The sequence below is a fragment of the Homo sapiens genome, chromosome X, assembly GCF_000001405.40.
Source record: "Homo sapiens chromosome X, GRCh38.p14 Primary Assembly".
In the NCBI taxonomy this organism is placed as follows: Eukaryota; Metazoa; Chordata; class Mammalia; order Primates; family Hominidae; genus Homo; species Homo sapiens.
The window spans coordinates 2,145,848-2,687,987 of NC_000023.11; the positions used below are offsets into that span (position 1 = coordinate 2,145,848).

The following is a 542,140-nucleotide window of genomic DNA, read 5'->3' on the forward strand; positions in this document are numbered from 1 at the left end:
TGAATTTCCAAGAGGGGTGTTAGGTTTCATGCTCTGGGTGTTGCATTGCTTGTAAACAGTTAGAAGATTTCTTCCAGTTGTGTCGTGAATGCATCCCTAAAACAAAGCCACAGACTTCAACAAGAAATCCCACACATAAGAATGATGTGTGAGCTTCTTCCAAAAACGAGTGGCAGAAACTGAAGTTGCTCTGAGCTGCCAGAAGTCTGACAAACAGCCCACTGTCAATTACTTCTCATGGGTTTCTCGTTGCTTCGTGAAGGCTTATTTTAGCTTTCGGGAAAATCTGCGGATCCCAAAATAAACGACTGCAATGGTGCAATGGGCTGCGGTAGAGGGAAATAGAGCCGTGTGGTTCGAAGGAGAAAGGGCATGAGTATGAGCTTAGTCACAGTGGGTTGCTGTGGAAGGAAATAGAGCCGTGTGGTTCAAAGGAGAAAGGACATGAGTATGAGCTTAGCTGACTGGGCTTGAGTACCAAGGAAACTAAGCTACCATAGACTTCACAATGAAGAAGAAAACGCAGGCGATGAACTCTTGCTCTTAGAAACTGCGAAAAAAGGATTAGGTCCCTAAATTGTGTAAGGCACAGTCAGGATTGTAGACAACTCACTGGGTCTTAGGAATCGTACCACGTGCCCATGGTTTGTTTAATTTTAACAAGAGAGAGTTGAGTGCAAAGGTATATGAGATATCCATTCCTATTTCTTTTCTAGCTTACTTAAAAAAAAATCAGGTAGAATCCATCCAGTAAAAAATGAAGTCAATGAGGTGAATGTCTGAAACCAGTGAATATTTCAAATTTCTGTCCTAGTTGAAGATGACACAAAACATCAAGGGGACAGACACTCAAATGATACCCTCAGATGTTGAAATTTTATGAGACGGCATCCCAGCTAGTGATTTTATATCTGACATCAGACATGGCCCTAACAATACAGTTTAAAATCATTTTGGAAAAGTATTGAAGATGCCACAGTCTAATTCTCAAACTGGAAAATATTCAAAGAGACCCATAGAGACCAAACTATATGCCAACTTTTCTTCCCCATTTTATGATCAGAATCACATTTTGTCTACCTTGACAGGGTGCCCTATCATTTAATTTTTTTTTCCTTTTTTTGGGGGGGGGGGCGGGGACAGAGTCTTGTTCTGTCACCAGGCTGGAGTGCAGTGGTGCAATCTCGGCTCACGGCAACCTCTGACTCCCTGGTTCAAGCGATTTTCCTGCCTCAGCCTCCTGAGTAGCTGGGATTACAGGCACCCACCACCACGCCTGGCTAATTTTTGTATTTTTAGTAGAGATGGGGTTTCACCATATTGGCCAGGCTGGTCTCGAATGCTTGACCTCAAGTGACCCACCCTCCTCGGCCTCCTAAAGTGCTGGGATGACAGGCGTGAGCCGCCACACCAGGCCCAACATTCTTATTTCTTTTTGAATCCCTTTGTAACTGCTCTTTTCAAATCTTGAGTCCCCAAGTATGTGTCACCTTTACCTTACCAATTTTCATAAACTGTAAATCTCATAGACAGTCCATCGTAACCAATATTTCCCCATCATTGCAGGAAGCAGATGATGATCTATCTACTGAGGTCACCTGGGGAGAGTGTAATCGACATAAACAGATAGTCTCCCCACGCCAGCCTGACCTAACTCTCCATTGAGTCTGGCAGATGGATCTCAATGGCCTTCTCAACATTCACTAAGGCAAGTTAAGTATGAATGAATGAATATCCCAAGAGGAAAAGTCGCTTTGGTGAATTTTATGTTCTATTGTCCAGCATCCAGATAACAGGCAAAATACAGAATATTTCCATGGAGATACGGTGCCTGCTTTTGCCTCCAATATGCAAGATCTTTCTCAAGAAAGAGAATTTAGAGTGCTCTTTGTTCTTCAAAATGGACATTCCAACTGGAGCCATTTGAGACAGTTTCACAGTAAGCTCTTCCTGTAAATATAAATGGGGATGTTTCATGATGCATCTCTCCAATTATTTTCATCTGTGTGTTTAGGTGTCTGTTCTCTTGTCTATCACCAGGTTGCAAAGCAGAGCCTTTTCCGTCTGGGTAAAATGGAGACCACCCATCACAACTACAAAATGTCAGATTGTATTAGCATTATCCAATAACCCCATGAGAAGGTCATTCATATTCATCAGCTATGCAGTTCAGTTTCCGGAAATTGTTAATGTACTCAAGATGCCAGCTTCCACATAGCCAACTGCCATCAGGAACCAGAGAGTCAGAAGCAGAGGAGAAAACTTATCAGATCTGGCAGGAGACTGTTACTGAGGTTAAAATTAGCCTTGGACGACTCACAGAAAACATTAATTGCTTGTGACTGCTAGATTTCTGTCAGTGGCAAAGGTTCATTATTACACAGGACACATCACACTCTGAGCATCTGCCAATTTATTTTCTGCACGGACATTTGTTTATCCCTTCCCATGAGTGAGGCATGGTTAGGAGAGAAGAACTAAAACTGCATTCTCCTCAAGAGGTTGACATTCATGAATGAACAATACTTAAATCACCTATGTATAAGGGACCCATCTCATGTCTGGAATAGAAGTACGACAGCCAGGTGCGGTGGCTCACGCCTGTAATCCCAGCACTTTGGGAGGCCAAAGGCAGGCAGATGACCTGAGGTCAGGAGTTCGAGACCAGCCTGGCTAACATGGTGAAACCCTGTTTCTCCTAAAAATACAAAAAAATTAGCCAGGCATGGTGGCGTGCTCCTGCAATCCCAGCTACTTGGGAGGCTGAGGCAGGAGAATCTCTTGAACTCGGAGGCAGAGGTTGCAGTGAGCCGAGATCGTGCCATTGAACTCCAGCTTGGGCAACATGAGTGAAACTCCATCTCAAAAAAACCAACCAAACAAACAAAAAAACCCAAATAAACCCACAAAAAAAGTTTGGAAAAAAAAAGTACAATAAAGGCGGTATTTCAGATGGGGGAATGATGTATATGGGGTTCAGAGGATCTTCAAAGAGAAAAATTTGGGTTGGAACTTGAGTTCCTTTCCTGAACTTGCTGTAACAAATTTATACAAATTGGGTGGTTTACAACAATATAAATATGTTCTCTCATAGTTCTGGAAGGCAGAAGTCTCAGATCAAGGTGTTGGGAAGCATGGTTCGTTATGAGGGTTGCAAGAGAGGAATCTGTCTCATGGCTATATCCTGGCTTCTAGTGGCCCCAGGTATTCCTTGGTGATATGGTTTGGCTGTGTCCCCATCCAAATCTCATCTTGAATTTCCACGTGTTGTGGGAGGGATTTGGTGAGAGGTAACTGAACCATGGGGGCAGGTCTTTTCTATGCTGTTCTCATGATAGTGAATAAGTCTCATGAGATCTGATAGTTTTATAAGGTGGTGTTTCCCTGCACAAGCTCTCTCTTTGCCTGTTGCCATCCATGTAAGATGTGACTTGCTTCTCCTTGTCTTCTGCCATGATTGTGAGACCTCCCCAGCCACATAGAATTGTAAGTCCATTAAATCTCTCTTTCTTTTGTAAATTGCCCAGTCTCGGGTATGTCTTCAACAGCAGTGTGAAAACAGACTAATACACTTGGCTTGTAGACGTATCACCCTGATTTCTGCTTTTCTCTCCAACATGACCTTCATTTTGTGTCTTTTCATCTATCAGTTATAATGACACTTGTCATTGGAGGTCACACCCACTATATGATCTCATCTTGCGATCTTTACCTTAACTGCATCTTCAAAGACCCTTTTCCATCATGAGGTCCCATTTCCCAGGTTATGAGGGTTTAGGACATAGACATATTTTTAGGGATATGTGTATGTCCCAAAGGTCTGCACCCGAATGCAGACCTTGGGCAGAGTACAGTTGAAAGGGGAGAGAAAAATAAATACAGAAATGTTTAAACCCATCAATCCTTTTAATTCTCCTTGGATTCTGAGAGAAGTATGGCATTTTGAGCATCCAAAAGCTACATAGAGACTTTATCGACAATTCTTAATACTCTCATGCTTTTCATTATGTCCAAGACTTTTGAGTGTGTTCATGATTGGCGTATGACCAAAATGTTAAAAGCTGCACCAACTGGTATTGACAACGTCTCCATGTCAAAATGATTCATTAGAAAGGCCAAGAATATCACTGTTTAGCAGGGAGAGATGGAAAGAAAAGGCTACCTAGAAAATGCTCAGGAAAAATCAATACATGATAAAATTAAGATACCAAATGAAGCGTTGGCATGCTTATTGATGTTCCCTTCAGGTTTGACTTCTGCCTGGTTTACTACTCTCTCCTCCTCACTCACTGGGGAAATTAACTTTATGGGTTCTTCTCCTGTTCTTGCAGGTCTTTTCTTTTTTATTATTATTTTATTTTTTAATTTTTTTTACTACATTTTTTATTTTTTATTATATTATTTTTATTTTATATTTTTATTTTTTATTGAGACAGAGTCTCACACTGTCACCAAGGCTGGAGTGCAGTGGTGCGATCTCAGCTCACTGCAACCTCCATCTCCCAGGTTCAAGCAATTATCCTGCCTCAGCCTCCTGAGTAGCTGGGATTACAGGCACCCACCATCATGCCCAGCTAATTTTTTTGTATTTTTAGAAGAGACGGGGTTTCACCATGTTGGCCAGAGGCTGGTCTTGAACCCCTGACCTCATGATTCACCCACCTCAGCCTCCCAAAGTGCTGGGATTACAGGCATGATCCACTGTGCCCAACCCTTTCTTTTCATTTCTGTCTATGTGGGGCATAACAACTGCCTATTTAGAGATTCTCAACTCACTCTTTCCTGCAGTCCTGAGCCTCTGACTGTCTCCAAAAATGGTCTGAGCCTTGATTATATTCTGCTTCTCAGCTCTAAATAAACAGGTAACAGTGAAAGGATTCCAAGCCTGCAAGGAAAGGCTAACCATTGTCTAGTGGAACCTTCCTTTGCTGCACAGATGGAGAAATGCCTGCCATGAAGTTAGTTCTGTTCTGCAGAAATTTTTTTTGATCTTGAAAATGCAAGTTCTGTTGAGGAGGTTGAGGTGGGGGAGTCAAGCAGGAGGTGTGAATGAGCAGGAGTTGGCAGCAAGTCCGGGTGCTGACAAGCGGAGACTCAGAGATGCCAACCTCACAGGTGATGAATTGCTTCTATTACCCTGCAGAAATTTGTGACTTTCTAAATCCAATTACCCAACCGTGGAAAGTCCCCACCTTTTCTCTCTGACTTTGTCCCTGAGAGAATGAGCTTTGCTGGGTGGAGAAAAAGTTAGCAATGCCATGTGTGCTGGTGTCTTGAGTTTTGCGTATGACTCTGCTTCAACTTGCCTGGTGGTTTCATGCTATTCTGATTCCTCTACAATGTAATGCTTTGTGAGACGATGGCAGACACAAGGCAGATCCTCAGAATACACTCCCGATGATATTAGCTTCTTGTGCAATCAGCCAACACACAGAACATGAAGCTTGCCCCCGATGTTTGCCACAGCACAGGTTCAGAGCTTTAGGAGCTGGTGAAAAGTAATTCTCATGGTGGTCATGGAGCCACTGGGCATGATAGCTACGGGGGTGATATCATCCCAAAGAGATGAGTGTTGTTGAAATTGTCCCTTCATCTCACCTCTCCCTGTTTGTCTAAGCCAGAAAAGATCCACCTGTGTGGGAATCATCCTGTACCTGGGATTTGCACCTATCAGTCATCCACCTGGCAAAGTAAAGCCGCTTAATGATGTTTCGTTGGATGGTCCTACAACTCAACGTCAACGATGAAACAGAGGCTGAAATGATTCCTAGCACTGTTGGTTCAGAACTTTTGGAGGAGACTTGTTCCCAAGGATAATGAAGACTCTCTCATCAAAATTCCTGGACTCTAAGATGTGCTTATGCAAGCCAACAAACCCTCGCCTCCTGAGGCAGCAAATGCATCATTAGGCAAGAGCTCTCTTGAGCACAGTGAGGCTCTCTTCCAAGTCATAAGCTGCAAGTAGAAAGCTGCCTAGACCATGTTCCTCACAAAGTGTTGACATGTCTCCAGTTAGCTGGCTAGAGATGATGAAAAAAAAAAACCCTTCAATATACACAATTACAGTTTGGGTACAATTTCCATACAAGGCTTTGAGTGTTTGTTAAGAAGTATTCTGGGCCGGGCAAGGTGGCTCACGCCTGTAACCCCAGCACTTTGGGAGGCAGAGGTGGGTGGATCACCTGAGGTCAGGAGTTCGAGACCAGCTTGGCCAACATGGCGAAACCCCGTCTCTACTAAAAGTACAAAAATTAGTGGGTGTGGTGGCGCATGCCTGTAATCCCAGCTACTTGGGAGGCTGAGGCAGGAGAATTGCTCGAACCTGGGAGGCGGAGGTTGCGGTGAGCTGAGATCACGCCACTGCACTGCAGCCTGGGTGACAAGAGTGAAACTCCATCTCTAAAATAAAATAAGAATAAAAGAAAGGTGCATAGACGATGTTCCTCACAAAGCATTGACATGTCTCCAGCTAGCTGGCTAGAGATGATTAAAAAAAAACAAACTCTTCAATTTACACAATTCTAGTTTGGGTACAATTTCCATACACTGCTTTGAATGTTTGTTAAGAAGTATTCTGGGCCTCAAATGTGTTTCCAAATGTTCAGAGATGAGACGCATCTTTGTGGCTTGAAGATTCTCAATATCGACCCATTCTAGGTAGATGGGGACTTCTTTCTTGGATGGACACATGCATTGGAGATCATAGTTAGGCATTCAGGGCAGATGAAGCCAACCGGATACAACTTCTTATGCTAGGAACGACCAGAGGTGGCGGTATCACATGTGCAGATGTCTGTGTCTGCATGCCGCCATCTTGCAACTGTGGTCTTGACTCCCTGCACTGGGGGGATGACAGTTATAGCAAAGTCAGCTTATATATATATGGTTTTTTTGTTTTTGTTTTTTTGAGACGGAATCTCACTCTGTCGCTCAGGCTGGAGTGCAGTGGCACAATCTTGGCTTACTGCAACCTCCACCTTCCAGGTTCAAGCGATTTTCCTGCCTCAGCCTCATGAGTAGCTGAGACTACAGGCACGTGCCACCAAGCCAGGCTCATTTTTGTATTTTTAGTAGAGACAGGGTTTCACCATGTTGGTCAGGTTGGTCTCGAACTCCTGACCTCGTGATCTGCCCGCCTCGGCCTCCCAAAGTGCTGAGATTTCAGGCATGCGCTACCACGCCCAGTCATATATGTTTTTGTTTTTATTGATGAGCGTAAGATAGGTTTGAGGCCGTGAGCCCCCAAAAGCCACCCTCATGGAGAGTTTACTGTACTGAATAGTGCTCCTCCTAAGAAAAAAATAACGCATGTTCACCTGGAAGCTCAGAATGTAACCTTATTTGGAAATAGAGCTTTTGCAGGTCATCCTGGATTAGGGTGGGCCCTAAATGCAATGACAGGTGTCCTTCTAAGAGGCAGAAGAGGAGATACAGAAACAGAGGAGAGTCTGGGCATGGTGGCTCACACCTGTAATCTCAGCACTTTGGGAGGCCGAGGTAGGTGGATCACAAGGTCAGGAGTTCAAGACCAGCCTGACCAACATGATGAAACCCCCGTCTCTACTAAAAATACAAAAAATTAGCCAGGCGTGCTGGCGGGCGCCTGTAATCCCAGCTACTTGGGAGGCAGAGGCAGGAGAATCACTTGAACCCAGGAGGCGGAGGTTGCGGTGAACTGAGATCGCGCCACTGCACTCCAGCCTGGGCAAGAGCGAAACTGTCTCAAAAAAAAAAAAAAAAAAAGAAAAAGAAAAAATAAATCCACATCCACCTGGAACCTCAGAATGTAACCTTATTTGGAAATAGAGCTTTTGCAGGTCATCCTGTTAACATGAGGTCATCCTGGATTAGGGTGAGCCCTAAATGCAACGACAGGTGTCCTTCTAAGAGGCAGAAGAGGAGACACAGACACAGAGGAGAAAGATATGTGGAGATGGAGGCAGAGACTGGAGTGATGCAGCCACAAGCCCAGGGATGCCTGGAGCCCCTGGAAACGGAGAGAGGCAAGAAAGATCCTCCCCGAGAGCCTCCTGAGGAAGCACAGCTGTGAGATAACTTGATCTCAGACTCTGGGTCTCCAGAACTGGAAAGGACAAATCTCTGTTGTTTTAAGCACCCCAGTTTGTGGCAGTTTGCTTTGGCAGCATAGAAAACTCATCTATCAGATGATGGTCTTTTCTCTCCAATACTTTCTCTATTTTACTGATTCAGGTCATCACCTTGAAAGGAAAATATTTCCCTCTCTCCCTTCCTCCCTCCCTTCCTTCCTTCCTCCATCCCTCCCTCACACCCTTCCTTCCTTCCTTCTCTCTCTTCTCTCTCTTTCTGTCTCTCTCTCTCTCTTTTTTTTTCCTAAGTCTTGCTCTGTCACCCAGGCCAGAGTGCAATGGTGTAATCTCGGCTCACTGCAACCTCCGTCTCCTGGGTTCAAGTGATTCTCCTGCCTCAACTTCCCAAGTAGCTGGAATTACAGGCACGCACCACCACGCTTGGCTAATTTTTGTATTTTTAGTAGAGACAAGGTTTCACCATATTGGTCAGGCTGGTTTTGAACTCCTGACCTCAGGTGATCCGCTTGCCTCGGCCTCCCAAAGTGCTGGGATTACAGGTGTGAGCCACCACACCCGGCCTGAAAGGAAAATATTTCTTATAAATTATTGTAACATCTTATAAATTATTGTTCTACCTATTCAGCTTAGAAAAAGCAGATTAGAGGCTGGGCGCAGTGACTCACGCCTATAATCCCAGCACTTTGGGAAGCCAAGACAGGCGGATCACCTGAGGTCGGGAGTTCACCAGCCTGACCAAGATGGAGAAAGCCAGTATCCACTAAAAATACAAAATTAGCTGGGTGTGGTGGTATGTGCCTGTAATCCCAGCTACTCGGGAGGCTGAGGCAGGAGAATCGCTTCAACCCAGGAGGCGGAGGTTGCGGTGAGCCGAGATCGTGCCATTGCACTCCAGCCTGGGCGACAAGAGTGAAACTCCGTCTCAAAACTCAAAAGAAAAAAGAAAAGAAAAGCAAAAGCAGATTATTCCCCCGAACAATTCACTCAAGTGATGGGAGTTATTAGTGGGCTAGAGTTGGTAAGAACCCTAAACCTCAGAGAGGGAGGATGTAAGGAGGCCACCTCGGCACGTTGGGCAGAGGCAATGTCTGTGCTGGAACATTCACAGCCTGTCCTCCCTACGCTGACTCACCACCTACACTCCCTTCCCCAAGGCTCTGGTTTGTCTTGACCAGTCTCTCATGCTGCTCAACTTCTGTGCCTGTTGGTGACATCAACCCCAGTGGGAAGCCATTGTAGTTGTTTCTTGAGTCCACTTTAACAAATGATTACAAGTTCTGTGGCTTTAAACAGCAGCAATGTACTCTCTCCAAGTCTTGGCAACCAGAAGCGTGAGATCAAGGCATGGGCAGGGCTGTGTGCTCCCTCCGGAGGCTCTAGGGGAGGGTCCTTCCTGCCTCTCCCAGCTCCTGGAGGCTCCAGGCATCCCTGGGCTTGTGGCCACATCACTCCAGTCTCTGCCTCCGTCTCCACGTGGCCTTCTCCTGTGTGTCTGTCTCTCCTCTTCTGTCTCTTAGGAGGACACCTGCATTGCATTTAGAGCTCACCCAATCCAGGATGATCTCATCTCAACATCCTCAATTTGATCACATCTGCAAAGACGCTATTTCCAAACGAGGTCCTATTCACAGGTTCTAGGGGTTAGGACATGGACAGATCTTTTGGGGATCACCATTCAATCCATTGCAGTTGTGTTTGGTTCCTTCTGGGGGCTCTAGGGGAGGATTCTTCCTGCCTCTCACTGCTCCTGGGGGCTCCAGGCATCCCTTGGCTTGTGGCTACATCACTCCAGTCTCTGCCTCAGTACATGGCCTTCTACTTTGTGTCTATGTCTCCTCTTCTGTCTTTTAGAAAGACACCTGTCATGAGATATAGGACCCACCTTAATCTGGGATGATCTCATCTCAAAATCCTTTACTTAATTACATCTGCAAAGACTGTATTTCCACATTAGGTTGCATTCACAGGTCCTGGGAGTCAGGACATGGACATATATTTTGGGGGCCACTGCTCAATGCATTACTATTATATCCAGTTGCTTCTGGACGCTCTACGGGAGGATCCTCTCTGCCTCTCCCAGCTCCCGGGGGCTCCAGGCATCCCTGGGCTTGTGGCCACATCACTCCCGTCTCTGTCTCCATCTTCACATTGATCTTTTCCTCTTCTGTGTGAAATCTCCTTCTCCTTTCCTCTTATGAAGACCCCTTGAGGCCAGGCATGGTGGCTCATGCCTGTAGTCCCAGCACTTTGGGAGGCTGAGGTGGGCAGATCCCCTGAGGTCAGGAGTTTGAGACCAGCCTGGCCAACATGGTAAAACCTCATCTCTACAAAAACACAAAAATCACCCAGGCATGATGGCAGGTGCCTGTAATCCCAGCTACTAGGGAGGCTGAGGCAGGAGAATTGCTTTAATCCGGGACGTGGAGGTTGCAGTGAGCCGAGATCGTGCCATCGCACTCCAGCCTGGGAGACAGAGCAAGACTCTGTCTCAATAAAAAAAAAAAAAAGGGGACAATTTTGATTCTATGGAGTCCCCCTGGATAATCCAGTATAATCCCTCCATGTCAGGATTCTTAATTTAACCACACCTGCAAAGTGCATGTTTTCCTGTGAGGTCAGAGATTAGTAGGCTCTAAGGATTAAGACTTTGATATCTTTAGGGCTCATTATTCAGCCCACTCTACTTAGCACAGGAAATTACCCTCAGAGCTGACCAACTCATTCCTGCCAGGCAGCCTAGGCAGGAAGCTCAGAAATGTGAACTCTGTTTTCTTCTCCATGGAACAAAGTTGCTATACTAGATCAGAGACATTGTCTTTAACAACCAGAAACATTCACTGAACTGGGATTTGGTATCTCTGAGTGTTCTGCCTGAGGCATTTATGAGTGCCAAAAAGAGCAGCACAAGGCCGGGTGCGGTGGCTCACGCCTGTAATCCCAGCACTTTGGGAGGCCGAGGCGGGCAGATCACAAGGTCAGGAGATCGAGACCATCCTGGCTAACACGGTGAAACCCCATCTCTACCAAAAATACAAAAAATTAGCTGGGCTTGGTGGCGGGCACCTGTAGTCCCAGCTGCTCGGGAGGCTGAGGCAAGAGAATGGCGTGAACCCGGGAGGCGGAGCTTGCAGTGAGCCGAGATGGAGCCAGTGCACTCCAGCCTGGGCGACAGAGTGAGACTCCATCTCAAAAAAAAAAAAAAAAAGAGCAGCACGGCTTACATTTCTTTGTGTGTTTTGTGGCTCTACTTTTCTTTAAAAACAGCTAGGAAACAAGACACGGGGAGTGGTAGTCATGGCAGATTTACAGAAGTGTAACGTTTCCAAGAAACTACTTTAAAAGAGAGAAGCACATTAGGGAAGACACCCTCTCGCTCAGGAAGCACTAAGAAATTTGGAGCCTTCTGGATGGGCACGGTGGCTCATGCCTGTAATCTCAGCACTTTGGGAGACCAAGGTGGCTGGATCACCTGTGGTCAGGAGTTTGAGACCAGCCTGGCCAACATGGCGAAACCCTGTCTCTACTAAAAATACAAAAATTAGCCAGGCGTAATGGTGAGTGCCTGTAATCCCAGCTACTTGGGAGGCTGAGGCAGGAGAATTGCTTGAACCTGGGAGGCAGAGGCTGCAGTGAGCCAAGATCATGCCACTGCACTGTAGCCTGGGAGAGAAGAGCGAAACTCTGGGGAAAATAAAAAAAGAAAAGAAATCTGGAGACATCCAAAGTAATTCCAGATTTTGAGGGTGTTGTAAAAAGATACAAGAATGACGAAAATCTCCCCAGACACAACTAGGAAGGAATCCAGTCAATAGTCAAGGTAGGTCATTCTCCTACTATCCAGTCATTAAAAGCCAGGCATTTCTGCTGCATGAGGAAAGCCATATGTGTATGATGAGCTGTTTCCAAAAATGAGGGATAAAGCAAGTGATATGGTTTGGCTGTGTCCCCACCCAAATCTCATCTTGAATTCCGACGTGTTGTGGGAGGGACCCTGTGGGAGGAGGTAACTGAATCATGGAGGCAGGTCTTTTCAATGCTGTTCTCATGACAGTGAATAAGTCTCACGAGATCTGATGGTTTTATAAGAGGGCATTTCCCTGCACAAGCTCTCTCTTTGCCTGCCGTCATCCATGTAAGATGTGACTTGCTCCTCCTTGCCTTCTGCCACAATTGTGAGGCCTCCCCAGCCACATGGCATGTGTGTCCATTAAACCTCTATTTCTGTATGAATTACCCAGTCTCCCAAGTATGTCTGTATCAGGTACGTCTTCTCCTGAGTGGAAATAGGCATTTATGAAAGTAAAGGAGAACAGCATAGCTTCCATTGCTTTGTGTGTTTTGTGGCTCTGGTTTTCTTTAAAAACAGCTAGGAAACGAGACATGGGGATTTGTAGTCATGGCAGATTTACAGAATTGGAAGACATACCCAGGTATGTCATTATCAGCAGCATCCAAACGGACTAATACAGCAAGACTCACTATGCATTAGAGCTACGCTTTAGAAGCACAAGTCCATGTATTTTGAGAAGACTGCATTCTTCCACAATTTGGTAGGGCTGAGGACCCCCTCCCCCTCCACCAAGCATCTCTTGAAAGCAGCTAAAGACTGTGTAAGGGTCCTTTGGCAGGGGAATGTTCCTATCATTATTGCATTTCCTGATTTCTGTATGTGATGCTTTGACACTAGGGGGTCTTGCTGCCTCTAGAGAAACTGACCATCTCAGGGTTAGGCAATTTCTGGAGAACATGAACAACTCCTCTATGAGCATGTCTTTCATATGCAAAACAATCAATCTAGATTCCACACCCCAACAACATTCTGTGTGGGAGTCTCCCATCCCATGGCCACTCTCCACTTGCCCTAAGGTCCCCAGTGCCAGGTACCAGGCGAATACGGAGAGCCCCGGTATTAGTCTGTTTTCATGCAACTTATAAAGACATACCACAGGCTGGGCAGTTTACAAAAGAAAGACAGACTTAATGGACTTACAGTTCCAAGCCACACAATCATGGTGGAAGGCAAGGAGGAACAAGTCATGTCTTTCATGGATGGCAGCAGGCAGAGAGAGAGCTTGTGCAGGGAAATGCCCGCTTATAAAACCATCAGATTTTATGAAACTTATTCACTATCACAAGAACGACACGGGAAAGACCTGCCCCCATGATTCAATTACCTCCCACTAGGAACCTCCCACAATGAGTAGGAATTCAAGATGAGATTTGGGTGGGGACACAGCCAAACCATTTCAGCTCCTGTACCCCCAGAGCTTGCTGAAATCATTCAAACTAGGCAATCCTAAACCTGCTCATCCTACCTCACCTGTTCCTTCCTACAGAAACCGCAATAAAGCCTCTCACCCATTTTTTTCTTCCTACTCCTTCCGTCTCCTGAGCTCCTCCATGGGGCCCTGCGTGATATGACACCCCCATCTTCTTGGGACCTTCTTGGGAAAGTAACAAAACTTTCTTCTCAAGAGCAGTCGTCTCCTGGTCTGTTGACCTTACTCTACCTAAATCATGATAAAGCCTATATTTTAAAACCATTCCCTGCCCTGGATTTTCTGGTTGCAGCATCAAGAAGTTCTGCCTGTAGCAGATGTTATTCTGCCCATGACAACTCACGTCACTCGACATCAGAATTTATCTCAGGAACCATCTGCTGCCAGCAGCTCCACACACATCAATCACTCTGAACCATATTGGGTAACATGGCTCCTTTTGGATAGCAAAAAAAGTTATGCAACCCCACATGATTGAAGGATATCATGCTATTCTTAGAATGAGAACATGCACAGTGCCTCCAAAAGCTACTATTCCTTTACTCATAATTTATGACATATTTGTGTTTTATTTGCAAAAATGAATGACGATGCATTCAGATGAGACATGTATTCTACATTCATATTATCAATTCTATGGACTACTCTTGGGGTAGATAAAAATCCACAGTCCCTTGTGGCCATTTTTCACACTTTTCCTTGTTCATTTCTCACATTATGGGTCCACAGCCTTCTGACTGAAGACCTTTCCTTGGTATATTATCATCTACACTCACCGCCCAGTCTACACACAGCAGTGGAGATGCTATTTGCCCCACCAGGGACAAGGTTTAAAATCCAGTGTGCTCAGCTCGGAGTGTTACAACTGGAGCACTCAGGAAATCAATGCATGCAACAGTGGTGTGGAAACCCTGCCTGGCATTATTGAAAGAGGCCCAGAAGGGGAGAACTTGCTCGGCAGTAACTGTCAGACATAAGCAGGTTCTCATTTGCTCATTTTCTTTTTGAATAGATGCTCCCATGATTCAATTACCTCCCACCAGGTACCTCCCACAACATGTGGGAATTCTGATGGTCTTATACATAGCAACTGTGATGACCTATTTCGGGAGCCTGACCTGGCCGGAGACTCCCTTCTGTCTTCTGAGAAGTTCAGAGGAACATCAGAGTTCAAGGTGGAGTGAGATCATGGCAGGAAGCCAAGGAGGTGGAGTGTATGGCTGTTTGGAGAAACTTCATCTTTCTTGGGGAGCTATACTCCCTAGGAAGAACTTCCAGTAAGTCGAGGGGATCCTGGTACACACTACAATTTTGTTCAATGGCTCCACGCACCTTTGAATTACAAAATGTTTTGGTTCCGGCCAGGGCAGCCTCCCGTAAGAGGCCATCACAGTTGCTATTTATAAAACCATCAAAAGGCTGGGCACGGTGGCTCACACCTGTAATCCCAGCACTTTGGGAGGCCAAGGCGGGAGGATCACGAGGCCAGGAGTTCGAGACCAGTCTGGCCAATATGGTGAAACCCTGTCTCTACTAAAAATACAAAAATTAGCCAGGCGTGGTGGTGTGCACCTGTAGTCTCAGACACTCAGGAGGCTGAGGCAGAAGAATCGCTTGAACCTGGGAGGCAGAGGTTACAGTGAGCTGAGATCGCACCACTGCATTCCAGCCTGGACGACCCAGCGAGACTCTGTCTCAAAAAAAAAAAAAAAAACACACCATCATAGTGTCAAGGACAAAACTTACCAGTAGGTTAGGGACTAGAGCGAACCGGGGGTTGCTTGTTAATGAGTCCAAAGTTTCCATTTTGCAAACTGAAGAGAGTTCTGCAGATGGATGGTGTTGATGGTTCCACAACTCTATAAATGTATTCAATGCCACTGTACACTTTAAAAAATGGTCAAGATGGTACATTTTATGGTATGCTATTTTACCACCATGAAAAGTAATTTTTCAAAGACAAATTAAGAGGAAAACTCATTAGCAAGTTCTAAGTCAGAATGACATAAAGAAGGCATTGAGGGTGGCACCAGGGAGCAACAGCTTTCATCTCAGACTTGGTATTTCTTCTGGAATCTACAGGAGATTTGCCCAGATTTTGCAACGTTAAGACAGAGCTTTACTACGTGCAGAACGGAGAGAAGAGACAAAGCTTATTATATACGTTCACATGACTGGTTTCCAGTGGGCGCCATATTGGTGTATGATCTTCCAATGACTTTTTACCATGAGATTGCTGGAAGATGGAGAAAATAAAATGTCAGATGTGTATTTTCTGGGCAGAAGGGCAGACACCATGCACACAGAATGTCTTCAAGGCTTTCTTAAGAGTTCATCAAAAATAAATAGGCTTTACAAATGCATCACTGTGCAAGAGTGTTGTATAAGGAATCACACATATTTTGCATTTGATCTTTCAAACAACACAGCAAAGGAGGTCTTATGACTTCCATTTTCCATACAGATGAGTTTAGACGCACGCTTGAGAACATGTCATTCTACTGTGTCTGTGTTTGACAGCTCTGCAGAGCTGTGTGCTGGTCTACAAGCAAAATTAAGTTGGCATCGAGCTCCAACAATGAATGAAGGGTACGTTTCTTGGGCCAATTTAGTCAAAGTGTCTCTGTTACCTGAGGGCTGCTTAATGGCCTTAGGGAACGAGCTTTGGAAGCACCTGTTAAAGACAGGCAGAACGCTGCAGGAGGGATGCCTGTCATTCCACGGTGTCTGCCCACGCTGTGCTGGTCCATCCTAATGAGCACGGGCATTAGAACTCAAGACGGCACAAGCCCCAGGCAGCGGAGTGAGCGGCCTCCAACCTCATGTGTGCTGCTGTGCACAGACAGGATTTCCAGATACATCCTGCTTTTCAGCCACTGCCTCAGATGAAAAGCTGGCAGCTGCATACATTTTGAATAGAGAACAAGGGAAAATGATTTTAAGCGATGCTTTCCGGCTCAGGGAATGATGTTGTTCCTTCCTACTGGGAGTCTTTCTCGAGTTTGTCTTCCAGGAGGCAGGTGAAGGTGAGAATTCTATACTGAACATTTGAGGCAGTCACTGAGAGCTTAAAAGTCTCCAGGGAATACGGCCGGGTGCAGGGGCTCACGCTGTAATCCCAGCACTTTGGGAGGCCGAGGTGGGCGGATCACCTGAGGTCAGGAGTTCGAGACCAGCGTGGCCAAAATGGTGAAACCCCATCTCTACTAAAAATACAAAAAATTAGCCAGGTGTGGTGGTGCATTCCTGTAATCGCAGCAACTCAGGAGGCTGAGGCAGGAGAATCGCTTGAACCTGGGAGGTGGAGGTTGCAGTGAGCTGAGATCACACTACTGCACTCCAGCTTGGGCAACAAGACCAAAACTCTATCTCAAAAAAAAAAAAAAAATGTCTCCAGGGAATGAATCCCAAGGAGCTCTGGGAGGCTCAGTCTTCCCCCAGGTATGTTCCTTCACATCCTCTTCCCCTTTGAGTCTGCATCTTAGCTGGTGGTTTTCTTCCACACAACTGGCTGTCGGGTATCTCTTGGGATTTGCATGTGCTTTTCTATCTGTGTTGCCTGTTCTGCTGGTCCACCTGATGAACACAGCCCCTACCATCTCCAACCTACACTTTCCCCCATAGGCATAACCTTCCCTGCACCTCCTGCACCTGTTGAGCTTAAATTAGTCAGAGACAACTCTCGCTATGGTGTACCTGTCCTATGGTCTAGGTAGTCACTCCTGAAAAAGAGGAACCTTTATTTATTTCACTTTGTATCTCCAATCACATGAGGAATGCCAGAAAGTCCCTTGACTTGACTTAGAAACTGCTGATAACTTTGTTCTTAATTCCTCTGTAAAAAAAATTATTTTTAGGCCACTTGCGGTGGCTCATGCCTGTCATCCCAGCACTTTGGGAGGCTGAGGCAGATCACTTGAGGTCAGGAGTTCGAGACCAGCCTGCCCAGCATGGTGAAACCCCGTCTCTGCTAAAAATACAGAAATTAGCCAGGCCTAGTGGTGTGCACATGTAATCCCAGCTACTCAGGAGGCTGAAGCAGAAGAATCACTTGAACCCGGGAGGTGGAGGTTGCAGTGAGCCAAGATCACACCACTGCACACTCCAGCCTGGGACTGAGTGAGACTCTGTCTCAACAACAACAACAACAAAATTCCATTTTCTTTTTTTTTTTAACTATACTTTAAGTTCTGGGATATATGTGCAGAATGTGCAGGTTTGTTACATAGGTATACATGTGCTGTGGTGGTTTGCTGCACCCATCAACCCATCATCTAGGTTTTAAGCCCTGCATGCATTAGGTATTTGCCCTAATGCTCTCCCTCCCCTTGCCCCCCAAGCCCCGACAGGCCCTGGTGTGTGACATTCACCTCCCTGTGTCCCTGTGTTCTCATTGTTCAACTCCCACTTATGAATGAGAACATGCGGTGTTTGGTTTTCTGTTCTTGTGTGAGTTTGCTGAGAATGATGGCTTCCAGCTTCATCCATGTCCCTGCAAAGGACATGAACTCATCCTTTTTATGGCTGCACAGTATTCCATGGTGTCTATGTGCCACATTTTCTTTATCCAGTCTATCATTGGTGGACATTTGGGCTGGTTCCCTGTCTTTTTAAGTTGCGGTAGGAGAATGTACCAACATTTACATTCTTAACCAGCCTGGGCAACGTGACAAAACCCCATCTGTACAAATACAACAAAATTATCTGGGCATGGTAGCACGCACCTGTAGTCCCAGCTACATGGGAGGCTAAGGTGGGAGAATTCCTTGAGCCCGAGAGGTTGAGGCTGTAGTGAGCCAAAATTATGCCACTGCACTCCAGCCTGGGTGACAGAGCAGGACACTGCCTCAAAAAAAAAAAAAAAAATTCTTTACAATTGCAGTACTTTCTCATTATTTAGGGTAGAGAGAGTCTATAAAGTCATAGCAAATACTAAATTAGCAAATATGACACCAGGGATTCCAGGGGAAATATAGACTTAGGTTCCCGTGAGCAACTGTTCATAAAACTGTTGGCCGCCAGTCCATAGATGAGCTTGTTGTATGTGTGTTTCTGTTCCCAGACACCTTACTGAATCGATATTGTAGACGCATTCCCACTGACGTCACAGTCAACAGCACTATAGCTCATGTCTGGGAAAAGCTTCTCTAACACACGGATTTTGTCTGCAAGACACACATCAGTTTTTTGCACTTCAGAACACTAAATAGTATTTCAACACTATGCATGGATTTTTTTTTCTTTTGAGATGGAGTTTTGCTCTTGTCACCCAGGCTGGAGTGCAATGGCGCGATCTCGGCTCACTGCAACCTCCGCCTCCCGGGTTCAAGTGATTCTCCTGCCTCAGCCTCCCGAGTAGCTGGGATTACAGGTGCCTGCCACCACCTCCAGCTAATTTTTGTATTTTTAGTAGAGGCGGGGTTTCACCACGTTGGCCAGGCTGGTCTGGACCTCCGGATCTCAGATGATCCGCCCGCCTCGGCCTCCCAAAGTGCTGGGATGACAGGCGTGAGCCACCGTGCCCGGCCTGCTTGGGGGTCATTTTAAACAGCAAAGTCACCAAGAAAAAGCGTAAGAAGGCAAGAAGTGTGGCAGTGAAGAGAAAGCAAAAAGAACACTTTTATTTATTTGTTTGTCTTTTAGAGTGGGAGAGCTGAAGTCACAAGACACAGCCTTTCTTTGTTAGATGTCAGCTGGGAGTGTGTGTGTGTGTGTGTGTGTGTGTGTGTGTGTGTGTGTGTTGGGTGATTCAAATCTTTTCATATTCAGTATGTGTCTGTGAGTGACCCAGGAAGCACCCTCACTATTGATTTGGGGTGACAAATCAATTTTAGTGAGCAGGGGAATTCATGAATTCACAATGTGCAGATAATGGCCATTTGTACATCTTCTTTTGAGAACTGTCTATTCAAGACAAGTGGCCAAGAAACGTATGAAAAAATGCTTAGCGTCACAAATGATCAGGGAAACGCAAGTCAAAACCACAATGTGATACCATCTTTCTCCCGAAGAATGGCCATAATCAAAACATCAAAAAATAACAGATGTTGGTGTGGATACAGGGAACAGGAACACTTCTACACTGCCGGTGGGAATGCAAACTCACACAGCCACTAGAGAAACGGTGTGGGGAGTTTTTTAAAGAACTGAAAGAACTACCATGTGATCCAACAGTGCCACTACCGGGTATCCACCCAGAGGAAAAGAAGTCGTTATACGAAAAAGATATGCACGCATTTTTTTTTGTAGACACGGCCTTGCTCTATTGCCAGGCTGGAGTGCAGTGGCGCGATCTCAGCTCACTGCAACCTCCACCTCCTGGGTTCAAGCGATTCTCCTGCCTCAGCCTCCCGGGTAGCTGGGACTACAGGCGCCCGCCACCACGCCCGGCTAGTTTTTGTATTTTTAGTAGAGACGCGGTTTCACCATGTTGGCCGGGATGGTCTCCATCTCCTGACCTCGTGATCCGCCCGCCTCAGCCTCCCAAAGTGCTGGGATGACAGGCGTGAGCCCCCGCACCCAGCCACACACGCATGTTTATAGCAGCACAATTCATAATTGCAAAATCGTGGAACCAACCCAAATGCCCATCAATGAGTGGATAAACTCTGGTATATATATATATATATATATATATATATATATATATATATATGTGTATATATATATATACGTATATATATATATGTATATATATATACACACACACACACATATACACACACATACTATATATATACACACTATATATATACACTATACACATATACACACTATATATCATATATACATGTACACAGTATATATATACACACAATATATACATGTGTCTATATATACAGCACTATATATACATATGTCTATAGTGCTGTATATATATACACACACACGAGATATATATATATATATATCTCGTGTGTGTGTATATAATGGAATACTACTCAGCCATGAAAAGGAATGAATGAATGGCATTCACAGCAACCGGGATGGAATTGGAGACCATCATTCTAAGTGAAGTAACTCAGGAATGGAAAACCAAACATCCTATCATCCTATGTTCTCCCTCATAAATGGGAGCTTAAGAAACTGTGGGGGGGGTGTGTGTGTGTGTATATAGTGTGTGTATATATATTTACACACAATGTGTGTGTATATATATTTACACACAATGTGTGTGAGTATATATATTTACACACAATGTGTGTGAGTATATATATTTACACACAATGTGTGTGAGTATATATATTTACACACACTGTGTGTATATTTACACACAATGTGTGTGTATATATATTTACACAGTGTGTGTAAATATATTTACACAGTGTGTGTGTATATATATTCACAGTGTGTGTGTATATATATTCACACAGTGTGTGTGTATATATATTTACACACTGTGTGTGTATATATACACTATATGTCTATATATAGTGCTGAATATATATACACACAATATATATATATGTCTATGTATATAGTGCTGTGTATGTGTATATATATATATATATATATATACACACACACACACACACGCTATATATATATAAAGTGGAATACTACTCAGCCAGGAAAAGGAATGAATGAATGGCATTCACAGCAACCTGGATGGAATTGGAGACCATCATTCTAAGTGAAGTAACTCAGGAATGGAAAACCAAACATCCTTTGTTCTCCCTCATAAGTGGGAGCCAAGTTAGGAGGATGCAAAGCCCTAAGAATGATATGATGGACTTTGGGGACTCAGCAGGAAAGGGTAGGAAGGAGACTAGAGATAAAAGACTACTAATTGGGTTCACTGTATACTGCTCAGGTGATGGGTGCATCCAAATGTCACAAATCACCACTAAAGAACTGACTCATGTAAGCAAACACCACCTGTTCCCCAATAACACATGGAAATAAAATATATATATATATAAGATAAAATAAAATAAAGAAAATACACAGATAATGAGGTCTGGTTGCATTTTGAACTAGGATGTGATTTGCATTCAGATGGGCTGTGTGCCCTGTTTCTTTTTTTGTTTTTTTCTTTTTTTGAAAGACAGGGTCTCACTCTGTTGCCCAGGCTGGAGTGCAGTGGCACAATCTCGGCTGACTGCATCCTCCGCCTCCTGGGTTCCAGTGATTCTCCTGCCTCAGCCTCCCGAGTAGCTGGGCACCATCACGCCGGGTTAATTTTTGTATTTTTAGTAGAGACAGGGTTACACCACAGTGGCCAGGATGGTCTTGATCTCTTGACCTCGTGATCTGCCCGTCTCAGCCTTCCAAAGTGCTGGGATTGCAGGCGTGAGCCACCACGCCCAGCCTGTGTGCCCTGTTCCTTACTGGCTCACCACTGTGGAAGTCTTGTCTCCTGCCATGAGACCTGGGGCTTTCTCTTTGCCCTTCAAATGGCCCAGTGGGTCCCTGAACTACCAGATGAGGCAGCCCACACAGACGCCACATGGGCATCTTGAGGCTCTTCCTAAGAATTCCTTCATTATTTTGTGATGCTTTAATGGGAAATAGACATGAATATGGTCAAAGAGTCAAAGTGATTTGGAAGTTGTTTAGCAATGAAGACAAGAAACTTCAGTCCGCCTTAGTAGCAAGATCAACTAGTTTTGCTTTTCCTGTTTCCCATGAATTGAGTCAAAGCCCGGAAGGGCAGCTTTTCAGAAGAGTTGAGCATGGAGAACAAATACAAAAGGATATCTAGGCCGGGCCATGAGGTCAGGAGTTCGAGACCAGCCTGGCCAACATGGTGAAACCCCATCTCTACTAAAAATGCAAAATTAGCCAGGCGTGGTGGCGGGCGCCTGTAATCCCAGCTACTCAGAAGGCTGAGGCAGGAGAATCACTTGAGCCAGACAGTCAGAGGTTGCAGTGAGCCGAGATCGCACCACCGCACTCCAACTTTGGTGACAGAGCAAGACTCTGCCTCAGAAAAAAAAAAAAAAAAAAAAAAGATATCTAGTTTAACGTGCTGAACGGGATACTCATTACTTACTTAAATAATCACCTAAATTGGAACCTTTCCATCGTAATGGATTGCTCCAGCATTTAGCCTAGCAGAATCCCAGTAAAACGTTCCAGCTATTTCTGCATCCTGTCTCTGACTCCCCAAGACGGTAGCCCAGCTATTCACAGTCAGGTCCATTTTCTTCATGAGGTTAAAATCCAACAGACTGTTGGTCACACGGCGGTTGGAGGCTTGCTGGGCTGGGTCTAATGGCATCTTGGAAGATAAGAGCTGGAGGAATGGTAATATGTTCCTCCAGGTTCTCACGAGCTGTCTTGCTTTTTATTTTTCCTTTTCCTGGTAAATGTGCATACGAGAAATGGAAACCGTAGACATACGTTATGACTGTGTTCCTGTACCCAACTGAGGTGGGGGCTGCTATTTCTCATGGCCCAATAATGAGATGCAGAGGAACTGGGGAGGAAGAGAGGTTTTTGTTGTTGTGTTGTTGCTGTTGTTGTTTTGAGACGGAGTCTTACTCTGTCGCCCAGGTTGCAGTGCAATGGCACGATCTCGGCTCACTGCAACCTCCGCCTCCCAGGCTTAAGCAACTCTCCTGCCTTGGCCTCCCGAGTAGCTGGGATTACAGGTGTGCACCACCACACCCAGCTAAATTTTGTATTTTAAGTAGAGACAGGGTTTCACCATGTTGGCCAGGCTGATCTCGATCTCTTGACCTCATGATCCACCCGCCTCAGCCTCCCAAAGTGCTGGGATTACAGGCGTGAGCCACCGCGCCCGGCCGGTTCAATGAATTTACACTCCCACCAACAGTGTAAAAGCATTCTTATTTCTCCACATCCTCTCCAGCATCTGTTGTTTCCTGACTTTTTAATGATTGTATTCTAATTCGCGTGAGACCGTATCTCATTGTGGTTTTCATTTGCATTTCTCTAATGACCACTGATTTTGTTCTTTTTTATGTCTGCATAGTATTCCGTGGTACATATGTACCACATTTTCTTTTCTTTTCTTTTTGAGACGGAGTCTTGCTCTGTCGCCCAGGCTGGAGTGCAGTGGCACGACCTCGGCTCACTGCAAGCTCCGCCTCCCGGGTTCATGCCATTCTCCTGCTTCAGCCTCCTGAGTAGCTGGGACTACAGGCGCCTGCCACTGCACCTGGCTAATTTTTTTTTTTTTTTTTTTGTATTTTTAGTAGAGACGGGGTTTCACCGTGGTCTTGATCTCCTGACCTCGTGATCCACCTGCCTTGGCCTCCCAAAGTGCTGGAATTACAGGCGTGAGCCACTGTCTTTTTCTTTTTTTTTTTTTTTTTAAGATGGAGTCTCACTGTCGCCCAGGCTGGAGTGCAGTGGTGCAGTCTTGGCTCACTGCAGCCTCCACCTCCTAGGTTCAAGTGATTCTCCTGCCTCAGCCTTTCAAGTAGCTGGGACTACAGGCGCCTGCCACCACCACGCCCGGCTAATTTTTGTATTTTTAGTAGAGATGGGGTTTTTACCATGTTGGCCAGGCTGGTCTTGATCTCTTGATCTCATGATCTGCCTGCCTCGGCCTCCCAAAGTGCTGGGATTACAGGTGTGAGCCACCGTGCCCGGTCAAAGCACATGATTTTATTCTTTTTTATGGCTGCATAGTATTCCATAGTATATATGTACCACATTTTCTTCCTTTTTTTTTTTTTTTTTTTTGACATGGAGTCTCACTGTCGCCCAGGCTGAAGTGCAGTGGAGTTGATAATTTGCTTCACATCAGGGGACTGAATACACTTTGCTTGGTGCATTTTTCCTTCCATTTTTCAGTGCAAGATGACGAGAATGTTGCAACACTAATGTAACAATGTCAGGTGCATGTTTTCTGCTTTCATTTCATGTTTAAATTACATGCTCCCGATCTTCCTGAAAAGGACTCTTACAAAGTTTACCCATTGAACACACGGTTTCAAATTTCTCTTCTTCCTTTTCCACCCTCCCACCTTTCCTAAGTAAAACTGACTACGGATTACAAGGAAAGAAGAGAAATAGAAAGAAAAAGACATGGCCTCAAAACCTAGATTAAGGCTGGGCACGGTGGTTTACACCTGTAATCCCAGCACTTTGGGAGGCTGAGGCTGGAGGATCACCTGGACTCTGGGAGGCTGAGACGGCAGTGAGCTGTGATCGCACCATTGCAGTCCAGCCTGGACCACAGAGTGAGAACCTGTCTCAACAACAACAAGTGAGGAAGCTGGGTCTCAACCCATGTCAGTGGTAGGGCACAGAGCTTTTATGAGAAATCTGCAAACTGTCAAATGCACCTGCCATGATGTGTGTGTGTGTGTGTGTGTGTGGCACACATTTTCCAAACGTGAAAATTCTGTTGAGATTAATGAAGTGAAAATGTACTGCAGATATATTACCGAATGTAGTAGTTTTAGTCATTAATAATTAGCTTAATGTGGCCAGGGGCGGTCCAGAGTCTGGCTCTGTCACCCAGACTGAGATTGCAGTGGTGCAATCTCAGCTCACTGCAACCTCTGTGTCTGGGTTCAAGCGATTCTCCTGCCTCAGCCTCTCGAGTAGCTGGGATTACAGGCATGCACCCTGACAGCCAGCTAATTTTTGTATTTTTAGTAGAGATGAGGTTTTACCATGTTGGCCAGGCTAGTCTCGAACTCCTGACCTCATGATCCGCCCATCTTAACCTCCCAAAGTGCAGGGATTACAGGTGTGAGCCACTGAATCTGGCCAAAACCTCTTTTCTTTTCCTTTTTCCTTTTTTTTTTTTTTTGAGACAGAGTTTCGCTCTTGTTGCCCAGGCTGGAGTGAAATGGCATGATCTCGCTCACTGTAACCTCTGCTTCCCAGGTTCAAGTGATTCTCCAGCCTCAGCCTCCCGAGTAGCTGAGGTTACCAGCATGTATCACCACACCTGGCTAATTTTGTATTTTTAGTAGAGATGAGGTTTCACCATGTTGATCAGGCTGGTCTTGAACTCCTGACCTGATGATGTGCCTGCCTCAGTCTCCCAAAGTGTTGAGATTATAGGCGTGAGCCACTGCACCTGGCCCAAACCTCTTTTCTTTGTAAATTCCGAGTCTCAGGTAGTTCTTTACAGCAGTGCAAGAATGGACCAATACACTTCCCCATTATCTGCAGGATAAATTCAGTTTCCTGGTTCAGGGTCCAATCTGATATGCTTCAACTTCTATTTCAAATATATCTTCCTGTGATCAGCCAAATGGATCTTGTGATCACTGTGTGCCTCATTGTGACTTCACGTCCAGAAGCTTGAAATATTCTTCCTCCACCTGTCCACCTTCTTGCATTCCGCCTGTCCTTAGAGACACAGTCAAAGGCAATCTTGCATCAAGACCCACTGGTCTATGATGCTCTCTTGCCAGCTCATTGCACGATGAGAAGCAGTCCTGCTATAGGAAGAATCCAGAGACCTCCCATCAAACACCGGTCTTCACTCACTAGCTGGCTGAATGAGTCAGGGTTAAAGCTCACAGCGATACCCAGGAGATCCAGAAATACAGTGAGTGGCCCAGTCAAGATGAAAGTTTACTTTCCATCCATGCTCCATCCAATGAGGTGGGCTCTGTCAAGCCTGAAAAATTTTTTCTCTGGTCCTTTACACAAATATTTTGCGAGTTCCCGACCTCCAGTATCTAAAACGTTCCCAAAGTTACCTTTTCAGTTAAACATAACACCAAAAGGTTCATATTATACCCTGTGTACTGTGTTGAATTTTTAAACACTAACAAGAAAAAACTGGCCAGGCGCAGTGGCTCATGCCTGTAATTCCAGCAATTTGGGAAGCAGAGGTGGGAGAATTGCTTGCGTTCAGCAGTTTGAGACCAGCCTGGGCGACATAGTGAGACTCTGCCTCTAAGAAAAGTAAAAAATTAGCTGGGCATACTGGCCCACACCTGTAATTTTAGCTACGGGGGCTGGAGGATGGCTTGAGCCCAGGAGATGGAGGTTGCAGTGGGCTATGATGGTGCGACTGCACTCCAGCCTGGGCAACAGAGTGTGATCCCATCCCTCAATAAAGAAAGAAAATAATGTTTTTATCAATAGTTAAATCTTTGCCTCCAAAAAGTTAAGCATTTTGGTGATTGTATTGGAAAAAGAAAATGCTGAGAAGTTCAACTTTGTTAATATACTAAGCACTGATTTAATGTTAATTATGGAAATGGCATCAGAAATGATTACTGTTTACAAAAACAAAATCAGGTGATGTATATAACCGTCCAATTAGGTGGGCTCTGTAAAGCCTGAAATATTTTCTATCTTGTTCTTTATACAAATATTTTGTGAGTTCATGACCTCCAGCATCTAAAATGGTCCAAAAGTTACCTTTTAAGTTAAACATAAAACCAAAAGTTTCATATTATACCCTCTGTACTCTGTTGAATGTTTAAAGACTAACAAGAAAACACCGGCCAGGCACAGTGGCTCATGCCTGTAATTCCAGCAATTTGAGAAGCCGAGGGAGCCGAGATTAATATGCTAAGCACTGATTTAATGTTTATAATTACAGAAATGGCACCAGGATTACTGTTTACAAAAAAAAAAAAACAGGTGATACGTGAGGTCTGTCAACCGTGGTTGTGTGTGACCGTGTGCCAATAACTCAGTTATTCCCATTTTCTCATCTGTAAAATGGGTAAAATTAAACTTTCCTCATAAAATGTTCACGGGTATCAAGTAAAATCATATGTGTAAGTATCTAGCAAAATTTAAGGCCAATAACAAGCCATTGATAAATGGCAGCTCTTTTTTAAAAAATTGATCTGAAAACAAATTTTTCTTTTTTTTTTGAGATGGAGTCTCACTCTATCGCCCAGGCTGGAGGGCAGTGGCGCGATCTCAGCTCACTGCAAGCTCTGCCTCCTGGGTTCACGCCATTCTCCTGCCTCAGCCTCCCAAGTAGCTGGGACTGCAGGCACCCGCCACCATGCCCAACTAATCTTTTGTATTTTTAGTAGAGACTGGGTTTCACGGTGTTAGCCAGGATGGTCTCGATCTCCTGACCTCGTGATCCGCCCACCTCAGCCTCCCAAAGTGCTGGGATTACAGGTGTGAGCCATTACGCCCGGCTAATCTTTTGTATTTTTGGTAGAGACTGGGTTTCACCACGTTAGGCAGGATGGTCTCAATCTCCTGACCTTGTCATTCACCCACGTGGGCCTCCCAAAGTGCTGGGATTACAGGCGTGAGCCACCGCGCCCAGCCCTGAAAACATAATTTTGTTTTCAAGTGTTGGGGCTCAGGTTTGTCCATCGTCACAAAAACGTTGTCCATAAAATGTAACAATACCACAACACCGGAAAAATGCTTCCACAAGTGGCTGAGGCAGTAATGAAAGTAATTACACCTGTCACTTCTTTTTCTTGTTGCTGTTATTGTTGTCTAAAGTTTAGCTTGCTTCATTCTTTCCCTTAAACTTTTATCTTAGGTTTGGGGGTACACGTGCAGGTTTGTTGTAGGTCAATTTGTGTCACCGCAGTTTGTTGTACAGATGATTCCATCACCCAGGTATTAAGCCCAGTACCAATAGTTATCTTTTCTGCCCCTCTCCCTCCTCCCACCCTCCACCCTCAAGTAGAGGTGTCTCTTGCTCCCTTCTTTGTGTTCATGAGTTCTCCTCATTTAGCTCCCACTTATTTATTTTTTTATTTTTTTGAGACGGAGTGTCACCCTGTCGCCCAGGCTGGAGTGCAATGGCGTGATCTTGGCTCACTGCAACGTCCGCCTCCCGGGTTCAAATGATTCTTCTGCCTCAGCCTCCCCAGTAGCTGGGATTACAGGTGCCTGCCACCACGCCCGGCTAATTTTTGTATTTTTAGTAGAGATAGGGTTTCACCATGTTGGCCAAGCTGCTCTCAAACTCCTGACCTCGTGATCCACCTGCCTCGGCCTCCCAAAATGCTGGGATTACAGGCCTGAGTGACCGCGCCCGGCCTAGCTCCCACTTATAAGTGACAAAGTGCAGTATTTGATTTTCTGTTACTGCATTAGTTTGCTAAGGGTGATGGCCTCGAGCTCCATCCATATTCCTGTAAAAGACATGATCTCATTCCTTTTTCACAGTTGCATACTATTCCATGCATGCCTGTAATTCCCAAGCATGTAGAAATATTACAACACGATCCAGCGGCATAAAATGTGGTTTGAACCCACCCCCATCCTTTGGTTTTTCTCTTTCCTCCCTTCCCTTAACCTCCTACTTTTAGTTTTTAGCGTGCCTCCTTCTGTTTCTTTTTTATTTTTTTTTTATTGAGACAGAGTCTTGCTCTGTCGCCCAGGCTGCAGTGCAGTGGTGCAATCTCGGCTCACTGCAAGCTCCGCCTCCCGGGTTCACACCATTCTCCTGCCTCAGCCTCTCCGAGTAGCTGGGACCACAGGTGCCCCCAACCGCGCCGGGTTTTTTTTTTTTGTTTTTTTTTTTTTTGTATTTTTAGTAGAGACGGGGTTTCACCGTGGTCTCGATCTCCTGACCTCGTGATCCGCCCGCCTCGGCCTCCCAAAGTGCTGGGATTACAAGCGTGAGCCACCGCGCCCGGCCTGTTTCTTGTATGCTAAGGTTTGCATTACAGCTGGGAAAGTGGAGAAGAGACAATGTTTCTCCTCCAACCGAGTAAACAAAATTACGGGGATTAGAATGTGCCTGCTAAGAGCTCAGTAAACGTCATCTAGTGGTTACTAAGTGACCAAACAGGAAGCTGGGTGTTCATGCAGTCATGCCTGGATTCACTCACACTGCAGCCGCTGGTAGGGACAGACACAGCAGGGTTGGGACAGATTTGGTGGAAGAAATCATAAGCTAAAGAGAAACCCTGGCGTGCAAAACAATCCTTCCTGGCCGGGTGCGGTGGCTCACGCCTGTAATCCCAGCACTTTGGGAGGCCGAGGCGGGCGGATCACAAGGTCAGGAGTTCAAGACCAGCCTGCCCAATATGGTAAAACCCCGTCTCTACTAAAAAAAAAAAAAAAAAAAAAAAATCGCCAGGCGTGGTGGCGGATGCCTGTCGTCCCAGCTACTCGGGAGGCTGAGGCAGGAGAATCGCTTGAACCCGGGAAGCGGAGGTTGTAGTGAGCTGAGATCGGCCCACTGCACTCCAGCCTGGGAGACAGAGCAAGACTCTGTCGGAAAAAAAAAACAAAAACAAAAACAAAAAAACCATTCCTTCCTGGTAGCAGGCCTCATTCATCAGCAGCCCATAAAGGACTCTACTGACTTTTTGTCCTAGGTTAACTACAACCTGTGTCCCAGAAACTGCAGAGAGGCTCCCTTCAGGGTTCCCACGCTCATCCACATACACATACACTCACGCATGCACACGGCTATTCACACTCGTGCATACACATATACATATACATTGCAGGTGTGCACAGGTTTTCACACGCATCTGCACACGCACGCATGCAGCTAAAAGCATATGTGCATTTTACACACGCACACATGCATTCACGCACACATGAGGCATTTGCACACGTGCACGGGTGCACTCTGTGGTCTCTGCCCTTCCTCTCGGCACTGCTTCTCCTTCATGGATCCCTTCCTTTTGTGATTTCAAGAAAGCCTCTTTGGAGAAGGTCTTCCACTCCAACACCAACCTGTCAACCAAAATCCTGCCCCGTGTCGGCAGCACGGCCTTTGTAGATTGCATGCTGGGTCCAAATCACATTCTATGTTGTTTTCAGCAGTGCTCCCCTCGATGTGTGCCACAGCCCTCATCAAGAGGAGTCCAGAGCTGTCGTCATCAGCGCTACGATGCTGATCCTGTCTTTGTCCTCTATTCTCCTCTTTGCATACACAGCCAGCTCATCTACCGAAATGAGAACTCTTGTGTGTCAGGGTCTAAGTGTTTCTCCTCTTTGCAGCCCTGCTTCCACTGAAACCCAGGCATACACATGCATGTACAGATACACTCACACCTGCATGTACACACGTGCGTATACATGCATTGCACACATCGATTCACACATAGGTATGTACACCCATGCACATACACACTGCATATATGTGCAGATTTTCACACATACATGAGGCATCTGCACACGTGCACAGGTGCACTCAGTTTTTCACACTCATGCACACGCAGGCACACATGCATGCACACATATGCACATACATCAATAAATGCATAGCCCACACACATATTTACACATGCACGAAGCATTCTCATACCCATGAATACACGTTCATACATGCACACACAAGCATCCACTCAAGTACACATATTCACACATGCATGTACACACATGCACAGAAACACACATACATGATACACATGCAACCCTTTCACAGTGCATGCACGGTGCACACACACATGCACACATTCACACATGCATGTGTGCATTGAACACGCATTTGCGCATGCACAAGGCATTCACACAATCGTGCATACACATTCACACCTTCATGCACACAAATTCACATATGCATTTGCAGGCATGCAGTGATGTGTGCACACGTGCATTCAGATGCGTGAATTCATGCAAACACACACAAACAACACGCACACATATGGATGCATACACACACATGCATGCATACTGAGACACCCTGAGGCACAGTGAGATGTCTGTAACATAATACAAATTGGGTGGTTACATTTGGCCTCTTGAAATTCAACAAAACCACAATACAATCCAGCATCTTTGGTCCAAAGCAGCTCCTGCCTCCTGACTTCTGCTCCAGTGGTGCGTCTGTTTTCCTAGAGTGTCGTCTGGGGCAACAACGCTTCTTTGAACTTTGCAAAAAGGCTTGGGATGTGTTGACCCAAGTCCAGCTCTGTGATCTCAAATAACTTAGCCAGTCTCTTTTGTTGCTTCTGTCTCACTAAAGAGAATAGGTTCCACTAGAATTTGACCATGGCAACCACAGTCTTTTTTGTTTGTTTGTGTTTGAGACAGAGTCTTGCTCTGTCACCCAGACTGCAATGCAGTGGCAAGATCTCGGCTCACTGCAACCTCCGCCTCCTGGGTTCAAGCGATTCTCCTGTCTCAGCCTCCGGAGTAGCTGGGATTACAGGCACGCACCAACACGCTCAACTAATTTGTGTGTTTTTAGTAGAGACAGGGTTTCACCAACTTGGTCAGGCTGGTCTCGAACTCCTGACCTCACGTGAGCCACCTGCCTCTGCCTCCCAAAGTGCTGGGATGACAGGCGTGAGCCACCGCGCCTGGCTGGCAACCACAATCTTGAGCAGTTGCTCTGATTTTATTCTCATAACTTAGGGGTATTTGTTGTTACCCCAGCACAGAATGGAAAACTGGTGCATGGGGTGGTTTAATAACCTGTGCAGGGTCAGGCAGGTGGAAAATAGCAGGTATGATTCAACCTTGTTTCTCTCTCTAGGTGGTCCTGTCGACCGTCGCTTGACCTGGCTGATTCCGAAGCTGCCTTCTGGCGCAGACATCCTACACTGCTGGATTCCTCCTCCATCTTTTGCTCCTCAGTTATCCGATGTGGAGGGAATCCCTCCCTCTCAAGTCATTGCCACCTTCTGTCCACGTTACCAAATGAGGTCACTGGTCCTCATCTGTGGGTTCCTTCATGCAGCGTTGCACGCCTCCACAAGCACGTTGCCGTTTCGAGAACTCTGGCTAGTGATGTCACATCGTTGATGAGAGGCCACGTGGTCCTTCAGGTGGAAGCTGTGAATGAACATCCTCCCAGCCTGGATGTGGAGAAACAGGAACGCTTTTACACTGTTGGTGGGAGTGTTAACTAGTTCAACCATTGTGGAAGACAGTGTGGCGATTCCTCAAGGACGTTGAACCAGAAAGACCATTTGACCCAGCCATCCCATTACTGGGTATATACCCAAAGGATTATAAATCATGCTGCTATAAAGACACATGCACACGTATGTTTATTGTGGCACTGTTCACAATAGCAAAGACTTTGGAACCAACCCAAATGCCCATCAATGGTAGACTGGATAAAGAAAATGTGGCACATACACAGCATGGAATTCTATGCAGCCATAAAAAAGGATGAGTTCATGTCCTTTGCAGGGACATGGATGAAGGTGGAAACCATCCTTCTCCAGAAACCAACACAGGAAGAGAAAACCAAACACTGCATGTTCTCACTTATAAGTGGGAGTTGAACAATGAGAACACATGGACACAGGGAGGGGAACATCACACACTAGGGCCTGCCGGGGAGGTGGGAGGCTAGGGGAGGGAGAGCATTAGGACAAATACCTAATGTAGATGATGGGTTGATGGGTGCAGCAAACCACCATGGCACGTGCATACCTACGTAACAAACCTGCACGTTCTGCACACGTACCCCAGAACTTAAAGTAGAATTAAAAGAAAAAAAAAAGAAAACAAGAAAAGAAAATCATCCCAACCTGATACGGTATCAGGTTGCGCTGGTCATTTTATCATGTATCTCACTGGGATCTGAACTCATGCCAAGCTGGCTACAAGCCCCTCTGTGTGTAAGACACTCCCTGCAGCTTCAGGGAGGTCAGAAGCTACACACACACACACACACACACACACACACACACACACACACACACATCCTGTATAGCTCCATCATCAAATGCCTGGAGGCTCCAGAAATGCGTGATGCCCCCAGGGTGGTCGAAAGACTCAGCCACGGGGCTCCAATTTCTGTTCCCTCCCCTAAGCAACCAACTTCCCTTTTTTTTTTTTTTGAGATGGAGTCTCTCTCTGTCACCAGGCTGGAGTGCAGCGGCACGATCTCAGCTCACTGCAACCTTCGTCTTCTGGGTTCAAGCGATTCTCCTGCCTCAGCCTCCTGAGTAGCTAGGACTACAGGCACCTGCCACCCCGCCTGGCTAATTTTTGTATTTTTAGTAGAAACAGGGTTTCACCATGTTGGCCAGGATGGTCTCGATCTCCTTGAAGGAAGAGAGAGACCCTCTCATATTGTTTTATATACTCAGCACCTGTTTTAAGAAGAAACAACAAGGAAGTAAAACCAAAGACAGGCAGCCCGGCGCCAGGCCTGAAACCAGGCCTGGGGCTGCCGGCCCTAAACCCAGTAGTTAAAAATCAACTCATAACTTAGAAACCGATGTTATTCATAGATTCCAGACATCGTATAGAAGAACACTGTGAAACTCCCTGCCCGTTCTGTTTCTCTCTGACCACAGGTGCATGCAGCCCCTGTCACGTACCCCTTGCCTGCTCAAATCAATCATGACCCTTTCATGTAAAATCTTTAGTGTTGTGAGCCCTTAAAAGGGACAGAAATTGTGCATTCGGAGAGCTCAGATTTTAAGGCAGTAGCTTGCCAATGCTCCCAGCTGAATAAAGCCCTTCCTTCTGCAACTCGGTGTCTGAGAGGTTTTGTCTGCAGCTCGTCCTGCTACATCCTGACCTTGTGATCCACTCGCCTCGGCCTCCCAAAGTGCTGGGATTACAGGCGTAAGCCACCGCGCCCGGCCCTTCCCTCCTTTTTATCTGGTCTCTCTACTCTCAGCCGCACCCCAACAGTTTGCCTTTCCTTCCTCACTGTTCATGCCTCGTGTTACCCTCAATTCCCAGATGCTTAGATGCCCTGTCCAAACTGGGCAATGTCAGTCCGCTGCTCCAGCACCTCCGCCTCCTCCGGCTCCTGGAATGAAATTCAGCCCAAGGCCCTGACATGCAGGGGTGACTCTTGGATTCGGCCACAGTGCCCTCCCTCGCTCCTGGAATCGCTACGTCAGTTCTTGCCTCGGGGTCTTTGTGTGTGCTGTTCCCTCTGATTGGAATACTCTCCTCTCACTACCCCCATATCCGTGTGGCCCTCACCTTCTCATCAAGAGGGTCTTTGGCTTCAGGGTCAACCCTTCCCTCACCTTCTCTCACCACTCTCTAGAAGCTTCTCTCCGGTACCTTCCTTCAGCTTTCTTCTTGGCTCTCAACATTCTCTGGCTATATTCATGTCTGCGAGTATGCCTACGTCTAATTCCACATCCACACTCACATCTACCTGCATTTACACCTGTATCTATCATCTACCTGTCTATCCATTTATCTATTTACCTACGTATCTGCCTATCTAGCTATGCATTATCTATCTATCCATCTATTTCTCTATCATCTATCTACATAGCTATCTATCCATGATCTCTCTATGCATCATCTATGTATCTATCGATCTATCGTCTATCTGCCTATTATCATCTATATATCTCTCCATCATCTATCTATGCATCATCTATTATCTATCACCTATCATCTATGTAGCCCATCTATCCTTTATCTGTCTGCCTATCTATATCTATCTGCCTATCGTCATCTACGTATCTATCTATCTATGCATCATCTCTCCATTATCTGTCTATCCATCTTATCATCTATGTAGCTCATCTATCATCTGTCTGCCTGCCTATCTACCTATATCTGTCTGCCCATCTACCTATATCTATCATCTGTCTATCTATATCTATCATGTCTGCCTATCTATATCTATCCATCTATCATCTGTCTGCCTATCTATATCTATCTAATCTATCTCTATCTAGCTATCTATCATCTGTCTGCCTATCTATATCTATCATCTATCTTTTATCTGTCTGTCTGCCTCTATCTATCTATCTATCTATCTATCTATCTATCGATCGGTCTGTTTGCCTATCTAAATCTACTTATCTATCATCTGTCTGCCTATCTATATCTATCTATCATCTATCTATCTATCTTTTATCTGTCTGCCTATCTCTATGTATCTATCTATCTATCTATCATCGGTCTGTCTATCTAAATCTACTTATCTATCTATCATCTGCCTATCTATCATGTCTGCCTATCTATATCTATCATCTGTCTATGTATATCTATCCGTCTATCATCTATCTATATATCTATCCATCATCTATTTATCATCTATGTATCTCATCTATTATCTGTCTCTCTGTATCTCTAAATTATCTATCTAATCTATCTAATGTCAGTCAATGGATCTGTATCTATTGTCTAGTTATTAATCATCTAATATGCTTATTATGTCATCAAATCTATTTATCTATTATTTATATCCGTCATCTATTGCCTATCTATCTAATCTATGCACATCTAACTACCTATCTGTTATCTATTATCTGTCAATCATCTAATCTATTTTTTTTTTTTGAGATGGAGTCTTGCTCTGTCACCCAGGCTGGAGTACAATGCTGTGATCTTGGCTCACTGCAACCTCCACCTCCCTGGTTGAAGCGCTTCTCCTGCCTCAGCTTCCCGAGTAGCTGGGATTACAGGTGCACACTACCATGTCCAGCTAATTTTTTGTATCTTTAGTAGAGACAAGATTGCACCATGTTGGCCAGGCTGGTCTTGAACTCCTGAACTCATGATCCGCCTGCCTTGGCCTCCCAAAATGCTGGGATGACAGGCGTGAGCCACTGCACCCAGCTAATCTATCTCTTATCTATGAATACCAATCATTTATTATCTATGTATATCATCTGTTATTTCTCTGTTGTGCATCGGTTATCTAGTTTAGCTATTATGTAACTATATCATCTATCTATCATCAATCATCAAATCTATAAATCTTATGTACCTATGTATCTATGTACATCTGTATCCAGACCCAATTCTGTATCTGTATCCATGTCTGTGTCTCTTTCTATATCTGAATCTATGACCGTATCTATTTTACACCTGTTTCCGTATTCATCTCTATGCCTCTGTCTCTCTATATCTATGTATCTATGCCCATATCTGTGTCTGTACCTAGGTCCATTTCCATTCCTGTTTCATATCTGTATCTAGATTTCCTTTCCCATTGCCTCCCTCCCTTTTAATCCTGGCTCCATTTCAGGTGAAAAACCAGTATCTGGCTCATAGTTGACAATATTTGTGGGAAGAATAAATTCATCATTAAGTACATTCATTGATCTTCTCAATTAATTCTTAGTATTTCTCATGAGAAAACAGGAGACATGAGGTTTGGAGAAGGAGAATTTAATGGGAAGCAGAGGCTGTAAGTAGGGTGATTTGTTGTCCTAGGGGTGACTTTAGGGTTTAACGCATCAGCCCTGAGCCAACACTGTAAGCACCATGAATTACAGTTTTTTTGTGTTTGTTTTTTGAGACGGAGTCTTATTCTGTTGCCCAGGCTAGAATGCAGCGGTGCAATCTCAGCTCACTGCAACCTCTGCCTCCTGGGTTCAAGCAATTCTCCTGCCTCAGCCTCCCAAGTAACTGGGATTACAGGAGTGTGCCACCACGCCTGGCTAATTTTTGTATTTTTAGTAGCGATGGGGTTTCGCCATGTTGGCCAGGCTGGTCTTGAACTTCCGACCTCGTGATCTGGCTGCCTCAGCCTCCCAAAGTGCTGGGATTACAGGCGTGAGTCACTGTGCCCGTGCCCGGCCAAGTACAGTAATTTTTATCCAACTGCATTCCTCTGTCTGAATAAGGAGCCGAGATCCTGCCTTTTTCTTTTCTTTGAGTTCTTACTGTCTTTATGTAGCAGATTGTCTCCAGATCGCCTCCAGCAAAGAAGAGGAGGAAGTTGGAAAATAAAAAAATAAGAGCTTAGTGGTGTCTCTGCATGATTCCCTCACAGTGTTTTGTCCTGAAGCTTCTCAGAACCCGCTGTTCACCACAGGACGTCTTGGTGAAACAGTCTCTGTATTATCTGCCTTATCTGTTAGGCAAATGCCAAATTCTTCCCTCTCTAGGACGACCAAGTTGTGCTCTGCTCTTAAACTGAGGAACGTCTGGAATTCAGGGGTCAGCCCAAGTCACACCCAGGAGTAAAAGAAACTGAACATTCTCTACATGCAAGCCTCCATTCCCAAAATGCCCTCCTTTAAGCTCACGTTGCCTAAAAAATGAAGACGTGTGGGATTAACACAGCCAAGTGAAGCTCTTTCACAGAGGTAGCATGGGCTTGCATTATGTATTATGTACCTATTGCATAGACGTAGCATGGACCTGCTTTATGTATTATGTGTCTCTTGCATAGACGTAGCATAGACCTGCTTTACGTATTATGTGTCTCTTGCATAGACGTAGCATGGACCTGCTTTACGTATTATGTGTCTCTTGCATAGACGTAGCATGCACTTCCATTATGTATTCCATTATGTATTCTGTGTCTATTGCACAGATGTAGCATGGACCTGCATTATGTATTACATATTACATATTATGTACCTATTGCATAGACGTAGCATGGACTTGCATTATGTATTATGTATCTATTGCATAGACGTAGCATGGACCTGCAGCTCTATGCTTCACGGAAGGCATCACGGTGGCAGCCTCCTTCTCAATACTGGGGTGCTGGACGTCCCCAGATCCTCTGGGATCATTTCCTGTATCTATGTGCATGACCGTGCCTCATCCCTGAATGCTGCCCGATGCTGCGGCTTTGCTGTCTCTGCGATGATTCACACTGACAGATTTAAATCCCTAGGAGCGGTACCTCCCGTCCTGGAGGTGGGAAGGACAGACTCAGTGCCTGCTGGAACGTGACCAGAATGCATGCAGATCTCTGCTTTGCACCTGATGCAGAGCTAGGGGTCAGCACCATGGTGTAGACAGGTGTGTGTGTGTGTCTGGTATGTTATGGTCAGGGGAGTCGTTCTGATATTTTTTACATGCAAAGAATACCTCGTTCTATAGCAGTGATTCTCATCTGGGAGTGGTTCTGTTCCCTAACCGCCACCCCCCCTCCCCCAACGCCGCGACATTTGGCAATATCTAGGGACATTTTTGGTGGTCATAACAAGCTAGGGATGCTATGGGCATCTAGTGGGTGGAGACCAGGGATGCTGTACAGCACAGCCTCTTAATTATCCATCCCACATGGCAATGGTGTTGAGGTCAAGAAACTCTGGTTTAGCATGAGAGGCTCTGTCTGTTTATGTCTCATCTGGCCATCACCTAGCATCCATCTGTATCTACCTATCAATTTTCTTTGTCTATCTATTATCTATCTATCGATCTATCACTATCATCTATCTAACCATCATCATCTGTTATCACCATCACGTGTCTAACTATATCATCACCATCATCTATCTATCCATCTATCACCTACCTATGCATCCATCCACCCACCTATCATCTATCCATCCATCCATCCATCTACCCATCCACCTATCATGTATCTATCCATCCATCCACCTATCATGTATCTATCCATCCACCTATCCATCTAATCTATCCATCCATCTACCCATCCACCTATCCATCCACCCACCATGTATCTATCCATCCACCTATCATGTATCTATCCATCCACCTATCCATCTAATCTATCCATCCATCTACCCATCCACCTATCTATCCATCCACCCACCATGTATCTATCTATCCACCTATCCATCCATCCATCCATCTACCCATCCACCTATCTATCCATCCACCCACCTGTCATATGTCTATCCATTCATCTATCCATCCATCCATCCATCCACCCATCCACCTATCTATCAATCCACCCACCTATCATGTATCTATCCATCCATCCACCCATTATCTATCTAATCCATCTACCCGTCCACCTATCATCCATCCACCCACCTATCATGTATCTATCCATCCATCCACCTATTATCTATCCATCCATCTACCCGTCCACCTATCATCCATCCACCCACCTGTTTCTATCTATCCAGCCATCTATCTATCCATCCATCCATCTACCCATCTATCTATCTATCTATCTATCTATCCATCTATCCATCCATCTACCCATCTTTCTATCTATCTATCTATCTATCTATCTATCTATCTATCTATCTATCCATCCATCCATCCATCCATCTGCTCATCTATCTATCTGTGGCAGTTGTTTGCAACCAAGGAAAATTCTGCCCTTGAGGACATACTGCCTAACATCTGAGGGCATCTTTGGTTGTCACCACCTGATGGAGGAGATCCTGGCCTCTGGTGTGTAGATCCCAGGTACGCTGCTCAACACCTTACAGTGCCCAGGATGGCCCCACCACAGACAGTCCTCCAGTCTGAAATGTCAGCGGTGCTGAAGTTGAGAAACCCTGACATCAAGGTAATGGCTGGGCATAAGAGATTCTGTCTATTTAACTATCAATCATCTATCAATCTATCAATCATCTGTCCTTCTTTCAATCTATCATATCCTATGTAGCTATCTATCCTGTTTATTATCTATCTGTGTCTCTATCATCTATCCAGCATCTATTTATCTATCATTTAGCATCTCTGTATCTCTTTATCAATAATCTTTATCTATCTGTGTATCATCTATCTATATCTATCCAGCTATCACTATCATTTATCTGTCGATGACAGTGGTTTTCAATTCGGGGTGATTTTTCTCCCCTGGGGTCACTGTGTTATATCTGAGGACAGCTTTGGTTATCACAACTGTGGGGGTGCTCCTGGTATCTGGTGGGTGGAGCCCAGGGGCGCTGCTCAACACGCTACGGTGAACAGGACAGCCCCGCCCCGCCCCAGGAGAATCCTCCAGCTCACACATGCCAGCAGTGCTGAGGCTGAGAAACGTTTCAGAAAATGAAAGCATCTTAAGAGACTCAGTGTTTGATGCAAAAACAGCAAACTTGGTGATACCCCTCCTGAAAGTGGAAGTTTCAGCACAAAACTGTTATCGAATCAGCCTCTGTGTCTCAAAGGCTCAACTTACAATCCCCATGACCTTGGAGTCACCGCCTTCGGTGGAAGGTACCATTTCCGGGCAAGTGGGTCACCGCCTTCGGTGGAAGGTACCATTCCCAGGCACGTGGGTCACCGCCTTCGGTGGAAGGTACCATTCCCGGCAAGTGGCTCACCGCCTTCAATGGAAGGTACCATTTCCGGGCAAATGGGTCACCGCCTTTGGTGGAAGGTACCATTTCCGGGCAAGTGGGTCACCGCCTTCAATGGAAGGTACCATTTCCGGCAAGTGGGTCACCGCCTTCAGTGGAAGGTACCATTGCTGGGCAAATGGGTCACTGCCTTAGGTGGAAGGTACCATTTCCGGGCAAGTAGGTCACCGCCTTCAATGGAAGGTACCATTTCCGGCAAGTGGGTCACCGCCTTCAATGGAAGGTACCATTTCCGGGCAAGTGGGTCACGGCCTTTGGTGGAAGGTACCATTTCCGGGCAAGTGGGTCACCGCCTTCAATGGAAGGTACCATTCCCCGGGCAAGTGGGTCACCGCCTTCGGTGGAAGGTACCATTCCTGGGCAAGTGGCTCACCGCCTTCAAATGGAAGGTTCCATTTCCGGGCAAGTGGGTCACCGCTTTCAATGGAAGGTACCATTCCCAGGCACGTGGGTCACCACCTTCGGTGGAAGGTACCATTCCCAGGCAAGTGGGTCACCACCTTCAATGGAAGGTACCATTACCAGGCAAGTGGGTCACCGCCTTTGGTGGAAAGTACCATTCCCGGGCAAATGGGTCACTGCCTTCGGTGGAAGGTACCATTTCCGGGCAAGTGGGTCACCGCCTTCAATGGAAGATACCATTCCCGGGCAAGTGGGTCACCGCCTTCAGTGGAAGGTACCATTCCCGGGCAAGTGGGTCACCACCTTTGGTGGAAGGTACCATTTCCGGGCAAGTGGGTCACCGCCTTCAATGGAAGGTACCATTCCCCGGGCAAGTGGGTCACCGCCTTCGGTGGAAGGTACCATTTCCGGGCAAGTGGGTCACCGCCTTCGGTGGAAGGTACCATTCCCGGGCAAGTGGGTCACCGCCTTTGGTGGAAGGTACCATTTCCGGGCAAGTGGGTCACCGCCTTCAATGGAAGGTACCATTCCCCGGGCAAGTGGGTCACCGCCTTCGGTGGAAGGTACCATTTCCGGGCAAGTGGGTCACCGCCTTCGGTGGAAGGTACCATTCCCGGGCAAGTGGGTCACCGCCTTCAATGGAAGGTACCATTTCCGGGCAAATGGGTCACCGCCTTTGGTGGAAGGTACCATTTCCGGGCAAGTGGGTCACCGCCTTCAATGGAAGGTACCATTCCCCGGGCAAGTGGGTCACCGCCTTCAATGGAAGGTACCATTCCCAGGCACGTGGGTCACCGCCTTCAATGGAAGGTACCATTCCCAGGCACGTGGGTCACCGCCTTCAATGGAAGGTACCATTCCCAGGCACGTGGGTCACCGCCTTCGGTGGAAGGTACCATTCCCAGGCAAGTGGGTCACCGCCTTCAATGGAAGGTACCATTTCCGGGCAAATGGGTCACCGCCTTTGGTGGAAGGTACCATTTCCGGGCAAGTGGGTCACCGCCTTCAATGGAAGGTACCATTGCCGGGAAAATGGGTCACTGCCTTGGGTGGAAGGTACCATTTCCGGGCAAGTGGGTCACCGCCTTCAATGGAAGGTACCATTTCCAGACAAGTGGGTCACCGCCTTTGGTGGAATGTACCATTCCTGGGCAAGTGGGTCACCGCCTTGGGTGGAAGGTACCATTTCCGGGCAAGTGGGACCCCACTGTGGGATCTTACCTGTCAGGCCTCTGAGCTGAAGCTCAGCCATTATCACTCCTGTGACCTGCACATATACATCCAGGTGGCCTGCAGGAGCCAAGAATTCTGGAGCAGCCAAAGAAAAAAACTACAAAGAAGTTAAACAGCCAGTTCCTGCCTTAACTGATTAACTAAAATTACAATATTTTACTATTGTGACTTGTCCCTGCCCCAGTTTAGCTGATCAATCAACTCTGTGACATTCTTCTTCTGGACAATCAGTCTTATGATCTCTCCACCATGCACCTTGTAACCCCCTCTTCTGCTGACGATAGATAACCACCTTTTGCTGTAATTTTCCATTACCTACCCAGCTCCTGTAAAGCCACACCTTCCCCATCTCCCTTCGCTGACTCTCTTTTCGGACTCAGCCCACTTGCACCCAAGTGAATACACAGCTTTATTGCTCACACAAAGCCTGTTTGGTGGTCCCTTCACGGACGCGCGTGACACTTATCCAGCGGTACTTCCTGCAGAACCCTGACCTTTTACAAAAATCCACCAATTCAAAATGTATTGTGTGGATGGCTTCAGGATGGAAGCAGTCTCCACTCCTAAGCTTTGGGGGAGGAAGGGCTGAAAGTGATCGCTTAAGCCCCCTCTACCCCATCCAGCTTTCCCTTATAAATGAGATCCTATGCAGAGTTGGATAAGCTGTTACAGATCCACGGGTGCACACGCCTTTACCTGGAGCTATTGCATGTAAATTGTAAGGTTTTATTTAATTTTACAGGAAGGCCCTTCTTTTTCCTTTGCTTTCTTTTCTTTTTGTTTTGTTTTGTTTTTCTCTCTAGCTTATCATTCATACTGACAGATCCTGATATCTACAGTGACTTGGGGAATTTTCAAAGGACAGCGCTAAAACCTCTGCTTGGGAGGCAGGTCGGGGTGTCAGTGACTAATGTGGTTTGCAAGCAAACGCCTGGAGGGGCAGGGCTCTGACTGCAGTCTCCGTGTCTGTGCCCTTGGACAGAGGCTCAACCCCCGCGTCCGGGACTTTGAAGTTAGAAATGATATGTCCGTGTGAAAGTCGCTAAATTAATTTCCGAGGGACCGGCAAACACTGCGGGGCAGCTGATATGAAATTGGAAGGGATTTGAAATGGAAATCCAAGAAGGAGAGCCGCGGGGGGAGTGGGGATGGAGGAGGGGAGAGGAATCATCACAGCAAGGGAGGGAAAGAGAGGAGCAGGAAAATGCAGAGGCGGGGCGCAGCTGATTTTCACCAACAGACTGTTTTGCGAGCTCTCCTTCCATGCAAGGAGATCTTGTGTGTTTGTGTCCTGATAGACTTCAGTGCTGGACCATATTAAGGACAAGGAGAAACTCAGGCCATAGTAAGAAATGTCCGGCGTCTGGGGCAATTTCTTCTAAACTGGATGAGCCCATTTGGAGGACTGCTTGGGCCCAGGAGTTTGAGACCAGCCTGGGCAATACAGCAAGACCCTGTATCTACAAAACGGAGCCTCTTAAACGTGCATTACAGCCACCTGGACAGGGTGGGATTTGGGAGGCAGGTGCACGTCCAGTGACTGCTGTGACAAATGCCCACAGCACTAAACTGCTTTAGGTGACTTCAAGCAACACCAATAGATGATCTTGCAGTCCTAGAGGTCAGAACTCCGAAATGGGTCTCCCGGGGTAAAATCCAGGTGTTGGCATGGCTGGTTCCTTCTGGAGCCTGTAAGGGAGACCCCATTTTCTGACCATTTCTGTCTGCTACGGAACACATTTTTTTTTTTTTTTTTTTTTTTGAGATGGAGTCTCACTCTCTCACCAGGCTGGAGTGCAGTGGTGCAATTTCGGCTGGCTACAACCTCCGCCTTCTGGGTTCAAGTGATTCTCCTGCCTCAGCCTCCCAAGTAGCTGGGACTACAGGCATCCACCACCACACCTGGCTAATTTTTGTATTTTTAGTAGAGATGGGGTTTCACCATCTTGGCCAGGCTGGTCTTGAACTCCTGACCTTGTGATCTACCTGCCTCAGCCTCCCAAAGTTCTGGGATTATAGGCGTAAGGCACCGCACCCGAGGTAATTTTTATTAATAATGGTTTTGAGCATCCAATGTCCCATTTGGTTATAGATAGAGGAATGGCAGAGTATGAATAGGGTGATGTGGTTACTCTGTTGAAAACGCTAAGAACCACCTTTCTGGGAATTGTGGAGGGTAGGTAATTGCAACTGTCTTCTATCTTCTAGGTGCTATGTCTGTGGACACACCCTAGGATATATTTTCTTCTCTGTCTTTCCAATCGAGTCCACATAAACACAAGGCAAGAATCTTAGATGGGAAAATAAGGAAAAAGCAACCAGTGACCTGAGGCAGGGGTAAAGAAAGGAGAGAGACTTCCTTGGAGTTGGCGTTCATTTTGCAGAGTAAAAGCAGTGTGCAATTTTTCTAAGCACTCGTGGGTCCAAACACCATCTCCTTCTTTCCAAAAGGAATATCTTCCCATCCACAGGAAGGCAAGAAAAAGGAGTGGACCATTGTTTCAGGTAAAAACTTGGCTGCATCTTTTGAGAAGTGTCTGTTCCTATCCTTTGCCCATTTTTTGATGGGGTTGTTTATTTTTTGTTGTTGTTGTAAATTTATTTAAGTTCCTTGTAGATTCTGGATATTACACCTTTGTCAGGTGGATAGGTTGCAAAAATTTTCTCCCATTCTGTAGGTTGCCTGTGCGGCCAACAAACATATGAAAAAAAAGCTAATCATCGCTGGTTATTAGAGAAATGCAAATCAAAACCACAATGAGATACCATCTCAGGCCCGTTAGAATGGCAATTATTAAAAAATCAGGAAAAAACACATGCTGGCAAGGCTGTAGAGAAATAGGAACGCTTTTACACTGTTGCTGGACATGTAAATTAGTTCAACCATTGTGGAAGACAGTGTGGCGATTCCTCAAGGATCTAGAACCAGAAATACTATTTGACGCAGCAATCCCATTACTGTGTATATACCCAAAGGATTATAAATCATTTTACTATAAAAACGCATGCACACATATGTTTACTGCAGCACTATTCACAATAGCAAAGACTTGGAACCAACCCAAATGCCCATCAATGATAGACTGAATAAAGAAAATGTGGCACATAGACACCATGGAATACTATGCAGTCATAAAAAAGGATGAGTTCATGTCCTTTGCAGGGACATGGATGAAACTGGAAACCATCATTCTCAGCAAACTAACACAAGAACAGAAAACCAAACACCTCATGTTCTCACTCATAAATGGGAGTTGAACAACGAGAACACATGGACGCAAGGAGGGGAACATCACACACCGGGGCCTGCTGGGGGTTGGGGGGCAAGGGGAGCGAGAGCATTAGAACAAATGCCTAATGCATGCAGGGCTTAAAACCTAGATGACGGATTGATGGGTACAGCAAATCACCATGGCACATGTATAGCTATGCAACAAACCTCCACGTTCTGCACATGTATCCCAGAACTTAAAGTAAAAAAAAAACAAAAAAAACTTAACTGCATCTCGAATGCATATTACGAAGTGAAAGAAGCCACTTTCCAAGGGGTACTTACTGCATGAAGGCACGTATATGACTTTGTGGACCCGGCAAATACAGAGACAAAAAACAGACCAGTGCTTGCCAGAGGTTAGGGCTGAGGATTGGGGTTGCCTGTGGATGGGCAAGGTGAGGGAATTCTCTGCAGTCATGGACTTGTTCTGAATCCTGATGGGGTCTTGGGTACCTGAATGCATACATGTATTAAAACGTATGACTGTGCACCAAACAACAGAGAATGGCATACTGAAAGAGTGCAGGCTTGTGTTGTAGCACAAGACAAGGGCTTGCAATTACCTGCCCTCTGCCAGTCCCAGGAAGGTTGTTCTTGGCGTTTCAACAGAGTAACCACATCAACCTTAAAAGGTTGAAGATGGGATTCCCACAGGATCTAGCAAATGCACTTCTGGGTCTATGCACCCGCTCCCTCAAATTGGGACTTGAACCAATATTCGCACACCTGTGTTCATAGCAGTGTTACTCACCATAGCCCCAACGTGGAAGGCCTCCCCAAGTGGTCACTGGCAGATAAATAGGTAAGCAAAATGTGGTCTGTCTATACGGTGGAATATTATTCAGCCTTCAAAAAGGACAGAAGCTCTGATCAAGCATTGACAAACCATGAGGACATTACGCTGAGTAAAAGAAACCAGTCCTAAAAAGGAAAAATACTCTATGATACCACTTGAATGAGGTCCTCAGAGTCGTCACATTGGGACCAAAAGAAAGAAAGTCGAATGGGTCAGGTGCAGTGGCTCATGCCTGGAATCCCAGCACTTTGGGAGGCCAAGGCAGGTGGATCACCTGAGGTCAGGAGTTCGAGACCAGCCTGGCCAACAGGGTGAAACCTTGTCTCTACTAAAAATGGTGCCTGTAATCCCAGCTACTCGGGAGGCGGAGGCAAGAGATTTGTTTGAACCCGGGAGGCAGAGGTTGTAGTGAGCCGAGATTGTGCCACTGCACTCCAGCCTGGGTGACAGAGCGAGACTCTGTCTCAAAAAAAAAAAAAAAAGTTACAATGGTAAATTTGATGCTATGCATATTTTATCATAATTCATTTTTTAATTAAAAATACACCTGCATTCAAAACGTGCTACTTGAGAGAGAGCATACAAAGTCAGCCTTAGGGTTAGGAACTAAATATTGGAAGTGCTGTCTGCATTTCTTTATATGTCATGGTTTTAAAAGGTTTATCTATGTGTGGTGCAGCATCAGGGGCATCCATAATGGGCACGTATAACATCTGCACACCTGCAGATGTGCACTGGGGTACAGGCTAGAATGCTTTGCTCACAAAGGTGTGCACCAAACCTGGGAGCCTGCAGGTGTGGCCAGCACCCCACACCTAACTCTCACCAACTGGTCCAGAATCTAGCTGAGAATCTAGCTGAATCTAGCAGAATCTAGCTCCAGAATTGAGCTGAAAGTGCTGCCGAAATGTTTTGATTGGAGAAAGGCCAGGCATGTAATTGTCACTGGGTGCTTGACAAAGGCCAGCCCTGATGTCTTCCATCCCCAAGTCACTTTCCCCAGAGTAGGTATGGAATTGGCTCTATGCAGATGTGGGAACTGCTTCTTAGAGAGGGATGGTGGATCCCGGCCAGCATGGATGCTAGCAGGTGGAGGCCGGTGGGATGTTCACACGCACCAGCTTCTCCTCTACGCCTCTGCATCCCAGACCCTGGGAGATACCCAGATTCCTGCCCCTCCGCACTTGGACAGGGAGAAACCTCTCCTTTGAAGATGAAGCAGTGGTGCTCAGGGGCTGCTGTGGATCTCAGGGGTGTTTTCTTTGTTCTTGTTTTGGTCTGGAAGAGAGTGATAACTCACTTGGAATTTTAATGTGTTCTGTAGTTATGCAAGTCTAAAATCTTGCGCATATAGTTTTAAATGTCTGTCACGGTTGGTTCTTCAAAGGGAGTGATTCGGACCTCCCAGGGCTTATCTGGAAATGTCTGCAGACATTTTCAGTTGTCACAAGGGAGGTGGAGGAGATAGGTGCTCCTGGCCCCTGATGGGTGGAGCTCGGGGACGCTGCTCAACACCCAACCGTGCACAGGATGGACGGCCCCACCACAAAGAGTCATGCACCACCAAATATTGGCAGCACTGAGGCTGAAAAAGACTGTTAGCATGACTGACCCTCTCTCTCACATTGCTCCTTCTCTCTTCTCCCTTTTCCCCTCCTTCCTTCCTTCACCCATCTCTCTGTGTATCAATCTATAGCTCTCTTTCCCTTAACCTCTCTCTAATCAATCTATCTACCCATCCATCTATCATCTATCTAGTCCATCCATCCATGCATCCATCATGTATCTGTCTATCCATCCATCCATCCATCATCTATCAATCCATCCGTCTATCATCTATGTATCTAGTCTGTTTATCATCTATCTATCATCTATCTATCTACACATCTATCTATCACGTACCCATCTGTGCCTCTGTATCCGACACCAAGAGAGATGCCCAGCTTCCCGCCTGTTGGCACTCAATGATAGAGAGGACAGGCTGGGAAACCTCTGTCTTCTATCTATTACCTAGGTATCTGTGTATCTATCCATCCATCCACCCACCCACCCACCCACCCACCCATCCATCCATCCATCCACCCACCCACCCACCTATCTATCCACCTATTTATCTACTCTATGTATTTATCTATCTATCTTGCTATCATCTATCTATTTATCTATCCAGGTATCCATCAATCCATCCATCGATCTATCCATCCATCTATATAATCTGTCTATCTATCTACTCTGTATTTATTTATGTAGCTAGCTGTCATCTATTTATCTATCTCCCTATCTATATCTATTTATCCACTTACTTACCCATCCATCCATCCATTTCTCTATCATGTATCTATCTATCCATCCATCATCTGTCTACCTACCTATCTACACATCCATCTGTCTCTAATCCATCTATCATCTATCTACCTGCCTATCTACCCATCCTTCTATTTATCTATTATCTATCTATCTATCTATCATCTATCTCTAATCCATCTATCATCTATGGCAGTGGTTTGCAACCAGGCACAACTGTACTTCCCACAGGACCCTTGCTGATGTCTGGAGATGTATTTGGTCATCTTGACTCCGGGGTGGAGGGTGTGCTTCTGGCATCTCCTGCGTAGAGGCCACCAGGGATGTTGGTAAATGCCCTGTAGTGCACAGGATGGCCCCGCCATAGATAATCATCCAGCCCCAAACACCAGCACTCCCCAGATGGCAGATACTTTGAGTAGCCAATCATGTCATCCCACAAACGTTACACATTTTTACACATTCATGAAAGGAATTTGTGAAAAAGCCGAGGTCTAGGTGCCTGTCCACTTGCTGCTGTTTACTGCTCCGTCCTGGCCTCCGGCGAGTAGTTTATACACTCTCTGAAATGCATCCATTCCTTTGATATATTAATGCTTCATTCACCCCTTTCCAAGCAGAAAGCTGCCGTTAGTCCTGCCTGGTGACTCTTTCTGTCACTTCTGCAGGGGAATTATTCTGCATATATAACTTAACCGTGAGCCGTCTGTCCTAGCACCTAAGGCATATTCTGTAAGCAATCCTTGTACCGTTGGCAGCTGCCTGAGTGCTGTCAATCATCCGGGACACTTCTACGACTTCCTCCAGCCACAGGAAGGGCGCACCACAATTTATGCCGCCTCCTTGGAGGCCCTGAATTCTAAAACATCGAATGCTATATTTTTTACCCTGCTTTGCCACTTATAAAAATTTCCACGGCTAGAATTTCAAAGACTTGCAGAAATTGAAGAAACCGAATTGGATCAATTCATTTCCATTTTTTTGAAGGTTGCTAGGAACACTTCACCAACTCCTTCTCCCTTATCCTTTAGAAAGAGGGTGCTGGAGCTTTCAACGAAGCAGGACTTTTGCTAGAAATGAGCTTTAAAATCTGCTTGCCTGGGTCAGGATACCTGAAGGTCAAAGAAGAAAGTGAAGCCACATGAAAGTCATTTATATTCCAATCTGTGGTCTGGGTTACTTTAAGACCAACCCAGGAGATGGGGGAAGGAGGCTTGGCTCTCAACCAGGAAAAATTGTGAGATTATATTGCCTAGATGTTACATGTTTATACATTGAGAAGGGTAAAAAGCAGCATCGTAGGAAGACAGGCTAAGACCTTGAAGAGGTAGCTATGTTTTTTTCTTTTCTTTTTTTTGAGACAGAGTCTTGCTCTGTCTCCCAGGCTGGAGTGCAGTGGTGCGATCTCGGTTCACGGCAACCTCCGCCTCCTGGGTTCACGCCATTCTCCTGCCTCAGCCTCCCGAGTAGCTGGGATTACAGGAGCCCGCCACCACGCCCGGCTAATTTCTGTATTTTTAGTAGAGACGGGGTTTCACCTTCTTGGCCAGGCTGGTCTTGAACTCCTGACCTCGTGATCCACCCGCCTCAGCCTCCCAAAGTGCTGGGATTACAGGCGTGAGCCACCGCACCTGGCCTATAGCTATCTTTTTCTTTCTGGGGCATTGACTTGACATGGAAATTAACTGTTTGACAGGAGTCTTCCACAACTTAATGTCTAAAGGTCAAGATATGATTCTGTGGAGTATGTCTCAAAAGCCCTGTCCGAGGTACCCAGTATTGGAACATTACGGATGAAAATACAGTCATGTGTCATTTTTTCTTTCTTTCTTTTTTTTTGAGATGGAGTTTCCCTCTCGTCGCCCAGCCTGCAATGCAATGGCGCAATCTCAGCTCACTGCAACCTCCACCTCCCAGGTTCAAGCGATTCTCCTGCCTCAGCCTCCTGAGTACCTGGCATTACAGGCACCCACCAGCACGCCCAGCTAATTTTTTGTATTTTTAGTTTAGACGAGTTGTCGCCATGTTGGCCAGGCTGGTCTCAAACTCCTGACCTCAGGTGACCTGCCCGCTTCGGCCTCCCAAAGTGTTGGGATGACAGGCATGAGCCATGGCGCCCGGCCATGTGTTGCTTAACGATGGGGATACATTCTGGGAAATGTGTGATCGGGGGATTTCATCGCTGTGCAAAAATTGTAGAGCACACTCGCACAAACCTAGGTGGTATAGCCTACCACACACCTAGGCTGTGTGGTACTGCTCATTGCCCTTAGACTGCAAACCAAATTCCAGTGTAAACCAAAAATAAAACTCTAAGCCCCAGCCATCTCAACGGACCCTTCCTCTCAGTTAATGGCATTCCAAAGTTAAGCTGAAAAACTAGTTCAGAGGCCGGGCCCAGGGGCTCACGCCTGTAATCCCAGCACTTCAGGAGGCTGAGGCGGGTGGATCATGAGGTCAGGAGTTCGAGACCAACCTGGCCAACATGGTGAAACCTCGTCTCTACTAAAAATACAAAAATATTAGTCAGGCGTGGTGGTGGATGCCTGTAATCCCAGCTACTTGGGAGGCTGAGGCAGAAAATTGCTGGAACCCGGGAGTGGAGGTTGCAGTGAGCTGAGATTGCTCCATTGCACTCCAGCCTGGGTGACAGAGCGTGACTCTGTCTCAAACAAACAAACAAACAACTAGTTCAGGCCATGATGGAAGTGTGGGTTGGACATGTCTCCTAATACCCTCCTCCTCTGTGGAATTCAGGAAAAGGCGAGCAGTATTCACATCAACATAGACGTTAATTCTGGTGAGAAATGTTGATAATCTATTGAAGCCTGCTACCTAGAGGCTTCATCTGCATGATGAAACCTTGGTTTCCACAACCCCATGTCTTAACCCAGCCATTCTTCTTGATAATAACTCTTTCAACCACCAACTGCCAATCAATCAGAATTTTTTTTTTTTTTTTTTTTTTTTTTGAGATGGAGTCTCGCTCTGTCGCCCAGGCTGGAGTGCAGTGGCGTGATCTCGGCTCACTGCAACCTCCACCTCCTGGGTTCAAGTGATTCTCCTGCCTCAGCCTCCCGAGTAGCTGGGACTACAGGCATCCATCACCATGCCTGGCTATTGTTTTTTTTGTGTGTGTGTGTTTAGTAGAAAATGTTTAAATCTACCTATGACCTGGAAGGAACCAACGTACATCCTACATGTATTGACTGATGTCTCATTAAAAGGTATAAAACCAAGCTGTGCCCAACCACCTTGGACACGTGTCATCAAGACCTGCAGTGTCTGTGTGACAGGTGCATCCTTAACCTTGGCAAAAGCAATGTTCTCAATTTTGATTGAGACCTGACTCAGGTACTTTTTTTAATGTTTTCCCCTACACATACATACCTATGATAAAGTTTAATTTATTAATTAGGCACAGTAAGAAATTAACAGTAACTAATAATTGCCTTTTTTTTTTTTTTCGAGATGGAATCTCCCTCTGTTGCCCAGGCTGGAGTGCACTGGTGCGATCTTGGATCGCTGCGACCTCTGCCTCCCAGGTTCAAGCAATTCTTCTGCCTCAGCTTCCTGAGTAGCTGGGATTACAGGCATGCACCAACATGCCCGGCTAATTTTTGTATTTTTAGTAGAGACAAGGTTTCACCATATTGGCCGGGCTGGTCTCGAACTCCTGACCTCATGATCCGCCCGCCTCGGCCTCCCAAAGTGCTGGGATTACAGGCGTGAGCCACCGCATCCAGCTCAACAGTAATAATAAAATAGAAAAATGATAACTGTATGCCAGCATCACTACTCTTGTGCATTGGATCCATTATGAAGTAATGTGAGGGTTACTTGAACGTAAACACTACAATACGGCCACTGTTGATTTGGGTGGTGTGGGTAGTGCAGACAGCGTGGAGGGGCTGGCAAAGCGATGATTCAAGTTCCAGGCAGGATATAGTGGGACAGGGCTGTTTGACCTCACTATTGGGAATGATGTGCAATTTAAAACTTATACATTATTTACTTCTGGAATTTCCCACTTAATATTTTCAGACCACAGTTGACTTTGGGTAACCGAAACCGGGAAAAGCAAACGTGCAGGTAAGGGGGGGATGACCTTAGGTACTTTTGGGTTCACAACAGCATATGACTGTACTGAATGCTGTAGGTAACTGTAACACAATGGTAAATATTTGTGTATTTAATCGTATCTAAACGTAGAAAAGGCACAGTAAAAATACAATATGATAGTCTTATGTAATCTTATCTTAATCTTATGTCATGTTATCTTATGTCATCTTAACACACTGCATATGCTAATATGCAGTCCAGTAGGCCATTCTTGCATTGCTCTAAAGAAATATCTGAGGCGGGGTAATTGATGGGGTGGACAACCATACTGTCCTGTGGTCTAGTGGGCAGGGACCTGGGGGCCATCAGTGGCTGTAGGACTTTTTTACCCCTCTGTTTCCTGGCCTAAATATGTGATGGGTATGCTTCACCTTAAGTGGTAAGAGGTTTGATTTTTGTTTTTGAGACAGAGTCTTCCTCTGTCCCCAAGGCAATGGCAAGATCTCAGCTCACTGCAACCTCCGCTCCCAGGTTTAAGCCATTCTCCTGCCTCAGCTTCCTGAGTAGCTGGGATTACAAGCACCTGCCACCACGCCTGGCTAACTTTTGTTTTGTTTTGTTTTGTTTTGAGATGGAGTATTGCTCTGTCGCCCAGGCTGGAGTGCAGTGGTGCGATTTCGGCTCACTGCAAGCTCTGCCTCCCGGGTTCACACTATTCTCCTGCCTCAGCCTCCCGAGTAGCTGGGACTAGAGGCGCCACCATGCCCGGCTAATTTTTTGTATTTTTAGTAGAGACGGTGTTTCACCATGTTGGCCATGCTGGTCTTGAACTCCTGACCTTGTGATCTGCCTGCCTCGGCCTCCCAAAGTGCTGGGATTACAGGCATGAGCCACTGTGCCTGGCCTAATTTTTGTGTTTTTAGTAGAGATGGGGGTTTCATCATGTTGGCCAGGCTGGTCTCAAACTCCTGACCTCAAGATCCACCCCTTGGCCTCCCAAAGTGCTGGGATTACAGGCATAAGCCACTGCGCCTGGCCTAATTTTTGTATTTTTAGTAGAGATGGTGTTTCACCATGTTGGCCAGGCTGGTCTTAAACTCCTGACCTCGTGATCTGCCCACCTTGGCCTCCCAAAGTGCTGGGATTACAGGCGTGCACCACGACGCCTGGCTAATTTTTTGTATTTTTAGTAGAGGCGGGGTTTCACCATGTTGGCCAGGCTGGTCTTGAACTCCTGACCTCGTGATCCGCCTGCCTCGGCCTCCCAAAGTGCTGGGATTACAGGCGTGCACCACCACGCCTGGCTAATTTTTTGTATTTTTAGTAGAGACGGGGTTTCACCATGTTGGCCAGGCTGGTCTTGAACTCCTGACCTCGTGATCTGCCTGCCTTGGCCTCCCAAGCTGGGATGACAGGCGTGAGCCACCGCGCCCGGCCAGTGGAGAGGTTTAAATGAAATGGTGCTGGAAATATCCTGGCATAAAATAAGGGCGTCATGGGTAGAAGCAAAGCCTTCTTGAAAACAGAAACCATATCTGCACTGATTATTTTCAAGGAGACTGAACCAAAAAATAACTCAGCTTGAGGACTGGCCCGTCTCTGTGACAGCCTGTGGTCGTAACTCATGCCTCAATCCCTGGCACACACCGGTAAGCCCAGTGCTTTCGGAGGCCAAAGCAAGAGGATGGCTTGAGTTCGGGAGTTTGCAACCAGCCTGGGCAACACAGTGAGATCCCCATCTCTGCTAAAAATAAACATTAAAAAATGTTTTTATGTTTTGAGATAGGGTGTGGTGGTGTGCACCTGTAGATGTAGTGAGATCCCCATCTCTGCTAAAAATAAACATTAAAAAATGTTTTATGTTTGAGATAGGGTGTGGTGGTGTGCACCTGTAGATGTAGTGAGATCCCCGTCTCTGCTAAAAATAAACTTTAAAAAATGTTTTTATGTTTTGAGATAGTGTGTGGTGGTGTGCACCTTCAGAATCAAAGAGTATCTTCCAGGGTCTTCCCTCCCCTGAAGGTTAATTCGTAGGCAGACGAATCAGGTATTGATCCCTGTCCTTGGAATAATCACGATGATGTTCAGGATTCATGAGGATTCATAGAACCAAAGAGCCTCTTCCAGGGTCATCCCTCTCCTGAAGGTTAATCCATAGACAGATGAATCAGGTATTGATCCCTGTTCTTGGAATAATCTAGAGGATCTTTGCAATTCATTAGGATTCATAGAACCAAAGATCCCCTTCCAGGATGGTCCTTCTCCTGAAGGTTAATCCATAGGCAGATGAATCGGATATTGATTCCTGTTCTTGGAATAATCTAGAGGATCTTTAGAATCCATTGGGATTCATAATCACAGCTATGCCGATGCCATCATCACCGGCTTAGCCCTTTCTGAAAACACAGTCATCATCTACCCCCATTGGAATCACGATGCAAAAAACCTGTCCCAAAGCGGTGGTTTCCTATGTGATTCTTGCATCCAGGACAAATGACAGTCAGCAGAGAGGCGCCCTGTTCCATCTTTTGGTTTGATCCAGTTAAAGGCACACACGTGAGCACCCAACGTTTGCCAACTCAGCACTGGGCAGAGCCTGGCCTCTGAGGAAATTGGCATCTTCGTAATCAATATATTATTATGTTTTATTGAAATGTAAGTCATTGCCGATTCAGTGGCTCATGCCTGTAATCCCAACATTTTGGGAGGCCAAAGAGAGGGGATTGCTTGAGTCCAGGAGTTTGAGACAAGCCTGGGCAACACAGTGAGACCTCATGTCTATTAAAAAACAATTAGGTGTGGTGGCATGTACCTGAAGTCCAACCTACTATGGAGGCTGAGGTGGGAGGATCCCTCGAGCCCAGGAGGTAGAGGCTGCGGTAAGCTGGGATTGCACCACTGCATTCCAGCTTGGGCAACAGAGGGAGACCCTATCTCAAAAAAATAAAAAGGAAATATAAGTCACATAACATAAAATGAACCATTTTAGGCCGGGCGCGGTGGCTGACGTCTGTAATCCCAGCACTTTGGGAGGCCGAGGCAGGTGGATCACAAGGCCAGGAGTTCGAGACCATCCTGGCCAACATGGTGAAACCCTGTGTCTACTAAAATACAAAAAAAAAAAATTAGCCGGGAATGGTGGTGCATGCCTGTAATCCCAGCTACTCGGGAGGCTGAGGCAGGGGAATCACTTGAATCCGGGAGGTGGAGGTTGCAGTGAGCCGAGATCGTGCCTCTGCACTCCAGGCCTGGTGACATACCAAGACTCTGTCTCAAAAAAAAAAAAAAAAATTAACCATTTAATGTGTACAATTCTGTGACATTCAGGATGTTCACCATGTTGGGCAACCATCATCACTCTTGAGTTCCAAAACATTTTCATCACCCCAAAAGAAACACCATATACAACAGCAGCCACTACCATTCCCCGGGCCCTATTCCACGGCAACCACTAATCTAGTTTCTGTCTCTTTGAACTGAACTATTCTGCTACTTTACAGACCTGGAATCATACAGGTGACCTATTGCGTCTGGCTTCTTTCACTTACGATAATACTTTTTGAGGTTCATCTGTGTGGTGGCATGTATCCACACTTCATTCCTTTTTTATGGCTAAGTAATATTCCATCGCATGGATGTAAAATGATGCATTGTTTTTTTAGAGACCAGTTCTTGCTCTGTGGACCAGGCTGGAGTGCAATGGCATGATCATAGCTCACTGCAGCCTCCACTTCCTGAGCTCAAACGATCCTCCCACCTCAGCCTCCTGAGTAGCTGGGATTATAGGTGCACATCTTCACATCCAGCCAACTATTTTTATGTTTTGTAGAGATGGGATCTTGCTATGCTGCCCAGGCTGGTCTCAAACTCCTGGCCTCAAGCAATCCTCCCACCTCAGCCTCCTGAAGCACTGGGATTACAGGTGTAAGCTACTGAGTCTGGCATATATATATGTGTATATATATATGGATATATAGGATATAGATAGATAGATAGATAGATAGATAGAGATAGATATATATTTTTTTGAGACAGTGTCACTCTGTCACCCAGGCTGGAGTGCAGTGGTGCAATCTCAGCTCACTGCAACCTCCACCTCCAGGGTTCAAGCGATTCTCCTGCCTCAGCCCCCCAAGTAGCTGGGACTACAGGTGTGCACCACCACACCTGGCTAATTCTTGTATTTTCAGTAGAGACGAGGTTTCACCATGTTGGCCAGAGTGGTCTCGAATTCCTGGACTCAGTGATCCACCCACCACGGCCTCCCAAAGTGCTGGGATTACAGGTGTGAGCCACTGTGCAAGGCCCCAAAATGTATTTTTAATTCCCGCTTTACTCTTCTAAAAAATGAAATCATCCTTACTATCACCCTAAGAAAATTTAATAATATCCTAATATCCACATCATGCAAATTATAATAAAGGAATATGTGGCCGGGCGCGGTGGCTCACGCCTGTAATCCCAGCAGTTTGGGAGGCCGAGGCGGGCGGATCACCTGTGGTCGGGAGTTTGAGACCAGCCTGACCAACATGGTGAAACCCCGTCTCTACTAAAAAAAAATATATATAGATATATATATGTGTGTGTGTGTATATATATATGTATGTATGTGTATATATATGTGTGTGTGTATATATATGTATGTGTGTATACATATGTATGTATGTGTATGTGTGTGTGTGTATATATATATATATGTATGTATGTATGTATGTATATAAAATTAGCCAGGCGTGGTGGTGGGCGCCTGTAATCCCAGCTACTCAGGAGGCTGAGGCAGGAGAATCACTTGAACTCAGGAAGCGTAGGAAGCGTAGGTTGCGGTGAGCCGAGATTGTGCCATTGCACTCCAGCCTGGGCAACAAGAGCAAAACTCCGTCTCAAAAAATAAATAAATAAATAAATAATAAAGCAACATGCATTGGTACATCTCAACTTTTGGGCTTACCTCTACCCTGGAAATAACGAGGCAGTAATATGCGTCGTGCCTCTATGTGTTGAATCCACAAGATGACATGATCATCTACCCCATTAGACGACTGGGTGGCCGACGGCAATCACAGGCCGCCCCGGCCTGGTGTCCTGGTAACTCGAACACCATGAGTCCTCTCCTGTCCTCTGATTTCCCCAAATGGTGATGAAACGCAGCCAGTCCAATCGTCTCTCTGTTAACGCAGTGTTTTTTTTTTTTGACTGGAAAATCAATCCTTTGTATATATGTGTAAGCCGAGTTAAGTGCTACGCTCAGGTGAATCGTAAACAGGTTTTCTGTCTTTGTGGCCATCTGGGTCCCACACTCACGAGTCATGTGGGTCAGGGGTGTGTTCTCTGCTAGGTAGCATTGCCCTGTACTCTGCGACGAGTTGAAATCCCAGGCTTCCCCCAACCAAATGCCAGTGGAGGCACTTGATTCTTTTGCCCACCCAGCAACCCACCCACCCCCAACTTCCCATATGCTCTGCAGAGAACAGCCAGCCCCCCTCACCACATATCGAGAAAAAACATCAGATCATCAGGACAATTTCATGGAACCAAACCTCCCACTGCAGCCAAACTCACATAGAAAACATCCTTTGCAGCCTGAAAACCCTTTCAGGACCTTTCTGTCACTGAGTCTTATAAACCTATAAAGATTCATTGAACAGAACCGGAGACTCAGGCTCCCGGAAAAGCTTGACAAAGTCACGCAGTGCATTAGTTCATTCTTGCATTGCTATAAAGAAATATCCGAGGCTAGGTAATTTATTTTTAATTTTTTGGAGAGAGAATCTTGCTCTGTTGCCTAGGCTGGAGTGCAATGGCACGATCTTGGCTCACTGCAACCTCCGTTTCCCAGATTCAAGCAATTCTCCTGCCTCAGCCTCCTGAGTAGCTGCAATTACAGGTGCCCACCACCACACCCAGCTAATTTTTTGGTATTTTTACTAGAGTTGGGGTTTCACCATGTTGGCCAGGCTGGTCTCCAAATCCTGACCTTGGATGATCCACCCGTCTCAGCCTCCCAAAGTGCTGGGATTATAGGCGTGAGCCACCACACCCGGCCCAAGTCTTATAAACCTATGAATATTCACTGAACAGAACCAGAGACTCAGGCTCCTGGAGAAGCTTGACAAAGTTACGCAGTGTAATATGCCTTTCTTGCATTGCTATAAAGAAATATCTGAGGCTGGGTAATTTGTTTTTTATTTTTTGGAGATGGAGTCTTGCTCTGTCACCCAGGCTGGAGTGCAGTGGTGCGATCTCAGTTCACTGCAACTTCCGCCTCCTGGGTTCAAGCGATTCTCCTGCCTCAGCCTCCCGAGTAGCTGCGATTACAGGTGCCTGCCACCACGCCAGGCTAATTTTTCATATTTTTAGTAGAGACATAGTTTCACCATGTTGTCCAGGCTGGTCTCGAACTCCTGTGCTCAGGCAATCTACCCCGTGAGGCTAATTTATAAAGAAGAGAGGTTTCATTGGCTTGGCTGATAGTTCTGCAGGCTATACACGAAGCATGGTGCCAGCATGTGCTCAGCCTCTGGTGAGGTATGAGGAAGCTTACAGTCATGGCGGAAGGCAACGTGGGAGAAGGCATGTCACGTGGTGAGTGTGGGAGCTGGATATGGGGGAGAGGTGCTACACACTTTATTTTATTTTTATGTATTTATGAGACGGAGTCTCACTCTGTTGCCCAGGCTTGAATGCAGTGGAGCAATCTTGGCTCACTCCCGGATTCAAGCGATTCTCCTGCCTCAGCCTCCCAAGTAGCTGGGATTACAGGCACCAGCCACCACGCCTGGCTAATTTTTGTATTTTTGGTAGAGACGGTGTTTCACCATGTTGGCCAGGCTGGTCTTGAACTTCTGACCTCAGGTGATCCACCTGCCTCGGCCTCCCAAAGTGCTGGGATTACAGGCACCTGCCACCATGCCCAGCTGATTTTTGTATTTTTAGTAGAGACCGGGTTTCAACATGTTGGCCAGGCTGGTCTCGAACTTCTGACCTCAGGTGATCCACCTGCCTCGGCCTCCCAAAGTGCTGGGATTACAGGCACCTGCCACCATGCACAGCTGATTTTTGTATTTTTTAGTAGAGACCGGGTTTCACCATGTTGGCCAGGCTGGTCTCGAACTTCTGACCTCAGGTGATCCGCCTGCCTCAGCCTCCCAAAGTGCTGGGATTACAGGCGTAAGCCACCGTGCTCCCAGCCTTTAAACAACCAGATCCCGAGAGAACTGACTCACTACTGCAAGACCAGCACCAAACCATGAGGGATCTGCCTCTCAGATCCAACATCTCTCACCAGGCTCCCAGCTTTGAGGATGACAAGTGAACACGAGATTGGAGCCGGGACAGATATCAGAACTTTTATCATGCCGTCAGCCACAGACAAGCTTCTGTTGTTGTTTTATTTTCCTAAACAAATCACATGTCCCTCCTACGATGCCACAGACTTTTATTTTATTATTGTTATTATTTATTTATTTATTTATTTATTGAGATGGAGTGTTGCTCTGTCGCCCAGGCTGGAGTGCGGTGGCGCGATCTCGGCTCACTGCAACCTCTGCCTCCCGGGTTCAAGCCATTCTCCTGCCTCAGCCTCCTGAGTAGCTGGGACTACAGGCGCCCGCCACCACGCCCGGCTAATTTTTTGTATTTTTTAGTGGAGATGGGGTTTCACCGTGTTAGCCAGGATGGTCTCAATCTCCTGACCTCGTGATCTGCCTGCCTCAGCCTTCCAAACTGCTGGGATGACAGGCGTGAGCCACCACGCCCAGCTTTTATTATTATTATTATTTTGAGATGGAGTCTTGTTCTGTCCAGGCTGGAGTGCAGTGGTGCGACCTCGGTTTACTACAACCTCCGCCCCCCAGGTTAAAGCAATTCTCCTGCCTCAGCCTCCTGAGTAGCTGGGATTACAGGCGTGTGCCACCACACCTGGCTAATTTTTATATTTTTACTAGAGACGAGGTTTCACCATGTCGCTCAGGCTGGTCTCGAACTCCCGACCTCAGGTGATCCGCCTGCCTCGGCCTCCTAAAGTGCTGGGATGACGGGTGTAAGCCACCGCGCCCGGCCCTCTGCCTGCTTTTATCCTAGCTGTGCTGGCAGCTGATCAAATGATGCCTGTCCAGATGGAGGGTGGGTCTGCCTAGCCCTGTCCACTGACTCAAATGTTAATCTCCTTTATCAACAACCTCCCAGGAACACCTATGATCAATACTTTGCTTCAATTCAGTCAAGTTGACACTCAATAGTAACCATCACAGTAAAGAAACAGCAAAACGGAATGCAGACCCCGTGGGCTGGGCACAGTGGCTCATGCCTGTCATCCCAGCACTTTGGGAGGCCGAGGCAGGTGGATAACCTGAGGTCAGGAGTTCAAGACCAGCCTGGCCAACATGTGGAAACCACCTCTCTACTAAAAATACGAAAATTAGCCAGGAGTGGTGGCAGGTGCCTGTAATCCCAGCTACTTGGGAGGCTGAGGCAGAAGAATCGCTTGAACCGGGGAGGTGGAGCTTGCAGTGAGCTGAGAGTGCACCACTGCACTCCAGCCTGGGAGACAGGGTGAGACTCCTTCAAAAAAACAAAGAAAAGAAAGGAAAGAAAAGAAAGGAAGGAAGGAAGGAAGGAAGGAAGGAAGGAAGGAAGGAAGGAAGGAAGGAAGGAAGGAAGGAAAAGAATACAGACCGTGTAAGGATTGTTGCTGTGCTCTGTCAGCCACCTCCTCCCAAATACTCCAGAGCTGAAATTGCAGAAAACAAAACTATGTGGTGTGGGAGTGGCAGAAGTCAAGGTCCTTTCTTGTGGGGAAGGATGGTGTTGATGTTGGTTATCTTGGTGGGGGGATGTTAGTTTGGGAGTAAATTAAAGGGAACCAGTGGAAAGGGAAATAGATGAAAGAACAATCAGGAAGAGAAACTGAACAAATGGAACAAAAACATCGGCTGGGCGCGGTGGCTCACGCCTGTAATCCCAGCAGTTTGGGAGGCCGAGGCAGGCAGATCACATGAGGTCAGGAGTTCGAGGCCAGCCTGACCAACATGATGAAACCCCGTCTCTACTAAAAATACAAAAATTAGCCAGGCCTGATGGCGGGTCCCTGTAATCCCAGCTACTCAGGAGGCTGAGGCAGGAGAATCGTTTGAACCGGGGAGGCGGAGGTTGCAGTGAGCTGAGATCACGCCTCTGCACTCCAGCCTGGGAAACAGAGCGAGACTCCATCTCAAAAAAAAAAAAAAAAAAAAAAACTTCATCCATTGAAGCAGGAACTGTGTGTGTGTGTGTGTGTGTGTGTGTGTGTGTGTTGGTTGACAATAGTCACCCTATTGTGCTATGTCTTATTTATTCTTTCCAATTTTTGTACCTATTAACCATCCCCACCTCCCCCACTCCAACCCCCTTTGTAACCGCAAGGATAAATGCTTGAGGAGATGGACACCCTATTCTCCATGATGTGCTTTTTACACATTGCATGCCTGTATCAAAACATCTCATGTAAGCTACAAATATATACACACCTACTATGGACCCACAACAATTTTTTAAAATAATTCAATTTTTTTTTTGGTTGAAACTGAGTCTTGCGCTGTCACCCAGGCTGGAGTGCAATGGCGTGACCTTGGCTCACTGTAACCTCCACCTCCTGGGTTCAAGTGATTCTCCTGCCTCAGCCTCCCGCATAGCTGGGATTACAGGCACCTGCCACTATGCCCAGCTAATTTTTGTATTTTTAGTAGAGACAGGGTTTCGCCATGTTGGTCAGGCTGGTCTCGAACTCCAGACCTTGTGATTCGCCTGCCTCGGTCTCCCCAAAGTGCAAAAATTTTTTTTTAATTGCATACGATGAAATACTTGCAAACACACCCACACCCACATACAACTAAAAGAGAAAATCTGAAAAGGCGGCCGGGTGCGGTGGCTCAGGCCTGTATTCCCCAGCACTTTGGGAGGCCAAGGCAGGCGGATCACGATGTCAAGAGATCGAGACCATCCTGGCCAACATGGTGAAACCCCATCTCTACTAAAAATACGAAAATTAGCCTGGCATGGTGGGGCTCACCTGTAGTCCCAGCTACTCAGCAGGCTGAGGTAAGAGAATCGCTTGAACCCGGGAAGCGGAGGTTGCAGGGAGCCGAGATCTCGCCACCACACTCCAGCTTGGTGATGGAGTGAGACTCCATCTGAAGAAAAAAAAAAAGAAAAGAAAATCTGAAGAAGCAGGTCAGATTGTATCAATGTCCGTATCTGGTTGAGCGATTTACTGGAGTTTTGCAAGATGTTCTAATTGCAGGAAGGTTGGTAAAGGTACATGGGATGACTCTGTACTACCTCTTACAACTGCATGTGAATTTACACATCTTTGCATACAATTTATGTGTTAGTTCAGGCTGCTGGGATAAAACACCATAGAGTCGGAAGCTTAAACTGTTAACATTCCTGTATCCCACTTCTGGAGGCTGGAGGTCTGAGACAAGGGTGCCAGTATGGTTGGTTCCTGGTGAGAACTCTCTTCTTGGCCTCCTTTTTCTTTGTTTTTAATTTTTTTTTTTATTATACTTTAAGTTCTGGGGTACATGTGCAGAACGTGCAGGTTTGTTACGTAGGTATACACGTGCCATGGTGGTTTGCTGCACCCATCAACCTGTCATCTACATTAGGTATTTCTCCTAATGCTCTCCCTCCCCTATCCCCCCACCCCCTGACAGGCCCTGGTGTGTGATGTTCCCCTCCTTGTGTCCATGTGTTCTCATTGTTCAACTTCCACTGATGAGTGAGAACATGCAGTGTTTGGTTTTCTGTTCTTGTGTTAGTTTGCTGAGAATGATGGTTTCCAGCTTCATCCCTGTCCCTGCAAAGGACATGAACTCATTCTTTTTTCTGGCTGCATAGTATTCCATAGTGCATATGTGCCACATTTTCTTTATCCAGTCTATCATTGATGGGCATTTCGGTTGGTTCCAAGTCTTTGCTATTGTGAACAGTTGGCTGCCTTTTTCCTGTGTGCTCACAAGGCAGTGGGACAGTGAGCTCACTCTGAGCTCATCATCCTTTTATAAGGGCAGGAATCTCATGCATGAGGCTCCATCCCTCATTAGGCTCCACCCTCATGACACCATCACCTCCCAAAGCCTCCACTTCCTAACGCCACCCCCTTGGGGGGGGGTGACAATTTCTACAAAAGAATTTGGAAGGACACCAATGTTCGGTCGATAGCAGTAGTCAATTAAAAATAGGAGATGATATAAAAAGATGTTAATATCTAATTGTCAGTGGATTTGTGAACTATCTGATGGTAAATATCAGATAAAAGATAGTTAAGGATAGAACATCAAAGAACCAAAGCTAAATCTATTTTTTTTTTTTTTGAGACAGAGTTTCGCTCTTGTTGCCCAGGCTGGAGTGCAGTGGTGTGATCTCAGCCCACCGCAACCTCTACCTCCCAGGTTCATGCGATTCTCCTGCCTCAGCCTCCCAAGGAGCTGGGATGCTAAATCTTTTACAGTAATAATAATAAAATAACAAACTAATAAGAGAAGCATTACACCAAGAAGACAGTATAATCATGAACCTGTAGGTCTCTAGTACTGCAGCCCCAAAATATCTAAAGCAGAGAGTGACAGAGATTTCCAGAACTCTCTCTACAAAAGACAGGATAAATACATTACATTTCATAACATGATTAAAATTTCAATTTATAGAAATTTCAATTTATAGAAACATAAGTCTATAAAACCATAAGTCTGTAAAACCAGGAGATCGTGACCATCCTGGCTAACACGGTGAAACCCCATCTCTACTAAAAATACAAAAAAATTAGCCGGGCATGGTGGCAGGTGCCTGTAGTCCCCACTACTCGGGAGGGTGAGGCAGGAGAATGGCATGAACCCAGAGGCGGAGCTTGCAGTGAGCTGATATCGTGCCACTGCTCTCCAGCTTTAGGGAGAGAGCAAGGCTCTGTCTCAAAAAAAATAAATAAATAAAAAATAAAAAGGCAAAAAAAAATCACTAATTTTAATTCTACACCTTTGGAAATATTAAAATACCCTCTTCATCCATTGGTCAAATCAGGCAAAATGAAAACAACGACTTCATTCTAAGTCTATGAAATGCAGCCCCAGGGGTCAGGAAAAAAATGAGTTCACAATACATTTGTTACGATTAGAAGGAAGAAAACAAACAAACAAAAAAAGATGGCATGTGTCGAGGCAAGAAAATAGACAACATATTCCAGAATGAAGGCAAAGAATTATAAGAGGATAAAACAGCAGTAACTAAAAATGATAAGTAAGCGATAAACACAATGATGAGTAAAATGTCTATTCCTGAATCCGAGACGGTGCTTCACAAAGACAGCTTCAGAGGCCACAATTCCAAAGCTTTTTTCTACGTACAGATATTCTCCCCGATGCCTGGGTTAATGGCGCCCGAACTGCAGAAAACATAACCTCAACCGAGTTTTCTGCTTCAATGACAAATGACACCAGAGCCCCACCACCAAACCATGGCTGGCATCTATTTAGTTCTGAGCACTGCTCTGACAGAATGCATCAGTCTTGCTTTGCTCTCAGCAAAACTGGGTGCAGAGGGGACGGCTGTTAGCCTGGTCGTTGCTAATGAGGAGATGAGGAGTTGGAAAGATAGAGACGCAATGGCTTAACTACGGCACCTGATGCAAGACTTGCTACCTCCCCAGTTCCAGCCCAAATGGAGAAATGGGTATGATGCACCTTCTGTGATCTGGGGATCAGTTCTGATGTCTGCGGTCCAGCCCCCCAACCTGTCCTGCCTTTGAAAATGTGGCGTGTCCCTTCTATGACAGTTTCTCCTAACAGCCAAGATGAGAGATACCACATGTTCATGACAGACACTCTCAAAATCAAGGTGGCGTCCAGACACACATCTAGACTGTGATGTGTTCCCCACACACCAGCCTTTGTTGACTGCACACATTCCCACTAAAAGACACACACCAGCCTTTGCTGACTGCACATGTTCCTGCTAAAAGTCCCACACCAGTCTTTGTTGACGCACACATTCCTGCTAAAAGTCCCTGTGACTACATGAGACAATACTGCCAGTTTCCAGGCTGTTAGGACCTGCTATCTTTGGGGACTTCCTCTGTTGACTACAGCCTCCAGCTCCTTTAGGACACAAGCCCTGTTCTTCCGACTTCGAGTCCCAGTATTTGGGTATAACACTTAACACTTATTTACTGAAAACATGACTACATGGATGAATGGATGGATGGATGGATGGATGGATGGACAGATGCATGGATGGATGAATGAATGAATGAGATGGTCCCATACATTGCTGGACCTGAATAAAACCTATTCATGGCTACTGGAAGGGCATAAAAGAGTAGCTTCACTGGGACATCCATGCACTCTAGGTCCAAGTATTGAATCAAGGTTTGCCAAAGAAAAGAATCTCATTCCTCCTGGTTCGTACAGAGCTCTAATGGCACACATGCTACTCACCCAACAATCCACGCAGTTTCCCCTGCTGGGAAGTGTCTCCAGGAAATTGCACAGTGTCCAGGAAATGGCACAATCAAGTATCAAGGAACACAGGCGAACTTCTCCAGAATTATGCTCTTGGTTTCCCTGGGAGGAACGGTCACATAAGGGTTACCATGAAACACAGAGGAATAGTGTGAGGCTGGAGTCATACAACATTCGGATCGCTCTCACAGCTCATCTGTCAGCCTGGGGAATGCGGTGTCTGTCATTTTCCAGAGTGCTTGTTCAGTCAGCGGTATCAATTGTCAGCTTTAGGAGATAGGAGACATCCTGTCACCCCATCCAGAGCCTGTACTTGGAACTACCTTTATGACGATGATGAAGAGCAGCTGCGGCCGGGCGTGGTGGCTTACGCCTGTAATCCCGGCACTTTGGGAGGCAGAGACGGGGTGATCACTTGAGGCCAGGAGTTCGAGACCAGCCTGGCCAACTTGGCGAAACTCCGTCTCTACTAAAAATACAAAAAAAAAAAAAAATTAGCTGGGCGTGGGGGTGGGCGCCTGTAATCCCAGCTACTCGGGAGGCTGAGGCGACAGAATCACTTGAACCTGCGAGGCGAGGGTTGCAGTGAGCTGAGATTGTGCCACTGCACTCCAGCCTGGGCGAAACAGTCAGAATCCTCTAAAAAATAAATAAAATAAAAAATTAAAAATAAAAGAGCAGCTGGCACTTCTTGCAAGAGCTTCAAGCTGCAAAAGGCTCTTGGATGATGTGCAACTGTACAGAGGTGGAGATATTTTTAGAACTGAAGATTTGGTGCATAGTCCTGGCTGTTTGGAAACACTTTTCAGATGAACGCATGCTGCGATCCTGGTTTAATGGAGGAAGTCACTCCCATTCAGAAACACATCTGTCTGGGCTCCACGGCTTAGCAGAACCTCTGGGAAGTACAAGGTGTTTGAAATGATCCTGTATGAAAGACGCCAGAGGTGTAGATGCTGAGGGCTGGAAACTGCAGTTGACATTTGCCTGGCTCAGGGAATCTCAAACTTGGCTGAACAACAACAAAAAAACATGACCTGGTGCCGGGCGCAGTGGCTCATGCCTGTCATCCCAGCATTTTGGGAGGCCAAGGCAGGTGGATCGCTTTGAGCTCAGGAGTTCAAGACCAGCCTGGGCAACATGGCAAAACCGTGTCTCTATTAAAAAAATACAGATGGTCAGACGTGGTGGTGCACGCCTCTGGTCCCAGCTACTTGAGAGGCTGAGGCAGGAGAGTTGCTTGAGCCTAGACGGTCGAGGCTGCAGTGAGCAGAGATTGCATCACTGCACTACAGCCTGGGTAACATAGTGAGACCCTGTTGAAAGAAAAAAAAAATGGAAGAAAGAAAAAAAGGAAAGAAGAAACAGAGAAAGAAGAGAGAAGGAGAGAGAGAGAGAGAGAGAGAGAAAGAAAGAAAGGAAGGAAGGAAGGAGAGAGAGAGAGAAAGGGAGGGAGGAGGGAAGGAAGGGAGGGAGGGAGGGATAACAGAAGGAAATAAGGAAGGGAAGGAGGGAGAGATGAAGGAAGGAAGGGAGGGAGGGAGATAAAGGAAGGAAAGGAAAGAAGGGAAGGGAAGGAAAGAAGCAAGGAAGGGAAGGAGGAAGTAAGGAAAGGAAAGGAAGAAGGAAGGGAAGGAGGAAGGAAGGGAAGGGAAGGAGGAAGGAAGGGAAGGAGGAAGGAAAGGAAAGGAAGAAGGAAGGGAAGGAGGAAGGAAGGGAAGGGAAGGAGGAAGGAAGGGAAGGAGGAAGGAAGGAAGGAGGAAGGAAGGAAGGAGGGAGGAAGGAAGGAGGGAGGAAGGGAAGGAGGAAGGAAGGGAAGGAGGAAGGAAGGGAGGAAGGAAGGGAAGGAGGAAGGAAGGGAAGGGAAGGAAGAAGGAAGGGAAGGAGGAAGTAAGGAAAGGAAAGGAAGAAGGAAGGGAAGGAGGAAGGAAGGGAAGGAGGAAGGAAGGGAAGGAGGAAGGAAGGGAAGGAGGAAGGAAGGAAGGAGGAAGGAAGGAAGGAGGAAGGAAGGAAGGAGGAAGGAAGGGAAGGAGGAAGGAAGGAAGGAGGAAGGAAGGAAGGAGGAAGGAAGGGAAGGAGGAAGGAAGGGAAGGAGGAAGGAAGGGAAGGAGGAAGGAAGGAAGGAGGAAGGAAGGAAGGAGGAAGGAAGGGAAGGAGGAAGGAAGGGAAGGAGGAAGGAAGGGAGGAAGGAAGGGAAGGAGGAAGGAAGGGAAGGGAAGGAAGAAGGAAGGGAAGGAGGAAGTAAGGAAAGGAAAGGAAGAAGGAAAGGAAGGAGGAAGGAAGGGAAGGGAAGGAGGAAGGAAGGGAAGGAGGAAGGAAGGGAAGGAGGAAGGAAGGGAAGGAGGAAGGAAGGAGGAAGGAAGGGAAGGAGGAAGGAAGGGAAGGAGGAAGGAAGGGAAGGAGGAAGGAAGGAAGGAGGAAGGAAGGGAAGGAGGAAGGAAGGGAGGAAGGAAGGAAGGAAGGAGGAAGGAAGGGAAGGAGGAAGGAAGGAAGGAGGAAGGAAGGGAAGGAGGAAGGAAGGGAAGGAGGAAGGAAGGGAAGGAGGAAGGAAGGGAAGGAGGAAGGAAGGGAAGGAGGAAGGAAGGGAGGAAGGAAGGAAGGGAAGGAGGAAGGAAGGGAAGGAGGAAGGAAGGAGGAAGGAAGGGAAGGAGGAAGGAAGGGAAGGAGGAAGGAAGGGAAGGAGGAAGGAAGGAAGGAGGAAGGAAGGGAAGGAGGAAGGAAGGGAAGGAGGAAGGAAGGGAAGGAGGAAGGAAGGAAGGGAGGAAGGAAGGGAAGGAGGAAGGAAGGAAGGAGGAAGGAAGGGAAGGAGGAAGGAAGGGAAGGAGGAAGGAAGGAAGGGAAGGAGGAAGGAAGGGAAGGAGGAAGGAAGGAGAAAGGGAGAAAGAGAGAAAGAAGAAAAAACGAGGAAGGAAAATAAAGAGAATGAAAGAAGGAAGAAAGGAGAGAAAGAAAGAAAGGAAGAAAGCAAAAGAAAAAGAAAAGAAAGAAAAAGAAAGGAGAAAGAAAGATGGAGAAAGAGAGAAAAAGAAAGTAAGGAAAAGAAAGCAAAACAACTTGGGGAATTCAAAACAAATGCTGATGACCAGAAGAATTGACTGCGGAACTTTCTCGCGGATGGGGCTGACCGTCAGTCATTTTCAGAGGTTGGCCCAGTGAGCATCAAAAGCCCACTAGCTTTCCTGGATATTTGGGGAGACCGTCACAGATAGTGAGAGGCCTGAGCTCACCAGTGGTTTTACACAAGGCTCACTGGGGATTGGGGATGTCCAGTTTCAGACCTGCTGCCTGTCCTTGAAGAGGGAAGACGCATGAACAGAGATGGCTACACCAATTGCAAGCTCAGCGCAAAATGAGAAGAAGGACTCCTTGTTCAAACCTAATTAACAATTTCCAGGCGGGGGCAGCAGACAGTTAAAGCAATATGGCGCCCTTCCGTGCGTGGGGACCCTGTGTGAGTTACGCAAGGTGCGGACTCATGAAACTTGAGGTGTAGATAACAGAAGCTATCCACCTCCGAGGCTTTCCGGGTCTCTAGAAATGGAAAGAATATTTTCCGCACTCACATGGCATCTGGTCCCTGTGGCCAATAGTAGATTGAATACTGTCTCCCAAAAAGATATGACTAAGGCCTAATCCCTGGTATCCGTGAATGGGACCTTATTCACAGAAAGGGTCTTGCCAGGTGTCATTGAGTAAAGGATCTTGAAATGAGATCATCTGGATTATCCAGGTGGGCCATAAATCCAATATCAAGTGTCCTTATTAGAAACAGGAAGAGACACAGATACAGGGAGAAGGCCACGTGGAGATGGAGGCAGAGAGTGCAGTGATGCGGCCACAAGCCTAGGGATGCCTGCAGCCCCCAGGAGCTGGGAGAGGCAGAAAAGATCCTCTCCTAGAGCCTCTGGAGGGAACTGCACCCAATTGTAGTGGACTGAACTGTGGTCTCCCAAAAAGATCTATCTATACCCTAATACCCAGAGCCTGGGAATGAGAAGTTATTTGGAAATAAGGATCTTTGAAGATGCAGTGAATTAAAGATCTTGAGATGAGATCATCCTGGAGTAGGGTAGGCCCTAAATCCAATGACAGGTGTCCTTCTAAGAGACAGAAGACACACAGACACAGAGGAGAAGGCCACGTGGAGACAGAGGCAGAGACTGCAGTGATGCGGCCACAAGCTCAGGGACACCTGGAGACCCCAGGAGCTGGGAGAGGCAGGAAGGATCCTCTCCTAGAGCCTCTGGATGGAACTGGACACAATTGTAGTGGACTGAACTGTGGTCTCCCACAAAGATCTGTCTATATCCTAATATCCAGAGCCTGGGAATGAGACTTCATTTGGGAATAAGGATCTTTGAAGGTGCAATGAGTTAAAGATCTTGAGACGAGATCATCCTGGAGTAGGGTGGGCCCTAAATCCAATGAGAGATGTCTTTTTTTTCTTTTGAGACGGAGTCTCACTCTTTCGCCCAGGCCGGACTGCAGTGGTGCTATCTCGGCTCACTGCAAGCTCTGCCTCCCAGGTTCACGCCATTCTCCTGTCTCAGCTTCCTGGGTAGCTGGGACTACAGGTGCCTGCAACCGTGCCTGGCTAATTTTTTGTATTTTTAGTAGAAATGGGGTTTCACCATGTTAGCCAGGATGGTCTCGATCTCCCGACCTCGTGATCCACCCGCCTCGGCCTCCCAAAGTGCTGGGATTACAGGTGTGAGCCACCGTGCCCGGCTGAGAGGTGTCCTTCTAAGAGACAGAAGACACACAGACACAGAGGAGAAGACCATGTGGAGACAGAGGCAGAGACTGGAGTGATGTGGCCACAAGCCCAAGGAATGTCTGGAGCCCCCAGGAGATGGGAGGGGCAGGAATGTTCTTCTCTTAGAGCCTCTGGAGGGAACTGGACACAATTGTAGTGGACTGAACTGTGGTCTCCCAAAAAGATCTGTCTATACCCTAATACCCAGAGCCTGGGAATGAGAACTTATTTGGAAATAAGGATCTTTGAAGATGCAGTGAATTAAAGATCTTGAGATGAGATCATCCTGGAGTAGGGTAGGCCCTAAATCCAATGACAGGTGTCCTTCTAAGAGACAGAAGAAGACACACAGACACAGAGGAGAAGGCCACGTGGAGACAGAGGCAGAGACTACAGTGATGCGGGCACAAGCTCAGGGACACCTGGAGACCCCAGGAGCTGGGAGAGGCAGGAAGCATCCTCTCCTAGAGCCTCTGGATGGAACTGGACACAATTGTAGTGGACTGAACTGTGGTCTCCCACAAAGATCTGTCTATATCCTAATATCCAGAGCCTGGGAATGAGACTTCATTTGGAAATAAGGATTTTTTTTTGAGACAGAGTTTCACTCTTGTTGCCCAGGCTGGGTTGCGATGGCGAGATCTCGGCTCACCGCAACCTCCACCTCCTGGGTTCAAGCAATTCTCCTGTCTCAGTCTCCCGAGTAGCTGTGATTACAGGCATGTGACACCATGTCTGGCTAATTTTGTATTTTTACAAAATTACAGAATTTTGTAATGATGGGGTTAAAAATTTTTGTAATGATGGGGTAGAGATGGGGTTTCTCCATGTTGGTCAGGCTGGTGTCGAACTCCTGACCTCAGGTGATTTGCCCACCTCACCCTCCCAAAGTGCTGAGATTACAGGTGTGAGCCACTGTGCCTGGCTGGAAATAAGGATCTTTGAAGATGCAATGAGTTAAGATCTTGAGATGAGATCATTCTGGAGTAGGGTGGGCCCTAAATCCAATGACAGGCTTCCTTCTAAGAGACAGAAGAAGACACACACACACAGAGGAGAAGGCCACGTGGAGACAGAGGCAGAGACTGCAGTGATGCGGCCACAAGCCCAGGGATGCCTGGAGCCCCCAGGAGCTGGGAGAGGCAGGAAGGATCCTCTCCTCGAGCCTCTGGATGGAACTGGACGCAACTGTAGTGGACTGAACTGTGGTCTCCCAAAAAGATCTGCCTATATCATAATACCCAGAGCCTGGGAATAAGACTTTATTTGGAAATAAGGATTTTTTTTTTTTTTTTGAGACGGAGTTTCACTCGTTTCCCAGGCTGGATTGCAATGGCGTGATCTCGGCTCACCGCAACCTCCACCTCCTGGGTTCAAGCAATTCTCCTGTCTCAGCCTCCCAAGTAGCTGGGATTACACGCATGTGACACTGGAGTCATGCAACCACAAGTCAAAGGGATGCCTGGAGCCCCTAGGAACTAAGAGAGGCAGGAATTGATCCTTCCTTAGAACCTCCGGATGGAGCAGAGCCCTGAGACATCTTGATCTCAATCTTCTGGTCTCCAGAGCTGGGAGAGGAGAAATAATTCCTTTTGTCATGAGGTCCCTAGTTGTGGTTACTTGTTACAGCAGGCCTGGAAAACTGATCAATGTCATAACCTGCAATGGGCTGTCTGAACACACAGCCATCTCATGGGACCATCTACATCATCTTCACACAGAGACCTAAGCCCCATGGGAAGCTTGGCAGATGTGATGTTGGGGCCTCTACAGATCCAGATGTGGGGGTTTAGTCAGGCTGGTGGGGAAAATTTTAGTTATAGTAGACACAAACCCTCTGGGAAGGCCTGAGCGTTTGTATAACTTCAGTAATAAACCTGGCTGAAGGCAGCCTAGTCCCCTTACCTTTAGTTAAATAAATTAGAGTAGAAGCAAAGGAATGTGGGGAATGTCTCTAACTAACTTGTTTACTCATGTGGTCCTAAGACTAACCTTTTATGTATCGCAGGTGCTTCATTGCTTTCTACTTAGGGAAGTCCGCAATGTCAATTTCCCTCTAGTGGTGTTGACTCACAACCTTTGTCAATTAATCTTTACTGAATAAATGCAAGTCTTGCTGACTGATCGAGGCCACGGCTGCTACTAAGTGGCTTGGATGCTCAGCCAAACTGGCAAAGCAGAATAGCTGTGTGTCAATGTACTTCATTCACCCATCACTTGGTCAGGGTCTGTGGGACAGACCCCTGCACCATAAATCTTGTTGCAAGTTTTCACCGTTGGGCTTCACGTCTCCCTGCAGCACCATGAATCCAGCTACACTAGGGAGGTGAATATCATGCATGTTTCCTGCAAGTTTCATTGTTCCTTGTAACCTCTGGCAACCTCTCCTTCCCGGAGGCTGTTTCCTGGCCTGTTAGTCTGGTTGTATCATTCATGGTTTTCCTATGAAGGGTCTCAGGATATAAGCAGACATTCTGCACAGAGACTGCATCTTTCTGCAGAAGGGGCTTGAGCTCATTCTTTCTGCACTGAGAGTCCTGGGTATTGAGGTCTGAGCTCTGCCCGAAACAGAAGCATACCGATTGTTAGGGTCACCCCAACCAGACCGTTCCCTTCCCCTTCCACAGGCCTTACAATACAGTCCCTTGCACTCTCCACACAGCTCCCCCAGGGCTAAAGACAAACGCCCCCCGCCTTCACTGACCCCTCCAGTAACTGTTTGTCCAGACAGTTACAGGATGTGGTTAGCATGTCTGTGAACCTTGCATAACAAAGCTGGTGAAAAACATCTCCAGGATGCGGTCAAGACACTTGCACCCCCTACTCAGCTCCCCCACCCCAACCCAATCCTCCTGCACCCTCGACTCAGCTCCCCCACCCCGACCTGGTTCTGGCCCTATAAAACCCTGCTATAGTCTGTAAGTGGGGCTGCCTCCACTAACTGTGGTGGAGCAGCCAAGCAGCTCAGTAAAGTTTGCTTGCCTGACTTTAGGTCTCCTCATCCTCTCTCTCGGCTGACCTTACACCGATGATGTAGTAAGCATCTAACGTGAATATCCCAGGGAACAAATCCACATTTCTTATCCTTTTGTACCAAGGAAGGTCCCCTGTCTAGTGGGTCCATGACATAAAATTCCTGGTTTTCTGTAAAGGAACAACAGAAATCCAGGCATCCTGGTTATCTACCAAGGAAAATCACCATCTGTGGTGACAAACCCATTCCCGGAGGATGAATGATTTTTTTTTTAAAGAGGCCAAACAATACATTTATTATTTTCATTTAAGTTGCTTATCAGGGCAACCTTCCCCATCTGGGAACAATCTAGCAGTCATGTAAGAAGCACATGCCCCCACAATTAGTTTGAACTCCATCCTGGAATTGCAGCTGGTTGTGATTCTAAGGTACAGGCATGCCAGGAGCCTGGATTTGAATAGTCAGTGGGATTTTGTCACTTAGTGGAATGGATAATAAGCCAACCAATGGTCATCAGTCTCACACATAAGGAGTGCAGGCTCGTAGGGTATACACAGTACTTTCTCAAAAGCATTGCAAATGACTGATTTCTCTATGTTGAAATTTGAAAACCCAACATCTATCTCTCTAACACCAAAGGATTGAGCCTTCCTTGCCTGGCTGGTGAGTAAGAGTGAGCCTCTATACCAAGGATGTACCCTTTGGCTGTGTGAGGTTTTCAGAAGTATCAGAAGCTGTATACATTTCCTGTGGTTGCTGTAACAAGTGACTACCAATTTGTTGGAGCCTTAAAACAAGAAAGATTTATTCTCTCTCCGTTCTGGGGACCAGAAGTCTAAAGTCAAGACGTCAGAGGGGCCAAGATTGCTCTGAGGGGTATAAGGGAGAATCCTTCCTGCCTGTCCCAGCTCCTGGTGGCTCCAGGCATTGCTTGGCTTGTGGTGGCATCACTCCAGTCTCTGTCTGCATCATCACACGAATATCTTGTCTTCTGTACTCAAATCTCCCTCTACCTGTCTCTGATAAGAACCCTCGTGATGGCATTAGGTTCACTGGGATGATCCATAATGACCCATCTCAAAATTCTTAATTCTATCTGCAAAGATTCTTTTCCAAATAAAGTAATATTTATAGGTTCTGAGGGTTAGGGCATGAACATATCTTTTGAGGGCTACCATTTGATCCATAGCTGTTCAGCGGTTTACATTCTCGGATTTGACAGTGGCATGCTTCACTTGTGACTGTGCCATTCTGGAATGAGGTTGACCAGATGGTGCTGCTGGCCACGTCAAACTCATCCTACAGGCTGTAGCAAGCAAGGCTCACACCTCCCCATGTCTGACACCTGTGAATCACAGCTGGGTCTCTGGAAAAATGAGTGAGTGCAGGAACAAAATCAAACAGGAGACCTCATCCACCACTAGGTCTCAGAGAGGACATTGCAGCCCCTGAAAAGAGAGCATCTCTCTTGGAACTTTTGTACTCAGTTGTATTAACGCGGCAAGGAAAATGGCACATTTATGTTGGAAAATGTAATTATTTATGGCACCTGTGACAACTGGGCACTTTGGAATCACAAAGTTTATGGTTGAAGACCACTTGGGGTGATTATCCTCCAAAATGTTTATTTGGCTTCTTGAAGTTCTGCAGAGGTTGAGGCAGCTGTCTCAAAACTAGAGGACAGAGCCCTGTGGGCAGGTGGGTGTGAGAAACTCAAACACCGCAGTCTTCACAGACCCACAAGCTATTGGCAGGTGCAATGTGTTTCTTGGGGCAGCAGCTATCCTGAGACAGGATATCACAGGGTCACATCAAGGACCCCAGTCATCTCACAACTCTTAGACCACAGCTGCTGCTGCAGTTTCTGGTTGTAGGTGACGTGGAGGGACTTGGTCTCTTTCTCGTTGTATAGGTAATGGCCACCAACTCCTTCCAGCTCTGGGGTGACTGCTGCGTAGATGGAAGTCCACGCTCCTTCATCGGGGGTCTGGTGGAAGAAGAAAAGAAGGCTACGATGAGTCAAATTTCTGAGCAGGAAACAGGAGTCTCAGGACTCACATGGATGCTGCAGGGACAGGTGGAATATACTCATCAGCTGCACTGAGAAATGTATGCAAAAAGCGAGGTTGGGTGATCAATCTGAACCACAGCTTTTCTGCTGTTGGGTTTCTTTACAACAGGCACTGACAATAACGTACCCAAGTGGGTTGCATTTCAGTGGTGGGTTAATCCATCTCACTAGGCAGATGCATATTAAAATCCCTGATGTACGTATTTAATCACGCACTCTTTATGGGACCGAAATGCTTATTAATTGACTAGAAGCAGATGAGTGAGTGCTTGGCTTCTGTATTTAATAAACAATATTTAGCAATTAGATGAAACATCAGGACATCAAAAAGATTCTTGTTTTCAATTCAGCAAGGCATGCTACATCGGAGAATTGAGGCATTTATGAGCTGTGATCGTATGTTTCATGGAAACAGACGTTTCAAAAAGGAACTTGAGATGCAGAAAAAGGTTTTTCAAAGACTGGGGATTTTACCCTAGTGGAAGGCGATAATCTTGAAACACAGCACACCCTGGTTTTCTGCAGTGGGAGTTGGCCCTTGGTCATGGTCAGTGGGATGGAAGAAATGTAGGATTCTCAGAGGAATTAGAAGTTGTGGGACCTGAGAACCTTCAGAGCTAGGATGCAATAATCCAGGAACCAACACAGTGCATCTTAACTTCTGTCACAATGAAGATGTTTCAGAAGTTGTCTCTTGTAATAAGCTTCTGGGAATCTGGTGAACGTATCCACCATGTGGGGACACAGTAATGAGGCACCGTCTGTGAACCAGAAAGCAGGTCCCTTCCAGACACAGAATCTGCCATGCATTGATCTTGAACTTCCAGCCTCCAGAACTGTGAGCAACAAATGTTTACCGGTTGCCCAGCCTATGTTGTTTTGTGATAGCAACACAAACAGACTAAGACATTTGATGTCCAGAGTTTTTACTGGGGTCTCATTGCATAGGTATGATTAAGTCATTGGCCACATAATCAGATTCAACCTCCAGTTCCTCTTTCCTCCCCAGAGGTCAGGCTGGCCTGAAATTCCAACCTCCTAATGACATGGTTGGTGTTTCTGGTGGCCAGCCCCATCTTGAAGCCATTTAGGAAACAGCAAATATCACCTCATTATACAACCAGGGAATTGCTAGCATTTGTGAAATTGCGAGAGTTTTAGAAGCTCCTCCTTGTTACAGAACCAGGAATAAAGACCAGATATTGCCTTTGTTATGTCCCCTCTAGTCTTCTGGGAGTGATGATCCATTTGCCCGAACTGATTTCACCTCTCACCAGTGCCCCTAGCACTGCAGTGGCTCAGGCCTGTAATCCCAGTGCTTTGGGAGAACAAGGCAGGAGGACTGCTTGAGTCCAGGAGTTCAAGATGAGTGTGGGCCACATGGCAAAACCTAGCACTGGTGAGAGTTCAGGCACACACCCTCCAAAAAGGAAAAGGGTGGACTCTGTGGGGTGGCCTGTGACACCCAGTCACTTCAGAAATTCTGCTGCTGTCAGTTCACTGCCTCCTGGTCTTGACTTCAGCAGCCAGTGTGACGTGGAAAGGCATGGTAGACAATCCAGTGTGCCCACCAGCCCATCCTCTGGGTGCCGAGCAAGGGGAACAGGAAGGCTGGACCCCAGTAGAGGAACAGAGCTGCCAGACTCCTGAGATTGTTTCCCACTGACTTGCCTCTGCTCTTCTGCTGCCTAAAAAGAAATGGATGGAGCTAGAGAACTTCCCAAGTCTGGAAATCACCTAGGGGTGCCCAGAGATCTTGCAAACCCAAAGTGTCCTGGGAGATTTGGAGGCTGATACGGTTTGGCTGTGTCCCCACCCAAATTTCATCTTGAACTGTAGCTCCCATAATTCCCATGTGTCAAGGGAGGGAGCCAGTGGGAGGTAATTGAATCATGGGAGATCTTTCTCGTGCTGTTCTCATGATAATGAATAAGTCCCATGACATCTGATGGTTTTATAAAAGGCCGCTCCCCTGCACACACTCTCTTGCCTGCTGCCATGTAAGACATGCCTTTGCTCCTCCTTCACCTTCCGCCATGATTGTCAGGCCTCCCCAGCCACATGGAACTGAGTCCATTAAGCCTCTTTCCTCTATAAATCACCCAGTCTTGGGCATGTCTTTATTAGCAGCATGAGAACAGACTAATAGAGAGACTGTATCTGAAAACATCTCGGGGGCGGATGCAGGCGCCATGGCTTGGCTCTTGCAGGGGAGCCCTGTGTCCCGTGTCTTGCCCTGGGCATCTAAAGACCAAAAGTAAAGGCGAAAGGGATGGAAAGAGGAAGGGAGGAAGGACAGAACAGAGCAGGAGGAAAGGGAGAGGGAAGGCAGGGGCCAAGTGAAGGCACCCATGGTGTTTGAGGGTCTTTCTCTGGGGCAGCCTTCAACGCAGAAAGAGGTTTTATTGATCTGTTTCATGCTTCTCTCTTTTGCGGCTGTGTTCTGCCCAATTTCCAGGCAGGATCTGCTCCCAAAGCCGGCATTCTTCTTCCTTCTCCATCATCTTGTAGCTGGAAAATACGGAGTCTTTCTGGGGCCCAGCCCACTTCCATATAAAAGGCAGGGACACCAAGCACTGCAGCTGTGAATCCAACATGGTGCCCCTTCCCACACTGCTGCTCTGGACAAAGTGATCAGAGAGGCCAGATGGGGGCCACCCTGGGTCCCCAGGAGAGACCATGGTTCCTGCTGCGCAGAAATGAGCATTTACACCTCACGCTGGTGCCTGAGATGTTCACCCACACTGTGTTATATTTAGTGCTGTGCCTTCTTTGCAAACAAATCCTTAAATCAGCTCCTGGAACAAGTTTTGTGTTGTTGTCTGCCATCATTGACACTGAGGATTCAGGGGCTCATGCCCCAAATACCCGACCTGTGTCTTGACCATGTAGTATGATGCCTCCACCCGGAGAGGCCCCTGTGTTCTGCAGCTGCAGCTTAGGCCGCTCCTGGGTTCTCCTGCATCGTCCCTATTGTTGAACAAACTCAGCACTCTCTGGAAGGAGGCTTCCTCTTTGTGGTTCCCCTGTGGGCAGTGTCTGGGGGCTTCTGTTTCTACCATATTTTGAAAAATCCTCTTATCTGAGTAAGAGTTCTTGGGCTATGCATATTCAATTGCGACACAAGTACTACCGTTTTAGGGGGCAAGATACCACCTGTGCTATGTTGAAAATGAGCTTGTGATTTCTAGAAGACAGCAAGCGCATTGTGCTGAAAATGTAGGTATTTCTGGGGACACAGAGATGACGACGTGATGAAGTTCTATTGGATGATTTTTTTTCTGTAAGAAAAACACACGCACACACATATTCATGTGCGCATGGTCACTTACATGCTGACATGCACACATACATTCGTATGTACTCACATGCACACAAATATATATACACATATGGACACACACATACTCATGCATACGCACACACACATGCACACTTACTTGCACATGCATACTCACACTCATTCACATGCACACATGCTCATTTACATGTACACAAACTCACATGAACACATGCTCACATATACTCATTCACATGCACACAAATTCGCATGCACACAGCTCACACGCACACATGCTCACACTCGCACACACACACGTACACACACATTCACATGCACTCATTCACATGTACACAGCTCACACACATGCTCACATTCACATGCACACTAATTCACATGCACACACACATGCTCACACTCATTCACATGCACACAGCTCACATTCACACATGCATTCACATTTACATATTCACATGCACTCACATGCTCACTCATTCACATGCACACAGCTCACACACATGCACACACTCATTCACATGCACTCATTCACATGTACACACATTCACATGCACTCACACACGCACACAGCTCACACATGCACACATTTGCATGCACATTCACATGTACACACATTCACATGCAGTCACACATGCTCACACTCATTCACATGCACACAGCTCACACACATGCACTTTCACATGTACACACATTCACATGCACACATACACATGCACGCACCCTCATTCACAAGTACGCACATACACATGCACACATGCTCACACTCATTCACATGCACACATGCTCATCCACGTGTACATTCACATACTCATTCACATGCATACTTATACACATGCAAACATGCTTATATATTCATTTGCATGCACACACTCATACACATGCACAGATTATTTATCCTAATATTGCAAAATATGAAACCAAGGAGAGAGGCCTCAGGAGGAACCAGCCCTGCCCACACCTTGATCTTAGACCTCCAGCCTCCAGGACTGTGGGAGAATCAATGTATGTCGTTTCTAAGCCACCCAGTCTATGGTATTCTGTGACAGCAGCCAGAACTGGACTAAGACATGTCATAAGAAAAGGAGATGAGGACACAGACACACACAGAGGGACAACCCTGTGAGGACACAGGGAAAAGACGGCGTCTCCAAGCCCAGGAGAGAGACCTCAGGAGGAACCAGCCCTGCCCACACCTTGATGTCAGACTTCCAGCCTCCAGGACTGTGGGAGAGTCAACGTCTGTTGTTTATAAGCCACCCAGTCTATGGTATTCTGTGATAGCAGCCTGAAATGGACTGAGACAGCTCATAAGAAGAGGAGATGAGGAGAAAACAGACATGCACAGAGGGACGACCCTGTGAGGACACAGTGAGAAGACAGCATCTACAACCCAAGGAGAGAGGCCTCGGGAGGAGCCCGCCCAGCCCACACCTTCATCTTGGACTTCCAGCCTCCAGGACGGTGGGAAAATCAGTGTCTGTTGTCTAAGCTGCCCAGTCTATGGGACGTCAGGCTGGCAACCCCGGCAGATGGAGACCAAGCCCAGGTGACTTCTCTCCTGACTGGGATTGGCGCAGGCTGCTGTGTGCATATGTCAAGAAAGCCTCTTTTCCAGGAAACAGGCAATTATACCCACACTTACCTGCTACCTCAAGAGTCAGGGAGGGGAGAGACTTCAGGAGCATGAGCAATTACTCGAGTTCCCCTCCCAAGTCATTTCAATCTCCTGTTGGTTACCTGGCTCATTCAGTCTGCCCCACAGCTCTATTGCAAACAGAGCCCTCTGTGTTCATGGGACTGTTCAAGAACACCAAGGGTTCCTGCCAGCATTTGTCTCTCTAATGCCACGTTCTGCAAAGCAGACCTTGGACTGGCCCAGCCCTTTGTGATCTTTTTCCCCAAAGAAAACACAGGCGCGGTAGCTCACGCCTGTCACCCCAGCACTTTGGGAGGCCGAGGCAGGCGGATCGCGAGGTCAGGAGATCAAGACCATCCTGGCTAACACAGTGAAACCCCGTCTCTACTAAAAAACACAAAAAATTAGCCGGGCATGGTGGCGAGCGCCTGTAGTCCCAGCTACTCGGGAGGCAGGAGAATGGCGTGAACCCGGGAGGCGGGGCTTGCAGTGAGCCGAGATGGCGCCACTGCACTCCAGCCTGGGCGACAGAGCGAGATGCCATCTCAAAAAAAAAAGAAAGAAAAAAAAGAAAACACCCAGACCATGGGCACGGTTTCTCGTGTTAGGGCAGCACAGAGAATGTGACAGGTAGGGAAAACAGCAAAGCAACTCATCGTTCTCAGAGTCGCTTTTGTTAGAGGGGAAGCTCTGGGACCTGTCTCAGAGCTGCTGCAGAATAAGAAGGGTTCGAGTCAGCCTTCCTCCTGCTGACAATGAATACCTCAGTTTTCCCTCCGGAGGCAGCCCCTTTTCCTCCTAACTCCATGAAATGTCTTTCCGGAAGGTGCAGCTGGAGCACCCTGCACCTGCACCCCAGCCAGCCCTGCACCCACATCTGTACATGCCAGGCAGTGCTGAGAACCGGGCAGGAAGGGAGGGGACAGACGTGTCTGCACAGAATCCTGCACCTGCTGGGAACAACTCAGTGTCATCAGCTATGGCCTGGGTCAAAGCACCTTTGTTTTGGGTATTCAAAGGTCAGTGAAGGGTTGAGTGAAAGGGAAGGAGAAAGACAGAGAAACAAAAAAAATCAATGGAAGGAAGAAAGAGAAGGAGAAAGAAAAAGAGGAAGAAGAAAGGAGGAAATAGAGAAAGGAATTAAGGAAGGAAAGAAGGAAGCATAATGGGAGGGAAGGAAGGAGTGACACAGAGAGAGAGGGAGGGAGGCAGTAAGAAAGGAAGGAAGCAGAGAACAAGACAGAAAAGAGGGAAGGAAGGAGAGAGAAAGGAAGCAGAGAAGAAAGGAGGGAGGAAGAAAAAAGGGAGAAAGGAGGGAAGAAGGGAGGAAGGGAAGGATGAAAAAAGAAAAAAAAACAGGAAGGAAGCAAAGAAGGAAGGGAGGCAGGAAGCAAAGAAGGAAAGGAGGAAGGAAGGAAAAGAGACAGAAAGAAAAAAAAAGAAGAGAAACAAAGAACCAAAGAGAAGGAAGGATGGGAGGGAGGGAGGGAGGGAAGGATGGGAAGGAGGAAGGAAGGGAGGGAGGGAGGGGGGAAGGGAGGGGGGAAGGGAGGGAGGGAAGGGAGGGAGGGAGGGAGGGAGAGAGGGAGGGAGAGAGGGAGGGAGAGAGGGAGGGAGGGAGGGAGGGAGAGAGGGAGGGAGGGAGGGAGGGAGGGAGGGAGGGAAGGGAGGGAGGGAGGAAGGGAGGGAGGGAGGAAGGGAGGGAGGGAGGGAAGGGAGGGAGGGAGGGAGGGAAGGGAGGGAGGGAGGGAGGGAAGGGAGGGAGGGAGGGAGGGAGGGAGGGAGGAAGGGGGGAAGGGAGGGAGGGAGGGAGGGAGGAAGGGAGAGGGGAAGGGAGGGAGGGAAGGAGGGAGGAAGGGAGGGAGGGAGGGAAGGGAGGGAGGGAGGGAGGGAAGGGAGGGAGGGAGGGAGGGAGGGGGGAAGGGAGGGAGGGAGGGGGGAAGGGGGGAAGGGAGGGAGGGAGGGAGGGAGAGAGGGAGGGAGAGAGGGAGGGAGAGAGGGAGGGAGGAAGGGAGGGAGGGAGGGAGGGAAGGGAGGGAGGGAGGGAGGAAGGGAGGGAGGGAGGAAGGGAGGGAGGGAGGGAGGGAGGAAGGGAGGGAGGGAGGGAGGAAGGAAGGGAGGGAGGGAGGGAGGAATGAAGGGAGGGAGGGAGGAAGGGAGGGAGGGAGGGAGGGAGGAAGGAAGGGAGGGAGGGAGGGAGGGAAGGGAGGGAGGGAGGGAGGGAGGGAGGAAGGAAGGAAGGAAGGGAGGAAGGAAGGAAAAAAGGGAGGCAAAAGGAAGGACTGGAGGAAAAAAGAGAAGATAAGAGGAAGGAAGGGAGGGAGGAATTTATTCCTCAGAGCCTTTGCTGCATTTACCAATTCTGGTTCTGCCCCTATTTGACCAAATATCTGTGGTGACTCTGAGAATTCTGATTTCTAAGATAAGGCAGATATTGTGAATTTGAAATAGCAAATCCCTTTTGTGTCATTCAAACCACGATTTCCTTTTTGTTAGAGCTCCTGTTCTCCAGATAGCACCCAGGGCACACAGAGATATTTGCCTGTGACTCTTCAAAGAGCTTCAGAAAGCTGTTCCCTCTGAACTCCACACTTAACTTGTATTAGACATGCTGGGCTTTGCAGAAGAGACACACACAGGGCTTCCCTTTGTCCTTGGGACGGATCCCCTGTGCTGTCTGCAAGGAAACTACCTAACGCTCCACTGCCAGGAGCAGAGGGCAGCAGGAATGGCATCACCCGGGATGTCTCCTAGGGAGGAGGCTAGCAGGGCTTGGGCGGCAAACGCTCAGCTCTCTGCAAGGCACGCAGAGGCTCGTTCGCCTTCTGGAAATGTTGCTATTTGAATGCAGACGCTGTTAGTAGATCCTTGAGTTGTGCTGAGAGAGATCTGAGGGCACATGTATTTATTTTAGCACCGTCCACATCTTAGGGCAGAAACTCACACTCAGGGAAGTGGCTGGCAAGTAAAGAGACTCCTAGCTGAGCTTCCCAAGGAGAGTTTCCACGCCCCAAAGTTGTGGAAGAGGGGACGGAGTAATGCTGTGGTCAAAGAGAAATTCAGAGACTTCTGCCCAGGCTCAGCTGCCTTCCTGGAAGAATGTTCTGAACATTCTACAAAGGCAACACTTCCTCTCCATACCTCTGCTCCAGCCACCCAGGGATCCTGCTGCTTCTGCCACGATGTCCCCTGCCTCTTGCCTCTCTGTACCTGCTGCTTGCTCCTTCTGGAATGTTCTGGAAAATAGGTTTCGGGGCTGGATGTTTTCTGGGATGCTGACTCACACGCAAATCATAGGGTGACATAATGTGTGCATGTGTGTGTGTGCACAGATATGCATAGGTACGCATTTATGTGGATGTGTGTGTACTTGTGGGTAGATGTGTATTGTATGATTGTATGTGCATGTCTGTATGTATATGTATATGTATGTGCACGTGCATGAATGCACACGTTAATGGGTACGTGTGTGTATTCATGCATGTGTTTGGATAAATATATGTGCATGCATGTGTGTGGGGGCGCAGATGTGCGGGTATGGGCCTGCGTGTGTTTGCACATGTGTATATGTATGCATGCATGTGAATGTGTACTTGAGGGATGTGTATTGTATGAGTGTATGTGCATGTCTGTATGTATATGGATATGTGTGAGTACATGTACGTACATGCATGTGCATGAATGCACATGTGAATATGTGCATGTGTCGATAGGAATATACATTTGCATAAATGTGTGCATGTGTGTTTGCTCATGCATATGTGCACACATGCATGTGGGCACAGATGTGTGGATATACGCATGTCTGTGTGCATGGGTTTGCACGTGTATATGTGCATGTGTGTCTATGCATGTGAAGGTGTGTGTGCATTTATGCACGTGAGCATGTGTGCACATACTATGCATGTGTGGGAGGGGTGCAGGTGCGCGCATGTGTTTGCATCTATATGTGTGTATTTGTACATGTGTGCATGTATGTGTGCATGAGTGTGCACATGTGTACGTGCACACACGTGCTCTCAACTCCCCAATGAGAGCTGTGGGTTGTGCTAAACTTCTAGGGATGTTTCATGGCCTCAGTGACCACCTGAAGCAGAGAGGATTAAGAAAACCTTCCTTTAACTACAATCTCGTAAGACACACACACAAACCTGCTCTTACCAGGAATAAACACTCACCTGACAGACAACAGAGAGGAGATGGCTTGTGCTGTTTAATGTCAGGTAACACAGGTCTTAAGTGGGCTCTGTGATGATTGAGTTCACGTATCAATTGGCTGGGCTATGGTGCCCAGACATTTGGTCAAGCACCAGACTGGGTAGTTTGTGGATATCATTAACATTTACAAATCAGTTGCATTTAAGCGAAGGAGAGGACGCTTCACAATGTGGGTGGGCCTCACCTCATCAGGAGAAGGCCTTCACAGCAAACACTGACACTTACTAGAAAAGGAATTCCACTCCAGACTGTGACAGGGCAATCCTGCCTGAGTGTCCAGCCTGCCCTGCAGATTTTAGGCTCAAGGCTGCAATGTCAAATCTTGGCCAGGTCTCCAGCCTGCCAGCCAGCCTACCAATTTTGGACTTGCCCGCCCCTACAATCCCAAGAGTCAATTAAACTAAATCTTTCTCTATGCATAGATCCTATTGGTCCTGTTTTTCTTGAGAACTGCGACTAATACAAAATTGAACGGTCTCAATGGCAGAGAGTCTGGGCATTCTGAAACCAGGAAGAAATGCCGGGCTCCAGGAATGATCTTGGCTCATCTCTTAGCTTGAGTCACTGGAAGGTCTCGCACAGAGACCTTCAATCAAAAGCACAGAGACTGCTGGCTGGCTTTTAAGGCTAAACCAAAGGAGGGCATTTATCCACTCAAGGGAAGAAGTTTCCCATCCAAAGAGGACACTTCTTTTTAGGGTGGCAGCCTCAGAGCCTATGATGTCTTTGTTCCTGGGGAGTCTGTTAGAGCCACCAGAGAGTCCATCACAGACATACCCTGTGGAAAGGAGAGATGGCATCTCCTTGGACAAAACGGCCCTTCCCAGTTCTGTAACTTCTGTGGCATTTCCAATGTGTACCTCAAACTGATCTGGGTGGCATCACCTCTGAGCCTGAGAGAACCTCCCTCTTTCCCTCCCTCTCTCTCACACCCTTCTCCTTCCTCCTTTGCTTCCTCTTCCTTTTTCTCTTTTTCTCTCTCTATTCCTCTTTCTCTTCCTCCCCCATCTTATCCTCCTCCTCTTTCATTTCTTCCTTCTCCTTCTCTTTCCCCCTTATCCTCCTCCTATTCTTCTATCCCTTCCTCTTCCTTTTTCTCTCTTCTTCCTCCTCCATCGTATCCTCCTTTTTCTTTTTTCCCTTATTCTCCTTTCCCATCTCTTTCTCCCTTTCTCTTCTCTCTCTGCCTTTTCTTCTTTTTTTCTTTCTCCTCTTTTCTCTTCTTGCCTTTTCACTCTCTATTCCTCTTTTTTTCTCCTCCATCTTCTCTTCTTCCTCCTCCACCTCGTCCTCTTCCTCCTTTCTGCCTTATCCTCCTCCTGTTTTTCTCTCTATCCCTCTCTCTCCCTTCCTCTTCCTTTCTTTCTCCTCTTTCTCATTTTCTCCCTCTTCTTCCTCCTCCATCTTCTCCAACTTCTTCCTCCTCCTCCTCTTTCTCTTATCTTCTTCTTTTCCTCTATCTTTCTCTTCCTCTTCTCTCCTCCTTCTCTTTTCTTTCTGCCCTTCTTTCCTTTTCTCTATTCCTCCCTTTTTCCTCCTCCTTCATCTTCTCCTCCTTCTTCCTTCTCCTCCTTTTTCTCTTTCTATCCCTCTGTCTTCCTCCTTTTATTTTTTCTCCTTTTCCTCATCTTCCTTTTTCTCTCTCTCCCTTCCCTTCCTCCTCTTCCCCTTCCTCTTTCTCCTCCTCTCTCTCTGCCCCCTCTATTATCAATTTACAGTATAATCCAGCTTTTCCTAAAAAAAAACTAGACAACCTTCACACTACACCCTTCTGTTTCTAAAAGTCTTCCTCTGAATCGAAATCACTCTTGTTCACTTGTGTGAGGCTGGGGGATTCCTGAATGAACTTGTATCCACTTGTTTTGAAAACAACAACAACTAAAGCAACAGAACTTCCTTTAGGATTCATATAGAGCATTCATATGGAATTACCGAGAACTATCTTCTTTTGTCCACAGCCCCAAAGCTGGGGCTCAATCCCCTGCAGTCCTGGGGTCTGGGGTCCTCACGCTTAGCACTCAAGAGAATGGGCCAGAGAGCTTGTAAAAACAACTGCACCCCTGGTATTTCTAACTCAGTGGATCTTAGGAGGCCCAAGAATCAGCATTTTTTTTTATTTTTTATTATTTATTTATTTATTTGAGATGCCAGGGCTGGAGTGCAGTGGCATGATCTTGGCTCACTGCAACCTCCGCCTCCCAAGTTCAAGCAATTCTCCTGCCTCAGCCTCCCGAGTAGCTGGGATTACAGGTGCCTGCCACTACATCCAGCTAATTTTTTGTATTTTTAGTAGAGACAGGATTTCACCATGTTGGCCAGGCTGGTCTCGAACTCCTGACCTCATGATTCGCCCATGTCAGCCTCCAAAAGTGCTGAGATTACAGGCATGAGCCATCGTGCCCGACCCAAGAATCTGCATTTCTAACGAGCTCCCAGAGGCTGCTGGTCTCAGAGACCACGCTGGGAACCTCACTCATTCTAGCTTCTTATGCAGCTCTGCAAACTATACACCATGGGCAAAATTCAGCCTGTACCTGTTTCTGTACAGGCTACTAGCTAAGAATGGTTTTATACTCTTAAAGTGTTGTTAAGAAAAAGAAAGAAAGAAAGAAAGAAAGAAATATGCCAAAGAGACTAGAGGTGGCCCACGAAGACTAAGACACTTCCTATCTGGCCGACCTCCTGTGTAGAGCAAGGAACTGTGGCTTCGCGGCAGAATTTCATTATCTGCCGCTGTGCAGCTGTGGCTGACAGACGCTGTCTTCCACACATTCTCGGAATGATGAAGTGGGCTTGCTTGGTGACGCCTTGTGCAGGGAAATGAAAGTTGTCTTCTGAATACACAAGACGGTCCTGTAAATCATGCTCCCTGTGGCTTAAATAACACATCCTGTTTTATCTACAGCTTTTTTTTTTTTTTAAATGACAATCTTTAGAGACTGGCAAGAGGACAGAAGATGTATAAATGTGAACCCAAATCCAAGAACGCAGTGTGTTCCCTTTTAACAGACACAAGAGCATCTTTGAAGTTCCAGACGCCCGGCTGGGGGGCGCTGGGGAGACGGTGCAGCACCATTTATGGTAAAATCTGCATCAAGCCACTCTTGAGTCCTGGAGAGTGTTGGAGCTGCAAGCTACAGAAACCATTTCAACTTCATTCAGTCCAATGAATGTTTATTAAATGCTCACCCGTATTTTGCCAGCTCTTGGGGCAAAGGAAGAGAATTTCAGAAATAACCCCTGCTGCCCAGGAGCTTCCAATAGACATGGGCAGTGGGTGGATGGTGAGGCACAAGTGCAGGAAAAAAAAAAGATGAAACACACACAAAATAGAAGATAGAGTTTCAAGTGTACTAAATAGAGCCACAAGCAATATAGTCAGAGAGAGGAATGAATGGCTCATAATTACATAATTACACAGAGCTTTACAGTGGAGAAAATGGTTTCCCATATATTCTGTCGGCAATGTTCACAACACTCTTATGTGATATTATTATCCAGAATTAACAAATTAGAAAAATGAGAGGCATAGCAGGGAAGGAGAGGAGAAGGGAGCTGTTGCAGGAAATAGCCACTGCCTGATTCTTCCAGGGACCCCTCCCTCGTCATCTCCCTTCTTTCTCTGCTTTGCTATCATGAGCCCTGATCCATGCACACAGCTGGATCCATGCACATGCATTCAATATCTCCCTCCCTGCCTTCACCCATGCACACAGCCCTGATCCATGCACACAGCTGGCTCCATACACATGCATTCTGCAGCTGCCTCCCTGCCTGCATCCATGCACACAGCCCTGATCCACGCACACAGCTGGCTCCATGCATGTGCATTCAATATCTCCCTCCCTGCCTTCACCCATGCACACAGCCCTGATCCATGCACATGCATTCAATATTTCCCTCCCTGCCTTCATCCATGCACACAGCCCTGATCCATGCACACAGCCCAGATCCATGCACACAGCTAGACCCACACACACACATTCAGTACCTCCTTCCCTGCCTTCCAGGCACAGAGCCCTGATCCACGCACACAGCTGTTTTAGGTTTTTTGCAGTAGTATTCAGAACAGCAAAGATATGCAATCAACCTAAGTGTCTGTCAGCAGAGGACTGGCTAATATAAAGAAAGTACAGTATAGTATATACACACCATGGAATATTATGCAGTCATATCAAAGAATGAAATCATGTCTTTTGCAGTGACATGGACAAACACTGCACGTTTCCACTTTTTATTTTATTATTTTACTTTTTATTTTTTGAGACGGAGTCTCACTCTGTTGCCCAGGCTGGAGTGCAGTGGCACGATCCCGGCTTACTGCAGTCTCTACCTCCCATGTTCAAGCGATTCTCCTGCCTCAGCTTCCCGAGTAGCTGGGACTACAGGCGTGTGCCACCATGCTGAGCTAATTTTTGTATTTTTAGTAGAGACGGGGTTTCACCATATTGGTCAGGCTGGTCTTGAACTCATGACCTCAGGTGATCCACCCGCCTCAGCCTCCCAAAGTGCTGGGATTACAGGCATGATCCACCATGCCCAGCCTGTTTCCACTTTCTAAGGTCCCTAGAGTCATCAGATTCATCAAGACAGAAGGCAGAATGGTGTTGCTAGGAGCTAGGAACAGCAGGGAAATTGGAAGTTGTATTTTAATGGAAACAGAGCTTCAGTTTGAAAAGCAGGCCGTTCTCCTAACAAACAACTCAGATACTGAAAGTCAAACACTGATCCTGCCATGTTCTCACTTGCAAGTGGGAGTTCACCAGTGGGTCTACACAGACACAGAGGGTGGATTGACGATGAGGACCCTGAAAGGTGGGAGGTTGGCAGGAGGTGGAGGATGAAAAAAATCACCTACAGGTATAGTATTCACAGCTGGGGTGAGGGGTTCACTAGAAGCCGGGACTTCACCGCTGTGCAATGTCTCCATGCAAGAAATCCGCACCTGTACTCCTTAAATTTATAATAAATAAGTGAATCAATAAATACATAAGCCGGGCTGGGTACGGTGGCTCACACCTGTCATCCCAGCACTCTGGGAGGCCGAGGCCGGCGGATCACAAGGTCAAGAGATCAAGACCATCCCGGCCAACATGGTGAAACCCCACCTCTATTAAAAATATAAAAATTAGCTGGGTGTGGTGAGACATGCCTATAATCCCAGCTACTCGGGAGGCTGAGGCAGGAGAATGGCTTGAACCCGGGAGGCAGGTGTTGCAGTGAGCCAAAATCATGCCACTACACTCCAGCCTGGGCAACAGAGCATCTCAGGGGAAAAAAAAAAAAAAAAGGGAACAAAAAAAGAAATCCGCACCTGTACTCTTTAAATTTATAATAAATAAGCAAATCAATAAATACATAAGCCAGGACGGGTGCGGTGGCTCACACCTGTCATCCCAGCACTTTGGGAGACCGAGGCGGGCGGATCACGAGGTCAAGAGATCAAGACCATCCCGGCCAACATGGTGAAACCCCATCTCTATTAAAAATATAAAAATTAGCTGGGTGTGGTGGGACATGCCTATAATCCCAGCTACTCGGGAGGCTGAGGCAGGAGAATCGCTTGAACCTGGGACGCAGGGGTTGCAGTGAGCTGAGATCGCGCCATTGTACTCCAGCCTGGGTGACAGGGTGAGACTCCGTCTCAAAGAAAAAAAATAAATAAATAAAATAAATAAATCCGCACCTGTACTCCTTAAATTTATAATAAATAAGTGAATCGATAAATACATAAGCCAATTGGTGAGATGACCCATAAAGACAAACAAAGCTTTGTGAGGGGAAAGCAAGCGCCCAGGAGAAGCCCTGTCTTCGGAGGTTTTGGCGCAGGCCTGAATGAAGGGAAGGAGAGGGATTGGATACCTGGGGGAAGGGCGTGCGTGGAGGAGGAAACAGCCAGGGCTGAGGCCTGCACATTGCAGGGAAAGGGTGAAGTCCCTGGTGGCTCTACCTGGAGCAATTTCTTCTTATTTTTTCTTTTTTTGAGATGGAGTTTCACTCTTGTCACCCAGGCTGGAGTGCAGTGGCGCGATCTCGGCTCACTGCAACCTCCTGCTCCCGGGTTCAAGCGATTCTCCTGCCTCAGCCTCCCGAGTAGCTGGGATTACAGGCGTCCGCCACCATGCCTGGCTAATTTCTGTATTTTTAGTAGAGACGGGGTTTCACCACGTTGGCCAGGCTGGTCTCGAACTCCTGGCCTCATGTGATCCACCCGCCTCAGCCTCCCAAAGTGCTGGGATGACAGGTGTGAGCCACTGCGCCCGGCCACCTGGAGCATTTTCAGTGGAGCATGGGGGACTGGAAGTGAATTGTATGAGCAATTCCTGTATGGGGATTTGCTGCAGCGGAGACTGTAGTCAGGGACAGTCCCCAGGGGAAATAGAAGGTCCAGAGAGGGTGGTTAGATTTGTTTATTAATAAAAAAAAAAAAAGAAATGGGGGGGCTGGGTAGGGTGTCTCATGCCTGTAATCCCAGCACTTCGGCAGGCCGAGGCAGGCGGCTCACTCGAGACTGTGAGTTCGAGATCAGCCTGAGTAACATATCGAAACCCCGTCTCTACTGAAAATGTAAAAATTAGCCAGGCGTGCTGGGAGGTAGCTGAGGTCCCAGCTACCCAGGAGGATGAGGCCGAATTGCTTGAACCCAGGAGGCGGAGGTTGCAGTGAGCCGAGATCGCACCACTGCACTCCAGCCTGGGCAACAGAGAGAGGTTCCATCTTAAAAAAAATAAAAATAAAAAAATTCCCAGTACCTGCATCCTTGATTTGATTAATTAACCTGTCACCCTCTCGGCACATCAATCCAAGTTCCAATCAACCCTAAGACAGACTTTCATTAGACTGCATGGCGGATACAAATACATGCTTAAGACAAGCAATGATACGAGTGGTCTACTTCATGGTGAAGTGGGCGCAGTCTACACTGCAAATTTGTTCATTTTGATGGCAGGCCTGATCACATGATTTCAAAGTGGTCAGGACTTGCTGGACATGAGCCCTGAATGGTGGAGCTGATACACTCAGCATTTACAATAGCTTTCTATTTTTTTTTTTTTTTGAGATGGAGTTTCGCTCTTGTCGTCCAGGCTGGAGTGCAGTGGCATGATCTGGGCTCACCACAATTTCCGCCCCCGGGTTCAAGCGATTCTCCTGCCTCAGCCTCCTGAGTAGCTGGGATTACAGGTGACTGCCACCACGCCTGGCTAATTTCTGTATTTTTAGTAGAGACTGGGTTTCTCCATGTTGGTTAGGCTGGTCTTGAACTCCTAACCTCACATGATCCTCCCCCTCAGCCTCCCAAAGTGTTGGGATTACAGGCATGAGCCACCACTCCCAGCCGATAGCTCTTTTTTGTAACACCCATTGATCTTGAGACAACTGGGGTGGGAAGAGAGGTAATAGCCACGTTCATTTGCTCCCTAGGAGGGGTATACATTGTAGGGGGTACTGAGTTTCACTGATGAAGCTGCGAGGAGCTTCCTAGAGGTCTGAAGAGCACACATGCCCTCTGAAATACTAAGCTACTCTCCTACGGAGGCTGAGACCATCTGCATGTCTCAGCATGAAGAATGGCCTGATGCATTTGTATACAGGACAAATCAAACCTCTCATCTTTATAAATGCACAAATCATAATCCCAACACTTTGGGAGGCCACAGCAGGAGGATCGCTTGGGGCTAGGAACTGGAGACCCGGCTGGACAACATAGCAAGACCTCGGCTCTACCAAAAAATTTTAAAAAATTAGCCAGGCATGCTGGTGCATTCGTGTAGTCCCAGCTACTCGGGAGGTGGAGGTGGGGTGATCGTTTCAGTCCAGCAGGTCGAGGCTGCTGTGAGCTGTGATTGTACCACTGCACTCCAGCCTGGGTGACAGGGCGAGACCCCATCTCAAAAACAAACCAATCAACCTCCTAGTTTTTCTTCTGGTACCGACTGGTCGCCCAGGTTACTGGCCGTGAATTTGGAATCGAGTCCATGTGTTCTGATGAGACAGAGGATAGAGGTTTCAGAGTGACATACAACCATGCCCTCAGATGATATGAAACATCACAGAGATATGTATGTCACACAGATTCTCCCCAGGGACCCTGGACAGATCCTGCAAGGTTTTTCTTCTTTCTTTTTTTTTTTTTTGAGACGGAGTTTCACTCTTTTCACCCAGGCTGGAGTGCAATGGCGCCATCTCGGCTTACTGCAACCTCCGCCTCCCAGGTTCAAGCGATTCCCCTGCCTCAGCCTCCCGAGTAGCTGGAATGACACACACGCGCCACCACACTCGGCTAATTTTTTTTTTTTTTAATAGAGATGGTGTTTCACCATGTTTGACAGTCTGGTCTCGAACTCCTGACCTCAAGTAATCCACTCACCTTGGCCTCCCAAAGTGCTGGGATTACAGGCATGAGACACGGCACCCAGCTGATCTTCCAAGTCTTAATATACAATGCATGCATGCATGCATGCATACACACTAGTAAATAATACATACACAGCAATACAGAATTATCATTACAAAGACAGCATCAAGCTACTGCAGCTGTATAGCCTTTTCTTTAAAATTCTTACATTATTTTAATTTCATTTCCAGGCTAATGCATATTCTTCTGCTCTATAATTTTAAAGTTTCCACAATGTTGTCTCTTATATAAAGGCAGTATCACTCGAGCAATGCCCCGTGGTTATTTTTAATCCAAATTTGCAGATGATGATCAAAGGATTAAAGAATGATTCATGTGGCTAAAGTTGCAGTTTGCTTGTTAAATATTTAGAAAGAAATAATGTCAAGGCCAGCCATGGTGGCTCATGCCTGTCATCCCAGCACTTTGGGAGGCAGAGGTGGGAGAATCACTTGAGGCCAGGATTTCAAGGTTGCAGCCAGTGATTGTGTCATAATTCCAGCGCACAAGACCAACCTGGGCGAACAGCAAGATGCCGTTTCTACAAAAAAAAAAAAAAATGCACAGCAGCCAGGGTGACAGAGCAAGACCTGGTCTCTAAAAAATTTAAAAGAGGCCGGGCGTGGTGGCTCACGCCTGTAATCCCAACACTTTGAGAGGCCGAGGCAGGTGGATCACGAGGTCAGGAGATCAAGACCATCCTGGCCAACATGGTGAAACCCCGTCTCTACTAAAAAAAAATAAAAAATAAAAAAAAAATTAGCCAGACGTGGTGGCGGGCACCTGTGGTCCCATTTACTCGGGAGGCTGAGGCAGGAGAACGGCATGAACCTGGGAGGCGGAGCTTGCAGTGAGCTGAGATCGCGCCAACGCACTCCAGCCTGGGCAACAGAGCAAGACTCAGTCTCAAAAAAAATAAATAAATTAAATAAAATAAAAAAACAGCAAATGCTCTCCTTGGATACTGAAGTCACTCTCTGAGGGATTCATGGGGGTTTTATAAGGATGAAATGTATCCTAGTGTTGGTGTATTGCTAGCGAATACTTAGTGCTTAATAAAATAACTAATATTTTGAAATTCCTTTGCTTGAGGAATTAGAGATGTGAAGAACAACAGATCAGAAAGCAAACTGCAAAATAAGGGATGTACAGCTGGGCGCGGTGGCTCACGCCTGTAATCCCATCACTTAGGAAGGCCGAGGTGGGCGGATCACCCGAAGTCAGGAGTTCGAGACCAGCCTGGGCAACATAATGAAACCCCGTCCCTACTAAAAACACAACACTTAGCCAGGCTTGATGGCAGGTGCCTGCAGTCCCAGCTACTCAGGAGGCTGAGGCAGGAGAATCACTTGAACCCAGGAGGCGGAGGTTGCAGTGAGCTGAGATCGCGCCAGTGCACTGCAGCCTGGTGACAGAGCGAGACTCTATCTCAAAAAAAAAAAGAAAAAGAAAAAGAAAAAAAGAAATTCCTTTGCTTGAGGAATGAGAGATTCGAAGAACAACTGATAAGAAAGCAAACTGCAAAATAAGGGAAGTAATTAATCCCCTCAAAAAGTCCACATTGGGGGCGGGCAGCTCATATCATGAGAGACTTTCAGACGAAATCAAGAGCAATGCCAGGAGTCCAACAGGGAGAAAAGAGAATTTGTAACCAAGCTCATTAATTCCAAAGCTTGATGAAACAGACAATTACCTAAAGGGAAAAGCTGTCTAAACTGACTCAGAAAGAGGTGGGAAACTTCAACAAGCAGTAGACGCCCAAGGAATTTTGAAAGCTGAGTTAGAATCGCTCTTCCGAAAATTCCTCAACCCATGCGGTTTTGAAGGTGAATCGTGGCGGTGTTTCAAAAGCAGACACTTTTAAAAATGCTAATTAGACGATTCTGCAATGTAAAGGGAGAAATAGAAAAGCTTCTCAAGGTTCTTTCTTTGTTTTGTAAACAAATTATTAAAACTTTAGTATCCCGACTTGAGATAGATAGGAAAGAAAGTAAATCTATAGCTCCCAGATACATATCACTTCAAAAGACCTCAAGGAGGACAGGCACGGTGGCTCACTACTGTATCCCAGCACTTCGGGAGACCGAGGCGGGCAGATTACTTGAGGTAGGTCAGGAGTTCGAGACCAGCTTGGCCAACATGGTGAAACCCTGTCTTTACTAAAAATACAAAAACTAGCCGGGCATGGTGGCGCACACCTGCAATCCCAGCTACTCAGGAGGCTGAGGCAGGAGAATCACTTGAACCCGGGAGGCAGAGGCTGCAGCGAGCCGAGATCACACCACGGCACTCCAGCCTGGTGATAGAGCTAGACTCCATCTCAAACAAACAAACAAAAAAACCCAAGGGAATGGCTGGGGCATGAAATCTTGCAGTGCTTAAGAAGTTAATGCATCACGACAACGAAGATCATTGCAGAAATGTGGGAGCTTTCAGCTGCTGGGTCTTAAAAACCAACACCCCAAAGTACGGTGCTTTGTCCTGCTGAACTGAAGAAGCCTCAAGATCTCTCTAACTTCCCCCTCCTGCTTCCTCTGTGTCTCCCGATGCACAGGATGAAGTTGTTCTCTGAAGTTTCCTGAAGTCTGGACATGTCAAAGAAGGAAAAATGACCAGTGTCCCCTTCCCTGAGTTTCTGAACCCACATCGCGGAGGAAAGACTGATGTCTGTCAACAGCCCTGCAGAGACTCCTCATAAACCACTGTCTGTTCTGAGGGTTCCACAGCCTCTGTCCCTGCAGAGACTCGTCATAAACCATTATCTGAGGCCAGGCGCAGTGGCTCACACCTATCATCCCAGCACTTTGGGAGCCCGAGGCGGGTGGATCACCTGAGGTCCAGAGTTCGTGACCAGCCTGGTCAGCGTGATGAAACCCCGTCTCTACTAAAAATACAAAATTAGCCAGGCGTGGTGTCACATGCCTGTAATCCCAGCTACTCGGGAAGCTGAGGCAGGAGAATCGCTTGAACCCAGGAGGCAGAGGTTGCACTGGGCAGAGGTCCCGCCACTGCACTCCACTCTGGGCAACACAGAACGAAACTCCGTCTCAAAAAAAACAAGCAAACAAACAACAATAACAAAAAACATTATCTGTTTTCGGGCCACTGTACATTGTTCAAACCCATTGACTTCTCTTTAAAATCATTTACTATTTGGAATCCTATATTCACCCCCAATTCCCCACTCCCCTTCCGCTAAGAAGAAGAGGACACAAGCGTCTGTACCCCTTTGTGTAATGGGGCAATTCCTCTGACATTCTCCTCCATGGATGAGAATACATTTGCCTGTCATTTCCTTTATTCATGTTTCAAAAAGGGCAATTGTATTTTGTGCGTTGATTTTTCAGCAAACCTTCAAATGGCAAAGGGGGATGTTTTTCCCTTGGCCCCTACCACAGCATCCCCAAACGGTCTCCAGCTCCTAAGAAGATTCATTTATGGGCACTACCTAGCTACACAGCGTCACCCACCGAGCTCGCACACAACCAAGGCTTTGGGGTGAGAATGTACAAATACATCACGGAATCCAAGCCCCCAACACCGCACACGCAGCCTGGAAGTGGTTGTGTCAGAGCTGTGTGAACCAGCGTGACTCCATCTTGAATAGGGGCTGGGTAACACGAGGCTGAGACCTGCTGGGCTGCATTCCCAGGCGGTTAAGGTATGCTAAGTCGCAGGATGAGATAAGAGGTTGCTACAAGGTACAGGTCATAAAAACCTTGCTGATACAACAGCTTGCAGTAAAGAAGCGGGCCAAAACCCACAAAAAGCAAAATGGCGACAAGAGTGACCTCCGGCTGTCGTGACGGCTACATTCCCACCAGCGCCAGGACAGTTACAAATGCCACGGCAATGTCAGGAAGTTACCCTCTACGGTCTAAAAAGGGGAGGCATGAATAATCCCCCCCTCGTTTAGCATATCATCAAGAAATCACCGTAAAAATGGCCAACCAGCGGCCGCCGGGGATGCTTTGTCTGCGGAGGAGCCATTCATTTACTCCTCTACCTTCTCAATAACTTGCTTCTCTTTCCACCACTGAGCCGTCCTGAATTCTTTCTTGCACGAGATCCAAGAACCCTCCCTTGGGGTCTGGACTGGGGACCCCCTTTCCTGTAGCATCTTCAGGTGCAGCCGTGAATCAGAGAAGCAGAAGGGGCTTACCTTGAAAAGCAACCAGCCGAGAAGCTTCTTCGCCAGACGGGTGGCCCAGAACACGTGCTTGTAGACGTCCGTGTTGACCACCCCGGGGTCCACCACGTTGGCGGTCACGTGGCTTCCCTCAGCCGCCAGCAGCCGCTGGAGGTGGTAGGTGAACAGGACAAGGGCCAGCTTGCTCTGGGCGTAGGCTGCGTGGGGTGAGTAGCAGGCACTGTGGGGCAAGCAGGAGAAGGTGTAAGAGGCTGACGGCGTTCACGCCTAAGTGCTTCATCCCAGCAGCATCTGTACCTGCGGCCACGGCCACGTCTATACGCAGCCACCTCCCCTAGACCCATGTGTGATCATGCCATCTGTTGGCCAGTTTTCCAACGCGTGTGGATTTTTCTAGTTCACCTTTTTATTATAAACTCATCCCTTAATTGTATTGGGGTCAGATATGTTAAATTATGTTACTAATTTTTTATTTATTTATTTATTTATTTTGGAGACAGAGTCCCCCCTCTGTCGCCCAGGCTGGAGTGCAGTGGTGCAATCTTGGCTCACTGCAACCTCCACCTGCCCGGTTCAAGTGATTCTCCTACCTCAGCCTCCCCAGTAGCTGGGACTACAGGTGCCCGCCACCACACCCTGCTAATTTTTTGTATTTTCAGCAAAGATGGAAGTTTTACCATGTTGGCCAGGCTGCTCTCGAACTCCTGACCTCAAATTATCCACCCGCTTCAGCCTCCCAAAGTGCTGGGATTACAGGCAGGAGCCACTATGCTCCCTGTTTTTTTTTTTTTTTTTTTTTTTTTTTTTTTTTTGAGACAGATTCTCACTCTGTCACCCAGGCTGCAGCCTCCCGGGTTCAAGCGAATCTCGTGCCTCAGCCTCCAGAGTAGCTGGGATTACAGGCTCCTGTCACCACGCCCGGCTAATTTTTTGTATTTTTAGTGGGAACAGGGTTTCACCATGTTGGCCAGGCTGGTCTTGAACTCCTGACCTCGGGTGATCCACCCTCCTTGGCCTCCCAAAGTGCTGGGATGACAGGCATGAGCCACCGCGCCTGGCCACATGTGGTCTTCTTGATGAGTCTCAAATCATAAAAGACAACCACACAAGCAATTTGGCAAACTTCCCAAGCTATCATAAATTTTCCTCACATCTACTGCAAGCTCTGTAGTGTGCTAAGCACATGTTAAACTCTTTGCACCTTGGTTCAAGCAGTTTAGAGAAATGTTTTAGTATCACAGGACATAGTGATAAAAATCGATCCGATAACCGCGGTAAAGTGAGTAACGTGCCTCTCTCTCTCTCTCTGGTAACCTCAATCACCAGAAACACAGAAAACTGGATGTTTCCAGCTTTGCTCCTGTAAATATGTTCTACTTTTTCTATGTATGCCTTAGAAACACTTTTTAAAGAGATGTTATTTGCGGTGTTACATAACGTCCCTTGAAGGCACACAACCACCATAGACTCCTTTTAGAATTTAATGCTAGGCACAGATCATTAGCCTTAGAATTGGCCTCATAGTTCTTTTCAATAAGACAAGGAGAAGTATTTGAGCAATAATGTTTTTCTTTCCTCTGGGGCTCCAAAGATGCCCAGAGGCGATCAATTTGCTACACAATTATCGTAACAACATTTCAAGGTGGCTGAAGGTTCATATCGCTTGCTTCTTTTATATATATATATATTTTTAAATTTTATTTTTATTTATTTATTTTTGAGACAGAGTCTTGCTCTGTCAACCCAGCTGGAGTACAGTGGCGTGATCTCGGCTCACTGCAAGCTCCTCCTCTCGGGTTCAAGTCATTCTCCTGCCTCAGCCTCCCAAGTAGCTGGGACTATAGGCGCCTGCCACCTGCCTGGCTAATTTTTTGTATTTTTAGTAGAGACGAGGTTTCACCATGTTAGCTAGGATGGTCTCGATCTCCTGACCACGTGATCTGCCCACCTCGGCCTCCCAAAGTGCTGGGATTACAGGCATGAGCCACTGTGCCCGGCCTAATTTTCTGAATTAACCACATGGTATATGTATCCTGATGGAAGCTGTGAACAGAAAATATCTGGGCACCCCAAAAGCGGGAAGCTCAAAGGAAAAGTCCAGCTGGAACCTGCTGAAGGCAAACCTGCCTCCCACTCTGTTCAAAGTCACCCCTGTGCTCACTGAGATAGATGCATATCTGATCACCTCCTTTGGGAAGGCTCATCACAAACCCAAAAGAATGTAACCATCTGTGTCTCACCTACCTGTGAGCTGGAAGCCCCCTCCCTGCTTCCAGTTGTCCCTGCTTTTCAAGGACTATACTTCTTATTTTTTTGAGACAGAGTTTTGCTCATATTGCCCAGGCTGGAGTGCAGTGGCACAATCTTGGCTCACTGCAACCTCTACCTCCTGGGTTCAAGCCATTCTCCTGCCTCAGCCTCCCGAGTAGCTGGGATTACCAGCGCCCGCCACCACGCCCGGCTAATTTTTTGTATTTTTAGTAGACATGGGGTTTCACCATGTTGGCCAGGCTGGTCTCGAACTCCTGACCTCAGGTGATCCGCCTGCCTCGGCCTCCCAAAGTGCTGGGATTACAGGCGTGAGCCACCGCACCCACCCCAACGTAGCTCTTACATATATTGATTGATGTCTCCTGTCTCCCTAAAATGTATAAAACCAAGCTATGGCCAGACGCAGTGGCTCATGCCTGTAATCTCAGCACTTTGGGAGGCCAAGGCGGGCGGATCACAAGGTCAGGAGTTTGAGACCAGGCTGGCCAACATGGTGAAACCCTGTCTCTACTAAAAAAAAAAATTAAAAAATTAGCCAGGCATGGTGGCATGTGCCTGTAGTCCCAGCTACTCCGGAGGCTGAGGCAGGATAATTGCTTGAACCTGGGAGGCAAAGGGTGCAGTGAGCTGAGATTGTACCACTGCACTCCAGCCTGGGCAAGAGAGTGAGACTCCATCTCAAAAAAAACAAAAAAACAAAAAAACACACAAACAAAAAAAAAACAAGCTGTGACCTGACCACGTTGCACACGTCATCAGGACTTTCTGAGGCTATGTCACAGGCTCACGTCCTTAAATTTGGCAAAACAAACTCTAAATTAACTGAGACCTGTCTCAAATTTTCAGGGTTCACAAAGCCATCTCAGATATAGTTTGAATATCAGCATGATATTTATGCTAAAAAACTAAAGATAAGATCAAAAAGCCTAAAAGAATGTTTAACACATTCAAAAGATCAAAAGAAAGACATCCGTCATCATATGCGTTTCAGAAAAAGCTTCTGAAAATCCAATGCCTCTTACCAACAAAAGCTGTTCCTAAATAAGAATACAATATTGAGGGCTGGGTGCGTTGGCTCATGCCTGTAATCCCAGCGCTTTGGGAGGCTGAGGTGGGCAGATCACCAGGTCATGAGTTTGAGACCATCCTGGTTAACATGGTGAAACCCCATCTCTACTAAAAATACAAAAAATTAGCTGGACGTGCTGGCGGGTGCCTGTAGACCCAACTACTTGGGAGGCTGAGGCAGGAGAATCACTTGAACCCGGGAGGTGGAGGTTGCAGTGACACGAGATCACGCCATTGTACTCCAGCCTGGGCAACAGAGTGAAAGTCTGTCAAAAAAAGAAAGAAAGAAAGACAGAAAGAGAGAAAGAAAGAAAAGAAAGAAAAGAAAGAAAGAAAAAGAAAAGAAAAGAAAGAAAGAGAAAGAAAGAAAGAAAGAAAGAAAGAAAGAAAGAAAGAAAGAAAAAGAAAGAAAATAAAAGAATAGAAAATTGAAATAAATGAAGTAAACTTTGACCTAAGGATCTGGAGAAGAAAAATGAAAATGCTTTCCTAAGGAAAACACATAAAAGAAAACCAAAAAGATCAAAGCAAATGAGAAATACAGAAAGAAAACAGTATAAACATAAATGATACCACTGGGGAACAGAGACTGATGTTGGTTTTTGTTGTTGTTGTTTGAGAAGGAGTCTTGCTCTGTCACCCAGGCTGGAGTGCAGTGGCGCCATCTCAGCTCACTGCAACCTCTGCCTCCTAGGTTCAAGCAATTCTCCTGCCTCAGCCTCCTGAGTAGCTGGGATTACAGGCATACACCACCATGCCCAGATAATTTTTGCATTTTTAGTAGAGACGGGGTTTCATCAGGTTAGCCAGGCTGGTCTGGAACTTCTGACCCCAAGTGATCCACCCACCTTGGCCTTCCAAAGTGCTGGGATTACAGGTGTGAGCCACTGTACATGGCCCTGGTATTGGTTTCTAAACCTCCTCTCCCTGTTATAAAATGTCCAATATACACTATATTTTGCAGATGAAAAGTAGAATATTACAATTACAGAGCAGACCCTGAAACTATAAAAAAAAAATTAGGGCTGGGTGCAGTGGCTCACACCTCTAATCCCAGCACTTTGGGAGGCCGAGATGGGCAGATCCCGAGGTCAGGAGATCGAGACCATCCTGGCTAACATGGTGAAACCTCGTCTCTACTAAAAAAACAAAAAATTACCCGGGCATGGTGGCGGGCGCCTGTAGTCCCAGCTACTCGGGAAGCTGAGGCAGGAGAATGGCGTGAACCCGGGAGGCGGAGCTTGCAGTGAGCCGAGATTGCGCCACTGCACTCCAGCCTTGGTGATAGAGTGAAACTCCGTCTCACAAAAAAAAAAAAAAAAAAAAAATTAGATACCCTCTATATTCATGTATTCATTTTTTCATAAAATAAATGAACAAAACCAATAATGCATGCCTATGCTGGGGCTCAGAGAACAGTAACCTAAAATGAAGACCTCAGAAGCAGCATCAGAAGCAAACCTTTCTTGCTGACCTTCTCCTACCCTCCTGTCTCTCAGACCCATTTCGCCCCAAGGGCACCACGGAAACTGGAATCCTTCTTCCCCAAGGTGGGTCCCGAAAACCAAAGCACCTTTCCCCCAAGGCCAGCCAGAAACCCTATAAATAGGACTCTAAGTTTCCCTACACCCTGAGTATATAAAAACTCGCCATAAAGAAATTTCCTATCATCGTGCAGTGGCTCACGGCTATAATCCCGGCACTTTGGGAGGCCAAGGCAGGTGGATCACTTGAGATCAGGAGTTCGAGACCAGCCTGCCCAACACAGGGAAACATCACCTCTACTGAAAATACAAACATTAGGCCGGGCACGGTGGCTCACGTCTGTAATCCCAGCACTCTGGGAGGCCAAGGTGGGCAGACCACAAGGTCAGGAGATCGAGACTATCTTGGCTAATACGGTGAAACCCGGTCTCTACTAAAAATACAAAAAATTAACTGGGTGTGGTGGTGGGCGCCCGTAGTCCTAGCTACTTGGGAGGCTGAGGCAGGAGAATGGTGTGAACCCAGGAGGCGGAGCTTGCAGTGAGTGGAGATTGCGCCACTGCATTCCAGCCTGGGCGACAGAGCGAGACTCTGTCTCAAAAAAAAAAAGAAAAAAGAAAATACAAACATTAGCCAAGTGTGGTGGCGGGCACCTGTAGTCCCAGCTACTCGGGAGGCTGAGGCAGGAAAATTGCTTGAACCCAGAAGGTGGAGGCTGCAATGAGCCAAGATTGCGCCATTGCACTCCAGCCAGGGCGACAAGAGCAAGACTCTGTCTCAAAAAAAAAAAAAGAAAAAGAAAAGAAAAGAAAAAGAAAGAAAAGAAAAGGAAAAGGAAATTCCTTGACCTGCCTTGTTTGAATGTAGGTTCTACGACCCCCTTCCCAGAGAGGGTCCCACCCCACCCCCAGAAGGAAGGCGCACTGCTCAGAGGCCAAAAAAATCTAGACAGGCCTGTCTGTTTCCCCACTCAGACCGTCAGCCTTAGATCACACCCTCTTCCTCCAATCCTATTCCTACACGGATTTCGTTCAGACGTCGTTGAACCTAAGCATAAAAATAGACGGTTTCCCCTGCATCTTTGGGTCTTCCCTCTGAAGGCTGCTGTATGTATCCATCGAGTAAACTTTGTATGCCTTTTCTCCTATTCATCTGCTTTTGCAAGTTGATTTTTCAGCTTGCAAAATCAGAGGGAATGACCCTCCATCTGTTCTCCTATCACACTGTCATCATTTCCACTGTGAAGAACATGGGGAAAACTGGCCAGACAACCAAAGGAAGGGCGTGCACATACATTTGCACATCTTTTGGGAGAGCAACTTCACAACATGCAACTCAATCTTTAAAATCATAAATCTTTTTTTTTTTTTTTTTTTGAGACAGAGTCTTGTTCTGTCGCCCAGGCTAGAGTACAGTGGCACAATCCTGGCTCACTGCAACCACCCCCTCCTGGGTTCACACCATTCTCCTGCCTTAACCTCCTGAGTAGCTGGGACTACAGGCACCTGCCACCATGCCCGGCTTTTTTTTTTTTTTTGTATTTTTAGTAGAGACGGGGTTTCACCGTGTTAGCCAGGATGGTCTCGATCTCCTGACCTCGTGATCTGCCCACCTCGGCCTCCCAAAGTGCTGGAATGACAGACGTGATGTGAGCCACCACGCTCAGCCCTTTTTGTGCCTTTTTTTTTTTTTTTTTTTTTTTTTTTTGAGACAGAGTCTCGCTCTGTAGCCCAGGCTGGAGTGCGGTGGCGCAATCTCAGCTCACTGCGACCTCCACCTCCCGGGTTCAAGTGATTCTCCTGCCTCAGCCTCCCAAGTAGCTGGGACTACAGGCGCCTACCATCACGCCCAGCTAATTTTTGTATTTGCAGTAGAGATGGGGTGTCACTGTGTTGGCCAGGCCAGTCTCGAACTCCTGACTTCAAGTGAACCGCCCGCCTTGGCCTCCCAAAGTGCTGGGATTACAAGCGTGAGCCAACGCACCTGGCCTATGAATATCTTTTAGTAACATCACTACTTGAAATTGATCTTAAAAAAATAAACCTTGGGCCAGGCATGGTGGCTCACGTCTGTAATCCCAGGACTTTGGGAGGCCAAGGCTGGCAGATCACGAGGTCAGGAGATCGAGACCATCCTGGCTAACACGGTGAAACCCCGTCTCTATTAAAAATACAAAAAGTTAGCCAGGAGTGGTGGCGCATGCCTGTAATCCCAGCTACTTGGGTGCTGAGGCAGGAGAATCGCTTGAACCCGGGAGGTGAAGATTGCAGTGAGCCGAGATCACGCCACTGCACTCCAGCCTGGGCAACAGAGTGAGACTCCATCTCAAAAAAAAAAAAAAAAAAAATTAAGCATTGATTCAAAAAGTCTTTTCTGGCTGGGTGCAGTGGCTCACATCTGTAATCCCAGCAGAACTTTGGGAGGCAGAGGTGGGCGGATCACCTGATCCTTTCAGGGGTTTGAAAGGGTTCTTGGATCTCGTGAGAAAGAACTCCGAGTGGGTCCATAGAGTAAAGTGAAAGCAAGTTTATTATGAAAGTAGAAGAATAAAGAATGTGTACTCCATAGATGGAGCATCCCGAGAGCTGCTGGTGGCCTATTTTTATGGTTATTTCTCTATCATATGCTAAACAACGGGTGGATTACTCATGAGTTTTCTGGGACAGGGGTGACCAATTCCCGGAGCTGAAGGTTCATCCCCCTTTTAGACCATGTCATGGCATCTGTAAACCGTCTCTTATCAGCTAATGCATTAGAATTAGCGTATCATGACCAGAGAGGATGACCAGAGGTCAGTCGTCACCATCTTGGTTTCGGTGGGATTTGGCTGGCTTTACCACAACCTGGTTTATCAGCAGGGCCTTTGTGACCTGTGTCTTGTGCTGACCTCCTCTGTCATCCTGTGACTTAGAATGCCTCATCCACCTCCAGAGAAGGCAGCCCAAGCAGGTCTCAGCCTCATGTTACGCAGCCCCTATTCAAGATGGCAGAGTTGCTCTGGTTCTAATGCCTCTGAAAAATTTAGGGGATTGTTTTCTGAGCCCCAACACTGTGATCTTAGCAACTGAGCAATTTTCCCACCTTCATGTAACCAAAGACAGAGTGGATCACAGAGCTTGGAAAGCTCGTACCCGGGAAATCGCAGCCTGCAGCTGACATGTTCTGAGATGTGCCTTGCCGTTGTGCAAAAGGCATGTTTGAATGCTTGCATGAGGACAAGTGACTCCCCCATTAACACCTCCAGGGGCTCAGTTCTGCCTCCAGCCACTGTCTCATCACGCAGCCATGGGTAGCAGAAAGCCACATGCCAAAATCTGACATCGGGCCTGTAAAAAATAAAGGTTCCTGTTCAAAGACTTTCCTCCCCATCTAATTAGGAATAAATAGTAACTTCTCTGAGAAGCAAACTTCATTCAAAGACTTGTGCTAACATTCCTAAATATCTGCTAGCCGTGATAAAGAAATCAATGTACTTTATGCTCTTAGCTCCCACAATTTAACCTAAGTATCAGCCCTGGCATGCTTATACTGGTCCAAGCAAGCATTACGTCACAGCCTGTTCCTCTTCTTTATCTAAAAGTGCTTTTTCCTTTCTCAGCATTCCACAAGTTACTTCCTCCTTCCTTTGTTCTCCTCTGCCTTTGCCTCTTTTAAATAGTTCCAAGGTGCTGGCCAATCGGGACAAATACAGAATGTGAGGTCCCATTCCAGCCCTGGAAACTGGACACAGCAGTAGGGCGGACGCATCAAGTGATAAATGACCCTGTCCCCTTTGTTCGCTGTACTCTCCTGGCAAAACTGCTGGAGAGTGTACCCTTTCTGCAGAAAGTAAAAAAAATGGCCTTGCTGAGGAAATTAATGTTCAAGTGCTATTTCTTTATGGCACTGGGGAACAAGCATTTCAAACAGACCTGAGGTTTACCCGATTTCTGCTGGAAAAGAAACCTCAGGTCTGCTGCCTTAGAAATAAATAAGGGCAGGACAGAAAGGGTGACAAGGGGGTCCTTAGCCATGGAGACTTTGCAAAATAATGAACAATCAAAACATAACTTTTTGGGGGTTGGGGTGGGGTAGGAGGGGACTGGAAAGGCTGACTGCATAATAAAGAGATTGGAAGAATTGGCTGGGTATGGTGGCTTATGTCTGTAATCCCAGCACTTTGGGAGGCTGAGGTGGGTGGATCACCTGAGGCCAGGAGTTCGAGACTAGCCTGGCCAACATGGTGAAACCCCGTCTCTACTAAAAATACAAAAATTAGCAGGGCGTGGTGGCAGGTGCCTGTAATCCCAGCTACTCGGGAGGCTGAGGCAGGAGAATCCTTGAACCCGGGAGGTAGAGGTTGCAGTGAGCTGATACCACGCCATTGCACTCCAGCCTGGGTGACAAGAGCAAAACTCTGTCTCAAAAATAAATAAATAAAAAGAAATCTAAGAGACTGGAAGAATTAAGACAGGGAAATTGAGTAGTTCAGAGCTGAAGTCCCATCTCTGATCCAAGATAAACTGTAAACCTCCAATTACTGTCAAGATATCTTTTTAAGGCAAACTTCTCCAATCTCCTCACCCCAGGGGAAGAGAAGAGTCCAGGAAACAGATAGTTACTAAGTGCAGAGAGGCAAAGACTGGCTTTCCTGCTGGCATGATCGTTTTTTAAATATCAGCTACAAGCATTCGGTTCTGAATCTCCAGCATTTGATTGATGGGTAAGAGGAATGGTTACTTGAAAAAGCAGAAAATGCATCATCCAAAGGCAGATTTTTCCAGAGTAAATGGAGGGGTTGGTTCTGTAATTATGGTTTTACACAGTAGCGTGGAGAAGAGAGAACTAAGATTGTTTAAAAATACGGTGTGGGGGCAGGCGAAAAGCCAATACATTTCTCTACAGGAGGTGAAGAAATGAATCCAAGAGGGGCACGTAGTTTCAGGAGAGATTCCCTGGGGTGGGGGTTAGGGATGAAGAAATATCCACCCCAGAAATGGGAAAGAATGAAAGCAAATACGTAGGAGGAAATGCCCATTAAGGTCTGTAAATGAAACCCTAAGGACTCTGACAAAAGTCGTTGGTATTAGGCCGGGAGTGGTGGCTCGCGCATGTAATCTGAGCACTTAGGGGACACTAAGGCAGGCAGGTCGCTTGAGCCCAGGAGTTCAAGACCAGACTGGGGAGTATAGTAAGACCTTATCTCTACAAAAAATACAAAAAGTACCTGGGTGTGGTAAAGCACACCTGTAGTCCCAGCTAATTGTGAGGCTGAGGTGGGAGCAGATCATTTGAGCCTGGGAGGCGCACATGGCAGCAAGCCAAGATAGCGTCACTGCACGGCCTGGGAGGCAGATATGGCAGTGAGCCAAGATGGCGCCACTGCACGGCCTGGGAGGCGGACATGGCCTTGAGCCAAGATGGCGCCACGGCACTCCAGCCTAGGAGGCGGACGTGGTCGTGAGCCAAGATGGCGCCACGGCACTGCAGCCTGGGAGGTGGACATGGCCTTGAGCCAAGATGGCGTGGCCGCACTGCAGCCTGGGAGGCGGACATGGCCGTGAGCCAAGATGGCGCCACGGCACTCCAGCCTAGGAGGCGGACATGGCCGTGAGCCAAGATGTCGCGGCCGCACTGCAGCCTGGGAGGTGGACATGGCAGTGAGCCAAGATGGCGCCACCACACTCCAGCCTGGGAGGCGGACATGGCCGTGAGCCAATCAGCAAAGATGGCGCCACTGCACTCCAGTCTGGGTGAGACAGGGAGACTGCCAAAAAACAAAATGAAACAAAAAATCATTCAATGAGCTTTCCTGTTGAATAAGAAACTGAACAAAAGCCACCTGCTACTAAATCTGGACCTTATAAAAGGGTATTTGAGTTCTCCATTTTTTGCTGATTAAAGCATTACTCTCTTCTTGTTATTAAAAATCGTGAAGACTGAACATACTTTTGAGTGTTTATAAGACCGGGCGCGGTGGCTCACGCCTGTAATCCCAGCACTTTGGGAGGCCGAGGCGGGCGGATCACGAGGTCAGAATATCGAGACCATCCTGGCTAACAGGGTGAAACCCCGTCTCTAATAAAAATACAAAAAAATTAGCCGGGTGTGGTGGCAGACGCCTGTAGTCCCAGCTACTCGGGAGGTTGAGGCAGGAGAATGGCGTGAACCCGGAAGGCGGAGCTTGCAGTGAGCTGAGATCACACCCTGCACTCCAGCCTGGGCAACAAAGCAAGACTCTGTCTCAAAAAAAAACAAAAAGAAAGGAGCCCTTTATAAGTTATTGTGATGGATACTGTAGGATGTAAACGTGTCATATCTCGGTCTCCCAACAGCCAGTCTCCGTAGGCGGTGTCCTTTTATATGGATCAACAGGCAGTTTTTGCATTGATTATTTATCCACTTTGAGAGGTACTTGTGTAGAAGCAAGGACAACTGAGTTTTTATGTTAACTTCCTACGAATCCGTTGCATTGCAACGTATTTCCATTGCAGGACATTGTTGCATAATCAAATTGCCAATGCAATTAGGGAAACTCAATCGACTGCTCATAACCTAGTTGACTGGAGCTATTTTTCCAGTGCTCATTAAACCTGATGACAATCACTGTTTTAATGAGTAAGTATGGGTGGCATTCAATATATTTATAAGTATTATAACAATCCTTCATGTCTAAATTGAATTTTCCCTTTGGCAGTACAAACAACTCCATTACATTCTTTCTAGGATATCTACGCTTAATATTCTTGATAACTATCATCTACATTTAATATTCTTGATAACGATCCGCCTACCAGGAACTCAGAAAATACTGCGAATAAAGAGAGGTTTTTTTTGTTTGTTTGTTTTTTTGAAACAGGGTCTCGCTCTGTTGCTAGGGTGGAGTGCAGTGGTGCGATCTCGGCTCACTGCAATCTCCGCCTCCCGGATTCAAGTGATTCTCCTGTCTTAGCCTTCCGAGTAGCTGGGACTACAGGTGCCCGCCACCACACTCAGCTAATTTTGGTATTTTTAGCACAGTGGGGTTTCACCACATTGGCCAGGATGGTCTTGATCTCCTGACCTTGTGATCCACCCCCTAGGCCTCCCATAGTGGTGGGATTACAGGTGTGAGCCACTGTGCCTGCCCCACGCCCCCCCCCTTTTTTTTCTTTTTTTTTTTTTGAGAGGGAGTCTTGCTCTGTTGCCCAGGCCGGGCTGGAGTGCAGTGCTATGATCTTGGCTTGCTGCAACTTCCACCTCCCGGGTTCAAGTGATTCTCCTGCCTCAGCCTCCTGAGTAGCTGGGACTACAGTCACCCGTCACCACACCCAGCTAATTTTTGTATTTTTAGTAGAGACGGGTTTTTACCACATTGGCCTGGATGGTGTCGATCTCAAAGAGAGGTCTTTGACTTTTTCCGCTAAGAGAAAACAACCAAAACAACACAGGACATTGCAGGTATCTTGTGAATTCCAGCTGCATCCAAACACCCTGATACTTTCGCTCATAGACACATAGTGAGTGTGTCAGCTGTCCGACATATCTCAGAACACAGGGGGAACATGTGAAACCTTGAGTGAAATCCGAATCGAGATGGGATACCACACTCAAAACACGTTACACAACTTAGTCTATACTGGATGATTTCACGGGATGTGAATTCATGGTTAGGAATAAAATAATGAAGAAGTCACCCAAAGTTACATAAGTTGAGAAACTCAAACCAAGACAGCCATGTTCACAGTGAGGCACGCCCATGCCTATAACAACTCCATGACTGAGGGACGTCAGAGTGAAATAAAGAATTTCTTAAATAGGTAGAGAATCTATCATGGCCAGGCACGGTGGGTCACACCTGTAATCCCAGCACATTGGGAAGTCGAAGTGGGCAGATCATTCGAGGTCAGGAGTTCGAGACCAGCCTGACCAACATGGTGAAAACCCAGCTCTACAAAAAAAAAACACAAAAATTAGGTGGGCATGGTGGCGGTGCCTGTAGTCCCAGCTACCCGGGAGGCTGAGACAGGAGAATCACTTGAACCCACGAGGCAGAGGTTGTAGTGAGCTGAGATTGCGCCACTGCACTCCAGCCTCGATGCCTGGGTGACAAAAGCGAAACTCTGTCTCAAATAAAATAAAATAAAACAAAACAAATTTAAGGGTCTCACAGGAAAGAAATCTTAAAGAATAGAAAATGATTTTGGAAGGTATGTGTCCCTCTTTTTTTTTTTTTTTTCTCTCCAGGCTGGAGTGCAGTGGTGCGATCTTGGCTCATTGCAACCTCCACCTCCCCGGTTCAAGCAATTCTCCTGCCTCAGCCTCCCCAGTAGCTGGGACTACAGGGACATGCCACCATGCCTGGCTAATTTTTTATATTTTAGTAGAGACGGGGTTTCACCATGTTGGCCAGGATGGTCTTGATCTCCTGACCTTGCGATCCACCCCTCTCAGCCTCCCAAAGTGCTGGGATGACAGACTTAAGCCACTGTGCCTGCCCTTTTTTTTCTTTTTTTGAGAGGGAGTCTTGCTCTGGAGTGCAAGCTGGGCTGGAGTGCAGTAGCATGATCTTGGCCCACTGCAACCTCCACCTCCCGGGTTCAAACAATTCTCCTGCTTCAGCCTCCAAAGCAGCTGAGATTACAGGCACATGCCACCATGCCTGGCTAACTTTTGCATTTTTAGTAGAGACGGGGTTTCCCCATGTTGACCAGGCTGGTCTCGAACTCCTGACCTCAGGTGATACGCCCGCCTCGGCCTCCCAAAGTGCTTTCTATTGAAATTTATTTCACCATGGGGATGATTCGGTACAGCCAAGTTGAGGAGACATGTTCTCTCATGTGTAAAAACTCTTGGATTTTTGGAATATGTTACAACACTGTGATTTATTCCTTTACAAGAACGCTAATTTTCCAAGCCAGTAAATCAATCTTGGCAATTAACACTAATTACTGGCAATGATTATATCAGGCAAAAGCCAAGAACCACATCTTTCATCCAAAAAAAAAAAGCAGTATATTTTAAATTCAAGTGGTTCTCATATTTTAGCATGCATCAGAATTCCCCCAAAGACCTTCTCCTTGCCAACCCCTGTTCTCCAAACTTCGGGTTTAGGAGATCTGGAGGATGGTCTGAGAATGGGAGCATCTTCATTTCTTTTTTCTTTTTCTTTTTTAAGACAGAATCTTGCTTTGCAGCCCAGGCTGGAGTGCAGTGGTGCGATCTTGGCTCACTGCAACCTCTGCCTTTCGAGTCCCAGTTGAAGCAATTATCCTGCCTCAGCCTTCCGAGTAGCAGGGATTACAGGTGTGCACCCCCACGCCCAGCTAATTTTTGTATTTTTAGTAGAGATGGGGTTTCTCCATGTTGGCCAGGCTGGTCTTGAACTCCTGACCTTGTGATCCACCTGCCTCGGCCTCCCGAAGTGCTGGGATGACAGGCGTGAGCCACCATGCCCGGCCCACTCACCATATATTTACTGAACTTCAGTCATATGTGACGCAGGGATGACACAAGAACAGAAAAATCAGGGAGATGGAGACGGAGCTAACCACGGAAGCTGAAGTTCGTCGGCCAGATGGCCCAATGCACAATAATTCGGGGAACACACATCCAGGCAACTGCACCTGACTGGGAATACCTGGCTGTCCTACCACCATCTGGTCATCTAGGGGCTCCTACAGTAATACAGAAGACGCCGGCTGAGGCGTGTTCTATTCTACCAAGGGGACCTGGGCGTATCTCATGGACTGAATTACGTCTCCCCAGATTCCTATGAAGTTCTAACTCTGAGGAACTCAGAAAGATGACCTTATTTGGAGATAGGGTCCTTTTATTTTATTTATTTTTTGAGACAGAGTTTCGGTCTTGTCACCAAGGCTGGAGTGCAATGGTGCAATCTTGGCTCACTGCAACCTCCGCCTCCCGGGTTCAAGCGATTCTCCTGCCTCAGCCTCCCCAGTAGCTGGGGTTATAGGCACCTGCCATGGCGCTTGGCTAATTTTGTATTTTTTAAGTAGAGACGGGGTTTCACCGTGTTGTCCAGGCTGGTCTTGAACTCCTGACCTCAGGTGATCCACCTGCCTCAGCCTCCCAAAGTGCTGGGATTACAGGCATGAGCCACCATGCCCGGCCGGAGATGGGGTCTTTAAAGATGCGATTCAGGTAAAATGAGGTCACTAGGGTAGGTACTGATCCAATAGGACTGAGGTCCTTATAAGAAGAGGAGATGAGGACACAGACACACACAGAGGGACAACCAAGTGAGGACACAGGGCGATGATGACATCTCCAAGCCCAGGAGAGAGGCCTGAGGAGGAACCAGCCCTGCTCACACCTTGATCTCAGACCTCCAGCCTCCAGGACTGTGGGAGAATCAATGTCTGCTGTTATAAGCTACACAGTCTATGGTATTCTGTGATAGCAGCCTGAGATGGAGTAAGGCATTGCATAAGAAGAGGAGATGAGGACACACACACACACAAAGGGACGACCCTGTGAGGACACAGAGAGAAGATGGCGTCTACAAGTCCAGCAGAGAGGCCTCAGGAGGAACCAGCCCTGCCCATACCTGGATCTCAAACTTCTAGCGTCCAGGACTGTGAGAGAATAATGTCTGTTGTTTATAATCTACCCAGTCTATGGTATTCTGTGATAGCAGCCTGAAATGGGCTAAGACACCTCATAAGAGGAGGAGATGAGGACACAGACACACACAGAGGGATGATCCTGTGAGGACACAGGGAGAAGACGGTGTCTACAACCCAAGGAGAGAGGCCTCAGGAGGAGTCAGCCACACCCACACCTTGATCTGGGACCTCCAGCCTCCAGGACTGTGGGAGGCTCAATGTCTGCTGTTTAAGCCACTAGGTCCGTGGTATTTTATTATGGCAGCCCCAGCAAAGCAATGTTCTCTCCTTTAAGAGATCACTCCTAAGCTATGAACGATGAAAAAGGGGCCTATTTGGAAAGAGTCAGTGCCGTCAACGAAGAACAGTTTCCAGAAAGCTCAGAGGAGGCATCTGTTAACACTCTCTCATTATCCCCTGCAGAGGAATCATGGAGAAATGAAACATGGCTCAGGTGAATGCCTGTCATCAATATTCATTTTACATAATCAAACTGGTGAAGCAAAAGAGGAGAACAGGAAAAGAAAAGCAGTGTAAGTTGAATTGTAAGTCTCGAAAAAATAGGGGGAAGTGGCCGGGCGCAGTGGCTCACGCCTGTAATCCCAGCACTTTGGGAGGCCGAGGCGAGAGGATCACGAGGTCAGGAGATGGAGATCATCCTGGCCAACATGGTGAACCCCCGTCTCTACTAAAAATATAAAAATTATCTGGGCGTGATGGCGCATGCCTGTAATCCCAGCTACTCAGGAGGCTGAGGCAGGAGAATCGCTTGAACCCAGGAGGTAGAGGTTGCAGTGAGCCGAGATCGCACCACTGCATTGCAGCCTGGGCGACAGAGCAAGACTCTGTCTCAAAAAAAAAATATATAGATAGATATATAGATATAGATATAGATATATAGATAGATATAGATATATATAGATATAGATATATAGATAGATATAGATATATATAGATATATATATAGATATATAGATATATATATAGATATAGATATATACAATAAATTAAAATAAAAACAATACAATACAAATAAATAAACAAAAAATGTTAGAGCCGGCTCTGAGCTGGCTCTGGCTCTCAAGCCCTTTGACTTTGAAGTTCCTTGATCTGCTTTGCAATCTGTATTACTTTCCTGGGATTGTCCAAACAAATGAGCACAGACTGGATGCTTCAAAGTCACAGAAATTCATCCAGTGAAGTGATACCTTCTGGAGACCAGAAGTCTGAAATTCAGGAGTGGACAGGGTCGTGCTCTCTCTGGACGGTCTTCTAGGGCAGGAACCCTTCCTGCCTTTCCCAGCTTCTGGGGGCTCGGGGAGTCCCTGACCCCGTGGTCAGATCACTCCAGTCTCTGCCTCCGTCTCCACGTGGACTTCTCCTCTGTGTCTGTGTCTCCTCTTCTGTCTTTTAGAAGGATACCGGTCAGTGGATTTAGGACCTACCCTACTCCAGGATGATCTCATCTCTAGATCTCTAACTAATTACACCGGCAAAGTTCTTTATTTTCAAATAAAGTCTCATTCTAGGTTCTGGGCTTCGGGATGTGGACAGATCTTTCTGTGAACCACCATTCAATCCACTACAATTGTATCCAGTTCCCTCCAGAGGCTCTAGGGGAGGGCCCTTCCTGCCTCTCCCAGCTCCTGGGGGCTCCGGGCATCCCTGACCCTGTGGCTGCATCACTCCAGTCTCTGCCTCCATCTCCACGTGGCCTTCTCCTCTGTGTCTGTGTCTCCTCTTCTGTCTCTTTCCAAGAACACCTGTCATTCCATTTAGGGCCCTTCTTATATGTAGAGTGGGGTCGGAATAGTTAATATTATGTGTTAACCTGACTGGATCATGGGGCACCTAGATGTTTGATTGAATGTTACTCTGGGGTATCTGTGAGGGTGGAGGGGAGGGTCCTTCCTGCCTCTCCCAGCTCCTGGGGGCTCCAGGCATCCCTGGGTGTGTGGCCGCATCACTCCAGTCTCCACCTCCATCTCCATCTCCATGTGGCCTTCTCTGTGTCTCTCTGTCTCCAAATTTTCTACTTCATTTTTTTTTTTTTTTTGAGACAGAGTTTCGCTCTTGTTGCCCAGGCTGGAGTGCAATGGCACGATCTCAGCTCACTGCAACCTCCACCTCCCAGGTTCAAGGAATTCTCCTGCCTCAGCCTCCCGAGTACCTGGGATTACAGACGCGCAGCACCACGCCCGGCTAATTTTTTGTATTTTTAGTAGAGACAGGGTTTCATCATATTGGTCAGGCTGGTCTTGAACTCCTGACCTCAGGTGATCTGCTCACCTTGGCCTCCCAAAGTGCTGGGATGACAGGCATGAGCCAGTGTGCCCAGGTATTTTCTACTTCTTGTAAGGCCACCCATCATATTGGATCAAGGGTCTACCCTAATCATCTCATCTTCACTTAATTCCATCTGCAAAGACCTATTTCTAAATTAGGTCTCAATTATACATATTTGGAGTTAGGATGTGGACATAACTCTTCAGATAAGAGTTAATGGTGGTCGGGTGTGGTGGCTCATGCCTGTAATCCCAGCACTTTGTGAGGTCAAGGCAGGCAGATCACTTGAGGTCAGGAGTTTGATTACAGCCTGGCCAACATGGTGAAGCCCTGTTTCTACTAAAAATACAAAAATTAGCTGGGTGTGGTGGTGCATGCCTGTAATCCCAGCTACTCGGGAGGCTGAGGTGGGAGAATCATTGGAACCCGGGAGGCGGAGGTTGCCGTGAGCCAAGATAGCACCACTGCACTCCAGCCTGGGCAACAGAGTGACATTTGTCTCTTTCAAAAAATAAAATAAAATAATAGTTAATGGCATATAAGCAATACCGTCAAAGCCTTTCTTTAATATGTGTTTTTATAGGAATAAAAACTCTCTTGTTAATTGCACTTGGTAATATATGCTTCCTCAGCTTTCTTAGGTGATAATGAGGCTCAATTCTTATTAAGCGCATGAATCTGCTCTGTAGCACCTAAAGTCTCTAGGAAGTAGCTGTCATTTCTGTTGGGTGGGGTTGTTCTGGATGTGATCTGCTTATCTTCATTATTCAAAACAGAGATCGTGGCTGGGCACGGTGGCTCATGCCTGTAATCCACGCACTTTGGGAGGCCGACATGGGAGGATTACCTGAGGTCAGGAGTTCGAGACCAGCCTGGCCAACGTGGCAAAATCCTGTCTCTACTAAAAATACAAAAATCAACTGGACGTGGTGGCGGGTGCCTGTAGTCCCAGCTGCTTGGGAGTCGAGGCAAGAGAATTGCTTGAACCCGGGAGGCGGAGGTTGCAGTGAGCCGAGATCACACCACTGCACTCCAGCCTGGGAGACAGAGTGAGACTCCATCTGAAAAAAAAAATGAGTAAATACAACAGAGATTGCTTTGATCAACAGTATCAACCCCAAAGTGAGCTCTCAGAATAACAGACAGGCGGCCCTCCACCAGTGCTGTACGAGGAAGGGGTGTTCCTGTGTGTCTTTGGCGAGCGGTAATGCCTGCCAAGCAGCTCACATTCCCCAGGTTCCCCAACCCATGCCTTGCCTTGCTCAGTGAGTCGTGTCTGCAGCAAGTGCTGCTGGCTGTGCCAAGACTCCTCGTTCCCTCCTCCCTTCTCCCAGGCCCTCTCATACAGCAGGCTCCGTGTGTGGAGCCCCGAGTGGGCATCAGGGAAGGCTGGCCCCCACACACCCAGCCCAGCCTCAGGCCTGGAGTTAGGGAAGCCAGTCATGGCAGGGCTGTTCTTGCCAGTGGGTCCAGGCAAACCCTTCAGCATGGAGCCCGAGGCAGGAGGCCTACACAATCCTGCAGTGAGCCCTGAGCTGAGAAGAAGCCTGAGAAACACGCATGTCTTCCTCTGGGTGCTGTCATGCATGGGTGTGAAAACAGGAAATGCCCCAGCCAGCATACACACGTCACCTGCGCACACTGGCACGCACATGACTCACCTGTGCACACGAGCACTCACGCACCTTATCTGTGCACACTGGCACGCACCTCACCTGTGTACACAGGCATGCACATCTCATGTGTGCCCACGGGCACAAAGACCTCATCTGTGCCCACAGGTACACACAACTCACCTGTGCATATGGGCACGCATGCACCTCACCTGTGCATACTGGTACACACCTCACCTGTGCACATTGGCACACACATCTCAGCTGTACACACAGGCACGCACACATGCCCTTGCTTCCTCAGGGCACCATGAAGGAGAAGCAGCCCCTCCCGGCCACAGGCCCTGCTCTCCCTGCATTCCTCTCACCCGCCCTTCCCTGCACAGCCCGGTGCTTCTTCAGCTGCCCGGAGAAGATGAAGTCCTGGCCAGCCTCGCTCCTTCCCTCCCACAACCGGCAGGGTTCACACTTCATGCAGGATCCCATCGAGGCCGACTCCCTCATCCCACACCCTTCAGAGCAGAGAGGCTCACAGACACAGGAGCTCAATTCGACAAAACAGATGGGCCAAGGTATCCTAGGAGGCCCCCACGGCCCTCCCTTCGTTACATCCTGCCCCTCGCTGTGCAGGGAAATGCAAACTGTTAGGAGCTGGCAGGGCCTGTGCCCCTGGGCTCACCCTCCTCGTAGTCCTGAGGGTACTCCAGGGCCTGGGGGTGGGGAGGGCGCCCACCCTGCTGTACATTACAGAGGCTGGCCCCAAAGTCTGATGCTGGCACAGCCAAGCAGCCAGTTCTTTCCGAGTGTGGCATTAACGCTTTGTGATCTTAGGGCTGCAGAGAAATTCAAAGGCGAGTCCGACTGTGTGCTCTGACTGTGTCTGTCTCCAAATTCCTACATGGAAATCCTCATCCCCCGTGAGATGGTGTTAGGAGGTGAGGCCCTTGGGAGGTGATGAGGTCACGATGGGGGAGACTCAAGTATGGAATCAGTGCCTTTATAAAGGGGACCCCAGAGAGCTCCCTTGCCCCTTCCACTGCTTGATGACACAGTGAGAAGGTGCCATGTGTGAACCAGGAAGCGGGTTCTCGCCAGACGCTGGCACACTTTGATCTTGGACTTCCAGCCTCCAGAACCGTGAGACATAAATGTGTGTTATTTATAAGCCACCCAAACTATGGAATTTTTCTTTCTTTTTTTTTTTTTTTTTTGAGACGGAATTTTGCTGTTGTTACTCCGGCTGGAGTGCAGTGGCGTGATCTTGGCTCACCACAACCTCCGCCTCCCGGGTTCAAGCGATTCTCCTGCCTCAGCCTCCCGAGTAGCTGGGATTACAGGCGTCCACCACCACGCCTGGCTAATTTTGTATTTTTAATAGAGATGGGGTTTCACCATGTTGGTCAGGATGGTCTCGATCTCCTGACCTCGTGATCTACCTGCCTCAGCCTCCCAAAGTGCTGGGATGACAGGCGTGAGCCACCACACCCGGACTGCTGGATTTTTTCTTATATCAGCTTAAACAAACTAAGATGATTATTCCCACAGAGGAATCGTTTTTATCCTTAAGGCGGGGTTAGGAGGAATTCACAAGAGAGACCTGCTGATGGACAGACAGTACATTGCGTGTCGACAGGAGTCCACACCAATGCCACCTGCAGATGCAGTGCCTGACATTCCCATGGGGGCACAAGAGAAGGTTTAAATAGATCCGTTTTCCTTTTCTATGTCTCACCTCTGTGTTTCTTGTTCCTTCTAAAAAATAAAGTAACAATACCATCGCACATTGCTAAGTTGCCCAAGGACAGCAAATGGCTGGGGATGTACATATCCCACAACACAGCGCCAGGAGCACCTGTGCCCGGCAGATGCAGGCAGCACCATTTCCAGAGCACATGTGCCCAGCAGATACAGGTAGCAGTGTGCCCAGAGCACCGCTACCCAGCAGAAGCAGGGAGCACCGTGCCCAGAGCACCTCTACCCAGCAGACTCAGGGAGCACCGTGCCCAGAGCACCTGTGTCCAGCAGACTCAGGGAGCACTGTGCCCAGAGCACCTCTACCCAGCAGATGCAGGGAGCACCATGCCCAGAGCACCTGTGTCCAGCAGACTCAGGGAGCACTGTGCCCAGAGCACCTGTGCTCAGCAGACGCAGAGAGCACCGTGCCCAGAGCACCTGTGTCCAGCAGACTCAGGGAGCACTGTGCCCAGAGCACCTGTGCTCAGCAGACGCAGAGAGCACAATGCCCAGAGCACCAGTGCCCACCAGATGCAGGGAGCACTGTTCCCAGAGGACCATGCCCAGCAGATGCAGGGAGCATCGTGCCCAGAACATCTGTGCCCAGCAGATCCAGGGAGCACCATTTCCAGGGCACGTGCGCCCAGTAGACACAGAGAGCAGTGTGCCCAGAACACCTGTGCCCAGCAGACACAGGGAGTACCGTGCCCAGAGCACCTGTGCTCAGCAGACACAGGGAGCACCGTGCCCAGAGCACAATGCTCAGGAGATGCAAGGAGCACCGTTCTCAGAGCACCCATGCCCAGCAGATGCAGGGAGCACTATGCCGGGCACCAATGTGCAGCAAATGCGGGGGCACTGTGCCCAGAGCACCCATGCCCAGCAGACTCCAGGGAGCACCGTAGCCAGAGCACCTGTGCCCAGCAGATGCAGGAAGCACCAGTGCTCAGCAGACGCAGGGAGCACTGTCCCCAGAGCACCAGTGTCCAGCAGACACAGGGAGCACTGTCCCCAGAGCACCAGTATCCAGCAGACGCAGGGAGCACTGTCCCCAGAGCACCAGTGCTCAGCAGACGCAGGGAGCACTGTCCCCAGAGCACCAGTGTCCAGCAGACGCAGGGAGCACTGTCCCCAGAGCACCAGTGCTCAGCAGACGCAGGGAGCACTGTCCCCAGAGCACCAGTGCTCAGCAGACGCAGGGAGCACTGTCCCCAGAGCACCAGTGCTCAGCAGACGCAGGGAGCACTGTCCCCAGAGCACCAGTGCTCAGCAGACGCAGGGAGCACTGTCCCCAGAGCACCAGTGCTCAGCAGACGCAGGGAGCACTGTCCCCAGAGCACCAGTGTACAGCAGACGCAGGGAGCACTGTCCCCAGAGCACCAGTGTCCAGCAGACGCAGGGAGCACTGTCCCCAGAGCACCAGTGTCCAGCAGAAGCAGGGAGCACTGTCCCCAGAGCACCAGTGTCCAGCAGATGCAGGGAGCACTGTCCCCAGAGCACCAGTGCTCAGCAGATGCAGGGAGCACTGTCCCCAGAGCACCAGTGTACAGCAGACGCAGGGAGCACTGTACCCAGAGCACCAGTGTACAGCAGACGCAGGGAGCACTGTACCCAGAGCACCAGTGCTCGGCAGACGCAGGGAGCACTGTCCCCAGAGCACCAGTGTATAGCAGATGCAGGGAGCATTGTCCCCAGAGCACCAGTGCTTGGCAGACGCAGGGAGCACTGTCCCCAGAGCACCGGTGTCCAGCAGACGCAGGGAGCACTGTCCTCAGAGCACCAGTGTACAGCAGACACAGGGAGCACCGTCCCCAGAGCACCAATGCTCGGCGGACACAGGGAGCACTGTCCCCAGAGCACCAGTGCTCGGCAGATGCAGGGAGCACTGTCCCCAGAGCACCAGTGTACAGCAGATGCAGGGAGCACTGTTCCCAGAGCACCAGTGCTCGGCAGACGCAGGAAGCACTGTTCCCAGAGCACCAGTGTACAGCAGACGCAGGGAGCACTGTCCCCAGAGCACCAGTGCTCGGCAGACGCAGGGAGCACTGTACCCAGAGCACCAGTGTACGGCAGACACAGGGAGCACTGTACCCAGAGCACCAGTGTACAGCAGATGCAGGGAGCACTGTCCCCAGAGCACCAGTGCTTGGCAGACGCAGGGAGCACTGTCCCCAGAGCACCGGTGTCCAGCAGACGCAGGGAGCACTGTCCTCAGAGCACCGGTGTACAGCAGACACAGGGAGCACCGTCCCCAGAGCACCAATGCTCGGCAGACACAGGGAGCACTGTCCCCAGAGCACCAGTGCTCGGCAGATGCAGGGAGCACTGTCCCCAGAGCACCAGTGTACAGCAGATGCAGGGAGCACTGTTCCCAGAGCACCAGTGCTCGGCAGACGCAGGAAGCACTGTTCCCAGAGCACCAGTGCTCGGCAGACGCAGGGAGCACTGTCCCCAGAGCACCAGTGCTCGGCAGATGCAGGGAGCACTGTCCCCAGAGCACCAGTGTCCGGCAGATGCAGGGAGCACTGTCCCCAAAGCACCAGTGCTCGGCAGACGCAGGGAGCACTGTTCCCAGAGCACCAGCGTCCAGCAGATGCAGGGAGCGCCACACCGCACAGACAGAGGGAGATGAATAACCTTTAACCCACCTGAGATGCTGTTATGATTATTCACAGGGTGCACCTACCTGCTCTGAAGGTCATCCATGTTCAGCTCAGCGACGTAATGGGTGGCAGAGGAGACGGTGACCACCCTCGCACTGTGGCCAGGGGACCCAGACTCTTTCAGCGTATCCAAGAGAAGGTTGGTCAGCAGGAAGTGCCCTAGGTAGTTCAGGCCGAAATGTTCTTCGAATCCATCTCTGGTTTTCCTCTGAGGGACCATCATCACCCCAGCTGGACAAAAGAGAATATCAGAAGGAGTTAGACTGGGGAAGACAGTGGAGAAATCTCACAGATGGATTCCCCAGATGCGCAAATGGCCCAGGACATCGGAGGGTGGGGTGTAGAGCTGGCGGCCATGTCTTCCTCCTGGGCCTCTGTTTCCTGCTTTAGGTGTGATGGAGAAGATTCTAGAAGATCACTGAAGTCCCTTCCTGCCTTCTGTCTCTGCACCTCTGTGCCTTGAGTTTAAAAATAATAACCACAGGCCGGGCGCGGTGGCTCACGCCTGTCATCCCAGCACTTTGGGAGGCTGAGGCGGGTGGATCACCTGAGGTCAGAAGTTCATGCCTGTCATCCCAGCACTTTGGGAGGCCAAGGCGGGTGGATCATCTGAGGTCAGGACTTCAAGACCAGCCTGCCCAACATGGTGAAACCCTTGTCTCTAGTAAAAATACAAAAATTAGCCAGGTTTGGTGGCAGGGTCCTGTAGTTCCAGCTACTCAGGAGGCTGAGGCAGGAGAATTGCTTGAACCTGGGAGGCGGAGGTTGCAGTGAGCTGAGATCATGCCACTGCACTCCAGCCTGGTGACAGAGCGAGACTCCATCTCAAAAAAAAAAAAAAGGAAAAGAAAAATAATAACCACAATGATAACACAGCAACACACACAAGAGAGTGAGAATCATCCAAGTCACCAAACAGAGTCCCCTGGACAATTAATTATTCTGGGCGGCTAGGTGTGATGGCTCATACATGTAATCCCAGCCTTTGGGTAGGTGAGTAGGGCAGACTGCTTGACGTCAGGAGTTCGAGACCAGGCTGTGCACCACAGTGAAACTCCATCTTTACCAAAAATACAAAAAATTAGTGGGTGTGGTGGTGCGTGCCTGTAGTCCCAGCTACTCGGGGAGGTTGAGGCGGGAGGATTGTTTGAGCCCAAGAGGTGGAGGTTGCAGTGAGCCGAGATTGTGCTACTGCACCCCAGCCTGGGCAACAGAGATCCTGTCTCCCCCCAGAATTCTGGACAAGTATAGCTGCTATGGCACCCCCTCTTCACTGAGTATCCCACAAACAAACTGCTCAGATGTCCTTTGAGAAATGCCGACCTCAGTATAAACATGGCCTGTCCTCACCCCTAGACCACAGGGCAGCCCTGTCGGTCATCATTCTATAGACATCATCATCACCGCAGGTTCTGTGCTTGACATGTTCTATCTACCAGACACAGAACAGCCCACCCCTGTCAGGCCAAGCCCGGCTGAGCGCCTGCCCTGAAGTCCTTGCTGTGGAGGCCTGATCTCAAAGGTGACTTGTCCTAGAAACACGCACGAACCATACTGCCTTGTACTTAGAGCAGACCAGTTTGCTTGGATATTAATGCCAATGTAGATATGTATTTGTATGTACATGGATAATGTAGATGTGTATACATAGGCATGTTATATATGTACCTGGAATTCTGTATCTATCTACACGTAACGCAAATACAGGCACGTCTATTCATATACATATATGCATACGCATTTGTAAATGTGTTTATATAGCTATACACTTGGGTATATAACTGCATGTATGCATAATTCAAAGATATATGCCTATAGAGATATATGTTAGCATGTACATATGTGTTCACGTCTTTACATGCAGATTCATTTTCAAATGCCTATAAATTTGTGCATATTTTCTTTTACATATGTGTTGTATGCACATGTGCATGAGTTTGCATGTGTACACATTTATTCACATGTATATACATGTCCATACACATTTACATCTTTGCATGTGTATCTGCATACAGTGTATGTATATATTATATGTTTCTATTTGGAATTGTACAATCGCAAGTATTTGCATGTGTTCATACACCTACAAACACACAGCATTTGTCATTATTTGTACATTGGAACATCTACGTGTATTGCACGCATGAATATGCATTTTGATTCATCTGTGGAATCCCATAGCTTTTGCATTTGTGCACGTTTGCATTTGCAAATGCATTTGAGGTGTATGATTAATACACACACACACCTATCCATTTGCATATGGACACGTTTGTGTTCAAAGATGTATTTCAATATGGAGCTATATTGATATTTGTAGATCTATTTCTGTATTTGTATATATATGTGTTTGCATCTGCATGTGTACATATCTTTCTATGCATATGCATTTGTATATGTGTTTGTGTGTATTTTATATGGAGCTATCTATACATATATGTAGGTCTAGCATTTGTCTACATATTTGTATATGTATATCTGCATGTGTACATATTTTCCTATGCATATGCATTTGTATATATGCTTGTATTAGTGTGTATGTATTTTATATCTACACACAAATATATAGAGGTCTAGCATTTCTCTGTGTATTTGTACATGTATACATGCATCTGCAAGTGCACACATTTTTTATATGTACATGTATTTGTATATGTGCTTGTATTTGTGTGTATTTTATATGGAGATATCTACACATATATAGGCCTAGCATTTCTCTACTTATTTGTATATGTATACGTGTATCTGTACATGAATACATTTTCCTAGGTACATGCATTTGTTTATGTGCTTGTATGTGTGTGTGTATTTTATATGTATGTATTTATTTATTTTTTGAGGAGGAGTTTCGCTCTTGTCGTCCAGGCTGGAGTGCAATGAGGCAGTCTCGCCTCACTGCAACCTCCGCCTCCCAGGTTCAAGCAATTTTCCTGCCTTAGCCTCCCGAGTAGCTGGGATTACAGGCACCCACCACCACACGTGGCTAAATTTTTCTGTATTTTCAGTAGAGACGGGGTTTTGCCATGTTGGCCAGGCTGCTCTCAAACTCCTGACCTCAGGGGATCCGCCCACCTCGGCCTCCCTAAGTGCTGGGATTACAGGCGTGAGACACTGCACCCGGCCGTGTGTGTATTTTATATGGAGATATGTATATATCTATAGGTCTAGCGTTTCTGTATGTATTTGTGTATGTATATGTACATCTGCATAGCGTACATCTTTTTCTATGCATATGCATTTGTACACGTGCTTGTGTTTGTGTGTATCTTATATGGAGCTATCTATACATATATGTAGGTCTAGCATTTCTCTATGTGTTTGTATATGTAGAGGTGTATCCGTAGGTGTATACATTTTTTGAGGTACATGCATTTGTATATGTGCTTGCTTCTGTGTGTACTGTAATATCTGTATGTTATTTGTGCCTCGGTACATGGACCCATTTCCCTATAAATTTTTGATGCGTGTGCATTTGTGTACCTGCCTGTGTTTGTGTACACAGTCTTTCCAGTTGTACTTTATGAACACTCAAAACCAAAGCTGGCTCCTCGCCGGCTCAGCATTCCCAAAGAACCAAGCAGGAGCCACGTGGCCTTATCGACCCAACTTTGGAACTCCTACAGAGTTGTCACCACTGCCCCATTCTAGGAATTACGAGACAGTTAATGAGGACAGCCGAGATTCAAGAGACGGAGCAGGGACTCCAGCTCCCGAAGAGACAAGTGTGAAAAGAATTTGCAGGCCTGTTTTACAGCCTCTCCAACCCGCCTTTCAAAACTGTGGATGCACAGGCCGCACTGGATGCCCCATTGCGCGGAGGGCCCACAGAAGACTCAGCAGTGGGTCCCGCGGCTCTACACGTCCCTGGCCCCAGTGGAGGCTTGACAATTGTGAGGTCCTTGAGGAAAAACCAACGTCTTATTCTGGCTGTAGCCTCCACAGTGCGGTTGTAGTGCTTTGGGTACAGCAAGGGGGAAATAAAAAATAAACGTGGATGGAGATCTGCTGCTTTTGAGACGTGAAGCCACCTGGACTTCCTGGGTCGAGTGGAGACCCGGAGACCTTTTGTCTAGCTAAAGAATTGTAAAGGCACCAATCAGCACTCTAAAATGGACCATTCAGCAGTCTGTAAAATGGACCAATCAGTGCTCTGTAAAATGGACCAATCAATGCTCTATAAAATGGACCAATCAGCACTCTGTAAAATGGACCAATCAGCACTCTGTAAAATGGACCAATCAGCACTCTGTAAAATGGACCAGTCAGCAGGATGTGGGCGGGGCCAAATAAGGGAATAAAAGCTGGCCACCTGAGCCAGCTTGTGTCCCCTTCCACGTTGTGGAAACTTTGTTGTTTCACTCTTCACCATAAATCTTGCTGCTGCTCACTCTTTGGGTCTACACTACCTGTATGAGCTGTAAGACTCACTGCCAAGGTCCGCAGCTTCACTCCTGAAGTCAGCGAGTCTGCGAACCCACCAGAAGGAAAAAACTCCAGGCACATCTGAACATCTGAAGGAACAAACTCGGGACGCACCATCTTTAAAAGCCCTAACACTCACCGTGAGGGTCTGCGGCTTCATTCTTGAAGTCAGCGAGACCAAGAACCCACAAGAAGGAATAAATTCTGGACACACTCTCACAGAGAATGGTGGCAGGGGAGAGGCACCACCATGCCATTCCAGGCCTGTGGCCTGCTGAAATCCTCAGGGAGAAATGAGCAGACTGTTCAGGTGCAGTCCTTGCTTCTCACCTGCACACACTTTCCAGCCAGACTCAGTGCTTCCCCCTCCTACGTGAATATCTAGCTTTCAAAAAAACTTCCAGGATACAGAGAATTTATTCCCTGAGCTTATGCCTGTAAAACATCAGGAGTATAAACCAACTGGGAGGGATCCAATATCAATCAGGGTCCAGTATCAATCAGTCACAAGACACATGTGTATTAAACATTCAACACTCCTACAGTCCTCAAAGCCCATCTAACAAAACACTTCTGAGAAGTATGTCAGAATTCACCTCAGGAGTTATCCAGAAAAAAAGCCCGGCCCGGTGGGTCATGCCTGTAATCCTCCCAGCACTTTCAGAGGGCGAAGCGGGCAGATCAGTTCAGGTCAGGAGTTCGAGACCAGCTTGGCCAACATGGAGAAACCTTGTCTCTACTAAAAATACAAAATTAGCCGGGCGTGGTGGTGCATGCCTGTAATCCCAGCTACTCGGGAAGCTGAGGCAGGAGAATCGCTTGAACCTGGGAGGCAGAGGTTGCAGTGAGCCGAGATCACACCACTGCACTCCAGCCTGGGCGAAAGAGTGAGACAAAACGAAACAAAAAAACATACCTGCACCTGTCTGTTTCTTGCAGCACAACTCACAACTGCAAACATACGGAATCAACCTAAGTTGATTTTTGTCTCAAAAACAAAAAAAAACCAACAACAAAAAAACAAAAACACCAGAATAGGTTGCTGTGGGTGGACGGGAAGCTTTGCATTTTGATGAACTATAAACATCTTTTTCACGATGCCATTTTCCTCATATTTTATTTGATGTGAAGAATCTGGAGACACACAGCTCAATCCGTGCCTGAAGTGTCATAAATTCCCAGCTTAGGAGAGACGAGCTTATCATGAACACCTGGCTTATGCATGCATGGTTTTGAAAGGCAGCTTCAGGGGGCTCTAAAGCAGGCCTGCAAATTCTTTTGACACTCGTCTCCTTGGGAGCTAGAGTCTACGCCCCTTCCCTTGAATCTCGGCCATGCTCATTAACTTTCTCGTTAATTCTTTTGTAGAATGCCACAGTGGTGTAAACACTGTGTGACTTCCAAAGTTGGGTCAATAAGGTCACGTGGCCCCTGCTTGGTTCTTGGGAATGCTGAGTCTGGGAGGAGCCAGCTTTGGTTTAAAAAGACTGAGCACCTTCAGCCTGACATGCTGGAGAGGCCCCAGGTACCTGTTCTTGTTGGCCCTCCCAGCTAAGCCCAGGTGACAGGCTGTACCAGCTTCTTGACACCAGAGAAAGCTATCCTGGACATCCAACCTGGTCAAGCCTTCAGATAAAGTCAGCCCCAGCTGCAGCCCCACAGGAGACCCCCCAGGCAGAACTGCCTACATTCCTGTGCCCCGAAAGAAAGTGAATTCATACAAGCTGTATAGAAAACAGCACGGATGTTCCTCTCAAAGAACTAAAAGCAGATCATTTGTTCGATCCAGCAATCCCACTCCTGGGTATCTACCCAAAGGAAAAGAAGTCCTTATATCAAAAAGACACCTGCAGGCCAGGCATGGTGGCTCACGCCTGTCATCCCAGCACTTTGGGAGACCAAGGCGGGCAGATCACCTGAGGTCAGGAGTTCGAGAGCAGCCTGGGCAACATGGAGAAACCCCAGAATTGCTTGAACCCAGGAGGTGGAGGTTGCAGTGAGCCGAGATCGCACCACTGCACTCCAGCCTGGGTGACAGAGCAAGACTCCATCTCAAAAATAAATAAATCAATAAAATAAAATAATCAAACAAAACAATACAAAACAAAATACCTGCACCTGTCTGTTTCTTGCAGCACAACTCACAATTGCAAACATACGGAATCAACCTAAGTACCCCTCCGTGGAGTACTGGATAAAGAAAATGGAATGGAATACTACTAAGCCATTAAAAAGAGTGGAATCGTGTCATTGGCAGTAACTTGGATAGAACTGGAGGTTATTATTCTACGTGGAGTCACTCAAGAACAGAAAAGCAAATACACGTTCTCACTTGTAAGTGGGCACTAAGCTCTGGGTATGCTTCTGGCATTGAAGGGGCATACGGAATAGAGGAATACACATTAGAGACTGAGGGTGGGGCTGTGAGTGAACCTGTCACCCAGGAAATGGCCACTGTACCCAACAGGTGGTTTTTCATCCCCTGCCTCCCTCCCCCTACCTTCTAGCAGTCAAGAGTTTCTGCTCTTCCCATCTTTGTGTCCATGAGTACCCGCTGTGTACCTTCCAGGTGTAAGTCAGAACATGCAGTATTTGGTTTTCTGTTTCTGTGCTGGTTCTCTTAGGATAATGGCTTGCAGCTCTGAGCAAATTCTTGGTGACAACAGCATCGTTGGGGAAGGTATCTTTTGCAAGAGCAGAGGGGACAGTGCTTCTGTGCAGGCAGGTGGTGACCTGTGCTCCAGATGAATCCGAGCCGTGCTAGGGACTCGCCTGGCGGGGAAGCTGCGTGAGAATTCCTGCGCCGTGGTGAATGCAGCAGCCACGCGCAGGGGCCCTGGATGCTGATAATTCATCGTTAGTGAGCTACTGCGAGTAATTACGTTTATTCCTATTTTATTATTATTATTATTACTTTGAGGTAAACTCTTGCTGTGTCACCCAGACTGGAGTGCAGTGTTGTGATGTCGGCTCACTGCAACCTCTGCCTCCTGGGTTCAAGCGATTCTCCTGCCTCAGCCTCCCGAGTACATGGGATTACAGGCACCTGCCCCGATGGCCAGCTATTTTTTGTATTTTTAGTAGAGACGGGGTTTCACCATGTTGGCCAGGCTGCTCTTGAACTCCTAATCTCAACTGATCCTCCCGCCTTGGCCTCCCAAAGTGCTGGGACTACAGGTGTGAGCCACTGCACCCAGCCCTACTAATATTATTATTTTTTTGGAGACAGAGTCTCGCTCTGTCAACCAAGCTGGAGTGCAGTGTGTCCGTATTTTATTTTTTATTTCATTTTTTTTGAGATGGAGTCTCACTCTGTTGCCCAGGCTGGATTGCAGTGGGTTGAACTCGGCTCACTGCAACCTCCGCCTCCCGGGTTGAAGTGATTCTTCTGCCTCAGCCTCCCAAGTAGCTGGGATTACAGGTGTGCACCACAACACCCGGCTAAACTTTTTTTTTTTTTTTTTGTATTTTTAGTAGAGATGGGGTTTTGTCATGTTGACCAGTCTGGTCTCGAACTCCTGACCCCAAGTGATCTGCCCGCCTCAGCCTCCCAAAGTGCTGGGATCCCAGGTGTGAGCCACCGCGCCCGGCCACGCACCCGTATTTTAAACCACAGTGTCACGGAGACGTTTCTAGGCAGCAAACCCACCTGAAACGCTGATATTTACGGAACGAAAGCCTGACATATTCTGAAGGAGAAATTGTTTTGTTGTTGAGTTCTTTGCCAGTGGCTTTAGGTATTAATTTTCCTCTTCCTATGTAAGCAGAGCATTGAAAGACCAGATTGGTGCCAGGTAGAGAGATTGGATGGGTGCCTGAGATGCCTGTTAGGAGGCCATTATCATGGCCTAGGAAGAGATGATGGTACCCCAGAGGAGGGATTGACGGAAGTCCGAAATGCAGAATTGAGTACTAGTTAGACAATCGACGGCAAATTCAAATGCCTGTAGGCTTTTGTATGTGTTTTAAATTTTCCATAATCATGTTTTTTTCGGCATCAGTAAAATTCTATTTATTTATTTTTGTCAAGTTATTATTTTCTTTTAAATCAAAGGAAAGTATAAAAAAGGTGCACAGGGCTGGGCACGGTGACTCACACCTGTAATCCCAGCACTCTGGGAGGCCGAGGCAGGCGGATGACCTGAGGTCAGGAGTTTGAGACCAGCCTGGCCAACTTGGTGAAACCCCGTCTCTACTAAAAATACAAAAAAAAAAAAAAAATTAGCTGAGTGTGGTGGCGGGCACCTGTAATTTCAGCTGCTTGGGAGGCTGAGGCAGGAGAATTTCTGGAACTCAGGAGGCAGAGGTTGCAGTGAGCTGATATCGTGCACTGCACTCCAGCCCCGGCCGACAACAGCGAGACTATGTTTCAAAACAAAAAAAAAAAAGGTGCAGAGATCATGAGGGAAATCTCAATGGAATCATCCAAAGCGAGCACTCTCCCCTCTCAGGTAACCGCCTCCCACATCTGCACCCCTAAGCCCTTTTTTGATCCAAAATTAATTATCACATTCTTCTAAGGTAACTACAATTCCAATTTCCATTACCATAGATTTAATTTGCCTGTTTTTTTCTGGGAGGCGGAGATTGCAGTGAGAAGAGGTTGTGCCACTGCACTCCAGCCTGGGCGACAGAGCAAGGCTCTGTCTCAAAAAAGGAAATAAATAAATAAAATAAAATAATAATTTGCCTTTTTTTAAAAATTTTAATTTAATTTTATTTTTGAGATGGAGTCTCACTCTGTCGCTAGGCTGGAGTGCAGTGGCACAATCTCGGCCCACTGCAGCCTCTGCCTCCCGGGTTCCAGAAATTCTCCTGCCTCAGGCTCCTGAGTAGCTGGGATTACAGGTGTATGCTACTATGCCCAGCTAATTTCTGTATTTTTAGTAGAGACGGGATTTCACCGTGTTGGCCAGGATGGTCTCGAACTCCTGACCTCGTGATCCATCCACGTCGGCCTCCCAAAGTGCTGGGATTACAGGCGTGGGCCATCGCGCCCGGCCTGTTTCTTAAAATTTCAATAATTTTTGGGAAACCAGTGGTTTTGGGCTACATGGATACATTCTTTTGTGGTGACTTCTGAGATTTTGTTGCACAAGTTTTAATCATCAGCAAATATACTGATGTTTCATTGCGAATTTTGTAAGGAATAAGAAAACCCTGTGGCCACGTCAGTGTATCGGGTGCCGTCCACGTTAGGAGCATTCACGGAATCTGTCTCTTCGCCAATTCAAAGGTGGAGAATACACAATAGAACTATCGTTCATTGATCTGCGAATCGAAAGGTGGAAAATACAGAATAAAACTATCGTCCATCGATCTGCCAATTCAAAGGTGGAAAATAAACAGTAAAATTATCGTCCATTGATCTGCCAATTCAAAGGTGGAAAATACGCAATACAATTATCGTTCATTGGTCTGTGCACCTAATGGCATTTTACTGGGGAGTGAACGCTCAGGGTCACAATCACATATTGTGCCTGAAGCAGTGAACACAGGTGAGGTGTATCCTGAACGGGAGGAGAAGGGAGAGTTCTCCGCTCTCCAAGCGGAGAACTCCAGAGAAAGGAGAGTGATGGGGATGAAAGGGCAATCAGAGAGAGAGAGAGGAGAGAGAGAGGGAGGGCAAAGAAGGAAGAGAGAAGGAGAGGGAGGAAATAGGGAGAAAGAGAGACAAAGAGAGATGGAGAGGGAACAGGGAGAGAGAGGGAGGGCAAACGAGAGGGAGAGAGAAGGAGGGGAGGAAATAGGGGAAAGAGAGAAAGAGAGATGGAGAGGGAACAGGGAGAGAGAGGGAGGGCAAACGAGAGAGGGAGAGAGAAGGAAGAGGAGGAAATGGGGGAAGAGAGAGAAAGAGAGATGGAGAGGGAACAGGGAGAGAGAGGGAGGGCAAACGAGAGGGAGAGAGGAGGAGAGGGAGGAAATAGGGGGAAAGAGAGAAAGAGAGATGGAGAGGGAACAGGGAGAGAGAGGGAGGGCAAACGAGAGAGGGAGAGAGAAGGAAGAGGAGGAAATAGGGGAAAGAGAGAAAGAGAGATGGAGAGGGAACAGGGAGAGAGAGGGAGGGCAAACGAGAGAGGGAGAGAGAAGGAAGAGGAGGAAATGGGGGAAAGAGAGAAAGAGAGATGGAGAGGGAACAGGGAGAGAGAGGGAGGGCAAACGAGAGAGGGAGAGAGAAGGAAGAGGAGGAAATGGGGGAAAGAAAGAGAAAGAGAGATGGAGAGGGAACAGGGAGAGAGAGGGAGGGCAAACGAGAGGGAGAGAGAAGGAGGGGAGGAAATAGGGGAAAGAGAGAGAAAGAGAGATGGAGAGGGAACAGGGAGAGAGAGGGAGGGCAAACGAGAGAGGGAGAGAGAAGGAAGAGGAGGAAATGGGGGAAAGAGAGAGAAAGAGAGATGGAGAGGGAACAGGGAGAGAGAGGGAGGGCAAACGAGAGGGAGAGAGAAGGAGGAGGAGGAAATGGGGGAAAGAGAGAGAAAGAGAGATGGAGAGGGAACAGGGAGAGAGAGGGAGGGCAAACGAGAGGGAGAGAGAAGGAGGAGGAGGAAATGGGGGAAAGAGAGAGAAAGAGAGATGGAGAGGGAACAGGGAGAGAGAGGGAGGGCAAACGAGAGGGAGAGAGAAGGAGGAGGAGGAAATGGGGGAAAGAGAGAGAAAGAGAGATGGAGAGGGAACGGGGAGAGAGAGGGAGGGCAAACGAGAGGGAGAGAGAAGGAGGAGGAGGAAATGGGGGAAAGAGAGAGAAAGAGAGATGGAGAGGGAACAGGGAGAGAGAGGGAGGGCAAACGAGAGGGAGAGAGAAGGAGGAGGAGGAAATGGGGGAAAGAGAGAGAAAGAGAGATGGAGAGGGAACGGGGAGAGAGAGGGAGGGCAAACGAGAGGGAGAGAGAAGGAAGAGGAGGAAATGGGGGAAAGAGAGAGAGAGATGGAGAGGGAACGGGGAGAGAGAGGGAGGGCAAACGAGAGAGGGAGAGAGAAGGAGGAGGAGGAAATGGGGGAAAGAGAGAGAAAGAGAGATGGAGAGGGAACGGGGAGAGAGAGGGAGGGCAAACGAGAGGGAGAGAGAAGGAGGAGGAGGAAATGGGGGAAAGAGAGAGAAAGAGAGATGGAGAGGGAACGGGGAGAGAGAGGGAGGGCAAACGAGAGGGAGAGAGAAGGAAGAGGAGGAAATGGGGGAAAGAGAGAGAGAGATGGAGAGGGAACGGGGAGAGAGAGGGAGGGCAAACGAGAGAGGGAGAGAGAAGGAGGAGGAGGAAATGGGGGAAAGAGAGAGAAAGAGAGATGGAGAGGGAACGGGGAGAGAGAGGGAGGGCAAACGAGAGGGAGAGAGAAGGAGGAGGAGGAAATGGGGGAAAGAGAGAGAAAGAGAGATGGAGAGGGAACGGGGAGAGAGAGGGAGGGCAAACGAGAGGGAGAGAGAAGGAGGAGGAGGAAATGGGGGAAAGAGAGAGAAAGAGAGATGGAGAGGGAACGGGGAGAGAGAGGGAGGGCAAACGAGAGGGAGAGAGAAGGAGGAGGAGGAAATGGGGGAAAGAGAGAGAAAGAGAGATGGAGAGGGAACGGGGAGAGAGAGGGAGGGCAAACGAGAGAGGGAGAGAGAAGGAAGAGGAGGAAATGGGGGAAAGAGAGAGAAAGAGAGATGGAGAGGGAACAGGGAGAGAGAGGGAGGGCAAACGAGAGGGAGAGAGAAGGAGGAGGAGGAAATGGGGGAAAGAGAGAGAAAGAGAGATGGAGAGGGAACAGGGAGAGAGAGGGAGGGCAAACGAGAGGGAGAGAGAAGGAGGAGGAGGAAATGGGGGAAAGAGAGAGAAAGAGAGATGGAGAGGGAACAGGGAGAGAGAGGGAGGGCAAACGAGAGGGAGAGAGAAGGAGGAGGAGGAAATGGGGGAAAGAGAGAGAAAGAGAGATGGAGAGGGAACGGGGAGAGAGAGGGAGGGCAAACGAGAGGGAGAGAGAAGGAGGAGGAGGAAATGGGGGAAAGAGAGAGAAAGAGAGATGGAGAGGGAACAGGGAGAGAGAGGGAGGGCAAACGAGAGGGAGAGAGAAGGAGGAGGAGGAAATGGGGGAAAGAGAGAGAAAGAGAGATGGAGAGGGAACAGGGAGAGAGAGGGAGGGCAAACGAGAGGGAGAGAGAAGGAGGAGGAGGAAATGGGGGAAAGAGAGAGAAAGAGAGATGGAGAGGGAACGGGGAGAGAGAGGGAGGGCAAACGAGAGGGAGAGAGAAGGAAGAGGAGGAAATGGGGGAAAGAGAGAGAGAGATGGAGAGGGAACGGGGAGAGAGAGGGAGGGCAAACGAGAGGGAGAGAGAAGGAAGAGGAGGAAATGGGGGAAAGAGAGAGAGAGATGGAGAGGGAACGGGGAGAGAGAGGGAGGGCAAACGAGAGAGGGAGAGAGAAGGAAGAGGAGGAAATGGGGGAAAGAGAGAGAAAGAGAGATGGAGAGGGAACAGGGAGAGAGAGGGAGGGCAAACGAGAGGGAGAGAGAAGGAAGAGGAGGAAATGGGGGAAAGAGAGAGAGAGATGGAGAGGGAACGGGGAGAGAGAGGGAGGGCAAACGAGAGGGAGAGAGAAGGAAGAGGAGGAAATGGGGGAGAGAGAAAGAGAGATGGAGAGGGAACGGGGAGAGAGAGGGAGGGCAAACGAGAGGGAGAGAGAAGGAAGAGGAGGAAATGGGGGAAAGAGAGAGAGAGATGGAGAGGGAACGGGGAGAGAGAGGGAGGGCAAACGAGAGAGGGAGAGAGAAGGAGGAGGAGGAAATGGGGGAAAGAGAGAGAAAGAGAGATGGAGAGGGAACGGGGAGAGAGAGGGAGGGCAAACGAGAGGGAGAGAGAAGGAGGAGGAGGAAATGGGGGAAAGAGAGAGAAAGAGAGATGGAGAGGGAACGGGGAGAGAGAGGGAGGGCAAACGAGAGGGAGAGAGAAGGAGGAGGAGGAAATGGGGGAAAGAGAGAGAAAGAGAGATGGAGAGGGAACGGGGAGAGAGAGGGAGGGCAAACGAGAGGGAGAGAGAAGGAGGAGGAGGAAATGGGGGAAAGAGAGAGAAAGAGAGATGGAGAGGGAACGGGGAGAGAGAGGGAGGGCAAACGAGAGAGGGAGAGAGAAGGAAGAGGAGGAAATGGGGGAAAGAGAGAGAAAGAGAGATGGAGAGGGAACAGGGAGAGAGAGGGAGGGCAAACGAGAGGGAGAGAGAAGGAGGAGGAGGAAATGGGGGAAAGAGAGAGAAAGAGAGATGGAGAGGGAACAGGGAGAGAGAGGGAGGGCAAACGAGAGGGAGAGAGAAGGAGGAGGAGGAAATGGGGGAAAGAGAGAGAAAGAGAGATGGAGAGGGAACAGGGAGAGAGAGGGAGGGCAAACGAGAGGGAGAGAGAAGGAGGAGGAGGAAATGGGGGAAAGAGAGAGAAAGAGAGATGGAGAGGGAACGGGGAGAGAGAGGGAGGGCAAACGAGAGGGAGAGAGAAGGAGGAGGAGGAAATGGGGGAAAGAGAGAGAAAGAGAGATGGAGAGGGAACAGGGAGAGAGAGGGAGGGCAAACGAGAGGGAGAGAGAAGGAGGAGGAGGAAATGGGGGAAAGAGAGAGAAAGAGAGATGGAGAGGGAACAGGGAGAGAGAGGGAGGGCAAACGAGAGGGAGAGAGAAGGAGGAGGAGGAAATGGGGGAAAGAGAGAGAAAGAGAGATGGAGAGGGAACGGGGAGAGAGAGGGAGGGCAAACGAGAGGGAGAGAGAAGGAAGAGGAGGAAATGGGGGAAAGAGAGAGAGAGATGGAGAGGGAACGGGGAGAGAGAGGGAGGGCAAACGAGAGGGAGAGAGAAGGAAGAGGAGGAAATGGGGGAAAGAGAGAGAGAGATGGAGAGGGAACGGGGAGAGAGAGGGAGGGCAAACGAGAGAGGGAGAGAGAAGGAAGAGGAGGAAATGGGGGAAAGAGAGAGAAAGAGAGATGGAGAGGGAACAGGGAGAGAGAGGGAGGGCAAACGAGAGGGAGAGAGAAGGAAGAGGAGGAAATGGGGGAAAGAGAGAGAGAGATGGAGAGGGAACGGGGAGAGAGAGGGAGGGCAAACGAGAGGGAGAGAGAAGGAAGAGGAGGAAATGGGGGAAAGAGAGAGAGAGATGGAGAGGGAACGGGGAGAGAGAGGGAGGGCAAACGAGAGAGGGAGAGAGAAGGAAGAGGAGGAAATGGGGGAAAGAGAGAGAAAGAGAGATGGAGAGGGAACAGGGAGAGAGAGGGAGGGCAAACGAGAGGGAGAGAGAAGGAAGAGGAGGAAATGGGGGAAAGAGAGAGAGAGATGGAGAGGGAACGGGGAGAGAGAGGGAGGGCAAACGAGAGGGAGAGAGAAGGAAGAGGAGGAAATGGGGGAAAGAGAGAGAGAGATGGAGAGGGAACGGGGAGAGAGAGGGAGGGCAAACGAGAGGGAGAGAGAAGGAGGAGGAGGAAATGGGGGAAAGAGAGAGAAAGAGAGATGGAGAGGGAACGGGGAGAGAGAGGGAGGGCAAACGAGAGGGAGAGAGAAGGAGGAGGAGGAAATGGGGGAAAGAGAGAGAAAGAGAGATGGAGAGGGAACGGGGAGAGAGAGGGAGGGCAAACGAGAGGGAGAGAGAAGGAGGAGGAGGAAATGGGGGAAAGAGAGAGAAAGAGAGATGGAGAGGGAACGGGGAGAGAGAGGGAGGGCAAACGAGAGAGGGAGAGAGAAGGAGGAGAGGGAGGAAATAGGGGAAAGAGAGAGAAAGAGAGATGGAGAGGGAACGGGGAGAGAGAGGGAGGGCAAACGAGAGGGAGAGAGAAGGAAGAGGAGGAAATGGGGGAAAGAGAGAGAGAGATGGAGAGGGAACGGGGAGAGAGAGGGAGGGCAAACGAGAGAGGGAGAGAGAAGGAGGAGGAGGAAATGGGGGAAAGAGAGAGAAAGAGAGATGGAGAGGGAACGGGGAGAGAGAGGGAGGGCAAACGAGAGGGAGAGAGAAGGAGGAGGAGGAAATGGGGGAAAGAGAGAGAAAGAGAGATGGAGAGGGAACGGGGAGAGAGAGGGAGGGCAAACGAGAGGGAGAGAGAAGGAAGAGGAGGAAATGGGGGAAAGAGAGAGAAAGAGAGATGGAGAGGGAACGGGGAGAGAGAGGGAGGGCAAACGAGAGGGAGAGAGAAGGAAGAGGAGGAAATGGGGGAAAGAGAGAGAGAGATGGAGAGGGAACAGGGAGAGAGAGGGAGGGCAAACGAGAAAGGAAGAGAGAAGGAGAGGGAGGAAATAAGGGGAGAGACAGAGAAAGAGACAGAGAGAAAGAGAGAAAGGGGGAGAGAAGGAAGGCAAAGGAGAGAGGAGGAGAGATGGGGGAAGGAGGAAAGAGAGAGAAGTGGGACACAGAGGAAGACAAAGGAGATAGAGAGACAAGGGGAGAGACAGGAAGAGAAAGGAGATAGGGAGAAGAGGGAGGGTGTGCGAGAGGGAAACAGAAAGGGAGAGAGAGAAGAAAGAGGGGAGAGAGAAGAAAGAGGGGAGGGAGAGAAGAAGGGAAAGGGAGGGAGAGAGGGAGAGAGAGAATGGGAGAAAAGGAGAGAGAGAAGAGGGGAGAAAGAGGGAGAGAGGGAAGGAAGGAGAGAGGGAGGGAGGGAGAGGGAGAATGGGAGAGAGAGAAGAGGGGAGAAAGCGAGGGAGGGAGGGGGAGAGAGAGAAGAAAGAGAGAAGAGAGAAAGAGAGAGAGGGAGAGAGAGGGAGAAAGGGAGAGAGAGAAGGGAGAAGGGGAGAGAGAGGGGGAGAGAGGGAGGGAGGAGGGAGAAGGGAGGTCGAGAGCAAAATAGTAGAAGCGGGGATGGGGTAGACTGAGGAGAGAGAGAGACAGAGAGAAAAAGCAAAAGAGAGGAAAAGTGAGACAGTGAAGAGGTGGAAAGAGAGAATGACAGAGAGACGGGGAGAAGGAGGAGAGAGAGACAGAGAGTTACAGAAAGAGAGAGAGAGAGGAGAAAAGCATTTGAGTAACTGAAAAACCACTGCTTCTCAACCCACTTCCTAGAATCTCGGGAGGGCGGTGGGAAGGATGGAGCCAGTCCAGGGAGGCTATGGGACGGACGCCCTGAACATCTAGCCTTCTCTGGCAGGGAACAGCCTGCCGCAGAGTCACAACAGACCACATCCCATGCTGCTGCCAACACCAACACTAAAAGAACATCCAAATGCCTCCTGTTCAGAGAAGGCGCCATCGGGAGAGGCAGAGGAAACCACTACGGAACAGAAAGCTACTCTATCCACAGGAGAGCAGCTCTGGAAGAGAAGCAAACAGAAGGCACGCAGAATAAATGGTCTACACCTGTGCAGACTCAAGGATCCGCTGACGAATGCATGCGCCGCGATGCAACACTTTCCGTCTTCCCGGGAGGGAGACCAGATGACTGTGGAGCCCGAGTCACATAGAAAATGCCAGGCGCCCACAAAGACAGGAGATGGCTGCTCAGGTGTCCGTCCACCAAAAAGTGGGTCCTCAGTAAGGACCGGCTCCACTGCACCTCAGTCTTCTGTTGATGCAGAACTGCACACCTGGGCTTCCCCGAATGAATCTTCCTTAACTCTCATGGGTCTTGTAGGTGCCCTGTGCCCATTTGCTCATTTGAATGAACTCATTAGAATTCATTCATTCATTTGATTCCATTCATTCATTTGCATCATTTGAATTCATTCCTTCTTTTGAATTCACTTGTTCCTTTGAATTCATTCATTCACTTGAATTTATTCATTTAAATTCACTCATTTGAATTCATTCATTCATTCCTTTGAATTCGTTCATTCCTTTGAATTCACTCATTCCTTTGAATTCACTCATTCCTTTGAATTCACTCATTCCTTTGAATTCACTCATTCCTTTGAATTCACTCATTCCTTTGAATTCATTCATTCATTCCTCTGAATTTATTCATTCCTTTGAATTCATTCGTTCCTTTGACTTCATTTGTTCATTCATTTGAATTCATTCCTTCATTTGAATTTATTCATTCCCTTGAATTCATTCAGATTCACTCATTTGAATTCATTCATTCATTCCTTTGAATTCATTCCTTTGAATTCATACATTCCTTTCAATTCATTTAGTCCTTTGAATTCATTCGTTCCTTTGAATTCATTTGTTCATTCATTAGAATTCATTCATTCCTTAGAATTAATTCATTTGAATTCATTTGTTCATTCCTTTGAATTCATTTGCATTCATTCATTCCTCTGAATTCATTCATTCATTTGAATTCTTTCATTCATTCATTCACTCATTTGAATTCATTCAAGTGAATGAATGAATTTGAATGAATGAATGAATGAATGAATGAATGGGTGAATGAAGAACTGTACCAAAAAACAGAGTCTTTAGGTCTCTGGCCAGGGAAGAATCATTGTTATTTTTCAGGGTCACCCTGTATCGTGGACGTATTTCTTTGGTGGTAGGAAAAATAATGCTTAGTAATTCATTATCTCAGAAAGAAATTCATCCATTAGAGTTATGGGAAGATGGCTGACAAGGATAAATCTATAAATCCTCTGCATTATTAAAAATCTATCAATTTTCAGACATGGGGATGGGAAGCTAGATAAATACAATTTTGAAGTGAATAAACCATAAATACCGGCTCTGCAGGAGGTCTATTATTGATTTATTCTTGTGCTTGATAAATCATCGCGTTGCCTCTGAGCTTCCCACAGCAGCCAGACAGAGGCAGTCAGGTTCTATTTTCAACCCACTAGCAAATGAAAAAGATATTCTATGTCTGAAGTATTTAATGTTTGCAAAACCTTGATTGCTCTAAGAATAAAAAAAGAAAAGCACGAAGTGTAGCTCCTTCTTGCCTTGGAAGTCACCCTGGCTGAGCTCAGCTGGGGCTGTTTTCCATGAGACTTGAGGCACGTGGTTGACTAGCAGGAGTTTTGGAGGGAAGGTTCTGGGGAAATAGTTTAGGGCAGCAGTCTCCAACCTTTTTGGCACCAGGGACCACTTTTGTGAAAGACAATTTTCTGAAGACAGAAGGTGGAGGTGGAATGTGGGGATGGTTTTGGGATGATTCCGGGGCATGACATTTATTGTACACTTTATTTGTATTATTATTACATTGTACTATATAATGAAATAATTCTACAAGTCGCCATCATATAGAATCAGTGGGAGCCCTGAGCTTGTTTTCCTGTGACTAGACAGTCCCATCTGGGGGTGATGGGAGACAGTGACAGATCATCAGGAATTAGATTCCATAAGGAGCACACAACCTAGATCCTTCCCATGCACAGATCATCAGGCTTTAGCTTTTCATAAGGAGTGCACAACCTAAGTCCCTCACATGCACAGTTCACAGTAGGGTTTGTGCTCCTATAAGAATCTAATGCTGCTGCTGATCTGACAGGAGGCAGAGCTCAGGCAGTCATGTGAACAATGGGGAGTGGCTGTAAATACAGATGAAGCTTTGCTTGTTCACTTGCCACTCACCTTCTGCTGTGCGGCCGGTGTCCTAACAGGCCATGGACTGGTACTATGACCTGGGGGTTGGACAGCCCTGGTTTAGGGGTCTGCAGACCCCCTACTAGCCTCTTAGACACTAAAAGTACCACCACTGGAGTCCTTCCCTGAGGCTGCCTATAAATAGAAACTCTATTTACATAAGTTGACACCAGCAATATCCCAAACATACAATCCAGCAATCTCATTTGCACACAACGAAGAAGAATTCTGATGCACAAACCAACGAGAAAAATCCTTGATTTCTTCTCTAAGTCAAGGTACATCTGGCCCAAGCTTCAGCACACCAGCTGGTGATGAACCCATTCTCAGCGTTGACTGTATAGAATCCAGCCTTCTCATTTGCACACAACGAAGATGAATTCTGATGCATAAACCAAGGCATGCAACAAATGAGAAAAATCCTTTACTTCTTCTCTAAATCAACGTACATCTGGCTCAAGCCTCCAGCACAAGAGCTGGTGATGAATCCATTCTCAACGCTGACTGTGTAGAATCCAGCCTTCTCATTTGCACACCACGAAGATGAATTCTGATGCACAAACTAAGGCATGCAATAAATGAGAAAAATACTTTGCTTCTTCCCTAAATCCAGGTACATCAGACCCAGGCCTCCAGCACACGGGCTTGTGCTGAATCCATTCTCAGTGCTGACTGTATAGAATCCAGCCTCGTCATTTGCACACCATGAAGATGAATTCTGATGCACAAACCAAGGCAAAAAATGCTTTACTTCCTCTCTAAATCAAGGTTCATCTGGCCCAAGCCTCCAGCACACAGGCTGGTGATGAATCCATTCTCAGCATAGACTGTGCCATCTGGGCTACTTCTGGCTTGAGGAGCACTTATCCCTGCAGCTTTCCATCCACCCTGGGTACCTCGGGAGGCCCCTTTCCAAGCCCATGGGCTTCACGAAGCTCCATGGTTCTGTTGCATTTCCAAGAGAACCAAGAGGATTTGTCAACAAGAGACTGCCTCTCTGCATTTCTGTCTTCTTGTGAAGAGTGGGCAATGGGTATTCAACACAGCCTCCAAAAGCGAAGTCTCCAGCTCTTTTCTAGAAGCTTCTGTCTGTACCCACAGAGGAAAAAAAAAAAAATCCAGATCCTCTGCAACTGAGCTCTTCTCAACAGTGACCCCAGGGACAAGATGAACCTTAGTCAGCCACAAAAACCTATAGGGAGTCCAGGAAAGCCACAGCCTGAGCAACCTCTTGAAAGATGTAGAACAAAAAGATAAAAGGAAGAAAGTGCAAAGTGTTATTTCAAGCCATCATCTTGTAACAAATGGATTCTCATTATCACCTCCTGGAAATGGTGTTCTGAGCAGCACAGGCTGGGGAATTCCAGGGAGGCGTGTGACTTGGGGTGCAATCTTCTCTGTACTTTACAAGACTGTGTTGTCACATTGCAAGAGGTGTGTTTTCTAAGGCAGAACATTTCACAGAATGATTATTGGTCCAATGTTTGTTTCCGTTGCTAAAGTATGATTTCTATGAGGTCAAGAATCTTGCTTATTATTTTATTTTTCCTGCAAGCGAAGTATGTGAAGGGCAGAGTAGGTAGGTATGGCAGGTTAAATAATGCACAACTCAAGATGTCCAGGTCCACATTATTCATGTGGGAGACAGAATCATGACCCCAAAAATGCCCACACTGTAATCCCCATGTGGGAGACACAATAATGGCCCCAAAGATGTCCACATCCTAATCCTCAGGTGGAAGACAGAATAATGGCCCCAAAAATGTCCACATCCTAATCCTCATGTGGAAGACAGAATAATGACCCAAAGATGTCCACATCCCAATCCTCATGTGGAAGACAAAATAATGGCCCTGAAGATGTCCACATCCTAATCCCCATGTGGTAGACAGAATAATGGCCCCAAAGATGTCCACATCCCAATCCCCATGTGGTACACAGAATAATGGCCCCGAAGATGTCCATATCCGAATCCCCATGTGGGAGACAGAATAATGGCCCCGAAGATGTCCATATCCAAATCCCCATGTGGAAGACAGAATAATGGCCCCAAAGATGTCCACATCCTAATCCCCATGTGGAAGCCGAACAATGGCCCCAAAGATGTCCATATGTTAATTCCCATGTGGTAGATAGAATAATAGCCCCAAAGATGTTCACATTCTAATCCTCATGTGGGAAACAGAATAATGGCCCCAAAGATGTCCACATCCTAATCCTCATGTGGAAGACTGAATAATGGCTCTAAAGATGTCCACAGACTAATTCTCATGTGGTCGACACAATAATGACCCCAGAGATGCCCACAACCTATTCCCAATTTGGAAGAGTAATAACTCAAAAGATGAAAAAATGTCCATGTCCTCATCTCTGGAACACATGAAAATGTGACTTTCACGGCAAAAGGGCCTTTGTAGATGTGAATTAGTGGAAGATCTTGAGATGAGGTGATTATCTGAGATGATCCTGGTGGGCCCCAAATAATCACAATGGTTCTTCTACAAGGCAGGCAGAAGAACAAAAGTAAGTGAAGGAGATAAAAAAAAAGAGAAGGCAAGATGAGAGAGAGAAAGAGAGAGAAGGGAAGAGAGGGAGAGAGAGAGAACAAGAAAGAGAGATTCAAAGGTGTCTCATTGCTGGCTTTGTTGTTGTTTTTGTTGTTTTGAGATGGAGTTTTGCTCTTGTTGCCCAGACTGGAGTGCAGTGGTGTGATCTCAGCTTACTGCAACCTCTGCCTCCCGGGTTCAAGCAATTCTCCTGCCTCAGCCTCCCGAGTAGCTGGGATTACAGGCATGCGCCACCATGCCCAGCTAATTTTGTATTTTTAGTAGAGACAGGGTTTCACAATGTTGTCCACGTTGGTCTCGAACTCCTGACCTCACGTAATCCACCTGCCTCGGCCTCCCAAAGTGCTGAGGTTACAGGCGTGAGCCACTATCATTGCTGGCTTTAAGGCCGGGTTGGAGGCCATGGGTGAAGAAACGCTGACAGTCTTCTAAAAACTGGGGAAGGAAATACTCTCCTCTAGAACCAGTGTCAGCCATAGACTCAGGAATTTCACACTGGACTTACTGGCTTGAGGTGCCTCTGAGGCATTGAGCGAAGGTAAAAGGTCTTAGCATGGAAGAAAGGTCTAGATAAGTCTAGGAAGAAGTAAACCCAATATGTGCATGAGATTTTCTACAGAAGAGATAGGGTACAGAGACAATCCAACAACAAGACCCTTTTGATTCAAATTCAACCCTGTCCCAGTTTCCAGAATATTTTTGTTTGTTTCTGAGAGCCCTGTGTGCCTTGTTTAAAATCTGTTGAGAAAAGGAACAGAGGAGAATCCTAGGAATGCAATAGCCATTTCAAAAGGTAAACGTGGTGGTTGAGTGATGGAGTATACGCTGGTTAGCCTGTGTCAACTGGTGTTAGCCTGTATCCACTGTCACAGATGTGGTTCATATACACATTGCTCAGTAAAATTCTGCTCCCCCCAGAACACAGTAAGATTCTGCTGGAGAAACATATCATATCTGACATTCCTAATTTTTTTTTTTTTTTGAAACAGTCTTGCTCTGTTGCTCAGGCTGGAGTGCAATGGTGTGGTCTCGGCTCACTGCAGCCTCCACCTCCCAGGTTCAAGCGATTCTCCTGCCTCAGCCTCCTGAGTAGCTGGGACTACAGATGCCCGCCACCACGCCTGGCTAATATTTGTATTTTTAGTAGAGACAGGGTTTCACCATATTGGTCAGGCTGGTCTGGAACCCCTGACCTCAGGTGATCCACTCACCTCAGCCTCCCAAAGTGTTGGGATTACAGGGGTGAGCCACCGCGCCCGGCCTGAGATTCCTAATTTTTTCTGCTTACTGGTGGATGCAAGCCCATACCAAATGGATGGAAGTAGTCGCACAAAAGTCCTAAGAGGATGGACAGTTCTGTTTTGTGTGTCTCTGTGCAAGGGCACCATGTCATGTATGTATTTCCATCTCCAACTGCTCTGTGATAAAGTGCTCCCATTACTAATGAGTAAGGGTGTTACACAGAACGAGGAAATGAGACGTCGGGTCGTGTAGGATCTCCACAGTGCCTCTAAGTGGTCTCCACATTTGGTGACTTATAATGCTATAATTCTAATCACTTCTAATACTGATAGGTCTTCAGCAAAGGAAGTCCACACCCAGTGCTGAGACAGAAGATTCCAAATGGCTGCTGACTGGGAAATCATTTATGCCTGCGTAGAAACTTCAGATCCCACCAGGATGGCAAATCTGAAAAGTGTTATTGATCTCCAAAGAAGACACACAAAGTTAAAATCATTCCGGACCTTCCAACAGGAGCCACTAGCACTGATAATACGATGTTTCTTACCAGGCTAAGTACATGGAAATGGTGTTGTCTGTAGCTATTTGAGTGGCACTCACACATCATAGCTATGTCTGCACGTATTTTTATGCATAAATACATATACATCATACATCAAATACATATACAAATACATATGCACTCACACATAGCTATGTCTGTACAAATTTTTATGCATAAATTGGCATCACACTCTATGTATAGTTTTATATCCCATGCTTCTCCTTTAAACTCTAGCATAATAATTTCCAATTAAACAAGTGGGTTGAGGGGGAACCGTGGGTATCTCATCCACTTTCCTATCCTCCAATCCCATTAATGTTATACAAAAACACGAAACACATCAAGACAAAAAGAAAAAAAAATTAGATAGAAGCTACCACATCTTGGCAGCTGGAAACAGACAGGTATTACAACTTTAGTACAAAGAATAATGCTTTCTCCCTCCTTACAGACATGTCCATATCCTAATCTCCAGAATTTATGAAAATGGTACGTTAGGTAGCACAAGGGGTTTTGCAGAATTAAGAATCTTTAATGGTCTAGGTGGGTAATGGAGTAATTACATTGGGTAATCACAAGATCCTTTTGCTGATTTTTTTGTCTGCAATCTGAAGTGTCAATAACTTGATAAATATTTCATGTATTTGAAAGGAATGTGCTGTCTTTATGGGCTCACTGTTTGACGTACGTCTGTTCTATCCACTGTATTAATGTCACTATTTATTTCCTCTCTGAATTTGCATTTGGTCTCCATCTGTGAAAGTGATGCGTTAAATTCTACTAGCACACATGTTTGTTGGTGTATTTCTGAGACCTTTAGTTCTATGTATTTACTTAGTTTGGAGATGTCAATAACTGTACCTCCTCAGTGTGGAGGGTTCAGGTTAACTTTTATAAAAAATAAAATGGACTGCAGCAGGGGATGAGAGTAATGGGCATCAGTGTTACGAGGAGAAACATTAAGTGTTGCAATGATCTTAAGCGCTCAGCGTGGCCCAAAGAAGGGCTCAAGGTCAACAGTAAGCGTTGCAATGACCTTAAGCACTCAGCGAGGCTCAAAGAAGGGCTCAAGGTCAAGGGTAGTTTGTGTTGAAGATTGGCAGATGGGCAGATTGAAGGTGGGGAAGGGGAGATATTGACTCCACCTATCTGGGTGAGAATGTTGAACAGGGGGTAAAATCAAGAGATAAATGGTAATGAGCTTCTAGTGCCCAAATAATGACTCTCAGGGGAATGTGGTGATGGTTTTGTAAGATAACATTTGGGAAAACACCAACCCTTAGCATGTGCCTCATACCCTTTAGTCCAAGTGGACAAGTCAACGTGTCAACTCCATACAACATGTTATCGCGTTTACCATTATTTCAAAGTAACATGCTAACAAGAATGATGCTCTTCCAAAGCTATCCGTGAAATGAAGCACTGACTAGAAATAGCAGGTATGTTCAATAATTCCCATGGATATCCTGTTTTGCTGAGACACTTCTCCCGCATGAAAGCTAGAGTTCCTGTTTGCATTCAAATTAACCCCTGGCTTGCTGCAATTTCACCAGGACTCACCATTGTTGATCAGGACATGGAGAGGAATCTTCTTCATCTTGAACTTCTGCACAAACTGCCGGATGGAAGTCATGGAAGCCAAGTCACAGTATAAAAATTCCACTGGAAAAGGACAACAACAAAAAATACCTGGTTATCTCCCAACCTATTTCAGAGATTAAGAAAATTTCTAAACAGGTCAAACTCAATTTCATCTAGGAAGTAACACTTTTTTTTTTTCTGCTCTTTTTGAGATGGAGTCTCGCTCTGTTGACCGGGCTGGAGTGCTGTGGCAGGATCTCAGCTCACTGCAGCCTCTGCTTCCTGGGTTCCAGTGATTCTCCTGCCTCAGCCTCCCAGGTAGCTGGGATTACAGGCACATGCCACCAGGCCCAGCTAATTTTTGTATTTTTGTATTTTTTTTTTTTTTTTTTTTTTTAGTAGAGACAATGTTTCACCATGTTGGCCAGGCTGGTCTCAAACTCTTGACCTCAGGTGATCCGCCCGCCTCAGCCTCCCAAAGTGCTGGGATTACAGGCGTGAGCCACCACGCCTGTCCAGGAAGTAACACTGAATTGGACATGTCAGTAGGGTACAATGAGGAGCTCATACTCTAGGGAGATCAATGAGTCCCATCCTTGTATAGTCCCCTTTCCTTGAGTCTGTGTGGGACCTGTCATTCTCCTCCTGACCTTGATGTGAGCTGATGTTTTGTGAGAGCGCCTTGGGGCCAGAACCTGGGCATGGCCTCTCTAGGAGCTGACAGCAGCCCCTGGCCAAAAGCCAGCAAGATACTCAGATCCCCAGATCTGCAGCTTCCAGGAATTGGATTCTGCGTATAACCATGTGAATTTCGAAGATCCTGAGCTCCAGAGAGGACCTCAGGCCAGATGACACTTTGGTTATAGCCCAGTGAGACCCCGAAGAGAGAATGCAGTTACACCTGCCCAGATTCCTGACCCGCAGCAGCTGTGGGATAGTAAGTATGAGCCCTTCCACGCTGCTGAGTCTGTGGGTTATTTTGTTACACAGCATATGTAACTGATACACAAAATGACTCAGAAGCAAGGACTTCCTTCTTCTGCAGTAGAGGAATATAGAATATAGAATTTTATATAATAATCAAACAGGAAGCAATTTATGCATCCCCTGCTACAGATAGTAAGAAGTACGAGCCCTTCCACGTTGCTGAATCTGTGTTATTTTGTTACAGGGCATATGTAACTAATACACAAAATGGCTCAGAAGCAAGGACTTCCTTCTTCCACAGGAGAATATAGAATTTTATATAATAATAAAAAAGGACGCCATTTATGGATCCCTTGCTACAGATAGTAAGTATGAGCTCTTCCACGCTGCTCAGTCTGTTATTTTGTTACACAGTATATGTAACTAATACACAAAATGACTCAGAAGCAAGGACTTCCTTCTTCTGCAGAAGAATAATAAAAGAAAGCATTTTATTTTTTATTACATTTATGTTTTTGGAGACAGGGTCTCACTATGTCCCCATGGCTGGTCTCGAACTCCTAAGCTCAAGTGAGCCTCCCACATCAGCCTCCCAAAGTGTTGGATTACAGGCGTGAGCAGCTGTGTCCAGCCAAAGATGACATTTTTAGAGAGTGAATGACTCAGGGACAGCTTTATAACATCACATAGGTAGAGAGGTAGACTTATGTCTATTGTATTCAGTATATCAACTTCACTCTTTCTCTCTAAATTCCCAGTGGGTCTCCATCGCTAAAAGTGATGTGTTTGATTGTGTTAAAGCTGTTTTTTTTTTTTTTTTCCCAGAAGGACTGAGGTTTTGGAGGGAGAGGAACTAGAAAGAAAAGCAAATTCACAGGTATATAATTCTGCCTCCAGGTCCATGGGTTCAAGGAGGTTGGGAGAACAATGCAACAACCTAAAGTCAGACAGAACAAAATGCATGAAAACTAGCTATTACTTGCAGCAGAGACAGCAGATCTCTGAGGGAAGAAGCAAGTTCCCTTACATTGAGATGGGAAGGTAATTTCTGGAGAGAGGTGGAAGGTATTGGGGGACACTGCCAGTGAGTTCTGAAAGGTGAGGATGGGGAATGGTGTGAGGTGGAAGAGCAAATCACAGCATGTGTGCAGAGGTCAGAGACAGGAGTCCTCAGGGAGGGAGCGAGCAGAGGCTGGTTCTGGGCTGGCCGAGAAGAGAACAGCCTTGATCTGCAGGGCTGCTGGTGGTCAGTGTCATTTACAGCCTCCTCACTGGGGAGCCTCATAGGGGAAAATCATTACTGTAAAAGAACTGTTAATATTTTTATGAAGGCCACATAGCTTTCAGAGGATAAGCAGTGTGTGTGTGTGGTGGGGGGAGGGGTCTGCCTGTGCCCCCCATGTCTGCACTGATGTGTAAAATGCCAGCAATCAATTTTATGACAGACACACCTTGCTTAATAAGCTCTATGAGCCTTACTCTCCAAAACTATTACTGGAATGCTCATCATCATTCCAAAACGAAATGACTCTCCACTCACCATCAGAGAGAGAGAAGAGACAGAGATGGAGTGTAAGAATGAGAAAGAGAGAGATAGAAAGATAGAAGCAGAGAGAGAGAGAAAGAGAGAAAGAAAGAAAGGCTAAGAGAGAAAGAGAAAAAAGGAGGGGGAGGAAAAGGGGAAGAGAGAAAAAACACACAGAGATAAAGACAAAGAGACACAGTGAGAGAGAGAAACAGAAAGAGAGAGAGGGACGGGAGACAGTAAAAGGGACAAAGAGAGAAAGGCAGACAGAGAGATACAAAGAAAGAGGCCGGGCACGATGGCTCATGCCTGTAATCCCAGCACTTTAGGAGGCGAAGGCAGGCAGATCACGTGAGGTCAGGACTTTGAGACCAGCTTGGCTAACATGTTGAAACCTCGTCTCTACTAAAAATACAAAAATTAGCCAGCTGTGGTGGTGCACACCTGTAATCTCAGCACTTTGGAAGGTGGGCAGAGGTCAGGAGTTCGAGACCAGCCTGGCCATTGTGGTCAAACTCCATCTCTACTAAAAATACAAAAATTAGGCGACTGTGGTGGTGCACGCCTGTAATCCCAGCTACTTGGGAGGCTAAGGCAGGAGAATCGCATGAACCTGGGAGGTGGAGGTTGCAGTAAGCCGAGGTCGCGCCACTGCACTCCAGCCTGGGTGACAGAGCAAGACTCTGTCTCAAAAAAAAAAAAAGAGACAGAAAGAGGCAAAGAGAGAGAGCGTGACAAACACTGAGAGACAGAGAGAAATAGAGAAAAGAAGACAAAGAGAGAGACAGAGAAAGAGAGAGAGAGAGAGGAAAAAGAGAGGGAGAGAGAGAGAGGAAAAAGAGAGGGAGAGAGAGAGGGAGAAAGACAAAGAGAGCAGACAGAAAAAGAAAGAGAATGAAATGAGAGAAAGTGTGTGTTAGTTTCATATTCCTTACTGTATAAGGAGAAGAAAAGGAAATGGAGAGGATTTGGAGAAATAGGAACATTTTTACACCGTTGGTAGGAGTGTAAATTAGTTCAACCATTGTGGAAGACAGTGTGGCGATTCCTCAAGGATCTAGAACCAGAAATACCATTTGACCCATCAATCCCGTTACTGGGTATATACCAAAGGTTTATAAATCATTCTACTATAAAGACACATGCACACATACGTTTATTGCGGAACTATTAACAATAGCAAAAACTTGAAACCAACCCAAATGCCCATCAATGATAGACTGGATAAAGAAAATGTGGCACATAGACACCATGGAATACTATGCAGCCATAAAAAAAGGATGAGTTCATGTCCTTTGCAGGGACATGGATGAAGCTGGAAACCATCATTCTCAGCAAACTATCACAGGAACAGAAAACCAAACACTGCATGTTCTCACTCATCAGTGGAAGTTGAACAATGAGAACACATGGACACAGGGAGGGGAACATCACACACCAGGGCTTGCTGGGGGGTGGAGGGTTAGGGAAGGGATAGCTTTAGGACAAATACCTAATGTAGATGACGGGTCGATGGGTGCAGCAAACCACCATGGCACGTGTATACCTATGTAACAAACTTGCACGTTCTGTACATGTATCCAGAACTTAAAGTATAATAATACCAAAAAAACAAGAAGAAAAGGAAATGGTATCTGGATTACTTTGACAGGACATAACTTTCTAAAACACGTCATTCTGGATAAAATATTACCAGGCTGTTAGGACACGCTGCTGAGTCTGTGTTATTTTGTTACACGGCATGTGTAACTAATACACAAAATGACTCAGAAGCAAGGACTTCCTTCTTCTGCAGTAGAATAATAAAAGAGGGCTAGCACTTGCTTGTATTGACGGCTTGTATTTTCACGCGGTTCCGGCATGTGGCAATACCGAAGCACAAAGCTGGGGCGCATACGCACATTTATTTTCTCATCGAAGACCATAAATAGTTCCCTTCCTCCCATACGTAGCCCATTCTCTTGACTTTCCTTTTCTGGGATGGACTGTGGGGTTCTCGCCGAGAGATGCTTGTGTGCCTCACTTGGGGATCGTAAACGCAAATGTGTCACCTCCTTCAGGAAGTTTTCCTGAACCCCAAGCCACGCCGGGCATCTCTAGATCTGGCTTCCGCAATCGCAACGACAGTACCCATCATTGCACCTCCTCACTTGCATGACCAGTATGTTTTTAAGCATGTCTCATATGCCTTGGATGCTACGTAACTTTGGAACATACATTGAAATGATGCATCTTTGAGTGTCCAGAGCTAGGCTCTCTGGGCACACCCAGAAAAAAGTCAGCGGAAGAGGTAAAGGGAAGATGTATGGGAGCTTGGGCCACGTCCTCTGCTGGCGCTCTGCCGCATGCCAGCTTCTGCCCCAGAGGGAGGGGAGGGAAGGAGAGGGAAAAAGAGAAAAGAAGAAAAGGGGAGAAAGGTGAAGTGAAAAATATCAGCATGAAGCAAAAATGTGTCCTCAGACAAAAAGGAAATGCATAGACCCGAGGCAGACAGGAATAGGACCCAGGCAGATAGGAATAGGACCCAGGCAGATAGACCCAGGCAGACAGGAATAGGACCCAGGCAGATAGACCCCAGGCAGATAGGAATAGGACCCAGGCAGATAGGAATAGGACCCAGGCAGATAGACCCCAGGCAGATAGGAATAGGACCCAGGCAGATAGGAATAGGACCCAGGCAGATAGACCCCAGGCAGATAGGAATAGGACCCAGGCAGATAGGAATAGGACCCAGGCAGATAGACCCCAGGCAGACAGGAATAGGACCCAGGCAGATAGGAATAGGACCCAGGCAGATAGACCCCAGGCAGATAGGAATAGGACCCAGGCAGATAGGAATAGGACCCAGGCAGATAGGAATAGGACCCAGGCAGATAGACCCCAGGCAGACAGGAATAGGACCCAGGCAGATAGGAATAGGACCCAGGCAGATAGACCCCAGGCAGATAGGAATAGGACCCAGGCAGATAGGAATAGGACCCAGGCAGATAGACCCCAGGCAGACAGGAATAGGACCCAGGCAGATAGGAATAGGACCCAGGCAGATAGACCCAGGCAGATAGGAATAGGACCCAGGCAGGCACTGCAAGCTGTGAGCATCATCTTGGGAATATGCAAATGTTTGTGCTGAATTACTTTCCTTTTTAAAATTATTTATGCATTTATTGAGACAGGGTCTCGTTCTGTCACCCAGGCTGGAGTGCAAAGGTGTGATCTGGGCTCACTGCAGCCTCCACCTCCCGAATTCAAGCGATTCTCCCTCCTTAGCCTCCTGAGTAGCTGGGACCACAGGTGCGCAGCACCACGCCTGGCTACTTTTTGTAGTTGTTGTAGAGATCGGATTTTGCAATATTGCCCAAGCTGGACTCGAACTCCTGGGCTCAAGCGATCCGCCCGCCTTGGCCTCTCAAAGTGCTGGGATTACCGTCGTGAGCCACCTTGCCTGGCCATCCTTTCCTAAGGTAGTAAGAATGTGGTAGGCTAAATGACGGTATCCTCCACTCCGTCCCTAAAAATCTCCTGGTCCTAATCTCTAGAACCTGTGAAAAGATTACCTTGTATGAAAATAGGGTGTTTAGACATTAAAGGTTTTCAAATGAGGAAATTATCCTGTATTAGCCTAAATATAATGACAAAGATTTTTGTTTTTTGTTTGTTAGCTTTTATAGAGACAGGGGTCTCTCTATGTTGCCAAGGTAGGTCTCAAACTCCTGGCCTTGTTATCATACTGCTGCCCAAAATGCTAGGATGACAGGAGTGCGGAGTTTTTTTTGTTTTGTCTTTTTGAGTTTTTTTTTTTTGACAAAGTCTTGCTCTGTCACCCAGGCTGGAATACAGCGGACAGATCTTGGCTGACTGCAACCTCCACTTCCCGAGTTCAAGTGATCCTCCCTTCCTCAGTCTCCCAAGTAGCTGGGATTACAGGCACCCGCCACCACGCCCGGCTTATTTTTGTATTTTTAGTAAAGATGGGGTTTCACCATGTTGGCCGGGCTGGTCTCAAACTCCTGACCTCAGGTGATCTGCCCGCCTCGGCCTCCCAAAGTGCTGGGATGACAGGCATGAGCTACCACGCCTAGCCTGGGGTTTTTATAAGGAGGAGGAACAGGCATGCTTGAGACAGATGAGAGAAAATGATGATGTGAAGACAGAGGCAGAGACTGGAGTGATACAGCCACAAGCCGTGGGATGCCTGGAGCCCCCAGGAGCTGGGGGAGGCCAAAAGGATCCTCCCCTAGAGCGTCTGGATGGAGCTCAGCCCTGAGACACCTTGGATTTAAAGTCTTGTCCTCCAGACCTGGGAGAGGATATATTTCTATTGTGCAAGTTCCCCAGTTTTGGTGTTTTTTTTTTTTTTGTTAGTTCAATATGATTTTATTCAAAAATGTATACAGCTGAAGGAGGGATCTGGTCTTTTGTTAAAAAAAAAAAAAACAATTTTCACAGTATATATTTGGCCATTTTAGCTCTGTAGTGAACAACACCAGAAAAGGAAGTTTCTGTTCAAGATCCTGACTCCAGCACACTCAGCCAGGTTGCTTGGCAAGATGACACATTTCCTGGTCTGAAGCACACAGCCCATCCTCTCACCTAAGTGGAACAGCAGTTCTCCTGCAGGCGCGTGTGTACACACACACACACACACACACACACACACACACACGAGGTCTTATTTTCACTGCTCTACACAGGGTCCTGAGAACCCTTACTTTTAAAGTTGGGAAAAACGGGCCGGGCGCGGCAGCTCACGCCTGTATTCCCAGCACTTTGGGAGGCCGAGGCGGGCGGATCACCTGAGGTCGGGAGTTCAAGACCAGCCTGGCCAACATGGAGAAACCCCGTCTCTACTAAAAATACAAAATTAGCCGGGTGTGGTGGCACATGCCTGTAATCCCAGCTACCAGGGAGGCTAAGGCAGGAGAATCACTTGAACCTGGGAGGCAGAGGTTGCGGTGAGCCGAGCTCGTGCCATTGCACTCCAGCCTGGGCAACAAGAGTGAAACTCTGTCTCAAAAAAAAAAAAAAAAAAAAAAAAAAAAATGGGAAAAATGTGGAAGGATTCCTTAACTCATTGTCTGCGACAAATCCAGCTGCCTTTTAACTCTTAGCAACTGCCAGTATCAAATACTTGAAAGTGACGAGATGCTCCATTTAATGCAACAACTCAAATGCTAAGCAATTCGGTCAAGTCACATGCTTGAATATTTTTAAATGTCACTTAAAAATTATCGAGAGAAGATAAGATGTGCTTTTCACAGTAACCCTAAGGAACTCACACAGAATAAAAATCTTAACCCTAACGGAGTGTGAATCCACAGTAACAAATGCCTTCTGTCACTGTGATTCTGACAGTGAGACAGTATCATATGAAGACAGGAGATTCACGCACCTGCTGTGTCTGATGCCCCTCTCGGCACCTAGCATGGTGAATGATGTCCACGCTTCCCGTAGCCCACACACCACACCCTCCAATGCAGAAAGTGAGTCTACAATTCTCACTGTTGCTCTTGAGGCTGCCAATAACTCATCCAACTTTTCTTTTATTTGCAACTCAGTGACAGACAGTAAACCCTGAGACTCAAGAAGATAACCTCATCTGGCCGGGTGTGGTGGCTCATGCCTATAACCCCAGCACTTTGGGAGGCTGAGATGGGTGGATCACCTGAGGTCAGGAGTTCGAGACCAGCCTGGCCAACATGGTGAAATCCGGTCTCTACTAAAAATACAAAAATTAGCCAGGTGTGGTGGTGCACGCCTGTAATCCCAGATACTCGGGAGGCTGAGGCAGGACAATCGTTTGAACCTGGGAGGTGGAGGTTGCAGTAAGCCGAGATCACACCACTGCACTCCAGCCTGGGCGACAGAGCAAGACTATGTCTCAAAAAAAAAAAAAGATAACTTCATCCACAGAAGAATTTCTAACATCTAAAGGGGTTTCCTGAGGGCAAGTCAGAAATACAGATTTCTGAAATTAATGCTGCCCAAGAGATGAAGTCAACTGGAAAGACACAGAGGCATGTGTTGATAAATAGGGATCAAGAAGAAAAAAAAATTCCTTTTGTTTGGAGTTCTGGCAAATCGCCTGGTTTGGAGGAACTGAATTACCCCTTCTTCTTTGCGATAGAGAACATCATTATGGAATGAACTGTACCTCCCTAAAAAATCCTTTTGTCTGAGGCTCTGGCAAACCTCCTAATTTGGAGGAATTGAATAGTGCCTTCATTTTTTCTTTGCAATAGATATAGGACATCGTTATAGACTGAGCCGTGCCCTCCCTCACTCATCATCAGAACCCTTAAACTCCAATGTGACTTTATTTGCAGACAGGGCCTGTAGGAGCTCAAAAGGGTGAGGCCCTCGTCCAGTAGGACTGGTGTCCTTATAATCAGAGAAACACACACCAGGTGTGATGGTTAATGCCGAGTGTCAACCTGATTGGATTGAAGGATGCAAAGTATTGATCCTGGGTGTGTCTGTGAGGGTGTGGCCAAACAAGTTTAACATTTGAGTTAGTGGGGTGGGAAAGGCAGACCCACCCTTAATCGGGGTGGGCACCATCTAATCAGCTGCCAGCACAGCACATTCAAAAAGCAGGCAAAAGAATGTGAAAAGGTTAGACTGGCCTAGCCTCCCATGCTACAGCTTTCTCCCGTGCTGGATGCTTCCTGCCCTCAAAAATTGGACTCCAAGTTCTTCAGCTTTAGCACTCGGGCTGGCTTCCTTGCTCCTCAGCTCGCAGACAGCTTATTGTAGGACCTTGTGATCCTGTGAGTTAATACTGAATAAACCCCCCTTTATATATAGCTATTTATCCTGTTAGTTATATCCCTCTAGAGAACCCTGGCCAACACAGGGTGCATCCCTCACCCCCTATATCTATCACCCTGCTGCCTGAGTTGATAGGAAAGCAGAAAGAGCCCCTTTTTAATGTTTAATTTTATTAAGTATGCAATTTCCCAGTGCCCAAACTCATGTTGATTTCAAAAACTGCCCTTTTAAAGCATGTGGACAGGGTAACAATTCATAGCAGGTGACAAAAATGTTTTATAAATAATATCCACGGAAACAGAAGGTGTCACCGTCTGCAGAATGCAGCCAAAATATTCAGAAGATTTGTATCACTCTAAGTTCTCGTGCTAGTAAGAAATAAAAAAGCAGGCCGGGCGCAGTGGCTTACGCCTGTAATCCCAGGACTTTGGGAGGCTGAGGCGGGCGATCACCTGAGTTCAGGAATTCGAGACCAGCCTGGCCAACATGGCAAAACCCTGTCTCTACTAAAAATATAAAACTTAGCTGGGCATGGTGGTGCATTGCCTGTAATCCCAGCTACTTGGGAGACTGAGGCAGGGGAATCGCTTGAACCTGGGAGGCGGAGGTTGCAGTGAGCCGAGACCATGCCACTGCACTCCAGCCTGGTGACAGTGCCAGACTCCATCTCAAAAAAAAAGCTGTGTAAATACATGAATCATTAGATATTAGCCTTTCTTTGCTGAGCCTTGCACATTTCCACGAGGTGTCTCTGGAAGCAGGTTAGCTTTGGTCTTATTGCTGCGTGGAGCAGAGATGAGAGGGATGGGCCATGACATGCCATCCTGCAGCATTCTGGTCTTTGTATGATCACGGCTGGTTGCGCTGCAGGAGCACGCCAGGTCTTTTCACCTAGTTCTTTGTTGTTGTTGTTTGAGATGGAGTTTCACCCTGTAGCTCAGGCTGAAGTGCGGTGGTGCGATCTCGGCTCACTGCAACCTCCACCTCCTGGATTCAACCAATTCTCCTGCCTCAGCCTCCTGAGTAGCTGGGACTACAGGCACCCGCCACCACGCCTGGCTAATTTTTGTGTTTTAGTAGAGACAGGGTTTCACCATGTTGCCCAGGCTGTTCTTGAACTCCGGACCTTGTGATCTGCCCGCCTCGGCCTCCCAAAGTGCTGGGATTACAGGTGTGAAGCACCTCACCCGGCCTCATCTAGCTCTTGATGACATACTCAGACCAACCCGTGGGGTCCCGGGTCCCCAGAACAGAGGTGGACATGGCTCCGATATCACAAGAACTGGCGCTTCCTGCAGCACACACCTGAGGTTGAGACACAGTGATTAGGTTTTGTTTTATTGTGGCTGATCTAGGACACTTTAAATAACACAACATCCAAGAGTCAGCCAAACGTGGCAGCCAAAAGTGCTCCTGACCTTGTGATCTGAAATATATACTTTAACCTTCTCTTGGAAGGCATGTTTTAAGATAATATAACAGCTTCCTCATCATGGAGAATGAAGCCCATCTGTACCAAGTCACCAGGCCATCAAGGAAAAGGAAATAAGTACTTTCAATATTTTCCTTAGAGAAATACAGTTGGGTGGGCAGGTGCAGTGGCTCACACCTGTTATCCCAGCACTTTGGGAGGCCAAAGCGGGCGGATCGCTTGAGGTCAGGAGCTCAAGACCAGCCTGGCCAACACGGTGAAACTGCATCTCTACTAAAAATACAAAAACTAGCCGGGCATGGGGTCAGGCACCTGAAATCCCAGCTACTTGGATGGCTGAGGCAGGAGAATTGCTTAAACCCGGGAGGTGGAGGTTGCAGTGAGCTGAGATCGCACCACTGCACTCCAGCCTGGGTGACAGAGCCAGACTGTCTCAAAAAATAAATAAATAAATAAATAAAGTAATATATTGGATGGTATGATGGTACACACACTCCTGAATCAGACGGCTGCCACTCTGTGAACTGTTACTGCAAGCTGTCTGTGGTGAGACATGTTCAGAAATTGAAAGTAAATGTTTAGAAACTTAAAAAATAATGACAGTCATTTAAGCTTTGTTCAATCCAATGACTTAAAAAAAACACACTGAGAGCTTCTAGTTTCCATGTTTCTTAAATGCATTTTTTTTAGTAATTCATTTTTATTGTATCTACGGCAGTTATCAATCTGCTGCAGATTAGGGGAGAGGCAGTTTTGCCATGGAGAGTTTAAAAGCGCTGATTCTGAGCACAGTGTCATCTGGATAGAAACTCCTGAGGTACTGCTGTAATTTTCCACAAAAACACTTGTGGGGATGTAAGAAAGAGGAAAACCCATACTACTGCTAATAATTGGAACCAGTGATCAAAGGATGGGTAAAAGCACAAGCTGAGCTTCCAAAAACAGCAGTGTGAATGGATTTTTTTTAAAAAAACTAGAAGATGCATTTTTCTTGCTCCTTGAGAAAAAAGGCTTATAGCCACTAGCAACATGAACATCAGCATTCTATTGAGATCACTGGCTTGCGAGGTGGTGATATAGTTTAGATCTGTGTCCCCACCCAAATCTCATGTTGAATTGTAATCCGCAGTGTTGGAGGAGTGGCCTGGGGAGAGGTGATGGGATCATGGAGGTGGATTTCTCACGAATGGGTTAGCGCCATCCCCTTGGTGATGTTCTTGTGACCATGAATGAGTTCCCACAAGATCTGGTTGTTTAAAAGTGCACAGCACCTCCCCTCCACTCTTGCTCCTGCTCTAGCCATTAAGACGTGCTGGCTTCCACTTCACCTTCCATCATGATTGTAAGTTGCCTGAGGCCTCCCCAGAAGCAGAAGCTGCTCTGCTTCCTGTACAGCTTGCAGAACCATGAGCCAATTAAACCTCTTTTCTTTATAAATCATCCAATCTCAGGTACTTCTTTATAGCAATGCAAGAACAGACTAATACAGATGGATGCATGCATGGACGGATGGACGGATGAATTGATGGATGGGTGGAAGGATGGGTAGATGGATGGATAGGTGGATGGATGGATGGATTGGATAGATGGATGGATAAATGGATGGATGGATGGATGGGTGGGTGGGTGGGTGGATGGGTGGGTGGATGGGTGGGTGGATGGATGGATGGATGGATGGGTGGATGGGTGGATGGGTGGATGGGTGGATGGATGGATGGATGGATAAATGGATGGATGGATGGATGGATGGATGGGTGGGTGGGTGGATCGATGGATTGATGGATGGATACATGAGAGGATGGGTGAGTGGATGGATGGATGAATTGATGGATGGACGGATGGATGAACTGATGGATGGATGGATGGATGGATGGATGGATGGATGGATGGGTGGATGGATGGATGGGTGGGTGGGTGGATTGATGGATGGATAGATGGATGGATGGATAAATGGATGGATGGATGAATGGATGGATGGATGGATGGATGGATGAACTGATGGATGGATGGATGGATGGATGGATGGATAAATGGATGGATGGATGGATGGATGGATGGATGGATGGATAAATGGATGGATGGATGGGTGGGTGGGTGGATGGATGGGTGGGTGGGTGGGTGGATGGATGGATGGATGAATGGATGGATGGATGGATGGATGAACTGATGGATGGATGGATGGATGGATAGATGGATGGATGAATTGATAGATGGGTAGTGATATGGTTTGGATCTGTGTCCTCATTCAAATCTCAAGTTGAATTGGAATCCCCAGTGCTGGAGGTGGACCCTTGTAGGGGGAGATTGGGTCACGGGGGTGGATGTCTCAGGAATAGTTTAGTGCCATCCCCTGGGTGCTGTGCTTGCAATAGTGAATGAGTTCTCGTGGCATCTGGTTGTTGAAAAGTGTGTAGCATCTCCCCAGCCCACCCCAACTGCACCTCTGTCTCTCCTTCTCTTGCTAGGGCCATGTAAGACACCTGCTTTCCTTCACTTTCCACTATGATTATGCATTTCCTCATGCCTCCCTAGAAGCAGAAGCTGCTCTGCTTCCCGTACAGCCTGCAGATCCATGAGCCAATTAAACTTCTTTTCTTTATAAATTACCCAGTCTCAGTGTAGCAATTCCTCAAAGACCTAGAACCAGAAACACCATTTGACCCAGCAATCCCATTACTAGGTATATATCCAAATAAATAGAAATCATTCTATTATAAAGATACAGGCACACATATGTTCATTGCAGCACTATTCACAATAGCAAGGATGTGGAATCAACTCAAATGCCCAAGAATGATAGACTGGATTAAAAAAAATGGTACATATACACCGTGGAATACTATGCAGCCATAAAAAGGAACGAGATCATGTCCTTTGCAGGGACATGGATGGAGCTAGAAGCCATTATTCTTGGCAAACTAATGCAGGAACAGAAAACCAAACACTGTACACTCTCACTCATAAGTGGGTGCTTAACAATGAGAACACATGGATACAGGGAGGGGAACAACACACACTGGGGCGTGTTGTGGGTGGGGGTCAGGGAGGGGGAGAGCATCAGGAAAAATAGCTAATGCCTGCTCAGTAGTGAAGTACAAATCAAAACCACAATGAGATACCACCTCACATCAGTTAGAAGGGCGATCATTAAAAAATCAGGAAACAACAGATGCTGGAGAGGATGTGGAGAAACAGGAATGCTTTTACACTGTTGGTGAGAGTGGAAGTTAGTTCAACCATTGTGGAAGACACTGTGGCGATTCCTCAAGGATCTAGAACCAGAAATACCATTTGACCCAGCAATCCCATGACTGGGTATATACCCAAAGGATTATAAATCATCCTACTATAAAGACACATGCACATGTGTGTTTACTGCAGCACTGTTCACAATATTAAAGACTTGGAACCAACGCAAATGCCCGTCATTGATAGACTGAATAAAGAAAATGTGGCACATAGACACCATGGACTACTATGCAGACATTAAAAAGGATGAGTTCATGTGCTTTGCAGGGACACGGATGAATCTGGAAACCATCATTCTCAGCAAACTAACACAAGAACAGAAAACTAAACACCACATGTTCTCACTCTTAAGTGGGAGTTGAGCAATGAGAACACAGGGACACAGGGAGGGGAACATCACACACTGGGGCCTGTTGGGGGGTGGGGGGCAAGGGGAGAGATAGCTTTAAAAGAAATACCTAATGTAGATAACGAGTTGATGGGTGCAGCAAACCACCATGGCACGTCTATACCTATATAACAAACCTGCATGTTCTGCACATGTACCCCAGAACTTAAAGTACAATAATAAAAAGAATAGCTAACTCATGCTGGGCTTTAATACTTAAGTGATGGGTTGATAGGTGCAGCAAACCACCACGGCACATGTTTATCTATGTACAATCCTGCATATGTACCCGGAACTTAAAATTTTTAAAAATTACCCAGTCTCAGGTATTTCTTCAGAGCAGTGTGAGAACGGAGTAATACAGGCAACCAACGGGCTTTGCTCATTCTTGCAATCAGCATCTTTTTTTTTTTGCATCCATTCAGGAGCTACCTCGCACCAAGAGAAACACTGGTAGGAAGGGTAAGGGGAACAGGGTATGGCTGGCATCACTAGGGGAAGATGAGCCGATACATCAAGCCCTGCAGCAGGGGAAGGCAGAATGCTCACTGGGTGCTAGAACTTGAACTTCACCCCTGACATTCAGAAAAATCTCTTTGGACAAAGAGCAGAGCAGGAATGAAGCCCACAATTAAGATTGCGATCAATTATCTTTTTTTTTTTTTTTTGAGGCAGAGTCTTGCTCTGTTGCCCAGGCTGGAGCGCAGTGGTGCGATCTTGGCTCACTGCAACCTCCACCCGCCAGGTTCAAGCGATTCAGCCTCCCAAGTAGCTGGGATTACAGACGCGCACCACCACGCCTGGCTAATTTTTGTATTTGTAGTAGAGACAAGGTTTCGATGATCAGTCATCTTTTTGACGCACTGCTGGATTCTGTTTGCTAGTATGTGGTTGAGCATTTGTGCGTCTATCTTCATCTGGGATATTGGCCTGTAGTTTTCTATTTTTGTCGTGTCCTTGTCAGATTTTGGTATCAAGATGATACAGGTTTTGTAGAATAAGTTAGGGAGGAATCCCTCCGCCTCAATTTTTTAGAATCGTTTCAGTCAGATTGGAACCAGCTCTTCTTTGTACATCTGGTCGAATTCAGCTGTGAATTTGTCTGGTCTTGGGGCTTTTTTTTTTTTTTTTGATTGATAGGTTTTTGTAAATTACTGATTCAATTTCATAACTTGTCATGAAATGAGTCTGTTCTGGATCTGATTTCTTCCTGATTCAATCTTGGGAGGCATGAGGGAATCAGCCCAGGTGTCCATCAATTATGTGTTGGATGAAGAAAATGTAGTTGCTGCATATATACCGTAGAATAGTATAGAGCCATAAAAAAGAATGAAATCATGTTTTTAGCAGCAACACAGATGCAGCTGGAGGCCATTATCCTAAGTGAATTAACACAGAAACGGAAAATTAAATACCACTTGTTCTCAATTATACATAGGAGCTAAACATTGAATAATCAGGCATAAAAATGGGAAGCTGGCACACCTGCGCATTCCAAGAGCAGGGGAGGGAGAGGGGTGTAAAGGCTAAAACTCTACCTATGAGGTATTTTGTTCACCGTTTGAGTGACAGGTTCAACTGAAGCGTGAACCGCAGCACTACACAATGTATCTTACAACAAAGCTGCACGTGTACCTCATGAAATTTTTTTTAAAAGAAAACAAACAAGGCCGGGGGGTGGGTGGCTCACGCCTGTAATCCCAGCACTTTGGGAGGCCGAGGCGGGTGGATCACGAGGGGTCAGGAGATCGAGACCATCCTGGCTAACATGGTGAAACCCTGTCTCTACTAAAACTACAAAAAATTAGCCAGGCGTGGTGGCGGGCGCCTGTAGTCCCAGCTACTCAGGAGGCTGAGGCAGGAGAATGGCATGAACCTGGGAGGCGGAGCTTGCAGTGAGCCGAGATTGTGCCACTGCACTCCAGCCTGGGCGACAGAGCAAGACTCCCTCTCAAAAAAAAAAAAAAGTAATAAAAATAAAAAAAATAAAATAAAAAACAAGGAAAAACAAAAGAGTATGAGGCTTCAAGCCCACTGGACCAAGACACCAGGGTGATCTGCGCATAGGACACAGGAAATCGTACTTGCTAGGAGCTCAGTGGCTGCGTTCACCTGGAACCTAACCCATGTAGGAGCTGCGTCCCTTTCCCAGGGCACCATGAGAGGGACCAGGGAACCGAACACAGGAGGATCTCCGGAAGACTTGAGATAGGTTTTTTCATTCCACCTGGAGTACCTTCAACGATACCTTCATTCTATTTAGATAATTTAGAGAAATGAAAGTTAGAGTGTTTGGGAGTATTTAACGCACTCCTAGGAGCTACAAAATGAGTGTCTGCCACGTAGCTCATGGAATAAGATGGAGTATACCAGTTATCCATGTGGCAAGAACAGAAAAGAAGCAGGAAGTACAGCTTCAGCCAACGAGGGCGCTCCCAGTTACTGGTCATGATATAAAGCCAAAATGGTGGCCTCCTACACTCAGAGCCTGTGAAAAAGGTGATGTCTGTATCTTGATGGTAAAGATACAGAGTATTAAAAAGGAGGAATTACAATTGTTAAAACAACTGTTCGACAATTGTTCGACAATTGTTTTAACAATTGTTCAACAATTGTTAAAACGTTCACATTTATCAGCCAAACAAGCAAAAACCAAGTAGAAATGGCCCTAGTCACACAAGACAGCAATGATTGAAGTCTAAAACGTTAATGGAACAAGGAGGATCATCGCCTATGAAGGCATGGTTTGGATCTGTGTAACCAACCTTGTAACCCAACAGGGCTAACTTGAAAATCATAAACCAAATGCTGAATTGAGATGAAGCTATAATGTGCCATTTTCACAGCATTTTCTTCAGAATAACACAATATCCAAGTATATTTTTCAAGAATTCCTAGGTAGGCAGGGAGAAATGAACAAAATCAACATTGTGGGGGAAGGAGGAAAGGATGGGTGGAAAGAGGGAAGGGGAGGGGAGGGGAGGGAAGCAAGAATGAATGGAAGGAGGGAAGAAAGAAAGGGAGGGAGGGAGAAAGGAGGGAAGAAAGGGAAGGAGGAAAGGATGGGTGGAAACGGGGAAGGAAGGAAGAAGGAGAAACAAGGTCCCAGAAAATACTGTCAATAATATATTTAATGAGGCAGGAAATGCAAACTTACAAATAGGAAACACTGTACTGTATGAAAAAAGCTTTAAAATGATAGGTTTCTGTTTCTTAGTATCCTGATAATATGTTACATTTGTAAGTAAAATGTGAAAATCTCGAGGAAATAATTTTCTCAGAGATACTAATTATCCCAATTCAATCAAGGAAATTAGGTCTAATCAGACCAATAGCTATAAGAAAAATAGAGAAGAATAATGAAAGAATGGCATGAAGAAAGGGTAGATGAGTGCAGAGGGTATTTTAGAAAATTCTTCTAGACTTTCAAAGAACAGATAAGTGCCCTGATACTGACTGGTTGGACAAAAAGAGTCTGAGGTGGTTTGTTTTGTGAAATTTATGCTGTTCTGATAGAAATTCTGAAAAAAGCATAGCAGAAGAAATTTGCTAGGAGGGCAGGAATTGCTTGATGAGTAACATTTATATATACAGAAGAAAAAAATCATAAAAATGTAAACTTAAAGAAGTCTTCCACTGAGACATACAAAAGCAAATGTATTTAATACTAAGAAAAAAATTTCCAGAAATGCTGTCCATTCTGAAATATTATTAAAGAGCTCCTAGAATAAATGTGATAAGTGTGTCCATAACCACTACCTGAAAATCAGATCTTAGTCAACCTTGTAACCCAACTGGGCTAATTTGAAAATCATCATGGCCAGGTGTGGTGGCTCACCCTGTCACTGTAGCATTTTGAGAGGCCGAGGTGGGAGGATTGCTTGAGGCCAGTTCAAGAGCAGCCTGGGCAACATAGCAAGACCCTACCTCTACAAAAGGAAGTCATAAAAAATTATCTGAGTGTGGTGGTGCATGTCTGCAATCCCAGCTACGTGGGAGGCTGAGGTGGCAGGACTGCTTGAGCATAGGAGGTTGAGGCTGCAGTGAGCTATGATTATGCCTCTGCACCTCTGCACTCCAGCTTAGAAAACAGAGCAAGACCCTGTCTCAAAATAATATAAAATAAAAACCCATCATTTAGACCAGGAGGCAGCGCTTGTGGAGAAGGCGTTCAGCTCAGAGCAGCAACAGCTTTCAAGCATCTACCAACAGCCAACACAGCCCCTGAATCCGTCTGCACCTGCCCCGTCCCTACGCATCCTAATAAATTCACGAGTGTCTTGGTAAGCCAGAACCTCCGGGATCCAGGCAGCCAGAGGACAGTTCTTCCCGCACTTGTGGGTAGCAACAGCCGTCCTGCTACCCAAAAAGCCCAGTTCTTGGAGCCAAGAGCTGATGCGACCACAGCCTGCAAAGTCTTGAGCAGGGACGAAGCTCATGATGGCTTCTGGCCTCTCTTCATTCAGGAGGGAAGGAACCCAGGTGCCCGAACTGCCGGAATTTGCCAAGAAGGAGGGCAGATTGGTTGTCACCCCCTGCGTCTCTCATTTCTATATATTTATCAATTTAAAAATAAAGGTGAAATACCAGTATCTCTTAGTCGTTATGCAGGTATGGAGCGCCTCTCTGGAGACCTGAAATCCTATTTTCTTTGTATGAGGCAGCTATCCATCTGCCCCTAAGACCTACTGTGAAAGACGCTGCAGCGAGATTATTCTGTGTGTGTGTGTATATGTGTGTGTGTGTGTGTGAGAGAGAGAGAGAGAGGGAGAGAGAGAGAAAATAAGCAAGAGAGAGGAAGAAAAAAGAACAAAACACAGAGAAAGTTATGGAGAAAGAGAGGGTGAGAATGGGAGAGAAAGAGAGAGACAGAGGGAGGAAAGAGACAGAGAGAAAGATTGTGACACAGAAATAGAAGCACAGAAAGAGAGCTTGAAAGAGACAGAGAGTGTGCCAGAGAGACACAGAGAGACAGATACAGGCTCACACCTGTAATCCCAATAGTTTGGGAGGCCGAGGCGGGTGGATCGCCTGATGTCAGGAGTTCGAGACCAGCCTGGCCAACATGGTGAAACCCCGTCTCTACTAAAAATATAAAAACTAGCTGAGCGTGGTGGCGGGCACCTGTAATCCCAGCTACTCGGGAGGCTGAGGCAGGAGAATCGCTTGAATCCGGGAGGCGGAGGTTGTAGTGAGCCGAGATCACTCCATTGCACCCCAGACTGAATGAGAAGAACAACACTCTGTGTCAAAAAAAAAAAAAAAGAGAGACAGAAGGAGAGAGACACAGAAACTGAGAGACAGAGAGAATAAGCGAGAGACAGAGAGAGAGAAAGAGGAGAGACACAGAGAAAGTGACAGAGAGGGACAGAGAGGAATAGAATGAGAGAGACAGAGGTTGTGACACAGAGAGGGAGAGAAAGAGAGAGAGACATACAGAGAGAGAAAGAGAGAGATGGGGAGAGAGCTGCCTGGCATGGTGGGATAAATAAGTGGGTGACGCCTTTGTTTTCATTGTGTTTACTACGATGGCCCTCCTCTCCCTCTTGAGCACTTGAGATACATCACTACGAGAGAACTCAAGTTAAAACAATGCTCCTCGGATACACAGCTGTCCTCAGAAACCACCTTCAGGATAAACTCTGTAAATATTGTTGTCAGAATGGTAAAGTGTTCAGATAATTAAAGTTGTCCTCTGACTCCCAGGTCTAGTCTAGAAAAGAAGATTAAAATGAAAGCACCATTGACCCACCCGCGAGGCAAAGAGCAGATGCCCCAAAGAGCTTGTGTAAGTAAAGAGGAAAGAAAGGCTTTCGAAGACAAGGCACTACCCAAGGGCGAGAAGTCAATCTTGATGTTGCCGTGGAAACGCGGACTTGTGAAGAGCTTTCAAGAACAATTCTGTCTCCAAGGAGGTAAATCGTCCTCCTGGGAATGCGTTGAAACCATTATCCACCCACAGGACTGGGCTAAAAGTAAACTTCAGGGTAGCTTGGATGAGCAGCATAGGTTGCTAATGAGCGTCGATTTAATGGTCTGAGTTGTTTATACATCAAAAAGAAGTTACCAAGGGTCTACCTGTCTGCTGTTTAGATACACTGGAAACCAGTTAAAACTTAATTCCTAAGAAGCTGTTTCCCACTGTGTTCAAATTTAAATGCTTCAAGAGTAATGCTTCTGGGCACAAAATGGAAAAAGTGGGGAAAATCCAACGGCATCAAAATCCCCACGCCACCACCCATGCTGCAAGCACTGTAAGCTGTGATAGTATCTGTCTGCTAAAGGTGCTAAAGAGAAAGCTTGAGGAACTGAGACCTGGCAGGGACCCCTCTTAGGGGCAAACCAGGAAACTCTCTCCACCCCCGACCAAGCATGGAAATCAAGAGAAATCTTGAGTTCCTTCCAGGAAGGAAACTCCAGGCACTTCGCTGGCTGGGAGAAGTTAATGAGCAACTTGATGAAGAAGAAAGTCACAGTAGCTTAAAATAACAACCAAGGAAATTAGAGTCAGGGATGTTCGCTTCCCTAGAGCAACTAATAAAGAAAATGTGGCACGTAGACACCATGGAATACTATGCAGCCATAAAAAAGGATGAGTTCATGTCCTTTGCAGGGACATGGATGAAGCTGGAAACCATCATTCTCAGGAAACTATCACAGGAACAGAAAACCAAACACTGCATGTTTTCACTCATAAGGGGGAGTTGAACAATGAGAACACATGGACACAGGGAGGGGAACATCACACACAGGGGTCTTTCGGGGACTGGGGGACTAGGGGAGGGAGAGCATTAGGACAAATACCTAATGTAGATGATGGATGGCAGCAAACTACCATGGCACGTGTATACCTAGTAACAAACCTGCATATTCTGCACATGTACCCCAGAAGTTAAAGTATAATTAAAAAAAATAAAAGAAACTCACACCTCTACCCTATGGAATCCTCTGGCATGAAGACCTCAGACGTGGGAGAGCTAGGGACTGAACTCTGATCCCTGTTCCTTGTTTTAAATTTCTTCCTGAGGGTCCTGGAGGAGGTCCTGCCCATGGGCCAGATCCAATGTGCTTTTACTGCTGACCGCAAGTCTTAGACAAAGCTCCACTTCCTTAACCAATTGCAAGTCCAAAAGTCTTTGAATCCACCTTGTTCCTGTAAGCAACCCCACCCTCGGGCCCAGCTTCAAGATATATATTTTTTTTTTTTTGAGATGGAGTTTCGCTCTTGTTGCCCAGGCTGGAGTGCAGTGGCATGATCTTGGCTCGCTGCAACCTCTGCCTCCCAGGTTCAAGCGATTCTCTTGCCTCAGCCTCCCAAGTAGCTGGAATTACAGGCACTTGCCACCACACCTGGGTAATTTTTTGTATTTTTAGTCAAGACGGGGTTTCACCATGTTGGCCAGGCTGGTCTTGAACTACTAGTAGACCTCAGGTGATCTGCCTGCCTCAGCCTACAAATGTGCTGGGATTACAGGCATGAGCCACCGTACCTGGCCCAAGATATCCCTTTTTAGGCCAAACCAACGTATAGCTTCCATGTATTGATTTATGATTTTTTTTTTACTTATTATTTTTGAGATGTAGTCTCGCTCTGTCGCCCAGGCTGGAGTGCAGTGGTGCCATCTCGGCTCACTGCAACCTCCGCCTCCCAGGTTCAAGCGATTCTCCTGCCTCAGCCTCCCAAATAGCTGGGACTACAGGCAAGCGCCACCATGCCCAGCTAATTTTTGTATTTTTAGTAGAGACAGGGTTTCACCATGTTGGCCAGGATGGTCTCGATCTCATGACCTCGTGATCTGCCCACCTCGGCCTCCCAAAGTGCTAGAATTACAGGCATGAGCCACGACGCCCAGCCGTGATTTATAATTGTTGATGAAAAGAGTCAAACTCTGTAAAATATTTGAAGAGATTTATTCTGAGCGAAATATGAGTGACCACGGCCCGTGACACAGCCCTCAGGAGATCCCGAGAACATGTACCCCAGGTGGTCGGGGTGCAGCTTGATTTTATATATTTTAGGAAGGCATGAGACATCAATCAAATACATTTCAGAAATACATTGGTTTGGTTCAGAAAGGTGGGACAACTCAACCTGGGGGCTGCCAGGCTATAGGTAAGTTTAAATATTTTCTGGTTGACAACTGGTTGAGTTTATCTGAAGACCTGGAATCAACAGAAAGGAAATGTCCAGGTGGAGATAAAGGATTGTGGGAACCAAGTTTTATTTTGCACAGGAAGCTCTCAGATAGCAGACTTCAGAGAGAACAGGTTGTAAAATGTTTCTTATCAGACCTAAAAGGGGGCCTGGCTCTCAGTTGATTATGTCCCAGATCTGGGAAGGAACAAAGGAACAAAGGGAGGGACGGAAGGAAGGAGGGAAGGAGGGAAGGAAGAGAGGGAGGGAAGGAGGGAAGGAAGGGAGGGAGGGAAGGAAGGGAGGGAAGGAGGGAATGAAGGAGGGAATGAGGGAGGGAAGGAGGGAATGAGGGAGGGAAGGAGGGAGGCAGGGAGGGAAGGAGGGAGGGAGGGAAAGGAGGGAGGGAGGGAAAGAAGGGAGAGAGGGAAAGGAATGGAGGGAAGGAAGGAAGGGAAAGAAGGGAGGGAAGGAAGGAAGGGGAGAAGGGAGGAAGGAAGGGGAGAAGGGAGGAAGGAAGGGGAGAAGGAAGGAAGGAAGGAAGGGAGGTAAAGGAGGTAAGGGAGGGAGGGAGGAAAGGCTATTCTCTATAGAATGTGGATTTTTCCCACAAGAGACTTCTCAGGGCAATTTCAAGGTATGGCAAGGAAATATATTTTGGGGTTAAATACATTGTTTTTCCTTGTCTCATTATGTTATGCCAGAGTCACATTGGAAAGTAAGTTACGATATATAGGGTTAAATAAAACCCATCTAATGAGAACTCATGGTTTGTAAAGAATGACTCCCTAGACCCTTTAGATAGGAATTTGGGCAAGATAAAAAAATCAGAACTTCGTCCTCATGATTTTGCCTGGAGCAGCTTCTGTCCTGAAATTTACCCGACTTGAAACACTATGGCTCGGAAGTCATTGAAAAGATTGGGTCTTAGGCCAGGTGCGGTGGCTCACGCCTGCAATCTCAGCACCTTGGGATGCCAAAGCGAGGGAATCACCTGAGGTCGGGAGTTAAGAGACCAGCCTGACCAACATGGAGAAATGCTGTCTCTACTAAAAGTACAAAACTAGCCAGGCGTGGTGGCGCATGCCTGTAATCCCAGCCACTCAGCAGGCTGAGGCAGGAGAATTGCCTGAACCCGGGAGGTGGAGGTTGCGGTGAGCTGAGATCACGCCATAGCACTCCAGCCTGGGCAGCAAGAGTGAAACTCCGTTTCAATAAAAAAAAAAAAAACGTTAGGTCTTAAGCGTGAGCTGCCTGAGTCTCCTGGCTTGGTGCTGTCCAAATAAACACTATCCTTTCTCTTGCTGCAAAGCCTCATTGTGGAGGTTTGACCTAAGTGCACCAGGCAAGTGGACACCAGTCCAGTTTGGCAACAAAACAGGCATCAGTAACGTGGGGTACAGGGTGAGAAAGGCCTACATCAGCAGCTTTTTATGAGATGAAAAGATTTCCTATCAGGAGAACATAAACAGACTTAGACTAAGGTGTTGGACTTCTGTTCGTCTGAGGATCCTGTTTCTTGCTGCCTGGTGAGAAGGTAGTGAGGTCATTTGGGTATACATAGCAGCATTAACAGCTTGAACCTAGCGAATATAGATGCCCATCTGTCTGCAGAAGTTGCCTCCCTCTGCCCTCAAATGAGCTGCTTAAGGAGCCATCCATCTTAGCTAGCTCTGCTGCGTAACAAAACGCCCCAAACGTAGTAGTTTAAAAAACAACACCCCTTTATGATCTCACAGTTCTGTAAGTCAGAAGATTGGGTTTAGATTAACAGGATGTCTCCATTTAGAGTCTCACAAGGCTGGAATTAAGGTGTCAGACAAAGCTGAGATGACATCTGTAGCTTAGGATGCTCTTCCAGGCATGCTGAATTGGGAGGCAAAATTCAGCTTCTTGTGGTTGTGAGATTGAGTCACATTTTCTCTCTTTTCTTTGAGACAGAGTCTCACTCTGTTGCCTAGGCTGGAGTGCAGTTTCGCGATCTCAGCTCACTGCAACCTCCGCCTCCCAAGATCAAGTGATTCTCTTGCCTCAGCCTCCCCAGTAGCTGGGATTACAGGTGCCTGCCACCACACCCAGCTAATTTTTGTCTTTTTAGTAGAGACGGGTTTTCTCCTTGTTGGAAAGAGTGGTCTCAAACTCCTGATCTCAGGTGATCCACCGGCCTTGGCCTCCAAAAGTGCTGGGATAACAGGCGTGAGCCACCGCGCCCGGCCAAGTCTCATTTTCATTTTGGCTGTCAGACAATGGTGGCTCTCTGCTTGCTGTGACACCCTCAGCAACTTGTCATATGGGAGTCTGCTTCTTCAAAACCAGCAAAAAGGGCCGGCTGCGGTGGCTCACGCCTGTAATTCCAGCACTGTGATAGGCTGAGGTGGGGAAGATCACCTGAGCTCAGGAGTTCGAGACCAGCCTGGCCAAAAGGGTGAAACCCTGTCTCTACGAAAAATACAAAAATTAGCCAGGCATGGTAGTGGGCGCCTGTAATCCCAGCTACTTGGGAGGCTGGGGCAGGAGAATCGCTTGAACCTGGGAGGTGGAGGTTGCAGTGAGCCGAGATTGCACCACTGCACTCCAGCCTGGGTGATAGAGCAAGACTCTGCCTCAAAAACAACAACAATAATAACAACAAAAACCAGGAAAAGGATCTCTGAGACCATCTCAAGTTTATTTGAAGAAGAAGAATTACTCATTCATCTCACCCTCTTTGAGGCAGGTCCAGCACAGATGATCTCTCCTTTGATTAAACCCACGTATGCCTAGTGTTCCATTATTGGAATGCTAAGCATGTGGAGTTATTTATATCCTACTGCTCAAGGTCATCGCCAAGATCTGATGGCAAAAATTCAAAAACTTGCAACTTCAGGCATAAATGGATTAACTCAAAGTTTTGAATCAAAGAAGATGAGTGAGGCAAGCCTCCATTAGTTTAGAGGTTAATTTTGCCACGGTTGAGAATGTGCCCCAGTCCAGGAAAAACAGACGCCAGTCACCATAGGACCTGTGCTCCGTGCTTTTTCTTTTCTTTTTGAGACGGAGTCTCCCTCTGTCGCCCAGGCTGGAGTGCAATGGCGCCATCTCGGCTCACTGCACCCTTCGCCTCCCGGGTTCAAGTGATTCTCCTGCCTCAGCTTCCTGAGTAGCTGGGATTACAAGTGCACGTCACCACGCCCGGCTAATTTTTGTATTTTTACTAGAGATGGGCTTTCACCACGTTTGTCAGGCTGGTCTCAAACTCCTGACCTCAGGTGATCCACCCGCCTCGGCTTCCCAAAGTGCTGGGATTACAGGCGTGAGCCACCGCGCCTGGCTTTTTTTTTTTTTGAGACAGAGTCTTGCTGTGTGGCCCAGGCTAGAGTGCAGTGGCGCAGTCTCAGCTCACTGCAGCCTCCACCTCCCGGGCTCAGATGATTCTTCTGCCTCACTGTCCCAAGTAGCTGGGATTACAGGCATGCAACGCCACGCCCTGCTATTTTTTTTATTTTTCAGTACAGACGGGGTTTTGCCATGTTGGCAGGCTGGTCTTGAACTCCTGACCTCAGGTGATCCACCTGCCTCGGCCTCCCAAAGTGCTGGGATTACAGGCGTGAGCCACTGCGTGCGGCCCTGTGCTTTTTCCAAGGATGGTTTTGAGGGCTTTGGTATAGAAAGGGAAAAAAGCAGGCAGGAGGGAAAGAGGAAAGAAAAAAAAAAGAAGGAGAGTAGATAAAAGAGGCAAATGATTACATTCTTGTGAGTCTTTGATTGGCACTCTCTGAATACACATTTTACATGGCAAAGTGCGGGTAGAGGAACAGTCAATCACGCGTTCATTTCATGCACAGTAAATCCACTTTTGCATAAGACAAAGTCAACATACAGAAGAGGAAGATGTCAAACATGCATTTGTCTCAGGGTGGGCGGAGAGATCATTTCTAGTCTTATCTTTGTCCCACACTTGTGAAGACAAGTTGTTAATTTACATTGTCAGGGAGAAATTCAACAGAACTCTGTTTTAGGGGAAAGATTTTGGAGCCCACAAGAAATTTCCTTATGAGCAATTTGTGAGAGCATCTCCGCTGGGGAGGGATGTGCAGAAATGAAGAGGCTACAACAAGTGTCTGAAGATAGTCCTGAAGGCCAGGTGCAGTGGCTCATGCCTGTAATACCAGAGCTTTGGGAGGCTGAGGCAGGAGGATTGCTTGAGCCTAGCAGTTCGAGACCAGCCTGGGCAACATGGTGAAACCTCGTGTCTACCAAAAATACAGAAAAAAAAAAAAAAAAAAGCAGCTGGGTGTGGTGATGGTGGTGCATGCCTGTAGTCCCAGCTACTTGGGAGGCTGAGGTGGGAGGATCACTTGAGCTGAGAAGGTCAAGGCTGTGCCACTGCACTCCAGCCTGGGCAACACAGTGACAACCCAATCTCAAAAAAAAAAAAAGATACCCTTCCAGCCAGATGAATGCACATGACCACTGGCATGAGAGGAGGTCGGCATTAAGATACAGGTCCTAAGGACCTTGTTGATAAAACAGGTTGTGGTAAAGAAGCTGGCCAAACCCCATGCAAACCAAGATGGCGACGAGACTGACCTCTGGTCTTCCTCACTGTTCATTATACGCTAACTCTAATGCATTCGCTGCTAAAAGACACTTCCATCAGCCTCATGGCAGTTTACAGATGTCATGGCAATGTCAGGAAGTTACCCTATAGGGTCTAAAAAGGGGAGGAACCCTCAGTTCCCAGAACCGCCCACCGGCTTCCCAGAAAACTCACGAATAATCTTTCCCTTGTTTCGCACAGAATCAAGAAATAACCATAAAAATCACCAACTGGCAGCCCTCGGTGCTGCTCTGCCAATGGAGTGGCCACTCTTTATTCCTTTACTTTCTTAATCAACTTGCTTTCACTTTACTCTATGGACTCACCCCAAATTCTTTCTTGCACAAGATCCAAGAACCCTCTCTTGGGGTCAGGATCAAGACCCCTTTCCAGTAAACAACGCCTCATGTTTTCTATAATAATTTCATTACTTTGTGTGCCCACTGACAATGGTAATGGTCTAACCCGGGGTTGGTCAACTGCAGCCCTCTAGCAAAATCCAGCCCCTTGCCTATTTTTGTGCACCTTGTAAACCAAAAAACTATTTCCACATCTTTTAAACAGTGGGTTAAAAAAAATCAAAAGAAGGATAACACAGTTGACTGTTGGACAACATACATCTGAACTGAGCAGATTCACCCATTTGGACTTTCACCCGAGATGACTCCTCCTCCCTCTTCGTCCCCCCTCCTCCCCCCCTCCCTTCTCCTCCTCCCCTCCCCCTCCTCTCCCTACTCCTGCAGAGTGCAGTGACTCACGCCTATAATCCCAGCAGTTTGGGAGGCCGAGGCGGGTAGATCACGAGGTCAGGAGTTGAAGACCAGCCTGGCCAATATGGTGAAACCCCGTCTCTACTAAAAATACAAAAATTAGCCAGGTGTGGTGGCGTGTGCCTGTAATCCCAGTTACTTGGGAGGCTGAGGCAGAAGAAGTGCTTGAACCCAGGAGACGGAGGTTGCAGTGAGCCGAGATCGTGCCACTGCACTCCAGCCTCGGTGACAGAGTGAGACTCCATCTCAAAAAAAAAAAAAAAAAAGAGAACGAAGACCTTTATGATGATCTACTTCCATTTAGTAAGTAGTAAAATATTTTCTCTTCTCTTCCTTAGCATTTTTTTTCTAGCTGACTTTATAATATACATAACATACAAACTATGTACTAATCGACTCTATGTTATGAATAAAGCTTCCGGTCAAGAGTACACTACCAGTATTTAACTTTTGGGGGAGTCAGAACCTATACATAGATTTTCAACTGCATAGAGGTCAGTACCCCTAACCCCCGTGTTGTTCAAGGGTCAGCTGTATATACATATTTTTTCGAGGTGGAGTTTCCCTCTTGTTGCCCAGGCTGGAGTGCGATGGCGTGATCTCAGCTCACTGCAATCTCCACCTCCCGAATTCAAGCGATTCTCCTGCCTCAGCGTCATGAGTAGCTGGGATTACAGGCACGCACCACCATTCCCAGCTAATTTTTTGTATTTTTAGTAGAGACGGGTTTCACCATGTTGGTCAGGCTGGTCTTGAACTCCCGACCTCAGGTGATCCACCCGCCTCGGCCTCCCAAAGTGCTGGGATGACAGTTGTGAGCCACTGTGCCCGGCCGGGTCAACTGTATTTTGTGCCACGTGATAAATATATACATTTACATCTCAGTGTCCCTCAAGATTCTTAGAACACAGAACTTGCCCATTCATTTACATATTGCGCTGTTGTGGTAGCGATCATATGACCCAAAGAGCTTCACATATTTCCCTATGTGGACTTTTCTTTTCTTTTTTTTTTTTTTGAGATGGGATCTTGCTCTGTCACCCAGGCTGGACTGCAGTGGGGTGATCTCAGCTCACTGCAACCTCCACCTCCCAGGTTCAAGAGATTCTCCTCCCTAATCCTCCTGAGTAGCTGGGATTACAGACACGCACCACTACACCTGGCTAACTTTTTGTATTTTTAGTGGAGGCGGGGTTTCGCCATGTTGGCCAGGTTGGTCTCCAACTCCTGACCTCAAGTGATCTGCCCACCTTGGCTTCCCAAAGTGCTGGGATTGCAGGCATGAGCCACCGTGCCTGGCCCTGCAAGTCTGTTTTGATTGGATTTGTTTGACTTTAAACCCATTCGGAAGAGTTTTCCTAGAATTGCTACACTCGGAGACATGAGGCAATGCTTACTCTGACTTTTGACGTTTTCAAGTGTACAGTTGAAAGTCAACAACATGGGTGAATGTGGCAACCCCTCCTTACACAATCAGAGACAGTCACTGCCAAGCCGCTTCGTGGATTGTCATTAGCTTCCAATGAGAAACAGGTGCACAATCAAGGTCTAAAGATAAAGAGGGTTAAGTGCAAGACAGCAGCCATGACGTGTCGGTCCACGTACAGCCTGTCTGCCTGAGGGCTCAGTGATCCAAAAAGACACTGCAGGTCAGCACTTCAGAGTGTTCGCAACATCCGGGGTTACTTAACCCTGTGGCTTGACAAGCAGCAGAGATTTGCAAACAATGATAGCTTCTGTGCCACTTCAGCCGAACACTGGCTCTGAAAACAGCCTCAGTATCTGACAAGCTCTCATTCCTGGGCTTGTGGCGTGGCTGTCCATTGAGAGAGCCTAAGTATATCTTCATGCCGAGGGGATGGGAGCATTTATATAAATAAATGTTTGCACTGATTACAGCACTGCTGCCAAAGAGCTTGATGGGCGATGATGATCCGATTTCGCCATGGCAGCTTATGTTTACAGAACCCGGCTCCATTGCAGACAGGACATCGAATGTGTAACGCAGTATTTAAATGTCCACTGACATTTACAGCTCGTGTCAGCCCAAGAGGGAAGAGGCGTTGGTGTCCCAGTCTGCCAAGGAGGGCTCCTGCTATGGAATGAATGGTGTCACCCCGAATCTCATGTGTGGAAACCCTAATGCCAAAGGGGATGGTATTTGGAGACGGAGCCTTTGGGAGATGATGATGTTTACATCAGGTCGTGAAGGTGGGATCCTTATGTTGGGATTCGTGCCCTTGTAAGAAGAGACACCAGGGCACACATGCTCCCTCGTGCTCCACCCCCCTCTCTCTCTGCCCTGCGAGACCATCTGTAAACCAAGAAGAGGAACCTCTCAAGTACCCAACCATGGTGCCACCTGGATGTAAACATTTCTGCCTCCAGTACTATAGAGAAATAAATTTCTGTTATTTATGCCACCCCATCTATGGTCCAGTTAACCCTTAAACAACACAGGTTTGAATTGCACGGGTCCACTTCTACGGGCATTTTCTTCTACCTCTGCCACCCCGGAGCCAGCAAGACCAATCCCTCCTGTCCGCTCTCATCTTAGGCTACTCAAGGTGAAGACGATAAGGATGAAGACCTTCATGACGATCCACTCCCACTTCAGAAATAGTAAATATATTTTCTCTTCTCTATGATTTTTAAAAATTTAGTTTGGTGTCCTTTTTTGTTTTTAATTATCTTTCCATAAGTGATTGGGGTACTGGTGGTATTTGGTTACCTAAGTTCTTTAGTGGTGATCTGTGAGATTTTGGTACACCCATCACCCGAACAGTATATACTGCACCCTATTTGTAGTGTTTATCCCTCACCCCCCTCCCACTCTTCCCCCCCAAGACCCCAAATTCCATTTTATCATTCTTATGCCTTTGTGTCCTCATAGCTTAGCTCCCACGTAACACTGAGAACATACGATGTTGGTTTTTCATCCCTGAGTTACTTCACTTAGAATAAAAGTTCCTTATCAGGCGTGGTGGCTCAAGCCTGTAATCTCCACACTTTGGGACGCCAAGGCGGGTAGGTCACCTAAGGTCAGGAGTTCAAGACCAGCCTGACCAACGTGGTGAAACCCTGTCTCTACTAAAAATACAAAAATTAGCTGGGCGTGGTGGCGTGCACCTTTAGTGCCAGCTACTCGGGAGGCTGAGGCAGGAGAATCACTTGAACGTGGGAGGCGTAGGCTGTACTGAGCAGAGATCACACCACTGAACTCCAGCCTGACTCCAGGGCAACAGAGTGAAACTCCATCTCAAAAAAAAAAAAAAAAGAATGAAAGTTCCTTATGATTTTTGATTCTCAAAGTTCCTTATAAGGCGATTCTCCTGCCTCAGCCTCCTGAGTAGCTGGGATTACAGGCGTGCGCCACCACGCCCGGCTAAAAAAAAACAAACAGCATTTTCTTTTCTCTAGCATACTTTAATAATACAGTATACAATACATAAAACATACAAAATATATGTTAATCGACTTTATGGTATTGATAAGGCTTCTGCTCAACAATAGGATATTCATAAGTTTTGGGTGAGTCAAAAGTTATCTTTGGATTTTCAACTGTGCCAGGGACGTGTGTGACGCCCCTAACTCCCACATTGTTCAAGGGTCAACTCTAGTTTTTTGTTGTTGTTGTTGTTGTTTTTGAGATGGAATCTTGCTCTGTCGCCCAGGCTGGAGTGCAATGGTGTGATCTTGGCTCCCTGCAATCTCCGCCTCCCAGGTTCAAGCGATTCTCCTGCCTCAGCCTCCTGAGTATCTGGGATTACAGGCGCCACACCCAGCTAATTTTTGTATCAAGGTCAACTGTATTTTCTTGCAACAGCCAGAGCTGACTAAGACAGTCTTGAAGCTCAAAGAGGTACAAGAACCTACCCAAAGTTATCCAACCAACAAGCACCTGGAAGGCAGAATAAAGACTCAGGTAGCCAAGCGCCATAGCCACACCATGGTAGAGCTATTCTGCCTTGTAGAGATGCATTGAATCTGTCACAGGGTGAATACATCTCCAAATGCATTTGAAAACTCCTACGGGATGCTACAGAAACACGTGAGGGAAGAGTGGGTGTGGACATACTCTCCATCTGTTACACTCAGAGTACTCCAACTACAGGAGTGAGATGCCTCAAGACAGGCCAAGGCAGAAACAAGCATCACTATGAACCCCAGAATAGATATGTTTTTTGGCCAGACACGGTGGTACACGCCTGTAATCCCAGCACTTTAAGAGGCCCAGGTGAGAAGACTGCTGGAGGCCAGGAGTTTAAGACCAGCCTGAGCAACAGAGGAAGATCCCATCTCTACAAAATATTTAAAATATATACATAGCTGGGAATGATGATGCGTACCTACAGCCCCAGCTACTTTAGACACTGTGGTGGGAAGATCACTCGAGCCCGGGAGGCTGAAGCTGTCGTGAGCCACAGTCACACCACTGCACTCCAGCCTGGGTGACAGAGTGAGATCCGGTCTCGAAAAAATCATCATTATCGTCACAGTAATGAGAGGAATTTTAGGTGATAGGTGGTTACTAATTTCAAAAATAGGGGCTTCCGGTTTCTCCTCTAATGATACAGGGGTTAAGAAGAAATGACTTAAGCAGATAGTAAAAATTAGCTGGGTGTGGTGGTGCACACCTGTCATCCCAGCTACTTGGGAGGCTGAGATGTGAGGATCACCTGAGCCTCGGAAGTTGAAGTTGCAGTGAGCCATGATCACACCACTGCACTCCAGCCTGGGTAACAGATGGAGACCCTGTCTGGAAAAAAAAAAAAAAAAAGATTTTGCACAAAGTTTTACGATGACTCTGCTTTGTAATTAAAAGTAATTTCTGCTTTGTTGGTGATTTCTCACACATTTATCTGGTAGACCAGATACCTGCATGTGATAGGGTAAGAAGGACCCATTTCCCTCCAAGGAGAACAGCATTGCAAGGGGGTTGAGGACGCATGCATGTGGAATCCAAACATTGAATGCACTGAGACGGCGCTGCATGAAGCCTGTCTGTGAGTTTATGATGAAGCTGCACAGAGCTCCGTAGGCGGCTCTCACTCCTCTCTCTCAGCCTTTGGCTTCAGTTTAATTGCATACACACCCTTCAGAGCTGCTCGGGGCCCCCACTTCTTCAGCCTTCTGGCATTTTTCTAAGAAACACTAAACCTCTTTCCAACGTTGCCCTTGGATTTTGTGTGCACGTCTTCCAGCCCTTGAGCTGCTTGACCTGTGCTTGCAAGGGTTCCATAACACTGGATAGGACAGAAGCTCCGCCCAGCCCCAGGTGAAAGCTCTGTGCTCTTCAGGGACCATGTCCTATTCACACTGTCTCCCTCACATCTAATACAGTCATGATACTCGGCAATATAGTACTCCACCCAACAGGCAACTCAGAGTCTGCCAGTGATACAGGAGTTAAGAAGAAATCACTTAGGCAGACAGTAAGGGTATGGGAGTCCTCGGCAAGGCTTTTTTCTTTTCTTTTTTTTTTTTTTTTTGAGATGGAGTCCCGCTCTGTCGCCCAGGCTGGAGTGTAGTGGCGTGATGTTCGCTCATTGCAACCTCCGCCTCCCGGGTTCAAGCAATTCGCCTGCCTCAGCCTCCTAAGTAGCTGGCATTATAGGTACGCACCACCAAGCCCGGCTAATTTTTGTTTTGTTTTTTTTTTTTTTAGTAGAGACGCGGTTTCACTGGTCAGGCTCGTCTCGAACCCCTGACCTAATGATCCACCCGCCTCAGCCTCCAAAAGTGCTGGGATGACAGGTGTGAGCCACTGCGCCCGGCAGCTTTTCTCTTTAACGAAAAGCAGCCCCAAGTCATTTTCTAACAATGAACAGCCTGTCAAGTCGAGCTGCAGACATACACAAGCCAGCTGGGAGCTTGTACGGGTGAATGTCGGGAGGACCTAGGGACTAGACACGTTCAAGATGGCGGCTCCATCTTCCCGGGAGGAACTAACGACTAGACACGTTCAAGATGGCGGCTCCATCTTCCGGGCAGGAACTAGGGACTAGACACGTTCAAGATGGCGGCTCCATCTTCCCGGCAGGAACTAGGGACTAGACACGTTCAAGATGGCGGTTCCATCTTCCCGGCAGGAACTAGGGACTAGACACATTCAAAACGGCGGCTCCATCTTCCCAGCAGGAACTAGAGACTAGACACGTTCAAGACAGTGGCTCCATCTTCCCTCCTCTTTGTCAGCCACATGTAAAGTAAGAAAAACAGGACCGAGAGCCCCGACCAACTACAAAGCCCATTTGCATAACCGATTAGGGTGGGCAACCAGCCTTTCCTGTGGGCTATGTAAATGTCATGCTTGATGGAACCAATCTCTCGGAGAGCCCCGACCAACTACAAAGCCCATTTGCATAAACGATTAGGGTGGGCAACCAGCCTTTCCTGTGGGCTATGTAAATGCCATGCTTGATGGAACCAATCTCTGAGCTCTATGTAAATGAGACACCGCCTCCTCAAACTGGACTATAAAATCCATCACATTTGGTGCCAGCTGGTCCTTTCCGCTCGGAGACCCCTTTCTCTATAGAGAAAACCATTTCTCTTTCTCTTCTCCTGATTAAACTTCCACTCCTAAACTCCTCGTGTGTGTCTTTGTCCTAAATTTTCCTGATGCCCAATGACGAACCCCAGGGTATATACCCCAGACAACGTAGCCACTTCACTAACATGTAGAGAGCTTGCGCATTTTAATTCCTATCCTCACAATAGGCAAAGAGCAGAACATACTGAAAATCAGCAACTCTGCGATCCATCAGAAAATAGAGATCACAAGACGAAATGCTGCCTGAAGACTGGACAGACAGGTGGCAAGTGGAATTGTGCTTGTCTAGGAGTTCCTGCTGGAGCCAGCACCTGATGGACACATTTGCAGGGTAATTATTAAACAGCTGCAGGCTGACAGTGGACAAGCCTAAGTAAGTTAAAAACTCCTGGCCAGGCATGGTGGCTCGCACCTGTAATCCCAGCACTTTGGGAGGCCAAGGCGGGCAGATCACCTGAGGTCAGGAGTTCGAGACCAGCCTGGCCAACATAGTGAAACCCCGTCTCTACTAAAAATACAAAAATTAGCCGGGCGTGGTGGCAGGCACCTGTAATCCCAGCTACTCGGGAGGCTGAGGCAGGAGAATTGCTTGACCCTGGGAGGTGGAGGTTGTAGTGAGCCCAGATCGCACCACTGCACTCCAGCCTGAGTGACAGAGCGAGACTCTGTCTCAAAAAACAACAACAACAGAAAAACTTCTGGGGGCCCATCTTAGAGGGGACCTTGTACTTTCACAAATTTTACCTCCGGGAGCTCCACCAGGTTCCCAGGGTGAAGATCAAAGAAATATCCAGTTGTGTGTTATTGGGGGAAAGTAACCACTTTGCAATATTCCTAGGGAGACAGTAGCATTTTGAAGTATGCCCAAAGCAATCCGTGTCCTCTCTGCCCTCAAAGGAAATTACTTTAGCGCAGTCAAAGTGAACTGGGGGAAGGGAAATCTTCTATTTCAGTTTTTCTTTTTTTTTTTTTTCTTTCCAGGCAGATTTTCACTCTTGTTGCCCAAGCTGGAGTATAATGGCGCAATCTCGGCTCACTGAAACCTCCACCTCCAGGGTTCAAGCGATTCTCCTGCCTCAGCCTCCTGAGTAGCTGGGATGACAGGTGCCTGCCACCATGCCCGGCTAATTTTTCGTATTTTTAGTAGAGATGGGGTTTCGCCATGTTGGCCAGGCTGGTCTCGCACTCCTGACCTCAGGTGATCCACCCGCCTCAGCCTCCCAAGGTGCTGGGATTACAGGCGTGAGCCACCGTGCCCGACCAGATTTCAGTTTCTATTAGCTTTCAACAACACTTTTCGTGCATGAGTGACGCTGGCGGCCATGTACTCAGCCATTCCATCAAGGTTCCAAGCAGCAAAGCTGCAAAATGGATCTGACTCCTTCAGTGAAGAAGAGTCTCCCTGAATGCATTGGAAACACTCATGAGATGCTACTGAAGCAAGTAAGGGAAGCCTGACTGTGGACATGCTCTCTGTCTCTTAGGCTCACAGTACTCCAACCACAGAAACGAGATGCCTCAAGGGAGGCAGAGGCAGAAAGAAGCCATCACTATAAACCCAAGAATAAAGCCAGCAGAGCTACAGTGATGGCCTGTGTGCTGCAGGTGAGCATCACCTTGTTGTAAGGCCACAGGCTTTCCTGGCCACCCTGCTCAGTTGGCCTCGTGGTGGGAGTCACTAGACTCAAGATAGACCCAGCCAGACCATCTGGTTAGAGCTACCCAAGGAAAAGCCATTGTCAGCACAAAGTCACTGGAGTCTTAGAATGCACAGCTGTGATGGGCTGATTCCTTCTCCCAAATCCCTATGTTAAAGCCCTAACGCCCAGGACCTCAGAATGTCACCATATTTGGAGATAGTCTTTAAAGAGGTGATTAAGGTAAAACAAAGTCACCAGGGAGGCCCCTAATCCGAGAAGACTGGGATGCTTATAAGAAGAGGAGATGAGGCCGGGTGTGGTGGCTCACGCCTGTAATCCCAGTACTTTGGGAGGCTGAGGTGGGTGGATCACGAGGTCAGGTGATCGAGACCATCCTGGCTAACACGGTGAAACTCCATCTCTACTAAAAATAGAAAAAATTAGCTAGGCATGGTGGCACGCACCTGTAGTTCCAGCTACTTGGGAGGCTGAGGCAGGAAAATCGCTTGAACCTGGGAGGTGGAGCTTGCAGTGAGCCGAGATCCCGCCACTGCACTCCAGCCTGGGCGACAGAGCGAGACTCCGTCTCAAAAAAAAAAAGAGGAGGAGATGAGGACACAGACACACAGAGTGACGACCCTGCGAGGACACAGTGAGAAGATGGCATCTACAAGCCTACAAGAGAGGCCTCAGGAGGAACCAGCCCTGCCTACACCTTGATCTTGGACTTACAGCCTCCAGGATTGTGGGAGAATAAACGTCTGTTGTTTACAAGCCACCCAGTCTATGGTATTCTGTGATAGCAGCCTGAAATGGACTAAGACACCTCATAAGAAAAGGAGATGAGGACACAGACACACACATTGGGACAACCCTGTGAGGACACAGGGAGAAGATGGCGTCTCCAAGCCCAGGAGAGAGGCCTCAGGAGGAACCAGCCCTGCCCATACCTGGATCTCAGACTTCCAGCCTCCAGGACTGTGAGAGAATCAATGTCTGTTGTTTATAAGTCACCCAGTCTATGGTATTCTGTGATAGCAGCCTGAGATGGACTAAGACACCTCATAAGAGGAGATGAGGACACAGACACACACAGAGGGGCGACCCTATGAGGACACAGGGAGAAGACGGTGTCTACAAGCCCAGCAGAGAGGCCTCAGGAAGAACCAGCCCTGCCCACACTTTGATCTCACAGACTTCCAGCCTTCAGAACTGTGGGAAAATAAAAGTCTGCTGTTTAAGCGGCCCAGCCTGTAGTATTTTGTCATGGCAGCCCTAGGTGACTAATACAACAGGTGTTTCATCCTGTTCCTTTCCTCAGGTGGTGTTGCAGAGTACCCCAGCATCTTTAGGTGGTGGTAGAAGAGACTCCAGCATCTGCCATAACCCCCGGAAGAGTGTTCTGTATGTTACACTGTGGGGAGGTTTTCCTCAAAGCATTAGAGTGATCTGAACAATGGGAATCTTTGCACAGAGGAGGATGAGTTCTACTCGGGGATGGTACCTACTAAGAGAGACATGTTGTCTTCTCTTCAATTGCCCTTTAATGAAGAAATAAAAATTATTTAATTATTCGGTGAAGAAATAAAAAGAGTATTGCATTCTTTCAACAGAGATTCTGCACTTGTACTCCCAGGTATTTATGAAACCTCATGTTGATGCCTGGTGCATAGGCCAGGCAGTGGGGCTCTACCTAAGTAATGCCTGGTGGTTGGCCATGGGTAGCTGGAGCACCAATAGCATACTCTAATAGTCCATGACATCGGTCTACTCAAGGGCCATGGCTCAAATAGAAGGCTTTGTTTGGAGGAATTCAAAAGAGGTTCTACTGAGAAGGAACCTATGAATCAGTGCTGCTACAATACTTTTGGATTGTGCGGTTCAAACGCCATATTGGTTTTCTTCCAGCTCTCCAGCTCCAGCAGCACTGAGGCAGATCTGAGTTTCTCGAAGCTGGGCCCATCACCAACAAGACAGTGATGGTGAAAGCAATGATAGAAGAGGTCGAATTTAGAGTAAGGATCAGGATGGACAGGTGGGTACATCTATGCAACCCTAACCTTTCTGAAACTACTAGGCATAGATATTTTCCTGAAGACTAGTCTCAGCCTGCATGGATGGTCCCTCATGGCTACTGTCTCATTTGAAAAGTGAACCTATGAAAAGAGGAAAACACTATGACATCCACCACTGTTTGGTCACACCAATTCTTGACATTAACTCTCTCGAAGGACATTAGTATGACCTTCAAATCCTAGCCCGCAGGAAAGCTTCACTTTAGTTGTTTGTTTCCTGGGTGTCCCTTCCTACAACCCACGAAGCAAATGCCACACACCCTCCTTACATGCATAAAACAGTGCTGATAATGGATGAAACACACAAGTATCAGCTCATGCCTGCACTTTCAGAGAAAACACTCTTGCTTAGACCATGGGTATGTCAAGCTGCCAAGGATACAAAAGGTAAAACAATCCAAGGGCAACAGATGGTTCATGACAAAGAACTAAGAGGGCAGCACTGCGATTCCAAAAATTTGGATATGGACGTCAATGAGAGTGAATGAGAGAGAAGCAGAGAGACGGCGGGGGGGGGGGGGGGGGGGGGAGGGAGGGAGAGAGAGAGAGAGAGAGAGACAGAGAGAAAGGAAGGAGGAGGAGGAGAAAGGAAGGAGGAGGAGGTGAAAGAGGAGGAGGAGAAGCAGGAGGAGGGGGAAGAGGAGGTGAAGGAGAAGGGAAAAAAAAAGTAGAAGGGGCCAGGTGCGGTGTCTCATGCCTGTAATCCTAGCACTTTGGGAGGCTGAGGCAGGTGGATCACGAGGTCAGGAGACTGAGATCATCCTGGCCAACATGGTGAAACCCCATCTCTACTAAAAATACAAAAATTAGCTGGGCAGGGTGGTGCATGCCTGTAATCCCAGCTACTCAGGAGGCTGAGGCAGAAGAATCGCTTGAACCGGGGAGGCAGAGGTTGCAGTGAGCTGAGATCGCGCCACGGCACTCCAGCCTGGCAACAGAGTGAGACTCCGTGAAAGAAAAAAAAAAAGAAAAGAAAAGGGAAGGGAAGGGAGGGGAGGGGAGGGAAGGGGAGGGGAAGAGAGGGGAAGGGAAGGAAAGGGAGAAGGAGAAGGAGGAGGAGAGAAAGGGAAGGAGAAGAAACGAAAGAAGATGAAGGAGAAGAAGGAGAAGGAGGAGGAGAAGTAGGAGGAGATGAGGGGCAGGAGAAGGAGGGGAAGGAAGAAGTAGGAGGGGAAGAGGAGGGAAGAGAAGAGGAAAGAAGACAGGGAGAGAGAATAAGAGAATGAGAAAGAGAGAATGAAGGAGAGAATAAATGAAAGAAGAGAGAGATGAGAAAACCTACTTGTGAAAGAGGCCTCAGTAGAAGAAAAGAGAATGAGCAAAGAGCCTGGTCCAGGCCACTCTAAATGTCTCTCAAATGTTAAAGACTGATGAAGGAGGAGCAGGAAGACTTATCACACGTCCAAGGAGACAATGTTGAGCGACCCGCAAACTTAGCAGAAGGGAGAACAGGCTCTGGAGATGTCCAGTAATGGGGTAGAGCCCAGACTCCCACACTTGGTAGTTGTACCCTTCAACCTGGAGAGGCCTCAGTTTTCTCATCAGTGAAATGGGCCCAAGAATAGTATCTATCTCAAGAAACCATTTTCTCTGCTCCTTCATGAGAAGAAACTCCTCTTCCATTCCAGTTTTATCATGAGATTACAGGAGTTCAGCCCCATCTTCAACCTGCACCTTTACTTCTGCTATTTTCACCATAGCAGAAGTGACTTCCTCCACTGAAGTCTTGAACCCCCTCAATGTCATTCATGAATATTGGAATTCACTTTTTCCCGATTTCTGTTAATGTGGATATCTTAACTTCCTGCCATGAATCACCAAGGTTCTAAATGGCATTCAGAATGAGGAATCCTTTCAGGAAGGTTTTTTGGTTTTTTTTTTTTTTTTTTTTTTTTTTTTGAGACGGAGTTTTGCTCTTGTTGCCCAGGCTGGAGTGCCATAGCGCGATCTTGGCTCACTGCAACCTCCACCTCCCAGGTTCAAGCGATTCTCCTGCCTCAGCCTGCCGAGTAGCTGGGATTACAGGTGCCCGCCACCATGCCCAGCTAATTTTTTTGTAGTTTTAGTAGAGATGGGGTTTCACCATGTTGGTCAGACTGGTCTCAAACTCCTGACCTCAGGTGATCCACCTGCCTTGGCCTCTCAAAGTGCTGGGATTACAGGCGTGAGCCACCACGCCCGGCCCTGACTCGAATTTTGAAAAAAGTTCTACTCTGGGTAAAACCCTATCAAACAGCATCGCTTGATACAGAAAAATCTTTCATGACAGAAAGGGTCAACTGATGTGACAAACATCACTGTTGTCTATTTTAAGAAATTGCCAAAGCACCCTCTACCCTCAGCAACCACCACCCTGATCAGTCCACAGCCAGCAACATTGAGGCAAGACTCTCCACCAGCAATAAGGTTTTGACTCGCGAAATGTTCAGATAATTGTTAGTATTGTTTACCAATAAAGTATGCTTAAATTAAAAAATATATATCGTTGGAATGGTGTATGGATACACCACAAAACAGTCTTAGCATAATGCTCACCATTCACTAAGTGCTCAATAACGACATTATTAACTTTGCCAATTCCTCTGTTTATTGCTCAGAAGGATGATGCATTTGTCAGGAGAAGCAAAGAAAAAGATTCTTGAAAAGATCATGGTGACATTGCTGAAAGGTCGGGGAGAAAACACAAACAGACTGAATGGGTCCTGTGAAGCTCAAGGGTGTGGGTAGCTCGTAAGAAAGGCTATGAGCAGAGATTACGCTGGAGAAATATGCCAGGAAGGGAAGGGAAGGGATGGTCAGAAGCTAGTTAGTGTGTGCAGTGATATTTTCACAATGCTTTTGAAATCAGCGTGTTAATTGGCTAAATGAGCCACTGGCTGGATGACAGTATGTGAGCATTAGCTGCTCTATGTCAGCTGGGATTCTAGGAAAACAGATTGTGCCAAACATTTGGATATCCAGAGGAGGCACAACAACTGTGCATTAGAAATAGGACTTATGTTTCCCACCCAACTACCTCTCTCTGGGGCCTGACCTGCCGTCTAAAAACAGTCCACCCCAATGCAGCCTCCAGTCACTCTGCCAGGTATTGACCCAGAGTCTTGATTCTATGCAACAAATAAGATCTTTGCATTTTAACCCATTGAGTTTTAGTAAGAATCTTCGACAAGAAGATTTCTTCCAGAGAACCAAAGCAGGAGTTGCAAGATTGCAAAGGGCACACTGAGGTCTTAAATATCCATCTGATTTGGCCAGGAATGTGATCGATCAAAAACTCAGGAATTTTCCTGGTCATCGTTGTCTAACGTGTATTCAGAATGTACTCTGCGGTGAGTACCATTTTACGAAAAGACTCACTGGCCAAGACTATGGGCGTGAGGTAACTAACAATCAGGGGGCTTGGTTTCATTTTGTTGAAAAAAAGTTCAACAAAGACATCCACAAAGAAATAGGTGATGGGCCTTTGCCTACTCATTTCTTTGCTCGTTTTGCTATTTACCCATTCCCCTGTTTTCTTGCCCTGTAAAATGGACACAATACTCAAGCTTCCCATTGGTGTCAATGTTTACATTCACGATGGGTAAAAAAAGGTATTTCATGATTTGAAAAGTGTGATGCATTTTATTCTTTTTTATAACTTTAACACCTTTTAATTTTTTGAACGTTTTTGAGTCATCATAACACATAGCTTAAAACACATACACACGTGGTGCAGCTGTACAAACATGTATTTTTTTAAACTTGTATGTTAGATTCGGGAGGAGTCCATGTGCAGGTTTGTTGCACAGGCAAATTACGTGACATGGGAGTTTGGTGTACAGATTATTTTGTCACCCACATAATCAGCACAATATCTGATATGCAGTAGAGACAGAGTGCCACTCTGCCGCCCAGGCTTGAGTGCAATGGTGCGATCCCGGCTCACTGCAACCTCCGCCTCATGGGTTCAAGTGATTCTTGTGCCTCAGCCTCCCGAGTAGCTGGGATTACAGATGCCTGCTACTCTGCCTGGCTAATTTTTGTATTTTTAGTAGAGACAGGGTTTCACCATCTTGGCCAGGCTGGTCTCGAACTCCTGACCTCGTGATCTGCCCACCTCGGCCTCCCAAAGTGCTGGGATTACAGGTGTGAGCCACTGCGCCCGGCCAATAGGCAGCTTTTTAATCCTCCCTCTCCTCCCACCCTTCACCCTCAAGCAGACCCCAATGTCTGTTGTTCCTTTCTTTGAGGCCACCTTTACTCAATGTTGAACTTCCAATTATAAGTGAGAACATGCGATATTTGCTTTTATGTTCTTGTATTAGTTTGCTAAGGACAATGATCTCCAGCTCCATCCATGTTCCTGCAAAAAATAATAAGATCTTGTTCTTTTTTACAGCTGCACAGTATTCCACGACGTACATGTACCACATTTTCTTTACCCAGTCTACCACTGATGGGTATCTAGCTTAATTCCCATGTCTTTGCTATTGCAAATAATGCTGCAATGAACATTCATGTGCAAAAGTGTCTTTACGGTAGAATAATTGGTATTTCTTTAGGTATGTACCCAGGAATGGTTGCTGGGTTGAATGGTAATTCTGTTGTTTTAACTCAAAAGTATGCTTTTTTTTTTTGAGACACAGTCTTACTCTGTCACCCAGGCTGGAGTGCAATGGCATGATCTTGGCTCACTGCAACCTCCACCTCCTAGGTTCAAGTGATTCTCCCTGCCTTAGCCTCCCAAGTAGCTGGAATTCTAGGCACCTGCCACCATGCCTGGCTAATATTGGTATTTTTAGTAGAGACGGAGTTTCACCATGTTCGCTAGACTGGTCTCGAACTCCTGACCTCAGGTGATTCGCGTGCCCTGGCTGGGATTACAGGCGTGAGTCACCGGACCCAGCCGCCTATTTTCTTTCTTTAAGAGATAAGGTCTTGGTCTCTCAGCCAGGCTGGAGTGCAGTGATTTGAGCACATCTCACTGCAGCCTCAAACTCCTGGGCTCAAGTGATCCTCCCGCCTCAACCTCCCCAGTAGCTGGGACCACATGTACACACCACCATGCCCAGCTATTTTTGAAAAATTTTTGTAGAAATGGCATCTTGCTGTGTTGCCCAAGCTGCTCTCAAAGTCCTGAGCTCAAAATAATCCTCCATCTTCTGAAAGCATTGCGATTATGGGTGTGAAGTTTCTTTGACTTTAATATTTTAACTTAATTTATAACAGTATTTTTGAATAAGGGACTCTATCCATCACTATTTAATTCTATAATTGTATATATTTGCAGGCCCCTCCAAGCCTTTGTGAACCCTGAATATCTGAGATGGTGTCAGTTAATTTAGAAAGTTAAGTCCGGGCGTGGTGGCTCACGCCTGTAATCCCAGCACTTTGGGAGGTCGAGGCGGGCGGATTGTCTGAGGTCAGGAGCTCAAGACAAGTCTGGCCAACATGGTGAAACTCCGTCTCTACTAAAAATGCAAAAAAAACTTTAGCTGGACATGGTGGCGGGCACCTGTAATCCCAGCTATTGAGGAGGCTGAGGCAGGGGAATCGCTGGAACCAGGGAGGTGGAGGTTGCAGTGAGCCGAGATCGTACCACTGCACTCCAGCCTGGACAACAGAGTAGGACTCCATCTCAAAAAAAAAAAAAAAGAAAAATTTATTTTGCCACAGTTGAGGACGCACCCATGACACAGCCTCAGGTGGTCCTGACGACATGTTCCCAAGGTGGTCAGGGCACACGCTGGTTTTATACATTTTAGGCAGACATGAGACATCAATCAATATATGTTGAGAGGTACACTGGTTCCATCCAGAAACACGGGGACGACTCGAAGTGGGGAGGGGGCTTCCAGGTCATAGGTGGATAAGAGACAAATGGTTGCATTCATTATTTTTTTGGGGTGTGTGTGTGTGTGTGTTTAGACAGAGTATTGCTCTGGCACCAGGCTGGAGTGCAGTGGCGCGACCTCGGCTCACTGCAACCTCAGCCTCCCAGGTTCAAGCCATTCTCCTGCCTCAGCCTCCCGAGTAGCCGGGACTACAGGTGCCCGCCACCATGCCCAGCTAGTTTTTAAAATATTTTTAGTAGAGATGGGGCTTCATCATATAGGCCAGGATGGTCTTGATCTCTTTACCTCGTGTTCTGCCTGCCCTGGCCTCCCAAAGTGCTGGGATTACAGGCGTGAGCCACCGCACCTGGCCAGGAGTAACTTTGAATAAAACGGGAGGCAAGTTTGCTCTGAGAAGTTCCCAGCTTGACTTTTCCCTTGAGCTTAGTGATTTGGGGACCCCAAGATTTTCCTTTCAAACCTTCTTAAATTATTGTTACTGTCACTATGCTTCCATCTTTCATGAACTTAGGCGACATCCATGGAGGTATCATTTGCAGATTCAAAGTAGCTCTTTCAACTTCTGAGTCATGGAGCACAGTGTCTTTAATATCATGCTTTTGTTTTTGTTTTTGTTTTTTTGTTGTCGTTGAGACAGAGTCTTGCTCTGGTACCAGGGAGTGCAGTGGCGTGATCTCGGCTCACTGCAACCTCCGCCTCTCAATTTCAAGCCATTCTCCTGCCTCAGCCTCCCAAGTAGCTGGGACTACAGGCGCCCGCCACCATGCCCAGCTAGTTTTTTTGTACTTTTAGTAGAGACGGGGTTTCACCCTGTTGCCCAGGATGGTCTCGATCTACTGACCTCATGATCCGCCTGCCTCACCCTCCCAGAATGCTGGGATTACAGGCGTGAGCCACCACGCCAGACTGCAGTAGTGAGTCTTAGTCACTCACTGTGAAGTTCCCTGCAGTTTCTTTTTCAAAAGCATTTTGCTGTGGATAACGCATTCTCATTACGTCAGACATCTGCAGTAACATTTATCTAGCAACAAGGTTAACTGCCTTCACATCAACAAAAACAGGTTGTGTTGCCAGCAAAGAAGAATGCCAGTTCTCTTTTCCATCCCATAATACTTGTCATCAGTACTGGGGTATCCTGTTCACCTTCTCCCATGCTGTGAGATTAATTTAGAGAACATATTCACGGTATTTTGTTTTTTGTTTTGTTTTTTTTTTTTGAGACGGAGTTTTGCTGTTGTTGCCCAGGCTGGAGTGCAAAGGCATGATCTTGGCTCACTGCAACCTCTGCCTCCCAGGTTCAAGTGAGCCTCCAGAGGAAGCACAGTACTGCCCACATCGTTATTTCAGACTTCTGGTCTCCAGGACTGGAAAAGAATAAACTTGTTGTGGCTTTAAGACTTCCAAGTGTGTGGTCGTTTATTACAGCAGCCCTAAGATAGATAGATAGATATAGATAGATAGATTTATTTTACTTTAAGTTGCAAGATACATATGCAGAACATGCAGGTTTGTTACATAGGTATACATGTGCCATGCTGGTTTCCTGCACCCATCAACCCGTCATCTAGGTTTTAAGCCCTGCTTGCATTAGAAATGGGGTTTCGCCATGTTGGCCAGGCTGGTCTTGAACTCCTGACATCATGATCCACCCACCTCGGCCTCCCAAAGTGCTGGGATTACAGGCGTGAGCCACCGCGGCTGACCTTTATTGCTCTTTCTATGTAAAACCAGAAAAGCCAACAAAGCTATTTCCCGTAATGACATGCCCAAGTCCTAACCCCCAAACACCGTGAATGTGAACTGATTTGCGAATAGGGTCTTGGTAGATGCATTCTCGTTAAGGATATCAGGACAGGATCATCCCAGGTTCAGGACTGATGGACACTTCAAACTTTCATTCTATATTCTTTCACACGAGTAGTGTTGTTTGGCTCTGAGAAGCACTTTCATTTTTATTTCCAGGCAATTTCATATCGTTCTCTTCAATTCAGTGAGTGCAAAAGAAGCAAGACAGGGAGTGATATAAAATTACTGCTAATAGAAAATTCACTTTTAATCTTGCTTAAAACAAGTTTTTTTGTTTTTTGTTTTTTTGTAAAATGAAGGAGAGAGCTGAACTTCAAGGATGCGAATTTATTTCCACACAGGGGAGAAACACTGATTGGAGAAAATTTACAGTTGCTGTTTAGACACTTGAGCCTCAGGATCGAGAAAAGGTGCACCTCTTAGATGGGCCTTAAATTGGAGATGATGATATCTAACCACCTGGAGACGGGAAAGTAGGTGTCACTCAATGCTGAACGGTGCTACTCATCTGTGAGATTGTATAATGAAGTTTTGGAGACTGAGCCTGTACCTTCATCTGTTCTTTAACCAATGCACACTTAACAAGCACGTCATGTTTAGCTGCTCAGCAGAGCTTCCTTCTTCAGAAACAGAGACGGGGTGCGGAGGCATTTTACAACCCAGGGGGCTCCAGCTTCATAGACTGTCTTGTGAGGATCTATGCTGTTACTCTGAGGATCAGCGTTGGTTTTCCAAGTCCTTCATGAACATAACAAGTCAATGATAAGACGACAAGTTCCACCGCTGTGCCTCAGCTGAGACAAAAAAAAAAAAAAAGCTGGAATCATTTAGAAATAACAATCCCAGGCCAGGCATGGTGGCTCATGCCTGTAATCCCAACATTTTGGGAGGCCGAGGCCAGCAGATCACCCGAGGTCAGGAGTTCAAGACCAGCCTGGTCAACATGGTGAAACCCCGTCTCTACTAAAAATGCAAAAATTAGCCAGGCATGGTGGTGCGCGCCTGTAATCCCAGCTACTTGGGAGGCTGAGGCAGGAGAATCGCTTGAACCTGGGAGATGAAGGTTGCGGCGAGCCGAGACAGTGCCATTGCACTCCAGCCTGTGCAACAGAGCGAGACTCTGTTTCAAAAAAATAAAATAAAAATAGAAAAAGGAAGTCACACTCACAACCATTCTACAAGCAGGAGACCCAGAATATTTTGCTTTAGAATCTACAGGCTCTGCTTTAAAATTCCTCCTCTCCCAAACTCAGGTTAAAATGTAAGCCTCAGTGCTGGATGGGAGGTCGAATGGGAGGGGTTTGAGCAACGGACGATGGATTCTTCCTGAAGAGATCAATGTCCTTTCTTGAAGCATGAGTGAGTTTTTACTCTATGAGTTCTCCACAGGCTGGTTGTTAAATAGAGCCTGGCGTCTCCCGTCTGTCTTCCCTCCTGTCTCTTCGTGTGGTCTCTGTACACATACCAGCTCCCCTTCCCGTTCCACCATGAGTGGAAGCCTCCTGAGGTCCTCAGCAGAGACAGATGCTGGCCCTGTGCTTCTTGTACAGCCTGCAGAATCATAACCCAAATAAACCTCTTTCCTCTATAAATTATCCAGCCTCCAGTGTTCCTTTCTAGTGACACAAAACCGACGAAGACACCCCAGCTCTCTCTACCATGGGGTATTTATGTCACTAGTGATGACCGTCCTGACAAGGGGCCAGCCCTGCAGTTCCCACGAGACCACCTACTTCCCACTCCCCATATGAGCTCAGAAACTTCCGGAAGCTGGTACACTCATGGAATGATAATCCATATAATTTCCGCAACGAGATGTGATGTAGTATCATGCTTACTTAAGTGATCCTGAATATACTCTTTTTGTGTGTTTTTCTTTAATTTTCCATAACTTATTGGGTTACAGGCAGTATCTGGTTATATAAGTAAGTTCTTTTTATTTTTTTCTGAGACAGAGTCTCGCTCTGTCAGCCAGGCTGGAGCGCAGTGGCATGATCTCGGCTCACTGCAACCTCCACCTCCCACGCTCAAGCAATTCTCCTACCTCAGCCTCCCAAGCAGCTGGGATTACAGGTGTGTGCCACCAGGCCTGGCTAATTCCTTTTGTATTTTTAGTATAGACAGGGTTTCACCATGTTGGCCAGGCTGGTCTTGAACTCCTGACTTAAGGTAATCCGCTCGCCTCAGCCTCCCAAACTGTTGGGATTACAGGTGTGAGCCACCACATCCGATCACGAGTAAGTTCTTTAGTGGTGATTTGTGAGATTTTGGTGCACCCATTACCCAAGCAGTACACATTCCACACTATTTGTAGTCTTTTATCCCTCGCTGCCCCCTCCCAAGCTCTCCCCAAGTCCCCAAAGTCCATTGTATCATTCTCATGCCTTTGTGTCCTCATAGCTTAGCTTCCACGTATCAGTGACAACAGACGATGTTTGGTTTTCCATTCCTGAGTTACTTCACTTAGAGTAATAGTCTCCAAAGGACATGAACTTGTCCTTTTTTATGGCTGCATAGTATTCCATGGTGTCTATGTGCCACATTTTCTTTATACATTCTATCATTGATGGGCATTTGGGTTGGTTCCAAGTCTTTGCTATGTGAATAGTGCCACAATAAACATACGTGTGCATGTGTCTTTATAGTAGAATGATTTATAATCCTTTGGGTATATACTCAGTCATGTGATTACTGGGTCAAATGGTATTTCTGGTTCTAGATCCTTGAGGAATCCCCACACTGTCTTCCACAATGGTTGAACTAATTTACACTCCCACCAACAGTGTAAAACCATTCCTATTTCTCCACATCCTCTCTAGCATCTGTTGTTTCCTGACTTTTAATAAAGCTGGAAACCATTCTTCTCAGCAAACTAACACAAGAACAGAAAACCAAACACCACATGTTCTCACTCATAAGTGGGAGCTGAACAATAAGAACACATGGACACGGGGAGGGGAACATCACACACTGGGGCCTGTCGAGGGGTGGGGGGCTAGGGGAGTGATAGTATTAGGACAAGTATCTAATGTAGATGACGGGTTGAGGGGTGCAGCAAACCACCATGGCACATGTATACCTATGTAACAAAAACTGCACGTCCTGCACATGTACCCCAGAACTTAAAGTATAATAATAAAAAAAGTAATAGTCTCCAGTCTCATCCAGGTCACTGCAAATGCTGTTAATTCATTCTTTTTTGTGGCTGTGTAGTATTCCATGGTGTGTGTGTGCGTCTGTCTGTGTGTGTGTGTGTATATATATATATGATGTCCATCAATATATACAATGTCCAATGTTCTGGAGTCCACAGTCAGTAATGTCCATCAAGGTACATACACACGTTCACGGACATTATTGCCTGTGGACATCAGAATCTTGACCCACACCTAGGAAATGACTGCATTCAACGTCAGGCGACTGGACTCCCCGCCAGACACCCGCCATTGAGAACAAATAATAAAAGCCACAGTCTTCACCTTGCAAATTGATATTTGGACTTTTGTCATTCAAGGATGCTTTCAATGGTTCGTGTCTACTAGGCTTGGGAGAAAGATAGGCTCGTGAGAGGAGACATCAGACAACTGGCAAATCAGAGGTAGATGAAGCAACAAAAGGAAGGAAAAAGAGTGTGGAAATACCAGCCAACGAGCTGGTGTTCCCAATGGGACCTATGAAAAGATGTTTTGCAGGTGGAGAGAAGAAAGAGGAGACGCAAGCATTTGAGCTGAGCAACGAATATTGCCTGCATTGCGGAGGACCAAGAATGGACAATATCACCAGGTTAGCCTCCTGGGAAATGCTGCACGGGTGGCAGGTTCAGCAAATCAAGGCAGGGGGAGAAAATGGCTGCCGCTCTCTCTCCAGTTTGCGATCCTGGGAAGTTAGGGTGCACGGGTTTACTGGGCTTTGATTTCCTCAGAGGACTGGTTTTACTTACACACAGCAGGAAGCCATAATACAAGGGGCTCTTTTCCCACCACAGGCATCAAGCTGAATCACCGCACACGCTTGCATTCCAGACTCATGTTCTCCAGAGCTTACAGGTTGGGATGGGACCACTGTAACCCATGACCCCAAACTAGGGAGCTTACAAAAGCAGCCATTTAACCTCTCCCAGTCCTGGAGACTACATCTGTGAAATCGAGGTGCCTACAGGGACATGCTCCCTGCTCTAGGGAAGAATTCTTCCTGCCTCTCCCAGCTCCTGGGGGCTCCAGGCATCCCTGGGCTTATGGCCGCATCACTCCAGTCTCTGCCTCCGTCTCCACGTGGCCTTCTCCTCTGTGTCTGTGTCTCCTCTTCCGTCTCTTACAAGGACACCTGTCATTAGATTTAGGATCCACTGCAATCCAGGATGATCTCATCTCCAGATCCTTTTTTACATCTGCAAAGACCTTATTTCCAAATAAAAAATCACATGTACAGATTCAAGGTGAACTTGTCTTTTTTTTTTTTTTGGTGGGGGTGGGGGTAAAATAGAGGCACCATTCAATCCACTACAGGGGTTGAGAAGAAATAAAATATTACAAAATGCTCCCTGATAAGAAATAAAATATTACAAAATGCTTCCTGAATGTGATTTAGAAGTTTTTTTGTTTGTTTTGTTTTGTTTTTAAATGGAGTTTCACTCTTACTGCCCAGGCTGGAGCGCAATGGCGTGATGTCAGCTCACCGCAACCTCTACCTCCTGGGTTCAAGTAACTCTCCTGCCTTAGCCTCCCAAGTATCTGGGACTACAGATGCCCGCTACCACTCCCGGCTAATTTTTTGTATTTTTAGTAGACATGGGGTTTCACCATGTTGGCCAGGCTGGTTTCAAACCCCTGACCTCAGGTGATCTGTCCGCCTCGGCCTCCCAATGTGCTGGGATTACAGGCGTGAGCCACCTCGCCCGGCCGATTTAGAAGCTTTTGTTTGTGGGCGTGAAGGTTCAGTAAGAGCTTCCTCTAGTCCTTGTCAAGATCAAAATTAAAGGCATTATAAACAGAGATGCCTATCTGTCGGCCACATATCCAGAAAATAAATGCTGAGATGAGAATTCTGGTTTCTGAATAGGAGTCTGATATCTGCATTTGGTGTTGCCAAAGCAAGCCCTGACTTCTCTCTTCTCTCATTGAGACAGAGCACACACCCTCACTCCTTGTGTCTCTGAGTCACATGTATCGGGCCATACTCACCTGATACCTCACGGATTGTCCCGGGGCTAGTTCTATTTCTAGCTCCTGGGCAGGACGGTGACCATGAGTTCGACGGTGCCCAGCAAGCCCATCTGGCCAGCACTTATCTGCCTTTGGGTACAGCCTGCCCTTTCTCCCAAGTGTCTGAGCATAAAAATAGCCCACCATGTCAACCCCGCAGATGACAAGCATGTGAGTGGCTAGTTTCTGCCTGAGAACTCTCCCGAGGTCTCCCTGAACACTCACGGATGCCTGGGCTGGCCCAAGATGCAGCAGTAGGTCACTGACAGACTCTCTTCCATTTATTCACAGTTTCCATGATTCCCACGCTCATAGCATCGACATAACAAAAGCAAAGTTAAGCTACAGACTCTGCTCCCGCCCCAACCTCTCTAATAGCTGCTAACAGAGCCAATGGATTGTTTTTTTCAACTTGCAACTTAAACACAACTTTGCCTTCTCCCTGAGTCTTTTAATTCAAACATTCAGTCATTCTCCATCAGGTACGCACAGGAGATACAAAATCAATATGATAACGGTCTTCAGGTTGTGGGTGACAGAGCGGGAGCATGGCCATCTTGAACAAACACCACCATTCTAGGCTCCCCTTGATTAAAAACCGCCTAAATCCAGCCCGAAAACATCAGCCTCATGACTCATGTCAGCATAACCAGAAACATTCCAACCCTAAGATAAACCCGTCTCCGACCAAAAACATACCAACCCTGAGACAGCCTCCCCTCTGACCAGAGATATTCAACCCTGCAATAAACTCTCCCTCACATACAAACATTCTGAACCTATGATAAGCACCCCCTTCCAAAACCCTTAAATGTGCTTAGTCTATAAGAGAGAAGAGCTCTGACCTAACTCAGCCAGAAGCCCCTCTCAGGTTTCTCTAAAATAAACCTGTGTTTAACTGTCAAGTGACATTTCATGCTTCTTTCCTCTTTAATTCTTACAGTGAGTGTGTAGAGCACGCTTGACATAAGTGACTCCACCTTAGAAAAAGATTCCATGTTACATTTCATTCAAAAGGCATCATGCCTACAGGAGCCAGATGTTCACCTGATCAATAAAGACCACATCCAAACAGTTAAGGACACAACCAAACACCCTCTTCCATTGTCAATCCTCACCAGAGGACTCTGTGGTCATGAAAGAACAGGGCTTCAGCAGCTCCAAATGGCTACCTTAACAGATGCCATCTTGCTGTCACTTGTAATCATTACGCAGCATCCACCGCAAAAGGCTCTGCCCCACTGATATCAAAGGCTCTTCCTTGCAAGATGGCGACCACTGATGGCCCTCCAGGGCCAGGCCAGGAGACTTTTTTTTGTCCACATCAATATCCCTGTGCTCCTTTGTTAAGCTTTTTCCTACCCCTTTTCTCTTGATGATAAATGTTACGTTGTTTGATGTAGAATGTTTAATCTATAACATGCATATATTGGTGAAGTGTATTAGTATGTATAGGTTGCAATACTGACTGACTTGGGTCACAGCAGGAGCCTGTGCGCCTGTAGCTCTGACTAAATGCTGCCGGCACACAGGCTCCAGTACTCCAAGGGCTCAAGCCATTTCAGTACTAAATGGGAAGTCCTAAGGAGAATTGCCTCCTTGAAAACTCCGTGCATCTTGGGGCTTCTGTAAACTGAAATAGCATCAATAAAAGGCTGAACTTGTGAAAAGACACAACCATACATGGGCCTGGTTTTCTATCTCTGACCTTGCACCACTCATGAGAGCGGGCTCCAGCAAGCCAGCCAGCAGGAAAGACAGAAAAGGTGAAAACTGATTCAACAAAGGAAGGATACTTGAGCTAGATTAAACATTTTATTACATTTTCTCTGAATTTTTAGCCCATCATCACGGGTCATTAGAGAAATGCAAATCAAAACCACAATGAAATACCAACTTATGCCAGTTAGAATGGCGATCACTAAAAAAGTCAGGAAACGAGAGATGCTGGAGAGGATGTGGAGAAATAGGAACGCTTTTACACTGTTATTGAGAGTGTAAATTAGTTCAACCATTGTGGAAGACAGTGTGGCGATTCCTCAAGAATCCAGAACCAGAAATACTATACGACCACAGACTGGATAAAGAAAATGTGGTACACAGACACACCATGGAATACTATGCAGCCATAAAAAGGATGGGTTCATGTCCTTTGCAGGGACATGGATGAAGCTGGAAACCATCATTCTCAGCAAACTAACACAAGAACAGAAAAGCAAACACCACATGTTCTCACTCATAAGTGAGAGTTGAACAATGAGAACACATGGACACAGGGTGGGGAACATCACACACCAGGGTCTGTCAGGGGGTCAGGGGCTAGTGGAGGTATAGCATTAGGAGAAATACCTAATGTAGATGATGGGTTGATGGGTGCAGCAACCCACCATGGCACATGTATACCTATGTAACAAACCTGCACGTTCTGCACATGTACCCCAGAACTTAAAGTATATAAAAAGAAGCATATATATATATATATATATATATATATATATATATATATATACTGTATTTATTTAATAAAATTTCAAATTAATGATGTAAAAATTTTGAATTTTATAAATTTGAATATGACTTGGCCTGTGACAGAGACAGAGGCCACAAGACCCCTGCAGTCTACCCTATACCCTGCTGCCACAGTGACCTCCCTAACATACACACCTGATCACAAGTCCCCTCAGAGCAGCTTCCATGGCTTCCCCTGCCTCTTGAAATACTGCCCAACTTGTGTTCTGTCTGGGTACTCTTGTTCTGAGGCACCCTTGATCCTTGATTTTATAAGTCCACTTGGCTGAGCCATGGTGCCCACATATGTGATTAAATGTTCTTCTGGGTGTTTCTTTGAGGTTGCTTTAAATGAGATAAATATCGAAATCAGGAGACTTTGAGTAAAGGAATTGGTGGGTAGGCCTGGTCTAATCAGTTGAAGGTCATAATAGAACAAAAGACTGGGCTGGGTGCAGTGGCTCACACCTATAATCCCAGCACTTTGGGCAGCTGAGGCAGGTGGATCATCTGAGGTCAGGAGTTTGAGATCAGCCTGGCCAACATGGTGAAACCTTGTCTCTACCAAAAAAATAAAAATAAATTAGCTGGGCGTGGTGGTGTGTGCCTATAATCACAACTACTCGGGAGGATGAGGCAGAAGAATTGCTCAAACCTGGGAGATAGAAGTTGCATTGAGCCAAGATCGCACCGAGATCGCATCGTACCCCAGCCTGGGCAACAAGAGTGAAACTCTGTCTCAAAAAAAAAAAAAAAAAAATCTAAATCAGTACACTTTGAGTAAAGCAATTTGTCCTTCCTATGGTGGGTGGGCCTGGTCCAATCAGTTGAAGGTCTGACTAGAACAGAAGACTAATGTTACCTGAGCCAGAAGGGATTCTGCCAACAGATGGACTTTGGACTCCAACTACATCATCAGCTCCTCCCTGGGTCTCCAGCTGGCTGGTCTACCCCATACATCTTGAGACTTGCCAGCCTCCATCACCATATGAGCAAAATTCCTTAAAATAAATGTGCTTTCTATCAGTACACACATCATATTGGTTCTATTTCTCTGCAGTATCTTGACTCAGACACACAGTTCCCTGGTTCTGCGGCACCCACCTCCCGTGGTATCCTTGTTCTGTAAGAAATTAGTAAGTTTTAGGTGAACGCCAAGGAGGAATTTCATCCAGGAAAGCTCTTTGCCTCCTTGTAGACCCGATGAATTTCTACTCACTCTCTAAAATTTAACTCAAATACATGTATTTTCTGATAATGTTTCTAACTCTATGAGCAAAACCAGGCATCTCACTCCATGGCATCTGGACACGCAGCTACAGAGGTGCATCTGACATGCCCGAGTTGTTATGTACCATCTTCCCCTGACTGTGAATCTCTTAGGAATGACATCCATAAAAATGCAATGTGCCATCCAGGATTTAATACGTGCTCAAATATTGCCGAGTGTGGTTTTTCTCGTCTCTGTTTTCACAGTCCAGGCTGGCACCATTTCTCTGCAAATCAGTGTATTTTTCACCCACCTGATTTTCCTGCCCCCAGCCTCCCCTCCCACAAGGCGCCTTGAAGCTGCTGTCAAGCTCAATCTCCTGAAGATAGCCCAAATCCTTCCCGCAGCCTTTGGAAAGCCTCCCATAGCTTCTTCTCACAGCAAATCTAAGTAAACTACAAGGTGACTCCCATGTTCCCCTCCCCATTTTTCCTGTTTGTAGGGATGTTGTATGAGTCTGGTTTTTTTTTTGTTGTTGTTGTTTAATACTTTAAGTCCTGGGGTACATGTGCAGAACATGCAGGTTACATAGGTATCCATGTGCCATGGTGGTTTGCTGCACCTATCAACCCGTCATCTACATTAGGTATTTCTCCTAATGCTATCCCTCCCCCAGTCCCCTACTCCCCGACAGGCCCCAGTGTGTGATGTTCCCCTCCCTGTGTCCATGTGTTCTCATTGTTCAACTCCCACTTATGAGTGAGAACATGAGGTGTTTGGTTTTCTGTCCTTGTGATAGTTTGCTGAGAATGATGGTTTCCAGCTTCATCCATGTCCCTGCAAAGGACATGAACTCATTCTTTTTTATGGCTGCATAGTATTCCATGGTGTCTCTGTGCCATATTGTCTTTACACAATCTATGGTCAAATAGTATTTGATATAGATAAGGATGGATAAATAAAGTATAAGTATGTTTTCATGCTGTAGATAAAGACATATCTGAGAATGGGCAATTTAGAAAAGAAAGGTTTAACTGGACTTACAGTTCCACGTGGCTGGGGAAGCCTCACAATCATGGTGGAAAGCAAAAGGTGAAAGGCACGTCTCACATTGTGACAGACAAGAGAAGAGAGCATGTGCAGGAAACTCCCCTTTATAATAACCATCAGATCTCATAAAACTTACTCACTATCATGAGAACAGCAGGGCAAAGACCTGCCCCCATGATTCGGTTACCTCCCACTGGGTCCCTCCCACAACAGGTGGGAATACAAGATGAGATTTGGGGCCGGGCGCGGTGGCTCACGCCTGTAATCCCAGCACTTTGGGAGGCCAACACAGGTGGATCACCTGAGCTCAGGAGTTCAAGACCAGCTTGGCCAATTTGGCAAAAGCCCGTCTCTAGTAAAAACACAAAAATTAGCCGTGCATGGTGGCGGGCACCTGTAATCCCAGCTAATTAAAAGGCTGAGGCAGGAGAATCGCTGGAACCCAGGAGGTGGAGGCTGTAGTGAGCCGAGATCATGCCACGGCACTCCAGCCTGAGTGAGCGAGACTCTGTCTCTAAATAAATAAATAAGATTTGAGTGGGGACAGAGCCAAACCATATGAGATGTAATGAGCTGTACATTTTCCCAGGCATTTAATGCCTTTTTGTTTTTCAGTTGCCATAATGCGGTGTCCAGCAACATACGGTACATGGATGTCATACATGGGACATGTAAAATGGTAGCATCCATCTGCAGTTAGACTGTAGGCTCCCTGTTGGAACCACCCTGCTCGTGGACAATCACTGCTGTCTTGGTAATGAACACCCCCTACATATCTGCTTCACTATAGAGCTGCTGCCTCCAGAAACCCCATACACCCATGCGTTCTGGCAGTGCCAACGGCTGGAAATTGCTGCCCACTCCTCAGCCAAACCCACAGTCAGGCAGGGAACCCAAGCCAGGCCAATTGGGTCCCTGCCTTGGGATAGTCCAACGTAACATAAGAAAAAGACAGTGTGTTAGTATTATAGGCAAAGCAAGGCAAAAGAGAATAGAGAAGCAGCTCGGGTAAGAGACTAAAGCTTCTCTGCAGGAAGAGGAGACCCCAGAGATAGGAAGCTGGCATCCTGGAAAGGTTGGACTCTGTGTTCTGGCCTCTGAGAAGAAAGTGATCACTAAGCTTGGTGCAGATTAAACATAGAAGCAAAGGCTCTTCTGGCTTAAGTGGATCAAGCTGGGGTCAGTCGCTTGCAGCCAGGGTTTTGATGCATTTGTTCGTTCTCTCTGGATGGGGTCAGTCCCTCGCAGCCAGAATTCTGAGGCGTGCGCTCCTATTGTCTGGATGTGTGGGGTTTTATTTACTTTCTTTCAAAAGAAAAGTAGATAGAAAGGCTCAAAAGGATGGGGGCAGGGGAAAGACCTCCCAGCAATAAGAAAGAGGTCCAGGCAGCAACCATACAGGAAGAAGCAAAAATGAAACTGGAAAGTCAGAATGAAAAACTGCCCAATGTCTGCTATATTATTTTCTTGTTTTGCAAAGAAAGGAGGTCCAAAGCCCTTGTGGGTCTCTTATTTTTATTTTTTTTTTTTTTATTTTGTTTTGTTGAGAGAGCCTGTTGCCCAGGCTGGAGTGCAGTGGCACGATCTCGGCTCACGGCAACCTCCGCCTCCCAGGTTCAAGGTATTCTCCCTCCTCAGCCTCCCACGTAACTGGGATTTCAGGCACCCACGACCACACTCAGCTAATTTTTGTATTTTTAGTAGAGACGACATTTCACCACGTTGGCCAAGCTGGTCTCAAACTCCTGACCTCAGGTGCTCCGCTTGCCTCAGCCTCCCAAAGTGCTGGGATTACAAGCATGAGCCACCGCGCCCGGCTGTGGGTCTCTTTTTGCACAGCTGGGACAGGGAAGAAGAAAACTTGTGTTCCTCTGCCACTGTTTCCTGCAGAAATGGGTGAATACAGTAAATGGTACGGACGTTCCTCAAAAAAATTAAAAATAGAACTACTCGATGATCCAGCAAGCATGCTTCTAGGTATTTATCCAAAAGATAAATCGGTCTATGAGAGACATTTGCACCCCCATGTTTATGGCAGCAGTATTCACAATCACCAAGATATGGAATGAACCCAAGCGTTCAATAGATGAATGGATGAAGAAAATGCGGTACAGCTGGGTGCGGTGGCTCAGGCCTGGCGACAGACTGACACTCCGTCTCAAACAAAAAAAAAAGAAAATGCGGTACACGCACACAATGGGATACTATGCAGCCTTCAAAAGAAGGTAGTTGGGCCAGGCGCGGTGCCTGGAATCCCAGCACCTTGGGAGACTGAGGCGGGTGGATCACTTGCAGTTAGTTAGGAGTTTGAGACCAGCCCAGCCAACATGGTGAAACCCCGTGTCCACTAAGAAGTACAAAAATTAGCCGGGCATGGTGGCAGGCACCTGTAATCTCAGCTACTTGGGAGGCTGAGGCAAGAGAATCACTTGAACTTGGGAGGCGGAGGTTGCAGTGAGCTGAGATCACGCCACTGCACTCCAGACTGGGCGACAGAGTGACACTCAGTCTCAAAGAAAGAAATAAAGAAAATGCTGTAAATACACACAATGGGATACTTTACAGCCTTAAACGGAAGGTAATTGGGCTGAGCAAGGTGGCTCACGCCTGTAATTCCAGCACTTTGGGAGGCCGAGGCGGGCGGATCACGAGGTCAGATCGAGACCATCCTGGCTAACAGGGTGAAACCCCGTTTCCACTAAAAATACAAAAAAATTAGCCAGGCGTGGTGGCAGGCGCCTGCAGTCCCAGCTACTCAGGAGGCTGAAGCAGGAGAATGGCGTGAACCTGGGAGGTGGAGCTTGCAGTAAGCCGAGATCGCGCCACTGCACTCCAGCCTGGGCGACAGAGACTCTGTCTCAAGAAAAAAAATAAAAAAAGAACGTAATTGGCCAGGTGCAGTGGCCCACGCCTGGTATCCCAGCACTTTGGGAGGCTGAGGCAGGCAGATCACTTGCAGTTAGTTAGGAGTTTGAGACCAGCCTGGCCAACATGGGGAAACACCGTCTCTACTAAGAAGTACAAAAATTAGCCGGGCATGGTGGCGGGTGCCTGTAGTCTCAGCTACTCCAGAGGCTGAGGCAGGAGAATCATTTGAACTTGGGAGGCGGAGGTTGCAGTGAGCCGAGATCACGCCACTGCACTGCAGCCTGGGTGACAGAGCAAGACTCCATCTCAAAAAAAGAAAGAAAATGCAGTACATACAGACAATGGAATACCACGCAGCCTTAAAAAGAAGGGAATTCTGTCATTTGCCACAACATGGATGAACCTGGGGGATGTTAACGTGAAATACACCAGACACAGAGAGACAAATACCGCATGATGTCACTGACATGTAGAATCTAAAATAGTCAAATTCACAGAAGCAGACAGTAGAATGATGGTTTTCAGAAGATGAGGAGAGAGGGACGTAGGGAGATGCTGTTCCACAAGTATAAGGTTTTGGTATATAACATGAATCAGTTCTGCAGTCTGGGTACAACTGTGCACACCACAGCAGTTGTGCCTAGAGTTAACAAGACCGTATTATACATGTAACACTTTGTCAAGAGGGTGGCTCTCATGGTAAGCGTTTGACCGTGATAAAATAAAAATTTCAACACGTATGTTTATTGCAATACTATTTATAACAGCAAAGACTTGGAACCAACCCAAATGTCCATCAATGATAAGACTGGATAAAGAAAATGTGGTATGTAGACACTATGGAATACTATGCAGCCATAAAAAAGGATGAGTTCATCTCCTCTGCAGGGACATGGATGAAGCTGGAAACTGTTATTCTCAGCAAACTAACAGAGGAACAGAAAACCAAACACTGCCTGTTTTCACTCATAAGTGGGAGTTGAACAATGAGAACACATGGACACAGGGAAGGGAACATCACACACCGGGGCCTGTCAGGGAGCTGGGGGCAAGGGGAGGGAGGGCATCAGGGCAAATACTTAATGCATGCAGGGCTTAAAACGTAGAAGATTGGTTGATAGGCGCAGCAAACCACCATGGCACACGCACACCTATGTAACGAACCTGCACGTTCTGCACATGTATCCCAGAACTTAGAGTAAAATTAAAAAGAAAGAAAGTCAAAGACAGTTTTGTAAATGTTCGGCTACATCGTAACATTCAAAATGAGACTGGCCAACTTTCCCTATCTGCTTTGATGAGTCCATCAGAATACTTGTAATATGTGGACTAAGTCTTTAAATAAAAACACCTGCTTATAAATATGCCTGAATAACATGAGCTCTGGCACTTGTCAGCCTCAGACAGGTCATGACTCAGTAAAGGATGGAACACTTCCTTGCTGACACAGACTTGGAGATTGAGAAAGCAACACAGGCCACCCAATGGGAGAAAGAGGACATGGTACAGTGAAAGGCCAGTGTGCTGGACATGGGGAGGGCCATGCTATGCACTCTGGTGTCTGGATTAACCACTGGGACCAGCCCTGACTTCCTGCATGGCTGAAGAGGAGGCTGATGATGCATTGGGAGTTGGCATCCTGGCTCTCAGTGCTGGAACCCTGGACCACCTGGGTGAGACTACCAGACTGAGAGCCCTCCCTGCCCTTACTCTGTCGCCCAGGCTGGAGTGCAGTGGCGCAATCCCAACTCACTGCAACCTCCACCTCCTCGATTCAAGCGATTCTCCAGCCTCAGCCTCCTGAGTAGCTGGAATTACAGATGCCCAACACTACACCCGGCTAATTTTTGTATTTTTAGTAGAGACAGGGTTCCACCATAACAGCCAGGCTGGTCTCAAACTCCTGACCTCAGGTGATCCACCCGCCTCGGCCTCCCAAAGTGCTGGGGTTACAGGCGTGAGTCACCGTGCCCAGCCTGGAACATTTGTTGTTTCAATAAACAGCTGTGCATTTTTGCCCCCTAAAAGCACCATTGGACAACCACAATCCCAGGCCTGATGCTGGCAGTCATAGGGGATCAGATGTCCTCCCGTATTCTCTATCCACAAAACAGGAAGCTTAGCTGATGACTCCTGGAGGCACACTCAACCCTAAACTATGATATAATCCTGCAGGAAAATAAATGGTATCCCAAGATGTTCAGTATGAAAATGCATGTGGCTTTGTGGGTATTTTGCAAAGAAGCGAATGGGATAGTATCTGTTTTCTTCACTACAATCTCAGGGAATGACTCATGGAAACATCAGTGATCCGCAAGCAGATTATGGTTAAACTAAAACTCCTACGAGGCTGTCTCCAAAAACTTGAGCTATCTGAGGTGCTTCATCAACAGAGGTGTGAAAATACCGTCCTACTTGCCGGGCTGAGGGCCTGGGAGCTTACGGGTGACTCAGCTTTGCTTAGTATCACTGCTCACCATGCGACAATTCTGTGAAGTTCTTCAGACATGCAGGATCAACGCACAGTGTTACAGATCATCTGACACTTCTTCCTACCAACAAGTGTCTGCAGGCGTAGCTGCTGGGCTGCCTTGCTGGAACTTATCAGGGTGGAAACTCTTTGGGGTGAGAATACCACGTTTCGGCGTCTTCAGGGGATACAGCAGAGGTGTGTTGAATGCTACGGTGATAGCTACAAGCACAGGCAAAGGCTCCTACAGCAAATAAAACAGACCTACAAGACCAGCCACAGTAGATGAAGGGCTATAGGGACCAGCATGGGCATTCGGACCAGCACGGGCATTGAGAACAGCAGTTCAGCTTAAGCCACAAAACTTCAATTCTCCTTAAAATCTACAAGAGTCCATCTGAACCACCAAAGTTTTGGCCAAACCCAAGACCAAGAGTCCAAAACCAGGCTGGACGCAGTGGCTCCTGCCTGTAGTCCCAGAACTTTGGGAAGCCATGGCAGGCAAGATGGCTTGAGCTCGGGAGTTTGAGACCAGCCTGGGACAAATGGCAAAACCTCATCTTTACAAAAAAAAATACAAATATTAGCAGGGCATGGTAGCACGTGCCTACAGTCGTAGCTACTCGAGAGACTGAGGTGGGAAGATTGCTTGAGCCCGGAGGCAGAAATTGCAGTGAGCCAAGACTGCACTATTACACTTCAGCCTGGGCGACAGAGCCAGACCCTGTCTCAAAAAAAGAAAAAGCGTCCAACACCATCTTCCTGAAGCCATGTGTATGTCAGTAGAAGAAACCTTCAACCCCCTAGAGAATCCAAAGGGGAGTGGGGAACTCAGGTGCTGTCCTCATTTACCCCGAAATGAAGTTGTGCAGGAAAAAAAGAAAAAAGCGTCCAGGAATTCAGAACATGCTTATTATCCTAGTGAGACCCAAGGTTCCATTTGCTACAGAAGCCTATGAAATAATTCCTAGGACAAAGGGTCACTAAGAAGTCATTCATCTTTTGGGTAATAGTTGAAGGAGTCAGAAGACAGTCACACCAGTAGTTTAGGGAAGGATTATAGCTGATTGCATTTTTTTTTTTTTTTTGAGATGGAGTTTCACTCTTGTTGCCCAGGCTGGAGTGCAATGGCGCGATCTCGGCTCACCTCAATCTCCGCCTCCCGGGTTCAAGCGATTCTCCTGCCTCAGCCCCCTGAGTAGGTGGGACTACAGGCATGCACCACCACACCCAGCTAATTTTGTTTTTTTTTAGTAGAGATGGGGTCTCTCCACGTTGGTCAGGCTGGTCTCGAACTCCTGACCTCAGGTGATCCTCCTGCCTTGGCCTCCCAAATTGCTGGGATTACAGGAGCCAGGCCTACACGTGGTTTTTAAGGGCCAGCAAATTATATGTATGCACACACCTCAGTTTGGAAGGAGAATGACTGAGTACCAGTGGGATACCAGGAGAGCCCAGGAAGAAGGCAGCGTATCCCTTCACAAGCCCCTTTCCATGACTTTTCTACATGACTCCAGCAAGACTATGCTGGGGAGGAGGAGGAGACACAGGGCCTCGCCTGAGTATGGGTGCTGACTTGGTGCAAGAAGAGAAGGGTAGGCATCGTCTCCTGGTGGCCATTCCCACCCTGGAATGGCTCCAACCCAATGGAGCGGAGCTCTAGTGGTTCCAGCCACTGGAAACACCAGACGTAGCACAACAATAATGAACTGTTGTTGGACGGCCATCTACTCCAGATGTCCCATCACTGGGCAGCTGTCCACTGGGGCCAAGTCATCACTGGATGGCCGTCCACTTCGGCTGCACCATGTTCCTGGCCTACAGCAGCATGGAACACGCCACTGCTGGGATGACACCAGGGATTCCCTCAGCTTAGAGAGCAGGTGCTCACAGACAGGGGTCATGGACAGCAATCACTACCCACAGCCTCCACTCCCTGCCCATCCATCTTTTTTGTTTTTGTTTTTGAGATGGAATCTCGCTCTGTCAGCCAGGCTGGAGTGCAGTGGCGCAATCTCGGCTCACTGGAACCTCTGTCTCCCGGGTTCACACCATTCTCCTGCCTCAGCCTCCCGAATAGCTGGGACCACAGGCACCCACCACCACGCCTGGCTAACTTTTGTATTTTTAGTAGAGATGGGGTTTCCCCATATTGGCCAGGCTGGTCTCGAACTCCTGACCTTGTGGTCTGCCCGCCTCAGCCTCCCAAAGTGCTGGGACTACAGGTGTAAGCCACTGCGCTCGGCCTCTGTCCGTCCATCTTAAGCAGCTGAAGAACTGAACGGATAAAACAAAGCCCTCAAAACCACAGACACGTGTGTCCATGTCTGAGGTCCACGGGGCAAGGAGGAAAAAAGAACCAACTCACGCATCCTCCAGGGGTGAAGACTGGGCATTAAAATAAATGCCCGTATGGAGGGAAAATATCCATCTTGGGACTCATGGGAAAAACAGGCAAACACAAAAAACAGGAAAGTAATATTCCATAAAAAAGAAATGAAGAGCATCAGTTGAAATGAAGATTTATGTGGGGCGAGGCAGAAGGACCTGAGACCACTAATCCTTCACTATCTCAATTATAGCAAGAAATAGGTTGGAAGGAAAACACAAATATACAGCCTATAAAAGATACCCACAGAGGAGTAATTCAGGTGGAACATAAAAGAGATTTAAAGGTAAATAGAAACGAAAAGAAAGTCAGAGTCAAAATATTATCAGGCCGGGCACAATGGCTCGCACCTGGAATCCCTGCATTTTGCGAAGCCGAGGACGACGGATTGCTTGAGCTCAGGAGTTTGAGACTAGCCTGAGCAACATAGTGAGAGCCTGTTTCTACAAAAAATACAAAAATTAGCTATGCGTTGTGGCGCATGCCTGTAGTCCCAGCTACTCGGGAGGCTGAGGTGGGACGATGTCTTCAGCCTGGGACGCAAAGGTTGCAGTGAACCAAGATGGTGCCACTGCACTCCTGCCTGGGTGACAAGAGCGAGACCCCATCTAAAAAAAAAAAAAAAAAAAAAAAAAAAAAAAAAAGACTATCATTACTTTTAATGGCAAAAACAGCAATTACTTTTGCACCAACCTAATATATTCATATCAGATAAAAAATAATAAATTCAGAGCACAAAAATATTAAACGTTTAACAAAAGGGTTAATGCGGTAACATAATAAGAAGGGTGCCGGAAACGAGTAGGAGATATAACATCACATCCTAGAGAAGCCCGGACAATAGTAGACAGAGGGAAGATCAAAATCAAGAATGAGGAGACTCAGCTGGGTATGGTGGCTCACCCTGTAATCCCAGTACTTTGGGAGGTTGAGGTGGGCAGATCATCTAAAGTCGGGAGTTTGAGACCACCCAGGCCAACATGGTAAAACCCCATCTCTACTAAAAATACAAAATGTAGCCAGGTGTGGTGGCAGGTATATGTAGTTCCAGCTACTCGGGAGGCTAAGGCAGGAGAATCACTTGAACCCAGGAGGTGGAGTTTGCAGTGAGCCGAGATTGCGCCATTGCACTCCACCCTGGGCAACAAGTGCGAGACTCCGTCTCAAAAAAAAAAAAAAAAATACAATAATTAGCCGGGTCTGGTGGTGTGCACCTGTAATCCCAGCACTTTGGGAGGCCGAGGCAGGCAGATCAACTGAAGTCGGGAGTTCGAGACCAGGCAGGCCAACATGGTGAAACACTGTCATACTAAAAATACAAAATACAGCTGGGTGTGGTGGTGGGCACCTGTAATCCCAGCTACTCACGAGGCTGAGGCAGGAGAATTGCTTCAACCCAGGAGGCAGAGGTTGCAGTGAGCCGTGATCGTGCCACTGCACTCCAGCCTGGGTGACAAAGCAAGACTCTGTCTCAAAAAAAGAAAAAAAATGAATGTGGAGAATCATGTCAGGGGTGCAGAGGGCAGGCTTGTGGAAGCGTGTAGAATGTAGAAGAAAAAGATGATGACATGAAGTGATTGGAGAAAAGAACATGAAAGAGAAGGAAACCAGTTGAGAGGCAACATCCAATGTTGGTATCTCTGAAGACAAGAACTGGGAGAAAGAGACACAGAAACATAGTTGATCCTTCACAGGTTTGGACTGTACAGGTCAGTTATATGTGGATTTTCTTCTGCCTCTGCCACCCCTGAGAAAGCCAGACCAACCTCCCTCTTCCTCCTTCTCCTCCTCAGCCTCCTCCATGTGAAGATGATGAGGATGAAGACCTCGGGGATGATCCCTTTCCATTTGATGAATAGTAAATGTAGTTTCTCTTTCTCATGATTCTCTTGGTAACGTTTTCTTTTCTCTAGCTTACTTTAGTCTAAGCATAAAGTATGCAATACATAGAACATAGAAAATATGAATGAGTGAATCACCTGTTTATGTTATTGGCAAGGGTTCCTGTAAACAGTAGGCTATTAATAATTAAGTTTTTGGAGAATCAAAAGGTGCACATGGGCCAGGCGTAGGGGCTCACATCTGTAATCCCAGCACTTTGGGAGGCCAAAGTGGGTGGATCACCTGAGGTCACAAGTTCAAGACCAGCCTGACCAAGATGGTAAAACCCCGTCTCTACTGAAAATACAAAAATTAGCCAGGCATGGTGGCGTGCGCCTGTAATGCCAGCTACTCAGGAGGCTGAGGCAGGAGAATCGCTTGAACCCAGGAGGCGGAGATTGCAGTGAGCTAAGATCACACCATTGCACTCTGGCCTGGGCAGTAACAGTGAAACTCTGTCTCGAAAAAGAAAAAAAAAGTTACACATGGATTTTTGACTGTGTGAGGGGTTGGTGTCCCTAACCCCCATGTTTTTCAAGGGTCAATTGTAAATGGAAAGGTTTCGTGCAAAGAAAAAAAAAATCCCTGAGATAAAAACCCAGATCTGCCATTATAAGATGTATAGTAAGCCATACGATTTATTTTTAAATGCCCATATGTCCATCAACCTCATCCTGATGAAACCGTGGAGCTTTAAAGATCAAGAGAAAATCCTAAAAGCATCAAGGGAGGAACAAAAAGGACATCTGCCAATGGAAAAGCAAATCAGGTGGAAAGAGCTCTTCGTCAATGTGAGATTTCAGTAAGGAATAAAGAAAGAGCTACAGAGTCCTGAATGACAAAGGATCTGAACAAATAACCCTAGACCCGATATGGGAAAACGAGATTTGTCTCAAACACTTTGGGACTCAGGAAATTAAAAAAAAAAAAAAAAAAAAGAATCATTGCTTGTTTCTCTAAAACTGTGCCCAGACACACACACACACTACAGCAAGCTAAGATTTCCAGGCAAATCACTAAGCCATTCATAGGGAAAGACAGGCACTGTGTGTCAGATCAAGGATTCACCTACATAACGGTGGTTATGAAATGGAAAATAGAGAAACACATGTACATCACTGGGGTGTGGCTACCATAGTCAAAACAGGGTAACTCTTGAGAAAAACATCCTCTCTACAAAACGCTTATTTTAAAAAACTAATTAGAGATTGGGACAAAAAGAATCCTCAAAACAGCAATCAGAATCAAGTGATAGCATGTGGTGGATGGCTAGGGTTATGCTACTTTGTCTTCAAAAGGCAGAACCTGTTGTTCTAATTTAATTTCTGAAGTTACTCAGTTGAGAAACGGAGTTAGCTAACACTTGGTTTAAAGTTACGAAAGTTTCAAAGAGCTTCTGCACAGCCCAGGAAACTATCAACAGCGTGAACAGACAACCTACAGAATGAGAGAAAGTATCTGCCAACTATGCATCTGATAAAGGTTTAATATCCAGAATTTATAAGGAACTTAAACAAATTTACAAAACAAAACAAAAATAAAAACAAAAAAAATCCCATTGAAAGCACACCCTTTGCCACGTCAGGCAAAGGACATGAACAGACACTTTTCAAAAGAAGATACACATGCAGCTGGCCGGGCGCGGTGGCTCACACCTGTCATCCCAGCACTTTGGGAGGCCGAGGCGGGTGGATCACAAGGTCAGGAGATCAAGACCATCCTGGCTAACACGGTGAAACCCTGCCTCTACTAAGAATACAAAAAAAATTAGCCAGGCATGGTGGCGGGGTTGAGGGCTTGATATGTGGGAGGCATATTACTAAACAATTTGATTACCTTGTTTAACCTTTACAACATTCTTTTGAGGTAGATCTTACTATTCTTCCCATTTCATAGACGAGGAAAATGAGGCTTAGAGAAGTTAACTAAATTGCACAATATTCCTTAGTTAGTAAATGGCGAATTTAAATCCAGTTTGGAAAGACAGATGTGCTTTGCTTATGCATACCTTGATTTCTGAAAAAGTGCATGTAACTAAAGTCAAAAACCAAAGCTACTTGCGAGGCTGAGGCAGGAGAATGGCGTGAACCCGGGGAGCAGAGGTTGCAGTGAGCCGAGATCGCGCCACCGCACTCCAGCCTGGGCGACAGAGTGAGACTCTGTCTCGGAAAAAAAAAAAAAAAAGACATACATCCAGCCGACAAGCCTATGCAAAAACATTCAACATCACTGCTCATTAGAGACACGCAAATCAAAACCAGAATGAGATACCATCTCACACCAGTCATAAAGGCTATTACTAAAACATCAAAAAACAACAGATGCTGGCAAGGTGGCAGACAAAAAGGAACACCTAAACACTGTTGGCGGGAGTGTAAATTAGTTCCAACATTGTGTAAGACAGTGTGGCCATTCCTCAAAGACCTAAAAACAGAAATATCATTCCACTCAGCAATCCCATGCCTGGGTATATACCCAAAGGAACATCAATCATTCTGTCATAAAGACACATGCACGTGTATGTTCGTGGCAGCACCTTTCACAATAGCAAAGACATGGGATCAATCTGAATGCCCATCAGTGGTAGACAGAATAAAGAAAATATGGTACATAGGCCAGGTGCGGTGGCTCACGCCTGTAATTCCAGCACTTTGGGAGGCCAAGGCGGGTGGATCGCGAGGTCAGGAGTTCGAGACCAGTCTGGCCAACACATGGTGAAACCCCGTCTCTACTAAAAATACAAAAAAATTAGCTGGGCGTGGGGGCGTGCACCTGTAATCCCAGCTACTTGGGAGGCTGAGGCAGAGGAATTTTCAAGGGTGCAGTGAGCTGAGGCAGAGGAATTTTCAAGGGTACTGCACTCCAGCAGCCTGGGTGACACAGCGAGACTCCATATCAAAAAAAAAGAAAGAAAGAAAAAGAAAATATGGTACATAGACACCATGGAATACTATGCAGCCATAAATAAGAACAAGATCATGTCCTTTGCAGAAACATGGATGGAGCTGGAGGCGATTATCCTCAGCAAACTATGTAGGAACAGCAAAACCAAATTACTACATGTTCTCACTTATAAGTGAGAGCTAAATGATGAGAACATATGGACACAGAGAGGGGAATAGCATTCATTGAGGCCTATCAGAAGGTGGGAGGAGGGACAGGATCAGGAAAATAACTAATGGGTACTGGGCTTAATACCTGGGTGATGAAATAATCATACAACAAACCCCCATGACACGAGTTTACCTATGTAACAAACCTGCACCTGTATCCCTGAACTTAAAAATGGTTTTTAAAAATTATGGAAGTTTGAACTATAAGAATCAAAATTTCCAGAAGGTTGGGGTGATGAGGCATGAAGCTTCCCTGAGTGCAAAAGAACTCACCATTGCCACCCACGGCAAAAAGAAAAGTGACATAGAAGCAAAAAAAAAGATACAAAGCATAGTAACATTTATTCAACATCTCATTAAACATTTCGCAAGAGTGAAGGATAGACTATGCAAGAGGGTTATAATGGGGCCAGGCGTGGTGGCTCACGCCTGTAATCCCAGCACTTTGGGAGGCCAAGGTGGGCGGATCACGAGGGCAGGAGTTCAAGACCAGCCTGACCAACATGGTGAAACCCTGTCTCTACTAAAAATACAAAAATGAGCCAGGTGTGGTGGTGCGTGCCTGTAATCCCAGCTACTTGGGAGGCTGAGGCAGGAGAATCGCTTGAACCCGGGAGGCGGAGATTGCAGTGAGCCAAGATCGCGCCACTGCACTCCAGCCTGGGCAACAGAGTGAGACTCTGTTTCAACAACAACAACAAAAAAATACACATCACCCACCATTTCTTGGGTATCAACATCCACCTCTGGAATGACTGAAGGGTTATTAATCTAGGATGGTAATGGAGCCAGGTTATCGCCAAGTTTGGTAAGAACATCCTTGCCTTTGTCACTCACTGCTCTCTTGGTGGAGTTGGTACCGAGACACGGCCCGATGTGGGCAGATGCTTAGACAGGGAACATGGCTTCCTCTTCCTGGAATGGCAAGAACTTCGAATTCTGCCCCCTCTCTGCCAACGTTAGATATGTCACGGTTGAATGACTAAACACCAAATACATATCCGGAGCGAGAAATGGCATGATGCTTTCAGAGGAAGGATGGAGCTGGAATTTGGGGAATGAGGAAATGGCTTTTCCCTCTTTGTGTGTTTAGTGATGATAAGAGCAATCAGTTCTGACAGCTCCTACTGGCTGCTACCTACTGGCTGGCTGGAGCGTTGGCTTTGGTTAGAGAAAATGGAACATTTCAAGAGGAGACACTTTCCATACACATTATCATAAAAGTTTGTTTGTGAGATGGAGTTTTCACTCTGTCGCCAGGCTGGAGTGCAGTGGTGCGATCTCGGCTCACTGCAACCTCCACCTCCCGGGTTCAAGCGATTCTCCTGCCTCAGCCTCCTGAGTAGCTGGGACTACAGGCGCCCACCACCACACCCAATTTTTGTATTTTTAGTAGAGATGGGATTTCACCATGTTGGTCAGGCTAGTCTCAAACTCCTGACTTCGTGATACACCTGCCTCAGCCTCCCAAAGTGCCAGGATTACAGGTGTGAGCTACCGCACCCAGCTCAATAAAAGTTTTTAAAATGTTATCAGTAATGCTATAATGATCATCATAACTTATGGTAGGTACAAACTATAGAATCCACAACTGCTTACCAAGGTCTTATAAAGACCTAAATCTGTGGTTTATTGAGGTTCTTTGAAACCCCTCAATTTTCTTCTTGGTATTAATGATTGAATTTTTAATGGTGGGGCAGAATCTGCCCAAGTATTAGAGGGACAAAGAAGGATACAGAGAGCTGGAGTTCCATCAGTTCAGCCTGGTTAATGTGTCGTTTCTGAGCACACAGCAAGCCCTACCCTGTTTATGTGGTAAGGTCTCACTCCTATACAGAACATGGCATGATTCAAATTCTAAAAAGAAGATGTCTGGATAAGCACTTTTGATTGACTGTCTGATTAGAGGTACTTTTAATGGAATAGGCAGAAAATGCAAATATCTAATGAACATGCTGGAGAGGTTCACCATCGGCAAGCATTTCATTTTCTTTTCTTCAAAAATTAATTACAGAGTGTGGCTGCGTTTCTGTGGATTCAGTGTTTCTAATTCTTTCTTCAATTAGTCCTTTAATTTTCTTCCCAAGGAGACACATGGATATACAACACGTAACACAGTGACATTTTCTTGTCACTGAAAGAAATTTCAAAGTTCATTTTCAAATTCAAAGAAAAGGAAGGCTGGAGTGGATTGGAAAAGAGGCTACAGGCTAAGAACTTTTAAGAGCCCTAGAGAGAGTGGGGTGCTGGTGTCACTGTTATTTCATTGATTTTCCTTGTCCACAGCCATTTTCAAGACTCATATTTCAGGGCCTTAGATGGTTTGTCTCATATCACTGCTGTCTGTAGCAACAACCACTCTGTAGAAGGCTCCCAGGGAAAGACCCATAAGGTCTACCTTGTTTTTGTTTGTTTGTTTTTGAAACACAGAGTCTCACTCTGTTGACCAGGTTGGAATGCAGTGGTGTGATCTTGGCTCACTGCAACCTCCGCCTCCCGGGTTCAAGCAATTCTTCTGCCTCAGCCTCCCAAGTAGCTGGGATTACAGGCGCCCACCACCATATGCCACTAATTTTTGTATTTTTAGTAGAGATGGGGTTTCACCATGTTGGCCAGACTGGCCTCGAAATCCTGACCTCGTGATCCGCCCACCACAGCCTCCCAAAGTGCTAGGATTGCCGGCATAAGCCACCATGCCTGGCCAGGTCTGCCTTATAAGTGATATGAGCATAGGTGGAGGAGTTGAACACTGGAGAAGGATGGATCAATAACTCCACCCAACCACAGGTGCTCCCATTTCTGGGTGTCTAATCCCAACCCTTGAGATCATGCCGCCATTTTATCACCGTTCTATGGTATCATGCCGCCATTTTATCACCGTTCTATGGTATCATGCCGCCATTTTATCACCGTTCTATGGTATCATGCCTCCATTTTATCACCGTTCTATGGTATCATGCCGCCATTTTATCACCGTTCTATGATATCATGCCGCCATTTTATCACCGTTCTATGGTATCATGCCACCATTTTATCACCGTTCTATGGTATCATGCCATTTTATCACCGTTCTATGGTATCATGCCGCCATTTTATCACCGTTCTATGATATCATGCCGCCATTTTATCACCGTTCTATGGTATCATGCCGCCATTTTATCACCGTTCTATGGTATCATGCCATTTTATCACCGTTCTATGGTATCATGCCGCCATTTTATCACCGTTCTATGGTATCATGCCGCCATTTTATCACCGTTCTATGGTATCATGCCGCCATTTTATCACCGTTCTATGGTATCATGCCGCCATTTTATCACCGTTCTATGGTATCATGCCATTTTATCACCTTTCTATGGTATCATGCTGCCATTTTATCACCGTTCTATGGTATCATGCCATTTTATCACCGTTCTATGGTATCATGCCTCCATTTTATCACTGTTCTATATCATGCCTCCATTTTATCACTGTTCTATGGTGTCATGCCGCCATTTTATCACTGTTCTATGGTATCATGCCGCCATTTTATCACTGTTCTATGGTAACATGCCTCCATTTTATCACTGTTCTATGGTATCATGCCGCCATTTTATCACCGTTCTATGGTATCATGCCTCCATTTTATCACCGTTCTATGATATCATGCCGCCATTTTATCACTGTTCTATGGTATCATGCTGCCATTTCATCACTGTTCTATGGTATCATGCCTCCATTTTATCACTGTTCTATGGTATCATGCCGCCATTTTATCACCGTTCTATGGTATCATGCTGCCATTTTATCACCGTTCTATGGTATCATGCCTCCATTTTATCACCGTTCTATGGTATCATGCTTCCATTTTATCACCGTTCTATGATATCATGCTGCCATTTTATCACCGTTCTATGGTATCATGCTGCCATTTCATCACTGTTCTACGAATAATAACACATCAGCATCGAAGGAGATGAGGGAACATGCATGATGGAGCTGTGGGAGAAGAATCCCCGCCACAAAACCGGCCCAGGATCCTGGGCACAGAGATATTTCCACACTCAACACACAGGGACTGAGGTGAAAGGAGACGGCTGGGTGGGATGGAGGAGATAAGGGAGGAGACCCCTGATCCACACAGCACAGCCATGTTTGGAGGGGAATCATAATGCTACGTAGGATGTCTAAGCTCTCCTCAAGATGCGAGGCTGGGAGTCCCTTTCCAGAGCCTCAGAGAGCATACTGGTCTTAGGTCCAGGTTACTGCCATTGAATGGTAGTAGGCACATCCCCACAGAACTGGGCTGGCATCTGTAGGGATCTACATCAGTGGTTTTCCATTGGAGGCCTTTTTGTTTCCCCCTCCCCCAGGAACATATAGAAATGTCTGGAGGTATTTTTGGTTGTTATAACTGCGGTGGGGGGTATAGTGGGTACATCCATGTCAAGTGGGTGGAGCCCAGGGATCCTGCTCAACACGCTACAGTCCACAGCATGGCCTCACCACAGAGAATCATCCAGCTCCAGATGGACATACTGCCAAGGTTGACAAAGCCTGCCTTAGCATGACAGATTGTATGCATATGTGATCCATTTGTCTGTGTGCCTATCATCCAACTCACTTCCTATCATCTATCACCTACCATTTATCTATCAACTATTTATAGAATATCTATCGACCTATTTACCACCTATCACCTACTTATCTACCGTCTATCATTTATCTATTTACCATTTACAATCAAGCATCTACTTATCTATCTACCATCATTTATCTATTTACCATTTATCATCTATCATCTACTTATCTACCATCATTTATCTATTTACCATTTATTATCTATCAAGTACATATTTATCTATCATTTATCTATCTTTGATCATTATATAGCATCTGTTTACTCTCTATCTACTGTCTATCATCTACCTATCATCTATTGACCATCGATCATTTATCTACCTGTCATCTATTACCTATCATTGATCACAATCTATCATTGACCATTACTATCTATCTAGCTATTATCTATCTAGCTATTTTCTGTCTAACTAATATCTATCTATGTATCCATCATCTATCTATATCACAGTGGTTTTCAACTGAGCAAAATTTCGCCTCCTCAGGGACAACTGGCATATCTATCTATCTATCTATCTGTCTGTCATTTCCTCATTTATGAAATTGGGGTAATAACAATGCCTGCCTCAAAAATTGACAAATGAGATCTCATTAAACTAAAGAGCTTCTGCACAGCAAAAGAAACTATCATCAGAGCAAACAGGTAACCTACAGAATGGGAGAAAATTTTTGCAATCTATTCATCTGACAAAGGTCTAATGTCCAGAATCTACAAGGAACTTAAATAAATTCTCCTGCCTCAGCCTCCCTGGTAGCTGTGACTACAGGCAGCCACCACCACGCCTGGCTGATTTTTGTATTTTTAGTAGAGGCAGGGTTTCACCATGTTGGCCAGGCTGGTCTCGAACTCCTGACCACAAATGATCCACCCATCTCGGCCTCCCAAAGTGCTGGGATTACAGGTGTGAGCCACCGTGCCTGGCCAGGTTTTGGCCTTTTTGATGCCACTTTGCTTTGACCTTTACTTCTTTCTCCTGTATGCCTAGAGAGTTCATCCTAAGAGCTTGTCCTCATATCACCTCCCAGAATATGCAAACTTACAATCTCTTTACTTCTTAAAATTTTACCTTGGGGCTACCAAGCTCTGAAGATGGAAGTGAGATTTCCTCAAAATACACAGAAATGGGTAAATCCTCACATGCTTTCACAGGTATGCAGTCTTTAACCTGAGGTAGCTCAGGGATACCTATGGCTCCCAGGATACTCCACCATAGCAAAGGGTGACTGCCTTTGGTGAGCCTTGGGTGGATACTAGAGCTCTGTGAACACCGGGGCCTGTCGGGAGGTGGGGGGCAAGGGGAGGGAGAGCATTAGGACAAATACCTAATGCATGCTGGGCTTAAAACCTAGATGACGGGTTGATAGGTGTAGCAAACCACCATGGCACATGTATACATATGAACTAGTTCTAGGAACAGTTCACTGAACACTAGCGTTCTATGAACCCCCTCTCCCTGCCTGAAATGAATGCTGTCTTCACATGACATCCTACCCTCTGCCCAATGTCTTTCCCGAATGGGAATCTCTTCACCACACGGCCAATTTATCACAAACCCTTCTCTAAACCCTTACAATAGGCAGGAAACTGCTCATACCCCTACGACGGCTGATGGCAGAGGATAAAATATTAATTCTAAGAAAATAGGCCGGGTGTGGTGGCACACACCTTTAATCCCAGCACTTTGGGAGGCCGAGGCAGGTGGATCATCTGAGGTCAGGAATTTGAGACCAGCCTGGCCAACCTAGTAAAACCCCATCTCTACTAAAAATACAAAACTAGCCAGGAGTGGTTGGGCATGGCTGTAATCCCAGCTACTCGGGAGGCTGACACAGAAGAATTACTTGAACCCAGAGGTGGAGGCTACGGTGAGCCGAGACCACGCCACTGCACTCCAGCCTGGGCAACAAGAGCGAAACTCAGTCTCAAAAAAAAAAAGAAAAGAAAAGAAAAAGAAAATAGTTCAGGTAATTCTTGGAAATTGTATTTTTATACCCTCTAATATTTAAATGACCATCAATATACAACCAGGGTAGGGGGTTAATAAATAAAGGATAGCATTCTTTGCTGCATCCTGGGCTTATTTTTCTCATTCTTTTTCTGTGACACTGTCTCATTCCATCAGCCAGGCTGAAGAGCAGTGGAGCAGTCACAGCTCACTGCAGCCTCCACCTCCTGGGCTCAAGCAATCCTCCTGCCTCAGCATCTTGAGAGGGAGACCAGAAGCATATGCCATCATACCCGGATAATTTTTTTTTTTTTTCCTGTAGAGACGAGATCTTGCTATGTTGCCCAGGCTAGTCTCAAATTCCTGGGCTCAAGTGATGCTCCCGCCTTGGCCTCCCAAAAGTGCTGGGATTACAGGCAGGAGCCACCATGGATCATTCGTGTGTACAATATTCTCACTCCTTTGCACCGGAATAAAACCCAGCCCCCTGGAAAGCTGACTCTGAGACTTTGTGAGGATGTGTATGTGCGGTTTCTCATCTGAATGCAGCCATTTCACGAACACCAGCCATTCCCCAGGCTTCAGTTAAGCCATTCCCCATCAGGAAGATATAGGGCCCCCTTTCAAGAGGAACCACAATGGCTAAAACTACAATCTTCACAGCACACATGGCTTCAGCAAATACAGAGAGATGCTAGCCGGGCGCAGTGGCTCACACCTATAATCCCAGCACTTTGGGAGGCTGAGGTGGGCGGATCACAAAGTCAGGAGTTCAAGACCAGCCTGACCAACATGGTGAAATCCCGTCTCTACTAAAAATACAAAAATTAGCCACGCGTGGTGGTAGGTGCCTGTAATCCCAGCAACTCAGGAGGCTGAGGCAAGAGAATCGCTTGAACCTGGGAGGCAGAGGATGCAGTGAGCCAAGCTTGTGCCACTGCACTCCAGCCTGGGAGATAGAGCAAGACTGTCTCAAAAAAAAAAAGAAAAAAGAAAAAAAAAAAAGAACGATGCTACATTCTCAGAAAATTAGTTTTACATTGAAGCTTCATTTGGGAATTGAAAATAAGAACAGGGAAATACATTTTTCTTTTCTAGAGAAAATAAACAAGGACAAAGATGCATGGAAAATAATATTTTAAATGTCTCCTATTGACCTAAGTTATAAAGTCATTTTTTATGTAATAACAAAATAATTGGAGAGGCGTACCCAAGAGCACAATAGTCTCTGAAATGTCTTATTTCATGTACACTCAGGCACACAAAGACACATACATAATTTATAACTAATTTAGCAAAACATTATGATTTGATACAACTGGATGGTGGGTACACAAATGCTGTTCAAATTATTCTCTGCGTCTTTCAAATGTGTGAAATGTTTTATAATGAAACATTTTTAGAAGGCACATTGAAGTTCAAACAACTGCTAAACAATGAAAAAGATAAATGGTTGTATTCAAATGCTTACGGGTATTTACTCATTAAGAATATTTTGAGGCCAGGCACGGAGGCTCACACCTGTAATCCCAGCACTTTGGGAGGCCGAGGAGGGTGGATCACTTGAGGTCAGGAGTTCAAGACCAGCCTGGCCAACATGTCAAAACCCCATCTCTACTAAAAATACAAAAATTAGCCGGGCGTGGTGCCGTGTGCCTGTAATCCCAGCTACTCAGGAGGCTGAGGCAGGAGAATCACTTGAACCTGGGAGGCAGAGGTTGCAGTGAGCCAAGATTGTGGCACTGAACTCCAGCCTGGGCAACAGAATAAGACTCTGTCTCAAAAAAAAAAAAAAGAAAAAAGGTCTCCTATTGACCCATGTTATAAAGTCATTTTTTATGTAATAACAAAATAATTGGAGAGGGGTACCCAAGTCACATACGTAATTTATAACTAATTTGGCAAAACATTACGATTTGATACAACTGGATGGTGGGTACACAAATGCTGTTCAAATTATTCTCTGCGTCTTTCAAATGTGTGAAATGTTTTATAATGAAACATTTTTATGAGGCACATTGAAGTTCAAACAATTGCTAAACAACAAAAAACATAAATGGTTGTATTCAAATGCTTACGGGTATTTACTCATTAAGAATATTTTGAGGCCAGGCGCGGAAGCTCACGCCTGTAATCCCAGCAGTTTGGGAGGCCAAGGAGGGCGGATCACTTGAGGTCAGGAGTTCAAGACCAGCCTGGCCAACATGTCAAAACCCCGTCTCTACTAAAAATACAAAAATTAGCCAGGCATGGTGACAGGTGCCTGTAATCCCAGCTACTCAGGAGGCTGAGGCAGGAGAATCACTTGAACCTGGGAGGCGGAGGTTGCAGTGAGCCAAGATTGTGCCACTGAACTCCAGCCTGGGCAACAGAACAAGACTCTGTCTCAAAAAAATAAATAACCCGGGAGGTGGAGCTTGCAGTGAGCCGAGATCGCACCACTGCACTCCAGCCTGGGCGAAAGAGCAAGACTCCATCTCAAATAAATAAATAAAAGTAAATAAGTAAATAAAAAAGAATATTTTGAAACTACACATTGCCTTCTGTGTAAATTAAAAGCCAATGAAAGCCTCCTGATTTTCAGGGTGTCTCATTTCTACCCTATAGAAGCAAACCTACCACACCCTTCACTGAGGAGCCTTCGTGACCCTACCAAGGGGGAAAGAGCTTGTCTTTTCAATGAGTTTAAGAGCTTTGCTTCTGCGGTTGAAACTTCCCCCCAGCCAGCATTTCATGTTGAGAGACAGTGGCTAAGCTGATGTGGAAATAACACAAGAAATCTTGTCTGAAGATGGGTGATACCAACATCAGAACTGGAGACAGCAGGTACTGTGATTCAGGCGAAACTCTCACCACTAATTGGTGGAGAGAAGAAAAGAAAATGAGCAAATGAACTCTGATTTTGAAGAACTTCATTGAATCAGGCTTATCTTGATGTCTTGTGAGTCAACAAGATGCAGCTGGACTAGATGTGTGTGTGGAGTATTCGTGAGGGGCTAAGGGACTCTCCTATGTGTTTAGTTTTTGTTTTTTTTTGTTTGTTTTTCTTTTTGGAGACAGAGTCTCGCCCTGTCACCCAGGCTGGAGTGCAGTGGCACGATCTCAGCTCACTGCAACCTCCATCTCCCAGGTTCAAACGATTCCCCTGCCTCAGCCTCCTAAGTAGCTGGGACTACAGGCTCACACCACCAAAATTAGCCGGGGCTAATTTTTTCTATTTTTAGTAGAGACGGGGTTTCACCATGTTGGCCAGGCTGGTCTCGAACACCTGACCTCAAGTAATCCACCCACTTCGGCCTCCCCAAGTGCTGGGATTACAGGCCTAAGCCACAGCACCCAGCCCCAGCTATTTTTTGTATTTTAGTAGAGACGGGTTTCACCATGTTGGTCAGGCTGGTCTCAAACTCCTGACATCAAGTGATCTGCCCGCCTTAGCCTTCCAAAGTGCTGGGATTACAGGCATGAGCCCCTGTGCCCGGCCCGGACTCCCCTACTGAAATGTGCATGACAGAGACCCCAAGGCTGTCTTTTCCAGCAGGAGCTCCGGGTTCATGACTGAGGATAGATGCTTCCCAACCTGCTCCTCACTCTCCAAAGAGCTTGCAAGTGGGCACAGATGAACCAAGCTCACCTTCCTGACAATGACACCTGCAGATGGCACACCATGAGTTTTGTCTACAAATGCACCATTCCCCCAGTTTGAGGAGTCCCAGTTCGTCTTTTTTTTTGAAACAGAGTCTCACTCTGTCTCCCAGGCTGGAGTGCAGTGGCGCAATCTCGGCTCACTGCAACCTCCGCCTCCTGGGTTCAAGCGATTCTCCTGCCTCAGCCTCCCCAGTAGCTGGGATTACAGGCACCCGCCACCATGCCCGGCTAATTTTTGTAGTTTTAGTAGAGATGGGGTTTCACCATGTTGGTCAGGCTGGTCTCAAAGTCCTGACCTCAGGTGATCCACCCGCCTCGGCATCCCAAAGTGCTGGGATGACAGTCTGAGCCACCGCGCCCAGCTGAGGGCTTTGTATTTTACGGAGACACAATCAGTCCATCATTCCACACAACTGTGCTGTTGGGAATCTGTGAAGGTTAAGAATTCCCCACTGCCTTTGTCTTCCAGAAAATGGTTTTACTGAAAAAAAAAAAAAAAAAATTCCCTTCCTCATTACTCACAGATGCTTCCAAGTCAGCCTAGGACAAGGCTGGCCACATCCTCCAAATTCACATTCTTTATTTGCCCCTTCAGGGATGGACTGAATTCCTCGTCTTCCTTGACCTGAACAAAATTCCCATCTAACGTGATCACATTTTGGTTGGGTTTCTCTCCTCCTATCAGGCCCCGGGATGTTGGGCCAGCCTCACCTGGAGCAAACGTCAGAGGATCAAGCAACGCTTCCTTAGGACCTGCTCAAAATTAGCTATGCAGCCACAGGGTTTGGCAGCTTTTATCCATGACTGAACCCCACATCGAACGACCCCAATCACGGTTGTTCCGAGCATCACGTGCCTGTCCCTAGAAAAGAAAATGGTATGCTGCCTGCGCTCCAAGAGGCTCCCAGATGTCACTGCTCGGGTGTGCTTCATGGTGCTATAGGCAGCGTCCACCAGTGGTTGCATTAGTCCCTCCTCCTCTTGTTACAATAGTTCCTCCCCTATTACCATAATCCCTCCCCGCCATTACCATAGTCCCCCCTCCTCCATTACCGTAGTCCCTCCTTCCGTTACCATAGACCCTCCTCCGTTACCACAGTCCCTTCTCCCGTTACCGTAGTCCCTCCCCATTACCATAGTCCCTCCTCCATTACCATAGACCCTTCTACTTCTGTTACCATAGTCCCTCCTCCATTACCATAGACCCTCCTCCCGTTACTATAGTCCCTCCTTCCGTTACCATAGTCCCTCCTCCCATTACTATAGACCCTCCGTTACCACAGTCCCCCCTTCTCACATTACCATAGTCCCTCCTTCTGTTACCACAGACCCTCCTTTCGTTACTATAGTCCCTCCTCGTTACCATAGACCCTCCTCCTCCCGTTACCGTAGACCCTCCCCGTTACCACAGCCCCTCCTCCGTTACCATAGTCCGTCCTTCTGTTACCATAGTCCCTCCTTCCATTACCATAGTACCTCCTCCCATTAGCAGAGTCCCTCCTTCTGTTACCAGTCCTTCCTCCTCCCGTTACCATAGTCCACACTCCTCCCCTTACCATAGTCCCTCCTCCTCCCATTATCACCGCCCCTCCTCCTCCCATTATCACAGCCCCTCCTCCTCCCATTATCACAGCCCCTCCTCCTCCCATTACAGTAGTCCCTCCTCCTCTTATTGCAAAAGCTCCCATCTGTGGGAATGATCTTTTCAAATGAAACTGTTGCTACCTGTGTATCTGGTGTCTCTGTCACCATCATGGGACATCCCTGAAAGGTGTACCTCACTGCTGCAGAGTAGCACTCTCTGCAGGAAAGTCCATATCTTCCCTGCCCCAGACAACTGTGCTGTCCACAGCTGGACACTGGGCGCTTGCCAGACAGTTAGTGCAATGAGGCACTGAGTTTTTCTTTTCCCTTAATTATCACTTATTTAATTTTCGCGCATCACACGTGACCCCTGACCCCTGTTCTGGGCACCATCGTCGGAGAAATTTTCTTGAGGCTCGGGTTTCTTCTTTCTTTGCTACAAACTCCCAGGGCTACTTACTAAGGTGAAGAAAACACACTGTTATGTAATCCATTATACAGTCAACGTATCCTTACCAGAACCAGAAAAATTCACAATTTTAATGGTGAATCGGGTTGGGAAATCCATGCTTCTAGTTTTGAGGCGAAATACATGACTGATAAAACCCTTTTGTATTATACAAGGGAACCGGAGTGGATGGAGTTTTGCTATAGATCTCCCAGACGCGCCCCACAGCTCCATGATTGACAGCGTGAGTGTGTCTATCACACGAACCGCTGGGGGAAGGCAGGCAGTTGTGTCAAATTGGAACCGAATCACAAATGAAACATAAATTCCAGGATCCCGTTGAGTATAAAAACCCAGGACCCAACAAGGGCAAACGTAAGCAGCGAAGCCCCAGAGACCCCCTAGAGCATCCAGCATGTTGGGGTTTTAGGTTTGAAAGGGAGAGGTTGGTATTTCTTTTCTTTTCCTTCTTTGTTTTTTTTTTTTTGAGACGGAGTTTTCCTCTTGTTGCCCAGGCTGGAGTGCAATGGCGCAACCTCGGCTCACTGCAACCTCCGCCTCCCGGGTTCAAGCGATGCTCCTGCCTCAGCCTCCCGAGTAGCTGGGATTACAGGCACCCGCCACCCTGCCCGGCTAATTTTTTGTATTTTTAGTAGAGAGACGGGGTTTCATCATGTTGGCGAGGCTGGTCTCGAACCCCTAACCTCAGGTGATCCGCCGGTCTCGGCCTCCCAAAGTGCTGGGATTACAGGCGTCAGCCACCGCGCCTGGCTGGGGGTTGGTATTTCTTGTGGCTCATAAACCGCGGCTCTACTTTGCATCTGTATTAGTTCATTCTCACGCTGCTGATAGACATACCCGAGACGGGGTAATTTATAAAGAAAAAGAGCTTTAATGGACTCACAGTTCCACGGGGTTGGGGAGGCCTCACAATCACGACGGAAGACGAAAACCATATCTTCCACGGCGGCAGGCAAAATGGCTCCTGTAGGGGAACTTCCATTTATAAAACATCAGATCTCGTGAGAACACACTCACTACCACGAGAACAGTATGCGGGTCACCGCGCCCATGATTCAATTTCCTCCACCTGGCCCCACCCTTCACAGGTGGGAATCATTACAATTCCAGGTGCCATGTGGGTGGGGACACAGCCATCCCATCGTTACAGAGATTGTTGCAAGTTTGCCAGAATCCTCACACTCTTTTCAGAGGAGACCTTTCAAAAGAAACATCATCTAGGGAAGCTATGCTGTGTTCTGAGGCGAGGCTGGAATTTCAAAACCAGCTTTTCCACTAAAACACCTGCTCCATTTCCTCTGGGGCCTCCATTCTCCCCACGCCAGAATTAGGGGGTCTCTAGTCCCCCAGCTCTAATGCTTTCCAAGCAGGATAACCCTCTACATCCCATGGAAACCACGGCTGCTGCAAGGAAGAGCTGAGGGACTGCAGTGCCGCTGAACCGAGTCACCCTGGAGTTATAAATTATCAGGTTGGAGAAAAGGGGAAGGGGTTGTTGTATCTGGAGCTGAAGTTTTCAGGGCTGAGCTGCCAACGTGTGATACTTCAAGGGCCCCTGCGTACCTGACGCGGTGTGGACAGTTCGCACCCACATAGAGTTTGCAAGCCAACAGGAAACCTAGGCAGGCTTCCTGGAGGAGGCATCATCCGGCCAGGAAATAGAGGTGAGATGTTGACAGCAGGAGATGGTGAGAAAGGAACCCAGGAGGAGGGTTATCCAAAATAGGGCACACAGGTGAGAGAGTGGGGGAAGAGGAAGCCACAGGAAGGAAGAAAAAAGGTCAATGATATTGTGACGTAAAGTAAGTTCCTGTAGCATCTTAGCATAGCAAGTTTGAGAAACAGTCGTGCATGGAATGAGGACAAAAAAAGACCTCTGCACCTGCACACCTGCCCTCTACTCACCTGTCCAGCCCAGGCAATGGCCTACCACCCTCATGTGATTAGTATTGTTCTAAAGAAATGGAGTCTCACTATGTTGCCCAGTCTGATCTCAAACTCCTGGGCTCATATGATCCTTCTGTCTCAGCCTCTGGAATTGCTGGGACTACACAGGCATGCCACCGTGCCTGGCTGATTTGGATTCTTGACAGAAGAGTTGGCTCTGAAATACCAACATGTGGTTCTGTTTAAAAACAAAGGCTTCTCAAAACAGACCACAGTGAGGCCAGGCTCAGGGCTGTAATCCCAGCACTTTGGGAGGCCGTGGTGGGAAGATTCCTTGAGCTCAGGAGTTCAAGACCACCCAGGGCAACATAGTGAGACCCCATCCAAAAAATAAAAATAGCTGGGTGAGCAGCCGGGCACAGTGACTCACGCCTGTAATCCCAGCACTTTGGGAGGCCGAGGCAGGCAAATCACCTGAGGTCGGGAGTTCGAGGCCAGCCTGACCAACATGGAGAAACCCCATCTCTACTAAAAATACAAAAATTAGCCAGGCATAGTGGTACATGCCTGTAATCCCAGCTACTTGGGAGGCTAAGGCAGGAGAATTGCTGGAACCCGGGAGGCGGAGGTTGCAGTGAGCCGAGATCACGCCATTGCACTCTAGCCCGGGTGACAACAGCGAGACTCCATCTCAAAAAAACCAAAAAACAAAAAACGAAAAACAAAGTCTTCTCGAAACAGACCACAGCAAGGCCAGGTTCAGTCCTGTAATCCCAGCACTTTGGGAGGCCGTGGTGGAAGGATCCCTTGAGCCCTGGAGTTCAAGACCACCCAGGGCAAGATAGTGAGACCCTGTCTCTATAAAAAATAAAAATAGCTGGGTGTTGGTGGCATGTATGTGTAGTCTCAGCTACATAGGAGGCTGAGGTGGGAGGATCGCTTGAGTCCAAGAGGTAGAGGCTGCAGTGAGCCAGATAGCACCACTACACTCCAGCCTGGGCAACAGAGCAAGAACCTGCCTCTAAAACAGAAACATAAATAAACAAAAATGAAAATAAACTATCCTGCATTCTTCAGACAACACTGTGACTACAGGACAAGCGGTCACGCTGTCATGGAAGGATGGAGCCCATCTCAAAGGGAATTTCTGGAGTGCAGAAAGCAACCACATCAGGTGGGAATACGCCCTCCCAGTCAGCAGGTGCGTTCTCAAATCTCCAGCGGGTAATTAGTGCACATCACACAATGAATGAGCTTCCGATAAGTGAAAGTATGGTATGCACACCGCGGCTGTGAAATGCGGTTCGTTCTTGGATATCATGGGCAGCATTGAAAACTTAAACCTTTTTCTTCTTGTGGAAAAGGCTGGGGCTTGTCATCACTGTCTCCTCCCTTCCCCTCGCAGTTTATATTTAGCTGGGCACACGCCGTGTGGATGCCCGTTTTCTTCCTCCTAGGGGAGAATCCTCAGCTACAGGGTTGTTTTGGTTTCCTTGTGTGTTTGTTTCTTGATTTATTCTCTCTTGAGTCAGCAAGAGAACGGCTCGATGGGATGGTTGGTTGGTTGGTCGGTTGGTTGGTTGGTTGGCTGGTTGGTTGGTTTTTGAGACAGAGTCTCACTCTGTCGCCAAGCTGGAGGGCAGTAGTGCGATCTCGGCTCACTGCAACGTCCGCCTCCTAGGTTCAAGTGATTCTCCTGCCTCAGCCTCCTCAGTAGCTACGACTACAGGCGTGCACCCCCACGCCTGGCTAATTTTTGTATTTTTAGTAGAGACGGGGTTTCACCATGTTGGCCAAGCTGGTCTCGATCTCCTGACCTCGTGATCCACCTGCCTCGGCCTCCCAAAGTGCTGGGATGACAGGCTGGAGCCACTGCACCCGGCCGGCTCAGTGGGTTTTAGGAGCATCCCAGCATTCCCCGGACACAAAATGTGCCTCTCTGTGATTTTTACTAACTCGCCTGGAGTCACCAATGTTGTTGCCATATTTTGACCAAAACAGTAATAAAAGGGGCAATTTTCCTAGGGGCTCTTGTTCTGGTAGAAGAACAACTTCCCGCTGCCTGCATTGCAGGTGCCTCTGACTCAGGAGGAAACGCAGAATTTGGCGAACACGTGAAGTCTTTTTTCGCTAAATCTAAATTCTACAGGGTGGCTGGGGCCAATTGCAGTACGGATCTGAGGCATTGTAGATGGCAAGAGTGCATGTGTGCGTGTGTGTATGTGTCTGAGTGTGCATGTATGTCTACACTTGCCATAAACGAAAGCACAAAAGGGAAATGTCAGAAAGAAACCAGCAAAGGAAGCCAGCATCATTCACAATGCTGGTGTCTGTTACCCACAGAGGATGACATCGTCATTCAGGTGGCCATGAAGAAAGGCTTTGAATGACACTCCCAGAACAAGAGCCTGGAGATCTAACATCCACTCTGATTCTGCCCCTAGCCTTGGGTGACGTGGGTTTAACTGTGACCTCACCAAGATGTGTCCACCCAGAACCTAGGAATGAAAGCTCACTTGGATATCAGATCTTTGCATACAATTAGGTTGCACTAGAGTAGTGTCATTGCATACAACTAGGTTGTCATTGCATACAATTAGGTTGCATTAGAGTAGTGTACGCTGTTAACTGAATAACTGGTGTCCTTATAAGAAAAGGAACATTGGAGGCCGGGTATAGTGGCTCACGCCTGTCATCCCAGCACTTTGGGAGGCTGAGGCAGGCAGATCTTGAGGTCAGGAGACTGAGACCATCCTGCCCAACATGGTGAAACCCTGTCTCTACTAAAAATACAAAAATTAGCCGGGCACGGTGGTGCACACCTGTAGTCCCAGCTACTCAGGAGGCTAAGGCAGGAGAATCACTTGAACCCGGGAGGCAGAAGTTGCAGTGAGCCGAGATCACACCACTGCACTCCAGCCTGGGTGACAAGAGCAAAAACTCTATCTCAAAAAAAAAAAAGGAGAAGAGGAACACTGTGGCATAGAGACACAGAGATGGCCACGACAAAGGCAGATACTGTATTGATGCTTCTACACCAGCCGTCCCCAGCCTTTCTGGCACAGAGACTAGTTTCATGGAACACAATTTTTCCACACACACACAAAAACTGTCTTCATAGAAAGACAGTCACTGTGAGTGCAGGGGGAAGGATCTGGGGATGATTTGAGCGTATGACATTTATTGTGCACTTTATTTCTATGATGATACGTTAAATGAAGTAATTCTACAATACAACTCATTGCCATGTAGACTCAGTGGGAGCCCCAAACTTGTTTTCCTGCAACTAGATGGTCCCATCCGGGGGGTGATGGGAGACAGTGGCAGATCATCAGGCATTAGATTCTCATAAGAAGCATGCAACCCAGATCCCTGGTCTGCCCACTTCCCAATAGGGTTCTCAATCTTCTGATAATCTAATGCCACTGCTGATCTGACAGGAGGTGACCTCAGGCGGTAATGCGTGCAGTGGGAAGTGGCTGTGAACACACATGAAGCTTTGCTCAGTACCAGTCCACAGCCAGGGGGTTGGAGTCCTCTGTTCTACAGGACAAGAAACAACCAGGATTGCTAGCTAGCGAAGGAAGCCAGAAGAGATAGCGGAGGATCCTCCTCCAGAGCCTCCGCAAGGGGCACAGCCCTGCCTTAATACTCCAGAATGAAATGCATTTCATAATTGCAGTGTGCACACAATACTTTTTTTTTTTTTTTGAGACAGAGTCTTGCTCTGTCGCCAGGCTGGAGTGCAGTGGCATGATCTCAGCTCACTGCAACCTCCGCCTCCCGGGTTCAAGTGATTCTCCTGCCTCAGCCTCCTGAGTAGCTGGGACTACAGGTGCGTGCCACCACACCCGGCTAATTTTTTGTATGTTTAGTAGAGATGGAGTTTCACCATGTTGGCCAGGATGGCCTCGATCTCTTGACCTCGTGATCCGCCTGCCTCGGCCTCCCAAAGTGCTGGGATAACAGGCATGAGCCACTGCGCCCGGCCGTGTGCACACAATACTTCAACTTACTGAACGCTTATTCTTTGTGTCTGGTGCAATAGTGACCTGCTGGAGATTTGCAAATATACTTAGTGACTGGAAGGTTGTATTTCCACCCGGATGTGTTGGCTTTCTGCTCCAGGAATGTCCTTTGACACGGGCTCTGCCCTTGGATGACCAGGTGGTCAGCCTGCCTTGGCTGTGGACTTCTGGTGTTCAGAGCTGTCAGAGATTTGACTTCTGTGGCTTTCAGCCAGCTGGTTTGTAGAATTGTGTCGCAGCAGCTCCAGGAAACTAAAATATTGAGCCTCCCCTATGACAGTGGACCCTTGAACACCACGGGCTTGAATTGAATGGGTGTCCCCTTATATGTGGATTTTCTTCTGCCTCTGCCACCCGAGACACCCCCTTCTCTTCCTCCTCCTCCTCAACGTCAAGATGACGAGGATGAAGACATTTATCATGAGCCACTTCCACCTGATAAACAGTAAAGATATTTTCTCATCCTTACGATTTTCTTAAGGAAAATCACAGCTTACTTTATTGTAAGAATATAATATAGAATATTTACTATATTTTTCTCTAGGTTACTTCATTGTAAGAATATAGTATATAATACATACTATATTTTTTTCTCTTGATTAATTTTTTTTTTGAGACAGAGTTGTGCTCTTGTCACCCAGGCTGGAGTGCAGTGGTGCGATCTCGGCTCACTGCAACCTCCACCTCCCAGGTTCAAGTGATTCTCCTACCTCAGCCCCCCGAGTAGCTGGGATTGCAGGTGCGCACCACCACGCCTGGCTACTTTTTTGTATTTTTAGTACAGACGGGGTAGCCCCATGATGGTCAGGCTGGTCACGAACTCCCAACCTCAGGTGATTCGCCTGCCTCAACCTCCCAAAGTGTTAGGATTACAGGCGTGAGCCACCGCGCCCGGCCTTTGGCTTACTTTATTGTAAGAATATTACTATATTATTTGTGTCTGGTGCAATAATGACCTGCCTCATGATCTGTCACTGTCTCCCATTACCCCTAGATGGGACCGTCTAGTTGCAGGAAAGGCTTCCAGCCAACAGCAAGCTATTAGTTAAGTTTTGGGGGAGTGAAGAGTTACACAAGGTCTTCACGTGCCCCTAACCCTCACGTGGCTTCAGAGTCCCCTGTAAATGAATGTGTGGCAAGCAAAGAAAGAAGAACATGAAGAAAAGAGGGAGAGGAATACCCTACCACTACACAAGACCATATATCACCAACACCATTAATTCTTCCTTCTACATGATAAGCCGGCAAAGTCCCTGTCCTTGATAACTGTGCCAATGACGTCTGATTCCCAGTAGATGGATGATGACTAATTAGTCCTACATGGCAAACAAACGAAGGGTTAATTAATCTGAGCCTGCCTGAGTTATCTGTGAATGAGGATAGCCCAGTCACTTGACAATCATTTTAAACAGGTCAACGGATGATCAATCACGACTGAAATTCCCCCGTAAAAGACGTGTCCACTCAACTGGAATTTATTTCTAGGAAGAAAATGAGCGACCTGTGGGCTGGCAGTGGAGGTTTTTTTTTTTTTTTTTTTTTTTTAATGATGCTGCTGTTTCTTAAAATGGGCTTTGAGTTTTTTGTGTTATTCTATCCAGGAGAGCTCATGAAGGACCCTGTCAGTGTGGGGGGCATCCAAAACACATTAAGGCCAGATTCCTAGAGAAAGCTGTTTTGCCGAAACAAAAATGATGTCTGGTGGCATCACAGGCTTTCTTTAATCCACTTGGGCTCAGTCGTAATGGCAAAGCTAATGAACACAGAGGGATATTTGCAGGATAAAAGCAATTAGAACAATTATGAGGGTAATTAACTGGCCCAACACACTCGTCAACACATCTAGCAGGACCGCCAGAATCTGAGACTCCAAAACCCAAGGTTTTTCTTTTCTGTTGATTCCAAAATCCTGGATGGATTTCCTGCTAAAAGATTGCATTGGCCGGGCCCATTCGCTCACACCTGTAATCCCAGCACTTCGGGAGGCCGAGGCGGGCAAACCATGAGGTCAGGAGTCCAAGACCAGCCTGGCCAACATGGTGAAACCCTGTCTCTACTAAAAATACAGAGCTTAGCTGTGCATGGTGGCACGTCCCCATAATCCCAGCTACTCGGGAGGCTGAGGCAGGAGAATTGCTTGAACCGGGACCCAGGAGGCGGAGGTTGCAGTGAGCTGAGATCATGCCACTGCACTCCAGCCTGGGCTACAGAGCAAGACTCCGTCTCAAAAAAAAAAAAAAAAAAAAAAAAAAGACTGCATTGCAGGATGAGATGTCTTAAAAAAAAAAAAGTAGCTGTAATCTCTCATGGAACTATACAACCTTAGAAACATATGATAAGGAAGCAGGATGTTGAAGGAATACAGGGAAAGATGGTCTCTACAGGTCCTACTGAGTCTAGCAGGGATGGTTCAGGAGAGATGTATAGATATGATGTATGAGTTTACTATTGCTGCTGTTATGGTTTGGCTCTGTGTCCCCATCCAAATCTCACGTTGAATTGTAATTCCCAGCGTTGAGGGAGGGACCTGGTGGGAGGTGATTGGATCATGGTGGCGGATTTCCCCCTTGCTGTTCTCATGATAGTGAGTGAGTTCTCACGAGGTCTGACAGTTTAGAAGTGTGTGGCATTCCCCCCTTGCTCTCTCTTCATCCATCACCACCGAGCATTCATGCTGCACACGTAAACTCAAAGACTCAAGGTCGCCATGTGCTATGGTTTCAATGTCTGTGTCCTCTCGAAATCCCCATTTTTTGGTTATTGTTTTGTTTTGTTTTTGCTTTTGCTTTTTTGTTTTGTTTTGTTTTTTGAGACGGAGTCTCACACAGTCGCCAGGCTGGAGTGCAGTGGTGTGATCTCGGCTCACTGCAACCTCCGCCTCCGAGGTTCAAGCGATTCTCCTGCCTCAGCTTCCTGAGTAGCTTGGGATTACAGGTGTGCACCACCACACCCGGCTAATTTTTGTATTTTTAGTAGAGACAGGGTTTCACCATGTTGGCCAGGCTGGCCTCGAACTCCTGACCTCAGGTGATCCGCCTGCCTCAGCCTCCTAAAGTGCTGGGATTACAGGCGTGAGCCACCACACCCGGCCCCAGATCCCTGTCTTGAGACATAACCTACAAGGTGATAGTGTTAAGAGGTGGAGCCCTTTAAGACGTGATGAGGTCATGAGGGTGGGGCCTCAGGAATGAGATGAGTGTCCTTCTAAAAGGGACCCCAGAGAGCTCCCTCGACCCTTCTGCCACGTGATGACAAGAGTGAGAAGGCACCGTCTGTGAACCAGGAAGCAGGTCCTCACCAGACACTGAACGTGGCATGCTTTGATCTTGGACTTCTAGCCTCCAGAAGTGTGAGCCTGACCAACAGGGAGAAACCCCGTCTATACTAAAAATACAAAATTAGCTGGGCATGGTGGCGCATGCCTGTAATCCCAGCTACTCAGGAGGCTGAGGCAGGAGAATCGCTTGAACCCAGAGGGCAGAGGTTGTGGTGAGCCGAGATCACACCATTGCACTCCAGCCTGGGCAACAAGAGGGAAACTCTGCCTCAAAAAAATAAAAATGAAAAAAATAAAGAGGCAAAAGAGCCAGAAGCAAAATGTGCATCCGCCTATTTCCCCTGAGGGCACGTACGTTCCCTAAGAGCGACAGGTAGAGTGACTAAAAGCACCTTTGTTCCAACAGTGGCAGGCTGTAGCATCCCCGTTCTCAGGAAGCCACAACCAAAAAAAAAAAAAAAAAAAAAAAGCCAGCAACACACATGAGGTGAGAAGGATTTTCCTGAAAACTTCCAGCCTGACAGGTGCATGATTATTTTAAAAGCAGAGCCTAGATGTGCAAATCTGCAGGAGGGGTAACATGAAACTAAAACATGGCATTGTTTGCAAGCTACATGGCTTCGTAGGAGAGTCTGCTGTATGGGGGGCCATGGCTTGCATGGCTGACAGCATCACTTCTCCTGCATAGTGCAAAACATGGACAAGAAGATGCCTGAAGAGGTCCTGTGGGCCTGCCTAGACTCATCTGGCTTAATTACAATATTCAGAAATGCAACACCTACTCTCTGGAGAAGTATTCCATTCCCTCTTTCTGGGCTCCCACAAGCACAGTCTTTGCTTGGCTGAGCCAAGGGAGCTGACAGCAGAATCCCTGAGTCTTCGGATATTAGGGCTGTTGTTAGCTATGGAAGGAGGGCAGAGTTGAGGGTGTCAGACTTGGCCAACCTACCCACCAGAAGGAGGACATGCAAGCCACAGAGACTTGGGAGGAAGGACACAGAACAGTCCACAGATAGTCAAGTAGAGCAAGATTGTTTCAGGAAAAGGGGTTGGTTCTTTCACAGAATCCATGAACAGCAATCATTACCATTTTCATAATCATCACTATCACCACCATCACCAACATCATAGCCACCACCATCATCATTACCATCATCACCATCACCACCATCATCACTACCATCATCACCATCATCATCATCACCATCACCATCATCATCATCACCATCACCATCATCATCACCATCATCACCATCACCATCATCACCACCATCATCACCATCATCACCATCACCATCATCACCACCATCATCACCATCATCATCACCATCACCATCATCACCATCATCACCATCACCATCATCACCACCATCATCACCATCATCATCGCCATCATCATCACTATCATCATCATCATCATCACCATCACCATCATCACCATCATCATCACCATCACCGTCATCACCACCATCATCACCATCATCATCGCCATCATCATTATCACCATCATCATCACTATCATCATCATCATCACCACCATCACCATCATCACCATCATTAGCAGCAGCAGCAGCATGACCATCATCACCATCATTATCATTTCTATCATCACCATCACCATCATCACCATCATCAGCAGCATCATCACCATCACCAACATCATTATCATTTCTATTACCACCACTATCACCATCATCATCATCACCACCATCACCATCATCAGCAGCAGCAGCATCACCACCATCACCATCATCATTATTTCTATCACCACCACCATTGTCATCACCATCATGACCATCATCATCACTGACCATCATCATCATCACATGACCATGACCATCACTATCACCATCCTCATCACCATCATCATTATCATTTCTATCACCCCATCATCATCACCATCAGCATCAGCATCATCAACACCAATATTTTCATCATCACTATCATCACCATCATAAACACCATCATCACCATCACCATCATCATTATCACATCAGCAGCAGCAGCATAATCATTATCATCACCATCATCACCATCGTCATGATCATCACCATCATCATCATCATCACCATCATCACAGTCATTACTATATCACCATCACCATAATTATCACCATCATCACCATTACCACTGTCATCATCATTGCCATCATCACTACCACCATCATCACAACCATCATCACCATCAGAATCACCATTATCATCAACATCATCATTGTGGCAGCTGTCATTCATGAGATCCCACAATGCACAAAATATTTTCCTGTATTTTATTCCTTTGGCCAGTACTTTTTATATCCCAGTGATGTTCCATGGACCATCATGGGGCTGGGGAAATCAGTGACACAATTAAACAACCAACGATACAATGTGTGAGGTTGGCGATAGAAGGGATTAAGTGTCCCAAGGGAGCAGGGAGTTGTAAGGCACCTGGCTTCAGGACAACTGCTTTACAGCATGCTATAAAAGCTGAGAAGACTAGCATGAAAGGGACTTGGATGGTCAGGAGGCAGAGGAGGGGAAGAATTCTCAAGAACCAGGAACCACATGTGCACAGCTACAGCAAACAGGTGGAGGCATGAAGGGCATTCTGCCCATATGGGTTTAAGCAGGTTAAGACAACAGTGTGACTCAGCAGGATCTCTCTGACTGCAGTGTAGACAGTTCAGGGAGGGAAACCTGGAAGCCGAGAGACTAGCCAGGAAGCAGAGTTATGAAGCAGGTAAGGGATAGGTGTGACCTGCTGTAGGGAGTGATACCGAAAATGACGGAGTGTTTTTGATAAGCATGTAGGTGGTCTACAGAGCTCTCAGTTGCCACCAGGGAGAGGAATGCCAAGGTGGAGAAAAGCATCTCAGACACTCTAGGATCGACTGTAGGCAGCTGAGAGGATGGTAGTCCACTGACTTACACAGAGAGAAGGAAAATGTCAAATACATTCCTGCACTTGCTGTGGAAGCAGGGAGGTGTAGGAGGCAGGAGTTTGGAAACAAATATATTGGTGAGAACTAGCAGAGCAGAGTTTTGGAGAACACGGACGTGGTTGCAAGACCTAAGGAAAGGTGTGTAGTGTGAGATGCTACGAGGAAACGCTGAGGAAAGGCAGCATAAAAGAAACAGTCAAGAAAGAAGCCACACAGGAGGGTAGGTCTTGGAGAAAGCAAACCCAGAGGGTGGAACCTCATGAGAGGATGGAATTGAATCTTTCAAGACAGCTGTTAAAGGACACTTTTTAAGAGTGTTTATCATAATTTTGCTCACTCAGATAAGTGGATGATTATTTAATTCCTCACTCCAGCTGGACTATAAATTCCACACAGGCAAGAAGCAAGCTTATTTGGTTGTATTTAAAATTGAACAATGGGATCACGTGGACACAGGAAGGGGAACATCACACTCTGCGGACTGTTGTGGGGTGGGGGGAGGGGGGGGATGGCATTGGGAGATATACCTAATGCTGGATGACCAGTTGGTGGGTGCAGCACACCGGCATGGCACATGTATACGTATGTAACTAACCTGCACAATGTGCACATGTACCCTAAAACTTAAAGTATAATAATAAAAAATAAATAAATTTAAAAAAAAAAAGAAAAAAAAATATATATATATACATTTGCTGCGCACCTGTAGTCCCAGCTGCTCGGGAGGCTGAGGCAGGAGAATCGCTTGAGCCTGGAAGGCGGAGGTTGTAGTGAGCCAAGATTGTGCCACTGCACTCCAGCCTGGCGACAGAGTGAGACTCCATCTCAAATATATATGTGTGTGTGTGTGTGTGTGTGTGTGTATGTGTATATATATGTGTGTGTGTGTATACATACATACACACATCCAACAAGTACCATCATTACCATCACCATCATCACCATCATCATCATTTAGGGAAAGGAACACAAATGTGACACTGGAAATTCACATTTGAATTTGGAAATTCATCCATGAATCAGCCAGAGGGCTATGGTGGTGGCTAGTGATGGTCATGGTTGCTTTAAAAGATGCATGCTTTATTGTGGTTTATGAGAGAACCACCAAGAATGGAAAGAATGTAGCACACAGACCGTAATTCTCATTCCATAGCCACAGCAGGCATCACTAATTGATGACTATTCCTTGCTGCAGGATCATTCTTATCTCAGGGTGCTGGCAGCCAGAACCAATCAATCAGCCTTAGGAGGGAAAATCCACTTGCCATCCATTCAATTTGTGATTCGGGTGTAGAGCATCTCCTGCATTCCGGCTGCTGTTATGAGATTAATTCCTTCAGAGGTTTACTAATTAATGGATGTTGAATTATCCCAAATGCTTCCCTGTTACCTAATGAGAAGCATCCTTTGGTCTACAGGTGGATGAGTTGCAACTAAGTCAGGAGTAATTTTTTTTTTAACCTGGAAGTCTATTCAGTGGATAAGATTAAACTAGATTTTCTTTATTTAGGTTGGTAAGTAGAACCAGCCGATGATGCTTCTTTGAAAAGTGTTCATTTGGGAGTAAAACGGTTTACTCAGACACAGGTTGGTGGCTCTGGTCACTTTGAAGAGTACAGCCAGTAGATTTTTGGATAAATGGCCAAATACTACACACCTTAGGATTTGTGGGCCATAAGGTCTCTGTTGCAACTCTTCAAACCTGTGTACCTAAGGCAAAAACAGTCACAGGCAATAAGTAAATGAATGTATATGGCTGTGTTTCAAGAAAACTTTAATGAGAAAAACAAGTTAAGGGTCAGATATGTTCCAGGGTCAACAGTTTCCAGATTCTTGATCTAGATTGTCCTTGATGGTTTGGAAAAAGTATATAGATAATCAATTATTTATTTATTTATTTATTTATTTATTTATTTATTTATTTTGTGTGTGAGAGAGAGAGAGAAAGAAAGAGAGAGACAGAGAGACGGAGTCTTGCTCTGTCACCAGGCTAGAGTGCAGTGGCATGATTTCAGCTCACTACAACCTCCACCTCCCAGGTTCAAGCAATTCTCCTGCCTCAGCCTCCCAAGTAGCTGGGATTACAGGCCTGTGCCACCACACCCAGCTAATTTTTGTATTTTTAGTAGAGACAGGGTTTTACCATGTTGGCCAGGCTGGTCTCGAACTCTGGACCTCAGGTGACCCGCCCAACTCAGCCTCCCAAAGTGCTGGGATTACAGGCGTGAGCCACTGCACCCAACCAGATATTCAAGAATTCATTAGGAACACTTGGTGGAAAGTTCTGACGGTTGAAATTTCAGCATGTTGTTTTATCTGTGATCTGTAATTCCATTTGCATGAATTTAGCAAAATTCTAATTTTTTGCAATAAGACAGCCTTTCATCCTTTGCCCAGGAGGAGGTAATCAAATATGTTAGTTGAGTTAAGAATAAATTACTTTTTTTGCATAAGTTTAAATCATATTTTTATTACATGTTATTTCCTCTTTCTTGTTCCAATTCATGCTAATCTGTCCTTGCTTCTTTTGTGTGTGGAATGAAGGATGAATAAATGGTGGGATATTATTCTTTCATTTTTCTTAAGGAAACTACTATTGATGGTTTTGTTTTTTTTTTTTTTTGCTTCTCTGCTACTTTCCTTTTGTATTTATTTCTGCACAATGTCATTATTTTCATACTCCTGCTTCCTAATTTTACTTTATTTCTTAGAGGCCCAGTCATCATTTGCTTTTTTATTTCTTACTAGCACGAGAACTTAGAGTGATACAAATCTTCTGAATATTTTGGCTGCATTCTGCAGACAGTGACAGCTTCCATTTCCATGGATATTATTTATAAAACATTTTTGTCACCTGCTATGAATTGTCACCCTGCCCACATGCTTTAAAAGGACAGTTTTTGAAATCAACATGAGTTTGGGCACTGGGAAACTGCAAACTTAATAAAATTAAACATTAAAAAAGCGGCTCTTTCTGCTTCCCTATCAACTGAGGCAGCAGGGTTATAGATGTAGGGGGTAAGGAACGGACCCTGTATTGGTCAGGGTTCTCTAGAGGGACAGAACTAACAGGATAGATATATAGAAAGGGGCATTTATTCGGTATTAACTCACACGATCACAAGGTCCCACAATAGACTGTCTGCAGGCTGAGGGGCAAGGAAGCCAGCCCAAGTCCCAAAGCTGAAGAACTTGGAGTCCAGTTTTCCAGGGCAGGAAGTATCCAGCACAGAGAAAGATGCAGGCTGGGAGGCTAGACCAGTCTAGTCTTTTCATGTTTTTCTGCCTGCTTATAGTCTAGCCTCGCTGGCCTGCTGATGACATGGTGGCCACCCAGATGATTAAGGGTGGGTCTGCCTTTCCCAGCCCACGGACTCAAATGTTAATGTCCTTTGGCAACACCCTCACAGACACACCCAGGATCAATACTTTGCATCCTTCAATCCAATCAAGTTTACTCTAAGTATTAATCATCGCAGAACCCATTCCAAGGGCAGAAGTTTACAGAGGAAATAGTTAGGACCTCAGCCAGCTCCAGAGTGTGCATGGATCAGATAACAGGGGTGAATTTCCTCACAGCAGGCGGAAAAAAAAAAAAATTCCCTACTCTGAGCCTCCACCCTCCCCTGCAAAAAAAAAAAAAAAAAAAACGGGATTCCCTCAGGTACCCCCAGAACCTAAATCTTGTTCTGTGCCAGGGAGGCATGGGGTACAGGAGCCTGGCTCACTCCTGAGGAAGCCACTGCTCATAGCTACAGGGTAGCTGTGGTCCTGTGGGGACTGATCAGCCTCAGGGCTTGAGGGGACAATGAGGGCAGAGAAAACAGGAGAAGGGAGTGGTATGGGTTTGTCCTTGGTCTTACTCAAAGGAGCCATTGGGAGGCATGGAGGGAACCCCATGGCAAGATGCTGAGACGATGCCAGCTTGCTGGGGGTTGCAGAAACGTTTTCAGGTAGCCCCTTGGAAAGAAACACTGGTTGTCATGGGCTGAATTTTGTCCCCCTCAAATTCATACATTGAGATCCTCACCCCTAGGACTTCAGAATGTGATCATATTTGGATATGGGGTCTTTAAAGAGGCAATTAAGGTAAAATGAGGTTTCAGGGGGTTGGGGGGAGGCTGATCCAATGGGACTGGCTCCTTATAAGAAGAGGAGATGAGGACACAGACACACACAGAGGGACAACCCTGTGAGGACACAGGGAGAAGACGGTGACTCCAAGTCCAGCAGAGAGACCTCAGGAGGAACCAGCCCTGCCCATACCCTGATCTCAGATGTCCAGCCTCCAGTACTGTGGGAGAATCAATGTCTATTGTTTCTAAGCCACCCAGCCTATGGTATTCTGTGATAGCAGCCTGAAATGGACTAAGATATCTCATAAGAAGAGGAGATGAGGACACAGACACAGACAGAGGAAGGACTCTGTGAGGACACAGGGAGAAGACAGCATCTCCAAGTCCAGGAGAGAGACCTCAGGAGGAATCAGCCTTGCCCATACCCTGATCTCAGACATCCAGCCTCCAGGACTGTGGGAGAATAAATGTCTTGTTTGTAAGTCATCCAGCCTATGGTATTCTGTGACAGCAGCCTGAAATAGACTAAGACATTTCATAAGAAGAGATGAGGACACAGACACACACAGAGGAAGGACTCTGTGAGGACACAGGGAGAAGACGGCGTCTACAAGCCAGAGAGAAAGCAAGCCTACCGACACGGTGACCTCAGACATGTAGCCTCTACAGCTGTGAGAGAATAAGTATCTTTTGTTTAAACCACCTGGTCTGTGGATCTCTGTAACACTCGGCAACGCTACAAGACGAATACACGGACCAGAGCATTAGAAGCGCCGCAGGTGGTCTCTGGCAGTCACGCTTCTGCCATGAGAATCAGCTCTAACCGTCTGTTACCGGGACATAGGGTAACCAGCCAGGAAGGGGTCACCTGGTCTCCTTCCTCCTCTCTCTCACCTGCACCCAGGTGGGTGCTCCAATGGCAGCTCATGGGGGGAAAGAGAGGGAAAGGCTGGGCCAGAGGCAGCAGAAATCTCCCTTCTGAAAGAGGAAGATGACCTGAGCTCCTGCCCTGGGCTGAATCCCTGAATCCAGACTCTGTTTTGTGATGAAAGTGATGGCGGTAACCTGGGAGGGGGTGGGTAGGTAGGTTTCGTGTCCACCTCTGTTTCCATGCAGGAGCTTGGGAGAGGGAGACAGGGAGGGCACAGCACATGGATGACACCCCACGGGCTGTGTGCTTGGCGTGCTGGACACGTGTGTCACAGTCTTTCTTGACCTAAAACATGGGTACTTTTATCCACTCATGAGTGTATGATCAATTGACACACACGAGTCACTCACCAACAGCTGCACAAGGATGCTCCAGAGATAAATCTTCTCTTGCCTTGTGTTTTATTTATTCTTCTCTGTATCTCCCTGATCTGGCCTTTTCAGATTCAGAATCACGTGGGTTGTTGAGCATTTCCAATTTAAGGGCAATTACTTATTTTATTTTTTTTTTATTGTTTTAGATGGATTCTTGCCGTGTCACCCAGGCTGGAGTGCAGTGGCATGAGCTCGGCTCACTGCGACCTCCGCCTCCGGGGATCAAGTGATTCTGCTGCCTCAGCCTCCCGAGGAGCTGGGATTACAGGCTTGAGCCACCATGCCAGGCTAGTTTTTGTATTTTTAGTAGAGAAGGGGTTTCGCCATGTCGGCCACGGTGGTCTCGAACTCCCGACCTCAAGTGATCCACCCGCCTCAGCCTCCCAAATTGCTGGGATTACAGGCATGAACCACCGTGCCCGGCCTCATTTTTAAAATAATTTTTAATTGTGGAAAAATACACATAACATAAAGTTTAGCATTTTAACCTTTTTTTTTTTTTTTTTTAATGGAGCTTTGCTCTTGTTGCCCATCCTGGAGTGTAATAGCGCGATCTCAGCTCACCACAACCTCTGCCTCCCGGATTCAAGCGATTCTCCTGCTCAGCCTCCCAAATAGCTGGGATTATAGGCGCCCACCACCACACTCGGCTAATTTTGTATTTTTAGTAGGAGGTTTCTCCATGTTGGTCAGGCTCGTCTCAAACTCCTGACCTCAGGTGATCCACCCGCCTCGGCCTCCCAAAGTGCTGGGATTACGGGCATGAGTCACCATGCCCAGCTGCATTTTTTTTTTTTATAATTTTGAATTGTGGAAAAATACACATCACATAAAGTTTAGCATTTTAACCATTTTTACGTACACAGTAAAGTGGTATTAAATACATTCATATTGTTATGTAGCCATCACTGCCATGCATCTCCAAAATATTTTCATCTTGCCAAATGGAAACTCTGTTCCCATTAAACATTAAGTCCCCACCTTTTCCTCGCCCAACCCCTATAACTACCCCATTCTACTTTCTGTCTCTAAAAATTTAAAGGTACTCTGTGTACCTCATAGGAGTGGAATCCTACAGTATTTGTCCTTTGGGGATTGGTTTATTTCACTTAGCATTAATGTCCTCAAGGTTAGCCCACATTGCAGCATGCATCTGAATATCCTTCCTTTTTTATGGCTGTGTAATATTCCATCATTTGGATACACCACATTTTGCTTATCCATCTGCCTGTGGAGGGACACAGTTTCTCTCCACCTTTTAGGATTGGATTATTTCACTTAGCATTAATGTCCTCAAGGTTAGCCCACATCGCAGCATGCATCTGAATACCCTTCCTTTTTTATGGCTGCGTAATATTCCACCGTTTGGATATACCACATTCTGCTTATCCATTTGCTTCTGGAAGGACACAGTTTCTCTCCACCTTCGGGTTATTGTAAGTAATACTGCTGCTGCAAACGTGGTTTGTGCAAATATCTGTTGGAGACCCTGTTTCCAATTCTTTGAGGTATATACCCAGCAGTGGAATTCCTGGTGCCATCTGTTCTTACTTTTTATTTCATGGAATGCTGTTTTATTGGGGACCCAAGAATTTGGCAGGATCAGTCTATCCTCAGGGAGTCAGTGAAGTTCAATAATAAAGAAACTCTCCAGGTCGTCCCTCCTTAAAAGTCAGGTTCCTTCAAGACAGAATACAAGTGACCTGCCCTCAGGCAAAAGGGATGCCGGCAACGTTGCACCACTGGTGCAACACCAGTATGCACCAAGGCATAACCCAAGATTTAAGACGCAGCCAAGAGCCCTTTCCCAGGAGGAGCCATAGGTAGGAATTCTCAGGCAGGCAGGGGACTGGGGGAAAAAATAAACCCACCTAGGGGTGGAATCCTGCCAAGTAAGAGAGGAATATAGAAGGCAGCAGACACAGGGGTCACACCCAGAAATGCAAAGGCTGATGTGAAAAGCCTGCCACGAAGCACCCAGCCCATCTTAAGTGAAATTCAAGAGGACTCCTGTAATCCCAGCACTTTGGGAGGCCGAGGTGGGCAGATCACCTGAGGTCAGGAGTTCGAGACCAGCCTGACCAACATGGTGAAATTCCCATCTCTACTAAAAATACAAAAATTAGCTGGGTGTGGTGGGACACACCTGTAATCCCAGCTACTGGGGAGACTGAGGCAGGAGAATTGCTTGAATCCAGGAGGTGAAGGTTGCAGTGGGCCAAGATTGCACCACTGCACTCCAGCCTGGGTGACAGAGCGAAATTCCGACTAAAAGAAAAAAAAAGGAAAGAAATTCAAGAGGGACTGTGAAAAGAGCAGTGATTGCTACACAGTCCAAGGCGATCCATGGGGATGAGTCAGCAATTATGCATCCAACGAAGTGAGGTTTGCAAGGTGAGGAAGGAGGAGGGAAAACGCTGTCGTTCACCATCCCTCGCCACAGGGAGGCCACAGGCAATGCCAGCAATTCAAACGTGCTGCTTAAACAAAGCATCCTGGTCCTTCCTGGGGAAATGGAAATGGGTATGACGGTCAGGGAGGGTGACGCTACCCTCAAGCCCAGCCCTTCACTTCAATGGGATTTAAATGCCATGCATGTTACAGTTCAGTTTTATGAAACCTCTGCTTTTATCTAAAGCATATATAATTTCATAAAGTATATGTAAAGCATTTATCATTTTATATATGCAGCACATACAATTTTAGGAGGAAATGATGGTGCACGCCTGTAGTCCCAGCTCCTCGAGAGGCTGAGGTGGGAGGATCGCTTGAGTTCCAGAGGCAAAGCCAGCCCGGGCAACACAGCAAGACTCACGTCTCTTAAAAAATAAAATAAAATAAGTAGGTATATAATTTTATGTATATATTAATTTTATATTTTGTATACTGATATATATGTATTATATATTATATGTTACAATGTTTATTTATATTATATATTATGATATATGCTTATTATATATTATATTTATTATATATTATGTGTTACATAGTATGATATATATAAAATAATATATACATAAAATTAAACATCCAATAACTATAGTTTATACTTATATATTATAAATTCGTGTTTATTATAAAGTATGATATAAAAATATATACTAAATATATATACTATTTATAGAATAGCATAAATATTTAATATAAATTATTTATAATGACACAAATATAATTTATAGTTATCATTATATATTTATGTAATATATATTTTATATATACACAAAATGTATTGTGCATATTATATTATGTTTTATATATAAATATATAAATAAAATATATCAAAGTATATCTTGTATATAATTTTATATTACAAATATATGTTACAAAATATATATACATTACAAAATGTAACATACATATGAATGTGAATTCATATGTATATACATTATAATATAAATTCATATTATGTCATTATGTATTTAATATATACATTGAACATAATACATCATATATAATAATACATTATAATTTAATGTATATGCTTTATAATAATAAATATATAGTAAGTATATAAACCTAAAATATTAATATAGATCAAATATATAAATGTGTATACAATAAATATATGAACCTAAAATATGAATATATATAAAGTAGATGAATATAACACATAAACAAACTATAAATGTCTAGACATTGACCATGTACAAGTGTGCAGTGTGGACAGTGAATGGAAATGTGAGCATGAAATGTGTGTTGACGCCTCCCATCTCCTGTGCACACACAAGACACAGCGACCTCCCCATCTCCTGCGCACACATGACACACAGGGACCTCCCCATCTCCTGTGCACACACATGACACACAGGGACCTCCCCATCTCCTGCACACACATGACACACAGGGACCTCCCCGTCTCCTCCGCACACACGACACACAGGGACCTCCCTGTCTCCGGCGCACACAGGACACCCAGGGACCTCCCCATCTCCTCTGCACACACGACACACAGGGACCTCCCCGTCTCCTGCACACACGACACACAGGGACCTCCCCGTCTCCTCCGCACACACGACACACAGGGACCTCCCTGTCTCCTGCGCACACACGACACACAGGGACCTCCCCGTCTCCTGCACACACGACACACAGGGACCTCCCCATCTCCTGGGCACACAACACCCAGGGACCTCCCTGTCTCCTGCACACACGACACACAGGGACCTCCCCGTCTCCTGCACACACGACACACAGGGACCTCCCCATCTCCTGGGCACACAACACCCAGGGACCTCCCTGTCTCCTGCACACACGACACACAGTGACCTGCCCGTCTCCTGCGCACACACAACACACAGGGACCATTCGGGGTTCAGGGACGCGTGTCCATGGTAGGATCCCTGGCAATTTTTCTGATTTGCCCGAGCACTCATGAGTTTCATGACTGCTATGATTTTTCACAGAAGCTTGGCTGTGGGCAAGATGGGTTGGCAGATGCAGGGGGAACCGGATGGAAGGCTGCTTGTGTCCGGGCTCACTGTCCTGGCGGCTGCAGGTGCCTAGGCCATGAGGACATCTGAGCAGACAGGGCGCCGGAGGAGAGGGCAGGACAAGAATGGGAGTGCAGACAGCAGGCTCCCTGTGAAGGCCAGTGGGCCCAGCTGAGACCCAGGGAGGGGTATACCTGCCCCACAGGAGAGACCTGGACTTGGCAGCAGCAGGGAGCTGGGGCAGGAGGGAAATCGGCCCCACCCACATGCTGCAAGCACGTCAGCCAGGTCAGAGTTCCAGGTGAGGACGAGGTTACAGCTACAGGTGATATGATGTCAGAGCTATCGGTGAGGATAGCCGGTTAGAGCTACAGGTGAGGGTAAGAGGTCAGAATGCCAGGTGAAGATGAGATTACAGCTACAGGTGAGGATGACATCACATTTACACGTGAGGATAACAGGTTAGAGCTACAGATGAGGATAAGAGTTGGAGTTGGGGCCGGGCACAGTGGCTCACGCCTGTAATCCCAGCACTTTGGGAGGCTGAGGCGGGCAGATCACAAGGTCAAGAGATCGAGACCGTCCTGGCCAACATGGTGAAACCCCATCTCTACTAAAAATACATAAATTAGATGGGCGTGGTGGCACGTGCCTGTAGTCCCAGCTACTCAGTAGGCTGAGGCGGGAGAATGGCGTGAACCTGGGAGGCGGAAGTTGCCGTGAGCCGAGATTGTGCCACTGCACTCCAGCCTGGGCAACACAGTGAGACTCCGTCTCATGAAAAAAAAAAAAAAGAGTTGGAGTTGGAGTTCCAGGTAGTGATGAGAGGTTGGACTTCCAGGTGACAATGAGTGGTCAGCATTACAGGTGATGGAGGGAGGTTGGAGTCCTAGGTGAGGACAAGTGGTCCGAGTTACAGGTGATGGGGAGAGGTTCGAGTCCCAGGTGAGGATCAGTGGTCAGCGTTATAGGTGATGATAAGAGGTTGAAGTTCCAGGTAAAGATAAGCCATCACTGGGGCCAAGGACAGCCCGAGGTCACAGGGCTGGCTCAACCCTGATTCCTCCAAGACCTGTGTTCTTTCCTGCACCTGTTTCCTTGGAACGAGTCTGTTCAGGACTCACACTCACCTGCTGCAGGGAGCTCAGCTCTCCAGCCCACCTGCACTCTCTCCAGAACCCCTCCCTGCCCGTGTGAAGCAGGAGGGTGTCACAGATCAGCACCCAACACACCTCGGCCACTGGGGCCAGCCAGGGGGTGGAGGGGCCGAGCTACGTAAGTCCCTGCGCGCACCACAAAGGGGGCTTGTACTGTGTCTAGAAACCTTTCATTTCTGTTTTGAGTTTACTTTCTCACTGGGGTTCCACTCCTGGCAGACCTCCCTTTTTCCCATAGAGAGGCCGCACGCAGAATTTCCAAGCATCTGGAACCCCGGCTGCTTGGAAACATGTAGCGCCTCCTGTCATGCCCCATCGGTGACCAGAGAGGACTGAGTAAGGGATGTTCCCGTGACTGCAAGGAAGGCATGGATGGGGGCGTGTCCACCTCCAGCGGAACCCCCAGGGGACTTGGAATTTGGAGGCAGAGTCTGAGGCCAACACTTCAGAGTGACACACGCATGTTCAGGGTCACCTTACCGGAAGCCATGCATTTCCCTGATGAGCCAGGGGGGTGACTATGTCTCCCCAAGTTCTTGTCCCATGACCTGGGGTCAGGACACAGTGTGCTGATGTCACACCATGTCACACAGCTGTAGTATGCCTCTATCAGCAATGCAACTAGATATTCTATTCCTGCCCGATCTATGTCTCTACTCGTCTCCCGAGGCTGCTGTGACAAATGACCACACCTGGGGAACTTAATTCAACAGGAATTCATCCTCTACTGGCTCTGGAGACCAAAAGTCTGAGATCAGGTGTCTCAGGACCATGCTCCCTCCGGGGGCTCTCAGGAAGGGGCCTCCCTGCCTCTCCTAGTTCCTGGGGGCTCCAGGAGTCCCTGGGTTTGTGGCCGCATCGCTCCAGTCTCTGCCTCTGTCTCCACAAGGCCTTCTCCTCTGTGTCTGTGTCTCCTCTCCTGTCTCCTACAAGGACAGCTATCATTGGATTTAAGACTCACCCTAATCCAGAATGATCTCATCTTGAGATCCTTAACTAATTACATCTGCAAAGACCCTATTTCCAAATAAGTTCCTGTTCACAGGTTCTGGGGATTAGGACATGGACATATCTTTTGGAGATCAGCATTCAACCCCTTGCAATTGTGTTTGATGCTTTCTTTCTTTTTCTTTTTTTTTTTTTTTTTTTTGAGACAGAATCATGCTCTGTCTCCCAGGCTGGAGTGCATTGGCAATATCTCAGCTCACTGCAACCTCAGCCTCCCGGGTTCAAGCCATTCTCCAGCCTCAGCCTCCCGAGGAGCTGGGATGACAGGCTCCCGCCACCACGCCTGGCTAATTTTTGTATTTTTAGTAGAGATGAGGTTTCACCATGTTGGCCAGGCTGGTCTCGAACTCCTGGCCTCAAGCAATCCACCCGCCTTGGCCTCCCAAAGGTGTCTGATACTTTCTGAAGACTCTAGGGGGCATCCTTCCTGCCTCTTCCAGCTCCTGGTATCCCTAAGTTGATGGCCGCATCACTCCAGTCTCTGTCTCCACATGGCCTTATCTGTGTCTCCCTTTTTTTTTTTTTTTTGAGATGGAGTTTCACTCTTGTTGCCCAGGCCGGAGCGCAATACCACGATCTCGGCTCACCACAACCTCCGCCTCCTGGGTTCAAGCGATTCTCCTGTCTCAGCCTCCTGATTAGCTAAAATTGCTCTTAATATTTTAAAGGATACTGCAGAATACAGAGGCATTTGAAGGAATAAAGAGAATGGCTGAAAACAGCTGAAATTCAGCTTCTTTTTACTATTATTCCATTTTTATTTAGAGAAAAGGGTCTTGCTCTGTCGCCCAAGCTAAAGTACAGGGTCGCGATCATGGCTCACCACAGCCTTGACCTCCAGGCTCAAACGATCCTCCTGCCTCAGCCTCCTGAGTAGCTGAGACTCCAGGCACGCACACCACGCCTGACTAATTTTTTTATTTAGTTGTAGAGACAAGGTCTTGCCATGTTGCCCAGGCTGGTCTTGAAGTCCTGGGCTCAAGCGATCCTCCTGCCTCTGCCTCCCGAGTAGCTGGGACCACAGTGCACCCCACCAAGCCAGACTGATTTGTTAATATTTTGTAGAGACGGAGTCTCTCTACGCCACCCTGACTGCTGTCGAACTCCTGGCCTCAAGCAATCTTCTTGCCTCAGCCTCCCAAAGTGCTGGAATTCCAAGCGTGAGCCACCGGGCCCGACCCTGGCATTCACCCCTCTTGAGACACGGTGGGAAAGAAACTGTGAATAGTTATTTTCACACGTGCCGCCTGTGCTCTGGTGGGAGAAGAGCAATGAGAACACTCGCCTTGTTTCTCTACCTCGGTTCTCATTCACAGACAAAAAAAAAAACAACAGTAACACAGCCAGGCAGGGTAGAGATAACTCCCTCCACTGACAGAGACATTTTTTTTTTCCCATTTTAACAACACTCATTAATTCTTATCTGTTAAATAGCGCGTAGAATTTGTGCCTCTAAACCCACTCGATAATCTTTTGGGTAATTAACTTGTAAAACAACCCCAGTCCTCGTTACGGGCGGGATGGAAAAATGTGAAGTAGCGCATTTGCAAAGCAGACCATACACAATTACTTATTAAACATGCCCCAGGTGTGCCGGCAAGTCGGCGGCAAGTGGAAGCCCTCAGCCTTGTCGTCTAATGGAAGAAGATTAAAAAGTGCCAATATCCTCAGAGCGCGCACACACACACACACACACACACATAGATACATATGCCAACAGGCTGATCTCACACACATAGATACATATGCCAACAGGCTGATCTCACACACATAGATACATATGCCAACAGGCTGATATATTCAGGGTCTGGAGAAGGATTACACAAAGAGATGAGTTGCGGAAGGGGGCTCGCTTGCAGACCCTTGTAGGTGAACAGGGGCAGGGATTAAGGAGCTCATGGTGCTGCAGAAGTATCTCTGAATGGATCAGGGCAACCGTGCATTCAATAGCAAAATATGTCAGTATGACTCATCTCAGAAACAGCCTTGCTTCCAACTGCAGGCGGTGATTTGGCCAGAGGTGGGCTCCAAGACTTGGGAAACACTCGTCAGAGCACCTCTAACCTCTACCTAACTCTAGCCCTAACCCTAAATATTAGGGAAATATGAGACTATGAGTTTTCAAAAAATAGCTGGGTATGGTGGCTCACTGTGCCTGTCATCCCAGCACTTTGGGAGGCTCAGGTAGGAGGATCGCCTGAGGCTGGGAGTTGGAGACCAAAACCCAAAGAGGCTGTGAACCACAACACACCGTCATTTCTGGAAACGCACCGACTATCTGGGAGGCCCATGTGTGGATGTGCTTATTCTTAAGTATTTAAAGGCCCATGGAAAGGCGCTTTTGCTCTTTAGTGAAAATATATACTGGGCTCTATCGAGCCACGAAAAGACGCAAAGAAACGTTAAATGCATATTCCTTTTTTTTTTTTTTTTTGAGATGGACTCTCGCTGTGTCACCTAGGCTGAAGTGCAGTGGTGCGATCTCGGCTCACTGAAAACTCCGCCTCCCAGGTTCAAGCAATTCTCCTGCATCAGCCTCCTGAGTAGCTGGGATTACAGGCATGCGCCACCATGCCTGGCTAATTTTTGTATTTCTATTTATTTGTTTATTTATTTGGAGACGGTGTCTCGCTCTGTCGCCCAGGCTGGAGTGCAGTGGCGCGATCTCGGCTCACTGCAAGCTCCCCCTCCCGGGTTCACGCCATTCTCCCACCTCAGCCTCCCGAGTAGCTGGGACTACAGGCACCCGCCACCAAGCCCAGCTAATTTTTTTTGTACTTTTAGTAGAGACGGGGTTTCACTGTGTTAGCCAGGATGGTCTCGATCTCCTGATCTCGTGATCTGCCCGCCTCGGCCATAGAGATTTGGAAGGTTATTACCACCCTGAGATATGAAGAGCCCTGAAGAGAAGGAACACAATGAGACCTGCGAGGACCAATTAAACTTTCAGAGAGTGTGGGACATCTATGCCCACGCATGAGAACACATACGGTGACCTCAAGGAAAAATTACCAACAGGAACGCATGAGTCTATCTGTTTATCTACGCATATGCCTGTCTACAGCCTGACTCGGGACACTTCTCGAAAACATGAAAGAAACAAAAGGACTCACTATGAAAAGGAAAACAGTCAATAAGGGCCATTTTATGTTTAAAAAAAAAAAAAACACAGGCCAGGCGTGATAGCTCACGCCTGTAATCCCAGCACTTCGGGAGGCCAAGGCAGGCAGATCACAAAGTCAGGAGATCAAGACCATCCTGGCTAACACGGTGAATCCCTGTCTCTACTAAAAATACAAAAAATTAGCTGGGTGTGATGGTGCACGCCTGTAATCCCAGCATCTTGGGAGGCTGAGGCAGGAGAATGGCTTGAACCAGGGAGTCAGAGGTTGCAGTGAGCCAAGATCGCACCACTGCACTCCAGCCTGGGCAACAGAGCAAGACTCCGTCTCAAAACAAACAAACAAAAAGCAAAAAAAAAAAAAAAAACAAAAAAACACAGGGGCTGAGCTTGGTGTCTTACACCTGTAATCCCAGCACTTTGGAAGGTGGGAGGATCGCCTGAGGCCAGGAGTTTGAGACCAGCCTGGGCGACATAATGAGACCCCGTCTCTAGAAAAAATTTAAAAAACAAAATTAGCCATGTGTAGTGGTGCATGCTACTAGTCCCAGCTACTCGGGAGGCTGGGGTAGGAAGTTTCCTACTGAGGAGTTTGAGGCTGCAGTGAGCTATGATCACACCACTGCACTCCAACCTGGGTGACAGAGCAAGACCTTGTCTCCAAAACAACAAAACAAAAAACAAAGGTAATTGTGAATATATGCTGAACCAGAATACACATCCACAATCTGGTTAAAACTTCTCGGGAATAAACATAATTAATCGTTGGCGAACACATTCACATAAAGTGCTGTGATTCCAACTTCAGCACAGACATGATCTCTCAAGGATTCTATGCCCTAAAATCATGTCACAAGAATTCTGTACATTAAAAATGGATACCCAGGGGTGTGGGGAGAATTCCATGCCATCAACACTCACATCATCCTTTTTCCAAGTTTCGCAACCTCCTTAACAATCCTTCTACCCAATCCGAAAGTCTACAGGTTGAAGAAAAATTCTAGGTGTCTTCTTGCCCCAAGATATGTCTGCCTCCTGACTTGGAGTTCTCGCTCTGTTTGATGATGAAGACCAGTAGACACCTACACAGAGACTCTTGCATGTCATCATGAATAACATATGTCCCAGTCATGTGTCACAGGTGAGCCTGTAAAACAGGCACTGAGGTAGATTGTCTCGGGAGCCACTGTGTTTCAGGCACTGAATCAGAGACTCAGAAGATACCTGTGCACAGAATCCATCTCTGCCCTCACAAAGCTCTGATTTTAGCAGGGACAGGCGATGAGGAGGGTGAGTATTCCCAAAACAACAACCCTCATCTCTTGCACGTGGAACGGGTCACAAAGAGCTCTCTTACTGACAACAAGCATTCATCCTACACTTCACTGACTCTTGTATTTTCAATCTACTCAATTACGTTGATGACCTGTTATCAACCTTCATCCTGATTTCACAGTATTCTGTTTTCATGATAAATTCAAGTATTTTATAGGTCATTGGATAGGCCAAAATGATGGTTCACAAAGATCTATTTTCAAAGTAGAAGTGCCTCCCAAGGCGGCGTGCAAAATTTACCTTCTTGACACCCATCAATTACAGAAGGCATTGACCAGTGATTTCTTTTATTGAAAACAAACTTGGTCTAATAACTGGGTGGAAGCACATGAACCAAACAGCTAGTCCCTCTTCTGATGAAGACGGCACAAGCTACTGGAAGAATAATATTTGGGAAGCTTTTTTTTTTTTTTTTTTTTAGATGAAGTTTTTCTCTGTCGCCCAGGCCGGAGTGCAGTGGCATGATCTCGGCTCACCGCAAACCTCCGCCTCCCGGGTCCAAGCCATTCTCCTGCCTCAGCCTCCTGAGTAGCTGGAATTACAGGCACCCGCCACCATACCTGACTAACATTTATATTTTTAGTAGAGATGGGGTTTCACCGTGTTGGCCAGGCTGGTTTCAAACTCCTGACCTCAAGCTATCTGCCCGCCTAGGCCTCCCAAAGAGCTGGGATGACAGGCGTGAGCCATCGTGCCTAGCCAGGAAGCTAAATGAATCAGAAGATGCTGTTTGTGATTAAAGTTACACAATCATTATAGAAAATGAGGACACCGTGCACCTTCCAAAGAGGATACACAGCACGTGTCTAGTCTGATCTCTCTTAGGATTTAGGATTACAGGGGTTCCACCATGGCATGTACGAGCTGCAAAAGAGAATGGGCCTGCCTTCAGTGCTTTTAAGAGTGTTTAACTGGTTATCTCTCCCCATCTGAGTTCATTTGAACACGGCTATGCCTTTCTGTGTTTGCTTTCATGGAGCCGCTGGGGTTTGATTTATTTATATTTGGAGGAGTTTCGGTAAGTGAATGAGACTATTTGTTCTAAGTAAGACAGCTTTCATCAGCACATAATTACCCAGGAGCCACAAAGGTGTGGGCACAATGGCTAAGTGATGATAAGGAGTGAAAACGCTTCCCTGGAAAATCCCTAGCTTGGGAAATGAGCCATCTCGCCCAGATTCCTGAAAACAATCGCGCATTTATAATTCCGAGAGCTCAATTAGCCGTCCTTCTGTGGGCACGTAGCTTCCCATGCCCTGCCCAGCGTGGGATCTCAGAGGAGCACGACTTCAAAGACAGAAAGTACAACAAAGTACGCAGGCCAGAGTATTAACCCAAGAACTAAGGAGAGAGAATTGAGAGCAGGAAAGGCAGGAGGGGAAAGCAGGCTAGACAGGCGCCCAGCATGTTGAAATAATTGTGTGACTGACACTCCACAGCAATCTGTGCTCCTGGAGTCAGGACGTGAGCCGACTTGCTTAAAAATAAATCCACATGGCTGAACCGGGGTTACCCGATGCCGGGATCCCAGCAGAGCAAGAACGAAACAGCACATTCAGCTCCCTCTGTCCCTCGCTGGGCAACTGGAGGTTGTGGGGACAAGAATCAGAGTTCCAGCAGGTGCAGGCCAGTCCAGAGAGAAGCACAATTTAGAGCAAGGTTCGTACGGGTTTGGTGGAGGTGTGCCCAGGTCTCAGCTGAGGAGGGAAGGGATGCCTGTAGGAGCTGTGGTCGTCCATAAGATGTTGTGGGCAGCAGATACCACTCACAGGCAGAGGGCAGACCCTGCCGTGTGGCTGGACCACGGATCTGGGGGCTCCTGAGCCTGGAGGCAGACTCAGTCGAGGTAAAGGCTCAATGGCCACAGCCGAAATGTCCCCACCCAGCTGGGCCTCAGCATCATCTATCAAGGACTGGAGAGTCCCCCAGCAGTGGACATACCAGGGCCACCACTGATGAATGTCCAAACCTGTTCAGATTTTAAACTTTTTTCTTTTAAAAAAAAAAATTGCATGCACACATAGTAGGTGTATATATTTATGGGATAATGAGGTATTTTGATACAGGCATGCAATGTGTAATACTCACATCAGGGCAAATAGGGTATCCATCCCCTCGAGCATTCATCACTTGTTTGTGTCACTAACATTCCAATTACACCTTTAATTGGTTTCTTTTTTTTTTTTTTTTTTTTTGAGATGGAGTCTCTGTAGTCCAGGTTGGAGTGCGGTGGCACAATCTCAGCTCACAGCAACCTCCGCCTCCCAGATTCAAGCAATTCTCCTGCTTCAGCCTCCCAAGTAGCTGGGACTACAGGTGTGCACCACCACGCCCGGCTAATTTTTGTGTTTTTAGTAGAGACGGGGTTTCACCATGTTGGCCAGGCTGGTCTCGAACTCCTGACCTCAAGTCATCCACCTGCCTCGGCTTTCCAAAGTGCTGGGATTCAGGGGTGAGCCACCATGTCCAGCAACTTTTAGTTATTTTTAAATGGACCATGAAGGATTGTTGACTGTAGTCACCCTTTTGTGCTATCAAATACGAGACCTTACTCATTCTATCTAAAGTATATTTTTGTGCCCATTAACCATCTCCACGGCACACCCCATCTTCCCACCCTCTTACAAGATGGTAAAGCTTTTAAACAGCCACAGAAAGTGCAAACGATTCTTTTCTTCTTTTCTGTAAGATTGGCTTAAAGGCCATCGGTATTTATATGCCACAAGTAAACTAACATTTTTTAATGGTGGGGACAAATCATGTATTCGTCATGCTACTTGTCCACAAAACACTGCACTTTAAAAACTGATGATCGAATATCCTACACAAACTTTTCCAAGAAAACAGCAATGATTTGTTATTGTGGTCAGATGCAGTGGCTCACGCCTGTAATCCCAGCAATTTGGGAGGCTGAGGTGGGTGGATATCTGAGGTCAAGAGTTTGAGACAAGCCTGGCTAACACGGTGAAACCCCATCTCTACTAAAAATACAAAAAATTAGCCGGGCCTGGTGGTGGGTGTCTGTGATCCCAGTTACTCGGGAGGCTGAGGCAGGAGAATCGCTTGAACCCGGGAGGCGGAGGTTGCAGTGAGCCGAGATCACACCACTGCATTCTAACGTGGGCAACAAGAGTGAAACTCTGTCTCAAAAAAAAAAAAAAAAAATTATTGGTCAAAATTCATGTTGTCTAAATCTGAAACATTTTCAGAATCTAATAAAATTAAGTTGGTGATTATAAATCATTGTTTCTTGGCTGTCATTTTGGTTAGGTGGATCACATATGTGAATTTTGGGGAACTATATATAGTTTTTAAGCCGTTCAGATTAAAAGCAAAAAGTCATGAGAAAAGAATGCCTCACTTGTCAGTTTCCAGAAACTTCTCTTTGGGCTCCAGATTGATGGTTGAATGCCTTCAGGACAGCAGCAAGTGTACCATTTGAAGGTGCGTGGGGATCATTTAACGGCCTCATAAGAATGCAGATTCCAGGGCCCCGCCCCCACCCCCAGAGGCCCCGATTCACAGATGGGCCCTGGGCACCTGCATTTCTTGTTTACTCCCCGGAAATGCTGATGTGACAGGCCCGGAGAAGGCACTTTTGGATTCATTGTGTTAGAAAATGCCACTCCTTTGAAAACCTGCTGCAAATGAGGAAGGGCCAAGGTGGCAGGGAATAGGACCCCCTGTCACAGATGAAACAGGAATTTTAAAAAATTTAAAAATGTATAAGCAAAAACTCAGTTGTATGTAAGAAAACCCAGTTCTCCCTGAGGAAGAGAAAGAGTTGAAGTCCATTAAAAATTAACTGCCTGTTTTTCTGCGGCTAATAAGCCTTGTCTCTTCCTTTCCCAAGCATTATAAAAACTCTGCTTCTCTAGCTATACAGCTACAAAGTCACTAGGCAAATAATCTCAAATCATAAAACATATTATTCCTTAAAAAATAAAAAATAATATAATGCATGTGTCAATTAAACAACTGTCTTTGTTTCTCACTTCTATGATATACTTCCCCCTACACAGAGCTCCCCCCGCCCCAGAAAATACTTAAAAAATAACCAAACTCTTTGTTCAAAACTCGGTCCTTTAAATGTTAATCCGACGGGGTCGGTACAAATAAATAATTAAATAATTCCTCCTCAACCCCTCGGTGTCTCTAATTCCTTAATTATCCCTCTACACAGAAACCAATCCTTTTGCCCCAAGGCAGATCCTAATGAGGAGAAAAGATCTGGCCAGGCTGCTGCCACTCTGTGACATTGTACACTGGGCTTGGCTCTGGCTGAGCGGGAGCCCCTGTGGGAGTGTGTTCCTGAAAATCACAGGGATCCTGCAATGCCGGCTATGAAATTTCAACATACCCCAGCCCTTGGCAGAGGTAATAACAAGGTGTTTCACAGCAGCTTAGGGTAGAAAGGAGGAGATAGGGGCATAGGCAGTGACCAGGCTCAGCTCTGTGTAGCGTTCATTTCACTCTCATGGCTTTAAAAAGAATCAAGGCCGGGCGCGGTGGCTCACACCGGTCATCTCAGCACTTTGGGAGGCTGAGGCGGGTGGATCATGAGGTCAGGAGTTCAAGACCAGCCTGGCCAAGATGGTGAAACCCCGTCTCTACTAAAAATACAAAAATTAGCCGGGCTTGGTGGGTGGGCGCCTGTAATCCCAGCTACTCGGGAGGCTGAGGCAGGAGAATCGCTTGAACCCGGGCCACAGAGGTTGCAGTGAGCCGAGATCACATTGCTGCACTCCAGCCTGGGTGATAGAGTGAGACTCTGTCTCAAAATATTAATAATAATCGTCATCATCATCAAAATAGGCCAGGCACAGTGGCTCACACCTATAATCCCAGCACTTTGGGAGGCCGAGGTGAATGGACCGCTTGAACCCAGTAGTTCAAGATGAACCTGGGCAACAAGGCAAAACCCCAACTCTACAAAGAGTAGCTGGGTGTGGTGCTGCACACCTGTATTCCCAGCTACTGGGGAGGCTGAGGCAGGAGAAACACTTGGGCCTGGGAGGCGGAGGTTGCAGTGAGCCGAGATAACACCACTGTACTCCAGCCTGGGCAACAGAGTGAGACCCTGTATCAAAAAACAAACAAACAAATAAAGAATCAAAATACACCCATCCCCCACTTGGGGGAATTCTCAAAACACCATCTCAAATTCAAACAGCCAAGGAAGGGATGTGCATTTAAAAAAAAAAAAAAAATAAGGTACCACACATAAACATGGCCGAGAAAAGCACTTAGCATTTGGATGGCCAACAGGTATATGAAAAGGTGCTTATAGGAAAAGGTAGTCGGCCGGGTGCAGTGGCTCACGCCTGTAATCCCAACACTTTGGGAGGCTGAGGCGAACGGATCACGAGGTCAGGAGTTCGAGACCAGCCTGGCCAACATGGCGAAACCCCGTCTCTATTAAAAATACAAAAATTAGCTGGGCATGGTCGCCAATGCCTGTAATCTCAGCTACTCAGGAGGCTGAGGCAGAAGAATCGCTTGAACCTGGGAGCCGGAGGTTGCAGTGAGCCGAGATCGCACCACTGCATTCCAGCCTAGGTGACAGAGTGAGACTCCGTCTCAAAAAGAAACAAAAAAATAAACAAAGAAAAGGTACTCAACATCACTAATCATCAGGGAAATGCAAATGAAAACCACCATGAGCTACTATCTCACACCAGCTAAAATGGATATTGTCAGAAGGGTGTTTTTGTTTGTGTTTTTTTGTTTTTTGTTTTTTTTTTTCTTTGAGACAGAGTCTTGCTCTGTCACCCAGGCTGGAGTGCAAAGGTGTGATCTCAGCTCACTGCAACCTCCAACTCCCAGGTTCAAGCAATTCTCCTGCCTCAGCCTCCTGAGTAGCTGGGGTTACAGGCCCCTGCCACCACGCTCGGCTAATTTTTGTATTTTTAGTAGACTCGAGGTTTCACCATGTTAGCCAGGCTGGTCTCGAACTCCTGACCTCAGGTGATCCACCCGCCTCGGCCTCCCAAAGTGCTGGGATTACAGGTGCCAGCCACCACGCTGGCCAGAATGATGATTTCTACAGTTAATTACAAGTGTTGGGGAGGGTGTAGAGAAAAGGGGGCCCTTGTACACCACTGGTGGGAATGTCAATTAGTACAGTCACTATGAAAAACAGTACAGAAGTTCCTCAAATCATTAAAAATAAAAGCACCACATAATTCAGCAATTCCACTGCTAGGCACAGACTCAAAGCAAATGAAATCAGTGTATCAAAGAGATGCCTGCATTCCTATGTGCATTGCAGCACTATTCACAGGAGCCAAGATATGGAAACAACCTAGGTGTCCAACAACACACGAAAGCATAAAGAAAATATATATCTATACCTGATGGAATACTATGCAGCCATGAAAAAGGAGGAAATCCTATCTCCTGCAGCAACACAGATGGAACTGGAGGCCATTACCCTAAGGGACATAACTCAGAAACCGAAAGTCAAATACCATTCTTCTTAGGTCGAGTCCAATTTGCTGGGTCCGACTCGCAGACTTTGGCTGAGCGACGGATGAACAAATGCACTCAGACACAGATTTCCAGTGAAAGCGTGGGCTAGGGGATGGGGCCACTCACAGACACTGAGGAGGGTGTTTTAAAGAGTCAGCAGCCACGGCTTTGACAAGCTGCTGCTGTGGGCCTTTATTTAGTATACATTTAATGACAAAGGCCTTGAGTCAACACATTCGTGGGCAATTCATATGGTCGTCCCCCGCAACCCGGAGAGAGGGAGAGAGTAGTTCTGTGCGTGGATGATTAAAGGCCAGGTTCTGAGGCCTAAGCAAACTAACTTATCTAGATCAGTTTCTTTACATCCCCTCGTTATCTAACCTAAGCTTTCAGGCACTGGATAAGAGAATCTGGCTGCCTTCAGCCAAATCTTATTCGGGAGCATTTGCAAAACCTTCTGGCCTCCCAAGAAGGTTTGCATCTTCTACAATTTTTCCTACCACCCTGACCGACCTCCTACATTCTTACTTATAAGCAGGAGCTAAATAATGTGTCCACATGGAAAGAGTGGAATAACAGAGACTGGAGACTCAGAAGGGTGGGAGGTGGAAGAGGAGCAAGGGATGAGAAATTACCTCTCGGGTACAATGTACGTGATTCAGGTGTTAGCTATACTAAAAGCCCAGACCTCACCACTACGCCATTCATCCATGTTAACAAAACTGTACTTGCACTCCCTACCTGTATACAAATGAAAAATAAAATAATAAATAAATAAAAGGACAGAGCATTGAGAATCTAGATGGATATTAGAAAGTTGTGTGCACACCTTCCTTAGTGTGAACAGACAGAAAGAGCACACCAGAATTTGGTCTAGCACCTGGTCGAAAATCTTAAGGGCAAGCATATTCCTGTTTGATTTATCTTTTTTTCTTTCTTTCTTTTTTTTTTTTGAGACGGAGTCTTGCTCTCTCTCCCAGGCAGTCCCAGATTCAAGCGATTCTCCTGCCTCAGCCTCCTGGGTCATTGGGATTACAGGCACATGCCACCATGCCTGGCTAATTTTTGTATTTTTAGTAGAGATTGGGTTTCACCATGTTGGCCAGGCTGGTCTCCAACTCCTGACCTCGTGATCCACCCGCCTCAGCCTCCCAAAGTGCTGGGATTACAGGCGCGAGCCACTGCGCCCGGCCTGATTTATCTTAAGTCAAGAACTCCCAACCAGCAGAGGCACCTCCTGGCATGTGCCCTGGAGGTCAACAGGAAAGGACAATGGCTCCTGTTCCCTGGGGAACACACATTTGAGTAAGAGTGCAAGCTACCAGCACATCTGCATGCCTTTCCTAGCAGATGTCAGAGCTGAGTGATGCTATCTTCGCCTTGCCTTGACCATCTCCTGCTCTAGGATGGGGCCAGAAATCCCCAAAAGAAGAGTGCAAAAATCAGAGCCATCTCTCCCAAATGCCACCTGGCACGTGACTGAAGCTCAGCCATGAACCACGCAAACGACCTGTCCCAAGGAAAAAAAAAAACAAAAAAAAGCCATTGGAGTATCTCTCGGTACCTTTGTCGTTCAAGGTTTCTTCTTTTATTTTGCTTACAACTTGTTTGGCTTTGCTGTCATTATTTCCAGCTAAAAGGAAAAAGAAAAAAAAGATACGGTGACTTGTAGGATTATCCAGAAACTATTAACTGCAAAAAAAAAAAGAGGTTTTAAGAGAAGTATAACACAAATCTGAAATGTGCCTTTGATGGACTTTCCCTTTATCCTAGCGTCTAACTTGACAGCCATTTTGGCAGACTAAAGCTATCCATTTAAGAGTCATTTTCTTTAGCCTGCATTGGCAAAAAGTACAAATGCATTTGACATTCTACTTTTCAATAGTGACAGGGACCCGGGGCACCTGCTGGTGTAATTTGCACGTGAGAGCTGAGAATAGCATAAGCATAAAAAATGTGCATTAAAATGTCAGGATGGAAACGAATTTTCGAAGGAGCTTTTATGCTGGAAACATCCCAGTGTGCACACACAGACTGCACGATGCACGTGATCACAGACCGTGGTTCCTACTACGTGCTCAGGATTTCTTTCTGTTTCTTTTTTTTAATTCTACTTTAAGTTCTGGGGCACATGTGCGGAATGTGCAGGTTGGTTACATAGGTATACACGTGCCATGGCAGTTTGCTGCACCCATCAACCCATCATCTACATTAGGTATTTCTCCTAATGCTCTCCCTGCCCTGCCCCCTCAACCCCTCGACAGGCCCTGGTGTGGGATGTTCCCCTCCCTGTGTCCATGCGTTCTCATTGTTCAACTCCCACTTATGAAGGAGAACATGGGGTCTTTGGTTTTCTGTTCCTGCGTTAGTTGGCTGTGTGCTCAGGATTTCTTACTCCTCTCACTGCACTTCCGTAAAACTCTCCAAGTGAGGTTTCAGGAACACGCCTTTAGAAGGATGGAAAGAGGTGTTTTGCTTGTTATAGCTAAAATAAAGACTAGGAAATCCGGGGTGAAAGAATGTTAATTGGGTTTTTTTGTTTTGTTTTTTTGTTTTGTTTTTTTTTTGAGACAGAATCTTGCTCTGTTGCCCAGGCTGGAGTGCAGTGGTGCGATCTCAGCTCACTGCAACCTCCACCTCTCTGATTCAAGTGATTCTGCTGCCTCAGCCTCCTGAGTAGCTGGGATTAGAGGTGACTGCCACTATGCCCAGCTAATTTTTTCGTATCTTTAGTAGAGAGGGGGTTTCACCATGTTGGCAAGGCTGGTCTTGAACTCCTGATCTCAGGTGATCCTCCCGCCTCGGCCTCCACAGTGCTGGGATGACAGGTATGAGCCACCACACCCGGCCTGGTTTCTTTAATGTCTTAGGAAGTGAACATGCGTTGAACAGGAGACTATAGTTTGATGTTGTCTTCGTCATTTTTTCAAATGTCTTTGACCCGGGAGGTTGGATTTTAAGGTGTTTCTGAAGGGGCGGCTCTTTAGGGGAAAGGAGTTTGGCAAATTTTTCCTCCTTCAGCCTCATCCTTCATTAACCTGTTGGCAACATGTGGGATTAGCTGCTTTCCAGGGTGAGCCAAGCCCAAAACTCCCTTTCAGGGAGGGTCACGGAAAAAGTGTTGAGAGAAGGGAGATGAGAACTAGCAGGGGAAGCGCACAGGCTTGAACAAGAACGTCTTGGGTGCCCGGAGAGCTTCAAACAGCTGATCTGCAAGGAGCAGTTACCAAGGGGGTGGGGCCGGTCTATCTCCATCCTACCTGCACCCAGCCCGGGCCAGTGAGGTGTTCTGTAGTACAGCACCGTCCCCGGGTCTCCATGAAAATACATTACCAAATAATCCCTCTCTTTGGCATTCCTGAATACTGAGTCAACACGGCGTATTGAATTTACACACTCTAACACAAGGAAGAGACCATGCTGTTTGATATCCTATCATTGTATTCGGTATTCTTTCTTCTGTGTTAAGGCCATGGGCTCCCAAATTAACTATTAGAATGCACTTTTCAAAAAACAATGAAAATGTTTTCAGCAAAGAGTGAAAAAATATATAAAAGAGGAGAAGCAGTGAAACTTATGAAGTTGGAAATGTTTTTGGCTCCAGTGGGAGACGGCTAAGATAAATAGTGCAAAGTCCATCCTTTGGGGCAGAGTAAATGGAATATCTAAATTGTCACTTCCTTGAAGGAATTCAAAGTTGCAGACATCAGAAGACTGAAGCTGCAAAGGTAATTTGCACCTTTGACTTCCTTAAAGAAACAGAACATGATACCATTATTACATTTTTGCTTTGACAGTCCTTTGGCACTGAGGAGGCAGCAGGCATTTCAGGGAGGTGGGTTTCGACGGGAGGGAGAGGAAGAAATAGCCTGAAAGGTATATTCCATCTATAAATGTCCTATGCATCAAACACAAAACAAAAAAAGAAAGGATAAAAAAATTCAAAGTCAAGGTAACCTTTACACTGGGGACTTGTACATTCATGAGCTTATTTATGAAATCCCATGAACTTTTTAAATGTAAGCACTCATCCACTGCTGGGCTGCTCTGCCGTATCAGCCATCTCAAGATCAAAGGGTGCGGCCGGGTGCGGTGGCTCATGCCTGTAATCTCAGCCCTTTGGGATTTGGGAAGCCGAGGCAAGCGGATCACGAGGTCAGGAGTTCAAGACCAGCCTGGCCAACATGAGGAAACCCCATCTCTACTAAAAACACAAAAATTAGATGGGCATGGTGATGTGTGCCTGTAATCCCAGCTACTAGGGAAGCGGAGGCAGGAGAATTGCTTGAACCAGGACCCGGGAAGCAGAGGTTGCCATGAACTGAGATCACACCACTGCACTCCAGCCTGGGCGACAGAGCCCAACTCTGTCCCAAAAAAAAAAAAAAAAAAAAAAGTTAGCCAGACATGGTAGCAGGCACCTGTAATCCCAGCTACTCTGGAGGCTAAGGCAGAAGAATTGCTTGAACCCAGTAGGCAGAGGTTGCAGTGAGATGAGATTGCGCCACTGCACTCCAGCCTGGGCAACACAGCGAGACTCCATCTCAAAAAGAAAACAAAACAAAACAAAACAAAAAAAAACAAAGGGAAACATGCCGGAAGCTGGGACGAAGTAAGATGGGAGCCTCCACCTTCTCAAGAAAGACAAAAGTGACCAGAAAAAGCTGGGAGCATCAAAAAAAGCCAGGTGAAGTGATTATTTGGGAAGACCACCTTCATGGGCAGGCCATTTTCCATGGTGGCACCGTCAACGCTGGCATAGGACAGAAGCACCACACTGGAGGAATGGAGAAGGTGAGGTGGCACGTGCGGTATCTTCTTTGGCCAATGTCACCTTCAGCAATTGTCTCCTCAGACCTGGAGGGAGCTGCTTTAAGGAACTGGACGTGGGACATTTGGCCTCATATGCATTTGCTGGAGTGGTTCCTACATTTGCTGAGCAAGTACTGCATATGCAGAAACACCGCACACGTCCCAAACACAGTGCATCTGCCTTCTGCTTCATCCTTTGTATTTGGGGGGGCAGGGGAGGGCGTTACATGTTATATGTGCAATGGAAATTGGTATAGCCATTATGGAAAACAGTGGAGATGGGGTTTCACTATGTTGGCCAGGCTGGTCTTGAACGCCTGACCTCGGGTGACCCGTTTGCCTTTGCCTCCCAAAGTGCTGGGATGACAGACATGAGCCACTGCACCCGGCCTGGTTTTTTTCACATCTTAGGAAGTGAACGTGCTTGGACAGGAGACTATAGTTTGATGTTGTCGTCATTTTTTTCAAATGTCTTTGACCAGAAAGGTTGGATTTTAAGGTGTGTCTAAAGGGGTGGCCTTTTTTTTTTTAAGAGTTCCTCAAAAAATGATCATTATGCCTACCATAGGATCTAGCAATCTCACTCCTCTGTATAGATCCAAAGGAAATGAAATCAGCCCCTTATAGAGATATCTACACCCCCATGTTCGTTGCAGCATGATTCACAAGAGCCAAGATATGAAACCAACCTAAGTGTCCATCTAAGGATGGGTAGATAAATAAAATGTGGGATAGCTACACCATGGAATACCATTCAGTCTTTGAAAACCAGAGGACCCTATCCTGTGATACAACATGGATCAACCAGGAGTACATCATGTTAAGTAAAATAAGCCACATAAAACCAAATCCCACATGATCTCACCCATATGTAGAGTCTCCAGAAGTTGAACTCACAAGAAAAAGTATTATGATGATTATTGGCCAGGCGTGGTATCTCATGCCTGTAATCCCAGCACTTTGGGAGGCCAAGGCAGGTGGATCACAAGGTCAAGAGATCGAGACCATCCTGGCCAACCTGGCAAAAGCCTGTCTCTACTAAAAATACAAAAATTAGCCGGGTACGGTGGCATGCACCTGTAGTCCCAGCTACTCAGGAGGCTGAGGCAGGAGAATCGCTTGAACCCAGGAGGTGGAGGTTGCAGTGAGCCGAGATTGCGCCACTGCACTCCAGCCTGGTGACAGAGTGAGACTCCATCTCAAAAAAAAGAAAGAAAGAAAAGAAAAAGAATTATGGTGATTACCAGGTGCTAGGGGGGTGGGTTGCTGAGATTTTGTTCAAATGACACCAAATGTCAGTTTGACAGAAGGTATAAGTTCAAGAGATCTATTGTACTTAAGGTGACTAAATTAGTGACTATAATCTTGAACCTGACTATAATTAGTCACAGTGACTATAATTAATATTTGAAAATTGCAAAGAGAGTAGATTTTAAGTGTTTCCAAAAACACACACAAAAAGAAACATGTAAGGTAATGGATATGTGAATTAGCTTGAATTGGCCATTCCAGATGGAAACATATATCAAAACCACATTTTGTACACCATAAAAATATGTAACTTGTTTTTGTCTATTAAAATAAGTAAATAGATAATTAAATACAAGTTTAAATATTTTACACGTTTCACATGTACTATTCATGGACAATACAAAGTATATGTGGCACAAGTCATTTTTAAAAGACAGTTGCAATTTAGATAACCTAACCAACTAGACTTCCTGTGACCTACAAAACTAGATTTTATGATGACCAACGCAACTACACCTCATCATACTCTAACCCAACTAAATCTCATTAGGACTAACCAAAATACACCTCATCATAACTTAACCCAAATAGATCTGATTATACCCTAACCCAACTAGACCTCATCATGACCTAACCCAACTAAATCTCATTATAACCTAGCCCAAATAAACCTCAACATGACCTAATACAAACAGGTATCTTTATGACCAACCCAAATACACCTCATCATAACTTAACTGAATCTCATCACAACCAACGACACTAGACCTCATAACCTAACCAAACTAGACCTCATCATGACCTAATACAACTAGATCACATCATGACCAACTCAACTAGACCTCATCATGACCTGACACAGCTAAATCTCATTATAAACAAGCCCAACAAGAACTAATCATGACTGACTATGACTAGATTTCATCATGACCAACCCAACTACCTCATCGTGACCTAACTAACTCTCATCATGACCAACCCAACTATACCTCATCATAACTTAACCCAACTTAACTACATCATAACCTAACTCAACAAGACTTCATTATGACCTAATACAACTACATCTCATCAAGGCCAACAAAACTAGTCCTCATCATGACCTAACAAAATCTCATCATGACCAACCCAAATAGACCTCATCACAACCTTATCCAAGTAAATCTCCTCATACCCTAACCCAACTAGAACTCATCATGACCTAACCAAACTAGACTTCATCATAACCTAACCAAACTAGACCTCATCACGACCTAATACAACTATATCTCATCAAGACCAACCCAACTAGACCTTATCATGACCTAATTATATCTCATCATGACCATCCAACTAGATCTCCTCATGACATAATCCAACAAGATTTCATCATAACCAAACCAACTAGACCTCATCATAACCTAACCCAACTAGGTCTCATCATGACCTAATACAACTAGATCCCATCATGAGCAACACAACTAGACTGCATCATAAACAAATTACATCTCATTATGACAACGAACTAGATCTTATCATAACCTAACACACCTGGGTCTCATCATGACCCAATACAAGTAGATCTCATCATGAACAACCTACCAGAGCTCATCATAGCCTAGGCCAACTAGATTTCATTATGACCTAATACAACTAATTCTCATAATGACCAATCCCACTAGACCTCATCATGACCTAACCAAACTGGACTTCATCATAACCTAACCCAACTAGACCTCATCATGACATGAGACAACTAGATCTCATCACGACCTACCCAACTAGAACTCATCACGACCTAACTAGATCACATCGTGACCAACCAAACAGATCCCATTATAACTTAATCCAACTAGATCTCATCATAACCTAATACAACTAGATCTCATCATGACCAATGCACTAGACCTCATCATATCCTACCACAACTAGATCTCATCATGACCTAATCCAACTAGATCTCATCATAACCTAATACAACTAGATCTCATCATGACCAATGCACTAGACCTCATCATATCCTACCACAACTAGATCTCATCATGACCTAATACAACTAGATTTCATTATGACCACCGCATCTGGACCTCATCATAACCTAACTGGATCTCAACATGACCAACCAACTAGATCTCATCATAACCTAACCCAACTATAACTCATCATGATCTAGTACAACTAGCTCTCATCATGACAAACTCAATGAGACCTCATCATAACTTACCCCAACTACATCACATCATGACCTAATACAACTAGATCTCATCATGACCAACCAACTAGATATCATCGTAATATAATTCAATTAGATCTCATCATGACCTAATACAACTAGATCTCATAAAGACCAGCCCAACTAGACCTCATCATAACCTAACTCAATTAAATCTCCTCATACCCTAACCCAACTAGACCTCATCATGACCTAACCCAACTAAACCTCATCATAATCTAACCCAACTAGACCTCATCATGACTGAATATGACTAGATCTCATCACAACCAACCCAAATAGACCTCATCATAACCTAATTAGATCTCATCATGACCAACCAACTAGATCGCATCATAACCTAACCCAACCAGATCTCATCATGACCAACCCAACTAGACCTCATAATAACTTCACCCAATTAGATCACATCATAACCTAATACAACTAGATCTCCTCATGACCAATCTAACTAGACCTCATCAGAACCTAACTAGATCTCATCATGACCTAATACAACTAGTTCTCATCATGACCAACCCAACTAGACCTCATCATAACCTAACCCAACTAGATCTCATCAAGACCTAATACAATTAGTTCTCCTCATGACCAACCCAACCGGACCTCCTCATAACCTAACTAGATCTCGTCATGACCAACCAACCAGATCTCATCACAACCTGACCCAACTAGATCTCGTCATGACCTAATACAACTTGATCTCATCCTGACCAACACAACTAGTCCTCATTATAGCCTAACTAAGTCTCATCATGACCAATCAACTAGACCTCATCAGAACCTTACCCAACTGGATCTCATCAGGATCTAATACAACTAGATCTCATCATGACCAACCCAAGTAGACTTCATCATAACCCAACTAAACTTCATTATAACCCAACTAGACCTCATCATTATCTACCCTTCCTGAGGACTGTACAAGAGATTTCTTATATTGGAAAAAAGCAGTATAATTTCCTCTTACTAAATAAAAAGATTTTGAGCCCAAACCAGAGTCACCAATCTGCGGCTAAACCTGGCCTGCAGCTGGATATTGTACAAAAAGTTTTACAGCAACATAGACTTTCCTGTTGTTTTAAGTATTACCTATGGGTGGTTACTCACTACTAGGGCAGAGCTCATAGTTATGAGAGAAACATATGAACACATTTATTATCTGTCTCTTTACAGAAAAAGTTTACCCACCCCACTTTCATCTTAGATGACAGTCCATTGAGCATTATGAAAAAAAATGATCCCCCACCAAAATAATATTTTGAAACAATGAGAACTAAGATCTTGTGGACAGATGGGAATTTGAACAACTGATATATGTGTCTAGTAATATTAATGTGCTTCAGTTGGACCCAGGTTATAATCTGAATTATTTTACAAGTAATTGATTATTCTTTAAATATTAATAAATTTTTAATTAAAATTTTGAAGTTAAATTTCCCATCTCTTATTTTGTATTTAATATAAAATTCATTGTGTTCAATGATATTTTTTCATTAATTGACTTTGAATCAAACTGCCATACAAAATGAAAAAATGCCTCTCTCAGAATATATCCAATTATCCTCAAAGTCACACAGGGGAAATAAGACTGCATAATTGATTGGATTGACCTGAAGGGTCAAAACTGTAACTCACAGTGAAAATTAAACACTGACATCAGGAGCTCTGTGGGATAGGAGACACAGGTGGGGTGCAGATGTGGTGTTTACTTTCTGTTTATCTCAAGAAAAAAGGCACATTGGTGCTGACATATACTGCTCCTGATGCTCAGTAAACATCATCTAAATGAAGTGGTAACACTTGAGATTCCCATGCACATGAACAAGAAGCTTGCTCACATGTCTTCATTGCTTTGTGCCTACAAAGTCCTCAGTCAACTAGACCTCACTGTGACCTAACCAAACCACACATCATCATGATCTAACTCAACCTGTCATCATGATCTAATCCAAGAGGACTTTATTGTGTTCTATTCAACTACCTCATGATGACATAACCCAGCTGGACCTTATCATGACCTAATCCAACTAGACCTTATCATGACCTAACCCAACTAGACCTCATCATGATCTATCCACTAGGCCTCATCATGACCTTCCTAACTAGATCTCCTCATGATCTAACCCAATTAGACGTCATCATGACCTACCCAACTAGACGTCAATGTGACCTGACCCAACTAGAACTCATTGAGTCTTAACCCAACTAGACTTCATCATGACCTAGCCAAACCACACATCACCATGATCTGATCCAGCTAGATCTCATCATGCTATTACTGAAGTAGACTTCATTAAGACCTAATTAAATCACACCTCATAATGATCTAACTCAACCAGTCATCCTAATCTAATCCAACAAGATTTCATCACATTCTACTCAACTACCTCATCATGACATAGCCAAACTAAACATTATGATGAACTAATACAACTAGACTTCATCATGACCTAACCAAACTGTACCTTACCATGATCTAATACAACCAAACCTCATCATGACTTAATACAAATAGACCTCATCATGGCCTACCCAACTAGACCTCAATGTGACCTAACTCAACTACATTTCATCAGGACCTAACTCAACAAGACCTCATCATGACCTACCCAATTAGATCTCAAAGTGACCTAGCCCAACAAGATTTCATCATCACCTAAATAAGTCACACATCATCAAGTCTAATCCAACTAGATCTCATCATGCTGTTACTGAACTAGACTTCATTAAGACCTAATCAAACCATACCTCATAATGACCTAACTCAACCAGTCATCATGATCTAATCGAACAAGACTTCATTACATTCTACTCAACTACTTCATCATGACATAACCAAAGGAGACGTTATCATGATCTAATACAACTAGACTTCATCATGACCAAACCAAACTGTACCTCAGCATGATCTAACTCAACCAGACATCATCAGAACCTAATACAACTAGACTTCATCATGACCTGCCCAACTAGACCTCATCATGACCTAAACCACCACAATGAGGCAAAAAAGCACAAAGAAATGGGGTGTTTTCTTCCTTTCCTAGTTTGATTAAGAATTAAACTAATAATTAAACATTGCCTAGCTAAATTAAGAATTAAGAAGATGAAAAAGATCATTGCACTGGAGGAGACAAAAGATCAAATATAACCAGTAATGGATGTGAGCCCTCCCATCTTTGTTCAACCTTGAGGGTCTCTCTTCATCCTACTCCACCATCATTGAAGCCACTAGGCTCACATCCAGCCAACCTTCAGAGAATACCTATTGCTCTCCCTGTTCAAAAAATCAGCATCATTTTGACCCAGTCATCTCAAATATTGGCAGAAGTCTGAGATATAGAAAGTCCTGGAAAGTTTGTCATGTTGTTAATGATACAGCAGATATCCACCTAGCATGGATGGTCAAAACCAAGGGTTGCCATCCATCACCACCTCACAGTCTCCAAGCTAAATCTCAGAACCCCCCCTGCCCTACATCTTGTCTCTAATTTACTCAGGTCCCAGGGAGATGTAAACAGATCATGGAGGTGCTCAAGTTCATAAGAAGTTCTAGAAATACACTCTCAGATGGGCACCCTCTCCCCTGGGGTCTCCTCATCTAAACCCAATCCTTTTGCATCTAGAGGGGGCGCAATAAACTGAATGTTTGTATCCCTCCAAAGTTCCTATGTTGAAATTCTAACATCCCCAGTGATTCTGTTGGGAGGCGGAGGCTTTGCGGGATGATTAGGTCACGAGGGTGGAGCACAATGAATGGAATTAGTACCCTTATAAAAGAGACCCCATCCAGGTTCCACCATGTGAGGACACAGGAGAAAGTGGCCATCCACAACCTAGAAGACAGACTACACCAGAATCTGACCACACTGACCCCCTGGTCTTGGGACTTCCAGCCTTGAGAACTGTAGGACAATAAGTTTCTATGGTTTATTGTGGAAGTCAGTGTGGCGATTCCTCAGGGATCTAGAACTAGAAATACCATTTGACCCAGCCATCCCATTACTGGGTATATACCCAAAGGATTATAAATCATGCTGCTATAAAGACACACGCACACGTATGTTTATAGCAGCACTATTCACAATAGCAAAGACTTGGAACCAACCTAAATGTCCAACAACGATAGACTGGATTAAGAAAATGTGGCACATATACACCACAGAATACTATGCAGCCATCAAAAATGATGAGTTCATGTCCTTCGTAGGGACATGGATGAAGCTGGAAACCATCATTCTCAGCAAACTATCGCAAGGACAAAAAACCAAACACCGCATGTTCTCACTCATAGGTGGGAACTGAACAATGAGAACACATGGACACAGGAAGGGGAACATCACACACCGGGGACTGTTGTGGGGTGGGGGGAGGGGGGAGGGATAGCATTAGGAGATATACCTAATGCTAAATGACGAGTTAATAGGTGCAGCACACCAGCATGGCACATGTATACATATGTAACAAACCTGCACGTTGTGCACATGTACCCTAAAACTTAAAGTATAATAATAAAATTTTAAAAAAAAAGTTTCTATGGTTTGCAAGGCACTCAGGCTACAGCAGCCCAAACACACCAAGACAGGAGAGTTAGGGACATGGATGAACTTGACAATTTCAAGAAATTGTCATAAAGTTTTAACTTGTCCCAGTCTATTAAGAGAATGAGGCCGGGCGCAGTGGCTCACGCCTGTAATCCCAGCACTTTGGGAGGCCGAGGCAGGCAAATTACGAGGTCAAGAGATCAAGACCATCCTGACCTACATGGTGAAACCCCCCCTCTACTAAAAATACAAAAAATTAGCTTGGTGTGCTGGCACGCGCCTGTAATCCCAGCTACTTGGGAGGCTGAGGCAGGAGAATCGCTTCAACCCGGGAGGCAGAGTTTGCGGTGAGCTGAGATCGCGCCACTGCACTCCAGCCTGGGCAATAACAGCGAAACTCCATCTCAAAAAATAATAATAATAATAATAATAAAATAATAAAATAAAATAAAGAGAATGGGGCCGGGCACAGTGGCTCACGCCTGTAATACCAGCATTTTGGGAGGCTGAGGCAGGTGGATCACAAGGTCAAGAGATCGAGACCATCTTGGCCAACATGGTGAAACCCCGTCTCTACTAAAAATACAAAAATTAGCTGGGTGTGGTGGTGTGCTCCTGTAGTCCCAGCTACTCAGGAGGCTGAGGCAGCAGAATCGCTTGAACCCGGGAGGCGGAGGTTGAAGTGAGCTGAGATCGCGCCACTGCACTCCAGCCTGGGCAACAGAGTGAGACTTCATGTCAAAGTAAAAAAAAAAAGAATGGATAAAAAAAATGCTCAAGTGGGAGTTAGGCACAACTTTGAGGAAAATAACTGCTTGATGGAAAGAAAGAGACTGATATAGACCAAAAAGTGCTCACCTGCTTCCGAAGCTCAACAAGTCATTAACTAATCCAACAAGATTTCATTATATTCTACTCAATTGCCTCATTATGACATAGCCAAACACGATGTTATCATTATCTAATACAACTAAGCTTCATCATGTGAAACAGTACACATCTCTGTATACTATTTTACAAACCCTGAAGTGCATCAGAGAAAGATGGTTATATGAGGAATGGAACTGCGTGTACAAAATTATTATTTTAAAAGACTCTGGGCACAGTGGCTCACACCTGTAATCCCAGCACTTTGGGAAGCCGAGGCAGGCAGATCGCTTGAACTCAGGTGTTTGAGACAAGTCCAAGCAACATGGTGAGGCCCCATCTCTACTAAAACTACAAAAAATTATCCAAGCCTGGTGGTGCACGCCTGTGGTCCCAGCTACTTGGGAGGCTGAGGTGGGAGGATCGCTTGAGCCCAGGAGGCAGAGGTTGTAGTGGGCTGAGATCACGCCATTGCACTCCAGCCTGGGTGACAGAGTGAGACGCTGTCTCAAAAATGTGAAAGTTGGGAAGAGCCATGACATAGAAAAATTTCAAGTTTTGCATTCATGTTTTGCAAAAGCCAAAAAGGCTCAAACTTAAGTGAAGGACGGAGCAAGGAGCCATGTGCGCTGACATGGACCACGCATCTCCAGGGAGACCAGAAGGCCACATGGGCTGAACATGGGGTTTCCCCATCTGAGTCAAAGACTCCTGGGGATTCCTGCATGAAATTCAGGAGGTTAGCATCAGCAAGGTTAGCATTTTCTTCTTTTGTAAATGAAGATGAGAAAACACAGAGGTGTGGGCAGCAGCCGTGCATTTGCCCCAGCAGAAACTGCCATGGAGATTTTTGGAGAGAGCTAACTCAAAGCCAAGTGGATGGCCATCGAGGCTCAGAACGCTAGCAGCTATTGAAACGCATGAGGCCCAGGACCAGAGCAGCTATTTAAACGCATGAGTATATCACAGTTTTTATCGTATAGATGTAATGCATACAATGATGTGGAGAGTTCATTTTTTCCTTATACCTTTTATCTGCATGTCAACTTCATCGATTCGTAACATGATGACTTTTAGCCTGTCCAATGAGCACCAACAGATGTCCAGAGGTTCAAGGCCTGGAAAGACTCTTTGCTGAGCCCTGGTCACCAGATCAGACTCATGCTCTTATGCTTGAGCCTTTTGGGCTATCGCAAAGGCATTCAAGGCCCAGAAAAGTGTCTGTCCTGGACAGAGCTCCTCAAAGATAAGGAAGAACTGAGACAAATTCATGTTGAAATCTCCAGCCCTAAGCATTGTTTATGATCCATGATCATCTTTCCATAATGACAACAAGGGAAAGAAGGACAGAGAATGGCGGAGAGGAAGAAGTCAATCAATAATGGGCATTGGTTTTGGAAAGTCTTTTTTTGAGACAGAGTCTCACTCTGTCACCCAGGCTGGAGTGCAGTGGCGCGATCTCGGTTCACTGCAACCTCCGGCTCCCTGGCTCAAGCGATGCTCCCGCCTCAGCCTCCCGAGCAGCTGGGATTACAGGCATACGCCACCATGCCGAGCTACTTTTTGTATTTTTAGTAGAGACGGGGTTTCACCATGTTAGCCAGGATGGTCTCGATCTCCTGACCTCGTGATCTGCCCGCCTCGGCTTCCTAAAGTGCTGGGATTACAGGCATGAGCCACTGCTCCCGTCCTGGAAAGTGTTAAGTCAATACGATCCTGCATATCTCAAACCAGACCTACAGTATGATGTTTATAAAAGCAGACACCATAAAAGTTATTAAAAGCAAAGGGTGCCCAGGCCTAGTGGCTCACACTTGTAATCCCAGCACTTTGGGAGGCCAAGGTGGGAGGATCACTTCAACCCAGGAGTTCAAGACCAGCCTGGGCAACATAGCAAGACCCAGTATCTCCAAAACATTTTGTTTATTTTTTTGAGACTGAGTCTCGCTCTGTCACCCAGGCTGGAGTGCAGTGGCGTGATCTCAGCTCACTGCAACCTCCGCCTCTCAGGTTCAAGCAATTCACCTGCCTCAGCCTCCCGAGTAGCTGGGACTACAGGCGCCCACCACCACGCAGGCACTCACCCCCAAGCCCAGCTAATTTTTGTGTTTTTAGGACAGTCAGGGCTTCACCATGTTGGCCAGGCTGGTCTTGAACTCTTAACCTCAAGTGATCTGCCCACCTTGACCTCCCAAAGTGCTGGGATTACAGGCATAAGCCACCACGCCCAGCCGCCAAAATAACTTTTTTAAATGAGCCAGGGCCAGGCACGGTGGTTCATGACTGTAATCCCAGCGCTTTGGGAGGCGGAGGTGGGCAGATCACGTGAGGTCAGGAGTTCAAGACCAGCCTGGCCAACAAAGCAAAACCCCATCTCTACTAAAAATACAAAAATTAGCAGGGCATGGTGGCGGGCGCCTGTAATCCCAGCTACTCTGGAGGCTGAGGCAGGAGAGTCGCTTGAACCCAGGAGGCAGGGGATGCCGTGAGCCGAGGTCGTGTCACTGCATTCCACCTGGGTGACAGAGCAAGATTCTGTCTCAAAAAAAACAATAATAAATAAATAAATAAAATGAGCTTGGCATGGTGGTGCACGCCTGTCATATCAGCGACTCATGAGGCTGAGTCAGGAGGATTGCTGGAGCCCAGGAGTTTGAGGTTGCAGTGAGCTATGATTATGTCACTGCACTGCAGTCTGGGCTGACAGAGTAGGATCCTGTCTGAAAATAATTAATTAAATGCAGATAGTGTCAAGAGTGGGCATAATACACATTAAGGCTTTTATTTTTCCAAGCTCGTCTCCACACATCATTTAAGCTAGCTGATTTAGACTTCCCCAGGTATGCAATAGACTCTCTCCCCTCCTCCCCGCCCCCCACTCCGTCTCCATTGGCAGTAGTGGAATGGGTTAATTTGAACTGTCCTCATATTCCCAGTTGAAGGGAGACCTGAAGAGGTCACAGAGGAAGAGGAGTCAGAGATCACGATAAGCTTTTAGAGAAATTTTCAAAAAGAAGAGCAGAAATCAAACCGTGAGTGTCTATAGGTCATGGTTGCAGAAGAAACAAGTATCCCGCAACATTGTTCAGATTCTGTTAGGAGCTTGTGTTTGAACAAAATTCATAAATTGAAGTCCTAAAGCCCAGGGCCTCAGAATGTGACTGTGTTTGGAAATAAGGTCTTTAAAGTGGTGATTAAGGTAAAATGAGGTCACCAGAGTGGGCCCCGATCTAATTGAACTGGTGTCCTTATAAGGAGAGCATATGAGGACACGGACACACACAGAGGGATGACCCTGTGAGGACACAGAGAGAAACCAAGGAGAGAGGCCTCAGGAGGAACCAGCCCTGCCCACACCTGGATCTCAGACATCCAGCCTCCAGGACTGTGGGAAACTCAATGTCTGTTGTATATAAGCTGCCCATTCTATGGTAATTCTGTTATAGCGCCTGAAATGGACTAAGACATCTCAGGAGAAGAGGAGATGAAAACACACAGAGGGACGACCCTGTGAGGACACAGGGAGAAGATGGTGTCTACAAGCCAAGGAGTGAGGTGTCGGGAGGAACCAGCCTTACTCACACTGTGATATTGAACCTCCAGCCTCTGGAATTGGGAGGAACCAGCCCTACTTACACTGTGATATTGAACTTCCAGCCTCTGGAATTGTGAAAAATAAATTTTGGCTTTTTAAGCAACCTCCAGTCTCCTTGAGATACTTTGTTATAACAGCCCTAGTAAAGTCATAAAGATATATGGTTATTTTTTTCCAGTAAACCATGTGAAAGAAACACAGGATCAATATTTAAGCAGAATATATATCTACTTCCAAAAGGGTACAACAATTTTCTGTGTTTTCTAGGTTGTGAATATCACCTTCATGAGCTTTCTGGATCTGACTGAATTTTCTATATGCACATCAACATTTGCATACATGTCTGAATCGACACCTAAGTAGCTCACATTAGGTATAAGACACAACTAACTCTGCCAGGCGCAGTGGCTCACACCTGTAATCCTAGCACTTTGGGAGGCCACGGCAGGCGGATGGCTTGAGCTCAGGAGTTCAAGACCAGCCTGGCCAGCATATGGAAACTCTGTCTCTACTAAAAATACAAAAATTATCCAGGCGTGGTGGTGCATGTCTGTAAACCCAGCTACTCGGGAGGCTGAGGTAGGAGAATCACTTTAACCCAGGAGGTGGAGGCTGCAGTGAGCCAAGATTGCACCACTGCAGTCCAGCACGGGTTGACGGACTGCGATCCTGTCTCAGAAAAAAAAAAAAACCGAAAAAACAAAAAACACAAGTAACTGTAAAAGTCATCACCTATGATAACATGCATGCCAAGTCTCGCCAGATGCTTCGCTGTAGAATAGCCAATGCCATCTGTCCCTCCCGTCACTATAGCGACACGGTCAGGTCGTGGGGGGAAAACTGAAAAAGAAGAAGAGAAAATCATCAAACTAAGATTTGAAAGCAGAGCACATATTTGTAAGAATTAAGCCTCCAGAGAGGCAAGATGCCAAAGGGAGTTATGGTTCATTTATTTCTGGTTCTGTTCCTCTTGAATTCCCACAGGCTCAGGAGGCATGAATGTATTAAAGTGGATTCGCCCCCAGTAATGACAGTGCAGTAAAAAACCACCTGATAAATCCCCTGTCATCCCCTGTGAGTCCCTGGCAGGCTCTGCAATATGCCGTCAGTGTGACCGGCAGAAAGGTCTGCAGAACGGATACCCTTTACAGAGGCGAGCAAGAATCCTGGAATAACCTCTGCTCTCAGGGCAGCACTGAGCAGGACATTTTTGTTCGTTTGCGTTGTAAAATGTAGACTTTATTATGATGTAGGTATGGTGGGGCCAACAGATCAGGAGACTGCCGTTAAGCAAGTGGTTTGTTACTCACAGGTCCCAAGAGGAGGGGCGTGTTGACACCACTCAGGACCACACAGGGGCGCACCAAGTTTGGTCAGGTGGGAAGACAAAGGAGACCAGAGCTCTCACTGTGGTTTCCAAGGGAAGGAACAGGCGAGTAGGCTTACAGTTGGCTAGTGTGAATGATTTCAGCAGGCTCTGGGGCATAGGGGCTGTCCCTGACTCTCTGGTACCTGGCTTTGGGGTGGTTAGGGCAGGTGGAGAGTGACGTGGAATATGCAACCCCAATAAAGGAGATGGCTGGGGGGTGGATTCTGGATTGATGGGTTTGCATATGAAAGACAGGTTCATAGGTGGGCTCTTCACCACCTCTGGGGATTCGCTAGCTATGGGAGGGGCAGGGTCTCTAGGGTTGACAAGGCCATGAAAGTCATGCATCAGAACACAGAAAATAAAAGACTTGGTTAATACAGTTTGCTTCATAGCTGCTGGTATCACACGTGCAGATAGCATCTCACTTGAATTTCTGGTTAAGACGAGTGATCCACATTTTGAGGGAGATTTGTATTTCTTTTTCTTCCTTCCACTTGTCCTCCCTTCCTTCTCTCCATCTTTCCTTCCTTCCTTCCCTCTTTCCTTCCTTCCTCCTTCCTTCTCTTTTTCCTTTCTTCCTTCATTCCTTCCTTCCTTCATTCTTTCCTTCCCTCCCTCTTTCCTTCCCTCCCTCCTTCCTTCCTTCCCTCCCTCTTTCCTTTCTTCATTCCTTCCTTCCCTCCCTTTTTCCTTCCTTCCTCCTTCCTTCTTTCCTTCCTTCCTTCCCTCTTTCTTTTCTTCATTCCTTCCTTCCCTCCCTCTTTCCTTCTTTCCTTTCCTCTTTCCCTCCTTTCTTCTTTACTTCCTTGTCTCACTCCTTCTTTCTTCTTTTCCTTTTTCCTTCCCTCCCTTTCCTTCCTTTCTCCTTCCATCCTTTCCTCTTCACTTCTTTCTCTCACTTTTTCCTTCCTTCCTTCCCTTCCCTTCCTTTCCTCTTTACTTCCTTCTCTCACTCTTTCCTTCCTTCTTTCCCTCTTTCCTTCCCTCCCTCTTTCCTTTCTTTCCTCCCTCTTTCCTTCCTTTCTTCCTCCTTCCTTCTGTCCATCTTCTAACCCTTCCCTCCTTCTTTTATAAAATATGTGTAGAGCCCACACTCTGTGCCCAGCATACAGGGAAATGAATTAGACAAAGATAAACATGTTGTCTGCCTCAAGGACATTTGGTTCCCCTGGGAAAGATACCAACCACTCTAAATACACAGATGTGTCTGGCAATAATGCAGAACTTTCCAGATCTCACATCTTCCAGTTATGAATGAACTTCAAAGGAAGAAGAGGAAAGGGAGAAGCAGTGATTCTGGACGGAGGGTTAGAGAACAATCTTCCAAGGAGGGGCTCCTGAGCTGATGTTGTGACGGTGAGAGCAAAAGTCTAGCAGGCCTGGGATATTCCAGGAAGAGGAAGGCGGCTGGCTGGCTAGCTGGAGCCAAGCACATGGAAGGAGGGAAGAGAGGAGGGAAGAAGGAGTAGGGGCACCCCAGAGTTCGTGAGCTTCTCTCTGGCAGACAGGGCGTCATCACGGGGCTCTGAGCCAATCTGTGATATGTTTCACAGGAAGGAATAGATTCATGGAGAATCCACTTGAGCTGGAGGAAGACAAGGCTATCAAGGGTCTCCTGAAGCAGCTGCAGGGACTGACGGGGGAGCTCCGCCACAGTTCAGCACAGGTGGTATGAGAGGTGCTGGATTCAGAATATGTCTCACAGGTACTGGCCACAGGGGTGCTGGTGGGAGTCAGACTTCTCGCGTTCAAAATAAAAAGAAATCACAAGACAAGGACAGAGAGGGGGACATGATGAGGCAAGAATGACTCCTTGTACTGGGGGCTGAGAAAATTCAAGGAGGGAATTTCCATGAATTCCCTTGAGAAAGAAAGACTGAGGGAAAAGTGGATTTTGCAGGCAGGTAGTCAGGAAAGTCCCTTTCTGTGAATTATTATAGGCACATATGATCTTTTTCAAGTTAGGAGATTATTTTGTTCAACATATTTGGAATGTTCTTTATTAAAATATAAAGCCTAAGTGTCCACCATCAGACAATTTGATTTTTTAAAATATGGCACATATATACCATGGAATACTACACAGCCATGAAAAGGAATGATGTTGTGTCTTTTGCAGCAACACGAAGGGAACTGGAGGCCATTATCCTAAGTGAAATGGCTCAGAAACAGAAAGTCAAGTACCACATGTTATCCCTTATAAGCGGGAATTAAATAATGTGTACACGTCGACATAGAGCATAAAAAATAGACATCGAGGACTCAGAAGTCTCACAGGGTGGGATGGGATGAGGGATGAGAAATTACCTATTGGCTACCATGTACGTTATTTGAGTGATGGCCTCACTAACAGCCCAAACATTACCACTATGCAATATATTCATGTAACACAAGTGTACTCATACCCACAAAATCTATAAAAATACAAAGGTAATTTAAATAGAAATAGGTTTATAAATCATTCCACTATAACGACACACACACGTATGTTTATTGCAGCACTGTTCACAATAGTAAAGACTTGGAACCAACCCAAATGCCCATCAACGATAGACTGAATAAAGAAAATGTGGCACATGGACACCATGGAATACTATGCAGCCATAAAAAAGGATGGGTTCATGTCCTTTGCAGGGACATGGATGAAGCTGGAAACCATCCTTCTCAGCGAACTAACACAAGAACAGAAAACCAAACACCACATGTTCTCACTCACAAGTGGGAGTTGAACAATGAGAACACATGGAAACAGGGAGGGGAACATCACACACCAGGGCCTGTCAGGAGGTGAGGGACTAGGGGAGGGAGAGCATTAGGACAAACACCTAATGTAGATGATGGGTTGATGGGTGCAGCAAACCACCATGGCACGTGTATACCTATGTAACAAACCTGCACGTTCTGCACATGTACCCCAGAACTTAAAGTATAATAAAATAAAATAAAACAATAAAGCCTATGCTGCTTTTCCATTTCACCTTTCCAAGTATAAAATGTTGTGTCTCCTCTCCCCCCAAAATAATTCCTATGTTGAGAACATACAATCGCCAGGGTGATGGTATCAGGAGGTGGGGCCTGTGGAGGAGGCTTCAACATATAATCTGTTATTTGTCAGCCCGTACATTTCGTTGTCAGTATTGTGCGAACAATCCTCTTGGTGTGTAAGACTTTCATTTTGTTTTTCTTGATACACGCATGAATCGATGAAAAGGTATGTTCACTTAGAAAATTGCCGAATAAGTTTTCCATATGCTTAGGTTTTCTGGTGTATCCCTCGTAACCTGAAGATAGAACCTGTACAATGACATTCCCGTGTTCCTGACCCAAGCTGAGGGACTTGCAAATACTATATGTAGTATCAGTAGATGTATTGATGTTCTTAATTTACTAAGTTTATTTTAAAAATAGGAATGTATTATTAAATTGTAATTACAGACACACAGTATGCATATATACTGTGTATGTATACATGTGTGTCTGTGTGTGGGTGTGTCTGTGTGTGTACATACATATTTCTCAGCCCCAATGCCAACTTCCTAGTCAATAAAGAAATCTCTAAAATCTTCCAGCTAAACTTGGAAAAGCAGCAAGTATCCATCCTGTTCTCTGTGATGCTTTTTTTTTTTTTTGAGCTGGGGTCTTACTACATTGCCCAGGCTGCAGTGCAGTGGTGCAATCATGGCTCGCTGAAGCCTCGACCTCCTGGACTCAAATGATCCTCCTGCCTCAGCCTCCCAAGTAGCTGGGACTACAGGTGTGAGCCACCACACTTGGCTAATTTTTTTTACTATTTTTTTTTTGTAAAGATGGGGTCTTGCTGTGTTGCCCAGACCGGTCTTGATCTCCGGGGCTCAAGTCATCCTCCCACCCCGGCCTCCCAAAGAGCTGGATTCCAGGAGTGCACCCTGTCATTTAACATGCTACTGGAGATCTTATCCAACATGGTCAGACAAATAATTACAACAGACACAAGAACGGCAGAGGGAGAGTCAAAATATACTTTGCAGATGATATGATGGTATGCCAGGAAAAAACTAACAAAATCAACATTAAATAAATCCAAGAAGAGAATTCAGGAAGGTAGTCAGATAGAAAACTCAGAAGCAAATATCAATAGCTTCCATACATACACAAACAATTGGCAGGTTAAAAAGGTAGGGGAAGAGACAGTCCTGCTTATAATATAGAAACAACAGCAACACTGAAATGAGACTTGGTCATCGAGAGTGTGCAAAACCTATATCAGGAAACCTAAAGACATAAAAGTAGAGTTGAGGCCATGGAAAGATGCCCTCGGGTCTCGGTGAGGATGTCATGCCACATGGTTTTGGAGGTGCCCGTGGGGTCTTCCCTGAAAACGCACAGTGAGCCGTGATTGTGCCACTGCACCGCAGCCTGGGCAAGGTAGCGAGACCCCAGCTCAAAAAAAAAAAAAAAAGCATCACAGATTGCAGAATGGACCCTTGCTGCATTTGTAACTTTAGCTAGAAGAGTTTAGTGTTTTCCTTACGGACCAGGAAGCTGGCATTGGGGCTGAGAAGTATGTATGTACCCACACAGACACCCCCGCACACAACAGGTTGCAACAATCGCCTGACACCAGCCACCCGGTGCCTCTGCAGATGGGGAACATGTTTCGCAAGATCGGGCTTCCTCAGGGTTTTGGGTTTTCACAGCCAATGACTCGGCATGACCAGAGAACTGGCTGGACGCTCCTTCTACCCAATTCCTCGCCGTCTCTTTCTTCACAGGTGTGAGGCACCTACACCATCACCTGCAAGCCTTCCTCCACTCTTCTGCCAGCGCCTGTTTGACCCTTCACACACAGTTCCCCTAGTAAATCTCTGGCCCATCATGTTCCTTCTTGGTGTGTGCTTCTCCAAAGACCCAAATGGGTCAGGCGCAGTGGCTCATGCCTGTAATCCCAGCACTTTGGGAAGCCAAGGCAGGCAGATCGCTTGAGCCCAGGAGTTCAAGACCAGCCTGGGCAACATAGTGAAGCCCCATTGCTACAAAACAAAAAAAAAGGTACAAAAAAATTAGCCAGGCATGGTGGCACACGGCTGTCATCTCAGCTACCCGGGAGGCTGAGTTCAGAGGATCACGCAAGACTGGGAGGTTGAGGCTGTAGTGAGCTCCGATCATACCACTGCACTCCAGCCTGGGTGACAGAGCAAGACTGTCTCAAAACAAAACAAAAAAAAGACGGCCGGGCACGGTGGCTCATGCCTGTAATCCCAGCACTTTGGGAGGCCGAGGCGGGTGGATCACGAGGTCAGGAGATCGACACCATCCTGGCTAACACGGTGAAACCCGGTCTCTACTAAAAATACAAAAAATTAGCCTGGCGTGGTGGCGGGCGCCTGTAGTCCCAGCTACTCGGAAGGCTGAGGCAGGAGAATGGCGTGAACCTGGGAGGTAGAGCTTGCAGTGAGCCGAGATTGTGCCACTGCACTCCAGCCTGGGCGACAGAGCTAGACTCCATCTCACAAAAAAAAAAAAAAAGACAAAAAAAACCCCCAAACTTTGTCCAATCCGGAGTTGACAGACACCTAAGTTTGATTCCATGTCTTTGCTTTTATGAATAGTGCTGCGATGAACACACAGTACGTGTGTCTTTTTGGTAGAATGACTTACTTTCCCTTGGGTAGATACCCAGTAATGGGATTGCTGGCTCAAATGTTAATTCAATTCTTAGGAAGACATGGTGCATCTATACCATGGAATACTATGCACCCATTAAAAAGAATGAAATCATGTCCTTTGCAGCAATATAGATGCAAGAGGAGGCCATTCTCCTATGTGAATTAACACAGAACCAGGAAACTAAATATCAGACGTTCTCACTTCTTACTGGGAGGTAAACATCAAGTACAGATGGACATAAAGATGGGAACAATAAACACTGAGCAATTCAATGGGGCAAGGAAGGGATGGGGCAAGGGTTGGAAAACTATTGAGTGCTGTGCTGACTACCTGGGTGACGGGATCCTTGTGCTCCAAACCTCAACATCACACAATATACCCAGGGAACAAACCTGCACATGTACCCCCGAACCTAAAATAGAAGTTGAGGCCAGATGCGGTGGCTCACACCTGTCATCCCAGCACTTTGGGAGGCCGAGACGGGTGGATCACGAGGTCAGGAGTTCAAGACCAGCCTGGCCAACATGGTGAAACCGCATCTCTACTAAAAATACAAAATTTAGCTGGGCGTGGTGGTGTGTGCCACCTGTAATCCCAGCGACTCGGGAGGCTGAGGCAGGAGGATCGCTTGAACCCGGGAGGTGGAGCTTGCAGTGAGCTGAGATCACGCCAGTGCACTCCAGCCAGGGCGACAGAGCCAGACTCCGTCTCAAAAAAAAAATTTTTTTTAATTTAAAAAATAAAATAGAAGTTGGAGGGGGAAAAAAAATCTAAACTGATACAATCCTAAAGGTGTCAGAATGACCCAAGTCAATATGCAAATTTGATGTGATCCAATAAAGATAGTTCACAGAATTTCTTTTAGGCAAACTGGACGAATCGATTCGAAAATTGCTGTGGGGAAAAGAATTCCAAATGAGGCGGCAAAGAGGAAAATTCTGATATGTACAAAGATTGAGAACACAATGGCCCTGTAGGAGATTAAAACATTTGAGAAGCTTCTATAATTAAACGGGAGGTACTACAGGCATTAATGGAGGAAGGAACAGGGTACAATTTCCAAAAATAGGCCAACTGCATGTGGAAATTGAGTACACGACAAAAGGGGCAAAAGATGGGCGTTTTAATAAACCGTGTTGGGGCACGTGAAGCCACATTAGGAAACAGATAAAATTAGTGCCAGACCTCATAGCATGCATGAGTGAACTCCAAGGCAAAAACAAAGTTAAACCATGAGAAGATTGCAAGAAAGCAGGAATCATTAGTTTAACCTCCACAGAAAGAAAATGCTTCCTAAACGAAAATTCAGAAAGATGGTTAGATAGATTTCACTATTTAAAAAACTACTTGTTTAAAAAACAGGCCGGGCAGTGGCTCATGCCTGTAATCCCAGCACTTTGAGGGCTGAGGTGGGGGTATCGCTTGAGGCCAAAAGCTCAGGACCAGCCTGGGAAACAGAGAGAGGCCTCATCTCTACAAAAAATTTAAAAAATTAACCGGGTGTGGCGGTGCGTGCCTGTAGTTCCAGCAAGCTGGGAGGCTGAGATGGGAGGATCACTTGAGCCCAAGGGATGGAGGTTGCAGTGAGCCAAGATCGTGCCACTGCACTCCAGGAGGAACAAGACACTATCTCAAAAAAAAAATCACATGGTAAAAAACAAAACAAATCTCCATAAGCAAAGTAAAAAATAAATAATGAGCTGGAAGAAAATTTGCAACTTCCATCAGAAATATTAACAGCTATTTTTCAGATATCTAAAAAGTTCAACTCCAGAAAAACCCCAAACATGCTACAAAGAAAAGGGCAAAAATAAGAGTTTATATACAGAACAGGCTCAAATGGCCCTCAACACATATGTTCTCCTTTATATCTAATAACAGACATCCTAATTCAGACCATATTGAAATACTATTTCTTTTTTTTTTAAAGTTCTGGGATACATGTGTAGAACGCGCAGGTTTGTTACATAGGTATACATGTGCCACGGTGGTTTGCTGCACCCATCAACCCATCATCTAGCTTTTAAGCCCTGCATGCATTAGGTATTTGTCCTAATGCGCTCCCTCTCCTTGTTCCCCAGCCCCCAGCAGGTTCTGGTGTGTGATGTCCCCCTCCCTGCGTCCCTGTGTTCTCACTGTTCAGCTCCTACTTGTAAGTGAGAACATGTGGTGTTTGGTTTTCTGTTCCTGCGTTATTAGGCTGAGAATGATGCCTTCCAGCTTCATCCATGTCCCTGCAAAGGACATGAACTCATCCTTTTTATGGCTGCGTAGTATTCCATGGTGTATTTTTCTAACCTTTTCTTTTTTGAGATGGAGTCTCGCTCTGTCGCCCAGGCTGGAATGCAGTGGCGCAATATCAGCTCAATGCAAGCTCCACCTCCCGGGTTCACGCCGTTCTCTCACCTCAGCCTCCCGAGTAGCTGGGACTACAGGCGCCCGCCACCACGCCCGGCTAATTTTGTTTTTGTATTTTTAGTAGAGACAGGGTTTCACTGTGTTAGCCAGGATGGTCTCGATCTCCTGATCTCGTGATCCGCCCGCCTCGGCCTCCCAAAGTGCTGGGATTACAGGCGTGAGCCACCGCGCCCGGTCTATAAAGAGCTCTTCTAACCAAACCCCAGTCCCTCCACAAATGGGTAAAGGAAATGAATATGCAATTTGGAGATATGAAATAAAACATAAGCATATGAAACAAAGTTCAGTCTCGCTGACAATGAAATAATGAATAAAGCAATTGTGAGCTTTCATCAATCACATGGAATAGGTTAAAAAGTAGGGTTGTTATCCAGAATGCGTATGCCTTGGAGAAGTTAGAAGTTTACATACTCAGTTCAAATGTACCCACCAAGACTGCATTTTCTTAGGAGATAAGTTGACAATGACTCCTGAAAGGTGACAGGCAGCCAGGCCTGGTAGCTTATGCCTGTAATCCCAACACTTTGAGAGGCCAAGGTGGGAGGATCAGCGGAGGCTAGGAGCACGAGGCCCAGCCTGGGCAACATAGCAAGACCCTACCTCTACAAAAATAAAAATAAATTAGCCAGACGTGGTGATGCTCGCCTGTAGTCCCAGCTACCCTGGAGGCTGAAATGGGAGGATCACTGGAGCCCAGGAGGTCGAGGCTGCGGCAAGCTATGATTGCACCACTGCACTCCAGCCTGGGTGACAGAGCAAGACGCTGTCTCTTTAAAATAAAGAAAAGAAAATTTACATGCATTTTCTTTTTGGCTCAGCTATTCCACTTCCAAGAATTACTTGCACAGATACACTCCCACACATATGCTAAGATATACGAGAAAACCATTCATGGCTGCCTTGTTTAGAATCAAAAACCATTTAGTTTCATCGCCATTTTATAAAAGACTTTTTGCAGGTGTTACTTAAAAAGAAACATCTTATTGTTCTTAGCAACAACTTGGATGGCTCTCCAGGGAATTCTATTGAGTGAAGGAAAAAAAGACACACGTGATTTGAAAGGGGTTACACTCTGTATGACTCCATTTATATGACATTCTTGACATGAGAAAAGGTACAGAAATAGAGAACAGACTAGTAATTCTCAGGGGTTCAGGACAGGAGAGGAGGTTGAGGTAGGATGCAGGTTGGTACAGAAATAGAGAACAGACTAGTAATTCTCAGGGGTTCAGGACGGGAGAGGAGGTTGAGGTAGGATGCAGAGAGAGAAACAGGAGGGGTTGTTGGTGAAAGAAATGCTCTGTGTGTTGCGGACAATGCTGGCTTCACAAACCTGCACGCACTATGAAATTGCACAGAACTCGGTACAAAAACCCACACGGATACGAGTAAAACATAAGATCAATGCATTATTGCCTGAATGTGAATATCCTCCTTGTGACATGGTATTATTGCTTTCCAAGATGTTACCACTGGGGGAAGTAGACACAAGATTCTTTCCTATTATTTCTTACAACTGCTTATAAATCTACAATGATCTCAAAGTAAAAACCTTAATTGGAAAAAAAAAAAAAAAGTCTAGGCAGGAAGCAGTGGGTCACACCTGTAATCCCAACACTTTAGGAGGTCAGGGTGAGACAATCACTTGAGGCCAGGAGTTTGAGATCAGCTTGGGCAACATAGCAAGACCCCATCTCTACAAAGAAATTTAAAACTTAGCCAGGCATGGTGGCTTGCATGTGTAGTCCCAGGTACGTGGGAGGCTGAGATGGGAGGATTGTTTGAGCCCAGGACTTGAAGGCTGCAGTGAGCTATGATTGCATTACTGCACTCCAGCCTGGGCAACAGAGCAAGATCCTGTCTCTAAAAATAAATGAATAGATAAGTAAGTAAATAAATAAATCTATGCTTACGCCATATGATATTTCATTCTTAAAAAACAGGAAAAACAAAAGTCCTATCCTTCTTGATCCTAGTACAGTTGTTTTGAAAATATCTATATGTTTCATGGGGGCTGGGCGCAGTGGCTCACGCCTGTAATCCCAGCACTTTGGGAGGCCGAGGCAGGCGGATCACGAGGTCAGGAGTTTGAGACCAGCCCAATCAACATGGTGAAACCCCGTCTGTACTAAAAGTACAAAAATTAGCCGGGCATGGTAGCACGCACCTGTAATCCCAGCTACTCGGGAAGCTGAGGCAGGAGAATCACTTGAACCCGGGAGGCAGAGGTAGCAGTGAGCCGAGATCACACCACTGCACTCCAGCCTGGGTGACAGAGGGAGACTCCATCTCAGAAAAATAATAACAACAAAAATAAATAAATAAATAATAAAACAAAACTAAAAAAATAAAAACTATGTGTTTTATGATTCCCGTTTGAACTGCTGATCTTCCCACACCCTGGTCCCTTCATCTAACACTGAGGGCTGGAGACACAGTGAGTTTTGTCTACTGTCATGAGCTTCAGGGCATGGCAGGTACAGGTGTTGAGTTTTTGTTGTTTTATCATGAGGTTGGTGCAAAAGTTAATGGCAAAAGCAGCAATTACTTTTGCAGCAACATATTATTATTATTATTATTATTATTATTATTATTATTACTACTACTACTACTGATAGGGTCTTGCTCTGTCACCCCGGCTGGAGTGCAGTGGTGAAAACACAGCTCACTGCAGCCTCAAACTCCCAGACTTAAGCAATCCTCCTGCCTCAGCCTCCTAGGCAGCTGGGACTACAGGCACGTGCCAGCACATCTGCCAGTTTTTTTTTTAATCTTTTGTAGAGACAGGGTCTTGCTCCATTGTTCAGGCTGATCTCAAACTCCTGTTTTCAAGTGATCCTCCTGCCTCAGTCCCCCAAGTAGCTGGAACTACAGGTGTGTGCCACCATGCCCCACTAATTTATTTTTATTTTTGTAGAGATGGGGTCTCACTATGTTGGCCGAGCTGATCTCAAACTCCTGGCCTCAAGTGATCCTCCCACCTTGGCCTCCCGACGTGTTGCAATTATAGGCATGAACAGGCTACAGACCCCACCGTCATCTCCTCCATCAAAGAGGTTCCTGAACTTTACTTTCATGTTTGGTATACACTGCCTTGAATCCTTTCTCTTTTTTTGAGACCGAGTCTCGCTCTGTTGCCCAGGCTGGAGTGCAGTGGTGCAATCTCGGCTCACTGCAAGCTCTGCCTCCTGGGTTCATGCCATTCTCTTGCCTCAGCCTCCCGAGTAGCTGGGATTACAGGTGCCCGCCACCACACCTGACTAATTTTTTTTGCATCTTTAGTAGAGATGGAGTTTCACCGTGTTAGCCAGGATGGTCTCGATCTCCTGACCTCGTGATCCGCCCACCTCAGCCTCCCAAAGTGCTGGGATTACAGGTGTGAGCCACCATGCCCGGACACAAGGTCATATTGAAAAGATGCTCAGCCGAGTCTGGTGGCTCATGTCTGTAATCCCAGCACTTTGGGAGGCCGAGGTAGAAAAATCACTAGGTCAGAAGTTCAAGACCAGCCTGACCAACATAGTGAAACCCCGTCTCTACTAAAAATACAAAAATTATCCAGGTGTGATGGTGTGCCCATGTGGTCCCAGCTACTCAGGAGGCTGAGGTGGGAGGATTGCTTGAGCCTGGGAGAGCAAGGCTGCAGTGAGCCATGTTCATATCAGTGCACTCCAGCCTAGGTGACAGAGCAAGACCCTGTCTCAAAAAAAAAAGAAGAAGAAAAAAAAGCATCATTTCATTGTTGATATACCATTGTTTCCTAAGAGAGACAGAGAGAGAGAGAGAGAGAGAGAGAGAGTGTGTGTGTGTGTGTGTGTGTGTGTGTGTGTGTGTCACAGTCCTCAAATTTGGGAGAGTAAAGTGAAGATGACCAGCAGCCAAAAACCCAACAAAGCTGGTCCCAGGAACACATTTTCCTGATATGCAGTGTAACTTAGGTTCTTATAGAAGAAAGACCGTGTCACTCAACCACCATAATTAAGAACCTTCAGAGTCCAATTCATGAAAACTCACCGGCAGAACAATATGTGGCAACCATTCTAAGCGAACCTCAGATGAAGCACCTTGAAGGCTTCACGAGCCTGTGTGCTATTGGATAACCATGGGGAAAAAAAAAAAACTGAATTCTGGCCGGGCGCGGTGGCTCATGCCTGTAATCCCAGCACTTTGGGAGGCCGAGGCAGGAGAATCGCTTGAACCCGGGAGGTGGGCATTGCAGTGAGCCGAGATCATGCCACTGCACTCTAGCCTGGGTGACAGAGCGAGACTCCATCTCAGAAAAAAAAAAAAAAAACCTGAATGGTCATTCATTTTAGGAACAGAATGATCTAGGAGTATTGGACTGCAGAGGAGAGGGAGGGAGAGAGCAGCTGGAGCTTCATATAGTTACACATTACAGAATGCATACACACACACACACACACACATATATATGCATTCATCTTAAAGTAAGATTGACAGCAAAGCATCAATAAAGACTGCAAACCGGCCACGTGCAGTGGCTTCACGCCTGTAATCCCAGCACTTTGGGAGGCTAAGGTGGGCTGATCACCTGAGGTCAGAAGTTTGAGACCAGCCTGACTAACATGGTGAAACCCCATCTCTACTAAAAATTAAAAAATTAGCCGGGCGAGATGGCTGGCGCCTGTAATCCTGCCTCAGGAGGGTGAGGCAGGAGAATCGCTTGAACCCAGGAGGCGGACATTGCGGTGAGCCGAGATCACGCCACTGCACTCCAGCCTGGGGGACAGAGCAAGACTCCATCTCAAAATAAAAAAAAAAAAAATGGTCGTTCATTTCAGGAACAGAATGATCTAGGAGAGTACTGGACTGCAGAGGAGAGGGAAGGAGAGAGCAGGTGGAGCTTCATATATTCACACATTACAGAATGTATACACATACATATATATGCATTCGTCTTAAAGTAAGATTGACAGCAAAGCATCAACAAAGACCTGCAAACTGGCCAGTTGTGGTGGCTCACACCTGTAATCCCAACACTTTGAGAGGCCGAGGTGGGTGGATCATGAGGTCAGGAGTTCAAGACCAGCCTGGCCAACATGGTAAAACCCTGTCTCTACTAAAAACACAAAAATTAGCCCAGCGTGGTGGCTGGCGCCTGTAGTCCCAGCTACTCAGGAGGCTGGGGCAGGAGAATTTTTTGAACCCAGGAGGTGGAGGTTGCAGTGAGCTCAGATCATGCCATTGCACTCCAGCCTGGGTGACAAGAGCGAGACTTTTTTGTCTCAAAAAAAAAAAAGCTTAAAAAATAAAAACAGCTTAAAAATAAAGTAAAATAACATAAAAGCTTAAAATATAAAATAAAATTTAAGAGGTCATTCATTTCAGGAAAAGACTGATCTACGAGAATTGGACTGCAGAGGAAAGAGAGGGAGAGAGCAGCTGGAGCTTCATATATTCACACATTACAGAATGTATATACATATATATACGCATTCATCTTAAAGTAAGAGTGACAGCAAAGCATCAATAAAGACCTTCAATCCATACTCTGACAAGTTCCTTTGTCCAGTGGTCCTCAAGCTTTTTGGCACCAGGAACCAGTTTCATGGAAGACCATTTTTCCACTGATGTGGGGTGGGGGATGGTTTGGGGATGATTGAAGTGCATTCTATTTATCATGCACTTTATTTCTATTATTATTACACTGTAATAGAGAATGAAGTAATTATGAAACTCACCATCGTGTAGAATCAGTGGAAGCCCTGAGCTTGTTTTCCTGCAACTAGACGGTCCCATCTGCGTGCGGGTGATGAGAGCCAGTGACAGATCATCAGGCATTAGATTTTCATACGGAGCACGCCACCTAGGTCCCTCACATGTTCAGTTCACAGTAGGGTTCATGCTCCTATGAGACTCTAATGCCACCACTGATCTCATAGGAGGCAGAGCTCAGGAGGTAATATGAGCTATGGGGAGCAGCTGTCAATACAGATGAAGCTTTGCTCACTCACACGCTACTCACCTCCTGCTGCACAGCCCAGTTACTAAAAGGCTGGGGACCGGTACTGGATGCAAGGATACAAGGATGCAAGAGATGCTAAAATTCATTAAAATGGGTCCACGGATGCCCTGCATTCTTCACACTCTCCAATTAATCTTGTGAATTCAGCATTGAGTCACTGAAGGTCACAGTGAGTCCCACTTCTGATTTACCCACTTTTGAAATGAACAGAATGCAGAAAGGAAAACAAGGTCAGTAGCATCTGTCAGCAAAGTTTGCCAACGGCTGTACCCACACAAAGAAGAGAGGTGTGTCTGTCTTCTTATTTGTTCTTTTTTCTTTTTCTTTTTTTTGAGACAAGGTCTCACTCTTTCACCCAGGCTGGAGTGCAGTGGGGCAATCATGGCTCACTGCAGCCTCAACTTCCCAGGCTCAACCAAACCTCCCATCTCAGCCTCCTGAGTAGCTGGGACTACAGGTGTGCACCAGCATGGCCAGATAATTTTTGTGTTTTTTTGTAGAGACAGGGTCTCCGTATGTTGCCCAGGCTGGTTTCGAGCTCCTAGGCTCAAGCAATCCACCCACCTTGGCCTCCCAAAATGCTGGGATTACAAGCAGAAGATGCCGCATCCAGCTCATTTCTGCTTTTTAAATGTTTTTCTTTCTTTCTTTTTTTTTTTGAAACGGAGTCTCGCTCTGTCACCCAGGCTGGAGTGCAGTGGCGGGATCTCTAGCCTTCATCTTTCTCCCATGCTGGATGCTTCCTGCCCTCGAACATCAAGACCCCAGGGTCTTTGGGTTTTGGACCGTTGGACCTACACCAGTGATTTGCCAGGGGCTCCTGGACCTTCGACCACAGACTGAAGGCCGCACTCTCAGCTTGCCTACTTTTGAGGTTTTGGGCCTTGGACTGGCTTCCTGGCTCCTCAGCTTGCAGACGGCCTATTGTGGGACTTCACCTTGTGATCGTGTGAGTCAATTATCCTAGTAAACTCCCCTTCATATACACATCAGTCCTATTCGTTCTGTCCCTGTAGATCACCCTGACTTGAACAGCATGAAGAGCAACGCTGTAACCAGCCCTGTCCTGACTGAGGCAGCCGAATGAGAATCAGCAATGAGGAGCTACAGACGACGCAGACGGCACCAGTAGCTACCGCCCAGGATGCATGGACACTCTAGTTTCCACAGCCACATTCAAGTTCTGGAACACCACGGCTTCCGGCTGTCTTCAGTGAAGACGGAGCACGTGTCAGTCCCAGGGTGCAATGATCACACCTCGGAGCTTTCCAAAATTCTATCTCATCACGTTCACCAACAAAGACATCCAAGGAGCAGAATTCAAAGTCAAGGAAGCCTGTGAAATTCACAAGGAGCAAGAAGAACAAAGGCTAAGGACTATTTGACAGGAGGGGAAGAGGCCTGGTCCCTGGGTTCTCCAAGGCAACGCGGTGGAATGTGTTTTGACGTGTCTTCAAGTCTGAAAGGAACCTGGTCCTTCCATTCCCTGGATGCTATGTCTCTCTTAGTGGCTTTGCAATGATGTCATCTGTGGACACAGATCTGCATGAGTGACAGTTCTGCAGAGAAACAACCAGTAGGATATATATATAGAGAGAAAGAGATTTTAAAGAACTGGCTCCCAAGATGTGGGGGAGGGGCAAAACCAAAATGTGCAGGGTAGACCAGCAGGCCAGATGCCCATGGAGACATGATGTCGCAGCTCAAGTCTGAAGGTGGATTCCAGATAGAATTCCCTCTTCCTTGGAGGAGGGACTCTTTTTACCTCTTAAGACCTTCCACTGATTAGGCAAGGCCCACCCACATTATGAACAGCTATCGGCTTCACTCAAAGTCTACTGAAAATCTCATTATTGGGTACACACCCAGAGGAATATAAATTGTTCTACCATAAAGACTCACACGGCTGGGCACAGTGGTTGACGCCTGTAATCTCAGCACTTTGGGAGGCTGAGGCAGGTGGATCACGAGGTCAGGAGTTCAAGACCAGCCTGGCCAACATGGTGAAACTCCGTCTTTACTAAAAATACAAAAAAAATTAGCTGGGTGTGGTGGCGTGCGCCTGTAGGCCCAGCTATTTGGGAGGCTGAGGCAGAAGAATTGCTTGAACCCAGAAGGCAGAGGTTGCAGTGAGCTGAGATCATGCCACTGTCAATCAACATGTATTTTGTATTTATATATATTATATACTACATTCTCAACACATGTTTGTATTTATTTTGTGTTTCTATGTATTATATACTGCATTCTTACAGTAAAGTAAGCTAGAGAAAAGAAAATGCTATTAAGAAAATCTTAAGGAAGAGAAAACATATGTACTACTCATCGAGTGGAAGTGGATCATCCTAAAGGTCTCCATCCTCATCGTCTCCATGCTGAAGAAGCTGAGGAGGAGGAGGAGGAACAAAAAGGGTTGTTCTTGCTGTCTCGGGGGTGGCAGAGGTGGCAGAAAATCCACATATAAATGGACCTATGGAGTTTACACCTGTGTTGTTCAAAGGTCAACTGTATATATTATAATATATATGATATATGATGATATATAATTACATTGTATAATATATTATGGGTGTCTATGTGTGTGTGTATATATATATATTCAGTTCCATCCAGGTATGGATAATAAAGCCCAGTACGTATGCAACACACTGGCCATCAGCGTCACGCCTAGTTATCATGCTGGCCGGTAAACAACGTGTCTTTGCAGTCCTGTGCCTGAGATCATACCCTTCCCAGTGCCACAGGTCCCCAAATCACTGCATTATTTCTAGAAAAACCCAGCCGCGATTTCCTAGAAACAAGAACCCCAGGAAATGTAATCAAGTACCATCTTCTGGAAATTGAGACATCTGAGATGAAAAGTGTGACTTGTTAACTGCCACGTAGAAGCTCTCAGGAATATTCCCTTTCCGAAGACATTTGTACAAACTGAAGGGTTCTGTACTAACAGAGAATGCTATTGCCTCTTTCCCCAAGGAAACACAGCTTAAGGAATGTTCCCCTCAATGCACCATCTGTCACCAGACACGTGCGTGTTCCGTCACATGTCACTATGATAAGACAATGACTTGTGTGTGTGTCAATCTAGAAGCTGAGTATTACCTTGAAATCAAGAGGGAGGCGGAGTTTCTCAACCTCATTTTACTTTTTATTTGTGTTTCGTAGAGACAGGGTCTGGCTCTGTCACCCAAGCTGTAGTGCAGTGGTGTGATCATGGCTCACTGCAGCCTCCACCTCCTGGGCTCCAGTGATCCTCCCACCTCAGCCTCCAAAGTAGCTGGGAGCAGATGCACACCACCATGTCCAGCTAATTTTTTTTAAATTTTATATAGACGGGGGTCTCACTGCGTTGCCCATGCTCCTCTTAAACTCCTGGACTCAAGTGATTTTCCCACATCAGCCTCCGAAAGTCCAGGGATTACAGGCACCAGCCACCGTGGCTGGCCCTCAACCTTACTTTAGCCCAGGGGTCTAACTCCTGGGCAGATATCCTAAGATTCTTACAGAAAACCAAAGGCAAACAAGTCCAGTCAAGGCAGCATGCAAAACCACCATACTTGGCAAGTGATGTACATTCTCTACCCATTCTCCAAGGGGAGTTCTGCCTCTCCGGACACAGCACCCCGAAACGAGACCCTGTTACTCAAATGAGCTGCATGACAGGGGAAATGATGGATCAAGCAATGACAGCATTTGGGCTCTGCTCTTATTTTTAACTTGTATCACATGCTGGGCACCGTTACACTCACCTGGAAGCAATGCTTTAAGGACAAGTTCTTTCCAACAGTGAGAATAACTCGTGTGAGAGAAGATGAGATGGTAAAAAAAAGAGCCAATGGGCCGGGCACGGTAGCTCACGCCTGTAATCCCAGCACTTTGGGAGGCCGAGGCGGGCAGATCACGAGGTCAGGATATCGAGACCATCCTGGCCAACACAGTGAAACCCCATCTCTACTAAAAATACAAAAAATTAGCCGGGTGTGGTGGCGGAAGCCTGTAGTCCCAGCTACTCGGGAGGCTGAGGCAGGAGAATGGCGTGAACCCGGGAGGTGGAGCTTGCAGTGAGCTGAGATCACACCCTGCACTCCAGCCTGGGCGACAGAGCGAGACTCCGTCTCAAAAAGAAAAAAAAAAAAAAAAAGGGCCAATGACCATGGCCAATTCCAAGCCTGAGTTGGAGGCCTGGAAGCCATTGGGGAAATAACCTACCATCACCGTTTTCCCTCTAAAAATCTAAAATCTGCTTATTCCACAGCCCCTCAGTAGGCTGCTACTGTTTGTTTTTAGCCGTCTACTAAATTTCATTGATACATGTTTCTGCCTTCTTGGTGATCCCAAATACAACAATTTATTCACACATGAAATTGAAAATGTGATAATTCTGCAAGCACACACCCCTTAAGATATGACTCTCAGCTCACAGGCTTTCTCCTCTAAACATTTATATTCAGTAACAGGTATTTGATTCCTCTTGAATTTTAATGAGGAAGGCACTTACGAGGACTCTTAGAGGCCGTGTTTAAGGGTCATTCATTATGCCCTCCATTAAATCAAGTGGCAACAGCAAACCATGCAGGTGAGGAGACCTGGGCGGCAGACGGGACAGTGTCTGAGGGTATGTGTTTGGGTTTCTCTAGCTGTTGAACAATTACACACATGAGGGACTGGGCACTGTGCCCCATGCCTGTAATCCCAGCACTCTGGGAGGCCCAGGTGGGAAGATCCATTGAGGCCCAGAGTTCCAGACGAACCTGGGAAACATAGTGAGACGCCATCTCTACAAATAATTTTTTTAAAAACTTGCCTGGGCATGATGGCACACACCTGGAGTCCCAGCTATCATGAGGCTGAGGTGGGAGCATGGCTTGAGTCCAGGAGGTCAAAGCTGCAGTGAGCCATGATCATGCCACTGCACTCTAGCCTGTGGGACACAGCAAGACCCAGTCTCCAAAAAAAAAATGTTAAAAATTAAAAATAATAAAAAATTAGGCTGGGCGGAGTAGCTCACACCTGTAATCCCAGCACTTTGGGAGGCCGAGGCGGGCAGATCACCTGAGGTCAGGAGTTCGAGACCAGCCTGGCCAACATGGAGAAACCCCGTCTCTACTAAAAATACAAAAATTAGCTGGGCCTGGTGGCGGACACCGGTAATCCCAGCTACTCAGGAGGCTGAGGCGGGGGAATTGCTTGAACCCAGGAGGTAGAGGTTACAGTGAGCCAAGATCGCACCACTGCACTCCAGCCTGGGCAACAAGAGTGGAATTCCGTCTCAAAAACAAAGAACATTAGATAGTACCGGACACGCTGGGTTGGACACAGGGCCGAAAAGGGCTAACTATAAACAACTTTTAGGCAATTTCCGAAAAAGTTGCATGTCAGAAAAAGGAAAGGTGGGCTTTCCCAGGAACTGCGTACCACCTATATTTTGCCGTGACCAGGATTTTTATATAAGCCCACGTCCTATGTGTATTTCACAGCACTAACCTTCACCTTCAAAACAAGGAGCGTTTCTTTGACTCCTCCTTCTTGGAAAATTTATCAATCAAGAAAAAAAAAAGCTTAACCATTACTGTATTTTTTTAAAGAATGGTATTTGCTACTATCTGAAAGTTTGTGTTCCTCCCCCAAATTCCTGCGTTGAAATCCTCACCCCCAAGGGACCGCTGCCGTGGGCACACTGAAGACTTTCCCTAAGAATGCGGCCAAGGGACCGCTGCCCTGTACACAAGGAAGAGGTTCCCTAAGAATGCGGCCAAGGGACCACCGCCATGTACACACTGAAGATGTTCCCTAACAATGTGGCCAAGGGACCACCCTGAAGACGTTCCCTAAGCATGCAGCCAAGGGACTGCCACCGTGTACACACTGAAAACATTCCCTAAGAATGCAGCAAAGGAACAGCACTGAAGATGTTCTCTAGGCATGTGGCCAAGGGACTGCCACCGTGTACACACTGAGGACGTTCCCTAAGCATGTGGCTAAGGGACTCCGCCATGTACACACTGAAGATGTTCCCTAAGAATGTGGCCAAGGGACCGACGCCATGTACACACTGAACACATTTCCTAAGAATGTGGTCAAGGGACCGCACTGAAGACGTTCCCTAAGAATGCAGCCAAGGGACCGCTGCTGTGTATTCACTAAAGACATTCCCTAAGTTTGTGGCTAAGGGACCGCCATCATGTACACACTGAAGATGTTCCCGAAGAACGTGGCAAAGGGACCGCACTGAAGACGTTCCAGAAGTGTGCGGCCAAGGGACTACCACCATGTACACACTAAAGACATTCCCTAAGAATGTGGCTAAGGGACTGCCGCCATGTACACACTAAAAATGTTCCCTAAGAATGTGGCCAAGGGACCCACACCATGTACAAACTGAAGACGTTCCCTAAGAATGTGGACAGGGGACTGCCGCTGTGTAGGCACTGAAGACATTCCCTAAGCATGTGGCCAAGGGACCTCACTGAAGACGTTCCCTAAGAATGTGGCCAAGGGACCGCCACCGTGTACACACTGCAGACGTTCCCTAAGCATGTGGCCCAAGGGACGACAGCTGTGTACACACTGAAGACGGTCTCGAGGCTTGTGGCTAAGGGACCACCGCCATGTACACACTGAAGATGGTCCCTAACAATGCGGCCAAGAGACCACCGCCATGTACACACTGAAGACGGTCCCTAAGAATGCGGCCAAGGGACCACCTCCATGTACACACTGAAGACATTCCCTAAGCATGGGCTAAGGGACGGTAGCCATGTACACACTGAAGAAGTTCCCTAAAAATGTGGCCAAGGGACCACCGCCATGTACTCACTGAAGATGTTCCCTAAGAATGTGGCCAAGGGATCGACACCATGTACAGAAGAAGACGTTCCCTAAGAATGTGGACAAGGGACTGCCACTGTGTAGGCACTGAAGACATTCCCTAAGAAAGCAGCCAAGGGACCGCAAGGAAGATGTTCCCAAAGAATGGGGCCAAGGGACCGTTGCAGTGTACACACTGAACATGTTAGCTATGTATGTGGCTGAGGGGCCGCCGCCATGTACGCACTGAAGCCATGTACGCACTAAAGACATTCCCTAAGAATGCAGCCAAGGGACGGCACTGAAGACATTCCCTAGGCATGAGGCCAAGGGACCGCCACGGGTACACACTGAAGACATTCCCTAAGCATGTGGCTAAGGGACCACCGCCCTGTACACAAACCGTGTACACACTGAAGATATTCCCTAAGAATGTGGCCAAGGAACAGCACTGAAGACGTTCCCTAAGCTTGTGGCTAAGGGACCACCGCCCTGTACACAAACCGTGTACACACTGAAGATATTCCCTAAGAATGTGGCCAAGGAACACCACTGAAGACGTTCCCTAAGCATGCAGCCAAGGGACTGCCACCGTGTACACACTGAAGACATTCACTAAGAATGTGGCTAAGGGACTGCTGCCATGTACACACTGAAGATGTTCCCAAGCATGTGACCAAGGGACCAACGCCGTATACACACTGAAGATGTTTCCAAAGAATATGACCAAGGGACCGCCACCTTGTACACAGTAAAGACATTCCCCAAGGTTCAGTCATGGGCCTGTGAAACATCACAGGAAAGAATGATGTGCAGGATCCAGTTATTCCACCATAAGGTGTGTACCCAAAGGAAAGGAAATCAGCCCATCAACGGGATACCTGCACCCCCTGTGCACTGCAGCACTACTCACAGTTTCCAAGATATAGAATCAACCCATGTGTCAATCAACACATGAGTGCCTCAAGCAAATGTGGCATAGACACACAGTGGAATAGTATGCAGCCATGAAAAAGGAAATCCTGCCATTTGCAACAACATGGATGGGACTGGAAAATACAATGTGAAGTGAAATAAACCAGGCACAGAGAGAATACCATATCATCTCGTATGTAGAATCTAAAAAAGCTGAATGCATAAAAGCAGAGAGTGCAATGGTGGTTGCCAGGGAAGAATGCTTCATGAAGTGTTTGTCAAAGAACATAACATTTCAGTTGGAGGCCAGGAGCGGTGGCTTATGTCCGGAATCACAATGCTATGGAAGGCTGAGGAAGGAGGACCACTGAAGGCCAGAAGTTTGAGACAAGCCTGGGCAACGTAATGAAACCCCATCTCTAAAAAAAAAACAAAAACAAAAAAATTAGCTGGGTATGGTGGCATGCACCTGTAGTCCCAGCTACTTGGGAGGCTGAGGCAGGAGGATCACTTCAGCCCAGGAATTCAAGACCAGCCTGAGCAACATAGCAAGATCCCATCTACATAAAAAATTTAAAAATTAACCAGGTGTGGTGGTGTGCACCTGTAGTCCCAGCTACCTGGGAGGCTCAGGAGGGTCACCTGAGCCAGGAGTTGGAGGCTGCAGTGAGCTATGAACATGACGCTGCACTCCACCGTGGGTGATAGGGTGAGACTGTCTCAAAAAAATATAAATTACATTAAAATTAAATTTTTTCAGTTACATAAAAGAAATAAATTCAAAGATCTATCACACCACAGTGATCATAGTTAATAATACATCGCATCTTTCAAAATGACTAAAAGTAGATTTTACATATTCTGACCACAAAAAAAAGTAGGTGAGGTGATATAGGTTAGAGTTAAGGTTATGTGAATATGTTAATTAGCTTGTTAATATGTTAATTAGCTTGATTGTTAATGTGTTTATTAGCTTGATTATTAATATGTTAATTGACTTGATTGTTAATATAGTATCTAGCTTGATTTAATCACCGCACAATGTGTACTTGGATTAAAACATCACGTACCTCATATATATGTATACGATTATTTTTTGTTAATGAACAATACATTTTCTATAAAAATGACTCGCATTTCCAGGCAGAAAGCAAAACAAGTCCCAGTTTTGAGGACAGCTGTGACATATTTAATGGTGTCTCTTCTTAATTCAACACAGTTTACACGACCATGACACAAGGGGTTCCAAGTTTCCAAGGAAAGGATTCCAGTTATGTGCTCAAGGTGTATCCACACTGGGCCGGGCGCGGTGGCTCACGCCTGTCATCCCAGCACTTTGGGAGGCTGAGGCGGGTGGATCACCTGAGGTCAGGAGTTCCAGACTGGCCTGACCAATATGCTGAAACCCCATCTCTACTAAAAATACAAAAATTAGCTGGGTGTGGTGGCGGGCGCCTGTAATGCCAGCTACTCAGGAGGCTGAGACAGGAGAATGGCTTGAACCCAGGAGGTGGAGGTTGCAGTGAGCTAAGATCGCACCACTGCACTCCAGCCTGGGCAACAAGAGTAAAACTCTGTCTCAAAAAAAAAAAAAAATGTGTCCACTCTGCACCCTGACCAGAAGAGACGACCTTCAAATGATCACACGAGGTCATCTCACAAAGCGGCGAGTGTTCCCAGTTATTACTCGGAGGGCCGGGCCTGCTCAGGAGGGTTGGTGAGATCAGGCTGTCCCCTAACACACACCATGGCAGGGCTCATCCTCCTGAGTACATGCAAGGTGCACTGAGACAGCTCCCCATAGAACTCCAAAAATAGCCCAGCTGGGAAGAAATGGAACATTCTGGGGGACACTGATTTTCATATTGAAATTTCCTATCTTTTTAAATTTATTGTGGTTGAGACAGGGTCACACCCAGGCGATTGCCCAACCTGGAGTGCAGTGGCATGATGCTAGCTCACTGCAGCCTCAACCTCCTTGGGCTCAGGCGATCCTTCAGCCTCAGCCTCCCAAGTAGCTGTGACCACACACGCGTGCCACCACATTTGGCTAATTTTTATGTTTGTATTTTTAGACACAGCACCTCTCGCTTGGTTGCCCAGGCTGTGGTCACAGCTCACTGCAGCCTCCAACTCCCACACTCAAGTGATCCTCCCACCTCTGCCTCCTGAGTAGCTGGGAATATAAGCACATACTAATTTTTTCTATTTTTAGTAGAGATGGAGTTTGGCCATGTTGCCCAGGCTGGTCTCAATCTCCTGTACTCAAGCGATCCACCGGCCTAAAGTGCTGGGATTACGGGCGTGAGCCACCACGCCTGGCCATGCAGCTGTTTTAATAAGCAATTCTGAGAAGACACAAATGCCCCCCTGCTCTTTTGTAATAATACTAACACAGATTACCGAATTACACTGACGAAAACCTCACATGCGTTACCTAAGGAAACACAGAGCCCCCAGTGTTAGATCTGAATTGTTTCTCCACCCAGGACAAATAAGTGCATTCCAATTAGTGCCTCAAAAAAAAAAGGAAAAAAGTACCAATAAATAAATAAATAAATAAAACACAGTAGAGCAGTTTCAACAAACTCCAGCCCTTATTTTTGGAAGGCCCACTTGTCAAGAACAGTGTTTATGTTTATAAATGTTTTTTCTGAATTTCTCAATGCTTAGGGAAAAAAAGTCAAAAGAGCAATATTATTTCTTGACACAACATTTATATAAAATTTAGTAATCCAAACTACTCAGGAGGCTGAGACAGGAGAATCGCTCGAACCCGGGAGGTGAAGGTTGCAGCGAGCCAAGATCGCGTCACTGTACTCCAGGCTTGGCAACAAGAGCAAAACTCTGTCTCAAAAAAAAAGAATGTTAGATAGTATCGGACATGCTGGGTTGGACACAGGACTGAAGAGCTAACTATAAACAATTTTAGGCAATTTCCACAAAAGTTACATGTCAGAAAAAGGAAAGGTGGGCTTTCCCAGGTTCTGCGTACCACCTATATTTTACCGTGACCAAGATTTTATAAGCCCAAGTCCCACGTATATTTTACAGCACTAACATTCACCTTCAAAGCAAGGAGGGTTTCTGTGTCTCCTCCTTCTTGGAAAATTTATCAAATTAAAAAAAAAAAAAGCTTAACTATTACTGTATGTTTTTAAAGAATGGTATTTGCTATATATAGTCTGAAAGTTTGTATTCCTCCCCCAAATTCCTGCATTGAAATCCTCACCCCTAAGACAATGGAGTCAGGAGGTGGGAGACTTGGGAGGTGATGAGATCATGGGGATCGAGCCTCATGAATGGGATCAGTGTCCTTATAAAAGGGACCCCAGAGAGCTCCCTCGCCCCTTCCACGCAGAGAAAATGCATCATCTATGAACCAGGAAGTGGGTCCCCACCAGACACTGAATCCGCCACGATCTTAAACCTCCAACCTTTAGAACTGTGAGTGACAAATGTCTGTAGTTTATAAATTACCCAACTGAAGGTATTTTATTTTAGCAGCTCCCTACTCAGGAGGCTGTGGCAGGAGAATCGCTTGAACCCGGGAGGCGGAGGGTGCAGTGAGCTGAGATCACAGCACTGCACTCCAGCCTGGGCAATACAGCAAGACTCCATCTTTAAAAAAAAAAAAAAAAAAGTTGCATCAAGAATGAAAGGTGCACAAAGGCAGCCAGGGATGCAAGCCCCTTCCACCCTGGGCCCTGGAACTGCACAGGCCACCTTCAAAGGTTTCTTTCCTGTCATCCTCCCAAGTCTACACGAATATAAAGAAACACACTAGAAGCCTCTGATAGGATGGGGGCATCTCCAGAAATCCGAAGATTCAGGTTCTGAACCTCTGATCTGGGTGGGGCTGGGAGCTGCAGTTCCAGAAAGCAAATGAAGCCTTGGCTGTGATTCAGACCATTTCTTGGTAGCAAGCGTGTAGGGGAAGAAGAATGTGGACGGGGCAGGGGAAGGAATGAATTCGGTCAGGACGGTGGCTGGAGAATGTCTGAGACGGCCACGTGCAGAGAGGAGCAGGCTGGCTGCGTCTCTCACTGTGCCTGGGACAGGCGGTGACAGAGAAATGGGATTCCACATGAGAGTCAGAGACACCCAGTGAAGAAACAAAAGCAGCTTACAGGGTGAAAAGGACACAGACAGACACTGACACTCAGAAGAATGTTGCCAAGGGACCGCCACTGTGTATGAACTGAAAAGGTTCCCTAAGAATGCGGCCAAGGGACTGCTGCCGTGTACACACTGAAGACGCTCCCTAAGAATGCAACTAAAAGACAACACTGAAGACGTTCCCTAGGCATGTGGCTAAGAAACCACTGCCATGTACACATTGAAGACATTCCCTAAGTATGTGGCTAAGGCACCACTGCCATGTACACACTGAAGACGTTCCCTAAGTATGTGGTTAAGGGACTGCCGCCATATACACACTGAAGATGTTCACTAAGCAGGTGACTAAGGGATCGCCGCCATGTACTCACTGAAGACGTTCACTAAGCATACGGCCAAGGGACTGCCGCCGTGTACACACTGAAGACATTCCCTAAGAATGTGGCTAAGGGACCGCCGCCATGTACACACTGAAGATGTTCCCAAAAAATGTGGCCAAGGGACTGCTGCCATGTGCACATTGAAGACGTTCCCTAAGCAGGTGGCTAAGGGACCACCACCATGTACACACTGAAGACGTTCCCTAAGAATGCAGCCAAGGGACGGCACTGAAGACGTTCCCTAGGCATGTGGTCAAGGGACCGCACTGAAGATGTTCCCTAAGCATGTAGCCAAGGGACTGCCACCGTGTACACATTGAAGACATTCCCTACGAATGTGGATAAGGGACCTCCGCCATGTACACACTGAAGACGTTCCCTAACCATGCGCCCAAGGGACCTCCGCCATGTACACAGTGAAGACGTTCCCGAAGAATGTGGCCAAGAGACCACCATGTACACACTGAAGATGTTCCCTAAGCATGTGGCCAATGGACCGCACTGATGACGTTCCCTACGCATGCGGCCAACGGACTGCCACTGTGTACGCGCGGAAGACATTCCCTAATAATGTGGCTAAGGGACCACTGCCAAGTACACACTGAATATGTTCCCTGAGCATGTGGCCAAGGGACGGCCGTCATGTACACATTGAAGACGTTCCCTAAGAATGTGGCCAAGGGACCACCACCTTGTACACAGTGAAGACGTTCCAAAGGTCCAGTCATGGGCCTGCGAAACATCAGAGGAAAGAATGGTGTACAGGATCTAGTCATCCCACCACTGGGTGTGTACCCATCAATGGGATACCTGCCCCACTGTGCACTGCAGCACTACTCAGTTTCCAAGAGACGGAATAAACCCATGTGTCAATCAACAGATGAGTGCATCAAACAAATGTGGCATAGACACACACTGGAATAGTATGGAGCCATGAAAAAGGAAATCCTGTCATTTGCAGCAACATGGATGGGACTGGAAGATACAAGGTGAAGTGAAATGAAACAGGCACAGAGAGACAAATACCATATCATCGCATATGTAGAATATAAAAAAGCTGAACACATAAATGCAGAGGGTACAATGGTTGTTGCCAGCAAAGAATGCTGAAGTGTTTGTCAAAGAACACAAAATTTCAGTTGCTGGCCAAAAGCGGTGGCTCATGTCTGGAATCACAATGCTATGGAAGGCTGAGGAAGGAGGATCACTTGAGGCCAGGAGTTTGAGATAAGCCTGGGCAACAGAATGAAACCCCATCTCTAAAAAAAAAAAACAAAAAATTAGCTGGGTATGGTGGCATGCACCTGTACTCCCAGCTACATGGGAGGCTGAGGCAGGAGGATCGCTTCAGCCCAGGAATTCAAGACCAGCCTGAGCAACATAGCAAGACACCATCTCTACAAAAAATTTAAAAATTAACCAGGTGTGGTGGTGTGCACCTGTACTCCCAGCTACCTGGGAGGCTGAGGTGGGAGGGTCACCTGAGCCATGACTTGGAGGCTGCCGAGAGCTATGAACATGATGCTGTACTCCAGCCTGGCTATAGGGTGAGACTGTCTCAAAAAATACATAAATTACATTAAAATTAATTTTTTTCAGTTAGATAAAACAAATAAATTCCAAGATCTATCACACCACAGTGATGATAGTTAATAATACATCGCGTCTTTCACAATGACTAAAAGTAGATTTGACATATTCTCCCCACAAAAAAAACTAGGTGAGGTGATATAGGTCAGAGTTAGGATTATGTGAATATGTTAATTAGCTTGATTGTTAATATGTTAATTAGCTTGGTTAATACGTTATTAGCTTTATTTTAATATGTTAATTAACTTTATTGTTAATATGGTAACTAGCTTGATTTAATCATTGCACAATGTGTACTTGGATTAAAACATTACATTGTACCATATATATGTATACAATTATTTTTTGTTAACGAAAAATAAATTTTCTATAAAAATGACTTGCATTTCCAGGCAGAAAGCAAAACAAGTCCCAGTTTCGAGGACAGCTGTGATATATTTAACAGTGTCTCCTCTTAATTCAACACAGTTTATATGACCATGACACAAGGGGTTCCAAGTTTCCAAGGAAAGGATTCCAGTTATGTGCTCAAGGTGTATCCACACTGGGCCGGGCGCTGTGACTCACGCCTGTCATCCCAGCACTTTGGGAGGCTGAGGCGGGTGGATCACCTGAGGTCAGGAGTTCCAGACCAGCCTGACCAATATGCTGAAACGCTGTGTCTACTAAAAATACAAAAATTAGCCAGGTGTGGTGGCAGGCACCTGTAATCCCAGCTACTCAGGAGGCTGAGGCAGGAGAATTGCTTCAACCCGGGAGATGTTGGCTGCAGTGAGCCGAGATTGAGCTATTGCACTCCGGCCTGGGCAACAAGAGAGAAACTCCGTCTCAAAAAAAAAAAAAGACATATTCATGTTGAGATTTCTACACTGTGAAAAAAGATCTCCAATAGTGTGCATCAGGCACCCCAAAAATTCCCAATTCTATTAACCAATCAAATCTACTAGGAAATTGCAATTGGAATGACTCCACGGTTTCCCAGAAAGGCCAACACCATTCTAATAGAAAGCATTCACTGTTTTTATGCAAATCATTTCATCCATACCTCAAAACGACGTCATGTAGACTGGATAAAGAAAGGTGGGAGCATATACACTATGGAATACTATGCACCCATGAAAAAGAATGGGATTGGTTGGGCGTGGTGGCTCACGCCTGTAATCTCAGAAATTTGGGAGGCCGAGGCGGGTGGATTACCTGAGGTCCGGAGTTCAAGACCAGCCTGTCCAACATGGAGAAACCCTGTCTCTACTAAAAACACAAAATTAGCTGGGCGTGGTGGCATGCACCTGTAATCTCAGCTACTCAGAAGGCTAAGGCAGGAGAATCACTGGAACCCGGGAGCCAGAGGTTGCGGTGAGTCAAGATCACACAATTGAACTCCAGCCTGGGCAACAAGAGGGAAACCCCATCTCAAAAAAAAAAAAACGGGATGATGTCCTTTGCAGGAACCTGCATGGAGGTGGAGGCCATTATCCTTAGCAAACTTACACAGCAACAGAAGACAAAATACCTCCTGTTCTCACTGATAAGTGGTAGGTAAGCATTGGGTACCCGTGGATATAAAGAAGGGATCAGACTCCGGGGCCTGCTGGAAGGTGGAGGGTGGGACAAACGAGAGGATTGAAAAATTACCTATCAGGTGGTAGTAGGCTTATTACCTGGTTGATGAAATAATCTCTACACTAAACCCCCAGGACATGCAATTTACCCGTGTAACGAACCTGCGCATGTGCCCCTCAACCTGAAATAAAAGTAAAAACAAGTAGGCCGGGAGCAGTGATTCCTAATCCCAGCACTTTGGGAGGGCAAGGCGGGTGGATCACTTGAGGCCAGGAGTTCGAGACCACCCTGACCAACATGATGAAACCCTGTCACTACTAAAAATACAAAATTAGTCGGGCATGGTGGCACACACCTATAATCCCAGCTACGTGACAGGCTGATGCGGGAGAATCCCGTGAACCCTGGAGACGGAGGTTGCAGTGAGCCGAGATTGTGCTACTGCACTCCAGCCTTGGCGACAAGAACAAAACTTCGTCTCAAAAAAAAAAAAAAAAAAAACAATAAAAAGCACACACAAAACACTGCATGCTTCTATGGGGAACATTTTACTGATTTTTTTTTAACTCTTTTAAAATGTTAGATTAGTGTCTTAGGAAATCAGGGATTTCCAGAGGCAGGACTTCACGACACCAACGTTGAGTGTCAAAAGGATTCCTTTCAATGTAGAAGGTGCATGCCTGCTCTGGGCTTCCACAAATCCCCGAGACTTAATAAGACACCTGGCTCCGTCACTGATCAAAGAATGGGTACCACGACTTAGCATCCACTGCAAAGCTCCATGGTGCCTAGCTTTAGCCAGTTTGTTCACAGCCGTGATTAAGGTGTCCACAGCATCCTCACCAGCCTCAGGAACAGGGCACAGTCAACTCACCACAGGGGTGACCCCAGAAACAAGAGACACGACTGTAACAGGGACAATGTGCGGGACGCCAAAAACCAGAACAAGAGACAGGAATATTATAACAGGGACAAAGTCGACACCACATGGAAGATGGATGACTCATTTGTCACAGGTAGAAACAGTTTATCTGCGAGTTTGTAACCAGGTGAATCAAGAATGAAGGGTGCGGCCGGGCGCAGTGGCTCATGCCTGTTATCCCAGAACTTTGGGAGGCTGAGGCAGGTGGATCACCTGAGGTCAGGAGTTCAAGACCAGCCTGGCCAACATGATGAAACCCCATCTCTACTAAAAATACAAAGATTAGCCATGTGTGGTGGCAGGTGCCTGTAATCCCAGCTACTCGGGAGGCTGTGGCAGGAGAATGGCTTGAACACAGGAGGCGGAGGTTGCAGTGAGCTGACATCACAGCACTGCACTCCAGCCTGGGGGACACAGCAAGACTCCTCTTCAAAAAAAAAAAAAAAAAACAGCTGGATGAAGAATGAAAGGTGCACAAAGGCAGCCAGGGATGCAAGCCCCTTCCACCCTGGGCCCTGGAACTGCACAGGCCACCTTCTAAGGTTTCTCTCCTGTCATCCTCCCAAGTCTACACGAATATAAAGAAACACACTAGAAGTCTCTGATGGGATGGGGGCATCTCCAGAAATCCGAAGATTCAGGTTCTGAATCTCTGATCTGAGTGCGGCTGGGGAGCTGCTGTTCCAGAAAGCAAATGAAACTTTGGCTGTGATTCAGACCATTTCTTGGTAGCAAGGGTGTAGGGAAAGAAGGATGTGGACCGTGCAGGAGAAGGAATGAATGGGGTCAGGACAGTGGCTGGAGAATGTCTGAGATGGCCACGTGCAGAGAGGAGCAGGCTGGCTGTGTCTCTCACTGTGCCTGGGATGGGTGGTGACAGATGAGTGGGATTCCACATGATAGAGACACCCAATGAAGAAATAAAAGCAGCTTACAGGGAGCAAATGACACAGACACTCAGAAGAAAGTGGCCAAGGGATCGTCCCCATGTATGAACTGAAGACGTTTTCTAAGAATGTGGCCAAGGGTCCACACTGAAGATGATCCCTAAGAATGTGGCCAAGGGACCACCACCATGTAGGCACTGAAGACGTTCCCTAAGAATGTGGCAGCGGGATGGCCACTGTGTAGAAACTGAAGATGTTCCCTAAGGATGTGGCCAAGGGACCACCACCATGTACACACTGAAGACGTTCCCTAAGTATGTGGCGCAAGGGACCTCTGCTGTGTGCACACTGAAGACGTTCCCTAAGCATGTGGCTAAGGGACTGCTACCATTTACACACTGAAGACATTCCCTAAGATGCAGCCAAGGGACAGCACTCAAGACATTCCCTAGGCATGTGGCCAAGGGACCGCCACCATGTAAACACTGAAGACGTTCCCTAAGCCTGTGGCTAAGGGACAGCCGCCATGTACACACTGAAGACATCCCCTAAGAATGCCGCAAAAGAACCGCCACCGTGGACATGCTGAAGATGGTTCCCCTAAGCATGTGGTTAAAGGACTGCCGCCCTGTACACACTGAAGACGTTCCCTAAGAATGTGGCCAAGGGACTGCCACCATGTACACACTGAAGACGTTCCCTAAGCATGTGGCCCAAGGGACAGCCACGGTGTGCACACTGAAGACGTTCCCTAAGCTTGTGGCTAAGGGACCACCACCATGTACACACTGAAGACGTTCCCTAAGAAAGCAGCCAAGAGACGGCAGGGAATATGTTCCGTAAGCATGTAGCCAAGGGACCGCCACCAAGTACAAACTGAAGACATTCCCTAAGCTTGTGGCTAAGGGACCACCGCAGTGTGCACACTGAAGACGTTCCCTAAGAATGCGGCCAAGGGACTGCCGCCATGTACACACTAAAGACATTCCCGAAGAATTAGGACTAGGGACTGCCACCGTGTACACACTGAAGACATTCGGGAAGAATGTGGCTAAGGGACTGCTGCCAGCTACACACTGAAGATGTTTCCTAAGCATGTGGTCAAGAGACCAACATCGTGTACACACTGCAGACGTTCCCTAAGAATGTGGCCAAGGGACCCCCACCTTGTACAAAGTGAAGACGTTCCCTAAGGTCCAGCCATTGGCCTGCAAAACATCAGAGCAAAGAATGTTGTGCAGGATCCAGTCATCCCACCGCTCGGTGTGTACCCAAAGGAAAGGAAATCTGCCCATCAATGGCATACCTGCACCCCCTGTGCACTGCAGCACTACTAATAGTTTCCAAGATATAGAATCAACCCATGTTCAATCAACAGATAAGTGCATCAAGCGAATGTGGCATAGACACACAATGGAATGGTATGCAGCCATGAAAAAGGAAATCCTACCATTTGCAGCAACATGGGTGGGACTGAAAGATACAATGTGAAGTGAAATGAACCAGGCACAGAGAGACAAATATCGTATCATCTCATAGGTAGAATCTAAAAAAGCTGAACGCATAAACGCAGAGAGTGCAATGGTGGTTGCCAGGGAAGAATGCTTCATGAAGTGTTTGGCAAAGAACATAACATTTCAGTTGGAGGCCAGGAGCGGTGGCTCATGTCTGGAATCACAATGCTATGGAAGGCTGAGGAAGGAGGATCACAGAAGGCCAGGAGTTTGAGAGAAGCCTGGGCAACATAATGAAACCCCATCTCTAAAAATAAAAAAAAATGAAAAAATTAGCTAGATATGGTGGCATGCACCTGCAGTCCCAGCTACTTGGGAGGCTGAGGCAGAAGGATCACTTCTGCCCAGGAATTCAAGACCAGCCTGAGCAACATAGCAAGACCCCATCTCTACAAAACTTTAAAAATTAACCAGGTGTGGTGGTGTGCACCTGTAGTCCCAGCTACCTGGGAGGCTCAGGTGGGAGGGTCACCTGTGCCAGGAGTTGGAGGCTGCCATGAGCTATGAACATGACGCTGCACTCCAGCCTGGGTGATAGAGGGTGAGACTGTCTCAAAAACATAAATTACATTAAAATTAAATTTTTTCAGTTACATAAAAGAAATAAATTCAAAGTTCTATCATACCACACAGTGATTATAGTTAATAATAATACATTGCATCTTTCAAAATGACTAAAACTAGATTTTACATATTCTCATCACCAAAAAAACGAAGTGAGGTGATATAGGTTAGAGTTAGGGTTATCTGAATATGTAAATTAGCTTGTTAATATGTTAATTAGCTTGATTGTTAATATGTTAATTAGGTCAATGGTTAATATGTTAATTCACTTAATTATTAATGTTAATTAGCTTCATTGCTAATATGGTAACTAGCTTGGTTTAATCACTGCACAATGTGTACTTGGATTAAAACATCATATTGTACCATAGAGAGAGAGAGAGAGAGAATGTGTGTCTGTGTGTATATATATATATATATATATATATATATACACACACATACAATATATATATACACACACACACAATTATTTTTTGTTAACGAACAATAAATTTTCTATAAAAGTGACTCCCATTTCCAGGCAGAAAGCAAAACAAGACCCAGTTTTGAGGACAGCTATGACATATTTAACGGTGTCTCCTCTTAATTCAATACAGTTTATATGACTATGTTCCAAGGGGCTCCAAGTTGTCAAGGAAAGGATTCCAGTTATGTGCTCAAGGTGTATCTACACTGGGCCGGGCGCGGTGGCTCACGCCTGTCATCCCAGCACTTTGGGAGGCTGAGGCAGGTGGATCACCTGAGGTCAGGAGTTTGAGAACAGCAAGGCCAATATGCTGAAACCCTGTCTCTACTAAAAATACAAAAATTAGCCGGGTGTGGTGGCGGGCGACTGTAATCCCAGCTACTCAGGAGGTTGAGACAGAAGAATGGCTTGAACCCAGGAGGTGGAGGTTGCAGTGAGCCGAGATCATGCCATTGCACTCCAGCCTGGGCAAAAAGAGCAATAATCCTTCTCAAACAAACAAACAAACAAAAAAAGTATCCACACTGCAGCGTGGACCAGAAGAGATGACCTTCCAGTGAGCACACGAGGTCCTCTCACAAAGCGGCGAGTGTTCCCAGTTATTACTCGGAGGGCCGGGCCTGCTCAGGAGGGTTGGTGAGATCAGGCTGTCCCCTAACACACACCATGGCAGGGCTCATCCTCCTGAGTACATGCAAGGTGCACTGAGCCGGCTCCCCATGGAACTCCAAAAATAGCCCAGCTGGGAAGAAATGGAACGTTCTGGGGGACACTGATTTTCACATTGAAATTTCCTATCTTTTTAAATTTATTTTGGTTGAGACAGTCGCCCAGGCTATTGCCCAGCCTGGAGTGCAGTGGCATGATCGTAGCTTATGGCAGCCTCAGCCTCCTTGGGCTCAAGCGATCCTTCAGCCTCAGCCTCCCAAGTAGCTGTGACCACACACGTGTGCCACCACGTCTGGCTTTTTTTTTTTTTTTTAGAGACAGCATCTCTCTCCTTGTTGCACAGGCTGGAGTGCAGTGGTGCGATCACGTTTCACAGCAGCCTCCAACTCCCAGGCTCAAGTGATCCTCCCACCTCAGCCTCCTGTGTAACTGGGACTACAAATGCACACCTTATGTCCAGCTAATTTTTTTATTGTTACTAGAGACAAGGTCTCATTATGTTGACCAGGCTGGTCTCAAACCCCTGAGTTCAAGTGATCCTACTGACTTAGCCTCCCAAAGTGCAGGTATTACAAGCATGAGCCACCACACCCAGCCTATTTTTATTTTATTTTTGTAGGCACAGGATCTCGCTGTTTGCCCAGGCTGATCTCAAACTCCTGGTCTCAAAAATCATCCTCCTGCCTCAGCCTCCCAAAGTGCTGGGATGACAGGTGTGAGCCATTGTGCCCGGCCTCATACCATTTTTGAATCATGAAACTTTATTATTCTTTGCAGTTTTTCCCCCAAGAATTTAGACATGTAAGAAGCAAACCAACACCTTTTAAAACTTAAACATAATTCCTAGCTTGTGGATCCAGTTTTGGAAGCGATTTAAATTCTAGAAAGCCTGCAGTAAACTGGCTATTTGATACGTTCTCAGAGTTCCTGCCTTTCCAGTTAAACACAAATAAAATAGGAGTCCGGTGACCTCGAACACCCCAGGGTAAGAACGCACAAGCTAAAAGCCAGTTGGAGCCTGAATGTGAAAAGGCAATCGTTCCTTCTGCATCAAAACATCTGCACCCACGGGTCCACCCGTCAGCCAAAAGCCACCTCAGCAATGCTACCAAAACAGGGAAAAGAAAGGCTACCCTCTTTCTTTCATGCAAGCCCTCTAAGATAACGCACAACCTACTAGCTCACGTAAATTAGGGCACAAAGAACCCAACTGAAATCCCGGCAGAACAAGCACAACTTCTGCTTAATCATGAACTTATTTATTTATTTAGAGACAGGGTGTCTCTCACTCTGGTGCCCAGGCTGCACGACAGTGATGCAATCTCAGCTCACTGCAGCCTCGACTTTGTGGGCTCCAGTGATCCTCCCACCTCAGCCACCCAGGTAGCTGTGACCACACACGCGTGGCACCATGTTTGGCTAATTTTTATTTTTATAATTTTAGACACAGCATCTCTCGCTTGGTTTCCCAGGCTGTGATCACAGCTCACTGCAGCCTCCAACTCCCACGCTCAAGTGATCCTCCCACCTCTGCCTCCTCAGTAGCTGGGACTACAGGCACGCTCTCACTTTTTGTATTTTTAGTAGAGATGAGGTTTGGCCATGTTACCCAGGCTGGTCTCAAACTCCTGGGCTCAAGCGATCCACCGGCCTCGGCCTCCCAAAGTGCTGGGATCACAGGCATGAGAGCCACCGCGGCTGGCCATGCAGCTGTTTTAATAAGCAATTCTGAGAAGACACAAATGCCACTCTGCTCTTTTGTGATAATATTAACACAGATTACTGAATTACAGTGACAAAAACTTCATATGTATTACCTAAGGAAACACAGAGCCCCCAGTGTTAGATCTGAACTCTTTCTCCACCCAGGACGAATAAGTGGATTCCAATTAGTGCCTCAAAAAAAAAAAAAAAGAAAAAAGTAGCAAGAAAAAAAAAGAACAGTAGAGCAGTTTCCACAAACGCCAGCCCTTATTTTTGGAAGGCCCACTTGCCAAGAACAATGTTTACTTGTCAAAAACAGTGTTGACGTTCATAAATGTTTTTTTCTGAATTTCTCAACGGTTAAGGGAAAAAAAGGCAAAAGAGCAATAATATTTCTTGACACAACATTTATATAAAATTTAGTAATCCCAGCTACTCAGGAGGCTGAGACAGGAGAATCGCTTGAACCTGGGAGGTGGAGGTTGCAGCGAGCCAAGATCGTGCCACTGTACTGCAGCCTGGGCAACAAGAGCAAAACTCCATCTCAAAAAAAAAACAATGTTAGATAGTATCGGACATGCTGGGTTGGACACAGGACTGAAGGGTAACTAGAAACAACTTTCAGGCAATTTCCACAAAAGTTACATGTCAGAAACAGGAAAGGTGGGCTTCCCCAGGTACTGCAAACCACCTATATTTTGCCATGACCAGGAATTTTTTATAAGCCCAAGTCCCACGTGTATTTTACAGCACTAATATTAACCTTCAAAACACGGAGGGTTTCTGTGTCTCCTCCTTCTTGGAAAATTTATCAAATTAAAAAAAAAAAGCTTAACTATTACTGCATTTTTTTAAAGAATGGTATTTGCTACAATCTGAAAGTTTGTGTTCCTCCCCCAAATTCCTGCATTGAAATCCTCACCCCTAAGACAATGGTGTCAGGAGGTGGGAGACTTGGGAGGTGATGACTTCATGGGGATCAAGCCTCATGAATAGGATCACTGTCCTTATAAAAGGAGCCCCAGAGAGCTCCCTCGCCCTTTCCACCATGTGAGCAGGCAGAGAAAATGCGTCGTCTATGAACCAGGGAGTGCATCCCCACCACACACTGAATCTGCCATGATCTTGAACCTCCAGCCTTCAGAACTGTGAGTGATAAATGTCTCTAGTTTATAAATTACCCAACTGAAGGTATTTTATTTTAGCAGCTCCCTACTCAGAGAGGCTGTGGCAGGAGAATCGCTTGAACATGGGAGGCGGAGGTTGCAGTGACCTGAGATCACACCACTGCACTCCGGCCTGGGCGACACAGCAAGACTCCGTCTCAAAACAACAACAACAACGGTTGGATCAAGAATGAAAGGTGCACGAAGGCAGTGATGAATGGAAGCCCCTTCCACCCTGGGCTCTGGAACTGCACAGGCCACCTTCTAAGGTTGCTCTCCTGTCATCCTCCCAAGTCTACACGGATATAAAGAAACACACTAGAGGTCTCTGATGCGATGGGGGCATCTCCAGAAATCCGAAGATTCAGGTTCTCAACCTCTGATCTGGGTGGGGGTGGGGAGCTGCAATTCCAGAAAGCAAAGGAAGCCTTGGCTGTGATTCAGACCATTTCTTGGTATCAAGCGTGTAGGGGAAGAAGGATGTGGACAAGGGAAAGAGAAGGAATGAATGCGGTCAGGACGCTGGCTGGAGAATGTCTGGGATGGTGACGTGCAGAGAGGAGCAGGCTGGCTGCGTCTCTCACTGTGCCTGGGACAGGCGGTGACAGAGGAAAGGGATTCCACATGAGAGTCAGAGACACCCAATGAAGAAAAAAAAGCAGCTTACAGGGTGAAAAGGACACAGACACAGACACGCAGAAGAATGTGGCCAAGGGATCGCCACCGAGTACGAACTGAAGACGTTTTCTAAGAATGGGTCCAAGGGACTGCCACTGTATGCACTGAAGACGTTCGGAAAGCATGTGGCCAAAGGACCACTGCTGTGTACACACTGAAGACATTCGCTAAGAATATGGCTAAGAGACGGCCACCTGTACACACTGGAGACGTTCCCTAAGTATGTGGCTAAGGGACCACCGCCATGTACACACTGAAGATGTTCCCTAAGTACGTGGCTAAGGGACGGCCGCCATGTACGCACTGAAGACGCTCCCTAAGAATGCAGCGAAGAGATGGCAGACGTTTCCTAGGCATGTGGCTAAGGGACCGCCGTGTACACACTTAAGACATTCCCTAAGCACGTGGCCCAAGGGACCATTGCCCTTTGCACATTGAAGACGATCCCTAAGCTTGGGTTAAGGGACCGCTGCCATGTACACACTGAAGAGGTTCCCTAGCAATCCGGCCAAGGGCCGCTGATGTGCACACACTGAAGACGTTCCCTAAGTGTGTGGCTAAGGGACTGCTACCATATACACACTGAAGATGTTCCCTAAGAATGTGGGTAAGGGACCGCCGCCATGTTCGCACTGAAGACGCTCCCTAAGAATGCGTCCAGGGGACTGCTGCCGTGTGCACACTGAAGATGTTCCCTAAGAATGTGGGTAAGGGACCCCCGCCATGTTCGCACTGAAGACGCTCCCTAAGAATGCGTCCAGGGGACAGCTGCCGTGTGCACACTGAAGATGTTCCCTAAGTATGTGGCTAAGGGAAGGCAGCCATGTACACACTGAAGACGTTCCCTAAGAATGCAGCCAAGGGAGGGCACTGAAGACGTTCCCTAGGCATGTGGCCAAGGGACCGCCACCTTATACACACTGAAGACGTTCCCTAAGCTTACGGCTAAGGGACCGCTGACATGTACACACTGAAGACGTTCTGTAACAATGCAGCCAAGGAACGGCCACCATGTACACACTGAAGAATTCCCTAAGCATGTGGCGCAAGGGACTGATACCATGTGCACAATGAAGATGTTCCCTAACCATAGGCCAACAGACTGCCACTGTGTAAATACTTAAGACATTCCCTAAGAATGGGGCTAAGGGACCCCCGCCATGTACACACTGAAGACGTTCCCTAAGAATGCAGTCACAGGATGGCACCGAAGACGTTCCCTAGGCATATGGCCAAGGGACCTCACTGAAGACGTTCCCTAAGCATGCGGCCCAGGGACAGCCACCGTGTACACACTGAAGACATTCCCAAAGCATGTGGCCAAGGGAACAAACTGAAGACGTTCCCTAATACAAAAGCTAAGACATTGTGGGTGTACCACACACTTCCTACAGCTGTGGGAAAATGAGGCTCTTCAGGGCGCCTCCATGACTAGCCACGAACCCAGCTAGGTGAGCCACGGAAAGAATGGCGTGTTGTAACTGCAGTAATTACCAAGACATAACAGGATCTAATCGCTTTCTAAATACATGGCTCCCTTAAGTCTCCCCATCCCTCCTCAATCACGCCAAAGAAGACCTGTTTAGCATACAAAATCAAGCTGTGAGGAGTAAAACTTTGGCAATGTCATTTCATCACAGCACAGAGCCACTGTGAGTCCAGCACCTCTTATGAAAAGAAAACAGACGGCCAGGCACCGTGGCTGACACCTGTCATCCGAGCACTTTGGGAGGCTGAGGCAGGTGGATCACTTGAGGCCAGGAGTTCGAAACCAGCCTGCCCAACAGGTGAAACCCCGTCTCTACTAAAAATACAAAAAAAAAGAAAAATCAGGGTGTAGGGGCAGGCACTTACAATCCCAGCTACTCCAGAGGCTGAGGCAGGAGAATTGCTTGAACCCAGGAGATGATGGCTGCAGTGAGCCCAGATTCAGCCATTGCACTCTAGCCTGGGCAACAAGAGCAAAACTCCATCGCAAAAAAAAAAAAAAAAAGAGAAAAGAAAACAGACATATTCATGCTGAGATTTCTACACTGTGAAAAAATATCTGCAACAGGGCATCACGCACCCCAAAAATTCCCAATGCTCTTAGCTAATCAAATCTACCAGGAAATTGCAATTCGAATGACTCCACAGTTTCCCAGAAAGGCAAACGCCATTCCAATAGAAAACATTCACTGCTTTTATGCACATTGTTACATCCATTCCTGAACACGACGCCTGTTACATCCATTCCTCAACAGGACGCCATGTAGACTGGATAAAGAAAGGGTGGAGCATATACACTATGGAATACTATGGACCCATGAAAAAGAATGGGATTGGTTGGGCGTGGCGGCGCATGCCTGTAATCCCAGCACTTTGGGAGGCCGAGGCAGGCAGATTACCTGAGGTCGGTAGCTCAAGACCAGACTGGCCAACATGGAGAAGCCCCGTCTCTACTAAAAATACAAAATTAGCCCAGCGTGGTGGTATGCGCCTGTAATCTCAACGACTCAGTAGCCTGAGGCAGGAGAATCACTTGAACCCAGGAACAGGAGGTTGTGGTGAGCTGAGATCACACCACTGCACTCCAGCCTGGGCAACAAGAAGGAAACCCAGTCTCAAAAGAAAAAGAAAAAAAGAAAACATGGGATGATGCCCTTTGCAGGAACATGCATGGAGGTGGAGGCCATTATCCTTAGCAAACTCACGTAGGAAAAGAAAACCAAATATCACCTGTTCTCACTCATAAACGGCAGCTAAACATTGGGTACTCATGGATACAAAGAAGGGAACAGCTGCAGGGGCATGCTGGAGGGTGGAGGGTGGGAGAAATGAGAGGATCGAAAAACTACCTATCAGGTGGTACTGGACTTATTACCTGCATGATGAAATAATCTGTTCACTAAGCCCCCAAGACATGCAATTTACCTGCGCACGTCCCCCTCAACCTGAAATCAAAGTGAAAAAAGTAGGCTGGGGGCGGTGATTCATAATCCCAGCCCTTTGGGAGGCCAAGGCGGGTGGATCACCTGAGGCAAGGAGTTCCAGACTACCCTGATCAACATGCTGAAACCCTGTCACTACTAAAAATACAAAAGTAGCAGGGCATGGTAGCGCACACCTATAATCCTAGCTACCTGACAGGCTGAGGTGGGAGAATCCCTTGAATGCGGGAGACAGAGATTGCAGTGAGCCGAGATCGCGCCATTGCACTCCAGCCTGGGAGACAAGAGCAAAAGTCCATCTCAAAAAAAAAAAAAAAAACGCTACATGACTACATGTAACAGCTACTGGGAACATTTTATTGAAATTTTTTAAGCCCTTTAAAATGTTAGGGTAGTGTCTTAGGAAATCAGGGATTTCCAAAGGCAGGACTTCACGACGCCAACTTGAGTGTGAGAAGGATTCCTTTCTACGTAGAAGGTGCATGCCTGCTCTAGGCTTCCACAAATCCCCGAGACCTAATAAGACATCTGGCTCCGTCACTGATCAAACAATGAGTACAACAGCTTAGCGTCCACTGCAAAGCTCCGTGGCAGTTAGCTCTAGTCAGTTTGTTCACAGCCGTGATTAAGGTGCCCACAGCATCCTCACCAGCCTCAGGAACGCGGCACAGTCAGCTCTCCACACGGGTGACCCCAGAAACAAGAGACAGGACTGTAACAGGGACAACGTGCGGCACACCAAACACCAGAAACAGGAGACCGGACTGAAACAGGGACAATGTGTGAGATGCCAAAAACCAGAACAAGAGACAGGAATATTATAACAGGGACAAAGTCCAGAGGACATGGAAGGTGGAAGACTCATGTGTCATAGGTGGAAACAGTTTATCTGTGAGTTGCAAACCAGGTGGATCAAGAATAAAAAGTGCAGCCGGACGTGGTGGCTCACACCTGTAATCCCAGCACTTTGGGAGGCCAAGGTGGATGGATCACCTGAGGTCAGGGGTTTGAGACCAGCCTGACCAACATGGAGAAACCTCATCTCTACTAAAAATATAAAATTAGCCAGGCATGGTGGTGCATGCCCGTACTCCCAGCCACTCAGGAGAATCGCTTGAACCCAGGAGGCGGGGAGGTTGCAGGGAGCTGAGATCACACCACTGCACTCCAGCCTGGGCGACACAGTAAAACTCCGTCTCAAAAAAAAAAAAAAAAAATGTTGGACCAAGAATGAAAGGTGCACAAATGCAGCCAGGGATGGAAGCCCCTTCCACCCTGGGCCCTGGAACTGCACAGGCCACCTTCTAAGGTTTCTCTCCTGTCATCCTCCCAAGTCTACACGAATATAAAGAATCACACTAGAAGTCTCTGATGCGATGGGGGCATCTCCAGAAATCCGAAGATTCAGGTTCTGAACCTCTGATCTGGGTGGGCTGGGGAGCTGCAGTTCCAGAAAGCAAAGGAAGCCTGTGATGTGATTCAGACCATTTCTTGGTAGCAAGGGTGTAGGGGAAGAAGGATGTGGACCGGGCAGGGGAAGGAATGAATGCGGTCAGGACGCTGGCTGGAGAATGTCTGAGATGGCCACTTGCAGAGAGGAGCAGGCTGGCTGCGTCTCTCACTGTGCCTGGGATGGTCGCTGACAGAGGAAACGGATACCACATAAGAGTCAGAGACACCCAATGAAGAAACAAAAGCAGTTTACAGGATGAAAAGTACACAGACACGGACACTCAGAAGAATGTGGCCAAGGGACCGCCACTGTGTATGCACTGAAGAGGTTCCCTAAGAATGCGGCCACGGGACTACTGCCATGTACACACTGAAGACGTTCCCTAAGTATGCGGCCAAGGGACCGCCGCCATGTACACACTGAAGACATTCCCTAAGAATGTGGCCAAGGGACCTCCACCATGTACACACTGAAGACGCTCCCAAAGAATGCAGCCAAAGGACGGCACTGAAGACTTTCCCTAGGGATGGGGCCAAGGGACCACCACCGTGTACACACTGAAGACATTCCCTAAGCATGTGGTCCAAAGGACTGCTGCCATGTACACACTGAAGACGTTCCCTAAGCTTGTGGCTAAGGGACCACCGCCATGTACACACTGAAGAAGTTCCCTAGCAATAAGGCCAAGTGACCGCTGCCGTTGCACACTGAAGACGTTCCCTAAGTATGTGGCTCAGGGACCACCACCATGTACACACTGAAGACGTTCCCTAAGAATGCCGCTAAAAGACAGCACTGAAGACATTCCCTAGGCACGTGGCTGAGGGGCCTCCGCCATGTACACACTGAAGGCATTCCGAAGCATGTGGCTAAGGGACCACTGCCATGTACACACTGAAGACGTTCCCTAACAATGCGCCCAAGGGACCACCACCATGTACACACCGAAGACGTTCCCTAAGAATGCAGCCAAGGGACGGCACTGAAGACTCGTTCCCTAGGCATGTGGCCAAGGGACCGCACTGAAGAAGTCCCCTAAGCATGCGGCCAAGGGACTGCCACCGTGTACACGCTGAAGACATTCCCTAAGAATGTGGATAAGGGACCGCCGCCATGTACACACTGAAGACGTTCCCTAAAAATGCAGCCAAGGGACCGCCGCCATGTATACATTGAAGACGTTCCCAAAGAATGCAGCCAAGCGACGGCACTGAAGACACTCCCTAGGCATGTGGCCAAGGGACCGCCACCCTATACACACTGAAGACGCTCCCTAAGCATGTGGCTAACAGACTGCGACCATGTACACACTGAAGACATTCCCTAAGAATGTGGCCAAGGGACCGCCACCGTGTATGCACTGAAGACGTTCCCTAAGCATGTGGCCAAGGGACTGCACTGATGACGTTGCCTAAGGATGCAGCCAAGGGACTGCCACCGTGTACACACGGAAGACATTCACTAAGAATATGACTAAGGGACCGCCACCATGTACCCACTGAAGATGTTCCCTAAGCATATAGCCAAGGGACCGACACCATGTACACACTGAAAACGTTCCCTAAGAATGTGGCCAAGGGACCGCCACCTTGTACATAGTGAAGACGTTCCAAAGGTCCAGCCATAGGCCTGCAAAACATCAGAGGAAAGAATGGTGTGCAGGATCCAGACATCCCACCACTGGGTGTGTACCCAAAGGAAAGGAAATCAGCCCATCAATGGGATACCTGCATCCCCTGTGCCCTGCAGCACTACTCAGGTTCCAAGATATACAATCAACCCATGTGTCAATCAACAGATGAGTACATCAAGCAAATGTGGCATAGACACACAGTGGAATAGTATGCAGCCATGAAAAAGGAAATCCTGCCATTTGCGCAACATGGATGGGACTGGAAGATACAATGTGAAGTGAAATGAACCAGGCACAGAGAGACAAATACTGTATCATCTCGTATGTAGAATCTAAAAAAGCTGAACGCATAAACGCAGAGAGTGCAATGGTGGTTGCCAGGGAAGAATGCTGAAGTGTTTGTCAAAGAACATAACATTTCAGTTGGAGGCCAGGAGCGCTGTGGCTCATGTCTGGAATCACTGTGCTATGGAAGGCTGAGGAAGGAGGATCACTGGAGGCCAGGAGTTTGAGACAAGCCTGGGTAACGTAATGAAACCCTATCTCTAAACAAATAAAAAAAAAACTGAAAAAATTAACTGGATATGGTGGCATGCACCTGTAGTCCCAGCTACTTGGGAGGCTGAGGCAGGAGGATCGCTTTAGCCCAGGAATTCAAGACCAGCCTGAGCAACATAGCAAGACCCCATCTCTACAAAAAATTTAAAAATTAACCAGGTGTGGTGGTGTGCACCTGTAGTCCCAGCTACCTGGGAGGCTGAGGTGGGAGGGTCACCTGAGCCATGAGTTGGAGGCTGCTGAGAGCTATGAACATGATGCTGTACTCCAGCCTGGCTATAGGATGAGACTGTCTCAAAAAACATATAAATTACATTAAAATTAATTTTTTTCAGTTAGATAAAACAAATGAATTCCAAGTTCTATCACACCACACAGTGATGATAGTTAATAATACATCACGTCTTTCAAAATGACTAAAAGTAGATTTTACATATTCTCACTACAAAAAAAAGTAGGTGAGGTGATATAGGTTAGAGTTAGAATTATGTGAATATGTAAATTAGCTTGATTGTTAATATGTTAATTAGCTTCAATGTTAATATGTTAATTAGCCTGATTATTAATATGTTAGTTAATGTGATTGTTAATATGGTAACTAGCTTGATTTAATCATTGCATGATGTGTACGTGGATTAAAACATCACGTTGTACCTCATATACGTGTATACAATTACTTTTTTTAACGAAAAATGAATTTTCCAGAAAAATGACTCGCATTTCCAGGCAGAAAACAAAACAAGTCCCAGTTTCAAGGACAGCTGTGACATATTTAACAGTGTTTCCTCTTAATTCAACACCCTTTATATGACCATGACCCAAGGGGCTCCAAGTTGCCAAGGAAAGGATTCCAGTTATGTGCTCAAGGTGTATCCACACTGGGCTGGGCGCGGTCACGCCTGTCATCCCAGCGCTTTGGGAGGCCGAGGTGGGTGGATCACCTGAGGTCACGAGTTCGAGAGCAGCCTGAACAATAGGCTGAAACCCCTTCTCTACTAAAAATTCAAAAATTAGCCGGGTGTGGTGGCAGGCACCTGCAATCCCAGCTACTCAGGAGACTGAGGCAGAATTGCTCAAACCCGGGAGATGTTGGCTGCAGTGAGCCGAGATTGAGCCATTGCACTGCAGCCTGGGCAACAAGAGCAAAACTCCATCTCAAAAAAAAAAAAAGACATTTACGTTGAGATTTCTACACTGTGAAAAAAGATCTGCAATAGGGCATCAGGCACCCCAAAGATTCCCAATGCTATTAACCAATCAAATCTACTAGGAAATTGCAATTGCAATCACTCCACAGTTTCCCGGAAAGGTGAACACCCCTCCAGTAGGAAGCATTCAGTGTTTTCATGCACATCGCTTCATCCATTTCTCAAAACAACGCCATGTAAACTGGATAAACAAAGGGTGGTGCATATACACTATGGAATACTACATACCCATGAAAAAGAATGGGATTGGTTGGGTGTGGTGGCTCACACCTATAATCTCAGCACTTTGGGAGGCCGTGGAGGGCAGATTAACTGAGGTCAGGAGTTCAAAACCAGCCTGGGCAACATGGAGAAACCCCGTCTCTACTAAAAATACAAAATTAGCCGGGCGTGGTGGCATGTGTCTGTAATCTCAGTTACTCAGAAGGCTGAGGCAGGACAACTGCTTGAACCCGGGAGCTGGTGGTAGCGGTGAGCCGAGATCACACCATTGCACTCCAGCCTGGGCAACAAAAAGGAAACTGTCTCAAAAAAAAAAAAAAAATGGGATGATGTCCTTTGCAGGAACATGCACGGAGGTGGAGGCCATTATCCTTAGCAAACTTACACAGGAACAGAAAACCAAATACCACCTGTTCCCACTGATAAGTGACAGCTAAACATTGGGCACTGGTGGATATAAAGAAGGGAACAGCTGCAGGGGCCTGCTGGAGGGTGGAGGGTGGGACAAATGAGAGGATCAAAAAACTACCTATCAGATGGTAGTAGGCTTACTACCTGGTTGATGAATTAATCTGTACACTAAACCCCCAGGACATGCAATTTACCCGTGTAATGAACCTGCACACGTGCCCCTGAACCTGAAAGTTTAAAAAGTAGGCCAGGAGCAGTGATTCATAATCCCAGCACTTTGGGAGGCCAAGATGGGTGGATCACTTGAGGCCAGGAGTTCGAGACCACCCTGACCAATATGGTGAAACCCTGTCACTACTAAAAATACAAAATCAGCCGAGCATGGTGGCGCATGCCTATAATCTCAGCTACCTTACAGGCTGAGATGGGAGAATCCTTGGAACCCGGGAGACGGAGGTTGCAGTGAACCCAGATCATACCATTGCACTCCAGCCTGGGCGACAAGAGTGCAAATCATCTCAAAAATAAATAAATAAATAAAACACTACATGTGCTGCTATTGGGAATATTTTACTGAATTTTTTTTAAGTCCTTTAAAATGTTAGGGTAGTGTCTTAGGAAATCAGGGATTTCCAAAGGCAGGACTTCACGTTGCCAACATGAGTGTGAGAAGGATTCCTTTCAGTGTAGAAGGTGCTTGCCTGCTCTGTGCTTCCAGAAATCCCCGAGACTTAATAAGGCACCTGGCTCCGTCACTGATCAAAGAATGGGTACCACAACTTACTGTCCACTGCAAAGCTCCATGGCACCTAGCTCTAGCCAGTTTGTTCACAGCCGTGATTAAGGTGCCCACAGCATCCTCACCAGCCTCAGGAACGTGGCACAGTCAGCTCGCCACAGGGGTGACCCCAGAAACAAGAGACAGGACTGTTACAGGGACAACACGTGGGACGCCAAAAACCAGAAACAAGAGACAGGAATATTGTAACAGGGACAAAGTCCAGACCACACGGAAGGTGGATGACTCATTTGTCACAGGTGGAAACAGTTTATCTGCGAGTTTGAAACCAGGTGGATCAAGAATGAAAGGCGCCGCCAGGCGCGGGGGCTCACGCCTGTCATCCTAACATTTTGGGAGGCCGAGGCGGATGGATCACCTGAAGTCAGGAGTTCGAGACCAGCATGACCAACATGAAGAAAACCCATCTCTACTAAAAATATAAAATTAGCCGGGCGTGGTGGCACATGCCTGTATTCCCAGCTACTCAGGAGACTGAGGCAGGAGAATTGCTCGAACCTGGGAGGCAGGGGTTACAGTGAGCCGAGATCCCTCCACTGCACTCCAGCCTGGGTGACAGGGTGACAGAGCAAGACTCCGTCTCAAAAAAAAAAAAAAGAATGAAAGGTGCACAGAGGCAGCCAGGACACAAGCCCCTTCCACCCCGGGCCCCGGAAATGCACAGACCACCTTCTAAGGTTTCTCTCCTGTCATCCTCCCAAGTCTACACGAATATAGAGAAACACACTAGAAGTCTCTGATAGGATGGGGGCATCTCCAGAAATCCAAAGATTCAGGTTCTGAATCTCTGATCTGGGTGGGGCTGGGGAGCTGCAGTGCCAGAAAGATAATGAAGCCTTGGCTGTGATTCAGACCATTTCTTGGTATCAAGCGTGTAGGGGAAGAAGGATGCGGACAGGGCAGGAGAAGGAATGAATGCGGTCAGCACGGTGGCTGGAGGATGTCTGGGATGGCGAGGTGCAGAGAGGAGCAGGCTGGCTGCGTCTCTCACTGTGCCTGGGATGGGCGGTGACAGAGGAAAGGGATTCCACATGAGAGTCAGAGACACCCAATGAAGAAACAAAAGCAGCTTACAGGGTGGAAAGGACACAGACACAGACACTCAGAAGAATGTGGCCAAGGGATCGCCACCGTGTACGAACTGAAGACGTTTTCTAAGAATGTGGACAAGGGACTGCCACTCCGTATGCACTGAAGAGGTTCCCAAAGCATGTGGCCAAGGGACCATCGCCATGTACACAATCAAGACAATCCCTAAGCATGTGATTAAGGGACTGCCACCATGTACACACTGAAGATGTTCCCTAAGAATGGGGCCAAGGGACCACTGCCATGTACACACTGAAGACGTTCCCTAAGTATGTGGCTAAGGGACCGCCCCCATGTACGCACTGAAGACATTCCCTAAGAATGCAGCCAAAAGACGGCACTGAAGACGCTCCCTAAGAATGTGGCCAAGGGACCACAACGGTGTACACACTGAAGCCATTCCTTAAGCATGTGGCCCAAGGGACTGCCACGCTGTGCATACTGAAGACGATCCCTAAGCTTGTGGCTAAGGGACGGCGGCCATCTACACACCAAAGACGTTCCCTAACAATGAGGCCAAGGGACCACTGCTGTGCACACACTGAAGATGTTCCCTAAGTGTGTGGCTAAGGGACCTCTGCCATGTACACACTGAAGACGTTCCCTAAGAATGCAGCTAAAAGATGGCACTGAAGACGTTCCCTAAGCATGTGGCCAAGAGACTGCCACCATATACACACTGAAGACGTTCCCTAAGCTTGTGGCTAAGGGACCGCCGCCATGTACACACTTAAGACGTTCCCTAAGAATGCGGCCAAGGGACCGCCACCATGTACACACTGAAGACGTTCCCTAAAAATGCAGGGAAGGGACAGCACTAAAGATGTTCCCTAGGCATGTGGCCAAGGGAATGCACTGAAGATGTTCCCTAAGCATGCAGCCAAAGAACTGCCACCATGTATACACTGAAGACATTCCCTAGGAATGTGGGTGAGGGACTGCTACCATGTGCACACTGAAGATGTTCCCTAAGAATGCAACCAAGGGACCACTGCTGTGTGCAGTGAAGACACTCCCTAAGTATGTGGCTAAGGGACCTCCGCCATGTGCACACTGAAGACATTCCCTAAGAATGCAGCTGGCACTGAAGACGTTCCCCTAGGCATAATGACCAAGGGACCCCACTGTATACAACTGAAGACGTTCCCTAAGCATGTGGCTAAGGGACTGCCACCAAGAACACAATGAAGACGTTCCCTAAGCATGCGGCTAAGGGAATGCCGACATGTACACACTGAAGAGGTTCCCTAAGAATGCGACCAAGGGACCGCCACCATGTACACACTGAAGACAGTCCCTAAGCATGTGGCACAAGGGACCGCCGCCCTGTGCACACTGAAGATGTTCCCTAACCATGGGGCCAACAGACTGCCACCGTGTACACACTGAAGACATTCCCTAAGCATGTGGCTAAGGGACCGCCGCCAGGTACACAATGAAGATGTTCCCTAGGCATGTGGCCAAGGGATCACACTCACTGAAGACGTTCCCTAAGCATACAGCCAAGGGACTGCCACCGTGTACACACTGAACACGTTCCCTAAGAATGTGGTTAAGGGACCGCCGCCATGTACACACTGAAGATGTTCCCTAAGAATGTGGCCAAGGGAATGCACTGAAGACCTTCCCTAATACAAAAGCTAAGACATTGTGGGTGTACCACACACTTCCTACAGCTGTGGGAAAATGAGGCTCTTCAGGGCACCTCCATGACTAGCCACAAACCCAGCTAGGAGAGCCACGGAAAGAATGGGGTGGTGTAACTGCAGTAATTACCAAGACATAATTCGATCTAATCGCCTTCTAAATAAATGGCTCCCTTAACTCTGCCCAGCCCACTTGATTCACACCAAGGAAGACGTCTTTAACATACAAAATCAGGCTGTGAGGAGTAAAACTTGGACAATGCCATTTCATCACAGCACAGAGCCACGGTGAGACCAGCACCTCTTATGGAAAGAAAACAGACAGCTGGCCGCCATGGCTCAGGCCTGTCATCCCAGCACTTTCGGAGTCCAAGGCAGGTGGATCACTTGAGGCCAGGAGTTTGAGACCGGCCAGGCCAACATGGTGAAACCCTGTCTCTACTAAAAACACACACACAAAAAAAAATTAGCCAGGCATGGTGGCAGATGCCTGTAATCCCAGCTACTCCAGAGGCTAACGCAGGAGAACTGCTTAAGCCCAGGAGATGTTGGCTGCAGTGAGCCAAGATTGAGCCATTGCACTCCAGCCTTGGCAACAAGAGAGAAACTCCATCTCAAAAAAAAAAAAAAGAAAGAAAAGAAAAGAAAACAGACATATTCATGCTGAGATATCTACACTGTGAAAAAAATATCTGTAATAGTGCATCAGGCACCCCAAAAATTCCCAATGCTCTTAATTAATCAAATCTACTAGGAAATTGCAATTGCAATGACTCCACAGTTTCCCAGGAGGCAAACACCATTCCAATAGAAAGCATTCACTGTTTTTATGCAAATCATTTCATCCATTCCTCAAAACAACGCCACGTAGACTGGATAAAGAAAAGGTGGTGTACATACACCACAGAATACTATGCATTCTTGAAAAAGAATGGGATTGACCAGGTGTGGAGACTCACACCTGTAATCCCAGCATTTTGGGAGGCCAAAGCAGGCGGATTACCTGAGGTCGGGAGTTCAAGACCAGCCTGGCCAACATGGAAAAACCCGTCTCTACTAAAAATACAAAATTAGCCGGGTGTGGTAGTGCATGCCTGTAATCCCAGCTACTTGAGAGGCTGAGGCAGGAGAATCCCTTGAACCTGGGAGACGGAGGCTGCAGTGAGCCGAGATCATACCACTGCACTCCAGCCTTGGCAACAGTAGCAAAACTCCATCTCGAAAACAAACAAACAAACAAAAAAACACCACATGTGCTGCTATTAGGAATATTTTACTAAATTTTTTGTAAGTCTTTTAAAATATTAGGGTAGTGTCTTAGGAAATCAGGGACTTCACGATGCCAACATGAGTGTGAGAAGGATTCCTTTCAATGTAGAAGCTGTTTCCCTGCTCTGGGCTTCCACAAATCCCCAAGACCTAATAAGACACCTGGCTCCGTCACTGATCAAAGAATGGGTACCACGACTTAGTGTCCACTGCAAAGCTCCATGGCACCTAGCTCTAGCCAGTTTGTTCACAGCCGTGATTAAGGTGCCCACAGCATCCTCACCAGCCTCAGGAACGTGGCACAGTCAGCTCGCCACACGGGTGACCCCAGAAACAACAGACAGGACTGTTACAGGGACAACATGTGGGATGCAAAAAACCAGAAACAAGAGACAGGAATATTGTAACAGGGACAAAGTCCAGACCACATGGAAGGTGGATGACTCATTTGTCACAGGTGGAAACAGTTTATCTGTGAGTTTAAAACCAGGTGGATCAAGAAAGAAAGGTGCGGCCAGGCGCGGGGGCTCACACCTGTCATCTCAACACTTTGGGAGGCCGAGGCGGATGGATCACCTGAGGTCAGGAGTTCGAGACCAACATGACCAACATGAAGAACACCCATCTCTACTAAAAATATAAAATTAGCCGAGCGTGGTGGCACATGCCTGTATTCCCAGCTACTCAGGAGACTGAGGCAGGAGAATTGCTCGAACCTGGGAGGCAGGGGTTACAGTGAGCCGAGATCCCTCCACTGCACTCCAGCCTGGGTGACAGGGTGACAGAGCAAGACTCCGTCTCAAAAAAAAAAAAAAGAATGAAAGGTGCACAGAGGCAGCCAGGACACAAGCCCCTTCCACCCCGGGCCCGGGAAATGCACAGACCACCTTCTAAGGTTTCTCTCCTGTCATCCTCCCAAGTCTACACGGATATAAAGAAACACACTAGAAGTCTCTGATAGGATGGGGGCATCTCCAGAAATCCGAAGATTCAGGTTCTGAATCTCTGATCTGGGTGGGGCTGGGGAGCTGCAGTTCCAGAAAGCAAATGAAGCCTTGGCTGTGATTCAGACCATTTCTTGGTATCAAACGTGTAGGGGAAGAAGGATGCGGACAGGGCAGGAGAAGGAATGAATGCGGTCAGCACGGTGGCTGGAGGATGTCTGGGATGGCGAGGTGCAGAGAGGAGCAGGCTGGCTGCGTCTCTCACTGTGCCTGGGATGGGCGGTGACAGAGGAAAGGGATTCCACATGAGAGTCACAGACACCCAGTGAAGAAGCAAAAGCAGCTTACAGGGTGGAAAGAACACAGACACAGACACTCAGAAGAATGTGGCAGGGACACATTCTGGCCAATGGACTGTCACCTTGTACAAACTGAAGACGTTTTCTAAGAATGTGGCCAAGGGATCACACTGAAGACGTTCCCTAAGAATGTGGCCAAGGGACTGCACTAAAGATGTTCTCTAAGCATGCGGCCAAGGGACCACCAGTGTGTACACATTGAAGAGGTTCCCTAAGAATATGGCTAAGAAACAGCACTGAAGACATTCCCTAAGCATGTGGTTGAGGGACCGCACTGAAGACGTTCCCTAAGAATGACACCAGGGGACTGCCACCGTGTATGCACTGAAGATATTCCCTAAGAATGTGGCCAAGGGACCAACCAGGGCTGTGACTGAAGACGTTCCCCAAGCGTGCGGCCAAGGGACCACCATTGTGTAGGCACTGACGACGTTCCCTTAGAATGTGGCCCGGGGACCACCACCATGTAAGAAGTGAAGACGCTCCCTAAGAATGTGGCCAAGGGACCACCACGGTGTACACACTGAAGACGTTCCCTAAGTATGTGGCTAAGGGACCACCGCCATGTACGCACTGAAGACGTTCCCTAAGAATGCAGCCAAGGCAAGGCACTGAAGACATTCCCTAGGCATGGGGCCAAGGGATGGCCACCATGTACACACTGAAGTCATTCCCTAAGCATGTAGCCCAAGGGACCACCACCGTGTGCACACTGAAGATGTTCCCTAAGCTTGTGGCTAAGGGACCACAGCCATGTACATACTGAAGATGTTCGCTAACAATGCAGCCAAAGGACTGCTGCCCTGTACACACTGAAGACGTTCCCTAAGCATGTGGCCCAAGGGACTCCCACCCTGTGCACACTGAAGATGATCCCTAAGCATGTGGCTAAGGGACCACCACCATGTACACACTGAAGACATTCCCTAAGCATGTGGCCCAAGGGACTCCCGCACTGTGCACACTGAAGATGATCCCTAAGCTTGTGGCTAAGGGACCTCCGCCACGTACACACTGAAGACATTCCCTAAGAATGTGGCCAAGGGACCACCACCATGTGCACACTGACGACATTCCGTAAGAATATGGCCCTGTGCACACTGAAGACATTCCCTAAGCATGTGGCTACGGGACCACCGTGTACGCACTGAAGACATTCCGTAAGAATGCGACCAGGGGACCGCCACATGTGCACACTGAAGACATTCCCTAAGAAAACGGCCAAGGGACGGCACTTAAGACGTTCCCTAAGCATGTGGCCCAAGGGACCACTGCCCTGTGCACACTGAAGATGTTCGCTAAGCATGTGGCTAAGGGACTGCCGCCATGTACACACTGAAGACATTCCCTAAGAATGTGGCCAAGGGACCGCCACAGTGTACACACTGAAGACGTTCTCTAAGAATGTGGCCAATGGACCACACTGTAGACGTTCCCTAAGCATGCAGCAAAGGGACTGCCACCGTGTACACACTGAAGACATTCCCTAAGAATGTGGCTATGGGACTGTCGCCATGTACACACTGAAGATGTTCCCTAAGCATGTGGCCAAGGGACGGACGCCATGGACACTGGGAAGACGTTCACTAAAGTCCAGAAACGGGCCTGCGAAACACCAAAGGAAAGAATGTTGTGCAGGATCCAGTCATCCCACCGCTTGGTGTGTGCCCAAAGGAAAGGAAATCAGCCCATCAATGGGATACCTGCACCCCCTGTGCACTGCCAACACTACTAACAGTTTCCAAGATATAGAATCAACCCATGTGTCAATCAACAGATGAGCGTATCAAGCAAATGTGGCATAGACACACAATGGAATAGTATGCAGCCATGAAAAAGGAAATCCTGCCATTTGCAGCAACATGGATGGGACTGGAAGATACAATGTGAAGTGAAATGAACCAGGCACAGAGAGACAAATACTGTATCATCTCGTATGTAGAATCTAAAAAAGCTGAACGCATAAACGCAGAGAGTGCAATGGTGGTTGCCAGGGAAGAATGCTTCATGAAGTGTTTGTCAAAGAACATAAAATTTCAGTTGGAGGCCAGGAGCGGTGGCTCATGTCTGGAATCACAATGCTATGGAAGGCTGAGGAAGGAGGATCACTGGAGGCCAAGAGTTTGAGACAAGCCTGGGCAACATAATGAAACCGCATCTTTAAAAAAAAAAAAAAAAATTAGCTGGGTATGGTAGCATGCACCTGCAGTCCCAGCTACTTGGGAGGCTGAGGCAGGAGGATCGCTTCAGCCCAGGAATTCAAGACCAGCCTGAGCAACATAGCAAGACCCCATCTCTGCAAAAAACTTAAAAAATTAACCAGGTGTGGTGGTGTGCACCTGTAGTCCCAGCTACCTGGGAGGCTGTGGTGGGAGGGTCACCTGAGCCAGGAGTTGGAGGCTGCCATGAGCTATGAACATGATGCTGCACTCCAGCCTGGGTGATAGGGTGAGACTGTCTCAAAAAAAATAAATTACATTAAAATTAAATTTTTCCAGTTAGATAGAAGAAATAAATTCAAAGTTCTACCACACCACACAGTGATTATCATTAATAATAATACATTGCGTTTTTCAAAATGACTAAAAGTAGATTTTACACATTCTCACCACAAAAAAAAGTAGGTGAGGTGATATAGGTCAGAGTTAGGATTATGTGAATATGTTAATTAGCTTGTTAATATGTTAATTAGCTTGAATGTTAATGTGTTAATTAGCTTGATTATTGATATGTTAATTAGGTTAATAATATGGTAACCAGCTTGATTTAATCATTGCACAATGTGTACTCGGATTAAAACATCACGTCGTACCTCCTATATATGTATACAATTATTTTCTATAAAATAATTCTATAAAGATAGCTCGCATTTCCAGGCAGAAAGCAAAACAAGTCCCAGTTTCGAGGACAGCTGTGACATATTTAATGGTGTCTCCTCTTAATTCAACAGTTTATATGACCATGACACAAGGGGCTCCAAGTTTCCAAGGAAAGGATTCCAGTTATGTGCTCAAGGTGTATCCACACTGGGCTGGTCGCGGTGGCTCACGCCTGTCATCCCAGCACTTTGGGAGGCTGAGGCGGGTGGATCACCTGAGGTCAGGAGTTCCAGACCAGCTTTACCAATGTACTGAAACCCCGTCTCTACGAAAAATATAAAAATTAGCTGGCTGTGGTGGCAGACACCTGTAATCCCAGCTACTCAGGAGGCTGAGACAGGAGAATGGCTTGAACCCAGGAGGCGGAGGTTTCTGTGAGCCGAGATCGTGCCATTGCACTCCAGCCTGGGCAACAAGAGTGAAACTGTCTTAAAAAAAAAAAATGGTATCCACACTGCAGCATGGACCAGAAGAGATGACCTTCCAGTGAGCACACGAGGTCGTCTCACAAAGCGGCGAGTGTTCCCAGTTATTACTCGGAGGGCTGGGCCTGCTCAGGAGGGTTGGTGAGATCAGGCTGTCCCCTAACACACACCATGGCAGGGCTCATCCTCCCGAGTACATGCAAACTGCACTGAGCCGGCTCCCCATGGAACTCCAAAAATAGCCCAGCTGGGAAGAAATGGAACGTTCTGGGGGACACTGATTTTCACATTGAAATTTCCTATCTTTTTAAATTTATTTTGGTTGAGACAGTCGCCCAGGCTATTGCCCAGCCTGGAGTGCAGTGGCATGATCGTAGTTTATGGCAGCCTCAGCCTCCTTGGGCTCAAGCGATCCTTCAGCCTCAGCCTCCCAAGTAGCTGTGACCACACACGTGTGCCACCACGTCTGGCTTTTTTTTTTTTTTTAGAGACAGCATCTCTCTCCTTGTTGCACAGGCTGGAGTGCAGTGGTGCGATCACATTTCACTGCAGCCTCCAACTCCCTGGCTCAAGTGATCCTCCCACCTCAGCCTCCTGTGTAACTGGGACTACAAATGCACACCTTATGTCCAGCTAATTTTTTTATTGTTACTAGAGACAAGGTCTCAGTATGTTGACCAGGCTGGTCTCAAACCCCTGAGTTCAAGTGATCCTACTGACTTAGCCTCCCAAAGTGCAGGTATTACAAGCATGAGCCACCACACCCAGCCTATTTTTATTTTATTTTTGTAGGCACAGGATCTCGCTGTTTGCCCAGGCTGATCTCAAACTCAGGCTCAAAAATCATCCTCCTGCCTCAGCCTCCCAAAGTGCTGGGATGACAGGTGTGAGCCATTGTGCCCGGTCTCATACCATTTTTGTATCATGAAACTTTATTATTCTTTGCATTTCTTTCCCTCAAGAATTTAAACATGTAAGAAGCAAACCAACACCTTTTAAAACCTAAACATAATTCTTAGCTTGTGGATACAGTTTTGGAAGCAATTTAAATTCTAGAAATCCTGCAGTAACTGCCTATTTGATACGTTCTCAGAGTTCCTGCCTTTCCAGTTAAACACAAATAAAATAGGAGTCCGGTGACCTCGAACACCCCAGGGTAAGAACGCACAAGCTAAAAGCCAGTTGGAGCCTGAATGTGAAAAGGCAATCATTCCTTCTGCATCAAAACATCTGCACCCACGGGTCCACCCGTCAGCCAAAAGCCACCTCAGCAATGCTACCAAAACAGGGAAAAGAAAGGCTACCCTCTTTCTTTCATGCAAGCCCTCTAAGATAACGCACAACCTACTAGCTCACGTAAATTAGGGCACAAAGAACCCAACTGAAATCCTGGCAGAACAAGCACAACTTCTGCTTAATCGTGAACTCATTTATTTATTTATTTAGAGACAGGGTCTCACTCTTTTGCCCAGGCTGCACGACAGTGATGCAATCTCAGCTCACTGCAGCCTCGACTTTCCGGGCTCCAGCGATCCTCCCACCTCAGTCTCCCAAGTAGCTGTGATCACACATGCGTGCCACCATGTTTGGCTAATTTTTATTATTATTATTATTATTTTTAGAGGCAGCATCTCTTGCTTTATTTTCCAGGCTGGAGTGCAGTGGTATGTTCACAGCTCACTGCAGCCTCCAACTCCCAAGCTCAAGTGATCCTCCCACCTTCGCCTCCTGAGTAGCTGGGACTGACTACAGACATGCGCCTCCATGCCTGGCTAATTTTTTGTATTTTTAGTAGGGATGAGGTTTGGCCATGTTGCCCAGGCTGGTCTCAAACTCCTGGGCTCAAGCGATCCGCCTGCCTCGGCCTCCCAAAGTGCTGGGATCACAGGCATGAGAGCCACTGCACCTGGCCATGCAGCTGTTTTAATCAGCAATTCTGAGAAGACACAAATGCCCCCCGGTTCTTTTGTGATAATATTAACACAGATTACTGAATTCCAGTGACAAAAACCTCACGTGTGTTACCTAAAGAAACACAGAGCCCAGAGTGTGCGATCTGAGCTGTTTCTCAAACCAGGACAAATAAGTGGATTCCAATTGGTGCCTCGAGAAAAAAAAGGGAAAAAGTGGCAAAAAAAAAAAAAAAAAAAAGTAGTTTCAACAAAGTCCAGCGGTTATTTTTGGAAGGCCCACTCACCAAGAACAGTGTTTACATTCGTACATTTTTTTTCTGAATTTCTTAATGGTTGGGGGAAAAAAAGAAGTCAACAGAGCAATAATATTTCTTGACACAACATTTATATAAAATTTAGTGCCCACGAAGTGGGAGTGGAATACACGGAGTCTCGCTCTTGTCGCCCAGGATGGAGCGCAGTGGCACGATCTTAGCTCACTACAACCTCCGCCTCCCTGGTTCACGCGATTCTCCTGCCTCAGCCTCAGTACCTGGGATTACAGGTGCCCACCACCATGCCCAGCTAATGTTTGTATTTTTAGTAGAGATGGGGTTTCACCATGTTGGCCAGGCTGGTCTTGAACTCCTGACCTCAGGCGATCCACCCGCCTCGGCCTCCCAAAGTGCTGGGATGACAGATGTGAGCCACCACACCCAGCAATGGATGCTTTTAGACACAACGGCAAAACTAAGTTGTTGAGAGACAGAGAATGCATGGTCCGCGGAGCCAAAAATATTTCCTCTCTGACCCCTTAAAGTTGACACCATCAGGGTACTCATGCCAAGGACCTCCCGCATCTGACTGCAACACAAAAGGACAGGCAGCCGCAGCTAGGAAGGAGCCTGGCTGCAAAGCCCTGAAACCCGAAAGCTTCCCAGAAGTTGCTCAGAAAGGAACTCATGCAGTTTGAGAAAATCTGGAAGAAACGAGCCAAACCCTGCTGTTTTCGTCGTCTGAAGAAATGAGCAAAACACTGCCGTTTTGCTGCAGACGGTCCTGTGAGAGTTTGCATTCTCTGTTCACCAGGCAGGGGCATGGCGAGTTCATTTTATAAAACTCTCAGGTGAGCCCCACGATTTGACGGAGCAGAAATCACTGGGAAAGGACGGGGCGGCGGGCCTGAGATCACAGAGGGGAAAACAGTAGAACTGCTGCCCAAGCACATCTGAGACTCGCAGAAGGCGCAGGAAGATGGTCGGAACAAAAGCAGGAGCTGGCTGCGCCAGGAACCCGGTCTCTGGGCCTCCTCTGCACTCACGAGCAAATGAACGTCACCACCGAGATTTCGGCACCCCAGAAACAGCCCAACCGGCTCCTTCCCACCAGCTGCCTCTTTACTAAAACATCCGAAACCTTTTTCTCACTTTCCCCAAGCTGTTTTCCTCACCCTTCAGAGGCCTGCTGGGAAAACAGTTCGAAGCAGGCAATTCTGCAAAGTGGGGGGGAAACAAAAACAACCAGCTCAGAGTTAGGGCTGTGCAGCCAGATGCAAGCGTGAAAACAAAACCGAACCGAAAAATCCCACCACTGTGCGGAAGGAGTGCCACACAGGCTGGGATGAGAACCGTCGGGGTTAGGGAAATGTCTCTGTAAGAAACCCTCAAGGACTAGAATTACTCCTAATGGGAAAAACGTGTAAACATGTCCCACTTAAATGAACATCACGATGCAAATGCTTAGTTATGAGGACTGAAAATGAACCCCTTTCAACCCAAAACGTGCAAGAAAGAGAAATTTCGGCATTTTAATGATGCCCAAGGACAGGCAGTCAACCAACAGCACTTGGAAAGGGCAAGTCTGGGCAGAGGTGCACATCCCGGCCTTCCTGTGTTTCTTGGGGGCCATTGTTTTCTCAGGAGGGAGGAAAAGAGGGAGGGAGGAAGGAAAAAGGGATGGAAGGAAAACGAAAGAGGAAGGGAGGGAGGGAGAAAAGGGAGGGAGGGACAGAGGGAGGGAGGAAAGGAAGGAAGGAGGAAGGGAGGGAGACAGGGAGGGACAGAGGGAAGGAAGGAGGGAGGGAGGAGAGGGAAGGAGGGAGGGAGGGATGGGGGAAGGAGGGAGGGGAGGAAAGGGAGGCAGAGAGGGAGGGGAGGGAGGGAACGGAGAGAAGGAAGGGAGAAAAGGGAGAGAAGGGAGGGAAGGAAGGGAGAGAAGGAAGGAAGGGAGAAAAGGGAGAGAAGGGAGAGAAGGAAGGAAGGGAGAGAAGGAAGGAAGGGAGAGAAGGAAGGAAGGGAGAGAAAGAAAGAAGGGAAGGGAGGGAAGGAAGGGAGAGAAGAAGAGACAAGGATGGGAGGGAAGGAAGGAAGGAAAGAAGGAAGAAAGGAAGGATTTGTTGGCTGAAGAAGAGAGGGAGGGTTGGACGGAAGGAGGAGGGAAGGAAGAGACCATGTGAGAGGAGGTGAGGAAGACAGGAAGAGAGGGGTGATAAGGAGGCTGGGGGGAGAGGGAAGGCGCTGATGCCATCCGGATCCATCCAGGCTGCCTCGTCCATGGGGCCTCCGTTTATACAACTATCCACTAAGTGAAGGAACCGGCAAAAATCTCTGCTCCCGGGGAACACTTTCACCAGCTGCCGGCTTTATTCACTCAGAAATTTTGATGCCAAAACACCCGAAAGTACATCATAACTTGAGGATTTACAGACAAGAAAGAGGAGCACAGAACTGACCGTGGGTGCCCTGGAAAAAGTTGCTTTCAACAAGGACCACAACAAAAATAAAAATAATAATAATGATAAACCTCCCTCCACTCCCAGGATCAAGGGGTTCAGACAAACTGCAGTCCAGACGGACACGCGGCAGACAAATGAATGAGGAGCTAATGCATTGCTCTGGTTTATTGAACAACAGTCCAACTTTACAGCATTAAATAAGGGGCAACCGTTCAGGAGGGGAACGATGGCTTAAAAATAAAAATGAAGACAGAGCCGGGACAGTTCACATTTCCACGTGAGTGAGGAAAAGCGAAGGATTGTTAGAGACGTGAAGAGAACGCTGGCAATGCTACAGAATGGAGCCCACGGAGGCGTGGGCTGCCCTGCGTCCCCGGCCTCGGGGCAGAACAGGGAGCAACCCCAAAGCCTGCCCCACTGTGTCCCTTCCAGCTGCCCTTCTGCCGAGAACACCCGGAGCTGAGGGTTCCAAGTTCACGGCGGAACCGCTTCCCTTAAAAAGAAAGCAAAGGTTACGTGGATTTCTCCCGTGCTTCCTTTTCCACAGACTTAAACCGGCTCAGGACGTAAGGATAACATTCTGTGCTGCTTGCAGCCCTGAGAAGTCAGCAGCCGTGAAAGGCAGGTAGTTCCTTTGCCCTCTGACACCCCGAGTTCTTGGGGTCTCGGCAGAACACTGCCTGGAGCTGAGTGGGGTCATCCCTCCTAGACACCGTTCTCCCCAGCCCAGCTTGTCTTCACGGAGGCAGAGAACCCGCTGCACGTAGAATCCAAGCAATATGCTAAGCCTCCTGAAGTATTTTTCCTCCAGTTAAAAAGCAGTTCTACATGTTGGAAAACGTCTTTCTGTTTCCCTGAATGACTGAAAGCAACTCGCAGGAATCCAGCCACGGAAAACCCCTCCGGGGGCAATATTTTAAAATTCATTTCCCCTATGGTATTCAGTTTAAAAGAGAAGAATCAAGAGTCCTTTCCGGTAATCAAATCAAAAACACCTTATGTGGAAAAGCTGGCCGCACGGGGGAACTGGACTTTTAGGGCTGAGACACCGAAGACATAACCTCCGGACCCGTGAGCCACCCACTTTTGTTTTGTTTTGAGACGGAGTCTCACTCTGGCCTCCAGGCTGGAGTGCAGTGGCGTAGTCTTGGCTCACTGCAACCTCCACCTCCTGGGCTCAAGCGAATCTTCCGCCTCAGCCTCCCGAGTAGCTGGGATTACAGGCGGGTGCCACCGCATCTGGCTAGTTTCTTGTATTTTTAGTAGACACGAGGTTTCACCATGTTGGTTGGCCAGGCTGGTCTCGAACTCCTGACCTCAGCGTGAGCCACCACGCCCGGCCACCGCCCAGTTTTAAGGACCAACTCCGCAAAGTGAAATTTCGGCAGGCAGCAGGAAGCAGGCTCTCTGGCAGCAACCTGTCGAAAATACAACACATTCCACACTTTTTTTTCTGTTTGCTTTTTGTTAAGTGTCTGCATTTTTGTACTCATCTGTCACATTTTTAACCGAACATTAAAAAAAAAGGTCTCTCTTTTTAAGAAGGGCATTTTGGCTAAAAGGTCTCTTCCCCATTTCTCAGAAGCAAGAGGTCCCTGCTTGCACGAGAATGTAAACATGAATTCAGTGATCTGGACCTCGCAGAAGTCACACATGATGATCGGGAAAGGCTCCTTCGACGCCACCCAGAATGTTCCTGCGTTTCTTCTAAACCCTCCCAGGGAGAACTCGAATCAGACATGGTGGAGGTCTTAAGTATCTGTGAAGGAAGGAACAGCTCCTCTAGGCTCTGCTGCACGCAATTCCCAAGCAGAAGCGTTGGCAGTTCCCAAGCAGAAGTCGTCCGGGCCCCGGGAATAGGGGAGGAAAGGAAACCCACTCAAAGCCACCTCTCTTGTGTCTTCTTTTTTCTTTTTGAGAGAGTCTCGCTCTTGTCGCCCAGGCTGGAGTGCAGCGATCTCAGCTTACTGCAACCTCCACCTCCCAGGTTCAAGCGATTCTCTGGCCTCAGCCTCCAGAAGCTGGGATTACAGGCACATGCCATCAGTCCTGGCTAATTTTTGTATTTTTAGTAGAGACGGGGTTTCGCCATGTTGGCCAGGCTGGTCTCGATCTCCTGACCTCAGCTGATCTGCCCACCTCGGCCTCCCAAAGTGCTGCGATTATAGACAGGAGCCACCGCCCCCGACCCTCTCTCACTTCTCAAATCTCTTTCCTTTTTCCACCTTCTAGGTGTCAAAGACAGTGGATGGTCTCTGAGGTTCAAAACCAAGCTGACCGGGTAAGTATTTACAGCAAAGCATCCAATGGGCTGCTGCGGGGATGACTTGTAAGACAACACGCTTCCTCGCTACAGGAAGCTGCTGTCCCTAATGCCAAAGAAACCGCCGCTGACGCCATCCCCCAAGGAGAACACCTGCTCCTGGTCCAGGCCCCACTCCCCCTCGTCCTGGTCCTCGGGTTCCGCCTCTGCCCCACTCCGGGCGTTCTCATACAGAAACACCTGCTCGTCCACGTGCGCGGGAGCCAGCCGGTTCCTCTTGGCGCTGACCACGTTGGCGGCGGATCCGAAGAGACGCTCAGGGGCGACGCGCGTGGCCGTCACGCACCAGTACTTCTGCAGCACCTTGGGCAGCAGGGGGAAGAGGGCCAGGCGGTCTGACCACCACTTGAGGGGGTCTTCGTTGAGGCCAAGCACCTTCTGGGACTTGAAGTTGCTCAGCTCCTCCACCACCTGGGCATGCCACTCTTCCTGGTCCTCCACGCCGCCTGTCTGGCAGAAGATCTCGGCCAGCATGTTGTTGATGACGCTGGCGGGCGGCGGCGTGGATGTCCGCATGAGCTTCTTGACGGGAGGCTCCTCGGGCACCGGGAAGATCTTGTCCTCAGCCGGCCGGTAGCCGCCGTCTTTGACCTTGTCCAGCAGGCCCTTGGCCTCTTCCACCACGCGATTCTCCACCTGCTGCCGCTCGAAGGCGGAGAGGAAGGGCAGCCTCTTGTAGCGGGGGTCCAGGAAGGTGGCCACGTTGAGAAACATGTCGATCTCGGGCGTCTCCTGGTAGGTCTTGGAAAGCTCCTTGGCGATGACCTCCTTGGCCATGCTGAGCTCCTTGGAGTCGGTCTCCTTGATGTTGAGCGTGGTGTTCAGGAGCATGTGCAGCAGCGGCTTCACCATGCTGATGGTGGGGTACCTGGAGGCCGACAGCATCTCGGCCACCTGCTTGAAGGGCTGCAGGAGCTCCACCAGCCCCTCGATGGTGGCCCACTCGCTGGCCTCCAGCATGAGGTGGTGGTTGTTGCTGTCCTCCACCAAGACCCCGGCGATGACGAACTGCTGCTCCTTGAGGCGCTGCAGCATGGCCAGCGTGCTCCCCCACCAGGAGACGCGGTTGCTCACCAGCATGCAGTGGGCCACGTTCTGCTGCTTCTGCTTCTCATAGAGCATGTACATGGCCACGGCAGACTGCTGGAAGTACTCCACCAGTTTGCGGCAGCGCGACAGCAGCGCCCCCAGCTTCGGGAGCTGGAAGGCCTGCTGGATGCCGGCATTGAAGGTGTGGCCCAGGCAGGGCATGTGCACTGCGACGTCCAGCAGGGAGCACGCCTTCACGATGTCCTTGCCATAGTTGGTGGTGGCCCCGAAGACCTTGGCGCTGATGCCCCACTCGATGAAGACCTCATAGAGCACTCGCGTGATGGTCTCCGCCGTGTTCTCTTCGGGCACCTCGAAGGTCTTCAGGCAGCGGGAGCCCATGGACAGGCAGTTGGGGGCGCCCAGGCCCAGGAAGTGGGCGGCCAGCGTGACGTAGGCGCGGTTCTGATTCTCACTCCTCCACATGTCGGTGGAGATGCCACACCAGGTGGCCTCGGCCAGCTCCTTCAGGATCACCTCCCGGACGGCCCCGTACTTCTCAGGGATGGCCTTGGTAGAGATGTACTTCCGGCTGGGCAGCTCATACCGGGGGTCGGCCGTCTTCAGCAGCACCTTGAAGGTGGGCTCGTCCACGATGGAGGCTGGGTACAGCCCCTCGCAGATGAGGCCCAGCACGGCGGCCGTCAGCTCCTGCTGCTTCTTGCTGTCGTAGCCGTGGCCGGCCTTGACGGCCAGCGCGTCCTGCCCGGGCTGCTGGGACGACTCGGGCTTCAGCTTGGAGAAGGCGGTGGCGAAGGCTTCACGCATCTGCTCCGTGTTGCTCTTGACGAACTCGCAGAATTCCTCGGGGTGGTTCTTCTCCAGGTGGTAGGACAGGTTGGAGGTGTTTCCGGAGTAGGCGATCTGGGCCATGCAGATGCGGCAGTAGATTTTCTTCCACTGCAGGATGCATCCCTCGGCGTTGGTGTCGAAGCCGAAATACTTCCACACCTTGCTCTTGGCGCGGGGGTGGGCCACCAGCTTCAGGTCTGTCTGGGAGCTCTCCAGGCTTTTATTCTCCATTGCTTCTCCACCGGAGCCTGCCTGCTGGACGGCTGCTCATGCGTGGGGACCTGCTGAGAAGGGCCAAGACAAACACAGCATGAGAAGGGACCCAGGCACGCACGGGAGCCCTGCCGGGGAGACAGACAGGGTGCCGGGGCAGCTCCGCTTTCAACCAAAGGGCACTGGGGCCGGACGGCTGGACCTTCCTTGCGGGTCACTTTTGCAGAGTGGAGGAGGGAACCTAGCGCAGGAATACGCTCTTTCTTCCACGTTAATCCGACTGCAGCGATGCCGCACGTGTCAACATACAGGTTTGCGAGTGAGCACGGCATTTTTGCAGGGCTGTACCTGACAAGTGCCTTTAGTTTTTTTTTTTTTTTTTTTTTGAGACAGAGTTTCGCTCTGTCACCCAGGCTGCAGTGCAATGGCGTGATCTCAGCTCACTGCAACCTCCGCCTCCCGGGTTCAAGCGATCTTCCTGCCTCAGCTTCCTCAGTAGCTGGGATCACAGGCACCTGCCATCACGCCTGGCTAATTTTTGTATTTTTAGTAGAGACAGGGTTTCACCATGTTGGTCAGGCTGGTCTCGAACTCCTGACTTCAGGTGATCCACCCGCCTTGGCCTCCCAAAGTGCTGGGATGACAGGCGTGAGTCACCGCGCCCAGCCTGACAATGCCTCTGTCATCGCAGGGGCTTGTTGTTCCTGTCCTAAGAGTTTCCCAAGCACCTGCCACGTGGGAAAGCTGCGTAGATCTTTTCTGGGGATGAAGCCTACATAGAAGAATCCACAAGTGGCCAGGCAGACCCCCCACTGCCAACCATCACAGCAGGACTCTCTGAATGCCACCTGAGCTTCATTCACTGCATTAAAGAAGCCAAACAGGACCTCCATCTGACTAAAGCCAGCTTTCCTATGGCTAAGAGGCACTGCACACTCTTCTCAAACTTTATGGTTTAAAATGAAGCCATGTGGAACGTCACAGGTGCATCCGTGATCTGTAAGCACGTCTGAAGAAGCATGGATTTCTCAATCCCTGGAACTTCTCAAAATGCCCATTGTGTCCAGTCACACCTGTGGGCAGAAAGGCCCAACTGGGCAAATATCACACACCTGTGCAAACATCAGGCAGTCGGTGTGGAGGCTTAGATGACCCAGAAGCCAGTCCCCAGGGTTCCTGTTGAGGTTGAATGCTCACACATACAGGCCCTTCCAGCTGCCACTCAGGAGGCCACCTCTGTGACTGGGTTGCCCAAAATGACAGCTGGGCTTTGTTAAAAGGTGTAATTGTGTCTCCAAGTGTCCAGTACAGTGCTCAGGAGGGTAAATATCAAAATGCACCACCCAGGCACGTTCAGAGTGTTGGGATACAGTCAGTGCAAGGAGGCATATTTCAATGATGACTATAGTGGGTTGAAAAGCGTCCTCCCCTACCAAAGAAAATCTGTATCCACCTGGTACTTGTGTATGGGACCTTGTTTGGAAAAAGGGTCTTTGCAGATGTATTAATAATGAAGGTAAGGATCTTTAGATGAGATTATTCTCAATTGAGGTGGTCCTAAATGCAGTGACCAGTGTCCTTAATAGAAGACAGATGAGGAGACACGGACACACAGGAGAAGACCACATGGAGACAGAGGCCGAGACTGGAGTGATGCGGCCACAAACCCAGAACGCCTGGAGCCCCCAGGAGCTGGGAGAGGCAGGAAGGATCCTCCTCTAGAGCCTCCACAATGAACTGGATAAAATCATGGTGGATTGAACAGTGGCCCGCAGAAAGATCTGTCCACAGCCTAAAGCCCAGGATGTGGAATGAGATCTTACTTGGTTATTAGAAATTTTGTAGATCTCATGAGTTAAGGATCTGGAGATGAGATCATCCGGGATTTGAGTGAGCCCTAAATGCAGTGACAGATGTCCTTATAAAAGACAGAAGAGGAGACACAGACACAGAGAAGGCCACATGGAGACAGAGGCAGAGACTAGAGTGATGATGTGGCTGGCCTGAAGCCCAGGGACGCCAGGAGCCCCCAGGAGCTGGGAGAGGCAGGAAGCACCCTCCGCGTAAGCCTCCGGAGGGAGCGCAGCCCTGAGACACTTTGATTACAGACTTCTGGCCTCCAGAACTGGGAGAGAATAAGCTATGGTTTTAAGCCCTCCGGTTTCTGGTACTTTATTAAAGCAAGGTATTCTGAAGGTTAATTTTGCCCGAAATAATGAGTGGAGGTCTTAGAAAGGCCCCCCGTCTTCACGGGCAGTCGCGGCCTGCGTTGCTGGCTTTCCGTCAACGGTGCCCGCCCAGTGCTTTTTAGGGAGACGCCGCCACGTGCCAGGTGAGCTGGGCATTGCCAGAGCCCAGCAGTGCCACTTCCCAAGACTGGGGTGCAAGGAGGGGGGTCCTGTGGCCAATGCCAGCACCCTGGTTTGTTCTAAGGTGCTGAGAGAATGAATAACATGACCGGGACTTCCACAAAACGAGGAACCCCCAAACTGCATCTTCTGCAGCCGAGTTAGGGTGGGGCCCCTGGATTACACAGTCAACGGAGGGGGAAAAGAATCTCAAGAGGCCTCCTAAGTCCGACCTGAGTGACAGGACACAGCTGTATCAGATCCTCCATCATCATCATCATCATATTATTATTTGGCTGAAACAGGTTTTGGTAATTGGGAGGAAAAGGTTTACATTCCATTATTATTATTTGTGCTATTGGGCTGAAAGAGGTCCCAGTCCTCAAACAAAAGTTTAAATTCTATTTATTATTATTATTATCATTATTATTATTATTATGTGGCTGAAAGCGGTTCTGGAACCTGAAGGAAAGGTTTCAATTCCATTATTATTATTATTTTTATTATTATGAAGATTAGGCTGGAAGAGGTCCCAGTACCAGTAACAAAGGTTTATATTCTAATTATTATTGTTACGGTTGTTATTATTATTAGGCTGAAAAAGGTCTCAGTACCTGTAGCAAAGATTTTTATGCTGGCACCAGGCACAGCGGCTCACGCCTGTACTCTCAGCACTTTGGGAGGCCAAGGTGGGTGGATCATCTGAGGTCAGGAGTTTGAGACCACCCTGGACAACATGGTGAAACCCCTCCTCTACTAAAAATACAAAATTAGCCGGGCGTGGTAGTGGCACATGCCTGTAGTCCCAGCTACTCGGGAGGCTGAGGCACGAGAATCGTTTGAACCCGGGAAGCAGAGGTTGCAGTGAGCCGAGATGGCGCCATTGCACTGTAGCCTGGGCAACAAGCGCAAAACTCCGTCTCAAAGAAAGAAGAAAACAAAAAAAAAGATATATATGCTATTATTACTATTGTTTTTAGGCTGGAAGAGGTCCCGATACCTGGAAGAAAAGTTTGTACTCGGTTATTATTATCTGTCTGAAAGAGGTCCTGAAAGCTGGAGCAAACATCCATATTCTATTATTATTATTATTATTGTGATTGTTTGACTGAAAGAAGTCCCAGTGCCTGGGGCCAAGGTTTATATTCTATTATCATTGCTGTTATTATTATTTGGCTGAAACAGGTCCTGGTACCTGTAGCAAAGGCTTATATTATTACATTATTATTATTATTAGGCTGGAAGAGGTCTCGACACCTGGAACAAAAATTTTCATTCTATCATTATTATTATTATTAGGCTGAAAGAGGTTCTAGAACCTGGAGCAAAGGTTTTTATTCTATTATTATTACTTTTGTTATTAGGCTGAAAGAGGTCCCAGTAACAGAACAAAAGTTTATATTCTATTTTATTACTATTTGGCTGAGAAAGGTGCCAGGACCTGTAGTAAAGGTTTATATTCTATGATTATTATTAGGCTGAAAGAAGTCCGGGTACCTGGAACAAAAGTTTATATTTTATTATTATTATTTAGCTGAAAAAGGTTCTGGCACTTCAGTCAAAGGTTTATGTTCTATTATTATCATTATTATTATTATTTGGCTCACAGGTGTCCCAGTACCTGGACCAAAGGTCTGTTTTCTATTAATACTATTCTTATTATTACTATTTGGCTGAAAAAAGGTTCTGGTACCTAGAGCCAAGTTTTATATTCCACTATTATTATTTGGTTGAAAGAGGTCCCAGTACCTAGAAGAAAAGTTTATATTCTATTATCATTATAATTATTATTACTGTCATTATTGTTGGTCTGAAAGAGGTCCTGGTACTGTGAACAAAGGTTTATATTCTATTATTATTCTTATTTGGCTGAAAGAGCTCCCAGGACCTGGAGCAAAGGTTTATATTCTATCATTATTATCATTATTACTACTGTTATTATTATTACTGGGCTGAAAGAGGTCACAGTACCCTGAACAAAGGTTTATATTCTATTGTCATTATTATTATTATTGTTATTATTTGGCTGAAAGACGTTCCAGGAGATGAAGCAAAGGTTTATATTCTATCATTATTATCATTATTACTATTATTATTATTATTACTGGGCTGAAAGAAGTCACAGTACCCTGAACAAAGGTTTATATTCTATTATCATTAATATTATTATTATTATTTGGCTGAAAGACGTTCCAGGACGTGAAGCAAAGGTTTATATTTTATCATTATTATCATTATTCCTATTGTTGTTATTATTATTGGGCTGAAAGACGCCCCAGTACCATGAACAAAGGTTTATATTCTATTATTATTAATATTATTGTTATTATTTAGGTGAACAAAGGTTTCTATTCTATTATGATGATCATCATTTGGCTGAAACAGGTCTAGTACCTGGAGTGAAGTTTTGTACTAAGAGCCAAAATTCCCAAACCCCTAACCAAGTGACTCCTGGAAGGAGAAACAAGAAGCTCCCTCCCACGTCTCCTGCTGTCAGAATTCCATGGGATTCCCAGGTAAAGAACCGTCCACACAGTAGGTGGGTTCCACCTGAACCCACGTAACAGCCACAGCAGAGCTGACCTTCTGCAGTGAGTACCCTCCTTCCTCCTTCCTCCTCCCTTGCAGCGCTTCCGAGCACACAAGGCCACGAATAAAGGTTGCTGTAAACCAGCCTCTCACTGCCTCATTCTTCAAGACTGGTGCAGCATCCCCAGTGCGGGGGGAGGGGGGTTTGGGGGGGACACTCCCCAAAACGCTCTCAGGGGGCCGGCGATTTCACGTTTCCAATTGCACATCCATGAGAGGCCAGTGGATGTGCCTCACATGACTCTTACCAGAACGACACGTCGCAAGAGACCAGTGTGAAGAAGCAGAGGAAGGAGCCAGCCGCCATCCGTCCCTTTATGGATGAGACTGACAAAACCCTAAAACTCAGCCACTCTTCTCCCTAGGTTTTTGTTATTTTGGAAATGACAATCATTTTTCTTTTAAAAAACATACAGCACATGGCCAAAGGGTACCAAGTTTCTGTTCGACAGGAGGAATCCGTTTCAGTGACCTACTGCACAGCGTGGTGGCGATAGTTAATAGTGTATTACATATTTCAAAATAGCTAAAAGAGGTTTTTATTTTTGTTTTTGTTTTTTTGTTTTTTTGGTTTTTTTGAGACGGAGTCTCGCCCTGTTGCCCAGGCTTGAGTGCAGTGGCGCAATCTTGGCTGACTGCAACCTCCACCTCCCAGGTTCACACCATTCTCCTGCCTCAGCCTCCCAAGTAGCTGGGACTACAGGCGCACACTGCCACACCCAGCTAATTTTTTGTATTTTAGTAGAGATGGGGTTCCACTGTATTGCCCAGACTGGTCTCAAACTCCTGAGCTCAGGCAATCCACCCGCCTCAGCCTCCCAAAGTGCTGGGATTATAGGCATGAGCCACCGCACCCGGCCCGCCAATAGAGATTTTAAATGTCTTGCGTGCAGTGTATACTGCTTGGGTGATGGGTGCACCAGAATCTCACAAATCACCACTAAAAAACTTACTCATGGAATCAAACACCACCTGTTCCCCAATAACCTATGGAAATAAAAAACAAAAATAGCTAAAAGAGATTTTAAATGTTCCCACCGCAAAGGAAAAATAGCGGGTGATAGATATTAGTTTAATTATTCCACAATGCAAACATACAGCAAAGCATCACACTGTGCCCCATAAGTGTACACATTTATATATTTATATAAAAATATCAATTGTTTTTATTTACATCTAAATTATATAAATATAACTTATTTGTATTTTATATTTATAGAAAAGTATAAATTATTCTAAAAATATATATATTTAATAAAAATAAAATATAAAAACAATAAATATATTACATACATTTTTGTATGTAACATGTAATTGGCCTGTTACCATTACTTTTAAATAGATTGTTAAATATGTTTTAAATTTCTGTTTTAATGTCTAACAGGATGACTTATTGACTGTTATAATCCACAAAAACAAAAACTGTCTGGGGTCCTCATTTTTTTTGAAAGAGATTCTATGATCAAGGAATTGGAGGCCGGGGGCAGGGGCTCACCCCTGTAATCCCAGCAATTTGGGATGCCAAGGTGGACTATCACCTGAGGTCAGGAGTTTGAGACCAGCCTGACCAACATGGAGAAACCCCATCTCACTAAAAATACAAAATGAGCCAGGCATGGTGGCACATGCCTGTAATCCCAGCTACTCGGGAGGCTGAGGCAGGAGAATCGCTTGAACCCGGGAGGCAGAGGTTGTGGTGAGCTGAGATCACGCCATTGCACTCCAGCCTGGGAAACAAAAGCGAAACTTGGTCTCAAGAAAAAGAAGAAGAAGTTGGAAAACTGCTGTTTTTACTTCTACCTGATTTCTAATAGCCACTGTTCACTACTCATAAAACCAACAAGAATTAACTTTCCCTTTACAGGTTAAAAAAAAAATAGTTTGAAAAGTAGGACTTCTATAAATAGCTTTGTAAGTGGGCCAGTTGGCATATTTTTTGTAAATACTCACTCCTGTGGTACAGCATTTACGAATCCATTTTGCATCCCAGAAAGTGAAGGAATATTCTGTGGCCTATTATTTACAATAGAACTTTTAAGAAAAATTCTGTGGCAGTATTGGAACTGGACTTGACTACAGGTACCATCAATTTTCTCTCCTTTGCAAAACTCATTGATGTATCAGAGAAAATGTAATTTCTAAACAGATCACCCTGTTATTAATACCGGTGGGTAGAGACTTTCTTTACTCAATATGATCATTTTCAACAGATTTCAGGCCATATCAATGTTCAAGTTTTGATGCCATATTAGGATATTAAATGCACTGATTAAATCATCTATTTTAAAATCCAACCAACAGATACAACTTACTGAATGGGCCGCATGGATATAGTCTTAAGAACACAGAGACAGACCCTCTTATGGGAATTCTCAATTTGCTTCTAAACCCCCTCTGTAAAGGCATGACCAACATCTATGATTAATTTGTAATTATCTTGTTTTTCCATGATGAACTGTAAGAAGACACCATTTAGGAGTGGATTCCAGCCACAATTTCTTCCTTCTCATACCATGTAAGTCAACTCATGTGGAAGGTGTAACCCAGGCATTTCCTTTGTACGATACCTAAGAAGAACACGCTCCATTTGGAAGTTCTAAGAAAAAACTGCCCTTGCTTCCAATCTGCAGTGGGGAAATTGGCCCTCTTGGTTATTCAAACAGCTTAGCTCAAATGCCCTGGACAAAGTTCAATGTTTCCTCACCAACAGCGAAGGCCTACCAGAGAGAAGCAAATAAAAAATGCCGTTTAGGAAGCTGGCCACCAGCAGACCAAGGACAACAGCATTCCTCCACTGGTATCGAAAATTATTTTTAATCCATACATAGGAAGGGGCTCGATGAGGGCAAGCCACTTAAGTTAATCTTTAGAGAAGGCCATTCTGTTTCGATACACACCCGGGTACAGATTCCCTTGGCAGACACGTGACTTCACCAGAAGCTCGTCCTCTTTAACAACCTTCTGTTGTTGTTTAATCAGTAAATGGGAAAAAAAAAAAAAAAAAAGATTCCAGCCCTTTTTCTAATGCACAAAGAGCAAGTTTTTCAAAGGCCAGCATTTTGGTGAGCTGCTGCAGGAACCCCGGCCTCTTCTGCCAGGGCCCACACAGGCCCTTAAGGAGGTTTAAGGGGACCTTTCTGTAAGCAAAACTGCCCGGATAAACATAATCTTCTGCGAGACTCCACACAATTGTTCAGCAGCTGTAAACCGTTCACCTTGCAACTGATTACTTACTTCAAACAAACATGCTCTCCTGCCCTCCGAAAGCCTGACTACAGTTCCCTTTACTCTCCTTCTTCTATGCATTTGTAATTATGCTAAGTGGGTTTAAAAAAAAATACTGAAGGCCAGTTTGGCAGAAAAAGAAAAGCTTAGCTCACAGAAAACTCAAAGCTCTTTTTCTCTGGCTAGAGGCGGGAGAGAGAGGCTCATTTTAAAACATCCACTCCAGGCACGCTTCTCAAAGGGTGGCGCTGGGACCCCTGGGATTCCTTCAGTGGGTGCAGAGTGGAAGTCAAAAGTCATTTCACAATAAGGCACCCAAGCGCTTCGCCTGGCTGACTCCCAGTCTCCCAGAGGCGTGCAGTAGTGTCTTCCAGAGGCCTCCTGACATGCCATGAAACTGTCTACAGAGGCAGAAATAACAGCTCTCTTCTTAGGCTGGACATTTAAGACATTCAGGGCAACGTACACCCCCACCCCCACCACACTGACCCTCTGAACGCTCTGTTTTGGAAAACTGTTATTTTTGAAACAAAGTATCATTTAACCTAACATGGAATTAACATTCCCTTTATTCCAGTTCACAAATAATTGTTTACAGGTTTCTAGGTTTAAATTGAGAATATGGGCTGGGCACAGTGGCGCTCTGTCTGTAATCCCAGCAGTTTGGGAGGCCCAGACTGGAGGATTGCTGCAGGCCAGGGGTTCAAGACCAGCCTGGGCAACATGGTGAGATGCCATCTCTACAAAAAATTTAAAACATTAGCCAGGCGTGGTGGCTCACGCCTGTAAACCCAGCACTTTGGGGGACCCAGGTAGGAGGATTGCTTCGGCCCATGAGTTTCAGACCAGCCTGGGCAACGTAGCAAGACCCTATTGCTACACAAAAAAATTAAAACATTAGACAGGTGTGGTGGCTCACACCTGTAATCCCAACAGTTTGGGAGGCAAAGGAAGGAAGATCGCTTGAGCCCAGGAGTTCGAGACCAGCCTGAGCAACATAGCAAGACCCCGTCTACAAAACTTTAAAACATTAGTCGGATGCAGTAGCTGGTGCCTGTAATGCCAGCACTTTGGGAGGCTGAGGCAGGAGGACTGCTTGAGCCCAGGAGTTCGAGAGTAGCCTCGGCAACAGAGCAAGACTTCATCTCTACTTCCTATTACAAAAAATAATAATAATAATAAATTCTGAACCTGCAAATCTAGGAACAGAAGTTATCTGCATACACAAAACACAGTGGCGGTCATCACTGATGAGTTCAGACAGTGAACGAGTCCTGCAAAGTTGGAGATCTGTGACTCAGAGATGTTTACAAAGGCCAAGGAAACAAAGTTGCCACTTAACGGGCCTGCCCTCCCCACCAGACCTCCGTGGCTCCCCAGTGCCCGAGAAGCCGCCTCTGGGCCCCCTCTGGAGACGTCCTCCGGAGAAGGGCCCATCCTCACTTACCCTGGGGTGGGTAGGGGTCGAGGTCCCTGGGACGCCCGCTCCTCCCCTCCGGGGCCTGGCGGGGGCGCGCGGTCACTGGCCGACCGCAGGCGGCAGGCAGAGCCGCCTGATGTCTTGGGCGCGGGGCGTGCGAGCCCCCGGGTCCCCGGCCATGGCCCGGAGGTGTCAGGGTGCGCGGGGGGGCGGCTGCACGGGGGCTGCTTGGTTGGAGCCCGACCCGGGACAGGCGGGGAGGCCACACGCGCGGGGAGGGAAGGGTCGGGCCGGGTCGGGCCGGGCCAGGCGCGCAGAAGAGCCGGCGGGGACGGAAAGCGCGGGGCGGGGAGGTCCCAGCGCGCACGCCGCCCCCCCCCCACCCCCGGCCACACCTCGACCCCCGCCCAGCCCCACTTCCGGGAGCGCCACCGCCTCGCCAAGGTCACGCGGAGCCCCCGCGCCCCCGCCCCCGAGCCAGCCCGCGCCCACCCGGGTCCCCGGAGCCCTGACCCCTGCCCCGCCCCGCTGACCTGGCTCCAGGAAGCCCCCGCGGCAGCGCCGCAGCAGCTGCGCCAGGATCACCGCGGCGCCTACCGCGTAGACCCGCAGGGCCGCCCGCGCCGCAGACAATGGCGACATGGCTGCCCCGGCCGCGCCGCCGCCGCTTCCGCGCCGCCCGCGGGACTCTGCGCCCGCCCGCCCGGACGGACGGCGGAAACGCGCGCGCCCCGGACCGCCCCCTGCCCGCCCCGAACCGCCCCGGCCTGCGGGGAACCCCCAACCCCAGACCCCGCCCGGGCCCTCTGGGATCCCGCACCGCCTGCAGGACTGGGGACCCCGAGCGGACAACCGACCCCAGCCAGGACACCCCCCCCAGGACCACAGACTCCAGCCAGGAACCCCCCCCTGCAAGGACCATAGACTTCAGCCAGGACCCCCCCCCCCAGGACCACAGACCCCAGCCAGGACGCCCCCAGGACCACTGACCCCAGTCAGGACCCCCCCTTCAGGACCACAGACCCCAGCAGGGACCCCCCACACACACCCCCAGCCAGGACCACAGACCCCAGCCAGGAATCCCCCCCAGGACCACAGACCCCAGCAGGGACCCTCCACACCTCCTCCAGGACCACAGACCCCAGCAGGGACCCTTCCCCCTCCCGGCAGGACTGCAGACCCCAGCAGGGATCCCCACCACCACAAGACCAACAGCCCCAGCCAGGACGCCCCCAGGACTACAGACCCCAGCCAGCACCCAAGTCAGATCCATAGACTCCTCCCAAGAACACCCCCCAGGACCCCAGACCCCTGCTGGGACCCCCAAGACCACAGGCCCCCCCACTGGGGCACGCCCAGACACCCCACCAAGAACCCCACCAGGACTACAGACCTCCACCAGGACTCCCCAGTACCACAGATCCTCCCAGGGCCCCCCAGGACCACAGACCTCCACTGGGACCCCCACCACCAGGACCCCTCTCCAGGATCACAGACCCCTACTGGGGCCCCCTTCTAGGACCTCCACCTCCATCACAACCACCCCCCGGACCACAGGCCCCAGCCAGCACCCCACAAGACCACAGACCCCTGCCAGGACGCCCCCCAGGACTACAGACCCCAGCTGGACTGCCTCTCCAAGACCCCACACTCCAGCCAAGACCATGGAACCCCATTCAAGCCCCAGCCAGGACCCCCACCATGGGATCACAGATCCCCTACCCAGACCCTGCAGGGGACCAGGACCACCACGGGAACCACCCTCCCCATCTTAGCCAGAATCATGTAACCCCACGCAGACCTCAGCAGGGACCACAAGGACTTGGACCCCATAGGGAACCCCAGACAACCACCCAGAGCCATGCCAGGATTATGGACCAGGACTCCCACAGAGGACTCTGAACAGCTGTAAGGACCATGGACCCCACACCCTAATTCGTACTGACACCACAGAACCTGCCCCAAGCACGGACCCCACACCCCAGTTCCTGCTGACACCACAGAACCTGCCCCAAGCACGGACCCCACACCCCAGTTCCTACTGAGACCACAGACCCCACCCCAATTCCTGCCAGGCCACAGACACCACCCACCAAACCTACCCCTCCACTTCCCTGCCCCCAACAACCCTGCAGGGATCACAGACCCCCTTCCCGGCCCCTGCAGAGAACTCCAGACTACTTCAGGGACCACGAGCCCCCTCCCCACCCTGATCCCTACTGGGACAGCAGACCCCTACTCAGACCTTGGTTGGGAACCCCAGACAACCACAGAGTTACCTGGGCTCCCTCAGGGAACCCCAGACCAGCACAGAACCCCCACCCAGACCCTTACCAGGGCCAAGGCTGAAATCCCACATGGACCCCCCAGCAGACTCCTACTGGAATTCTTCATGGAACCCCCCACCCAGACACTCAGACCTTCACCCCACCACAACCCTCCCAGTCCCACACCTGGTCCCCCAGGGGACCCCAGACCTGGCATCCGGGACTCCACACAGATCCTAACACCCGCTGTGTTTGGGAGACAGGAGCCTGGGAGAGCTGGGGTGACACCATTTTAATCATCAACTCCATCTTAAAAACCAGGAAGACACATTCCTTGCCGGTCACGGCCCATGGTCATAAGATGTTTACGGCTGAAGAAATGACTTAATAATGCCTCCAAGGACAAACACAGACGACAGCGGAATGTCTGGATGTCGCCATATCGCGTAACCACATATGCTGTTAAAGATAATTACAGTCATGCATGGACGTGCTTGGGCGCGAAAATGCAAAGGATGGCTCTCTCTAAATCAACTAAGGAATAAATGTCACGCCGTCAGACATAACCTAGCTTTTACATAGATAAGACAGACCCCTATAGAAGGAAGCTTTAAAACAAACACAAGGTGTTACACCTCTATGACAAAACAGTTTCTTTTTTTTTCTTTCTTTCTTTTTCTTTTTTTTTTTTTTTGAGACAGAGTCTGGCTCTGTGGCCTAGGCTGGAGTGCAGTGGCGCAACCTCAGCTCACTGCAACCTCCACCTCCCAGATTCAAGAGAGTCTCCTCTCTCAGCCTCCCTGGTAGCTGGGATTACAGGCATGCACCAGCACACCCAAATAATTTTCGTATTTTTAATAGAGATGGGATTTCACCATGTTGGCCTGGCTGGTCTCAAACTCCTGACCTCAGGTAATCTGCCCACCTCGGCCGCCCAAAGTGCTGGGATTACAGGTATGAGCCACCACACCCAGCATGTAATGGAATAGTTTCTAATAAACTAAAACTTCCCTGTACTCTTATGACTTACCTTGAATTACTTCTTGAGCAATATCCAAGAACCCACTCTTGGGGGCTAGATCGGGACCCCTCTCCTGCAACACTGGGACCCTAAATCACCAACCCTATCATCCCCAGGACCCAGACCTCCACCTTCACTCTAGGTCTGCACCCTCATACACGTGCCGATGGGCACCCCCCAGCCCCTGCCGAGGTCCAGGAGTGAGAATCTCCACCAGCAAGTCACCTGACCCTAGCCAGGAACTCTATCCCTGCTGGGAGCCAGAACCCCACACTCCACATCTCACTGGGACCCTGGCACCTTGCAGGGCCACAACCTATCTGGAACTTTGGCCCCCATTGGGATGCATCCCCACTCCCATAGGAATTGAACCCTCCAGGCCTCACTCCCCACAGAACCTCAACAGGCACTAAGGGGCACCCCCAGTGTGCAGGTTGCACCCAGCCACTGGGTGGGCTCTGGTGCAGATCTAAGATGATTGGAATACAGAGACCTACCCGGCGACCTCAGGTGTGGCCAGGTGACCAAGCTGGGTTAAGAAGGGTCTTTGTGGCCTTTGCAACCCTCTGTCCTACAGATGAGGAAACTGAGGCCAGGAAGACCAAGGGATGGGGCTGTCCCATTTGGCCAAGTGTGCCAGGTATCTTCACATGTGCCCAAGTATGCTCAGGTGTCGCCAGGTATGCTCAGGTGTGATTCAGTAACCAGGTTGGATTAAGAAGGCTCCTTGTGGGCCAGGTGCAGCGCCTCACGCGCACAATCCCAGCACTTTGGGAGGCTGAGAAGGGTGGATTGCTTGAGCCCAGGCGTTCGAGACCTGCCTGGGCAACATAACAAAACCTGTCTTTATTATTTTTATATAAAAAAATTAAATTAAAAAAGAGGGCTTCTCCAGGCACAGTGACTCACGCCTGTAATCCCAGCACTTTGGGGGGCCAAGGCGGGCAGATCACCTGAGGTCGGGAGTTCGAGACCAGCCTGGCCAACATGGAGAAACTCTGTCTCTACTAAAAATACAAAATTAGCTGGAAATAATGGCGCATGCCTGTAATCCCAGCTACTCAGGAGGCTGAGGCAGGAGAATTGCTTGAACCCAGGAGGCGGAGGTTGCAGTGAGCCGAGATTGCTCCATTGCACTCTAGCCTGGGCAACAAGAGGGAAACTCCATCTCAAAAAAAAAAAAAGGTTATTCCAGCCTTTGCAACCTTCTGTCCTACAGATGAGAAAACTGAAGCTTTCTCGTTTGGCCATGTGTCCAGATATCCTGAGGCGTGCCCAGGTATCCTCAGGTGTGACCAGGTATGCCTAGGTGTGGCCAGGGCACCCAGCCAGAAGCATTGGGAAAATCCACAGTCACCCCTGTCCCCACCTTAAAGTTTTCCCAGGAGAGCTGCCGTTGCATGGGGTGTGAAACCGTGACCCCACTGCCAAATTCAGAAGGACCAAGGATTCCACCAGGAGCAGCAGGGGAGTGGGCTTATTGTAGCCCGACATGCTCCTCCCTTTGGGGACTTCTGGTAGTTATCTAAAAGGATGTTTGTGAGCAAAAGGATAGTGACGTCTAGAGCCATGAATTGGGGGGCTAAAAGCAGAATGCATCACCTGGTGCTTCCAGCAATGGTTTGGGAGACACCCCTACCTTCCCCACAACCCACTTATCTTCTCAGAGGCTCATTTCATCATCTGTCATATATTGACTTTGATTTCCATGTGAATGTTTTTAGCCACTGCTGTAATAAATGGCCACGAATGTAGCAGCTTTAAACAACACAAAGTTATTATCTCAAGTCTGCAGGTAAGATGTCCCAAAAACGGGCTCAACCGGGTCACTTGCTCAAGGTCACTGATATGGTTTCGCTGTGTCCCCTCCCAAATCTCATCTTGAATTGTAGCTCCCATAATTCTCATGTGTTGTGGGAGGGACCCAGTGGGAGATAACTGAGTCATGGGGGCGGTTTCTCGCACACTGTTCTCATGGCAGTGAATAAGTCTCATGAGATCTGATGGGGTTTTTTTTTATTTGTTATTTTTGTTTTGTTTTGTTTTGTTTTGAGACAGAGTTTCACTCTTGTTGCCCAGGCTGGAGTGCAATGGCAGGATCTCGGCTCACTGCAACCTCTGCCCCCCGGTTCAAGAGATTCTCCTGCATCAGCCTTGCGAGTAGCTGGGATTACAGGCTTGTGCCACCATGCCTGGCTAATTTTTTGTATTTTTAGTAGAGATGGGGTTTCACCATGTTGGCCAGGCTGGTCTCGAACTCCTGACCTCAGCTGATCCACCCACCTTGGCCTCCCAAAGTGCTAGGATTACAGGCGTGAGCCACCGTGCCCAGCAATCTGATGGTTTTATAAGGGGAAATCCCTTTCGCTTGGCTCTCTCTGTCTTGTCTGCAGCCATATAAAACGTGCTTTTCACCTTCTGCCATGATCGTGAGGCCTCCCCAGTCACATGGAGCTGTGAGTCCATTAAAGGTCTTTTTTTTTTCTGAGATGGAGTTTTCGCTCTTGTTGCCAAGGCTGGAGTGCAATAGCATGATCTCAGCTCACTGCAGCCTCTACCTCCCAGGTTCAAGCAATTCTCCTGCCTCAGCCTCCGGAGTAGCTGGGATTACAGGTGCCCACCACCACGCCTGGCTAATTTTTGTATTTTTAGTAGAGACAGGTTTTCACCATGTTGGCCATGCTGGTCTCAGACTCCTGGCCTCAGGTAATCCACCCGCCTTGGCTTTAACCTTTTTTTCTTTATAAATTACCCAGTCTCAGGTATGTCTTTATCAGCAGCGTGAAAATGGACTAATACAGTCACAAAAGGTCAAAATGACGATGTCTACCCCCTGGGCTCTTCGCAGGAGGCCCTGGAAAGAATTGGTTTGCAAGCTTATTCCCATTTTTAGAAAATTCAGTCTCTTGTTGTCATGGGACTGAAGTCATCCTTTCCTCACTGATTGTCATAGAAGGGGTGTGGGGAGCACAACCCTGAGCTCTTAGAGTCCTCTCTCTGGTCCTTGAAAGTGTCTGCTCCATCTGTAAGCCAGCTCTGCTTCATCTTGAAACCAGCAGGGGCCACTTAGAGTCCAGTTCACCATTAGAATCTCACTGACTTTGTGTGCCATGTCCCTCACCTTCTCTCCTCCCTCCAGCCAGAGAAAGTTCTGTTCTTTCAAGGGCTCCCATGTGATCAGATAGGGCCCACCAAGGAAATCCAGCATACTCTTCCTATTTAAAGGTTCACGCCTGTCATCTCAGCACTTTGGGAGGCCGAGGCAGGCAGATCACCTGAGGCCAAGAGTTCGAGACCAGCCTGGCCAACATGGTGAAACCATGTCTCTACTAATAATACAAAAATCGGCTGGGCGTGGTGGTGGGTGCCTGTAATCCCAACTACTCGGGAGGCTGAGGCAGGAGAATCACTTGAACATGGGAGGCGGAGGTTGCAGTGAGCCAAGCTGGAGCCACTGCACTTCAGCCTGGACAACAGAGCAAGAGTCCATCTCAAATAAATAAATAAATAAATAAATAAATAAATAGTTTATAACCTCAATTGCACCTGCAGTGTTCCTTGGTGCCATATATGACATTACCATAGTGACAGGTTCCGGGAGATTCAGGTGTGGAAGACTTTGGGAAGGACAGGAGATTATTCAGCCTACAGTAGCGTGGTTTACAAATTCCTGTCTATTTCAGGATTTCATAAGCAGGTTTGAAATTGCATTCACCTAAACCGGAACAGGCCAGGACAGCAGGGGCAGGAGATGCTCCCTGGAGGAGCTTACATGAAGGACACCCCTACTGGAAGAGAGAGAAGGATATTGCAGGGTGGGGGCCCTGTCCTTAGGACTTCTGGTTGACCCAGGGCCAACTTCCCCATCACGCATCCTAAGCTGAGTGTGAGGATCTCATGAAACTCTTCAGGGTCCATAACAATGCTTTAAGTTAATGTGTCTCAAATCAGAAAAAATATATATAATAATGAATATAAATCATGCACACAGTCCAGAAAATATGTCTTTTTATCAACACAGTTGTAAGATTTATGAGGTCATAGGCCGGAAGCAGTGGCTCACGCCTGTAATCCCAGCACTTTGGGAGGCCGAGGTGGGCAGATCACCTGAGGTCAGGAGTTTCAGACTAGCCTAGCCAACACGGTGAAAACCTATGTCTACTAAAAATACCAAAAAAAATAGCTGGGTATGGTGGCAGGCGCCTGTAATCCCAGCTACTTGAGAGGCAGAGGCAGGAGAATTGCTTGAACCTGGGAGGCGGAGGCTGCAGTGAGCTGAGATCAAGCTATTGCACTAAAGCCTTGGCAACAAGAGCGAAACTCCGTCTCAAAAAAAAAGAAAGAAAGATATATGAGGTCACACTATTGCTCAGGCTGGAGTGCAGTGCTGCGATCTCCAGTCACTGCAGCCTCCATCTCCTGGGTTCAAACAATCTTCCTGCCTCAGCCTCTCAAGTAGCTGGGACCACAGGTGCACACCACCATGCCTGGCTCTTTTTTTTCTTTTGGTAGAAATGGGATCTTGCTATGTTGCCCAGGCTGGTCTCAAACTCCAGGGCTCAAGTAATCGTCCTGCCTCAGCCTCCCAAAGAGCTGGGATTACAGGCATGAGCCACCATATCTGGTATATTTTTTAGTGGAAGAGGCAAAGATGGCCACAGTGTGGCCCTTCAGGGGGCCTGATCCGAAAACATCACCGTGGGCTGGGGTGGTCTGTTCCTGTCAGCCCCTGGTCATGCAGGAGGGCTTCAGTGATGTTAGCCACATTCTAAACAGAAACAGCTTGAGGTTTCTCCAGGGAATCTTGTTCTGTTAAATAGCACCTGTGGGGTCAAAGTTCAGCCCACTAGCAACAATTCCTGATAGCGCAGTGCCTCCCTCCCGTGAGATTCTCCTTGAAATTTAGCAGCCTGGAAAGCAACCTTCCTGGTTGTAAGATATGTGGGCCAGTCTCCCTGTGCGTGGGGACACAGCCTCTGTATCTCTCTCCTATTCCTGGTGCTAATTCTCTCGTGCACATAGTAGAATCCCAGTAAATAACCATGTAATTCATTAGTAATAATATAATAGACTATTGTAATCCATTTTGATGTCCCAATTGACCTTAGCTGTGATTCATGTTTCCTTTATTCTTTTCTTTATTTTCTTTCTTTCTTTGCTTGCCTTTGTTTCTCTCTCTTTTCCTTCCTTCCTCTCTTTCTTTCTTCTCTTTCTTTTTTCTTTTGCTTGCTTTCTCTCTCTCTCGTTTTCTTTTTCTCTTTTTCTTTCCCTTTTCTCTTTTTTCTCCTTACTCTTCTCTTTTTCTCTCTCTTTTTCTCTTCTCTTTCTCTTTCTTTTTCTTTCTCCTTTGTTTCTCTTTCTCCTTTCTCTTTCTTTTTCTTTCTCTTCTCTCTCTCTCTCTCTCTCTCTGTCTCTGTGTCTCTCTCTTCCTGTTGAGGTCTCATTCTGTTGCTCAGGCTTAAGTGCAGTGGCACAGTCATAGCTCACTGCAGCCTCAATCTCCCAGGCTCAACGGATCCTCCTGCCTCAGCCTCTCAAGTCATTGGTACTACAGGCACACGCCACCACGTGTGACTAATTAAAAAAAATTTTTTTTGCTGTAATCCCAGCAGTTTGTCAGGCTGAGGCGAGTGGATCACTTGAGGAATTCGAGACGAGCCTGGCCAACATGGTGAAAACCCGTCTCTACTAAAAATACAAAAATTAGTCGGGCATGGTGGCATGCACCTGTAGTCCCAGCTACTGAGGAGGCTGAGGCAAAAGAATCACTTGAACCTAGGGAGGTCGGGAGGTGGAGGTTGCAGTGAGCTGAGATCGTGCCACTGCACTCCAGCCTGGGCGACAGAGCAAGTCTCCAACTAAAAAAAAAAAAAAAAAAAAAATTTATAGAGATGGAGTCTCACCATGTTGCCCAGGCAGGTCTCAAAGTCCTGGCCTCAAGGATCCTCCCTCCTTGGTTTCCCAAACTACTGGAATTACAGGCATGAGCGACCACACCTGGTCTCATGTTTTATTTTGTGTTTCAGTGTTTAATTCCTCAAAGTCATGGGCCCTGTGGCTGAGCACTGGTACATGCCTAGGCAGAGGTTATCCCCAGAGTAAACTCTCATAAAGAGGTATTCTGGGCCGGGTGCAGTGGCTCGCGCCTGGAATCCCAGCACTTTGGGAGGCTGAGGCGGGTGGATCACCTGCAGTCAGGAGTTTGAGACCAGCCAGCCCAACATAGTGAAACCCTGTCTCTACTAAGAACTACAAAAATTAGCCGGGCATGGTGGCAGACACCTGCAATCTCAGCTACTCGGGAGGCTGAGGCAGGAGAATCCCTTGAAGTTGGGAAGCGGAGGTTGCAGTGAGCCGAGATCATGCCACTGCACTCCAGCCTGGCGACAGAGTGAGATTCCATCTTAAAAAAAAAAAAAAAAAAAAAAAAAAAAAGTTGTCCTGTGCATTAGTGGATGGTTTCCGTGGAGTTTGGGATACAATGTCTGGGAAGTGCTGAAAGATTCTGAGCTGAATTATCCGCCATCCGCTTTATATAATGCTTCACATTATCAGACTCCTCACACCTTAATGATCCCTGAGCACATCTTTGAATATCATTGTGAAAAATCCCCAGAATTCATAGGGTAAGATGTTAATGAAAAGTCAATACCATTTCATGTATATCTCAGCCTCTGTCTTGGCTGGTGTTCTCAACTGGCTGTGAGCATGAAACATCCTCAAGGCTTTTTCTTTTTTCCTTTTTTTTCTTTTTTGAGATGGAGTCTCGCTCTCGTCCCCCAGGCTGGAGTGCAGTGGCAGATCTCAGCTCACTGCAACCTCCACCTCCCGGGTTCAAGTGATTCTCCTGCCTCAACCTCCCCAGTAGCTGGGATTACAGGTGCCCATCACCATGCCCAACTAATTTTGTATTTTTAGTAGAGATGGCATTTCACCATGTTGGCCAGGCTGGTCTCAAACTCCTGACCTCAGGTGATCCATCCACCTTTGCCTCCCAAAGTGCTGGGATTACAGGTGTGAGCCACTGCGCCCGGCCCTCAATGCTTTTTTTATCAAAAAATTCTAAATTATTTGGGCAACTTTTTGACAATAAGGATGTTCTACAATACATGCCTGTGATACTTTATATTTTTAGAGTGCCAAGTATCAAATCTGTTTCCATCACAAATAATATCCACCAGCTGGAATGTGTGGAGACAGCATTGCTCTGTTAAGTTCCATTAAAGGTGTTATTAGCATCTATATTAATCTGGGTTCTCCAGAGAAACAGTACCAATGGGATGGATGGATGGATACATAGATCAATAGATAGATATATTGATAGATATTAATAGATAATACATAGATGATAGACACAATGGGATGGATAGATATTAATAGATAATACATAGATAATAGATAAAATGGGATGGATGGATAGATAGATTTTTTTTTTTTTTTTGAGACAGAGTCTCACTCTGTCACCCAGGCCGGAGTGCAGTGGCATGATCTCAGCTCACTGTAGCCTCCACCTCCCAGATTCAAGCAATTCTCCTGCCTCAGCCTCCTGAGTAGCTGGGACTACAGGTGCCCACTACCATGCCCTGTTAATTTTTGTATTTTTAGTAGAGACAGGGTTTCACCATATTGGCCAGGCTGGTCTCAAATTCCTTACCTCGTGATCCACCTGCCCCTGCCTCCCAAAGTGCTGGGATTACAGGCGTAAGCCACTGCACCCAGCAATAGATAGATATTAATAGATAATACATAGATGATAGATACAATGGGATGGATGGATAGACAAATAGATATTAATAGATAATAACCAGATGATAATTGATTGATTGATAGATCTGGGCAGTATGTGCAACAAAGGTATGGCTCATCTGTTTGGCCGCTGCGTGCTCAAACCCCTTACAGGATGGAGAGCACGCAGACGGACAGATGCAGAAGCCGGGGCAAACACTTTGGGGATCTGGCCCCATGGTAGCATGAAGGGCTGGGTGCCTGCAACTCCTGAAGCCCAAGTTGTTGTGTGTTACAGTGCATTCTTTTGGCTTTGCTGTCCGCAGACAACTTGAGTGTTTGCTCTCTGTGGACAGCTTGTGCCTCCTTGGTGGCCAAGTCCTTGTCAGTGTCCTGGAAGAATCAGGTCACCCATGGACTTGAAGGATGATGAATGCAGGGGTTTTATTGAGTGGTGGAGGTGGCTCTCAGCTGGATGGATGGGGAGCTGGAAAGGGAATGGAGTGGGAAGATGGTCTTCCCCTGGAGTTTGGCCGTCCAGCAGCCGATCTCTCCAACCGTCCCCAGCTAAACTCCTCTCAGCATTCAGACACTCCTTCTCTTCTTTCTGCCAATCTTTTGCTCTTCGGTTCGTCTCCTCCTGGAGCCAGGGGTTTGGGATTTATATGGGTACAGGATGGGGGGAGTGGGGGGCCAAAAGGCAACGTTTGGGTGTGAATACAGGCATGCCTGTTCTCATTTCAGGCTGTGGGTTTCCAGGCGTGAGGGTGGGGCCTTTGCTGGGGAACCACCCTCTTCTACCCAGTATTTCCCTGTCTCCTGCCTGTATCACCTTCAGGGTGATCATTTCCTCATGCCTTGGGGGCAAGCCTGACAGCTCATTGTTGGGATTGATGCTATGGTCATTAGTATGTTTATTATTATTTTTAATCAGTATCACAATTGCATCTCTCGAGCCCACAAAGCTTTGATGGGCACAGAACTATGATTTTCATCCACAAGGACATGAAAGCATCAAGGAACTGCTATTTCAGGGCAGAGGTTTATTTTCACTTTGGTTTTGTTTACAAGGAGTTTTAGAGATTGGAGTTTCCAGGAATACAAATCACAGGTTTCCACCTATGAGAACGATATGCAGAGACAACCCCCTGCCCAGTCTGGCAGGTGTGTTCCCAGACCGAACCGAGTGTCAGACCGCTTATTGTCATGGCCCCATAATGAGACGCAGATGAATTGGGAAAGAACAGAGTTTATTTCTGTAACTGGGTACAGGGAGAAGGCTGGGAAAATATCGCCAGACCAACTCCAAATTACAAAATTTTCCAGACCTTATGTATCTTCTAAAATATATGTCTACATATAAGTGTGTATCCATCTAAAGACATAAGTGAGGCCGGGCGCGGTGGCTCACGCCTGTCATCCCAGCACTTTGGTATGCCAAGATGGGCGGATCACCTGAGGTCAGGAGTTCTAGACCAACCTGGCCAACATAGTGAAATCCCATCTCTACTAAAAAGACAGAAATTAGCTGGGAGTGGTGGCATGCACCTGTAGTCCCAGCTACTTGGGGGTGGGGGTGGGGGCCGAGGCAGGAGAATCACTTGAACCCGGGAGGCGGAGGTTGCGGTGAGCTGAGATTGCGCCATGGCACTCTAGCCTGGGGGACAAGAGCGAGAGGTCTCAAAAAAAAAAAAAAAAGACATAAGTGATTCACTTCTTCTAATCTGTAACTAAGGTCTGAGTCCTGAAGACCTTCCTCTGGAGCCTCAGTAAATTGACTTAATCTAGATGGTTCCAGGTGCTGGGGTGATTACCCTTATCTTGTCTCCTGCTAAATCATGGAGGTTTGGGGAGTTCCTTTAGACCCCCAATAAAACTTGTTTGTGGAGGCCTGCAGAGTTCCTTCAGAACCCCAGTAAAACTTGTTTAATCTGAAACAGGTCCTGTTAAGAATTCCTTCGTTATCTTTTCATGCTTTAAGGCCCAGGAAAGCCCCGGGCAAAACTCTTGGTGGGCTTTTGTTACATTCCAGCCTTTGTATAAGGGCACTGGTTGTTTCAGCTTTTAATATGTAACTCCACTGGTCAGTGAGTGCTGAAACGGTTGCCACGGAGGCCTGCCTGTTCAGCTGTTAGTGAGACCTGGCCTGCCACAGGTGGGTCTGATGAAACTTTCCAGCCCCTGTCCTGAAATTTGACTTTAGAGAAGTTGCATACCAGTTCAGTTTCTTGTTTGTTTGTTTGTTTGTTTTGACACGGAGTCTCACTCTGTTGCCCAGGCTGGAGGGCAGTAGTACAATCTTGGCTCACTAGAGTGCAGTAGTACAATCTTGGCTCATCTGCCTCCCGGGTTCAAGCAATACTCCTGCCTCAGCATCCTGAGTAGCTAGGATTACAGGCACACACCACCACGCCCAGCTAATTTTTGTATTTTTAGTAGAGACAGGGTTTCACCATGTTGGCCAAGCTGGTCTCAAACTCCTGACCTCAAGTAATCTGCCCATCTCGGCCTCCCAAAGTGCTGGAATTACAGGCATGAACCACCACACCCGGCCCCAGCTCAGTTTCTTAAGGACTCTGTAACAAGGGAGGGAGAACATCGCCAATTTGGGGCATTCCTTCTGATGCTGAAGGTGCATGATTCTTGCTGTTTCTAACTCTGAGTTCCAGAGGTGGTTTTTTCAGAAGCAGAGCCTCAGCTGGGCACGGTGGCTCACACCCATAATCCCAGCACTTTGGGAGGCCGAGGCAAGAGGATCACTTGAGGCCAGGAGTTCAAGACCGGCTTGAGCAACAGAGCGAAGCCTCATGTCTACTGAAAATTAAAAAAAAAAAAAAAAAAAAATGAGCTGGCTGTGGTGGCCTGCACCTGTGGTCCCAGCTACTTGGGATGCTGAGGTGGGAGGATGGCTTGAGCTGTGATGGTACTATTGCAGCCTGGACAACAAAGCAAAACCCTGTCTCAGACACACACACACACAAAAGAAGCAGAAGAAGTTGTTTGGAGCCAGGATGGCTCATTTGCCCACAGGAACTCACAGGAAGTCTGAAAATAGTCAGGTAGAGCACATAGAAGCTGCAACAGCTGTGAGCTCCCCCCAGAGTCCCTGAGCACATCTCTATCGCGCGTGGGGGCTGCTGATGCTGGTATCATTTCCAAAACAATAAGTCAGGATCTCCCAGACAGACGGGAGTGCTGCCGACAGCCTTCTCTGTTTTTCTTTTTTTAAAATTTTTAGTTATTCTACGTATGAAAACCAAAAAGTACCTGAGACAAGTCTCCATCAATTTAGAAAGTTTATTTTGCCAAATTTGAAGATGCAGCCTCAGGAACTCCTGACAACATGTCCCCAAAGTGTTTGGGGCACAGCTTGCTTGGTTTTATGCATCTTAGGGAGGCATGAGACATCAATCAGTCTATGGAAGATGTACATTGGTTCTGTCCGGAAAGGTGGCACAACTCGAGGCAGGGAGAGAGCCTGCATTTCATAGGCTGATAAGAGACAAATGGTTGCTTTCTTTCGAGTTTCTGATTAGCCTTGTACTGAAAGCACGATGTACAGGAATACTCACTTATGCCTTAGTCTGGCTTAGTGAAACAAGAGGGTAGAGGAAGCAATCAGGTATGCATTTGTCTCACGTGAGCAGAGGGATAACTTTGAGTTCTATTTATTTATTTTATTTATTTTAAGACAGAATCTTGCTCTTGTTGCCCAGGCTGGAGTGCAGTGGCGCGATCTCAGCTCACTGCAACCTCTGTACCCTGGGTTCAAGCGATTCTCCTGCCTCAGCTCCTCGAGCAGCTGGGATTACAGGCACCTGCCACCATGCTTGGCTAATTTTTGTATGTTCAGTAGAGATGGGGTTTCCCCATGTTGGCCAGGCTGGTCTCGAACTTCTGACCTCAGGTGATTGATCCACCTGCCTCAGCCTCCCAAAGTGCTAGGATTTACAGGTGTGAGCCACCACACCCGCCTTAACTATGAGTTATTTCTGTCCTTTGTCTACAAGGAATTTCCCTGTGGGGATATTATGAGGGAAGCATGTAGCTTTTAAACAAATCTTTGTAACTATCTTATTTTAGAATAGAATGGGAGACGGGTTTGCCCAAAACAGCTCCCAGATCGACTTTTCCCTTTGGCTAAGTGATTCTGGGATCCCGAGATTTATTTTCCTTTCACACATACATAATAGTTGTACAAATTTATGGGGTACATGTGAGATATATATATATATACATACATATACATATATATATTTTTTTACTTTACGTTCTGGGATACAGGTGCAGAACGTGCAGGTTTATTACATAGGTATACATGTGCCATTGTGGTTGGCTGCACCCATCAACCCATCATCTAGATTTTAAGCCCCGTATGCATTAGGTATTTGTCCTAATGCTCTCTCTCCCCTTGCCCCCCACCCACCCCACATGTGATATTTTGATATCAGCATAGAATGTGTCATGATGAAATCAGGATAATTAGGGTACCCATCACCTTAAGCATTTATAATTTCTTTGTGGAAATCACATTCCAATTCCACTCTTTCAGTTATTTTGAAATACACAATAAATTATTGTGAATACAGTCACCCTATGGTTTGGCCAAACACTAGACTGTATTTCTTTTATCCAACTGTATTTTTGTACCCATGAACCATCCTCTCTTAATCATCCCCTCCCACTAACCTTCCCAGTCCCCAGTCACCATCATTCTACTCTCTATCTCCGTGAGTTCAATTTTTTAAGCTCTCACATATGAGTGACGACAAGCAATGTTCTCTTTGACATTTTCCCCTGTCCTTCATTCCATCAAACAAACCTCATTTTACCATGATGCCACCATGATATAATAACAGCTGCACATGCAAAGCCATTGATTGTAACATGACTTCATGACCTGTGCATAAAAAAGCATGCTAGTGTAATCCCAGCACTTGGGGAGGCCAAGGCGGGTGGATCACAAGGTCAGGAGTTCAAGACCAGCCTGGCTAATATGCTAAAAAACCGTCTCTACTAAAAAAAAAATACAAAAATTAGCCAGGCATGGTGGTGGGCGCCTGTAATCCCAGCTGCTTGGGAGGCTGAGGCAGGAGAATCTCTTGAACCCGGGAGGCAGAGGTTGCAGTGAGCCAAGATCGTGTCACTGTACTCCAGTCTGGGTGACAGAGTGAGATTCCGTCTCAAAAAACAAAAAAAAAAAAACAAAAAAAAAAACCCAAAAAAACATGCTAGTTATGGCCCATCTTTGCTTGTGAAGGATAAAAATGATTATAAATTTTTCCCTTTCTGGCCAGGTGCAGTGGCTCATGCCTGTATTCCCAGCACTTTGGGAAGCCGAGGTGGGAAGATCACTTGAGCTCAGGAGTTCAAGACCAGCTTGAGTAACATGGCGAAACTCTGTCTCTCAAAAATACAAAAAATTAGCCAGGCATGGTGGCATGCATCTGTGATGCCAGCTACTTGAAAGCTGAGGTGGGAGAATCATTTGAGCCCAGGAGGCGGAGATGGCAGTGAGCCGTGACTGCATCACTGCACTCCAGCCTAAGCCACAGAGCGAGAACCTGTCTCAAAAACAAAAACAAAACAAAAAAGAAATGCTTCTTTTCAGCCTCAAGCTTGATTGGTCTTTCCTACTCTGGGCTTTAGACAAGGGATGGTCAGTTTTCTGAAGCTGTATTTATTCAAAGTTCTGCACAGTTTTACTTTAGCAAATTTCAGACAATGAACATTGTAGGGTTTTTTTGTTGTTTTTGACCTTTTGAGATCCTTAGTTTTGGAAGCAGCTGTGATCGTTTCAGTGACTATGTGGGCACTCATAGAATGTTTATATCTGAAGTGTCTGGTGTTGGGGGGGAGATTAAAGAGATGGTGTCTTTGAAATCTGTTTCTAAATCTGTTATCCAGTTTAAAATTCTCTTTCATTGTAACGAGCAGAAAGACAATAAGAACAGGTGCAGAGAAGGCAGGCTGTGTTGTTCTTTCTTCAGAGTGGGAAGCTTCGTAAGATTCAGGGGCTGGCAGTCACCAAACCCCACATAAACCTGTCTGTGTGCTTTCATTGAAAGTATACTTTAGGCTGGGCATGGTGGCTCACGCCTGTAATTCCTGCACTTTGGGAGGCCGAGGCGGGTGGATCACCTGAGGTCAGGAGTTCAACACCAGCCTGGCCAACATGATGAAACCCCATCTCTACTAAAAATACAAAAAATTAGCCAGACATGGTGGCAGGCACCTGCCATCCCAGCTACTCGGGAGGCTGAGGCAGGAGAATCACTTGAACCCAGGAGGAGGAGGTTACAGTGAGCTGAGATTGCGCCACTATACTCCAGCCTGGGCAACAAGAGCAAAACTTCGTCCCAAAAAAAAAAAAAAAAAAAGAAAATGTACTTTAAACAGCTAATGATGACTACATTTTTGTTTCAGCTCCAATGTATCTTTCTAAGGTCAGATTTCTTCCTTCCTTCCTTTCTCTTTCTCTCTTTCTCTTTCTTTTCTTTTTTTCTCTTCCTTCCTTTCTTTCTCTTTCTTTCTTTCTCTTTCTTTCTCTTTCTTTCTTTCTTCTCTTTGTTCTTTCTCTCCTTCTTCTTATTCTTTTTTCTTCTTCCCCTCCCTCCCTCCCTTCCCTCCCTCCCTCCGTCCCTCCCTCCCTCCCTTCCTTCTTTTTTCTTTTCCTTTCTTTTTTTTTCTTTCTTTCTTTCGAGATGGGGTCTTGCTATGTTAACCAGGCTGGTCTTAAACACCTGGCCTCAAGCAATCCTCCCGTCTTGGCCTCCCAAAATGCTAGGATTACAGGCATGAGCTACTGTGTCCAGCCTGAGGTTTCTGTCTTCATTCTCCATTGCATGCTTGTCCACCATAGAGTCTATTCAACTACATGTTCTGTAAAAGCATCATAATGGAAAAACAGTTTTTCTTTGCTTTACATTCCCATATGTTCCATGTATGAAATCCAGAAAAGGCTAAGTTCTCAGACATGATCTGCTCCTGTCGGAATTCTAAGGACTGAGGGAGAGTACATTATTCTCACATTCTAAGTCTTAAAGTCATTCTCAGTGCTTTCACTTTCAACATTTTTGTCTGAACGATGACCGCACGTTCATTTTTCAGGGTGCATTTTGGTCTCCAGTTTAAATATCCTATCTGTGAGGCCGGGCATGGTGGCTCATGCCTGTAATCCCAGCACTTTGGGAGGCCAAGGTTGGTGGGTCACGAGGTCAGGAGATCGAGACCATCCAGGCTAACATGATGAAACCCCGTCTCTACTAAAAATACAAAAAATTACCTGGGCATGGTGGCGGGTGCCTGTAGTCCCAGCCACTCAGGAGGCTGAGGCAGGAGAATCACTTGAACCCGAGAGGCAGAGGTTGCAGTGAGCAGAAATCGCGCCACTGCACTCCAGCTTGGGTGACGACAGAGCGACACTCTTTCTCAAAAAAAAAAAAAAAATCCTATGTATGTTCCATCTCTTCTTTATTTCTATGATATGGAATGTGACATGGTTTGGATTTGTGTCTCTGCCCAAAGCTCACGTTGAATTGTCATCTGTGGTGTTGGAGGTGGGGCCTGGTGAGAGGTGGGTGAATAACAGGGGTTGTTTCTAATGGCTTACCATCATCCCCCAGTGCTGTCTTGTGATAGAATTTTGTTTGTTTGAGATGTAGTTTTGCTCTTGTAGCCCAGGCTGGAGTACAATGGCACAATCTCCACTCACTGAAACCTCTGACTCCTGGGTTCAAGCGATTCTCCTGCCTCAGTGTCCAGAGTAGCTGGGATTACAGGCGCCTGCCACCAAGCCTGGCTAATTTTTCTATTTTTAGTAGAGATGGGGTTTCACCATGTTGGTCAGGCTGATCTTGAACTCCTGACCTCAAGTGATCCCCCTGCCTCAGCCTCCCAAAGTGCTGGGATTAGAGGCGTGAGCCACCGCACCCGGCCTCGTGATAGAGTTCTCAGGAGATCTGGTTGTTTAAAAGTGTGTGGCACCTTCTCCTTCACTCTCTCTCTCCTGCTCCACCATGTGAAGATGTGTGCGCTTCACCTTTCCCTTCACCACGACTGTAAGTTTGCTGAGGCCTCCCCAGGAGCAGAAGCATGTACAGCCGGCAGAACTGTGAGGCCTCCACAGCCATGCTTACTGTACAGCCTGTGAATCTGTGACTCAATTAAACCTCCTTTCTTTATGAAATACCCAGTCTCAGGTAGTTCTTTATAGCAATGTGAGAACAAACTAATACAGAAAGAAAATTTTTTCCTGATGAGAAAATGTCTGACAGTTTTCCTCAAAATTTGTATCGTTGTACAGATGTCCAAGTTGGTAGCTCAGGAAGTCTGTAATTACCAACAACATTCTTCATCATCGTCACTGTCATCACCATCATCATCATCATCCTCACTGTCACCATCATCATCACCCTCATCATCATCATCCTCACCATCATCATCATCCTCACCATCATCATCACCATCATCACCATCACCATCGTCATCATCCTCACCATCATCATCACCATCATCACCATCACCATTATCATCCTCACCATCCTCACCATCATCATCATCCTCACCATCATCATCACCATCATCACCATCACCATTATCATCCTCACCATCATCACCATGATCATCATCCTCACCATCATCATCACCATCATCGCCATCATCCTCACTGTCACCATCATCATCCTCACCATCATCATCACCATCCTCACCATCATCCTCACTGTCACCATCATCATCCTCACCATCATCATCCTCACCATCATCATCACCATCATCATCACCATCATCATCCTCACCATCATCATCACCATCATCATCCTCACCATCATCCTCACCATCATCATCCTCACCATCATCATCCTCACCATCATCATCCTCACCATCATCATCACCATCATCATCCTCACCATCATCATCCTCACCATCATCATCCTCACCATCATCCTCACCATCATCATCCTCACCATCATCATCCTCACCATCATCATCACCATCATCATCCTCACCATCATCATCATCACCATCATCATCACCATCATCATCCTCACCATCATCATCACCATCATCATCCTCACCATCATCATCACCATCATCATCCTCACCATCATCATCCTCACCATCATCATCCTCACCATCACCATCATCATCCTCACCATCATCATCACCATCATCATCCTCACCATCATCATCCTCACCATCATCACCATCACCATCCTCACCATCATCATCCTCACCATCATCATCACCATCATCATCACCGTCATCATCACCGCCATCATCCTCATACACATCATCATCATCCTCACCATCATCCTCACCATCATCATCCTCACCATCATCATCCTCACCATCATCATCACCGTCATCATCCTCACCAACATCATCACTGCCATCATCCTCATACACATCATCATCATCCTCACCATCATCATCACCATCCTCACCATCATCACTCTCGCCATAATCATCACCATCATCATCCTCGCCATCATCATCGCTGTCGCCATCATCACCATCATCATCCTCACCATCACCATCACCACTGTCACCATCATCATCACCATCATCCTCATCGTCACCATCATCATCACCATCTTCATTATCACCATCACCATCATCATTATTATCACCAAGCTTAAATGCTTGCTTTGCCCTCTTTTCCAGAGACTCTTGACCTCTGGTTTTACTGTGTGTACCAGAAAAGTCTTCGTAATTATGTGGCCTCTGATTGTTTTTTCTAAGAGAGTAAGAGGAATCACGGTGGACGTATTCTGCCTGAATGTGTCAAAACCGTGCTAAGAGCTCTGAACATGAATATTAACATTGGGTATTTACTTTTCCTGTTCCTACGTGTCTGTTTTTTAAAAAAACAATTTTATCATGGACATTGAGGATGATACGTTGTGGTGCAGTCAGGTATTTTCCTTTATAGAAAGAGTCTATTCCTCTATAGAAGAGTCTATCAGACAGTTAGCTTCGCTGGATATACACTTTAATCTTTGTGTTTGCTGAAGTGGGCAGGAGTTTAAATATCTGCTCAGTTCTTTCAACATCACACTGATGGATTCCTCTTGGTTCTCTGAGGTCTCCCCACACATGCATAATCCAGATGACCAAATATTTGGGCAGCGTTCAAATCCAGACTTGGAGTTCCCTTAAACCGTTGCATATTCCCCTTTTAAACATTTCCTCCTCGTGTTGCAGGGTCTCTGGCAGCTGCCAGCTCTCTCGTGACTCTTCAGGCTAGTAAACCTGCAGAAGTTCTCACTTCCCCAGAATTAAGCGACTTTGGGAAGCCCCCTGCAGAAAGGACGTGCAAATGCTAATCTTCACAGGGCAGTTCCCCATTTGTCAGAGAGTTCCTCTGCCCACATTTCTGCCTGTTTGGGGCCAAGGGTCTTCACATCGTTTTTTAAAAGGCTTCATCCAGAGTTTATCCTTGTGATCTCCGGGACGTTCTGTCCAATACACACTATTCTTCAACGACTGGAAGTGAGAGTCGAGAATTAAGAGCAACTTTAAGGATTCAGATTTGCCAGGCACAGTGGCTTATGCCTGTAATCTCAGTATTTTGGGAGGCTGAGGTGGGCAGATGACCTGAGGTCAGGAGTTCGAGGCCAGCCTGGCCAACATAGTGAAACTCTGTCTCTACTAAAAATACAAAAATTAGCCGGGCATGCTGGTGCATGCCTGTAATCTCAGCTACTTCAGAGGCTGAGGCAGAAGAATCACTTGAACCCAAGAGGTGGAGGTTGCAGGAAGCCAAGATCGTGCCACTGCACTCTAGCCTGGGTGACAGGGTGAGATTCTATTTCAAAAAAAAAAAAAAAAAAGGAGAAAAAAAAGGATTCAAGTTTCAAGTGGTCAAGCAAGAGAAGGCTTTGGCCTCAGAATTCGAGTCTCAGCACTTTCATCTGTCATGAAAACATTACGTCATGTCTTATGACTTAGCTCCTGGTATGGCGAGGCCTTTGAAGTGAGATGATTTGAGAGAAATCTCACATTCTAAATGTGAGGTTTTTAAAATTACATAAGTAATATTATATAAAATATCGGTCATAATGATTGTATGCAGTAAGTGCTCAATAAATACTAAATGTGATTTTTGTGATGTGCGATACATTTCAATGCTTCACTTTAAAAATTGGTCGAATTACACTTGTGATTATTTTACTATTAAAAACAAAATGTGCCGGGCGCAGTGGCTCACACCTGTAATCCCAACACTCTGGGAGGCCAAGGTGGGGGGATCACTTGAGGCCAAGGTTCAAGAGCAGCCTAGCCAATATGGTGAGACCCTGTCTCTACTAAAAATACCAAAATTAGCCGGGCATGGTGGCGTGCACTTGTAGTCCCAGCTACTTGGTAGGCTGAGGCAGGAGAATCGCTTGAACCCAGGACACGGAGGTTGCAGTGAGCTGAAATCATACCACTGCCCTCCAGCCTGGGCAACAAAGCAAGACTGCATCTCAAAAACAAAAGCTAAAACAAAACAAAAGAAAACAAAAAACCCCACAAAATGCGATTATTATTATTACACAGAAGTTTGCTCATTGTTAAGCCTTCTCATACTCAATATTGGATATTTTCTCCACCGTAATAACACCAGAAACCTATTATCCACTGTTTCAATAAGGAAATTAAATCACTTAGAAGTGTTTCGTTTTCAAAAATCTACTGACGCGTTTCTTAAGTGTGTGTAGGACATAATGATTTTCTCCTAAAATGTACAGCATGGGAAAGAGGCCGGGGGAAGGATAATTTTTTAGTGAAGAAAGCTGACAAACACCATCTCGACCAGATAACTGAGGTCAACATGCACTGTGAGAAGTCTTGTGGTTGTGAGAGTGTGTACCCTTGTTAGGATATGACGAGAAGGGCCTGTCCAACTTGTGGTCGTTCCCCCAAAAAACCCACAACCCGCATCTTTTTTTTTTTTTTTTTTTTTTTTTGAGATGGAGTCTCACTCTGTCGCCCAGGCTGGAGTGCAGTGGCATGATCTCGGCTCACTGCAACCTCTGCCTCCTGTGTTCAAGCGATTGTCCTGCCTCAGCCTCCCGAGTAGCTGGGATTACAGGTGGGCACCACCATACCTGGCTAATTTTTGTATTTTTAGTACAGATGGGGTTTCACCATGTTTGTCAGACTGGTCTCGATCTCCTGACTTCGTGATCTGCCCGCCTCGGCCTCCCAAAGTGCTGGGATTATAAGGGTCAGCCCCCACGCCCGGCCCCCAAACCCCATCTAATCATGAAGAAAACATCAGAAAAGGCCAGGGGCGGTGGCTCACTCCTGTAATAATTAAAAAATTAAAATTAAAAAAATCAGCTGTGGGCATGGTGGCGGGCACCTGTAGTCCCAGCTACTCAGGAGGCTGAGGCAGGAGAATGGCGTGAACGCGGGAGGCAGAGGTTGCAGTCAGCCGAGACTGCGCCACTGCACTCCAACCTAGGCGACAGAGTGAGACTCCATCTCAAAGAAAAAGAAAGAAAACATGAGAAAAATCCCAATAAAAGGACTTCCGTCAAAAGGCTTGCCCAGTGCTTTTCAAAGCTGTCCAGGTCATTCATCTGAATCAAGAAACGTCTGGAAAACTGTCCCAGCCAAGAGGGAACCCAGGTAGAAGTAATAACTAAACACCCTGTGGAACTGTGGGGCCTGTGAAAGGAAACTAACCCGGGCCCCGACAAGCTGGGAAGTGCCCAGGGCAAATCGGCCTCTCATTTTATTCAAGGTCACCCCTCTGCTTACTGAGATAGACGCATATTCTAATTGCCTCCTTTGGAGAGGCTAATCAGAAACTCAAAAGAAGCAACCATATGTTTCCCACCTACCTGTGACCTGGAAGCTCCCTCTCTGCTTCCAGTTGTCCCCGCCTTTCTGGAAGGAACCAATGGACTTCTTACATATATTGATTGATGGCTCATGTGTGCCTAAAATGTATAAAACCAAGCTGTGCCCCGACCACCTAGGGCACATGTCATCAGGACCCCATGAGGCTGTGTCACAGGTGCGCATCCTTAACTTTGGCAAATAAACTTCCTAAAATGATTGACAATTGTCTTCTAATTTTCTTGACTGACAGACCCTGGATGGGATCCTAAACATTAGAAAAAAACTAAAGAAATCTGAATAGGGTATGGGCTGGTTAATAGTAATGTATCAAGAGTGGTTGGTTAATTGCCACAAATGCACCGTACTAATTGAAGATGTTTATGACGGGGGTATAAAAGAGCTCCTTGTGGTATGTTTGAAACTTTTCTGCAAATCTGAAATCATTCTGAAACAAAAAATGTAACTTAAATCGACATTAAATGTCAAATTGCACTCTGTTAAAGAATCAAGATTAAGATTCAAGTTCCTCTCAATAAACTACAGATTAAAAACCCCTCAAAGGGCCGGGCACAGTGGTTCATGCCCTGTAATCCCAGCACTTTGGGAGGCTGAGGCAGGTGGATCACCTGAGGTCAGGAGTTTGAGACCAGCCTGGCCAACAAGGTGAAACCCCATCTCTACTAAAAATACAAAAATTAGCCATGTGTGGTGGTGTGTACCTGTAGTCCCAGCTACTCGGGAGGCTGAGGCAGGAGAATCGCTTGAATCCGGAGGTGGAGATTGTAGTCAGCTGAGATCGTGCCGTTGTACTCCAGCCTAGAGACAAAGCAAGACTCTGTGTCAAAACAAAAACAAAAACAAAAAACAAACAAACAAAAACCCTCCAACGATCTCCTCAATCTCTTCTAACTCTATGCATGAGAATCTGTAAATATTATAGCAGCAGGCAGCATTACAGAGCCCCAAAAGACCTATGTTCGTTCAACATGCCCTGATTCACTATTTCGCCCAAGGAGACTCTGATAGCAGAGGCGACATGTCAGTTCATCTTTTATTCAATGCAGAAGTGTCCCAGATTGATTCTGTCTTCAGAAACTGTGCTGACTGCAATACTCTAAAAACTGAGCCTATACCTGGGTAAGCTGGTTTTCTGTGAAACAAGTTTATAGGAGAAGCATCACAGATCACCCAGTGTTTAAAATATCACTGCATTCAAATATCATTATTTAAAAGAAATGAATACAATCATCATAATAAAAATGCAATCTTTCCAGCATGAGTTTCTGGGGAATCTGCATATTTTTGATCCTCTTGGGTCCTGTGTCATCCTCCCTGACACGGAGATAACATTGTAAACGTGAGGTTTTTGAAATTACGTAAGTGATATTCTGTGAAATATCAACCATAATGATTGTATGCAGTAAGTGTTCAATAAATACTAAATGTGATTTTTGTGATGTGCGATACATGTCAACGCTTCACTTTAAAATTGGTGGAATTACTCTAATAATTATTTTCCCATGAAAAATGTGGTATTTAGCACTTTTATTGGCATCTTACACACAGTGTGTCTGTTATTCCCCCAGACATTGTAGGTTAGTCTTCGCTTCCCTCCCATTTCCTCTCCTCTCCTCCCCTTTCCTTTTTCCTCACTCTCTTCCTCCCTTCCTCTCTCTCTCTCACCCTCTCTTTCCTTCTTTCTTCCCTCCCTCCCTCCCTTCCTTCCTTCTCGACAGGGTCTTGCTCTATCACCCAGGCTGGAGTGCAGTGGCACACTCACACCTTACTGCAGCCTCAAACCCCTGGGGTCAGTTTGTCTTTCCATCTCGGCCTCCTGAGTGGCTGGAACTATAGACAAGCACTCACCATACTCAGCTAAATTTTTTTATTTTTTGTAGAGCTGGGGGTTCTCACTATGTTGCCCAGGCTGGTCTTGAACTCCTGGGCTCAAGCAATCTTCCCACCTTGGCCTCCCAAAGCACTGGGGTTATAGGCATGAGCCACTGCACCCAGCCTGGGTGATAGAGTTATTTTTTTCTTATATTTCATCACATATCCATGCCTGGGTTACCTTCCATAGTGTTATTTTACCACAACGACAACAAAATTCCTTTAAAAATTTTTTTCTAGAAATCCATAAATACATATGTCAACAAAGTTAAGCTGTTGAGTTAAGCCTAGTTAGGTGAAGGTTTGCCTTAGAGGTAGTGTGTTTAGACTTGACTTGGGAAAAATAGACACATATTGGAGGAATCCTCTGGAATTTAAGGGCACGGAAGAATGTTGGTGATATGGTTTGACTGTCCCCACCCAAATCTCATCTGAATTGTAGCTCCCGTATTTCCCACGTGGTGTGGGAGGGACCAGGTGGGAGATAACTGAATCATGAGGGCGGTTTCCCCGATACTGCTCTTGTGGTAGTGAATGAGTCTCAAGAGAACTGATGGTTTTATAAGGGGAAACCCCCTTCACTTGGCTCTCATTTTCTCTTGCCTCCACCATGTAAGATGTGCCTTTCGCCTTCCACCATGACTGTGAGGCCTCCCCGTCACGTGGAACTGCGAGTCCATTAAACCTCTTTTCATGATCAATTATCGGGTCTCCTCAGGTATGTCTTTATCAGCAGAGTGTGAACACAGTTGGTTTCCTGGTAATTTGCAGTGATAGCCAAAGGGTCTGTGCAGTGCATAGACACATATTTCTAGGGCAAGAGGGCAGGGGCTGTGCACACACAGATGGGTGTAGCAGGAAGAAGGTGGTGCAGGCAAGCTGAACAGTGAAAGAGGATTTAGTGCAGGGACTCTTTACTGAAGTCTAGCCAGAATGTTAGGGAAAGCATTCAGAGATGGTGCAGAACCTGCAGGCTGGGAAACAGGAGCGCTCACCCCCAACTCGAGAATGATGGCAAAGGAAAGAGAGAGAGGCTAGAACCCAGCGAGGGAGAACTCAATGAACAACGCCACCTGACAGGTGCTAGGACACTGGATTAGAGGAGAAAGCCAATGTCAGATGGAACCCAGGGCTAAATCCCTCCAACTTTACTCTCCTCCTGTCTCCAACCTCAGTGGCAATTCCCCAGGGTCAGAACCAAAAATGGCAGCCAGAAGGCAAGAGAACCCTATGGATGTAGTATCTGTGAGTCATCCTCAGCCTCCTTGCCTCCCCATTCCCCCTGCCACTCTCCCCTGGGTTGAGAAGGTTGGAGAAGTGTACAAAGTGGGTCAGAGAAACAAAAGGAAGAAAGTTGGCACAAGCATTCAAGAAAAGTGATAGCAGGTATAGGAGAAAGGGATGTGCCATGCTTTTGTACCATTGAAACATTTTAATAGGGGAACAAAAAACTCTAATTAGTATGTGACAAAGGAAAAACAGAAGGGACTGAGGAAGGCGGGGAGGGAGAGCGTTTATTCATTTAGCAGAGATGTCTGACTGCCAGGCGGACGCAGGACCTGAAAAACACCCAGGGACTGTAGTGAATCAAACTCAGCCCTGTTTGTTTCGAATGCACTCAACGTTAGCCCCGACTCCGGCGAGATTTCATCGTTTTGGGAAAGATTCGTTGGCATCCTCTCTAAAAGCATTTGCCCAAATATGTTTTTAGAAAGCAAGCACGTTTTTTTCCCCTTGGATCACTACATGAAAAAATACTTGGAAATAGTGCTAATATGTGAATGTAATTAATGTCACTGCATGGTACACTTAAACATGATTAACACGGGGCCCCGGATGTTTTATATATATATTATCATAATTAATACATATTACATTTTAGCATCCTTTACCTCCCTCCACGTATTAGTCCATTTTCATGCTGCTGATAAAGACATACCTGAGACAGGGTAATTTATTTTTTATTTTATTTATTTACTTATTTTTTTGAGACAGAATCTCCTTCTGTTGCCCAGGCTAAAGTGCGGTGGTGCGATCTTGGCTCACTGCAACCTCCATCTCCTTTGATCAAGCGATTCTCCTACCTCAGCCTCCCTATTAGCTGGGATTACAGGCGTGCAGCACCACGCCTGGCTAATTTTTTTATTTTTTAGTAGAGATGGGGTTTCACCATGTTGGCCAGGCTGGTCTCAAACCCCCAACCTCAGGTGATCTGCCTGCCTCGGCCTCCCAAAGTGCTGTGATTACAGGCGTGAGCCACCATGCCTGGCCAAGACTGGGTAATTTATAAAGAAAAAGAGGTTTAATGGACTCAGAGATTCACGTTGCTGGGGAGGTCTCACCGTCATGGCGGAAGGCGAAAGGGATGTCTTACATGGCAGCAGGCAAGAAAGAAAATGAAAGTCAAGTGAAAGGGGAAACCTCTTATAAAACCATCAGATTTCATGAGACTTATTTACTACATGAGAACAGTGTGGGGGAAACCGCCCCATGATTCAATTATCTCCCACTGGGTACCTCCCACAATAAATGGGTATTATGGGAGCTATAATTCAAGATGAGATTTAGCTGGGGACACAGCCAAACCATATCACCCCCAAAACACAAGACACACAAATGCATAGACACAAACAGACACACACACACTCAAGGATTTAATGATTCTATTTTTTGAATGTGTGTTTACTTAAACTATACTATTAATCTTCATACAAACTAAATTTGTTCTCACCTTTTCTGGAAGAATCACATGATCAAAGATTTGAGTTCTCCATGAGAGAATAGGGGGAAGAATTCACACCACAATTCCCAGCCTAATATCAGAATATCAGACATCCAACTAGAAGCTAAGGTGCTTTTCCTGAGGCAGTTTAGTCATGAATGGATGTTTGTTTGTTGTCGTGTTTATATATAGCTTCTACCCTACTTTATTCTAAAATGGCCATGGCATTGATAGCTGAAAATAATGTCTGAACCTCTTTAAAAAAAATGTCTTTCCAAGTTTTAAATGCATTTACAGCCCAAGGATTGCAAGATTCTTGTGAATTGGTTTGGCAAAGATTCCCCCAGGCATTGCACCGTCATGGCTGGGTCACCTTCCAGAGTGCTGTTTTCAAATCATTGGTTTTCTTTTACAATTTTTCTTCTAAAAATCTATAAACATATGTTACCATATGTCAACAAAGTTAAGCCATTTAGTTAGGCCAATTAGGTAAAGCTTTGTATTGGCAGCAGTATCACTACAGGTGATTGGGGAATAGGTGAGAATTGGATAGAGAATGGGTCAACATTTTCAGAGTGGAACTACCAAACATAGAAAGAAAACCCAGGCCTTTCTCCATGATTAAAGACTCATCACTCTTGGTGAGTTTATTTTTATTTTTATTTATTTATTTTTTTTGAGACGGAGTCTCGCTCTGTTGCCCAGGTTGGAGTGTAGTGGCACAATCTCAGCTCACTGCAACCTCCACCTCCCGGGTTCAAACAATTCTCCTGCCTCAGCCTCCCAAGTAGCTGGGACTACAGGCGCCCGCCACCACGCCTTGCTAATTTTTGTATTTTTAGTAGAGACAGGGTTTCACCATGTTGGCCAGGCTGGTCTGGAACTCCTCACCTCAGGTGATCCACGTGCCTCAGCCTCCCAAAACGTTGGGATTATACGTGTGAGCCACTGCGCCCAGCCCATTGGTGAGTTTTATTAATGGTGCTTTCCAAATGTTTCCTCTGCATGGCTGTATATCTATTGAGGCTAAAACTGACATAAGGTTTGAAAATTTACTAGAATGGGCCAGGCACAGTGGCTCACACCTGTAATTCCAGCACTTTGGGAGGCTGAGGTGGGTGGATCACTTGAGGTCAGGAGTTCAAGACCAACCTGGCCAATATGGTAAAACCCCGTCTCTACTAAAAATACAAAAATTAGCCGGGCGTGGTGGTGTGTGCCTATAGTCCCAGCTACTCGGGAGGCTGAGGCAGGGGAATCGCTTGAACCCAGGAGGCAGAGGTTGCAGTGAGCCAAGATCGTACTACTGCACTCCCGCCTGGGCGACAGGGTGACACTCTGTCTCAAAAAAAAAAATTACCTGGGTGTGACGGTGTGCACCGGTAATCCCATCTACTAGGGAGGCTGAGGCAAGAGAATTGGCTTGAACCCAGGAGGCGGAGGTTGCAGTGAGCCGAGATCATGCCACTGCACTCCAGCTTGGGCGACAGAGCGAGACTCCATCTCAATAAATAAATAAAAACATAAAATTACAAAAATTAGCCAGGTGTGGTGGTGCATGCCTGTAGTCCCAGCTACTTGGGAGGCTGAGACAGGAGAATCGCTTGCACCCGGGAGGCAAAGGCTGCAGTGAGCCGAGATGGCGCCATTGCACTTCAGCCTGGACAAGAGCGAGACTGTCTCAAAAAAAAAAAAAAAGCCTGTCATGGTGGCTCACGCCCGTCATTCCAGCACTTTGGGATGCCGAGGCTGGTGGATCTCGAGGTCAGGAGATCGAGACCATCCTGGCTAATTTGGTGAAACCCTGTCTCTACTAAAAATACAAAAATTAGCCAGGCTGGTGATGTGCACCTGTAGTCCCAGCTACTCAGGAGGCTAAGGCAAGAGAATCACTTCAACCCAGGAGACAAAGGTTGCAGTGAGCCGAGATCATGCCACTGCACTCCAACCTGGGTGACAGAGTGAGACTCTGCCTCAAAAAAAAAAAAAAAAAAAGCATAAAATCATATCTTTTGCAGCAACATGAATACAGCTGGAGTCCATAATCCTGTCAATTAATGCTGAAACAGAAAACCAAATACCACATATTCTTATTTATAAGGGTGGGGCTAAGCATTGCGTACACATGGACTTATGTCATGGGAAGAGCAGTCACTGGGGAATACAAGTGGGGGTAGAGAATAGGAGGATAAGGGTTGAAAAAGCTCCTTTTGGGCACTATGCTCACTACCTGGGTGACGGTTTCATCTGTACGCCAAATCTCAGCATCACACAATATACCTTTATAACAAACCTGCACAGGTACCCACTGATTCTAAAATAAAAGTTGAAAAACAATTAAAAAAATAAAGTGGTGCTTGCCACTCTTGGAACAGGCCTTGGTCCAGTCTGAACCAGCCTTTGCAAATGAATTGGTAGAGACGCAAAGTTTCTACTCTAAATAGGTCAATAATGCCTTCTGGAATTGTAAGAAATAAGGAAATTCTCGGCCGGGTGTCATGGCTCACGCCTGTAATCCCAGTACTTTGGGAGGCCAAGGCGGGCGGATCACAAGGTCAGGAGTTTGAGACCAGCCTGGCCAACATAGTGAAACCCCATCTCTACTAAAAAAAATACAAAAATTAGCTGGGTGTGGTGGTGCGCACCTGTAGTCCCAGCTACTCAGGAGACTGAGGCAGGAGAATCCCTTGAACTAGGGAGGCAGAGGTTGCAGTGAGCTGAGACCATGCCATTGCACTCCAGTCTGGGTGACAGAGTGAGACTCCGTCTCAAAAAAAAAAAAAAGGAAATTATCCTAAAAACATGTGCAAAATCTATATTTGAGGCTCTGCGTTGTTGACCCGAATGCTAAAAAGATCAGCATGAAAGGATATGAAACTTCCAAAGAGTCTCCAATATTTTCTCATCTCCTGGCCTCTCCTTTGTAATTTAAAATAAAATTACTGGACCTCACACCAAAAACTTAGTGCTTCTCTCAAGCCAAGTACCTACATTACATTTGACAGGCCACCACCCCCAGATGGCCTTGGTTTTCTTGTCTGCAAAATGGAACAGGATGGACACATGCCCTTTGAGACGTCCCCAAGATCCAAATTCGATTTGTGCTTTTACTAAGATGTGGCCTCAGGCCAGGCGTAGTGGCTCACGCCTGTAATCTCAGCACTTTGGGAGGCCGACGTGGGTGGATCACCAGAGGTCAGGAGTTTGAGGGCAGCCTGGTCAATATGGTGAAACCCTGTCTCTACTAAAAATACAAAAATTAGCCGGGTGTGGTGGTGAGCGCCTGTAATCTCAGCTACTCGGGAGGCTGAGGCATGAGAATTGCTTGAACCTGGAAGGCGACGGTTGCAGTGAGCTGAGATCGTGCCACTGCACTCCAGCCTGGGCAACAGAACAAGACCCTTTCTCAAAAAAAAAAAAAAATGTGGCCTCTATGATTTTACTTCCTTGTTTTCTGCATTGCACCTCATAGCTGCTAATATAAATTCTAAACAGGCCAAGTGTGGCAGCTCATGCCTATAATCCCAGCACTTTGAGAGGCTGAGGCAGGAGGACTGCTTGAGCCCAGGAGTTCCAGACCAGCCTGGGCAATATAGCAAGATCCTGACTCTACAAAAAATAAAAAAAATATAAAAAATTAGCTGGGCGTGGTGGTACATACCTGTAGTCCCAGCTACTCAGAAGGCTGAGGTAGAAGGATTGCTGGATCCCAGGAGTTTGAGGTTGCCGTGAGCTATGATCAAGCCCCCGCACTCCAGCCTGGGTGACAGAGCAAGACCCTGTCTCAAAAAAATTATAAATATTCAACTTATTTTGTTTAAGTTTTGCCATATACCCATGTGCACATGCACATACATGCGTGCACACACACGTGTGTGCACACACACGCACACACACACACAGCTAGAAATTCCACAACAGCTTTAATTGCTGTAAGTTGTTCTTTACAATATTCCCAGTGCTCAGAACCGAGCAATGCACACAGTAGGTGGTAATTAAATATTTATTTATTTATTTTTGAGGTGGAGTCTCACTCTGTCGCCCAGGCTGGAGGGTAGTGGTGTGATCTCCGCTCACTGCAACCTCTGCCTCCTGGGTTCAAGTGATTCTCCTGCCTCAGTGTGCTGAGTGGCTGGGACTACAGGCGTCCTCCTCCATGACCAGCTAATTTTTGTATTTTTAGTAGAGTTGGGGTTTCACCATGGTGACCAGGCTGGTCTCAAACTCCTGACCTCAGATGATCCACCCGCATTGGCCTCCCAAAGTGCTGGGATTACAGGTGTGAGCCACCGCACCCAGCTGGTAATTAAATATTTGATGCATGAATTGGTTACGGGTCGAAGTATATTTCCTGTCCCCCAAAGATACGCTAAAATGATAACCCTTGGGACCTATGAGTGTGACTTTCTTTGAAACCAGAGTTCTTCTACATATTATTAATTACATGAAAACGAGATCATACTGGATTAAGGTGGGCCCTGATCCAATCACCTGTCTGTGCTGCTATCACGAAAATATCATAGACTTGGTGGCTTGTAAACAACAGACATTGATTGACTGGGTGTCTTATAAACAACAGACGTTTATTGACTGGGTGGCTTATAAACAACAGATACTTGTTGACCGGGTGGCTTATAAACAATAGACATTTATTGCTCACCTTCTGGACGCTGGAAGTGCCAGATCAAGGTATGACAGATTGAGTGACTCGAGGGGACTGTCTCTGTTTCCAAGATGGCGCCCTGTTGCTGTGTCCTCACGTAGCCTTAGAGCCCAGCCTGTTCCCTCCAGCTCTTTTACAGAGCGCTAATCCCATCCATTAAGGCAGATCCCTCATGAGTTCATCACTTCCTAAAGGTCCCACCTCTTAATAAGGTTGCATCGGGGATTAAATCTCAACAGGACTTTTGGAGGGAGGCTGTTGTCATTTCACCTTTCAGCACAGACCAAACATCGCCCCTTAAAAAACCAGGAAGCTTCCCCAGAGAGAATATAAATTATGTCACTAGATTTTATCTGTGTGTCCTGCGTCTCTCTGTTTCACGTTCTGTGGGACTTCTTATCCTTCAGTGAATTATTTGAACTGGATCTCTAGGGCATGTTTCTGAAGGGCTTGACTTGTTTTAAAAATTGAACAAATACATTATTCATCTTAGCTTATTTCCTGTTCTGAGTTTTTTTTTCTTTAATGGGAGACAGAAGAAAGCCAATTTATATAACAGATCTGATTGCCAAATCAGTAGTCTTTACATGTTCTTGCCTTTCAGCTAAAACTGCAAGTTAAAACTAGAGTTTTTTTGTCTTTTGTTTTTGTGCATTTAAATCCTTCTATTTTAAAATAATATGCTTAAAAAAATAAAGAAAAATAGCCACCCATGCAACTCTCTCTCATTTGATATTTTCATTCACAGCCAGTGTTGGTCCCACCCGTCAGATATCTAGACTGTCATTTGGTGATGAGATTTTCCCACCTGGGTGCTAAAGAGACCACCAGGTTTTTCACCGTGTTACTCAACGCTGGCACTTAGCTCCAGTTCTCAACAATAGACAGTTTTCACAAGGCCTGTTGCTCACAGGGTCTCTGCAGAAATATTTTGACATCCTAAAATCTGCTTCCTGTTGGTGTACCTCCTTCTGTGGAAGAAAAAGAGGATAAAAAGCACATCTTTCTTAAAACCCAGTCTTCATTGAGTAACAGAACATCTTTATGGAGCATTATTCATCTCCTGAAGACCAGATGATGTTGCTCATTCATCAACTTGATCATTAAAAAGTCAGGAAACAACAGATGCTGGAGAGGATGTGGAGAAATAGGAACGCCTTTACACTGTTGGTGGGAGTGTAAGTTAGTTCAACCATTGTGGAAGACAGTGTGGCGATTCCTCAAGGATCTAGAACCAGAAATACCATTTGACCCAGCAATCCCGTTACTGGGTATATACCCAAAGGATTATAAATCATCCTACTATAAAGACACATGCACATGTATGTTTACTGCAACACTGTTCACAATAACAAATACTTGGAACCAACCCAAATGCCAATCAATGATAGACTAGATGAAGAAAATGTGGCACATACACACCATGGAATACTATGCAGCCATAAAAAAGGATGAGCTCACGTCATTTGCAAGGACATGGATGAAGCTAGAAACCATCATCCTCAGGAAACTAACACAGGAACAGAAAACCAAACACTGCATGTTCTCACTCATAAGTGGGAGGTGAACAATGAGAACACATGGACACAGGGAGGGGAACATCACATACCAGGGCCTGTCAGGGGGTGGGGGCCTGGGGGAGGGACAGCATTAAGAGAAATACCTAATGTAGATGACAGGTTGATGGGTGCAGCAAACCACCATGGCACGTGTGTATGTATGTAACAAAACTGCACGTTCTGCACATTTCCCCAGAACTTAAAGTATAATAATAAAAAATAATAATAATTTTTTTTGATGAAAGGACATAGTTGAAACTGCATCTTTAAGTGGTGACCTCCCTGGCTCTGGCTTCTTGTCCCTTTGTGGGCAAGAGGAGAAAGACATTCTGCTTGAATGGAAACCGAAGGTTTCTCCAAGCATGAAGGAAGAAGAGGGGGGTTACCAAAGATTGTTAGAAGTCAGGACTTACCTTGACATATAGCAGAAGCAAGGAACCAGGGTTTCCACTCTGTGAGTTTGGAAGAAGCTGAGCAGGAACAACAGAGATATGTCCCTGAGGGTGGACCTCATTCTTCGAGGTCCTATGCTAGCAAAACAGGTGCTGGAGAGGAGGATGTACTCATTATTGCTTTATTTCATTCTACCATTTTTTTTCTTCAGATATGATACTTACTTCTATCCCCTATATTTCTTAGCTTTGCTTTTATACTTCCTATTTCTTTTTCCTTTTTCTTTCTATGAAATTTCTTCTATCTTGTCTATAATTTTGGTGATTTCTCCCTCACCTATATACATTCTGCTGTTTATCTACTGAAAAATTTATTTCATTGATTATATTTTTGCAACCTAATATGATTTCCTTCCTCATCTTCTTGTGTACTGTTTCATATTGCTTATATCTTCCTTTTTTATTATTTATTTATTATTATTATTTTTTGAGATGAAGTTTCACTCTTTTTGCCCAGGCTGGAGTGCAATGATGCGATCTCAGCTCACTGCAACCTCCGCCTCCCAGGTTCAAGCGATTCTCCTGCCTCAGCCTCCCAAGTAGCGGGGATTACAGGCATGCGCCACCACACCTGGCTAATTTTGTATTTTTGGTAGAGACGGGATTTTTCCATGTCGGCCAGCCTGGTCTCGAACTCCTGACCTCAGGTGATCCACCCACCTTGGCCTTCCAAAGTGCTGGGATTACAGGCGTGAGCCACTAAGTCCGGCCCCTTTTTTATTTTTTAGTATGCTTACTCGATGGATTATATATTATTATCCTGATAAAAGAAAAACTTCAGCCAAACTAAATTTAAAGGAGTTCAATTAAGCAATGAATTTAACGGATCGGGCAGAATCACTGCAGATTCACAGAGACTCCACCGCAGCCATGTGATGCAAGAAGATTTATAGACATACAAAAATAAAAGGGAAATGACATACAGAAATCAGCAGGGAGGTACAGAAACAGCTGGCTTGGTTACAGGTTGGCATTTGCCTTATTTGAACACGGGCTGAACTCTCAGCAGTGTATGAATGGTTGAAGTATGGACGCTGGGATTGGCCAACACTCAGTTACGGTTACAGCCACATAAGCCTAAGTTAGGTTTTCAATCTTGCCTGCCTATTAAGCTAGGTAAGAGTTCATCCACAAGGACTCAAATATAGAAGTATGGACTGCTTCCCAGGCAATATTTAGTTTGATTTAACAATTCTCAGGGTGGGTGTGGTGGCTCACGCCTGTAATCCCAGCACTTTGGGAGGCCGAGGCGGGCTGATCACCTGAGGTTGGGAGTTCAAGGCCAGCCTGACCAACATGGAGAATCCCCGTCTCTACTGAAAATACAAAACTAGCCAGGTGTGGTGGTGCATGCCTGTAATCCCACCTACTTGGGAGGCTGAGTCAGGAGAATCGCTTGAACTCGGGAGGTGGAGGTTGTGGTGAGCTAAGATCACACCATTGCACTCCAGCCTGGGCAACAAGAGCGAAACTCCATCTCAGAAAAACAAAAACAAGAACAAAAAACAAACAAACAAAAATCCTCAATATTCTGTTTGCTTTTGTGAAATCTTTATTTAATATGCTAGATTTTTTTAAATGTTGATGCTTTGGAAAAGCGTTGTTATCTTTGCCTATGAGCAAGTTTTTCCCGGAGTATTTGGCTTTTCTGTGAAGTAACCCCATGTCCTTTTGAAAGACTGTTTCTGGAAATGCAGCTGCCAAGTTGGGAGGAAACCCAAGCAACCATTTGGGAATGACCCCACGGAAGAGAAACAAGGCCTCTGGCCAACACCCCCAGCTCTTCCGAGGTACCTGCCAGCAACAACTCTCAGCCATGTGAATGAAGTCACTTCGGACTCTGCACCTGCCTCAGTGCTCCAGCCACCACCACCACATTCAGCAGAACCACCTGGCCAACCCATCAGATAATGAGAACTCATATATTAAGTCCTTAAAAAAAAAAAAAAAAAAGCACCAGCTGATGCCGTCTTTGCCTGCTGACACCTTCACCACACCCTTTGCTCTGAAAAATTCAGTTGACAAAATTAGTTTGAAATGCGAATGCCAGGGCTTTATTTATTGTCATTATTTTGGACAATATCCCCAGTACGTTTGGGACATTTTATCACCGTTCAAAGGACCTCTTAGTGTGGAGAAAACTGAGCCTATTTCGGATTTCAAATAAGTAGGAGAGAGATTTAAAATTACTCTGACCTAGTAAACTCTCAAAAAAAAGTAATGCATTTCCCTAGAATGAGATGATATTTGAAAAGCTGATTATAAATCATTTCATTCTACTCACTAAATCAGGGCTGCGTTGCTCTGCTATCTATTAGGACTTTAATAATGTGTTACCTTTTGAATGCAGTAAGAATTCAATCTTTGAAACTCTCATAATACAAAGCTTAGGATAATATAAACTCAGTCAAAGTGAGATTCTTTGACATGAACTCTTCATGTTTTTTCATTCAAAGAGGAGAACTCTGTCCTTTCCTTCATTCTCCCTTTTTTAGTAGAAAAAGTAATTCTTGTAGAAGATACGTATTCCTTCAGATCTCTCAAATTTCCTCTCTAGTGACATCTGCTTCACCAACATTCCTTTTTTCCCCTTTTCCTTGTTCTTGTTCATTTTCCTTTATCGTCTGTGTTTTTCTCATACTTAATTTGCTTCGTGATTTAGGAACTTTTGTTTTACTGGGATTTGTCACTTGAAAGTCCCAATCCTTTCACGGTCTATCCAGGCCTTTCAACCGTGCCAATAACCGGCTAAGTCTGCAGTAGTCTGGATGGAATTCCAGACGGCGTCCAGTCTTTGTCTCTGCAAGCCTGCTTCTCATTGACTCTTAGATCGGCTCTCCTGTTCCAGCTGCAATTTTCCACAGTGCCTCTTTGTTTCAGAATTGGAGCAGTAACCCCTTTTCTTTTTATTTCCAGTCAGCTTTTTTTCCTGCCCCCAAGTAGCAGAGACTGCAGTGCACATAAAGTTAGGGACTCAGCTTGTGTCTGCATAAATATTTGACCTGAATCTAGACAAGATGCAGGTGCGTGGTTTTTCTGATTTATTTTTACACTCAGGCAACTCATCTTTTTTGCTGCTTCTACCCTCGTGAGAGGTAAGAGCTGGGAGTCACACCAGATTCAATTCAGCCAGTGTGCTGCTATCCGTTTCTTTTAGGCTGACTCTCTCTACTGTTTGACACAGCTGCCTCGCTAGCTCATGGCCATGTGTAAAATCAGCATTAAGGGGGCTGGGTGTGGTGGCTCACGCCTATAATTCCCGCAGTTTGGGAGACCGAGGCAAGCAGATCACCTGAGGTCAGGAGTTGGAGACCAGCCTGGCCAACATGGCAAAACCCCATCACTACAAAAATACAAAAAATTAGCTGGGCATGGTGGTGCACGCCTGCGGACCCAGCTACTCGGGAGGCTGATGCAGGAGAATTGCTTGGACCCGGGAGGCACAGGTTGCAGTTAGCCAAGGTCACGCCTTTGCACTCCAGCCTGGGCGACAGACTGAGACTCTGTCTCAAAAAACAAAAAACAAAACCAAAATCAACATTAAGGGAAATTGAACAATATATTAATTATTGACTGGGCTTTCAGGCACCATTGTTTAAAAAGACTTGCTGAAAAACAAAGCAAGCTTACCCCATTTCCTCTACTCCATCCGGAGTCAACTGTCACAGCTAAGAGTTGTGATGATCTCCAAAAAGTGTTGGATATTGGAAGCCTTGATGTTCGAACTGCAGAGATTTTTCTACAGCAGAAGTGGAAGAAGGTTTTCTGGTGAAGGACAGACTTGAAGATAGCTCACCATGATTCTCATATTGTGATATTCATTTCTTGCATGATCCCCTCCCATTGAGTATGGACAAGACCTGGGACTTGCTTCTTTCTTTTTTTTTGAGACGGAGTTTCGCTCTGTCACCCAGCCTGGAGTGCAGTGATGCAATCTCAGCTCACTGCAACCTCCGCCTCCCAGGTTCAAGCGATTCTCCTGCCTCAGCCTCCTGAGTAGCTGGGATTACAGGCACATGCCACCACACCCGGCTAATTTTTGTATATTTAGTAGAGACGGGGTTTCATCATGTTGGTCAGGCTGGTCTCGAACTCCTGACCTTGTGATCCTCCCACTTTGGTCTCGCAAAGTGCTGGGATTACAGGCGTGAGCCACTGCGTTCGGCCTCAGTACCATACGTTTTACTATAGATATCATCTCCAAGGAGGGCAGAGAGAAGAGTAAAAATAGCAAAATTCAGAGATGGTTACACACTTTCTTTTTGTTGTTATTGTTTTCATTCCTTTGTCCTCTGCTACATCACAGGCTTTCAGTTCTCCAAGTGGGATGCGCTGTGGTGCTTATTTAATTTCAGTCTCCTTTTCCCAGTCACCTGTTAGGAAGCTGTGGGTTCGTCCTTGTTCAATTAGTCATGGAATTTGAACACTGATAATGGCTTCTGAAATGTAATTTAAATTGTAGATTTGTGATATCTGCTAGTATGTATTCATTCTCAAAGCCAGCCTCATTTTTATTAGTCACAGTTTTGAATTATTTACTAGTTTCTTTCATTAGAATTGAAAAATGATATTTTAGATTGTTTCAGATGTCTGTGCCTTAAAGTAAATGAAAATGGGAGCTGAAAGAAATCTATATCTTTCTTACTCTGAGAGCAATTCATGGACATTCCCTTCTGTTTATAGTTTCATAGGAGTTTTAAGTGATTTTAAAATACAGGGCTTCCAGTTATATTGGGGGAATAATTTTTTTGTGTGTGTGTGATGGAGTCTTGCTCTGTTGCCCAGGCTGGAGTGCAGTGGCATGATCTCGGCTCACTGCAACCTCCGCTTCCCAGGTTCAAGTGATTCTCATGTCTCAGCCTCCCAAATAGCTGGGATTACAGGCACAAGCCACCATGCCCGGTAAATTTTTTGTACTTCTTTAGCAGAGACAGGGTTTCACCATGTTGGCCAGGCTGGTCTCGAACTCCTGACCTCAGGAGATCCACCCGCCTCGGCCTCCCAAAGTGCTGGGATTACGGGCATGAGCCACCGTGCACCTGGCTGATTTTTTTTTTTTTTTCCTGAGTCTCAGTCTCTTGCCCAGGCTAGAGTGCAGTGGTGCAATCTTGGCTCACTGCAACCTCCGCCTCCCAGGTTCAGGCGATTCTCATGTCTCAGCCTCCCAAATAGTTGGGATTACAGGCACGAGCCACCACATCCGGCAAATTTTTTGTGCTTTTTTAGTAGAGAAAGGGTTTCACCATGTTGGCCAGGCTGGTCTCGCACTCCTGGCCTTAGGTGATCCGCCCGCCTCGGCCTCCCAAAGTGCTGAGATTACAGGCATGAGCCACTGCGCCCGGCTAGGAGAATGATTTATCAGTGCAAGTTGTTTTATTACTGATAAACTACTGGAGAATGGATGCACATTTTTCTTGAACTTTCTGTTTTTCTTTTTTTTTTTTTTTTTGACAGGGTCTAGCTCTGTCACCCAGACTGGAGTGCAGTGGCAGGATCATGGCTCACCTTAGCCTTGACCTCCCAGGCTCAATGATCCTCCCATCTCAGCCTCCCGATTAGCTGGGGACTGCAGGCACACAACATAATGCTCAGCTAATTGTTTTTTCTTTTTCTTTCTTTCTTTTTTTTTTTTTTTTTTGTTGAGACGGAGTTTCACTCTGTCACCAGGCTAGAGTGCAATGGCTTGATCTGAGCTCACTGCAATGTCCACCTCTCGGGTTCAAGCGATTCTTGTGCCTCAGCCTCCCGAGTAGCCAGGATTACAGGCACGTGCCACCAGGCCCAGTTAATGTTTGTATTTTTAGTAGAGACAGGTTTCAACATGTTGGCCAGGCTGGTCTTGAACTCCTGACCTCAGTTGATCCTCCCACGTTGGCCTCCCAAAGTTCTGTGATTACAGGCATAAGCCACTGCATCCAGCCTAATTTTTATATTTTTTTTTTTTGTAGAGATTGGGTTTCACCATGTTGTCCAGGCTGGGCTCAAACGCCTGGGTTCAGGTGATCCTCCCGCCTCAGCCTCCCAAAGTGCTGGGATTACAGGCGTGAGCCACCATGCCTGGCCTCTGGGGCTTTCTTTATTTGATTGCTGAGCTGTTTTCCTTGTGGATCATTGAAAGCTACGCCCTCAAAAGGCAAAAATGGGCAGCTCCCTGCATCTTGCATTCAGGTTTCTGAAAAAAAAAAAAAAAAAAAAAAAAAAAAAGCTTAAGTCACACTGACTGCTGGTTTTTTCTTGTCATATTGAATCTCCAAGATGTGCCTTCAGACATTTCCTCTGGGTCTGTTGGAGGATAGGTTTCGTTTGACCTGAGATTTCATTAATTTTCTCCGAGAGGCGTTTGCTTAGATGTTTCCATGTCACGTGAACCCCTCCTCTCCGTGGTTTGGGTTTTGTTTGGGAGTTGTTTGGGGTTTGTTTGGGGTTTTGTTTGGGGTTTTTCTGAGATGGAGTTTCGTTCTTGTTGCCAGGCTGGAGTGCAGTGGTGCAGTCTTGGCTCACTGCAACCTCCACCTTCCAGGTTCAAGCAACTCTCTGACCTCAGCCCCCCAAGTAGCTGGATTATAGGCGCCCGCCACCCCTCCTGGCTAATTTTTGTATTTTTAGTACAGACGGGGTTTCACCATGTTAGCCAGGCTGTCTCAAACTCCTGATCTCAGGTGATCCGCCCACCTCGACCTCCCAAAGTGCTAGGATTACAGGTGTGAGCCACCGCACCCGGCCTACTTTCTTACTTAACCTGATGTAATGTCTTTCACGTGTGTTGGAGTTTATGGAACTTCAATTTCATTGATGGACGACTACCCCAGGCACTTCCATTTTATTCCTTTCACCAGATGTTCCTGTTTAATTCTCTCTTATTAATGTCATAACCTGCTCGTGTTCTTTTGTACAAATAATAAACGTTCATTCATGGGAATACCTCAATGCAAAAACGTGTACTCACCATCCTTCCTCAATTTAAGTGCTTAAAAAAATAACCTCTAGGCCAGGCGCGGTGGCTCATGCCTATAATCCCAGCACTTTGGGAGGCTGAGGTGGGCGGATCACGAAGTCAGGGGTTTGGGACCAGCCCAGCCAACATGGTGAAACCCCGTCTCTACTAAAGACACAAAAGATTAGCCAGGCATGGTGGCATGGCGCCTGTAATCCCAGCTACTCGGGAGGCTGAGGCAGGAGAATTGCTTGAACCCGGAGGTGGAGGTTGCAGTGAGCCGAGATGGCACCATTGCACTCCAGCCTGGGCGACAGGGCAAGACTCAGTCTCAAAAAATAAAATAAACTAAAATAACCTCTAGGCTGGGTGCAGTGGCTCAGGTCTGTGATCCCAGCACTTTGGGAGGCTGAGGTGGGCGGATCACTTGAGGTCAAGAGCTCAGGATCAGCCTGGTCAACATGGCGAAAACCCATTTCTGCTAAAAATACAAAAATTAGCCAGGTGGGGTGTCGGGTGCCTGTAATCCCAGCTACTTGGGGGGCTGAGGCAGGAGAATAGCTTGAACCTGGGAGGCGGAGGTTGCAGTGAGCTGAGATCGCACCACTGCACTCCAGCCTCGGTAACAGAGCAAGACTTCATCTCACAAAAATAAATAAATAAATAAATAAATAAATAAATAAATAAATAAATAAGTAACCTCCAAGCCATAATTTTAGTGATGGTTTTACTTTGTTTGACATGTACGTTTTAAAAGAAATTTATAATAAGAAAAAATTATTGAACATAATTATGTTACTCATGATGTGTCCATCCTCACTCCCCCAAAAAATTGGCATCAAAATCTCACTTTGACTCCAGATGTTTACCAAAATGCATTCACTTTCAGCTGAAAGATGTTTTGTGGCCAAAAAGAAAAAAATAACCTGGAAATAGACCAATGTTTCCTCATGCTGCAAAAGGTCTGCTTTGGCTTGATAAGGCGATCAGGTGTTTGCAAAACATTTCCACCCTCTTTTTTTTTTAGTAACAGAAAAGTTGGCACTTCTGCTAGCCCAACATTTTTGCACACAGAAGTTTTCTCAGTTAAAAGCTGCCTGGGACGGTGCCTCCAGCTTGAAATTCTTCTGCATCTCTGCACAGCACTGTGCTGAATTTTGCAAGTGCCGCCAACAAGAAGCTGCGGCAGGGTGCTGGGAATTTCACAGAAAGCTATTCCCTTTTTCCTACCTGGTTATAGAAACTGCTTTTTCTTTAGAATGTTATAGTTACCCTTTGAATAGTGGCTTATCATTTCAATACATTTTTGTATGAATTTTAAATGCCTATATTCAACCCAACTTTTTCCTTTCTCCTAGGGGGCTGATACCGTCAGGACAGCGGCTTGCTGAAAGTTTTAACAATGAATTCTGCAAAAAAAAAAAAAAAAAAAAAGAAACCCTGGTCAGAGCCTATGCCAATTTCTCTGGTGTAAATTTTCCTCTTGTGGTTGATTTAAAGGTACTCAGGTGAGATTATGGAATGCGGATTTGGAAAGAGATAATGCCCTGTTGGTTCTCATAAGCTCATACGAGCTACTCCTAGCACCCCTGTATGTCAAGGTGTACAAGGCAGAGAAAGATGACAAGCTGGTGATCTTGGGAGGGAAAACCTTAGTCCCCACAGGTGATTGGTTCAAAGGGCGCTATGACCACTGCAGCAGGAGCACAATCTGATATGGAGTTCAATGCTCCTGGGAAGATGTGTTTAGACCGGGGATCTCCAACCCCTAGCTGCAGATTTGTACCAGTCTGTGGCCTGTTAGGAACTGGGATGCCCAGCAGGAGGTGAGCAGAAGGCACCTCTATTTACATCTGTATTTACAGCATCTGTATTTGCAGCTGCTTCTGATCACTGCCATTACCATCTGAGCTCTGCCTCCCGTCAGGTCAGTGGTGGCATTAGATTATCGTGGAAGCATGAATCCTATTGTGAACTGCCCATATGAGAGATCGAAGTTGCATGCTCCTTATAAGAATCTAGTGCCTGATGATCTGTCACTGTCTCCCATCAACCCCAGATGGGACCATGTAGTTGCAGGAAAACAAGTCACGGCTCCCACTGATTCTACATGATGGCAAGCTGTAGACTTATTTCACTATGTATTCCAATGTAATAGTAATAGAAATAAAGTGCACAATGAATGCAGGGTACTTGAATCATCCTGAAACCATCTGCCCATCCCCTGGTCCACGGAAAAATTGTCTTCCGCAAAACCTGTCCCTGGTGCCAAGAAGTTTGGGGACCACTGGTGCAGACCTTTCTCCCCTCCTTCTGAAAATCTTCTGGCCAGAGTCCTGCTGTGTGACGGTTAGGATTGAGGGTCAACTTGATCGGATTGAAGGATGCAAAGCATTGTTCCTGGGTGTGTCTGTGAGGGTGTTTCCAAAGGAGATTCACATTTGAGTCAGTGGACTGGGAGATGCAGACCCACCCTCATTGTGGGTGGGAACGATCTCATCAGCTCCCAGTGTGGCTAGGATAAAAGCAGGCAGAGGAACATGGAATGAGAAGACTTGCTGAGTCTCCCGGCCTCCATCTTCCACCCGTGCTGGCTGCTTCCTGCCCTCGAACATCAGACTCCAAGGTCTTCAGTGCTTGGACTCTTGGACCTACAGTGGTTTGCCAGGGGCCTATCGGGCCTTTGGCCACAGACTAAAGGCTGCACTTTCAGCTTCCCTACTTTTTAGGTTTAGGGACTCGGACTGGCTTCCTGGCTCCTCACCTTGCAGATGGGCTATTGTAGGACTTCACCTTGTGATTATGTGAGTCAGTTATCCTAGTAAATTCCCCTTCATATATACATCTATCTGATTAGTTCTGTCCCTCAAGAGCACCCTGACTAATATATACTGGAAATGGCCTCTGTTACCCAGACATGTGCCTCCAAGGAGAAAGTTCTTGGAAGCCAGATGAGTTCTCTCTATGACCTTCAGTTCAACACGTGGATGAAGGTGTGGAATGAGGCAGTAGGAAGGGCTCTGAGCCAGGCATGCTGAGAGCTTATCATCACATAACAACACTGGGATTGTCAGGCTCTTCAGAGATACAGAACTAATATAGTTTGAATATTTGTCTCCTCCAAATCTCACTTTGAAATTTGGCCCCTAATGTTGGTGGTAGGGCCTAGTGGGAGGTATTTGGGTGATGGGAGCAGATCTCTCATGAATGTCTTTGTTCTGTCTCTACAGTAATTAATGAGTTCTTGCTCTGTTTGTTCACATGAGAGCTGGTTGTTTAAAACAGCCTGGCACCTCTCTCTCTCACCTCCTTTCTCACCCTGTGACATGCCAGCTCCACTTCACCTTCCACCATGAGTGGAAGCTTCCTGAGGCCTCACCAGAAGCAGATGCTGGCTCCATGCTTGTACAGTCTGCAGAACTGTGAGCCAAATAAACCTCTTTTCTTTATAAACCACACAGCCTCTGGTATGCCTTTAGAGCAATGTGTATTAGTTTGTTCTCACATTGCTATAAAGAACTATCTGAAGCTGGGTAATCCATAGAGAAAAAAGGTTTAATTGGCTCATGGTTCCATAGGCTATACAAGAGGCATGGCTGGGGAGGCCTCAGGAAACTTACAATCATGGCAGAAGGTGAAGAAGAAGGAGGCACTTCTTACATGGTTGGAGTAGAAGAAACAGAGTGAAGCAGGAGGTGGTACACACTTTTAAACAACTAGATGTCTTGTGAACTCACTCACTATCACACAAACAGCAAGGGGGGAATCCACCCCTTGATCCAGTCACCTCCCACCATGCCCTCTCTCCATTATTGGAGATTACAATGGGATGTGAGATTTGGGTGGGGACACAAATCCAAATCACATCACATTGCAAAACAGACTAAGACAAGAACCAGACAAATAAACATATAAAACAGGATTCACTCTGGGAATTGGCCCACATGATTATGGAGGCTGAGAAATTTCATGATCTGCCATCTGGAAGCTGGAGAACCAGGGAAACGGGTGGCACAAAACAGTCAGAATCCAAAGGCCTAAGGGTGGGTGTGGAAGGTGCGGGGAACTGAGGGGCTCTGCTCGTGTAAGTCCTGGAGTCCAAAGACACAAGAACCAAGAGCTCTGCTCTCTGAGGAGATGGATGTCCCAGCTCAAAAACAGAGAGGAAGTTTTCCCTTCCTCTACCTTTTTCCTCTACTTGGGCCCTCCATGGATTGAGTGATGCCCACTCCTAGTGGTGAGAGTCTTCTTTACTCAGTCTGCTTGTTCAAATGCAAATCTCTTCTGCAAACACACTCACAGACACACCTAAGGGTTTTACCAGCTACCTGGGCGTCCCATAGCCCAGGCAAGTTGACATGTACAGTTAACCATCACTTCCACCTACACATTGGCTGAGTTCCTCCATCTGCCAGGACTCCCTGGCCAATGTGGAATAACACTCTCTTGGCTTCCTTCTGAGGCTTGCTGGGGAATCAAATGAGAATTTGCAAGCCTGAAAGTTTGTATTAAAGAGTGTGATGCCAGTTTTTGATATTTGGTTGCTGACAACTTCCAAGTGCACCCTCTCAATTCCCGTGGAATGGAGATATCTTTATTTGTCTGGTTCTTGTCTTAGTCCATTTTGCATTGTGATGTGATTTGGATTAGTGTCCCCACCCAAATCTCACATCCAATTGTAATCTCCAATAATGGAGAAAGGGCATGGTGGGAGGTGACTGGATCAAGGGGTGGATTCCCCCCTTGCTGTTTGTGTGATAATGAGTGAGTTCACAAGACATCTAGTCTGTTCTCCCCACAAATGATGACAAAGCACATCTTGGCAAACTGCTGATAAAGCCCAGGTGCTTGCTCCTTTGGTGCCAGTGGGAGCTTGAAATCAGGTAAGGCCGGGTGTGGTGGCTCATGCCTGTAATCCCAGCACTTTGGAAGGCTGAGGTGGGCAGTTCACTTCAGGTCAGGAGTTCGAGACCAGCCTGGCCAACATGGTGAAACCCCGTCTCTACTAAAAATACAAAAATTAGCCAGGCGTGGTGGCATGTGCCTGTAATCCCAGCTACTTGAGAGGCTGAGGCAGGAGAATCACTTGAACCTGGGAGGTGGAGGCTGCAGTGAGCCGAGATCTCACCACTGCACTCCACCCTGGGTGACAGAGTAAGACTCCATCTCAAAAAATAAAAAATTACAAAAATTGAAACCAGGCAAGCTGCTGTACTGCATTTGGGAATCTCACCCTACCCTGCTCCTTACCCACAATAAAAATTCAATCTAGAGTTTTTTCTTTACCATCTTGGTCTATTCTGGATCAGCTTGGAAGATCTTTCCTGCTCTCCCGCAAAAGCTGTATTATGTAAGAAATATGTGTTTGCATACTCTGTTTGTATGTGTGTATGTGTGTATGTGTGTATGTGGGGGGTGGGGTGGGGGGGTCATGAGTCTTGACATCCTGACCAAATTTGGGAGGAACAGGTGCATCCTATTATTTCAAGATGGCCTCACCAGCGCAGCATGGTGGCTCATGCCTGTAATCTTAGCATTTGGGGAGGCCAAGACAGGAAGTTCGCTTGAGACCAACAGTTTCAGACCAGGCTGTGCAACATAGCGAGATCTTATCTCTCTAAAAAAAATTAGCCAGGCCTGGTGGCACGCACCCCTATAGTCCCAGCTTCTCAGGAGGCTAAGAAGAGAGGATCACTTGAGCCCAGGAGTTCAAGCCTTCAGTGAGCCATGATTCCACCACTGCACTCCAGTCCCAGGCTCTTAGAATGAGACCTTGCTTTAAAAAAAAAAAAAAAAAAAAAAAGGCTATGGCTACACTAGTGTCCTTGGATAAAAGTAAAACGATCTAGATCGACACAACTATAATTCTTTTTTTTCTTTTTTTTTTTTTTTTGAGACAGAGTCTTGCTCTGTTGTCCAGGCTGGAGTGCAGTGGCGCGATCTCAGCTCACTGCCACCTCTACCTCCCAGGTTCAAGCGATTCTCTTGCTTCAGCCTCATGAGTAGCTGGGACTACAGGCGTGCACCATCATGCCCGGCTGATTTTTGTGTTTTTACTAGACACGGGGTTTCAGCATGTTGGCCAGGCTGGTCTCAAACTCCTGACCTCAAGTGATCTGCCCGCCTCAGTCTCCCAAAGTGCTGGGATTACTGGCAGGAGCCACCACACCCAGCCCACAAGGCCATAATTCAATTGTGAAGTTCCCAGTTGCCGATGATCCTGGCCTGCCTTCCTCAGTTAGAACCTTCTAGGCATGCACACAGGTGGGGTGGTCTGTGTTTTTCTTTTCCTTTTTCCATTTACATGGGATTTTAGACACACTGTGTAGTTGGAAGACTGGAAGATTTCTATTTGTAAATGAAATTCGACCTGAATGAGAAAGAGTCGTAACTCTACAGGGATCATCCATCAATGCCTAAGTTCCTTCCATCCCCAGTTTGAACACATCTGTTATGCATGAGACTCCTTAAGCTGCACAAAAAGCACACACTCATTTCATGCGATGGACAGCCGGAAGCAGTGCATCCTGCAGGCTAGGATGTGTTGCTTTGTTGAAAGCTTTGCCGGACAGCCTGTAATTTGGAGGGAGAACGGCCTGAAGCATTCAGATTCAGCAAAAGGCTCTTCTTTTGAAACCAGATCATACTGTTATCACCAGAAAGAGGTCCCGATCCAGACCCTCAAGAGAGTATTCTTGGATCTTGCCCAAGAAAGAATTTAGGGCGAGTCCATAAAGTGAAAGCCAAGTTTATTAGGAAAATAAAGGAATCAAGAATGGCTACTCCATAGCCAGAGTAGCCCCAGGACTGCTGGTTGCCCATTTTTATGGTTATTTCTTGGATATGCTTAACAAGGGGTGGATTATGGTTATTTGTATGGATATGCTAAACAAGGGGTGGATTATTCATGCCTCCCCTTTTAGACCATATAGGGTAACTTCCTGACGTTGCCATGGCATTTGTAAACTGTCATGGAGCTGGTAGGAGTGTAGCAGTGAGGACCACCAGAGGTCACTCTTGTGGCCATCTTGGTTTTGGTGTGTTTTCGCCGGCTTCTTTACCTGTTTATCTTTTACCTGTTTTACCAGCAAGGTCTTTATGACCTGTCTCTTGTACCGACCTCCTATCTCATCCTGTGACTTAGAATGCCTTAACCATCTGGGAATGCAGCCCATAAGTCTCAGCTTCATTTTGCCCAGCCCCTATTCAAGATGGAGTTGCTCTGGTTCAAACACCTCTGACCATACTTTAACCTGATTCTGCAAAAAGCCCTCTCATCAGATGCCTCTGCAGCATGGAGGGTCGCAGATTGAATATACTCTTTTCTAGGTCTTGAGTGGATTTGTTGCAGAGCCAGTGAGCAAATGCAGTTATCACCACCTTGGTTTGCCTGTGACTGTCATCATGATGAAACAGCTACATTGTCTGGGGTACATACCCTGGGGTTCATTGTCTCGCACCGAGAAAGAATTCAGGACACAGACACGTGTGGGTGGATTAAGGAGTGGAAAGTTTAAGAGACAAAGAAAGGAAAGAAGAGAGCAGCTCCTTGCCAGAGAGAGAGAGAGAGAGAGACATCTGAAAAGTAGGGAGGTGGCAGTCAGCAGCAGATTTTATAGGCAGGCTGGAGAAGGTGGTGTTTGATTTATGTAGGGCTCACAGATTGGTTCCATCAGGTACGTTTACATAGCGCCTGTGGGGAAGGCTGATTGCCCCACCTTAATCTTATTATGCAAATGGGCTTTCCACTTGATAGGCGCCATCTTGTCTGCTCCTTACTGTACAAGTGGCCGACAAAGAGGAGGAAGATGGAGCCACCCTGTTGAACGTCTCTAGTCCCTAGTTCCTGCCGGCATTCACCCGTGCAAGCTCCCAGCTGGCTTGTCTATGTCTGCAGCTTGACTTGACAGGCTGCTCTTTGTTAGAAAATGACTTGGGGCTGCTTTTCATTAAAGAGAAAAGCCTTACCAAGGACTCCCATACCCTTACTGTCTGCCTAAGTGATTTCTTCTTAACTCCTGTATCACTGGCAGACTCCCAGTTGCCTGTTGGGTGGAGTACTATATTGCCGAGTATCATGACTGTATTAGATGTGAGGGAGACAGTGTGAATAGGACATGGTCCCTGAAGAGCACAGAGCTCTCATGTGGGGCTGGGCGGAGCTTCTGTCCTATCCAGTGTTACGGAACCCTTGCAAGCACAGGTCAGGCAGCTCCAGTGCTGGAAGACATGCACGCAAAATCCAGGGGGACCATTGCAAAGAGGTTTAGTGTTTCTTGGAAAAATGCCAGAAGTCTGAAGAAGTGGTGGCCCCGAGCAGCTTTGAAGGATGTGCATGCAATTAAACCGAAGCCAAAGGGTCAGAGAGAGGAGTGAGAGCCAGGTAGGAATCTATGTGCAGCTTCATCATAAACTCACAGGCAGGCTTCATGCAGCACCGTCTCAGTGCATTCAATGTTTGGATTCCACACGCATGCATCCTCAACCCCCTTGCAATGCTATTCTCCCTGGAGGGAAATGGGTCATTCTTACTCTATCATATGCAGATATCTGGTCAACCAGATAAATGTGTGAGAAAACACCAACAAAGCAGAAATTACTTTTAATTATAGAGCAGAGTCATCGTAAAAGTTTGTGCAAAAAAAATTTTTTTTTTTTTTGTGGCTGGGTCTCCCTCTGTTACCCAGGCTGGAGACCTGGAATGCAGTGGTGTGATCATGGCTCACTGCAACTTCGACTTCACAGGCTCAGGTGATCCTCGCACCTCAGCCTCCCAAGTAGCTAGGATGACAGGTGTGTGCCACCACACCTAGGTAATTTTTGTATTTTTTGGTAGAGATGAGGTCTCACTATGTTGCGCAGGCTGGTGCTGAAATTCTGGGCTCCAGTGATCCTCCTACCTCTGCTTGCAAAGTACTCGGATTACAGGTGTGAGCCACAGTACCTAGCAAGATTTTTTTTTTTTTTTTTTTGAGATGGAGTTTTGCTCGTGTTGCCCAGGCTGGAGTGCAATGATGCGATCTCGGCTCACGGCAACCTCCGCCTCCCGGGTTCAAGCGATTCTCCTGCCTCAGCCTTCCCAAGTAGCTGTGATTACAGGCATGTGCCACCACGCCCGGCTAATTTTGTATTTTTAGTAGAGACGGGGTTTCTTCATGTTGGTCGGGCTGGTCTCGAACTCCCAACCTCAGGTGATCTGCCCGCCTCGGCCTCCCAAAGTGCTGGGATTACAGGCGTAAGCCACTGCGCCTGGCCAGCAAGATTCTTTTTAAGGCACTTATTTTTATTTAGGGAATGAGAGACTGTACAATATTGTAAACAAATAAAATCAGAAAACATATTGTGTTTCCACGGTTCCAACACATATGGGTCACATGAATTGCGTGAACTCACTGTTAAGTGCATGGTAAATATCATGCTTTAAAAAGAGAAAGATGTTTCGGCATCACTTTTTTTTTCTTTTTCTTTTTTCAGATGGAGTCTGGCTCTGTCCCCCAGTCTGGAGTGCACTGGCACCATGTCAGCTCACTGCAACCTCCGCCTCCTGGGTTGAAGTGATTCTCCTGCCTTAGCCTCCTGAGTAGCTGGGATTACAGGCGCCTGCCACCATGTCTGGCTAACTTTTGCATTTTAGTAGAGATGGGGTTTCACCATGTTGGTCAGGCTGGTCTCAAACTCCTCAGCTCAGGTGATCCGCCCCCCTCCGCCTCCCAAAGTACTGGGATTACAGGTGTGAGCCACCGAGCCTGGCCCAGTATCACTTGCTTAAATATTTTAGAAATGTGTAGAACTTTCAGGAAGTTACAAAAACCATGTTCCATGAGCTATTTTAACATATTTACTTGACAGCTGTCTCATGTGGCTTTTGTAAATAAAAGTACAAGTACGGCCGGGCACAGTGGCTCCCACCTGTAATCCTAGCATTTTCGGAGGCCAAGGTTTAGGATCCCTTGAGACCAGGAGTTGGAGACCAGCCTGGGCAACATGGTGAGATCCCATCTCTACAAAAGAAAAAAAAAAAATTAGCTGGATGTGGTAGGATGCACCTGTATTCCCAGCTACTGGGGAGGCTGAGGTAGGAGGATTGCTTGAGACCAGCAGGTCAAGGCTGCAGTGAGCTGTGATTGCACCACTGCACTCTAGCCTGGGTGACAGAGCAGAACTCTGTCTTTAAAAAATAAAAATAAATAAATGCAAGTGTATGGAGCACTCAGCCTAGGAGTGTTTTTAGCACGAGCTGCAATTATAGATGGGGTCAGCTGCATGACCCAAGATGAAACCTAGAAGAAAACACTCACGTTCACCACCACCATCAACAGTGCCTTCCGCAACACATCCCTCCATGGGAACTGCCAGATGTTTCTTTCTCTCTATTGTGTAGCTAAATATTTTCTGAACTATATTGGGCAATTCTTTCCAACACAAATGTCTTGGAATGCTAATAAAAGTGCCTGGGGAAAAAAAGAGGCTCTAAATTCAGGGGGAAAAAATGTGGAAAAGACTGAGCTTCTCAGAGTTGAGCGGTTCTTTTCAGCAAGATTTCTCAGTCTTTTGTTTGCTGAAGGGCAATTAAATCTCCCAGGAGAGATACTGTGGGTACTGTGGTCCGCGTGCCCAAAATTCTTTAACCACAGAACTGTTTTTGCTAAAGTCAGTTATTAACATTTCAATCACATGGGATTCCAGGGACTAGAACCTTAAAAGTCCGAAAGTCACTGAAGCATTTGTTCAATAATCCCAGTCAGATAAAATTTACTAGTTACAACAACTTTGGACAAGAGTCGGATGCCTTTTCAAAGGAAGTTGAATGGTGCAGTATAAATGTGCCATGCACCCTCCATGGAAACACAAGATTTATGTTTCATGCACGTGTGGGTGAAAATTTTCACATGCTAAGTGCTGTGTTATCTGAGTTTGTCATGTTTTCTCAACAAGTGCGTTTCTTTTTTTTGAGTTGTTTTGTTTTGTTTTTTGAGATGGCGTCTCGCTCTGTCACCCAAGCTGGAGTGCTGTGGCACGATCTGGGCTCACTGGAACCTCCGTCTCCTGGGTTCAAGCAATTCTCCTGCCTCAGCCTCCCAAGTAGCTGGGATTACAGGTGCCCACCAACACTCCTGGCTAATTTTTGTATTTTTAATAGGGATGAGGCTTCGCCATGTTGGCCAGAATGGTCTCAAACTCCTGACCTCAAGTGATCCTCCCGCCTCGGCCTCCCAAAGTGCTGGGATTACAGGTGTGAGCCACCACACCTGCACAAATTTGAGAACTGACTGCACACTCTGAGGATTTTAGACTTCAGCCAAGGCAAAACTCCAATTATTAGTTTTCGAATCATTTTACTTGTCAGGACATAGGTGCAGTTCCAGTTAACAGGGAAGAGTGGCACACCTGCTTATGCCTAATTATAAAGTAACTGAGGAAAACCATCAGTGTTTTCCAGGAAGTTGACAAAGTCCTGGTTCTTTATGAATGAGTTCAGAATCTGCCATTGAGGTTTCCAGAGATGCCAGACCTAAGAAATGCTGGGGAAATAAAGACACTTAAAGAGATAAAAACTGGCTGGTGTGATGGCTCACGCCGGTAATCCCAGCACTTTGGGAGGCTGAGGCGGGCAGATCACGAGGTCAAGAGACAGAGACCATCCTGGCCAACATGGCGAAACCCCGTCTCTACTAAAAATACAAAAAGTAGCTGGGCGTGGTGGTGCGCACCTGTAATCCCAGCTACTCGGGAAGCTGAGGCAGGAGAATCACTTGAACCTGGAGGCGGAGGTTGCAGTGAGCCGAGATCTGGCCACTGCACTCCAGCCTGGTGACAGAGTGAGACTCCGTCTCAAAACAAACAAAGAAAAGAAAGTAGAGGAATAAAAGAATGGCTAGTCCACATGCAGAGCAGCCCTGAAGGCTGCTGGTGGGCCATTGTTATGGTTGTTTCTTGATGATATGCTAAACGAGAGGTGAATTATTCATGCCTCCTGTTTTTAGACCATAGAGGGTAATTTCCTGATGTTGCCATGGCATTAGTAAACTGTCGTGGTGCTTGGTGGGAGTGTAGCAGTGAGGATGACCAGAGGTCACTCTCATCACCATCTTGGTTTTGGTGGGGTTTGGCCAGCTTCTTTACTCCAACCTGTTTTATCAGCTAGGTCTTTGTGACCTGTAGCTTGTGTTGCCTTCCTATCTCATCCTGTGTCTTAGAATGCCTAACCTCCCAAGAATACAGCCCAGTAGGTCTCAGCCTTGTTTTACCCAGCCCCTATTCAAGATGGAGTTGCTATGGTTCAAACACCCTCTGACACTGCCTGTATTAGTCTGTATTTATGCTGCTGATAAAGACATACTCGAGACTGGGAAGAAAAAGAGGTTTAATTGGACTTACAGTTCCACATGGCTGGGGAGGCCTCAGAATCATGGCGGGAGGCAAAAGGCACTTCTTACATGGCGGGGGCAAGAGAAAAGTGAGGAAGAAGCAAAAGCCGAAACCCCTGATAAACCCATCAGATCTTGTGAGGCGTATTCACTATCACAAGAATAGCATGGGAAAGACCATTCCCCCATGATTCAATTACTGCCCCTGGGTCCCTCCCACAACATGTGGGAATTCTGGGAGATAGAATTCAAGTTAAGATTTGGGTGGGGACACAGCCAAACCACATCACTGTCATTTTGTAAAAGATGTGCATTTTTGTCTTCTCCGGTTGCCATAACAAATCACCACCAATTTTGTGGCTTTAAAAGAACAGAAATGTAGTGTCTTCTGATTCTGGAGTTCAGAAGCCTGAAATTAGTATTGCTGGGCTAACACCCAGTTGTTGTCAGAGCTGATTCCTTCTGGAGTCTCCAGAGCAGAACCTACTCCCTTTCCTTTTGAAGCTTGTAGAGGCTGTTTTGCCATGCCTTGGCTTGTAGCCCCTTCCTCTACCTTAAAGACATCAGCACATTTCCCTCCTCTCAGACCTCTGTTTCTATCCCCACATCTCCTTGTCTGACTCTGACCCTCGTGCGTCCTCTTTCCGGTATAAGGGTGCTTGTGATGACATTGAGATACCCTCATTATGATCCAGGATAATCCTCTCATCTTAAAATCCTTAATCACTTTTGCAAAGTCACTTTTGCCATATAAGGTCACATATTCACAGATTTCAGGGATTAGGATGTGGGCGTCATTGGGGCCATTATTCTGTCTATCACATGGAGATTAGGATGTGGACATCTTTGGGGCCATTATTCTGTCTCCCACATGGGGATTAGGACATGGACATCTTTGGGGGTCATTATTCTGTCTCCCACATGGGGATTAGGACATGGACCTCTTTGGGTGTCATTATTCTGTCTACCACATGGGGATTAGAATGTGGACCTCTTTGGGGGACATTATTCTTTCTACCACATGGGGATTAGAATGTGGACATCTTTGGGGGACATTATTCTGTCTACCACATGGGGATTAGGACGTGGACATCTTTGGGGCCATCACCTGTCTACTACATGGAGATTAGGACATGGACATTTTGGGGGTCATTATTCTGTCTACCACATTAGGATTAGGATGTTGACATCTCTGGAGCCATTATGTTGTCTACCACATGCGGATGAGGACATGGACATCACTGGGGCCATCACTTTTTCTACCAGAAGAGGAAAGAGTATTGGGTTTAGGGTGAGGGGACATAAGTATGTGGTCCCAGAACTACCATTGGTTAGCTCATTACACTGGACAATGGACCTTGCCTCTAGGTCCTTGGGTCCTACATCTGTATTGTAGGGGTAATCCATCCTACATCAGATCTATGGTATTCAAGTAACGGGAACAGGCTAATACAGTCAGCCACTCAAAATGGCTTCATAACATCCTTAAGCTATGGAACCATGAGCCAGACATATCTGATTTGACAAAATTAAGATAAGGGTCAGAAAACTTTCTCTTCTGGCTCTCTGAAGCAAAGCCTTTATTTTGATCTGTCTAGCTGTCAATGTCTTTCCATTTTCAAATCACAGTTACCAGTCTTTCACCTTTACATGTATTTTAATGGCTTAACATCATTAATATCAGCAGGAAATTGATTTTTTTTTTTTTAGATGGAGTTTCGCTCTTGTCACCCAGGCTGGAGTGCAATGGCGCGATCTTGGCTCACCACAGCCCCCACCTCCAGGGTTCAAGTGACTCTCCTGCCTCAGCCTCCTGAGTAGCTGGGATTACAGGCATGCACCACCATACCCGGCTAATTTTTGTATTTTTAGTAGAGATGGGGTTTCTCCATGTTGGCCAGTCTGATCTCGAACTCCCAACCTCAGGTGATCCGCCCACCTAAGCCTCCCAAAGTGCTGGGATTACAGTCGTCAGCCACTGTGCTCGGCAGGAAATTGTTTTTACTAAGAGACCGCTGAGCCAGTGTGGAGAGGGATCAACATGAAAACATGATGGCATTTGAATATTATTTTCCAAAATCAGATTATCCCTTTAAACACACGTTTCTCTAACTCATGGGAGGCCAATGTCAGTCATGACATGAAATTATATTTCCCACATTGCATCTTAGACTAGAACTTCTATAAATCTGCAAGCCAAAAAAACAGAACTTCCAAGGCTCCATAGCAAAGTAACCAAGCCAACCCCATACTCACCTAGAATCGACTCTCTACAGCTGTGTTCATTCATCACACTCATTACTTCCAAATTAGATGTTTTTTTCTCCAACAGGCTCAATGACTACTTAATTTACATTCCAGCCACAAAATCAAGCCTCTGATCTTACCTACTCCTGTGTCAGGCATAAACGTAATTACGAATACAAAGTATTGCAGATTAGGTAATGCATTCAGTCTAGGATGGAAGACTCAGGTTGTACTTGGTGAGGGAAAGCGTTTACAACACCTGTCTACTGGATTTAAACATGCAGCTGCCATTGGGGTTAGGGTTGGAAATTTCCATATCACTGGTAGCTGAGTTCCTGACTAGTTGGGATAATCAAGGGTAGTTGAGAGCCAAGTACTTAATGATTATCTCCACTCTGCAAATGACCAATGTCTTGTGGCATACATTACCCAAACTTCTCATTCTACTTGGAATACTCCTTCTGTAGCAAGTCTAGGTCCTTCTAGAGCCGTCTTCAGAGTTGAGGTCTGGCAAACTCATTCCATGCCCAAGATCAAAACCAGTAGGCTTACCACTTTACCATTGGCATCCAAGCTTGACTTCTTGATCTTCAAGTGACATGCTTTCTGTATCCTCATTTCTGCCTTTATTCTTTCTTCTCCAAAATTCCCAAAGTGGTCTTGGGCAGAGAAGATAATGATGGGTTTTGGTTGTCCTTAAAAAGTCTGCATGGATATCTTCACAGGAAAGCAGCATGCTTTTACCTAATTTTGTTTTGTCCTCTCAGGTACATGGTGATTCCTAGTCTATCATGTGTGTGAATTTCTTGGGGTTCTGCTACAAGGCAGATTCTGTTTCAGTGGATCTGGGTGGGGCTTCACATTCTATGTGTCTAAGTCCTGGGCAATGGTGATACTGCTCATCCATGGACCATATATTGTGTCTTGAGGTTTTACAACACAGGTGTATATAGGTTTATGTATATAGGTGATGCCCTGCATAAACTCACTACAGAAAACGACCTGGGCTAGAAATGGTAGCAGAGTGCAACCTAGGGGTCCCTGGGTTGGCTTAAACTCAGTAGGTAGGCATGGAACTTGGGATGGCCACTTTCTTGACCCTTAGCAGGAATTGCATGGGTCCAGGCAATTTATCACAAGAAAAACAAAGTAAATGCCCCAGATGGATCAACTCAAATGCATCAGTACTAGTAGAAACAACTAAAATGATGGCTACCTGGCTGGATTCATGTTCTGTGGTAGCATCTTCCTCTACTGCTGATGTGAGGTTGGTCCCTGAAGCAGAAATGGCTCTTGTCGCCCAGGGACAAAGGAGTCTTGGCTGGGCACGGTGGCTCATGCCTGTAATCCCAACACTATGGGAGGCTGAGACAGGAGGATTGCTTGAGCCCAGGAGTTAAAGACCAGCCTGGACAACATGGCAAAACCCTGTCTCAAAAAAAGAAAGAAAGGAAGAGAGAAAGAGAGAAAGAAAGAGAGAGAGAAAGAAGGAAGGAAGGAAAGGAAGGAGAGAGAGAGAGAAAAAAAAAGAAAGGAAGAAAGAAAAGAAAGAAAGAAAAGAAAAGAAAAAAAGAAGAAAAGAAAAGAAAACTTTGCTGAGCCCCCAGGCTTGGTGGCTGAGATGAAAGCATCGCTGGAGCCCAGCAGGTTGAGTCCGCAGTGAGCTGCGATTGTGCCACTACACTCCAGCCTGGGCTACACAGAGGGACCATTTCCAAAACCAAGAAAGAAACAAAAAAGGGAGTCTTGCTAAGTTGATGCCTTTAGAACTCGTTGTTCGTAGAGACAAAGTTGGTGTGTGGGAGCTCCCCATGCACTTCTCTGGAGGATAAGAGAGGGTAGCTCCATTCTTTGTTGAGAAAAGTGCATTTGCCCAGAGGGCTTGGGGGCTCAGGTTTAAAAAGAAAAGTCTGAAGGTCAGTGCTTGCTGATGATAATAAGTGATGCTGAAATTATCTAGCATCTAGATGCTAAAATGTCACCCTTTACCATCTTTTCAACATCCTTCTGTCTCAGTGGTATGAAATGATTAATTTCACCCAGGGTAATTGGCTATTTAAACTTACTGGCACTGGCAAAAAATGCATTAAGGTGGACATTCTAAAATCAAAGATATTAATATTAAGATCTATTTTATTTCTTTAAAAAATTACATGAGATCTTCCAGGGACCATGTAATGAGCAATAGTTAGCATATAAAGTACTCCAGACCCATCCAAACATTTGTCAACACTACAGTATAAACATTATTCCTTTATTTTCCAAATTTCTGGTGTAGAGTGTGTTGCAATTGTTGGAAACTAGACTGAGATTAAACAGTGAGTAATACTCAGTATTGCAACCTGTCGTTTCCAATTTCCTGAACCATCAGGAGAATACAGTGCCTCTTTTTAGTGTTATTTATGAACCATAGCTTTTGCATCCATTTTGCAATTACACATGGCCAACGTTTAATATATAAAGTCATGAAAACTCTTTGGAATCTAATTGTTTTTTTCCCCTCTGGCTGGAACGAATAGTTAAGCAGAGGAAACTGTAAAGAGGTTCATGTAGATTTCACAGAATGTGTTTTATGATCTTTTTGCATCATGAGTTTGGCTCTGTCTCCAGGGGAATGCAATTCTCCCAATGAAATGGGGAACTCAGGCTTCCTCCAACCAATTGTTCTCTTTCCTTGAATTTATTCCATGGCAAGAATGGAATATCCCTGCAAAGATTCTCTAGGATGATCCAGACAAAGTCAATTCATTCATTCATGGGTGCTTGCATTCATTTAATGAATATTAATGACCTAGACTGTGCCAGATATTGGAGTAGGCCTGCATATATATGGGTCCCAACATTTGGTCTCAGAAAGTAATAGGTAGATAGACAAATAGATGGATGGATGGGCGGGGTAAGTGGATGAATGGATAACTGGATAGAAAGTTGGGTGCATAGATGGATGAATTATTAGGTGGATTAATGGATGGACAGATAGATGGGTAAATGGATAAGTGGGTAGCTAGGTAGTTGGATAGTTGATTGGATGAATGGATGGATAGATAGTCAGATAGATGTTATATAGAGAGATGGATGGATGTATATATGGATGATGGATGGACAGATGGATGGGTGGATGGATGAATGGGTAGATACATAATTGGTTAGTTGATTGAATGAATGGATGGATAGATAGTTGAATAGATGGTTATAGGGAGAGATGAATGGATGGATATATGGATGATGGATGGGCTGATAAATGGGTAGATGGATGATGGGCAGATAAATAGTTGGATAGTTGATTGGACGAATGGGCGGATAGATAGTTGGATAGATGGTTATATGGAGAGATAAAGGGATGATAGATGGACAGACTGCATGGGTGAATGGATGCATAGATAGTTGGATAGATACTTGGTTGGATGGATTACAGATGGAAAAATAGATGAATATATGTATGGATAGATAAATAATCGCATAGATGGTTGGATGGACAGATGGAAGATTCTCAACTTCATGGCTTAATGCCAACTCCTCTCCACCTTTCATGTCGATTGGTGGTCCCAGGGGGTGCAAAATGGGTGGTCTCATACAGTAGTTCTAAGCAGGTGTGCTGTTCTCAGCAGCCTCAGGGACCAGCTGTGTTACCTTGTTCATGTAACTCAACTTCTCTGCTCCCCGTCACATCTTTAAAGCAGAGGACAGGATGGCTGCGAGAATGACGTGAGAAAATCTGGGTCTCAGTGGCGTAGGGAGAGCTAAAGGGATGCTACTACAATTCAGAGAGTGATCATTAAATGTGCCTCTTCAAATGTGCTTCAGGACAGTCCTCTTCCGTGGCTCAAAAAAATGAGGTCAGTCATTTCCCGACCGCAAACCCTGTCCATTTGTGTATCGCTTAAAAGTAAGTGACCTTACTTTTGAATTTACATCTCTTCCAATAAAAGAAACAGGAGTCCAAAGTTATCTGGAATAAGACATGTCATAAAAACACAGGGGTGTCAACCACAATGTGGAAGATGAATAACCCTGTATAACACGCAGGAAGAAAAATAAGCTGTCTCCATTCAGCCAATGAATGAAACAAATCCAAATGCAAGTGAGAATAGGGGTAGGGGTTATTACCAAGCAGGTTCACAGGCTTGCTGATGATTAAATGAAATTATATTTATCCTGGGAACACTGACTCTTACACTGTGGCAATCACTATATGTGTGTGTGTGTTTGTTTGTGTGTGTATGTGTATATATATATATATACTTTTTTTTTTTTTTTGAGACAAGTCTCACTCTGTCACCCAGGCTGCAGTGCAGTGGCACCATCTCGGCTCACTGCAGCCTCTGCCTCCTGGGTTCAAGCGATTCTCTTGCCTCAGCCTCCCGAGTAGCTGGGATTACAGGCACCTGCCACCATGCCCTGCTAATTTTTGTATTTTTAGTAGAGACGGGGTTTCACCATGTTGGCCAGGATGGTCTCAAACCCCTGACCTCAGGTGATCTGCCTGCCTCAGCCTCCCAAAGTGCTAGGATGACAGGTGTGAGCCACCATGACTGGCCTGCAATGACACATTTGTATTTAACATCATGTTACAACATGATGTTGCCACAGACACTGTGCTCTGTGAAAGCGCTTATGCCAGATCGATGCCTTGTTTTACTCTCTTAGAATTGACGGTAGGAAATGGAGCTCTCTACTTCCTCATTTCCAGAGTAAGCAGGGCGCACGTTCCCATGGTGCCCTTCTATTTTTTCACAACACTCTAAGTTTTCTCAGCTGGGTGCGGTGGCTTACACCTGCAATCCCAGCACTTTGGGAGGCTGAGGTGGGAGGATCACTTGAGCCCCGAAGTTTGAAACCAGCTTGGGCAACATAGCAAGACCCCATCTCTCAAAATATCTTTAAAAAATTAGCCAGTCACGGAGGTATGTGCCTGTAGTCCCAGCTACTCAGGAGGCTGACGTGGGAGGATTGCTTGAGCCCAGGAGGTCAACAATGAAGTGAGCTATGATGTCATTCCAGCGTGGGTGACAGAGTCTGACCTTGTCTCAAAATAATAAATAAATAAATAAATAAATAAATAAAAGTATTATCCAAAAATACTTAATTTTAAACATTTTCTCCAAACTCCCAATAGGGCATGAAACAGCTATTAACAATAATTACATTAACAATTTCTTTTTGCTATGATCATATCTGCAAATTATAGGAAGGGTGCTGAGTCCACTGTAGCCAGTATACTTAGTACATCTGAGATACCCAAATCAGTGTGTCTCATCAGAGCTGCTCATAGACACGATAGGGGTTTCAGCAAACCCCTGATAACCCATGCATGACTTTTCTTTTTAAATGTGCCCGGTTTTCATTCATATTCGGAGTTTTCAGGTCAATCTCAAATACACCTGTCTTCCCGTCTGTACAGAATATATGTATATATTCTCTCTCTCTCTCTCTCTATATATATATATATATACATACATAAAGGGGAGTTTATTATATATTAACTCACACGATTACAAGGTCACACAATAAGCTGTCTGCAGGCTGAGCAGCAAGGAAGCCAGTCTGATAACTGAAGAACCTGGAGTCCAATGTTCAAGGGCAGGAAGCATCCAGCACGGGAGAAAGATGCAGTCTGGGAGGCTAGGCCAGTCTCTCTGCACATTTTTCTGCCTGCTTATATTCTAGCCAAATTGGTTGCTGATGAGATGGTGCACACGCTGATGAAGCGGGGTGCGGGGTTTGCCTTTCCCAGCCCACGGACTCAAATGTTAATCTCCCTTGGCAACACCCTCACAGACACACTCAGGATCAATACTTTGCATCGTTCAATCTAATCAAGTTGACACTCAGTATTAACCATCACACCATCTTTTCACAGCTGCTGCCAAAAACACAACTTCAATCTTCAACAGAATCTTTTTAATGAAAAGGAAATACCTTTGCCATTCAGAGTTTTAGAGAAAGTTCAAGGCCCTTTTCAAAAAAGAAAATAAACTTTTTAAAGAGGAGTGTCAATTCTTATCTTGTTAGCTAGTATTCAAGGATGAAGTTGCAGCTGTGGCTTAATTACAGAATCCTGCCCACTTAATTCAACACGATTCACACTTAAGTTCACACACATCTACTTTTTCTCATTTTGTTCTTTGGTGAATTTAAAATATTCAGAATAATGGTAACAGTAATGGCTGTGAGTATCCTGGGCTTATACTGTGCTAGAAAATTTTAAACAAATTCTGCATGTATTAATATATTTCTTTATTATTATTATTATTTTTAAGACAGAGTCTCAATCTGTTGCCCAGGCTGGAGTGCAATGGCACGACCTCGGCTCACTGAAACCTCTGCCTCCCGGGTTCAAGAGATTCTCCTGCCTCAGCCTCCCAAGTAGCTGGGATTACAGGCGTGTGCCACCATGCCTGGCTACATTTTTTGTTGTTGTCGTATTTTTAGTAGAGATGAGGTTTCACCATGTTGGCCACGCTGGTCTCAAACCCCTGATCTCAAGTGATCTGCCCGCCTCAGCCTCCGAAAGTTCTGGGATTACAAGTGTGAGCCACCGCGCCCGGTCCGTATTAACATATTTCTGTGTGATATGCATGTAGAAATACTGTGTTGTGGTAGGCATTATATTATCGTTATCATTGTTTTTCAAACTGGGGCACCTTAGGTAGGCAAAGGTTAAGGAATTGGCTCAGGTTGTGTTACAATTGTATGCCCAAACTGGGCTTTAAGCCAAAGCAACCTGATTCTAGATCCAGACTATGTTCTTTGTCCAGACCTTCGTACTGGGGGGACCCTGACTCCTTCCATTAAGAGGGGCTTCTCCCCTTCTTTTATACCTAAGGACAAGCAGTAGAGAGATCAAGTCTGTACACAATGTTGAATGTAGGGTACGCACCCATGAGTCTGCCTGTGTCTTATGACAATGCTCCGTCAACCCGTCGGGAAGCTCTGCCTTCCTCTAGTGCTCTCCCCACCAATGCTTGGGCCCCCATACTACCACCAAGCCCGCCACTTTTATTTCCTTTTTTTAAAATTTTGTCACCCAGGCTGCAGTGCAGTGTGTGTTGCAATCATAGTTCACTGCAGCCTTGACCTCCCAGGCTAAAGTAATCCTCCCACCTTGGCCTCCTGCGTTACTGGGACTACAGGTGCACACCACCATGCCTGGCTAATTTTTTTAATTTTTTTTTTTTTTTTTGAGATGCAGTCTCGCTCTGTTGCCCAGGTTGGAGTGCAGTGGCGTGATCTCAGCTCACTGCAACCTCCGCCTCCCCAGTTCAAGCGATTCTCCTGCCTCAGCCTCCTGAGTAGCTGGGATTACAGACGTCTGCCACCACACCTGGCAAATTTTTATATTTTTAGTAGAGATGGGGTTTCTCCATGTTGGCCAGGCTGGTCTTGAACTCCTGACCTCAGGCAATCCACCCGCCTAGGCCTCCCAAACTGCTGGGATGACAGGCATGAGCCACTGCGCTGGGCAATTTTTTAAATTTTTGGTAGAGATGGGGTTTCACTATGTTGCCCAGGCTGGTCTTGAATTCCTGGGCTCGAAGAATCCTCCCTCCATGGCCTCCCAAAGTGTTGGTATTATAGGCATGAGCCACTGCACCGAGTCTCAGCCATTTCTTGATGATCTTCCCACATTCTCTTAGATGAACAAAAATTATCTTATGCCATCTGTCACCCCAAGATTATAAAGGTCCCTTCCCAGAGGAATGTACCCTCCTCACAGCTCCCTCAAACACCCAGCCATCTTGTTAGCCATGTAGATATGAAAACTAACCCTTAGCCATGTGTCTGCCACATTTTCCTTCTTGGGGCTAATAATAAAATACGTGTATTAAGACATGAGTTGATGGGATGCGGTGGCTCACGCCTGTCATCCCAGCACTTCGGGAGGCCGAGGTGGGCAGATTACCTGAGGTCAGGAGTTCGAGACCAACCTGGCCAACATGCTGAAACCCCGTCTCTACTAAAAAAAAAAAAAATACAAAATTAGACAGGTATGGTGGCGTAAGCCTGTAATCCCAGCTACTCAGGAGGCTGAGGCAAGAGAATCACCTGAACCCAAGGAGGTGGAGGTTGCAGTGAGCCGAGATCGCGCCACTGCACTCCAGCCTGGGCGACAGAGCGAGACTCTGACTCAAAAAAAAAAAGAAAAAGAAAAACATGTTCTTTTTAAATCATAAATACAATTAAAATTGTACTTATGAAATATGCCTTTTCAAACTTTGTTTCTTAGCTTTTGACCCTGTTCTGGGGTCGGTGAGGTACTTGTGTGAATCTTACAGCAGTTTTTTCTGCCTAGTGGTCTGACTGGCACGTCGAGCGCCTGCCCAGTGAAAGCTGAGACCAGCGAGGGTGGAGTGCTGTGTTCCCCTGTGCAGAGGGTGAGGAGCCTTCCTGAGTTTTTCCGAGACACAGAGAACCCAGACCTCCTTTAGGAAAATGACTATAGAATAGCTCAATTGTTAAAATCATCATGCGAGCTTTGCCAGCCGCTTTTTGTTGTTGTTGTTTTAATAGAAAGCATCCCTTCCCACAGCTAAGGAGACCACGTGAGAGGCATCTCATTCTATAGAATGCACCGAGAGGCCGGGCGCGGTGGCTCACTCCTGTCATCCCAGCACTTTGGGAGGCCGAGGCAGGCAGATCAGCTGAGGTCAGGAGTTCGAGACCAGCCTGACCAACATGGTGAAACCCTATCTCTACTAAAAATACAAAAAATTAGCCAGGCGTGGTGGTGGGCACCTGTAATCCCAGCTACTTGGGAGGCTGAGGCAGGAGAATTGCTTGAACCCGGGAGGCGGAGGTTGTGGTGAGCGGAGATCGTGCCACTGTACTCCAGCCTGGACGACAGAGTGAGACTCCGTCTAACAATAATAATAATAGTAATAATAATAGTAATGCACCAACAGCAAACTGTGCCAACATCAGCCGATAAATTCGTTTCCACCCATGCTCCTCTGCAGGGCCAGTGAATACTCTGTCTGTTATCCAAGTGCTACCAAGCTAACGGTATACAGGCTAGGGTTCTGTTTTCACAATGACACAAAGAGGTGCACCTGAGCCATGTGGTTTCAAAAAATATTTTATTTTCTGGAATAGCCATAATATCTCAGCTCTGTCTTTATGCCCTCTCTCCACACGGAGGAGGCAGAAGCTATGACAACACTGAGGTGCCACACATCACACCTGCAAAACAGAATAATGGGAGCGTTTAGGAGACTGTAGAAAATGCTCACCAGGGTGCATACAGACAGGATGGGGGCTGGGCATTGCTGGGCTGCTGCTGTCTGTCAAGGACATTCAGAGAGATATACATGTCCCCGGGGCAGGGCCCGCCTCCATCTTCATCTCTTCTCTCTCATGTGTCAAATGAAGCAGAGGAAAAACAGCAGAGAGTCCTTCACGGCTGCTGGACTAGGCAATGCAACTCTCACAAGTGATGAGATTGAGAATGTGCCTTACACATCCCGTAGGTCTGGCGGTCACGAATGCGAGATTTGCTTCTAGAAATTTCTGGGACTCTTGTTTCATGTGCAAAGTGCCTAGTCTGTATCTGTAGGGCGATGCTGTTCTTCCAAGACATGATTTTTCCTTTTTACAACAGACAGGATAGGAATATTTGGGGTCACTTGGCAACAATGATGATGGGGAATCCTCTGTATCTCTTCCCTGGAGCATTTGCTCTGCACACAGAAGGAAGCCATTTGCACTGGATGGAGTCTGTATGAAGCTGGCAGCATGGATTGCATTGGAGAGTTAAGTAGGGCAAGCCCCCCAGTTGCACCTACTCTAACGATGGTATAATCTGAAGCTGATTTGTCCTGTGGACGTCTCTAGCCAGTAATAAGAGTAAACAGTTCCAATGGGCTTCCCTTGGGCATTGGAACCCCTGTGAATTCCGACTCTGCACAAGAGCAAGGTGGACGAAAACTTCACAACAGAATGGGCCAGGCAAGGGGGCAGAGATGGCTGGATGGGACCACAAGGATGGATGGAGGTTACAGATGCCAGCATGGCCCCAGAGGTGACACTGCCCATGAGTCCTGGTTACCCAGTGATGGCTTGGCAGGATGAGTGACGGGTGGGGAAGATGGCCTTTATCCTTATTGACAGTCATCTCACCCTTCACTCCTGCAGTGCAGCTGGGCTGACATGCTGGTGGACGTTCTTCAGAGAAGGGCCAAGCTGTGACCTTCAGAGATCCATCCCTCCACACTGGAGTCCTGGCCTACTGGTAGCTTATGAGGGGGATGCTCTTACAACTCCTTGGCTTGCACCTGGCATGCAGGCAAACTGAAGACTCCACAGCCACTCCATCACTTTAGGGGCCCTAAGCAGATGCAAAGAGAAGGAAAAAAAAGAGTAAGAAAAAAAAAATCAATGGTAATCTGATGAAGGGTTACCCCCCACCGCCGCCTCCTGCTCTCTTTAGAGACGGGGTCTGGCTCTGTTACCCAAGCTGGAGTGCAGAGGTGCAATCACAGCTGACTGTAATCTCAAACCCTTGCACTTTTTAATCTTTTTTAGAGATGGGGCCTGGCTCTGTTGCTTAGGCTGGAGCACACTGGCGCAACCATAGCTGACTGTCATCTTAAACGCCTGGGCTTAAGCAATTCTTTTATCTCAGTCTCCTGAGTGGTTAACGCTACAAGTGTGTGCCACCAAGCAGATAATTTTTAATTTTTTTTTTTTTTGTCTCATTAAGTTTCCCAGGCTGGTCTTGAACTCTTGCACTCAAGTAATCCTTCCACCTCAGCCTCCCGAAGTGCTGTGCTGACAGGCATGAGCCACGGCATCCAGCCAGTACATCTCTTTAATGCTACTGAGAAGTCATTTCACCCAGCACTTTGGTTCCTAGTATCATGTTCAAAAAAAAGAACCAGGGCTCTCTGGAATAATGGTTAATTCTAAGAACGGAGCTTGGGTGATACAGATAGGCCTGGACCATCTTGTAGTACAAGAAAATAAGAAAATGCTCAAATACACAAAAAAATGGGGGTGCGTGAAAGATAAGCAAAAGCCAACATGAAAGAGCTCCTGGTGCTCAAAGCTGAAACAATTTGGGCAATAAAATAAAATAATATTAGATGGCAACCCAAAGCAATCAATTATTGAATAAAAACATAAATGAAGGAGGAGATACAAATCCCCTGTGCAGAAGAGTCCCATCCAAGTAATTGATGTAGATATTTTATTCTCAAGAAGATGAAACATAACTCCCCACTCCTTTAAGTGTGGGTTGCATGTAGAGACTTCCTTTCAAAGAGCATGGTCAGGAGATCAATAACTTTTCAGTGGAGAAATCTGACAAACACCACCTCAGACGTGATCAAGGCCAAAGTCAACAATGGTAGGTCAGGCTGACAGTATGTACCTTGATATGATGTAATAAGAATGACTCTTCATCGCTGCCGTCATCCTCTCCAAAGCCAACCACCCTAGTCTCACCATGAGAAAAGTTGCAGACAAATCCCAACAGAGGGACAGCTTGACAAAATACCTGACCCGTTGTCCTCAAGACAGTGTTTCTCGTATAGTCTGCAGCACCGTGAGCCAAATAAACCTCTTTTCTTTATAAATCACTCAGCTCAGTTACTCCTCTATAGCAATACAAAATGGACTAATACACAAGCCACATCCAAGTGCCATTTGTGGCAAGGGGCCCTTGTATGGTCTGCAGGCCTTGCTTTGGATGACCTTGAAGTAAGGTCTTGTATTTGACTCTTGAACAGTCTGCAGAACTGTGAGCCAAATAAATATCTTTTTAATAAATAAACCCATACAAGAGTCATGTACAAGACCTTGCTTCGAGGTCATGAAAAACAAGGCAAGTCTCAGAAACTGTCACAGCCAAGAGGAGGCATGACTCAATGTAATGTGGGTTCTGGAGGAGATCCTGGGACAGAAAGAGGACATCAGGAGGAAAGTAGTGAAGTCCAGTAAACAGAAGAGTTTAGATTACAAAGGGTGCGGGGTTGGGGGGTGGGCAGGAGACCCTAACAAGTACCTGCATAACTAGCATTTTTCCTTTTTTTTTGAGATGGAGTCTCGCTCTGTCGCCCAGGCTGGAGTGCAGTAGCTCGACCTCAGCTCACTGCAAGCTCTGCCTCCCAGGTTCAAGCGATTCTCCTGCCTCAGCCTCCCGAGTAGCTGGGACTACAGGTGCCCGCCACCACGCCTGGCTAATTATTTGTATTTTTAGTAGAGACGGGGTTTCACCGTGTTAGCCAGGCTGGTCTCGATCTCCTGACCTCATGATCTGCCTGTCTCGGCCTCCCAAAGTGCTGGGATTACAGGCCTAAGCCACTGCGCCTGGCTGCATTTTTCCATTTATAGATTGCCTTTATTCTGCATATGGTAGAACCAAATGGAAGTCAAGACACAAGCATCTGGGGTGCTGGAGCCTGAGAAGACCTGTCTGGAGCTTGACAGAAATTCTGAATCCCCACCGACTCTCAGTCTACCCAGAAAGACAATGACCCAATAAAGAAACAGACTTTAGTCCTGTGTGAATTTGCTTGGGCTGTGTGTGGGGAGGCCCCTCCATCAGGGATAGTTCTGGCTAAATATCGCATGTGGAAAACTACCAGATGGTTGAGAGTGAAGATGAGAGAAGAGCCAGGGAGGGAAGAGATGCTTTCTTCAGGGCCAGGGGAGAGAAATTCCATAAGAAAAGCATAGGGTTAGCTGGAAGACAAAATGAGACTTGTGCTATCCAGATTGGGGGCACCAGCCACAAATGGCATTTGGATGTGGTGTCTTCGTCCATTTTGTATTGCTATAAAGGAATATCCCAGGCTGGGTGACTTATTAAAGAAAAGGGGTGTATTAGGCTTACCGTTCTGCAAACTCTATAAGAAGCAAGCATGGTGTTGGCATCTGCTCAGCTTCTGGTGAGGCCTCAGAAAGCTTTTACTCATGGAGGAAGGCAAGGGGAACCAGAGCGTCACATGGTGAAAGAGGGAGCAAGAGAGAGAGGAGGAGGAGCCAGGCTCTTTTTAACAATCAGCTCTTGCATGAACTAATACTGTGAGAACTCGCACATTACCATGAGGATGGCACCAAGTCATTCATGAGGAATCTGTTCCTGTGACGGAAACACCTCCCACCAGGCCTCATCTCCAACACGGGGGATGCTATTTCAACAGGAGATTTGGAAGGGACAAACACCCAAAGGATGTCAGTTCATTTGAATTGAGATGTGCTGTAAATGTACAATAGACACTGGATTTGAAGACTTGGTGTGAAAAAAGAATGCGCGCTATCTCACTCATAACTATATATACAATTCTAATATATTCTAAATAGCTATATATACTATTCTAAATCTATTCTAAATAACTACATATACTATCCTAAATAATTCTAAATAACTACATATACAACTCTAAATCTATTCTAAATAATTCTAAATAATGATATATACAACTCTAAATCTATTCTAAATAACTATATATACAATTCTAAATCTATTCTAAATAACTATATATATAAAATTATAAATATATTCTAAATAACTATATATAATTCTAAATAATTATACCTATATATACAATTCTAAATACATTCACACATATATTTTTAAAATATAAATTTGAAATAAATTGTGTATATGTATACAATTATTTTATATACTTATAAAATATATATATTCATTTATGACATTTATACATATATGTTTATATAGAAATATATCTTTTTTTTTTTTTGGACACTGAGTTTCACTCTTGTTGCCCAGGCTGGAGTGCAGTGGCGTGATCTCAGCTCACTGCAACCTCTGCCTCCTGGGTTCAAGCGATTCTCTTGCCTCAGCCTCCCAAGTAGCTGGGATTACAAGCATGCGCCACCACGCTCAGCTAATTGTATTTTTAGTAGAGATGGGGTTTCTCCATGTTGGTCAGGCTGGCCTCGAACTCCTGACCTCAGGTGATCTACCCACCTTGGCCTCCCAAAGTGCTGGGATTACAGGCATAAGTCACCATGCCTGGTCAGAAATATATCTTAATAAAATGTGTACATATTTTACATTTAAAAAATAAATAAAATATAAATTTATATATTTATATAAATATACATTTTGAAATGAGACTATTTTATATAGTGATAAAATAAATATCTTATATATAAATATATTGTAATAAAATTTGTACAAATTTAATAAACTGAAAAATATACATAAGCTATAAATTTGTTTATGTAAATATAAATATATACATGTTGAAATGAGACTATTTGATATAGTGATTAAATAAATATATGAAAATATATTTTAATAAAATTTGTATATATTTAATTTTAAAATATACATAAACTGTAAATTTATATATTTATGTAAATATAGAAATATACATACATGTTAAAATGACACTATTTAAATAGTGTCATTAAATACCATATTTATTATTAAATACCGTATTTGCATATATTTTTAATAAAATTTGTACAAATTTAATAAATTTAAAAACATACATGAAATATAAATTCATATATTTATGTAAATATAAATATATATACCCGTTAAAAGGAGACTGTTTCAATATAGTGATTACACATATTATTAAAATTGATTTCACCATTTTCATTTTACTCCTTTGTTAATGTGTTTAACAAAGAGTTTTCAATTGCTTTTGTGGATCATATTGTATTTCTTTTTTTTTTTTTTCAGACCGAGTCTCACTCTGTCACCCAGGCTGGAGTGCAATGGTGCCATCTTGGCTCACTGCAACCTCTGACTCCTGGGTTCAAGCAATTCTCCTGCCTCAGCCTCTTGAGTAGCTGGGATTACAGGCGCCCACCACCACGCCTGGCTGATTTTTGTATTTTAAGTAGAGTAGGGGGTTTCACCATGTTGGCCAGGCTGATCTCGAACTCCTGACCTCAAGTGATCCACCCACCTTGGCCTCCCAAAGTGCTGGGGTTACAGGCGTGAGACACCGTGCCCAGCCTATATTTTATTTCTGACGGGTAGAGTTCTTCCAGACCCTGAAAACCTGGGGCATCCAGGGAAAATACAGAAACAGGGCTCCGGGTACCTCAGTGGAGTACTAGGTGGGGCTGTAGCCACATAGCTGTGTTCCCCTGAGGCCCCCAAAAGCCCCATGATCTCCAGGGACACCGGGCTGGGCAGGCTGCTATTCCACCTCTCACCTCTTTGAACCCCAGTCCCTCCACCTTTCACAGTGGCATAAAGACTCTTCCCAATTAGGATGACCCAAACATCTGGGTCAAGGAAGATTCAGTGACCCAGGGACCTGTCCTTGCTCCAGGCAAATCAGTTGGAGCAACTTGGAAGTGACTAGATATTTATTCTGAGCACTTGGGACGAAGCTTGGGGGTATAGGGAATTCCTTGATACCTTCTCAAAGAATTCAAAGTCTACTGAAAAGGGCTTTCCTTCACTTGAGTATCTCAAATATTCATCTGGGAACGCTATCTACCACCTCCTGAATCGCTGCTATTGGTAAGATAATGGGTTGATCTCCACAAATTATAATGATGATCACACTTGCTAGCCCCAGGAACCAGCCGCATCCAATTCAGCTTTTGCAAGGAATCTAATTCCTGTCTGTCTCTTCCCCACCTGTAACTCTATAAATCTTATCTTTAAGAATGGGTGGGGGCTGGCCACGGTGGCTCACGTCTGTAATCCCAGCACTTTGGGAGGCCGAGGCGGATGGATCACTTGAGGTCAAGAGTTCGAGACCATCCTGGCCAACATGGTGAAACGCCGTCTCTACTAAAAATACAAAAATTAGCTGGGCGTGGTGGCATGCGCCTGTAGTCCCAGCTACTCAGCAGGCTGAGGCAGGAGAATTGCTTGAACCCGGGAGGCGGAGGTTGCAGTGAGCTGAGATCGCACCACTGCACTCCAGCCTGGCGACAGAGCTAGATTCCATCTCAAAACAAAGAACAAACAAACAAAAAGAATGGGTAGGTCTCCACCCATTACTGTGTCTTTCCATGAGACTGACGCCCAACAGGGCTGAGTCAGACGGCCAGGAAGCTGGGGTAATTTGAGAGGCACAGAGAGTACTCTTTCGGCTGGCCTTAGAGTTGGGGTTGCCACCTTCACAAAAGCATCCCTGGCTTGCTCTCACACACAGAGATTCTGGGAGGCCCCAGGAAAACCCCAAAATACTGCAAGAGGTGTAAACATACCCACTCATGCTGTCTTGTTTAATGCCAACATGGCTCCAGGGAGCAGGAAGAAGCGCCAGAGGGAACAACACGCAGGATGATGGGTTTGCTTTTGACCTGCACTAATTATGTTCTAGGTATGGCACCGCTTTCAGAGTCAGTTTCCAGATGTGCAATTTTAGTACACAAGAACATTTATCAGCCCCTTACTTTCTCTGTTTCTTCATGAATCCTTGAGGCAGAGGTCCAACATGGAGAATCATGGTGCTCAATGAGTGCTGGACCTTGGCCAGGTGACTTGGGCCTAAGGCAGCATGTCTGTCGAGTGATGATCATGTTACTTACCTGCCAAAGCTTATGTGTGGATAAGGTGTTGTCATAAGGTGGGTTCCCCAGACACAGAGACTGAGGTTGGGATTCAAAGACATAGAGCATTTGCAGAGGGAGGGAGGGAAGCCCGTTTAAAAAGGCACTAAGCCGGCCAGGGGTGGTGGTGGCTCACGCCTGTAATCCCAACACTTTGGGAGGCTGAGGCAGTTGGATCAGGAGGTCAAAAGATCAAGACCATCCTGGCCAACACGGTGAAACCTCATCTCTACTAAAAATACAAAAATTAGCCGTGCGTGGCAGTGTGCACCTGTAGTCCCAGCTACTCGGGAGGCTAAGGCAGGAGAATCGTTGAACCCGGGAGGCGGAGGTGGCAGTGAGCTGAGATCGCACCACTGCACTCCAGCCTGGTGACAGAGTGAGAATCTGTCTCCAAAAAAAAAAAAAAAAAAAGGCACTGAGGCATGATTTGATCTCAGGACATATCTCAACCTGGTCAACAGCAGGCTCTGGAATACAAATTGGGCTGCAGAATTTGCTGCCTTTGGGCATGGAAGTATGTGTGTGTGTGTGTGTGTGTGTGTGTGTGCGCGCGCGCGCGCGCGCGCGCACGCACGCGCACATATGTATGTGTGCATGCATGATCTCACGTGCTGTGGCTTCCTCTACCTGAAATGAATCTTCACCTTAGCGTTATCTGGATAACTGTATCTTGACCTTCAGGGCTACACCAAGCATCACGATGCCTTAAACATCTCCTCCCAAGCCCACCTGGGTTCTTCCTCCATGTTCCTGTAGCACAGAGACTCTGAGATCTGTCTGCCAGCTGTTTTACGGCATGTGGCCCGGACTTCTGTTATACCCTGGATCAAAATGTACCACAATTATCAAATAACCTTGCCATCTCCCCAGCTGGGAATTTACACTCAGAGCAGGAACCAGGTTTGTCCAGTATTATAACTGCTGGTACATAAGAGCCAGGAAAGGTTTGTTAAATGAGTGTTTCAGGCTAAATTGTGTCTCTTCGAAATGCCCATGTTGAAACCTTAGCCCTCATTTGTGACGGTGTTTGAAGATAAGGCCTTCAAAGAGGTCATTATGCGAAAATTATGTCATTAGGGTAGGGCCTGATCCAACAGGACTGGTGCCCTTATAAGAAGAGGAGACGAGGACACAGACACACACAGAGGGTTGACCCTGTGAGGACACAGGGAGAAGACGGTGTCTACAAGCCCAGGAGAGAGGCCTCAGGAGGAACCAGCCCTGCCCACACCTGGATCTCGGACTTCCAGCCTCCAGGACTGTGGGAGAATCAATGCCTGTTGCTTATAAGCCACCCAGTCTATGGTATTCTGTGATAGCAGCCTGAGATGGACTAAGACACTTCATAAGAAGAGGAGATGAGGACACAGACACACAGAGGGACGACCCTGTGTGTACACAGGGAGAAGATGGCGTCTACAAGCCCAGGAGAGAGGCCTCAGGAGGAACCAACCTTGCCCATACCCTGATCTCAGACTTCCAGCCTCCAGGCCTCCAGGAGAATCAATGTCCCTTGTTTAAGCTTCCAAGTTTGCGGTCCTTTGTTATGGCAGCCTTAGCAAACTAATACAATGAATGAATCAAACAGCACATGTATTACAATTCTAGTTGTGCTATCCAATAGAATAGCCACCAGCCACATGTGGCTGTTTACGTTTAAATCAATATAGCTCAATAAAAATAAATATTCAAGCCTTGAATGAAACCATACTCAACAGCCACTTGTGGTTGGTGCTTCCAACATTGCAGTTGCCTTCCTCCTCAAGAGTCGTGTTCTTGGTTGAATTCATCTCCCCTGCCCCTGAGGAAAGCACCCGTTGTCTCTCCGCACTTCTGAAGGTTTACTGCCCCACCATCTGTCCCCAGATGGAGAACCCTTGCAGGATGCAAGGGGATATTGAAATGATGTTTGCACTGGGCAGGATGGCTCAGGCCTGTAATCCCAGCACTTTGGAAGGCCTAGGCGAGATGATCACCTAAGGTCAGGAGTTTGAGACCAGCCTGGCCAACATGGCAAAACCCTGTCTCTATTAAAAATACAAAATTAAGCCAGGTGCAGTGGCACATGCCTGTAATCCTGGCTACTCGGGAGGCTGAGGCAGGAGAATCACTTGAACCCGGGAGGCAGAGGTTGCAGTGAGCCGAGATTGTGCCATTGCACTCCAGCCTGGGCAACAGAGTGAGACCCTGTCTCAAAAACAAAAACCAAAAAAAAGTTAAAAATTAAAAAAGAAAAAGAAATGATGTTTGCAGTGGTTAGGGTGGCTCACACGTGTAATCTCAGCACTTTGGGAGGCTGAAGCAGGAGGATCAGTTGAGCCCAGGAGTTTGAGAACAGCCTGGGCAACGCTGACAAAACCGCATGTCTACAAAAAAATACAAAAATCAGTCTGGTATGGTGCTACATGCCTGTAGTCCCAGCTCCTCAGGAGGCTGAGGTGAGAGAATCACCTGTAGTCCCAGCTACTCAAGAGGGTGAGGCAGGAGAACCGCTTGAACCAGATTCAGCTCACTGCAACCTCCACCTCCTGGGTTCAAGTGATTCTCCTGCCTCAGTCTCCTGAGTAGCTGGGATTACAGTTTCCTGCCACCACATCCAGCTAATTTTTGTTTTTTTTTTTTTTTTTTTTTTTTTTTTTAAGTAGAGACAGGGTTTCACCATGTTGGCCAGGCTGGCCTCGAACTCCTGAAACTCAAGTGATCCCGCCTGCCTCGGCCTCCCCAAAGTTTTTTTCTTAAGCATCTTTTTTAGATGCCTTTGTTCTCATATTTCTGTTTGCCTCTACTATTTTATTCGCTTAGATAGTTTTTTGTTTGTTTGTTTTGTCTTTTGTGGTCTTGACATTTTTGCTGACGGTAGGAAAGATCCAATTTCCATGTTATTGTAATTCCCATTAGACTTGTCCATTGGTGTCATGCTAAAAGATGAGATACTAAAGAAAATTGGCTGGGAGCAGTGGCTCATGCCTGTAATCCCAGCACTTTGGGAGGCCAAGGCAGGTGGATCACCTGAGGTCAGGATTTCGAGACCAGCCTGGCCAAAATAGTGAAACCCCATCTCTACTAAAAATAAAAAAAGTAGCTGGGTGTGGTGGTGGGTGCCTATAGTTCCAGCTACTCAGGAGGCTGAGGCAGGAGCATCGCTTGAACCCGGGAGGTAGAGGTTACAGTGAGCCGAGATCACGCCACATCCAGCCTGGGCAACAGAGCGAGACTCCGTCTCCAAAAAAAAAAAAAAAAAAAGAAAATCATATTTAATTCATTTAGCTTTCATCGTAATTACAGTCACACTTCACACACATGGGAATTAGGGAGCCAGGAAGAGTAATGCGGCAATGCCCTGTGTTCAGACCACTATTAATGGGTAGGCTTTGGGGATACTTTGCTTTTCTCTTTCACTAATGATGTCTGTCCATTTTCCCCGAGGATCTTTTCGGGAGCCTTCTGTGTGGTGGGCCCACTTACGACCTGAATCACCGCATTCACGCCAACAGTACCAACCCATAGGTATGCTTAGTCATCTGATGACTCAGAGACAGGGGGTAGGCGGATGGAATGGAAGGATGAGTCTGGTCAGATGGTAAGAGATAGTACAATGACATGAAAAATAGCCACCACTGACCACTGGCAACCTGGCCTTGAGATCCCTAGTGGACAGTTATTTATTTACTATTTATTTATTTTGAGACAGGGTCCACTCTGTCGCCCAGGCTGGAGTGCAGTGGCACAGTCTTGGCTCATTGCAACCTCTGCCTCCAGGGTTCAAGCGATTCTCCCGCCTCAGCCTCCCAAGTAGCTTGGATTACAGGTGTGCACTACCACACCTGGCTAATTTTTGTATTCTTGGTAGAGACGGGGTTTCGCCATGTTGGCCAGGCTGGTCTTGAACTCCTGACCTCAAGTGATCCTCCAGCCTGGGCCTCCCGAAGTGCTGGGATTGCAGGCGTGAGACACCGCGCCCGGGCATGGACAGCTTTTTGAGCGCATAATTACAGACAGTCTTCACCTTCCCCAGAGGAAAACATAACAGCCTATCCCAAGGTTTCGTAATAAAAGCGTAAAATTGTCATAAACCCACAGTAGGTGTTCAATAAATGCATACATCTTGTTCCCACACCCGAAAAATCCTAGTTAGGAGGTGACCGAGGAGAGTTTACAACACAAATTGCACCTGAGGTTTTGCACACGAGTGAGTTTGATCCCTTTCCTCCAGAAGGCCGGCTACTCATTCAAAGGGCCCAGTTTGTTTCAAACTATTTTTGGAACTGTTTCAGAATTGCCTCCAAGCGCCTGTCTAGACCTTACCTTACACTGGCGCTATTTTGAGCTAAAAGCCATATTGATTAAATTGGCTTCTAAAGTTATCCCCCAGACTTGGCGCTGAAGGAGGCTTAGGTATTTCCAAAAATCCTAGCCTCTGCCTGGAAGGCTCCCCAGCTAAGGATGCAAGACAAGGACCAAGGACGACATTTCTTGAAAGATCCTGCCTCTGGGGATAGTTTCGGAAAGGAAGTGCTCAGGTTTGTGAGACAGCAGCAGGGCCCTGGGACCTTTCTCTGATGGGGGAATATCCCCCTCTAGGTCAGCACGCCCCATCACAGCACTGCATCTACTGTAGGTACCTCCAAAGTCACCCTTTCTATTTCACTCATGTTTCCCTTGAATTTACACTTTACATGTTGCTAGACCAAATCGGCGGAGGGGAAAAAATAACTCATGGAAACATGATCTTTTTAGAAATGGCATTACTCAGAAAGCACAGCAGGGGTTTGGCTTATGGTACGGTGTTGTTTTCCTGCTTTGAGGCGCTGTTACAGATTCTTCTTCCCACTGTACAGCTTCCCGGCCTGACATGCTGCCTTGGGAAGTGCGTGAAAGTGAACGCAGCCTCCTCTTCCTCTTAGGAGTCCTCCGTTTCGTGTCTCTTACATCCTGAAAGGACCCAGCTCTCTGAGTCAGGCCGCGGCACTGCCCCTCCTAGCTCCAAATCCACATCTATTTCCCACTTCACTTTCTAAGTGGGATTTAGCTTAACACTGTGGAGCTTGGAGTATCACAGAGCTAATATGTAAGACCCAGGCTGGTCTTTCCTTCTCTGTCGGCACCTTGGAATTCTCTACTACCTTTCAGCCTGCCTCTCCGCTCCCCCGGCTTTTTTTTTACAGACATCTGCAATGCAGGCAAGTTCCAATATGAACATCTGTGGAACACAGCCTGAGAAGAGGAGATATAAAAGGATCTTAATTTTAGGGTGAAGGAGGAGAAGAATGGTTAAGAAGCGTCTCAATAACGTAAGCCACAACCTCAGGCTTTGAAAACAACATTAACTGAGAACAGCTTTGAAAACAACAGTGAGATTTTCAACTCAATTCTTTTTCCCACAGGTCACTTATCTTGAATTCCAAAATGTTGACTTCTGCTAAAGAATCTTTTTTTTTTTCAGTGATATAAATTTGGAAGGTATGTCAATATTCTTATCCAGTGTGAAGTCCTATGACCGAAACACTTGCGTATTCGTCTCTCCTCCCCGCTACACTTCCCTTGGGGAAGTACACACAACAAGGCAAACAAACACCTCTGACCACTTCTGAGGCAGCCTGTTCTTTTTTTTCTTTTTTGAGATGGCGTCTCACTCCGTCGCCCAGGCTGGGTGCAGTGGCGCGATCTCGGCTCACTGCAACCCCCACCTCCAGGGTTCAAGCGATTTTTCTGCCTCAGCTTCCTGAGTAGCTGGGATTACAGATGTGTGCCACCATGCCTGGCTGATTTTTGTATTTCAGTAGACACGGGGTTTCACCATGTTGGCCAGGCTGGTCTGGAACTCCTAACCTCAGGTGATCTGCTCGCCTCGGCCTCCCAAAGTGCTGGGATTATAGGTGTGAGCCACTGTGTCCGCTCCCTCTCCCTGCTTTTTTTTTTTCTTATAGAGTCTCACTATGTTGCCCAGGCTGGTATCAAACTGCTGGGCTCAATCGATCCTTCCACCTTGGCCTCCCAAAGTGCTGGGATTACAGTCGTGAGCCGCTGTGCTCACCCTGTCCTTAATGATCAGCTTGAGAAAATTCTCTCTCATCTAGTTGACCACGTCCCCCTCTCATCACTGCCACCAAATGTCCCTCATTATGGTGTCTAGATGTTTTGTCTTGCTACATCTCAAGCTTCATTACAGATCGAATTTACCCTCTTCCCTCAACTCTTCTTGCACAGAAGCTGAGGTTTCCAGGAGGCCCTCTCTACCCCTTGGGGGACCTTCCCCTTAAGTTTGGAAGCTGCCAAAACCATGTAAAGGAGATTTTAGGAGGGTCTTTGCACTATATGGGATCCCAAGAAAAATGCATTTAGGGCCACTTTTTCAGCAGCTTCGCTTTAAGGTTCATTTTTTTTTTTTTTAAGACTCATAAAAATCTTTACAGTTTGGAACACATAAAATATATTGACTGGACGCGGTGCCTCACACCTGTAATCCCAGCACTTTGGGAGCCCGAGGTGGGTGGATCACTTGAGGTCAGGAGTTCGAAACCAGCCTGGCCAACATGATGAAATGCCGTCTCTACTAAAAAGTCCAAAAATTAGCTGGGCATGGTGGCTCAGGCCTGTAGTCCAAGCTACTCGGGAGGCTGAGGCATGAGAATTGCTTGAGCCCAGAAGGTGGAGGTTGCAGAGAGTCAAGATTGCACCATTGCACTCTAGCCTGGATGACAGAGCCAGACTCTGTCTTTAAAAAAAAAATACATAAAAAGTTTTAAAAATGGAAACCTGTGTGAGCAGTGTCTAGAAACAGATAATTAGCAGTTATTCTGTAATCAATTTTTTAAAAACTTTAAAGAGAATGATTAATTTTAAACCCTAAAGGAGAGTTGCAAGTAGAAATATAATTTAAAACTTTTGTGTAATATCACTGCAATGGATGTGAGATTTTACACACACACACACACACACACACACACACACCCCATAAACACACATGTGTGCCACAGGTCCGTTGGTAAAAGCTTGGTTACTGATGATTGAGTTTTTTTCTTTTATTCTTGGGGAAGTTACATAACCTGTTTTTTTCCAGCCTTATTTTTCCATTCTGTGTAATTGGGATACTAATTATATTCATGTTGCTGTCAGGAGGGTAAAATACAATGTATATAATATTATTTTCACTCCAGATCTGGTGTTTAGTAAAACACTCAGCAACTATTAGGTGTAATTGTTATTTATAGGAAACTGTAGGTCTTTTGACAGTAATCATAACCACCCTTGCATGTGTGGGTTGTCCATAGAAAATTAAGATAATAGCGCAGAGGTTTCTGTCTCATCATGCTCTTCCCAGCTTCACTGAGATTGTCCTTTTTTCCAGTCAGGGCTTATCTTTCTAGGTTCCAGGAAAGCATCCTGAGGGATCATGCTGCTGTTTTAATACTCATATCTTCTTTAGGTGTGAAATACCCAAACGGGCCAGGAGCAGTGGCCCACACCTGTCATCCCAGCACTTTGGGAGGCTGAGGTTGGAGGATCACGAGGTTAGGAGTTTGAGACCAGCCTGGCCAACATGGGTGAAACCCCATCTCTACTAAAAATACAAAAATTAGCCAGGCATGGTGGCACGTGCCGGTAATCCCAGCTACTCAGGAGGCTGAGGCAGGAGAATCGCTTGAACCTGGGAGGCAGAGGTTGTAGTGAGCCGAGACTGCGCCACTGCCCTCCAGCCTGGGCGACGGAGCAAGACTCCATCTCAGAAAAAAAAAAAAAAAAAAAGAAAAGAAAAGAAAAGGAAAAAAGAAAGAAAAGAAATACCCAAATGGTCACCATGATCTAAGCACTCCCTTGGAGAACTGATGGATGTCAGTGTGCACTGATGGACATAAAACAGGACCACAGAGAAGAGTCACACTTGTAGAAAGAAATGCCCCCCAATCTCTAGCCAAAAGCTCCAAGTGGGAGTCTGTGTCACTTCCAGTGACAACTCTGCACTGACTCACTGCGTGACCTTGGGCAAGAAGCACTTCTACCTGCCTTGGTTTGTGGACCTGAAACAGGGATGTTAGCACCAACCTGGCATCTTCCCAGGACAGTGGCGCAGATCTGGAGGAACACCTCACGGGAAGGTCTTTTGTAGATCACACAGGAGGCTACACAGACATGAGTTACTGTGATTTCCTTTTGTCTAAAGGTTTCTTTCTGGTTCTAGCCTTGTCTATCTGGGGGAAGGAGACTATCTGTGATGGAGATGAGCGTTCTTTTCCAAGAGCGTTAATTAGCTGTTCACTTTGTGACTTCGTGAGCGCCCTACCATTTGAATTCTGAATCCCTGCGTTTTGTTCTCATTTGGTGATGAGCCTTTCAGCAGACATGGTAGTGACTATTAAGTAGGCATTTTAATGCAATCGTTCATAGAATCAATATGTAGACGGCTAGTTTCTAATTTATGAGAAGGCATTCTCTGGGAAATTGAATAAACAGTGCTCGATTGGAATATGGAAATTTTATATAAGAAAAATAATCCGAGAGAGGCTGAGAATGTACAAGCTCTAAGGAATCATCAGATGTGAACAGGACTTCAGCTATCATGTTTAGGGTGAGCTTCGTTAGTGGCTCACATCTAGTTTCAGCTGCAACTGTATTTTCATATCGTTCCCAGGCAAGCCCCGCGAGTGACTGACTCCACGACCCTGTTTCTTCCCAAACCCTCACCTGAGAAACAGGCTTCTTGGATTAAATCTTCCTTTTCCTATTCGACTAGCCCGGTGGGTTTGTGCTTGGCGTAACTTTGGGCCCCCTGGGTGGGATGTGCTTGCGTGAAGCTCCAGTAGCTTTTCCTCTGTGCCGGGAATAATTTGCAAAGCGTCCTATTTTGGATTTTCATAATCAAGCTTCTACCCCGTTTCTTTTCAGTTAATTTAATACCTGGAGCACACGCAGTACTTCAAAAATATTGGTCCGTTCTGGTGTCAGAGAGTCTTTTTGGACTGAGATGTAAAAGTCCTACATTTGGGTATGTGAGCTGGGAGTTGGGGGGCCAGGCTGAGGAGAAGCAACAAATTCCAGAGACAAACTTGGCATCTTGGGAGATGTAATACACGCACCCAGCCACAGAGTCCCAGGAGAATGTATTTTAATGGAGAATGTGGAGGGACTTTGCAAATGTTTTCATTTTCTCAAATCATATCTGTTATCCTGAAAGTGGTGTCTGTTCCCCCTAACGCCCCCCCGCTCCCTCCCCAACCCTTTGCAGACACTGGCATCTGTGGACATGAGTTAGGTGCTGCAGTACCACTCACTGTGTCAACTACAGTATTAACTACGGAAAACACACACACAGTCACAGTCACACTGACACTCACACCCTAACCATCCCAAATCAGACATTTGCAGTCCCACGGGATTTCCAAAGATTCCCCGGACAAGCAATCTATAGATTATCCTGGGACCAGAAAAAAAAAAGTCCTAGGATTTTTAGTTTCCTTAACCCTCAAGTGGCTGGAAACTGTTAATCAGAGAGGAATGAACATAAATAACACCAAGCCGAGCTCCGTCTGATCCGAAGTGAGCCCCCAAACAGCTTCTGTCTGCCCTGATTACCAAAGGAAGCCATGCCCACGCATAAATTGGCAGTCTATTTAAACTGGGTGTTCTTCCTCACAGTTTTTTTTTTTTCCCAGAGAAATATTCAAAGGCAGGCATTTTTCTGGCTAAGAAGATATTTATTTAAGTCACAGATTGCTTCACCTTCCCAAACTTGCCCGGCACACTTGGTGTAGGGCAAAGCCTCATCCTTGTCACATCTGTCCCTCTCCCCTCTGGAGCAGGGGCCAGAGGACTTTGGAGGACACCTACTCCCCCCACCCCCAAGGCTTCGGCTTCCCAGGGGGGGCTTGGCAGTGTGAGAAAGGCAAACCGCCTTCCGACCTGGTTGAAATTTTGTTTCCCATTGCTCCCTAGAGGTGTCCCTTGGCCGTGGATAACGCTCACTCTGTTCCTAGCCTCGCGCTCACCGTGTTTGTCCATGGAGGTTATAGGGAACTTGAGTGCGGGGTCCCCACCGCCGGAGCAGAGGGCTAGGGACCCGATAGCGCCTGGTGTGCCATAGCGCATTGGACCCACCCGAGAGCCCGCGTTCTGCTGCACCGGTGGCGGCCACAGGCGGGAGCGCCTATGCGCCTTGGACCCAAGGCGCCCAGGGGGTGGGTGGGACGGACCTGGAGGGGGTACAGGGGGGGCCTGCGCCCACCTCTCTGCACGCGCATCTGCCGCTTCCCGTGCCCCATAGGGGAGCCCCGGGCTCCGTGAATCCTCGGGTTCAGTCCCGCGTCCGGATTCCGCGTCCTCCCCGAAGTTGGGGCTCCCCAACCGTGGCCCCCCAAAGCGCCCGCACGAGCGCACTCACCCGCTCTCCCCGGTGCGTCCCTGAAGGTCAAGGCCAGGAGGCGGTGGAGGTGCAGGGCGGGCGGTGGGGCCCGGAGTAGGGGGCGCGGGCGCCGAGCTGGGGGGCACCGCGGGACGGCTCAGTCCCCATGGCCCTGGCGCTGGGGGCGCCCCCCGCCTGGCGACCCCGGGGGTCCGCGGCGCTCAGATGCCGTGGTCACAGTCCACATCGCGGCAGATGTACCAGAGGATCACGTAGAGGATGAGGAGGATGGCGAAGATGAAGAGGGCCACCAGGATCGCCTTGGTCACCGGCGAGATGAGAGACTGCATGGCCCCAGCGGGGCGCGCGGGAGGGCGGGGGGCGCGCGGGGGCGCGGGGCGCGGCGCTCACGACCCCCGAGCGCGCCCGGAGCCCCGCGCCGGCCCCGCGCCGCATCCGCAATGCTCCGTGCCCGGGACAGACGCTGCCTGGGTGGCTGCTCGGCGGCGGCGGTGGTGGCAGTGGTGGCTGCTCGGAGGCCGGCGCGCTCGGGTGCAGGCGGCTGCGCGCGGGGCTCCCACCGCCCGGGTCCCCCCAGCTGCTGGCGCTCACCGGGCCCGGCGGCCGCTGGGCTGGGCTGGGGGCACGGGGGGCCCTGGGGGCGGCCGGGAGGAGGGGGCGGCGGCCATGGGGGAGAGCTGGAGGAAGGCGGCGCGCCGGGCAAGTCCCCCGAAAACTTGGGGCGGAGGCGGCGCGGTGACAGGTGGAAACGCCAGCCCCGCGGGCAGCAGCGCGCAGCCGTCCACTGGCGGCGGGGGGCGCGGGGGCGCGGGAGGGAGGCGCGGGGGCGAGCGCGCGGGGAGGGGCTGCGGCACTGGGCGGGGGGCCTCCCTTTGCAGATGGGGAGGGTCGGGGGAGAGCAGGCGTCCCCGACTGCGCGCCTTTCCATCACCTCTCCCACCTCTCTGCTTTTCCCGGCCCCCTCTCTCCAGCGCAGCGGTGGATATCTCTCTCGTCCAGGTCTTGCATCTCACCCCTTCTTTGGGAGTCCCCTTCCTTTCCTCTTTTCCTCACTCTCACCCTGCACCCCGGTATGGGTGAGCTGCGATATTCTCATCAAAGAATGAAGGTGCTCATGGAGAGAAGCTGCCCCTTCTCTCTTTCTCTCTCTCTCTCTGTGTCTCTTGTACAGGGAAGGGGGTTTCAAGTTGCAACTAACTCATTGCTGATACCAAGCAGGATGGGCCCAGGCAGGAAAAAAGTACACACCCTTGCCCAGAGTCACAGCTTCTATAAGGGGAAGGGGGAGACTGGGTTCTGTGATGAAGGGGTGAGGCAGACGTCTTGGTGTGAGACTCAGTCCCGTGATAAAGGGGCGATGCACACAGACGCCTTAGTGTAAGGATCCAGGTTTCTGCCCTCGCATCACAGAAAGCCCTCCACCCCACGTTTGTCCCTTACTCTCTGGGGCTTAGCCCTGGGGAATGGAGAGACAGGCATGGTGGCACGTGGGTGCACACACATTTTTCCTGAAGTGTGAGCTGTGTTTAGGGCTGATGTCTGGTGGAGACACGAACAGGTCAGGGCACAGCACAGAAGGCCGAAGGAGCCCAAATTCTTGGGAAAGGAGGTAGTTCCTCCCTAGCTGGGCATCCTGAATACTCTCTTTAAGGGAGGGAGGGAGCTGGGGCTGTTGGACAGGGGCATAGGGCTTGCACCAGGAATCCATGACATGGTAAGAACAGGGACCACCCAGTTTCCCAGCAAATACACAATTCAGGCCTTTCATGCCCTGATTTTTGTCTCCGCTCCCTGTGGCCCCTAACACCGGTGAGCAGGAGCTGTTCCACGATGCCTGGTAGAAGTCTTCGCCTGCCTGCAGTGACACACTACTGAGGGAAAATTTTATACCTGCATGCAGTGACCCCAGCACCGATGCCCCATGGTTCTGGGAGACAGAAAGAGCTTCAGGGTTGGAGAGCCTTTGTCTGAGAGCCTGGCTCCCGAGGGTAAGGCATTCCTGACCTTCAGAAACAGGAACAAAGGAGAAGATAGGACCTGACCCAGGTAAAAATAGCCTCCCCTGCTATGGTCTAGGATGGATTTGCAGCTGAGGAAGGATGCCAGGAAAATGGACCATGATATCAGAGGGCTGTGTGGGTCGGGGAAAAAGGAATTCATCAAGCACTAAAGTGGCGATGCAATCTCTCCTCTGCACCCTTCTACCCGGTGTTTCCATTCCAGAGACAGCTCTTCCCCCAGGATGACACAGGTGGGAGGGAGGAGACCCTCTTCCTGCTGACGGCAAAGAGAAGAGCCCACCTCAGGGTCTCCCAGCAGATAGCCGGGTGGCTGGCGTGGCTTTCCCTTGAATCTGCAGTCTGTGAAAGGTTTTCGAGCAGAAGTGGGGAGCAAGGGAACAGTTTTGTAGATGGCATGACCCATGCCAGCAAGGCTTGCAGCCAGGCAGCTTCTTCTTGCCACTTTAGAGAGGAAATCAATTGTGTGTGTGTGCGCGCGCGCGTACCCGTGTGTGTGGGTGGGTGTGTGTGCACGTGCCCACACAGTGCATGAAAAGGTCCTCGCTCAGCGATAGTGTGTACATTTCCAGGGCAGCAGCTTCTAACTTTCAATTGAACCTGCGTTTCCAGCCTCTAGCTGTTCATCGGCTGAGAGAAGATGGATAATTGAATTTCTATACTTCCACTTCTCTGCACATGAAGAGTTGGTATTCCTCAGGGGAATTCCTCAGGGGAAGAAACACCAAAGTTTCAGACAGTTTGTAAACTTACTTTTGTCTGTACAATTTATCAGACACCCACAGTGAAGCCAAGAGCAAAAAGAACATCCAGATGGAAAGGTATAAGGCAGGTGTCAGAGCCAATACACCACGATTCCTTTCTCACAAATAGAATTTGATTTTTTTTTTTTTTTGAGACAGAGTCTCGCTCTGTCACCCAGTCTGGGGTGCAGTGGTGCGATCTCAGCTCACTGAAACCTCTGCCTCCCGGGTTCAAGTGATTCTCCTGCCTCACCCTCCTGAGTAGCTGGGATTACAGGCGCCCGCCACCATGTCTGGCTAATTTTTTGTATTTTTTAATAGAGATGGGTTTTCACCATGTTGATCAGGCTGGTCTCGAACTCCTGGCCTCAGGTGATCCACTCACCTTGGCTTCCCAAAGTGCTGGGATTACAGGCATGAGCCTCTGTGCCCGGCCTATAATGTGATTTTTAATGTAGGAAGACACAGAACAGAATAGACATCCCAGGAAAAAAAAAAAACATGGATTTACACCCAAGTGACTTTTGACAAAAGCAGCAGGGAAGTACACAGAGGAAAGAACCCTCTATTGAATAAATGGTGCTAGAAAAAATGGATACTGTACTCAGAAGAACACAACTAGCCCCCATCCCTCACCATATACAAAAACAAACTCCGCATGAATTAAAGACTGAAATATAAGACCCCAAACGATGAGATGACTAAAGCTAAAAGAAGAGGAAATGCTTCAGGACCTTGGTCTAGGCCACGATTTTGTGGGCAACAAATTGAAAGCACAGGTACCACAGCCAAAAATAGATAAATGGGTCTATATTAAACCAGAAAAGCTTCTGCTCAGCAAAGGAAACAATCAACCGAGTGGACAGACAAGCTGTAGAATAGGAGAAAATATTTACAAATATTTGGGGATAATAATGACTCATCTGAAAGGGGATGAATCTGGAAAATTACAAGGATCTCAAACAACTCAAGAGTAAACAACAGTAATCCAATTTAAAAATTACCAAAAGGGCAGGGTGCGGTGGCTCACACCTGCAATCCCAGCACTTTGGGAGGCTGAGGCAGGTGGCTCACCTGAGGTCAGGAGTTCCAGACCAGCCTGGCCAACATGGCAAAACCCTTAGCTGGGTGTGGTGGTGGGTGCCTGTAATCACAGCTACTTGAGAGGCTGAGGCAGGAGAATCACTTGAGCCCGGGAGGCGGAGGTTGCAGTGAGCCGAGATGGTGCCAGGCCTGGGCGATAGAGTGAGACTCTGTCTCAAAAAAAAAAATCAAAGGATCTGAATACAAATCTCCCCCAGAAAAGGCAGATTCATGGCCAACTCACCCTAGTTAGAATCACTATTATCAAAGAGACAAAAAGTGAAAAACGCTGGTGAGGATTGGGACAAACGGAAACTCATGTACTGTTGGTGGGAATGTAAATGAATACAGCCAGGATGGAAAACTGTATGGCACTTTCTCAAAAAACTCAAACTAGAACTGCCATATGATTCCGTAATCTTACTACTGTATACATTTTTAAAAGAAAGTCTGTCTATGCAAGAGATATCTGCACCCCCAAGTTTATTGCAACACTCTTCATAATAGCTAAGATGTTCATTAACACATGACTAGACAAAGAAAATGTGGTATCTATCCATCATGGAATACTATTCAGCCATAAAAAATGAAATCTGCCATTTGCGACAACGCAGATGAACTTGGAAGACAATATCTTCAGTGAAGAAAGTCAGGCATGGAAAGATAAATACCCCATGTTTTCACTCGTAAGTGGGAGGTACAAAAAAGTTAAGCTCATAGAAGTAGAGAGTAGAATTATCATTATTAGAAGCTAGTGGCTGAGTGCAGTGGCTCATGCCGGTAATCCCAGCACTTTGGGAGGCCGAGGCAGGTGAATTGTTTGAGGTCAGGAGTTCGAGACCAGCCTGACCAACATGGTGAATCCAAGAGGTGGAGGTTGCAGTGAGCCAAGATTGCGCCACTGCACTCCAGCCTGGGCAACAGAGCGAGAGTCTGTCTCAAAAATAAAAATAAAAATAAAATGCTGTTTCTGCCACTTAATCCTTCAGTCATGTACATATCCTTCATTTTCCTCATCCCTGAGTGACTTCTTGAACTAAATATGGTGGGAAGGCAATGTTTCAGGGCAGCCACTCTCCCTAGAGTGAATTATTTTAGAATCAGAGAAGTGGTTGCTTCCTAAATCACAATGTGTGAACTACTAAACGCTCTCTCCATATGTGGCTTGTGGTTGTTTGGTCCTGAGATACAGAGCTTCTAACGTGGACGGTAATCTATTGATTTACTATCAGTGATTAGGACTTCTCCTTTTTCATCTGTGTATATGGGTTTTTTGTTTGCTTGTTTTTGTTTTTGTTTTTGTTTTTGAGACAGAGTCTCACTCTGTCGCCCAGGCTGGAGTGCAGTGGTACGATCTCAACTCACTGCAACCTCCACCTCCTGGGTTCAAGCAATTCTCCTGCCTCAGCCTCCCAAGTAGCGGGGACTACAGGCATGCGCCACCACACCCGACTAATTTTTGTATTTTCAGTAGAGATGAAGTTTCTCCATGCTGGCCAGGCTGGTCTCGAACTCTTGACCTCAAGTCATCTGCCTGCCTCGGCATCCCAAAGTGCTCACAGGTGTAAGCCACCATGCCTGGGCCGGTTTGTTTTTATTTTAGCTCATAGTTGCATGTAGAAACTCATGGACAAGATGAACCATGAGCCCTGGGGCAGGCAGATGAGGACAGGAAAAGTTCCCCATTGACTAATTCATTCCTGGGTGATTAGAAGTATTGGAAGGATTTTATCACTTCTGATTGGCTCAGTATCTGTGTGAGTAAGAGCTGCTCATGGGCTGACCAGAATCTGCTCCAGGTGGACAGCTATCTCTGGGTCTGTTTACTGAAGAAACGTGTGTACTTTCTTGAATGTGCTACAACTCTTCAGGGTATCCCTGGAGAACTTTGGGATAGGTCCAGCATTCCATGTAGAAGATGGAACATCTTTCCCAAGAGTTTTTGGATCGTGTCTATCTCTGGCTTGACTCAATTGCCTAAAGTAATTGAATAATAAGTGCTTTTCCTCTGCTTCACTTTGAATGCTGAAACATGCGTTTTGTTTTTTAACCAGAGGAAACTTGCCCAAATTCTTGACAATCCTGGGCTCCTTTGGAGGATTGAAAATCTTGGGTCCTGGCTCTGTCTCCTGGATCTGCACGTTGGGTCATCAGTATTCAAAATAATTCAAACTCAGGTGATCCAGTGACCAGCTTTCGCAATTTGCTATATGAAACTGATTTGGCCGGGCATGGTGACTCATGCCTATAATCCTAGCACTTTGGGGGGCTGAGGCAGGTGGATTGCTTGAGGTCAGCAGTTCGAGACCAGCCTGGCCAACATGGTGAAACTCTGTCTCTCCTAAAATACAAAAATTAGCTGGGCATGGTGGCGGGCACCTGTTGTCCCAGCTACTTGGAAGGCTGAAGCAGGAGAATCGCTTGAACCCAGGAGGTAGAGGTTGCAGTGAGCCGAGATTACGTCACTGCACTCCAGCCTGAGTGACAGAGCGAGACTCCGTCTCAAACAACAAAAAACAAAAAAGCAGGAAACAAAACAAAACTGATTTGGTTTACAAATCAAGGTCAAAAATCAAGATTTGGAAAAAATCTTGGTCAAAATCAGGATTTTGACTACTGTTTCTCCATGCCCTGCTCACATGAGAAACCCTCTCTCCCTCCAAGGCTCCAACTCTGTAATCACTTCTCATTCCCAAATCTGTGGGTCAAATCAAGGTCAAAAATCAAGATCTGGGTTGCAGCCGGGCTTGGTGGCTCATGCCTGTAATCCCAGCACTTTGGGAGGCCAAGGTGGGTGGATCACCTGTGGTCAGGAGTTCAAGACCAGCCTGACCAACATGGTGAAACCTCGTCTCTACTAAAAATACAAAATTAGCCAGCCGTGGTGGAATGTGCCTGTAGTCCCAGCCACTTGGGAGGCTGAGGCAGGAGAATTGCTTGAACCCGGAAGGCGGAGGTTGCAGTGAGCTGAGATTACACCAGGGTACTCCAGCCAGGGCGACAGAGTGAGGCTGTGTCTCAAAAACAAAAAGGATTTGGGTTACAAAATCAAGTTTGTAAACCAAATCAAGTCTGTGGTATGGATTTGTGTCCAGTCCCTCTTTATGTGTGCCTTTGTGTTGGGGCGGAGGTGTGGTTATTGTTTTTTCTGATAGTTTTTCCTAATGTGTTATTATTTTTAGTGAGGTTAAGTCTACAGGTTAACTGAGGCATAAACAGACTTGCTATATTTGCTAATTTAGGCAAAACACAAAGCCAATGATAAAAACCGATAAAACCCAATGGACGAAAACGGATGTTTCCGTAATAGCAGGAGTCGCTTAGAGGTTCAAAAGCATTTTACCTTCTTAGTTCATGGTTTCTGCTTTTCTTTAGTCTGCCAGTGTTGTTGTCTTTGGGATATGTCTTTTTACTATTTGCTCAGATTATTTCAAATATGATAGTGGGTAGTGTTGTGTGAAATAGCTAAGATTTTATGTAGATGCTATTAATAAATTTAAACTAACATTTTAGGTGTCCAGCATTTTTTATCTATGAACAGAGCAGCTAACACTAGAAAGAGTTCTCTTTACAGGGAAGCAGATGTAACCCACCTGCTTTTTAGAATGGGGTGGTTTTACAAGGAAACATCTCTCTAGGTTTTTTTTTTTTTTCGTGAGCCAGAGTCTCACTCTGTCGCCAGGCTGGAGCGCAGTGGCACAATCTAGGCTCACTGCAACCTCCGCCTCCTGGGTTCAAGCAATTCCCCTGCCTCAGCCTCCCAAGTAGCTGGGATTACAAGTGTGTGCCACCACGCTCAGCTAATTTTCGTATTTTTAGTAGAGATGAGCTTTCACCATGTTGGCCAAGATGGTCTCGGTCTCCTGACCTTGTGATCCACCCTCCTCGGCCTCCCAAAGTGCTGGGATTATAGGCGTGAGCCACCGCGCCTGGCCGGAAACATCTCTCAAGTTCCTAAGGTAACTGCTTTGTTCCAAAACATAGATTCATTAAACTCAGTGTGTGTGAAAACTAGTAATAAGTTAGCAGAGCTGATGGGGACTTCAGACTTTAGTGTATGTTTTTTACTACCTTATTCCAGCAAATATGGGTTGGCGACAAAACCACAGAAACGATAGAAGAAAGGACATTTTATTTTTAAAATAGCAGAGTGGGAGCCAGTCAGCCATGGATTCAGATGACGAAAACAACCAAAGAAATGTGCACAAACTCTCACAGTGTTATTTCAACAAAGTATATATTTACAGATTGTCTAAATGGGTATGCTTTTTAGCTTTAAGCTTTGCTTTCATTTTTATTTCGTTTGTGGAAAAAAATGTGAAAACCAACAGAGCTGGGGAACACAACGTTGGCCATGCATTCTAATTAACTTGTTTTTTTGGTTTGTTTTTGTTGTTTTTGTTTTGAGATGGAGTCTTACTCTGTCACCCAGGCTGGAGTGCAGTGGCATGATCTCCGCTCACTGCAACCTCTGCCTCCCAGGTTCAAGCGATTCTCCCGCCTCAGCCTCCTGAGTAGCTGGGATTACAGGCACGTGCCACCACACCCATCTAATTTTTGTATTTTTAGTAGAGACGGGGTTTCACCATACTGGCCAGGCTGGTCTTGAACTCCTGACCTCAGGTGATCCGCCCACCTCAGCGTCTATTCTTTGTAACAATCATGTGCCTTGATTTAAGAATTCCCATGTGCTCAAGCTTCTTGACCATCAGAGTGATTGTAAGATAAAGTAAGAATGAGACACCTTGAGGTCTCATTCAGGCCAGTGGGGATGTGTGGGGAAAACAAACAAACAAACCAAAAAAACAGGAAATATGGGTTAGTCACTAACCCTTTAATGGTGTTTCCTGTGTGTTAAAACTTTTTACGTAGAGCCACTGCCTCTCAGGTAGGCAGGACTGTGTCCTTTGTCAAATGAAATAGTGGGGGCAGCAAGTTGAAATCACCTGTGTGATTTAAACCCATGCATTACTTGGGGGAGAACTGTTGACATAATTCAGTGTCAACAGGGGAAGGAACATGTTCTCTTTCCAGAAGGGTATAAAGGTACTGGCCAGGTGCAGTGGCTCACGCCTGTAATCCCAGCACTTTGGGAGGCCGAGGCAGGTGGATCACCTGAAGTCAAGGAGTTCATGACCGGCCTGGCCAACATGGTGAAACCCCGTCTCTACTAAAAATGCAAAAATTAGCAGGGCACGGAAGCAGGCGCCTGTAGTCCTAACTACTCGGGAGGCTGAGGCGGGAGAATCACTTGAACCCAGGAGGCGGAGACTGCAGTGAGCCGAGATTGCTCCACAACACTCCAGCCTGGGCGACAGAGTGAGTCTCTGTCTCAAAACAAACAAACAAACAAATATATATATATATAATATAATATAATATCAGACCAGCTAAAATCACATGTATATGTGGGTCAAACATAAATGTGGTGTTTGAAATGTCCCTTTTCTTTGACACAAAACTTCATTTTTCAAGTATAAAGCCCGATTTTGATGCCCATTTGCGGTGTGCAAGTCCTCATTATTCCAATGCTTCAGAGTCCGTGTTACAGGCAGAAATGTAAATATTTATTCTGTAATCGTCCTTTAATTTTTTTTTGTTCTTTCCTGCATCACAAAGTTTTTGACTGGCTGTTTCGGAAGACTATGTGATAGTTTCCTTTAACAGGGGGAGAAGAGCCCTTCATGATGGCGCTGAAGAATGATGATGCCTGTGTGTGTGCGGACCTGACCAAATTCTCAGGTTTGGGGTTACCCTCTAGATAAAGATTCTGATGGGGAGAGGGAGCTGTGATTTAGTTAATGCTTATCTGACTGCGCCACCTACCGGCTCGGCAGGGAATATGCTGCCTGCCTCTGAGGTTTTCACCGAGGCTGGGTACGGTGGCTCACGCCTGTCATCCCAGCACTTTGGGAGGCCGAGGCGGGAGGATCACGAGGTCAGGAGTTCGAGACCAGCCTGGCCAACATGGTGAAACCCCCGTCTCTATTAAAAGTACAAAAAATTAGCCTGGCGTGATGGTCGGGCGCCTGTAGTCCCAGCTACTCGGGAGGCTGAAGCAGGAGAATGGCGTGAACCCGGAAGGCGGAGTTTGCAGTGAGCCGAGATCTCACCACTACACTCCAGCCTGGGCGACAGAGCGAGATTCCATCTCAAATTAAAAAAAAAAAAAAAAAAGGTGTGTGTACCCCTGCACCCCTGCAAGGGGACACGAGGCACCATGGCCACCTGTCATCGTTCTTAGATCTGAGAAGAGTGAAAAAAAAAAAAGTGCTGTGTACAGATAGATTTTGGAGTTTTAAAGCCTGCTTGCTGTGGGAGACTTTTCAGTATTCAAACTTTTATATTTAAGTACAATTTTTGATGATGTTGTGTCTTTTTTTTTTTGAAATGGGGGTCTTGTTCTGTCACCCAGGCTAGAAAGAAGTGGTGCCATCACAGCTCACTGCAGCCTTGACATCCTGGGGGCAAGCAATCCTCCCACCTCAGCCTCCAGACCAGCTAAAATCACAGGCGTGTGCCACCATGCTCAGCTAATATGTTTGTTTGTTTGTTTTGTAGAGACGAGGTATCACTATGTTGTCCAGGGTGGTCTTGAACTCTTGAACTCAAGAAATCCTCCTGCCTTAGTCTCCCAAAGTGCTAGGATTACAGACGTGCGTTACCGTGTGCAACCTGATATTTTATCTGACAATGGTAGGGAGGGGCCAGAAGAGTCAGGGAGAGGGAGATGGAGACAGAAAGGAAAAGGAATAAAGAGAGAGAGAGAGAGACAAGGAGAGAGAGACTGATGGAAATTCTTTTTCCACCAACCGAGAAGAGAAGCAGCATCCCATCAGAGGGGGTTGATCCAAGCCATCTACTGTATTAGTTCATGAGAAATGACTGGCTGTAACACATGAGCCCTGGAATTTCTGTGGCTTAACAATTAAATAATTATTTCTCACTCATCCAGTTGTCCAGTGTAAGACTTAGGGACCCCTGAGCAGGCGGCCAGCTCTCAGCAAAGACAGCACAGTACCAGGGAAGGGTCACAGGAATTTTGGCACATGGCCAGCTGGTTCCACTGCACCTGCCCAGGGACGCTGGTCTCCAGGCTCCTGGCTTCTCAGCCTCAGCACAGATGTCTGCATCCCCAGAATTTTAAGGGAGGCTGCTGGAAGCCGGGGCAGGAGGTGGGATGAGAATGAAGCTTTTCAGAGCAGAGACCATAACAGACCAATTTTCAAATTGTCTGAAAATGGAGCATGACCCAAATTCTTAGGAGACTCTAGGGAGGAGAGGGAACCGCAATAATAGCCGACATCACATTTCCCAGGGGAGTGGAGTCTAAGAGTCAGATTTGAGTCCGTTTAGATTGAAATTGGAAAGATACAGAGATGGAAGAGTCTGATGTTTCCTCAAAAGGTTAACCGAAGACATACCATATGTAGTAGTTTGTTTTCACACTGCTGATAAAGACATACCCAAAATTGGGCAACTAACAGAAGAAAGAGAGGTTTAATGAACTTATAGTTCCATGTGGCTGGGGAGGCCTCACAATCATGGCAGAAGGCAAGGAGAAGCAAGTCACGTCTTACATGGATGGTAGCAGGCAAAGAGAGAGCTTGTGCAGGAAAACTCCCTTTTATAAAATCATCAGATCTCATGAGACTTATTCACTACCATGAGTACAGCATGGGAAAGACCTGTCCCCATGATTCAATTACCTCCCACAACACATGGGAATTCAAGATGAGATTTGGGTGGGGACACAGCCAAACCACATCACCCTATGAGCCAGCAATTCTGCTTCTGGGCACATACTCAAGAGAAAAACGAGAACACGTGTCCACCAAATAGCTTGTACATTTATACACGTAATGTTGATAGCTGCACTACTCAAAATAGCCAAAAAGTGAAGGTGACCCAAACGTCCCTCAGCCAATGAACGGATTTAACAAAATATGGCATATCCATACAGTGGAATGTGATTCAGGCAGAAAAAGGTTTCAAGTGCTGACACATGCTACAGTGTGGGTGAGCCTTACAAACATACACTGGCCAGGTGCAGTGGCTCCTTCCCGTAATCCCAACACATTGGGTGGCCAAGGCAGGTGGATTCCTGGAGGCCTGGAGTTTGAGACCAGCCTGGTCAACACGGTGAAACCCCATCTCTACTAAAAGGAAAATGCAAAAATTAGCCAGGTGCGGTGGTGCACACCTGTACTCCCAGCTACTCGGGAGGCTGGGGCACGAGAATTGGTTTAGCCTGGGAGATGGAGGTTGTAGTGTGCAGTGAGCCAAAATCATGTCACTGCACTCCAGCCTGGGTGACAGAGAGTGAGACTCTGTCTCAAACAAACAAACAAAAACAAAAACAAAAAAAAAACCAAAAAAGCCCACTAACCCTAATGATTGCTGATGAGCTTTTTATAAAAATCGCAATCTTGGTCTCCTAAGTCATATTTTGGGTGGCGTATCTTGGTCTCCTAAGTCATATTTTGGGTGGCATATCTCGGTATCTTATAGGACATTCCTTTAGGTATTGCTCATTCACCCAAGGTGGCAGATTCCTATGGATTCCATCATAAATCAAGGACATGAATGAAGCCAATATTCTGTTCCCTCCCATTATGAATAAGCATCATAAACAAGACACAGGAAAAACCATGTTTTGGCTCACGCTTTCCATAGAACTCCCATAGCCCTGAAATAGTCTGCTTTATTCATAGCAATGTGCCACCAGGACATACTTGTTTATTCCTTGCAGAAATTAAGGGTAATGACAACCACTTTCAGTTTAGCATACCATTTTGAGCATGTAACTGAAAAGTGCATTCACTGTATCTCCAAAAATAATGATATACATGCATATTTGTTTCTTGCAAACAAATATAAGTGCTCACACTATATCTCCAAAATGATATGCATGCATATTTTTTTCTTGCAAACAAAGTGCTCACGCTATATCTCCAAAATAATGATATGCATGCATATTTGTTTCTTGATAGGACAGATGTAAATATTTATGTGTGCTAAGATGTGGGGGACATTGAAAGGCTGCTGGGGTTTTTGCAGGCCCCTTAGAAGTGTTGCATGTGTTAAGAAGATGGGAAATACCCTCTTCCATAATTTATGGATGCTAACTACATTCTCTAGCTCCCTTTCAGAGCCTGTCAGATACAAATGTAAAATTGTGTTTCCTCTCTCCCCATTATTTTTCCATGGATGTCATTTAGGAAATGAAAACGAACTCATGAGGACATGAGGATTGGATTGGATTCGACCACGAGAGTGATGGAGGGGTTTCAACAAAGTTCACCAAACTCCAGGCTCTTCATGGTGTCTGTCCACATGATTCAAAGTGTGACACACCCAGGCTTCCCGGAATTTAATTGACAGGTAACGTTTCAACATGTTTTCTGGAAGCACAGAAAGTCTAGATTTCAAGGAGGTGACTCTTTTCTCCCCAAAGCAGACCTTGAGACCGTGATTTTACCGCAAAGCTTTTGTGTTTGGGGAGGGTGGGCGGGGGTGAGTCCCAGGGAGCAGTGGGAGGGGAGAGGGAGTGAAGACAGAGAGTGGAAGATATTATCAGGCCAGTGACTGCAATGAGAGCTTGGAGACTCAGGGTCATCCCACCGGAAGAGTGAGGAAGGCCGGGGTCTTTTTCTGTCGTTTCCCAACATGTGTTGGCTGAGGTTGCTTCCAGGATGGGGGCATATGCTAGTTTTCTTGCACTTCCAATCTGCTCAATGGGTGGTGTATTCGGCTCTTCTTGTACTGCTATAAAGAAATACCTGAGAATGGGTAATTGATAAAGAAGAGAGGTTTAATCGGCTCACAGTTCTGCAGGCTGGACAGGAAGCCTGACTGGGGAAGCCTCAGGAAACTTACAATTATGGCAGAAGGCAAAGGGCAAGCAGGTGCATCTTACATGGTTAGAACAGGAGCAGGAGAGAGAGTGAGAAGGGAGGTGCCACACACTATTAAACAACTTGATCTTGTGAGAAATCACTCACTAGCATGAGAACAGCACCAAGAAGAGGATGCTAGACCATTCATGAAAAAGCACCCCCATGACCGAACCATCTCCCAATGGGCCCCAGCTCCAACGTTGGGGATTACAATTTGACATAACATTTGGGTGGGAACACAGATCCAAACCTTAGCAGGTGGGAAAGCAGGCTCAAGGGATAAGAGAATGGCATTGGGAAAATGATCACGTGTCTTGGCACCCAGAGGTTGGACCATCTTGCACTGACTGACAGTGTTGAGGAGGTAAAGTCCACGCCATATTGGTGAACTCCAGGAACGTGCTTCATTTTTTTTTTTGCAAGCAAGCAACAGCATCTTTTATATCTAAGCAGCAAGACAAGCTGCCATCTTGTTTATCAATAGATCTAACATCTGAGTTGAATGTCTCCTATGAATTCCTACATCTCCTATCTGTGTGTCTATGAGAATAGCCAAGTTGCCTCTTTGCCTTGAAAGGAAAGGATGGATGGAAAAGAGTTTGAACACTCCAGGTTTGCTGGAGGGAGTGATGACATCTGAACAGGAGAGGAGTCAAAGTGTTACTGGAAAGGGGTCCCAATTCAAACCCCAAGAGAGTTTTTGGATCTCATGCAAGAAAAAATTCAGGATAAGTCCACAGAGTGAAAGCAAGTTTATTAAGAAAGTAAAAGGGCTGGGCAGGGTGGCTCATGCCTGTAATGCCAACATTTTGGGAGGCTGAGATGGGCGGAATGCTTGAGCTCAAGAGTTTGAAACCAGCCTTGCCAACATGACAAAACTCCGTCTCTACCAAAAATAAAAAAGTTAGCTGGGTGTGGTGGCATGTACCTATGGTCCCAGCTACTTGGGAGACTGAGGTGGGAGGATTGCTTAAGCCCAACAGGTTGAGGCTACAGTGAACTCTGATTGTGCCAACGGACTCCACCCTGGGTAACAGAGCGAGACCTTGTCTCAGGGAAAAAAAAAAAAAAAAGAAAGTAAAGGAGTAAAACAATGGCTACTCCATAGACAGAACAGAAGCGTGGGCTGCTTGACTGAGTATACTTATGGTTATTTCTTGATTATATGCTAAACAAAGGGCATTTAGCATATAATCTGAATGCCATATTATATGCTAAATTCAAGAGTTTTCTGGGAAACGGGAGTTTCTATAACTGAGGGTTCCTCCCCTTTTAGCCAATATAGGGTAACTTCTGGATGTTGCCATGGCATTTGTAAACCGTCACAACACTGTTGGGAGTATTTTTGAGAAGCGAATGTATTAGAATTAGGGTATAATGAGCAGCGAGGATGACCAGAGGTCACTCTCATCGCCATCTGGGTTTTGGTGGGTTCTGGCCGGCTTCTTTACTGCAAACTGTTTTATCAGCAAGGTCTTTATGACCTGTATCTTGTGCTGACCTCCCATCTCATTCTGTGACTAAGAATGCCTAACCTCCTGGGAATGCAGCCCAGCAGGTCTCAGCCTCATTTTACCCAGCTCCTATTCAAGATTGAGTTGCTCTGGTTCAAATGCCTCTAACAAGAGAACATGTTGGGCCGGGCGTGGTGGCTCATATCTGTAATCCCAGCACTTTGGGAGGCTGAGGTGGGTGGAACATTTGAGGTCAGGAGTTCGAGACCAGCCTGGCCAACATAGTGAAACCCTGTCTCTACTAAAAATATAAAAAATTAGCTAGGCGTGGTGACGGGCACCTGTAATCCCAGATACTCAGGAGGCTGAGGCAGGAGAATCGCTTGAACCCGGGAGGCAGAGGTTGCAGTGACCCAAGATCGCACCATTGCACTCCAGCCTGGGGGACAAGAGCGAAGCTCCGTCTCAAAAAAAAAAAAAAAAAGAGAGAATGTGTTGGTCGTCTGCTTCTTTGGCCAAGAACCTATGTGTGAATGTAACAGTGAGAAAATTCTAACATAGTTCACTCTGTCTTGCTTCTCACCTCACAAGCTAACTGCATTTGCTCATTCCTACAAATAGGTCAAGCTAATCATGAATTCAGTTTACAGTTTAACTTTAAAGCAAGAATGATCATAGTCCCTTCCCAAAAATAACCCCCGAGGGGATCAGGAGGATGTGCGCAGAAGGAACAATGTTATGTCAAAGATTTATAAGAGCACTGTGACCTGACCAAGGATGAGGAAGTTCCACAAGGCCCCTTGGACCATAATAGCCGCCCAGATGTCTGTGGTCATTGCTCACCTCTTGCCCTCTACCACCCTCCCTCTCCCCCTGGCATAAAAGCAGCCTAAAATTCTATTAAGATGGTTCTTTCAACCCAAATGCCCATCAGTGATAGACTGGATAAAGAATATGTAGCACATATACACCATGGAATACTATGCAGCCGTAAAAAAGAATGAGTTCATGTCCCTTGCAGGGACATGGATGAAGCCGGAAACCATCATTCTCGGCAAACTAACACAGCAACAGAAAACCAACCACCACATGTTCTCACTCATAAGTGGGAGCTGAACAATGAGAACACATAGACACAGGGAGGGGAACATCACACACCGGGGCCTGTTGCAGGGTGGGGGGCAAGGGGAGGGACAGCATTAGGACAAATACCTAATGCCTGCGGGGCTTAAAACCTAGATGATGGGTTCACAGGTACAGCAAACCACCGTGGCACATGCATACCTATGTAACAAACCTGCACATTCTGCACGTGTGTCCCAGAACTTAAAGTATAATAATAAATTAAAAAAAAAAAAGATGGCTTTTTAGGACAGCAGTCTTCTGTCTTCTTGACTTGCTGGTTCTTCAAAATAAAGTTGCTGTCCTTACCTTCACACCTTGTGTCTAGACTTACTGGCTATCACGCAATGTGTGGAGGGAGCTTTAGACGCGACGACAGGATGGTGAAGGGGGTGGTCACACGTGGAAGGAGACAGAAGGAAAGGTGCAGAGAACTGGGCAAGGCACTTGGCACAGCTGACCATTTTGTGTGATTCTGGGACAGAGAGAAGTGATGGTAGGTAATCTCCCAAAACTGTTCAGCAGCTGAGAGACCTGCTCCTTCCCCCAGCCGGCTCCGAGGAGCTGCATTTCTGCACAATGTACAGTAGCCCTCCCGCCCCATCTGTGGTTTTGCTTTCCACGGTGAAAGAGTTTGGATATTTGTCCCTGTCAAATCTCATGTCAAATTGTCATGCCCAATGCTGGAGGTGGGCCTGGTGGCAGGTGTTTGGGTCATGGGGGCAGATTCCTCATGGCTTACTTCTGTCCTCGAAATAGTGAGTGAGTTCTTGCCAGATCTGGCTGTTTTAGTGCTGTGGCACCCTCACCACCCCCGTGTTGCTCCTGTTTTTCCCGTGTGATGTGCCTACCCCCACTTCATCTTCCACCATAACTGGAAGCTTCCTGAGGCCCTAGAAGCTGAGCAGATGCCGGTGCCGTGCTTTCTCCATAGCCTGCAGAACCATGAGCCAATTACACCTCCTTTGTGTGTGTGTGTGTGTGTGAGAGAGACAGGAGTCTTGCTGTCGCCCAGGCTGGAGTGCAGTGGTGTGATCTCAGCTCACTGCAACCTCCACCTCCCAGGTTCAAGCGATTCCCCTGCCTCAGCCTCCCAAGTAGCTGGGATTACAAGCACCCACCATGACCCCCGGCTAATTTTTTGTATTTTTTGTAGAGACAGGGTTTCACCATGTTGGCCAGGCTGGTCTCAGACTCCTGATCTCAAGTGATCCTCCCGCCTCAGCCTCCCAAAGTGCTGGGATTACAGGCGTGAGCCACCGTGCCCGGCCCACCTCTTTTTTTCGTATAAATTACCCAGTCTCTGGTATTTCTTTGCAGCAATGCAAGAACAGCCTACAACATGTGGTTTCCGTTATCACTGGTCAACTATGGCTGAAAATACTAAGATATTTCAAGAGAGAGAGTGAGACACACACATGAAAGAGAGAGAGAGCACATTACATTCACATAACTTTTACTACAGTATATTGTTGTAATTGTTCTATTTTATTATTAGTCTGTTGTTGTTAATCTTTCACTGTGCCTAATTCATAAATTAAACCTTACCATTATAGGTTTGTTTGTATAAGAAAAGAAACAGGCTGGCCACAGTGGCTCACACCTGTAAACCCAGAACTTTGGGAGGCGGGTTGATCACCTGAGGTCAGGAGTTTGAGACTAGCCTGACCAACATGGCAAAATCCCATCTCTATTAACAATAGAAAAAAATGAGCCAGCTGTGGTGGCAGGCACCTGTAATCCCAGCTACTTGGGAGGCTGAGACAGGAGAATTGCTTGAACCCGGGAGGTGGAGGTTGCAGAGAGCCAAGATCACACCACTGCATTCCAGCCTGGGTGACAGAGCAAGACCCTGTCTCAAAGAAAAATAAATAAATAAATAAAATGTACTAAAGGAAATAAAAATATTTTATCTCAAAATATATTTCTTTAATATATTGGGGAATACTCCTGAAATGCTATCTTTCCACTTCTCAAAAGAAGACATTCATATGGCCAAAAAAAACATATGGAAAAACCTCAGCACCGCTGATTCTTAGAGAAATGCAAATCAAAGCCACAATGAGACCCCATCTCACACCAGTCAGGATGGTGATTATTAAAAAGTCAAAACACAACCGGTGCTGGCGAGGTTGTGGAGAAATAGAAACACTGTGACACTGTTGGTGGGAGTGTAAATGAATTCAACCATTGTGGAAGACAGTGTGGCGATTCCCCAGAGACCTCAAGGCAGAATTACCATTTGACCCAGCAATCCCATTACTGGGTATGTACCCAAAGGAAAAATCATTCTATTATAAAGATACACGCATGCGTATGTTCATTGCAGCGCTGTTCACAATAGCAAAGACATAGAATCAACCTAAATGCCTAAATAATAGGCTGGATAAAGAAAATGCGGTGGCCAGGCACAGTGGCTCATACCTGTAATCCCAGCACTTTGGGAGGCTGAGGCGGGCAGATCACTTGAGGTCAGGAGTTCAAGACCAGCCTGGCCAACATGGTGAAACCCCGTCTCTACTAAAAATACAAAAATGTGCTGGGTGTGATGGTGGGTGCCTGTAATCCTAGCTACTTGGCAGGCTGAGGCAGGAGAATCGCTTGAACCCGGGAAGCGGAGGTTGCAGTGAGCTGAGATTGCACCACAGCACTCCAGCCTGGGTGACAGAGCAAGACTCTATTTCAAAAAGAAAGAAAGAAAAAAAAGAAATAGTACATATACACCATGGAATACTATGCAGCCATACAAAAGAATGAGTTCGTGTCCTTTGCAGGAACACGGATGGAGTTGGAAGCCGTTATCCTCAGCAAACTAATGCAGGAACAGAAAATAAAATACTGCATGTTCTCACTTATAAGTGGGAGCTGAAGAATGAGAGCACATGGACACGGGGAGGAGAACACACACTAGGGTCTGTGAAAAGGTCGGGGGTAGGGGGAGGGAGAGCCTCAGGAAGAAGAGCTAATGGATGCTGGCTTCATACCTGAGTGACGGGTTGATCTGTGCAGCAAAGCACCATGGCACATGTTTACTTAGTAACAAACCTGCACGTGCACCCTTGAATTTACAATAAAATTTGAAGAAAAACAAAAAAGAAGAAGAAACACTGTCTTTTGTGGGGGACCTTGCGTCTGTCGATCTGCAGAGGGTCTCCTGTAAGGCAGCCAACTCTTCTCTTGTCCGGATCTAGGAGAGATTAACTGAGAGTATGGTGCCTTTAAAGACCTGAAAAGAAATATTCAGCATCTCTTCTCTCTGGGGGCTGCTACCTGTGAAGCTGCATGTACATAACAAGCCCACTTTTGCTAGGAAAGCCTTTTCCTTTCTCCTTCCTATAACCTGTCTTGCAGCTAAAACCTGGTTTTGGCTGGACTCTGAGTCTGCATTCTTGTTTTTTGTTTTATTTGGTTGTATTTTGAGATAGGGTCTCCGTCGCCCAGGCTGGAGTGCAGTGGTGCAATTACATCTCTGCAGTCTTCATCTCCCAGGCTCAAGCAATCAGCATGCCTGGCTAATTAAAAAAAAAAAAAAATTGGGCAGGCGGGGGAGGTGAGCATGGTGGCTCACGCCTGTAATCCCAGCACTTTGGGAGGCCGAGGCAGAGGGATCACCTGAGGTTAGGAGTTTGAGACCAGCCTGGCCAACATGGTGAAACCCCATCTCTACTAAAAATATAAAAATTGGCTGGGCGTGGTGGTGCATGCCTGTACTCCCAGCTACTCGGGAGGCTGAGGCAGGAGAATCGCTTGAACCCGACAGGCGGAGGTTGGAGTGAGCCGAGATTGCGCCACTGCACTCCAGCCTGGGCGACAGAGGGAGACCCAGTCTCCAGAAAAAAAAAAAAAAATGGTTGTGGTCAGAAACAGGGAAATGTAGGGAAGCCATAAACTCAGTAATGAACTAGACTCCTTTTAGGGAGTAGATTAGGCTGTTCCTGGTGTGTGTTACCAGAGATTCTGAAATATTCCTCGGTCGAATGCCTCCAAGAGTGATGTAGTCAACCACAAACCTCCCCCATCTGTTATATCTCCTTGTCTTGTCCCCCCAGATTGTTTTCTCATTGCTTTGCTTTTCCTGATGGGGTTCAGAAAACATTCCACCAAAATATGGAACTGTGGCATTTGAGAAAACAATTTAAGTAAGAAGGTCACTTTCACCTTACCCTCATGGTTCTTCTTTAGCATAGGCCATAAAACCTCGGAAGGACTCTCTGACCTTACCCTGAAGCAGGTCAGGGGACCCTCATTCCAGAGGCGCCCTCCCTATACCAGGAGGAAGAGAATATCCTTAACTCTGAACATGCAGGGACACAGAAGAATCTGAACAAACAGGCCCTGCTAAGTTCCCGCAGTTTATTCTCATTAGATCAGATCCTTTTGCCAGAGGCATGTAAAACAGAGCCACTCCATCTTGAATAGGAGCTGGGTAAAATGAGGCTAAAACCTACTTGGCTGAATTCCCAGATGGTTAAGGCATTCTAAGTCACAGGATGAGATAGGAGGTTGGTACAAGATACAGGTGATAAAGACCTTGCTGATAAAACAGGTTGCAGTAAAGAAGCCAGCCAAAACCCACCAAAACCAAGATGGCCACAACAGTGACCTCTGGTCGTCCTCACTGCTACACTCCTACCAGCACCATGACAGTTTACAGATGCCATGGCAACGTCAGGAAGTTACCCTACATGGTCTAAAAAGGGGAGGCATGAATAATCCACCCCCCATTTAGCATATCATCAAGAAATAACCATAAAAATGGGCAACCAGGAGCCCTCGGGGCTGCTCTATGGAGTAGCCATTCTTTATTCCTTTTGTTTCCTAATAAACTTGCTTTCACTTTACTCTATGGACTCACCCCGAATTCTTTCTTGCTTGAGATCCAAGAACCCTCTCTTGCGGTCTGGATTGGGACCCCATTCCTGTAACGTTTTTGTCCAATAGTCATACTTCTCCATCACTGTCCACTCTTCATTAAAAGTAAGCATATCACATCTGTAATCCCAGCACTTTGGGAGCCGAGGTGGGTGGATCAACTGAGGTCAGGAGTTCGAAACCAGCCTGGCCAACATGGTAAGAGTCGCTTGAACTCAGGAGGTGGAGGTTGCAATGAGCTGAGATCCCGTCACTGCACTCCAGCCTGGGTGACAGAGTGAGATTCCGTCTCAAAAACAAACAAACAAACAAACAAAAAACCAGAAAACCTAAGCGTAAAAATACTCAGATTTTCCTGTTTCTTTCTTTATGATGGCTTCTGTGTCACGTAAAACCTAAATACATGGGCCTGCTTTTCTCTTGCTATTGTCTTTTGTTCTAGGGGCCTTAGTCATGAACCCAATGATGGGTGAGGAAATATATTTCTCTCTCACTGCTACCCTGCCATTACGACAGGCCACAGGCAGCACTTCCAGCTGCTCCGTGGATGTGCTGCAACTTGAATTTGAACTTATTTCAAGTTCTTTGCCTTCAGAATGGTCAGGAATAGAGCCCATCTTCCAGGTGAACCACAGCCCCATCATGTCAACAGGTTTAGACGCAATGACATTGGAGAGGCTTGACTGCTGAAAGTGAAGAAGGAAAGTGCTTCCTAGGATAGAGTTTGTAAAGGAGCTTAAATCAGTGATGTCTTCTTGCGTCCGGTCCATGCCAATGCGCAATTTCATTTTGTTTCCCTCTTTACAGAAGAGGCTGGTCCCTGACTCTCTGGAACTGTATGCATGAGATGTTTCTCCTGAATCTACAGAGACGTAAATCCCCATGACTCAAAGACAGAATCTGTGAAATTTTACTGTCTGATCTGGGAACAGTTTTTAGGATGTCATTGTCATCTGTTGATTGGATTTTGAGTTGACCCCCAAAAGTTCAGATAAAAAACATGTGTCTCAGCAGATCTGGTAGGCTGTGCCCCTCTTCTTCTTCTTCTTTTTTTTTTTTTTTGAGATGTAATCTTGCTCTGTCGCCCAGGCTGGAGTGTAGTAGTGTGATCTGAGCTCACCGCAACATCCGCCTCCCAGGTTCAAGTGATTCTCCTGCCTCAGCCTCCAGAGTAGCTGGGATTACAGGCACTCACTGCCATGCCCAGCTAATTTTTGCATTTTTAGTAGAGATGGGGCTTCACCATGTTGGCCAGGCTGGTCTCGAACTCCTGACCTCAGGTGATCCACCCACCTCGGCCTCCCAAAGTACTGGGATTACAGGCATGAGCCACTGTGCCTGGCCTGCCCTTCTTTTCTTGCATGTCTCTGGCTGGTATTTAGTGTGCAAACATGGCATCACTGGTACTGTACTAGCCAGCTGAAAAGACGCATACACAGGCTCACACACTAAGTTATTGCCAAATTAATTATTGCTGTAAAAATGCTTTGCACCACTGAGGGGGCACAGACCATGAAATTTCCAATGTATGAACTCTAGGCTACCAAATACTGTTTACCTTTGGGCGCTGTGAACCCCGAGGAAAATTCCAGTGATTTGGGGGCAGTCACAAGGCAAAGTGGTCCAAATGGCCTGAACTCAAAATCAAAGAGCCCTTCGTTTTGATCCCAGTCCACTGCTAATGAACTCTATGGCCCTGTGTTGTTTTCTTATCAGCAGACGTGAGCTAATAAGTCCAATATCCATGTATCACAATTGTTTCCCAATGAATGAACACACAGAAAGTTACACAATACAAAAATGTCAGGTAAAAATTTACTTGTTTGTCCATCAATCCATCTATTCACTCATCCATCCACTCATCCATCTATTCTTCTTCTACCCACCCATCTATCCAGCTATCTATCCGTCTGTCCACTTATCTATCCATCCATCCATTCGTCCATCCATCCATCCATCCATCCACCCACTCATCTATCTCTACCCATCCATCCAGCCAGCCAGTAATCTGTCCACCCATCTATCCATCCATCCACCCACCCACCCATCTCTCTCTACCCCTCCAGCCACCCAGTAATCTGTCCATCCACCTATCCTTCCAACCATCCATCCACCCACCCATCCACCCACTTATCTATCTGTCCATCTATCCATAGATCAATCCGTCTATCCCCCCTTTCATCCATCCATTTATTCATCTGTCCATTTATCCATTCCTCCACCCACCCATCCATTCATCCATTTATTCATCTATGTATCCATCCATTCATCCATCCACCCAACTATCTATCCATCCAATCATCCACTCATCTTTCCATCCATCCACCCATTTATTCATTCATCCAGCCATCTATCTCTTTATCCATCCTTCCAGCAAGTGATCCATCCATTCACGCATCCAGATGGCTGTCTGTCCATTCATTCATCCATCCACCACTTCCTACCCCCAGACCCATCTATCCACCCATCATCCACTGACTTCAAAAGCTTCATTTGATCGTCTGTGCAGCAGACATGGTGTGTGATGCTCTGACACCTCTTAAGTGCTTTGGTTGCCCACAAGAACCTCACGGGAGGTCTCTAAGTTGGGCTCAGACCTTGGTAATGAAAACCAGAAATAAAAGTGATTTAAAGAAAGCTGATAGAAACCTAACTTTAGCAAATGGTAAGATAAAAATGTACTCCTTTGTCCTGTAAAAGAAGTTGGGAATGTGAGTCGGGCTGGCACAGCCGTCCTGCTGTATCATCAGCCACCCTGATACCTTTGCTCAACGTGTTCTGCCATGCTTAGAATACAACTTCTGGCCGGGTGCGGTGGCTCATGCCTGTAATCCCAGCACTTTGGGAGGCCGAGGTGGGCGGATCATGAGGTCAGGAGTTCGAGACCAGCCTGGCCAACAAGGTGAAACCCTGTCTTTACTAAAAATACAAAAAGTAGCCTGGCATGGTGGTGCATGCCTGTAATCCCAGGTACTGGGGAGGCTGAGGCAGGAGAATCACTTGAACCCGGGAGGCGGAGGTTGCAGTGAGCCAAGATTGTGCCACTGCACTCCAGCCTGGGCCACAGAGCAAGACTCCATCTCAAAACAAACAAATAAACAAACAAACAACACACAGACAACTTCTATCCTGTAGGAGACTTCCTGCTTCGAACTGGCTGCTGGGACTCCAGCCATCACGTCATTATCCCAGGCAGGTTCAGGATGAAGCAAAGACCAAAAAAAAAAAAAAAAGAAAGAAAAAAGAAAAATGATTCTGCCTCCAGGAGTGGAGTGCATAGTTAGACTGCTGCATTCCTCAAACCCCTGAGGTGGGCCCCAGGGTGCGGGGCCAGCCCCTCTGGCCTTGCCTGTGTCTGATCCAGGGGCACAGGTGGCCTGGGGAGAGACGGAGTCACCCGCAGGCCTGAGACAGCACAAGACCAGTGTTACCGAAGGGCCCCTGACGCAGCCTGCTGGGGTGAGTCGCCAAGGACCAGGACTCAGCCAGGCGACCCAGATAGGGGTCTTACCCCCAACCCCAAACCACGACCACAAGTCCTCACTCCCAACCCTGTCTCTGAGCTTGCGGCAGAACGTCCTTGGTCCCGCGCAGAGCGGGTATCCGCAGTGTGTCTCAAAGCCCCCCACCCCCGCCATCTTTCACCACTGAGCGCCCCCAGCTCGGACGCTCCAGAAAGGACCAGGGGCCGTGGCTGCCTGTCAAGGCCTACGCCTTTCTAAGCAGGGAGGGGATTGCACTTTGCACCCCTTGGGGATCGCCCTGAGCGCCCCGTGAGCAGCTGGAAGGGGGCCCCATAGTTTTCCGAGCAGAGGAGCAGGAAGAGTTTCATTTCCTCCCCGTTGGGGCTGCCTGGGGGGGGTGCCTGTTAGGAACAGAGAGGGGACAGCAAGGGCGGGCGCGGAGAGGCCCACACCTCTCCAAGAAGGGCAGCGGTTTCTCTTGGCTCCAGGTAGGGGCCGCCCTGGGGCGTGCATTTAAGGGGCTGTAGAGAGGGAGGGACCCGCACTTTCCCGAGAATGTTGGGGGTTTCACTTTGCTCTAGTTGGCGGCATCCTGGCGACGGGCTTGTGGGCGGGGGGCACTCACAGTTTCCTGAGAAGGGAAGGAGGGCGTCCCGTGGTCCCCTCGGCGCGGCCCGAGCCACCTCCGCCCGCCCCCTCCTCTGTCCCCTCCCCGGGCCCGGCGTTCCCTCCCCTTCCGTGCGCCAGTGGAGGCCGGGGTGGGGCGGGGCGGGGCAGGCGCAGCCTGGGCTGAGTTTGCAGGGCTGCTCCCCTCACCCAACCCCTTCGAGTCCTCCGCGGGCTCCGCCCCACCCGGCCCGTGGGGGAGGTTCCGTCCCGCCGCCTTCGCCCGCGCGCTGCACTCGCGGACGATCTCTGCTCGCCTTGGGCGCGCCGTGGCGCGCGGGGCCGTGCTGGCGCTGCGGCTCCTCGGCCTGCTCCGCCGTCTGGTGGCCGCCCCGGTGAGCGAGCGGCGGGATCCGGGTGGGAGGACGCGGGGGGTGGCGCGGGCTGGGCCTGGGGATCCGCCTGGGGATGTGGGGTGCAGGGGCGGGGCGCCCCGCGGGGACACCCGGCCCCTCTTCCGTGCCCGGCGGGACGCGCTGTGCCCACGGGGACCCAGGTCCGGAGGAGGCGCCCACTTTCTCCCCAGCGCTCTTCCTGGGGCCAGGTGGGAGCCGTTTCAGAGGAAAAAGCCAGCGTTTCTTTCGTAAACCAAAAAGTATCTGGGACAAGTCCCAATCCTTTTGAGTTGATTCGGCGAAGATCAGGAAGGAGCCCGGGAGACGGGTCTATGCCTTTCTCCAAAGATACTATTGAGAGCTTCGGTATTTAAAGGGGGAAAGCACGCTGGAGGGGAAAGAAGGAGGAAGGCTCATTTTACCGAATTCACCTGTTGCAAAAGAAAAGCAGCAGGTAGAATAGTCAATTATGTATTTGTCTTGCGCTCACTAAATTGGCACTTTACTAAGATAAGGTCAACAGAGAGTTATTGCACTGTCTGCTTGGGAACAGAAGGAAAGACAGCTTCCTGCCTGACTCAGCTTCCAGCTTTATTATTATTATTATTAATTATTTTGGCAGAGTGAACTGGGGTTCCAAGTTTTAATTTTCCTTCTACAGTTTGCAGAATCGCAAACTCTTAAATTTAGGGGAACCTGGGGAAGAGGTGGCATCCGATTCCCCCCCAACCCTGGTGACGTTCTTATGGATCTTATGGATACTGCAGTCTCTCTTCTCTTTCTGTCTCTCCTCTCTTCTCTTTCCTTTCTCTCTCTCCTCTTCTCTCCCTCTTCCTCTCTCTCTCCTCTCCTCTCTCTCTCTTCTCTCCTGTTCCCTCTCTCTCTTCTCTCTCTTCTTTCTCTCGCTTTTCTCTCTCCTCACTCTCCTCTCTCCCTCTCTCTCCCCTCTTTCCTCTTTCTCTCGCCTCTCTCTCACCTCTCTCCTCTCTCCCCTTTTCTCTCTCTCCCCCTCTTCTCTCTCTCCCCCTCTTCTTTCTCTCCTTTTCTCTCTCGTCTCTCTCTCCTCTCCTCTCTCCTCTCTCTCTCCTCTCCTCTCTCTCCTCTTTTCTCTCTCCCATCTCTCTCTCTCCTGTCTCCTTCTCTCTTGTCTCTCGCCTTTCTCCTCTCTCTATCTCCTCACTCTCTCCTTCTCTCTCCTCTCTCTCTTGTCTCTCTCCCGCCTCTCTCATCTATCTCCTCTCTCTCTCCCCCCTCTCCTCCCTCTCCTCTTTCTCTCCTCTATCTCCTCTCTCCCCCTCTTTCTCTCTCCTCTCTCTCTCTTACTCCCTCTTTTTCTGTCTCATGCTCATCTTTTACTGTTTTCACCTGAGGGAAGAGTGATGAGAAGATAGGAATTCACGTTTTCTGAAGTATTTAGAAACGTGGGGCCGTGGTGTTTTCTCCACCTGTTTTTGGGTCATTCCTTCCTCATTTCTCAGAACATTGGTATTAACAGCTCATTTCCCTCCTTTAAGGGCTGACTTTGACTTAGCGATGCCTTTCCTGATGGAGGAAACAGTGAGTAACTTTTTAAAGTCTCCTCTGTTGCTGACTTTGCTGATTGTCATTGAATTATTATCATTTTCAAGACATCTCTTTTGCGTGATAAATGGATTGAGTTTGGACAGTGGGAACATAGGAAGTATATGTGTTGTTTATTTTTGTTGTTGGATTTTTGATATATTTTTTTTTTGTTACCAGCATGCTGGTTTTTTTGTTTTTTTTGTTTTTTTTTTTTTTTGAAGTGTAGGTTCAGAGTCTCACTCTGTGGCCCAGGCTGGAGTGCGGTGGCGCGATCTCGGCTCACCGCAACCTCCGCCTCCTGGGCTTAAGCGATTCTTGTGCCTCAGCCTCCTGAGCATCTGGAATTACAGGCACCCACTACCACGCCCGGCTAATTTTTGTCTTTTTAGTAGGGGCTGGGTTTTGCCATGTGGAGCAGGCTGGTCTCTAACTCCTAAACTCAAGCTATGCACTCACCTTGGCCTCCCAAAGTGCTGGGATTATAGGTGCAAGCCATCACGCCCAGCCAGTATGCTGGCTTTTATTTTAAAATGGTTAGTCTTTGGAACAACGTAAGGCAAATGTGACTCCCTTGGCCAGGTCAGGCCTCGTGGGCATAGATCTGCGCAGTCACACAGGGACCTGTGCACACAAGGGTGCCATGCTGCTTTATTGCTGTGTTGCTGCCATCTTCAGATTCTTCATACAGTTGGAACAATGGGTCGCACATTTTCATTTTCACAGGCCCTCCCAAATTCTGGAGGTGGTCTGCACACCTGGTTTAGTTTTCTTTGAAAATACTTGAAGTTAAATCCTGTACCTGGAAGACAACAGAAGGGAATTGGCAGGAGGCTACGTGTATGGGTATCCCCACCATGACAAAAACAAGGGCCAGTTTTTACCTGTTTAGTGAACAGTCTCTGTGCAAATTGATATTTCAGTTTCTTTTCTCATCGCTATGGAAATTGATTTTTCATTTTCTGGTCGCTGTGGAAATTGATTTTTCATTTTCTTTTCTGGTCGCTATCAAAATTGATTTTTCATTTTCTGGTCGCTATGGAAATTGATTTTTCATTTTCTTGACTACTAGGTACTGATGATTGCAACTCTCATGTTTTACAAACAGGTGACCCAGCACCACCTAATGCCCCCAAACCAAAGCCAGATCCAAACCCCAACCGACCTGGTTTCACTGGTAAGAGCCTCTAACCCTACGGGTGGTCTCTATATTGTTTATTGTAACTTTATTTTATACTTATTCATAAGAATATTAATTCACATTTTCTCATGTTTTCTCATTTCTATCATATGACATTTACTGACAAATACTATTCTATCTAAATATATAATAAAATACATTAATTCCTTTAATCCCTAATGTTGAAAACATTGTGTCTTCTGACATTTTAGAATTATGAATTACAAAGCCAATTTGAGTCAACTTTGTCTACTCTTTTTCATTCCTTTGAAGAGATTTCTGGCATTCAAATTGTCTAGATCAATGCTCATGAGTACTTTTATAGCTTTTAACCTGGTTGGTTGTTTGCCCCAGAATTGCACCAATTTGATTTGATACCAGGGTGTCTGCAAATGTCCCTGTCTTCGAACCTTTTCCAGTAGCAATTATCACCTACAAAACCTTTGTCAAATAGTGTAATTATTATATCAAACCGGTCTTAGTTTTACATCTCTCATTCTGAAATGTAAAAAGCATAATGCATCCCAATGGGCCACGGAGACTTCTTCTTTTGTGTATTGGATGCTTTGGCTTTGATCCTTCAATTCATGGTGCCCGCCACCAGGCCCAGCTCATTTTTGTATTGTTAGTAGAGATGGGGTTTCACCATGTTGGCCAGGCTGGTCTGGAACTCCTGACCTCAGATGTTCTGCCTGCCTCAGCCTCCCTACCTACTGATGTATGAGCCTTCTTCAGTGATTTATCAATATTAAAGATTACCAGCCACTTATTATGAAAATGGTTTTGCACTTTATTTTTGCCTTTGAATATTTTTAACAGGAATGTTTTACAAGTGGTATGTTTATTTTTTTATGGTGTCTTATGTTTGTGTGGATATCCTGCTTTTTGTAACTTTTTTTCCTTTTAAATTGAGAATCATTTTGCTATTGTCCCTTCTCTTCAGAGAAGTAAAACCTTCTTTTTAATTTCATTTGAATTGTTTATCACCATAGGTTGATTGAAGGAATGGTAACACGTTTTCAATGTTGAGTTTTTTCTTTTATTTTCTTTCCTTTTTTTATTTTGGAGACAGAGTCTCTCTCTGTCGCCCGGGCTGGAGTGCAGTGGCGTGATCTTGGCTCAGTGCAACCTCCACTTCCTGGGTTCAAGCAATTCTCGTGCCTCAGCCTCCCAATTAGCTAGGATTACAAACATGCACCACCATGCCCGGCAAATTCTTGTATTTTCAGTAGAGACGGGGTTTTGCCATGTTAGCCAGGCTGATCTTGAACCCCTGACCTCAGGTGATCCGCCCATCTCAGCCTCTCAAAGTGCTGGGATTACAGGTGTGAGCCACCATGCCGGCCTGAGCTTTTTCTTTGAGATTCGATTTGTCTCTTCCTCTTGTTGATTCTGTCAATGGGTTTCTAAAGTGTTTTTTCCTTGTTTTTGTTACTCTGAATCCATTTTCATGTCCACTATTTTTCTGTTTATTTCTGTCATGTAGAAGAGATTGTGTATATATTTTTTGCAATCCATGAAATGATGACCCTTTGTTAAATTTCAATTTTTTTTCTCTTCATTTCTGACCTTTTCTAAGAAGTTGGTCATGTTATTTGGTAATGGGTTTTTAAAATTTTCCCTGTTCCTAGATTTATACGTTCTCTTTACAGTTTATTTGTAATTTAGTTCTATGGCCTTTGCTAGAAGACTCAGGACAACTTTTAATATGTAGAGTTGTAAATATGGTAGACAACTTTTTTTCCAGACATTAGGACAAAAACCCAAAGAGATTCACCTTTAAATAAAATAAGTCATTTCAATAAGTGTCTTTCTCTTCTAGTATACTTTTTTTCTGAACACATAGGTTCTCATACCATGAGATTTCTTATTTCTATACAATGTATGTGAAAAATCATGTGCTTTTTATTCATTGCTTGTGTATTTTAATATGGTTTTGAAAAAAAGATTCATTTTGATGTAGCCCCTCATGTTTCTTTCATTTGAGCCTCCCTTATCACTCCCAATATAAAATGTGCCTCGACCTTAATTGGGATTTGAAAAGCTTGGAACTAGAAGGCTGGGCCAGGTAAGGTGGCTCACACCTGTAATCCCAGCACCTTAGGAGGCCAAGGCGGCTGGATCACTTGAGGTCAGGAGTTCAAGACCAGCCTGACCAACATGGAGAAACCCTGCCTCTGCTAAAAATACAAAAATTATCCTGGCATGGTGGTGCATGCCTGTAATCCCAGCTACTCGGGAGGCTGAGGCAGGAGAATGGCTTGAACCCGGGAGGCAGAGGTTGCAGTGAGCCGAGATCACACCACTGCACTCCAGCCAGGCAAAAGGACAAAACTCCATATGAAAAAAAAAAAAAAAAAGAACTAGAAGGCTGGCTTTGAAACTAGCATGAATGTCACATTAGTTTGTGGAGCCCAGCTGGGTGGGTAGAGCCACTTTTCAGACACAGATCAGAATCCGTCAGTCACAGATCAGATCACAGTCACCTGCCCTACCTCTTACGGTCTGCCTTGCTGAAGGTGTTGGGGACCTGGGAGGAGATAATGGGGAATCAACGGGACAGAGTTGTGTGCAGGCAGATTCAGAGTCCCAACTGGGTCCAGGCAGCACAGTTGATTTACAAATGACATTCTTTCTCTCTCCCTCTTTCTCTTGCTGTCATCTCTTACTCTTTTCATCTGGGGGAAGAATGATGTGAAAATGATCAGGAATTTACTTTTTCAAATGAGATCCTAGTCAGTGTGATATTCAGAAAAGTCTTTAGTCATGTGGGTCTCTGGTGATTTCTCCATCTGTTTCCGAGGTCATTCCTTCCTCATTTCTCAGAGCTTTACTATGAACAGACCGATTCCTTCCTTTAGGGGCAGACTTTGACTTAGCAGATGCCTTTGGTGAGGGAGGAAACAGTGAGTAACTCGTTAAAGTCTCCTCTGTTGCTGATTTGTTATTGTCACCAAATGACTGTCATTTCCAAGAGACTTATCTCTTTTGCATAATCCATGGATTGGGTTTATACAGTGGAAATATTGGAAGTATATGCCTTGTTGTGTTTTATTTTTGTTGTTGTTGGATTTTTGTTTTTTTTCCCACCAATATGCTGGCTTTTATTTTAAAATTGTTACAGACTTTGGAATGATATAAGGCAAATGTCACTTCCCTGGCCAGGTCAGACTTCATGGGCATGTGACATGTGATGTCACACAGGGACCTGTGCATACAAGGGCACCATATTGGTGTATTACTCAGTAGCTGCCATCTTGAAATTCGTCATAAAATTGGAACAGAATCTTGCATTTTCATTTTGTGCAGGGCCTCTCAAATTCTGGAGGTGGTCTGGACACCTGGCTTAGTTTTCTTTGAAAATACTTGAAGTTAAATCCTGTAGCTGGAAGATGATGGAAGGGAATTGGCAGGAGGCTATGTGTATGGGCATCCCCACCACGACAAAAACAAGGGTCATTTTTTACCTGTTTAGTGAAAGGTCTCTATGCAAATTGATTTTTCATTTCCTTTTCTGGTCGCCATGGAAATTGATTTTTCATTTTCTTGACTGCAAGGCACTGATGATCGCCAACTCTCATGTTTTACAAACAGGTGACCCAGCACCACCTAATCCCCCCAAACCAAAGCCAGATCCAAATCCCAACTGACCTGGTTTCACTGATAAGAGCCTCTAACCCTACGGGGTGGTCTCTATGTTGTTTACCTGGCAGTGATGTCCGTGTCATCTGAGAAGAGGAGATTTCAGGTGAGCCTGTTCCTACTGTTGAATTACAAGGTAATTCCAGTGTTCAAGTAGTGGAAAACCTAGATTACGAAAATATGTTTTTGGTTTGGATTTTATTTTCCTTTTCTTGATTTTACTTCAAAGATAAATGGAACTTCCAAATCATTGAATAAGAGCTTTTAGATGTAGACTTGATATGAGGAAAAGAATCTGTGTGTTTCCCATGGAGAAGCCAACTTGTTTTAAACAATTAGATTTTTACTGAGTGTTTTTCTTTACATGTTTGTTTAATTTTTAACACAGAAATCTATCCAGATGGTCTAAATCCTGTTGACATTTTTATGGTTTTTTGCTGGTTATGTTATTATTGGCATAAGAATATTCCTTGACCATTTTCTCATGTCATTTAATCGTTTGTATCATACGACTTTACATTATTATACTACAGACTTAATTACATACTTTGGTTTCTTTAAGTAATCCCTAATTCTGAAGTTATGTTTCTTCTGATGTTTTGGAATTATCAATTACAAAGCAAATTTGACTGCCCTTCATGCACTTTCCTTTATGTTTGAAGATATATTTCTAGAGTGCAAGTTGTTTACATCGATGTGTGTGAGTACTTTTGTAGCTTCTGACATGGTTTTGAAATTGCCCCAGAATTGCACCAATTTATTTTGATGGCGGCGGGGTGTGCAGATGACCCTTTCCTCACACCGTCTCCGATATTGGTGTTCACCAAAACATCTTTATCCAGTAGTGCAAAATGTCATGCTAACCTTGTCTTAGTTTCACGTCTTTAATTCTGAAACTTGAAACAAAAACAATGCATCAGTGGGCCATGGAGACTTCTTCTTCTGTGTATGGGATACTGTGTCTTTTATTCTTCTATTCTGGTATGTCCTCCCTGATTTCTAGTCATTTTTGAATTATTTATAGACAGTAAACATTGCCCAATATATTATGAAAATGTGTTTCCACTTTATTGTTGCCTCTGAAAACATTTTGAACAGAAGCTTTTATAAGCAAGGCTTGAATTTTTCTTTTTTATGTTGTCTTAGGTTTGTGTGAGTTTCCACCTTTGTGTAACACATTTTTCCTTTTAACAGAACCATTTTATCACTGTCTCTCTTCCTTCTTGGGAAAAAGAAAACCATCTTTTTCTTTTCATTTGCATTACTTACAACTATGAATTGATTTATAGAGTGCTAAAATATTTGTAAAATCGAGCAGATTCTTCTGTGTGCCTTTTTCTCCTGGTGATTTATTTAAATGGATTTCTAAGGTGTTTTCCCGTCAGTATTGATTTGTTTTGGTGAGTACGATTTTATGTGCGCTATTTGTCTCTCTGTTTCTGAACTATAGCAACATTTTTGTGCATTCTCTCTTACTCTCCACTGAATGATGAACCCTTGTGAACTTCCAATTGTTTTCTCTTCATTTCTTAATGTTTCTGAGAAGACCGACATATTATTTGTAAGTGATTTTAAAATTTGTCTCCTTTTCTATGTTTTTTCGTTGTCTTCAGAGTGTCTTCAGAGTGCATTCGTATTTTTGTTGAATTGGCTTTGCTAGAGAACACATGATGGCTTTAAGTATGAGTGAAGAGAGTAGACATTTTTTATTCCTGATTTCAAGGTAAAAACCTAAAGAGGTTCACCTGTAAATAAAATAAATTGTCTTTACAAAACCAGATACTCATTCCAAGAAGATCTCTCTATTCTAGTATACTTTTTTTTCTAAACATACAATAGTATAGGTTCTCATACTGTGAGACTTCTTATTTCTTTATACACAATATATTTGAAAAGTCATTGGTTTTTTAGTGATTACTAATGTACTGTTACATGGTTTTGAAAAGTGTTGGATTCAAAGTTTCCTTCATTTAAGCCTCTTTTTTCTCCCTTCCCCATATAAAAAGTTGATGATGGCCAGGAATAGAGGTTCACACATATAATCCCAGCACTTTGGGAGGCTGAGATGGGAGCATCTTTTGAGCCCAGGAGTTCAAGACCAGCCTGGGCAACATAGCAAAACCCCCTCTCTACAATGAAATGAAAAATTAGCCAGGCTTGTTGGCACATACCTGCTGTCCCACCTGCTTGGGAGGCTGAGGCAGGAGGATTGCTTGAGGCCAGGAGGCGGAGCCTGCAGTGAGCCGTGGTCACACCACTGCACTCCAGCCTGCGTGACAGAGGAAGACCCTGTCTCAAAACAAAACAAAAATGGTTCCTCGACTTTAGTTAGGATTTGAAAAGCTTAGAACTGGAAGGCAGCCTCTGAAATTATCAAGAATGTCACAGCAGTTTGTGGAACACACCTGGGTGGGTAGACCCACTTTTTAGACACTCTCTAGCCCAAATCTGATCACAGTCATTCTTCCTCACCTCTTAGGGTCTCCCTCACAGAAGGTGTTGGGGGCCTTGGACGAGATGTTGATGGGATGGGAATAAACAGGAGCAAATAATGTGCAGGCGAAGTTGGAGTTCCTGCTCAGTCTGGGAGGAGAATTGATTTATGAATTTCTTTCTTTCTCTCTTTGTATCTATCTCTTCTTTCTCTCTCTCTCTCTCTCTCCCCCCAGCCACCTTCTGATCTCTAATCCATTCATGTGAGAGAAGAGCGATGTGAAAATGGTCAGCAATTTGCTTTTTCTGATGAGATCCTGGTGAGAGTCATGTTCAATAAAGTATTTAGTCACGTGGGGCTCCAGTGATTTCTCTGTTTACAAGCTCATTCCTTCCTCATTTTCTCAGAACTTTGGTGTTAACAGCCTGTTTCCTATTTGTAGGGGCTGACTTTGACTTAGCAGATGCCTTTCGTGATGGAGGAAATAGTGAGTAGCTCTTTAAAGTCTCCTCTCTTGCTAACTTGCTTATTATCGCCCAATTATTATCATTTGCAAGAGACTTACCTCTTGAGAATGATCAATGGAACTTGTTTGCACAGTGGAAACCTAGGGAGTAAGTGTGTTGTTGTCTGTTTTTGATGTTGTTGGACTTTTGTTTGTTTTTTTTTTAACCAGTCCACTTGCTTTTGTTGAGAAACTCCTACAGTCTTTGGAATGATGTAAGGCAAATGTGACTCCCCTGGCCAGGTCAGCCTTCACGGGCATGCAGCTTGTGAAGTCACCCAGGGACCTGTGTTTACAAAAGCGCCATATTGGTTTACTGGTCTGTAGTTACCATGTTGCTCTTCTTCATACAGTTGAGACGAGGGGTCCCACATTTTTGTTTTGCACGGGACCTTGCCAACTCTGTCACTGATCTAGACACCTGCTTTAGTTTAATTTGATATTAAGCAATGTAGCCGGAAGATGATGGAAGAAAGTTGGCAGGAGGCTGTGTGTACGGTTATCCCTGTCATGACAAGCAACAAGCTCCAACTTTTACCTGGTCCGTCAGCCATCTCTATGCAAATTGATGTTTCATTTCTTTACTCCAAGACACTCATGATTGCAACTCTCATTGTCACAAACAGACGACCCAGCACCTCTTAATTCACCCAAGCTGAAGCCAAATGCGAACCCTGAGCAGCCTGGATTCATTGGTAAGTGCTTCTCACTCTATAGGTTGTCTGTATGTTGTCCACGGTAGAGTGGTATCCACATCAGATGGACGACAGGCTTTCAGATGAGCAGGTGCTTGCTATTGACTTTTTGTACAGTTACTCCAGTGGGCAGGGAGTGAAATACAGTTTTCTGAAATAGATATTTGACTTGCGTTCTATTTTTAGTTTGCTGATTTTACTTCCAAGATTGTATGGAACTTCTAAAACACTGAGCACAAGATTTTCTTATGAACTTGGTATAGAGAAAATGGCCTGTGCATTCCCTGTAGAGAAACTTGGGTGTTTTTGATGTTTTTGCCCTTGAATATTTGTATCAGCTATTTTGACACATGACAGCATTCTCAGGTAATCTGACTAGCAACTGTTTTTTGAACTGAATTGTTGTGAAACATTCAGGTTTTTAGTTCTTTTTTGTTTTTAATTTTTAACACAGAAACATAAATAATGTTCATATCCTCTTGGCATTGTGATGGTTATTTGCGCTTATATTTTATATATCAGTTTAAATGAAGCAAACGTTAAGTAATAAAGCCAGTCTTTTGTTCATACTGCATTGTAACATTATTATTATTATTTTTATTATTATTATTATTATTTGAGATGGAGTCTCGCTGTGTTGCCCAGGCAGGAGTGCAGTAGCGTGATCTCGGCTCACGGCAACCTCTGCCTCCTGGGTTCAAGCAATTCTCCTGCCTCAGCTCCTGAGTAGCTGGGATTACAGGCATGCACCACCATGCCCGGCTAATTTTTTTGTGTGTATTTTTAGTAGAGACAGGGTTTCACCATGCTGGTCAAGCTGGTCTCGAACTCCTGACCTTAGGTGATCTGCCCACCTCGGCCTCCCAAAGTGCTGGGATTACAGGCATGAGCCACTGAGCCTGGCCTATTTTATACTTATTAATAGTCACTGAACATTTGCTCATGTCATTTTATCATTTATATCATATGACATTTACTGTCAATTATATTCTATATAAATATATAATACATTAATTTATTTAATCCCTAATGTTTAAAATATTGTGTCTTCTGACTTTTTAGAATTATGAATTACAAAGCAAATTTGAGTCAACTTCATCTACTTTTTTTTTTTTTATTATTCCTTTGAAGAGATTTCTGGCATTCAAATTGTCTAGATGAATGTATATGAGTCCTTTTATAGTATTTGACCTGGTTCGTCATTTGCCCCAGAATCGTCCCAGTTTATTTTGATGATGGTGTGTGCAGATGTCTGTCTTCACACCATCTCTATACTGGTTATCACCTGCAAAACCTTTGTCACATAGTGTAAGGATTATATCAAACTTGTCTTAGTTTCGCATCTCTAATTCTGAAATTTAAAAAAAAATAGTGCATTCCAGTTGGCCATGGTTACTTCTTTTGTGTATTGGATGTTATCCCCTTTATTCTTAAATTCTCATATGTACCTACTGATTTATAAGTCTTCTTCAGTTATTTATGGATATTAAAGATTATCAGCCACTTACTATGAAAATGTTTTTGCTATTTATTTTTGCCTTTTAATATTTTTAACAGGAATGTTTCATAAGCAAGACCTATTTTTTTATGGTGTCTTATGTTTGTGTTGGTTTTCTGGTTTTGTGACTTTTATTTTAATGGAGAATAATTTTGCCATTGTGTCTCCTGCTTGGGAGAAGTAAAACTGTCTTTTTAATTTCATTTGAATTGTCTTCAAACATAAGTTGATCAAAGAAGTTGTGAAACATTTTCAAAGTTGAGCTTTTTCCTTGAGATTTGATGCATCTGTTTCTCCTGATGATTTTTGTCAATGGATTTCTCAATTGTTTTTTGTTTTTGTTTTTGTTTTTTGTTTCTCTGAATCTATTTCTAAGTCCACTATTTTTCTGTTTATACTATAATATACAAAGGATTTTGTGTATTTTTCTTTACGATCCACAAATTGTTTGCAAATTATTTTTTTTTAATTTCCCCTTTTCTATATTTGTACATTTTGTTTACAGTTTATTTGTAATTTGGTTGTACTGTCTTTGCTAGATAAACCCAGGACAGCTTTTCATATGTAGAATTGTAAATACAGTAAACAGCTTTTATTTCAGGCTTTAGGGCAAAAACCCAGAGAGATTCACCTTTAAATAAAGTAAATCACTTCAAAAAGCCTCTTTCTACTCCAGTATACTTTTTTTTCCCTAAACGTATAATAGTATAGTTTCTCATACCATGAAATTTCTTATTTATATATAATATATTTGACTAATTATTTGATTTTTATTGATTACTCATGTACTCTTACATAGTTTTGTAAAAATGTTGGATTTGATGTAGCCCCTCATGTTTCTTTTATTTAAGTCTCCTTGTTATCCCCTTTCAATATAAAAATTTCCCCAACCTGGCCAGGCACAGTGGCTCACGCCTGTAATCCCAGCACTTTGGGAGGCCGAGGTGGGTGGATCACAAGGTCAGGAGTTCGAGATCAGCTTGGCCAATATGGTGAAACCCCATTTCTACTAAAAATACAAAAATTAGCTGGTTGTGGTGGCGGGCACCTGTAGCCCCAGCTACTCGGGAGGCTGAGGCAGGAGAATTGCTTGAACCTGGGAGGAGGAGGTTGTTGTAGTGAGCCGAGATTGTGCCACTGCACTCCAGCCTGGGGAACAGAGCAAGACACCGTCTCAAAAAAAAAAAAAAAGTTTTTCCCAACTTTAGTTGGGATTTGAAAAGCTTAAAACTAGAAGGCAAACTCTGAAACCATGGTGAGTTTTCACGTCAGTTTGTCCAGCATAAATGGGTTGGCAGAGTCACTATTTAGACACCCTCTAACCCCTCTTAGGGCCTCCCTGGTGGAAGGTGTTGGTTACCTGGGGGGAGATGATATTTGGACAGGAAATCAACAGGAGAGAACCATGTGCAGGTTAGAGTTGGAATTCCAACTCTGTCCAGGCAGCACAATTGATTTATAAATTATTTTATTTCTCTCTCTCTGGCTCTCATCTTTTGTTCTTTTCATCAGAAGGGAGAGTGATGTGAAAATGATCAGGAATTCACTTTTTCTATTGAGATTCTGGTTAGAGGGATATCCAGAAAAGTATTTAGGAACGTGGGGTTATGGTGTTTTCTGCATCTGTTTACGAGACCATTTCTTCCTCATTTCTCTCAGAACTTTGGTGTTAACAGCCTGTTTCCCTCCTTTAGGGGATGACTTTGACTTAGCAGATGCCTTACATGACAAAGGAAACTGTGAGTAACTCCTTAAACTCTCCACTGTGGCTGACTTGCTTATTATCACCAAATTATTATTGTTTCCAAAAAACGTATCTCTTGTGAATGATAAATGAAACCTGTTTGCACAGTGGAAAGTTAGGGAGTAGGTGTGTTGTTGTTTGTTTTGGATATTGTTGGACTTTGTTTTTGTTTTTACCAGTATGCATAGTTTTATTTTAAAACTCTCACAGTCTTTGGAATGATGTAAGGCAAATCTGACTCCCCTGGCCAAGTTAGGCTTCATGAGTGTGTGACTTGTTCGATCACCCAGGGACCCATGCTTACAAGGGTGCCATATTGGTTTATGAGTCTTTAGTTGTCATCTTGAAATTCTTAATATTCAGTTGAGCAAGGATTTCTGCATTTTCATTTTACACAGTACCTTGCCAATTCTGTAGCTGATCTGAAAAGCTGCCTGATAGGTTTTATTGAAAATGCTTTATCAGTACTGTAGCTGGAAGATGTTGGAAGGATATTGGCAGGAGGCTGTGTGTATGGGTATCCCCACCATGACAAAGAACAAGGTCCAATTTTTATATGTTTAGTGAACGTCTGCATGCAAATTGATGTTTCATTTTCTTCACTTCAAGGCACTCATAATCTCAACTCTCATCTTTTACAAACAGACGAGCCAGCACCACTGAACCCACCCAAACCAAAGCCAAATCCAAACCCCAAGCAGCCTGATTCCACCGGTAAGAGCCTCTAACCCTATGGGTCATCTGTATGTTGTTTACAGGACAGTGATATCCATGTCAGCTGGGAGATTTCACATGAAACCTGTGCTCACTCTTCACTCCTTGTACAAGGAAATTCCAAAACCTAGTTTTCAACTATATAATTTTGATTTGGATTATATTTTTAGCGTCCTGATTTTACTTCTAAGATTTTAAGATTTAAGTCATAAATCTTAAATAGAATCTTAAATTCTGAGATTTTTTGGATTCCACCTCTAAAAAGTTGAATACGAGGTTTTAAATACAGACATGATATGAAGGAAGGGATAGTTGCATTCCCAGTGGAGAGGTGAGTGCTTTTCAAATAGTTAGATCGTTAGTGATTTTTTTTTGTTTACATGCTTGTTTAACTTGTAACACAGAAAAATATAACTAGTGTCCAAATCCTGTTGACAGTTTGATAGTTATGTGCTAGTAACGTTATTTTTGGCATATTCATATTTCTTGATGATTTTCTTATGTCATTTAAGTCTTTCTAACATGACTTTTACTGTCCATTTTATGTCCTTATTTATTTCCCACATAATTATATACTTCAATATTTAATTTTGACAATGTTATGTTTCTTCTAACATTTTAGAATTATGGATTTCAAAGTCAATTTGAATCAACTTTATGCACTTGTTTTTATTCCTTCGAATCAATTTCTAGAATGCAAATTGTTCAGATCAATGTGTATGAGTACTTCTGTAGTTTTGACCTGGTTCTGAAATTGGCCCAGAATTATATGAATTTATTTTGATGCCAGGGATATGTGCAAATGTCCCTTTCTTCCCACCATCGTTACTGCTGCTGATCACCTAGAAAACCTTTGTCATGTACTATCACATGTAACATTAATCTTTGCCTAGTTTCAGTTCTTTAGTTCTGCAATTTAAAAAAAAATAGTAAATAGTACATCAATTTGCCACGTATACTTCTTTTTTTTTCTTTTTTTTTTTTTTTGAGATACAGTCTCGCTCTGTCGCCAGGCTGGAGTGCAGGAGCACCATCTCAGCTCACTGCAACCTCTGCCTCCCGGGTTCAAGCAATTCTACTGCCTCAGCTCCCAAGTAGCTGGGACTGCAGGTGCATGCCACCATGCCCGGCTAATTTTTTTGTTTGTTTGTTTGTATTTTAGTAGAGATGGGGTTTCACCATGTTACCCAGGCTGGTCTCCAACTCCTGAGCTCAGGCAGTCCACCCGCCTCGGCCTCCCAAAGTGCTAGGATTACAGGCATGAGCCACTGCGCCCAGCCTACTTCTTCTATATGTATTGATTACTTTGCCTTTATTCTTATCTTCCGATATGTCTGTATTGTTTTATAAACGTTCCTCATTTTTTTATAGACATTAAATATTGCCAACCATTTACTATGAAAATGCTTTTTCATCTTATTTTTGCCATTGAATAGTTTAACAGTATTTTTTGACAGGCAAGTCTTCAAATTTTTATTCATGGTGTCTTATATTTGTCGGAGCTTTCTGATTTTGGTGACTTTTTTTTTTTTTTTTGAGAGAGTCTTGCTCTGTCGCCCAGGCTGGAGTGCAGTGGCACGATCTCCACTCACTGCAACCTCTCCCTCCCAGGTTCAAGCGATTCTCCTGCCTCAGCCTCCCCAGCAGCTGGGACTACAGGCACCCACCACCACGCCCAGCTAATTTTTGTGTTTTTAGTAGACACAGGATTTCACCATATTGGCCAGGCTGGTCTCGAACTCCTGACCTCATAATCTACCTGCCTCAGCCTCTCAAAGTGCTGGGATTACAGGCGTGAGCCACCGTGCCCAGCTGACGTTTTTTCCTTTGAACTTCAGAACCAACATGCCTGCAAAATTGAGATTTTTCTTGATATTCGATGTACCTCTTTCCCTGATGATTTCTTTTAATGCATTTCTAGTTTTTTCTTTTTTTTCATTTTTCTGGATATATTTTTATGCCCACTATCTTTCTGTTTATTTTTGTTACATAGAAAGGATTTAATATATTTTTCCTTACTATATCCTGAACTATGATCCCTTATTAAATTTCTATTTTTTCTCATTTCTTATCTTTCTAAGAAGACAATCATATTATTTGCACATGATTTTTAAATATTTTTCAATTTTCTATCTTTATATGTTCTCTTTACATTTTATTTGTATTTTTGTTGTATTACCTTTGATAGTAAACCCAGGACAGGTTTAAATATGAGTGAAGAGAGCAGATATTTTAAATTCCTGACTTTAAAGCAAAAACCCAAAGATACTCACCTTTAAATAAAATAAATTGCCTTTTTAAAAAATGTAGTCATTTCAGGAAGGGTCATTCTATTCTGGTATACATTTTTCCCCAAATATATAATATTATTGGTTTTCATACCATGAGGTTTCTTATTTCTTTATATATATATATTTGGATAATCATCTGGTTTTTATTGATTACTCATTAAAACCACGTAAGTTATTGATTACTCATTGAAACCATGTAAGTATATTCTTACATGGTTTTGGAAAAATGTCGGATTTGATGTAGCCCCTCATGTTTCTTTTATTTAAGCCTCCTTATTATCCCCTTTCAGTGTAAAAATTTCTCCAGCCTTAGTCAGGATTTGAAAAGCTTAAAACTAGAAGGCAACCTCTGAAACCACGGTGAATTTTCACGTCAGTTTGTCCAGTACGTCTGGGTTGATAGAGCCACCTTTTAGACACCCTCTAGCCCAAATCTGATCATAGTCATGTGTCCCCACCTCTTAGGGCCTCCGTGGCGGAAGGTGTTGGTTACCTGAAGGGAGATGGTGATGGGATGGGAAATCAACAGGAGGGAATCCTGTGTTGGCAGAGTTAGAGTTCCAACTTCGTCCAGCCAGCACAGTTCATTTATAAATTACTTTGTTTCTCTCTCTCTCTCTCCCTCTCTTTCCACCCCTGACTCTTGCTCTCATCTTTTACTCTTTGTGTCTGAGAGAAGAGTGATGTGAAAATGATCAGGAATTCACTTTTTCTTATGAGGTCCTGGTCACAGTGATACTTAGAAAACACTTAAGAACTTAGGCCTGTGGTGTTTTCTCCATCTGCTTCCAGGTCATTTCTTCCTCATTTCTCTCAGAACTTTGGTGTTAACAGCCTGTTTCCCTTCTTTAGGGGATGACTTTGATTTCACAGATGTTTCTTCATGGTGAACGAAACAGTGAGTAACTCTTTAAAGTCTCCTCTGTTGCCGAATTGCTTATAGTTTGTTTGTGTTTTTGGAGTGCTGTAGGAAGAGCAGTGATGAAGGTTTGAGGCTTCTAGATGCTTCCATATTAGTTGCCTGGGGCTCAGGCAGGGGCACACATGTGGACCCCTGGGGGGACATGACAGTTGAGCTAACAGCTGAGGAATGAGGATGACTTATATCCCAAGGAGTGGGTCAAAGGGTGTTTTGTGTAGCAAGTGTGGCATGTGCAAAGGGCCTGTGGTCAGTGGAACTGAGGGTGCCTGTGGGGCTCAGTGAGGGGGAAAAGAGGAAGTCAGGCATGGCATGGGATGGAGGGGAACAGAGTGAGGCTACAGTCAGTGCCCAGTCTTGAAAATGTCCCTTCGAGTGTCCCTAGGGGCCATCCTTGTTTTCAGTGCTTATTACCCCTGCTCCCCTCTGCTTGCTCCCAGAGAGCTGTCTCCTGCCTCCCAGCTCTGCGTCTCAGATCCTGGCTCTGATCCCACGCTGCTGTTGCTTACACTCATGTACCCATTGCTAATGTCATCATTCCCTTCGGCAGCTAAGTGCAAAGTTAATTTCCCATTTGAAAAGCAGTCTGTACTAATAACAATCAACTGGGAGACCCAAAAGAGTGCAGTTAAAGAGAAAAAAAAAAATCAAACTTTCCCTCAAAAGAAACCAGTGATACCATTTGGGTCCACCTCCCTGAGGTTTGAAAGCCTCTCCGTTAGTGTTAGTTGCTTTTAGGCCTCTTCTTGCTGCATTAGCAAGGTGTATCTTTCTCTTTATATGCAGACAGTGCCCTCTTCTGGTGGGAGGCTCTCAGTGTCTGTCTACAAATCCATGACCCAAGAGGTAGAGGGGTCCCAACGGTCCCACTTAACTTCTGCCAAAGTGGTGCCCTTGGGAATCCCCAACTTCCTGTGCCCACCTGTTCTAGCTACTTGGTTCACTTTGACCCAGCTCTTCAGGGGTGATACCCTCCCTCATCAGGCTCCCAGATCCCATCAGGTGTTGAAACCCCATGTGATAGGTGAAATACTGGTCCCCAGAGATGCCCACATCCTAACCCCTTGATCATGTAAATGTGTGACCTTATGCAACACATGGGACTTTGCAAATGGGATTACATTAAGGATCTTGACATGGGACGATTATTTAGGATGAGCTGTGTAATTACAGTGGAATCACAGGTTCCTTAGAGAGGCCTGCATCAGAGGATGAAGGAGTTGTTCACATGTGGAAAGAGACAGAAATAAAAGTGGAGAGGACCATTGAAAAAAAAAGTCATTGAAAGACTTTGGCACCCAGGTTGCCATGGCTGCCCCCAGCCCTTCAAATTCTCCTAAAGCCCCAAATGATCTTTCCCTGGAAGATGCACCAGCCCATTGGATAGCTTAGATGCAGCTGTTGGAGGGTGGATCTAGCCTGTGAGGACCCAGTAACCTGGACCCAATACATGACAACAAGGATTGAATGAGTGGTCGTTTACTGCTGAGTAATTGCTGGTTTTCCTGGCTACCTGGGCCCTGGGTCACATGGATGAGAGGGCTGGAAAAAATGATTATCAGCACAGAGTCCCAGAATCTCTGTGACTTCTGGTCACAGATATTTTGAGTGTATGTATAGAAAAAAGCAGTTGTTCCTACACATTCAGTGTCAGAAGTGAAGGATGAGAGGGGAGAGGGGTGTGCATGTCAAAGGAAAAAACAGCTTTTCCCCCCTGTACGTGAGGTCACAGCAAATTTGCAAGATTCAGTGCATGGTGAGAGAAGCAGGCAGCCGCTGACATCCAGGGGCTGGCCTGGCTCCCGCTACCTGGCTTGGGGTTTCCTGTTGGACCTAAGAAATGTCACAGACAGGACATTTTTAAAGTCAATAAGAAATGTCAGACAAGAGCACTGTGATGAAGTCAAGAGACCGTGGGTTGTGCTTTGGCTGGTTCTTGATTTATTTCTGCTCAAGGCAATCAGTATGCCAAGGTGGCATATTTCAGAGTGTCACGTAATGATCTACATTCTTATTCAGGGTGGGGTGTCCTGTACCCCATCAACTGGAAGGTTGTAGCACTTCCTGCTTTCTAGACATGGTAAATGAACTCCCTGGGTCACTGGGAAAGTTGTAGCACTTCCTGCTTCCTGGAGATGGTAAATAAACTTTCTGTGTCACATGGGAGGTTGTAGCACTTCCTGCTGCCCAGAGATGGTCAATGAACTTCCTGAGTCACTGGGAAGGTTGTAGTACTTCCTGCTTCCTGGAGATGGTAAATAAACGTCCTGGGTCACTGAGGAGGTTGTAGCACTTCCTGCTTTCCTAGAGATGGTCAGTGAACATCCTGGGTCACTGGGGAGGTTGTAGCACTTCCTGCTTCCTAGAGATGGTCAATGAACTTCCTGGAGATGTTAAATAAACTTCCTGGGTCACTAGCGAAGTTTGTAGCACTTCCTGTTTCCTGGGGATGGTAAGAGAACTTCCTGGGTCACTGGGGAGGTTGTAGCACTTCCTGCTTCCTAGACATGATAAATGAACTTCCTGGGTCATTGGAAGGTTGCAGCACTTTCTAGTTTAGAGGGACATTATAACACTTCCTGGTTTATCTGGAGATTGTAATGCTTTCTGATTCATAGGGACATTGTAAAACTTTCTGGCTCACATTGTTACATTTCCTGGTTCAAATGGATAATAGTAGCACTTCCTGGTTCACAGGGACATTGTGACACTTCCTGGTTCTTATGGGTAATTGTAGCATTTCCTGGTTCACAGGGACATTGCAACGCTTTTTGGTTCATACACATAATTGTTAGCACTTCCTGATTCCCAGGGACATTGCAACACTTCCTGGTTCATAGGGATAATTGTAGCACTTCCTGTTTCATAGGGACATTGTAATACTTTCTGGTTCATACGAATAACTCTAGTACTTCCTGGTTCATATAGATAATAGTAGCAATTCCTGGTTCACATGGACATTGCAACACTTCCTGTTTCACAGAGACATTGCAACACTTCCTGGTTCATTCTGATAATTGTATAACTTCCTGGTTTGCAGGGACATTGTAACACTTTCTGGTTCATATGGATAATAGCACTTCCTGGTTCATAGGGACATAGTAACATTTCCGGGTTCATACATACGGATAATTGTAGCACTTCCTGGTTCATACGGATAATTGTAGCACTTCCTGGTTTGCAGGGACATTGCAATACTTCCTGGTTCATATGGATAATTGTAGCACTTCTTAGTTTTTAGGATCATTGTGACACTTCCTGGTTCATAGTGACACTGCCACACTTTCTGGTTCATATGGATAATTGTAGAACTTCCTGGTTCATAAAGACATTTGGAACCGTCTGGTTCATAGGGATAATTGTAGCACTTCCTGGTTCATAGGGACATTGCCACACTTCCTGGTTCATCTGGATAATTGTAGCACTTCCTGGTTCATAGGGAAATTGTGACACTTTCTGGTTCATAGTGACATTGCCACACTTCCTGGTCCATGTGGATAATAGTAGCACTTCCTGGTTCGTAGGGACCTTACCACACTTCCTGGTTCATCCAGATAATTGTAGCACTTCCTGGTTCATAGGGATATTGCCACACTTTCTGGTTCATATGGATAATTGTAGCACTTCCTGGTTCATATGGATAATAGTAGCACTTCCTGGTTCACAGGTACATTACAACACTTCCTGGTTCATTCAGATAATTGTAAAACTTCCTAGTTTGCAGGGACATTGTAACACTTTCTGGTTCATATGGATAATTGTAGCACTTCCTGGTTCATAGGGAAATTGTGACACTTTCTGGTTTATAGTGACATTGCCACACTTCCCGGTCCGTGTGGATAATAGCACTTCCTGGTTCGTAGGGACATTGCCACACTTCCTGGTTCATCCAGATAATTGTAGCACTTCCTGGTTCATCGGTAAATTGTGACACTTTCTGGTTCATAGTGATATTGCCACACTTCCTGGTTCATAGTGACATTGCCACACTTCCTGGTCCATGTGGATAATAGTAGCACTTCCTGGTTCATAGGGACATTGCCACACTTCCTGGTTCATCCAGATAATTGTAGCACTTCCTGGTTCATAGGGATAGTGCCACACTTCCTGGTTCATAAGGATAATAGTAGCACTTCCTGGTTCACAGGTACATTACAACACTTCCTGGTTCATTCAGATAATTGTAGAACTTCCTAGTTTGCAGGGACATTGTAACACTTTCTGGTTCATATGGATAATTGTAGCACTTCCTGGTTCATAGGGAAATTGTGACACTTTCTGGTTCATAGTGACATTGCCACACTTCCTGGTCCGTGTGGATAATAGCACTTCCTGGTTCATAGGGACATTGCCACACTTCCTGGTTCATCCAGATAATTGTAGCACTTCCTGGTTCATAGGGATATTGCCACACTTTCTGGGTCATATGGATAATTGTAGCACTTCCTGGTTCATATGGAAAATAGCACTTCCTGGTTCACAGGGACATTACAACACTTCCTGGTTCATTCAGATAATTGTAGAACTTCCTAATTTGCAGGGACATTGTAACACTTTCTGGTTCATGTGGAGAATTGTAGCACTTCCTGGTTCATAGGGAAATTGTGACACTTTCTGGTTCATAGTGACATTGCCACACTTCCCGGTCCATGTGGATAATAGTAGCACTTCCTGGTTCATAGGGACATTGCCACACTTCCTGGTTCATCCAGATAATTGTAGCACTTCCTGGTTCATAGGGATATTGCCACGCTTTCTGGTTCATATCGATAATTGTAGCACTTCCTGGTTCATATGGATAATAGTAGCACTTCCTGGTTCACAGGTACATTACAACACTTCCTGGTTCATTCAGATAATTGTAGAACTTCCTAGTTTGCAGGGACATTGTAACACTTTCTGGTTCATATGGATAATTGTAGCACTTCCTGGTTCATAGGGAAATTTTGACACTTTCTGGTTCATAGTGACATTGCCACACTTCCCGGTCCGTGTGGATAATAGTAGCACTTCCTGGTTCATAGGGACATTGCCACACTTCCTGGTTCATCCAGATAATTGTAGCACTTCCTGGTTCATAGGGATATTGCCACACTTTCTGGTTCATATGGATAATTGTAGCACTTCCTGGTTCACAGGGACATTACACACTTCCTGGTTCATTCAAATAATTGTAGAACTTCCTAGTTTGCAGGGACATTGTAACACTTTCTGGTTCATATGGAGAATTGTAGCACTTCCTGGTTCATAGGGACATTGTAACACTTCCTGGTTCATAGGGACATTGTAACATTTCCAGGTTCATATGGATAATTGTAGCACTTCTTAGTTTTTAGGATCATTGTGACACTTCCTGGTTCATCTGGATTATTGTAGCACTTCCCGGTTTATAGGGAAATTGTGACACTTTCTGGTTCATAGTGACATTGCCACACTTCCTGATTGATATGGATAATAGCACTTCCTGGTTCATAGGGACATTGCCACACTTGCTGGTTCATCCAGATAATTGTAGCACTTCCTGGTTCATATGGATAATAGCACTTCCTGGTTCACAGGGACATTGTAACACTTCCTCTTTCATTCCGATAATTGTAGAACTTCCTAATTTGCAGGGACATTGTAACACTTTCTGGTTCATACGGATAATTGTAGCACTTCCTGGTTCATAGGGACATTGTAACATTTCCAGGTTCATACAGATAATTGTAGCACTTCCTGGTTCATAGGGACATTGTGACACTTCCTGGTTCATATGGATAATTGTAGCACTTCCTGGTTTGCAGGGACATTGCAATACTTCCTGGTTCATAGGGATAATTGTAGCACTTCTTAGTTTGAGGGACATTGTGACACTTCCTGGTTCATAGTGACACTGCAACACTTTTTGGTTCATATGGAAAATTGTAGTATTTCCTGGTTCATAACGACATTTGGAACCGTCTAGTTCATAGGGATAATTGTAGCACTTCCTGGTTCGTAGGGACATTGCCACACTTCCTGGTTCATCTGGATAATTGTAGCACTTCCTGGTTCATAAGGATAGTTGCAACACTCCCTGGGTCATCACCCCCATCCTGCCATCTGCTCCAGCCCTATGCAGCCACTCAGAAATCTACTTCCTATCCCATGGATTTGCCTATCAGGGGCATTTCAAACGGCCTCCCATGTGGTTTTGTGCCTGGCTTCTTTCACTCAGCATAATATTTTCGAGGTCCATCGATTTTGTACCATGCATCAGAATTTCATTCCTTTTGATGGCAGAATGACATTCCATTGTATGGGTAGACCACATTTTGTTTATCCATACACTTGTTGTTGGGCATTGGGTTATTTCCACTGTGTAACTACCATGAATAATGCTTAGCACTTAGCATACGGTTAAGACTTCTATGTACATACTTGTCTGAGTAACTGTCTTCAATTTTTTGGGTAAATACCCAGGAGGGGAATGGCTGGGTCATATGATAACTCTATGTTTAACCATTGAAGGATCCGCCAGGCTGCTTTTCAAAGCAACCGCACCATTGCACCATCCCACAAACAATATAAGAGTGCTCCAGTTTCTGCACATCTGAGCCAACACTTGTCACTGTCCATATTTGTCATTAGAGCCATCCTAGTGTGTATGATGGGCTATCTCATTGTGGTTTTGATTTGCATTTCCCTGATGACCAGATAGGTTGGCTTTCAAGTTTTCATGTTCTTTCTTCTTCTCTGTCAAGTAGATGAGTAATACTTAAATAAATATTTCTTACTCAGCATTTTGATGTATTTATTCATAGCCTTATTAATGCTTGACTTTATTTGTTTATCTCTCAGATATGGGTCTCTAAATGTCAGTTTCAAGAAGGAACTGTGTTTTGTTCAACTCCAAAATCCCCAGATCTATCTAGGACACTGCCTGAAACACAGAAGGGGTTAAAAAAATATGGATGAAATATAATAGCAAATGCATGTCCTATTTTAAAATATCGACAGTTATTCTATTTGCAGAACAATAAATTCAATGTGAAGACTAAGATACTGTTGATTATTTATGTGTGTATGCTCGTATATGTATATATACATACATATGTGTGTATACCTCTACATGTATGTATAGGTATGTATAGGTATACATATGTATATGTACAGACATATGTATAGGTATACATATGTATATGTACAGACATATGTATAGGTATATACACATATACAAGCATATATATATACATATGCAAGCATACCCACATTATGTACATATATGTAATATATATATATATACACACTCACATATACATACACACACACATATATTTACACATATCTTTATAAAACACAGACCTAGGATATTTTCCCTAGAATCAGGTCCAAGGCAGATAGTTGAAAAATGTCTGATTTCTAATTTGTGGTTGAAATAAAACTAAGAACATTTCATTATTTTCATCATGATTTATTTTGCTGACTTGTTGAACATATGCAGGCTTGTTACCTGGGTGGACTGTGTGATGCTGAGGTTTGGGGTATGACCGATCCCATCACCCGGGTAGTGAGCATGGCACCCAATAGGTAGTTCTTCAGTTCTTACCCTATCCCTCCCTCCACCCTCTAGGAGCCCCCAGTGTCTGTTCCTCTCTTTGTGTCCATGAGTACCCAATATGTAGATCCACTTATAAATGAGAATGTGCAATATTTGGTTTTCTGTTTCTGGATTAGTTTGATTACAATAAGAACCTCCAGCTCCATCCACGTTACTGTAAAGGACGTGGTTTTGTTCTTTTCTGTGGCTGTGTAGTATCCCACAGCGTCTATGGACCACATTTTCTTTATCCAGTTCACCCTTGATGGGCATTTAGGTTGATTCCATGTCTTTGCTATGGGGAATAGTACTGTGATCAACATGCTTGTGCAGGAGTCTTTTTGGTAGGATAATTTATTTTCCATTATGTATGTATCCAGGAATGGGATTGCTGAACTAAATGGTAGTTCTCTTTTTAGTTCTTTGAGAAATCTGGGAGATATGTCTTGGAATGAACTTCATATAGCTTTTTACTGCCTCCCTTTTAAAATGCTTCCAGAAGGCTGTCCCTTATTTGGTGCACAGAAACTGGCTAAAAAATAAATGTGACCAGCTGGGAGTGGTGGCTCACGTCTGTAATCTCAGCACTTTGGGAGACTGAGGCAGGTGGATCACCTGAGGTCAGGAGATCAAGACCATCCTGGCCAACATGGTGAAACCCCGTCTCTAGTAAAAATACAAAAAATTAACTGGGCGTGGTGGCGGGCGCCTGTAATCCCAGCTACTCAGGAGGCCAAGGCAGGAGAATTGCTCGAACTTGGGAGCCAGAGGTTGCAGTGAGCTGAGATGGCTCCACTGCACTCCAGCCTGGGCGACAGAACGAGATTCCGTCTCAAAAACAAACAAACAAACAAAAATTAGCCAGGCATGGTGGCACACACCTATAGTCCCAGCTACTCAGGAGGCTGAGGCAGGGGAATCACTTGAACCCGGGAGGCGGAGGTTGCAGTGAGCTGAGATCTCACCATTGCACTCCAGCCTGGGCGACAGAGCAAGACTCGGTCTCAAAAAAATAAATAAATATAAATACAATTAAAACAAATAATATAAAAACGTGACCTGCAGCCACCTCTCCAAGGGGCCTGGATACCAATGGAAGGAAGTGAAAAGGAGGAGATGAAAAATTTACACCTTGAAAGCTGAAAGTGTTCTAATATTACCAATGCTGTGGAGTCAGACACATCGAAAGTGACTCTAATACCTCCTGACATCCTTATGTTATGAATATGTAGACAATAGCAAATTATTCTCCGCTTTTTTCCAGCTCATTGAAACATGTTAGGGAGGAACATTTCTGCATTGACAACAGCTTTAAATATTTCATTAGTGCTTGGAAGAAACACAAGAATCTGTGACGCAGAAGGGAAATGAAAAGGAAAGCTTAGTCTCCATTTAGTTATGTTCCTCATAAATATTTCCCAGAGGCAAAGATGTTCTCTTTCATATTAAAAATACAAATAAACACTTCTCATTAGCCCAAGAAAATATTGTAGAGATTTTCATTATCCAAAAAAGGCACACTTTCAAGACACACGGAACAGAGACGGCACATTGCCTTAGCTTGCTTCTGGCTAGCATGTCTGGCTATTGACCGGATTTTATTTTTAAATGACTAAAATAATATATTAACTAAATGGTAAAATTCATATTCAGCATTGGCTTGAGGGCATCGGAGGGTTTTGGCTGGCCCAGTCATCTCTACCAGTGAAGAAAGCAAGGAAATAGGTCATTTCACTCAGGGACAGCTTGAAAACAGAGATTTCATGGAGCTTCCTCATTCCGTCAGCCTAGAGTGGGATTTTGGCTGTCACCCTTCAAGGATGAAAAGGTGCAGAGGACATTGGGCTGCAGACAGGGCGCTCGTTTAAATGATTTAAAAGTTTTGGTCAGTCGTGGTGGCTCATGCCTGTAATCCCAGCACTTTGGGGCGCCGAGGCGGGTGGATCACCTGAGGCCAGGAGTTCGAGACCAGCCTGACTAACATGGAGAAACCCCATCTCTACTAAAAATACAAAATTAGTCGGGCGTGATGCCACATGCCTGTAATCCCAACTACTCTGGAGGCTGAGGCAGGAGAATTGCTTGAGCCTGGGAGGCGGAGGTTGCGGTGAGCCGAGATCGTGCTATTGCACTCCAGCCTGGGCCACAAGAGCAAAACTCCATCTCAAAAAAAAAAAAAAAAGTTTCCATCTGGCTGGACACGGTGGCTTACGCCTGCAGTCCCAGCACTTTGGGAGGCTGAAGCAGGTCAATCACTTGAGGTCAGGAGTTCAAGACCAGCCTGGCCAACATGGAGAAACCCCATCTGTACTAAAAATACAAAAATTAGCCAGGCGTGGTGGCGGGTACCTGTAATCCCAGCTACTCTGTAGGCTGAGGCAGGAAAATCACTTGAACCCTGGAGGCAGAGGTTGCAGTGAGCTGAGATTGCACCACTGCACTCCAGCCTGGGCGACAGAGCAAGACTCCGTCTCAAAAAAAAAAAAAAAAAAAAAGTTTCCATCTAAGCGAGCTCTGTTGGTTCTCCCACCTCTGACCTTATGAGTTTTCTTCTTTAACCTGCACCTTGTTCTCTGAGTCACTTTGCACTTGAAGGTACAGCTACAGCTTCCCCATCAGACTTGTTGGTCGTTTATCAAAGGATGAAAAAGTTCTTCCTCCTTTGGGTCTTTAACCCTGTTTCCTGGTGTAAGACAGCTTTTATGTTTGCTACCTGCTGGAATCAACTTGAAATTTTCTCCCAGAAAATTTGTGAATTTATCTTGTTCAAGTTACTTGTGGTCAATAAGTTAATAAAGATAGGTAGACAGACAGACAAATACATTGATACAGATAGATAGATTCATGATAGATGATTGATAGATAGATATTACACAGATACATAGATACATATCTTAGACCTGATATATACAGGGTGGGTGGATAGATAAATGAATAAATAGATAGATAGATATTACATAGATAGATAGATACATAGATTAGACCTGATATATACAGGGTGGGTGGATAGATAAATGAATAAATGGCTTGATTGATGGATTGATGATTGATGGATTGATGGATTGGTAGATAAATGAATAAATGGCTAGATACATGATTGATTGATTGGTAGGTAAATGAATAAATGGCTAGATACATGATTGATTGATAGATGATAGAGATTAGATAGATATATAGATACATAGATTAGACCTGATAGATATATGGATATATATACAGGATGGGTGGATAAATGAATAAATGGCTAGATACATGATATAGATAGAGCCAATACATACATAGGTACATAGACAGGGTAGGTGGGTAGATAGATGAAGACATGGATAGATAAATATACACAGAGATAGATCAATGATAGAAATGGGTATATAGATATATGAATGATAGAAGATATTTTGAGAGAGAGATGATTAATAGGCAATTGATTGACATATTAGATGACAGATAAAAAGTGGGTAAAATGCAAGTAAACTGTAAGCCAAACGTCCACGTGGAATAGCGTGGGAAGCATTGAGAAGACGCTTTTTGGTGCTACCTGTTTAAACATTGAAAAACTGAGCTAATACCCTCCACAGTACGATAGAGGGGAGGGCACTGGGAATTTATACCTCCCAGGAAAAATAAATCATGGTAAACAGGCAGAGATCTTTCCAGATTCCAGTTCTTGGGGGTAAAAGGTCCCCAAGATGCCCAGTTTGTGACAACCTGTTTTGAACTATTCAGCTCAAGGTTTCCATTTTTTCTCCCAGGGGAGTTGCCTCGATTCTGATGTGTTTGCTTCGGTGCTCTGTGTATTGTATTCATCCCACTCTTCAATTCATAAACTCTGGAGATTCTTCAATTCACTGGGCAAACCATATGCCTAAGTCTATCCTCTGATGGAGGCTCGTACATGCAAAATCCAATAGCAACCTGGGAAGATTTCAGTCAAGACCCAAGAGGAGGCTGGCATCAGGCTCTCGGTCACCGATCTTCACATTCAGGTTTCCTGATGCACTTTGCGACTCTTTGGGCAACCTCTGGACTCCTTGTTCCCAGGGTCCACATTTAGTTTTATCTTTACTGCATTGCTTTTATGAAAAAGAATAAAATTGGATGAAACAGATACAGAGTATTGGTGTCAACCTAAGTATTGGTGTCAACAAAGAGATGGTTTGGATCTGGTTCCCCACCACATCTTAGGTTGAGTTGGAATCCCCGGTTTGGAGGTGGCGCCTGGTGGGAGGTGACTGCATTATGCGGGTGGTTTCCATTGAATGGTTTACCACTGTCCCCCATGGTGCTGTTGTGGCGGAAGTGAGTTATCATCCAATCTGGTTGTTTAAAGGGTGCAACAACTTCCCCACCCCGTCCTGCTCCTGCTGTGGCCATGTAAGATGTGCCTGTTTCCCCTCTGCCTTCCGCCATGATTGTAAATTTCCTGAGGCCTCCCCAGCCGTGCTTCCTGTACTGCCTGTGGAACCGTGAGCCAATTTAAACCTCTTTTTCTTTATAAAATTACCCTGTCTCAGGTATTTCTTTATAGCAGCGTAAGGACTGACTAATACACTCTGTAATAGAAAAGATGTTTATTTGGGAGTATAGTAGTGCGCTGAGAATAGATGTGCCATATTAAACTGTGTTCATATTCAGGGAGGTAAAGGGGAAAAAAGGATTTTAAAGGAAATAATGAAGAGGATTCCATAATTCTTTTCAAATGATTATCCTTGGCTAAAAAGATCAATAACATGGTGACACCAGTCTGAGTTTGGACAGCCAGTTTTTGGGCAGATGTCCTCGTGGAAGTATTTTTCTTTGCAAGGGTGAGATTTTTGCAGTCTCTTACGATAGTTTTTGTTATCAGGCATATAAGCATAAAAACCATTAATATACACTAGAGATGCATTGAAGAGCTTATAAAATTGTTAAGGTTTTCTTCTTTGGTCAGTGTCTAAAATATGAGTCAGATATTTCCTTGGTTATCTTTGAGATTTATGTGGTCCCAGGTTTCTCCTGGGTGGGTAGAAATTACTGCAGCATGTACAAAACTGTCCTTCATGCCATATTTCTTCCTACCATTATACGATGAAAACTAACAAAAGAGAGTTTTATAAAATGTTCTTCCTCTTTCTCTCTGGTACCAATAGGAAGCACAATTGTTTCCCCATGGTTCTTCACAAAGGTTCTATTGCACTAAGTTTTAAAGCCTTGTGTATACACAATCACATTCACATATACCACACATACACGTGCATATACACAGTTACATCCGTACAGATACATACATGCACATGTATACACAGATAAACACATACATGCACAAATATAGACACATACACAGACACACATTCACATGTATGCGGACACACACACATAGACACATATACCTATGCACAGAAACCATACAGATATACACATACATAACATACATGCACAGGTATACATACAAACATACACAGATATGTGCATACACATATACACACATAACACATGCATGCACACATATCCACAAGCCTGCAGATATACACACGTACACACAGATATGCATATTCATACATACCAAACATACATTCATACTTACACCTATACACACACATACACAAACACATACAGAGATATACACACATGCACACAAATACATACACACATACATACACAGATACACATGTACATACATACCAAACATACATGCATACTTACACCTACACACATACACAAACACATATACACAAACACACATACACAGGGATATGCACATGCACACAGATACCCACATACACACGTACATACTCACATAGAGTTACACACACACACGTGCACACGCAACTTTGGCATAATGGAAATTTGATGATTGGTCATTGGAGTCAACCATACAGCCCCTGTCAGAAACAAAGGACCAAAGTCGAAGGGGACATGGATGCACAAACATCTCAACATCTACGGAACCACGTAACTTGGAGAAACATGCAACCAACTAAGGACAGAAGATTCGAGTGACTGCAACTCTGTTTTTTTTTTTTTTTTGAGATGGAGTTTCGCTCTTGTCACCCAGGCTGGAGTGCAATGGTGTGATCTCGGCTCACCGCAACCCCCGCCTCCTGGGTTCAAGCGATTCTCCCACTTCAGCCTCCTGAATAGCTGGGATTACAGGCATGCACCACCATGCCCAGCTAATTTCATATTTTTAGTAGAGATGGGGTTTCTCCGTGTTGGTCAGGCTGGTCTCGAACTCCCAACCTCAGGTGATCCGCCTCCCTCGGCCTCCCAAAGTGCTGCGATTACATGCGTGAGCCACCGTGCCCGTCCTAACTGCAGCTCTTACTTTGGAATTCAGGCAGCTACGGAGCCAAGATTCCTGGAGCCCACAGGCGTGTGGCTAATACATTTCCCTTCCTTTCCATAGAATTGGGTTGGTTTTGTTGCACTGGGTGTCTGGTAGCTCCGGAGAGAACAAATATAAATGTGAAAATGCATACCTTGGTCATCAGTGTTTCTCAACAATTCTCCATCCCACTTAACAAGGCCTCTGCTAGAACTCTGGGGTCCGTTCCAAGAGGAAAAACATCCCTGCCTAGAAGAAGCAAATGGAAGAATGTACTCTATGCTGCCATGTGTGTTCTCATCAGGCCTTATCTAAGTTTCTCACCAGGAGATGTTGAAAAATATTGCTTGATGGACGAAGGGTAACGTACTGCAGTTGTTTATTGAGAAATGCCAGCCGTCATCTCTTGCTCGTTAGCTGCTCTGAATGCTCTTAGAAGGCACCATTCATGCCGCTGTATTCGGGACTGCTGAATTGTGCCACATTCCTTGGTGTTACGCGTGTCTCTTGTTGATGAAGTTCTAACCACAGTGCCATTGTGAGGCTGGAAATGTCCTTGGGTGAAAAAGCGGCCCCTGGGTCACCTTTCCCATGATTCAGGTGCATGTGAACCCCTCTAGTGCTTTACTGCCAGGGTCCAGGAGAGAGGGAAAGAATGTCACTGTCCCAGCATCCTCTAATTTACTTGACAACACAATTGTTCTAGTGTCAAGAGTTTTGTTTTGTTTTGTTTTTGAGATAGAGACTCGCTCTGTCCCTCAGACTGGAGTGCAGTGGCACGATCTCGGCTCACTGTAACCTCTGCCTCCCGGGTTCAAGTGATTCTCCTGCCTCAGCCTCCTGAATAGCTGAGATTACAGGCACCTGCCATCATGCCTGACTAATTATATTTTTGTAGAGACGGGGCTTCACCGTGTCGGCCAGGCTGGTCTTGAACCACTGACCTCAGGTGATCCGCCTGCCTCAGCCTCCAAAAGTGCTGGGATTACAGGCCTGAGCCACCATGCCCAGCCAGGTATTTTTTTTTTTTTCTTCAGCTCAAGAATGAAGTTTTTCTTAGTATCCTGTAGCTAAAATGATGCTTCTCCAATTTTATTTATTAAAAACGCCTAACGCTGGCCGGGTGCAGTAGCTCACGCCTGTAATCCTAGCACTTTGGGAGGCCAAGGCAGGTGGATCACGGGGTCAGGAGATTGAGACCATCCTGGCCAACATGGCAAAATCCCGTCTCTACTAAAAAAAAATAGAAAAAATTAGCCGAGTGTGGTGGCGGGCGCCTGTAGTCCCAGCTACTCAGGAGGTTGAAGCAGAAGAAGCGCTTGAACCTAGGAGGTGGAGGTTGCAGTGAACCGAGCTCGCGCCGCTGTACTCCAGCATGGCAACAGAGTGAGACTGTTTCAGAAAAACAAACAACAAAAAAAAACAACTAATAGTAATGATCACATTTTTGGGCTCAAACATCTTAATTCTGGAAAGAGGAGATGCCACAATGGATACCACACTAAAGAGATGCTCTGGAGAATTTTGCAAGGGAAGAAATTGTCATCTTAGGGAGGGCACACTGGGGAAGCTTTTCAGACACTGGTCATTCACCGGTATGATTAGAAGAAATGCCACACAGACCTCAGGATACCTTGACCCAGACGGGGTCACTCTGATGCCTTCTGAAGTGAGAAATTGATCACGTTACCACAGCTAGTCACCACTCACTGGGTGACTTCAGACAAAGAAAATTGACGTTGTCACCGTTCCAAAGACCAGAAGTCTGAGATCTAGGCGTGAGCAGGGCTGCGCTACCCTGGAGGCTCTAGGGGAGGATCCTTCCTGCCTCTCCCAGCTCCTGGGGGTTCCAGGTGTTCCTGGGCTTGTGGCCACATCACTCCAATCCCTGCCTCCATCTCCACGTGGCCGCCTCCTCTGTGTCTCCAAATCTCTATCTCCTTGTAAGGACACTAGTAATTGGATTTAGGGCCCACCCTAAATCTGGGATGATCTCATCTCAAGATCCTTCACTTAAGTATGTCTGCAAGGAACCTATTTCTAAATAAGATCCTGTTTCTACATTTTGAGGGTGAGGACATGCACATCTTTTTTTTCTTTTTTTGAGACAGACTCTCACTCTGTCACCCAGGCTGGAGTGCAATGGCACGATTTCAGCTCACTGAAACCTCCACCTCCTGGGTTCAAGCGATTCTCTTGCCTCAGCCTCCTGAGTAGTTGGGATTACAGGCGTCCACCACCACACCTGGCTAATTTTTGTATTTTTAGCAGAGACAGGGTTTTGCCATGTTGCTCAGGCTGGTCTCGAACTCCTGACCTTGTGATCCGCCCGCCTCAGCCTCGCAAAGTGGTGGGATTACAGACGTGAGCCACTGTGCCTGCCGCACATATCTTTTTATGACTCACAACAATATGCAACTCTGGCATGCAATCATGCTAGTGGTTTACTTGGGCAGACCCTCCAGGCCTGCGTGGCAAGGGAGTGGGGGTTCACGCCACAGCAAAGAGGAGGAAGGAAAACCCCTGTGCTTCAGCTTTTTCGGATCACAGGAAAGAGCAAACCCAGCAATTCAAGGGCAGCGGTCAAAGACTGCAGGTATAGAGCATGAGAAGCAGTGAGCACAGGGCTGGAGGGGGGCACAGAAATGGTAGCAAAGGTCAGGGATATGAGGGGATAGCTTGAGGTGGGGCCGACCTTCATGGGAGGGATGGCAGAAGGCGAAGATGATTCAAAGGGAGGATGGGGCACCGGTAACATCAGCTCCAGGAGCTCAGGAAAGTGTAGAAGGGAGCTCCTTCTCCATCCAAGACTGACCCCGTGTCTCTCACGCTTTGGTGCAAGGATGCATGGATGCTGAGACTCATAGGAAGGGTGTGTGAGGCATGAAGCATGTGGGAAGTGGAAAAAGGGAAAGAGGAGGAGAAGGGCTGTGGGGAAATAAGTGAGTAGAATTGAGGAAACAGACCATTGACTTAATTCTTGAAAGGATTCAAAGGCCAGGTGCAGTGGCTTATGTCAGCAACCCCAGTTACTCAAGAGGCTGAGAGAGGAGGATCACCTGAGACCAGGAGTTTGAGATCAGCCTGGGCAACATGGTGAAACTCCGTCTCTACTAAAAATACAAAAATTGGCTGGGCAGGCTGGTGGGCACCTGTAATCCTAGCTACTTGGGAGGCTGAAGCAGGAAAATTGCTTGAACCAGGAGGCATAGGTTGCAGTGAGCTGAGGTCGTGCCATTGCACTCCAGCCTGGGCGATAGAATGAGACTCTGTCTCAAAAACAAAAAAACAAAACAAAAAAGATACGGGTTGAGCACAGTTGCTCATCCCTGTAATCCTAGCACTTTGGGAGGTTAATGCAGGAGGATTGCTTGAGACCAGGAATTCAAGTCCAGCCTGGGCAACATAGTGAGACCCCATCTCTAAAAAAACAACAAGAAAAACACAAAAATATACATCATGACACCTGTATTCACACTCCTCATATACTGCAGACAAATGCCATTTTGAAGAGAGGGAGCTTTATTCCTGAGTGGGCGGAGGAAGAAGGATGAATTGAGGAAGTGTGTTCATTACTTGTCAGCTGCCAACACTGAAAACAACACATGTTTATTTTCTTACATTTCTGTAGGTCAGGAGTCTGAAATGGATTTCACTATTTTAAAATCAAGGTGTTGGGAGGCTTGCAGTCTCTCCAGAATCTCTAGGAGAGAATTCATTTCTTACTTTTTCTAGTTTTTACAAGCCACCTGCCATCCTTGGCTCATTAGCCGTTACCCCATCTTCAAAGCACATGACTCCGACCTCTGCTTCCATCCTCACATCCCTTTTTTCTGCGGTTAAATATCTCCCTTCCTCTCCTTATAAAAGCCCTGGGACCCCACTGTGATTCCATAGATCATTCAAAAAATGTCCCCATCTTAAGAACCTTACCTGAATCCTATCTGCAAATTCCTCTTTGTCCTAAAAGTTCACAAGTTCTAAGAATTAGGATGTGGGCATCTCTGGGGACCAGGATTGTACCTGCCACATAGGGTTTGAACACCTGATGGGATCTGGGAGCCTGATGAGGGAGGGTGTCACCCCTGAGGGGCTGGGTCAAAGTGAACCAAGTAGCTAGAACAGGTGGTCACAAGAAGTTGGTGATTCCCAAGGGCACCAGCTTGGGAGAAGTAAGTGGGGCAGCTGGGGACCCCTCCACCTCTAGGGTCATGGATTTGGAGCCAGGCACTGAGAGCCTCCCACCAGGAGAGGGCACCGTCTACATATAAAGAGAAAGATAGGCCGGGCACAGTGGCTCCTGCCTGTAATCCCAGCACTTTGGGAGGCCGAGGTGGGTGGATCATCTGAGGTCAGGAGTTCGAGACCAGCCTGGCCAACATAGTGAAACCCCGTCTCTACCAAAAATACAAAAATTAGCCGGGTGTGGTGGCGGGTGCCTGTAATCCCAGTTACTCGGGAAGCTGAGACAGGAGAATTGCTTGAACCCAGAAGGTGGAGGTTACAGTGAGCCAAGATCACACCACTGCACTCCAGCCCGGGCTGGAGTGAGACTCAGTCTTAAAACAACAACTAGCTGGGCGTGGTGGCACACACCTGTAATCCCAGCTACTTGGGAGGCTGAGGCACGAGAATCGCTTAAACTTGGGAGGCGGAAGTTGCAGTGAGCCGAGATCACGCCACTGCACTCCAGCCTGGCTGACAGAGCGAGACTCCATCTCAAAAAAGAAAAAAAAAAAAAAAAAGAGAGAGAGAAAGATACACATTGTATATGCAGCAGGACCAGGCCTAAAAGCAACTAACACTAACAGAGAAGTTTTCAAACCTCAGGAAGATGGACCCAAGCCATATCACTGGCTTCTTTTCAAGGGAAAATTTGATTTTTTTTTCCCTTAACTGAACTCTTTTGGGCCACCCTGTTGACTGTAATGAGCACAGACTGCGTTTATCGTGGGAAATGAACTTTGCAATGAATTACTCCAAGAAATGATGCCGTTAGCAATGGGTACATGAGTGGAAGCAACAGCAGCGTGGGATCAGAGCCAGGATCTGAGAGATGCAGAGCTGGGAGGCAGGAGAAAGCTGTCTGGGAGCAAGCAGAGGGTGCTAGACCCAATGAACATGGCAAGCAAGGCTAGACCCTGAGGACAGTCAAAGGGCCATTTTCAAGGTTGAGGACTGACTGTGGCCTCACTGTGTTCCCCTCCATGGCACGCCATACCTGAGCTCCTCTTTCCCTCCTCACTGAGCCCCACAGGATCCTCGGTTCCATCGACCACAGGCCCTTTGCACGTACCACACTTGCTACACAAAACTTTCTGCCTCTACCTTGTGCTGTCTTCATACTTCAATTGTCAGCTCCACTGTTAGCTCCATGGTCACTTGCCCTTAAAAGTTCACATCTGTGGCCGGGTGCAGTGGCTCACTCCTGTAATCCCAGCACTTTGCGAGGCCGAGGCGGGCGGATCACGGGGTCAGGAGATTGAGACCATCCTGGCTAGCACGGTGAAACCCCATCTCTACTAAAAATACAAAAAAAATAGCTGAATGTGGTGGCATGTGCCTGTGGTCCCAGCTACTCAGGAGGCTGAGGCAGGAGAATCACTTGAACCTGGGAGGCGGAGGTTGCAGTGAATGGAGATTGCGCCACTGCACTCCAGCCTAGGCGACAGAGCGAGACTCTGTCTCAAAAAAATTTAAAAAAAAATAAAAAAGTTCATATATCTGTGTCCCTGCCTGACCCAAGCTGACCATGTTATAAGCATCTAGAAGCCTCACCTCCTTACTGCGGCTCTGACCACGGCACTACTTTTATATCCTGTGGGCAATTTTGTTTAAATATCCGCTTTCCTCGTTAGACGCTAAGCAACATGGGAGTGAGTGTCTGGCCATGGTTTGCTCATCTGTGCATCTCCAGGACTGGCTGGGTTCCTGGGTATGAAGAAGCAGCGGTCCACACACATGGGTGAACCTGTGCTTCTTCTCACCACTACACTGCTTGGCTTCCTTATTTCCTTCCTGTCACCTGGAATGCCTACCCTGTACTTCTCTCCAGCTCCAACACCATCATTTACCACCTCGTTCAGCTCCCAGGCATCCTAGAAGCCTTTCCTGACCACAGGGGTGCATCGTGGTGCACAATTCCTTCAGCTGCCACTATGGTGCAAGATGAGTCTAGAAGAACAGTTTTGCTGTGCGGTCACCCTTACTCACTATTGTGATTTTGCCTTTAACATATTGAAAAAGACACAGAAAACACACACCATCCGATCAGTTAGTTGCAGACACATCGCCCGATGCTAAGAATGTGCTGTGTTTTAAATTGACGTCTGTTGGCTCTTCAGCTTCTGCTCTGGGCTTCTTATGTCCCCACTCGGCCCTGAATCCCATTCCCCCAAATCTCAGTAACTTTGGTGGCTTTTGCACCAGCCAAAATCAGATCCTAGGTCTTGAGCAAAACCAAGAGCAAGGAAAAAAATCCCACATGGGAATCTGAGACCTCACTCTAATGACTTCAGTTGCTGTTGACTTGATTTCCTTCAACTGCCGAAGGAGGTTAGAACAGTTTCCTCTTGCTTCTAGGACAAAGCATCACAGACTTTGCAGCTTAAAACAATGCACATTTCTTTGCTTACAGTTCTGGAGGTAAGAAGTCTGAAATTAGTTTCCTGGGGCTCCCATCAAGGTGTCAGCAGGGCTGGCTTCCTTCTGGAGGCTCTAGGAGAGAAACGGTTTGCTTGACATTTCCAGCTTCTAGAGGCTGCCTACACGCCTTATTATGTAGCTGCTCCCTCCATCTTCAAAGCCAGCAGTGTAGCATCTTCCAATCTCTCTCTAACTCTGACCCTCTTGCTTCCCTCTTTCCATGATAAAGACCCATGTGATAACATTGGTCCTACCTGGGTAATCCAGTAATGTCTTCTCATCTCAAGCTCAGCTGATCAGCAACTTTCATTCCATCTGCAACCTTCATTTCCCTTGCACAGGTTCTGGGAATCAGGACATGGATATCTTTGGAGCCTGCTATTGCTTCTACCTACAACTGGTGTTACAAGACTTGGCCCACTTAATCTTGCAAATTCTTTCTGCCCCTCTCCTGTGCTTAATGAGATCTGTTCTCTATGAATGTTCAGGACCTCAGGAGTAGGGACCCCAAAGGCTGGGGGCAAAGTAGATGTGACAGGTGCCAAGCATAGGATGTGTGACCAGATTCGGTCATGTGATTACATTGTGAAGTGACCCAGGCATTTTCATTAAGAAGGAAAGTGGTTGTAGGAGGAGGAAATTGAACACAACCCACACATGGGTGGTTGGAAAATCTGAGACCTCTCGTGGGCATGCTCATCCATTTCACTCACCGGTACAGGGGAAATTCTTAGACCTGTCAGTGCAACTATTTGAAATAAACATCCAAGAAAGGCAGCAAACTTCAGGTAGGATGAAGTCAGAAGTCCACCCTGAAGCACAGTAAAAGCCACAAGACAGAAGTGACTGATCCCATCCCAGGGATCCTAAAGAAGATTATCATCAGACTTCTCATTGGAAACTTTGGAAGTCGGAAGGCAGTAGGCTGATAAATTCAAAATGCTAAAAAAGAAAACCAATGAAAACATGCTAACCAAGAAAAAAAAATGCTACATGGCTGAAGAAATCATGCAGAAATCTTAGCAACATTTTAAATGATCCAACAAGGTCTGTTGTTTCTGCGCAAATATGGGCAAACATGAGCTGGTATAGCTTATTTTTATGGGTGCAGGGAGCATGCAGTTATCTCCACTAGCATGTTTTTGTTTGTTTGCTTTGAGATGGATTCTCACTCTGTCGCCCAGGCTGGAGTGCAGTGGCACAATCTTGGCTCACTGCAACCTCCGTCTCCCGGGTTCAAGCAGTTCCCTGCCTCAGCCTCCTGAGTAGCTAGGATTACAGGTGCCCACCACCATGCCCAGCTAATTTTTGTATTTTTAGTAGAGATGGGGTTTCAGCATCTTGGCCAAGGCTGGTCTTGAACTCCTGACCTTGTGATCCACTCACATCAGCCTCCCAAAGTGCTGGGATTACAGGTGTGAGCCACCGCATCCAGCCTGTTTTTCTTTTCAACTCATGCATAGGTTCAGAATTTAGTTCCAGGTATGTGAGAGCTCCTTGTAGATGTTTTTCATGATGAGGCACCTGGCTTACCAGACTTTATCTGACTTCTTGCTTTATCTTCCCAACAGTTCAGCACCGTGGTGCGGTACAGGGTCCCATTAGCAGGTCTCATTTCCCACCACTGACTGAACATCAGCAGGCTCAATCCACAAGTCAGGGGCTGGGGATGTCTTGTCAAGAATTCCCTCTTTAGGGGCAGGAATGAAATTTATAACAACATCCATACTGTTTGATGGAGCCCTCTCTACATGGCAGGTGCTTTGCAAGCACTTTCAGAAAATCTGCACCAAACCTTATAGTAAGAATGATCGCTGTCATTCTACAAGTCAGAAACTTGAAGATCAGATTGGTGACATGTTCAGCTAATGCACTGCTAATAAACAGCAGAAGTGAAATTCAAATATCAAGACATTTGTCCTCAAAGTCTATGCTTGTAACTAGATTATGGCCCTGATATCCTAGGGGTGAATCAGTTTCAGTTTCCCTTCCTGGACCCCCAGCAAGTAGTACATGGGAATTATTCTAGTCCGGTATAGCGGGGAGCAGTGTAAACAGATAAACAAGGTTTTCCGGGGCCCTGGTTTAGGCAAATAAATCTTACAACTTATCTGGCTCTTTCAAGTCGACTTCAGACTTCGCCTTGCTTTCTAGACTGTTTTGCCTAATGGAAAATAGTGTTTGTATCTTTAGAAAATGTAATACGTGATTTTCCCCTCTCAATATTTTGCAGGTCAGAGATATTGCTTTGATCTATTTTCACATAATAATTATTATTTGAGGTCTCAAGACCAGCATCTTCATCTGTGTGGGGCTCTGAGTTAAGGGCTTTCCAGAGACTCACTCCTGCCGTTTCTTCTAACTCCCTTGAGCAGAGGCCAGCAGTAGAGAAACTTGATAAATAACACAAGTGCTATAATCCCTGAGTCCTCTAAGAAATGAGACACAAAGGAAAGATCCAGGGACATTTTCACAGATGTGCCCAATTCCAGTGGCCCCAGGTTTCCCACCCTGCTGTTGATATTCTGCCACCCATAGTCGTGATCATCTGGCTACAAAACAGCAGGCAAGGCTGTGCATGAGTGATGTTACAGGTGGGCTCATGGCTACATGGATGTCTAGACATGTCTAGGTGTCCATATGCAGGACCTGAGGGAAAGTGAGAAGGAGGGAGGGATGGGTGAATAGATGGATAGATAAATGGATGGAAAGGTGGACGAATGGATAGATGCATGAATGGATGGTGAATTGGTGGGTAAAATGGAGGGATGGATGGGTGTTTGGATGGATATTTGGATGGATGGATGGATGGATGGATGGATGGATGGATGGATGAGTGAATGGCTGAGTGGATGGGTAGACAGGTGGATGGATGGAGAGATGGATAAGTGTTTGATGGATGAATAGACACATACATGGATGGACAGGTGTTTGGGTGGATGTGTAGGTGGAAAGGTGGATAGATAGATAGATGGGTGGATGGATAGAGGGACTGATGGATCACTGAATACATGTGTCAATGAATGGGGGATGTATCATTGGAGGGATGGGTGAGTGGTATGGTGGATGAGTAGATGAATGAGTGGGTGGATAGATGGATGGATGGATGGATGGATGGTTGGATGGATGGTAAGGTGGATGAGTAGATGGGTGGATGGGTGGATGGATGGATGGATAGATGGATAGGTAGATAAGTAGATGATTGGATGGATGGATGCATGAGTAAACAGGTTCATGGATGGGTGGATGAGTGGATAGATGGATGGGTGGATGTGGGTGGCTGGATAGATATGTAGATAGATGCAAAGGTGAATGCAAAGAGAAGGATAGATTTATGAGGATGCAAGTGAGAATTTTTCTCCTTAGGTCATCAGGGGAAAATTAAATCCTTACCCACGGAGACATCTTTCATTTGAGTCAGGCAGAGGCCCTCTTTTTCTCTCTCCTGGTGACCAGGACAAAGAGAAATGCAGGTGTAGAGAGCTCTGATCAGGGAGCCCTGCCTGCCTCCTGTCCTGGGTGACCTTTACCAAATCCTCTCCTGCGTTGGGTCTCCCTAACCTTGATTTTCAAATGGTGGCTTCAGGGCTTTGCCTTTTCTGTGTCTGTGGTTCTCTGTCATCTATCAAGTCTCCCAGGGAGCCCCTTCTTGCCTCCCCTCTGTCCCTTTGGCCCCCACTCCAGACCCCAGACTGGGTTCAGGGTTCCTCTCTAGAAGTCACTGATGGGAGCCCACACCCTGAAAATGCCTTTAGTCTTCATTCCAGCCTCTCCTCTCTGCCAAGTGAGCTGCCCTTGCTGGCAGCAGTCACTTCCTCACACAGGGGGATGCTTGTTCCAGCACACTGAGTAAGTGCTGTCTCCTGAGTGGGAATTGGCTTGGCACAGGCGACCGTATGACTGTTTCAAAAAGTCATTCAAATTCTTTGTCTTGTACATCCTGTCTGGAAGCACGTATATACATTCCCGCCTCCCCACTGGGCACGCTCTTACCCTTGCGCTGCCATTCTGGTGCTAGGAGCTGTTTGTGCTGTCCACTGGGTGGACAGAGACGTCTTCCCCATGAAAAGAGGAATCAGGGTTTTCATGTATCTCTTAGAAGCCGGGCATTTGGCACCGGGGCTCATGAACAGCTGATTTTTGAAGTGGTCCCAGGGAAAGCTCAGTTGGTGACTGATAAGAAGAAGGTCTGGGCTGGGTGCAGGTCTCACGCCTGTAATCCCAGTACTTTTGGAGGCCGAGGCAGGCAGATCAGTCAGGAGATTGAGACCATCCTGGCCAACATGGTGAAACCCCGTCTCTACTAAAAATACAAAAATTAGCTGGCCATGGTGGTGCACGCCTGTAATCCCAGGTACTCGGGAGGCTGAGGCAGGAGATTCGCTTGAATCCCGGAGGTGGAGGTTGCAGTGAGCTGAGATCATGCCACTGCACTCCAGCCTGGGCGACAGAGCAAGACTACGTCTCAAACAAAAAAAAAAAAAAAAAAAAAAAGAAGAAAGGAAGAAGAAGAAGAAGAAGAAGAACATCTGAAGAATTGGGATACTGAGGCATCATCTTCCTTGCCCAGTGGATCTGTGGTTTCATACCCTGGGTCTCCTGAAGCTTTGGGGTTTTTCTCATTTTTTTTTTCTTTGAGATGGAGTCTTTTTTCTTTATAAATTATCCAGTCTTAGTTATTTCTTTATAGCAATGTGAGAACAAACTAATGGTGCTGGTCTCCTCAAGGAAACTCCTGCCACACCCCCTCCCTCATCTTCTTTCTCTCTGTCTTTTTGTTTTGAGGTGGAGTCTAACTCTCTCGCCCAGGCTGGAGTGCAGTGGTGCGATCTTGGCTCACTGCCACCTCCGCCTCCCGGGTTCAGGTCATTCTCCTGCCTCAGCCTCCCGAGTAGCTGGGATTACAGGCGCCCGCCACCATGCCCGGCTAATTTTTGTATTTTTAGTAGAGATGGGGTTTCACCATGTGGGCCAGGCTGGTCTTGAACTCCTGACTTCAAGCGATCCACCTGCCTCAGCCTCCCAAAGTTCTGGGGTGACAGGCGTGAGCCACCGCACCTGGCTGGGGATCCTTTTTCATCTCTGGTGGACAACAAGGTGTATTTTCCTCTTGCTGGTCCAGGGGGCAGCAGAGGGAGAAGGAGACTACAGTGTTTGGGGGTCCGTGTGTGTGTTCTTTTCCCCCCTGGTGCCTGCTGTGGGAGGTCACATAATGCAGATGGATAATGATGGCACAGACATATCCTCGCTGTTGGCCTCTCCCACTTTACTTCATTTGTGATGGATGCACCACCCATTGAGTTGATTATAAAAGGCTGATAAGGCTGGGCACGGTGGCTCACACCTGTAATCCCAGCACTTTGGGAGGCCAAGGCAGGCGGATCACCTGAGGTCGGGAGTTCGAGACCAGCCTGACCAACATGGAGAAACCCCATCTCTACTAAAAATACAAAATTAGCTGGGCGTGGTGGTACATGCCTGTAATCCCAGCTACTCAGGAGGCTGAGACAGGAGAATCGCTTGAACCAGGGAGGCAGAGGTTGCGGTGAGCAGAGATCGTACCATTGCACTCCAGCCTGGGCAACAAGAGGGCAACTCCATCTCAAAAAAATAAATAAATAAAATAAATGAATACATAAATAAAAGGCATAATAAGCAAATTGCTAACTGTGGGGTCTGTGACTATGGACTCTTTCTTGTGTTCAAAATAGCTTTTCTGCAGAGTTAACTGTGCAAACCCAGGACAGCAGATTCTGTTTGTGCCCTTCAAGTGGTTTAGATTTCAGATTACCAAGATAGAAAAATATGTTTGACTACCTGTCCACAGTTCTGTATTTTCAGTTCTTATAATGGGACTACAAATAAGACAACCTGAGCCTTTGTTTCCCATACCCCTGAATGCACAGAACCAGAGTTCTGAACGATGTTTTTGTTTGTTTGCTTTTGAGATGGAGTTTCACTCTTGTCGCCCAGGCTGGGTGCAATGGTGCGATCTTGGCTCATTGCAACCTCCGCCTCCGAGGTTCAAGTGATTCTCCCACCTCAGCCTCCCAAGTAGCTGGGATTACAGGCATGTGACACCACACTCGGGTAATTTTTTGTGTTTTTAGTAGAGACGGGGTTTCACATGTTGGCCAGGGTGGTCTTGAACTCCTGACCTCAGGTGATCCACCCATGCGGCCTCCCAAAGTTGTTGGGATTACAGGCGTGAGCCACTGTGCCAGGCCTGAGCAATGTTTAAATCCTCAAAGCATCACTAGAATTCTGATAACTGTTTTTACAAAGAAGGAAAGGAATCATTATTGGCAAGGATGTGGAAACATTAGAATTCTCCTACTTTGCTGGTGGGAAGTTAAAGTGGTGTAGCCACTATGGAAGGCAGTTTTATGGCTCTTCAGAAAATTAAACACAGAATTACCAAGTGATGTAGCAATCCTACTTCTACCTAATACCTAAAGATACTGAAAACAAATGTGTAAACAGAAATTTGTACACAAATGTATGTAGCAATATCCAAAATGCCAAAAGGTGAAAACAGTCCGATGTCCATCTAATACTAAATGGATAAACCCCATGTGTTCCATCCATACAATGGAATATTATTCAGCCACGAAAAGGAATGAAACAGTCACATGCTACAACATGAATGAACCTTGAAGACGTTATGCTAAGTGCAGAAAGAGAGACACAAAAGGTCACATATTGTAGGAGTCCATTTATATAAAATGTCCAGAATAGTTAAAGCCATCAAGACAGAAATTGAACTCATGGTTGCTTAGGGCTGGGGGCAGGGAAAATGAACAGTGATTACTTGATAGGTACGAAGTTTCCTTTGGCGGTGATGGCAGGGTTCTGGAACTAGATAGCAGTGATGGTGGCATAACACTGTGGATGTAGTCAATGCGCCTGAATTGTTCACTTAAAAATGGTAAAAACGGGCCGGGCGCGGCGGCTCACGCCTGTAATCCCAGCACTTTGGGAGGCCGAGGCAGGCGGATCATGAGGTCAGGAGTTCGAGACCAGTCTGGCCAACATGGTGAAACCCCGTCTCTACTAAAAATACAAAAATTAGTTGGCTCTGGTGGCGCATGCCTGTATTGCTAGCTACTCAGGAGGCTGAGGCAGAAGAATCGCTTGAACCCGGGAGGCGAAGGTTGCAGTGAGCTGAGATTGCGCCACTGCACTCCAGCCTGGGCGACAGAATGAGACTCCGTTTCAAAAAGAAAAAAAAAAAAAAAAAAGATGAAAACAGGCTGGGTGCAGTGGCTCACACCTTTTAATCTCAACTCTTTGCGAGGCCAAGGTGGGAGGATTGCTTGAGCCTAGGAGTTGAAGACCAGAGTGGGCAACACAGATCCAGTCTCTACCAAAAAATTTTAAAAAATCAGCTGGGCACGGTGGCGTGTGCTTGTAGTCCCGTCTCCTCTGGAGGCTGAGGTGGGAGGATCACTTGAGCCCAGGAGGTCAAGGCTGCAGTGAGAGGTGTTTCTGTCACTGCACTGCAGCCTGGGTGACAGAGGGAGACCCCCATCTCTAAAACAAATAAATACATATGTACACAAATGAAAAGGTTAAATGATGAAATTAATGTTATGGGTATTTTTCCACAACAACATGCTTCCCCACAGAAATCTCAGTGGAGAAGACAGGAGTGTGGCAGACCAACATGCTTCTGGAGCTCCACAAAGCTGTCCCTTTAATTGGCAGCACGCCTGGTGAAGGCTGTTTGCTTTGTGGACGTTGACCTCCACCTGCTGGCCCAGTGACTCCTGCTATCTTCATTTTGTCCAGTTCACCTCTCAGTCCCCAGAGCCGTACAACCATCTATAGGTTCTTGCTTCTCCCTTTTCCCCTAGAAGCATCTCCTGGGAATCACCCCTGACCAAAAGCCCCAGGCACCTCTCCAAGACCCCCTACAGAAGCCTAAACAGCCCTTACATTCATTGCCTTTGGACCTACCCGAAGTCAACAAGTTCCAAACTCGTCAGAAACTGGGAGAAGTCTCAGCCCCAAATCAATAGCAGCCGTTGTCAGCTCCTCCCAGCTCAAAGTCCCCCAGAGATCGGTTCCCTGGTCTGAGTCAGGAACGAGAGACTGAAAAGCATGGGGATCTGGTGCTTTTTCTTCATAGGGTTAGTCGCTTTCCCCACCAAAAAACCTACCAACTGAAAGATCACTGATTGGATGGGTCAACCAGCCTCAGCTACCAGATGTCTTTGAGATGGGGAGCCAGCCCCCTAAAGCTGAGTCTCTGTGTGTGGCTTCCAAATACCTGGTCCCCTGGGTGCAGACAGAAGAGAGGACGCAGAGGCTGGACATCTCCCAGAGGAGGGGGAGACTGGCTGGTCACCAGATAATCTTGCTTCCCTCTCTGATGTCATAGGAACATGAACAGACTTGGAGATGCTGATTGAAAGTACATGTCACCTGAAGGAGACATTGGTTCCAGAGCCATTAATTCCTAACCTCCTACCATACTCTCTGCATGGTGGAAGATGCCAGAACATTCTCAGAGCTTGAGAAAAAAGAGGAATTGAGAGAAGGGACGGGGGTCAAGAGATAGAGAAGGTGAGAGGAATGTGAGAGAAGCAGGGGACGGAGGAGAAGAGAGGAAGGATAACTCAGAAGCTCAGGTCTAACTTCACCCCACTCCCCTTAGGACCCCCCCACTCTAACTGTTGTTTCTGAGAGTTCCTGGGGGCCACCCATAAACAATGAGGTTAAATGTAAATGGAAGGGCAGGACTCTGTTGAAGTCTGCAGAAGGTACCCTGTTGGCTGCATAGTCACCAGCTCTCATGACCCAAAGAGGAGAGTGAGCAGGTGACTGGATCATCAGTGAGGGTAAATCTGGAAGACAGAATTGGAGCCAGGTGCAGTGGCTCACAACTGTAACCCCAGCACCTTTGGAGGCCAAGGTAGAAGGAGCACTTGAGCCTCAGGAGTTTGAGACCAGCCTGGGCAACATAGCCAGACCCTGTCTCTACAAATAATTTTTAAAAATTCATTGAAGGATTTCTAAAGACCACTTGAGTGGTTTATGTCTCCTGGAGTCAGAACCCAGGGAGGATTTTTGCTGAAATACCAAAGCCGCAGGGAGCATGAATAGAGATGTTCAGACAGAAATTAAGTTTGAAGAAATAGACTTTGGCAGAGAGGCACGTGGCCACAGACAAGAACTCATCATGCATTCATTCTTTCACTCACTCAGCAAACATTAAATGGACTCTGTCTAACTGCATTTCCCTCTCTTGACAAGAGGGATACATCGGAGAGAGACAGGCTGAAGGAATGTAGAGTTGATATTGGACCTGGGAGCTTTCCAAAGGCACTGTGCTCTCCTGTGCCCTTCTTCGCATCCCAGTCTCTACGATGTTGACCGTGTTCGTGGGTTTCACATTGCTGTTGACATACCAGAAAGAATATGCATGAACCACAGTGACAAATGTCATTCATAATCATTTTCAGCACAGAATAACCTACAGAAATGTCTTCTGTGTACCTTCCCCTGCAATATTTTGTGATTCTGATGCAACTGGAGACAAAACATCTCTTATCCATGGCCTCTCTTGAATCAATTTTATCTCCAATCTGCCTTTTCATGGGTACTCTAACAAGAAAGCAAACAAGGAAAGTTCAGCTGGTCTAGCAGTTCTGAGACAGCAAATTATCTCACTGTTGATGTGGACAAAGAGCCTCTTGCAGAAAGACTATACTTAACTCTGAGAATCTGGGTCCCAGCTTTTTTTTTTTTAATCCAGAGAGACGTAAATCTGAAAGAATCTGAGTCCCAGCCGAGCTGAGAGAGGAGTAAAATCACGGAGGCATGCCTCCACTCAGAACACATCATTATCGTGCTTTTATATGGAAGGCACAGCCATTCACTCATTGTCCGATAGACGTTTCCATTGAACGTTGGATCTCTTCAAACCAAGTGTCTGCAAACATGATGGGTTTTGCACTGATGCTGAGGATGAATCCAACAGGAAAGATACAGAGAAACATCACATTGCACCCCAGAGACATATGCAATTATTGTTTATTGATTAAAAATATAATGAAAATTAGGAGGCTGAGGCAGGTGGATCATGAGGTCAGGAGTTCGAGACCAGCCTGGCCAATATGGTGAAACCCCGTCTCTACTAAAAATACAAAAATTAGCCGGGTGTGGTGGCACGCACCTGTAGTCCCAGCTACTCGGGAGGCTGAGACAGGAGAATCGCTTGAACCCGAGAGGTGGAGGTTGCAGTGGGCCGAGATGGTGCCACAGCACTCCAGTCTGGGTGACAGAGCAAGACTCTGTCTCAATAATAATAATAATGAAAAATAAAAGAGGAACAAGGGAAACCAAAAGTAAGCGTATAGAAGAGCAGTTTAACATGCAATTTCATTTTATTTATTTCTGCTTTAAGTTTATTATTTAAATGGTATCTCAAACGAAGAAGGCTGGCCACTCGTTCCCTCTTCTGTTACCCTATCATTGGAGGTTTTGTTCTTTGCCTTGGTATGTTGAGAGAACCCAGAGGTCTGTGAGTAAAATTCCGGGGTTTTGTCAACTCAGATGGGACAAAGTCTACATCTCTGGGTTCACTCACTTGTAACTGAAATTCAGCATTGCCTGTGGACATAGGCAACATCCCACAACAATGTTAGTCTTGCCTGTAGATTTCTCACCAACCATTATCACAAATACTTTCCTATCCCTGTACAGGAGTTGCAGATGAAATATCCTTTATGCTCATGACCACTTCAGCGTTACTGTGCATCTTGGACCTGCCTCAAATTATTTTAATCTTATGAATATCTAATGCATTACTGTGTTTCCATTGCACAAAATAAAACAATGACTTAGCAGTTGCCCAGGCGAGGGGAACCACTTCCAACAGGTGGGACTAATCATTCAGGGTTTTCGAAAGTTCTCTGTGTAGTTGGATTTTAAGCTCCTGAGTTAATCTGATAGAACTTTCTCATCTGGTTTTAAGAAGTGTGGTTAATGGGGATCTCTTGACTGTAGAATCAGTTTTAAAACACCACATTTACTTCTGACAGTAGGTAAATTTTACCTTGGGCAGAATTGTATGGCCTTGGTGGTAGTTAGTATAAATTAGTATGAATTAACTTGGGCATATGTGAAAATTACTATAGCATAAATTAATGAAGGCCTATGTGAAATTTTGCAATTATTTTCTGTATTCACCTAAAATGGCATTGCACTGGAAATATAGTATGCTTCTTTTGTGATTTCTACATATCTCTGTTTTTTTCTCATATCAGATTCTACTTTACCCCTCAGTGACAGTCATTTTACACCCCTCTCTGTCTCAATGTCCTAGGCACCCTGGGACCATCCTGGCTGGAAGGCATAGTGACATTGCTGGCCTGAGCTGAAGTGCCGATTAAAATAAATTGAAAGCTGAATTACCTTATGAACAGCTGCTTTACCCAGGAACAAATGTGGAGAGGAACTCCTTGAAACTGTGTTCTCAAGTAGACCACTTTTGAGAAATTATACATTTATCATAACATCTCAAGTCCTGCTCTACATAGAATGACCATTATTATCAAGAAAAGTTCTCCATTCCCTGTAATTCATAAGGCAATGCAGGCCTAACCAGAAAACAGGAACTGCGACAACCTTGCATCAGACACATTCGATCTCTCTATTCATAGTTGCATTCTCTTTTTTTTTGTTTACAAAGCCAATCACCAATAACTCGGAAAACAAAAACAAAAAAAAAAAAATGAACACATTGTTGAGCTCGCTTCTGAGAAAGATTCTGCATTGTGAATGTCAGGATTCCACATTTCTGAAGCACCTTTGCTCCTCCAGAAAGCATATCTCTAGTTTCATGGTGATACGAGAGAGAAATGACAATTGTCTGTATTATCAGGATGGCCCATTGTGCTCTGTGGATCTCAATCAATGTGGACATCAGCCATGATCAAGCTCTTTCTTTTCTCTCTCTCTCCTTCCTTCCTTCCCCCTTCCCCTCCCCTCCCCCTTTCCCTTTCCTTTACCTTGTTTCTTGCTTCCCTTCCCCCTCCCCTTCCCTTCCCTCCTCTCTCCTCCTCCCTCCCCCCTTCCCCCTCCCCTTCCCTTCCCCCTCCCCTTCCCTTCCCCCTCCCCTTCCCTTCCCCCTCCCCTTCCTTCCCCTTCCCTTCCCCCTCCCCTTCCCTTCCCCCTCCCCTTCCTTCCCCTTCCCTTCCCCCTCCCCTTCCCTTCCCTCCCCTCTCCCCTTCCCTTCCCTCCCCTCTCCCCTTCCCTTCCCCCTCCCCTTCCTTCCCCTTCCCTTCCCCCTCCCCTTCCCTTCCCTCCTCTCTCCTCCTCCCTCCCCCCTTTCCCCTCCCCTTCCCTTCCCCCTCCCCTTCCCTTCCCCCTCCCCTTCCTTCCCCTTCCCTTCCCCCTCCCCTTCCCTTCCCCCTCCCCTTCCTTCCCCTTCCCTTCCCCCTCCCCTTCCCTTCCCTCCCCTCTCCCCTTCCCTTCCCTCCCCTCTCCCCTTCCCTTCCCTCCCCTCTCCCCTTCCCTTCCCTCCCCTCTCCCCTTCCCTTCCCTCCCCTCTCCCCTTCCCTCCCCTCTCCCCTTCCCTCCCCCCTCCCCTTCCCCCTCCCCTTCCCCCTCCCCTTCCCTCCCATTCCTCCTCTCTCCCCCTCCCCTACCCCCTCCCCTTCCCTCCACTTCTGTCCCCCTTCCCTTTTCTTTTCGCTTCTTTTCTTTTCTTGAGACAGGATCTCACTCTGTTGCCCAGACTGGAGTACAGTGAAGTGATCATGGGTCACTGCAGCTTCGACCTCCTGGGCTCAAGCCGTGCTCTCTCCTCAGCCTCCTGAGTAGCTGGGACTACACACGCACACCACCATGACTGCCTAATTTTTTAAATTTTTATATTTTTTGGAGACAGCGTTTCATGCAGGTTTTCATGCCCAAGCTGGAGTGCAGTGGTACAGTCTCTTGGCTCACTGCAACGTCTGCCTCCTGGGCGAAAGCAGTATTCCTACCTTGGCCTCCCACGTAGCTGCAGCCACAGGCACTAGCCACCACGCTCGGCTATTTTTTTTTATTTTTTAGACACAAGACTTCACCATGTTGTCCAGGCTGGTCTCGAACTCCTGAGCTCAAGTGATACACCCGCCTTAGCCTCCCAAAGTGCTGGGATCACAGGCATGAACCACCATGCCCAGCCTGGTTAATGTTTAAATGTTTCCTGGAGATGGGGCTTCACTATGTAGTGCAGGCTGGTCTTGAACTCCTGGGCTCAAGTGATCCACCTCAGCCTCCTAAAGTGCTGGGATGACAGATATGCACCCCCACACTCAGAGATATTATTTTCTTTTCTTTTTTTTTTTCTTTTTATTTTTTTGAGAGGGGTCTTGCTCTTGTCCCCCAGGCTTGAGTGCAGTGGCTCGTTCTCAGCTCACTGCAACCTCCACCACCCGGGATCAAACAATTCTCCTGCCTCTGCCTCCCAAGTAGCTGGGATTACAGGCACCTGCCACCACGCCTGGCTGATTTTTGTATTTTTTAGTAGAGATGGTGTTTCATTATGTTACCCAGGCTGGTCTCAAACTCCTGACCTCAGGTGATCTGCCCGCCTTGGCCTCCCAAAGTGCTGGGATGACAGGCGTGAGTCACCGCGCCTGGCTGACCATGCTTTCACACAAATGTCCCAGACCCTGGGGACGACAGCTGACCAGAGAGTGATTGAACTATGCAGAGTCCCAGCCTCACCTCCCACATCCCTTCTCTCTCATTTGCCCACCTATTACCCCTACCTTAAAAAAACACCCTGTAGAAATACCCACTAGGGCCAGACGCATTATGTGAGGCTTTTCATTTTTTATTCTTTTTTTTTTTTTTGAGATGGAGTCTCACTGTGTTGCCCAGGCTGGAGCGCAGTGGCATGATCTTGGCTCACTGCAACCTCTGTCCCCCCGGATTCAAGCAATTCTCCTGCCTCAGTCTCCTGAGTAGCTGGGATTACAGGTGTGCACCACCACGCCTGGCTAATTTTTGTATTTCTAGTAGAGACGGGGTTTCGCCATCTTGGCCAGGCTGGTCTCAAACTCCTGACCTCAGGTGATCCACCTGGCTCGGCCTCCCAAAGTGCTGGGATTAACAGGCGTGAGCCTCCGCGCCTGGCCAACCATGTTTCTATACAAGCGTCCCAGACCCTGGAGATGACAGCAGACCAGAGAGTGATTGAACTATGCAGAGTCCCAGTCCCACCTCCCAAATCCCTTCTCCTCTCTCCTTTGCCCACCTACTACCCCCCACCTTAAAAAACACCCTGTATCAATACCCGGTAGGGCCAGAGGCATTATTTGAGGCTCTTCATTATTTTCTGAGACATCAATAGACTACGTGTTGGCAGAATAATTGACTTTGCAATTTACATTGGTGATATAGGAGGGACAGATCCTGCTTCTCGGAAACCTCCATGATTTGCACATGTGCCTGCCTCCTCCTTTGCAGGTGCGGTGTTTGGGAAGGAGCAGTGAGCCACAGGGGGATGGGAGCCCAAGGTGTGGCCCTGCAGGGAGGGTCCAATGGCCCATGAGTGTGGGTGATTCAAGAATGTCAGACTGGCTGGGCACGGTGGCTCACTCCTGTAATCTCAGCACTTTGGGAGGCCAAGGCGGGCAGATTACCTGAGGTCGGGAGTTGGAGACCATCCTGGCCAAGATGGTGAAACCCTGTCTCGACTAAAAATACAAAAATTAGCTAAGTGTAGTAGCAGGTGCCTGTAATCCTAGCTACTTGGGAGGCTGAGGCAGGGAAGTGCTTGAACCCAGGAGGTGGAGGTTGCAGTGAGCCAAGATCATGCTACTGCACTCCAGCCTGGGCAACAGGGTGAGACTCCAACTCAAAAAAAAAAAAAAAAAAAAAAGAGCATCTGTCATTTGCAACAACACGGGTGAATTTGAAGGATATTGTGTTCAGTGAAATAAGCCAGGCACGGAAAGACAAGTACCACATGATCTCATTCCTATGTAAAAGTCTAGAAACCTTGGTCTCACAGAAGCAGAGAGCACAGTGGTGGTTACCAGGGGATGGGCATGGGTGGGGCATGGGAAGATGTTGGTCAGAGTATTACAGGCCACTAGACAGGCATGGGCGGGCAGGAGAGGGCTCTTCCACCCACCAGCAATGCCAGGTGCTGGTTCAGCGATGATCGCATTGCCTCTCTAAAAAATGATAAATTGGCGGCTGGGCACGGTGGCCCACACCTGTCATCCCAGCACTTTGGAAGGCCGAGGCAGGTGGATCACGAGGTCAGGAGTTCAAGACCAGCCTGGCCAAGATGGTGAAACCCCATCTTTACTAAAAATACAAAATTAGCCAGACATGATGGTGCATGCCTGTAATCCCATGCTTGAAACTGGGAGGCGGAGGTTGTTGCAGTGAGCTGAGATCGTGCCACTGCACTCCAGCCTGGGCGATAGAGTGAGACTCAGTGTCAAAAAAAAAAAAAAATTGGCAGCCTGTGGCAGGGAGAGACCATTTCCTGATGTTCCACACCTGTCACACTCAATTGTTCATTGAGTGCAAGTGCCGTGGAAACACAACTTCCTAAGCATGCACATTAGGAGAAAACATGGCGGAATATGACCTTCTGAGGTCACTCCACTGGAAACAGGAAGAAAGCCTCAGATATGGGCACGCTACAACTTCCTAAACCTCATGCTCACCTCCCAAGCATAAGGAGGGCACTGTGCATGCGGGCAGCTCACCCTAGGGGAAGAATCATGGGAAAGGGATACAAGATGCTAGAAGTGGACCAGCCTATAAGGTCCTGTAAAGTTAAACACCACACTTGTTCTTCAGGGCGCCTGCTTGGGTCTCTTTCAAGTGTACTTCCGTTCTTTTCTGTTCTGAAGCTTTTAAAATAAACTTCCACTCGGCTGGGCGCAGTGGCTCATGCCTGTAATCCCAGCACTTTGGGAGGCTGAGGTGGGTGGATCAGAAGGTCAGAAGTTCGAGACCAGCCTAGCCAATACGGTGAAACCCCGTCTCTACTAAAAATACAAAAATTAGCCCTGCATGGTGGCGCACACCTGTAATCCCAGCTACTCAGGAGATTGAGGCAGGAGAATCGCTTGAACCCGGAAGGTGGAGGTTGCAATGAGCCGAGATCGCACTGCTGCACTCCAGCCTGGGTGGCAAGAGCGAGACTCTGTCTCAAAACAAAAACAAAAACAAAAGCCTTCCACTCCTGCTCTGAAACTTGCCCGGGTCTCTCTCTCTGCCTTATGGCCCTCAGTCAAATTCTTTCTTCTGAGGATGCAAGAATTCCAGTGGCTGCAGGCCTGTATGGATTCATCACTGGTAACTCAGATACCTTCCACCACATTATAATAAAAGGGCAGAACATTTCAGTTAGACCTAAGGAATAAGTTCAAGAGATATATTGCACAATGTGGTGATTGTAGTTAATATCAATGTACTGCATACTTGAAAACCACTAAGACAGTAGATTTTAACTGTTTTCACCACATTAAAAAAATAAGTATGGGCTGGGAATGGTGGCTCACGCCTGTAATCCCAGCACTTTGGGAGGGTGAGGGGGGTGGATCACGAGGACAGGAGATTGAAACCATCCTGGCTAACACAGTGGAACCCCACCTCTACTAAAAATACAAAAATTTAGCCAGGCGTGGTGGCAGGCACCTATAGTCCCAGCTACTTGGGAGGCTGAGGCAGGAGAATTGCTTGAACCCAGGAGGCAGAGGTTGCAGTCAGCCGAGATTACACCACTGCACTCCAGCCTGCATGACAGAGCCAGACTCCATCTAAAAAAAAAAAAAAAGTATTTATGGTAATATGTTAATTAGTTTTAGTTACCCATCCCATAATGGATACATATTTCAGTATATGAATGGAATGTTATGTTGTATATCAGAAGCATATCTAATTTTTGTTTGTCAATGACAAAAAGAAAATAGTCCTCATCATTGTGACTGGCTCAGGCTAAACACATACACTATTTTTATTTCTGCAGTTACTCTTCTATTTCTGTGCTACGTCTTAAAATTATCCATTGCAAATGGCATGTAGCTTTGAAAATATAAACTTGCCACCTGATCCAAAACTTTTCAGTTCTGTCATAGTTTTGTGTTTTTTTTTTTTTTTTGAGATGGAGTCTCATTCTGTTGCCCAGGCTGGAGTGCAGTGGCATGATTTCAGCTCACTGCAACCTCCACCTCCTGGGTTCAAGCGATTCTCCTGCCTCAGCCTCCCGGGTAGCTGGGACTACAGGCGCATGCTGCCACGCCCGGCTAATTTTTTGTATTTTAGTAGAGACAGGGTTTCACCGTTGTTGCCCAGGCTGGTCTCGAACTCCTGAGCTCAGGCAATCCGCCTGCCTCAGCCTCCCAAAGTGCTAGGATTACAGGCGTGAGCCACGGTGCCAGCCTCCGTCATAGTTTCTAAAACACCCACACCACAACAGTAATCTTGACTCAACTTCAGCTCCTCATCCTGTGTCTAAGCCAAGTTTAGCCGAAGAAAACATCTGCCGAGAAAGTAAAAACAAAAACATCTGCCAAAGGCAAGAACCCGGTGGGAAGCCCCCTGAGCCCAGTGGCCTGCAGAGTCTGTTCTAGTGACAAAGCAGGCAACTGGAAGAGATCAGGGCTGCGAGACAGCGTGGGTGGGTTTTTATCTGCTGCTTCTGTAAATTCATTGCATGATACGTCTGTTTTTCAGAGGTCCCAAAGCAAAGAAACAAAGCCCCACAGAGTTCACCCAGAGGGAAGGCCTTCACTGGATCAGGCTATAAGAGAAGGACTCTCCCCTGAGAAAGATAAATACTTATTTTGGGGCCGTGTTTAGAGAAAAAGGAAGAACGATGGCTTTCCCATAGAAACATTTACTTATTTTGTGATTTGAAAATGGACTTTTATGTTTTAGGAATTATGTGGATGGGATGTTTTCTTGGGTGATCGATTTGAAATTGCAGAGGGGAGCAGGTGCCATGTGCTGGCAATGGCCGGCCTTCCTTCCTTCCTTCCTTCCTTCCTTCCTTCCTTCCTTCCTTCCTTCCTTCCTCCATTCCTCCTACCCCCCGTTTCTTCCTTCTTTCTCTCTCTTTCTTTCCTTTTCTCTTTTTCTTTCTTTTTCTTTCTTTTCTTTCTTTCTTTCTCTCTCTCTCTTTCTCTCTCTCTCTCTTTCATTTTGTTTGTTTTAATGAGTGAGAGTAAAGAGAAAGAAAAGAACTGTTTTTATTTTTTGTCTACCTTTATTGTAAGGAGAGAGTGAGGATACCATGCCACACATGCAGGGTCCTGAGCAGAGGGCTGCACCCTGCTTAGTTCTAAAGACACCTAGACTTTATCCTGAAAGCCACTGAGAGGCCCATATTTTGAAACACTCAGCCTCTCAGAAGAGGATAGAATGGGTTGCCAGTGTAATAGGGAGAGAAATCGAACATAGCTGACTCCATGTTGCTTCTGACTCCTCAAGCTAACTGCTTTTAGGCACTTCTGCACACGGGCCAAGTTAATCATGGAAAGAACTTAGATTACAGTTTAACTGGAAAGCAAGGATGATAAGCGTTCCTTTCCAAAACTAACCTCTGAGGAGATAAGAAGGGCATGCACACAAGTAACAATGTTATATTGAAGACTTGTAGGAGCGCTGTGACCTGAGCAAGGACAAAGTTTTGCAATCTCCTTGGGCCCCTGCTGATGCCCAAGTGTCTGTGGTCACCAGCCACCCCCCTCACCTCAGTCTCCTCCTTGTTCCCCTTCAGTGTACCCCTTCAATGTACAAAGAAGCTTGAGATTCATGCCTTTAAAGATGGTTCGTTAGGACATGGGTCCAGTATCTTCCTGACTTGCTGGCTCTCCAAATAAAGATGCTTTTCTTGCTCTAACTTTTTGTCTCGTGAATCATTGGCTGTTATGCAGTGAGCCTCAGGAACTTTGGACTCCACAGCACCAGGACAACTCTCAGGACTCCCAGTCTCTATTGGGTGCAGGAATCACTGGGGAGTCTGGCTGAAGTGCAGACTCTGATTGAGGAGGCCTGGGACACGAGGCCTGAGATTCTGCATCTCCAGTAAGCACCAAGGGGATGTTGATGCTGCTGATCCAGGGACCACACCTTGGAGAGCAATGCTGAGAAGCTGGTGGAAGAGCCCAGGCTCATGAAGATCTGAACATGGTCCATAGCAGGGAGGTTGGGGAAATGAGATAAAAATGTTAAAAATGGCAGTTACCTTCCTGGAGAAGAAATGGCTTTTCCATTCCTTATTAGGCTCATGTCTTTGGAACTAGCCCCCACTGGTCTCCTTCCTGTTATATACCTGCAGTTACCATGTTCTTGTTAAGGAAGAATGGCAAATGCAAAAAAAAAAAAAAAAAAAGAGGAAGTTGATCATGTTTGGTTGCTTTTGGTCATCACAATAAATAAATAAAATCTGAAATTTCCCCCTGACTTTGCAAATGTTTTCTTCCAAGGAGAGCAACAGACATGTGTCAGCCTTATTGGATTTCTTTGGTTCCCGAACAGCCTGCCATGAGGTATGAAGGACACATGACCTTTTATGTAATTGGTGAGACCCAATGTCTTCCAGATGTTGGGTGTCTCATCCCAGTGTGAGGATTTTTTTTTATTATTTTTTTGAGATGGAGTCTTGCTCTGTTGCCCTGGCTAGAGTGCAATGGTGCAATGTTGGCTCACTGCAACCTCCACCTCTCAGGTTCAAGCGATTTTCCTGTCTCAGCCTCCCGAGTAGCTGGGATTACAGGTGCGTGCCACTACACCCAGCTAATTTTTTGCATTTTAGTAGAGACGGGATTTCACTGTGTTGCCCAGGCTGGTCTTGAACTCCTGAGCTCAGGAAATCCACGCCCCTCGGCCTCCCAAAGTGCTGGGATTACAGGCATGAGCCACCGCGACTGGCCGAGGATTAAGTTTTTAAAACTTAATTTCCCTTTAGAAAAGAGAATTTAACCTAGATGTTGGTTCTTAATTTATCTTGAGTAAAAGTTGTCTTTGCTAATATGAATTTTTAAAGTCATCAATTGGTTCATACAGTTTTGTGTGATTCACCTCCAAATGTTTTCAGCAGAGGGAGTAACAAGAAAGAAAAGGTAATTTTTTTTTTTTTTTTTTTTTGAGATGGAGTCTCGCTCTGTCGCCCAGGCTGGAGTGCAGTGGTGCAACCTCGTCTCACTGCAACCTCTGCCTCCCAGGTTCAGGCTATTCCCCTGCCTCAGCCTCTCGAGTAGCTGGGACTATAGGCGCCCGCCACCACACCTGGCTAATTTTTTGTATTGTTAGTATAGATGGGATTTCACGGTGTTAGCCAGGATGGTCTCGATCTCCTGACCTCGTGATTCGCCCACCTTGGCCTCACAAAGTGCTGGGATTATAGGCGTGAGCCACCACGCCTGGCCCAGAAAAGGTGATTTTAAAGGCAAAGAAGCGAGATGACTTGAGTAACGGTGTTCCCCATGCATGGTTATTAACAAATGTTTCCTGACTGCTTACCTGTCAAAAACATTGAACAGGTAGAATGTGTGGTCCCAGGAGGTGACAAACTTCCTATTTTAAATGAAATATTTCAAAACAGATTAGACCTCCAAGTCAAAGGGGTGATAAGGAATTTCATGGGAGTTCAATGATCTTTTAAAAAAAAATGATTGTAAGCCTATTAGGAATTAGCATATAAAGTTTGCTATGGTCCGAATGTTGATATCTCCCCAAAATTTCTATTTTGATGTCCTCACCTCCAAGCTGATGGTGTTCGGACATGGGGCCTTTGGGAGGTGATGAGGTCGTGAAGGTGGGGCCTCATGGATGGGATGAGTGCCCTTATAAAAGGGGCCCCAGAGAGCTCCCTCGCCCCTTCCAGCATGTGAGGACACAGCCAGAAGGCGCCATCTAGGAACCAGGAAGTGGGTCCCCACCAGACACTGAATCTGCCACGTCTTTGCCTTGGACCTCCAGCCTCCAGGACTGTGAGCGATAAATTCTCCAGCGTTGTTAGAGGGCTTGCTCCTTGATCACAATAAACTGCATGCTTGTTTTTCCCCTAAATTTCTGTGCCGCAAAGTGATGGTGCTAGGAGGTGGGGTCTTTAGAAGGTGGTGTGATCATGAGGGTGGAACCTCATGAAGGGGATCAGTGCCCTTACAAAAGGGACCCCAGGGGCTGGGCACGGTGGCTCACACCTGTAATCCCCAGCACTTTGGGAGGCCCAGGCCGGTGGTCACCTGAGATCAGGAGTTGGAGACCAGCCTGACCAACATGGCAAAACCCAGTCTCTACTAAAAATAGAAAAATTAGCCGGGCATGGTGGCGGGCACTTGTAATCCCAGCTACTCGGGAGGCTGAAGCAGGAGAATCGCTTGAACCCGGGAGGCAGATGTTGCAGTGAGCTGAGATCGCACCATTGCACTCCAGCCTGGGCGATAAGAGTGAGACTCCGTCTCAAAAAAAATAAAAAAGAACATCGACTCAGACTTGCTTTGCTGGAAAGTATATTAGAATGTGTCTCATCCCCCTTGTATCCATTTCCCAGGGCTGCTGTAGCAAGCCATCACACACCAGGTGGCTTACAACTGGGATTCATTCTGTCGCAGTTTTGGAAGCAGAAGTCTGAAATCAAGGTGTGGGCAGGGTGGGTTCCTTCTGGAGGCTCTAGTGGTGGATCCGTTCCTTACCGCAGCCCCGAGCCTATTCCCATGGCCTCAGGGGCTTCCCATACAGTGCATAGGATGGCCTCACCTCAGAAAGTGATCCAGACCCGAATGTCCACAGTGCTGAGGCTGAGAAACCCTGTCTTAGCTTCAAACGCACACATACACTCTCTCTCTGTTTTGCTCGCTGGCTCTCTTTCTCTCTGTCTCATATATTGATCTAGCTGTCTATCTATTTCTCCGTAGGTATCTACCTATATCCATCTGTCTATCTGTCATCTACTTCTTTTTCTTTTTCGTTAGAGACAAGGTCTTGCCCTTTCGCCCCAGCCAGACTGCCGTGGCGTGATCATAGCTCACTGCAGCATCAAATTCCTGGGCTCAAGCAATCCTCCTACGTCAGCCTCCCAAGTAGTTGTGACTATAGGGGTGCACCACCATTTCCTGCTAGTTTTTAAATTTTTTGTAGAGATGGGGTCTTGCTATGTTGTCCAGGCTAGTTTCAAATTCCTGGGCTCAAGCAATTCATTCGCCTTGGCCTCCCAATATGCTGAGATTACAGGTCTGAGCCATAGCACTTGGCCTCTCATGTATTTGTATCTCTATCTGTCTCTCTCTCTCTTTCTCTCTCTCTCTGTCTCTCTATTATCTATGTATCCATTCATCCATCTATCCATATCTATCTATATATCTATCCATATCTATCTATATGTCTATCTGCCTATGCATTTATCTATCTATATCATCTATATATCCATTTATCCATCTATATTATCTATCCATATCTATCATCTATATATCTACCTATTCTTTCTATCTATATATCTATCCATTCATCCATTTATCCATATCTATCATCTATATATCTATCCATAACTATGTATCTACCTATCTATCCATTCATCTATCTCTATCCATCTATCTATCTACCTACCTGTCTGCCTATTCATCCATGTATCTACCTCTATCCATCATTTATCCATGAATCTACTTCTTTCTATCAATATATCCATACATGTATCTATATCTATTTAGCAATCATCTATCCATGTATCTATTTGGATCTCTATCAATCCATGTATTGATATTTACCTATCTATGCATTAATGTATCTATATCCATTTATCCATGTATCTCTATGTATCTCTACATTTCATATACATTTGCACTTCTTATATATGCTATGTCTCAAACACGTGCCCACTCACATTTGCATGTGTGTCTGAATGTATACACACATACACACACATTTAGTGAAGGGGCACCCTGACTTGATTTGTACATATCTCAGTGGTGACAGTCATCAGCAAGAAGCAGCCCCAGGACCTGGGCTGATTGCACCCTTCTCAGGCCCCAGCCTGAGTCCCAAGCATCACTGCGGAGGCTCACAGAAGAGTCCACCCAGCCAAGGCCACCCCTGGGACCTCTCCTCACTGGAGGAGCCTCATGCCTTTGGCTTCCATTTCTCTTCAAACGGCATAATGAACACCCACACTCCTGGTGTGCCCTTGGGATATAAAATTAGAGCCAGATTAAGCATGCTTGCTGGCCCTGTGGTGACCACTACAAATGAGGTGTTTTCCACTTCCCATCATTTCCATGCAGTGGTATTTAAAAAGGAAATGGTTTCCATTGCAAAACATTTTCTGTGACTTTTGGCTGCAATATTTTGCTGCTTATGCTTTTTTTCTCATATTTTCCTTCCCCTGCATATATTTTCTTTACATTAAAATTTTTCTTTAAAAATATTCCTTTCTTTTTTTTTTTTTTTTTTTTTTTGAGACAGTCTCGCTTTGCCACCCAGGCTGGAATACAGTGGCGCAATCTCAGCTCACTGCAACCTCCGCCTCTGGGTTCAAGTGATTCTTCTGCCTCAGTCTCCTGAGTAGCTGGAATTACAGGCGTGCACCACCATGCCCAGATAATTTTTGTATTTTTAGTAGAGACAGGGTTTCATCATGTTGGCCAGGCTGGTCTTGAACTCCTGACCTGAAGTGATCTGCCCGCCTCGGCCTCCCAAATTGCTGGGATGACAGGCGTGAGCCACCGTGCCCGTCCTTGCCTTGGCATCTAAAAAGGAAATGGTTTCCATCGCAAAACATTTTCTGTGACTTTTGGCTGCAATATTTTGCTTCTTATGCTCTTTTTTTTCCTCATACTTTTCCTCCCCTGACTACATTTTCTTTAAGTTTTTTCTGTACATTAAAAATATTATTTATATGTTAAGTATAAAGAATATTTCAACCACTCTTCTGTAAATTAAACAAAAAAGAAGCTGAATTTTCCAACAGTGACATGCAGTACAACAGCATCTCCGCAGGCAGACGAGAAAAAAAGTGATCTCTCCCAACAAAAAAATGCTGACAGTAAGAAATTAAGCCCCATGTTTTTATGTGAAAACTCCCGGTTCAAAACCATACAAACATTGAAACCTCATGTGAAGAAAATTGTCCGCCAAATTCATCTCTATATTTTATTTGCTCTTCTTGAGGATAATTTGGAATACAATCAGTCCTCTGCCAGAATAATGTTTATTACTCCATTTATTCCAAAAAGCATGTTAGGAGGCTTTCAGACAAAATGGCTTTAATTTGACTTTTAAAACAGAACGGCAACATTCTAGGAATCAGAGCCAGAAGTCAATGCCTTTTATAGTTATCTATTTTCAAGAGTTGAATTTTCCTGGCACAACAGTACTAGAAGATAGAACCCCAGTTGAATGGGCTTTTCATTCTTAGTCCTATGACTTTCTTTTTTTTTTTTTTTGAGATGGAGTCTTGCTCTGTCACCCAGGCTGGAGTGTAGTGGCATGATCTCGGCTTACTGCAACCTCCACCTCCCAGGTTCAAGCGGTTCTCATGCCTCAGCCTCCTGAGTAGCTGGGATTACAGGCTCATGCCACCATGCCTGGCTAATTTTTGTATTTTTAGTAGAGACAGGGTTTCACCATATTGGCCAGGCTGGTCTCGAACTCCTGATCTTGTGATCCACCCGCCTCGGCCTCCCAAAGTGCTGGGATTACAGGTGTAAGCCACTGTTCCCGGCCCTGTCCTGTGACTTTCAAGGGGGGACAGCCCTTGACATGTAATTTTTGTGCTTAATCTATATCCCTGGACTATAGTCCTCTTTTCACCCTTCTATGTCCACTTTCTGCCCTGGGAGTTGATTTTTAGAGACTGTATCAGAAGGACTCAGCCCTGTGAGTTTCTAAATAGTGTTGGCCGATCTAGGGGACTGAAATTTGACAGTAAAACCTGTACTGGGGTGAACAGTGGCCCTTCCAAAGTCCTGTCTCCCAGGGACTTCAGAATGAGACCTTATGTGGAAATAGGGCCTTTGCAGATGCATTTGTTAAGATGAATGAGAGTGAGCCCTAAATCCAATGACAGGCATCCTTCTAAGAGACGGAAGAAGAGACACAGACAGAGACACAGAGGAGAAGGTCACGTGGAGATGCAGGCAGAGACTGAGATAAGATGGCCACAAGGCCAGGGACTCCTGGAGCCACAAGGGGCTGGGAGAGGCAAAAAGGAGCCTCCGCTAGAGCCTCTGGAAGCAACTGGATACAACTGTAGTGGACTGTACAGTGGTCCTCCTAAAAGATATGTCCACGTCCTCATCCCCAGAATCTGCGAATGGGAACTTATTTGGAAGCGGGGTCTTTGCAGATGTAATTGAGTTAAGAATCTCAAGATGAAGGCCGGGCCCGGTGGCTCACACCTGTAATCCCAGCACTTTGGGAGGCTGAGGAGGGCAGAACACCTGAGGTCAGGAGTTCGAGACCAGCCTAGCCAACATGGCGAAACCCTGTCTCTACTAAAAATACAAAAATTAGCTGGGTGTGGTGGCAGGCGCCTCTAGTCCCAGCTGCTTGGGAGGCTGAGGAAGGAGAATCGCTTGAACCCGGGAGACAGAGGTTGCTTTGAGCTGAGATTACATCGCTGCACTCCAGCCTCGGTGACAGAGCGAGACTACATCTCAAAACAATAACAACTGCAGCAACAAATCAAGATGAGATCATCATGGCATAGGGTGGACCCTCCACTCAATGACAGGTATCTTTGTAAGAGACAGAAGAGGAGACACAGATGCAGAGGAGAAGTCCACGTGGAGATGGAGGCAGAGACTGGAGTGATCTGGCCACACGCCCAGGGACGCCTAGAGCCCCCAGGAGCTAGGAGGGGCAGGAGGGATTTTCCTGGAGGGAGCTCATGTCTGTGTCCCAATATCTTCTTCTTATAAGGCCACTAATCATATCAGATTAGGACCCACCGTAATGACCTCATTTTATATTAATCACCTTTTTAAAGACCATATCTCCAAACACAGTGACACCCTGCAGTCCTGGGAGTTAGGACGTCAACTGATAAATTTAGAGGACAGAATTCAGCTCACAACAGTCTTTGCAGTTGAGGTCACTAGGGTGGGCCCTGATTTAGTGACTGCTGTATTTATAACAAGAGGAGATGAAGACAGACACAGAGGGGAAGGCCAGGTGGAGACGGAGGCAGAGACTGGAGTGATGCGGCCACAAGCCCAGGGATGCCTGCAGCCCCCAGGAGCTGGGAGGGGCAGGGGGGATCCTCCCCTAGAGCCTCCAGAGGAAGCACAGCCCTGCCCACCCCTTGATCTCAGACTGCTGCTCTCCAGAACTGGGAGAGAATAAATTCCTGTTGTTTTGTTTTGTGTTTGAGACAGAGTCTTGCTCTATCATTCAGGCTGCAGTACAGTGATGCAATCTCGGCTCACGGCAACCTCTGCCTCCTGGGTTCAAGTGATCCTCCTGCCTCAGCCTCCCAAGTAGCTGGGATTACAGGTGCGCACTACCACACCCGGCTAATTTTTGTATTTTCAGTAGAGACGGGTTTTGTCGTGTTGGCCAGGCTGCTCTCAAACTCCTGACCTCAGGTGATCCGCCCACCTCGGTCTCCCAAAGGGCTGGGATAACAGGCGTGAGCCACCACGCCCGATCAGTTCCTGTTGTTCTATACCACTGTTTGTGGTCATTTGTTATGCCACTCCCAGGAATCTCTTTCATACCCTCTAGTCTCCTCTGAGTCCCTCAGGCAGCAGCACACCCCTCCCAACGGCTGCACCACCTGGTTATGAGCCCAGGCTCCGCATGTCACCCCAGTTCAGCTCTCTGTGGCCGCAAGGCCCAGCACAGAAGCTCCTGACCATGGCCTCCCCATCCCTGAATGGCCCTTCCCACCATTGCCTGCTTGGACACTGACTGATACGATCCTGCCCTCCCTGTCATCTCGGTGATCCCTTCTCCTTCTCAGGGCTCTGTTCCTTCCTGCCTTTGCTCACACATCCCCTGTTGTGTGACAGATTTTTTTTTTTTTAATTTCAATTGTTTTGGGGGTAGAAGTGGTTTTTGGTTCCACGGATAAATTCTTTAGTGGTGATTTTTGAGATTTTAGTGCACCTGTCACCTGAACAATGTACACTGTATCCAATATGTGGTTGTTGTTGTTGTTGTTTGTTTGTCTGTTTTTGAAATGGAATCTCGCTCTGTCACCCAGGCTGCAGTGCTGTGACGTGATCTCGGCTTACTGCAACCTCCACCTCCCAGGTTCTAGCAATTCTCCTGGTTCAGCCTCCCAAGTAGCTGGGACTATAGGCACATGCCACCACACCCAGCTAATTTTTGTATTTTTAGTAGAGATGAGGTTTCACCATGTTGGCCAGGATGGTCTCAGAAACTCCTGACCTCAGGTGATCTGCCTGTTTCGGCCTCCCAAAGTGCTGGGAATACAGGCGTGAGCCACCGCGCCAAGCCCGAATATGTAGCCTTTTATCTTCACCCACCTTCCACCCTTACCCCGAGTCCCCAAGTTCCATAATATTATCGTGCATTTGCATTCTCATAGCTTAACTCCTACTTACAGATGAGAACATACGATATTTGGTTTTCCATTCCTGAGTTACTTCACTTAGAATAATGGCCTCCAGGGCCAAGTGCGGTGGCTCACACCTGTAATCCTTGCACTTTGGGAGGCTGAGGCGGGCGGATCACCTGAGGTCGGGAGTGTGAGACCAGCCTGACCAACATGGAGAAACCCCATCTCTACTAGAAATACAAAAAAATTAGCTGGGCGTCGTGGTGCATGCCTGTAATCCCAGCTACTCGGGAGGCTGAGGCAGGAGAATCGCTTGAGCCTGGGAGGCAGAGGTTGCAGTGAGCCAAGACTGCACCATTGCACTCTAGCCTGGGCAACAAGAGCAAAACTCCATCTCAAAAAAAAAAAAAAAAAAAAAAAAAGAAAGGATAATGGCCTGTAGCTTCATCCAAGTTGCTGCAAAAGGCATTATTTCATTCCTTTTTATGTCTGAGTAGTATTCCATGGTGTATATATACCACATTTTGTTTATGCACGCATTGGTTGATGGGCACTTAGATTTGCTTCCCTAGCTTTGCGGTTGTGGATTGTGCTGCTATAAATGTGTGTGCAAGTGCCTTTTGCCTATAATGACTTTTTCCCCCACTGGGTAAATACTCAGCAGTGAGACGGCTTCCCCAAATGGTAGTTCTACTGTTAGTTCTTCAAGGAATCTCCACACTTTTTCATAGTGGTTGTGCTAGTTTACATTCCCGCCAGCAGTGGAAAACTGTTCCGTAGGATGGTTTTGATGGGGCCATTTTACATCTACCCTGGTTTGTTTGGCCCAGTAAACAAACCAGAACTAATTCCTGAAAGTAACCCAAGGGAATCTAAATTCTTCTTCCTTCTCATGAATTCCTGGAACTATCACACAGCTTTTTTTTTTTTTTTTTTTTTTTTTTTTTTTTTGAGATGGAGTCTTGCTCTGTCGCCCAGGCTGGGGTGCAATGGCGCAATCTCGGCTCACTGCAACCTCTGCCTCCTGGGTTCAAGCGATTCTCCTGCCTCAACCTCCCAAGTAGCTGGGATTACAGGCACCCACCATCACGTCTGGCAAATTTTTGTATTTTTAGTAGAGATGGGGTTTCACCATGTTGACCAGTCTGGTCTTGAACTCATGACCTCAGGTGATCCACCCACCTTGGCCACCCAAAGTGCTGGGATTACAGGAATGAGCCGCCGTGCCCGGCCCTAGCACAGCTTTTTATTACTGTGTGTGCATGGAGCAACAAGACCCTTCAGCATTGACCTGCAAGCACTCCTTCAGCCCTCAAGTTGGAAGACGTTGCAACATGACCCTATGAAACAATTGCTAGGTATTTCTCCCAGAATCCAGCACAGAGCTGACCATTCCATAAATAGTTCTGGATTGGCTGATAAATATTCCTCTGTAATGCTTTGTGTATATTGGAGTTAATGAAGATGTGTTGACTTAAAGCTATTAAACTTGTGGCAACCAATCAATGTCTGTAGTCTTGTTATCAGAAGTGCACCAGTGTTGGTGACCTGGCTCTGATATTGCACCCCAATCCTAATAGAAAATGAAGCTGGGCTAAGGGCAAATGAAACTCTAGGTGGGGGTCTTGTGTACTTGCATCTTCCTTAGACTCTTTAATTATCTCAAAAGGAAATTTAAAGAAAAAATATAAAATTACAATTTGTAAACATTATGCAGAAAACTAATTTGGAAAAGTGGTACATTTTACCACGTCTTGTTATATTTCAAAATCTAAATTTGCTTGGGCGTCATGAAATAATCCTGTCTGGAACCAAAAACCTTCCCATCTTTATTTTTTATTTATTTATTTTTGAGATGGAGTCTCTGTCAGCTGGGCTGGAGTGCAGTGGCGTGATCTCGGCTCACTGCAACCTCCGCCTCCCAGGTTCAAGCGATTCTCCTGCCTCAGCTTCCCAAGTAGCTGGGATTACAGGCATCTGCCAGCACGCCCAGCTAATTTTTGTATTTTTAGTAGAGATGGGGTTTCACCATATTGGCCAGGCTGGTCTCGAACTCCTGACCTCAAATGACCCACCTGTCTTGGCCTCCCAAAGTGCTGGGATTATAGGCTTGAGCCACAGCCCTCGGCCCCACGTTTATCTTTGAAGTTGACTTAACATCATTCCCTGTTAAGGAGAGGTAGTTTTATTACATTGAGTAACAAATCTGTCTGCTTCTTTGAAATCAGGGTTAAGCATTAACTAGAACCCATGATGGGGTTAAAGTGATGGATGCATAAACACACACACATACACAGACATGCATGCACACCTGCACACACATCAATTAAAATTCGGTTCATTGATTTGCCGGTGACGAGAACCTGCAAACAGAATGTGCAGGTGTCCTGATCTGACCCTGGAAGAGAGAGAAAGGTTCAAAGATGAGCTCTTTTAGTTTCAAGATATGAGTCAACTGCCTTGGATTCATTTCCTTGTTTTCTTTTTTTTTTTAATATTAGGGATGTCAATGACTCCTCATAAGATGATGAGGAGAGATAGATGGTATAAAGTGTATTATAAATGTGATGGTTCTTACTGCCTGCTTAAGGTTCTAGTGCAATAGAATATTAGGGATGTCAGTGATTTCCTCATAAGATGATGAAGAGAGAAAGATGGCATAAAGTGTATTATAAATGGTGGTTCTTACTGCCTGCTTAAGGTTCTAGTGCAATAAAATATGAGAAATACATGGCTTATAATTCAGGCAGCTATTAATGTGATCCTGTTGGACTTTTGTCTGCCCATATATGGCCAACCAAGACCGAACAAAGTATATTCCTTAAATGTTGGAAGAATCTGCAAACCACAGACTAGCCAGTTTGGTGTTAATCGCCAGAAGATGATTAACCATGGAAATCAAAGCCAGATAAACAGTTTCTGATCATAAACTGAACATGTGTGTGGACCTCCCCTTTCTCCAGCCCCAAAAAGGATTGCAAAGCCCTTGAGGATGCTTTATCTTGTGTCGCTCAGGGTGCCTAGAAGAGCGTTGAAAACTGGCAAATTCTCCATAATGTGTGTGTTGGCATGGGGAAGTGGGGACGATGGGAAGCTCATTAGGTACGCAGCCATTAGCTTTTGCAGCAAAACAAACCACCCCAAAACGTGGTGCTTTAAAACAATACCCATTTAGTTCGTTCCCGATTCCGTGGCTCAGCTGTTCAGGTTTGGCTCAGTGAGGCAGCTCTGGGGTCAGCTGGATTCACTCATGAGTCAGTGCTCAGCTGCCGGGTGGCCAGGAGCAGGCTGGTTTGGATGACTCAGCTGGGGCAGCTTGGTTTAGCTCCAACTGGTCTCTCAGCCTTCGCTGAGGCAGCTCATGCTTATGCATATGGCAGCCGGGAAGGTTTCCAAGCCAGGGAGCTAAGGCGTGAACAGCCTCTAAAAGCCCAAGTGCAGAAATTTTTAAAAAATGCTTATTTATTTGTTTTCAGAGACAAGATCTCACTCTGTCACCCCGGCTGGAGTGCAGAGGCACAATCATAGCTCACTGTAACTTTGAACTCCTGGGCTCAAGTGATCATCCCACCTCAGCCTCCCAAGTAGCTGAGACTCTAGGTGTGCACCACTATGTCCTGCTATTTTTTTTTTTTATAGAGATGGGGTGTCATTGTGTTGCCCAGTTTGGTCTCAAACTTCTGGCCACAAGAGATCATCCCCACCTGATCCCATACTGCCTACCCACCCTCACCTCCCAATTCTCTTCCTACTCATTAAGGTCATAATTTTTTCCCTCAGTGTCTGTGTTTTTGCTCATGTGTGTATGCTCTCTGAAATGGAGCATTTTCTATCCGGAAGACTCCTACACGTTCCGCACAACCCAGCTTAAATGCAGTCTCCTTCGTGAAACATTTCTCAACCAGCATGGCCTCCATTTTTCTCCTTTTTCCTCGCACAGCACTCTGCGCAGCACTCTGTGTCCATCATCTGTAGACTATATCACGTTGTGTGAGATACATTGTTATTTTTGGTGGTGGTCGTGGTGTGTTTTGTTTGGTTTTTTGCTCTTCCTCAATGGAACAATTGGGCTATTTGATGAAAGAAAAAGGACTTACTCACCTTGGCATGCTTTGCATGTAGGAGACAATCTGTAACACTCTATTTGCTAAGTCAATGTTTATTGGATAAATCAACATAATTTTCATGTTATTACATTACAGTGCTTAAATGTGCTTGCGTCAGCTCTGTAGCTACAATGATGCACATATTGTTGTTGGAAGAGATTATATTTTTCATAAATGGCCACAGCAATATTTCTGTCCCACACTCTCTTCCAGAACCTTGGTGCTTCCCATCAAGAGTGGGAATCTGATTCCCTTTTCCTTGAAATTGGGTGGATATTTGTGGCTGCTTTTGTGCAGAGGGGTTGCCACATGACTTCAGAAACCAGGTTGTAAATGTGCTGTGACTGCACATTATTTTTATTTATTTTTTTTTTTGTGATGGAGTCTCGCTCTGTTGCCCAGGCTGGAGTACAGCGGTGGAATCTCGGCTCACCACATCCTCCGCCTCCCAGGTTCAAGCGATTCTCCTGCCTCAGCCTCCCGAGTAGCTGGGACTACAGTCAACACACCACCATGTCCGGCTAATTTTTGTATTTTTAGTAGAGATGGGTTTCACTATGTTGGCCAGGCTGGTCTCGAACTCCTGACCTCGTGATATGCCTGCCTCAGCCTCCCAAAGTGCTGTGATTACAGGCGTGAGCCACTGTGCCCAGCCACAGTGGCTTTTTTAAACCAGTAAATTTTGGATAGCTAGTTATACATAATAACTGAAACAATCAGGCATTTTAGAATTCATATGTAAGCTAACTTTTACCATGTAGCATTCTCACACATATATAATGTGTGTGTGCATTTATGTGTGTGTGTTTGTGTGTGTGTGCACAGGCAAAAGAGATAGGGAGCTTTATTGCCTAGTGTTTTGTGGTCAGCTCACTTTTGCCTTGCCTGCATTCAGTTGAGCAGTTAAGCATCTAAAGTACCCAGTCTGTACACTGGGCTGTCTGCCAGGTACCGTGTTAAAAACAAAGTTGAGCCTGCTCCTAGCTTGTTGGAAAACTCAGATAAACACAAATTAACAGCTCTCCTGTCACATTCTATGTTTTGGAACACCCTAGGATGGCTTTCTCAGATTCAGCACTGTGACCATCATAGTCAGCACTTGTCATGATCAAGACTCAACCTTAGGTCTTGGATACAGTCCTAACGGGCCACTGGTTCTAACCCACAAGGTTGTTTACCTATCTAAGCAGACTTAGGGGTAAACAGGATTCCTGCTTCAAATACAGTATTCTGGGAAGTTGATTCTTTCTTGACTCTGAGCCAAACTAAATGCAAGCATAAGCTTCATCAACAAAGTAGTTGTTCATATATTATGCAACTTCCGTAATGCCTTTTAATTTCTTCTGAAGACTCAACCAATGCTACAGGTAAGAAAATTAAAAAGACACACAGACATAGGATCACACATCAAGTTTTTGCCAAATTAAATTATTGTTTTGAAAATAATTTGCAGCACTGATGGGCACACACCGTAAAATTTCCAATGTATGAACTCTGGGCTACAAGACACTCTTTATCTTTGCCTGCTGTGAACGCTCTGAGGAAAATTCCGGTGGTTTTGAGGCAGTCACAAGGCAATGTGCTGCATACGGCCTGGACTCAGAAGCAAAGGGCTCTTGATTTTAATCCCAGCCCACCGCTGACAAGCTCAACGGCCCCAGGATGTTTCCTCATCAGCAGAGGTGGGCTAATGAATCCAGATCCCCTGTTTCACAGTTGTTCCTCAATGAATGAACACCTAGAAAGTTATACAACAATACAAAAATATCAGGTAGAAATTTACTTGTTTGTAAGTCTGTCAATCCATCCATCCACTCACCCTTCCATCTATTCATCCATCTATTTTTCTAGCCACCCGTCCATCCATCTATCCATGCACCTATTTATCCATCCATCCAGTTATCCATCCATCTATCCACATATCCATCCACACACCCACCCATCCATCCATTCATGGATACAACCGTTCATCTACACATCCACCCACCCACCCATTCACCAAACTATTCATCTATCCATCCATTCATGGATACAACCATTCATGTACACATCCACCCACCCACCCATTCACCAAACTATTCATCTATCCATCCATCCATCCCTGCATACACCCACTCGTCGATCCATCCACTCATCCATTCACCCACCCATCTACCCATCCATCTGTCCATCCATCCATCTACCCACCCACCCATCTACCCATTCATCCATCCATCCATTTATTCATCCATCCATACATTCAGCCACCCATTTACTGAAACCTTATCTATCATCCATCCAGCCAGCCAGCCATTTATATACCCACCCGTTCATGCATCCATTCACCCACGCACCCATGTGTTTATCCATCCATTCATTCATCCACCCACATATCCACCTACCCATTCATCCAACCCTCCATCTATTCACCCATTCATCCATCCACCCACCCATCCATCCACTCACCCACCCATTTGTCCATGCATTCATTCATCCACCCATTTATTTATTCATCTACCCATTTATCTCTCAGTCAATCCATGCATCCAGATGTCTGTCCATTTATCCACACATCCACAACCCCCACCCATCCACCCATGTGTACTTCCATCCTCCCACTGACTCAGGAAACTTCATTTGAGCATCTGTACAGCCGACATTGCGTGTGGCTCAGACACCTCTTAACTGCCTTGGCTGCCCACAAGTACCTCACAGGAGGTCTCTGCTATAAATTGGGCTCAGCCCCTGGCAGTGGAGACCAGAAATAAAAAGTGATTTAAATAACACTGAAACAAACCTGACTTTTTAAATGGTAAGATTAAAAACGTACTCTTCTGTCCTGTAATGAGGTCAGGAGAGTTGGTCTGGGCCTGGCACAGCTGTCTTGCAGTGTCACCAGCCACCCTGGCACCTTTGCTCCATATATTCTGCCATTCTTGGAATAGGACCTCTACCCTCTGGAGGACTTCCTGCTCTAAGCTAGCTGCTGGAACTCCAGACATCACGTCATTATTCCAGGCAGGCCCAGCATGATGCAGAGAAAGCGAAAAGTGGGCTTGTTGGCCACCAGTCCCCCTCTTAAGGGACTCCTCAGAAGTTTCACCCAATAACTTTGGTTTACATTGATTTTATTAACCAGAACATAGATTTTTGGTTACACCTAACTGCAAAGGAGAATGAGGATATCGTCTTTCAGCTGTCACATTGCCAAAATCAGTAAATTCAAGGTCTCTTAATATAAGGGAAGAAAGAAAGGATATAGGATAGGCAACTGTAGTCTCACACGTGCATGAGGAATGGATGGAAGGATGGTGGACAGGAGCGCGTATGTAAATACTTTTTAGTCTTCTCAGGCTGCCATAATAAAATAGCATAGACTGGGTACTTAAACAAAAGGAATTTATTTTCTCACAGCTCTGGAGACTGGGAAGTCCAAGATCAAGGGGCTGGTTGGTTCAATTCCTGGTGAGGGCTCTCTTCTTGGTTTGCTGTGTTCTCACATGGAGGAGAGACAGAGCAAGCATGCCCTCTGGTATTTCTTCTTACAAAGGCACTAACTTTCCTGCATAGGGTCCTAACTTTACGATTTCATTTAACCTTAATTATTTCCTTGCTGCAAATACAGACACATGGGGAACAGAACTTCAACACACGAATTTGGGGAGTAGATACAACTCTGCTCATGGCACATATAAGCATGCATACTAAATGTGTGTGTGCATGTGGGTCAATGGAAAGATTGGAAGTCTCATTAATAGCACATATATGCATGCATACTATGTGTGTGTGCACGTGTGTCTGTATGGAAAGATAGGAAGCCTCATTATCTAAATGCCTAGCCTTTCGGGTGAGCTAATTTTTGTTGTGTATGCATTCAATTGAGTAATTAAGCTTCTCAAAGGCTGCCTCTCTTTGTTGGGCTCTCTGCCTGGTGCTGAGGTACAGACAAAGATGTGACTGCTCCACAGCTTATGGGGAGGCTCAGATAAACACGAATAAATCTAAATAAACACACATAAATTAAGGCCTATTTAAATAAACACTTGCTGCTCTCAGAAGCAGAGCCACGGCTGTTTGATTTTACTGCTGTATCCCACAGAGCAGATACTCAAAAAGCTTTGTTGAGGCTGGGCATGGTGGCTCCTCCCTGTAATCCTAGGACTTGGGGAGGGCTGAGACTGGGGGATCGCTTGAGGTCAGGAGTTTGAGACCAGCCTGGGCAATATAGTGAGACCCTGTCTCTAAAATAAAATAACCTGGGCATGGTGGTGCAGTCCTGTGGTCCCAGCTACTCAAGAGGCTGAGGTCAGAGGATCACTTGAGCCCAGGAGTTTGAGACCAGCCTGGGTAACATAGACCCCATCTCTAAAATTATAAAATTAGCCGGACATGGTGGCACATTCCTGTGGTCCCAGAGGCTCGGGAAGCTGAGATGGTAGGATCTCTTGAGTACAGGAGTTTGAGACCAGCCTGGGCAACACAGAGAGACCTCATCTCTGCAAAAAATAAAAATAAGCGAAAATAAACACAATATTTTTAAAAACATGAAAAAGCTTTGTTGAATAACCAGGCATGTTGAGAAATCACCAAGAATAGAGCACTGTAGGAACCTGGGGAGAAAAAAGCTGAGTTGTTGGTGCAGGAGCCAAGCAGTTAGGGGTACATGAAAGAAAATCGCTAGTGGGCTGCACCCTGGCAAATGCAGCTGGACGAAAGATCTGATGCTACTCATTCCCGAAGGTCACATTCTTAAGCTTGAATGGGTGGCAGAGTTGACCTGACTCAGGGTAATGGTACAGGAATATACATGTGCATATATATCATACTGCAAATGTATCCGTTTTGAATCTGACTCTCTAAGAATAATCTACAGGCCAGGTGCGGTGGCTCCCGTCTGTAATCCCAGCACTCTGGGAGGCCGAGGAGGGTGGATCACCTGAGGTCGGGGGTTCGAGACCAGCCTGACCAACATGGAGAAACCCTGTCTCTACTAAAAATACAAAATTAGCTGGGCATGGTAGTGCCTGCCTATAATCCCAGCTACTCAGGAGGCTGAGGCGGGACAATCACCTGAACCCGGGAGGTGGAGGTTGTGGTGAGCCAAGATCACGCCATTGCACTCCAGCCTGGGCAACAAGAGCAAAACTCTGTCTCAAAAAAAAAAAAAAAAAAAAAAAAAAAAGCCGGGCACGGTTGCTCACACCTGTAACCCCAGCACTTTGGGAGGCCGAGGCAGGTGGATCATGAGGTCAGGAGATCGAGACCATCTTGGCTAACACACGGTGAAAACCCGTCTCTATTAAAAATACAAAAAAATTAGCCAGGTGTGGTGGCGGGCGCCTGTAGTCCCAGCTACCTGGGAGGCTGAGGTGGGAGAATGGCATAAACCCGGGGGACGGAGGTTGCAGTGAGCTGAGATCGCACCACTGCACTCCAGCCTGGGCGACAGAGTGAGACTCCATCTCGAAAAAAAGAAAAAGAATAATCTAGACATCAGGAGAGCATCTGCTGGTCACAATTTGGGAGAACAGGGAGATAAGAACATCCAGCAGCCACCCATCCATCTATTCATCTGTCTGTCTATCCATGCACCCATCCACCCATGTATTTATCCATCCATCCATACATACATACATCCACCCACCCATTCATCCAACCCTCCATCTATCAACTCATTCATCCATCCATCCATTCATCCACCCACAATCCACCCCATCCACCCACCCGCCCTCAATTCATCCACCCACACATCTACCCATCTATCCATCTATCCATCCATCCACCTATCCATCCATCCACTCATCCTATCTGAATTGTGTCTGTGAGACTCCTCCATGGTGAAATTATTCTTTTCCTAATTTTTTATGTCATACACTTTGGAAGAAGTGGGGATCTGTGTCCACCTCCTTGATGGTGAGAGCAGCAGTCCCCAACCTTTTTGGCACCAGGGACTGGTTTCATGGAAGACAGTTTTTCCACAGAACCAAGGGTGGGAGGGATGGTTTTAGGATGATTCAAGCACATTACATTGTGCACTTTATTTCCATTATTATTATTATTATTATTATTATTATATTGTAATGTATAATGAAATAATTCTACAACTCACCATAACGTAGAATCAGTAGGAGCCTGTATTAGCCCATTCTCGCACTGCTATGAAGAACTACCTAATTTATGAAGGAAAGAGGTTTAATTGAGGGGGATGGTGCAAAACCATTCATGAAGGATCTGACCCCATGATCCAGTCACCTTCCACCAGGCCCCCACCTCCAACACTGGGGATTTCAGTTTGACATGAGATTTGGGCGGGGACACAGAGCCAAACCATATCACCACCAGCACAGCACCAAGCATCTTGCCACTCAGAAAGAATGCCAAAATTTCTCTCTAGACATATTTTATTTTTATTTTATTTATTTATTTATCTTTTGAGACAGAGTCTCGCTCTGTCACCCAGGCCAGAGTGAAGACGCACGATCTCGGCTCACTGCAACCTCCGCCTCCCAAGTTCAAGGGATTCTTGTGCCTAGCTGAGATTACAGGCACTTGCCACCATGTCGGGCCAATTTTTTTTGTAATTTTAGTAGAGACCGTGTTTCACCATGTTGGCCAGGCTGGTCTTGAACTTCTGACCTCAGGTGATCCACCCACCTTGGCTTCCCAAAGTGCTGTGATTACAGGTGTGAACCACCGTGCCCAGTCTAGACATACTGACATATTTCCTTTTTCTTTTTCTTTTTTTCTTTTCTTTTTTTTTTTTTTGAGACAGAGTCTTTTTCTGTCACCCAGGCTGGAATGCAATGGCGTGATCTCGGCTCACTGCAACCTCCGCCTCCTGGGTTCAAGCGAGTCTCCTGACTCAACCTCCCAAGTAGCTGAGATTACAGGCGTGCACCACCACACCAGGTTAATTTTTGTATTTTTAATAAAGACGGGGTTTCACCATGTTGGCCAGGCTGGTCTCGAACTTCTGACCTCAGGTGATCTGCCTGCCTCAGCCTCCCAAAGTGCTGGGATTACAGGCGTGAGCCACCATGCCCAGTCTAGATGTATTTTCTTCAAAGATGCACTTATCATTGGAAGTGGTTCTTTCTGACAGCTCCCCTGCCCCGATGCTTTCCTTCCTGTTCCATGGAGTTCCATGTTCTGTGCTGTGTAGTTTGATTTTCAGTCCTCCTTTGAATTCTGCAGCTGTGTATTTAGACCCATTTCCCAGGCCAGTAAACAAAGCCCCGTGGGCAAGAAACCACAGATCCCCCCATAGAAAGTGGGAGAAAATGCCAGTGTGCAATAGTGTGTGCATGTGTGTGTGTGTGTACGTGCATGTATGTGTGTGTGTATGCATGTGTGTGTGTGTGCATGCATGTGTATGTGTGTGCATGCAGATGGAATATAATTATAACCTGCGTGTGTGTGCAGTATAAAATATATAAAACTGGTTTGGAGAGCAGGGTATGAAAAGTCCAAAGTCAGAAGAACTAATCCTTGGCTGTGGGTGGTGGCTCATACCTGTAATACCAGCACTTCGGGAGGCCGAGGCCGGCAGATCAGTTGAGGTCAGGAGTTCGAGACCAGCCTGGCCAACGTGGTGAAACTCCATCTCTACTAAAAATACAAAAATTAGCCAGGCGTGGTGATGGGTGCCTATAGCCGTAGCTACTCAGGAGACTGAGGCACAAGGATCGCTTGAACCTGGGAGGTGGTGAGCTGAGATCGTGCCACTGCACTCCAGCCTGGACAACAGAGTGACACTCTGTCTCAATAAATAAATAAATAGAAGAAGAACTAATTCTTAAAAATTAAAGACACATGGAAGGTTTCCGCAGGAGGCTGGGAGCTACCAAGGGTTAGGTTGAAATGTGCAACGTGGCCACGTGGGTCCCTCGGAAATGGTCAGAACATGGTTATTTCTTGAGGTTCCACTGGTGAAATAAACGGGAAACATGGAGGCTGCCCCAGCAGTGAGTTCCCCATCCCTTCTTCAGCCTAGTTTGTGGCCTTCAAAAGATGCTTCCCGTGGCACCTGGATACAATTCAGAAGGCTTTTTCAATTAATTTAATTTTCATTCTGGAGGTTACGGCCTCTTGGTGCCAGTTCCAGAGGGTCTGCAGAATATTATGGAAATTCATATTTGGAGCCAAAGAATGGCAGCGTTAAAAAAAAATAAAGAAAAAAGGCAAAAGGCATCTAACTAAATGAATTAGAAACAGAAGTCTTCCAAATGCTTACCTGTGAGAACATAGATAAAAAGCCTCAAAGCCTGGCTTTCAGAAGCTGATGTTGCATCTTTATTATGGCTGGCGAGAATGACCTGCGCCCTCCCTGAAAGGCAGCCAGAGTCTAGACTCTACTGGAACATAATGGACAGTCAGAGGAGGGAAGCTTCACCTGCAGTGCCGTCCAAATGTCAGAGGCTGGAGATGGTCCAGGGGAGGGCCTTTCTTTTGGCGGTAATGGGGGTGAAGCAGGAAGCTCACAGGGAGAGGGGTGTTTGGAGTGTGAGACAGCAGGAAGACCCTGCGTTCTTTTTATCTCTGCTTCATCCCAAGTCAGACTTGCCTCAGGATGCCAAAATGCCCGGGCAGCTCCAGCATCCTCTTGCTCCTCAAAATGAGCCCCCAGGGTCCTCCTACTTGCCCTGACCTAGGATCCACACCCTCCCTTGACCCCAGCCCAGGACTGTGGCCAGGGAAAAAGAAAGTGCTAATTGATAGAGAGTCAATGCCACGTGGGGAGGTCGGGGGAGAGGTGCAGGAGAAAATACCAGAGAAGGAGCTCTGGTTGGGTAGTTCATCCGGGTTCACTCCAAGAGGTAACACTTTAAAGGTGGTGTTCCCATGAAGAACGATTACATTTTCCTCATACTTCTAAAGTGCAATTATGTTGCTGGGGTTTTGCTGGCCGAAAAGAAAACGAAAAAGAAAAGAAAAAACCTTCCGGTGTGCAAGCTCACACTGTTACTTTTTAAGATGTGCATCACTCACACCACCGAGCTCACATTGCTGAGCAGGTCTCTGGGGCACAGGCCCAGCCCCTCTAGCCTTGCAGGTTTCTGACCTAGGGGTGCAGGTGACCTAGGGAGGGGTGGGTATGGCCGCAGGCAGGGGATAGCTCAAGACCATTTGACCCAGCAATCCCATTACTAGGTATATACCCAAACGATTATAAATCATTCTACTATAAAGACACATGCACACGTATGTTTTTGCAGCACTAGTCACAATAGCAAAGACTTGGA

At 46.4% G+C, this 542,140-nt stretch overlaps 2 protein-coding genes, 3 long non-coding RNA genes, 1 other non-coding gene and 1 pseudogene across 14 annotated transcripts, besides 13 other annotated features; 3 read left to right on the plus strand and 4 right to left on the minus strand.

Annotated features, from left to right (window-relative positions):
* Positions 1 to 73,658: 73,658 nt before the first annotated feature.
* Positions 73,659 to 355,129, minus strand: DHRSX (dehydrogenase/reductase X-linked). Its single transcript, NM_145177.3, has 7 exons — positions 354,970 to 355,129; positions 279,350 to 279,457; positions 262,898 to 262,966; positions 145,655 to 145,756; positions 120,893 to 121,100; positions 97,176 to 97,383; positions 73,659 to 75,382 (listed from the first exon to the last, which is right to left on the minus strand). Exons 1-7 carry the CDS (start codon positions 355,076 to 355,078, stop codon positions 75,194 to 75,196), a joined length of 993 nt encoding a protein of 330 aa, NP_660160.2. The 5' UTR covers positions 355,079 to 355,129; the 3' UTR covers positions 73,659 to 75,193.
* Positions 106,946 to 107,456: an enhancer, noted in NCBI's record as "H3K27ac-H3K4me1 hESC enhancer chrX:2170834-2171344 (GRCh37/hg19 assembly coordinates)". NCBI's record gives its function as "activates a minimal SCP1, AML or CMV promoter by ChIP-STARR-seq in primed H9 embryonic stem cells {active_cell/tissue: H9 hESC(primed)}" and the evidence as "EXISTENCE:reporter gene assay evidence [ECO:0000049][PMID:30033119]".
* Positions 107,457 to 107,965: an enhancer, noted in NCBI's record as "H3K27ac-H3K4me1 hESC enhancer chrX:2171345-2171853 (GRCh37/hg19 assembly coordinates)". NCBI's record gives its function as "activates a minimal SCP1, AML or CMV promoter by ChIP-STARR-seq in primed H9 embryonic stem cells {active_cell/tissue: H9 hESC(primed)}" and the evidence as "EXISTENCE:reporter gene assay evidence [ECO:0000049][PMID:30033119]".
* Positions 116,758 to 117,592: an enhancer, noted in NCBI's record as "H3K27ac-H3K4me1 hESC enhancer chrX:2180646-2181480 (GRCh37/hg19 assembly coordinates)". NCBI's record gives its function as "activates a minimal SCP1, AML or CMV promoter by ChIP-STARR-seq in primed H9 embryonic stem cells {active_cell/tissue: H9 hESC(primed)}" and the evidence as "EXISTENCE:reporter gene assay evidence [ECO:0000049][PMID:30033119]".
* LOC124905239 (uncharacterized) lies at positions 175,188 to 191,824 on the plus strand. The gene is made up of 3 exons (XR_007068382.1): positions 175,188 to 176,069; positions 183,552 to 183,678; positions 191,658 to 191,824. It is a non-coding gene; the product is annotated as an uncharacterized LOC124905239 (long non-coding RNA).
* Positions 245,885 to 246,496: an enhancer, noted in NCBI's record as "NANOG-H3K27ac hESC enhancer chrX:2309773-2310384 (GRCh37/hg19 assembly coordinates)". NCBI's record gives its function as "activates a minimal SCP1, AML or CMV promoter by ChIP-STARR-seq in naive H9 embryonic stem cells {active_cell/tissue: H9 hESC(naive)}" and the evidence as "EXISTENCE:reporter gene assay evidence [ECO:0000049][PMID:30033119]".
* Positions 245,885 to 246,522: a biological region, named in NCBI's record as "NANOG-H3K27ac hESC enhancers GRCh37_chrX:2309773-2310384 and GRCh37_chrY:2259846-2260410".
* Positions 245,958 to 246,522: an enhancer, noted in NCBI's record as "NANOG-H3K27ac hESC enhancer chrY:2259846-2260410 (GRCh37/hg19 assembly coordinates)". NCBI's record gives its function as "activates a minimal SCP1, AML or CMV promoter by ChIP-STARR-seq in naive and primed H9 embryonic stem cells {active_cell/tissue: H9 hESC(naive and primed)}" and the evidence as "EXISTENCE:reporter gene assay evidence [ECO:0000049][PMID:30033119]".
* Positions 247,206 to 248,016: an enhancer, noted in NCBI's record as "H3K4me1 hESC enhancer chrX:2311094-2311904 (GRCh37/hg19 assembly coordinates)". NCBI's record gives its function as "activates a minimal SCP1, AML or CMV promoter by ChIP-STARR-seq in primed H9 embryonic stem cells {active_cell/tissue: H9 hESC(primed)}" and the evidence as "EXISTENCE:reporter gene assay evidence [ECO:0000049][PMID:30033119]".
* On the minus strand, positions 340,588 to 355,129 carry ZBED1 (zinc finger BED-type containing 1). 3 transcript variants are annotated; one of them, NM_004729.4, is made up of 2 exons: positions 354,970 to 355,129; positions 340,588 to 344,922 (listed from the first exon to the last, which is right to left on the minus strand). In NM_004729.4, the coding sequence occupies exon 2, from the start codon at positions 344,870 to 344,872 to the stop codon at positions 342,788 to 342,790; it is 2,085 nt and encodes a 694-aa protein (NP_004720.1). In that variant the 5' UTR covers positions 344,873 to 344,922; positions 354,970 to 355,129; the 3' UTR covers positions 340,588 to 342,787. The 3 variants fall into 3 exon arrangements, with proteins under 3 accessions (NP_004720.1, NP_001164607.1, NP_001164606.1); NM_001171136.2 differs by having other exon boundaries at positions 340,588 to 344,925; NM_001171135.2 differs by lacking the exon at positions 354,970 to 355,129 and adding an exon at positions 354,464 to 354,778 and having other exon boundaries at positions 340,588 to 344,925.
* Positions 403,842 to 404,569: an enhancer, noted in NCBI's record as "H3K4me1 hESC enhancer chrX:2467730-2468457 (GRCh37/hg19 assembly coordinates)". NCBI's record gives its function as "activates a minimal SCP1, AML or CMV promoter by ChIP-STARR-seq in primed H9 embryonic stem cells {active_cell/tissue: H9 hESC(primed)}" and the evidence as "EXISTENCE:reporter gene assay evidence [ECO:0000049][PMID:30033119]".
* LINC03112 (long intergenic non-protein coding RNA 3112) lies at positions 420,182 to 463,320 on the minus strand. Of its 5 annotated transcripts, XR_001755777.2 has the most exons (4): positions 463,259 to 463,320; positions 428,249 to 428,442; positions 424,164 to 424,319; positions 420,182 to 421,445 (listed from the first exon to the last, which is right to left on the minus strand). It is a non-coding gene; the product is annotated as a long intergenic non-protein coding RNA 3112 (long non-coding RNA). The 5 variants fall into 5 exon arrangements; XR_001755778.2 differs by lacking the exon at positions 428,249 to 428,442; XR_950503.3 differs by lacking the exon at positions 463,259 to 463,320 and having other exon boundaries at positions 428,266 to 428,786.
* Positions 437,228 to 437,728: an enhancer, noted in NCBI's record as "H3K4me1 hESC enhancer chrX:2501116-2501616 (GRCh37/hg19 assembly coordinates)". NCBI's record gives its function as "activates a minimal SCP1, AML or CMV promoter by ChIP-STARR-seq in naive H9 embryonic stem cells {active_cell/tissue: H9 hESC(naive)}" and the evidence as "EXISTENCE:reporter gene assay evidence [ECO:0000049][PMID:30033119]".
* Positions 437,729 to 438,229: an enhancer, noted in NCBI's record as "H3K4me1 hESC enhancer chrX:2501617-2502117 (GRCh37/hg19 assembly coordinates)". NCBI's record gives its function as "activates a minimal SCP1, AML or CMV promoter by ChIP-STARR-seq in primed H9 embryonic stem cells {active_cell/tissue: H9 hESC(primed)}" and the evidence as "EXISTENCE:reporter gene assay evidence [ECO:0000049][PMID:30033119]".
* Positions 437,729 to 438,420: a biological region, named in NCBI's record as "H3K4me1 hESC enhancers GRCh37_chrX:2501617-2502117 and GRCh37_chrY:2451809-2452308".
* Positions 437,921 to 438,420: an enhancer, noted in NCBI's record as "H3K4me1 hESC enhancer chrY:2451809-2452308 (GRCh37/hg19 assembly coordinates)". NCBI's record gives its function as "activates a minimal SCP1, AML or CMV promoter by ChIP-STARR-seq in primed H9 embryonic stem cells {active_cell/tissue: H9 hESC(primed)}" and the evidence as "EXISTENCE:reporter gene assay evidence [ECO:0000049][PMID:30033119]".
* Positions 462,691 to 463,215: an enhancer, noted in NCBI's record as "H3K4me1 hESC enhancer chrY:2476579-2477103 (GRCh37/hg19 assembly coordinates)". NCBI's record gives its function as "activates a minimal SCP1, AML or CMV promoter by ChIP-STARR-seq in primed H9 embryonic stem cells {active_cell/tissue: H9 hESC(primed)}" and the evidence as "EXISTENCE:reporter gene assay evidence [ECO:0000049][PMID:30033119]".
* A 23-nt stretch (positions 463,321 to 463,343) lies between the features above and the next one.
* Positions 463,344 to 463,407, plus strand: MIR6089 (microRNA 6089). The gene has a single exon (NR_106737.1). It is a non-coding gene; the product is annotated as a microRNA 6089 (primary transcript).
* Positions 463,408 to 463,417: 10 nt separating this feature from the next.
* Positions 463,418 to 511,382, plus strand: CD99P1 (CD99 molecule pseudogene 1; annotated as a pseudogene). Of its 2 annotated transcripts, NR_033381.1 has the most exons (10): positions 463,418 to 463,634; positions 465,149 to 465,191; positions 466,303 to 466,371; positions 469,969 to 470,122; positions 472,893 to 472,937; positions 473,582 to 473,650; positions 476,843 to 476,887; positions 477,538 to 477,606; positions 480,750 to 480,795; positions 492,127 to 492,482. The product of NR_033381.1 is annotated as a CD99 molecule pseudogene 1, transcript variant 2 (transcript). The 2 variants fall into 2 exon arrangements; NR_033380.1 differs by lacking the exons at positions 476,843 to 476,887; positions 492,127 to 492,482 and adding an exon at positions 509,180 to 511,382.
* LINC00102 (long intergenic non-protein coding RNA 102) lies at positions 467,144 to 469,500 on the minus strand. The gene is made up of 2 exons (NR_037842.1): positions 468,870 to 469,500; positions 467,144 to 467,849 (listed from the first exon to the last, which is right to left on the minus strand). It is a non-coding gene; the product is annotated as a long intergenic non-protein coding RNA 102 (long non-coding RNA).

Bases quoted from the DNA above. Each gene is read 5' to 3' on its own strand.
- ZBED1 (NM_004729.4), bottom strand. From the start codon at position 344,872: ATGGAGAATAAAAGCCTGGAGAGCTCCCAGACAGACCTGAAGCTGGTG.
- DHRSX (NM_145177.3), bottom strand. From the start codon at position 355,078: ATGTCGCCATTGTCTGCGGCGCGGGCGGCCCTGCGGGTCTACGCGGTA. The intron at 279,458-354,969 runs GTCAGCGGGGCG...CTTCTTTTTCAG, and splicing joins CGGGGGCTTCCTGGAGCCAG to TTTTCCCCCCACGACCTGAC. The intron at 262,967-279,349 runs GTGATGACTTTT...TTTTCCTTTTAG, and splicing joins TGGCATGCATGTTATCATAG to CTGGAAATAATGACAGCAAA.